Genomic DNA, 487,587 nt, shown 5'->3' on the forward strand with positions numbered 1-487,587 from the left:
GCTCTCTACACTAGACTCTGCAACACATCTCTGACTTCTGCTTTACCTCAGTATATATTAAAACTAAGCCAAGTGTGAATGTGACAATCTAAGCAATTAAAAGGCAATCAACATGATTAGAAGGTTCCTTGGGTTTTCCCTAGTAAGATAGAGTAGTGGGCCTTATATGTAGGGGCAAAGCCAGCTTCCTGCTCTGTCCTTTCTATCTGTGTGACTCAAGGCAAGTTTCCCTAACTCTTCTTTCAACCATTTGCTCTTTGACACATTTAGAAATACCGGTATATTTCCTGCCAGCTTCTTGTTAAGACTAAAAAACACGACATACAAAACTTTCTGTAGAAAGTTCTACAGAAGTTGGTTCCCTTCCTTCCAACTCCAGACCTAAGGATAAGGAGTATGCGTGGGAAAGAAGCAGACATCCTCATTCAAAACCCTCATCAAAATGGAACTGTAAGGTAGCATAACTACTGTTGCTATAAATGGGGCTTGAGGCAGGAATATGCCTCTTCTGCTTTGCTTAGCACATTTTTCTGGCTTATTTGGAGCAGGAAGGTATAAAGGATACTACTGAAAAATTAATAGCCTTCAACATAGAATCCTGAAATAGTTACTTGGAAAGGATCGGAAGAGCTGGAGCTGAGTGGAAAAGTGGGCTGAAGCACCCTCTTTGTTATTTGACTTCAGGGCCTCGGCTGGGAGCCCTTGCCTATTACACAGCCTGAACTCAGCAGTCTGCTTTGATTGATGACCCCTCATTTTCTTTTCCACTCCCTCACTCAAGCTCCAGACCTCCCCTGTCAGGTGAAAGTCCATCTGCATTGACGACCTTGACTGTATTGTCTCCCAATGAAAGTGCTATTGGCAAGAGAACCTGGGCTGTCGTGACCCTGTAATCCCATTTATGTCATGCAATGCTAAGCTCATGGGCTCCATGAAGAGAGACTCACATTTTGGCAGAATTATAAAAATCATCATCGCGTTCCTCAGAGGTCCTCATCCCAATTATGCATGCCTTCTAGGGCCATCATTTAGTTCACCTTCTAGAGCACGCTCGGCTAGGCATGATAATTACATCTGTGTTCTAAAAATGGAATAGGAGGGAGTCTTAAAGACCCATATTTCATATTAATACCCAATTACATCTGGGATGTGTTTTTCTGAGTTTAAAAAGAACTGGTGATGAAGGTTAATGATTTAATTAAGTCCACTGCCCACCCCCACAGCAGCCCCACTCTCACCACGGAGAACATGAAGGCGGCTAGCAGCAGACACCGGAAGGAAGGCAGACACAGAACAGCAGCTTGCATTCATCTGCTGATGACAGCTTTATTATTACATTTTGAATTAATGCCATTGGCTCAGTAAGTCGCAGGGGAAAAGTTCTGATTGATCAGACTCAAGGACACCTATGCTAATAAAGAACAGGACTACAAGTGGACCACAAGGAAATCAAAACTCTCCTTTTTGACGGGAACAAAGGTCTCAGTCTGTGCATTACCGCACTTTTAATCTAACCACAGAGGTTTCAAGGTCATTTTGTAGCCAATCCTGTATTCATGGACAGTAAAAGTGGCTTGGACGTTGGCTCTTTTTTCTACTGAATGCCCAGTAGCATACTTAGTACACATTTACTGAGAGAATAGTAGAAAGAAACATCAATGCAAATCCTAGCTCACCTGCAGTGTAATCATCAGTCAGTTCCTGCATTTATTTATTTCATTCATTCTTACAACTTTTGCTTATGTTCTTTTCATTATTAAGCATAGGCACTTGGGATGCATTAGAGAAAACAGTCATGGATTTCTATCTTCATGGAGCTTACATTCTAGGCAAGGGGAGAATAATAAGAAACATAATATGTAAATTACATACTTTGTAAGAAGATGGTAGAAGCTGGAAATAAAAGAAAAACCAAAGTAGGTGAGAGGATTGGGAATGGCAGCAGAGGAAAGAGTATGTAGGTTGCAATTTCAAAACATGAGGGTAGGTTCAATATTATTTAAGAGGTGCCCTTTGAGCAGAGACACAGGAGAAGGCATATTAACTAGCAAACATCTGGGGGAGAAGCAATCTAGGCAAAGGGAAAAGATCTTGCAAAGGTACCTAAGCCACAACCTAAGAAACAGAAGAGTGGGCATATGGTGGGAGCTAGGCAAGAGGACATAAAGCCTGAGAAGGGACAAAAACTAGATCATGTGAGGCCTGAGAGTCACTGTGAGGACACTGATGTTTACTTTGCATGAAAGGAGATTTGGTGCAGGTTTTGAGCAGAGGAGTGACTTAGGTTTTGAAAGACTCTCTCTGGTTGTCTTGAATAGACCAGAGGAGGTGTGGCCAAGAATGGAAGCCAACTGGGTATTTGAAGACTTCAAGACTCAGGTTTCTTATTTAGCCAGTACGTAGTAGGTTGTTATTGAGTACCTTTCCATTTCTCCGCTAATGTGGTGATCCTTTGGCATCTATCAACATTCGTTGCAATTATCACGTTTTTGGGGCAGCATTATGAGTTAATGTTGTCCTCAGGCTCTCTTTTCCTGAATGCCCCCAAATCTGTTTGGTCTGGTTGACAACACCTACCTACACCTGCATGCCACAACTTTCATACTCTGAGATTCTTTGTGGTGTCCCATAACACTCTAGATCCAGCTTTTCAACTGATACTCAAGGTTATAGATGAGCTTTGCCCCTTTTAGTCTCCCACCATCCCACCACCATATCAGACCACACTGGCAAGACAAGATGAGGTTTTTCTCTCCCAAGCAACCTAGTTTTGTGATTCCTTCATCCAAGTAACCTCATTCAGTGTCCTTTATTATGTTCATGATTGCAATCTCTCCCATCTATTTATATGTTATTAGCTAGTAATGATACGTTTTTCTTTTCTCAATTCAGTCCTTAATCCCAGAGTGGGCAAATGTTACTTTGAGAGCTTGCTAGACTGTGTGACTATGTAGAATAAAACCATAGTGTTCACTATTAATTATGAATTGTATTTGTATTATGAAATGGCCCTTCAAACACTAAACATGATATATATGCTTTTCTCTATAAATGGGGTAAAATAGTCCAAATGATCATGATTATAATGGAAAACTTATTCATCTTTGTTTGATCTCACACAATTCCCAAGGTTTGCTTTGTTTAGCATTGATTCAGTGAAGTGTTATATCTAGAAATTTAGAAACTAAGATATTATTTAGGAATTATGGGAGGTTGTCATACAACGACCTTTACAACTTTTAGGTAACTCTTAAGAAACCAAATTCAGAGGTACGATTTATAGCTCCAGAAGATATCCCAGAAGACAGAAACTCATGGATCCCTTAATAATAACAGCATAAAAATTCTGGGGTAAAATTTTTGTAAAGAATGTGCTTCATCATATCTTTCCTGAGTAACACTGACTCTGGTTTCTGAGTTATATACAACATACATGAGTAAAATTTCATAAATATACATCAGCATTTTGTCCCACCCAGACTTCAACTGTTGTTTATATTCTTTGAAGATTAGATTTCTTCTAGTGAAACAGTATGGGCTATGAGTTGCCTTAAGAATTATGAACATACATCCAATAATAAGAATTCAGTAATTATGACACAAGTTACAACAATTTTAAGAATTGTTTTATCATTAATGGGCTGTAATTTAAAACAAGCTTCTCTAATCTCAAATTAGCATCACTAGTGGTCAAAACCAGTGTTTGTTGATACAGAGCTTTAAAAGTTGTATGTATCTGATTCATGTGATTAGATGTCAACGTTCCTATCAGATGATAAAATCCATGAAAACTGAAATCATGCCTTTAATTGTTTTGTTTTGTTTGGATTTGCTTTCCATAGCAGAAATCAGTTACAAGGGAGAGATATGGTGAGGACTTCATCCTCTCTTATTTTCCTTCTCAACTCATGGTGGGGCTGAGAGAGAAGCAATGGGCGTTCTTAGCTTCTGTGTGTGAACAGTTTTCCTTCCCAAAGCTGTGCTCTCCAGACCACTGCCATTTGGCAAACCAAAAAGCATGATTCAAGCTTCACCCTTACCTTTTACATTAATCTGCATTTCCTTTGAGCCTCTTTTTTCCCCATCTATGTGAATTCCAGGGGACAAGTTCATTCAAGTTCATGTCAATGTTATCAGTAAACATTAAAAAATTAATAATATGTATTATTATTTATAATAAGCTACTAATACAACTATATCCCAACCAAAATAGTTTCCTTATGCCATCAAATAAATCCATATGGTAATTTGTTTCAGTGTTAAACTTCAGTCCACTTGTCTTCTCATCCAATTGATGTTCCTTCAGCACAGGCCAAGAGTAGAGGAAAAAAAATGTAATCCATCCCCAACCTAGGAATTCAGACAGGTAAAATCTATTTCTCAGGTCAGATTTCAGACATCATTTCCACATGAACAATAACATTAAAAAAGAAAAATAAAAAGCTGTGGTCTTCTGGCTCACAGGAATATTTGGGGGAAAAGCATGGATGTTGGATGAATGTAAGAAAAATTTTAGGTGGAGTTTGCATAATTGTTAAAACAGAGCTGTATAAGATTCTGACTTATTAAATAGAAATATGTATTTTGGCCCATCTAGGAGAAATGCTTCCAAAATGAAATGCTTGATATAATAAAAGAAGAGCAATGCTATCCATATGACTATGATGTGAACTTAATCAAGAGGATAAAAGTCTCCAAATTGTAATTACAGATGAATTACTCCACGGCTTGCGATTTTCAAGAGGAATCTTGTTTCTAAATCTTGACACAGTGGGACCAAAGAAACCTATCTGTTTCTATTACTGGGAAAAAAGTGAATCTCAAAATGAAAAACAATCTGCGGCTTCAAAGAGAGAGAGCTGACAGCAAAATATTTGAATTAATTAGAGAACTACAGGTTGTTCATTGACGGGTTCTTTTTGCAGGCATATTCTGAAACATCTGTGCTTGTTTCCACGGAGATGTGGTTGGTTTATTTTGTTGTTAATATACCATATGAGCATGAAGGAAATTAGAGGAAGCTACCTGATGGAAAACTAAATTTAGACATTTCCAGACAGTCTGAGAGAAGTTACAACCTCCTGGGCCAGGCAGAGGATAGTTCAATTCCTTGATGAACTATGCCAAGTTAAATGAACATCAGCTATTTTTAGAACACTGACAGCCTTCTTAGACATGACACCAAAGAATATTAGTTTTGAGGTCCACTGGACGGCATGCTCAGGTCTGAAGAGTTCCAAAAAATAAAAATAAATTCACCCATTTCTAAATTTTAAAAAATAATAATGATTTTCCTAAAGGGGCCAGCTCTGACTCTAAACACCTTCTTTGAAAGGCTCAAGTGTCCAAGGGTTGGTTTTCTTGTATAGGATTTCTACTGTTTCTCTCAAGGCCATGTTCTCTGTTATTGTTCTCATATTTTCCCCTACAGCAGAGAGGTCCTTATGTACCATGGGTTAATATTTTTTTCCTAAATTTATTTTAGGGTGGAAAAGAGAAATAAAGAACTCTAACTGCTTCTAATTTGCTTTTGTTTCATCTTCTTTCTTCCTGTTGCAATCTCTCTTTTCACTAACTCTACCTCGTTAAGCTTTGTCCATTTGGTAGTTCTATTTTTAATTTTCCAAAAATCATCCATACTGTTTTCTGAAAGTTCTGTACCAATTTACATTTCCACCAACAGAGTACAAGGGTTCCCTTTTCTCCACACCATTGCCAACACTTACCTTTTGGCTTTTTGATAGTAGCCATTCTAACAGGCATGAGGTGATATGTCATTGTGATTTTGATTTACATTTCCCTAATGATTGATGATATTCATCATCTTTTCATGTATCTGTTGGCTATTTTTGGTCTTCTTTGTGAAAATGTCTATTCATGTCCTTTGCCCATTTTTAACTTGAGTTATTTGGGGTGTTTTTTGTTTATTTTTGTTACTTGTTTTTGCAATTAAGTTTTATGAGTTGCTTATATATTTGGGATATTAACACCTTACTGGATATATGGTTTACAAATATTTTCTTTTTTCTGTAGGTTGCCTTTTTGTTTCTTCATTGTTTCATTTGCTGTACAGAAGTTTTTAGTTTGATGTAGTCCTGTTTATTTTTGCTTTTATTTTCTGTACTTTTGAGATCAAATCTAAAAAATCATTGCCAAGACCAATGTCAAAGAGCTTTTCCTTCATGTTTTCTTCTGGGAGTGTCATGGTTTCAGGTCTTACATGTAAGTCTTTAAACCATTTTGAATTCATTTCTGTGTATGATATAAGAGAAAGATCTGATTTTAAGGTTTGCTTGTCAATATCAAGTTTTTCCAACACCATTTATTAAAGAGTCTATACTTTCCTCCATTGTATATTATTGGAACCTTTGTCAAAAATTAGTTGAGCATATATGAACGGGTTTGTTCTGGGCTATTAGGTTCCACTAGTCTATGTCAAGGCAGCCAAGATCTTTTTCCTTCACAACATTCAGAGTTGAAGGGAATGAAACATTAAGTCCTGTCATTTGGCATGTTCATTTAAATTTCAACGTATTTCAGAATTTCATAGTCTCATCGTTGGGCTATCAAGCCTACATCCCCATAACATCATTTATTTATATCATTAGCCCATATAAATCTGCTGTTCCAAGCAGAACACATTGTTAGTTCTAGAATTTTCCATGAGATGGGCAGGTACCTACAGATGCTAGACACTTTTGGGTTGTTTTACATCTAATTAGCAACAGAATTATGACACCAAATTAATTTCAGGAACTGCTCTTGAAATGCCAATATACATAAGGTTTTAAGAATTTGATACTGTGCAAGTTAGAGAAACAGATGGAACTTTCTGAACAATAGAATTCGTCTCCAAGTGACATTTAATATAAAGCAATACCTGAATTATAAATGGCTTTAAAGTTATTATCTTTGAATTGTTTTCCTTTCAAACACCTACCACGCAGGTGAAAGAAAAAAAAGTGTGTGTGTGTATGTGTAGTGTTAGTCTACATATATATATATATATAGAGAGAGAGAGAGAGAGAGAGAGTGTATATGCGTGTATGTGTATATATATATACACGGAGAGAGAGAGAGAGAGATTAAATTCTGAAATGCTATGTACTAATAAAAATTTGGAGAAGATTTTCTTGAAGGGTCATAATGGCACAATTCCATAAATAGAGCAGAAGACTGAATATACGGGAAGGAAATTTCGTTGTGTCCTAGTTTGTCCTCTCGCTGGATATAAAATATTTATTTTTAATGAATAATGATATTATTTTCCAAATACATATTAGCTAAGCCAAAAAATAAAACAACACAGAAAAGTGACATATTTAGCACTTACAATAAGCTAGGGACAATGATAGCACTTTATATTAATGGACATGTTCGGTTTTTGAATAATTCTATGAGATGTATATTATCTTTATTCTCACTTTCTAATGAGGAAACTGAAACAGCATGTGTAGCAACTTGCGTAAGAAGCTATAAATGGTAGGTAGTGTGTTCATTATTTTAAACTCATCTCCAGGGTCTACACCATAAACCACAAAATTCCACAACCTCTTGTGTAAAGGAAGAAAGAGTAGTCAGAAATTTAAATCAAGCTATCCTTGTTATTTTTACTTTACAGAGCATACATTTAATTGTATTTAACAGAAGAATAATGAATTGCAGAAAAAGTGAAGGAATTATTAAAATTAAGATATCTCTTTCTTCAACAAAGGGATAGTAATTGTTCCTGAAATTGTCCCCAAAATTAAAGTAGTGGGAGTTCATAACAGCATTAAGAAGCTGGACATGTGTTTATTATTTTAGTATACATCAATTGGCTTCTTGTTTTGAAGGCAGAGGAAACAAAAAGCTTTACTACTTCTGCTCTTTATCTTGATTATTGTTATTATTTTTGGGCTTTATAACATGTAAATTCTGTTCTGTAATCATAATATCCCAAGTGATTTAATCATAATGTTATATTTTAAAGTGATGAATGCTCATTCCCACTTTGTTTACTTCATCTTTTCTGTTCTTAATTGCTTACTTTGATGCAAGTCTTTCAACTGGAATTTGACAAACAGCAGTGATTTTTTTGTTTTTTTTTGTGAGGGGGATGATCGTTTCTCAAGGGCTCTCATGTTTATTTCTTGAATTCATGCATGCTTGTGAATCTGTTCTTTGTGTTTATACTTGAATAAAACCTTGGCTAGGTATAAAGTTCTTAGCTGTAAAATCAACCCCCCATATCTGCAGCTTCCACATATGCAGACTTACCCGTGGATCACAAATATTCAAAATAACAACAATACAACAATAAAACACAAAAATACAATATAACAACTATTTGCATAGCATTTACATTGTACTAGGTATTATAAGTAATCTAGATGACTTAAAATATATGGGAGGATGTGCATACGCTTTATGCAAATACAATGCCATTTTATATGGGACTTGAGTATCCTCATATTTTGGTGTCCACGGAGGTCCTGGAATCAATCCCCTGTGGAAACCAAGGAATGACTATTCTTTCCTCTTAGCCTTCTGCCCACAAAACTGTCAAATTTTGTTTTTTAAACATTAACTCATGTTCTTCCAGCACTGAATGTGGAGAGCGCTGAAATCAATGTTTCCTTTTTTTTTTTTTTTTTAATAGGTGATTTACTTTTCAGGCCACATGCTTAGACAATTTTTTTCTTCATTCTTGAATTTCAGAATATGTTTCATTGTTGACCATTCTGTTTCAACACTGTTTCTCCCAGACATTGTGCATTTTCAATTTGTATTTTAACAAATTTATTTTAGGAAAGTTTTCTCCCATTATATCTTTTATCTTATTTTTTCAGTTCTATTGTTCTGTCTGTATGTTGGATCACTGTGTCATATATTCATATATTCTCCAAAATAATTTCAATGTCTTTGTTCTTTATTCATTTTGTGTTTGCATTGAGAGGCCGAGAGGAAACATTTTAGTTACACTTATTCTATTTTTTGTTGCTTCTAGTGTGCAGTGTGCTTTTTTCATCTCTGTAATATTTTTTGCTTTATTCTTCCTTGGCTTTTCTGTGCACCACTAGCTTGCTTTTTGTTTTCCGGTGTTGTGATATAATCTCTTTTTTGAATCCTTGAGGCTCTTCTTTGAGCTTTCCTTAAAAAGAAAGAAAAAAGAACAACAACAATAAATCATATCACCTGTAGTTACTTTGGAACTATTAAATACCATTTTTCATCTGACTTTTGCTTATGTTTCTTTTCTTTGAATTTTTTCCCCAGTATCTATGCATAGGTCCTATGCTGATTCCTTCTACGTTATGAACAGGAGAATTAAGCTGGAAGAGCCTGCAGCTTTTACTGGGCTCCATCCCTTTATTTTGAGCCTATGTGTGTCTTTGCACATGAGATGGGTCTCCTAAATCGAGCACACTGATGGGTCTTGACTCTTTAACCAATTTGCCAGTCTGTGTCTTTTGAGGGCATTTAGCCCATTTACATTTAGGGTTAGTATTGTTACGTGTGAATTTGATGCTGTCATCATGTCGCTAGATGGTTATTTTGCACACTAGTTGATGCAGTTTCTTCATAGTGTCATCGGTCTTTGTATTTTGCTGTATTTTTGCAGTGGCTGGTACCAGTTTTTCCTTTCCATATTTAGTGCTTTCTTCAGGAACTCTTGCAAGTCAGCCCTGGTGGTGATGAAAACCCTTAGCATTTGCTTGTCTGGAAAGGATTTTATTTATCCTTCACTTATGAAGCTTAGTTTGACTGGATTGAAATTCTTGGTAGAAAATTCTTTTCTTTAAGAATGTGAATATTGGCCCCCACTCTCTTCTGGCTCATAGGGTTTCTGCTGAGGGATCAGAAGTTGGTCTGATGGGCTTCCCTTTGTAGGTGGCCTGACCTTTCTCTCTGGCTGCTCTTAACACTTTTTCCTTCATTTTGACCTTGGAGAATCTGATGATTATGTGTCTTTGGGTTGATCTTCTCATGGAGTATCTTACTGGTGTTCTCTGTATTTCCTGAATTTCAATGCTGGTCTATCTTGCTAGGTTGGGGAATTTCTCCTGGATAATATCCTGAAGTGTGTTTTCCAACTTGGTTCCATTCTTCCCATCACTTAACCAATCGTGGATTTGGTCTTTTCACATAGTCCCATATTTCTTGGAGGCTTTGTTCATTCCTTATCATTCTAATTTTTCTCTAATCTTGTCTGTATGCCTTATTTCAGCAAGGTGGTCTTCAATCTCTGATATCTTTTCTTCCATTTGATTGATTCGGCTATTCACGGTGTTCTTGTGCTCTGTTTTTCAGTTCCATCAGGTCATTTATGTTCCTCTCTAAACTAATTTTTCTAGTTATCAGTTCCTGTAACCTTTTATCAAGGTTCTTAGCTTCCTTGCTTTGGGTTAGAACATGATCCTTTAGCTCAGAGGAGTTTTTTATTACCTATCTTCTGAATCCTACTTCTGTCAATTCTTCAATCTCATTCTCTGTCCAATTTTGCACCCTTGCTGGAGAGGTGTTGCAATCATTTGAAAGAGGAGAGGCATTCTGGCTTTTGGAATTTTCATTGTTTTTGCACTGGTTTTTCCTCATCTTCATGGATTTCTCTACCTTTGACCTTTGAGGGTGGTGACCTTTGGATGGGGATTTGTGGTGGGGGTGTGGGGGTTGTTGATGTTTTGTTGTTGTTGCTTTCTGTTTGTTAGTTTGTCTTCTAACAGTCAAGCCCCCTTTTCTGCAGGTCTGCTGCAGTTTGCTGGAGGTCCACTCCAGACCCTCTTTGCCTGGGTATCAACAGTGGAGGCTACAGTACAGCAGAGATTGCTGCCTGCTTCTTCCTCTGAAAGCTTCATTCCAGAGGGGCACCAGCCTGATGCCAGCTGGAGCTCTCCTGTATGAGATGTCTGTCGAACCCTGTTGGGAGGTCTCTATCAGTCAAGAGGCATGGGGGTCAGGGACCCACTTGAGGAGGGAGTCTGTCCCTTATTAGAGCTGGTGCACTGTGCTGGGAGAATCCCCTGTCAGGATCAGCCCCTGTCTTCAGAGCCAGCAGGCAGGAAAAATTAAGTCTGCTGAAGCTGCGCCCACAGCTGCCCCTCCCCACAGGCCCTCTGTCCTAGGGAGATGAGAGTTTTATCTGTAAGCCCCTGACTAGAGCAGCTGCCTTTTCTGCAGAGATTCCCTGGCCAGTGAGGAGAAATCTAAAGAAGCAGTCTGTCCACAGATGCTTTGCCATGTTGTGGTGAATTTTGCCCAGTCCAAACCTCCCAGTTTCCTTAGCAATGTCTTGGGGAAATCGCCCACTAAAGCCACAGTAATGGTGGTCACCCCTCCCCCAATCAAGCTTGATACTCTTAGGTCAACCCCAGACTGCTGTGCTGGCAGTAAGAATTTCAAGTCAGTAGTTCTTAGCTTGCTGGGCTCCATGGGAGTGGGACCTACTGAGCGAGACCGCTTTGCTCTCTGACTTTAGCCCCCTTTTCAGGGGAGTGGATGGTTGTCCTGTCTCACTGGAGTTCCAGGCGCCACTGGAGTGTGAAAAAACTCCTGCAGCTCGGTGCCTGCCCCAACAACCGCCCAGTCTTTTGCTTGAAACCCAGGGCCCTGGTGGTGTTGGCTCATGAGGGAATCTCTTGATCCCTGGATTGCAAAAATCCGTGGGAAAAGGGTAGTACCCGGGTGGGTAGCATAGTCCCTCACTGCTTCCCTTGGGTGGGAGAGGGAGGTCCCCCAGCTCCGTGCACTTCCCAGTGAAGCAATGCCCCACCCTGTTTCTGCTTGCTCTTCATGGGTTGCACCCACTGCCTAACCAGTCTCAGTGAGATGAGCTGGGTGCCTCAGTTGGAAATCACCCACCTTCTGCATTGGTCTCACTGGGAGCTGCAGACCAGAACTCTTTCTGTTTGGCCGTCTTGGTCCCTCCCCCTTTTAGTTAATTTTAAATGTATAGTTAAATTATTGACGATAGTCACCCTGTTGTGTTACCAAATGGTAGGTCTTATTCTTTTTTTTTAATGCTTATCAACCATCTTCTTCTCCCCTTCCACGCCCCCCAAACTTCCCCTTCACTATCCTTACCAGCCTCTGATAACCATTTTTCTACTCTCTGTGTCCATGAGTTCAATTGTTTTGATTTTTAGATCCCACAAATAAGTAAGAACATACAATGTTTGCCTTTTTATGCCTGGCTTATTTCACTTAACATAATGATCTTTAGTTCCATCCATATTATTGCAAATGACACGATCTCATTATTTTTTATGGCTGAAGAGTACACCATGTGTATAAGTACCACATTTTCTTCATCCATTCATCTGTTGATGGATGCTTAGTTTGCTTCCAAATCCTGGCTATTGCCAACAGTGCTGCAACAACCATAGGAGTGCAGATATCTCTTTGATACACTGACTTCACTCTTTTGGGTATACACCCAGCAGGGGGATTGCTAGAACATATGGTAGCTTAATTTTTAGTTTTTTTGGGAACCTCCAAACTGTTCTCCATAGTGGTTGTACTAATTTACATTCACACCAACTGTGTAGCAGAGTTCCCTTTTCTCTGCATTTTCATCAGCATTCACTATGGCCTGTTGTATTAGTCTGTTTTCACACTGCTGATAAAGACATATTCAATTTACATAGGCAGTGTACAAAATAAAGAGGTTTAATGGTTAATTAAACTTACCCGTGGCTGGGGAGGCCTCACAATCATGGTGGAAGGTGAAACGGATGTCTCACATGGCAGCAAAGAGAAGAGAGCTTGTGCAGGGAAACTCCCATTTTTAAAACCATTAGATCTCGTGAGACTTATTTACTATCACAAGAACAGCATGGGAAAGACCTGCCCCCATGATTCAATTACCTTCCAACAGATAAGATTTGGGTGGGGACACAGCCAAACCATACCAGCTGTCTTTTGGATATAAACTGTTTTAACTGGTTTGAGATGATATCCCATTGTAATTTTCATTTGCATGTCTTTCATGATCAATGATGTTGAGCACCTTTTCAAGTGCCTGTTTTCCATTTGTATATCCTCTTTTGAGAAATGTCTTTTCAAATCTTTACCCATTTTTAAAAATCAGATTATTAGATTTTTTGTCCTATAGAGTTGTTTGAGCTCCTTATATATTCTGGTTATTAATCTTTTGTCAGATGGTTAGTATGCAAATATTTTCTCCCATTCTGTGTATTGTTTCTTCATTTTGTTAATTGTTTCTTTTGCTGTGTAGAAGCTTTGTAACCTGATGTAATCCCATCTGTCCATTTTTACTTTGGCTGCTTGTGGGGTATTGCTCAAGAAATTTTTGCCCAAATCAAAGCCCTAGAGATTTTCTCCAATGTTTTTCTATAGTAGTTTCATAGCTGAAGAACTTAAAGTCTTTAATCCATTTTGATTTGATTTTTTAATATGGCAAGAGATAGGGGTCTAGTTTCATTCTTCTGCATATGGATACCCAATTTTCCCAGCACCATTTATTGAAGAGACTATCTTTTCTCCAGGGTATATTCTTGGCACGTTTGTTGAAACATGAGTTCATTGTAGGTGTGTGAATTTGTTTTGAGGTTCCCTAATCTGTTGCATTAGTCTATGTCTCTTTTAAAACCAGTGTCATGTTGTTTTGGCTACTATAGCTCTGTAGTATAATTTGAAGACAGGTAATGTGACTCCTTCAGCTTAGTTTTCCTTAGGATAGCTGTAGTTACTCTGGGTCTTTTGTGGTTCTATATAAATTTTAGGGTTTTTTTTCTATTTATGTGTAGAAGGTAATTGGTATTTTGATAGGGATTGAATTGAATCTGAAGATTGCTTTGGGTAGTAAAACATCTTAACAATATTGATTCTTCCAATTCATGAACATGGACAATCTTTCCATTTTTTTGTGTCCCCTTCAATCTCTCATTAGTGTTTTATAGTTTTCATTATAGAGATCTTTATCTTCTTCAGTTAAGTTAGTTGTTAGGTATTTAATTTTGTTGGTGGTTATTGTAAATGATACTACTTTTTAAAAATTTTGTTAAAAAGTGTTCACTTTTGGCAAATAGAAATGCCACTAATTTTTTTGTATGTTGATTTTGTATGCTACAACTTCACTGAATTTGTTTATCAGTTATAATAGTTTATTTGTGAAATCTTTAGGTTTTTCCTAGTATAAAATTATATAACCTGCAGACAAGGATAATTTGACTTCTTTCTTTCCAATTTGGATGTACTTTATTTCTTTCTCTTTTCTGATTGCTCTAGTTAGGGCTTTGAGTATTGTGTTGAATAACAGTGGTGAAAGTGGGGATCCTTGTCATGTTCCAGATCTTTGAGAAAAGACTTTCAGTTCTTCCCTATTCAGTATGATACTAGCTTTGGATATATCTTATACAGCTTTTATTATGTTAAGGTACATTCCATCTATTCACAGTTTTTTGAGAATTATTATTATGAAGGGATGTTGAATTTTATCACATACTTTTTCAACATCAATTGAAATGATCATATAGTTTGTATCTTTCATTCTGTTGATGTGAGGTATCACAGTGAATGATTTGCACTTGTTGAATCATTCTTGTATCCTGGATATACATTCCATTTGGTCATGATGCATGATTTTTTTAGTGTATCACTGAATTCATTTTGCAAGTATTTTGTTAAGAATTTTTGCATCAGTATTTATCAGAGATACTGGCCTGTAGTTGTCTTTATTTTTGATACGTTTTTGGTTTTGGTATCAGGGTAATGCTGGCCTTGTAGAATGAGTTTGGAAATAATCCCTCTGCTTCTGTTTTTTCAGAACAGTTTGAGTATGATTGGTATTAGTTTTTCTTTAAATGTTTGGTAGAATTCAGCAGTGAAGCCATCAGGTCCCAGGCTTTTCTTTACTGGGAGAATTTTTATTATTGGCTTAAATCTCATTATTTATTATTAGTCTGTTCAGGTTTTGGATTTCTTCCTAGTTCAATCTTGGTAGGTTGTATGTTTCCAAGAAGTTTTCCATTTCTTCTAGATTTTCCAATTTATTGGCATATGGTTGCTCATAGCAGCCACTAACAATCCTTTGAATTTCTGCAGTATCAGTTGTAGTGTCTACTTTTTCATCTCTGATTTTATTTATTTGGATCTTCTCTCTTTTTTTCTTAGTCAGTCTGGCTAAAGGTTTTCCAATTTTGTTTAACTTTCGAAAAACCAACTTTTTGTTTCATTGATCTTTTGGATTGTTTTCTTCATTTCAATTTTATTTATTTCTTCTCCAATCTTTATTATTTCTTTTCTTCTACTAAGTTTGGATTTAGTTTGCTCTTGCTCTTCTCTTTCTTTAAGATGCATTGTTAGGTTGTTTATTTGAAGTTGTTCTTCTTTTTTGATGTAGGCACTTATAGCTGTAAACTTCCTTCTTTGTACTGCTTTTGCTGTATCTCATATATTTTGGTATGTGTGTTTCCATTATCATTTGTTTCAAGAAATTTTTCAATGTTCTTAATTTATTCATTGACCCACTGGTCATTCAGGAGCATATTGCTTAATCTTCATATGTTTCTGTAGTTTCCAAAATCACTTTTGTTGCTGGTTTCTAGTTTTAGTCCATTGTGGTCAGATAAAATGCTTGATAATATTTTAATTTTTTAAATGTCTTAAGACCTGTTTTTTGACCTAATATATGGTCTATCCTTCAGAATGACTCATGCTGAGGAGAATAATGTGTATTCTGCAACCATTGGATGAAATGTTTTGTAAATATCTATTTTGTCCATTTTGTCTATAGTGCAGATTAAGTCCAATTATTTTTGTTAATTTTATGCCTGGAAGATCTGCTCGGTGGGGTGTTGAAGTCTCCAGCTATTATTGTATTGGAGTCTATCTCTCTCTTTAGCTCTAAGAATATTTTCTTTATATATCTGTGTGCCCCAGTGTTGGGTACATATATATTTAAAATTGTTATGTCCTCTTGCTGACTTGACCTCTTTATCACTATATAGTGACCTTTATTGTCTCTTCTTATGGTTTTTGTCTTGAAATCTATTGTATCTCATAGAAGTATAGCTACTGCTGCCCTTTTTTCATTTTAATTGGCATGAAATATCTTTTCCATCTGTTTATTTTCAGTCTATATGTGTCTTTATGGGTGAGGTGTGTTTCTTGTAGGCAATAAATCAATGTTTCTTTTTTTAAAATCAATTCAGAATTCTATGTCTTTTTTAAAAATAAGTAATCCTGTATTTTTTAAAACTTTTTATTTCCATAGGTTTTTGGGGAGCAGCTCATATTTGGTTACAAGAATAAGTTCTTTAGTGATTTGTGAGACTTCGGTGCACCCATCATGCAGTATACACTGAATGTTTGGTTTTCCATTCCTGAGTTACTTTACTTAGAATAATAGTCTCTAATTACAACAAGGTTGCTGTGAATGCCATTAATTCATTATTTTTAATGGCTAAGTTGTATTCCCTAATATATACCACAGTTTTATTTTATCCATTCATTGATTGATGGGCATTTGGGCTGGCTTAACATACACAAGTCAATAAATGTGGTACACCACATAAACAGAATTAAAAACAATCTGCATCTGCAGAAAAGCATTTGACAATATTAAGCATCCCTTTACTATTGAAACCCTCAGCAAAACTGGCATACAAGGGACATACCTCAATGTAATAAAAACCGTCTATGACATCTGTGTCATCTATGACAAACCCACGCATAATACTGAATGGGGAAAAGTTGAAATAATTCCCTCTGAGAACTGAAACAAGACAAAGGTGCCCACTCTCACCACTTTTATTCAACATAGTACTGGAAGTCCTAACCAGAGCAATCAGACAAGAGAAAGAAATAAAGGGCATTCAAATCAGTAAATAAAAGTCAAACTTTTGCTGTTTGCTGATGATATGATTGTACACCTAGAAAACCCTAAAGACTCCCCCCCAAAACTCCTAGAACTGATAAAAGAATTCAGCAAAGTTTCAGGAAACAAAACTGATGTACACAAATCAGTAGCTCTGCTATACACCAGCAGTGACCAAGCTGAGAATCAAATCAAGAACTCAACCAATTTTTCAATAGCTGCAACAAAATTAAAATACTTAGGAATAAACCTAACCAACGAGATGAAAGACCTCTACAAGGAAAACTACAAAACACTGCTGAAAGAAATCATAGATGACGCAAACAAATGGAAACACATCCCATGTTCATGGATGGGTAGAATCAATATTGTGAAAATGACCATACTGCCAAAAGCTATCTACAAATTCAATGTAATTCCCATTAAAATATCACCATCATTCTTCTCAGAACTATTAAAAGTAATTCTAAAATTCATATGGAACCAAAAAAGAGCCCAAACAGCCAAAGCAAGACTAAGCAAAAAGAACAAATCTGGGGGCATCACATTACCAGATTTCAAACTATACTATAAGGCCATAGTCACCAAAACAGCATAGACCTGGTATAAAAATAGGCACACAGACCAACGGAATCCAGAAATAAATCCAAATGCCTACAGCTAACTGATTTTCGATGAAGAAACAAAAACATAAAGTAGGGAAAGGACACTCTGTTCACTAATCACAGAAATAAAATCACTAATCGTCAGGGAAATGCAAATTAAAACCACAATGTGATACCACCTTACTTCTGCAAGAATGGCCCTAATCAAAAAATAAAATAAAATAAAATAGATGTTGGCATAGATATGTTGAAAAGGGAACACTGCTATACTGCTGGTGGGAATGTAAAATAATACAACTACTATGGAAAATAGTGTGGAGATTCCTTAAAGAAGTAAAGATAGAACTACCATTTGATCCAGTAATCCCACTACTGAGTCCCACCCAGAGGAAAAGAAGTCATTATATGAAAAAACATACTTGCACATGCATGTTTATAGCACAATTTGCAATTCCACTCTATTTATTTTGATTGAAAGAGTTTAGTCTGTTGACATTCAATGTTATTATTGATAAGTTAGGACTTACTCCTGTCATTTTGTTATCTCTTTTCTGGTTGTTTTGTTGTCTTCTCTTCCTTCTTTCTTTCTTTCTGCCTTCCTTTTAGTCAATGTGATTTTCTCACATGATATGATTTAGTTTCTTGATTTTTTTATATTAATTGTATTTTTTTGGTTTGAGGTTAGCATGAGTATTGCAAATGCTATCTTATAACCTATTATTTTAACCTGAAAACAACTTAAAGCTGTTTGTATAAACAAACAAGCAAAAGGAAAACTAATAAAAACTCTACACCTTAACTTTTCCCCCACTTTTTAACTTTTTGTTGTTTTTATTTATATCTTATTGTACTGCCTATTTCTTGAAAAGTTGTTGTAGTTACTATTTTTGTTTGGTTCATTGTTTAATTTTTACACTTAGGATAACAGTAGTCTACACATCACTGTTACAATGTTATATAATTCTGTTTGTCTTTGTACCTACTATTACCAGTGAGTTTTGTAGTTTCAAGTGATTACTTATTGCTCATTAACATCCTATCCTTTCTGATTTAAGTACTCCCTTTGACATTTCTTTCAGGACATGTCTGATGTTGATAAAATTCCTCAACTTTTATTTGTCTGGGAAAATCTTTATTTCTACTTCGTGTTTGAAGAATATGTCCATTGAATATACTATGCTAGGGTAACGGTTTTATTTTCTCCCTTCAGAACTTTAAATATGTCATGCTACTCTCTCCTGGCCTGGAAAGCTTCCACTCAAAAACCTGCTGCCAGATGTACTGGAGCTCCATTATAACTTATTTGCTTCTTTTCTCTTGATGTGCTCAGGATTCTTTCTTTATCCTTGATCTTTGGGAGTTTGATTATTAAATGCCTTGAGGTAGTCTTTGGGTTAAATCTCCATGTGTTCTATAACCTTCTTGTACTTGATTATTTATATCTTTCTCTAGGTTTGAAAAGTTCTGTTATTATCCCTTTGAATAAACTTTCTACCTCTGTCTTTTTCTCTACCTCCTCTTTAAAGCCGATAACTTTTAGATTTGCCCTTTTGAGGCTATTTTCTACATTCTGGAGGCATGCTTCATTCTTTTTTAGTCTCTTCTCATTGTGGATTTTCAAACCACCTGTCTTCAAGCTCAGTAATTCTTTCTTCGGCTTGATCAATTTTGCCATTAAAAGACTTTGATACTTTCTTCAGTATGCCAGTTTCTTTTTCAGCTCCAGAATTATTGCTTGATTCTTTTCAATTATTTCAAAGTCTTTGTTAAATTTATTTAGAAGAATTCTGAATTTCTTCTCTGCATTATCTTGAATTTCTTTGAGTTTCCTAAAAATAGCTATTTTGAGTTCTCTCTATGAAAGCTCACATACCTCTTTTTCTCCAGGATTGGGCCTTGGTGGCTTACTTAGTTCATTCAGTGAAGTCATGTTTTTCTGGATTGTCTTGATACTTGTAGATGTTCATCTGTGTTTGGACATTGAAGAGTTAGGTATTTATTGTTGTCATCACAGTCTGGGCATTTTTGTACTAATTCTTCTTGGGAAGGCTTTCCAGATATTCGAAAGGACTTGGGTGTTGTTATCCAAGCTGTATCTGCTTTAGGGGGCACCCCAAGCCCAGTTACATCGTGGTTCTTTTAGACTCATAGAGGTACTGCCTTGATGGTCTTAGATAAGATCTGGGAGAATTCTCTGTATTACCAGAGACTCTTGTTCTCTTCCCTTACTTTCTCCAAAACAAAAAGAGTCTCTCTATGCATTTTGGACCACCTGAAGCTGGGGGTGGAGTGACACCAGCACCCCTGTGGCTACCACCACTGTGACTGTACTAGGTCAGTCTTGAAGCTAGCACAACACTGGGTCTCACCCAAGGCCTGCTGTAACCACTCCCTGGCTACTTCCTCTGTTTACTCAAGGCCCTGGAGCTCTACAATCAGCAGGTGGTTAAGCCAACCAGGCCTATGCTTTCCCTCCCGGGTGGCTATATCCCCCAGGTCCCAGGCAGGTCCAGAGGTGCTGGGAGCCAGGGACTTAGCTAAAAAATCTTAGAAGTCTACCTGGTGCTCTATTGTACTGTAGCTGAGCAGGCACTCAATCCACAAAACACAGTCTTTCCCACTCTTCCCTCTCCTTTCTAAAGGCAGAGGAGCCTCACCCCATGGCCTCCACTACCACAGGCCCACAAGGAGTACTACCAGACTACCATTTATTTTGCCTTGAGACCCAAGGGCTCTTCAGTCAGCTTGTGATTAATGCTGCTTGGCCTGGGACTAGGCCTTCAGGGCAATGGGCTTCCCTCTGGCCCAGGGCAGGTCCAGAAATGCTGTCCAAAACCAAGTCCTGGAATCAGGGTACCCAAGTCCCTACTTGGTACGCTACCCTGGTATGGTTGGGCTGGTACCTAAGATGCAAGTCAAAGTGCCCTTTACTTTTCCCTCTGCTTTTCTCAAGCAAAAGAAGTCTCACCCTGAAGCCACAACAGTTGAAAATGTGCTAAGTCTCACTTGAAGCTAGCACAACTCAAGGTTTTACCAAAGGCCCTCAACGTAGTACTTGGGTATCACTGCTGGTTATTCGGGCCCAACGACTCTTCAGTTAGTAGGTGATGAATGCTGCCAGAATTGGGTTCTTCCCTTCAAGGCAGTGGTTTCCCTTCTGGTCCAAGGGGTGTGTAGAAATGTCATCTGGGAGCTAGGGCTTCGAAAGGGGGCCTCACGACTCTGACCAGTGCTCTATTCTGCTGTTGGCTGAGCTGGTATCCAAGATGCAAGGCAAAGTCCTCCCCACTCTTCCCTCTCCTCTCCTCAGGCAGAAGGAAATGGTATCTTTTGGAGCTGTGAGCTGTGCAGCCTGTGGTTAGGAGAGGGGTGACGCCAGCATTCCTTTTGCCACCTCTGCTGGTGTCTCAGTAGGTTGTGTGCCATCCCTACAGTCTACTAGCTGTGGGCCCAGTTCAGTACTAGGACTTGCCTAAAAATTTCAGTCTTTATGGACCTAGTCCATCTGTCAATTTTATTTAGAGCGCCAAAGCACTTTAGCCTGAGGTGGCAAGGCTTGTGGGAACTAAGTTCCGACAGCTGGGATCAGTGATTCCCCTCTGATTTGAGTTAATTTAAATACTCCCTCCATGGGCAGGTGTCAGCTGAGTTTGGTCTGGTTTTCCTTTCTGCTCTAACAGGACAGCACTGAGTTCAATGCCTCACAATTGCTGCATGCCCCTCCATATTCCAGCACACAGAAATGCTCTCTGTGCCACACTGCCACTGCTGGGGTTTAGGGGTAAGGTGGTATCAGCAATTCAAGACTGATTTTTCTACATCTTCAGTGCCTCTTTCAGTGATATGAAGTTAAAAGCAAGTACTCTTAGTGGTCACCTGATTTTTGGTTCTTCTGGAGGTGCATTTTTTTGTGTGTAAATAGTTGTTAAATTACTGTCCTTGTTGAGGGGGTTGATTGGTGGAGACTTCTATTCTGCCGTCTTGTTCTGCTTACCTCCAAATTCTAAATAATGTTTAAATAACAGACCAACATATGCAATCTTTGAATTATTTTCAAAATTGAGATTACTGATTTATACCTACAGTTAAATTTACAGTTTGGTTTTATAAACATGGGCTACTTTCTTATCTTCCATGCCACATAGCACTTTTAATCAGTGTTTGACAAGGAAGACATGTACCTATGCATCTGCCACAGAAAATTTGTGGTTCACATGTCTTTAAGAATGTTTCATGAAACCTTTTCTAACACTGTATTATCTTCATCAATTGTTTTACTTATGATAATTCCACATAGATATTAATCTCCTTATTCAACCCCCAAAGTATACATGCAAAACTTATAAATTGTAATTTTTTCTAAATTTAGAAACATAGTAGAAGCCACTTCTAAGAAATGATAAAGAAGTTGTACTGAGAGCACTAATTAGGAACACTGGGAGGTCATTTTGAGTCTTTTACATCAGACAAGTAGAATACATTAAAATTAATGTGATAGAAAATACTCACTGGTATGTCACCCATTAACTCATTCGGAACACACTAAACTAAACCCCCCTGGCTCTTTCAGCCCTTGCTTCAGGAAGGGTAGGCACTTAGGAGGAAGAATGCCTCACTTCCTGGGCCTTCCAAAGACCTGAAGTCACAGCCTGGTCATCAGACACCATCTGCTCCTTCTAACTGCCTCTGACTTCCGGCTTTCAATCTGAGGTGAGCGCATGCTAGAGGCAGCAGGTTCATTATGGGACAGCATGGCTTCTTCTGTTTTATGGGAAGTAATCATCATTAAGTTGGTTATGAAATGTTCATCAAGTATGTCTTTTGGTTTTGTAGCAAAAACAACTCAATCAAGAAAGCTTTCTAGTAATTTAAGAGGGCTAAGTCTATAGTAAAACTTCCTTTTACTTGTTTTTTTTAATAAACACTTTATTTTAGAAAAGCTTTATATTTATAGAAAAATTGAGGAGATTGTAGAGTTCCTATATACCACACACACAGTTCTATTATTAATATTTTACATTTGTCACAATTAATAAATGAATATGGGTATTTATTAACTTTTTTCAGTTTCCTTAGTGTTTAACCTCATCCTTTTTCTGTTCCAGGATCCCTTCTGGAATATCATATTACATTTAGTCATCATGTCTCCTTAGGATCTTCTTGACTCTGACAGTTTCTCATAGTCTCTGTTTTTTATGACAGTTTTTTGACAGTTTTGAGTGGTACTGGTCATGTGTTTTGTAGAATTACCCTCAGTTGGGATGTGTCTGATGCTTTTCTCATAGTTAGATAGTGGTTTGGATTTTGGAGAGTACGACCATGGAGGTAAAGTGCCATCTCATGACTTCATGTCAAGGGTATACAATGTCAACATGTCTTATTATTGTTGATGTTGACCTTGATCACCTGGCTGAACTCATATTTGTCAGATTTCTCCACTGTCAAGTGACTCTTTTAGCCCCCTTCCATATTGTCCTCTTTGAAAGGCAGTCACTATGTGCAGCCCACATTTAAGGAGGGGAGAGTTATCCTCCACCTTCCTGAGGACAGATATTGTGTCAGTGTTCTCATGCTGCTAATAAAACATACCCAAGACTGGGTCATTCATAAAGGAAAAACGTTTAATGGACTCACAGTTCAGCATGGCTGGGGAAGGCTCATAACCATGGTGGAAGGCAAAGGAGAAGCAAAAGCATGTCCTACATGGCAACAGACAGGAGGGCTTGTGCAGGGGATCTCCCATTTATAAAACCATCAGCTCTTGTAAGACTTATTCACTACCACAAGAACAGTATGGAGGAAACTGCCCCCATGATTCAATTATGTCCACCTGACCCTACCCTTGATTTGTGGGGATTATTACAATTCAATGTGTGATTTGGGTAGGGATACAGCCAAACCATATCAGATATTTATTTACATTATTTGCAAATCATCTCCTTGGGAGATTCATTTTTGTTTTAATCTACAATTTTCAATTAATACTTAAAAGGGAAGTAAGACAGTTTAGGGAGGAGACTCGGTCCTGGCAGACAAGAGACATTGTAATTAGGATGCCAGTGAGCCTCACATGTCTGGGCATATCACCTCCCCTACCTTGTCTCCCTCAACAAGCTGACTCAAATCAGTAGCAGAAATGGGGACCCCTCCTAACCTAGAAGACCAGGCAAAATTCCTAACCATAAAAGGAAGAACCTAACCATTTATCTCCTTGTGTAATGTCTTCCAAGGTTGCTAACGTGCGACTCTGCCATTCCTGATAAGAACCTCACGAGATCCAGCTGGTTGGCAACAAGATGGACTTCAGTGCTGACCTTTCACTGACTTTTCTGTAACCTTTCATTGACTTTTTTCTCATTATAATCTCATTGTAATACTAAAATCTCTGCCCAAGGCAGGTCCTATCTGCCATTTTCTGTACATGCAACGCATGTTAGGGCATGATAGTTCCTATGCAGGTGCAAAGAAGACCCTGCCTAAACATGTCTACATGTCTCTCCTTTTTTCCACCTCAACTTACTTAAAAGGACAAGATCTGAGCCCCTCGGTGGGGAGCTGGCATCAGGACTCTCCCTGTACTCTGTTCCTTTGTGTAGCTTGAACCACAGGCTTATTATACCTTGCCTTCCTGTTCACCCTGGGGTCAATTTCTATTACCCAAGAGCCATCAGAAGTAGAAGGTGACTTCAAGCTGGAGTCACTATATATCATAAACTGCCTATTATTGTTTACTACCTCAATGTTTAAAATTTCCCCCATTCCTGGAAGATTGAGGCTGCAACAGTGTTCCTGGGGGTCTGAGTTGACTCCTGAGAAGCATGCATCCTCTTTATTAGTTTCCTGTCCATTTGCTCATCCTTTGATAGTGAGTCAATGAGGAGGCTCTTTGGAATGTTGTAATTTTCTTTATGTTTCCATTTTCAATTTTTCAATTTTCTACAGTAGAGTATAAAATGTTATTAGTCCACAGCTTGTTCAGATTGAAAACATACTTATTCATAATTAGGTTATATACTTGCCAAAGTCTATTAAGAAACTTTCAAAGATAGGTGGACCTGGGAAAGACTCTTGATGTCTTTGGACCTCAATTCTCCATCTCAAAATGGAACTCATAATAGTAATTTATAAGGTTAGCATAAGGCTTAGTGTAGGTAATTTATGTAAAGTGCCTGTTGCAAATCAATAAATAGTACATGTTACTATAAAGCAAGACATTTTAAAATTATTTTTGTGTCTTTTTACTGGAATTCAAATTTTTTTAAGACAGGATCTCACCTGTTCCCCAGGCTGGAGTACAGTGGTGTGATCATGGCTCACTGCAGCCTCAACCTCCTGGGCTCAAGAGATCTTCCCACATCAACTCTCCAAGTAGCTGGTACTACAGATGTGCACCACCATGATTGGCTAATTTTTTTTTTTTCGTAATTTTAGTAGAGATAAGGTATCACTCTGTGGATTATAGGCATGAGCCACTGTGCATGGCCCCTGAGCAAAATTTTCAATGCTATACTTTCCATAAATTTTTATGGAGTGTTTTTGTATGCCACGTCTTGTGTTATACTGGGGACGTGAAGAGGAAACAAGGGCTCCTTTCCCAGGGGCATCAACCTTGTGGCAGCTCAGTTCAGATGATAAACTCTCCATTAACATGGGTCCAACACAATACTCTAGAAGTAATAACTATGCTTACTACATCTCTATATATTGTTCCCAAACATTTCTATGAAATCAAAAACAAAGAACATAAAATAACTTTTTTATTAAAAAAAGAATTTTATATTACTCTTTAAAAAAAGGAAGAGGAACAAAATTTTCAATTCACATACAAATAAATAAGTCGATTAGGGATTAAAGAAAATGCTTTTTGTTTTCCTAGCAGAGGAACCTAATAGAGAATTTATTATAAAGTTTAAATGCTTTGAAATGTGACCTGCAGGATAAGTACTGAAAGAGGCTAGATTTCTTTTCAGTGTGAACTCAAACCATCATTGCCTCAGGCCTTTCTTCAGAGCTTCAAAGTTCTGCAAGTCACTATCACATCTTAATAATTTTTGATAAAAGTCTAACTGCTCAGCCTCAGGTTCAGAATCAGGAGAAAGAAACTCCTGTCAGTCTTTCAGCACTGAAACACAATAAAGCAAGCACAAGCAATCTGTGGGGAAGCTCTGTGAACAGACACCCAAAAACTTCTCCCTTCCTTCCTCCCCCAACTTTTCTCTTGAACCTAGATCTGGTGACGTTTTCAGTCCTGCTTCCTTTCCTCGGTTGCTACCTCACTTCTCAAACTCCTCGGAACGGAGGGATGCCACAAGGGCAGGGCCAGCTGCAGGTGCAGTGAGAAAGGACATGCAGGGCTCCTTATTCACAAGTATTAGGAATTTCAAGATGGTGACAACAGAGCCTTTCACCAAGGAACAGACCCTTCAGAGAGCGTGGCCCTGTGTACTTGTGCAGTCACATGACCATGAAGCAACCCTGTAGGATGGATATACAAATTATTCCACTGGAAAAAAAGAATATTCTCCAGAATACCAGATGGGCTCTCCTTTCTGAAAAGCTGTTGGAACTGGTGAAGAATTGCAATTTTTAGGTGGCTGTACCCAATGGGAAAAGTCAGGTGTTGGAATCTTCCTCTAATTACCAGCCCCTTGTTGAAAGGGAGGACTGAGAGCACTGCAGTGGGGAGGGGTCTGCATGGGAAGAGAGGGGAAGACAGCCCCCAAGCTGGGAACAGGAGGCTTGGAAAGGCAGAGAGAAGAGAACAATGAAGAGGGTTTGTTGTCATTGTTGTTTCTTTGTTTGTTTGTTCGTTTGTTTGAGACAGAGTTTTGCTCTGTCACCCAGGCTGGAGTGCAGCAGCACGATCTCCACTCACTGCAACCACCGCCTCCCAGGTTCAAGCAATTCTCCTGCCTCAGCCTTCCAAGTAGCGGAAATTACAGAAGAGTGCCACCATGCCTGGCTAATTTTTGTATTTTTTAGTAGAGTCGGGTTTTCACCATGTTGGCCAGGCTGTTCTTGAACTCCTGACCTCGTGATCTGCCTGCCTCAGCCTCCCAAACTACTGGGATTACAGACATGAGCCACCATGCGCAGCCTGTCATTGTTGTTTCTTTCAAGAATATAAGAAAGCTGATAATTGGGAGAAAGTTTACTATGCACAAAGGATGAACTTCCCTTTTAGCATGTTTTTTTCCAAAAGCCTTAAAATTTGCAGTTCTACAATTATAGGTATTATACCATGTTGAAGTCTCAATGAATATGATTTTGTACCAAGAGAGGTCCATGTAGAGCCCTCGGTTTCATGAGTTGCACAATAAAACTGCTATTGGTTAAATTCCTAATTCATAAACATAAATGTAACTGCCTTAATAAGTATTCACTGGATAGACTTAGAAATACAATTACAGTTTAATTTTCATTAAGTCAATGATTCACTTACAAAGAGAGAATTCTGAGAACATTTTAAATCACAGAATTCTCAAGAATGCCATTCAGAGCTTTATTTTTGATGCTGATGAAACCAGTGGGATAAGTAGACCCCTTCTGCTCTTACTGATATGTCTTAAATTAGGCAACAAAATAATAGCCAACAAATAAGAAGTATTGTCAAGTTGAAATAGTTTTACCAGCATCTTAATATATTAACAGCTCTCTGGTGGTGCTACTGAATCAAAGACAAATTTTAGACAGTCTAGAGAAAAAGGCAAAAGCATATTCTTTAGGAAGTTGTCTACAAATAAGGTTCTCTGAACTGGGAGCAGCGAGTTTGGGCTTTTAGTCCCTGACAACTCCTTGGAAGAGAGCAGAGCTAAGCCTTGACTTGATGGACTCTTATGAAAGCGGAGAAGCCAGACATGAATCCATACCGAAAGGAAGACCGCCTGACCTTCACACAAAGCAGCCCAGCTTTATAAATGTCAAGAAAGGACTGAGAGCTAGCCTATCCATGGCTTCACCTTTGTTGCTGAAATGGACTATTTACAAGGAAGAGGGCAACAGATAGAAGAATATCAATAATCTCAGAAATTCTCCAATTCTTTCCTCTATCAAATTGCATTCACTAAATTGCACTTTGGCTTTATGACCCTGGTTTACATTGAGAACCAATAAAAATGACCCTTCGTGCACTCTAAGAAAATAGTTGAAAACAATACTGTTGAGAACAGTCATGTCTCTGACATAATATCCTTGGGAAAAATGTTCCTTTGTCATATTCTGAATAACAGGTAGGTTAGGGGGCTCCTACTTCTCCTTCTGATGACATTCAAGAGAGAAGGACATCCCTTTCCTATCAGAATTTTTCCTTTAGTGGAGTTAACATTTCCTATAGGCCTGAGGCAAGAATTCAGAGACCAGCTTCTTCCTCTAGGCTTCCTCTCACATAGAATAGGGACATGGTAGCCATTCTCTGCCAGTGTCAGGTGCCCTGATAGAAAGTGCCCAGCAAGCAATATCACATTGTACCACACCACTAGCCCCAAACTGCTCAGCATTTTTTTTTTTTTTTTTTTTTTTTTTTGAGACAGAGTCTCTCTCTGTCACCCAGGCTGGAGTGCAGGGGCGCGATCTTGGGTCACTGCAAGCTCCGCCTCCCGGGTTCACGCCGCCATTCTCCTGCCGCAGCCTCCCGAGTAACTGGGACTACAGGCGCCCGCCACCACACCCGGCTAATTTTTTTGTATTTTTAGTAGAGACGGGGTTTCACCGTGTTCGTCAGGATGGTCTTGATCCCCTGACCTTGTGATCTGCCCACCTCCGCCTCCTAAAGTGCTGTGATTACAGGCGTGAGCCTGCTCAGCATCTTTATACATGAAACATATTTTTAAAAGGTGACTATTAAAGGCAGCTTTGAAGAGGAAATTAAGACACAAATGGCAATGAGCATCTAATAAATAAGAGGGGAAAAAATGTTCCATCAACTTAAAGATGGATGTGTGTGAAAGTGCATTAATGGGTTAATTGTGTGTGTGTGGTGCGTATGTGTGCACACACATATGATAGCATACGTATATATTAAATGGTTATATAGGTATTGTGTATTTATATATGATTGTATGTGTATATACATTATTAAATACGATTATATATGTATATATGTATTTATATAATTTCATAGGCATATGTGTGAGTGTATACTTCCTGTGGGTCTTTAAAAAATGAAATCACAAGGAGTTCATCATCCTATTTCTGTACTGGGCTACTTCTTTGACTTACCAACCAATTTGTAAAAATGTAGCCCTGATCCCTAGTATGTGCCCAGAGAGCCCTGTATCTCACCATGAGCTTTGGAACTTGTCTGACCAGGGCCATGGGAAACTTGATATTTAACACTGCTGCTAACTCTTGGCTCCTGCAGCAGAGTATGTTACTGGGATGGCAGTACAAGTAAAAATGGTATGGCAGTGCGGGTCATGGTGCCCACGTACGCTGCTTGGAACAGGCTTTCACGAACCCTCAGGATGAGGATTCATAGCCTACTATCACTTCAAGTCCAAGATGGAAAGTCCTTTTGGTGTCTTCCACGTCATGGTTCATGGACAGTTAGTGTCAGCATCACTGAGGAATGTGTTAGAAAATCAGTCTCAGGACCCAACTCTGTCCTATTAAAACAAAATCTTGCAATGAGACTGAGGAAACCATGATCTGACAAGCTGTGCAGGTGATGCACACTGAAATTTGGGAATCAAAGAGGCCTCAGAAGTGGGTAACTGATGTGTTATTAGAAGGTTACTCAGTCTTCTGATTTAGAGCAGGTGGTCAGGAAATATTCAGTCTCCAAGAGAATGAAAGTAGGGGGCTGACTTACCATTGTAGACTTTTGGGAATTAATAAATATGTATATCTGAAAAAGAGAGACACTTTGTCTAAGTGAATATAGTATTAAGATTCTGTAATTGCCAGAGCATTTCAGGAAGCAACCTTCTGCCTGAGGCAGGACTGTTAGAATGAAGTCATCTTAGTATGGTTATAATGCCTGCCAGATGCATTTTAAAACACAACTGGTTTGACTGGTGTCTAAAACAGGCTGATAAGGAGTTCAGTGCCTGTGAGTCTAAAAAGGCCAACCGTAGAGTTAAAAAACATTCAAAAGCCTCAATCACTTCATTTTGAGACCATATTTTACCTGTGTTACAGTTTCCCAAAATTAAACAGCTTTGTATCATAAACAGCTGAGCAGTCGTCCCGAAATTGTTAGGAATGACTGCCAAAAAGAACTTCCTGTTATGTTTTTCATTATTGTGGCTATTGATCATTTATGAGTAACAGCAAAAAATGAGGGATTTTTCTAAACATTGAGATCTTCCCTTTGGGATCAAAATGCAAATAAGTCAGATGAGGTTCAGACTGGAAGAGGGAGAGGGAAGGAGAAAGTTATTCATGTGAAGCAACCAACTGCATGTTGTAGCGCCTCTAAAGCCTTTGGTCCGTTACTTGTGTTTTCTTTAATTCTAGTTTGATAATGTCTTTGGATGCCTAAGCTCCCCTCCTGTTTTTATCCTATCAACCTTACATCTCAGTTCAAAATTATTAGGCATTTTCCACTGCTATTCAGTGTGATGATCAAAACAAATTGCCAATCCTTTTTCCCTGGTAAAGAGTCCGAGGTACTGACAGTTCAGATAAGCGATGTGTTTCTACAGCAGTCAGAAGTGTACAAAAGTGTTCATCTTGGAGCCCTTAGCTTCTTTGCTCACCATCTCCATTCTTACACCACAACACATTCTGCACATAAAATACTCACATTAATTCAATCATGAAAAGACAAAGTTTACACACTGTCATAGCTCCAGCTGCTATGACAAAAATGCCATAGACTTGGTGGCTTACACAACAAACTATTTCTGAATGTTCCAGAGCCTAGAGCTTTAGTCTCTTAGAAGTAGCTTTTTAGTGCAAAAAAAAAAAACAAGAAACTTCTGGACAAACCAGGATCCACTTTAGGCTCAGGTCACCTCATTTCCAACTCCTTGAACCACTTCAATTGTTAAAGAAAAGTTATTCCGACACTTGCTAAAATGGTAAGGAAAACTTCATTCAAGACTTTATTCAGGACTATTGCAATAGGTGTCAAGACTGTAGCAAGCAACCGGGGAGAGATGGGGCTCCACTTCAAATACAAGAAAAAGTGGAAATCTCTAGCCAAGGAGCAGGTGGGATGGGGATGGATGTTGGCAGAGGGAAAATTACTAACAGGAGACATCAAGGACAGGGGGCATTTTTGTTGGACTGACCACACAGGATTCTTGCTAAGAGCAGGCCAGGGTGATCAGAGATCAAGGGCGTGAGGGCTCTTGCTAAACTGACCTAGCAGGATTCTTGCTAATACTGGATTCTGCCAGGAGGGAAGGCCAAGGCCTAGTTGAGCACAGGGTTCAAAGAAGCCTGACTAGTTTGGTCAGGGAGAGTCTTTGTCACTATGTACCATAAAAACATGCTGACCGTGTCATAACACTCTGGAAGCAGACAGCATCTATGACTGCCCTCCATAAATGACTGGGTCCCATTCCACCATGAGTTTTATTATCAAATCTTGCCCTTAAGGTCTTGTTCATGTCCTCTAGCTCAGCCTACTCAGCAGGGATATAGGAAGATTTTAAAACACAGACTCCTTCAAAGCAAAGATATGAAAGGATGTGGCTTTGTATCTACTCAGAGCTGGGAGCTGCCAGATAATCTGAATAGAACCAAGGGGCTCAATGACACCCACCCCCCAAGTCTTAGTTTTTTGTGGTACCTGGTATTTTCATCATGGAAATAATTACTCAGAGAAATTTCTGAAAACAAAAACACCTGTCTACCTCCTTCCTTTGTCACCTATAGTTTGTTGGATTTCAAAGCACAGAAATTGAGTCAGGGTTAATAGTTATGATGCTTTCAAAAGTAGCAGAAACCAGGACAGAAACTGGCTTAAACAATAATGAAACTTACTTTTACACATAAAATACTCAGAAGTAGGGAGTCTTCAGAAATAATATGAAGAGTTGCAAAATTATGTAATTTTTTTTAAAAAAGTTATATTTTTCTGTCTCTTCGCTATTTTTTCCTTAATATCTACTTCATCCTGGTCTTGTCATGGCTTCAGAATGACTGCCTATGAAAATTTAAGTTACATGCTTCTTTGTGCATGTTAAATAGAAAGCAGAGACACAGTGATATGGTTTGGTTGTGTCCCCACCCAAATCTCATCTTGAATTGTAGCTCCCATAATTCCCACATGTCGTGGGAGGGACCTGGTGGGAGGTAATTGAATCATGGGGGCAGGTCTTCCCGTGCTGTTCTTGTGATAGTGAACGTCTCACAAGATCTGATGGTTTTATAAATGGGAGTCCCTGCACAAGCACTTTCTCTTGCCTGCCGCCATGTAGGATGCCCCTTGGCTCTTCCTTCATCTTCTGCCATGATTTTGAGGCCTCCTCAGCCATGTGGAACTGTGAGTCCATTAAACCTCTTTCCTTTATAAATTACCCAGTGTTGAGTATGTCTTTTTGAGCAGCATGAGAACACACTAATACACACAGAGATATGCCCCCTACACATAAGTTATATGCCCACCCCAACCACATTTATCATCACTGGGTTAATTCCATAACAAAATTTAGCTCTTTCTGGAGCAAAGGATGAAGTAGATGCTTGATCCCAATCAGGGCTCTGATAAAAAAAGGAAATGGGAAAGGATCACAGCTAGGTGACTGTCCTTAAAATCTGTTGTTAGCACACCACCGTCACTGTACCCCCAACTTTCCTCCACAATTCAAAGGCTAAAACCCTGTAACTACATTTTATAGACACCCTTACTTGTATGATACAGGTTCAAACTCCTGCAAAGAAAGACAATTCTGTGAAATGTAGAAAGTGAAAGAAAAGCAGAAGCTATAATATGGTAGGCAGACTACAGTCATGAGAAGTTCAGCGGTTTCCAGAAGTTCTGTGAATTGCCCTCTTCAGCAGGCAGCAGAAATCACTGGAGGCAGCATCCTATGGCCCCAGTAATTCCTGATTCCCAAAATGTTAGCAGAGGTTTTCCTCAACCTTCACTTCTCCAACACTTCTGATAGTTCTGCAAACATCTATTTCTTGGTACTAAGTTTTTTCCTGTTTACAATATCTAGAATAGCGTCATTTTTTGCGACCCTTAACTTCCTGCAAACTCAGCGTCCCCTTTACCTGGAAAGAGAGTGACACCAACTAGTACAAATGCCATTAGGCGATCTGGAGGAAGGACTCCCAAAAAGGAAAACAGCATTTCCACTATCATCTCTAGTCTCCTCTTTCATGATATTTTAGATCAGTTTTGAGCATAACCACTTTCTCAATACTTATTTATTGACCAGAGAGATACCCCTCCATATATGACACAAACCTTACAGTGGTGGCCTGGAATATACATTCATGAATTAAGAAATTCAGCACTGCCATCTGCTCTGCTTTTGATGAGAGCCTCGGGCTGCTTGTATTCATGGCCAAAGGCATGTGCAGAGATCACATAGGGAGAGAAGAAGCAACAGAGCACAAGGGGAGGTGCCAGGCTCTTTTTAACAACCAGCTCTCACAAGAACTCATAAGATGAAAACTCACTCACAGAACCAAAGACAAAAACCAGATGATTATCTCAATAGATGCAGAAAAGGCCTTTGACAAAATTCAACAACACTTCATGCTAAAAACTCTCAATAAATTAGGTATTGATGGGACATATCTTAAAATAATAAGAGCTATCTATGACAAACCCACAGCCAATATCATACTGAATGGGCAAAAACTGGAAGCATTCCCTTTGAAAACTGGCACAAGACAGGGATGCCCTCTCTCACCACTCCTATTCAACATAGTGTTGCAAGTTCTGGCCAGGGCAATTAGGCAGGAGAAGGAAATAAAGGGTATTCAATTAGGAAAAGAGGAAGTCAAATTGTCCCTGTTTGCAGATGACATGATTGTATATCTAGAAAACCCCATTGTCTCAGCCCAAAATCTCCTTAAGCTGATAAGCAACTTCAGCAAAGTCTCAGGATACAAAATCAGTGTACAAAAATCACAAGCATTCTTATACACCAATAACAGACAAACAGAGAGCCAAATCATGAGTGAACTCCCATTCACAATTGCTTCAAAGAGAATAAAATACCTAGGAATCCAACTTACAAGGGATGTGAAGGACCTCTTCAAGGAGAACTACAAACCACTGATCAAGGAAATAAAAGAGGATACAAACAAATGGAAGACCATTCCATGCTCATGGGTAGGAAGAATCAATATCATGAAAATGGCCAAACTGCCCAAGGTAATTTATAGATTCAATGCCATCCCCATCAAGCTACCAAACTACCAATGACTTTCTTCACAGAATTGGAAAAAACTACTTTAAAGTTCATATGGAACCAAAAATGAGCCCACATCACCAAGTCAATCCTAAGCCAAAAGAACAAAGCTGGAGGCATCACGCTACCTGACTTCAAACAATACTACAAGGCTACAGTAACCAAAACAGCATGGTACTGGTACCAAAACAGAGATATAGATCAATGGAACAGAACAGAGCCCTCAGAAATAACGCTGCATATTTACAACTATCTGATCTTTGACAAACCTGAGAAAAACAAGCAATGGGGAAAGGATTCTCTATTTAATAAATGGTGCTGGGAAAACTAGCTAGCCATATGGAGAAAGCTGAAACTGGATCCCTTCCTTACACCTTATACAAAAATTAATTCAAGATGGATTAAAGACTTAAACATTAGACCTAAAACCATAAAAACCCTAGAAGAAAACCTAGGCATTACCATTCAGGACATAGGCATGAGCAAGGACTTCATGTCTAAAACACTAAAAGCAATGGCAACAAAAGCCAAAATTGACAAATGGGATCTAATTAAACTAAAGAGCTTCTGCACAGCAAAAGAAGCTACCATCAGAGTGAACAGGCAACCTACAAAATGGGAGAAAATTTTCGCAACCTACTCATCTGACAAAGGGCTAATATCCAGAATCTACAATGAACTCAAACAAATTTACAAGAAAAAAACAAACAACCCCATCAAAAAGTGGGTGAAGGACATGAACAGACACTTCTCAAAAGAAGACATTTATGCAGCCAAAAAACACATGAAAAAATGCTCATCATCACTGGCCATCAGAGAAATGCAAATCAAAACCACAATGAGATACCATCTCATACCAGTTAAAATGGCGATCATTAAAAAGTCAGGAAACAAGAGGTGCTGGAGAGGTTGTGAAGAAATAGGAACACTTTTACACTATTGGTGGGGCCGTAAACTAGTTCAACCATTGTGGAAGTCAGTGTGGAGATTCCTCAGGGATCTAGAACTAGAAATACCATTTGACTCAGCCATCCCATTACTGGGTATATACCCAAAGGACTATAAATCATGCTGCTATAAAGACACATGCACACGTATGTTTATTGTGGCACTATTCACAATAGCAAAGACTTGGAACCAACCCAAATGTCCAACAATGATAGACTGGATTAAGAAAATGTGGCACATATACACCATGGAATACTATGCAGCCATAAAAATAATGAGTTCATGTCCTTTGTAGGGACATGGATGAAATTGGAAATCATCATTCTCAGTAAACTATCGTAAGAACAAAAAACCAAACACCGCATATTCTCACTCATAGGTGGGAATTGAACAATGAGAACACATGGACACAGGAAGGGGAACATCACACTCTGGGGACTGTTGTGGGGTAGAGGGAGGGGGGAGGGATAGCTTTAGGAGATATACCTAATGCTAAATGACGAGTTAATGGGTGCAGCACACCAGCATGGCACATGTACACATATGTAACTAACCTGCACAATGTGCACATGTACCCTAAAACTTAAATAATAATAAAACTTTAATAATAATAAAAGAAAAGAAAAAAAAAAGAAAACTCACTCACTTCCCCCTCCCAAGGAGAGCATTCATCTATTCCTGAAGGATTGCCCACATGATAAAAACACCTCCCAGCGAGCCCCACCTCCAATACTGAAGACCACATTCCAACATGAGATTTCGAGGGGACCAATAACCAAATTATAGCAACAAATGAAAGAAATTTCCAGAAAGAAATATTACTAATCATTTCCTAAGAAATGAAAATATTTTAACACCAAAAATATAGGAAAGAGAATTTTTTATATAGGACAGTCTTTTAACTTGGATGTATTTACTATTTTAAAACAACCGAACAAACAAACAAACAAACACATTTTACTCAGCCCATTTCTCCACAGAGCGGTGAAAGCTCCTTTAACTGAGGAGCCAGGCTATCAGTACATTTGAAGCCACTGTCTGAGTGATGCCAGAACACATACCACCTCATGAGAGAAGCCAAAATTGATTATTTGGGATGTTTCTTAGCCTGTTTCATCATATAATTGAAACTCTACCACCACTTTTCTTTCATAAAAATAATAGGCCCTTGAAAATCAATATCAATATGATTTGTAACTGCTCAGCTACTGGAAAAAGTTGGTTAATCTGGTCAGTGCTGTTTCAGTGGAGGGGTGATCCTGAATTTTGTAATCCCTTTCTTAGAATACTCCATCAAATTTTATTCAGTTTTTAAAAATCCCCAGATACCAGACATTGTTGAAATTTGCTATGAAGTGCTGGAATGTAATAAGCAAATTAAAAAATAAAATATGCTTACTGATTTCACTTTTATTTCTCAGTACATAACTAAGAAAATTTTCTTTTCCTTTTTATTCAACACACAATTTCTTTGAATTCTCCTTGCTTTGTATGACATAGAAAAATTGTATCACTGAGAATACATGTGGAACCTGAACAGAAAGGAGAGAAAAATAGCAACAGTACCTTTCATAGTTTCTTAGAAGCTAGTGTAATCTGGAAAAAAATCACAGCTCCATCACAGCATTGTATCTGACTCTTGGGCTCAGGTGAGAAACTCATATCTGATCACAGAAGTTTTGTTTTGTAAGTTTGCCTCTACAACTTCTTCCCTTCAAAACATGTTGAGAAATTGATATTGCGAGGGCAAGACTGTGCTATGAATACAAAAAGCAAACAGAAAACTGAAGGGCGTGGTTTCATTTCAAGGTCAAGGTGAAAAGGTCCTGATAGTAATATTTTTCTGTTTTTCTCTATAATAATATATAGGCAATAATTCTGAAAAATATTCTACATTTTTACATTGGAATCCACATATAATAGTCACATTGATTAAAATGTTAACCATTCGCCTATTTTTAGTTAAGTATTTAACTTCCACAAATTACATTTAAATAATGAAGGCTCACAATAACGGAGAAAGATTGTTTAGGGAGTGTATTGTACGATTTTTTTTTTTATTTAAAAGGTGACTAAATATCACTGACTTCGTTTAAAAGCAAAGCCATCAAATATCTATAAAATGTGACTTAAAGCATTTCTTTTATCGGGCAAGTCCTATTGTTATCTATTTAAAAATGCTTCAAAAATCCTATAGTATTTGTGCTCCTAATCATCATATCACATTGTCTAAAGGTTACTTTTTATGCCATATTGCTCTTCTACTCAAGTTCTCCTGTGACTTTTCTTCTCACTTAGATTAAGATACAGGCCTCACATGATCTAGTCCCTAATTTCCTGTTAATCCCATCACCTGTGATTTTTCTCTTCCTAGCTCTCTCCCATCTACCCAGCCACACTGGCCTCTGCCCTGTCCCTTGAGTGCACCAAGAACACTCTGGCTTACTGGTCTTTGAGGAAGTTTCCCCTGTCCTTGGAATGCTCTTCTTCAAGATAACCCTGTGGCTCACAACCTCACTTCCTTTAGCTCTCTGATCAAATACGGTTTCTCTGAGAGCCATCCCTGACACATGTGCATGTGTGTGTGTGTGTGTGTGTGTGTGTGTGTGTGTATACATGTTATGTACCAAGTGTTTGTGTCCACCCCAAATTCATATGTTGAAACCCTCACTCCCTTGTCTGATGGGATGAGTGTTCTTAAAAGAAGAAACAGCAGCTCTCTCCACCATGTGAGGACATAGCAAGAAGGCCATCTGCAAGACAGGAAGAGAGCCCTCACTAGAACCTGATTCTGCTGGCACCCTAATCTCAGACTTTCAGCCTCCAGAACTGCAGGAAAATAAATGTCTATTGTTTAAGACAACCAGTCTGTGTTTTTTTGTTTGTTTGTTTTGTTTGTTTGTTTTTGTTATGGCAGCCTGAGCTAATATAGTACACATAAACATGCATGTGTATTTGTCTGTCATGTATATGTGGGTGTGTACAAATTCATGGATTTATTTCTTTTGCTTACATTGTTCTCCTTGCTGCTGCTGCTGCTGTCTATTCAGAATGATCCTTCTATATTTTCCTTCATAGCAATATCCCAGCATACCTAGCATGTACTTTACTTGTTAATTTGCTTATTGCCTCTTCTCTCCAAGTAGAATATAAGCTCCATCATAACTAAAATGGCCATTCCATTGTAACCATGATTCTGAGCTTTTCTTAAAGCTTTTCTCTTCCCTCCTTTGGATACAACTTTTTGTTGGAAAGGCTGCAGTGAGTGAGGCATGTGATCCACTATTCTTCTCCACTTCACTTGCTCTTTCCCTTCGTCTCCCCTCCTTGCTAACTTCCATGTGGACCTGAGGGAAGTGGACAAGGTGGCAAAGAATACAGTAGAACTGGGTGAATACAGCTGGATTCTGACATGTGTGTCTGAGGCCTTCAAAGGCATATAAACCTTTTTTTCCTATAGTCTTCGTCAGGGTTTCTTAGATATGCTGCTTGGGTAGCCTAAGGTCTTCCTTTACGCTGGCTATTTTTCCCTCAACCACTATGCAATGTCAGTCATCCCTCTATAGCGTCACTTTGCCTCTCTAGACATCTCTCTCTGGCCAAATCTCTTTCAGGTTGGCTTCTTGGCCTCTTCCCGCCTTCTATCTTTTCTTCTGTCTTTTCTTCTTCAAGGGATCACACATCCTTGTCCTGCATGTGCAGTTTGCTCATGTATTGCCCTTTATAACTTTGCTTTGCCACAACCATGTAACTCCAGGTTCAGCCTTTCATCTTCAGTCTTCCACAGGTAGGGATGAAATGTGTTTCTCTTCTAGTTACTGAGACTGCATAACAAATTACCTTAAAACTTATGTGTGCCAGATGACCATATATTATGCTAGAGGATTCTGAGTCAAGGTATTAAGAGACTATTCCAGGAAGTTTGCTGAGGGGCTCAGCTGTAAGACTGAAAGCCTAGGGGCTAGGATCAGCTAAAAGTAGTTCACCCATGTCAGTGCCTAATGCAGGCTCTTGACTGGGGTCTCAGCTCCTCTCCAAGTATCCCCTCCATGTGGACTAAGTTGGACTTCCTCAAAGCAAGGTGACTGGCATCCCCAGAATAAGCATCCTGAATAAAGAAAGTTAGACAAAGACTCTTTCATTTTATGATATAGCCTCAGAAGTCACACAGCAGCAGTATTATTTCTCTGTGTTCTCCAGTCAGAGCAGTCACATCACGCCCTGGTTCAACAGGAGGAAAAATAGGCTTTTCCCTTGGCAACAGGTAAAGTTCTGGCAGACCGCATTATTATGACCTTGGCAAAATGCAATATCCCAAGAATTTTTTTAACCAAACTGCGAGGGACAGATGTCATATGTTCAAGTCCTTGTTACTTAGCACGAGGTAAGGGAAAGCACTTCATCCTCTGTTCCACGTGGGGAGTGAAGGGAGAAAAACAATGACACAAAAGCCAACAACATTCTCCAGGGAAATTCTCTGTTATTTCCATTTCTTTCTTAATTTATTTTTACCTTCAAGAGGTGTATATGGGCTAAGGAGGCAAAACAAGCCTTTATCATTTCCTTTGCAAACCCTGTATAAGTGGACCAGCACCTCAGTTTGGAAGCTGGGAAATGCACTAATTTTCTTCACGTATGGCCTTTGAGGAGACTGCTGAAATGTTGAAAGTGTCCCATTTATACATTTCATTAAGTATAAAGTCAAATATATCAGCACATAAAAGGAATATAGCCAAATTGAGAGAATTGAATTTTAGAAATTGAAGGATGGGTTGATATTAGGAAACCTGTTAACATATTTGTCACCCATAAGACATAGAGTGCTTTTACAAAACAATATAAAAAACACAGAGAAATTCGTGAGAAAGTCTTACAAGAAATAGGCTAAGGACATGAAGTGACACACAAATTCAAATAACCAATAGAATAATGCACAAGCTAATTGGATAAACAAAGATTAGGTAAGAAATAGCAAGTACTACTTTTAATGTATACAAATTATAGGTAATATAGAATAATATAACTCAGTTTTTGTGACTTCAGAGGTAGATTTTCTTTTCCCTAATGAGCATATAACACTTTTGGGTACATGCACACACAAGTGTGCTTTTGTTTTTCCAATTACAAAAATATAATGTGAGCGTAGGACTAAATGATGTCTAAGAGTCCTTCCAGGTCTAAGGTCTCATTATTTTCAGCTTAATATTTTTATTGCAATATCCTTTCACCAGCTGGCTTCAAAACTTAGAATATCGCCCCAATGCCAACAAAAGAAAACCAAATGCTGTAGCTTAATGCTCAAAGGTGTCTACTCTTATTCCAGTATACTTTCCCATTTCGACTGTGTGTACCTTAATTGCAATCATATCAAGTGACCAATTATTCTTTCTACATAGTCCCATGTCGTTATTCATATTGTTCACACCATAATTTTTACCTGGAATGCTCTCCTCTAGTAATTTAATGATGCTTAAATGCTCTGTCAAGATTTAGAAAAACATACTATCACTTTACTAAAGCTTTCGATGATTCCTCCAAAGAGAAGGAATCCTGAGCCTTTTCCCAGCTACCCAGGCACTTTATTAAAACCACCCTTAAAGAATTTTCTACTATTCTTCTTAGTTATCTGTATATATATCTCAACTTTACCATAGATGGTATGTTCTTTGAAGGCAAAAACCATGTCTTACTAATATTTTGAATCCCTGACAGCATTTGGCCAAATATCTTATACAACATGTTTCAATAACGAAGACAAAAATAATGTTAGTAATAAGCCTGGTATTTAGTGTTTACTATGTGCCCAGCATTATATAAAACTTGATTGGAATCATTTAAGCCTCATAAACTTTTGAGATAGATACTGTTATTAGTCTAATTACAGACTAGGAATCAAAAGCATAAAGAGAATAAGTAATTTGCCTATGCAAAAACAAATCTCTTTGAGCCCTTTTCTTTTCTCTAATGGGCCCATCAGTGAATCCTGGGGGTCTCATAGCATTCTTTCAGTACATAATGACAGAGAAAAGGGAAAGAAAAACAATGAAAACAATCTCCAAATAATAAAAATAGAGGCAGATAAATGGTATATACATTCAAAAGGGTAAGCAAGGATCGGATTATAAAGTAATCTGACAATAAGAATTAGTGAAATAGAAGTAGGAAGGTAAAAGTAGTAAAAGCATATTTGTTATTTAAAGATTGCCATCTTAAGAATATTTTGTTCATGACTTTTTATATTCTTTAAAATGATAGACAAAAACAAAACCACTAATTTACATGTAGAACAAATGGGTACAAGAACACATTTTGCCCTCTAGTTCTGCTTGAATGAGTGCTTAAATGGAAATTCTCTATTGTTACTGATTACAGCTTTCTGTAACCCAACCATCTTCCCTTTGAAAAGGAGTTTTAGTCTGATAAGGATTAAAATTCTGTGTACTTTTCCAACTCGCTTGGCATTTTTTCAAACCCCACAGCCCTAGGACTTTGAGGATATTGAATTTGGATCATTCGAAGGGCAAAAGGGCATGTTTAAAGAGGTTAATCGTGACCTCGTGTAATTACTGGAGGCTGTGCTTCTAGTTCCAGAACAAAGGGAAAACCTGGCTGTTTCTGTTTAGAAGTTTAAGGGCTCAGAATGCTCCAGAAATATATAAGCATTCCAGGATTGGATTGGATTGGATGAAATTGAAGCATTGGATCACAATGGAGTGTAAACCTAAACCTCTCTGAATACGGGCAGTGAAAGTGTGTAATTCATGGCAGAAACTTAAATTTGAAAAAGAGGAATGTTAGAAGTAATAAGAAGAAATGAAGTGAGAATCCCAGAGCCTTCATTACATGCCAAAATAAAGTAGACATGTATTACATTCCTCCCTTCTGTGGGTCCCTTCCACACCTGTTGTTGCTTTCCTGGGGAATTAGCCAAAGTGATACAATTTCTAAGTTTTAGTGGGGAGAAATAATTGTATCCCAGGAACAGGAGGCCAAGGTTCAATTTTTCCACCATTGTTCTTGTTTTTTAATATCTTTGACAGAGGAGAGGACTATTGATTTAGTATAGTGGTTCAGGGAAAGCAAAAGGCACATCATGTACACACAGCACAGGAAACTTTTTAGTATGTGTTTATAAATTGCATCACCCCTGGCTCAGAGCTTCGTTTGATTTTTTTTGGGGGGGGCGGGTTGGTTGATTGGTTAATTGGTTGATTGGTTTGTTGGACACGTTATGTTGGAGAAATGACCCCTGAGAGGTGAGTCAGCTCTATCTCTGGATGATTTCACACATACTTAATTGAAAATGCTTTCCTGGACTCATGGTCTTCAGAAAAATACAGACTTTGATTTTATTAAAGTGAAATATTATTCTGCAAAAATAGCCCATTTGTTAAGATTTATAGGAAGAATATTTCATGCATATACTCTTTCATCAATTTTGTTCTGAGCAATTATGTGTCTGGCACTGAGCTTTACTGAAATATTGAAAAGACAGAGTATTTATCCACAGGAAATCTAAAAACTAGCATGGGAGAAAAAGCAATGATGGTAGTTATCAGTGGCCAACTTCAAATCATTGTCACACGATTTTTATCAAATATGGTATTAACAACAGTATCACTGTCACAAATAAATGTGTTTGTACTCAAGAAGAGTAGGTTAATATTTTTTCTCTGCCACAGTGATACTTTAAAGCACAGACATTCATTCATTCCCAGTTCATAAGGTAATGCGGCCACCTACCGCAAGTCATTTAACCACATCAAGCCTCTGTTTTCTCATTTCTAGAATAGGAACTAATGATAATACTTTCTTCTGAGAGTTTATGTGAGAAGAAAATGTGACAATAAAATACGTCTTTTCAGAAATCTTAACAGCATAGCTCCTTTCAAATATGCATGCAAATCTTGATGACCAAATCACTAAGTGATAGACATTGGCACATTAGAAGATATAATTCTAGCTGCCAGAAATTTCCAAAGACAATGAATGCTATTGGGCAGTTGTGATTGCTGCCACTGGGGAGCCTTAAGCATATGACCAATTGGATGAAATGTTGCATGAGAGATCTGAGTATTAGATGGGTACGTGGACTAATTTCAAGACCTCATTCTCTAATTCTATTATTTTTGCCTATTATTTATGCCTCACACCCTCTTCCTGGAAGAAGTTTCTATTTTACGTTTTTCCTAGAGTTAATGAAAAGAGAAACCAGCCGTGATTTGTACTTTCAGCCCAAATGCCCTGGAAAAGGCTGTGTGGAGCTGATTCTTCTGGAGTGCCCAGCCTATGAACTTGGAATATTCAAAAGAATCAGGTGACTCTGATCTCCTGCCAATCTGAATAGGTTACTTAACAGCTGAAAGTTCTTGATGGTACTGTTACTTCTGACCAGAAGATTCAAGTACCAAACCCAGGTCGATCCGACTGCAGAACGCTTGCCCTGCATTTCTACCCTGCACAGCTTTCCAGATGGGTTTGTCCACTAGCAGGCAAGAATGGCCCAGCTCAGCAACAGAGAAGGAAGATTTCTCAGCCAGCCAAATTAACTCAGTAAATAAATACTGGCCAATATTTACCAGGAACCCTGAGATTTCTACCTACATAAGCACAAAATGTAGTTGAGGTTCCTGGGCACTAGGCATGTTTAGATATGAGATATGCCTTCATGTTCTGTTTGTTTTTTTAAATGTCTTTTTATGTGCTGCTGATCTATATTAAAATATAGTAAAAAATATACTAATAAAATAAAATGTCCACACTGGAGGAATTTAACTAAATTTGAATACATTTAGACAGACTCCACATATGTACATACCAGTGAATGTAGAAACTTCTTGATGTCCAGTTCGTTATGAGATTCGGCACCGTGGTCCTGAGTGGTGGTTGTTCTGGGGCTGAGCAGGGCTGGGTTTGGCAAGGGAGTGAAATACTTCTTGACCACAATTTTAGTTCATAGAATTGATAAGCAATGAACATAAATAATGTCGTAAAGGTTATCCATTAGAAATAAAGGTAAATAGTCTGAATTCGACTAATAAACCCAAGAGCAAATGACTGAAAGAGGCAGCCAAGAAATAAAGCCAGAAGGGTTAGGAAAGAAGGGAGACTGACACCACAGGAAGTTTGATTCGGCTGGAAGAAATTTAATTCAGCTGGAGAACTATCCTTAGTGAATTTGATTCAGCTGGAGAAATTCTCTGGTCTTGCGTTAGACATTTACTATCATTTATTTTTCTTAAGCAGCGTTTGTGGTAGGCAACTACAGACTTCCCTGATACCTGGTTCACTTCTACTTCCAGTTAAAAAAAAATTAGCATTCCCCACCACTTCCCTTGCCCTCTTGCTTTCAGTAGTTAGGTAGGGCCACGAAACTAACTTCAGGCAATGAAATATGAGTAGTTGGTATGTATCTCTCTTCCAGGAAAGCTTTGTAATAATTGCTGGTGGTTGACTTTCCAACTTTTCTCTTCCTGTTTCAGGGAACACTGATAATGCATGTTGAAATTGTAGTGCCGTAAAGTGGTGTAGCATAAATACAGTCATGTGTCATTTAGTAACAGGATTCCTCCCCCAGAAATGTGTCCTTAGGTGAGTTCATCCTTGTGCAAACATCATAGAGTGTACTTACACAAACCTAGATGGTGAAGCCTACTAAACACCTAGGCCATGTGGCATTGCCTATTGCTCCTAGGCGGTACTGAATACTGTAGGTAATTGTAACACAGTGGTAAGTATTCATATATCTAAACATATCTAAACATAAAAAAAGGTACAGTAAAAATAGAGACTTACAATCTTATGCAACCACCATCATATATGCTATTCATCGTAGACTAAAACGTCATTATGTGGAACGTGACTATATATTGAGCAGAGCCTCCCACTGACCTGCAGTGGACAGACAGAGAGCATAAGGGATAAATAAACATTTGTTGTTCTAAGCCACTAAGATTTGAGGGTTGTTTGTTACCACAGCTAACCTGGTCTATCCTGTTAGGATGTTCACAGCCAATGGGGTGAGCACACCAGAGCTTATTAAAGGGGTTACAGCAAACGGACTGCAACAAACGTGCAACTTCATATTTCTCTCTTTCTCCAAAGCTATCATATAAGGTTTCATTTTTCTAGACATTTCCAGAAAGTAGCAAAATACTGGTGGAGAAATCAAAGATCAACTTATAAAGTATTTGGTTCTTTCATTTCATAATACATCAATCTGTATTACAGTACTTTATAACTAAATAGGCATTAAGCTGAGTTTTTGCAGGACAGAAAACAAAACTTATTTTTCTTCCAGGTGCCCCAGTGTCTACCACATAACTTTAAAAATAGCCTGCATTGGCCAGGCACAGTGACTCACACCTGTAATCCTAGCACTTTGGGAGGCCAAGGCGGGTGGATCGCCTGAGGTCAGGAGATCAAGACCAGCCTGGCCAACATGGTGAAACCCCATCTCTACTAAAAATATAAAATTAGCTGGGCCTAGTGGCACATGCCTATAATCTCAACTACTTGGGAGGCTGAGGCAGGAGAATAGCTTGAACTCAGGAGGTGGAGGTTGCAGTGAGCTGAGATCGTGCCATTGCACTCTAGCCTGGGCAACAAGAGTGAAACTCTGTCTAAAAAAATATAAAAAAATAAAAAAGAAGAAGATAAAAAAAAAAGCCTACATTTACTGAATAATTACTGACTAAAATACATGATACATCATTTGAAAAGTACTCTTTACTTCCCTCTAATAAATGTAATGCCACATATTTGAGGATTACTTCCAAGAATCATCTAGCCCAAGCAATGAGCACTTTAGATGCTTAAAAATTATTAGGAATTCAGAAGAGCACTTGTTTACAAGTTTTATGGCTATTTATATTTATTATGTAAGAAATGAAAACAGAAAATTTAGAAACACGTATTTATACCAGGTATATACCCAAAGGATTATAAATCATGCTGCTATAAAGACACATGTACACGTATGTTTATTGCGGCACTATTCACAATAGCAAAGACTTGGAACCAATCCAAATGTCCAACAATGATAGACTGGATTAAGAAAATGTGGCACATATACACCATGGAATACTATGCAGCCATAAAAATGATGAGTTCATGTCCTTTGTAGGGACATGGATGAAGCTGGAAACCATCATTCTCAGCAAACTATCGCAAGGACAAAAAACCAAACACCGCATGTTCTCACTCATAGGTGGGAATTGAACAATGAGAACACATGGACACAGGAAGGGGAACATCACACACCAGGGCGTTGTGGGGTTGGGGGAGGTGGGAGGGATAGCATTAGGAGATATACCTAATGTTAAATGATGAGTTAACAGGTGCAGCACACCAACATGGCACATGTATACATATGTAACTAACCTGCACGTAGTGCACATGTACCCTAAAACTTAAAGTATAATGAAAAAAAAAGAAATACGTATTTATTAGTTTATTTAAAGTAATAAAATAAATCCATTACATGTTAATGTAAATAACACTTTTTGATTTAAAAAACTACATTTTTCAAATCAAGAACATTTTTATTGAGAAGAATACCATTGCTTTACTTTTTCCAAAATCTCTTTAATGTCTGGCTTAATAGAAGACAGCTGGATTCTCTTATCTGATTCTGCATTCAGGTGGCTACAATATCCTACACTAGGTATCTTCAGAAAAACTCCACTGTATAGTTTTGAAAGCATGAGAGTAACAATGGCAAATGCTATCTTAGTGTTATTATGGATTTGTGCACCCCTGAAAGAGTCCTGGGGACTCTGAGGCGTCTCTCTCTTCTCTGAATGCTTTTGTGTCAGGAAACCTTATAACAGAGTTTACCACTTGACTATTATCCAGTTGTTTTGTGTATGTTACATGTGGATCCCAACCTAGATTGTAAATTCTATGCAGGCAGGAACAATGAGTGCTTACCAAATACAGAAAAGGACAAAGCCTGCTATAACCAAGGACCACAGAACAATGATATGGAACTACTAAGTCTTAAAGTGCTGTTATTTTTAAAACAAATATACCATAATATAAGTTTTTAAATATTATCTTTTTCAAGTCCTTCTCACCTCTAGAAAAAATGAAAATAATCAAATGGGTAGTTATCTTTGTAGTTAGTTTTTATACTTTACACAAATATGTCTGTATACAATATTTAGTATCAATGTTTCCCTTATATAAATTATGTTTTGTGTATCTTCTTTTTAACTCAGAATCATGATTTTGAGATCTATCCATATTGCTATTTATAAACCTAATAAATTTATTTAAATAGCCGTATGGTCTAATGTAAGTTCGTTTTTTTTTTTCATTTGTAATTTGGATTTTTTTTTCTTTTTTTAAATTTTATTATTATTATACTTTAAGTTTTAGGGTACATGTGCACAACGTGCAGGTTTGTCACATATTTGTTTACGTTATAATAATGCAAATTCAAATAGTTCCCAATTTGTCACACATGCCAATCAATGATGCTAAAATAAATATCTTTGTTCATGTTTCTTCAGTTATTTGTGCAATATTTGTTCTAACTTAAATTTTTTTAAATGAAATATCTGGGCCTTTGTATATGTACACTTTTTTGTTTAGCGAGATGTAATCCCCCAAAACTGTATGAGAGTGCCATTTGCCTTATACTTTATGTTGCCAGGTTTTATTTATGTTTTACTCTGCCCTTCTGAGCCTAGAACAGTGTCAGCGAATAGTAGGCCTTCAGCAAATACTTGTTACCTGTAGCAACTCTAGTCTGAGGCTGGGACATTTGAATATGGACACATTTTGCAAGCATAGACTCATGACCTCTTTGTCCTATGTGATCCTTGCAACAGACTAGCAGGCTGTCTCTCACGCAAACCCCACAGAGTATAAAATAAACCCAGAAGCCCATTTGGGTTTATTCCATTCCAAGAAGCACTTTGTGCTCCACATTCTGTAAGTACAGTAGTTCTGTACTTCTGTTCCTCTTTTGATTGTCCACATCCTTAGCCTCCAAGACAGCCATCCTGTCACCATGGAGGTCACCATTACCATAGCACTGAGACAAGTGCAGCTGAAATGCTTCATCCTGGACATAAGCTGCCAGAACTCTCTTCTGCAGACTTTACTGTGGGATGCATAGCTATGCAGTGAGAGACCACTGTCTGCATTCAATTACACTGCTGCAAAGCTAATGTGATTGTTTCAAGACCCTACAAATGTCCAGATGTCGACAATGAGCTCAAATGTGTTTCCCTTTTCCTATAAGCTGAGGAAAAATTTAAAAGTTGAGGGGGAGAGTGGTATCTCCTTGATACCTCAAATATGTGTTTTCTCATTTCAAGGGAGTTTTGGATGTGTGTTTAAGAAAATGTGATGATAGTACTGTCATAAGCCAGCTTGGCTTAAATACCCACGACAGAATAAGCTTGCAACCGTGCACACTTTATGGCAGAAAATGTGCATTAGGGATATAAATGAGCAGTGTTGAATGATATACACTAGGTATTCCTATTAATTAAGTGAAATTATGGGTCTATAATCACAAAGATTATAAGAAATCTTTGTGATTTTCTTATAAGATAAAACACATATATGCAGTAAAAGCCAATAAAACATAGCCACAAAGCATGTAGGACAATTGGAAAATACTGTTAAAAATCATTTAAAACATGAATATGGTCATATTCCACAGAAGAACTGAGGCATGAAGCATGAAAGTCATTTAACAAGACAGTTCAGTATACAGACCAGAACCCAGTTGCTCTGCCCAAACATAATCTTTGACTACGCCCCCACTTCTGTTTTTACAAACAGAATGTTCTGGTGCTCATTTCTGCTGAGCTCTAGCCTCTAGATCAAGTCCAGAAAAAACACAAAGTTCACAGAATTTGCAAGCTGACCCAACGATTTGCATATTATGAATAGTTTCTGATATTTCTCTCATAGCTACTTTCCTAGGATGTTTAGTGAATGAGACAATCTCTAGATTTCAGAAATTTCTAAATTAGGGCCTTATTTTTGTTTAAGTTTCAAATTTGTTTCTCCCGCATGATAGAAGTGGGTATGTTTATTTAGCCCTCTTTTCTCCAAATCTTCTGAAAATGCAGTGAGTTTTAAGTACCAGAATGTCAATTTTAGCTCTGTGCACATGGCATTCAAAGCACCAAAGCTAATAATGTTTGGTTTAATTATTATCCTAGAATACCTACAAATAATTTACCATTCTTTCTCAAAATAAAAATCTTTCAAGGAAAGCAGATCTGGGGTGGCTCCATGTTTAATTTCTTACTATTATGACGTGCAAGTATTTTGTATCCCAAATATATATTAATAGAGTGTGTAAAATATACAGTTCCTTTTGGAGCAAGAATTAGAGAAAGTGCCAAGTTTGGGTTTATGAACTTCATGAGTCCTTCGAGTTTTGCAGTAGGCATTTGTATGATGGTTAATATTGAGTGACATCTTGACTGGATTGCAGGATGCAAAGTATTGTTCCTGGGTGTTTCTGTGAGGGTATTGCCAAAGGCAATTAACATTTGAGTCAGTGGACTGGGAGAGGCAGACCCACCCCTAGTCTCGGTGGGCACTATCTAATCCACTGTCAGCTTGGCTAGAATAAAGCAGGCAGAGGAAGTTGGAAGGACTAGAATTGCTGAGTCTTCCGGCCTTCATCTTTCTCCCGTGCTGGATGCTTCCTGCCCTCGAACATCAAATTCCAAGTTCTTCAGCTTTTAATTCTTGGAGTTACACCAGTGATTTGCCAGGGGCTCTCATGCCTTCAACCACAGACTGAAGGCTACACTATCAGCTTCCCAACTTTTGAGGTTTTGGGACTCAGACTTGCTTCCTTGCTCCTCAGCTTACAGATGGCCTATTATGGGACTTCACTTTGTGATCACGTGAATCAATTCTCCTAATAAACTCTCTTCAAAAATACATATATCCTATTAGTTCTGTCCCTTTAGAGAACTCTGACTAATACAACTGGTAAGAATACACCTTTTGCCAGAGACTTATCACAAAGACAGATAATCTGGGTGTGTAACACAAAAACATTGATACGATAAAACACATGCCAAAAATGGAAAACTTGTTATAATGCAATAAATAAATTTTATTTAACAAAAGCAAACAAAAAATGAAAAGGAACAAATATAACCCCAAGCTGGTAAAACTCATTTTAAGCTCTCAAACACTTATTTGATATTATCTTTCCAAGAATAATGGAGCAGAAGTAATCACATTCCTTTTCCTTTACATACTTTTGCTCAGAGAAACCAGATGCAGAATGCAACTTTGCCTCCCTGCCAAACTGTCAAGTTTGTTTAATATTTAAGTTTCATATGACATAAATGAAAGAAGCAAAAGTATTGTTAGTGCTGAGAGTTCTGAATTTGAGTCATTTTTAACTGATCACTGTATGTTCTGAAAATAGAAATGAATCTCCATCTTCCCCAGCTCGTTTGAGTGTTTCCTACTACAATTCCAGTGGTGATAAAAAGTGGAGTGGTCTTGTAAGTATGGGCCTGCATCCATGATTTATGTAAATTGCAAGTGGTGAAGTTTTTCACGATTGAAACATATTCATGTATTTTGGAAGAATGTTTTTCATGAATAAACATTGAAAAGCTTTCAAAAAGATGAAAAAAGATGGATCGTTCATCAATTTGAATTAGATTGATCTTGTTCGTATCAATCATGGTTTTAGTCAAAAATCATGCTATCTAAGATTTATTAAGTATTTCCTTATTTACTCTTTGCTAGGCACTGATCTAATCTCCTTATCTACATGTATTCATTTAATCTTTACAACGCTTTGATGTAAATACTATTTTCATCTTCATTTTAAAGAGAAAGAAACTAAGGCACAGAGAAATTAAGTAACTTGACTGATTTCATGTGAATCATGAATTGAGTAACCTTTTCATCTCCCTTCCTCCCGAGATCCACTAAAATGGTAGTGAAAAGCTGTATTATTTAGAAATAATAATTATCGTTTGTTTGCAATGATAAATTATTTTATGAACAAATAATACAGGTTTGTATTATTTACAAATATCATGTCCTGCCATGAGCATGCTTTCCTCTAAATGGACTATATCAAACTGCCATGTTGACTTTGGACTTGGCCATGTGACTTTCTTTGGCCTATAGGACATGGGTGAAAGTTTTAATGCCAAGTTCCAAGCAGAAACTTTAAATGGGTTTGTGTGGTTTGACACTATCGCTCCTGTGTTCCTGTTCTCTGCTCTAAGAAGAGCACGTCCGAGGCAGGAGCTGATCCTTCACCCTTGAAGCCACAATGAGAAGACATAAGGAGGCAGCCAAGCCCAGCATTGTCAAGCAGGGCAGCCGCTGACCCAGAGCCCTCACACAACGTAAGTGGGAAATAAATCTACTTTGTAAGCCACTGAGTTAATGTGGTTGGTGGTTACAGCAGCAAAAACAAACTGAAAAACAACAATAAAGGAAAAAAATTGCTATAAATTCACAATAATAAAAAGAGCCACAGACAGGCTGTCTGAGGTTAAAAAGACTCAAAACCTTCTGAAGGATAGAAAGTTCTTGGAGGAGTACTGACTGGAACAGTTTAAGTGAAACCACAGCTTAAGAAACATACAGGGATGCTGCCACTAGGTTGGGAGGAACCTAGGTTAGATCTTGGACCTAGAAAACTGTAAGCTCAAAACTTATGAAGCAACTAATTTCACCTTCCAGTCATCATGTTACACCTACATTACCTGGTTAAGAAGCCTCACTTAGTGCACGATGCCCATGTTTCTTTATTGCCCCATTGTCATCTACCAGGAGATACTAAGCTTTTGATTAAAACCTGCAAGAGAAGCAAGACAAAGACCAATATTATCATGGATAAAACATATCTTTGGAAGAGAAGGAGATATTCATAAACACAAAAATATTTTAAAATATTTCAAATTACTATTCTCTAGAGCTATTTGAGAAGAGACTACATAAATAGAAATAAGAAAGCAAAAGAGTGTCAAGGAAAAAGAAAAATCAGAAACTAAGAAAGAGGTCTTGGAAATTCAAAATATTGTTCCCAGCATTGGGGATACTGAGTTTGATTACTTGATTACTCTGGAAACAATGGATATATCCATTAAGAAGGTTTGTCTTTTGTAATGTAATTGAGAAATAACTCATGGGTGGTACTTCGAGACTGTGAATAGCGGGCTTTGTTTCACAGCCACCTTTCATTCAGTCAACACTAGCATTTGTTGACAAAACTTACCTTCCAGTCGTCACATTGAGAGTAGTGAAATGATATTTTCAAATGTCTTTCCTTTTACATTTATTGTCTGACATTGTGTCTCTATCTTTCTTCGGGTATCATTAAAGATTCATGGGTCTTTATGAACTTTTAATCAATGTCTTGTTATCCACTGTTACCATCTTTGTTGTAGATACACAAATGTGTATCTTAAATGTGGCCTCTTGGAGCCCCTACAAACTGGCTGCTATGCATTATGTGTCTTAAGATTGTGAGAACAGCTACGTATATACCATATATACCTATATATTAACATATTTAATTATGTGAAGTCAATTACTACTATAATTGTTGCCTTTATTTTGCAAATGATTAAATTAATAAATGAAAAATGAAATTGGTAGTCCAAGGTCACACAGCTAGTTTCTGGTACAGCTGTATTTTAACTTAGGCAGCTTGACTTTTAACCAGACAATGCACGTATAAAGGCATTATACTGAAAGACCTGTAGAACATAGCAGAATGCATTAAGAAATACAGTGAAGATCAATTATAAATCCAGGGAAAAATAAAATGAAATGTAAACATAGTATATTATTTGGTTCTATAGCAAGTGACGCATTATGATCATCATAATTAAAATACCATTTATGAAATTTCAAGTTTTTAAATCAAGCTAATAGACATAGCATAAAAGGCTTAAAGGTGTTTAACAGGATATAAACTTGATCACCCTTGGCAATTTAAAAGTAAAATACAGGCCAGTCACAGTGGTTCACGCCTATAATCCCAGCACTTTCAGAGGCTGAAGTCTGAGTATTGCTTGAGGCCATGAGTTTGAGACCATCCTGGGCAACACAGTGAAACCATGTACCTACAAAAAAATAAAAAATAAAAAATTAGCCAGGTGTGGTGGTGCCACCTATAATCCCAGCTACTCAGGAGGCTGAGATGGGAGAATTCCTTGAGCCCAGGAGTTTGAGGCTACAGTGAGCTATTATCACCACTGCACTGTATAATCACCACTGCACTGCAGCCTGGGCCAGAGTGAGACTATGTCTCCAAAAAAAAAAAAAAAAAAAAAAAGCGAAATGCAGACAGAGGATTTAGAAGAATTTAAAAGAAGTTCAAGGATGTTAACAGTTGTCATCTTATAAAGTGAAGTGTCTGGGGAAAATCTTAGTGGAACAGGAAATAAAGACATAATATCAAGATATAATTATTGTTCTGGGTTGAATTGTGTCACCTCCCAAAACATATGCTAGAGTCCTAGCCCCCAGTACCTTGGAATATGACCTTCTTTGGAGACAGGGTCTTTGTAGGGGTAATCAGGTTAAAATGAGGCCATTCAGGGGAAGGGGTTGGGCAATACAAACCCGTGCCTTTATAAGAGAGGGAAAGTAGGACACAGATGCATGCACGGAGGGAAGATGCTGGAGTAGATGGTAATCTGTAAGCCAAAGAGAGAGAGGCCTGGGGCAGATCTTTCTCTTAGAGCCCTCAGAAGGAAATAACCCTCCTTGATACCTTGATTCTGGGCTTCTGGTCCTCAGAACTCTAAGACAATAATTTTTTTCCTGCTGAAGCCACCCAATTTGTAGAACTTTGTTATGGCAGCCCTAGAAAACTAATACAAGTATATTTCTTAATGTTACAAATCTATCAAATAGAGAACCAGGGAATAGTGGTATTTCTAAATTGGGAAAAGGAGGAAGTGCTACATTTACTCAATCATCTTTTATCAAAGCAGGAACCCAGGAGATAACATCTAAAATTAATAAATAAACACACAGTATTAAATGCGAGATGGGACTTTCTGAATTATTAGAAACAGATTCAATTAATTTCCTCTGGAGACAGGACTGGAGGGGGGAAAGAATGAGGCAGCTTGTCAATGAAAGTTTTTTTCTATTAACAGATTTTTAAATCATAGCATATATTACTTTGGCTAATTTTTTAAATGGATTAAAAACAACATTCATTTCAGGGTTTTGGAAGGTCAACATTTTAGATCAAAACCTGTATAATCAACTATCAGTTTTTGTAAAACAGATCTCTTTGCCATGTGCAAATGTAAGTTATAGCTTTCAGTTGATTCCAGCTGAAACCTCTCAGAGAGTCAGCAAATTAAAGATTGCCCCTAATTCAGGGGCAAATTCCAGGCAAGTGAGGCCCTGTAAATCCCATAGATCTTTAAAATGAATAGTTAGAAATATTGTTGACTGTTTTTGATGTTTAATTGTAAAAAGAGCAGAAATAGTGTCAAGCTTGCAATATGCTGATGCTATTAAGACAGAAGAAAATAAAACAACCTTGGGAGGCTTGCATGGGGCGTGAGGTGTACTATTATATAAGGTAAGGTGACAGGAGGAGCTAGCTTCATTTTATTCCACTCTATAATTTAATCATATGTGATTGGAGTTCCCATCCACAGTAGGAATACAGTCTGAAGGATTAATGGGGTCAACGTTCAAAGATAAATGGAGTCATGTCAAAAGGACACAGGAGCTCCCACTGGCCAAATGGGGGAATATACGGGCATCAAGTAGAATGACAGTGATAGATTACAACACACATAATTTTGAAAACCCATGAGTGCATTGTTATAATCAGAACAAAGGGAGGGTAGAAAGAGAAAAAGAAAAGAATGTTCTTCTTTACAGAATAATATTAAAAGGTTTATCTTGTTTTTAAATAGAAGAATGTGAAAAGGATTGCCTTCTCTTAAATAGGAAAACAACAATTATAAATATATCAATTCTTCAAATCCTTATTATGTCAATCTATGAAGAGAATGTAATTAAATACAAATAACAAATTAAATACATAAGGGATTTAGCAACACGATATTGACATTTATCTAGAAAAATAAGCTGGTAAGAATTACCAAAAAATTATAAGTGAGAGAGAGGGAGGTACATAGTTAGTACTATGTAGTAACTATTATTCAAACAGATTAGAAAACTGCAGAAATTAAAATTTAGATAGTTTTACAGAAATACACAGAACCATCAATGAAGCAAAATTGAGTACAGAAGTGCATCTGGGATGTTGTGCATGTTTAAGTTTGCATTTAAAAATCAATGGAGGAAATAGATTGTTAAATAAGAGAAGCTGGAACAATGTCTAGCTATTTAGGACTAAAGGATGAGCAAGAGAAGGAGGAGGAGGAAGAGGAGGAGGAGGAGCAACATGAGCAGCAGCTGGATTTGTTACCTCATGTCTTATTTCCAAATACACTCTAAATTATTCTAAGATTTAAACTTATAAAATATAACTAAATAACCCATAAAAATAGTGGGGAAAAGTATCAATATATATCTTAAAATATTGAGTGGAGAAATGTACTAACCAGACTTCTTATTTTCAAGGAATAATAATAATAAAAAACTGGTCATCCAAAGTTGTAAAATAATGTATGAAAACACAGAGACTCATTGGGTGAGCTAGAAAAGCAGGCTTGGAAAATGAGCAGGAACAAAGGAAGACTAGGCAGACAAAGCACCGCCACATTCATGCCACAGAACCAGCCCGTGAGTCACAATTGCTATCACCCCGAGCCAGGAATGTCTTCATCACCTTGCTGTAGGCACTGGTCATGGACTCTCGTCCTATCAGCACCATTGCCACCAGTGATCCCACGTTAAGAATGTTGCTGCCGCTGCTGCTCCCGCAGGTCTGTGTGTTTACTTCACTGGCTTCTAATGCAAAGTTCTGGGTGGGAGACTCAAATGGACTGAATCTAGATCATATACCAACCAGCACTCTGGCTGCAAGGGAAGCTGAAAAAGCAAGTATCTAGTCCTTAGATCTTCAGATTAGGAAGTGGACTCTTAGCTGGGCCTGTCAATGGAGTTTTATGGTCAGTAATTATCAAGCATAAGAAGGGGGTTCAGCATGAAGGGTTGTCCAATTTAAAGCCTTTGACAAAATTCAACAACTCTTCATGCTAAAAACTCTCAATAAATTAGGTATTGATGGGACGTATTTCAAAATAATAAGAGCTATCTATGACAAACCCACAGCCAATATCATACTGAATGGGCAAAAACTGGAAGCATTCCCTTTGAAAACTGGCACAAGACAGGGATGCCCTCTCTCACCACTCCTATTCAACATAGTGTTGCAAGTTCTGGCCAGGGCAATTAGGCAGGAGAAGGAAAAAAAGGGTATTCAATTAGGAAAAGAGGAAGTCAAATTGTCCCTGTTTGCAGACGACGTGATTGTATATCTAGAAAACCCCATTGTCTCAGGCCAAAATCTCCTTAAGCTGATAAGCAACTTCAGCAAAGTCTCAGGATACAAAATCAATGTACAAAAATCACAAGCATTCTTATACACCAGCAATAGACAAACAGAGAGCCAAATCATGAGTGATTTCCCATTCACAATTGCTTCAAACAGAATAAAATACCTAGGAATCCAACTTACAAGGGATGTGAAGGACCTCTTCAAGGAGAACTACAAACCACTGCTCAAGGAAATAAAAGAGCATACAAACAAATGGAAGAACATTCCATGCTCATGGGTAGGAAGAATCAATATCGTGAAAATGGCCATACTCCCCAAGGTAGTTTACAGATTCAATGCCATCCCCATCAAGCTACCAATGCCTTTCTTCACAGAATTGGAAAAAACTACTTTAAAGTTCATATGGAACCAAAAATGAGCCCGCATCACCAAGGCAATCCTAAGCCAAAAGAACAAAGCTGGAGGCATCACACTACCTGACTTCAAACTATACTACAAGGCTACAGTAACCAAAACAGCATGGTACTGGTACCAAAACAGAGATATAGATCAATGGAACAGAACAGAGCCCTCAGAAATAATGCTGCATATCTACAACTCTCTGATCTTTGACAAACCTGAGAAAAACAAGCAATGGGGAAAGGATTCCCTATTTAATAAATGGTGCTGGGAAAACTGGCTAGCCATATGGAGAAAGCTGAAACTGGATCCCTTCCTTACACCTTATACAAAAATCAATTCAAGATGGATTAAAGACTTAAACGTTAGACCTCAAACCATAAAAACCCTAGAAGAAAACCTAGGCATTACCATTCAGGACATAGGCATGGGCAAGGACTTCATGTCTAAAACACCAAAAGCAATGGCAACAAAAGCCAAAATTGACAAATGGGATCTAATGAAACTAAAGAGCTTCTGCACAGCAAAAGAAACTACCATCAGAGTGAACAGGCAACCTACAGAATGGGAGAAAATTTTCACAACCTACTCATCTGACAAAGGGCTAATATCCAGAATCTACAATGAACTCAAACAAATTTACAGGAAAAAAACAAACAACCCCATCAAAAAGTGGGCGAAGGACATGAACAGACACTTCTCAAAAGAAGACATTTATGCAGCCAAAAAACACATGAAAAAATGCTCATCATCACTGGCCATCAGAGAAATGCAAATCAAAACCACAATGAGATACCATCTCACACCAGTTAGAATGGCAATCATTAAAAAGTCAGGAAACAACAGGTGCTGGAGAGGATGTGGAGAAATAGGAACACTTTTACACTGTTGGTGGGACGGTAAACTAGTTCAACCATTGTGGAAGTCAGTGTGGCGATTCCTCAGGGATCTAGAACTAGAAATACCATTTGACCCAGCCATCCCATTACTGGGTATATACCCAAAGGACTATAAATCATGCTGCTATAAAGACATATGCACACGTATGTTTATTGCGGCATTATTCACAATAGCAAAGACTTGGAACCAACCCAAATGTCCAACAATGATAGACTGGATTAAGAAAATGTGGCACATATACACCATGGAATACTATGCAGCCATAAAAAATGATGAGTTCATGTCCTTTGTAGGGACATGGATGAAATTGGAAAACATCATTCTCAGTAAACTATCGCAAGAACAAAAAACCAAACACCGCATATTCTCACTCATAGGTGGGAATTGAACAATGAGATCACATGGACACAGGAAGGGGAATATCACACTCTGGGGACAGTTGTGGGGTGGGGGGAGGGGGGAGGGATAGCATTGGGAGATATACCTAATGCTAGATGACAAGTTAGTGGGTGCAGTGCACCAGCATGGCACATGTATACATATGTAACTAACCTGCACAATGTGCACATGTACCCTAAAACTTAAAGTATAATTAAAAAAAAAAAGGGGGTTCAGATTCTGGGTAGTCCCTGAACTACAAGTATCTGTACAAGAAGTACGCAAAGCCCATAGCCACATAGGAAAAGATTATTTCATTTATATAAGAAATGTTTAAAGTTGTGGGGGGGAATCAAAATTAAAAAAGAAAGTGCATGCAAGAGCTCTTTCTAACACACATAAAAAGTACATATATTTATATAATACAGGAATCAATCCTACAAATGTGTAATTGCCTGTGTATGTATACACATGCCTCCAACAGAAAAGTGGGCAAAGCAGATATTTCAGAAAAATAAATATAAATGACCGCTCAAGATAAGAATAGAAAAAATGATATCTTCTAATTCAAGAAATGCAGGTTAAAATTAGATTTTTTTTTTTTTTTTAGTAGAGATGTGGTCTTGCTCAGGATGACTTCCTCGCTTCAAGAGATCCTCCAGCCTTGGCCTTCTAAAGTGCTGGGATTACAGGCATGTGCTACTGTGCCTGGCCCAGATTTAAATTTTTTACTAAAATTAAGAATGGCAAAGGATAGAGGGAAATAATGTCTCCACATAGCAGCTGCTTAAAATGGGTGAATATGTAATATGTAAATACTATACCAATAAGGTTGATTTCTATGAAGTTGCTTCTTAAAAAATGCTTGAAACACTCTAGTGTCTTCTTGATCCTCAATCCAATTCTCCTTGCAGGGTCTGTGATTTTTCTTGTGGAAAATCACAAGCTCTGGCTCGCACAGCACTCCAGCCTCACATCATACCACCTTCCATTCCACCCATTTTGTTGGATACTTTCACACTTGCCACCTTTTCTTCCAGCACTAATATGTGTCATCATCTGTGCAACTTTAAAAAAAAATCATTAAATAACAGAATGGCCAAAATTTGGGCAGAACAGGTATACATGAGTAACGGTAATGGACGTAGCTTCTTCTGCTGCTGGTTAAGCTATTGTCAGTGACAAAGTCAGATCGATCCTCCCGTCTCCAGCACCCATCCTACAATACACCTGCTGTAAAACAAGAGTGGGAAGGGATTTTAGAGATACAAGCACAGTGTTCACGCACAAACCCATTGTTTGGAGCAGCACTTCGCAGAGTATGTTGCCCCCAAATATGAGGCTTCTAAAGTGTTCCACAAGGAGAATGTTTATGAGATAAAAGTTCTGAGAAAATTTCATATCTTCTCTTTGGAAATTCACAGTAGCACATTTGACAACTTGCCTCATAACAGCCTGTTTATCTGCACTTAAAATAGTATTGTCTAACAGTACCTAACTATGCAGACTTTTAAAATAATGCATAATGCCCCATGACAATAATGAATTAGAGGAATATGAGAAACATTGTTCTCCCCCTTCTCTGAGAACCTCTTTCAACGGCTGTAATGGCATTATAAGAGCCACTTTTGGAGTTAATAGTGAATGTGCCTGGTTTCTTGACTCATCAATTCATGCATTTACTAGGACAGCATCACTGCGTTTTTAGAAGGTCATATTCCAGCAGAAGAGGAAAACATATATAAAACTAGCAATACACAATGAATGTCTGTAAAATAAGTGCATACAAGGAATTCTAGAAGCACAGGGGAGGGAGAAATTAACTCCACTGAACTTGAAGGAGCTGGTTGAGTGAAGCAAGTGGAACAATCTTCACAATTACAGAAGAGCTCAATTATAGTTGACTTTAAGGATAGTCAAGAATGGCACAGAAGGAAAAGCCATCCCAAGCATATGAAATAGAATGTACAAAAACATAGAGAAGTATCAAGAGATGTGACCCAAGGTTGTGAGATAAAGAATTAAGAGAGAATTTGCATGGCTTCCAAAGGTACTGAAAAGAACAATCCAGGTCAAGTTGTCTAGGGAATAGTTTAGCCTCTAGACAAGTAGCTCTCAAGTTGGAATATGCATGAGAATCATCTGAATAACTTGTTAAAATACAGATTTTCTGGGTCCTAATATATAGATCCAGACTAGGTCTGGTGTAGGGCCTGAGAAATTGCATTTCCAAAGAGATGCTGATGCTCCTGGTCTGGGACCTCATTTTGAGAACTACTGCTGTATGCATTTGCAATGCTCTAAAAAATGGTACTCCAGGGGGTAAGACAGAAAGACTTGGGTTTTTGAAAGGTCACTCTTGTGGTAGATTGTGTGAAGGATGCAATAATTGTAGTAAGTAAAGAGAAGAATTTCAATGCTTTTGACAATGGTCCAAATGAGAAATAATTAGGATCTGAACTGGGTCTGTTCTTTAGTGGGGGTATAACAGAGGATATGTTTTTGATACATATGGGAGGGAATACAGCTATGGAGGCCATGATGATCATCTTGACATGACAGTGAGAGAAAGAATGAAGTGGAAAATAACCCCAGTTTTCTAGGTTCCCATGTCTGGGTGAATTCTATCACCCTTAACCAGAAGAGATAAAGTAACTGATGATATAGATAGATGGATGAATAGATAGACAGACAGATAGATAGACAGACAGATAGATAGATAGATGATAGATAGATAGATAGATAGATAGATAGATAGATAGATAGATAGATCGTACATACATACAAGATAAATGGATGGCTGAATAGACAGATATTGATAGTCAGATATAATGAAGAGACACTAAAAGTTTAGCTGTGCATATTTTGAGCTTAGGGTATTTTTGGATTAATCCCTACTTGACTGTGATATTATTTGAGTCAGTCTGTCTAGGTTTTTGGCATCAAAGGATCAAAGTATTGTGAATTACAAATTGTGTATGCTCCATGAATGACCTGGAAAATCAGCTTTAAGTTGAATAACTGGAATAATTTGAATCCTTACCTATACTACACCCATAGAAGACAGCTCTCATTATCTCTGCTAAGCCCTAACAGAGCCTCAGATTCTTCTCCAGCCAGCCCTCCAGAGGCACCCTCTGTTTAGAGCTGGTAGATAATTGAAAATCATTTGCCAAACTTGATCTATAGTCAAACTCCATTTGCCTCATAAAGTTATCCCCTGAGTAGTGTCTTCATATAATTTGTCATTCAATCTAGGACATTGCAAAAATGAAATGTGACACTATTAAGAATATACTAGAACAAAAGGAATGAATCAGGGCTCTCACAAGCAAATGAGAATATAAGATCATCCAACCTCTGAACACCAAGAAATTATAATTGTAACACAATCATGTATAACGTCAGTGGTGAATTCCCTTTCTGCTCCCTATATTACAAGTTGTTTCCCTCTCTCTCCCATTCATCCTATCTCTCTACTCAACTTCACCTTTATTCTGGCAGACAAAGTACACACGCATGGATTGCTATGTAGACCATTCACAAGTAAGAATGAAAACCACTACATCTGGTAAAGACCCATCTGGCCACGTGAAATCAGCAAACAGTAATTTCTCTCTCACCACTGGAATAGTTGCTATAAGACGGACTGCAAGAGAGGACTAGAAGAACATGTGAAGAAGAGTGAGACCACCACGCTGGTCCTCTACTTGATGATGAACGGATTGTGGGGAGGCAACTGAGGGAATCTCCCTTGATCTTTTGGGAAATATGCCCTCATCAAGACTGAAAATCAGATGTGTCCCAGATCAAGCCAGAGAGACTACCATAAGCACAGGCAGCTGCACCATGCCAGCACGGGTCGCACAGAGCTGGCAGTTGAATGCAGACTAAAGTAGACTAGAAAAAAATATGTACTTGAAATTGAATTTTTACATGAGACTATGTTCTAAAGGTTTTCCACTGCTGAACAAGAATAAGTGCTTGTAAAGGAATTGAGATTTATGAGCAAAAAAAAAAAAAGTTTATTCCTACACACTTCTGACTCATGGCTGTGCTTTAATCCTGTGACTTTTCCCCCATTCTCATTTGGCCCTTTCCATGATTGCTTCTTACTGGGGTTAGTGTCGTTTTACCTCCTGAAAACAGGATAAGGCCTTATATTTTTTTTCACACTCTGTGCTTATTGCAATGCCTTACAGATGGCTTGTTCCCAACATGTATCTATCTACTAAATGCATGAGAAAAAGACTATATAACAAGAGTAGAAAGTCTTCTCCAAAGTACATGTTTATACAAGAATTGATTCAAAGCCTGGGATTCATGTTTCCATTCACTGCCAGGACTTGGATAGTTGAACTGACTGAAGAGATTTTTGTCTCTCTTCCTCACTACACTATTTATGTACACAGAACACTGCTCCTCAATAACAACATCAACAACAACGAAGATTACTTCTCCTAACTGTTCTGAAGTTGAACATATGAGTAGATTCATTTTCCTCTAGAACCTCAAAAGCCATTATATATTTTTAAAACAAATACAATGTAGTGTTAGAGCAAGCCTTCTATATAAAGTTTGGTTAAATAGGCATCTCCTCAGATATTTAGAATTTTGATTTATTGAGGAATACCAAAAATGTTGGTTACCATAACCATACATGAGTGCCTTCTCTGTAATCTGTTGATGAATCAAGATCAGGTCCTCATGATTAACCAGCCAGATGAGGCTTGCTGCAAGCCAAATTGTGTTTGGCCTTAATAATAGATCATTATAATTTGGTAAAAAAAAGTCTGATAATTTAAAAGAGCTAACCATCACCAGCAAACACACAAGACCTTAGTACACAATCTTTTTTCCAAAACATCAGATTGAGAAGATGATAAATATAGAGCATAAAATACCAAATACTTTATCATGTATCTCAGATGTGTATCACATACAAACAGTCCACAGAAACAATTCACAGAAAGCATTCTTAGTGGTCAGAATTAGTAACAGAACTTTCAAAAAATACTTTTAAAATACATTAGAAACAAAGAAATTCCAAAGAGAGTCCAAATATCAATCTATTCCAGCTGTTTTTATGTTGATGGCTAACATCTCAATAGTAGTGAGTGGTGGGGGTTACAACTAAGATTCTGAAATCTGATTTGTATTGTCTATCAAGTCCTTCCTTTGCCTTGTGGCACCATTCCAGACAAGTCGGTCATCTCTCATGAGTTTTCTTATTATTTAAGGATTTCTGATGTTCATTAGTGTCTTGACAATGTTAGAACGACAGGAAAGTTTTTCACAGCCTTGCAGATGAGCCCTTCTCCTGTCTTACATGTTGGCCGTTCCATACATGACTTTTATTGGACACCCAGTTTAATGAATCTTGAACTGTTAGAACAGGAAGATAAGGAAAAGTTTGGAGATAAGGGAGTCCAGGACAGTCACGTCACAGACTGCATTTAGAATTCTCATACTCAAAAGCAAGAAGCAAACTGATCACATTATTGTAGAGTCAGCGTCTGAAGGGAAAACCAAGTTCCCTAACACTTGGAGTTTTGTTCTTTCCAAATACATTCTTGTGCCTCCTTGCATTGATGTAAATCATATTCAAATTATGTTGGAACAGGAATATAAGTTGTTCACTCATTTTATCTGTCTAGGAGAGTAACAGACTTAGAGTCAGTTGGCCATAGCCTGGAATCTTAGACAATCATTTAAGCTTGCTGAATCTCAGTATATTCCCTTATAAAGTAGTTTATGCGTTTATAAAGTAGTTATAAAAGTGCTTAATGTTGTGAAATGGTTAGTGTATGGAAAAACCAAACATTGACTAAAATACAATAGGAAAGGCAGATTTTATTCATTTTTATATAAGGTTATTAGTTATTCTCTCTCTCTCTCCTGTCTCTCTCATCATTTCTTCCTGCCACCAAGACTATTCTCTATATTTACCCAAATCCTCTCTTCAGTCAGGATCCAAAACTGCATTAGTGCCATAAATGTTTTTTTACCTTTATAGTTTAAATTACAGGTTGTAAGTTAAGTCCTGCAATTTATCCAGTCAAAATTTTCTTTGATAACTTCCTTCACACCTCCTCCATTAGTTCAATGGTGGTGACCATTTAATACCAGCAGCCGAGTGCAAAGGGATTAAGGTAAAAAATTTGGATAAATATGTCAAAATAGATCATTAAACAGATGTGAATCCAGAGTTAGAGTACAACCCAGAGATGACCAGACAGATAGAATGATGGACTCATGAAGTGGCGGGGCAGGAGGGTAAATGGGAGGGTCACCTGCTGAATTCCAGAGAAAGAGAGCGCATTGCAAGTATGGATAACCTCCACTTAAATGGCCAAGGCCAAAGCTGAGCAAATGGAAAATTTTTTAAGGTAGGAGCTCTGTGTATCTTGTTAACCTTGCCCACAGTATGTATTCACAAAGGTAAGTTGAGCTAAATATGAGAACTACTTGGTATATTGGATTCATGAGAGCTCTGCTTTCTAAGCTGCTACTGCCTTTTTTCCATTCCTTTATTCATGCATTCAATAAGCATTCATTATGTTGTTCCAGCATATCATTTGAAGGACTAAAAATAGTGGGGGTGAAACATGAGGCAACAGAGATTCCTTTCTTCCTAACCTTATTTTTAAGGGATTTATTACATTTCTGTTTCTAATTTTTATGCATGCCTTGAGTTGTCAAAAAAGATGATCTTGCGGTTGCCTGTGGACATGCCCTGCTGGCTTATTTATAAGGATAGGATTCCAGGTATGAGGTGCAGTGAGAACCACAAAATCTAGGGACAGAGAAACTTATGCTGTAGCCCCCAAGTCCTAGGACAATCTAGGACAAATCCTAGCTGACTTACCATTTCAAAAGTGTAGCCTCCTGAAGCCTTATTGACATGATGAAATACATCTGGAGTTGTCATGTTTTCTGAGCCCCTGGGGAGAAATGTGTGGGAAAAAGCATAATGCAGGACATTCTCCCAGAAACTAATGTGTACTTCAGTAGTTGAAGACATAGACACCTGTGGTATTTTTCTTTTTCTTGAAGAGCATTTGTTGACCCCTGCCCATAGGACTTAGCTCTTCAACGGACTTGAATGATTCCCTCCCAATCCCATGGCTGTTTTCTTTTTTAAAAGAACAACATAAACTTCAATTTCTGGTAGATGATTGCATTCTGTAGTGATCTCATGCTCACCTAAACTCTTAGAGATTTTCTTTTATTTTTCAAAATGACAGTAATGTCTATTGAATGCTGGCTATGAGGTATTTTATTTTATATTCTACATGCGTTAACTGTTCTCATCCTTATAACCACTCTATGAGGTAGATATCACTATTATCTTTATTTTGCAAATGGGGAAACTGGCTCCAGACCCAACACTGTCGGCCACTACATGCTTCACTCCCTCTTGCTGGAAAAAAAAATTAAGAAAAACCCTACTAATGTGCAGACCAAATACTCCTCGTGTTAATAATATAAACAATTGCCTTTCATTTTGGGGAACTGTTTTTTTTTTCTATTTGTATATGGTCAGGTCACAAATTCACCCATGAAACATTTAGCATTTAAAAGAAAATGTAGCTTTGTTTATTTCATATAATTTACCCTACCTTTTTCACAAGTCCCCATTCACTGAATAATAAAAACAGTCATACTTGCCAATAGGTACTATCTCAATCTTCTAGCATAACCAGTCTTTCCAATTCTGTTCAGTCTAAAGCAGTCTTATTTGTCTCTATCTTCTTTTCCTGTCTTTTCCAGATAATGTTGGCTCTGTGGGGGAGGTGGGTCTGACATTACATGCAGTGGAGAATGGGAGGTAGAAATGACTCCTGTTCCCTTCAGCCTTCTCTGGAGCCTTACTGGTGGGTGATGTGCAGTAGCTTAGTCTAGTTTGCTCTCTTGAATGGTAAACACTTCGGGGTAACTGCTCTGAGCTGGCCTTAAAGTTTGTTTGTTTGGGCTTCCAATGCTAGATTCTGTGGTCTTGGCCAATTGATTTTCCGCTTGCAAATTCCCACAAATTGAACCTTCTTTGTCCTGAGCCTCACTTCCTAGGCTTCTAGGAAGCCTCACTTCCTAGAAACCTAGAGCTTCTTGAAAGCCTCACTTCCTAGAAACCTAGAGCTTCTCTCTAGCTTTCTGCACTTCCCCACTGAGCAATCACTACATTTTAAATTCCATGATTTTCCTGCATACGCCATGGAAAAGTCAGCAGCCCCATCTCAGCCTGATAGTCAATCATCTCCTGCTGCTAACCCTGCATTAATATTTCCATGCCATGCTGCACATGGCCATGTGAGGGCTTCTCACAAGGCATTAATTAGTGTGTAGTTTTATAATCTGAACTTTATGCCCTACTTCTGTCCCACTTACAATATCCCTAAGAAAGGGAGTGAACTTTCTCCCTTTGCCTCCTGTCTGATTGACTTTTCTATGGTACATAGGGTTCAGAGAGAGAAAACAGCATACCCTCAGGGAACATAAATTGGGAGATATTTTGAATGCAAAACTGAAATCACAGTACAGCACATACCCTCTCTAGCACTCATCATTATAATGGATTATACTTCCTGGAATTCACTGAGCACAGAATCAGGACACGGATTTATTGCATAGGATTTGTGAAGTGATCCCATTATTCGGAATTCAAGATAGGAAGTATTTTAGGCTTTTCTTTTAGTCATTTCCTTTAACTTCATCACTAGAATTCCATATCAGCAATGTTAATTCTACACTAAAAAGTTCAGCATAGAGCTGATCATACTGTGTAGACGTGATCCTTAATTTAAAATGTAGGCTTGGATAGCCTTTGTGGAAAAAATAAGAGCAACAAGGATAAAACAAATTACCTATGACCCAAGAAAATATTTCCTGGCAAAAAAAAATTTTTAAAAAGGGAGGGATTGTAAAATTTCCAAAAGATGCCTTTGAGACAGTTATCTAGTCTAATCTGGGCTAAGAATGACGCAAAGGAAATTGTGGGTAGAAGTAAGGAAATTGTGCTCCCTATGCAAAACTTGTGATGGAAAACCTCAAGGACCCAATTACCATGATATAACGGTATTGCCACAAATAGCATAGGCCAGGCATAACAGTTTTGGTAGTGATGTATAGTATCTGACCATCACCAATGACATGCATTAAATAGTGAAAGGATACCAATAAAGTTTTTTACAGCTGCAGGCCAACATAAATTTTTAACTCTGCTAAACTTTTTTCTAAAAATAAAGCAAAATATACATTTTAAAAAAAACCTCAATGCACTCCATAATTTTGGTTAGCTGTCAATTTCAAATATAATTTTTGCTCAAAATATGTCCCTATTCTCACTCTTAATTTAAGTCTAATGCTCCAACCTGTAATTCCTCAGTGTCCTCTTTACCTTAAAACTGTGTCTTCTCTTCCAGTCAGCCCTCACACCTGGTTTCACTAAATGTTGAAAGAGGCGCATCCAGCTATGCATGAGCATTAGTAAATTAGTCCGTTGTTTGAGGGATCATTGAGCAATAACTATTTTAAATACTGTATTCAGCAGAAGTTGGTTGCTAGTAGCAGCCTGCTATCAGTGAAATTCACCTTTAGTTGAGCTTTCATCTGGAAATTCACAGATGTCTACATTGCTTTGGAAGCTGCAGGACTGAAAAAGTGGTTCTGAAAGGTAGAGAAACTTCTTTTCTTATTCATATTGAAGCAAAGTTGATTAAAAGGGGCCAAATGAGCACAGAAAAAGTAATCTAGGAATATGCTTCAAATACAATAAAAATTCCACCCAAAATTTGTTTACATAATTATGCCTTCCATTGTGTTCACTATTTATTAGGGAGGAGGGTATGGGGATGTGGGAGATTAGTTCTAGGACCTTCTGCAGATACCAAAATCTGAGGATGCTCAAATCCCTTCTATAAAATGGTGTAGTATTTGCATAAGCCTGAACACATCCTCCCATATACTTTAAAACATCTCTAGTTACTGACAATACTTAATATAATGTTAATGCTATATAAATAATTATACTGATTTTCAAATTTTGCATTATTCACTATCATTATTTTAGAATATTGTCTGTCTTTTGTTAGAATATTGTCTTGTTGAATCCCCAGATGTGGAACATACAAATAGGAAGGGCTGACTGTGCCTCATTTAAAAATTATTGGATTAATCCAAGACAGGAACATCTCCATCGTTACTTTTGATGGCAGCAGCAGCCCATCTAGAGTGGCTGCTGCCACAATGCTGGCTGCAGTGGGGAGACTTCCTGAGCCTCCCACTCCACAGAACAGGCAGGAACCTCATCCTCCCCAAGTGCCACTGCACCTGCCCTGCCATGGCTCCAGAACTGAGTGTCCCTGTGCTCCTGGGGCCCTGGAAAGGCTCCCCTTCCCCCAACAGGCTCGGAAGTGCCTGCTCCTGCTGCCTGACCTCTCCCTGCTACCAGTGCCCACTCCTGTCATGGAGCAAAGTTGGGCTGAGCCTGGGTGCCATCACAGCCTGGCTGGGTGTGCATACAATCAGGGAAGGGCTGACACACCAGCCCCCTGCTGCCTCGGCCCCCTTTGGACTTTGGGCACAATGAGCATGGGAGGAAAGCTGAGGAGGTCCTGATGGCAGCTTGGCACTGGTCTGCAGGTGCCCCTTGGTATGAACAGCTTAGGCACCATGAATGGCAAGGCTGAGAGGAAAACAGGCTCCTGGGCAGAAACAGGCAGGTCCCCAGTGAAGCCCCACTTTCAGGCAGGGGAATTCCTGAAGCCTGGCAGCCAGGCTGCCAGTCCTGCCAGCTGGAGGGGGGAGCTCATGATACTTTTTCCTGAGCCCATCCATGGTGGCTCATGGACCAATCAGCAAGCACTCCTTCCATCTGAAGACCATAAAAATTCCAGACTCAGACAGAGCAGAGGAGACATCAGGACAACCAGCTGCAGAGAGGAGCTACCCTCTCCAGGGCCTCCTCTCTGCTGAGAGCTGCAGACTATGGGACAACCAGCTGCAGAGAGGAGCTACCCCCTCTGCTGAGAGCTGAATGCTGGATGGGACGACTTGCCTACAGAGAGGAGCTGCCCAGTGCAGGTCTCCTCTGAGCTGTTCTAACACTCAATAAAGCTCTTCTTCATCTTACTCACCCTCCACTTGTGTGTGTACCTCATCCTTCCTGGGTGCAGGACATGAACTTGGGCAAAGGCACCACAGGCCACAGAGGTTTCCAGACAGAAAAGCAACACTCCAAAGATTCCTAAGACTTTTACGTCTGGCCTATGCCTGTATGTAGCAATACCCTTAAATCATATTGGTCCGTTTTAGTTAAACAAGACTGAAAATTGATGTGATTCATCCCACACTGCTCCTTCTTGTTTTTTTTTTTTTTTTTTCCATAAAATTTTCCCTCCAGGCAACCATTCTTCTGACTTCTCATGTTTTCCATTTCTTAGGATTTTTTCTTTACCCAAGAAGATTATTTAGAATTATGTTTTTAAATTTCCAAATAGTTGGGGATTTTCTAGTTATCTTTTTCTTACTGATATCTAATCTAGTTTCATTTGTCCCAGAACACAAATCTGCAAGTTTTTAATTCTTGGAAATTTACTTAGACGTGCTCTAGGATTCAGTATATGTTTACTTTGGTGAATGTTCCATCTGAATATGAAGTGTTAAATTAATGTCAATTAGCTCAATTTGCTTAAAAATCTTCAAATTTTTGCAGCTTTTTTTTTTTTTCTGTCACCCAGGCTGGAATACAGTGGCATGATCTCAGCTCACCACAACCTCTGCCTCCCGGGTTCAAATGATTCTTCTGTCTCAGCTTCCCAAGTGGCTGGGATTACAGGTGCCTACCACCATGCCTGGCTAATTTTTAAATTTTTAGTAGAGATGGGATTTCGTCATGTTGGCCAGGCTAGTCTCAGACTCCTGACCTCAGATGACCCACCTGCCTCGGCCTCCAAAAGTGCTGGGACTACAGGCGCAAGCCACTGCACCCAGCTAGCTGTTTTTGCTTAGCAATGACTAAGATAAAATCAGTCCAGGTAGGACTGTAGATTTGTGTATTTCTCCTTTAGTTCTGTCAAATATTGATTATTTTTTATGAATATGTGTTATTAGGTACATCTACAGTGAGAATTTTTAAATAGTCATGGTGAATTTCCCTTTTATCATTATAAAAGTTACCTATTTATGATAATTTTTCTTGTCTTAGAGTCTATTTTGGTTGATACTAAAATAGATTCTGGATATTTCTTACAATTAGTGTTTGCATTTTACATCTTTTAAAAATATTTTTAATTTTTGCGGGTACATAATAGGTGTATATATTTATAGTGTACATGAGGTATTTTGGTACAGACTGCATGTCATATCTTTTTCTATAATTTTACATTTGATGTAAATGTTTTTATATTTCAAATGTCTCTGTTATACAGAGCATATAGTTGGGTATATTTTAATCCACTCCCTAAATCTCTGCCTTGTAATTGGAGTGCTTAGTTCATTTACACCTAATGTGTTTACCTGTACAGTTGAGTTTAAATTTACCATTTTACATTTGGTTACTACCTTTCACACTTATTCTGTGCTCCTTTCTTCCTTTCCTCCTTTTTGTTAGATTAGTCATGTATTTTTCATTGGCTTTTTATTATTGGCTTTTTAGCTTTACTGTTTTTTGCTCATTTTAACAGTTTTCTAGAATAAACATTACAGCATACATTTTAAGTTAATGCATTCCACCTTAAATATAAAAACTTTAGAATAATGTCTTTTCCTTTGCTCCTCTCATTCCTTCTGTTATCACCATCATATATTATACTTCTATATCTTTTTAAAAGTCCACAGCACTTTGTTATTATTTTACCTTTAGACAATCGATGGTCTCTCTTGAAATTTTACTACTTTACAACCTATTCACCATTTCCAGTGCTCTGCATTTCTCCTGGAGATCCACGTTCTCCTATGGTGCTATTCTGATCATCTTTCATGAGCATTTCTTCTAATGCAGATCAGCTGACAAGAAATTCTCTTAATTTTTGCCAATCTAAAAGAGTTTCTATTCTAATGCAGAACAGCTGACAAGAAATGCTCTTAATTTTTGCTAATCTAAAACAGTTTCTATTTTACCTTCATTTTTGATGAATACTTTTGCTAGACACTGAACTATGGGTTAATGTTTTTGTTTTGTTTTGTTTCTTTTGTACTGTCTTCTGGCTAATTGTTTCTGTTGAGAAACCAAATGTCATTCTTACTGTTGTTCATCTGAATATGAATATTCTAACTGATTTAATGATTTTTATTGTTTGGGGATTTTTTGCATAGGTTTCTTCTTTTTTCACAAGTTTTATTTTGATGTGTCTAGTTGTCTTTATATTTAAACTGATATGCTATTGACCTATTTCTTGAGTTCCTGGTTCTATCTTCTGGTGTCCAGAATTATATTAGACCAATCCAATGAATTCTTTGTTTCATATATTGTAGAATTCTAGAATTTTCTAGAATTTTCAGTTCTAGAATTTTCATTTAGTTCGCTGCTAGAGTTAGTTTCTCTGCTAAAATTCTCTATTTATGTATTTTATCCATCTTGCCACTAAATGTTTTAAATTCTTCATAACAATTATTTTTAAATTCCTTATCTGCTTAGTGTAAAATCAAGGTGGTCTATTAGTCTGCCTTAATTGATTGCCTTTTCTCTTGATTATGGCTCATATTTTTTGTTTAGTTGTAAATCTCATATTTTAAAAAATTATATTGTGCATTTTTTATAAAGGAACAGTAGAAACTAAAGTAGATAATACGTATATGTATGTATTTTGTTTTCTTTCATTTTGTTTTTCCCAGAAAGAACACACACTTTTCTTCTCCACACAACTTGGGTGAAGGCTGATCACTAAGATACCCTCATGGGCCACAACTTTAATTAGTTTCAGTTTCTATCTGTTTTCCAACAAGATTATATAAAATCTCTCTCTGCCTTACAGCCCTACTTCTAAGTTGCCCTTATTGCCCTCTGAGGAGCCCATTTACTTAATCTTATCAGAATTTGAGTGAGAGGGAGGTTGGGTTAGTTTTAGTTTACCTCCAGACTAAACTTTAGTCTTGTTTGTGATGCAAGATCTCCTGCTGCTCTCCTGCTATTTCCCCACTACTATTCAATCACTGAGATTCCCAGGACATGAGGATTTTCAGAATGAGGGATTTGTTTTTGCATTTATGCTTCCCCAGACTTCTTTTTGTCATGTCAGATCATTCTCTCCATCAAATTTTGGCTCATTTCTCTTTTCCCACCAAAATCTGTCTGCTTAAGGGAGGCAGACTGAACAGCCTCTGCCAAGGCAAAGACTAGAAAAAGGTGCCCTGTATGAAAGTGGCTGCTGTTCTTTACCCACCTATGAAGGCCTTATCTCTGCCTGGAATTTAGTTCACTTAGACTTCTATGCATCCATCACACTGTGTGGCTTAAAAATATACATATTAAAGTAAAAAAATATTGGGAGAAGAATGGAAAGGCTTTGGATAAATGATTAGCTGGTTAAATAAATGAGCCTGGGTTACTGAAAAAAAAAACAACATATATTTAAAACCACTCAAATATATATATATATATATATATATATATATATATATATAAAATAAGTATATATATATAAACTCATGAGTGTTTTAGTTTATATATATAAAACTCATATGAGTTTTAGTTTAGTATATATATATAAAACTCTTGAGTTTTACTTTAGTATACATATATAAAACTCATATGAGTTTTAGTTTAGTATATATATATAAAACTCATATGAGTTTTAGTTTAGTGTATATATATAAAACTCATATGAGGTTTAGTTTATCCAGTGTTTCCTCACTGTTATAATGGAACTGATGGTCATTCCATCTTCAATGAAAGTGAAATCCACTGTGTTATTTTCATTATGGAAAGAGATATAAGACATGAATTGTGCAATGAAAATAAATCATCAGGTATTAACAAAATGGTGGACTGGAATGAAGAAAGAATTTAGCATGAGTGTAGATTTAAAACTAACAAGCTTTTTAAGATAGTAAATCTACAGAAGAATAGGTGAGAAAATAGATACCTGAATATTAATAGGAACACCTAAATAAATACATAGAAAGAGTTTTACCAACTAAACTTCAGTGGAATTGCTAATATTCTGTCAAAAAGATAATTTATTTCAATATCTTTTACATGACTTGAAAAATGTGCATTCCAACTGCTATTGGCTGGATTATGTTTTCCCAAAATTCATATGTTGAAGTTTTAACCTCCAGTACCTCAGAATATGACTATATGAGGAGAGATCTTTAATGAGGTAATTAAGTTAAAATGAGAGGTCTCTGGTGGCCTTAATCAGATCTGACTAATGTCCTTACAGGAGGAGGAACTTAAACACAGAGAGAGACACCAGGGGTGGGTGCACACAGAGAAAAGACCACATGAGGACACAATAACAAGACGAGCATCTGCAAGCTAAGGAGAGAAGCATCAGAGGAAACCGAGACTGAGGACAGCTTCATCTTGTTTCTAGCCTCCAGAACTGTGGCAAAATAAATTTTTGTTGTTTAAGCCACTCGGTTTGTGGTATTTGCTATGGCAACTCTAGCAAACGAATATACCAACCAAGAATCAAAACTATCACTTCTTGTTTCAGTCTAAAACCATAGGTATCATCTAATTAAAAGTTCAAGGCTATTTAAATTTTACAAAGTACTGGAATTTGTCATTGTCCTTTAACATGCTGGGGAGACTAATGTCCATTCTTCTCCTGAGAAGATATAGTCTGTTGGTAATGGGAAAATGTTCATGAGAATATCTTACACTTATATCCCAGACAAGGTGGCCCCAAGTCCAGGGGAAGCATAGCTGTCATTGCCTTTTAATCACACGGAGCATAATTTTTGCTGACTTCAGAGCTGAGAATGTTAAGGCATCACTCTCTTGGAAATGAAATTAGTAGTGACAGGACAAATAGGATTGAGCATGGCTTTATGCTTCTACCATTATTTCCACAAGCTAAAGACAGCATGTATTTGCGCAGCACAAGTCAAAACTGTCCTATAGTTTATAATGCACTCATTCAAATAAAATTAAACTCCATCTACTGGGTGAGCAGCCCTATTTTATCCTCCTCTGCTGATCCAAAAAATTTCATTCATGGCATTTGATTGATAGGCCTCATAAGTCTCTTCAAATCTATTATTTCCCCCTGCGTTTTCCTGCTTGCCATTTTTTTTTTTTTGAAGAAAATTTTTTTTGTCTCATAGAATTTCCATATTCTAGATTTTACTATTAGGATGCACGTGGTTTTAAGAAATGTTCCTTCAACCCTTAATTTCCTCTAAATCGTTGTGAGATACTGTGCTTGAGCAATTCAGATAATTTTTTTATGTCTCACTACACCACACCCTTTGTTTATTTTTAACATGAAGATTAATTGTTCAGGTATTGTCAGCACTATTAATCCATCATCAAGATTTCTACCCACTTTCTACCTAATAGTTTTGGCAGTCACTCATACTCATTATCTGCATCCATTATTGCATTGGGGGAACAAAATGGTTATATTCGAATTCCTTATTACTTCTGCATTTACTCATTGAATTTTTAAAACTTCAAAATATTTAGGGAATTTCTAATTATCTTTTTGTTATTGAAATCTAATATCAATAATGAATTTTTTAAAATAATAAGTATTTGTTCTCATAATGATTACCCTGTGAAAAGTTAACATAGAAAGAAAATAAATGCTTGATTCTTTCTATTTACTTACTAGTTTCTCAAATTAAGTATGACTTCTCACTTCCTCCAGGGGTTGTCTAGAAGGCATTTTGTTTTATTTTAAAAATATTTTTACAAACTCCTGTACATTTTAGCATAGGTATTGCATTTCAAGCTATCTTTATTGATGATGTCTGATTGCCCCTATTTTGCCTGGGAGAACTCTTTCAGATTGACTTCCAACTACTCCTAACACAACCCAGAGTCTTTAACAAAGTCCTTTGCATCTGGCGTGAAGAAATATTCCTGAACTATCTTGTCCTTTTCTCATCCCATACCTGGAATCAGCCACTTCTGCAAGACAGGCTGGCTTTTTGTGGCGAGAAATGATATTTAGCAATCACAATCTGGGTTCTACAGGGTGCTCATTGCTACAGATGGATCATTACTTTCATGTTTTTTCCAGAGACAGAGCTAAGAAAAAATGAAAATACAAGAGCTAGAAAATATATCGTGAGTTTATACTGTTATTTTCAATTCAAATTTGGGATTAACTGGTTTTTGCTTCACTTTTTTTGTCTTGTAATATGTCTCTTTTGTATTGAATATTACGGTTCCTAACAGCATTACCATAATCACTTATTTGCTTGTGTGTGTGTGTGTGTGTGTGTGTGTGTGTGTGTTTCAGACTACATTCAGAGTTGTTTTTTAGAATCATATTTACATGGGAAAAATATGTTTAATGATATGTACAAACCAGTTAACTCCAATATACATCTATAGCCCCCCTCCCACCCCACTAATCTCATTTTACAGATATTCCAGAAAAGGGAAGAAACCTCATTTTACAGAAAGGGTATTTCATATAAATTTTGTCATATCTATGATAAAAATGAAAAAGCAAAACTTCAGACTATATAACAGGGGCAGATCTTTACATTCAGATCTCAAGCTGAGTGACTGGGGCTTCTGTTTCTCCAAGTTAAAGAGGAAAAGACTAGAAAGTTAGAAGAATTCACAACAGATTTCTTTCACTGCCTGAGAAAGAAGGCCAGTGAGGTGGTGATGAGCCGTACTCCATGATGTCTGGAAATTTCTGAAGTAGGAGCTGTAGAGTAAGTAAGCTGCATAGGAAGTGACAGAAGGAGAATGGCAGATGTAGAGATTGAATGATGACATAATTTCCAGGACACAACAATTTGTATGGGTGTCTAAGGGATGGAGAAGGGAGAGGCCAGTGGAGCTAAGGGAGTCAAGAACTGGGAATCTAGAGTTGGGTGGATCATACATGTAAGTATCTGCAAAGTGGGGTATGATCAACTCAGAGAGTGCTTTAATTACGATGTGGAACTATATTACCAAGATAAATACATTACCAAGATTTCTCTTTATGCCTGCTAATGTCCTTTAAACATTCCTTTCTAGAGCGTGTCTTAAACTATACCTTACGGTACGATACTTTTTTTTTTTTTCCTTTCTTTCTTTTATTTATTTATTTATTTTTTTTGAGATGGAGTCTCGCTCTGTTGCCCAGGCTGGAGTGCAATGGCGCCATCTCTGCTCACTGCAACCTCCACCTTCTGGGTTCAAGTGATTCTCCTGCCTCAGCCTCCCGAGTAGCTGGGATTACAGGCATGCGCCACTATGCCCAGCTAATTTTTGTATTTTTAGTACAGACAGGGTTTCACCATGTTGGCCAGAATGGTCTCCATCTCTTGACTTCATGATCTGCCCACCTCGGCCTCCCAAAGTGCTGGGATTACAGGCGTGAGCCACAGCGGCCAGCCACGGTACAATACTTTTTTGGGAGTGCCTGAGTCACATGAGCAAGGAGCCTATTAAAGACTGGAGTTGGCAGACATCTCTGCATCTCCTTCGTATTGGCCAAATTAGACTCAATGGCCTGTTTATGCTGCCCATTGTTTCTTAGGAAAGTATTTGGTTGTTTTCAAAAATGCTAGCTTAAACATGCTTCTGTATGTGTTCCTGCATACTTATTCAACTAGGATAAATTCTTAGAGATGGTAGGTTGAAAGTTATGCATTTTTAAAGGCATATTAACTTAATTGGTATTTTTAATTGGAAAAATGTCATACTTATTGCCAAAATATCATTGAAAATGTTAACTGGTTTTTATGTAACCCAGGTCTTATTGAGTCATAATTAAAAATATTCAATAGGAGAAGGGCAAAGAAAAAAATGTAATCAGCATAAACAGAGATGAATCTAGATTTAGGAAACCTACAAACCTACTTAAATAAATATATTTCATAGTAGATTGTATTTTTATTTTAATAAGAATCCCATTTTTCCAATATTTCCTTTTACATGTCTATTTTTCTGGCATAAACTAGTTTGTGTGACTCTACTATGTGGCTGATTGGTGTCTCTAGAACCTTGGAAATTTCACCAAGCAGCACAGGAAGTGGTTTATGTGGAGATTATGTGGAGCACAGATACATAAAAGATAACATCAGGTATACCTTGCTCAAAGTAGACAACTGGTTCTTAAAAAAACAGCAACAAAACATCAGCTAAAGCCTTCAGTCTAGTTTTTATTTATGTATGTATTTATTTATTTACTATATGACCTCTTATTTCTATTCAATACTAGTCAATGTTACCTAATCTCAATTCACTGCTTCTGTTTCTATATCTGGAAAAACAAAAAACAAGATTGAGTTGTAGAATCAATGACATTCACCTTTAATATCAAGTTGACCTCCAACAAAATTGTTAGAAATGATGTTTCGTATAGAGGAGGAACCATTCCACTCATCTATGTAACAGCATGAGAATTGGCTTCTGTTTCTGTTGTTAATTAGGTATGCGCTCGTCTTCCAGGCTGACAATGCACAAAGGAAATGACAGAAATCTGATCGTGCAGATGAGAACAGTACAGGCCTTCTCAAAACATATTAACCAAGGAATGGAATTTCTGTGGTTAAAGTCATAAATGGTCCCCAGAGAAGCCACTGATAATCACGGTTTTGATTGAATGAGGTCCTTCAGCAATGCATACCATTTACCTATTTTGTAAATTATCTAACAGATTCAATGTTTTTGTTGTGGTCCCATGAGGCTTTGCCTTCTTCTGTGGAATTACCTTGACCAGAGCCTCATTAAATGACATTTCTTCTAATTAGATTTCTTGGCTGTTAAAAATTATTATGCTGGAAAACCCACATCCCATCCTCCCACTTCCCTCTTCTGTTACTTCAGTCTCACTCTTATGTTTTTATTTGTGCAAGATGCAAGCCAGATGTTATATTAATAAGAGGGCTGATGTTCCTCAAGGAGCCACTCATCAGCACAGAAGCAGACCCTGTTGCAATTTCTGGGAATTCCTTAAGTTTTTTCCTTGCTTTTTTTTCCCCTCATTTTAAGTAGAAAATTCTGGAAGATACACTTAAAAACAATATTATTGTAAGTACAGGATTACATCTGTTTATTGTGAATGCTGATAGAGATTTGGAGTTTTCACAACTAAATTTTGTGTGTAAAGAAGAAGGAATTTAGAAACAGGAAATATATTTTATATAAATGTAGGTAACATATTACAGTTGACATGCATAAGCTTCTCAAAAAGTTAATTAAAGTGAAACAGAGATTCCTTATCAAAACATTGAATTATATGACATTTTCATTTCTGTGCTAATGAGTGATATTAAAACAAAGAAATAATGAGCTTCTTATACTCTTCAGATGAATACATCATCTAGAACACAATAATATTTTTTTAAAAGAAAGGCCACAGTTAAATTCATTATGATTCCAAAAATAATCTTTTAAAATTGACATGAAATCCTTAAACTACCAAACTCCCAGGACTATTCAATAATAATTTTTAAAATATTTTTAAAATACTGAAAGGCTTAGTTCTAAGCCTCCCCTCATTCCCACATTGGGTTTGTTTCTGCAACTTAGATGAACTGACAGGATGACAGAGGTCACGTTGAGTCTGAGACCACACAGATAAGACTTAATCCTGGAAAGCCAAGCAGTACTTCTCCTTTTAAACATGTTCTCCAGGCACTCATAACTTATCTGTATATTTGTAATTGGGAGCACACTTTGCTTTTTTTCAGTTGTACCCTTTAAATCAAAATACATGTATAGCCCCAGCAACCACTGCTGACTCCCCTAGCACCGTCATAGGCAGGAGCTGATAAGACACAACCTTGATTTGACTAAGCCAGTTCTAGTAGGAGTAATTTGCAACTAAAAATCAAGTCCTCACTGATGCCATCAAAACTTTGACCAATCAAAGGAACAATGATCTTGCTACTTGAATTGATTTGAACCTCAAAGAAATTATGTGTCCCATGAAGAAGGAATACAAAGAGTAAAGAAGTTCCATGTTACTGAATAATTTTTAACATTAATTAACCAAGATAAAAGAGGTATGTACATGGACCAATGATTATCATGTATAATAAAAACTATAATTAATTCAATTTGAGACACATGTCCAAGTAAAAAATATGAATTAATGAATTATTGAGCACTTCACTATAGGCCAAGCATCCTCAGATAGTTGATAAATTGTATTTATACAATTTGGAATATGTTTCATTGCAAAAAATAGAAAACCCAAATTATGGTAGCTTAAACAAAGAGAAGTCTAGTTTACTTAATAAAATAAGAAAGCCAGAGGCATGCAAAAATCTAGCATTGGGAACTCAGGATCTTTTCATCTTTCCTCTCAAAACTGTTTTATGTATTGGCTTTTATCCTCATCTCATGGTAACAATGGAACTCCTCTAGTTTGAAACACAATTTCCATGTTCTTGTGAGGAGAAAAAGGAGAGAGAAGAAAGAGGGAACACCAGCCCTATTCTCTCTATTATCAGGAAAAACAAAAAGAGCCTTCCTTAAGCCTCCAGTAGATGCCTATTTTTTTTTCTCATTGGCTGAAACAGATGGCATAGATACTCCTAGCTGCAAGGGAGCCAGGGACAATGAGTATCTCACCAGGGTTAGGAACTCTCACTTGCCAAAAAAATTATAGATTTGTTTTAGACAAAGAAAATGAGAAAAGATATTCGGTGTGTGCCCCAGGTTATGTTTAATACTTAGAAGAATACTGCCAATTGGGTATTTTCTCCATTTACTTTTGAGGAAACTGAGGCACACAGAATTTAAATTATATGTTGCAAGGGCTCACAATTGGTAAGTACCAGCTGTAACTCATGGCATGCAGGCCAAACCTGGTCCATGGGAGCATGTGGCATGACCTTTAAGCCAGTCACTGCCATTACCTTCTCCTCTTTAATTCCTTGTGACAATCAACCTTAATGCTTCCTAATTGCTTATAAGGATGTGCACAGCATCTTTATTTTTATCCAGCTAGGACAGTGCATATGTGATCATTGTGGCACCTCAGGGAGAATACAACACTGGGAGATTAAATAGAATTACTTTGGTATTCTCTTTGCATTTCTTTGATAGCATCACCCAAGCCCAAATACCATCTTTACATGCTGACTCTAAAACTTAGACCTCCATACTGTACTTTCCTCTTGAACTCCAGATTTGTATATCCAACAGCCATTCAGCATCACCATCCCAATGTCTAGAAGGCCTCTCAAGCAGTACGTACTCTAAATTTCACCTGATTGCTCACACTTCTCACCTCCTCTACTGATACCACCCACATCCAAGCTACCAATATTTCCCCCTTGGACCACTGCAATAAGAATCCCAACAGATTCTCCAGGCAGCCCCTTTCCCTCCTACAGTGTACCATAGACCTGCCAGTCAGAGTGATTCTTATAAAACATGATAGATTATGTCACTGGTCTATTCAGCATCTTCCAAAGTCTTTCCAGCTCACATAGAATGAAGCTCAATCTATTTGCACTGACCAAGAAGACCTGACTTCATCCCCTAGGATTTTGCTGACCTCAGCTCCTACTACCTTGCCACTCATTCAACTTCAGTCACACTGGCCTCCTTGGTTTACTCAAGATTCTTCCTGCCAGAGAGTCTCTCACCTCAACCCCTTTGCACATGCTGCTTCTCTGCAGTGCTCTTCCAGTATCTAGGTGGCTTGCTTCCTAGGAACCATGGGCTCCTACTTTATTTTTTGCCGTCACCCTTGTTGTCCAGTCACATACTTGATGTTTCATTTATTGCCTGCTACCGTCAAATAAACTTTAAACTCCCTAAAGGCAGAAATTTTTGTCTGAATTTTTCACTGATAGTCTACATTCCCTAAAATAGTACCTGGAATATAGTAAACACTCAATAAATAAGTGTTGAGTAAATGAATGTCAAATAGTCCCTCCAGTCATAGATAGTATCAGTCAATCGGTTGGCAAACGTACAACATAGACCTACAACATTCATGGATGTATGTTTAGTGCATCGTGGACAAAAATAAGAAAATTATATTCTAGTTGTGGAGTTTGAGAAACATGTACATAGAACCCAAATAATCAAATACAACACAGAACTATGGCAAATCAAATAAGAACCACATTTACTTAGGCCACTGCCATCTGCTGAGACAAGACATACAAATACATCATTATTAAATTTATTTTTTTAAAGCAAGTTTCAGGTCTATTTATTTATTGAAAAATTTCATGGTAACACAGGTTGATTTCAAAATAAATATTCATTTAAACATTCAAACATCCATTCTTTCAAACATTCATTCAAAAAATGCTTACAGTGAATGTCTTAGTTCGGGATGTGATAACAAAGTATCATAGACTGGGTGGCTTATAAAGAACAGGGCTGGGTGAGGTGGCTTATGCCCGTAGTCCCAGCACTTTGGGAGGCCGAGGCAGGTAGATCACTTGAGATCAGGAGTATGAGACCAGCCTAACCAACATGGTCTAACCTTGTCTCTTCTAAAAATACAAAAATTAGCCAGGCATTGGGGCATGCACCTGTAATCCCAGCTACTCAGGAGGCTGAGGCAGGAGAATAGCTTGAACCTACAGGGCAGAGGTTGCAGTAAGCTGAGATCGTGCCACTGCACTCCAGCCTGGGTGACAGAGCAAGACTGTCTCAAAAACAAAACAAAACCAACCAGACAAACAAACAAAAGAACCGAAACTAATTTCCCACAGTTCTGGAAGCTAAAAGTTGGGGATCAGGGTGCTAGCATTGGTGGGATTCTGGAGGGCTCTCTTCGTGTTGCAGACTGATGGCTTCTCATCGTGTCCTCAGATGGTGGAAAGAGAGCAAGAGAGGTCTCTGGGGTCTCCTCATAGAATTCCTTCAGTGGGCATGAATCCAGTTTAATTATAAGGGCTCTACTCTTATGATCCAGTTACCTCCCGAGGTTCTTACCTCCTAAATCTTCACACTGGGGGTTAGGATTTCAACATATGAATTTTGGGGAGATGCAAACATTCAGTCTATAACAATGAGCCTCTCCTGTTCCAGATACTACCTAAAGGAGGTAGGCTCTAATTGTGGATAAGTAGAGACAGGTCACTGGCACTTATAGAGTTTATCATCATTTACTTGAATTTTGACCTGACATATGTTGAGAAACTGCTAACTATTTTCATGACTGTGCTCCACAGAAACATGCTTTTTCTTATACCTGGAATTCCATTCAAAATATTTTTGCAATTATAAGCTATATGAGGAAGAGGAATATGGGCACAGGAAAACTGGGGAGGCAAAAGACAGGCTATTTCATAAAAAATTAAATATATACTTAACCATATGACCGGGGGGTTCACAGCAGTAGAAATGTCTTGTACAAGGAATCTCATTAATAGCTAAATCAGTAATATCCAAACACTGAAAATGATCCGATGTTCATCAGCAATTCACTGGACAAGCAAACTGTGATAAAACCAAACAACTGGATATTAATAAGTAATAAGAAGGACAAACTATTGATGCACACAACAATTTTGATGGATCTCCTAGTTGTTGTAAAAATAAAAGACACAAAAATGAACTGCATAATTCTATTTATATGGTTTCTAGAAAATGCAAATTTATATAGTTTCTAGAAAATGCAAACTAATCCACAAGGACAGAAAGCAGATAAGTCATTGCAGAGAGATGCATGTGGAGAAAAGGACAGATGGCAAAAGGACTCAAGGAAATGTTTTAGGGTGATGGGAATATTTGTCATGTTGATCATGGTGACTGTTTATGAGAGTATTCATCTGCCAGTACAAATCAAATTGAACTCCTTATATATGTCCAGTTTTTTGTATAAAAAAAGTACCTAAAAAACTTTGTAAAAAAATACATGGTACAATTTGTTAAAAAAAAAATTGGCACCTCCTGTCACCCTAAGACAAAGCAGTGGCTGAAGCACATAGCAAAATATTTAGTGTATATTAAGTACTAAATACATCCTTGTTGAATTATATGTATTTGTGAATGACAGTAAACACATATAATGCTTATAATGTTCTAGCATCATTTGTCAATATATTTAAATTAATTCAATTATTTAAAATTAATTTATATATGTTATTTTATAAAATTAATTGAAATATATTATTTAAAATATAATTTTAAAGCACTATGAAGTAAATTCTACTAGTGTTACCCATTTTAAAAATAAGAAAAATTAGGCATAAGTGTCTTCTATCTAGATTAGGACATTGAAGCACTGAGAGAAGCTGAGCTGTAAAGGTTACCCAGTTGGTGTCTCACAGAACTGAGGCTCCTATGAAAGCCATCTGTCTCCAGAGACATATTTTTAACCCCCACAACATACCACCATAAAGAAGGACGGTAAGAAGGAATTCAGGAATTCAGAAAAGAGAGAGTGCTCTGTGTGCTTGGAAGTTAGAGAAGTCTTTATAAAAAGACAGGATGTTTGCTGAGCTATGAGAGCTAGGGAAGCTCTGGAGAAGGAGGAGGGTGGACGTGCATCCCAGACAAGGCTGACCTCCAGGCATGATTGGGCCTGAGAAGCTATTTGTCCAGTCTTTGGTCACATTTCCTTAAAGGATGAGCTAGATCAAGATCCACTGACATTTTATCTTATAAATATTGCATGTAGGATATAAATAGCTGGTTCAGTAAGGAAAAGGACAGAGGAGGTGGTATCTCCTCTGGCAGAGGCCCAGTGACAGGAAGAAACAGAATATGGAACTAGAGCTGATTGTTTAATGATTAATGAGACAATTCTTTTATTCCATGTATTACGTGACTAGGGAAACTGATGGGACTTGGCTGCTTATACTGATAGAAAAAAAGAAAATATTGCTTTCAAAAGTGTCATTTGCCAACATCAAAATTGGTTTCCAGAATTACTGATGAGTAACAACAAAAATATTACTCTTGTGATTTTACCATGGTGGTAAAGATGGCATTGACCAGATGTCCAGGAGAACAAAATCAGTACATAGACTCAAGTCCTAAGACACCAAGAAACATCTTTTATACCAAATAACAAAATGAGGAAAAGGCAGTCAGATGAAGTAAAGGTCACACAGGTTGCAGGAAGAAGCCAAGAGGGCATCAAGTGCACATTTGGAGACAGCTCACAAGGCAAAACCAACAAGTCTCCACTCTGAATGAAAGGAGAGCAGGGTTGTAGTGAAGCTGTCCCAAACCCTTGCTGATACAACAATGATGAAAAAAACGTGAGGCAGTAAGAAACACTGCTCATACGCCATGCTTGCAGGATGCAATCTGCCAATGAGGAAGTGGGAGGAGACACACTCTGCATTATGAGTAACGCTGTTGCTACCAGTTTGATTAGAAAAAATAGTGCTAAGATAAATTCACTCTCACATAGCCACAGCCTCCTAAAAATAGTAAGTCTAGAAGGAATTTAACTTATTCAGATATGTGCAATGATCAAAAAATTACCCTCACCTAAACAGAAGATATTACATGCCCTCAACCAAGGGAATAAAAGAATGGAAAGTGACAAATAGAAAATTCTAAACAATGTAAAAATGGAAATAATCTAAATTGTTACAAAGATATCACCCCAACCTATAAAAACTTAATAAACGAAAGTCATGAACTAAATGCTGTCTTAGAACAAGAGCTTAAAGCAGACATATGAAACAGAAAGCCATCTCAGAAACAAATGTCATTGAAAGCAACAGAGGAAAATAAACACTGCTAAACACTTAATGAATAATTTGATAGCATGGATTATGAAAAGCAATAAGCAAAATAAAATTGAAATGAAGAAAGCTGAAAGTAAAGAGAAAAATGGTAGCTGTAAAAGTAATGCAAAGATAATCTGACAGATAGTTAATTGGTATCCTTAACAGAGAGGACCAAAATAATAAAACCAAATATATTTAAGAAAGATAAAATTCAAGAAAACATTCCAATTTACTTAAAAACATACATCAATTAGACTAAATTTATGTAACAAATTCAGATTTTGTGGAGCATAAAGGCTAAGTGATCAAGTTACCTCTCAGATGAAAAATATCACGCTGACTTAAAATTTCCTCTCAGCAACATTAAATCAGACAAGGCAGTAAACAGCATTCACAGAGTCCTTAAGGAAGCTGATGTCTATCCAAGGCACCACTCAAGTATAAAAGCAACAGACTAATATGCTTTAGATATGCAACACATCAAAAAATATGATTTCTATGAGTCCTTCTAAAGAAACTAAAGAACTTCCTTTATCCAACCTAAAGATAAATGGAATGCCATTGAACTCATTTAGCACTATGAATAAGACTAAAATAAATGTAAGGAATGTGATTAACGATAAAATAATAACAAAAAGCTAATATTTAGTCAGTGTTTAATAAGTGTCAGGCACTGTTCTAAGTCCTTATAAAATTTCTGTGAATTGTATAGTGGGATAATAATAATACCCACTTCACAGAAATTTTATGAGGACTTAGAACAGTGCCTGACACTTATTAAACAATAAATAAACATATGTGCACTCAGAGGTTTAGTAACAGAATACAAATATCTACTTTAATAATATACAAATAAGATAACTGAAAAGATTAAAAATAAAGGAAAAGACATCACTAATGTCTTCACCTTCTATAGTGATAGGGAAATGACATGATTTTAAATTGATAAACTAACATAACTCTAATTAAAAGTATAAAAGTAATCACTAAGGTAAATAACAGTAATTATTAAAATCAATTGGTTGAAAGAATGAGGATGAATCAGAAATATAATTATTTTAATGATTGATTATAATAAAAGATGACTTTTATTATATAATAGTAGAATTATGAAAATTATTGCTAATGTAAAAAGTCAAGCTCTCCAAATTATTGGAAGGAATACATGCACGCAAACCAAATCAAAGACTATGCACACTACAAAAAGACTGATACAAGAACTCCAAATGCAATCAAATCAGAAAGCTTAGAATAAAATATGCTTCTACAACTAAACAAACCTCTCATATCATAATTGTAAGCTAATTAAAATCACATATTTAAATAAATAAAACATCTCATTGAATCACAAGATAAAACTATTTTATATTCAAGAATCAAAGAATCAATGTTACATTCAACATTTTGTTATATGTAGGACGCATACTGAAACAAAATTACAACAAAAAAATTGAAAGTAAAAGAGTATTCAAAATAACTCCTGAAAATACAAGACCAATGAAAGCAAGAGAAGTAACTTTCATATCAGACAAGACTGAATTTAGGATAAAGGGAATTAATAAATAAAATGTGAACACTTTATTGCCAAACGACTGTACAACATATATCAACCAAATAATATATAACCAATACTTAAAAATAAAGTTGAAAGAAAATACAAAGAAAACTGACAGGTTATATTTCATCTCTTCTTTTCTGTGAAAGATTATCAGTGGAAAAACACAAGTAAAGATAAAGGAGATTTAATTAACAATAATATAAATCAAGCTAATATGCATATAAAAAAACTATACTTCACAAATAGAAAATACACATATTTTTTCAAAGACCCTTGGAACATTCAGAATATATTAGATCACAAAGAGAACTGCAATGAATATGAAATTGTAAAATAATGTTTGCAATAAACTCATGAACAGAAAGAAAAGCCTACATGGGGAATTAATAACGAGCCTGAGATTGTTTCACATGGAATCTTACCAAACCTTAATTAACCAACAATTCCAATGCTACTTAAATTATTCCAAGTGGGAGTCTGCAAACCTTTTCTCTAAAGGGCTTTGTGGGCTACCCGGTCTCTATTGAATCTACTCAACTCTATGTCCATGCAATGAAAACAGCCACAGATAATATATAAATTAATGGATGTGGTGTGTTGTGTTCCAATAAAATTTTATTTATTAAAACTTTATTTTTATTTATTTATTATATTTTGGCAGCAGGCAGCAGTTTGTCAACCTCTGTTCTAGAATATAAGGGGGAACATTTAAAAAATTATTTTTATAAATATAATGTAACATTGATAACAAAATACAGTAAGGCATCACAATAATCCTAGTTCTTTCTTATGAAAATCTACACAAAAATCCACAACAGAATTAGTAATCAAAATTCAGCAGCACTTTAAGAGAATAATACACAATAACCTGGTGGTCTTTATTCAGTAATGTAAGTATGGCTCAATGTTAGAAATCCATTAGCATAATTCAGTATATTAATGGTTCAATAGTGAAAATTTTAACATCCATTATTTATGAAAAAAGTGTTTAAAACATAGTAATAGAAATATAAATCTTTAATATGTCTTTATCAAACTGGCCCAGAATTATGCTAAATAGGAAGCAGTGAAAGATTTATTTTTAAAAAATAAAATGTCCATTATCAAAAGAAAAATAAATGAGGTATGAAAATTGTAAAGGATGGAAATACATGTGTCATTATGTGCAGATGATATTATTGGTTTACCCAGAAAACTCAAGAGACTCCATTAGGAAACAATTACAAATAATAAAAGGAATCAGTAAAATGCCCTGGTACTTTCTATATCTGTATCTATGTATCTGTATCTATATTAGTCCATTCTCACATTGCTATAAGGAAATACCTGAAACTAGGAAATTTATAAAGAATAGAGGTTTAATTGGCTCATGTCCTGTAGGCTGTACAGGAAGCATAGCAGCTTGTGCTTCTGGGAAGGCCTCAGGAAACTTCCAATCATGGCAGAAGGTGAAGGGGAAGCAGGCACATCTTATATGGCCAGAACAGGAAGAAGGTGCTGTATACGTTTTTCTTTTTCCTTGTTTTTTTTTTTTTTTGAGACTGAGTTTCACTCCTGTTGCCCAGGCTGGAGTGCAATGGTGCCATTTCGACTCACCACAACCTCCACTTCCTGGGTACAAGCGATTCTCCTGCCTCAGCCCCCCAAGTAGCTGGGATTACAGGCGTGTGCCACCTAGCCCGGCTTATTTTGTATTTTTAGTAGAGACGGGGTTTCTCCATGGTGGTCAGGCTGGTCTCAAACTCCCGACCTCAGGTGATCCGCCCACCTTGGCCTCCCAAAGTGGTGGGATTACAGGCATGAGCCACCGTGCCTGGCCATAACATATACTTTTAAATAACCAGATCTCGTTAGAACTCTATCAGGAGAAGAGTACCAAAGGGATGGTCCTAACTATTCATGAAGGATACACTCCCTTGATCCAATCCTCTCCCATCTGGCCCCCAGTGTTGAAATCCCCCAGTGTTGGGGTTACAATTTTACATGAGATTTGGATGGGGGCACAGATCCAAACTATATCAGTATCTGAACTTACATATATGTCATATGTAATAAGAATCAGGTAGTTTAATAGAACAGCTACAAAAGATAAAATAAATTACCAAAGCCAAGTATTATCAGAAATGTGCAAAATCCATATTAAGAAAAACTTTAAAGCATTAGTGAGGTACCCAAAAGACTGAAAAACCATTGAAAATACACCATAATCTTAGCTAAAACTCAATGACATTATTCGATAATTTTTTCCTAAGTTACTTCACAAAGTTACAACCTTCCAAATAGAGTGACTGGGGATTTTAAAAAATAATCAAGCAGATTCTGAAGTTAATATAGAAAAATCACAAGCAAGAGGAATCAACACCTGAAAGAAGAGGGTAATGAGGTGACACCAGCCCTGGTATAAAGGCTAATTAATTACTATAGAGTCTTACTGTGCATGGATAGATAGATCAAAGAAAGAGTATGTAAATAGACCCAAATACAACAGGGATTTTATTTTAGGATATTCACATCATTCATATTCATATTATGATGAATATCCTAAAATAAAATCTGGATCTGGATTACTCAATAAATGGTAATGAGGCAATCGGGTAGCCATCTAGAGATAACAAATACTAAATCACTATATCCCTCTCCAATAAAAGTCAAATGGGTAAAAAAATTAATTTCAACAAGTAAAGCCATAGAATCACGAATGTGTATACAGTGCAGAAAAAGACTTTCTCAATCAATCACTAAATCCAGAAACTATTTATGGAAAAGCTAATTATTTTGAGTATATAAACTCCATAATGCATGCATGAACAAAAATAATCATAAACAGAGGCAAATATTTAAAAATATTTTAAAAAGCACATAAACCACAGTCTTTAGAACACATCATTACAAATCAATAAGAAATTCAAATGACTATGATTGAATAAAGGTATGCCATTTTGTTATTCATTTTCTGTTTATTCCATACATCCTTTTTTGTTCTTCTGTCTCTTTTTAGCCTTCTTTTGGGTTGAGTATCTCTTAAAATTCTGTTTTAATCTCTCTATTAGATTTTTGCTTATTTTTGGTAATCAAAAAATGGTGGTTATTTTGGTGGTTAGCATTAAAAACAAAGTGCAAATGACTCTTACACATGTTGAAAAAATGCTCAACCTCACTTTTTTATTTCATTAATTATTGCTCTTGTCTTTATTATTTTCTTTCTTCTACTTACTTCGAGTTGATTTATAGGGTTTTTAAGATGGCTTATGTTCTTGCTAATGTTTTACCTGGCTGTTTCATCAATTACTAAGAGAGAGTTGTTGAAAGCTTCAACTATAGCAGCAGATTTATACAAAGAGACACGGAGATTTTAATTCATTTAAATTCTGTCAATACATACTTCATAAATGTTGAAACTCTATTATCAGACACACACATATTCATAATTGCTATGTATTACTGAGGATCTACCATTTATTAGTATAAAATGTTCCTTCTTGGTTTTGATAAAACTCTTTATCAGTAAGTCTACTTTATCTAACATTAATACAGACATTCCAGCTTTCTTATAAGTATTTTCAGGATATATTTTTCTCTCCCTATTTAAAGTGAATCTATCTGTGTCATGATAAAGTGTATTTCCTCTGGATCACATATACCTGCATCTTGATTTTTTATTTTTATTGAGTCTGATAAACTGCCTTCTAATTGGAGTATGAAGTTCATTTGCATGTAATGTTAATTATCATTGAATAAAGGTATGCCATTTTATTATTCACTTTCTGTTTATCCTATATGTCCTTTTTTAGTTCTGTCTCTTTTTAGCCTTCTTTTGGGTTGAGTATCTCTTAAAATTCTGTATTAATATCTCTATTAGATTTTTTGCTTATTTTTGGTAGTTAATTGGGAGATTACAGTACTGTGTTAACTTTTCACAATCTATTTAGAGTGAATATCACAACACTTCAAGTAAAATGTAAGTGCTTTATGACCACATAGTTTAAATTTTCCTGATCCCATTTGCTTATTTATTATGAATATATTTTCTTACAGGTCCTTGAACATCATTATAACAGCTATTTTACAATCTTATCTGCTTATTTCAATATCTGGATCATCCTGGAGTTGATCTCAGCTGATTTCCTCTTCAGTATGTGTCACACCCTCCTTTTTCTTCATATGTCTAGTAATTTTGCATTCACTCCTATACATTTTAAAGTAAAGATTGTAGAGACTATGAATTCTGTTGTGTTCCTCTTAAGAGAGCTGATTTTGTGGACAAGTAGGAAGTTAATTTGTTTAAACTCAAGTTCCACACTCTGTTTTCCTTGTGTTGGAGTTCAGTCAAACATCTTTTTTCACTTCTTTTAGCCTTAATTGGTGTGCTTGGAGTCTTCCCCACGATTGTGTAATTCAAAGATACATTCTTATATTCAAAGATGTAAGAATAACTTACATCCAAAATTTAGGGCTTTCCAATTTTGAATCTCTGCTTTCCAGGGTTTTTCTCCTCGCCTTTTTAGCTGTGTCATTCTTTTCTTCTGAGTGTCCACTCACTTCCAGTTTCTTCCTGCTTTTGTTACACTCCAGGACATACAGATAGTAACAATGTTTCTACAGATTGTCTAATTATTTTGCCCAGAGTTTATTATTGCCATCTATGGAAAGCTTGGTCTGATATGAGCTATGCTACTACTAGTGGAAATGGAACTCTACCAGGATCCCTTTTAATTTTTTAAGAGGATATTAAGATTACAATGAGATAGTGGTTTTGAAAGATAAAAGTGTATGTAATAGATAAAAAAAAGATAAAACTGTATGTTGGCTGCAATCGAAGGAGTAGGTACTTTCGTATACTGTTAGTGGAGGTGAATTATTATGAACCATTGGTACCTAGTTGTGTGAAGTATAAAATTTCTTATTAAAACTAAAATTTTACATTTTTGAGTGTGTAAATCCAAGTCAAATCCATTCCACAGATATCCACATGCAAGTGCCAGTGGTAATGGACATACAAGGATATTGATTACAATATAGTAATTGCAATGGAGTTGAAAATCTTATACATCTAATAGTGGGAACATAGTTGAATTAATTTCATTGCATCAATTTAATATAAAAATTACCATGAAGACAGCAAACACATATCTAGTGGTTGGTCATACCATACAGCATCCTAAGTGCTTTACATGTATTATCTCACACAGTTTCCCAACGATAGTACTATTATCCCATGTACATATGAGTCACAAAGTTCAGCAGCATGTTGAAGATGAAACAGATAGTAAATGCCAAGATTAGTATTAAAACCCAGGGGAATCTGATTCCAAGATCATAGAATTGACCACGATACGGTGCTGTCTCACCATAGTATAATAATGAGCATCATAATGAGAATGAAGCAGTTTTCCAGGTACTGATATGGGACACTTTCAGGATGTAAATTCAATGAAAAAGGCAAGGTGAGGAATAAGTGTACAGAATCCCACCAATAATAACTAAACAGTAATTTACTAATTAAAGGATGATATACACACATTTGTATATATTTGCATATACATAGATTATCCCTGAAAGTGTACTTAAGAAACTGGTACTTGTGGAAATAACTGGGTAGCTGAGGCACATGGTAGCAAGGGAGAAATTTCACTGCATACCACTTTGTGTCTTTTGAATGTTGTGCCATGTCATATATTACCTAATGAGGAAAATGAATTAATCTTCTTTCCAGAATAACACGTTTAGTGCTTAGTGCAGTATATGGTTTACTGTAAACACTCACTCACTTTGTAATGGAAGTGCTTATAAAGAGTGAAATGGCTGACTCTTTGTACATAGGCAACACAAGAAAGCTTCAGCCAAAAGACTGTTAGCAGCATTGTAACTTTCCTTTTCCCCAGCGCCCTCCAGACACAGCCCACACAGAGCTGGGTCTAGAGTAGACAGTGAGTAAACACTTGTGCCCAACCAAAAATCTCAGTGACCAACTGGAAATTGATCACACTAATTCCTTTAATTCTTAGGTTGACACATTTGAAGTTTCCTTTTCCATTATCACTTTCTGTCTCTATAATATTCATTTTGATGTTATTTCCTATGCTGTAAACCTCAAATAATATCGAAGAAAGAGATTAAATACTTATAGCTGGCATATACAAATACACAATTTTAAATGCCTGTTTACCAAGGCGTTCTATAAAATGGAAAGGGAGAATTTATTGCTCTCACAAAGCATCGACACTCAGGCTGTCCATTCAACTGAGTGAAATCATTTACCTATGGTAATGTGCAATTTGCTAGTTTTACCAATGCTTTTTGTTTTTCTCTAGTGTCTGTAACATAGTAATTCTCATTTCCCTGAATGTGAACTCTAATCCAAATGATCGACCAATATACTCCTTAAAGCTTAACTTGGAAATGGTAATCTCTTTCTAAAAACATTGCAAAATAACAAGATCCTGTCTTAATGCAAAGGCTGAAGTGTAATGAAGGATTTGTGATACTATTTGTGAATTGCTTAAGCATCTGCCAGTAGCATGAGTTTTATGCATTCTCCGGCTGCTAAATTATGCCTTTGTATGTACCAAGAAAACACACTTAACATTTTTTACGCAGGGGAGATAAACCCAGTTTGTGGGCTCTGCTGTGAATGAGACTGCATTCAATACTTGTTTATGGCCCTAAGACTGTGCAAGGAGCCTGAAATTTATCAAGTAATTATATAGGTGGAAGTAGAAGCTGGAGCTTTATGTTGACTGGCTCAAGTCAATTATAACTTCTATATAACTGCTCCCATCAACTTTTGCAATTTGTAATATATATCACCATGACAGAAAGTAGGCTCATCTATACATTGCTTTTTCCCCCCAAAGTCTAAACATAGAAAATTCTGCCTTGACTCATAATAAATACCCCTCTCTTTGGGATATGACTGGGACACCTAAGGATACCTTCTTTTCCTCCCTTTCATAAAATGAGAGCCTTAACTATTTCAAATAAATTGAATTTTCCTTTTATTTTCTTATATCTCCATAGGTGCATAAATACATCCAGTTATTGCCTATCTGGCTATTCAAGGAAGCACTGCAATTTTCTCCATAGACACTTTAGGATCAGCCTGACACAGAGTCATTAAATGCAGAAATTAATTATTTCCCCATTGTCCTCATTCTGCCTCTTGACCACCAGAACACTTGCTCCAGAACCCACTTAGACTGTGGATTATTTAGCTCAGTTCTTACTCATCAAAACTCATCTGTCTTGTTTCTCCTTCTTTCGGGCATTTATGAGACTAGCAACTCATTCCACTCTGGCCAAGCTTGAAGAAGGGAGTGAACAGCTGGTTGACTAGAACTATTATACAAAAAAGCTTATGAGTTACATTTCCCCAGCATGGGAATGGAAACCACCTAATCCTCAGAGTTACAGTATTCTGGACATGGAAAAGATTTTTGAAATTGTGCATTTTCCACATCATAGATTTGGAGACGGATGTTCTAAAAGATCACGTAGTATTACAGAGCTAGTTAATTGAAGATCTGGAACCAGACATCAAATATCCTTTTTCTTTTAGCTTGTTTAAGTTCAGAGGTACAAGTGCAGGTTTGTTACATGGATAAACATGTGTCATGAGGGTTTGTCGTACAGATTATTTCATCACCCAGGTATTAAGCCTAGTACTCATTAGTTGTTTTTCCTGATCCTCTCACTCCTCCCACTTCCCACCCTCCAAAATACCCCAGTTTATGTTGTTCCCCTCTTTGTGTCCATGTGTTCTCATCATTTAGCTCCCACTTATAAGTGAGAACATGTGGTATTTGGTTTTCTGTTCTTGTGTTAGTTTGCTAAGGATAATGGCCTCCAGCTCCATCCATGTCCCTGCAAAGGACATGACCTCATTGTTTTTTATGGCTACATAGTATTCTATGGTGCATATGTACCACATTTTCTTTATCCAGTCTATCACTGATGGGCATTTAGGTTGATTCCATGTCTTTGCTATTGTGAATAGTGCTGCAATGAACATACGTCTGCATGTATCTTTATAATAGATTTTTTTTTCTGTGCTAATTTTCTGACCTCAAACCCTTAATATTTTTTGAGGTTTTGAATTGCAAAAAGTAAGAGAATCATTCCTATTTGAATCTCTGACATAAATCTATCAATTAATAGAAGATACTATAAAATAATAGAAAATATATCTGCATCTACCTATCTATATTTTTCCATAAAAGAATAATAGAAGATATCTATCAGATAATGAAGAACACTGGGCATGTAACATAAGACGAGAATTGTCATGTTGTGTCTGCTTGTTGGAGAAGAGGACTGGTGGGCACTAAGACCCTTCTTCCTCAATGGGAGTGTGCTGTGCAAAGATATTTACACTGTGGATCACCTTCTCATATTTTAGCCAGGTAAAATTGGGTGCAAATAATCACCATGTTTATTATTAAAAGAAGAGAATCTGTTGCTCTCCTCAGGCATCAACACTCAGGCTGTCCATTCAGCTGTGAAATTGTTCACCTATAATAATCAGCTATTTGCATTTTCACAAAGATAGACTGAAAGAGGAAGACATCACAAAAGGCTTATCCTCTTAATGGGGGCAGAAAAGCGTGGATTTTAGAACACAGGCTTCAGCATAAAAGAGATGTAGTTGTGAGTGCCAGTTGTCCCATTTATTAACTAGGCATCTTTGAACATTTATCTTCTCATCATTGGTGAGACAGTCATCACAATGAAACCACCCCAAAGAGGTTTTCCAAAGATACATACAATAATGAATGAGAGTGTCTAGCACTGTGCCTGATTCATAGTAAGCCCTTGCTGAATGCAGCATATAATAGCCAAAGGGTATATGGGGAAGAGAAGGAGCTGTTACAGGTTGTTTCTAGTTTCTGTTTTTGTTTTTGTTTTTTGTTTTAGGGTTTCTTTGTGTGATAGAGAATATTGGAAGGAAATATGTCTTAAATAGAGTTTGTGATATAAAAACGTATTTATAGATGAGGCTCCATAATGTCATCTTTAATGTCAGGAATGGATGAGTCACCTCCAAACCCACCCTGAGCTCTTTCTAATCAACATTTAGTCATTTTACTTGGTTTATCTTCAAACTTTTTCCCCACCCCGTGTTGACTGTCTGAAATGCCCTCTGCCTCTCACTCCCACCCTGACTCTCTTGGTAAAGTCAAATGTTCATCAATCTCCTTTCAATTTCCCATAGCATATCCTTGACAACACCTGCCAGCATATAGTGTTATTCTCTCCTTTCAAGTCTACCACCTCAGGGAACGGAGCTCTTTAAGGAAATGGACTATGACAATATCTATTATCTTATTCATCACTTTATTCCTACTACTTAGCAGAGGGTCTAATAAATAATAGTTGTCCAAACATTATTTGATGAATAAATGAATGTATGAATCACTTATTCCTCAAGGTCACTGGATTAGGACCACTAGGAAAATTCTGCTGATGGTGCTGATGTTTTTCTCCCTACAAGGAAGAGCTATTCAATTTTCTCTTGAATGAATGTGACCAGGCACTGGTTATTCTTAGTGCCTATTTTTTTTTTAACAAGCATAATTCTTCCCCCGACCAATAAAGAAAGAAAAAAAAAACTAGATAAGTACTTTTTCCATTTAGATGCATTTTAAGAAACAACCCTTTATAATATAGCCAAACAAGACAGAAAAAGAAATGTAATGCCTAACCAATTTAAAGGATTATTTTACTCAGTCCCCAGAATTCACCTCTTGTCTAGATGGCCTGTATACTATATAGTATTACTTCATCAATGTTAAATTTCTTGCATATAAAAATGTTTTATATCTTCTAATAGACTCATAGCTGCAACAGTCTCTTTCCAGAGACTTCTTTGAGTAAATTCATCATCTACTCCAGACTCACTGTACTCATCTAGAAAATGAAGATAATAGTAAGTCATACTTGATAAGGAGATTTTGAGGAAAAAATTGCATGATACAAGTTAATCAATTAAAATAGTATTTGTTATATAATGAACAATTCATAAAGTTAATTATTATTATTGTATTTTAAGATTTACGCTAATATACAGAATTTTAGGGTCATAACTGTGACATAACTATGCTATTTCATAACTATGCCCCTGTGATCATACACAGGTTTGTAAATAAATGACTCTTATAAAAATGGAATATTTCAGTCTTCCAATGCCCACATCATAGCTCTTTCTTATTCTCCCTTATTCTTCTTTTTTTTTTTTTTTTTTTTTTTTTGAGACGGAGTCTCGCTCTGTCGCCCAGGCTGGAGTGCAGTGGCGGGATCTCGGCTCACTGCAAGCTCCGCCTCCCGGGTTCACGCCATTCTCCTGCCTCAGCCTCCCGAGTAGCTGGGACTACAGGCGCCCGCCACTACGCCCGGCTAATTTTTTGTATTTTTAGTAGAGACGGGGTTTCACCGTTTTAGCCGGGATGGTCTCGATCTCCTGACCTCGTGATCCGCCCGCCTCGGCCTCCCAAAGTGCTGGGATTACAGGCGTGAGCCACCGCGCCCGGCCTCTCCCTTATTCTTCTTCCATTTTCTCTCTTGTTACATTCCTACCATGCATGCTAATTTACAAGTAAAATTCATGTGAGCAAAGATATATTTATAACAAGATGCATAGGTTTGAAACACCTCCATGTTGCCTCTTGATGGCACACCCTCTCCTCTCCCTGTTACCTCTAAATGGTACACTCTCCATGTGGATGCAAACCATTCTTTCTTCCGTATTGCCTCCTGGTTTCTCACCCTTCTTCTCACCATGTTGCCTCTTGGTGATACACCCTTCATCTTTCCCCTCCTGTTGCCTCTTCATGATACATACTTCTACCTTTTGTGTGGTCTTTTAATGATACACCCTCTCTGCTCCGTGTTGACTCTTCATGGCACAGCCTGTCTTCTCCATGTTGCCTCCTGATGGTAGACTCTCTTCGCTTCCTATTGCTAAGGGTACATTGAGGTGTACCCTTCTCCCCTCAATGTTTTCTTTTGATACTACACCCTTTTCCCTTGTGTGTTGCCTCTGATGGCACAGAATCTCTCCTCCTTGGTGCCTTCTGATGGTACACCCTTTTCTCCTTCATGTTTCCTATTGATGTCACACCCTCTACCCTCCATGTTGCCCCTCAGTGGCACACCCTCTGTATTTCATGTTGCCTCTTGATGGCACACACTCTTCCCCTCCCATTACCTCTTGTTGGCACATACTGTTTTCTTCCTGTTGTCTCTTGATGGTTCACCCTCCATGTTGCTTCTTCATGGTAAAACTTCTCCCCTCCATGTTGTCTCTCATTGGCATGCCCTCTTTCATCCGTATTGCTTCTTGAGGGTACACATTCTACCCTTTGCCTTGCCTTGTCATGGAACACCCTCTCATCTCTTTCTTGCCTCTGCATGGCCTTTTCCTTTCCATGTTTCCTCTTTATCTCACACCCCCTCGCTTTTCTGTGTTGTTTCCAGGTGGGAACCCTTTCCTTTCCTTGTTGCCTCTTTATGACATGCCCTCTCCCCCACATGTTACCTCTTGATGGCACACTCTTCTTCCTTCTATGTTTCTTTTTTTTTTTTAATTGGGACACCTTTCTCCCTTCCAGGTTGCTTCTTGATGGCACACGCTCTATCTCATGTTGCCTTTTGATGTCAAAACCTCTTCTGTCTATGTTGTCTCTTGATTGTACACATCATCTCCTCCATCTTGCCTCTTGATGATATGCCCTTCTCCCTTCCATGTTGCCTATTCATGGTACACTCTTCTCATCTTTATGTTGTCTCTAACGGTACAATCTTCCTTCTCCCTTTTGCTTCCTGATGGCATATCTTCCCCCTTCCATTTTTCCTCTTGATGGCACACGATTCTCCCCTCCACATTGCCTCTTCGTGGCACACCCTCTCTGCTCCATGTTGCCTCTTGTGGCATACTCTCTTCCTTTTGTGTTCCCTTTTGGTGGTACACCTACTCCCCTCTGTGTTGCCTTTTGGTGGTATAAATTCTCCCCTCCATGGTTCCTCTTGATGGCACACCCTCACTCCTATATGTTAACTCTTCTTGGAACACCCTTCTCTCTTTCTTGTAGCCTCTCTTGATACAACCCTCTCATCTTCATGTAGCCTCTTGAGGGTACACACCTCTTCCCTCTATATTGCCTCATAATGACATCAACTCTCCTCTTCATGTTGCCTGTTGATGCCACAACATTCCCCGCTCTGTGTCACCTCTTTGTGGCACACACTATTCCCTCTTGGTTGCCTCTTGGTGGTATAACCTTCTCTTCTCCATGTTGCCTCTTAATGGTACAATCTCTTTGCCTGTTGCCTGATTACGCCATTCCTTCATTTCCCAGTTGCCTCTTGATGGCACACCCTTCTCTTCTCCATGTTGCCTCTTGTTGGTACGCCCTCTAACCTCCATATTGCCTCTTGATAGTAAATGCTTTCCTCTCTTTTTTGCCTCCTTGATGGTACACCTTATCCTCTCCATGTTGCCTCTTGATGATACAACTTTGTCTCTTTCATGTTGCCTACTCGTGGTAGGCCCTTCTCACCTCCATGTTGTCTCTAATGGCACAATCTCTTGCCTCCATGCTGACTCTTGATCATACACCCCCTCCTTCATATTGGCTCCTGATGGACACCCTTCTCCCCTCCAGGCGGCCTCTTAATAGCACATCCTTCTTTCCTCCATGTTGCCTGTTTATGATACACTCTTCTACTATGTTGCCTCTCTTTATGTTATACAATCTCCCCTTTTGTTGCCTCTAGATGTGCAACCCTTTCCCGTCTATGTTGCCTCCTGATATGGTTTGGCTTTGTGTCCCTATCCAAATCTCTTCTAGAATTGTAATCCCCACTTGTCAAGGGAGAGGCCTGGTAGGAGGTGATTGGATCATGGGGGCAGTTTCCCCCATGCTGTTCTCATGATACTGAGTGAGTTCTCATGAGATCTGATGGCACTTTATAAGGGGCTCTCCCTGCTTTGCTCACCACTCTCTCTCGCCTGCCACCATGTAAGACAGGCCTTTGCTTCTCTCTCACCCTCCACCATGATTGTAAGTTTCCTGAGGCCTCCCCAGCCATGCAGAACTAAGTCAATTAAAACCCTTTCCTTTATAAATTACCCAGTCTTGGATATGTCTTTATAGCAGTGTGAGAATGGATGAATACACCTCCTAATGGTACACACTTTTCCCTTCCTCATTGCCTCTTGATAACGCAATCTCTCCCCACCATATTTCCTCTTGATTACACAACCTCTCTCCACCATGTTTCCTATTAATGATGCCACAACATCCCCCACTCCATGTTGCCTCTTCACGGCACACACTATCCCCTCCCTGTTGTCTCTTGGTGGTATACTTTTCTCTGTGTTGCCTCTTGTTGGTATACCCTCTCCCTTGCCAGTTGCCTATTTAAGCCATGTTCTCTTTGCTTTGTTGCCTCTTGATGGCATACCCTTCTCCTCTCCGTCTTGCCTGTTGATGATAAACCCTTCTTCTCACTATGTTGCCACAGGATGGCACACCCTCTGCAGTCCATGTTATCTCTTAATGCAACACTTTTCTCCCCTCCGTGTTGCCTCTTTATGGTACATCTTTCTTCCCTCTGTGTTGCATCTTGATGTTACATGTTCCTCTCTCCACGTTCTTCTTAATGATACACCCTATCTCCTCCGTGTTGCCTCTTGATGGTACACCTTTTTCCCTCCCTGTTGCCTCTTGATGGCACAACTTCTCTTCCCATGTTGCCTCTCGATGGTACACCCTCTCCCCTCTGTATTGTCTCTTAATGTTGCACCTTTTCCCCTTCATGTCGATGAAACACCCTTCTATTCTTGGTGTTGCCTCTTGATGGTACCCTCTTCTGCCTTCTATGGTGCCTATTGATGATACAGCCTTCTCCCTTCTATGTTGCCTCTTGATGGAACATCCTTTTCTCCTCCATTATGCCTCTTGATGATGGCACATCTGCTCTGCTCCATGTTATCTCTTGATGGTACACAATGTCCCCTCCGTGTTATCTCTCAATGGTAGATCCTTTTCCCTTCCATCTTGCCTCTTGATGGTGCATCTTTTCCCATCCATGTTCCTCGTGATGGTACAGTCACTCTTTTCCATGTTGCCTCCTGATGGTATGCTCTCCTCTCTCCATGTTTCCTCTTGATGGTACAAACTTCTCCCTTTCATCTTGTCTCTCGTGGTACACCAGCTCTCCTCTAAGTTGCCTCTAGTGGTACACACTTCTCTATGTTGCCTCTGGATGGTACTCACCCTCACCTCCATGTTGCCTGTTAATGGCACACACTTCTCCCTTCCTAATTACCTCGTGACGATCTACTCTCTCCCCTCCATGTTCCCTCTTGTTGGCACACCATTCTCCCCTTCATGTTGCCTCTTGACGGTACACCCTTTTCTTTTCTATGTTGTCTCTTGTTGACACACTCTTTTGCCTTTATGTTGCCTCTTTAAGGTATGCACTACTTCTTTCCCTGTTGTTTCTTGATGGTACACTTTTCTTTTTTTTTAAATGTTGCTTCTTGATGTTACACCCTCTCCACTCCAGGTTGTCTCTCGATGGCACACCCTTCTGCCCTCCATGTTACCTCTTGGTGGTCCACACTTTCTCCTCTGTGTTGAGTCTTGATGGCACACCCTCTCCTCTCTGTGCTTCTTCTTGATTGTCACATCCTCTCCCCACCATGTTTTATCTTGATGGCACAAATTCTCCCCTCCATATTGCCTCTTTATGACATACCTTCTTCCCCTCTATATTGCCTCTTCTTGACACACCCTCTCCCCTTTATGTTGGCTCTTGATGTCACACCTTCTTTCCTCTGTGTTGCCTCTTGATTGTAAACCTTCGCCTCTCCATGTTGCCTCTTAATGATACATCTTCTCCCCTTTTTGTCGCCTCCTGTTGGCACACCCTTCTCCCCTCTATGCTGTCTCCCAGTGTTATACCTTCTCTACTCTATGTGTCCTCATGATGGTACACCTTTCTCTCCTCTGGCCTTTCACAGCTCTCTCCAGCCCTCTCACATCCAGTTAAATTGTTACATGATCCCCAGCTGCCACCTTGATAAAGGTGGAGATTCACAAAGGCTGAGAGACAGGGCCTAGCATCCAAACCTATAATTTGCAACTTTATTATTCGATCTCAGCAGGGTGTTTCCTGTTGCAAAGGTTTCCCTGCTTTGATATTATAGATGAAACGGACACTTGCAGAATGTGTTCCTCATCCCAGGTAAGAAACTGAATAGAACAGGGGGAAATGCTTTAGAGGAGCATAAGGGAATAATATTCTGTGCTAGAAGAGACGCCTGAGGTGAATGCCCAGATGATTACTTTGTTCAAAGGGCAATTGTGTCCCCATTGGAGAAAAAAAGGGAGCCCATTCTTTGAAGAAAAATCATTTTACTTCCAGCTCTTCTTTTTTCAGTTTATTTGATCAGGCCAGACATTTTCTTCCATTTTTTATTTATTTTGTACTTTTTTTCTGACAGATTTAGTTGATCTAGGATGACAACACATTTTTATCTTTGCAGTTTCAGGTTTAATTAAGCACAGAAGTGACAATTCAGTTTTTCAGGATACCCAACCTCAAAAAAAAGAGGTTCTTCACCTAAAGTTTTCAGAGACAATAGCCATCTAACTTTACCCTTAGAACTTCAGTTTCTTATAAACCCAGTCAGAATTCATCTTCATCCATTTATGTTGTCCAGTTTACAATCAAAGTACAAGAGACTCTTCTTTTTCCTCCTTACCACTAGCAAATTTTCTCTAAGCTTAAATACAGTCAGAAATGCACCAAGTGATATCAAAACAGAATATGATATTACATTAATTATATTATATTATATTTATCACAAGCAGTATTGGGGCACACTATCCATCAATCAAGGAAGTTGTTATTATGCTGTAGTATTGAATGATTAAAGTCATTGAAAAAATGTTTGTCAGGGAAATGTTCTTCAGTTTTGTTTAATACCAGAGCTTTTCTGCAAAGAAATTATGCATGTAATCTTATCTATAATAATTTTTGCCATCTATGTATTTTCAGTGCTTTATTTTTTTGATGTTTTCTCATAACTATCAAAAATGTAAAAATAGAAATATTCTGCTCCCATTCAGCTCAGAATAGAAAGCGAGGAAGAAAGGACACTAGTGTGGAAAAAAAATGCTTTGCTTATTTATAAAATTTTATTTCTTCATTTATTCAGTAAACATTTATGGAATGCCTATTGTGCCATGTGTGGTAATAAGTCCAGTTTATAATGGAGAAAAAGACAGAATTCCTGCTTCATGAGGTATCCATTTGTCAGCAGAGGGGAAACAGAAAACGAACAAATAATCTGTGAACATATCAATTTTACACTACAGATTCTCATAGACTATAGTCAGCTCTAAGAAGAAAATAAGATGGAGTAATGTGATGTGGCAGGAGGAGGGAGAGGAAATTTCAATCAGGGTGATCAGCGAAGTTCTCCCTGAAGTGGCATTTGGCTGAGCCATTAAGTTTAAGAAGAAGCCAAATGTGCAAGGTCCAGGCACAGAGTGTCCCTAATGGAAGGGTCAGTGAATGGAAAGCTCTAAGAGAACAATCAAGGCCATTGTGTCCAGATCAGATCTAGCAGGTGGAGAGGGGTATGGGAAGAAACCTAAGAAGTACCCAGAAGCCAAATCACATAGCCCAAAAGGATGTGGCCAGGACACTCTCTGTTTGTGAATGGGCAGGAGGGCAGAAAGATGAGTGTGAAGGCAGAGTTAACAGCCTAAAGGTGTGTAAAATCATGCAACCCCAAGGGAAAATGCAGTCATCAGATGCATTTTCCACTTTGAATCTATCTCAAAAAAAAAAAAAAGCACAAAATTGCGCTACACTATTTATCAACTGTGTGCTTGGTATTCCAGTGTCTGGAACTCTGAACACTTTAGATTTTTTAAATATAGGATATTGTTGCCTTGAGCAAAGTTACTTTGCAAATCTGGAATCCTCTTATACATGTAGATGTAAGCCTTTCCATGCACTAGAATGTTGGAAAGGCATATTCTAAAATACTGTTTGAAAATAATATTGAGGTTATGTGTAAAGCTACATATGTATGAAGCAAAATGTGGAAAGGAATGTGCAAAATGAAACATTTCATTAAGGTAGTAAATAAGGGAATATTTCATTTTCTTCTCTAAGGTTATTATGATAACATTTTTATAGTAAAGAAAATCCATTTTTGGCTCAGAGGGTACGAAAGCATACATTTGCAACCAGGCAGAAGAGCTTTAAATGCTTAAAAGATAGAAAGTAACTTTGATTTTTATTTTAAGTTTTCATTTGAGCCAGGTAATAGAAACCACCATAAGACAGAATGCTGGTAATCTGAATTAATAGGTATCACTTTACAGAAGTCTAAGAGATTTCAAGAGGGGGTACAGGATTAAATGAACACCAAGCTGTTCAACAGTTAATTGACTTCTTTAAAATATTCAGTAAGTATTAAGGACTGTTATAAAGTTGTTCTGTATGGAACAGTCACAAAGAAATAACACACAAGGTCCCTACTTTATGAATTTGAGCTCAGCATGTTTTCCAGCTGACTTATACTCCTTTAGAGACAAGATTTTCCCCAAATAATTAAGCCCTTATGTCTTTAATGTCTTTTTGCAATCTAGCATAATGATGTGACCACAGGAATGGACCAAGTGTCATATGGCCTATGGATATGAAAATTCCCCAAGTGAGTGCTGCTGTCCCACCGTCAAAATTGCACTACACTGTTTATCAACTGTGTGCTTGGTATACCAGTGTCTGGAACTCTGAACTCTTTAGATTTTTTAAGTGTTTCTATCAAGAGTAGGAGTTCATCATAGGTATAAATCTTGTTGAGGTAGTTTCTTAGATATGGCATCAAAAGCACAAGCAACAAAAGGAAAAATAGATAACTTGGACTTCAAAATTAAAAACTTTTGTGTTTCAAAGGACATCATCAAGAAAGTGAAAAAAAAATCCAATCCAGGAGAAATTATTTGCAATTTGTGTATCTGATAACATATCTAGAAAATACAAAGAATCCTTACAACTCAATCATAGACAGGCAAATGTTTACTGATTTGAAAATGGGTACAAATTTGAATAAACATCACTCTAAACAAGATATAAAAATGGCCAATAACCACATGAGAATATTCTCAACATCATTAGCCATCAGGGAAGTGCTCATCAAAAGTACAGTGAGATAACACTTCGTACTCACTAGAATGATATTACTAGAAAGACACAATAACAAGTGTTGGCAGGGATGCAGTGAACGTGAATCCATCATACACTGAGTGTATGATGTAGGGCAGCTGCTTTGGCAAACAATCTGAGAGTTTCTTGAACGATTAAACATAGAGTTAAGATATGACTCAGAAATTTCACTCCTAGGTATCTATCCAAGAGAACTAAAAACATGTCCACACAAAAACATTTATATTCAGTTCATAACAGCACTATTTATAATAATCAAAAGTGGAAACAACCTCATTGTCCATCAATGGATAAATGGATAACTAAAACGTGATACGTTCATATAATGAAATGTTATTTTGCAATAAAAAGGAATGAAGTACGGGTAGATGCTACAACATGGATGAACATTAAAAACATCATGGTAAGGGAAAGAAGGCAGTCATGAAAGATCAAATACTGTATAACACCATTTACATGAAATGTCTAGAGCAGGCAAATCTATAGACACAGAAAGGAGATTAGTGGTTTTCTAGGGGTAGAGATGGGGAGAATTCAGGGGAAGTGACTGCTAATGGGTAGAGGGCTTGGAGGTGATGGAATATTCTCATATTGAGTGTGATGATAGTTGTACAACCCTGTAAATATACTTTAAAATATTGAATGATATACTTTAAAAAGGCAAATAGTATGATGGTATGGTATGTAAATTATATCTCAATAAAGCTGATGTTTTTTAAAAAGATAAAAGTTCTTAACAGAGATGACTGCACTATGTAATTTCTACCTTTGCACATTTCTCCCCAAAATGAAGAATTCTGACATACTAAGAATGAAATTGTCAAGAAATAAGACTAGAATTAACTGTCCTTACATTGAGCTACATACGCTGCTAATTAAGCTTTTGGCATGGATGTGGAAACCAAATGAGCCAAAAGCTAAGTAATTTTCCAAAATATACAATACTAGCAGAATTAAAATTTACTCAATATTAATTAACTCCTCAATCACTATTAGCTTAAGACTCTAGAATTGTATCTTCAGAAGGCACCTAAGTAATGAATCTCCACACTGTAAAACAGGGAAACAGGGCCCCAGAAATTTCAATGTTTTGCCCCCAGTTCACATAGTAAATGCTAGACTGAGCAAAGAACAAAAGCCAGATCTTGTGAATTTCAGTTCAATAGAAAGTCAACTACATAAACAGTTTGTAGTACATAAACATCTTAGATAATAAGTTCAGCCATTATTTAAAGAAAAACAAAGGAAGTTATGTCCCCCGTAATGCAATTATTTACTTTAACAACAGATATCAAATTCATTGCCTTATATTGAAAGAAGAACAAACATTTCTCCTAGGAGTGGTTGCCAGTGTTGTCCTAGTGATTTCTGTCATGTGAGATTCAACCCAAGAACCAAAATTTAATGTCTCCAGACACATAAAAGCCACATTTTGTTTTCTGCTTTCTAAGGAATAAGAGATGGGCTGTGACAATTCCAACAGAGGATTGTTTTAGGCCTTGGACAAATCACCACTGTGATCCTTTCATGTTGCCCTGCCTCTTCCATCCCAGGATAGCACAGACATCCAGTGAGGCCAAGGCAGGAAAGGCACAATGGGGAGAAGGATGGTGACGAAAGGGAAAAGTGCCCTCTTGCCTACTTTTTGTTGATGTGGGAGCTGGGTAGGAGAAGTGTGGATGAGACTCCAGGTTCTTCTACCTCTAAGAGTCTAGATTCCTAACCGAAGTAGGGACCAGCATCACCTTGTTAGAAATGCATACTCTAGCCCCACCTCACTGCCGAACAATCAGAATCTCCCTTTTTACAAGATCCTGGGTGATTAATATCTGAGAAGTGCTGGATACCCAGCCAGTCTGTGTCAGCTGTTCTCTGAAGCACTGCTCAGCTGTCTGCATCTTGGGGACCCAGGTGTCAGTGTCCAAGAAGGAGGGCAGCTCTAGTTTCTGGGCTTGCATGGACAACATCCATTTTTGTTCCAATTGGAAAAGAAATTATGTTAGAAGAAGTGTTAAGTCAGTCAGCTGCCTCACTAACTCGACTCTCAGCCCAAAGTTAATGTTCCAGTTTTTTCCCCTTCTTATGTTGACCTTTAAAAGCTCTCAACAAGCTCCCTCAGAATTTCTGTGAATGCCTTTTCATTAAATTTCTGTGCCTTCATCCATGCAAAATAAGGAAGTCCTCTTTTCCCAGAAATTAATGTATCTCCTGTCAAACTCTTCATGAGTTCAAACTAATTATGGCTGCAGATGGTACTGCTAAATAAGGTTCTCTATTGTGGAACACTTAATCAAATCAGTGTTCCTCATAGAAACATCTGTCTTGTGGTAGAAACCTGTTGCTGGAGGTTAGTTGAGACTTTTAAGTTATTCTAGGAAGTTTTTTATCCTAATTTTATTCTGAAGCAAGGATTGCTATCAAACTCCTGTGCAGGCTTAGAAGTATCTCATCAGGGTTTCTTTTGTCTAAATAATAAATAAAATGGTGGCATTACATTTATATTTAAACACTACTTGGCTTGTACAGAGGAGTAAACAGCAGTAGAGTTGGTGAAGTTGCATCCGTTTTGAGCCTGACTGGTGCTGTGTGGATGCGCACTTCTCCTCATCTTCAGCTGATCTAGAACTCTTCTTCCAGCTATTAACAGTCTTGAGACAATCTCAAAGCACTTTCACCAGAGAGCTAGTGGCTTAGAGAGATGGTGGCAGGGGGACCGGGGGGGAAGAAAACAGAAACTGCATTTTTGAGTAATGTTTTACTGTGGAAAGTTAAACCCAAGGGCTGAAACGTATCTTTAAATGATCAACATTTCTCGAGTGTTCTTCCTTCCCTCTCATTGTCCATGGAGGCAATAGAGATCTGTCTTCTCTGATTTAAAGAAATCAGCATCAATGGCACTAAATTGTATGGGATTTCAGAACTTAATTATGGTTTTGATTTTACACTATAGTGGCATGAGATGAATCTAAGGAGAAATGGAAAACTGTACCAACTGGCAGCTCTATATAAGAAAAGAAAATGTTCAGAGTTTCCAACCATAGCCAAATCAAGACAGCATTTCCAGCTTCAGAAATTACTAATCACTGCCAGAGTCTCATTTTCAATGGAATGGATTTGGATGATGTGAAAGAGAAGGGTTGATTTATAGCTTAGATGGAATCCAACTCGAGCCAACATAAAGAAGCTCATTATAAGCAATGGTCACATGTGTTCCCCCACTTACCTGAGTGGCCACTTGCTTGCTGGCTACACAATGACTGCAACCTTTACAATTTACAGTTCATCAAGAACAATTGATTCCCAGACCTAACATTTTACTGTGGCCTTCACTAGGTTCACACTGATCCACTAGGCTCTCTCCCTGATAGTTCCAAACCCCCAAGGGGGGTCCTCAGATATTCCCACCCTCCAAGGAGTGGCCATGAGCTTGCTAGAGATGTGTATATGGTAAATGCAAACAATTTTTATTTTATTAGAAAATATCTTATCATTTTCATCATAGTAGTTAACCATCAACAGCCGTGCTGAGAGCTGAGCAGTCTGTATGGAGAATTAATTCTATCTCATTCAGTGAATGTCAAGCATTCTGGCACTTCCTTATTAGTTTAATTTAAATGAAATCACTCATCCCTCTGGGTTTCCATTTTCTATTTCTGCAAAAAAGAGCCAAGCATTGTGGAAGAAGGAACTCCACCTGCCTTTGGAGCCAGATACCTCCTCTGGTTCCTGGCTTAGCTGCCAAAAAGCACGAGCTCTGGTCAAATCACAAAAGCTCTACACGTTTCACCTGTAACATAAAATGTTTATGTTTTATAATGATATAAAATGATTAGGTTAAATTTATATGTAAAATGCTTACTGGGTTCTTTCATTCTCAGAAGTGGTTCTCAGCAATTAGATCATTCATGTGTATTTCTTTCTAAGGGAGCTTGCAATTTTTGTGCTCTTGGCAGGCTCTGTAGGTAGCTTATCTTACATTATGAATAAAAGTTTGTAAACAGAGATGGACTTACTTTCATGTAAGTTCATGAATGAGAATAAAATATTTTGTTGTACATGAAAAATTATAAATCTATACTATACACAGATATATATATATACATGTCTATCCCTGTTTCTATTCTTATCTCTATCTCTATGATCAGTATATCTACGCACAATTATATCTTCTAGAGGCATGCAGATCGTGTTGTCATCTGGATTTTTCCCTTTGCAATAAAGGCTCTACTTGAAAAGTCAACCTTGAATAATGTAGAAAACAAGTAGAAGCATTTTTCTCTGCTAGTGAATAGATAAAACTTTTTTATTTTCATGTTTATTTTTTATTTTTTAGAGACAGGGTTTTGCTCTGTCACCCAGGCTGGAGTGCAGTGGTGTGATCATAGGTCACCAAAGCCTCAAACTCCTGGGCTCAAGGGATTCTCCCTCCTCAGCCTCCTGAGTAGCTGGGACTGTGGGTGGGTGTCACCATGCCCAACTAATTTTTAAATTATTTGTAGAGACAGGGTCTCACTATATCGCCCAGGCTGATTTCAAACTCCTGGGCTCAAGCAATCCTCATGTCTCAGCCTCCCAAGGTGCTGAGATTTACAGGTGTGAGCCACCTTGTCCTACAGATAAAGGCTTCTTTCTATAATAAGGAATATAATTAATGACTTTTTCCATTTAGCCTGTAATGTATACTAACTTGAGTACCAAAAAGATCGCTACTTTTGATTTGACTCCAAAAGCACATGCAACAAAAGAGAAAAGAGATAAATGGAGTAATATCAGACTAAAAAGCTTCTGCACCACAAAGGAAACACTCAACAGAATGAAGAGACAATCTACAGTATGGGAGAATATATTTGCAAAACATGCATCTGACAAGAAGTTACTATCCAAAATATATAAGGAATTCAAACATCTCAATAGGAAAAAAAGAATAACCCAATGAAAAAATGCACAAAGGACCTGAATGGACATTTTCCTAACGAAAGGCATAAAAATGGCCAACATATATATGAAAATATTCTCAACATTTCTAATCATCAGAAAAATGCAAATTAAAACCACAATGAGATAGCATGTCATGCCTATGAAGGTGACTGTTATGAAAAAGACAATAAAATAACAGGTGTTGGTGAGGATGTGGAGGAAAGGGAACTCTTGTATGCTCTTGGTGAGAATATACATTAGTAGAGTCATTATGGAAAACATTATGTAGCTTCATTAAAAATTAAAAATAGAACTACCATACGATCTAGCAATTCCATTTCTAGGTATATGTCCAAAGGAAATTAGTGTGTGAAAGATATCTGCACTCGCATGTTCATTGCAGTAGTATTTGCAATAGCCAACCTATGGAATCAACCTAAGTGTCTATCAAGGAATAAATAGATAAATAAATTATGGTGGGGCCGGGCACAGTGGCTCACACCTGTAATCCGAGCACTTTGGGAGGCCGAGGAGGGTGGATCACCTGAGGTCAGAAGTTCAAGACCTGCCTGGTCAACATGGTGAAACCCCGTCTCTACTAAATATATGAAAATTAGCCAGGCATGATGGTGGGCACCTGTAATCCCAGCTACTCAGGAGACTGAGGCAGGAGAATCGCTTGAACCCAGGAGGTGGAGATTACAGTGAGCTGAGATCATGCCATTGTGCTCTAGCCTGGGAAACAAGAGCAAAACTTCATCTCAAGAAAAAAAAAAAAGAAATCACGGAGCATAGACATGATAAAATACTATTCAGCTCTATAAAAAAGAGGGAAATCCTGTCATTTACAACAACATGGAGGAAACCGGTGGACATAATGTTAGGTGAAAGCCAGACAAAAAAAAAAAAAAAAGACAAATACTGTCCTTTCAGGGACATGGATGAAGCTGGAAGCCATCATTCTCAGCAAACTAACACAGGAACAGAAAACCAAACACTGCATGTTCTCCCTTATAAGTGGGAGTTGAACAATGAGAACACATAGACACAGAGAGAGGAACATCACACACTGGGGCCTGTTGGGGAATGGGGTCAAGGGGAGAGAGAGCATTAGGATAAATACCTAATGAATAAGGGGTTTAAAACCTAGATTACAGGTTGATAGGTGCAGCAAGCCACCATGGCACATCTATACTTATATAAGAAACCTGCATGTTCTGCACATGTATCCCATAACTTAAAGTAACATAATCAAAAAGACAAATACTGCATGAAATCGCTTATATGTGAAATCTTAAAAAGTCAAGCTCATGGCAGCAGAAAATAGAATGATGGTTACCAGAGGGTGGAGGATAGGAGGATTGGGGAGATACTGGTCAAGGGATACAAAATTTCAGTTAGCAGGAAGAAGTTCAAGAGCTCTATTGTATACCATAGTAACTCTAGGATTTTTTGGTTTTGTTTTTTAATTTTAAGTTCCAGGGCACATGTGGAGGATGTGCAGGTTTGTTACATAGGTAGACATGTGCTGTGATGTTTTGCTGCACTTATCAACCTATCGCGTAGGTATTAAGCCCAGCATGCATTAGCTATTTTTCCTGATGCTCTTCCTGTCCCTGCACCCCCTACTCCCAACAGGCCCCAGTGTGTGTTGTTCCCCTCCCTGTGTCTATGTGTTCACATTGTTCAGCTCCCACTTGTAAGTGAGAACATGCGGTGTTTGGTTTTCTATTCCTGCATTAGTTTGCTGAGGATAATGGCTTCCAGCTCCACTCATGTCCCTGCAAAGGACATCATCTCGTTCCTTTTTATGGTTTCATGGTTTTCCATGGTGTATATTTACCACATTTTCTTTACCCAGTCTATCATTGACGGGCATTCGGGTTGATTACATGTTTTTGCTATTGTGAATAGTGCTGCAATGAACATATACACATGCAGGTATCTTTATATAGAATGATTTATATTCCTTTGGGTATTATAGTAATGGCATTGCTGGGACAAATGGTATTTCTGCCTCTAGGTTTTTGAGGAATCACCACACTGTCTCCCACAATGGTTGATCTAATTTACATTCCCACCAACAGTGTAAAAGTGTTCCTTTTTCTCCGCAGCCTCACCAGCATTTGTTGTCTCCTGACTTTTTAATGATTGCCATTCTAACTGGCGTGAGATGGTATCTCATTGTGGTTTTGATTTGAATTTCTCTAATGCTCAGTGATGTTGAGCTTTTCTGCATATGTTTGTTGGCTGCATGAATATCTTCTTTTGAGAAATGTCTGTTCATGTCCTTTGCCCACTTTTTAATGAGGTTGTTTGCTTTTTTCTTGTAAATTTGTTTAAATTTCTTGTAGATTCTGGATATTAGACCTTTGTCAGATGGATAGATTGCAAAAAGTTTCCCCCATTCTGTAGGTTGTTGCTCACTCTAGTGACAGTTTCTTTTGCTGTGCAGAAGCTCATTTAATTATATCCCATTTGTCAATTTTTGTTTTGTTGCAATTGCAACAAGATTTCAGCATTTTCATAATGAAATCTTTGCTTGTGCCTATGTCCTGAATGGTATTGCCTAAGTTTCCTTCTAGGGTTTTTATAGTTTTGGGTTTTATATTTAAGTTGTTAATTCATCTTGAGTTAATTTTTATATAAGGTGTAAGGAAGGGGTCCAGTTTTAATTTTTCTGAATATGGCTAGCCAGTTCTCCCAGCACCATTTGTTAAATAGGGAATCCTTTCCTCATTGCTTGTTTATGTCAGATTTGTAGAAGATCATGTGGTTGTAGATGTGTGATCTTATTTCTGAGTTCTATTCTGTTCCATTGGTCTATGTGTCTGTTTTTGTACCAGTGCTATGTTGTTTTGGTTACTTTAGCCTTGTAGTATAGTTTGAAGTCAGATAGCATGATGCCTCCAGCTTTGTTCTTTTTGCTTGGGATTGTCTTGGCTATACAGGCTCTTTTCTGGTTCCATATGAATTTTAAAAGAGTTTTTTTCTAATTCTGTGAAGACTGTCAATGGAATGTCAATTAAGGGGAATAGCATTGAATCTATAAATTATTTTGGGCAATATGGCCATTTTCACAATATTGATTCTTCCTGTCCATAAACATGGTATATTTTTCCATTCACTTGTGTATTCTCTGATTTCCTTGAGCAGTGGTTTGCAGATCTCCTTGGAGAGGTCCTTCACTTCCCTTGTCAGCTGTATTCCACCATGATCAACTCAGCTTCATTCCTGGGATTCAAGGCTGGTTCAACATACTGAAAATAAACGTAATTCATTACATAAACAGAACTAAAGACAAAAAGTACATGATTATCTCAATAGACGCGGAAAAGGCCTTTGATAAAATTCAACATCTCTTCATGTTAAAAACTCTCAATAAAATAGGTATTAAAGGAACATACCTCAAAATAACAAGAGTCATTTATGACAGACTCACAGCCAATATCATACTGAATGGGCAAAAGCTGGAAGCAATCCCCTTGAAAACTGGCACAAGACGATAGGAGTGCTCTCACCACTCCTATTCAGCATAGTATTGGACATTCTGACCAGGGCAATCAGGCAAGAGAAAGTAATAAGTGTATTCAAATAGGAAGAGAGGAAGTCAAATTGTCTTTATTTGCAGATGACATGACCCTATATGTAGAAAATCCCATCTTTTCAGCCCACAAGTTTCTTAAGCTGATAAGCAACTTCAGCAGTCTCAGGATACAAAATCAATATGCAAAAATCACAAACATTTCTATACACAAACAATAGGCATGCAGAGAGCCAAATCATGAATGAATTCCCATTCACAATTGCTATGATGACTGTAGTTAATAGCAATGTATTCTATACTTAAAATTTGCTGACAGAGTAAAATTTAAATGTTCTCATCACAAAAAAAAGATAAATATGTGGTATGGTTTGGCTCTGTGTCCCCACCCAAATCTCATCTTGTAACTCCCATAATTCCCATGTGTTTTGGGAGGGACCCAGTGGGAGATGATTGAATCATGGGCATGGGTCTTTCCCATGCTTTTCTCATGATAGTGAATGAGTCTCACGAGATCTGATGGTTTTAAAACAGACGTTTCTCTGCACAAGCTCTCTCTCTTTGCCCTCCACCATCCATGTAAAATGTAACTTGTTCCAATTTGCCTTCCACTATGATTGTGAGTCCTCCCCAGCCATGTGGAACTGTTAAGTCCAATAAACCTGTTTCTTTTGTAAATTGCCCAGTCTAGAGTATGTCTTTAACAGCAGCATGAAAACTAACTAATATGGTATGTGAGGTAATTAACATGCTAGCTAATTAATTTGATTTAGCCATTCCACAATGCATAAGTATTAAAAAAACACATTGTACACCATAAATATGCACAGTTCTGTCAATTAAAAAAATCAAAAGGCTGATAATTTACAATAGAACTAAAATTTTGAACTGTTCTAAAAATAACATTTTTTGTTTATTCTGTTTGGCAGATTGGCCTGGTCCCCTTATGCTAAGTACCAAGATTAGATGATTAAATTTAATATATGTGCCTATAGGCATAGTTCTGGATATAAACATGACCATCAGAAGTTTAAACCTAAAAGAACAACATTAGAACAATATTGGAAGAACAATAATGTAATAAGTAGGGGTTATGGACTGCATTGTGTTCGCTCAAAATTCATATGTTGAAACACTAACCCCCAATGTGATTGTATTTGGCTTTCTAAAGAGGTAATTAAGGTTAAATAATGTCATACAGGTGGGGGCCTAAGTCAACATGACTGAGACACCAAGGATGTGCTCACAGAGGAGGGGTCATGTGAGGACACAGCAAGAAGACAGCCAATCTGCAAGCCAGGAGAGAGGTTCAGGAGAAACCAGTCCTGCTGGCACCCTGATCTTGGACTTCTAGCTTCCAGAAATGTGAGAAAATAAATTTCCGTTCTTTAAGCCACCCAGTCTACGATATTTTGTTATGGCAACTCTGGTAAATGAATATAGTAGGTTAATATCAACTTGGAGTGCAGAAACAAACTTGGAACCTGGAGTCTTTCATTCTAGTACAGACTCAGGGAATATCTCTTTTCTCACCTTGAGCAAGTCTCACATTCTTATTAGTACAATTAAAAACAAACTTATCTGAGAGAACTCTGATATTTGCTCTTGTTCTCATATATTTTGTCCCATTATAATGACAATAATAATAATAAGAGGTAACTTGCATTTGAGGTTCTCTATGCATCTGGCATTCTTCTATTAGTGCATTCTGGCACAAGGATGCTGAAACCATTGCAGGCTATAGCTCTCCCAGGCATCCAAGGGCAAGACTGCAATACTATTCTTCATGGTGTTGCAAGCATGCAGAGGAGGATAGAATGCTATTGCATTGATTCTATCAACTGCAACTCTGCAACGTCTGTTTACATTGTATTAGAATCTCTGAAAGATTACCAACAGATTTTATTTACATGATTTCATTTATTCCTTTCAACAAACATACAGTGCCCTTACTCATCTACTCCTCAGAGCATTCCAAAAGATGAGTCTCAATATTGTTATTTCATGATTTTAAATTTCCTAAGGTCTCATGGATACACACATACATACTCCCTCACATTGTATAAATATGCTTTTGTGTAATATATTTTGAAAAATAATCTGTACGCATTCATAATCGTAGCTAATATTTTATGTACTAGAAACTTTATTAAGCAATTTACATGCATTATCAGTTCTTTGAATCCTCCCCACAATACCATGAGGTAGGAGTGTCATCAACTTCATTTTACAGCAGGAGAAACCAATCATTCACTCAAACAATTCGAGGGAAATTTTGCTGGCAAAAGAACAGGGACCTGAACCCAGAGCATCTATGCACTTTTACAGCATATATGCTTAATAAATTATGCAATCCTGCTTCTTTGGAAAGCTACTGATTTCTGTACTGAACCACTTTAGGTTAATAAGTAGAAACAAGCCTTCAACAACAATAAAACTCAACAAATTCCTTTCCAAAATTACCGCTTCCAAAAGAATGTTTACACAAGTTTTTTTTCAAATTGTGACAATTATCATTTAAGAATCTAAACTAAATTCACGTATAGTTCTTTCTGTGTCTTCTACATATAAAGTCAAGGCCTCACTGCTATGATTTCCAACAAAACCTCAGGCTGACAGTTGTATTTAACACTTCATCTTCATCCAAACAGTGTAAGCCCTGCTGGAACATTCAGTGAAACAAGGTCCAGAACTTGCCATGGAAAACAGAAATTATCCTTCTTTATCCAGCCAACTGAACAGGCAGGCAATATCATGTTAGAGGTGAAACTGGCACTGGATATTTTACCCCTGGAGTCAGAGTTGTCCGTCCTGGTCATGACTTCACCAGAAGAAGAATAACGTCCCCAATATACAATGTGTCCTGTATTAGCCCACAAGCCATTGGAAAACATTATGATTCTTTGTGGCCTAGTTGAGAATAACAGGTAGCTTGAGCAAATAAACTAGAATGCTCCAACCAGAATGCTGCATTTATTTTAAAGAGTTATAGAATTATTTTAAATCTACATAGGAATGTTTTAAATCTGCATAGTAAAAATTTCTAATTTACCTGAAAAAAATGATATTCCCTTAGCATCATTGCCCTAAACATTAAAGTAATACTTGCCTATTGTTTTAAAGATAAAATAACGTTAAGACTAATAAGGCATATAGTAGCATCTCACCACATCCCATTCTACTTCCCATTTGTACTCTGCTGAGAAAATCATATACAGCATCTAGCTATTGCTTCCAAATAACGTATTTATACTTCTAATATATTTTCTGTTTTTCAGTTTTTTATATTATGCAGGATTTTCTGTTGCTAATTCATTACCACCATTATCACACACATTTGGAGCCAAAACTAGGTTTCCTGAGTCCTGTTTCCTATGTGGTCCAGGTTAGAAGTTGTCATCACATAAAACTTGGAAAATGTAAATGTACCAGAATATGGTAAATGGGGGGAGGCAAGAGTGATTAGTTGTGTGTGCAGACATGAGCTTCATAGTGGCTTCCTGACATGCCTGTAGAAGGCACTCACTCCACTGCTTCAGAAGAGATTTTCACTGTCACCTTCTCCACCTTCCTGCAGCTGCTCGCCAACTTTTGGTAGCATCTTTACCAATGCTTGCTCTTTCCCACTCAACCCAGCTCTTCCAAAAGTACCACCATCTCCCAGTTCTATGTAAATATTTTTTGTTCAGAATTCAGAGCTTAGTTTGTTTCTTTGACCAAACCTAGACTGATACAGTTATTGATACTGGAATTAATTCCAAAAATAGAGAGTTTTGAATATAAAAATCTAAATTTTGTTCTGTGATATGACTAGATATAAAGATAATACTGTCCTCTGTCCAGTGGCATATTAGTTCGTTCTCACACTGCTAATAAAGACATACTCAAGACTGGGTAATTTATAAAGGGAAGAGGTTTAATCGACTCACAGTTTCATATGACTTGGGAGGCCTCAGGAAACTTATAATTATAGCAGAAGGGGAAGCAAACACTTCCTTCTTCACATAGTGGCAAGAGAGAGAAGTGCAAAGTGAAGTGGGGAAAGCTCCTTATAAAACCATCAGATCTTGTGAGAACTCACTCATTATCCTGAGAACAGCATGGGAGAACTGCCCTCATGATCTTATCACCTCCCATGAGGTCGCTCCCTCAACACATGGGGATAACAATTCAAGATGAGATTTGGTTGGGACACAGAGCCAGGCCACATCAAGTGGCAAATGGGAAATTCTATGGTCTTCAGGGGCTACTTACCAGTAGTCACCTGGAATAAAATGCCTAATTGAAGATACATCTTTGAAAAATCATATAGCCAACTCAATAGAATACTATAGTGGAAATAAGGAGTGTAAATACTATAAGGTTGGTTTATTACTTCTGAGTAAGCCAGTAAATGTGGAGTAAAAAAAAATGATATCAGGACCACAAATTTCCAGGTCAACTTTCAGGTAAAAAAACAAAAAACATGGAACTTTTCTGTGACTATCCTAAATAAATTATTTATCTTCTCTAATGATAGGGTCAACGTTTCTGAAAACCAAGCTCAAAGTGTGATGCTACAGGTGAACAAATTAAATTCAAAATCTTGTGAAGCCCCTTATGATGAGGTTAAAGTTTTGATTAGGAAGGAGTAAAATTCTGAAAATTGGTATGGGGTATATGGGCAGATTCTGATGAAAATAAAAACTGTGAACACTCAAATCCACCATGCCATTTTTTAAATAGAAGTGGTACTTTCTCTCTTATTTGAGAGCATTCGCCTCTGCTTGTCTTAATGACTTGTATTAAACTCTTCTGAGGTAACTGAGTTATAAAGGGAATAATGATCCTTCTCAAGACCCACTCTTATCACCTCTCATAGCTTCTAGACTTATAACAGACTCAAATCTCAGCAAGTCCCAGAAGGATAAGAACAATGCATAAGCTAGCTGAAGCCCCATATGCATGAGAATAATTTTAAAATTTTGCCAATGTATGCTAGTACAAACCTGAATAATATATATGGGAATGAATTCTAGAGATAATAGACTATGGCAGAAAATGTTAGGATATTGGATTGGGTTGAATTTATTGATGTAGTACACACTCCAAATATTCTGGATTCTGTGCCATAGCTTGAGTGGCAGAGAGTAGCTCTCATAATTTTCTTGAAGACAACAGTGGCCTATGCCAAATAAAGTTGGAATGCAAGAAATCCCTTGGTATGCTCAGTCTAGAGGAAAGCATGTAATACTTTAGGACGGAATCTAAAGGATTAGAGAGATACAACATGTAGTAATATTATGTACCTACTCAGTCGTACTTTACCCAGGTACCCTAGAACATTCAGGATATTACCCTTACCAGAGTTTCAAAAAACACATTTTTGATGGAAGCATCAGAATCCATGAAAACTCTTCTAGTGGATGATATCTTTAAGCCAGGAATAAGAATGGGAGTTGCTACTATAAAAATGGGGTTTTTGAATCCCGTGAGGTTGATGGCATTTCAGAATGATGGTGTCTACGTGGTATAATTTAACACATAGAGACAAGGTGGACATGGACAAAATTACTGTAATGGATAGCACAGCTAAAGCAATAATGGTTTGTCTCATGAGATTATTGGTTTTGTCCCCAGGACTGAAATATATGAACACTCTTTCAAAGTTTTACTTAACTTCTGCAAGTGAGGAAATTTAAGTTTTGTGAAGAGAAATCTGACTTGAATCATCACAAGAGGATCAAGACTCCCCAGTAAACTTCAAGACTTGATGCAGTTCACTGATTTAGAGCCAGTTGAATGGAAGGCTGAATTCTTTTAAAGAAATCTGATACAATGCCAACATTTTGCACTGTATATTTTCTTCTTAGTTTTCTCCAATGAGACCTTACGTGGGATCACTTACCAAAGCAGTAAATTGAAGAAAGGAAAATACTCGGATGTTGGGGGGATTACTAGACACCGTCTTTTAATTGACAATAATTCCTAGGAACTCAAACATGATTAAGGTTTACCAGACAGAGTAGGGGTTTACAAAAACCAGGTGATTAATGGGATTTGCCTTTGATCCATCTAACGATGGGTCTCTTGAGTTCCTAATCCACTGTGTGGTTATTTTAATAGTCTTGGAAATTACAGTTGGAAGAGACATAACCAGCAACTGGCAGAATCCCCATGTTGTTCTCCTGACCCATAAAGTGAGGACTATTGTAGTAGGAAAAGCCAAGAGGAAGCCTCTAGAATTGCCACTGTGTGCCAAAATAGTAAATCAGAATCAATACTGCCTTCCTGGGAGAATTGCAGAGATACCAGACACATCCTCATTCAATTACCCTATTCAGCCTATGTGGAAGAGAGACAGCTCTCAAAGAGTGACAATGGATTACTATAAATTTAATCAAGTGGCAACTTCAATTGTAGATCATGTTCTGTATGAGGTTCTTTGCTGGAAATAATACAGTCCCTCTGACCAGGCATGCAGCGAATAGTCTAATGAGTGTTTTTTCCTCTATAACTACTAGACAAACACAGAAATACTTATTCACTCTCCTACTTCAGGGATATATGAAATGTACAGTCCTGTGTCATAATCTAGTCCAGAGACACTCTTATCATCCTGCATTCCACAAGATACTATGCTAGTCCATCATACTGGTGATAGCATGCTGATTGAATGTGGTGAAAAGGAAGTAGAAATATTCTGGCAAAATACATGCATACCAGAGAGTAGGAAATAAATCCAACAAAATTTCAGCAATCTGCTACTTCAGTGAAATTCCAGGAACTTGAGAGTTCTGAAGCACGTTGAGATCTATTCTCCAAAATTAAGGGCTAAATCTTGTATCTGATATCTTCTACCACTAAGAAAGGCATATAATAGCTAGCAACCTATCTGAATACTGGAGGCAAGATATACTCACATAAATCGTGTATGAAACAAATAATTTACAAAGACCTCTGTTAGGCTTCCAGTTTAGAATGTTTGAGTGGGGCGCAGAGTAAAATACATCTCTGTAATGTGTACAGTGTACTGTGCAAGCTGCTCATTCACTTACACCATATGACCTAGCAGATGGAATAGTACTTGCAGTACATGTAGCAGGCAGGGATGCTACCCCATTCTCTTTGACCAGTTGGGTAAATGCCTTTTGATTCCTTCACTCTCTTTTCACTGAACTTTTCAGAGGGGAAAAGAAAAGTATGTCTTCAATCTGCCCTGTTTAAGCATAACACCCTATCATTTTACAGGAGAATTGATCTTATGGGAATTCAGGACTGAGATAAGTACCAAAATGTACTTCTTTATATTTACTTCTACAATTTCTATAACTCTCTAAAATCTAATTCATAGTCAATTATTGAATTAACCAGTGCCAGTTCTATGACCTACACTGCACGTGTGATAAGTACAATAGTTACACCTTTTCTAAATGGACTCTGCTAGTACACCCCTAATTTGGAGGACTTGAAAACTAGAAATTTGACTTCAGAAGACCTGAATATGAGGTCTGGTGTTTCCTTACTATAGGACTCTGGACAAAATCATTTCAACTCTCTGTGAACCTCAGGTTTATCTTATTTAAAGAGCAGGTGATAGTACTTGTTTTACAAAGCCAATATGATAATTAATATAAGATAATGCATATGAAACTTTCTGTAAGACCAGTCACTCAACAAGTAGAATTATAAATAGGAAATGGCCAACATCACCTGGTAATGCAAGTAAAAGTTATCTTTATTGGCTTAGCTACACCTCCCGGGAACCATCTAATAAAGAATTGTCATTGTCATGTGCAAAGCCCTGTGTAAGTAAAATTAATCTTTTGGATGGGAACATCAGCAGAAACAAGAGATCCACCAATTATCCCCTGGTGATGCAGAACATGGAACATAACAAAGGGTTTAACTCTTCTTGGCTTACAATTAACCTTACAGTTAAGAATGGTGTATAAGAAAAAGAGAGATTATTAGAAACCAAAATGAATAGGTCAGTAGGCTGTCAGCAAAAAGAAATCTTAATATTGAAAAATAAAGTATTACATATCTACAAAAAATTATCTCAGTTCTGATACTATACATAGGGAGACAGAAAATCACTGCCAACTTTGATATTACAGAAGAAGTTGTGAAAAAAAGCTTGTCAATATATTTTTAGAAAATTTAAATTTTTTAAGTTTGAAAAATGAAATAGGACTAGTCCATTAAAATATATTGTTAGAAAAAAACAGCTGCTGACAATTTGATAAATTATTCATCCAAGAGTCTCACTAATGTAAAACAACTTCTCCCACATATGTTGACAGAGGAAGAACTATCTACCAAAAACGATGAAACAGAATAATTTTAGGACACTTCTGAAATGATTAGAAAATCCATTTGTCTTCTAAGTCTCTGCTCTTAATTTTAAACTAAAATTATTGGTCATTTATGCCAAAAATTTGATGCAACGTTTAAAAAATACTTATGGTACACAAAATGCTATTTTGGCAACATAGCAGAATTCAACATAGTCTTTTGTAATAGAAACGGAAAATTTGGGAAAAGAAAACAGCAGAATGTGACTATGATATTGCCTTAACTAACATTTTGGTTGAAAGAAAAAGAGAGACTTGATGGACACAGAGATGCACAACCCAGATCTGCTACAGGGAAGGACCCCTTGTCAGCACCTTCAGGGATTTCTTTGTAGCAGAAAGCAACTGGGCCCAGACCACACCCTGTCCATGATGACCCACATTGAATGATTGACTAATGGAAGAGGGATATGATGGCGTTGCCATTTCAATGCAATATGGGCAACTCCTACTGGTCATTTTGGCTTCAGAGCTTTGTGCATGGTTAGCTGGGGTCATCATAGGGAATTTCACACAGCTCAACAATTTCTGGGCCCAATCCCACTTCCTCCCTGGTACGATTTGTATCTATGTCCCCACACAAACCTCATGTCCAGTTGTAATCCCCAGTGTTGGAGGAGGGACCTGGTAAGAGGTGATTGGATCACGGGAGCAGACTTCCCCCTTGCTGTTCTCATGATAGTGAGTGAGTTCTCACTAAATCTGGTTGTTTCTAAGTGTGCAGCACCTCCCACTTCCCTCTCTTTCTTCCTGCTCTGGCCACATACTACATGCCTGCTTCCTCTTCGCCTTCCGCCATGATTAAAAGTTTTCTAAGGCCTCCCCAGCCATGCTACCTGTACAGCCTGTGGAACCATGAGCCAATTAAACCTCTTTTCTTTATAAATTACCCAGTCTCAGGTATTTCTTTATAGCAGTGCAAGAATGCACGAATACACTCCCCTTATTTTTCAAGGGCACTCTAATAAACATTCTGCAAACTAAACTTCATCTCATAGTCCACTTCGCAAACAATTTGCAATAAAGAGCAAATAGCAGAAGTTAAGTATCAACTATTTCACCATTTCCTCATTCATTTATCAATTCAACAAGCACTAATTTAGTGCCAATTGTAAAGTAAATTAAATTGTGAGAATTTGCAGGAAAGAAAAAGCATTTATACATCAAAGAACTTTATAATCTATTGAAGATTATAAATTGCAATGAAACTGTAAATTGCAGTAAAAGAGGATAAGTCCTAGAAAGTAGATATGAAAAGCCCCCTACAGAATAACAGAGAAGGAATGAACTTCCTTGCCCAGGAAATCAAGCAAAGAAAGAGAAAAAAAAAAAAAACCCTGGATTTGTGTTGACTCTGGTTAGATAAGCAGGCATTTTGGGTTGAACTTAGGAAATGGTGCCCACCCTTATTTAGATTCCAAGACAACACTAGGGCATTTGTTAAAGAAGGTATACCCTGTTCCAATGCATTTGAATAATGCACTGTATAAATAGTCTCCCTTATTCACCAGTGACAGAACTATCATTTTGATATCAATAGAAGTTCCAATAGGTTTTGAGTTGATGAGGGTGGCAATCATGGTTAAATAAACTATCATTATTTAGAACTAGACATTTATGCCTTTGCCAAAAAGGAACTGATTTTGGCTCCTGAAGTCTTTATGAAGTCCTTTTGTGGCCAGTATATAGGGGCATAATTTTGCCTTTTTGTGTTTTAATTGGCTTGTTTTTCTTGTGTTTTTATTAGAAAACTACAGGGCAAGCAGGTAATCTTTTGAAATTTATTTAAGGACACCTAGCATGCAAAAACTGACTACCAAATCGGTTTGTGAAAAAGGAGCCCACAGCATAGTGGAAAGTACAAAACCTACATTTCTAATTCTTGTTCCCAAGGAATATGATTAAAAAGATATGATGGTGCAAACCAGAAAGACCCTAACTAACATAAGAGAGCAAGGATGGAGACCCCTTTAGATGCAGACACCCAGACTTATTGCCTATGTTCTAGAAAACAGAGGCTGAACACCCAAGGTGAAGGTCAATATATGGATCCTGGCAATTAGGGGATGAAACCATTCTCACTGACAAACTGCAACAGGCTAGGAGGATAGCTGGAAAAGTGAACCATAATTGAAGCATGATCCAAGACCAGACCAGCTCCATCTGATGAAGATGGAAGAAGCAGTTTCCAACACCTGAGCCCAAAGTCAGGGCATCCCAGGAGTGGATGGACCATACGCTAGAGTGCTCTTCATTTGGGTGTGGAAGTCAGAATAGACTACCAGGCACCCAAACACCATGTTCCTCCTTGGAATGCAACCTGATGTGGAGGAGGATGTCCAGGTGGAAATATTGAACTTGCTGAGTAAATATAAAATTTAATCATAGCCCAAAAGTGGAAACAACCCAAAGCCCACCAACTTGTGAACAGATGAATGAAATATACTATATCTAAGCAATGAAATACTATTGGGAATAAAAAATAACAAACTACTACAGCACAGATAATTCTCAAAATTGTGAAAAGAAAGAAGCCTAACACAAAAGACCACATAGTGCCTAATCCATTTATATGAAATATCCACAAAAAAAAGTAGATTAGTGGTCACCAAAGCTGGCAGTGGAAACTGGGCTTGACTGCAAATGGGATGTAGAATCCTAAGAGGATGATGACAATGTTATAAAATTGTAGTTATGGTTGCACAACTCTGTAAATTTACTAAAATTTATTAAATAATTGTACACTTTTAAATGGTTGAATATTATGATATATAAATTATACCTCAAGAAAACTGTTAAAAATAAAAGACATTTGACATTTTTTCTTTAATTCCATGCACTAGATTACAAATGATTTCTGTAACTTCATTAGTCCTCAAAACCGCAAGAGGAAAAACTTATTTCTTCTAAAGAATGATCTGACATAGCCATGGCCTAGGATATTTGAGAAGAAAAATAGCATGAATTATAAGTTAAATGTAAAAAGAACTTTAACCTCAAAATTGGGCATGTAATTTACAGACAGCTAATTCTCAATTAGCAGAAAATATATTCTTTACATGGTCCTAACCGTAAAAATCGTCATGCTGTCTTCCCAGATTAGTTCTTGGACAGATACTATTATTTGTCCATTAATCTCTGCTGCCATTTCTTTTAGCATCTCATTTAAGACCTACCAGTACAAAGAATCTGTCCTCCCATGAGGAGTTTTTAAAAGAAAATATTAAACCTGAAGTATTAATTTGTCCCAGTAATAATTATTCAGGACTGCTTGCGTTCCCAAAGTTATAAATCCAATAATAGCTGAAAAAGAGAATATTCTTATATATTTAGTTATCAGATACTTTGTTACTAGACTCAGAAATATCTTAACAAGACTGAGGATACATTTTATCGCTTCAGAAAAGAAGGATTTATACCAGTGGTCCTCACCTTTTTGGCACCAGGAAGCAGTTTCATGGAAGACAGTTTTTCCATGGATCAGGCCGGGGGTTGGGGAGAATAGTTTCAGGATGATTCAAGTGCATTACACTTATCATTAGATTCTCAAAAGGAGTTTGCAACCCTATGCAAGATCCCTCACATGCACAGTTCACAATTGGGTTTGAGCTTCTATGAGAATCTAATGTCACTGCTGATCTGACAGAAAGTAGAGCTCAGGCAGTAATGCTCACTCGCCCACAGTGGCTCACCTCCTGCTGTGAGGCCCGGTTCCTAACAGGCCACGGACCAGTACCATGGTTTATATTACCTATAATGCTGTTTTGTCTGATACATTCTCTCTCTTTCTCTCTCTTCCTCTCTCATAAATATTTGACATATTAGCATTGCTCTATTAATTAGCTCAAAAATATTTACTGGACTGCTACTACAAATGAGTGCTGGCATTTAATGCTGAAGACTTAACATGACATTATCTCCAACTTCAAGAAGCGTTCAGTTTAATGATTTTTAACCCAATTTTTTTTATGATCATGCATATGTAATAGATCAATTTAAAATGCATTTTCATTGGAAAGTGATATGGTTCAGCTATGTCTCCATCCAAATCTCATCTTGAATGGTAGTTCCCACAATCCCCATGTGTCCTGGGAGAGATCTGGTGGGAGGTAATTGAATCATGGGTGCGGTTACTTTCATGCTGTTCTCAAGATAGTGAGTGAGTTCTCAGGAAATCTGATGGTTTTATAAGGGGCTTTTCCCCATTTGCTCAGCACTTCTCTCTCCTGCCACCTTGTGAAGAAGGACGTGTTTGCTTCCCCTTCTGCCATGATTGGAAGTTTCCTGAAGCCTTCCCAGCCATGCAGAGCTGTGAATCAATTAAACTTCTTTCCTTTATAAATTACACAGTCTTGGTTATTTCTTCATAGCAGCATGAGAAGGGACTAATACCGAAAGTGAAAGATAACTTTTTGTGTTAAAAGATTTTTTGAAAAATTTTAAGTTTCATATATATGATTATTATTATTATTAATTATATGTATATGAATATATATATAATTAATCTCCCTGGATATTTTTCTATGAAATTATTTAGCTTTTATTTTGTGTAGATCTCAGCATTAAATATATATCTAACATCATATCATATTCTTCATTTTGTGAGGGAATTGTAGAACTCTTATTTTGCACAAAGCATTAGGATTTAGCTGTATTTTGAAGGTGAAAAAACTGCGGCTGTAAGAGTTAGAGTCTAATTTCCTGCGCTTATCTATTGACTGACTTGCTCTCTTCGCTATTACGTACATTTTTCTCAGCTCTCCTCACTCTCAGTCGATGACATGGAAAATTTAAGCAAGGTTTTAAGGAACCAGGAAAGAATGTCAACAAATTCCTCTACCACATCTGCATGCTTTCCAGCATCTGTCCTCACAAACTCACCATCCTTTCTATGATCAGAGATGCACTATCCATGCTCCAACCTAAAGAAAATCTCTTAATGTGTGCACTTGATTCCACCTCTTCTTGCCATCCCAAGGGCATTGTTTCAGAAATTGTTCAGTCAGTTTCCTACACAATCCATATTTCCCTCTCTACTGCATCATTCCCATCAATACACAAACCTGCTTCCATTCTCCCATTGTTTAAAAGGAAATCTCATCTTGACTTCTAAATATTGCCTAATTTCTCTGCTTCCTACTACAGCAAAATGCTATGTATATTGAATGCTATGTATGCCATCCCCAAAATGCTCTGTATACTGAAGTCTTTAATTTCTCTACTCCATTTCCTTCTTAAAATCCCAAAAGGCCTTTTGTTCCCACCACTTCACCAAATGATCAAGTCACCAATGACTATATATAGTGAAATACATTAATTAATTCTTGATTCACAATTTACTAGTTTTTTTTTTTAACATTGTATACAACTGATAAACAGTTCTTCTTTAAAGCGCTTTATTCACTGGGCTATCAAGGATTCTTTTAGCTTTCCTCCAACCTCACTGATTGTTCCTTCTATGTCTCCTTTGCTCCTATTCTGCTTGATGCCTCAAGGGAGTATTCCAGGACTTGAAGCACTGTCTACATTCACTCTTTGGGTCACTCTTGGTGATTCTGCTTTTTGTTGTTGTTGTTCCAGCCTAAATGCAGGAGTACAGAGGCATGATCATAGCTGAGGGCAACCTTGAACTCTTGGGCTCAAGCAATACTTCCTCCTCAGCCTCCCAAGTAGTTAGGACTACAGGCCCTTGCCGCCATACCTGGCTAATATATTAAATATGTTGTAGAGACAGGGCCCTGCTGTGTTGCCCAGGCTGGTCTCAAACTCCTAGCCTCAGGCAATCCACTTGCCTTGGCATCCCAAAGTGCTGACATTACAGCCATGAGACTGTAATGACACCTGGTCCACATTCTGTTTGGTGAAGCTGGGACAGGAACTCTGCAAATCACACTTCTCTTTTGTCTGCTGGTCCCATTTATGTTCTGCCATTTGGAGGTGCGACAGGTAAATCAAAAGATTGGGAGAGGGAGAAGAAACTTGAACCACAATGGCCCATCACACTGGAAGACACAGCTAATTCCAGTAGTGGCAGTTTTTCACTTTCCTTGGGGAGATTGTAGGGTCCTCGCACCCTACATTACCACAATCAGTCTCCTTATGCCCTCTCAGAAACACCAGGCACATGGTGTCACCTCCTCAGAGGTCTGAACCCTAGCCCCATGGACCTCTCTTCCAAGCCTTTAAATTTGATTAATCCCAAACTCTGTTTTGCTTCCCCAGCCAAGGTGTGAAGTTATTACATATGTGATTCCTTATTAGTGCTTTGTTGTCTTCTTGTTGCTCTAATACCTAACGTCTATTTTAATTGCATCCCCCAGTTAAAATAATGGTATGGTTTCTGCTTCCTGGTTGGACAGTGACCATCACAGTGATCTGCTCTTACAATACAGTTTGAAATATCACCTTACGCTGATGATTCCCAGATCTTTCTTCTAAACTTCAGACTTGTATTAGGTTGAATGATGCTAACTTGATAATTTTATAGTTATATGCAATTAAATATCAGCAACTTCACGTGTTTTAACACCAATATAAAACTAATAGACATCTCATGTCCAAAACAAAACCCTCCATCAACTTTTCTGACTCTCACATCTCAGTTTTATGGCATCATCACACCTTCCAGTTGCTCAGGCAAAAATTATGGAGTTGTCCCTAACTCTTCTCTGCCTACACCCCACATTCAAACTATAAGCAAATACTGTTGGCTCTACTTTCAAAACATATGCAAAATTTGGTCATTTATCACTACTCCCAACACCAACCTGAACTGAATATCAACTCTCATCTGGTTTATTGTGATACATCCTAACTAGTCTTCCTACCTCCCCTTACAGTTATTCTCATCAAAACACCCAGAATAGTCCCTTTAAGTCATAAATCAGATGATGTCACTCTTCCACTAAAAATCCTACAGTGGTTTCCCACTTTAGCTAGGATAAAATCTCCACCAACGGTGGTCTCCTTGGTATGATTTGAACATTCCAGGCAAACTCCTGCCTTATAGTCATTATGCTGAGATTAACAGAATGTTCTTCCCTGAGATATCTGCTGGAATATCCTTCACACTTATTTCAAGACTTTGTGAAATACTACTGTTATGGACTGAACTGTTGCCCCTGCAAATTCATATGTTGAAGTCCTAATCCCCAGCACCTCAGAATGTGAAATATGAGTCTTTACAGAGGTAATTAAGTTAAAGGTAGGTCATTGTTGTAGGTCCCAATTCAAAGTGGCTGGTGTCCTTATAAAACGGGGGAATTTCGAGACAGGCATGCACATAGGGACAAGACCATGAAGGTAAAGATGGCCATGTACAGGCCAAGGAAAGGGGCCTGAAACAGATCCTTCCCTCATAGTCCTCAGAAGGAACCAAGCCTGCCAACACTTTGATTTAGGACTTCTGGCCTCCAGAACTCTGAGAGAATACATTTTTGTTGATTAAGCATCCAGTCTGTGGTACTTTGTTACACCAGCCCTGGCAAACTAATACACCCCCTCACAAGAGTAGATGTACCTTAGGCACTAGATAAAGCCCATACTCAATCTGGCCTTTGGGAGCTGGGGACATTCAGAAAAAAAATTCTGTGAAGACACAGGGGGAAATGCCCATCTACATACCAAGTTGAGAGGCTTCAGAAGAAACTAATCTTACCTACACCTTAACTTTGGACTTCTCAATTCCAGAATTGTGAGAAAATACATTTCTGTTTAAGCCATCCATTGTCTGCGATATTTGTAATGGCAGCTCTAGAAGACTAATACCTTCACCTTCTCAATGAGGCAACCCTAACCATTCTAATTAAAATTGCAATCAACCAAACCTTGGTACCCCATGCCCATCTACCTTGCCTGTTTTTGTATTTCTCTTTGCAGAGAATACCTTCAAACTGATCATATAGTTATTTTACTCAGAGAATGCTAGATTGCAGTATAAATAAAGCCAATGCTAGATTGCAGTATAAATAAAGCCACTTAAGAACCAAACACAATACAATTTTATTTGTCACAGGTGAAACAGTCATTGCTGTGTTTCTGGTCAGAGGGCAGCTTTTCTTTACATAGTGATTCAGTGCATGGCCCCTTCCATTCTGTGGCTCCATCATTTCCTGGGACCTTGGGATGCATGAAGTCAGAAGACAAATGAAGGTGAACATGCAGGGTCATGTCAGCCTTGGCCAGAAAATGGCACTCTCTGCTTCCAGTCGCACTGGCAAGAATGTAGTCATAGAGCACATCTAACTGCAAGATGACCTGGGAAATATAGTCTAGCTATGTGCCCAGGAAATGTAAAAATAGAATAGATAAACATCTCTTCCATGATAGCTTCCTGATTTCTCATGTTTATTGTTTAGCCATTGTCTCCCTCACTAAAATGCAATCTCCACGAGAGCAAGAGACTTTGCAGGCTTTGTTTATTGATGTATTCCATGAAACTGGACTAGTGCCAGGTACAGAGTAGTCACTCAAAAATATTTAACTAATAAATTAATGAATACCACATGTTGTATGGGAAAGAAAAGGAGGAAGGATTATCCACACATTTGGAGAATTTGCTTTCTTTGGGGGAGCATAAAACATTCTTACAAATATACAGTTAAAAGGTAAAAAACATAAGTTGAATAGTGGGTAGAGGACACACAGTGTACATAAGCAATAAGACAACTCATTGCCAAGGGTGGAACCAGCTTTGGTTTAGATAAGAATTTGGGGTATTGGATTTAAATTAGCTGAAAAATATGAATGTCATTGTGTGGTTCATAATTGCTTAGAGGAAATTCAGAGCTCTTAGGAGGTATTTCGTAAGTTCTTAAAATAATGAACTATTTTTATAAAAATTTACTAAAACCCATCTTCTTTTAGCAATTGTTTTGCAAGGAACAGTGTGAAATGGTTTAAACATATTACATCATTTAATCTTCAAACAATCCTAACAAGTTGGTATGTTTATTTTTTTACCGAGGAATTTGAGGAAAATAGGACTTTTAATTTAACATATTTTATAATTTTCTCCATGAGGATTTCTAAAGAATTTATTGCTAGCTAATTCACTGTTTTTGCTGCTATTATAAATTATATTTTTTGTGCTTTAAGCTTTAGGTACATTTTTAACTTGACTACATAACTAAAGAATATATAGATATATACATACACATATAATTTTGTAACCAGAAACACTTTAAGCCAGTTCATATATTAATTTGACAATATATTCTCTAATACATTTTATGCAGATGATCATAATATCTGCAACAAAGTTTTTCTCTTTCTAGCGAATCCTTACATTTTATTGCAGGTTCTCTCTATTCCATTTCAGATATCTGAGGAGGAATGACAGCTATTAAAATGTTGAATACAGGTGAAAATAGCTGGCATCTTTAATCACTTATGGATGTAAATAAATACTTTTTAAAGTTTTGGAAGATAGTCTTTAATATGTTAATTTATTTCACTTTCTTATTTTTTAAACTGGTTTTTACTCTGTAATTAATGTTGAATTTCATCCATTGTTATTTCTATAACTATGAAAATGATTTCATATTTTCCTCTTTGTATGTCAACACTGCCGGCTGTATCCAAGATATTATTTTAGGTCTACCTTACTAAGAGAACATTGATTGTGTTCAAGTATAGATTGGTCATGTAGTTCATAAGCTGGACTCCTCCTCAATTTCAAGGGTGAATTTTGATTAGTCTGAATTAACTATGGTAATTCTATTATCTATCTCAGTGATTGGTTTAAATATAAATGAATGACATGATCTGGCCAATGAGACATAAAATGTATTCTTGCTTGGGGATTCCAGAAAGAGAACATGGAAAGAACTAATCTACACAGCTGTCCAGGGAACCATCACACACTAAATATTGCAAAGAGTAAAAATAAATGGAACCTAAGTCCCTGGTAACACAGTTGTTCTCCTAAGTTAGCCCTAAACTCATCCAACATCTTGGCTTCTTGTTTTGTAAAATAATACCTGCTATTTTTGTTATCCTCCATCTTACTTGAAGTCAAAAGCATCCTAACATGCAGTGAATTGCCCATGTAGGTTTTCCAATGCCAAACCATTCTTGCATCACAAAACACACCTTACCTAATCCTGATGTTATTTATTTTATGTCACCCAGGATTTGGGGTAGCTGGATTTTATTTAAACATGTGTATCTACATTCAGTTGTGAGATTGCTCTATAATTTCCCTTTTTTATATTGTCAATGTACAAAGTAATAAAAGCAGCATAAGATGGGATGGGAAAATCTCTTTATTCTTTTGAAGAGCTTGTATCCAGTTTGAATTATTTATTCCTCGAACATCTGCTGTAACTTGGCTAACAATCTGAACCTAGTAGGTATTTTTTTGGTTTAGTTGTATTAGTTATGTGTGTGCGCATTTTGTGGGAGGAGGGATAGGTGATTTATTAACAACTAATCTGATTTCTTAAGGGTCATAGAGTATTAGATTTTCTGTGTTCTTTTGAATCATTTGTGGTAGCATATATAAATGCATATTTTTACAGAAAATTATCTGTTACTTCCAAATTCCAAATATGTTGACAGAGAATTCTTTAGTGTAAACACACAATATTAAAACATGGACACATTACATCTTGCCATCCCCTGTACATTCTTAATATTCTTCTTTCTCCTAGATCAATCTTTTCAGAAAATAGGGAGTTGACCCTGTCCTCTCTGTTGTTCTTTTGTTTCTAATTAATTAATTTTCACTTTTTTTATTCTATAGTTTTATATTGTTATTTTTTGACTTGGATTTTTAGATTATTAACCTTTAATCTTCTTTCCAAATACATAGATTAAAAACAATACATCTCTGCTTGTGTAGCACTTAGACTGTATGACACTTAATTTTCTTTGTGCTGTATACATTTTTATTCATTTTTACTTACTCTTCAATTTCTATTAAAATATCTACTTATGTCAATGAATTATTCAAAAATTTGGCTTGTTGTTGGTGTTGTCATTAATATTGGAATGAATCAGCAAATTACACTGAGGATTTGGATCAGGATTTCTAATCACCAGACTACACATTCTCTCTAAAACATCCTGGCTTTACCATATCTCTTCATCTATGGAATATTGGCTTTCCATTCATTTCTTTGAAAGAAAACTTACAAATATTTTTTGATATAACTTATCCATAATTTCTATATGTATGTTGCAAGAGATAGGATTATGTTAAGTCAATCACTGTGTGGCAGAAACTAGAATTTTCTTCCAAATAATACTTTATATATTTTTTCTATGACTAGCAATGTGCTTATCCAGATGGTCAAAAATTGTTGCATTCTTTGATGCTATTGTCTAGAAATGAATTGCATAGACCCAGTGGAAATCTAGTAGAAAACCAAAGGACAGTTTTTCTTTTTTTTTTTTTAATTATACTTTAAGTTCTGGGATACATGTGCAGAACGTGCAGGTTTGTTACACAGGTGTACATACACATGCCATGGTGGTTTGCTGTGCCCATCAACCCATCATTCTACATGAGGTATTTCTCCTAATGCTATCCCTCCCATAGCCCCCCATTCCATGATGTTCCCTTCCCTGTGTCCATGTGTTCTCATTGTTCAGCTCCCACTTATGAGTGAGAATATGTGGTGTTTGGTTTTCTGTTCCTGTGTTACTTTGCTGAGAATGATGGTTTCCAGCTTCAACCATGTCCCTGCAAAAGACATGAACTCATCATTTTTTATGGCTGCATAGTATTCCATGGTATATATGTGCCACAGTTTATTTATCCAGTCTATCATTGATGGACATTTGGGTTGGTTCCAAGTCTTTGCTTTTGTGAACAGTGCTGCAATAAACATACGTGTGCATGTGTCTTTATAGTAGAATGATTTATAATCCTTTGGGTATGTACCCAGTAATGGTATTGCTGGGTCAGATGGTATTTCTGGTTCTAGATTCTTGAGGAATCGCCACACTGTCTTCCACAATGGTTGAACTAATTTACACTCCCACGAACAGTGAAAAAGTGTTCCTATATCTCCACATCCTCACCAGCATCTGTTGTTTCCTGACTTTTTAATGATTGCCATTCTAACGGGTGTGAGATGGTATCTCATTGTGGTTTTGATTTGCATTTCTCTAGTGACCAGTGATGATGAGCATTTTTTCATAGGTTTATTGGCTGCATAAATGTATTCTTATGAAAAGGGTCTGTTCATATCCTTCAAATACTTTTTTGTGGGATTGTTTGTTTTTTTCTTGTAAATTTGTTTAAGTTATACATAGATTCTGGATATTAGCCCTTTTTCAGATGGATAGATTGCAAAAATGTTCTCCCATTCTGTAGGTTGCCTGTTCACTCTGAAGATAGTTTCATTTGCTGTGCAGAAGCTCTTTGGTTGAATTAGATTCCATTTGTCAATTTTGGCTTTTGTTCCTATAGCTTTTGGTGTTTTAGTCATGAAGTCTTTGCTCATGCCTATGTCCTGAATGGTATTGCCTAGGTTTTCTTCTAAAGTTTTTATGGTTTTAGGTTTTACATCTAAGTCTTTAATCCATCTTGAGTTAATTTTTGTATAAGGTGTGAGGGAAGGGTCCAGTTTCAGTTTTCTGCATATGGCTAGCCAATTTTCCTAACACCATTTATTAAATAGGGAATCCTTCCCCCATTGCTTGTTTTTGTCAGGTTTGTCAAAAATCAGATGGTTGTAGATGTGTGGTGTTATTTCTGAGGCCTCTGTTCTGTTCCATTGGTCTATATATCTGGTTTGGTCCCAGTACCGTGCTGTTTTAGTTACTGTAGCCTTGTAGTATAGTTTAAAGTCAGGTACTGTGATGCCTCCAGCTTTGTTCTTTCTGCTTAAAATTGTATTGGCTATATGAGCTATTTTTTGCTTCCATATGAAATTTAAAGTATTTTTTCTAATTCTTTGAAGAAAGTCAATGGTAGCTTGATGGGGATAATATTGAATCTATAAATTACTTTGAGCAGCATGACCATTTTTACAATATTGATTCTTCCTATCCATGAGCATGAAATGTTTTTCCATTTTTGGGGTTCCTCCCATATTTCCTTGAGAAGTAGTTTGTAGTTCTCCTTGAAGAGGTCCTTCACATCCCTTGTAGGTTATATTCCTAGGTATTTTATTCTCTTTGTAGCAATTGTGAATGAGAGTTCACTCACGATTTGGCTCTCTGTTTGTCTGTTATTGGTGTATAAGAATGCTTGTGATTTTTGCACATTGATTTTGTATCCTGAGACTTTGCTGAAGTTGCTTATCAGCTTAAGGAGATTTTGAGCTGAGACGATGGGGTTTTCTACATATACAATCATGTCATCTGCAAACAGGGACAATTTGACTTTCTCTCTTCCTATTTGAATACCCTTTATTTCTTTCTATTGCCTGATTGCCCTGGCCAGAACATCCAATACTATGTTGAATAGGAGTGGTGAGAGAGGGCATCATTGTCTTGTGCTGGTTTTCAAAGGGAATGCTTCCAGTTTTTGCCCATTCAGTATGATATTGGCTGTGGGTTTGTCATTAATAGCTCTTATTATTTTGAGATATGTTCTATGAATATCTAGTTTATTGAGAGTTTTTGGCATGAAGGAGTGATGAATTTTATTGAAGACCTTTTCTGCATCTATTGAGATAATCATGTGTTTTTTGTCATTGGTTCTGTTCATGTGATGAATTACATTTATTGATTTGTGTGTGCTGAACCAGCCTTGCATCCCAGTGATGAAGCTAACTTGATTGTGGTGGATAAGCTTTTTGATGTGCTGCTCGATTCGGTTTGCCAGTAGTTTATCAAGGATTTTCTCATCAATGTTCATCAGGGATATTGGCCTGAAATTTTCTTTTTTTGTTGTGTCTTTGCCAGGTTTTGGTATCAGGGTGATGCTGGCATCATAAAAACAGTTAGGGAGGAGTCCTTCTTTTCCTATTGTTTGGAATAGTTTCAGAAGGAATGGTACCAGCCCCTTTGTACCTCTGGTGGAATTCAGCTGTGGATCCATCTGGTCCTTGGCTTTTTTTGGTTGGTAGGCTATTAATCACTGCCTCAATTTCAGAACTTGTTATTGGTCTATTCAGGGATTCAACTTCTTCCTGGTTTAATCTTGGGAGGGTGTATGTGTCTAGGAATTCATCCATTTCTTCTAGATTTTCTAGTTTATTTGTGTAGATGTGCTTATAGTATTCTCTGATGGTAGTTTGTATTTCTGTGGGATCAGTGGTGATATCCCCTTTATCATTTTTTATTGTGTCTGTTTGATTCTTCTCTATTTTCTTCTTTATTAGTCTATTTTGTTGATTTTTCAAAAAACCAGTTCCTGCATTCATTGATTTTGTGAAAGGTTTTTTGAAGATTTATGAACTTCCTGAGAAAGAATTCAAAATAACTCCCTTAAGGAAGTTAAGTAGGCTACAAAAGAAGACAGTAAATCTCTAAGAAAATAACAGAAAAACAAAACATGAACAAAATAAGAAGCTCAACAAAGAAGTATAAAATACAAAAAAGAACCAAATAGAAATTCTAGAGCTGAAGAATACAATAACTGAGTTGATCAATTCAAAAGAAAGCTTCAACATCAGGCTCAATCAAGCAGAAAAAAAATCAGTAAACTTGAAGACAAGTCATTTGAATTTATCCAGTCATAGGAACAAAAAGAAAACAGAATAATATAGAGTGAAAAAAGTCCATGAGACACCATCAAATAAACCAATATACATATTATGAAAGTCTCAGAAGGATAAGAAAAAGAGAAAGGGTAGAAAGCATATTTAAAGAAATAGTGGATGAAAACTTCTCAAATCTAACAAAAAAATGGACATCCAGAATTATGAAGCCCAAAGAACCCAAATAGGTTGAACTAAAAGCAGTCTACAGTAAGACACATTATAATAAAATTATCAAAAGTCAAAGACAAAGAATTTTGAAAGCAGCGAAAGATAAACAATTTGTTACATGCATAGGAAGCCTCATGAGAATATCAGCAGATTTCTCAGCAGAAATCATACTGTCCAGGAAAGAGTGAGACACTAAATTCAAAGTGCTAAAGGAGAAAACTGCCAACCAAGAATACTATCCCTGTACTTCAAACATGAAGGTTAAAGATATTCCCAGACAAACAAAAACTGAGAGAGTTAATCATCATTAGACCTGCTTTAGAAGTCCTAAAGGGAGCTATTCAAGTTGAAACTAAAGACTGCTAAACAGAAACACAAAAGCATATGAAACTACATCTGCACTCCTATATTCATTGCAGTATTATTCATAATAGCCAAGATATGGAAGCAACCTAAATGACTGTCAATGAATGAAGAAAATGTGGTATATACATGTCATATATACTATTATTAATAGTAAATATTATGTTAATGTTACAATTATATAACACATAATTATATCTTCTAAACATAGCACATATATAGGATATATTACAATATATAATTGTATGTTATGTATATAATATATAAATAATATCATATATTAATATATGATATTATTCAGACTTTAAAAAAAATTCCTGCCATTTGTGACAACATGGATAAAGTGAAGTATATTATGCTACATCAAATAAGCCAGACACAGAAGAACAAATACTTTATAAAATATTATTTATATGATGAATCTAAAATAGTCAAAATCATAGAAGCAGAGAGTGGAATGGAGGTTTTCAGGGGCTGGAGCGAGGAGATGGAAATGGGGAAGTATTAGTCAAAGCACACAAAGTTTCAGTTATACAAGATGAATACATTCCAGGAATTTACTGTACATCATAGAAACTATAGTTAACAATACTGTGTTGTACACTTAAAATTTTGCTAAGAGAGTGGATCCTATGTTAAGTGACATTATTACAAAAATATAACAAATAACTAGGGCAGGAGGAACCTTTTGGAGCTGGTGGATAGATTTATGGCATGGATTATGGTGATAGTTTCATAGGTGTATACTTACCTTCAAACTCATCATGTTGTATACTTATCATGTTGTTCATGAATGTATGAAATATGTACAACTTTTTGTATATTAATCATACTGCAATAATTTTTTTAAAAAAAGAAGGGTAGTTCAGGTAAATGTGGGTAGGCCCAATGCCAACTTTGCAAGTCAAATAGAATGTACTTGGCCCACTAGCTTTTAAAAAGCATTCGTAAAATTGATTTCAGATGAACATTCTTTTCCACAAGGAAATTAAAAACACATTCACAGACCATCTCATTTCCCTTCAGAATTTCTCTAAGCAGGCATTTTAAGGAGTTTACTTTCCCACTTTATTTCTAGGGAATCTAAAGTTTAGTATCCGAGGCCCAATTTCTGATGAAAATCCAACGTGCTATTTAAAATACAGCTTAGCATTACAGAAAGTATCACTCTAATATTGGATTTTCTTTATGAAACAAGATATTCTTCTGGAATATGTACTGAAAGAGGCAGCATATTTCTGAAGCAAAATTTGAGGCTTCTTTGGGTTTTATTCGTTCTTCAAATAAGATCAGATTTAGAATAATGCTACGAAAGTGTCATTATATTATTCTACCCCAGTATGTGCCGTGTCTTTATGTAAATAGTTTTAAGTGACACTGTTGCTGCCCACACAGACAGAATCTCAAATGCTGGGGGAAATAATTTTTCTCTTAAACATTTTCTTTCATTTTTACTGTAAGAATGATACATTCTGCAGTTACAAAGATGAGAATTACATAGTCTTAGGGATAGTGGAATAATGGCTAAAAGTCATATTTGATATAGCAAAGCCTCGTTTGTTTGATCTGTAATAATTTTTAAAATTGATGAATAGACAGTGATTAGCCTTGTGTTTCTTCTCTCCCATATATCAGGAATAATTTTATTAAGTAACTTTATAGTGCAAAACATATGTAGGGAAAATACTCAAACTCTATAGGTAAACATATTTCCTTCAAATCATTCTTATCTATTCATTTAAATGTATTCCTTTAGCAATATGGTAGTCTGGATATAATTTATTAGCTATATCTAGAAGCAAATAATTGGAAATGCTTTGAAATATATTATCCTTCAAATGTCTTATTACTTTAAACTGACTATAAGTTTCTTAGCTTATATTGTATTAGCTGACATTGATCCATAACTGTGACCCAATTTCTTAAATAAATCATTATTGATTCATTTTTTGTTGTAACTCAAGAACTCATTGTGGGGGAAAAAATAACTAATTGTGGGAAAGATGAAGGAAACTTGGGCCTTCACTCATTATTGTCCTCCAGCTTGTCTCACGATCGACTTTGTTCAGAGTTCAGAATCAATATCTAATTAGACGTAGTCAAATCAACGAAATAACAAACACACCATTTCTGCCTCCCTACATCAGAATGACTCTAAATAAAAGTAAGAAAATAAGCCATAATCTTTCCCATTACTTTAAGGATGTGTTCACTAAAAATCAATACGTATTACTAAAGACTTTATAATCGTTTATCTTTTAATCACCTCTGGAATGTGAAAATACTCTGAAAACAAGACATAAAAGCTTTCCTCCATTTGTCCGTCTCTAATTCGCATGCTACACTTTTCTGTCAAGGATCTTTTGAATTTCACTAGAATCTCACATAAAGAACAATTTAAAAATATGAGTCACTTGCAGCCTTTGCAAAAAATTCTACAAATCACAGATCTGTTGGGATTTGGGGGCGATATTTGATGCTATGAAAAAATAGCAGAGCTGTTCACACTCCTATAGTATTTGGACACATTGCCATTGCCAGGTGGTGCAGAATAAATAAAGCAAGATTGTTGACAAGAGAAAGATTACTGTAACAAAAATTTTGCACTAGTTGAGCTGCCATACCCCAGCATGGTAGATTTAGGCCATTCAGTAATATTTATAATGTTCATATTTCAGTCAAAATTAATAATAATATTTTTATGTCTTCAGCCAGTCTTTCAGGAATTAGAGAAGAAACAATAAGGATGGCCTTATTGATCTGCTTAGCTAAAACATTAAGAAGCCTTTTATAAGACAACGTACAGAAAAATCTCAGTTTGTGGCACCAAATGGTATTAAATATGCCCACTTCCTGTTCTAATCATTTGCCTATTTTACCTGTTTTAAAATGTTTAAATAAAGTAACTGTACTCTTATTCTAATAAATGTTTCCTGTTAAAATATTCTTTTTTGTTCCCCTTTTTCTATTGGATTTATATCACCATAACTATGTGAGAAGGTCATAATAATCATGCACCCTCCATGAATGGTATTGCAAAATGAGAAACAGCCAACCTGATTTACTCGTCCACTCAAAATGACGGCAGCAATTTTTCGGAAAATGTACATACCAATATGTAGTTTTGGTTGATCTCATGTGATGTTTTTAGCATGACAATAGTCATAGGTAGATTAGGTTAAATAATTGTGGGAAGAGGAGGAACAAGAAAACAAAAACTATATTTTGTTCCGTGAGGTAATTTTTTTGTGATAATAACACAAAACAGTACATTTTACATTTGCTCATAGAGTAGGCATGAGAATCAGCCCTACATTGTCACACGAACTACAACTGCTCCCACCAAATGAGGTAGTGGAGGGGAACATTATTTGCTTTAGTGAATAAGTCACTCTTGCACTAGAATAAACAGGGAGTGGAAATCCACAGCAATGCATCCGTACCTAAAATCCATCCCAGGCAACAAATTGATTTGAAAAGCTGTGGTGTTTAGAATCATAAAAATGATGAAGGAAGTGAAAAAGTCAGATAAGCAACATTCTAAAAGTTAAGACACATGTGAGTAAATTAGATCAGCTTTTTAACTGGGGTAAGGAATTGAGGGAGAAAGAAAGGGCTGCCCTGTCCTGCCTGCTGACACACAGAGAGCCCTCAGCATGAAAGAAGTGAAGAATATTGTGAAGTAGGCATCAGAGAAGTCAGGAGCACAGACTCCAGAAGTGTTCAGTGGGCACCAACCCTACCTCTGCCACTTTCTAGCTGTGTGACCTTGGCTATGTTGTAGTCTCTCTAAGTCTCAGTCTCCTAGACAGTAAAATGAAGGTAATATTGGTACTAGTGACTTCATCTTCCACCACTCACCCACTCCTGAACATGTCAAGCACCCCCGGCCTCAGGGCTGTTGCTTTTTTGTTCCATCAGTGTGGAATATCCATCATCCAGAGAAATTCAAGGTCTACTCCCTCTTATACATTCTTTGGTTTTTCCCAGATCTCTCCTACCCTATCTAAAATGGCACCTCTTTCTACTTCCCACATTCTCAATACTTTTTCTCCATAATGTTATGCATTTATTTCCATTGTCTGTTTCTTCCACTAGAACATAAGCTCCAAAGGACATGGACTCGCTATATTCAGTGTTGGAGCACTACCTGACCCATCATGGGCGCTTGGTCAATACTTATGGAATGAATGAATGAAAAGCTGATGAATGAATGAATTAATAAAAGGAGGGTTGTGGGTGAGGGGATAATGTTTTCACTGGAGGCTGCAGTGGCCAAACCATACAGGCCATAAAGAATGAGTTAAGGAATTTGGCCTTTACCTTCCCCAAAAAAGGGATGTGATCTCCAAGCATTATTGTGAAAAATAAATGAGAGAGGTAAAGCAATTCAGCCCAGAATCAAAAACATCTTTTACTCAGTACATGTTAGTTATCACTGTAGTATGAGTGTAAGTCCCAGTTAATCAGTTGCACAATAAAATCGCTATTCAGGTGTTTGTGGGAGATACCACTTCCCCTTGTAGAACTTTAGAATTTTTACAAGAAAATAGATTGTGAAATCCTCTGGCCAATTGCCTTTCAAAACAATTTTCCATTTCCTGCCTCCTAAGCTAGCTAATTGCAATGATGGTTTTATAAAATCTGACCTCCTGGGTGCTTAAAACCTCACATGCGTTTGATCAGTTAAAAGAAAAAAAAGGACTCTGCAGGCATGAACAGATTGTTACTTTTATTCACTCTTCCTTGATAAGCCAGAGTCTGCTAGGTTGAGTAACTGTACCAGCTTCCATGTATGGCTCATTTACTAAGTGCTAGGCATTGTGTTAACCATTTTTAAATAATATTCCTTTTAGGAAGATAATCCTCACAATGACCCTCAGAGATAAATATTATTATTATGCCCAGGTTACACATGAGGAAACAGAGCCAGAATATCTGTTTCCCTAGGTGCTGCAGTCAGCCACAGTACACGGCAGAGACAGGCTTTGCAGGCATGCAGTTGGCTTCCAGAGCCAGCACTCACGAGCTCACCGTTAGTCTCCTCCAAGGAAGGAGCACCAGAGAAGTCCAGCAAATGGTCTGCCACACAGCTGGGAAGACAGCCAGCATGGATTCAAGCCTGAGTATATAACACCAGATCCCATATTGCCAAACTGCCTCCAACTATTAATTCTTTATTATTTCTTAACAATTTAGAGACCTTGGCAATTCCTCCCCACTTCAATACAGGTGTGATGCATAGCCTTCCAGAGTTGTGAAAAGTGAGAATCTGTCTACAGATGAAGTTTTCTGAAGTCTGGGGTTGGAATGTTTATGAATAAACTTATGATTTGTATAATCTGGGAATTTTTAAAGTTTTCCCTTCCTACGCACATGATATAATGCTTGTACATGCATTTGCAAATAACTGAGCAGGTTATATACACCCATGATCAGTTCTTCTTTCTGCTTTGAATGGGATCATTACAATTAATCCTCATCACTTCTTTCTTTAAAAGGGCTAACGGAGCACAAAAGAAAAGGGGAAATACCAACTTTAGGTGACAGAAACTATTAAATCAAGTAGTTCTTTTACTTCTGGAATGAGAAAATAGGAAGTTTAGGGACACTTATTTAAATGAACTATATCACAATGCCATTTCTGATTTTTAAGGATCTGAGATAGGATGTTCATTTAGAACTTAACTGGTAAAGGGAAAAATAGCAGGAATCCAATTTCTTCAAGAAAATACTTAATGTGAAAATTGGCTCAAAAACATGATAATTGTGGTTCTGTCTTTTCAAGCCAGCAGAAATGGCATATAATCTTAGTATCAGCTTCTCAAACACATGTGTTTTCAGCTTGCCTTACCGGGCCCCATCTGGTCCTTATTGCTATAAGGTATATCCAGACGCTACTGTTAACCATTGTAGAGCTATGAATAGTAGAAAAGTATAAGCTAAAAAAAGGATTCTGATCAATTTTTTAAAATTGGTGCATTACCACTTCTTTTGATATATCATTCTAGGCTCCCATCAAAGGTTATTAGTTCTCAAGGCAGTACCAAGCCAAGCCAATGCTTTAAAACATTTCCCAGCCATATACTAACCATTAAGAATGGGTCTTCTCATTGAAAACAACTGCCATTACCTCATCTTTTCTAAATAGAAGGTTTTCTCATCCTTTGTTGAAAATAGTGCTAAGTATCTTAGTCTAGTAGATAGCATTGCTTTTCCCCTCTATTGATCAAGATGACTATCTATTAAAAAGAGTTTGATTTGGATTCAGAGAATGTTGATACATGTAGCTGCCACTGAATCACAAAGCCAAGATGTCACATTGTATATTAAATCCAAGACAAATTCCCAGCTAGAGAAAACCTCTTATCAAGAGCAGTCAACCTCTGAATGTCTCATTCTCCCAATTACTCTCTAGAATAGTGTGGGCAGCTTGTGGTAGCAAAAAAGAGAACACGGAGGCATCCTTTCTGCACATAAGCGTATGGCTTACTTTTTTGGAAGAAGATCCTACCATACTCCACAATGAGGGGATGGATGCAATCAATGGAGCCAGAGTCTAGCTTTTTATTTTAGAAAAATCTGGAATTTGGTACTGTTTTAAGGAATGAGCATTCCATTGGCCCTAATTACTGTTGGAAACAATTCTATTGGAACTAGTGTAATTCAATATGGAATTTCTCTCCAGACCACCAGTTCAAAATTGGCTCCAATGAGAAAGAGTTCAGAGTTATTATCTGATGGCTGTCTGCCTGCCAGAATGAGATGGTTTAGGGGAATTGACTACTTTCCATGTAGGGAGGCAGGGCCATGTGCGTCAAACATTGTTAGTATCGGTGCTTCATCACATACCCTCTCCCCTCCATCTCCCACTGCCCTCAGCAGCACCAAAGCCAAGAAATGGTTGAGATAAAAACTATATCATTAGTTTTGCTCTATGTGTGGTCTTGTCTTTCAGAGATAGCTTTAAGTACAAAAGAACCAGAGTTAACAGTTATCACTGGTATGTAAGTCTCAAGAACTTGCTTCTGCCAAGCCAATATGTGGGTCCATGTAAGGTCAGATTTGGATCTTTAGAGAGTCTAAAGTCTGAAAAATATTGTAGTGCCACTCACACACATGCCAATGAAGGTGAAAACAGGCAAAACCATAAGCAAGTATAGGAAGGTTTAACAAAATAAAAAACTGAAAACTGAAAAAAAATTAAATATCTAATTATTTCCAAATAGTTTTCTCATTTGTGGGGGAACTTCTGTTTTATGGATGCCCTAAGCAAATGCATAGGCTGTATATGGAGTATTAAACAAAAGGTGTGAAACAGCACAGCGATGTGCTGAACATGGTGTCCAAACATCTGTGTTTAAAATATGACTCTACTTGTCAGGTGCAAGGAGCCCTGGACAAGCCTACGAACATCATAGCACCTCCATTTTCTCACTTTTAAGCCAATGGTAATATCTGCTCCTAGGGATGTTGGCAGTGTAATGTGATTTCCTACAAGGATGTAGTTTTCTAAATGATATAGTATTAAACACATGTTAGGTCTTAATATTTTAGTTAGAATTGAGATCCTTCTTTGCATCTTACTTTTTAGAAATTTAAGTAAGATTATTTCAATGTTTTCCAGTTTGTTACATAAAATTATAAACAATGCTCATCAATTTTGCCAATAAACTTTTGTTAGATTCATTTTAATATACACTCAGTAATATTTACACAATAGTAATGATAAATACAGGGCACTGGTTGTGTGTCAGGCAGTATCCTCAGTTCACTATTTATGATAACTCATGTAGCTCTTGTAATAACTCTGTAAGGTAGATATTACTGTCTTTATTTAAATATGAGAAAATTAAGTCACAGAGTAGCTCAGTAGTACATCCAAGTTTATACAGTCAGTAAGTATAGAAATGGGATTTGAACTCAAGCGCCCTTGCTCCAAAATATGTGTTAATGACTCAATTAAACTTACTTTCCACAAGGTGTAAATTTAAAAGAAAGATCCAGGTTGCGGGGGGCAGTGCTATTTTAAGGCTTTTCTTCATTTACTCATTCTTGCATCATGCCAAACATTGAAGATACAGTCACACTGCTCTTTCTAATGGGGAGACAGACAAGAAACAAGAAAAAAGAAAGAGATAAATGCTATTAGGAAAACAAACTGAGATAATATGTTGGAGAATGATTCTTTAGTTGGGGAAGACCAAGAAGATGATATTTGAAGCAAGATGGGAATGTCAATGATGAGTTCATCATGTGAAGATCTGAGCATTCCAGGCAGACATAACTGCAAAGGCAAAAACTCCCAGTTGAGAATGAGCTTTGGAAATAAGGCCCGGTGTGAGTGGAAGGAAGTGCATAAACGAGGAACATGGAGGGAGGTGAGGAAGAAGCATAACTTTTTTTGAGGAATGAAAAGATGGCTAGCATGGCTGGAGAGTACATGTGAGAAGACACCAGAAGGGTGACCTAAGCCACAGAAAACAGGCCTCAGAGGCCATGCCCAGCACTCTCCATCACTGAAGAACAATGGAAAGCCACGGTGACATTTCCAGCAGTTGAGAGAGACGATCAGGTATGTCTGGCATGTTTTTGAAAATTATGCTGTCTGCAGAGCAGATAAACTAATGGAAATCACAAGAATGAGAGAAGAGAGAACAGTCAGAAACTACTACAATAGCACAGGCAAGAGATGACTTCTTGGACTAGGGGTGGTGGTGATGCAGATGCTGAGAAATGGATGGATTGGAGATATATTTTTGGATGTATAACTGACAGGACTTGGCGAGAGTGAGCAACAAGATGGTGTAGAGGATGACTTCTAAGTATCTGGTTTTAATTAGGGAATAGATAGATCATTCCTTGAGAGCACTGAGATGCATTAGAAGATTCCAAGTTTTACTGCGGATGTTTTGAGGCCAAGAGACATACAATAATGACAGATAAAAACAAACAAAATCCAATGAAATATTTAATATATATTTATTGAATGGTTAAAACAAACTCCTCTCCATTTTTCTGACCATGGGTCACCAGCAGTCAGAGACTCACACACAGAAAATCTACTAAAAATACAAAAATTAGTCGGGTGTGGTGGCATGCACCTGTAGTCTCAGCTACTCAGGAGGCTGAGGTAGGAGAATCGCTTGAACCCAGGAGGTGAGGCTGCAGTGAGCCAAGACCACTGTACTCCAGTCTGGGTGACACAGTGATACTCTATCTCAAAAAAAAAAAAAAAAAAAGAAAAGAAAAGAAAAAAAAGAAAAGAAAAGAAAGAAACGCTGTTGTCTCTTTACATCATTCCCAAAGTGACATTCTCATTTTTCTGGTAAAAGTTCCCAGTTTGCTTTCAGGAAGCCATTCATACTCATTGCATGCATCCTACTGTGGCTCTCAAAGTTTGCCTGCCATTACTGCATGCGTGTCCTACACAGGCCAAGCTAAGTATTTCATGATCCTGGCACACACACATTCACACACACATGCACACACAAAAACCGCTTATGGTTGGGGCCAAGTTACAATGATTTGATGACTGATATTGGAAGAGATAAGTTTGTTCTTTTTAAAAATGTCAAGCCATAAAGACGATATAATTTGGATTCTAGAGTCATCTTCCAAGGCTACATAAATGAAGTCATCTGCAGTATCAGTGAGTGAGATCAATGAAATGAGATCAAATAACAGAACAAACATCTAGCATTGGGATGACAGACTCAGGCCCACGATCATGCCCTCAGTTATAAAAGCAAAAATAAACTCTCCTTTTAAAAAATCTACTTCAGTTGAAAGTGGATTTCTAATGCTTTCATACAAAGGGATTTGGAAAAATAAAATTTTACTGTAAATATGACAAAATCCCAATGAATTCAGGCAATTTCAAAATGTAAGACATGCCACTATTACAAATACACCAGTGGCCGACTTGATTAAGAAGAAAATAACGAGTAATTTGGAATACAGGTTTGTCAAAAAAAATACAGAATGCGAAGTCACTAGGAAAAAGTTTTAGCATGTCATAATGCAGCATCTGAATTAATATTTTATTTATTTATTTATCCATTTATTTATTTTATTTATTCATTTTTGAGACAGAGTCTCACTCTGTCACCCAGGCTGGAGTGCGGTGGCGAGATATCGGCTCACTGCAACCTCCACCTCCTGGGTTCAAGTGATTCTCCTGCCTCAGCCTCCTGAGTAGCTGGGATTACAGGCACGAGCCACCACACCCAGCTAATTTTTGTATTTTTAGTAGAGATAGGGTTTCACCATGTTTATTAGGCTGGTCTCAAACTCCTGACCTCATGATTCGCCCAACTCAGCCTTCCAAAATGCTGGGATTACAGGCATGAGCCACCGCGCCCGGCCCTGAATTAATATTTTAAAAGGGCAGACGACTTCATGGACACAATAGATCATGGATAAATCAATCTTTCTAGTTGAGTGTAACTCTATGGACAAAGAGAGAATGGTTTTGAAGTATTTTGGAAGTACAAACAATGTAAATAAAAAAATACGCAGTATGCCTTAAGAAAAAAGAATGGTCCCCAGATATGAAAGATTTCAATGTAGCAAGATTGACTTCATTGGCATATCTAAAAGAAGAATGTTTTAATCTGTAGGGGAATGTAGTGCGCCATAGAAGCAAAGTAAATGAGACTTACAGGCAGAAAACACTGTTAGCCCTCACTCAAGGACAGCACAGAGAGAATGAAGGAGAATGAAGATTTAACCTTATATTTTCCATTGCCTAGTCCTTTGGGCAGGCGTTGCCAATATTGAGATAGTGACAAGGAATGGAGGATCAATGCACATTGAAAAGCCACCCCTGTTGCTAGATGAGATGAGTCCTCATCTAGCCTTCATCTCAGATGAAGCCAGTGTATAGTCAGTCCCTCTAATTCCATCCAACCACACACAATGTTTTGCCTGATTCCAGCTTAATAAAGAGACTTCAAAATTATTCTCTATATTATTGCCTAAAAAAGGTTTGCCTGCACAGAGAGAATTTTCTGCTCATCACAGTCTTTGAGCATTTGAATTATAGTGACAATAATTTCTCACTACAATTTAATGAATCAAAATTCTGATTTTATGTATCAATCAAATAGGATAGGCCAACATGAGTCTGCATTTGGGAAATGAAATTATTCTCTGTAAGTCCGTAAAATCAGGTTTGTGAGTCTCTGAAAAGTAGGATCCAGACTGTGAAACATGGTGAATCCACGAAGCCAGCAAATATCTTACTTTCTCCCTCCCTGGCTCCTCAAAGCCACTTACCAGGGAACCTGTTTGGTTTATCAGGTGGAAATTTTCCTAACAGAAACACACATTATTCCATGTCTATTCATGTGTCTCTTGGTTTTGTCCTCGGGGGCCTTGGTTGCATGCTTTGGGTCATCCTACCTTTTTCTTGAAAAATAGCCTGTATTTGAAGAAGTGGCTTTCTCATTTGTTTTCCTGCCTTTGGGTCATTAATTTAGGAAAGGCACAGCAGGAATGGGCTCCTCACTTCTCACAATGAGAATATCACATACTTTCTGGGCTACAGCTGAGAATATTCAAGTATCTGGGAGTAACTCAAATGGATGGAAACAGAAATCAATTGGAGGCTACTTCAACATCTGGCATGTGGGCAGGAGTGCCCTGAAGGCTAGGCTGAGCTGAGATTACTTTACAGAGCACCTACACGTGGTCTCTCCATATTGCTTGGGATTCTCACAACATAGAAGCTACATTTCAAGAAGAATCATTCCAAGACAACAGGTGAAAGATCTAAGCCTTCTTCTGACCTATCTTTGAAAGTCATGCAACTTCACTTCTATCACATCATACTGTCCATTATAATCTGAAGTCTTGTATATTTTATGGAATTTTTATTCTGTGAATAGAATTCAAAGTAAATCCCTGAGTCCAGCTGTTTCAAGGGGAGAGAAAGTAGATTCCACTCCTTTAACAAAGAATAGGAAGTTACATCACTAAATAGAAGGTCAGTAAGGAGATATTGTTAGGCTATCTTTGCAACTATGTCACAGACCATTTAATAAAATTGTCAAACAAGGAGAAAAAATATGAGGAAAGTGACTTTAAATGCCATAAGCTTATAAAGAAAAGAAAGGCTGCTAAGAAACTGAACTGTAGCTTAGAAAAGAAGTTATTTGTTCGAGTTTCACATTTCCTATACTTTGCTACAATATTCTGTCCCTAAAATGAGGCCAGCATCATCCTGATACCAAAGCCTGGCAGAGACGCAACAAAAAAAAAGAGGATTTTAGACCAATATCCCTGATGAGCATTGATGCAAAAATCCTCAATAAAATACTGGCAAACCGAATCCAACAGCACATCCAAAAGCTTATCCACCATGATCAAGTGGGCTTCATCCCTGGGATGCAAGGCTGGTTCAACATATGCAAATCAATAAACATAATCCAGCACATAAACAGAACAAAAGACAAAAACCACATGATTATCTCAATAGATGCAGAAAAGGCCTTTGACAAAATTCAACAACGCTTCATGCTAAAAACTCTCAATAAATTAGGTACTGATGGGACGTATCTCAAAATAATAAGAGCTATCTATGACAAACCCACAGCCAATATCATACTGAATGGGCAAAAACTGGAAGCATTCCCTTTGAAAACTGGCACAAGACAGGGATGCCCTCTCTCACCACTCCTATTCAACATAGTGTTGGAAGTTCTGGCCAGGGCAATCAGGCAGGAGAGGGAAATAAAGGGTATTCAATTAGGAAAAGAGGAAGTCAAATTGTCCCTGTTTGCAGATGACATGATTGTATATCTAGAAAACCCCATCGTCTCAGCCCAAAATCTCCTTAAGATGATTTCAGCAAAGTCTCAGGATACAAAATCAATGTGCAAAAATCACAAGCATTCTTATACACCAATAACAAACAGAGAGCCAAATCACAAGTGAACTCCCATTCACAATTGCTTCAAACAGAATAAAATACCTAGGAATCTAACTTACAAGGGATGTGAAGGACCTCTTCAAGGAGAACTACAAACCACTGCTCAATGAAATAAAAGAGGATACAAGCAAATGGAAGACCATTCCATGCTCATGGGTAGGAAGAATCGTGAAAATGGCCATACTGCCCAAGGTTATTTATAGATTCAATGCCATCCCCATCAAGCTACCAATGACTTCCTTCACAGAATTGGAAAAAACTACTTGAAAGTTCATACGGAACTAAAAAAGAGCCCACATTGCCAAGTCAATCCTAAGCCAAAAGAACAAAGCTGGAGGCATCACGCTGCCTGACTTCAAACTATACTACAAGGCTACAGTAACCAAAACAGCATGGTACTGGTACCAAAACAGAGATATAGATCAATGGAACAGAACAGAGCCCTCAGAAATAATGCCACATATCTACGACCATCTGATCTTTGACAAACCTGAGAAAAACAAGCAATGTGGAAAGGATTCCCTATTTAACAAATGGTGCTGGGAAAACTAGCTAGCCATATGGAGAAAGCTGAAACTGGATCCCTTCCTTACACCTTATACAAAAATTAATTCAAGATGGATTAAAAACTTAAATGTTAGACCTAAAACTATAAAAACCCTAGAAGAAAACCTAGGCAATACCATTCAGGACAAAGGCATGGGCAAGGACTTCATGTCTAAAACACCAAAAGCAATGGCAACCAAAGCCAAAATTGACAAATGGGATCTAATTAAACTAAAGAGCTTCTGCACAGCAAAAGAAACTACCATCAGAGTGAACAGGCAACCTACAGAATGGGAGAAGATTTTTGCAATCTACTCATCTGACAAAGGGCTAATATCCAGAATCTACAATGAACTCAAACAGATTTACAAGAAAAAAAACAAACAACCCCATCAAAAAGTGGGCGAAGGATATGAACAGACACTTCTCAAAAGAAGACATTTATGAAGCCAAAAGACACATGAAAAAATGCTCATCATCACTGGCCATCAGAGAAATGCAAATCAAAACCACAATGAGATACCATCTCACACCAGTTAGAATGGTGATCATTCAAAAGTCAGGAAACAACAGGTGCTGGAGAGGATGTGGAGAAATAGGAACACTTTTACACTGTTGGTGGGACTGTAAACTAGTTCAACCATTGTGGAAGTCAATGTGGCAATTCCTCAGGGATCTAGAACTAGAAATACCATTTGACCCAGCCATCCCATTACTGGGTATATACCCAAGGGATTATAAATCATGCTGATATAAAGACACATGCACACGTATGTTTATTGCGGAACTATTCACAATAGCAAAGACTTGGAACCAAGCCAAATGTCCAACAATGATAGACTGGATTAAGAAAATGTGGCACATATACGCCATGGAATACTATGCAGCCATAAAAAATGATGAGTTCATGTCCTTTATAGGGACATGGATGAAGCTTGAAACCATCATTCTCAGCAAACTATCACAAGGACAAAAAACCAAACACCGCATGTTCTCACTCATAGGTGGGAATTGAACAATGAGAACACATGGACACACGAAGGGGAACATCACACACTGGGGCCTGTTGTGGGGTGGGGGGGAGGGGGAGGGATAGCATTAGGAGATATACCTAATGTTAAATGACGAGTTAATGGGTGCAGCACACCAACATGGCACATGTGTACATATGTAACAAACCTGCAGGTTGTGCACATGTACCCTAAAACTTAAAGTATAATAAAAAATAAGAATGTTCATAAGTGTCAATATAAAATAACACACTGGGGCCACCATAGAATAATTCTTGACACGCTATTTCTCATAGAACTAGGCATATTTTGCCTTTAGTAAGAGATAGGGAAATATAAATTCACCTGGGGAGAGTCAACTCCTTTTTTTTTTTTTTTTTTTATCCTGCCACTGAAGATTGGTTTATTGTCCATTTAAAAGACATGTCACACTTTGGCAACCAAGCGAGACCAGGATCAGCCTCTTAGGAAAAATAATAAAATTGGTTAATCAGACAGGGTTCTGGTCAAGATGCTGCAAGATATAGAACTGTGCATTGCTGGGGGTTGGGAAGTATTGGGAATGATCATCCATCATGGCAAGATCCAAATTACAAAGTATATGAACACATAGGTATTTGGGTTAAACACTGCCCAAAGTGCTTTCTTTGTTGGTGCTGTTAAAAGCCTTTAAAAAGCTAACCAGATGGCAAATGAGTGCTGTGGAGAGGCAAGAAATTCCCAGTAGTGGAAAAGTTTGGCTAAATGTGCCTTTTGTAAGTATAGTGCTTTCTTAACTATTCAATTGTTTATTCAGTGTTTCTTAAAACTTGGTGTCTTCACTGAACACAAAAGGTAAATGCTGGGTTACACTACCTGAGTCATGCAGTTTCTCTAAATCTAGATCCAGGTTGTAACTGAAGGGGAAAGTCTGGCTAGTTTTTCAGTCTTTGAGTCTTGGACTTAATAATTGATTAATGAAGTCTGACTTCAAACTCCTAGGATTCCTTTACCTTGGCCATATGGTCAGAACTTCCCATCAATGACTATTTCCCCATTAGTTATCCTGTTGTATAATTCCCAGTTCAGTCTTTATACTGATAAGTTGAGGATCATGATGATCAGAATAAAATCACAGACAGATGATAATTTGGCCATTGAAATTTGAAATTGTATGCTTTTTGTGGATATACAGAAATAACCAGAATCCCAAAGCTTTCCTTGCCATAATGCTTTGTTTCTTTTTCCACAGAGCATTACATCTCTGAGATTACAGTTGGATTTTTGTCTTATTCCCATGCCAAAACTGAAATGTTTACAAAAGAGCCTAAAAAAGTATGCTAGAGAGATAAGTTAGCTGAGTTCACAAGTTCAAGGAGCACAAAGGCAGGAATATGCCAAAAGATGTTTTAAAATCCATATCTGAATAAAAAGCTAATATCTTCATAAATGTGTATAGCAGATCAAAAGCATTCTTACCAATAAACTAAATATAATTTGTTCTCTGTTATGAGAGAATAAAATATTTTGTTTCTAACAGCATTAAACTGTCATTGAGAGTTTTACTAAGAAAATGGTTATCATTTCCACAAGGTATTCATCGTTATTTTTATGATAGACATGTTACTGTATTTACACCAATCCTTACTAGAGTTGGTATGGAAAAGCAAAAACAGTGGAAGAATGTTCTGAAACCCATATGAGATACATATCACCTGAGACTTCTTCTTTAAGGCCATATAGATTAGATATTGGCTTATGAACAGCATTTTCTTATCTGTTCCGGTATTTATAGCCAGTTCACGAGTGCTGTCCTCTCCAACTCCATCTCTACATCTCAACTCCATCTTTTGCCTTTTACTAAAAAATAGTCTTGAATACATGTTTTCATTATATCAATAAAACCCCTCACCTCTGAGGTAAATATAATGGTTTAAGGTGGCCAGTTCTGGTATGGTTTGAATGGAAATGAAAAATTCTTGTCAGTCTACTCACCAAGTGAGTCTTCTCACCAAGCCAAAGGTGCAAATGAGTCCCAGTGAAACTTCCAGGGACTCTTTTAAAATCATTCCAGGACATGTAGGTGTCCTGCATGTGTCCTTAAATATCCTTGGTGAGGTAGTCTAGAAACGCCATCTTAAAAAGTGGCCAAACTGAAAGAGTAGCAAAGCTTGCAGCATATTACCCACAAAGATGATGCAAAAAAACATGATGCTACCCAGTCGCAACTTGGGCAGCTTTAATTCACTACAATTATTGCCTTGTCCCTTCTGCAGTGACTTTCTCTGCATTCCACTCATTTATTCTACAAATATTGTTGAAGTGTCTTCTATTTTTCAGACACTGTTCTGGGAACTTGGGATATGATCAATGATCAGAGCAAAGATCCTTGCTGTCATTGAGCATTCACAAATAGATCAGAGTGAAGTGAGAAAGCCCTCAGTAATCATAAATGTAATAAATAAGCCATATGACATTTGAAATGATGTCAAGTACTGTGTTAAGAAAAGAGTGAAGTCTTTGAAGGTGCAGGGGCTGGGGCAAATAACACTTTTAAATAAGGTGCTCATGATAGGTCTCATTGAGAAGATAAAAGTAAAGCAAAGATTCAAAGGGTTAACAGTAAATTAGGTGTACGTGGAAAGACACTGACATCATTAGCTTTCAGGGAAATGTAAATCAAAACCACAATGAGATACCCTTGCACACTTTTATAATGGCTATAGTCAAAAAGACAGACAATAGCAAGTGTTGACAAGGATGGGAAGAAAGGCACCTGCATTTACTACTGGTGGAGATGTTAAATTCATAGCTGTTTGGAAAATTGTCTGGTAGTTCCTCCAGAGTTACACACACCCACCCTGTGTTCCATCAAGTTTATTCTTAGGTATATGCCAAAGAGGAATGGAAACCTAGGTCCACACAAAATTTGTAGATGAATGCTCATCGCTGCATTATCCATTATAGTCAATAAGTGAATGACCCAAATATTTTTCAACTAATTAATGGATAAATAAAATGTGGTATATCAATATAGTGAGATATTCTTTGGCAAAGAAAAGAGGTACTGACATATGCTGCAAAATGGATGAATCTAGAAAACATTATGCTAAGTAAACTAAATTGGTCAATAAGCACCCCATATTATATGACTCTGCTTATATAAAATAACCACAGTAGGAAAATCCACAGAGATAGAAAGTGAATTGTTAGGTTCCTAGGGCTGGGAATGGAAGGGCATGGGCAGTGATTGCTAGTAGTTATGGAATTTCTCTTGTGCTGATAGTTGCACAACTCCGTGAATGTACTAAAAATCATTGAATTGTATACTTTAGATGGTTTAGTTATATATGTCAGTAAAGCTGTCATGTGTGTATACATATATGTACACATAAATATATAAGATGATCCATAAGGTGGGTATTTCAGAAGATGAAAAGAGAGCATTTTAGGCAAAGTGAACAGCTAGAGCAAAAACTCACGTCCAGAGAGGGAGAAGAGGGAGGGCGGCCAGTGTGGCTGATGGAGATAAGAGTGAGCAGGATAACAGGAAGAGAGGGCAGAGAGGGCTTGGGGAGCTAGACCATGTAGAACTAGTAGGTTCCAGCAATGAATATGGTTCTTATTCTGGATAAAATGAGGGAGCGCTGCACATGTTTGAGGAGAAGTGTGCCATGATATAAATCATGTTTTCAAGAGGATATCCTTGATCTCCCAAGACCTTTCCCAAGGATAGATACAGAGCAATCTGTCAGGAGGCTATGAGATAACCCAGGCAATAAGTTAGAATCTATAGGATTTGTTGGTGGATTGATGTCAGAGATGGAAGAAAGTGAGGGATCAAGGATGACTCCAAAGTTTTTTGTTTGGGCAACTGGCAGGATGGAAATACCAGCAACACGAGGAAGAAAGATACAGATGGAGAAGTGTGAGAGGGGCAGAAACCAGGGATTTGGCATACAGAACATTAAGTTCCATATGCTCTAGTAAATGTCCAAGTAGAGATATTGAAGAGGCAGGTGTTGCAAAAGTTTGAACCTTGCTGTATTTTATCCTTTTATAGTCACCTTAATGGCCAGAAATCACAGTTCAAATTTTCTTTAAAGAGGCCGGGTGCAGTGGCTCATGCCTGTAATCCCAGCACTTTGGGAGGCTGAGGCAGGTGAATCACTTGAAGTCAGCAGTTCAAGCCTAGCCAACATAGTGAAACCCTGTCTCTACTAAAAATACAAAAATTAGCTGGGCGTGGTGGCCGTTGCCTGTAATCCCAGCTATTCAGGAGGCTGAGGAGGGAGAATCACTTGAATCCGGGAGGCAGAGGTTGCAGTGAGCCGAGATTTTACCACTACACTCCAGCCTGAGTGACAGAGTGAGACTCCATCTCAAAAAAAAAATTCTTAAAAGATAGTTAAAGTTCCTCAAGATTAAGAGAAAAATCGATTTAGATTGCACTCCTATAACTAAACCAAAATGTTGCAAATTCCCAAGTGATGAGAATTGTTATAATCATGATGTTGGCACTAAAAATAAAATATAATAGTAATGATGATTTTTAGAGCACATATTATGTGTATTTCATTGACATTATGTCTCATTCAACTACTCCTCATGAAAGTATCAGGATGCAGAAAAGTAAGTTACCGATCTTGCTCAACCACACAAAGCTAAATGAGTGGTTAAGCCAAGATTTGAACACAAATCTGTCTAACACTGTTCAACACTTCCATTCTTACCCAAAACTGCACTGCAATATGAAATATTAAAATATATGGAAGTGCTTTAAATTACTTTTAGCATGACACATGTCTAAACTATAATCATTGAGCTTGGAAACCTAAACAGTATTACTCTTGGTGATAACAGCAGCAAAATACCTCTCTAATGGACCGTCTGGCTCTACTGCCATTAAGACTTTGTGTCATAAAGAGAAGAACTTTCAAAATAGCCAGCTCCCTTTGCCTTATTGGCCAAAAAAAAAAAAAAGGAATTTTTAATAGCGAATAATAACAAAAAGATATAGATAGAAACAAAGGCAAAGTTTAGAGAAAAGAGAAATCTTACCAGAAAAACAGAAGAAAGCTGGCTGGTTGAGGCATAAAATTAAATATAAAGTAATAACACATATTTAAGAGAAAATACATTTATTTTCAGGTACAGATTTAAAACAATTTTAAAAATTAGCCAGAGAAATGTTTGTGCTATTGGAGATTCATAAATTAGACAAAACTGGAAGTCAAGTGTCCTGACATTAACAACATGCATTTATCTATTACTGATAATAGATTACCCGAGAGAAACCTTAAACCCGGGAGCCAGCAACTCAAAAGAAAATTAAGAAAATAAATTAAAAGTGAAATTCTTAGTGTTGAAAAGACTACAGGGAAGTAGAAAAGAGGAAAGCTTTAAGTTAGGAAAGCATAAAGAAGACAAAATTAAAGAGATGATTATAGGTACAAAATTAGCACTTCCCAAAGCATATGCCATAGTTTAAAATATCAGTTTAAATAATAATTTAGAAGTTTGCTTTTTTAAAAATATCTTGGTGCTTATCCAGTGATTCTCCCTGAAATTTCTCTAGGCACGCCCTGGGACTGCAAAGGACATCAGCCAGCTCCACACCCAGACGCTAAACACATCTCCACTGGACATCTGACCGCTACCAAAAAGGATTCACTTGACATTTTGTTGTGTGATTGCAAAATGTATTTACTTATTTATTTGCTAACTGAAAGACAAATTGTTTCTTGAATACGATGGGCCTCCTAGGATAAATTTGGCCTATTATACACTTAGTCAAGTCCATTTTCTTTTAATTATTTGGTTTGCATTCTCACGGAAAATAAATCTAGTGCACAAACAGCAAGTCTTAAAAAGATCCTTGCCATCTGATATAAAGCAAGCTGGCAGGAACAATATTTACAAAGCGCCCATATTATGGCCATGTGGTAGCACATCCAAGAAATTGGTTATTATATTCAAATTGTTATTTGATGATGATGGTGATGATTTTCATAATACTTATTGCACTGAATCAACATCTCTCCAATATGATATGCAACCAATCTCTTCTATTTATTAATGGATGAAGTTAAATCTCAATATCTATAGGAATCTCTATGAAAGATGAGCTGATTACAGCAGGCAATTTTTTTAAGCAATCAGTTGCCAAACACAAAAGCCCATTCTGGCTAATGAAAGCACAAAAATAAATTATGAAGATAGTTTGGGGGTACTCACTTAATCAAATAGAAAGTTGAACAATTAGGTCCGGGGAGGACAGGCTCCAGGGCAGCTCAGAAAGTCTTAGTTCCAGAAAGTCTGGGGGAAAATGATGTACATATCAAAGCTTGGGTCTTATGTTCAACTTTGGAGGAGAGGCAGGTCAGGGAGATCATTCTGGGATTCAAAGTCCCCGTGGACCACATGGAACAGATAAAGGGATATTTTCCCCCACTCCCCCATGGAGAAATGATGTTTTATAATGAGAATAAGGAGAGAGAAATGCTGGCAGGACAAACAACAGATAATGGTACTCGCCTCCTTTACTCTGGCACTTGCATTTATAAGTGACAAGTTCTGTCTACTTCAGTGCCTTCACAAGTTGTTAGCCCCCCTGCCTGGAATCTTAGCTTGGCTGGGCCCATTACATCATTTAGGATTCAGCTAAATGCCCCCCCATACAGAGAGCTCTTTCCTGATTATCCTATCCAAGTATCCCCACTGCGCAGTCACTTCCCAGATCCCAAGATCCTCCCTTATTTACTTCAATGCACTCATCCGTACCTGACTTATCAGATGCTCTACTGAGATACAGACTCCATGACAGCATGGATAGTCTTGAAAGTCCAGGATGAATGAATAAATGAACAAACCATAAAAAAATGAACTATTAAGGTCATTGGACATGCCTGATAATAGCTTTGCTGACTTCTTGCCTCCTTTTTTGAGCTCTTTGCCCCACCCTATTGGACAGAAAGAGATGCTCTGACAGCCATGCTATTTAACCCTGCTCTCCGGACTGTTCAACATGGTCAAAGTTTGCATCCGGATGTTCCATGGCAAGAGTTTGTTTCAGAGAAAAGGAGGCTGAGGATGGGCCAGTTACTGAGCTGGCAGAGTTGATCTCTGGCTCTGTTTCCTGGTGCATCTACCTCCTTGTGGGCCCTGGGGCAGGTAATCAACCTCTAAAACGAGAAATGGAGACTGGCCCAGTGACTGGCAATGGGAGTAATACAGGACCCTATGGAGTATTATGGGAAGCTATAGCAGTGTTTGGTTATTCTTGTTGTTTTTATCTTCTAGTATAGTCATTTACAAGTGGCTACATGTTGTAATGCATAATACTGTCAGTTAATTTACAAAGACATCTACTTCAAAGTACAGTTTGAAATTATGTTTGTGTGTAGGTGGGTTACACAATCTATTATTATAATGCAGTAAAGAAAACCTCTCAAAATATTTGTTTTTTAAAAAAGGCATGGGATTTAGTGGCTGGATAATCAAGAGACCAGGCGGTCTCTACGGTGAAACACAAAACACTCTACTTTCTATCTCCTCTTCCACAAGGTCGCCTCAGCCTGGCATCATGGTCTCATCTGCTGCAAATTCTCACACCGGACACACTCAAGTGCAAAAACAAATGCAATGGTCCCGGGGCATGGGGAGGGGGATAGCAGGACTCGTCCACCAGCCAATTGCGACAATGTGTGGCATCTTGACAGCTCCCTTCTCCAATATAGACCTCCATCTATGCTCTCCCCTGTTCTCTCTCTCCACCACTGTCCTCCAGACATAAGCAATCTACTCTGAGCCTCATCTACCTTCAGGATGCTTACCATCACTTTACCTTTTCTATTCTCACTGCCACCATCACTGAGGATAATACGGGAGCCGAGAGTTCTGCATTAAGTAAATAGCACCGTGGCTTGTACTCTGGACAGTAAAAGCTCTTGTCTTCTTCTACTTCATTCCACCTGCCAGAATGTTTCTTCTAAACCACGAATCTTATTTTATCACTTTTTCAAAACCTTTTAAGTGCTTCCAAGAGCTACAGTGAAGTCTAGCTCTCCAGACTGCCCACTGCTCCAGACAAAGCCTCCTCCAGATGAAGCCTCCTGGTGTAAGATTTGAAGCCAAGCAGAGCTTGATGTCTGGCAGTTACTTATAGTCTAAAATATACTAAATATGATTTTCTGTAGGAAAAGGAGATTTTCCTCATCGTGCTAGGTTTTATGTTTTATCTCTCTGATGATGACCTTATGAAAGTCCCTAATTCATCCTGTAGCTTTATACTTCTCTGACAAACCAGTGGTAACCATGCAGATTAATCAGAGATCTGCATTCCTTTTTTCTCTTAGAGAGTGCTAATAAAGAATGAAATCTCCTAAAGAAGGGCACTAAAGCAAACAAAAATGAAAGCACCCGAAGTATCTGCCCCATGTAGATGCCATGCCCTATGCAAATTGCAAAGGCGATGCATACTCTTAGACCGCTCTGAAGGGGTGGTTCTGAATGTCACTGGAACAAACGTGCTTGCAGCTGGGGCCTGGGCCTTGCTTGCCAGGAAAGATTTTCATTATCGTAGTGTTGACTGTGCTTTGATTTGATTTGTGCTGTGTGCAAACAGGAGTCTTAGGTTATGGGAATCACTTGATAAAGACTTTTTGGCTACTGGCTGATATGAGGCAAATGATATGAGGCAAATAATGTGGGCTCCTGCAGGAAGATGCTCTTTCTCAAAACCTTTCCGAATACATTTGAAACATATTCATATACATCATTTATCACATATTCAATACTACATTGTAGAAGGGAAAAATCAGGTGTTACAAGGCTTTTATTCCTCATCTACTGCCAACTATAGGGTTCAGTTGTATTTGTTAGTTTTTGTCTGCCCGGAATCTTTTTACGTGGGAACTTTCCTTTTACCCATTCTCATGGTGGGGCTGTCAAATCAATGATCCTATGATCAGTCGTCCTCATCAGAGGGGTAGTTCCATGACCCAAGTCAAGCAATTAGTATGTTCCCCTGGTAGGACTTTTGTTAGATCAATCGGGAAAGATCTGCTTATTTTAATCTGGGACCCTGTGTAGAAAGCCTGCCTGAGATTAAAGCCAATCAAACAGAAAAACCCAAAAGAGAGCAGGAAAAAGAACAATTGGTGGCATGATTTGACCCTCTGAATCGGACCTTGCCTGAAGCCTGTGACCTTTTTTTATTTTACTTAAGCTAGTTTGAGTTTTGATTTATCACTTGCAATCAAAAAGAAATATTAACTAATAAATATGGATTAAATATTGACTAGTAATATGGGGAAATAACATTTACTTTAAACCATTGAAAATTCATCTTCACTCTTTAAGCTCTGTTGTGATACGAAAAAGGCTCACTGTAGTGCAGGCATGAACCTACGCATTTAATGTATCAATTAGTCCTTAAAATATGAAGTAAATACTATCATTATCTCTATTGTTACCTGACGCACAGAGATTTGCTGAACTGCAAAGCTCTCATGCAACTCGTCATTTTCAGAGCTGGAATCCCTTCCACTCCTCACCATTATGCAGATTTGCTTTCCGAGATGCCATCAAAACACTGGACTCTTTCTGTGCTCAGTGGCAAGGCTTTTCCAATTCTTCCACACACGTGTTTCCCAGTTGCCTTCCTACAGTATTTACAAGCGCATAAGGGAATGACTGGGTGTGTTCACTCTAGGCTTCCTCAGATCCGGGTTGAAACTCTGACTTTATTAATGGCATTACCCGAACCTATGTCTCATTTACCTTTTCTAAAAAGAATAAAATGCCAAAGGCTCATATCTACCCCATGGGTTGCTGTGTGTGTTAAATGAGTCCATGCACACGAAGGATAGAGCAGACCGTGGCTGGCACTCAGCAAGGCTCAACAAAGGCCACCAGCAGGACCCAAATCATATGTCCTGCCAGCATGGTCCACCTCTCCAGGAGCGTCCACCACACCTGCCACACACTTCGGGAGCCATCAGTCATCATCTTGGACCAGTGTGAAGTCACTCCTTATGGATTTCTCCCAATCCATTTTTCTCATCTCAATTCTGCTATTGAAATAAACTTCAATCACGTGTCTTAGAGGCCTGCCCACCACACTTCCTCAGTGCCCATCCATGAAGCCTTGTCACTACTCAAGCAAGGAGTTCACCTCTGGAGAGCCAAGGGCTTCCTCCTCCCAGTGCTTGTTATCCAAGTTACGGACTCTGTTTTCCTTTTACCAAACAACTCAACTGTGCCATTAGATAAAGACTATCTGATTTAGAAACATGGCAGGAGAGGTTACAGAAGCCAAAATTCTTGCAGGGAATGGGATCTGACTAGGGTTTCCCAAATCTCATTTACTTGCTGACACCATTATAAGGTAGGTCAGATCCAACCTGATTCAGTCTCTTCTAGTGTAGATTATGGAAACTGGACCAGGCAATTTTTCTAAGTGCATGTAGGCTACAATGTACCCTAAGTCTTTTTTTTTAGTGCAGCACGCTAAAGGAAGAATTAAACTACAGGATAACTTACTCAGAATACATTGAGGCGACCTTGGCTGGATCTGTAACAGTCAGGTAGACACACAGGGAAGGACATCAGGTGCCCACCAGCGTGTGCCAGAGCCATGCTTCAGCCCTGCTGATGCCCACAGATCCCTCTCCCACTTCCTTCTGCAGGAGTTGTTCACGGGTCACAGAGTCTTTAGTCACCTGATTACCCTATTTAATGCACCTTTGCAAAAGCAACAAACAAGCGCTCCTGAGACCTTAGGATCCGGATGCTTTCATAGCTGCCACCTCCAGAGACTGTGTTGGGTTGTGCACACCTCACCTCTCCACCGATGACTTCCAGATTGATGACACCCTGCCTTTGGCTTTGCCTTGTCCTCAGTTACTGAGCCCACTGTACTTGTGGGCTGACACTCTGCAGAAACCATCCCATCATTACAGCGATTTCTACATTTTCCAATTTGTGTGAACTCCTCTGAGGCTTGAAGCATCTAACTTGCATTAAATCTGTGAGGAACTCTGGTTAAAAATAAAGGGCCTGTGTTTTCAATTATATGATTCATTGCATTACCTGAACCTATGTCTCATTTACCTTTTCTAAAAAAAAAAAAAAAAAAAAAAAAAGCAGTAAGGCTACTACTGGCCCCAAGGGTTGCTGTATTAAATAAGCTCATGCATGTGGAGCACAGAGCAGACCGTGCTTCTGAGGGTGTTATTTCTAGGTTGCAGTACATTAATTTTATTATATAAAATTATTATATGATATATAATTATATATTTAGATAAAAATTACATAATAGTCATTAAATGAGTGAACAAGTGAACTAATGGTCAGGAGAATAGATAAACAAATGGCTACACAAATAAATGAAGACAGAACCATCCCAGGAGCAGCCCATACCCTGTACCCATTACTGCACTGATGACTTACATAGATATTATCTCAATCACACATGACAACAACCTTCTGAGGCAGGAAACTTTAATTTTGCTTCAATTTTAAAATCAGAGAGCTGAGCTTCAGTTCATTTACTTTACTTATATTACCTAGAAAGAAAGTACACTTTGCCCACAAAATTTACCTGACTCAAAACGTTTTATTTTTACCACTATTTTGGTGCTTTTTCCTAATATTGAACTAAGCTACAGCTGCTTTCCCATCCAAATAAAGAGCGAATAGTGTGCCCCCAAAGGCACTGGGAGAATAAATCAAAGCAGCCAGTGGCAGGATAATTTCCCTTAAAACCTCATATTTTACTTAAAAATTTATGTAAATTTTGCCTTGTACCTCAAAATAGGAATGAATTTTATTATGATCAAGATAATGTGGTTTTGCTGTTTGCATTAGTCTGTTCTCACATTGCTAACAAAGACATACCCAAGACTGGGTAATTTATAAAGGAAAGAGGTTTAATTGACTCACAGTTCCACATGGCTGGGGAGACCGCACAATCATGTTGGAAGATGAAGGAAGAACGAAGAGATGTTTTACATGGTGGCAGGCAAGAGAGCTTGTGCAAGGGAACTCCTCTTTATAAAACCATCGGAACTTGTGAGACTTACTCACTACCACGAGAAAAGTATGAGGGAAACCACCGCCTTGATTCAATTATCTCCACCTGGTCCTGCCCTTGACACATGGGGATTTATTAAAATTCAAGGTGAGACTTGGGTGGGGATACAGCCAAACCATATCACTGTTGCTTTTGCTATTTTTTTCTCCCAGATTGTCTACTAAAAAATCATTGCCCCTTAAAGAGAAGCCACATTTGCAGCGTGGCTCTACATATTCCCATCACGCCAACAAGGTACAGTTCAGATGGAGAAGCATCTGATGCACTTGACAGGTGCATTTTGATGGGAGATCAAGGAATATGGTGGCATTTCCCAGGGATAATTGAGCCCTATGGGGTGCCACACTCGAGGGCTCTGTACACTCAAGACAGAGATCAAGAGCCCTGAGATTCTAAAAAAGAGGAAACAGCACAGAAGTGGAGGGTAAAGTGGGTTAGTGTGACGTGCAGAGCAAAAATATTTTTTCTCTCCTTTATTTATTTTTATCTTATTATTAAAATGTTTTTTATTTAATGTATTAGTTTTGCTGCTGTTAAGGGGTAATTGTGAAGTGGTTGGCAGGGACCTCCTCCCTATGTCTGCTGGGTTCTTCCACGTGGAGGGGCTTTGTTATTATAACATTTCCACCTTGCTCCTTCCCCAGGGGAGGAAAGCTCTTACTGATGAGGTGAAGAGAGGGACTGGGCATTTGTAAACATGGCTCTTCCTCTCCCTTTGTTTTCCAGAGCCAGCTGTGCCCAGAAGCATGAGTTCTGGTCTGTTCCGCCTTGTTCTAAGTTTTACAGTGGCCTGCGTGGGGCTACCTATGATGGTCCAGCCTTCCTGTGACCAGTAGGTCCAGCTGAGGTTGGGGTTCAGTTTGACAAAGCTCACTTGCCCCCAGGTATATGCTGCATTCCTCAAAATCAGCATTATTGAAAATTAAAATAGCATTTTCGTTTCCCATCTGCCTTACTTTTCACTTAGTTCAAAACTCAGGTGAGGAGATTATTGCCTATTGGGCCTCTCTCAAACTCCATATTTATTATGCAGTGCCAGAGACCTTGAGAAAGAAAGACTGGAATCTGTGGACCAAAATGTAGGTGAGTTTGAGGCACATAGCTTTGGATCTTGAACTTCAGTGTGCAATGTTCAAGTGGATGTCTAGACTTTGCGATTTCAGACTTATATTGGGCCATGAGGTTGGATGAAACCTGAGTTTGCAATAGGCCTTTGACTCTTGATACTTGGTGGGTAGGTGTAAGTTGAGTTGTGTATTAGTCAGGACTCTAGGCTTGGCAGCTCACTGCAGCTAGATGATGGCCATGTCCACAGGCAAATTGCCGTCTTAATAGAGTCAGGGCTGTGGATGTTAGGCCTGAAGTAAGTAGCTTGCAGGCCTTACTTGCTTGAAGCAAATTTGAACTCTTCAGCAGAGGCACAGGCCTCAGGGACCAGATCAGATGCTCGCTAGGAAGGAATAGGGCTATAACTTGACTTATAAAGATATATAGTCCTTTTCTTAAGCTTTTCTTAAGGTGGTATAGCTGAGACAACGATCTGTTATAGACCAAAAAAAAAAGTGTACCTTTCTACATATGGGCCTTTCAGGCCTTAGTGAATAGAAAAGTATATGCCATTTTTTAGAAGGCAAGGCCAGCTAGTTTTTCATGCCCTATGATGCATTCATTAGTGAGAATCAAGCTCCAACTTCTAGCTCTGGGCCTAGGAAGCTGTATCAGTTGCCCCAAATTCCATTCTGTTTCTAGAGCCAAGGAGGGAATTATGGCAGAATCAATCTTTCTGCCATGTGGCTTCACAGATTGGGGAGTTGGGAAATACTTCAAATCAAAGAAATATACAAGGAAAAAAAGGTACTTATTCCAGAAGACAGCACCTGTGTTAGAGAAGGGAGAAGGCCATCCACCTTAGCAGGCAGGTTAAACCTTTATCATTTTGTCTGAATCTTTCTGAGGGAAGCATGGAAAGAGCAGAAGAAAATCAAACCAGAAAGGCATGTCTGTCTTCTGCACATGTGTGTGACATACTGAACAGAAGCTGGGTCTCAGGGCACACGTGCTGCCCAGCTTGAAGCTTCAGAAGCATCAAGAGCAATTTGAGTTCAGGGATCAGGAGGCAGCCTTTCCCCAGCTGAAACACATTGCAGGGTGAGACGAGCCTTCCCTCAGAGGTGGTTTCGTACAACATAGTGAGAGAAGCCTAGGATGAAAGTGCCCACTGATACAGGTGGAATTTTATTCTCCCTCCTGAATGTGTATGTTGAAGTGCTAATGCCAAGTACCTCAGAATGTGACCTTATTTGAATATAAGGTCCTTATGGTGGTAATTAAGGTAAAATTAGATCATTGCGGGGGGTGTCTCTAATCCACCATGATGGCATCCTAATAAAAAGGGAGGAATTTTGAGACAGACAGACACACACACACACACACACACACACACACACACACACACACACGCACACAGGGAGATGGCCATGAACGTGAAAATGGCCACCTATAAGCCAAGGAAGAGCCTGGAACAGATCCTTCCCTCACAGACCTAAGAAGGAACCAGCGCTGCCAACCAGGACTGCCAAGTCCTTTGATATAGGACTTCTAGCCCTCAGAACTTTGAGACAATGCATTTTTGTTGAGTAAGCACCCAGTTTGTAGTGCTTTGTTACAGTGGCCCTGGCAGACAAATACACCCCCTCACAAGGGTATACAGACGTTAGGCCCTGGATAGAGCCCATACTCCATCTGGTCCTTGGGAGCCAGGGGCATGAGGCTTACCAGAGAAATAAGAATTAAGAGGTTTTGGATTAAATCAATAAAGAAAATAAATGCAAATTAAATCTTGTGATTGGAGCTTATACCATTGCAAATTTCTGGTCTTTGCAAGAAGGTAGCAGTTTTTAATATTGCCCTTTGAATGGGTTTGTAGACAGATTTCCTCCTGGGTAAGGTAAGTGCACAGTACTTAGGTTACTTACATATCTCCGAGTACTTAAGTATCTAATTAGTAAGTACTTAGTGTCTCAGAGTACTTAGGTATGTCTGCTGAGAAGCTTCTCTTAATTTATTTTAAGTTCACAGATCATGTACTCTGGCTGGTCACTAAGACTGAAAACCACTATGGAGAAGCTAAAACCCAAGATGTTCTCTTTCTACCATTGTTTTGAACTTCAATTATTATTCTCATTAATAACTTTACTGCAAGGTGACTTAAGGTTTTCATAAAAATTAATAATGAAAGAGGATTTATATTCAAGTTTGGGGCATCTAATATTGACATTTTAATATCGAAAAATACTTATGAGCTCTTCAACAATCTCTAATCTCTAGGCTTACTTGTAGGTGGCTGGACATAATTTGGGATCAGAAATATAATAGGATGTGAAATTTTAGCCTTGAGCAACAAATGACCATGGGTTTTGATTTGAACAATACACTGTTCTAAAACCCAATACCCATCCTAAAACTTTCTGGGGGAAATCTGGACCACTCCCAGAGGTCCAATTAGGGTAACCAACATCAGGTATTGGTACTGGGAAGTGGACTCCTGGAACAGCCTCGCTCTTTAGACCACACAGCACTAGGAGTAAGCCAGCCTGTCTAGATTTTTCAGAAAGCACCATTTAAAAAGCCAGGAGCAAATTCCATTAGAAGAGACTGTCTTAAAGTGACTCTATTACTGGAAGACAATTAGATTAGAAATGCTTCTCTAATCTTCTCCATGAAACAGTGGTAACACTCTTCCCAGGAAGCCAAATTGACTCTGTCACCCTTCTCCTTGTGCAGCAGCTGTTTAAATTCACAGCCAGTTTTTAAAGAAGAGTTATAAGACACTCAGAATTGCCTGTGATCGATAGAAGGGGAGATGAGCCACATCTCTGGAATTGCTGTGCCTGAATTGAAGCACACCTCAAGAAATGTACAAAACCTCATTTCATGCAAAGTCAACTGTCCTTACTATCCTCCAAACCAATTTTCTTCTGTTTTCAAGTGTTCGGCTCAAACAGACATGCTGAAGTCTGCTGGAGCTCTGCCTGCTGATTACGAAAAGTCCTCTGTTTGCACCAGCCTGCATAGGAGAGAGTGACAATCCACCTGAAGTCAATTGACAAATGACATAGAGCTATCCCTGTTTCTAAATTTGACCAATACCACTCAGCAGAGCCATCAAAAGAGGCATATGAAATGCTCATGTAAAGCTGGTCTGCCCCTGTGGTGGCTCTCCCCCGACAGAGATGGCCAACGTTGAATAGATATGCATTACATCAATGTCACTTTCCAGTGCAGGACTGCAACAGAACCTGTGTCTCAGAAACATGCAAAGTGTGGATGTTTTTATGTCTGAAGTTGATAGGGTTGAGCATAAATATAAGGGAAGGTGAAAGAATATAAAGAGAATGCCATCAGCTTCCAGTGTGGCCAGTTCAAACCCTTGCCTCAGCATAGTAAAAGCAAACATGTACAGGAGTAAAATCAGCAATAAATTACAATTCAAAAACGAGCCCATGAAAATCTGTGTGAGTCCTTCAATTATAACGGTATAACAGAAAATAAATGGGGCAAGCATATACAAATTTGCAAGAAACCATGATTGTCATGACAAGTCAATTCTGCAGCTGGGGCTCCAGCATCAGTCTAACCACCCAAAACGAAGTGCAATAATGATTTCACTAGCTCTGAATCCTGGTCTGAATTATCTTCCAATCATTGTGATCATCTCACCGAAAGAAAGGTAATAGAATAATGAAATGCCTAAGAAATGTTCTTTTTCAACTTTAAGGAGAAAGATTGTGAAGCAACCATTCTGGGCATCTTATTTATAAACAGAGATGTTTGGGGTTTTTTAGTCCAAAAAAGGTAAATTTAGAAAATAAAAAAGTGAATGACAGAAAAAAATTATCCATTTGCAATACTCTATGATTAACATTTGTGTGAACTTCCATTTTCTCATATGCATGGAAAATCTAGTGCATATGCTGGTAGTAATGTAATATACAATATCATTTGTATTTTTGTTTTTTTACCTAACAGTATATTATTAGCATTTTTAATTTTTCCATGTTGTCTTCCTAGCCATCATTTTTAATGGTTGCATAGCACTCCTCTATAAATATGTCTAATTCCCCTCCTATACTGGATAGTTTCTTCTTCTTTCTTCATCATTTTTCCATTGACACTTACAGAGCTGATAAATTTAATAAAAACAGGCATGCATATACACCAGTTAGTAAATGAGATTTACTATCCTAAGCACTTCACATATACTAACTCATGTAATACAGTGGGCGGTGGGGGGACTGTGAAGTGGAGGGTTTTTATTTCCATTTTACAATGAAGAAACTGAGGCACAGAGAATACACCCAGCTTCTGTAGCAAACCAGAGTTTCTGACCCAGACGATCTGGCCCTTGAGTCTATGTTTTCAATTATGACTCTTTACTACCTCTGGACATGAAGTCTTTATCCCCTCACTTAGGATTGTTTTTCTTAAGATACACTTTCTTTTCTGAGAAGGAAAATAAGTGAACCAGGAAGTAAGAGCACTTCAAAGATTCCCAAAATGTAATTGCTGAATTGCTTCCCAAACCCGTTACAAATATTGTACCTGTCATTTTCTCCTAAGTCGATACATTGTGAAGTCATCATATTCTGTTTCTAAAGCTTCAAGACTGTTTTATCTTCAGCAGATTTTTTAGTCAATAAAACACGATTCCTCATATTTCCTGTTAGATATTTCCCTCATAATTAACCCTTTTTGTCAATTTTCATGCTATTAGCTTCAATTGGTTTTTTGGTTGTGTTTGTATTTGCCTATTACATGGTTGTCCATCCCTTCACTTTAATTCTCCAGTATCTTTTTGTTTTCAGTGTATTTCTTATAGGAAGGTAATTGCTGACTTGATTTTCATAGTCTGACAAATTCATAGTCTTTCCATTAATACACTACTGGTATCCTTCAGACTATTGAGTATATATTTATAATAAAAAGGCATTGAAAAATTGAATAATTTTCTACTACTCTCATCATTTGGATACCTGAGTTTTACTTGCTTCTTAACATTAATTTGTAACTTTTTAAATGTTCTGGATCATTTTAAGTAGCATGAGAATGATCAACTGACTGAATATCTAAATGCAAAATTAAACTTTCCAGATCCAGAATAATTTGGGGAAAGGGAAGAAGACTTTTTTATAATGATTTTCAGTTTCCTTCATAGTTACAGGTCAATTCAGATTTTAAAAATTTCTTCTGAAGCAATTTTACAATAGCATAATTTTAAATACTGTTCTTTCATAATTAAAAATAACTCTATCTGTGGTTGTATCTTTTTTCACATTTCTAATGCCGTGGTTTATGGTTACTCATTCTTCCTCTCTGAAGTTAGCCTACTTTCTTGGGCCTTCCAGAGCACTGGGACCTTATTTTTTTATTATTTATTTATTTATTTTGAGATGGAGTCTTGCTCTGTCGCCCAAGCTGGAGTGCAGTGGTGTGATCTCAGCTCACTGCAACCTCCTCCTCCCAAGTCCAAGAGATTCTCCTGCCTTAGCCTCCTGAGTAGCTGGGATTACAGGCATGTGCCACCACGCCCAGCTGATTTTTGTATTTTTAGCAGAGACAGGGTTTTGCTGTATTGGCCAGGGTGGTCTCGAACTCCTGACCTCAAGTGATCCGCCCACCTTAGCCTCCCAAAGTGCTGGGATTACAGACATGAGCCACTGCACCTGGCCAGCACTGGGACTTTAAATTAGTTCATATAGTTCAATATTTATTTTATTTTATTTATTTACATACTTAATTTCTGTCTTGATCTTTGTAAACAATTTTTTCCTTTTATGAATGTGCTGTTTCTGCTTTTCTTAGCCTCTTGAACTTAAAATTTTATTTCCCTTTAATTCTTCTTTATTTTATCTGGTTAAATAATAAAAGCTTCCATCACTGATGTGGGTTGACTGTCCCCACTCAAATCTCATCCCAAATTGTAAACCAAATTGTAATCCCCACGTGTCAGGGGAAGGACCTGGTGGGAGGTGATTGGATCATGGGGGTGGTTTCCCCCATGCTGTTCTCATGAAAGTGAGTGAGTTCTCACAAGATCTGATGGTTTTATAAGGGGTGGTTTCCCCTCCTCGCTCTCTCTCCTGCTGCCTTGTGAAGAAGGTGCCTGCTTCCCCTTCTGCCATGATTATAAGTTTCCTGAGGTCTCCCCAGCCATGCAGAACTGTGAGTCAATTAAGCCTCCTTTATTTATAAATTACCCAATCTCCCATAGTGTCTTTACAGCAGTGTGAAAATGGACTAATACAGTCACACTTCACAAATATTGATAAGTATTAAGATTATAATCTTTATTTTTAAAACGGTGTAATGTAGCATAAAATACATTCACAAATTTTGTGACACTCTCTTCAAAAGGGGCCACCTAATTTACTTCCTAAGTGTGGGCTGTTCTCAGCAACCCACCATGAATAGAATAAGATGAAAGTGACCATGTATACTTAGATTAGGTCATAAAAAATATAGACGCTTCCTCCTCTCTCTATGGATCACTTGTTCTAGGGAAAACCAGCTGCCGTGTTTCATACAGCCTTATGGAGAAGTACTAGACTAGGCCCTATGGCTATATTCTGAGGTGTCCTGCCAACAGCAGTCTGTTGCATGAGCTATCTGTTGATCCCAAGTGCACCATCTTGGAAGTGGAAGTTCCAGTTCCAGTTCCAGTCAAGCCTTCAGATGAGCATGGCCTTAGCTGACATCTTGACTGCAACTTCAGGAGAAACCCTGAAGTAGAACCACCCATCTAAGCTGCTCCTAAATTCTGCCCCACAGAAACTGAGAGATAATAAATGTTTGTTGTTTTAGTCTTGAAATTTTAGGGCAATTTGTTATACAGTAGGAAATAATACATCAAATATCACAGTTTTTTATTTTTTTCTTTGACCCTGAATTTGAGTTGCTTTCACTCTACATCATTGTATTTATTTTTGTCGTGGTTCTGGTTGTAACCTTTCTAAGGCCTTTGCAATTAGAAAGTGGAGTTTATACAATTTCAGCTATTTAGGACTTATTAAGATTTTATTTGTAGCTTAATATATCACTAAATTTTGTAAATATAGCGTAGATGTTGAAAAGAAGTGATGTGACTCTATATCTATGGCACGAATCTGATAAATCAATCTGATAAAGTGTATTAGTCAAATCTTATATAATCTCATTTATGTTTTATTTACTTCATCTTTAATAACTGAGGATGATATGGTAAAATCTTTCATCCCTATGGTATTTCTGTTCATTTTATCTTAATTTTGAACAAATTTTTATGTATGCATTTTAGTGAGAGTTTTTTTGTTAAATAGTTTCTTAGTCATTATATATTTATCATAAATTTAATCGTTTAGTTTTATCAGAGCCTTTTTAAAAACTAGTTTAACGAAATCTTCCTGTAGATCTTTATTATATTTATTGCATTCCTAATATTAATACTGTAGTGCTCTACTTTCTTTTTAGATTTTGCTGATATAGCTTTCTTCATTTTTAACATTTAACCTTTCAATCTCTGTTATGAGTTGATCTTTTGTACCCAGAACTTAATTGCTATTCTTTGATCTGAAAGACTTTGACTTTTAATTGGGGAATTTAATTAATTTACTTTTTAAATTATAATCATTTGGTTCTGAGCTTTTCTTTTCTTCTTTAATTTTTCACTGATATCTTTTGCCCTTGTCTTTTAATGTGTAAAATCTGTTGTTGGTGGTGGTGATGGTTGGTTTGCTTAAATTAAGCAGTATTTTTGAAGGTGATTATGCCAGTGATAATTTTAACAGTTCCCTGTAAGTTTTTCAGGAGTACTCCTCAACTTATATGTATGTAAATACCAAAGACTAAAATGAAATGTTCATTTTGGTCTCTTACATGAGATGAACTTTATATGAGAGTGTACTTTTACTCTCCTTCATCTGTTAATCTATTTGAAGTTTTGGATCAAGAATATCATATTTGTTTCATGACATGGAATCATACTGTGCCCCAAGATGAGGTTTTTCAGAGATTTTCTTAACTCACACTCTTCCTTCAAATGAGTATCACTTCTTTTTAGATTCTAACTTTCAGTATTAGATGCTTAAAAGTTGCTATTTTATTTTTCACATATCATCAGGGATTCTGAGGAAAATTTGCACTGGAGACTGCTAGTGAGAGTTCATTTTAGACTAGATATCTACGCTAGAACTTAAAATATAATAAAAAAAAAACTTTAAAAAAAGACTATCCCAACCTCCTCTGCTTTCTTCAAATGTCCGTCCTCTGCTCTCACATCCCCATTCACTCTTAGCAGATAAAGTCATCTCCTACTTCACACAGAAAGGAGAAGTAAACAGACAGGAATGTCCACTCTTTCTTGTAACCATATTGATCCTTTTGTTTTCTCATGCTTCTTTTTCATTCTATCCTTGCAATAAAGTGATGTTTTGTTTGCATTTATCTTCTGCAAAAATAAAATTAAAAGTAACTCCAACTGGTAGGTCCCATTAAAATTTCTCAAAGTAACTAACATTATATCACATGTATCTAATATATATTACAAAACTGAGTTAACATCCATTATCAAATAAAAACATTAAGTGTTTTAAAATATACTATATACATAATATCATAGATAGATAATAAAACAATAAATTTTGATATCCATTCCCAAATAAAATAACTTTAACGATTTTGGTACTTCTGACTTGGGTTTATATAATCCCATAATTTTAAAAATTAAAAATAAATAATTATTCTCAAATGTAAACATTGCTTAGATATTAGATAAGTTTAAGAAATTACTCTAATTTCGTGGTGTGATTTTTCCACTGTGGTTATGTTTGCCTTAAAAGTCCTTATCTTTTTAGATATGCCTATTGAAATAATTATTAATGAAAGTATATGGTCTTCAATTTGCTTTTAAGTAATCCAGTGATTGGTGGAGTAGGAGGCTGTTAGAGAGACAGGGTTGGGATATAGAGGAAACAAACTTGGTCCTGGATTAGCAACTGTTGAAGCTGAGTGGTGTGTATATGGGAGTTCATTATGCTTTTTTCTTTTTGTATGTTTTTGAAATGATCACTTTAACAAAATTTTAATTGCTACAATTGTATAAAGACATATGAAGCTGATTTTAACAATCACTGCCAGTCTCTGTTACAACTTCCTTTCCATTTTTCTAATGATGTGGGAATAAGTATATCTTTTGGGATAGCCTTTTTCAGGAATTACTATGGGTAGTATGTTTTCAGGGAAGAAGAATAAGATATATTTATGAAAGCTAAATATGAGAATATATCTATTGTCTTCATTTGGCCTGGATATTCTTGAACCCAAAGAAATTTTATGCTGGCATCTGCCTAACTACAAGTACCTGCCACTAAAATACATTTGGCTTACTAAAGTATGTGTGACTTGATATAATTTTTTGATTTACAAGTAATAGAAACTACTTCAGCTCTGATGATTTCTTTGAACAGTGGTAAACACTATGAGTTTCTAAATCAAGTCTTATGAATCACAAAAGCATAAACACTGTGATTTAGAGTAAGCAGGGGAGTTATAGGAGAACACTTATTCCTGTTTGTATCCCTTGCTTACTGAACTAAAGCCGGTTGACATTTTTTCCTGTGGTATTACTAAGACTTTCTTCTGCTACCCACAAATCCTAATGCTTTGGTTGAGTTGACCGACACTAAGAGGGGAACAGTATTGTGAAATGAATAAATTATACTTCTTTATCGCCTCATTCTATAAAATCTTAGAAATTGTAGGATTTTTATTTTTTACCACTGTCCTATGTTAGTTTCAGTTTTTCTATGAAAAGTTGCAAAAATTATGTGTCTGTGTATTGTTGGTGTTTTCAATATAAATCTAACAAGAAAGCTTGTGTTGAGTCCTACTGCACACATACATCTATTAATCCATTCTTTTATTCAAACAAGTTTATTGAGTGCTTAGCACACTCAAGACAATGTGTTCAGCTTACAAATATTCTCCATCTGTGACTTCATGTAATTTCCATCTCAGAGCTAGTGGCTTTTTGGAGGGAAAATAAGAGGATAAACACTTAGCCTGACAGGTCATGATGGAATTAGTGTCTACTTCTCATAGGGTAAGAGAAGGAAACCCAAGTTTCTCCATCTCCCTGGCTCCAGGCTTAGGTATGGCAAATGACTTAGACTATTCATTTTTAATGTGGTGCCCATGGATTCTAGGAGGGGTCTATGTAGCCATTTTGTGTTTTGCACATTCTATCTATTCATAGAGACTTCCTCGGAGTCTCAGAATAGCTCATAATATTAAAAGGGTTAAAAGCCACTACCTTGCTAGACTATGCTAATAAGACATGAATAAATATGATTCATAAATGATGATGTATTGATTTTTCTCATCCACACTATGGGGGAATTCTGGAAGACTGCTGGTGTGTTATAGGAGCAGACTACAAGGAGATCCATTTAGAATGATAAGTGGCTTGCAAGACAAAGACTTCCTCATCAGTCCTTTCTTGGCATGGCACATTTTCTCCTGCAGTTTAGAATCAATTATTAGAATTATTGATACCCGTAGAAAATGAAAGAGATTTTGCTCATTCTAAAAAGCTGAATAATTCTTTTTTTGAGGTGACGATAGTCTGGTTTTAGTGCAATGGTCCCAGAGAATAATGGATGAGGTTTATTTCTCTTTTAAAGTTTAATACAGAACATCTATTTGATAGTTACTGAACTTAGTTTCTTCAGAGATGACTTGACATTACATAAAGCATTATTTTATTTTATTTATTTCCATAGGTTTGTGGGGAACAGGTGGTGTTTGGTTACATGAGTAAGTTCTTTAGTGGTGATTTGTGAGCTTATGGTGCACACATCATCCGGAGCAGTAAACATTGTACCCAATTTGCAATCTTTTATCCTTCACCCACCTCCCACCCTTTCCCCCAAGTGCCTAAAGTCCATTGTACATTGTATCATCACTCTTAGGTCTTTGCATCCTCATAGCTTAGCTCTCACTCATTCTTAATGACACAGTAGTGGTTAAACAGAAAAAAAAAAAAAGACAAAGACTTTACAAATTGAAATGCAATGCCCTTGTTTCAAAATAGTCTAATGTCCATAAATGTCTTCTTAAAATAAACACTAAATACATGTTTGACACTTTAAACTTTGTATAACTTCAATACCACAAAATATGCAAATTATATTACGCAGACGTGGAAAAAGTGGGTTGTATATAAGCAACACTTTTCACTACTAACAATTTGATAATATGAAATGCACATATTGGCTTAGAAATCTAGTTTTGAGCTCAAAGAGTAACTTTGAAATATTACTCTATTGTTACAATAGAAATAAAATAAAAATTACAGAATATCATTTAAAATGTTTTAAAATATCAGCTCCCTAGCACTGGGTTATAACCCAAAGCATAAAATAAATATCCATGAGTTCTTACTAATATAAATAAGTTGTTGCATAAACAAATAAATAAATGAGGGAGAAGAGACAAATCTCCCATGGAAAATAATTTCATAAAATTATGTAGATGCTCCGCCCTCAAGGAAGAGGAGTAACTCCCCACTCTGTATGGTGACTTTCTTCTGGAGAGCACAGAATGGAAAGAGAGAAGTTAAAAGGGTAACTTTACAGTGGAGAAACCTGGCAGACACTCATTCAGCAGGTGATCAAGGTCAACATCAAGAGTGAAAAGTCACATCGATAGAATGTACCCTTGCTGTGGCGTGATGAAATGGCACTTTACTTGTGTGCTCTCCCTACCAAAACCTCATGGCTCCAGTCTAATCATGAGAAAAATATCAGACAAACCACAGTAGAGATTTTACAAAACACATGATCAACACTCCTCAGACTCAGTTATCAAAATCAAGAAAAGTCTGAGTAACTGTCACGACCAAGAGAAATCTAAGGAGACATGATGACTAAATGTAATATGGTATCCTGGATGATATCCCAGAACAAAAAAAAAAGAGAAGAACATTAGGCAAAAACTAAGGAAATTTGAATAAAGCATGGACTTCAGTTAATAACAGTATGCCAGTATGGATTCATTAATTGTGACAAATGTACCATACTAAATTAATATGTTAATAATAAGAGAAACTGGATATAGAGGAACTATAAATAGTCCTGGAATACAACTGGAAATATAGGAGAGCTCTCTGTACCATATTTGTAATTTTTCTGTAAATCTAAAGCTATTCCACAAAATAAAGTTTATTTTAAAAAAGTCATCTGCTTAAAAATACTTTGTATATAAGAAATGTCAAACAAAAATTTGATCACGTACAAAATGGGAACATTCTATCAGTCTTCAGCAATACTTTTCAGCAAAATCTTTAAAGAATTTTAATGACTATGTAAGCACTTCATCTTTCATATGCATGATTTTCTAAAGTCTTTCAAATAAGAGTCTAGATAGCAATTTCATAACTGTGCCTACCTACCCCATACTGGATTTCAGGTACTGCTGCCAACCCAGCCAACTCTGTGGGTGAGCTCCCAACCTTTATCTCCCAACCTCAGTACTGTTGAAAGCTTGTGCCAATGATTTGTCAGTTGAGTGCATAAAGTCATGAAACAGGGATCCTTCCTGAAAAGCAACAAAAACTCAACAGTATAAATAATCATGGCATTGATTTGAATTACATTTTCAGATAGGTTTACCTAGAAGGAACTGAGCAAGTAAAGAATTCCAGAGACAGGAGAATTGATTGCTTGATTCTAAGAGTCCAAGGCTGTAGTGTGCCATATTAGTGCTTGTGAATAGCCACTGCACTCCAGCCTGAGCAACGGAGTAAGACCCATCTCAAAAACAAACAAACAAACAAATGAACAAAAACAGTAGAAAGAAAGTACATGTGGACTCAGTAAGAAATCTGAACTGAATATCTTTACTAGAATTTCTGGATGGGAGCTTTCCTACACTCTTGTCGAAGGCTTTGTTTGTTAATTTTAAGAATGTCATTTTATGCTTAGCTGGGTAGTAGTAGAAAGAGAGGCCAGGTGCGGTGGCTCACGCCTGTAATCCTAGCACTTTGGGAGGCCGAGGCAGCGGATTGCCTGAGCTCAGGAGTTGGAGACAAGCCTGGGCAACACGGTGAAACCCTGTCTCTACTAAAATACAAAAAAATTAGCTGGGCGGGGTGGCAGGTACTGTTAGTCCCAGCTACTCAGGAGGCTGAAGCAGGAGAATTGCTTGAATCCAGGAGGTGGAGATTGCAGTGAGCCAAGATCACGCCACAGCACTCCAGCCTGGGTGACAGAGAGAAACTCCATCTCCAAAAAAAAAAAAAAAAGAGAGGGCAATGAACTTATGTGTACATATGTCTTTTTGGTACAATGATTTATTTTCCTTTGGGTATACAACCAGTAACAAGATTGTCAGGTCAAATGGTAACTCTCTTTTAAGTTCTTTGAGAAACTGCTTCTCAAAGTGGCTGGACTAATTTACATTCCCACCAACAGTGTACAAATGCTCCCTTTTCTCCACAGCCTTGGAAGAATCTATTGATTTTTGACTTTTTAATAATAGCCATTCTGACTGATGTGAGATGGTATCTCACTGGAGATAAAGAAAATGTGGTACATACACACAATGGTATGCTATACAGTCATGTCCTTTGCAACAACATGAATGCATCTGGAGGCCATAATCCTAAGCAAATTAGCACAGGAAAAGAAAACCAAATACCACAGGTTCTCACACATAAGGGAGAGCTAAACATTGAGCACACATGGACACACGCATCGGAACAGTAGACACTGTGGACTACTGGAGGTGGGAGGGAGAGGAGTTGTGGGTTGAAAAACAACCTAGTATGTACTATGCTCATGACCTGTTGGGATCCGTATCCCAGACCTTAGCATCATGCAATATACTCATGTAACAAACCTGCACATGCACTCCATGTATCTAAAATAAAACTTGAAATTTAAAAAGATAGTTAAAAAGACACAGAGGGCCATCATACTGTCATTCCTAAAAGACAACTTCATAATGTGACAATTCTCTGGTATTTTAGGATGCTTACAGATTTACATGACTTAATTTAAACCAAACTCTGATGCTTTCACAATCTATCACCAAATTGCATAGAAAAGAATGCTTCTTGATGGGCACGATGGCTCACACCTGTAATCCCAGGACTTTGGGAGGCTGAGGCGGGTGGATCACAAGGGCAGGAGTTCGAGACCAGCCTGACCAACATGGTGAAACCCTGTCTCTACTAAAAATACAAAAATTAGCCAGGCGTGGTGGTGAACACCTGTAATTCCAACTACTCAGGAGGCTGAGGCAGGAGAATCACTTGAACCCGGGAGGCAGAGATTGCAGTGAGCCGAGATCGCACCACTGCAGTCTAGCCTGGGTGACAGAGCAAGACTCTGTCTCACAGAAAAAAAAAAAAAGAAAAAAAAAAAAACAAAAAAAAACTTTTTATTTTAAATATTTTCCATTCCTTTTTTCAGAGATAGCAAATTCTTTTTAATGAAACAAAGGAGTCATTCTCATTAGAGTTTGGCAAGACCTGCATGGACTACCAACCGTTAGTAACTTCCTGTCCCTGGGTAGCTTGACTTCCCGGTCTAGAGGTCTGATGTGAGATTTTCCATTGGTGAATTTTGTGAAGATATTCTCATAAACTTGACCAGTTTGGCCTCTTCTCAACATACAACACAAGTCACTCCACAAATAGTTATCTCGTTGTTACTTATTTTACTAAAGCAAGCTTAGATGTCCAATATTATTTCTTATTGAGGGAAGAATCTACCTCTTGGATGTACTGAATAATTAAGCTGAAATAATATTACTTGAGGTAATTTGTTTTTTTCTCTATGTTTGACAGAATTTTAAATTTACATAAGAGTTGCAATAAAGTACAAAAGCCCTCCGATGCCCTTCATTCAGTAATTTTCTTCTTCTCTTTTCTTTCCTTTATTTATTACCCTTCTCCCTTCTCCTTCTCTCCTTCTTCTTCATGTTCTTCTCACTGTTATTTTTTTAATAATGCATACATTAATGTCTCTTTATCCCTATACTATAGCGTATATTTTCTCTCTCCATTGTTTTTGTTTGTTTGTTTTTGTTTTGAGACAGGGTTTCACTCTGTCACCCATGCTGGAGTGCCCTGATGCAATCACGGCTCACTGTGACCTCAACCTCCTGGGCTTAATCAATCCTCCTGCCTCAGACTTCCAGGTAGTTGGGACTATAGGCATATTTGACTGTACCTGGCTAATTTTCATATTTTTTGCAGAGACAGGGTTTTGTCATATTACCAAGACTGGTGTTGAACTCCTGAGTTCAAGGGATCCACCTGCCTCGGCCTCCCAAAGTGCTGGGATTACAGGCATGAGCCACCAGGCCTGACCAAATATAGAATTTTTTTACCTATCTGTAGGAAAATTAGCAAAATCAGGATACTAACATGGATAATGTATTATCTAATTCCACAGAACTCATTCATATGTTGCCAATTCTACAATAACATGTCCTTCGTTGCAAAAAAAAAAAAAATCCAAGATAATTCACTGTATTTATTTTCAGTCATCCTGTCTCTAATCATTTTTAATGTGGAGTGTTTCATGATTTTTTATTTGTTTTTTATGACATTGATAACTTTGAGAAGTACAGATCAGTTATCTCATGTACTGTCCCTCAATTTATGTTTGTTTGATGGTTCCTTATGGTTAGATTCAAGTTATGCATTGTAGTCAGAAATACAATAGAAATTAGATTGACATCTTAGTGTGTAATACCAGGATGCACACGCTGTTGATTATTCCATTGCTGGCAATGTTAATTTTCACCATTAGGTTAAGATGGTATGCACTGGTTTGTTTAAGCTTGGTTTCCACAGTAAGGAAGAGTTGTCTTTTCTCTGTAAATTATTTATTGTTTGTTTTTCTATTTCTAAAATTTCCCTTAGTATTTAGGAAGCTTTGTGTTTTGTGCAGGTGATAACCTTTGTATTTATCTTTCTGATGTTGTTATTTTATGTTTCCTTTTTTAACCTTTAATATCTTGTCAGTTTTTAATGGTATCCTTAATTTTCACCTATTGCCTATATAACAATCAATGACTTCACTCCAATTTCCTTTTGCCCTGAGACTTTTCCTCCCAAATTTTAGTTGCCCTAATTCTATCAGAACATACAATATGTAACTTATAGCATGTGTTGTATAACATTTCACCCTTGACTGCACCTTCATTTTGGTCTCATTCCAACAAATCTTTACTCATTATCTGTCATTTTTCTTAATTGATTGAAGTTCATCTTATAGTAGATTCTTTAAGATGGGATAATGAGTATAAAATTATTTGATCTCTTGAATGTCTATCTTTGATCTCTTGAATGTCTAAAAGTTTTTTTATAGCAATAATACTTGAAGAATGGTTTGACTGGGTATGCAATTCTTAGGCTTTTGAAAATGCTCCTCCATTATTGCCTTGCCTTGTATGTTGTTTCTGAGACAGGTGATAATAATCTTTTCCCCTTGTAAGTTATTTGATCTTTTCCCTAGAGGTCTGCAGGCATTTTCTTTATCTTCCAACTTTAATATTTTTTCTAAGATATGGCTTGGAGTTTAACATTTTGTTAAATTTTCCTGGTAGTAAGATGACCCTATTGTTATGTACATTCAGGTCTTCTATTCCCAGAAAGTATTATTAAATTATAGTTTCCTTTCAACACATAAAAAAATGTTGTTCCACTCTCCTTCGAGTTTAAAAATTTCCAATGTCACTGCTTGATATGGTTTGGCTGTGTTCCCACCCATATCTCATCTTGAATTGTAGCTCCCATAATTCCCATGTGTCATAGGAGGGACCCAGTGGGGAGTAGTTAAATCATGGGAGTGGGTCTTTCCCATGCTGTTCTCATGATAGTGAATAAGTCTCATGGGATATGATGGTTTTATAAAGGAGAGTTCCCCTGCACATGCTCTCTTGCCTGTCGCCATGTAAGACATGCTTTTCCTCCTCGTTTTTCTTCCACTATGATTGTGAGGCAAACTGTGAGTCAATTAAACCTCTTTCCTTTATAAATTACCCAGTCTTGGGTAATCTTTATTAGCAGCTTGAGAACAGACTAATACACCTCTTAATCAAATTATCATTCACTTTTATGCAACTTGTCATCTTTTTCTTGCTCCTCTCAAAGTTTCTTTTTTAATGTTGGCTTTCAGCAGGTTGACTATAACGTGCCTAGGCATAACCATTTTTTTTTCATCTTTTTCACGCTTGATGTTCGGTGAGTATCTCAAATCTGTAAATATATGTCTTTCCCTATTTGGAGAAATTTCAGCCGTTATTATTTTCAAACACTTTTTTTCTGCCTGATAGTTTTTCTTCTCACGACAAGGGACTCTGGTTACATGTATGTTTGATCTTTTAATATTATTTAACAAGTTTTTAATGTTCTATTTATTTTTTAATGTATTTCTCATTATTTTCAAATTGAATGCTTCCTTTATTTATTTTAAAGTTCACTGAGTCTCTCCTCTGTCTTCCCCATTCTGCTATCTGGTAAGTTTATTTCAGTTCTAATGTTTTGATGCAGTTTTCTTTTATCCATTTTTCTGCTGAGATTTCATATTTTTAAATTCATTGAAAACATATAATCCTTTACATTATCAAGGATATTTATACAAGATTCTTTGAAATACTCAAACGTTAATTCTAACATTTATTCTATATCTCATGTCTGGCCTTCATTGATTTTCTTTTTTCTATTGAGAATGGATTCTATTTTCCTGGTTCTTCGTATGTCAGGTAATTTTGAATTATATCCTCAACATTCTAATGTTAAGCTATAGAGATTCTGGATTTATTTATTTTTATCTGATAACTGGTTTTTAGGGATATTGTTGTTTGTTCTAACAGACACTTAATTTGGTCGGATTGAACTACAAATGCACTCCTGGGAGTTAGCTAAAATTTTAAAATAAGAATTTTGTAATTAAGCTCTCTTCAGTCTAATGCTCCTCCAGCTGAGCTATTTCAGCAAAGACAGTTAAACTGTTCTGAGTATGCTCCAACCACTCATGTTTCATCAGTCATTCAGAGATGCAGGTAGACATAAACCAAATAGTCCTTGGCTGACTCTTCCTCATCTGTGAATACTCCTCCCTCTCCAATGGTTATGGTTGTCTCATCCTAAATCTTCTAATTAACCAGAAAGATTGTCATTTTTCCAACAGTGCCCTGACAACTGCACCTTCTTCAGGCTAAAAGGATAAAAATAGAGATTTCTTACTATACAACTCCTGCTTACAAGCATGGACTCCACTAGAATCTGCTTCGATCTATTGTTTTCCAGTAACTGCCTTTTGTGGTTTTTTTTTTTCAGAGTTTATTTTTATCTGCAGTAGAGTTTGTCTGTCTAATTGGAGTTTCTCATCCATTACTGAAAGTAGAACAATGGATAATACTTTTAAACATTATTTCTGTTTTCTTGTTTTTTTTTTTAAAAAAAAAGTCCTTTTCAGCACACCAATTATATGTATGTTGTTATTTCTTTGCTTGTCCTTCATTTAAACCACTTTCTTTCTGACTCTTTTTACTGCTTTCTTTACATAATTTTTATTATATTTTATATTTTCCTGCTTTTACTCAATGTTTTTCATATTGTTTCAAATTGTTTTTATCTTCCTTAGGCAACTTCTAATTTAATCTTCATTACTGGTATATTTTGTCTTTTTAAATTTATTTTTTGAGTTCAATTAATTTTAATTTCATTGAGAGAATTTTCCTGACGTGAACTGTTTAGATTTTAATTTTCTAAGTTGTTTAAAGTACTTATAGATAGATGAATAAACGGATACTGTTTTTTGTATCTGCAGTCTGTGGACAGAGCTGGTAGTTAAGTGCTGTTTATGAGGTTCCAGGCACAAAGCATATCTTCAGCCAGTATAGAAAAGAAGGTTTTCTTTACTGATTTGGTAATGGGAGATAAATAAATGAGAGAAAATATATAAGAAGGTGTTTTGTGTTCCTCTTTATTTGATTTAGTAATCTTGCAGGATAATGAATTCCCTCTTCTTGCTTATTTTTTCCTTGTCTACTCGATTTCTAAAAGGCACTACTCCACTTTTTCTAAAAATATTTTTCCCTTCAAACAATATTTTTCTAAGGCTCACTTTTTAGGTTCTGGATGAATTTTTAGTGTTTTTCCTGTAAACTGTGCCCTGAACAATACATTATTTCGGTGTTTTTTACATCTGTGCCTACTTTCTTTTTTGGTATTTTTTTTCTGATCAATTTTAGGCTTGTCATAAATTTTGTATACTCTGTGTCTTGCAATTTTTCCAGAGCTATTTTTATATTACCCAAAAGCTTGTATCAAGAATGGTAGGAGACACCTTGCCAGGATTTGGTATTTATTTTTCTACTTACAATTAATTTGAGCGTTGAATGTTCTCTGTTTTCTTGTTTTGGGTATAAGTTTTACATAGGTTTTTTTGTTTGTTTGCCTGAGAAGTTAGGAATGCCCTCCATTGCTTCCCCTACTAATAATCTTATATTTAGTATATTGGCATGAAATTAGAGCTTAGGTTACAAACATACTACTCACTCTGCAGATGAGCAAATGAGTGTGAAAATTCTCATTTTTGATGAGGATTTATATATCTGCATTCATCAGCTAGGGAAATAACCGTAGCATGAACTGAGAGGTGGACCTCTTGGGAGAGAGCCTCAGTTCAAAATTTTATTTATAACTTAACCCATTAAATCCCAAATCACTGAAGGTTTGTTCTAGGTCTCTCTATGACCGGGTTAAACAACTTCCACACCTCTAAGCATTACCCTGCTAAATGGATGCAAGTTCTTCTAAGAAAGGCTGAATGAAGATTCACATGACATGCCTGTGACGATATTGTGAGTCTCTTCTTTTTGAGTTCCTAGGCATTCACTTTATTAGGGCTTTGGATATGTGAAAAGACACATCTATTTGAATTTGATAAGAAACTATGTTTCTTAAGGAGACCTCAGATTTTTGATTTATATTTTTTTAATGTGAAATAGCTGTTTAGTAAGTTATCCTTTGTTTTAGCCCCTAGGAGTCCGTGATCAAAAAGTCATAATTGAAGCTCACTCAGAGTCAGGACATTTAGTTCACCCCCTTGGTCCCAATATGTGAGTACCTTTTCCACCATGCTTGTAGTGATCCCGTGCTACTTATTGGTGTCTGCCATCCTACATAGTTTAATGTCATTAAAATTAGATAGCCCATTTGAACTACCTTGTTGTCCACATGCATCATCAGCCCAGAGAGAACCACTAAACTATTTTAAGAAATACTAATATTCATGAGAACATATGGATACAGGGAAGGAAACAACACACAGTGGGGCCTGTCGTGGTATGGAGAGCAAGGGGAGAAAGAGCATTAGGATGAATACCTAATGCATGCAGGACTTAAAACCTAGATGACAGGTTGATAGGGGCAGCAAACCACCATGTCACATGTGTACGTACCTATGTAACTAATCTGCACATTCTGCACATCTATCCCAGAACTTAAAGTAAAATAAAAAATAAAAAACTATAAAATTAATATATTCAAAGTGATAGTTATCTACAAAATAAATTCCTGTTGACAAAAAAAGAAATACTAATCTTCCTTTCACTAACGACTTCTTTAAGGTTTTAGAAAAGTCATGTCTTCTGTGTCTTCCTATAGATTACAGATGAATAATGAATGGATTACACTCAATAATTCCACCCTAGCATTTTTCTCTTTGTTATCTGAAAGAATTTATGGTATCTCAAATTAACTTAGATTGTGCCTCTCGAGTAGACCAAGCAAACCTTTAAAACTACTCCTACTGCTCTAAGTAGCATATTGAATCCAGAATCTCATATGTCTTCCAGATTTTAAAATAAATTAGTCTGATCTATATTTACATTCTTCCCTATTTGTTCTAGCATCCTTGGAATCCATTCCTACACATACTGCTCAGATTGTTTTTGCTGATACAAATTAACGAAGAACTGACTTCTTCAGACCTCTTAGGCATGCATGCTGCAATGTGTGTGCACCTATGTATCTGGAGGAAATGAGGGTTGGAAGGGAAGGGAATGAACAAAGTTGAGGTTCTTTTGCAAAATAGACAAGGGAGACACAATGACTTCAAGCCAAGCTGGAACAGACTCTTTAGACAAAAACAAGCTTACTTCAGCCAGCAAGGTAGGCTCAGCAGCATTAGAAGCTTGGGTAGCTCCAATTTTTCCAAATGCTACTATGGCAATTCTTAGAGCCCATTCTTTCTTAATCAATTTCCTAAGAGATTTGGAAACACTATATATTTAACCAATGTTGTAATTTGGCAAAGCATATAATCCTCGACGCATTTGTTTCTCAGCTTACGATCTCAGCACTTTAGGTATAAAATGTATTAAAGATGTTATTTTAGTAGTTATAGAAAGTTCTTAGTTTTCAGTTTGTGCTTTGATACAAGAATACACTGATTTCAGCATATTATTCCTTTTCACGCTATCCAGTGCTCTTAGATGTGACCACCCCACATCTAATAATGAATACATTATTCATTCTTTGAATAATGTATATTCTTTATAATACTTTATAGCAGTAGTCACTTAGTGGCTTTCAGTGTGTATTCCAGGTCACAATTAGGCAATAATTTAACAAATTATGTTGCAACTGTATATCACAGGCTGCTACAGGCTCATCCTTTAATGCTCTGGAAAGCACTAGATTTTCATTGCCTTCTTTTCCATACAGGTCAGATAACAATGTGAGATTCCCCCAAACCCTATAAGGAAAGACCATTCACTCCCTTAATAGTCCCCATACTATATATCAAGGTTCTTTGTTACAAGAAGCAGAAACAAACACTGATTTAAGCGGAAAAGACTTTTGTTGGAAAGATATTGAAGAACACATATATGGTCATTTGCTTTACCTTCCTCAGTTCTTCACCCTTCTTCGTATTCACAGCCTCAGGCTTTGTAATATCCACTCCCTAAGATGTTACATTTCTTTCCACTAGAGGCAGCATATATTCCTTACCCCATCGATTTTGGGCTCAACCATGGAATTTGCATAGTCCAATCAGGCATTCGAAGGTGTGATGTAAGCAGAGACTTCAAATGTGCTTGCTTGCTTGGGCCTTCTGTCATGCATTGTTACCTTTCATCATCAGAAAGACATCCCTCCAATAACTGGTAGTCCAAGAAACATAAAGAAAATGTGGAGGAGACCTGGACCTAACCACAGCTTGTAGCCACACCCTGCAAAGTCCAGCCTAGAAGGGCTGATCTTCTATCAACCTGCATCTATAAAAGTTTAAAAAAAAGCTTATGTTGAATGTGTTAAATGCCATTGACTTTTTTTTTTTTTGTAGGGAGCAGGGAGGATTGTGTTGAAGAATTTTTGTGGATATAGCTGATGGACACATCACGAAATCATAGAATCACCAGAATTACTAGATAACCAAGATTGAGAATGGCGGCAAGAGCCAAAGGAAACTAGGAATAGCTAAGACTCCACCACAGAAGGGATTTCTTAGGAGGGTACTATAGGTCTCATCACCACTGGATACTCCACTCTCCCAGCATATTCTGCAAACCTCAGGTACATGCTGAGAGTTTACTATTCAGCCACAGCTTCAGAAAACAATCTCTAGTGGCCTCTGCTCTCTTCATCACTCTTCCATATTCAAAACTCAAGTAATTAGCCAGCCAAGGTCACGTGTTTCCATTCTCATTGCCAGAAAGTTGGGAGAAGGAATATCTTCCTTGCTGTGGCTTATAACAATCGTGTGATTCCTGAAGCATGTAAAAGGTACGTGAAATCTGGGTAGCTATAACATGACAAATGTCTATTACAAGTCTTTGTCTGAAGGGGAATGATAACTCAGTGGAACCCACAGTCATATTTTCAAGCCAGACTATACCTAAACATTACAGCAGTAGCAGTAACAGTCAACATGCATTTACGTTGTGCTAACCAATTGTTAAAAGAATGATCTATCCTTTTATTGTAGATAATGTATCTCCTTTATAGAAATGAGAAAAATGGGGTTTAAGATGGTTAAGTAACCTGCTCAGATTCATACAGCTCAATGTGGCAAAGCCAAGAAAGAAACCAGGTTGGTCAGAGTACCAAACCCTGACTCTTAACCACTGGGATGCACTATTTCTCAAGTACTAAAGAACCATTTCCAAGACACAATGAGCTCTACGTCTTGTTAAGACTAAGAGAGTTGATTACTCCATAAGCATCATCAATATCCTCCTCTGAGTCTTAATTCCATCGCTAGTTATTTTGTTATTGCTTTTATGCTATATTTTAAGCCAAGTTCCTCCTCTATTTTTTGCACAGATGAAATGGGAAATAACTGATCTTTCTTGAGTACTCGAAAACCTATTATAAAGCTTCCTCTCTGCTTCTCTCAACCAGCCTCTCACAATTTTTCTGTCTCTTAATGGAGCATGCTATTTTTTTCATTTCATTTTCTTTAATATTTTGAGTGGTTAGTGCTCCAAATATTTTCTAGAGAAAAGAATAATTTTACATTTTCCCTAAACCCTGACAAGCTATGAAAGCTCTTTGAGGTTTGTGGTGTATGTATATGTGCGTGTGTGTCTCTGTGTGTATACCCTACTATTGTTGTTAACAGAGTCTCTTAGAGGCCTGACAGTTACACTGTTCTCCACAAATACCTTGACAACTTACTGAAAAAAAGGAGTCATGAGAGAGAGAAGGGTGCAGAAAACCATCTAGTGACCAGAGTCGTATGGTTGAAATCCTCACTTGGCCATTAACAAGCTATGTGGCACTGGCAATGAATTCAGATTATCTGAGGATTTATTCCACTGTTTACATAACAGGATAAAGAAGAAAGAATGTTGGCTGGGCACAGTGGCTAACACTTGTAATCTCAGCACTTTGGGAGGCCAAGGCACATGGATCACCTGAGGTCAGGATTTTAAGACCAGCCTGGCCAATATGGTAAAACCCTGTCTCTACTAAAACCACAAAAATTAGTTAGGCGTGGTGGTGGGAGCCTGTAATCCCAGCTACTTGGGAGGCTGAGGCAGAAGAATCACTTGAACCTGGGAGGCGGAGATTGTAGTGAGCCGAGATCGTGCTACTGCACTCCAGCCTGGTGACAGAGTGAGACTCCATCAAAAAAAAAAAAAAAAAAAAAAGGAAGAAGAAGAAAGAAAGAAAGAAAGCTGCATACAGTTCAGAGCCTAACAAAAAGTAGGTACTTAATGACTTAATGGTGGCAACTATCATCACTATTGCTGCTGTTGCTGTTGTAATGGTGGTGAAAATATTGATCTTCCATACATATTCATTGGAGACCATTTCTTAGCATTTTTGACAATTACTACTAATCATATTAATAAAAAACCATATCCTAAGCAATTCAGTTTATTTTGAGGAATAACAATAAAATGTATTCCTGAACTTTAAAAATTACTATCCCATGAAATCATTCTCAGGGATCCTTTAACAGTTAGATATTCATGTGGGCATTATTTAAGTTTTCCATGGTGCAGTTCTTGTGTCACCACCACATAAATGAGTTGGCTATAACCACTAATAACCTACCTGAAAGCCAGGCCCAGGATTAAAACACATCTCATTGTGTTCTCACTACTTACCTCACTTCCCTAGTGTTTCCTACCCTTACAACGGGCTCTCAGTTTTGAAGGATTCCTTGCAATGTGAGCACTGAAATATGACTGAGAGGAGGAAGAAGTGGAGTTCACAATGCTTGGGCTAGAAGGATTGAGGGGAAACCATTGAGGAAACACCTATATATGTTGGCCAGAACCATTTTTACATGTATTATTTTCATTTTTTTTTCAGCATCTGAAACCTAAAATATATGGTGTCTTTGGACCTTGAAGTCATTGTGTTTCCTATAAATGATCTTTCAGGCAATCTAGCGTAATATGTAACAGAATTACTGAGTAAATAAGGAGCTGGCAAAATCAAAGGGTATCATAGTTGAAGGACTATCATGTCATATCATGACAGTGTGGAAAGTCAACTTGATGCACGATTGAGATTTCTCCTCTTTCGGGAAGTCATCTTACATTGTGACTGCCAAGTCTTAAAGAGACAGGGAATTAGTGATGTCGGTTTGAAGAACTGGGAAGTGATTTTCCTTTCATTTTTCATTACCTTCTCATCAGCTGCACAAGCAGGAAGTGAGATCATTTGTATTCATAGAGACAAAGAGAATGACATGTCATAAGCAGGGAGAAAAATTACTATGGCCTGGTTATACTCATATATGTTTCTAGCTGACTTGAGCCCTTTTAGAAGTTAGTGGGATATAAATCTTTAGTATTGTGTGAAGCAAAGTTTATTAGGTACCATAGCTATGCAATGAGTAACTAAGCAATACTAAAGTATTTGGGTAGGATTGGGATGGGGACAAAAATAATTTTATTATTGAATCAGAAATGAGCTAATTAGTTGAAGGACTTCAAAAAGGGTCTAGATGATTCATGCTCTTAACTAAAAATAACCAAAGAAAGAGAATTATAAATTAAAATGTTTGATATTGCTTGGTATTTTTCACCTTGACCATATATTATTGTCTACCTTCTACTTTATTTTTTTACTTAAAATGATATGCAGTAGAAAGAATGCTCTCAGATGCCATTTGTTTGTTTTCTGTAATATAAATAACAGAGCTAAACATGTGCACTAAACAAAAATAAGTTATTTGTCTCCAAAACACATTCCATTAGTCATCTGGAAAACATCCGAGGTCACACTTCATGATCCTCAGATGAAATAAGTGATATGAATGAAAAATGATGGGGTTTCTCCAAAGGATGGCAAAAGAAAGATTTGAAAATGAGTTTTTAATCTTCTTTCTTTGGTGCATTTCCTGGTCCTTATTAAAAGACAACAAAATGAGCTCAAGACTCCCTGGCAGGGCCCACACATAAATGAGCTGGGCTGGGGCTTCTGCAATCATCAGATACTTCAAAGAAGTGTTCATGATGCTCATCTTACTCAGTGCATTTTACACCCAGTTGTCTAGTACCACATTCCCAGGGGGAAATTTGGGTACTTCCATCACCACCTGAAATTACAGCTCCAGCTGTCAATGACATAACAGCCCATTCTACTGTGACCAGATATATCAGCCAAGTATGCCACTGTGCAGGGGTCAAAGGAGGCTGGGTAGACTCTCCGTGCTGGCTGGCTGTGGAACTATTTCTTGCATACTTGCTACAGGAGGGTTCTCAACCATTGGTTATCCATGAATACAATTATATTCATTTAAATGGAAATAGAATTATTCCCTCTCTGCCTCTCCCCTAATTTCTATCTGAAATTATTCTCTGTCTCTCTCTCCCCTGATATCTATCTGAATTTCTCTCTCTCTCTCTCTCCTAATTTATTTCTAAAATGTAGCAATTGCTTCCATTCCATTTTCATCCTTGAAATACTGTTCTAGGTCAGATTCATGATTGAATTCTACCAGATGCACCAAGAAGAGCTGGTACTATTCTTACTGAAGCTATTCCAAAGAATTGAGGAGGAGAGACTCATCCCCAACTCATTTTATGAGATATTATCCTTATACCAGTACTTATAGGTATCATCCTTATACCAGTACTTGGTATAAGGTACTGGTATAAGCATCATCCTTATACCAGTACTTGGCTAAGACACACAAAAAATGAAAACTTCAGGCAAATATCCTTAATTTATGTAGATGCAAAAATCCTCAAAAAATACTAGCAAACTGAATCCAGCAATACATCAAAAATCCAATCCACCACAATCAAGTAGAGTTTGTCCCTGGGATGCAAGATTGATTCAACATATGCAAATCAATAAATGCAATACATCACATAAACAAAACTAAAGACAAAAAACCACATGACTGTATCAATAGGTGCAGAAAAGACTGAATAAAATTCAACATCCTTCATGTTAAAAACCCTCAAAAACTAGGCACTGAAGGAACATACTTCAAAATTGTAACAGCCAAATATGACAAACCCACAGCCAACATCATACTCAATGAGCAAAAGCTGGAGGCATTCCCCTAGAAAACTGGAACACTGGAAAAAGACAAGGATTTCCACTCTCACCACTTCTGTTCAACATAGTATTCGAAGTCTTGGCCAGAGCAATCAGTCAAGAGAGAAAAAATGAAAAGCGAAGTCAAACTATCCATGTTCACAGATGACATGATTCTATATTTAGAAAACCCCTTAGTATCTGCCTCAAAACTCCTCGAGCTGAAGTAGCTTCACAAAGTTTTGGACTACAAAATCAATGTACAAAAATAAGTAGTATTCCCATACACAAACAGCACCCGAGCCAAGAGTCAAATCAGGAAGGCAATCCCATTCACAATTGCCACAAAAAAAGAATTAGATACCTAGGAATACAGCTAACCAGGGAGGTGAAAGATGTCTACAGTGAGAATTACAAAAAACACTGCTCAAAGAAATCAGAGATGACACAAACAAATGAAAGAACACCCCATGCTCATACATAGGAAGAATCAGTGAAATTAAAATGACCATACTGCCCAAAGCAATTTACACATTCAATGATATTCTTATCAAACTACCAGTGACATTCTTCACAGAACTAGAAAAAACTATTCTAAAATTCATATGGAACCATAGAAGAGCCAGAATAGCCAAAGCAATCCTAAGCAAAAAGAACAAAGCTGGAGGAATCACATTGCCTGACTTCAAACTGTAGTACAAGGCTACAACAAACAACACATCATGGTACTGGTACAGAAACAGACACATAGACCAATGGAACAGAATAGGGAACCCAGAAATAAGGCCATAAGTCTACAATCATCTGATATTTGAGAAAACTGACAAAAAACAAGAAGTAGGGAAAAGAGTCCCTGTTTAATAAATGGTGCTGGGATAACTGGCTAGCTATATGGAGAAGATTGAAACTGGACCCCTTCCTTATACCACATATAAAAATCAACTCAAGATGGAGTAAAGACTTAAATATAAAGCTCAACACTACAAAAACCCTGGAAGACAACCTAGGCAACACCATTCTGGACATAGGAAAAGGCAAAAATTTTATGATGAAGATGAGATGCCAAAAACAATTGCAACAAAAGCAAAAATTGACAAATGGAACCTAAACTAAAGAGCTTCTGCGCAGGAAAAGAAACAGTTAACAGAGTGAAAAGGCAACCTACAGACTGAGAGAAAGTATTTGAAACTCTGCATCTGCTGACAAAGGTCTAATATTCAGAATCTACAAGGAACTTAAACAAATGTACAAACAAAAAACAACACCATTCAAAAGTGGGCACAGGACATGAACACTTTTCAAAAGAAGACATACATGTGTCCAACAAGCATATAAAAAATGCTCAATATCACTAATCACTTAAGAAATGCAAATAAAAACCACAATGAAATACTATCTCACACCAGCCAGAATGGCTATTATTTAAAAGTCAAAATATAACAGATGCTGGTGAGGTTATGAAGAAAAGAAAACGCTTAACACTGCTGGTGGGAGTGTAAATTAGTTCAACCACTGTGGAATGCACTGTGGTGATTCCTCAAAGAACTAAGAATGGAACTACTATTTGGCCCAGCAATCTCACTACTGGGAATATACCCAAAGGAACATAAACTGTTCTACCATAAAGACACATGCACGTCTAGGATCACTGCAGTATTATTCATGACAGCAGGGACATGAAATCAATGTAAATGCCCATCAATGGTAGAGTGGATAAAGAAAATGTGGTACATGTACACCATGAAATACTAAGCAGCCATAAAAAGAATAAAATCATGTCCTTTGTTCAGGAATATATGGATGGAACTGGAGGCCTTTATCTTTAGCAAACTAAAGCAGGAACAGAAAACCAAATACTGCATGTTCTCACTTATAAGTGGGAACTAAATAATGAGAGCACATGGATAGGAAGAGAGGAACAACAAACACTGGGGCCTACTTGAGGGAGGAGGATAGGAGGAGGAAAGGGTTCAGAAAAAAAAAACTGTTAAGTAATCTCCTTAGTATCCAGGTGACAGAATAATCTGTACACCAAACCCCTGAGTCACGAGTTTACCTATATAACATACATGTACATGTGCCCCTGAACCTAAAATAAATGTTACAATATTAACAAAAAAAAAGTTCTAAGAATTTTAGAAAATGAAGTGTTGCCCCTACTCCCTTTTATTTTTATTTCTTTTATATTTTCTCCTCTTCTGTCTCCTCCTACTTCTCTTATTTTAGAGACAAGGTCTTGCTCTGTTGCCCAGGCTGAAATACAGTGGCACAATATTGGCTCACTACAACCTCAACCATCTGGGCTCAAGCAATCTTCTCACCTTAGCCTCCCAAGTAACTGGGACTAAAGGCACATACCACCATGCCTGGCTAATTAAAAAAAAAATAAATTGTAGAGACAAGGTTTCGCTATATTGCCTTGGCTGGTCTCAAACTTCTGGCCTCCCAAAGTGCTGGGATTATAAGAGTGAGCCACCGCACCCAACCTGTCTTCATTTTTAATCACATTGTTGCAGGATCCTTGGGGTGTCACTTTTCTGGCAGGAAACCTCTATGGCTGGTGGCACTTTTACCTGAGTTTTGCTTGGGCCCGCTGAGCTGGTTCCACCCACTCAGCCTGGCAAGGCTGCACTTGGCTCACACTACCAGCCTGGATCCCATGCCTCACAAGGGCGAGCCAGGTGTGGAGTGGTGAGGGGTGTGTGAAAGAGTGACTGTGGGGTCTGGCCACTGCACAAAGTCAAGTGTGCTGGCTAATGCAGTGCGGTGGGCAGCTCCAGGTGGGGGCATGGGCACTGGCTCTCTGCAAAACTGCGGCTGGACCAGGTGCACCGCAAGCAGCTTCCACAAATGCCAATGCGGAATGTGGTCGCACCCAAAATATTGGAGACTCCAGGAACCGCTGGCCCCAGAAGAGGGAGTCACAGCCCTGGTTTAGGGGGGCTCCCAGGTCTGCACTCCCCAAAGGGACACAGCTCTTCTCCCCTTCTCTTCACCTGCAATGTGGCAAGCAAGGGGCGTGTTTCAGCCCTGTTTGTGTTACAACTCTTTCACCCAGCCATTTGGCAGGTCTTGAGTTCTTGTCCTGCATCCAGGAAGAACAAGGTATGCAGACAAGTGGAAGGTGAGCAAGGCAAAGAGGAGCTTTATTGAGTGACACAATAGCTCAGAGGAGGTCCGGGAGTGGGTAGCTTCTCTCTGTAGGCAAGTTGTCACATCAAGTGTTCAGCCCTCAGCAGAGAGGAGGCCCCTGGAGTGGGTAGATTCTCTCTGCAGGCAGGCTGTCCCATTGTCTCTGCAGAGAGTTGCAGAGAGGAGGCCCTGGAGTGAGTAGCTACTCTCTGCAGCTGGTCATTTCTGACATCTGCAGCTCTCGGCAGAGAGGAGGCCCTGGAGTGGGTAGCTCCTCTCTGTAGCTGATCATCCCATCTGCTCAGCTCTGGCCGAGCCCAGGACTTTTATGGGCCTCAGATTGGAGGAAGTGCATGCCAATTGGTCCATGGGCAGCCATGATCAGGCCCAGAAAAGTCACCACAAGTTCCCACTCTGGTCCACGGACTGGCAGCCTGGTCCCCAGCCTTCAGTTCCTCCCTGGCCTGAAAGTGGGGCCTCACCAGGGACCCACCCCATTTTGCCCTGTCTGCCTCCCTCCCATTGCTGTTCATGGTGCCCAGGCTTTCATGCCAAGGGGCACCTGGAGGCCAGAGCCAAGCTGCCCTCAGCACCCCTTCAACTTCCCTCCCGTACTTGGCAGCACCTGAAGTCTGGAGGGGGCTGAGGTGGCAGTGGGCTGGCATGTCAGCACTGCCCTGAGTGTGCACATGGCTGGCCAGGCTGCAACAGCATCTGGGCTCGACCCAAACCTTGTTCTAAGATCAGAGTGGGTGCCAGAAATGGGGAGAGGCCAGGTAGTGGGAACAGACACCACCAAGCCTGTGAAGGCAGGGAGTGGGTCCTTCCTGGGCCCCCAGAGTGCAGAGGTGCCCAGGTCTGTAGCTGTGGCTTGGGTGGTATAGCTTCCCCAGGGAGGGCAGGGCTCCTGACTGCTCTGTGGAGCAGGAGGCCCAGGTCTGCAGCCACCACTTGGGTGGCTGCAGCTGTGCCCAGCAGGGCAGGACTCCTGCCTACTCCTGGCACCCCCAAGAGCACAGGGAAGCCCAGGTCTGCAGCCATGACTTGGGCAGCTATAGCTGCACCCAGAAGGGTGGAGATCCTGCCTGCTACATGGAGTGAGAAGCCTGTGTCCACAGCCACGACTTGGGTGGCTGCAGTTGCACCCAGGGAGCTCCTGTCCCACCAACTTGGAAGGGGCAGGGCTCCCACTTGTCCCTGGCTCCCACTTGCTCTGTTGATGGAGTGTACAGCTTTGGCCATCCTTCCCTGCTGCAGCCAGAGTGATGGCAGCAACCACTCCAGATGGGCCACCACTGCCATCAATATCATTTCAGCCAAACTAAGGGAACCTATCCAATTTGAACTCAGTTCTCTTTTGTATTCTCTAAGACAATTGCAGTTCCAAATCTTCAGAGTCATGTTCATTTTAAAAGGTTTTCATTGTAAAGGTTCTTGTTCTTTAACTTGAATAACAATGTTATACTGTGGAATGGTCTCTGACTAAATTTTATCCAAATATTGATCAACATAAGATTAAATAGAGAGGGTATACTATAATGCAGATGTAGTTGTATGTATACTGTAATGTAGACATTTCAGTCACCAATATAGCATGTTGCTAAAGTGTAGACTTATCTGATAGTTGGCCATTTATGTTGTGTGATAATCTGTACAGAAAACCATAATCATGTAGAAGAGCATAGTTTAAATGTACTATACAAAATGATGTACTAAAACTTATTCTGGGAAGAGGCCAAAAAGATTCACCAGATTGCCAAATAATCCATGAAATTAAAAGATTTGGAACTCTGCTCTAAGTCACAAGCAGTGGCTTGTGCTGCATGAGGAGATAATGGAAGAGCCGACGAGGTCAAGGACACACCTGAAGCAGGGCTAGTATCATGGGCATGTGGCCAGTGCAGTTACACAGGGCCCCATACTCAGAAGGGGACATTATGCTTGGAGTTAATGCTCTGCAGTTGTCATCTTGAAATTCTTAAACATTTTATCTTTGCGTTTTAGTTTTGCAAATGAAGTCAGTTGAAAAAACAGAACATGTGCCAGTGGCCTGGAGACTTGGTTCATCCACCTACTACCTCCTCCTCACCTTCCTGCCTCTCTAGGACAGGTTCTTGGCCATCAGTTCCCTCAACACTGCACAAAGCCTGCTGCCACCATATACCTGGGCTACAGCTTAGGCATGAGTGCAGGGAGGGTTGATGTTAGACACCACCAAAGGCTGCGTCATGGGATAAGGCCCTCATGCCTCAGGAGTATTCTATACCCAAGGGAGGAAGACGTTTAGTAGCAAAAACATCTTGACAGATCAAGGCTTCAGACTACAGGAAAAAAGAACAAGCACTTTTCTCCCCCTGCTTTTTGAACAAAGGAAACTGCATTAAAAAAAAAAAAAAAAAAAAAAAAAACTATGAGGATGTTACAGAGAGGTCTCATATACCCAACCCTTAGTTAATTAGTGATGAAGTTGGAATTCAAACCCAGTTTATGGGGTCCCAAGACTCACAGTTATGTAAGTTGATGGAGCCATTATTTTGTTTTCTAGCCAAGGGCATTGAAAGGTTATGTAGTGGGCCATCTAGATCTCATTGAATTTCCCCAAACTCAGCTTCCTCTTCCACCTAACATCACCAAATGCCACACTCCTTTCTCTCAAGACTGAATTTGGAGGCCTTTTTAAAACCCCTGTAATCACCTTCCTGGTGGCACAAGAGTTCAATATATTCAGTGGCCAGGCACTTAAAAATACAACTATCAGACCTTGAATTTGAAGACGAAAGTCAAATTTTCCAATTCTGCTTTTTAAAAATGCAAAGGTCTGCAGCATCCCCTAAGAGAAGAAAGGTAGGTCACTTTTCAAATAGGGATAAAGAATGTTCTATCTCTGAGTGAATCCTTATAGAAATCTAGCAGTTTCCTCTCAACATCTTACTCTCCCAATCAAACTAGTTTTCTCTGGCTCCCCTAAGTGTTGGCACTATTGCTTATTTTATTACCTACAGCAATAGAGTTTGTCATCAGTCTTATATCTGTGCCTAATTACATCTATTCCAAATGTAAAAAATCAAATCCAGACTTACCACAGTTGCCAGCCTCCCCTGAGCTCCTGCCAAACATTGAGAGTAAGAAGCATGAACAAGGCTGTCCACAGGAGCCCATAAGCCCTACTTGGCCTATCCCCGTCAGTGCTGTGGTCCTGGACCAGGTGTTGTTGCCACATAAAGAGCACAGTGATTGAACAATATGACTGAAACTCAGCATGGCACCCATTTTACATTCACCATAGAATGATCTAAATTAATCATGTTCCAGCTCTACAGTTGTAGAAGAAAAGAAAAAATCCACTCTAAGTACAGCAAAAAAAAAGTATTATATTATGTTAACTATCCATTTTTTAACCTGTTCCTATGGTTGAGTAAGGCTGGCCTCTCTCATGGTTAGAAAAATAGCCAAGAGAGATCGAGATGTGAATTTGAGTGTTTCTTCTTGGGGGTTTGCTTTGAAGTGTTTCTAGTACTTAATTATCCTCTAGGGTTCTAAAATAGGTTATGTTTCTTGAAGCTGCACTGAATCTGGAATTCATTACGTAATTTTTTGGTTTAGTGGAAAATAATTTAACAACAGGTAGTATTTGAAATTAAAACCATGTTTGCTAAGGCTGGCACACCAGAGAGCAGCAAAGGTGGACAATCTAGTGAAGCTATTCTGAATAAATACTATTTTAAAATCATGCAACTTTTCTTTCCCCTTGTAAATATCTCTAAATCATTTCTTTCCCATCATTTCTACATATCTTGCTGTAAGAGACATAGCTGAGGTCAGATGAGTGATGTGATTTCTGGGAAAGTAAAGGAGACATCCAGTGTGGAACAAACACGGATAGTAACCTTGGAATGAGGCTCAGCAGAAGTTCCCAAAAACAAGATTTTGGGAGGAAAATGTTTGCTTTGCTTTTTAGTTTCCATAGAATATATGTGGCTAGACTAGAGAACAGTGACATAAGCTGAAACCAACTTAGGTTCTACTTTATCCTTAGCTTGGTGGAATAAAAATATTAAGCCATAAACGTAATTTCACAATAAGAGACAATCTTTACATCACTCTTCTCCTAGAGTTGTCTTTTCATCAGCTCAAAACACATATTTAGAACATGAAAACAACATATGCCATGAGCTGTGTTAACATAGAATTGCTAATATTAAAACAGATGCCTAGTCTTAGCAGTGGAATAAAGGTTTGTTTGTTTGCCTTAAATTTTCCTCTGGAAAATGTCCCAAAAGTGGCAAGAAGGATGAGATGATGAGTGTTAGTGTGAAATCCAAAATCCATCATTGATGAAACTAAATAAAATTGGTCTCTCTGAAACACATTATCAAGAGAAAGGCTGGCTGATTCAGGGAAGACCAAACAGGAGTAAGAGGTGTGGCTGGCCAAAGACCCTCTTGGCAGAAGAGCCAGAAGAACGCAGTTGTTGAAAGAAAGCAACAAGTCCAAAACTTTCCTTTCGGCTATGGCAAGAATGGACGCACATGCTGGCAGTGGGAGGATGTTTGAACCTTTATAGCATAAGGTTTTGAGGAGCAGGGAAAGTAAGTATGAATGAGGAATCACCAAGTAAATCAAATAATCCCAAGGCCACTCACCAAGGAGGGCAGATGGAGGAAAAATACCGCATACTAAGGAATTCTGCAGCAACTCATCCCAGCTGGGAAACAGCAAAGGCTAAAGGAACTCACATGCCTAACCTGAAATTATGAACAGAATTCCCCGTAGTTTATGGCATGGACTTTGCTCCTTCCCTAAATAAATTTCACAAAATATCTATCCAAGAATACATAATGTAAATCAAATCTGAATAATTATAATGATATTTACTGTCATGAATCTGATAGTAACATATATAGATCATACTATCTGCTAGGCAAAATGCTATGCATGTTACATGTATTATATTTAATCCTCAATATAATCCATAGGTTAAAAGCTCCTATTATCTTTATTTGACAGATGAGGAAACTGAAAGCACATAGGGTTTAAATAACCTAGTGGAGTTAGGTAAATTCCTTGAGGTCATATAACTAGAAGGGGGTAGTCAGAATTTGGATCCAAGCCATCTGGCCCCGGAGTCTACACTCTTAACCACTGCACCAGCCAATGTCAAATTTTTGGCCTCAGGACCTTGTCATGCATGAACATTATTAAGGATACCAAAGGACTTTTGTTTCTGTGGGCTGTATCTACTGATATTTACCATATTAGAAATAAAAAACAAGTGATTTAAACATATTTATCAATTTATTTAAAATTAATAATAGACTCATTAATTTTTAGTATAAATAGAAAAATGTTAATAATGTATAATTGTATTTTTCAACCCCCCAAAAAATTTAGTGAGAAGAGTCATACTGTTTTACATGCTTTAAATCTTTCAATGCCTGTCTTAATGGAAAAAAAGTTGGATTCCATATCTGTTTCTCTTGAGATATATTGCTTGGGTCAAAGTGTATGAAGAAAATTTGGCCTCACACAGATATGTAGTTAGAATAGTATTTTACTATAAGCTTATTCAAATAATTGTGGAAAAACTTCTTTAATATCACAAAACTTGAAAAGTATTTTCCTAGAGGATGGTGTGTGGAATATAAATCCATAACAATGAACTTCTCTTACTGTAGTACAAAAAAAATCCGTTGGTCTACCTTACCCTTTAAATGAATCTTACTTGACTTTATAGCATCATGAATTGTTCATTTGGTTCACCAGTTATGTAGATCTTTTAAATGTTGACACACTTTATTGTGTGATATTAAGAAATTATATTGTCAACATACCACTTAACTCATCATAAAAGTCAGTAAGTGTTGGGAAGATGTCAAGCTCAGAATGGTAACGATTTTCCATACTTGTCATTTTGACTTGAAAGTTTGAATTTTATTATTGACAAGTGTTGTCAATTACCTTCCTTGATATGACAGGCTCACTTAATTCATTTTTGAGAAAATATCTGCAAAATTCCCAAATATGAATAACCTTAGTGATATGGTTTGGTTCTGTGTCCCTACCCAAATCTCATCTTGAATTATAATCCCCACATATTGAGGGAGGGACCTAGTGGGAGGTGACTGGATCAATGGGAGTGGGTTCCTCCATGCTGATCTCATGATACTGAGTGAGTTCTCATGAGATCTGATGGTTTAAAAGTGTTTGGTAGTTCCCCTATTGCTTTCTCTCTCTCTCTCTCCTGCCGCTCTGTGAAGACAGTAGGCACTTTCCCCTTCACCTTCTTCCATGATTGTAAGTTTCCTGAGGCCTCCTCAGCCATGTAGAACTGTGAGTCAATTAAACCTCTTTTATTCATTAATTAACCAGTCTCAAGTATTTTTTTATCACAGCATGAAAAATGGACTAATAAAGAGAACTGGTACTGGGAGTTTGGGTCACTGCTATTAAAATGCCTGAACATGTGAAAGCAACTTTGGAACAGGGTAATGGGCAGAGGTTGGAACAGGTTGGAAGGCTTGGAAGAAGGCAGGAAGATGTGGGAAAGCTTGGAGTTTTCTAGAGACTTGTTGAATGGTTTTGATCAAAATGCTGATAGTGATATGGATAGTGAAGCATAGACTGAGGTGTTTTCAGATGGATGAGGAACTAATTGGGAACTGGAGTAAAGGTGATTCTTGCTATGCTTTAGCAAAGAGACTGGAAGCATCTTCCCCCTTCCTTAAAGATCTGTGGAACATTGAACTTGAGTGAGATGATTTAGGGTATATGGTTTTGCTGTGCCCCACTCAAATCTCATCTTGAATTGTAACTCCCACAGTTCCCACATGTCATGGAAGGAACCTGATGGGAGGCAATTGAATCATGGGGCAGGTCTTTCCCGTGCTGTTCTCATGATAGTGAATAAGTCTCATGAGAAGGGATGGTTTTAAAAACAGGAGCTTCCCTGCACAACCTCTCTCTCTTTGACTGCTGCCATCCATGTAAGAAGTGACTTGCTCCTCCTTGCCTTCCACCATGATTGTGAGGCCTCCTCAGCCTTGTGGAACTCTAAATCCATTAAACCTCTTTTTCTTCCCAGCCTCAGGCATGTATTTATCAACAGTCTGAAAACAGACTAATACAGGGTATCTGGCAGAAGAAATCTTTAAGCAGCAAAGCATTCAATATGTGACCTGGCTTTTTCTGAAAACATATAGTCACATACATTCACTAAGAGATGGTCTGAAATTGGAACTTATGTTTAAAAGGGAAGCAGAGTGAAAAGGTTTGGAAAATTTGTAGCATGACCATGTAGTAAGGGAAAAAAACAAACATTTTCTGGGGATAAATTTAAGCCACGGCTGCAGAAATTTCCATAAGTATCAAGGAGGTAAGTGTTAATAGCCAAGACAATGGGGAAAATGTCTCCAGGGCACATCAGGGATCTTCATGGCAGCCCCTCCCATCACAGGCCTGCAGGCCTAGGAGGAGAAAATGGTTTGGTGGGCTGGGCCCAGGGCCCCACTGCTCTGTGCAGCCTCAGGACATGGTGCCCTGTATCCCCACCATTCCAGCTCTAGCTATGGCTAAAAGGGGCCAATGTACAGCTTGGGCCATAGCTTCAGATGGTATAAGCCTTGGTGGCTTCCATGTGGTTTGGGGCCTGTGGGTGAACAGAAGGCAAGAATTTAGATTTGGGAGCCTCTGCCTAGATATCAGAGGATGTATGGAAATGCCTGAAGGTCCAAGCAGAAGTATGCTGCAGGGGTGGAGCCCTAATGGAGAACCTCTACTAGGGCAATGCAAAGGGGAAATGTGGGATTAGTGCCCCCACACAGAGTTCTCACTGGAGTACTTCCTAGTGGAGCTGTGAGAAAAGGGCCACCATTCTCCAGACCCCATAATGGTAGATCCACTAACAGTTTGCACTATTCTTTTGGAAAAACAGTAGGTATTCAATGCCAGTTTGTGAAAGCAGCCCTGGTGGCTGTACCCTGCAGAGCCACAGGGGTGGAGTTGCCTAAGGCCTTGGGAGCCCAACACTCATGTCAGCGTGCCCTGGGTGTGAGACATGAAGCCAAAGGAAATCATTTCAGCGCTTTAAGATTTAATGATTGCCCCACTGGGTTTCAGACTTGCATGGGGCCTACAGCCCCTTTGTTTTGGCCAATTTTTCCCATTTAGAACCAGAGAATTCACCCAATGCCTGTCTCCCATTGTATCTTGCAAGTAACTAGCTTGTTTTTCATTTTCAGGTTCGTAGGTAGAAGAGGCTTGCTTTGTCTCAGATGAAACATTGGACTTGGACTTTTGAGTTAATGCTGGAATAAGTTAAAACTTTGGGGGAATGTTGGGAAGGCATAATCGCATTTTGAAATGTGAAAAGGACATGAGATTTGGGAGGTGCCGGGGCAGAATGATATTGTTTGGTTCTGCGTGCCTAACCAAATCTCCTCTTGAATTATAATCTCCACGTGTCAAAGGAGGGACCTAATGGGAGGTGACTGAATCATGGGGGCAGTTTCCCCCATGCTGTTCTAATGATAGCAAGTGATTTCTCACAATATTTGATGGTTTTAAAGTGGTCAGCAGTTCCCCCCTCATTCTCTCTCTTTCCTGCCACTTTTTGAAGAAGGTGCCTGCTTCCCTTCGCCTTCCATCATGATTGTAAGTTTCCTGAGGCTTCCTGAGCCATGAGGAACTGAGTCAATAAAATCTCTTTCCTTTAAGTTACTCAGTCTCAGTTCTTTATAGCAGTGTGAAAATGGACTAATATATGCAGTTTCTCCATCAGTTATTTCAGTTTAAAAATGATATTCCATTAAAAAGGAGTTCATTTTCTTTGAGATGACCATTATATTTTCATATTCAGCAGAAGTGCCTTATGTGTAATTCCCATTTCATTATGCAGAGGATTGTAAAGCTATGTACTCAAAGAACAAAATTTAATAAAAATTAACCATAATTTTCGCTTTATTAAGAACATCTAGCCAGGTGTTCTGGTGCATGCTGGTAGTCCTAAGTACTTAGGAGGCTGAGGTGGGAGGATTGGTTGCAACCAGGAGATTGAGGCTTCAGTGAGCTGTGATCATGCCACTGCACTCCAGCCTAGGTGACAGAGCAAGGGCCCTGTCTCAAAAAAATTACATATATATATTATATATATACATATATATAAAATAGACATATGTACTATATATATACGTTATATATGTAATATATATGTCTTATGGAAAACTAAAACTGGGAAGTTTCTGAAACTGTGAGTTTGTGGCTGTGAAGGCTTCAATGACTACTAGTACTTTTTGGTGGTACTTCCTAAATTCATGCTAAGACATAAGCAATTTTACTCACCATTGCTTTTGCAACATCAGCACAAACATAAAAACAATAAAAGATAAAAAACTTTCAGCATTATTATCAAAATAGTTTTGACCTTGCAGATCCCCTAAAAATGTTCTCAGGAAACACCAGGATTCTGGAAATCACATTTTAAGAAACATGCAGAGAAACATGTGGTTAAGAAACCACATTTTAAGAAACACATTATACTCAGTATAAAATTAAAAATTATTAAGTATAGTATATATACAAAGATATGGCAAAAGAAAAACAAAGTCTTGCATATTGAATGTTTGTGACCCCCACAACTCATATATTGAAGCCCTAACACCTAATGTAGCAGCATTTGAAGATGGGGCTTTCGGCAGGTAATTGGACTTAGGTGAGATCATGAGGGCAGCAACCTTATGAGATTAGTGCCCTTATAAGAAGAGACACCAGAGAGCTTTCTCTCTCAGCCATATCAGGACACAGTGAGAAGGTAATAATCCACAAGCTAGGAAAAGAGCCTTCACCAGAACCTGACCATGCTGGTGTCCTGATCTCAAACTTCCAGCCTCCAGCACTGTGAAAAAGTAAATGTCTGCTGTTGAAGCCACCCAGTCTGTTGTACTCGAGACACAATTCACTCTGAGGAGAAATTTCTCTCCAGCTGTAAACCTGTGACACAAGACAAGCACAAGTTATATGCTTCCAAAATATGATAATGGGCAGACATAGAATATAAATATTCCTATTCCAAAAGGGAGAGATGAGAAGAAAAAAATGGGTAATTGATCCCAAGCAGGGTCCAAAACTTTCAAGGCAAACTCCATTATATCTTAATGTTTGAAAATAATTTTCTTTGGCTTGATGCCCTGCCTTCTGGACATGTGGGGGTAACAATTCCACCCCCGAGGCTCTGCCAAGCTGTAAGGTTACATCTCCAAGGCCTGCTGGGTAGGGGTCTTGCATCCAAGGCTCTTCTGGGCATAGTCATGCTCTCAAATCTCTTCTGGGAAGGAGTTGTGTCCCCGGGGATCTTCCAGGCAGACCTGCCTCCACAAATTTGGACAGAAGATTTCTAGCCTGTTGAAACCAAGGTGGTGGCTGTGATGGTCTCTGAATTTCCTTTGGTCTACTTTTCTGTCTTCTTGAAGAACAGCACATGTTCATAGCCAAATAGCTCTATCATCCCATCTTGTCAAATCCAAGAAGTCTGACAGCCTTCTTTCATTCACCCCCTTTTCTGTTATCTTTAGTGGCAGCTGGTGGTGTTCCTGCTGGTAAAATGCAATCTCTATTCTAAGCCACCGCTGATATGGCTGATTAGATCCATGGTTCATACCCACACTAATCATCTTGAATGGTTATTCAGCCACACCCTTCGTATGCTCTTCAGAAAAAGCTTTCTCATTTTTTGCAATATGGGCAGGCTGAGAATTTTCCACATCTTCCAGTTCTGGACCATTTTTGCTTAATAATTCCTTCTTTAATTTATTTCTCTCCTTTTGCATTATACTATAAGCAGTCAGGAGGAACCAAGCCACTCCTTCAACACTCTGCTTGGAAATACCCTCAGCTAAATACTCAATTTTATTGCTTGTAAGTTCTAATTCCACAAAACCCCAGTACATAAATGCCACTTAGCCAAGTTCTTTGTCATTTCATAACAAAGATTGCCTTTTCTACATTGCCCAATAAACTCTTCCTCATTCCCATCAGACATCAGTAGAACAGCCTTTTAACATCCATATTTGTATCACCATACTTTTCATGATTACTTACATAGTCTCTAAGATGAAAACTTTCTCACCAGTTCTCCTCTTTTCTTTCTGAGCCATCACTAGAATCACTATTAACATCTATATTTCTGACAGGCACCTCAAAACTCTCTCAGACTTTACCCTTTACCCAGTTCTAAAGCCTGTTCCATATTTTTAGGTGTTTGTTACAACAGCATCCCTCTTCTTGCACCAAAATTTGCCCTACTTAGCTTGAGCTGTCATAACGAAATATCACAGCCTGAATGGTTTAAACAATAGAAATGTATTTCTCATAGTTCTGGAGGCTTCTTGGGAAGTCTGAGGTCATGGTGCTGGCCAATTTTGTTCCTAATAAGGAATCTCTTCCTGGCCTGCTCGTGGCTGCCTTCTTACTTGGTCCTGACATTGCAGAGAGAGGGAGAGACCAAGCTCTCTGTTGCCTCCTCTTATAAGGGCACTAATCCCATCATGAGGTCCCTAATCTCATTATCTCATATAAACATAATAATCTCCCAAAGGCCCTAACTTTGGGAGTTAGAGCTTCAACATACAAATTTTGAAGGTGGGATACAATTTAGTTTATAACACACAAATATAAAACCAAAACAAATCAAAAAAGCTTTTTTGTTGATATAGCATATATATATACATTGTGTATTTATACACACACACATTACATGTATATATGGTATCACTTCAAATTAGAAGGTGAGAACTGTGTAAAGGATGATGGGCTCTTTCCTGAGTGGCCTGAAGTGATCTGTAAAAATGGTCCACTATTCGCTTGACCAAGAAAACCCCACAAAATCATGCAAATCAGAAGGTTCAAATCTTCATGTTCACTCTGAAAACACCCATGAAACTGCCCAGGCCACCAAGGGTATGCATATATAAAAAGCCGTCAAGTATCTGAAAGATGTCAGAAACAGTCTGTACCATTCCAGTGTTACAATGGTGGAGTTGGGAAGTGTGCCCAAGCCAAACATTGGGGCTAGACACATGGTCAGTGGCCCAAAAAGAATGCTGAGTTTTTGCTGCACATGCTTAAAAATGCAGAAAATAAGTCAGAACCTAGGGGTTTCGATGTAGACCCTTTGGCCATTGAGCATATCCAGGTGAACAAAGCACCCAAGATGCCCTGCCAGACTTGCAAAGCTCATGGTTGGATTAACCCATACAGGAACTCCCCCTGCCACATGGAGATGATCTTTACTGAAAAGAAACAAAATCAGAAGAGAAAGATATCCCAGAGGAAACTGAAGAAACCAATACATAGGGCACAGAAATACATTCAGAATAAAAGGAATGTAATTAAAAATAAATAAATAAATAATGATGGGTCAACTATTAGCCATATGGAAAAAAATTAAATGGATCACTACCTAATAATTTACACAAAAATGAAATCTAATGTAAGGGAGATTGATATATACAAAATAGTAGTATGAAAATAAAGAGCTGGGGGAAATTGTTTCTTAACTTTTGGGTCAGGATGACTCTTCAGGAAAAAAGTCAGGGAAGAGACATCCCCTTCTACCACTCTCCAATCTCCAGCCAGTGCTCCCCAGTGACTGAAGCCAGGTGATGTGGATGACAAGTGAGCATGTATGTGCAGTCCTTCATTACAGAAAAGGCTGGAGAGTTGATCCAGAGGGAAAAATGGAAAGTATCCAGCCCATTTAGTGAGACGGGTTACACCATGTCTTCCCCAAATGTATGTTTAAGTCTTAACCCCTGGTACTTCAGAATGTGTCCTTATGTGGAATAGGGTTGTTGCAGATTTAATTAGTTAAGATGAAGTCATATTGAAATAGAAGGAGCCCCCAATCCAATAAGACCTGTGTCCTTATTATATAAAGAAGAAATTTGGAAAGAGACACACACAGAGGGGGAATGCCATGGAAGGACTGGAGTAATGTTGCCACAAGTCAAAAAACAACACGGATTGCCAGCAAACCAGCAGAAGCTAGGAGGAAGGCATGGATTCACCTTCACAACCCGCCAACGCCCCCCCCCAAAAAAACCCTTCCAGCATCTTGATTTAGGACATCTAGCCCCCAGAATTGTAAATGAATTCCTGTTGTGTGAGCCACCCAATTTGTAGTTCTTTGTTATGGCATCCCTATCAAAATAATATACAAAGTCATCACAGCATTTTTCATAATAATGAGAGATTGGAAATAGTGTGTCTATCTACCTATGTCTTTATCTACCTTCTGAGTTCTATACAGTATTTACGCAGGTGGGGAACAGGAGAGCCAGGGTTTGTGAAGCTTAAGCCTGTGCAATTTTAGGCGGTCAGTTGAATTTAAAGGAACACAGAAATTTCATGGTTTTGCAAAGTTTACAAAAACTCATGACACAGTGAACACATTGTTAGGCCTGCCCAATGGCCATGTGCAAGGAAGGGCCCTAAAGCTTAAGCCTCATTATCTCCTGTATACAGTTCCTATAAATAGTAAATAAAATAAATAAATAATGATACAACATAAAACTTAATGACAGAACTAAGACGCAACAGTTTTCTTATACACATGAATTTAAATAGCTATGCTTTCATGTTAAAATAGACCTTTATATTGGATAATAAAATTAAAAATGCATATAAAAAAAAATAAGTAAAAGAAGACAAAATTTAGAAGGCCTGCCAGGTTGGACAACTGAGTTAGCTAGCTTTGCCATATCCCCATCTCCCTAACCATAAAAACCACCCCATGGGAACAAACACAACTTGACATTTTTCATTTCTCTGAAGTGAGTGCCCATCATTTTCTCATTTTTACGACTGCATTTTATTAATTTGCAAATGAAAACAAGGAAACATTAAAAGATTGGCTCAGCCATTAGCCATCCCAATATAGTTGAGGTTTGGTCCTCCTAATTGAAACCAAGATTTCGGTTTCCTGGAAAATGTCAGAAAGACTGTTCATTTCTCAGGGCCTGTTATCTGACCATCATGAGGAGGAGCTGGAAATCTGTCAGATCAGATAGTTTCATTTTTGAGTACTGATGTCCTATGGACATCATCAGCCTCAGTCAGCCACACAGAGCTCAGAAGCTGACCCCAGCCAGAGAATAGGTGTTTGTTTTCTATGATTGTTTATGATTTATATGATTGTTTATAATTTTCCTATCTTGTAAGCTTGTATCTTTTCCTATTCTTTTTAAAATTGTATATACTCCTAAGAAATGAAATTTTATTTGTATTTAAATGCCTTGATTCGATGTGACATTGGTTTTCTTTCCAAATGAGCTAAACATTACCCAGGAGGGGTGTAGGAATGGGGTTGTAAGGATGACGTAGGAAAAAGTATTATTTAAAACAAACCTTTACTCTTGAAACATGTAAATCCATTATGTAGAATAAGATCTTCAATTGAGCATCCAAAAAAAAAAAAAAACAACTCTGGTCATGCTAAACCACTAGGGATTGTCATTTACATGGTAGTTCATTCAGAATTAATGAAGTCAATATGACACTACGTCTCAAGACTAATTCATCTTGAGTATTCTATATGCTAGAGCTCCTGTGCTATATGAAGCATTCAAATTTTAGCATTTGTCAAAATCACCTTCTTATAGCACAGATTGGTCTGCCCCATCTCCACATTTTCCGAGTCAGTAGGTTTAAGGAGAGGCCCAGAAATCTGTGTTTCTAACAACTTGCCAAATGGTGATGCTGCTGCTGATCTAGGTACCACACTTTGAGAACCACTGTTATAGTCATTTTGTTGGGTTCAGGCTACCAGAGTTATATTTGGATGGGAGACAAGATACTGGATACCCAAAGGGTGGGCCACATAGATCTGAGGATATGGGAAGATAATCAGTTGATTTAAAGATGTGTGAACATTCTAAATCATTGTGAAGGGTTTATGGAAAGTGAAAATTCACAAATGAAGCTTGGAAAGACAGAGACGAATGTAAAATCTGTTGAAAGGAATGGTATGAAGAGTCTAGAGTGTCTCTGGAAACTCGGCTATTTCCGTTCTAGCACTCATCAAAAATTTTTTACACGTTTTTGTAAGATTATTTGATTAACTTGACCCTTTATTACGTTCCCCCATGAAGAAATGAAGAGTAACTTCTTACTCATGATAGAGTGCCTGTCACAGAGTTGGATAAAGAAGTGAGTCTCCAGATATTTGATGAATTAATGAAGTAGTGAAAAATGCATGAATGAACACATGAATAGCTGTAGCAAATGTGGGGGAGGGTGCTGTAGCCAGAGGCTGGAAAAGACTACATGAAGATGAGCTCTTAGTAGATGACTGCACAGTAAAAACCATCTTCTTGACCACGAGGGCTGTTAGGCTGCAGGTTTGAAAAAGGGCTTGTGGTATATTCTGTCCTTAGGGATAAAGAGGGGTGGGCATGGGGGTGATGTAAGAACCAGAATTGATGCCCAGATCTTGGAGGAGGATGTGAAGGTGCCTAGGTCTGTCTGAAGCTATGGATAGGGCTCTCACATTGTGGGTACCAGTCTTGTCCAGAGAGTCACAGTGGACTCTGGAGCTTCAGAAATTCAGAGGACAAAAGAAGACTGATCTCATAATTGGCTAGGTTTCCCTAGTTTGCCTGAATTCATGTGACGAAAAAGAAAAATATAGGAGAAAAAAAGATAAAAGAAAATGAAAGTGGGTAGAAGACAATACCTTTTTTCTGAAATTCCTGAAACAATATTTTAAGGATGAAAATAAAATTGAGCTCCATTTTTAAGGGTTTAGGGAATGTCTCTCTTGACCAAATGGCTTTTGTTTTGTTCTGTTTCATTTTGTTTTTTAATATAATGGACTTCATTCCACTATTTTGCTTGTTATCAGAATAATATGTGGAGATTCTTCAAAAATTTTTTCCAATTCCTGTCTCACATAGATGAAAGTTTCCAGGTGGTATTCTTTCTTTCTTTTTTTTTCCTTTCTTTACATTCACTACTAGGACACCAAGAACCACATCTAGGAAAGTGTTCCAAAGACTTTTGATATTGACCCCATCCATCGACTTTCCTTCCCCCTTATTTATTCATAAGTTGTGTATGTGGTATAGTGTGTACATCAGTAAATTACTCCTAATCCTTTTGGAAAATGAGTAGTATATAAACAAAAATATAAAAGGCAAAGTCCACTTTGCACAGACAGTTGTCTGTAAATTAAGTCTGTATGGACTCTGGAGACAGAATGCATGTATTCAAGTCTGAGCCCTACTGCGTAGGATCTGTGAGACCTTGTGTATGACTTTTAAGTTTTCTATAGGTCAGTTTTCCCATCTGTGAAATGGGAATAAATACTAGTCTTTCCCATAAGGTCACTGTGAGGATTAAATTAGTTGCTCTATGCGTGTCTAGCGTATAGTAAGTGCTATATTTACGCTACTGATTATTAATGCTGAACTTTCATATCACACTGAGTGGGTTTAGATATGATGTCCAAGGCATCGTGCAGTATGAGAAGAGCAGAGGGTTTGTTGATAATAACAAAAAATCTACAATTCAAAGGGATTTTTAGACATTATCTAGCACAGCCCTGTTCTTTCACATCTGGGAAATAAAAGCCTGAGGTCCCTGAAGGTTAAGTGGTTTTCCCAGGTCACCTGCTCCTAGGTAGCAAGGCATATGAGTGAGGGGCTCCAGGTATATAAGCAGCAGACTTGCTGTAGGAAAAGCAGGCAAGTACCTTGATAGAAAGAGGGCTGGATTCCAGACCTGATACTGGTGTGTGGACAGGGTCAGGTCTGGAATCCAGCACTCGGTGACTGTGGGCAAGTCACTGCCCTGCTCCAGGTCTCCATCTTGGGGAAAAAAGCATTAAACAATTTTCTAAGGCTTTTCCCAGTTCTTTCAATTTATAATTCTAGTCATTACTGTTCTCTTTGGGCACATGCCTAGAACTGAACTGGAAACATTTGCAATATGATAGAAACAGAGCTTCATAAAGTCAGAATAGAAGATTTAACATTTCCTACATCCAGACCTTCATCTTCCTTGGAACTCTTGCCCAATCTTTCCAATACAGAAGTTTCTTTGAAGTCCTTCTGATTGGGTTGATTAAGGAATCAGTTGCTCTAATTCCCCCCCACCTACTTTGATCTCCACACAGCCCAGATAGTTTCAAACAGATGAAATTGCTATTCCTCAGTCCCCAGCCATGCTTGAAGGCAGCCAGCAAAGCATGCCAACCACCAGCTGAACCACTCACTGCTGCTTAGTAAAACTAGTGGTGAACTTCAGGATGGTGGTCTGTGGCCACAGTCATCACTACTATAAAGCCAAGTCATTGATTCTTTCAGAACATATTTATGGGTCCCTTCTAAGTGGCAGGCATTGAGTTAGACACTTAGGGAACTTAAAATCTAGCAGGGAATGGACAACCATTATTCAAAAAGTCATGCCAATAAGAACACAATTATAACTGTGATAAGTGCATAGAAAATGCTCACAGCAACATGCTAGTAGTGTATAGTGAGGGCTTTTTGATCCCTCCTCTAGAGGCTAAAGCAGTATTGCTTATGTCGTAGGGGTTGGGTTTAAGACTGGGGAACTGGGGCCAGGAAGTTGGAACTGCTCCAGGCAGAGGGGACAACATGTGTGAAGGCCATTGGTGTGAGTATATGAGGAACTAGGAGGTGACCAGGACACTGAAGCACAGAGAATGACATGGACATTGAGTCAAGCTCATCACAGGTTTACTTAAGGATAACTCTAAGAAACAGAGTTTTTTCAGTCTTATTAAACCTCAAGACTCCCCCTATCCCTCTTCCAGCATTTTATCCAGCACATGGAAACAGGCACATGGTCTTGGTTCAGTTCCTCTTGCTTTGAAATGTATGAAGTCATAGCCAGAAAATATAACCAAATCCTATTCATAATGACTCTTTCCAAATGTTCTTCCATTTTCTACTAAAAAACTACTTTGTTGACGCAATTACTATCATCATTAACCTAAGATAACATAATCATACTGACATGCATTTCCACAAATTGTTTTTTTCCAGATGGTATATTTTCCAGTAGAAATGGCTTTGTATATTGCCTGCTGTTAGTGAATATCTCATACCATATTGTGTCTTCTGGAAAGAATTTTCACCAGGGAAACCAATATTGTGTTTCTATTTTTTTTCAAAAATCAGAGAGCAACAGAAGTTTTAAATGAAGCTTTTATGCATAATTTGCATATATACAATGTTCATATATAATTTTCATATATTTATTATATATACATATGAAAAGCATTCCATATTCATTAGCAAATGAGGAGAACTTTGGAAGCAACAATCATTCCCTAATCACAACAGCATGAGAAGGTCACTGTCAACATGAGATATATTAGGACTAACACTTCCTTTTCTCTCTGTTATAAATGTGTTTTCTTAGATGATGAAATGAAGTTACAGGAGAGAATGCCAAAAAATAAAACCAGAATTGTTATATCTCCCCCTGGAATAACAATCTGATTGTAAATTGTAACATCTTCTTTCAAAGTTGGGAAACCAAAGATAAAATAATAAAGCAAAGATAATACAAAAGAACATAAGTGCACTCTCAGGATGATTTTCACAAAAATACTGATATTAAACAGACGTAATGGGTCCTGAGTTTTAAAATCTGAACAATAATTATAATACAATGACCTACATTTTTACTGATGTTCTGAAAATTAGTGTTATACCATTTATTAAAGTCAATGGTACATTTGATTAAATGGTAGTGCATGAAATAACACATTTGTAATAATGAAAGGGCTCGGGAAACCATCAAAGATCCAATTGTCTCATTTGACTATGCTCAGTATCGTTTCAGTACTTTATTTTGTTTTTATATGTTCCAATTATTTGAAGAGTGTCCCTAGACAGGGTGTATGTTATCTCTGTAACCCTGGAGTTATTGATTCATGATGGCTTCTGTATTTCCAGTCTTAAAGTCGCTGGATAAGAAATTAACATGTTAGGAAAAAATAAAAAGAATAATGTGTCTAAGACACTCACACTCCCAGTAATTTAGAGATCATCTCTTGTTTTATCATAGAAGGTGCCCCCCATGCAAAGAATTGGGAGGAGTGTCTTGAGTCTCAGTCTAGCTTTGTGTAAAATAGGAGAAGTCAATCTCTCTGGGTCTCAATATTGATATCTGAAAAATGTTTTAATAACACCTGCTGTTTAAATAAATAATACGTTAAAATGCCCAGTCATAACCTGACTTGTTAGTTCTTCTCTTCCTTATTGGAGGAAAGAAATCCTTGAAGCGGGCTCCCAACTGTAACTTATTTTACCAATAAGAAAGGTGCTGGCCTGACAACAGTGGCTTAGAAGAGAGACTGCAGAAACATTTTTATGACTTACCTGAGCTAAGCGTGCCTTGCGCCAGCCACCAGCCAAGGGCCTTCACTCACCTGAAAGGCTGGAAAAGATGTCAAACTAAGGATTCAGCCAGCCTCAATAGGGTGGTGACATTTAGCAAAAGAATTAACATCTCTACACTTAATTGTCTCCAACTATAAAATAAGGATAACGATAGTTCTCTCTGTATATGGTTTTTGTGAAGTATAAAATTAGGGAATGACAGTAAAAAGCTGAAAGTGTGATACATGGTAAGTACTCAATAAATGCTCACTTCTCTTTTTATCTCATTCAAATCTTACATGACTTAGGCTCAGCATTTAGATTGTGACGTGCACAGAGGAAAAGAAGGACTGAAATGTATTTTCTGATTCGACACTGGGTGCCCAGGAAGGCATCAGAAAGAATCGTTGGAATGGTCCATGGGAAATTTCACATTTTGACTTCCTGGGAAGGGGCTCTGATGGGAATGAGCCACCCTGGGGTATATCTTGCAGCACAAGCGCTGGGGGTGAAACATTCTTTGTGGCTGGCTCACCAACAGCTGGCCAGGGAGGAGGCACTATGTCCTCTAAATTCGAGCTGAACCTCAATCTGCTGGAAAAGTTTGAGGCCCAACCTAGAAGTCCAAAATGCCATGTGAAAAAAGCTAATCAGGGTGGGAGCAGCTCTGGGATGTCTGTGGGACATGTAAGCACATCACATGCTTTCGGATCAAGTGCCCTGAGCTCAGACTTAGCTCTGTTTCTGAGTCATGGTGGGCTTCCATCAACTTCCTAAGGCTTTTGCAACATCAACCCTTTACCCATAATGAGTGAATGATAATTCCTACTGTCATAAGGTTCTGTCATCTTAAATGAGATGATGTATTTAGGGTGTCACTACCTTGTATATATGCTCAAAACTATTAGCTCTTATTATTTTGATTCCCTCGAAACTCTCTTCTCTCTTTAATCCTCATCCCCAGCCCCTACCCATGCGGGAGCCTAATGGACCAGCTAGTACATAGTGTTGAGCCTGAATGAAATGACTTGTTATTCACCATCTTGTGTCTAATTTTCTCTCCAAGAACAGGGGGACCTACAGAAGTATTTTCTTGATTTCTTTTTCTAGTATATTCTGAGTTTATAAAGAAAGCCTGGAACATATTACTCCAAATCCCATGTCCTAAATGCTTAAATAACTCCTGAAATAGTCTCCATTGGATACTCGATATATTACGGTGTCAGTTGGATTTGCCTAGAAACAGAGAGACAAATTTTAGCACTACCAAAATTATTAGGTTGAAAGGAATTGCAGAACTCATTATTTTTTCAGAGAAAAGGAGAAATAAAAAGTTTTCCACGTCCTCTGACAGGAGCCCATTTTGGCAAAAAAAAAAAAAAAAGGCAATTTAAAAAGAGGAATCTTTAATCATAATGTAACAAAGTTTGACCTTTAGAAAAAGAAATTAAATAATCGGTCTGGAAAATAATTTTTAGTAATAAATTCTCCCAGCTGCACAGAAGTTCTTTGGTTGCGGGCCAATTGAATGCTGGTATGGGCTTATCTTAAACAAAGTGGCATTGAAGTAGCTTTTTAAATGCTGGCAAAAGATGCTCCTCCACAGTGAGGCAGAGGAATAGGATTCCTCAGTGTGTTGCAGAGGGAGACGTAAACACATGACCTGGGTCTGCAAACGCAGCAATGCACCACAGTCCTGGCATTATTGGCAAATCCCAGATTCTGGCTTTCAAAGCCTTCTCCTCTTTGTGATGTGGAGATTTTAGCTGGATCATCACGCTGAGATGCCTAAAAAACACCAATTCCCAAAGGAAACAAGGGACACCACGAGAGGGACTGTGGCATTGGCTTAGACCAGAGTTGGCCCCGTCTGGGAAACTTGACCTCAAAAGAGTTGGCTAATGTCATTACACAGAGAAAGGGGCCATCCTGCCGACTTGAAACCGTCTTATTTCCTTCATCCTCAAACTGCTTCCCCCTCACAACCTCATTTTCCTCAGCAGACAACCCAAGCCAGTGGTTGGCAGACACCAATGCAGTAAAAGGAAGCAGCTATGATGGAGAAATGAAAGACGACAAAGGGCAAGTTCAGGGGAATTTCATCTTCTTGTAATGTGGGTGTATTTAGATCCATGCTAATTTTATTTCACGAAATACTTTTTGAAAATTAAGTAATAATAGGCTTCAGAGAAATGGTCTGCTCTGTCCTTCATAACCCAACCACAACCCTGACTGGCCAGGAGAAACCAAGCCCAGACACTGAGGGCTCCCCAAAGTCGAGGAGTGGGGATTTGGGAATCAAACAACCTGGAGAGAAGCCTGCGGTGCCCCTCTAAGCTGTGAGACCTGAAGCAAGACTCAGCATTAATATCTGCCTTGTTGTGATGGGGTGAATTGTGTTCCCAGCCACCGGGATTCATATGATGAAGCCTCAGCCTCAGTATCTCAGAATGCGGCCTTATTTGGGAATAGTGTCATTGCAGATATAATTAGTTAAGATCAAATCCTAACCCAATATGACTGGTGTCCTTATAAAACAGGAAAATTTGGAGACAGACAGACAGACGCAGACACAGACACTCAAACAGAGGAGAACATGATGTGAAGATGAAACCAGAGACTGGAGTGATGCGGCAGAAGCCAAATGCAATCAAAGGCGGCCAGCATGCGCCGGAAGCTGGGACACAGGCAGGGAACAAGTTCTCCCTCACAGACTCAGAAAGAATCAACTTTGCCAGCACCTTGATCTCAGCCTTCTGGTCCTTAGAACTGGAAGACAATACATTTCTGTTCTTTATTTTTATTTTCTTATCTTTCATTTATTTATATTTTGAGATAGAGTCTTGCTGTGTTGCCCAGGCTGGAGTGCAGTGGCACAATCGCAGCTCACCGCAACCTCCGCCTCCCGGTTCAAGCGATCTTCCCACCTGTTTCTCAAGCAGCTGGGACCACAGGCATGCACCACCACGTCTGGCTAATTCATTTCTGTTTTTTAAGCCACACATTTAATGGTACTTCGGTACAGCAGCGCCAGAAAACTAATACACTTACATACTCGCAGGATTTGTTCATGTTCAACACTTTACTGACTAAACAAGCATTTACGAGTCCCTCTTAAGTGTCAGCCACCGGGATGGGTTTCTGTGAAGGAGGGAGGATCAGGCTGTGGTTCTCACCCTCTTGGGCTATGCAGCTCAATACAATAGCCGCTAGTCATATGTGGCTCCAGAGCATTTGTGCTCTACAGTATAAAATATATCCTCAATTTCACACAATACAACAAGAATAAAATATCACATAAATAAATTGTATATTGATCATGTGTTGAATGGCAACTTTTTTAACATATTGGGTTAAAGTCTGCTATTGAGATGAACTTCATCTATTTCTTTTTACGTTTTTAATCAGGCTGCTAGAAATTACACACGTGGTTGGCAACATAGAGATATTGGACAGCATTGCCCTGGGAGCTCTCGGACTAGGAATGAGAGCTTTACATGAAGGTGGTGGTGGGCGTGTCTTCACGTGACCGGAAGGAAGAGCTGAATAAGCAAAAGTGGGTTCATTATGTGATCTAGGAGCAGGGCATGTCAAGGTGAGTCCAGCCCTTTGGAGAAATTGAAAAGTGCTCCTCTGGTGATCTGACAGGTGTCCATTGAGGAGTAAAAGAAGAAAATGAAAACCCTAACACAGGCGGCATTGACTGAACACTCAAAAGGCAGCAAGCCCTAAACTAAATGCTTCATATATATTCACTCCTTTAATTCTCATTGCAGCTCTGTGATTTAGGCATCATTTTCCCCATTTTACAGATGAGAAAACTGAGGCCCAAGTTGTTAAGTTCTTTGCCCAGAGCAACGTAGGCCCAGGGTTTCAACCTGAACCTGGAATTTCAGGTGAGAGGCAGCTCATGCATATTTTTTTATAAGCAGGTTGCAGTGGTTCACGCCTGTAATCCCAGCACTTCAGAAGGCCAAGGTGGGAGGATCACATGAGCTCAGCAGTACGAGACCAACCCGCACAACATAGTGAGACCCTATCTCAAAAAAATTATTTATTATAATAAAATATAAAATTAGGGAAGGGAAGCAAGCAGGGAGGGAGGTAAAATGTTAATTAGTTTCTCTTGCAGACAAGAAGAAGGCCAGGAAGGATTATTACTATAATTTTTTTTTTTGAGATGGAGTTTCACTCTTGTTTCCCAGGCTGGAGTGCAATGGTGCAATCTTGGCTCACAGCAACCTCCACCTCCCAGGTTCAAGCAATTCTCCTAGCTGGGATTACAGGCGCCCGCCACTGTGTGCAGCTAATTTTGTCTTTTTAGTAGAGATGGGGTTTCTCCACGTTGGTCAGGCTGGTCTTGAACTCCTGACCTCAGGTGATCCGCCAGCCTCGGCCTCCCAAAGTGCTGGGATTACAGGCGTGAGCCACTGCGCTTGGCTGCCATGAAGGGTTTTAAGCGAAAGTCTGAGGTAATCAAATTCGGGTTTTAGAACAACAGGATCTCTGGAGGCTGAGAAGAATGGTGGGGCTAGAGGCTGTGTGTTCAGATTCCTTGCCCAGAAATATTAGAATAAACCAGACAGATCCCTGTTACTATGGACTTTGAAGGATATAGAGCCCTCAAGAGGCATTTTCCAGAGAAAAGACAAATGTCACACATCTAGAAGATCTGAGGGCACAGAGCTGGTTCCGCTGAAACTAAATTGTGGGTAATGCTGGGCCCCTTCCTTTCTTCTTCAGGAGTTCTGTTGTTTGGCATCAGTCCATCCCTGCCACGACACTTCCAGGGCTGGGAAAGCGTGGTCAATGGAAGGGCTGAGACAGAAGAAATCAATGAGACATCTGCCCAGGATCCCACCTTGGGAAATGAGTGTGACGCCAGGTTTTACCTTCAGGTTTCAGGGCTTTCTGGCATGGACTTTGGAAAGCTCATCCCTGGGTTTCCCCAGAATGGATTTTATCTCATTTTCTGAGGTGCCTGATGTGTGTGTTGTGCCACACTTTCCCTCAAGAGTAGCAGAGAAGAAATATCACTAAGGAAACAATGATTTTGGTTATTTAAAACAGCAATTTTCATACAATAGCATTAAGGATGTGATGGACCAAAGTTTTCAATTGTTTTGATTCTGAGGGTTAGAAGGAAGACAACAACCACTGCAGTGAGATTAGATGGCTTTTCTCCAGAAGATGACCTTCGAGTCATCAATGGCTCCGTAGAGGTCCTTGGGTCTGCCTCTGTGAGTTCTTTTGTTTGTGAAGCATGTGTCTAGTGAAGTACCCAGCCTTTGGTGTGTTATGCATCTGAGCTTCAGTCCTGATCCTGTCTCTGACTGGCAGTACAAACTTTGGCAAATGTCTTAACTTCTTTCAGGCGAGATGCCTCACTCTCATAAACCTTAATACAGTGCCTGGCCCAGCGTGTTGTATGTGTTCAAAGTGTGAAGTCCCACCTTTTTCCCATCTCCTTAAGCACAGACCATGTGGGTTAATGATAGGCAATAACAGAAGAAGAAAAAAGATCAACTTGTAATCACTTTTAGGAAAAAAATGATATAAGTATTAACCAAAAACTCCTGAAAAAAAATACCCTAAGTACCAATATATGGGTCAAACTCATGCCTGCTATTTCTAAGGTAAAGCACACCCTCTGGAGAGATAATTACACAAAGGCACTTCTCTTGACTGATGGGTTGCAAAAAGGTTCCTCTTCCTCTGGCCTGATGCCACCTCACCCCAATTTCCAAGGCACAGGCTCTGCTAGAGGAGCCTGAGGTGGTTTCCAACAGCCACTTGGCTATGTTCACTGTGGCCCTTTGGTCAGGGCATAATCTGCATGCATTCATCCTCAGAATCTCACACATTATTCGGATGGAGCTAACATATAGTAAATTGGCAGTGGAGCAATGCAATCAGAATAGCAGACCCGAAAAATCACAAAATACTGAACTTTAAATACAAACCAGACCACTACAAATAATTGTCATAATTGTTTTACTATATGACTTGATAAGTTATTGAGCTTCTTAAGGTGATCTACAATAATGCTTGGTGTTGATAATTTAAGAAAAAGAAGAAAAAAAGCGACTAGTAGCAAAGCGAAGACTGTATTACAGGTTGGTGATCAGAAAAATAATTTCAACTGTTTCAACAGCTGTTTTTATGAGAAAAAAGAATACTTCAGTCATTTTTAGTTTTTGTTTTTTGGCTAATTGAACCAAACATTTATACAAACTAAAAGGGAAGATGTATATAAATTATGGATATTTTAAAAGAAGAGGGCTTATATTACTTTCAAGACTCCAAATCCTAGAATTACATTAACCATCTGTTGCTCCATTGAGAACCCATTTTAATAAATAAAGAAGAATGGCTTGAAACTAGCACATCAAAGCCACAATTTCAGTCATGCCAACTTCCACTTATGCTGAAATTACACTATATCTAGTAAATTGTTATTTTAATATGTGAAAGCAGTGTTTTCCCAAGTAGGCAGTACTTCCAATAGCAGTGTTATTCATCCTATTTATTTGCTTATTAAAATAAGCATAAAATTTAAATTTTCAAGGCTAAAACCACAAATTCGTAATTAGTTTTATCTAAATTAACAAGGTTTTACTTTCAGTACTAAATTCTAGGAAACTCTACTGCAATTAAAATGGGAAAGGCAAAAAGATAATTTGGCAGAAGGCTGATTAAAGGTCCAATTCCATCTCAAACCCCCCATTTAAGATGTTTCTATACTGATAATACCATCTATGTGAAGATAATCTAATTATGAACATAATGAAATTTGTTAGATTTTGTTTTCTGTGCAAAATTGGAATCAGAACCACTCCATTCAGACCCATAATGAGCTTTAGTCTTTGTTGATCCCAAATTTACTTTAAAAATGACCATAGATGAGGCCTGGCACTGTGGCTCTTGCCTGTAATCCCAACACTTTGAAAGGCCAAGGTGAGTAGATCACTTGAGCCCAGGAGTTCAAGATCAGCCTGGGCAACAGAGTGACACTCTGTTTCTGAAAACATACAAAAATTAGCCAGGGGTGGTTCTGTGAATGTATAGTCCTAGCTTCTTGGGAGGCTGAGGAAGGAGGAATGCTTGAGCCCGGGAGGTGGAGGCTGCAATGAACCAAAATCATGCCACCACACTTCAACCTGAGCAACAGATCGAGACCCTGCCTCCAAAAAAAAAAAAAAAGAAAAAGAAAAAGACTATGGATGGATACAATCCATTGTTATCAACTGTAGTCAGCATGTTGTACAATGTTCTTTTGAACTTATTCCTCCTATTTACCCGAAATTTTGTATCTTTTGACCAACATCTCCTCAACTCCCAAATCCCCAGCCCGTAGTAATCACAATTTTTCTCTCTGCTTCTGTGAGTTTGACATTTTAAGATTCTACACATATGTGAGATCATGCAGTATTTGTCTTTCTGTGTCTGGTTTTCTTTACTTCCTGTCCTCTAGGTTAATCCATGTTGTGGCAAATGACACCATTTCCTTATTGTTTAAGGTTGAATGGTATCCCCTGTGAATATGCACCCCCTTTTCTTTATCCATTCATCCTTTGGTAGACACTTTGTTCTCACATCTTGGCTATTGTGATTAGTGTTGCAATAAACATGGGAGCGCAGATATCTCCTTGACACGTTGATTTCCTTTCCTTTGTATATATATCCAACAGTGGAATTGCTGGATCATATGGTAGTTCCACTTTTAATATTTTGAGGAACTTCCATACTGTTTTTCATAATGGCTGTGCTAATTTACATTCCCACCAAAAGTGTGCAAGGGTTTTCTTTTCTCCACATCCTTGCCAGCACTTGTTATCTTTTGACTCTTTGATGATAGCCATCCCAACATGTGTGAGATGATATCTTATTGTGTTTTTAATTTCCCGAAAATTGCTGAGAGTAGATTTTAAGTGTTGTCTCCAGAAGAGATTACACGTATGTGAGAGAATGTATACATTAATTAGCTTAGTCATTCCACAATGTATACATACTTCAAAACATAATTTTGTACACTATAAATATACACAATTTTTATTTGTCCATTGAAATAAATTAATTTTAAACAATTAGTGACCTTGGATGCAGCCAACTCTTGGCTCTTCCTTGAAAGTGGGTATTTCCTTAAGTGTTTCTCTTAAGCTTTGCTTCCAGAGAATAAAGAAGGTCTAGAATAGCAACCAAGGCCATGTAATGACAGGCCTTTTATCAAGCAGATCTCAAATAGTATCATGTTTTATTTCACAAACCTCAGAATGTTTTTGAATAACCCAATTTTAATATGAATGCTTAAAGAGATGAATACATCCTCATTAAAAAAATATATTATCAGGGAGGCTGAGATGGCCAAATTTCTTGAGCTCAGGAGTTTGAGGCCGGCCTAGACAACATGGTGAAAGCCCATCTCTACAAAAAATTAAAAAAATTAACTAGGCACGGTGGCAGGCACCTGTAGTCCAAGCTACTCAGAAGGCTGAAGTAGGAGGATCGCTTGAGCCCAGGAGTTTAAGGCTAGAGTGAGCCGTGGTCAAGCCACTGCACTCTAGCTTGGGTGACAGAGTGAGACCGTATATATAAAAAAAAGTGTGTATATATATATATATATGTGTGTGTGTATACATATGTGTATATTATATATAATATATGTGTCTGTATGTGTGTGTATTTTTCAAAAGGTATAGACATAAAAGTATTGGTAATTATTGGTAATTCATTTACTAGCACATTCCAAAAAAAACACTTTTGCCATAAAATTGTCTTAGATTCAACAAAAAGGGTTTATTAGTATATGTCCAAAATAAGGTGGTTCAGATTTTTCTGCTTCTTAGCAATTCACTTTTACCCATCCAGATGTTTTTCTTTCTGAGCTTGGGTTTCAGCATCATACATAGTTTTCTTCTAGTGACTAGTATCAGTTGATGCCACTTCAGAAGGAGCAGCACAAGTTCTCAAGCTGGACAATGTATCCCATAAAATTATTCCAAGAGCCAAATCTTGGCATCTCACAGGAAGATTTCTTGAAGATCAATAAGAATCTGGGAGTTACCTCTGACAATTATGGGAATCTTTACCTTCACTATAGGTTAAGGTGTATCTGGGAGATGGAAAGATACTTAAGAAATTACTTAAGTAAGCTATGAAGAAGCAAGTTGTCATCAAGTCCTACCTGACTGAAAAGAAAAAAAAATAAATCCGTAAAGGGAATTTAGGATAATCTGCAGTGTTCCACAATCTGGTCTAATTTTGTGTCAATGGATCATGAACCAAAAATGTGTTCTCTGGAATTCAGAGCACATATACTCTTCCCTTCTAAAATGTGAGAAAGTCTGAAAAGTGTCATGTAAATAAACACCTAAGGCAGAAAAAAAGAGAAACAACCCCATCAAAAAGTGGGCAAAGGATATGAACAGACACTTCTCAAAACAAAACATTTATGCAGCCAAAAGACACATGAAAAAATGCTCATCATCACTGGCCATCAGAGAAATGCAAATCAAAACCACAATGAGATACCATCTCACACCAGTTAGAATGGCAATCATTAAAAAGTCAGGAAACAACAGGTGCTGGAGAGGATGTGGAGAAATAGGAACACTTTTACACTGTTGGTGGGACTGTAAACTAATTCAACCATTGTGGAAGGCAGTGTGGCGATTCCTCAGGGATCTAGAACTAGAAATACCATTTGATCCAGCAATCCCATTACTGGGTATATACCCAAAGGAATATAAATCATGTTGCTATAAAGACACATGCACATGTATGTTTATTGCGGCACTATTTACAATAGCAAAGACTTGGAACCAATCCAAATATCCAACAATGATAGACTGGATTAAGAAAATGTGGCACATATACACCATGGAATACTATGCAGCCATAAAAAATGATGAGTTCATGTCCTTTGTAGGGACATGGATGAAGCTGGAAACCATCATTCTCAGCAAACTATCGCAAGGACAGAAAACCAAACACCACATGTTCTCACTCATAGGTGGGAATTGAACAATGAGAACACTTGGACACAGGAAGGGGAACATCACACACCGGGGCCTGTTGTGGGGTGGGGGGAGGGGGGAGGGATAGCATTAGGAGATATACCTAATATAAATGACAAGTTAATGGGTGCAGCACACCAACATGGCACATGTACACATATGTAACTAACCTTCACATTGTGCACATGTACCCTAAAACTTAAAGTATAATTAAAAAAAAAAGAAAGAAGGAAAGAGGAAGGAAGGATGAAAGAAGAAAAAGAGAAATGAGAAAAAGTAGGAGAGAGTGCATAAGTAAAACAATGTTTTCTAAAGTATAAATTTGGGGAAAACCCAGCTGAATTCATATGCTTTATACTGTCAGGAAGTAAAAACACCCTCTCCCAACATTCTCTCTCTTCTCTTTCAGCATCAGAAATGAACAGGAGCAGACGCATGAGAGGAGTGCTTTAATCTGCTAAATGCAGGTGTCTTAAAATGCAGCATCTGTCTGCTTCCTTGGGATAATGTTCATTTCATTTCAATCATGTGGCATTGAGTATCTAACATTGTTTTTCTATGTATAAGCAGCCATAATTTCCTTTTGGAATTAGGTAAGGGCCAATGTTTTTCTTCAATAAAAAGCCATTTGCTCACCTTTGGAGAACTGAGCAAGGAAGTCACTAGGATACCTTTCAGGGTTTCAAGACTCTGTCCTAGAACTTGCAAATCGATGAAACACATGGTGATTTTCCTTCCATCTGTCTATCCCTCCATCCATCCTGCCAGCCAGCTAACAGAAACTAAATGAGTTCCTCCCACGTGCCTGGTCCTGCCATAGGAGCTGGCAATAAACATGAACAAAAGAGATAAAATCCTCATCTCAAAAACGTTGACACCGAAGAGGTTTAAACAGACATTTACATAATTATACAAATAAATATGTAATTAAAAACTGCAATGAACGACATGAAGGAAAATGACAAGAGGGCATAGAATCCTGTAACAGAAGGACTTGATTGAGAATTTTAACATGTCCTCAGAGAAACAAAACAAACAAAACAGACATCTTGATTTTGTAGAAGTAGAAAAATGTGTCGATTTTGCCTATAGCCATTAAAATACTTAAGCAAAACTTCATATTATGTTATCTGGGCTCAAAAAAAATTCTTGGGACTTTGCTTTTAATACTGTTGGTGTCAAAAATACTTCAAAAATGAACAGCAAATAATGCTTATTTTTAATGGTTTAGTGTGCTACTTTAAAATAAGCTAGAAGGTTTTAAGAGGAATAGAAATGAAAAATCCAAAGGAGGTAGATCTTGTCTTGACAGAGCCACAGCCCTGGACCAGAAGTCAGAGGCTTCTAGTCTCATCAATCATGCCCTAGCTGTGCTACCATGGCCAAGTGATGTAACCTCTCTCAGGATGAGTTTCCTCGTCTCTGAAATAACTGCTATGCTCACCTATGAGGTTCTTTTCAGGAGCATCTGAGTAATGTACATGAAAGTACTTTGTGATCACTAGCATAGAAAATACAGTACAGAAAGTGGGTATACAAAGCATCAAAAAATAATAATGCAAAGCTGAGTCACCCTTCAGAGAGGAATTAGGATTGGCCATCCCAAAAGACTTCATCAGCTAATTGGAAAACATCATTGTGTGTCTATCTTTAAATTGCTACCAATCATCCCAAGCAAAAACTTATGCCAATATTATCAGAGACAATTACTTAGCATGTCACACTTGGTAGTCTGAAAAAAAAAACTAGCAAATGCTTCCTGCAATAAATAACCACATGTGCACTTAGGATTCAACTTAATTTTACTCAGTGAGGAAAAGGGCACTGTTGAAATACATGCTGGCTGTTTTTTTTTTCTTTTTCTTTGTTTCTTCTTTTTAAATGTATATTCAAGGACAACAGATAAACTGAAATTGGGAAAAGTTTGACCTGAGAGAACTGCCATTTCAGTCAGAGGAGTTAGGTTACAATTCTCACTTGAATTCATCTCTTTATAACAGGCACCTATATTTTTACTTTGGAAGCCTTTATATTTGTTATTGATTCCATGAAGGGCATTGCTCAAAAAACATAGGCTCCATGGCCACCTGTCTTGCTTGTTTAATGGGGCCATTCTGAGATATCATAGCCTGGAGGAGACATTCTTTAACCAGTCCCATCAGAAAAAAAATCACTCAGTGTTTACCTTCCAGGATTTCAGTCTAGGTTCTTCAAAGACATACACGAGATTTTTGTAAATAGCAATCATTTGCAACATGTTCTGGAAGACCCCGCACTGAAACAAACCCACCATACTATAGAACTATTTCAACTATTGCCACTTCACCATCTCAGGGGCATGCAAAAATTAAAAACAAATTGAGCATTTAGAAAATAAAACAAGATTTTTAAACGCAATCCAGGAATAGGTTATTTATGACCCAGTTTAAATATATTTTTTGATAGAACTATTTGATCTAATTTGTTCTTCATGTTTTTATTACTTGAAAAAGGACAGACACAAAGTATGAAACTCCTCAGCTTTATTAATGCAAACATATTTTTATTAAAGAATGAATGCATTTATGCTAAAGAATAGCTTACATATGTTGTAAAGCAACAAGCATATCTTCAAGAAGTGAGTCCTCCTCAATATGACTCCATGCTTATTCTACATGCCTGAAAACTGGGCCCACACACAGGGGCACACGTACACGCACACAAACGCAGATACGGACACACAGATATGCAGACCGAAATGCTGACACCATCGCTCTCTAGATTGGATTAGCTCTCATTTAAGGCTTCTTAGGTGCCGCAGTGCCCCTAATATTACCAGGATTGAAAACAGACTTTTAGGAAGGAGCAGCATTACTTCGAAAAGTAGTCATCTGCTCTTGTCCTCCAATGTGTGTATTTTAACAAATACAATTTCATTCTATGTTGACTCTGTGTTTATAATATTTAAAGAACCATGAAATTAAGAAATCTCAGGATTGTTTTAGTGAGAACTTCCCATTCAAAATAAAAAAAAAGGGCAATTCTGACCCTAAGATATCATCAATTTTATGATAACGCAATAAGATTTCCCTTTAGGTTAAGATGACATGGGTCTCTAGACAAGCCAAGTTTATCTAACTCATTCTGTATCTAAGTGCAATGCTGAGTGATGGGGGCAAGGTTTCCTCGGTGATACCAAATCAGATTTGAAGCTTGCCATCAAGGATGCATCAGACAGGACCATTAATTAAATAAGTTACCATAAATCTCAGCTGGATAAAAGGAGAGTTGACATAGAGTGTGTTCACTTGCTGATCACTTATTCCTCTTTGCCAAGGCTTCTGTTGTTGGGGTTGTTGTTTTAAACTCCTGGTTTGTTTGACTGTTTATTTTATTTGCTTGATTGTTTTCTTCCTTTTGGTGTCCTGCAACATATGCTGAGATTTCATCCCTCTAAGGATGTTAGAAGGGGAAAGAGGGTGGACAGGGCAGCAGGAGGGAAAGGGAAGGGGTCATTAGTAATTGCAAGTATTCTAAGAAAATAGATGAAGTGAATACAATAAGAGGGTACTACTTGGTATATTTATGTAAATAAAAGCATTATCTGTAACTGTGAATTAACTGCCAACTATCAGGTTGTTAGTTGTAAAGCTCAATAAAGGCTGTGCTGATTTGCATACAGAGGAGGGCATCTGCCGTGGGAGAGGAACAGAGGGCCCTCCCGAGATGTTCCTTCCTCCCTGCGGCCAGCGTCCCCATCAGCACCCTGCCCACCCCACTAGAGATCCCATAGGTGCCCCTAACATTCTTGTGGAATTTCATAAGGCAGATCGGAATGGCCCATCCAATAACAGCTGCAGAGTATTTGCCTGAGCGTGGTGAAAACTGGCATGGAGCTCTCCCACAGAGAGGCATTGGGAAATGAGAAAAATAAGAGAGCCTAGAACCTTCCTCCCCATCCACACTCCCACCCTCCTCACAGTCACAGCAGCAGCAGGTTTCAATGTAACGTAATTACTTTAATGATACATTTCTTTAGATTTAGAATTGCTCTTCTGAATTTAAAAACCTTGGTCAGCCAATAGTTTGGCAGTCTTTTCATCCCAAATTTGAAACGTTGCTTACTCATCTATTCCCTTGAACTCCGTGACCAATGCTGCCTTTGCTGAAGCGTCTCAAGTTCATTCAGCCATCATCGGATTCCAATTCCTGGGAAACCTCTTCGGAGGAGCTGTTGCTGTGGATCCGCCCGTCGCTCTTCATACTGTGGAAAGTCTTCCTGAAGGCCTCCATCATGGCGTGGGCCAGTTTCTTGGCCTCGAGCTTGCTCTCGCACTCCACGGCGTGGCAGTCCATCTGGTAGGACAGGTCATCATTGATCTCCCTGTAGACCCAGGCGAAGATGTTGGGGCTCACGTTGTGGTCGGCGGTGCAGTAGGCGATGCGGGCCACCTGGAAGGTATCCATGTGCACTGTGGCCTCCCCTTTGTGGTCGAGATGATGGAGCCAAACTTGGAATGGCCGGATTTCCAGGAGGGCATTGGCCGGAAAGACATCCTCTCGGGCTAGCGTGTGCTTCTTCCAGAGCTCAATGACTGGCTTTTCTGTGCAGCCTGACAAAAACTGCATGCCAGTGGTGGAGACTTTGCCCAGGTAGGTAACCTGCAGATGCAAGAGAGGAAGAAAAGGGAGGCATCAGCAGAAGGCTCTTTGTTCTGATAGACTGAATGAGTAGCTGTTCCACACAGTCATGGTGTCACATTGGGAAGGTGAAGACACTTCTTTCTTGCTCCCTGAAAGAATAACTCATCAAAATTTCTACCTTTTCTCTCTAATGAGTTGCCTACTTGGCAAATGTATTGAAATTATTTGAATAGAGTTGGATTTTAAAATCTAATTTCTAGAGAACTACTCTCCCTCTCCTTACTCCTTTTTTAAACCCCAATTAAAACGAAGAGTATGATCTTTTACATAATTTGGCATTCCTTTAACATCATAAAGTCACTCAAAGTTTATTTTCGGCCAAACACACACAGAATTGAATAATAGGAAGGAATCAAAAGGACACTGAGTTGGAAAAACAAAATCTTTATTAAACTTATCTCCTAGCCTGGGTCTCTTTCCAAATCTCTCAATGTTTGATTTCACTTAGGCTGCCTGCTTCTAATGCCAAGGACGCAAAAACTGTTCTCTTGAAATTATGGCCTAAAGCATGATAGTTTTCCTTCCCAAGATAATTTTTAAAAATAACAGCAGTGCCCAGTTCTTTTTTAACCTAAACTGTTTTTGAACTGATGAGCATCTGTTGATCTGATAATAAATGAAAGATCTACAGAAGAATCAAGAGTAGAATGCTGGCTTATCACCTAGCTAGGTAGGCAGTATGAAAACTAAGAAAAATAATTCCAAACGATTCAAATACTGTCTTTTTAAAAGCGTGTTTATAATATGCCAAGAAGGGATTTTCATCCTTTCATTGTTTTATTCATTCCACAAAATGCACAGAATTACTATTATTGGGGCATAGGCATTATGGAAAGGCATAAAACTTAAGAGATCATCTAAGAAATAATATGAAATAGTATATACTTACATTTAAAATTAGTGACACAAATAGAAATACTACGAATGCGAGGAGAGAAAGACCAGAAGAGGGTCCGTGGAAACCGTGAGAACTGAGAGGGGACATTTGGTCAGAATGATTCCAAACAATGGTTATATTTAGTGGGACAATACAGGCCACATATAAAAAATTAAAACACAGAAGTTAAGGACTATTGTATCTTTGTGACAAGAGTAGTCCCTTTAAGAAAATAACTTTTTAATAAAGATGTGTAAGTGTGATACATTCCAGAAGTATTTATTGGGAACCTCTTATACACAATGGCAATATAACACATAGGCATGGGGATTGCTATGAAACTGGGGAGGGCCGAATATCCACGGGAAAGAAATAATTGAATACTCATTCAGAGCACAGTCTTTGAGGCAGGTGAAGTTGAGGTTTAAATCCTAGCTCCACAGTTCACCAGGACAAAACTCTCACCCTTGGCACCTGCACAGCTATGACTCTGATGTAAGGCAGGCCGTGGAAAGGGCAGGAAGGGGAACAGCAAAGTACTGTGAGTGTTCAGTGGAGGAGGCAGTGGCATACTGATGACAGAAGGCCTCAGGAAGAGGCATTGGATTTCAAAACATTGGCCTCAGACTACATAGGAGCCCAGCAAGTCAAGGTGCTAAAAAGGAGGAGGGAAACAGTAAAGGCAAGTAGTAGAGAAAGTCTCAATCAGCTTGGACAAAGAGGCTGTGCTAACCTGAGCACACGTAAAGCGGTAGCCTAAGACAGCCCTGGAGCAGAAGCCGTGTAAGAGGTCCACGACCTCTGGATAAAAATAGGCTGACCTTTGCAGGATCGCCCCACATGTGGTCTGAGGAATCGGGGCGTCGTTGCTCCTCTGGAATGCCACTGAAGGGCCAAGGTCCAAGGAGTGCCTGGATGTGATAGAGCCTGTGAACTCAGACTTTCCTGATGCCAGGAAGAAAGGTGGATGGGGAGGCCTGACTGATAGCAGAGACACAGCCAGCGGGCAAGGGTGGCCTGGATTAGGAACAGAGGCAGTGGGAAAGGACAGGAGGAGGCAGAGGGAATAATATTGCAGGACAAAAACTAACAATACAGGGTGAGTATCCCTTAGATAAAATGCTTGGGACCAGAAGTATTTCAAATGTCAGCTATTTTCAGATGTTGGAATACTTGCATATACATAATGAGATATCTTGGGGAGATAACCTAAGTTTGAACTGAAATTTATTTATGATTATGATTCATATATACCTTATACACATAGCCATTAGTTTTACCCAATATTTTTAATCACTTTATGCATCAAAGTTCGTGTAAATTGAGCCATCAGAAAGCAAACGTGTCACTATCTCAGCCACTCATGTGGACAATCTGTGATCGTTTGGCAGCAAATAAATTGTGGTGTTTACGCACCAAATAAATTGTGCATAAATAGAAAATGTCAACATATTTAAAAAGGCAGCCCATCCAATGGGAGAAAATATTTGCAAGTCATATATGTAATAAGTAATTAATATCTGGAATACATACAGAACACCTAAAAGTCAACAACAAAAAGTCAAAAAACCCAACTTAAAAATGGGCAAAGGCATCCACAGTGGACTGAATAAAGAAAATGTGGTACATATACACCATGTATAAATACTACGCAGCCATGAAAAGAACAAAATCACGTCCTTTGCGACAACATGGACATAGCTGGAGGCCACTGTCTGAAGTGAATTCAGGAACAGAAAACCAAATGCCACATGTTCTCAGCATCCAATCCAAACTATGCGCTAATGAGCGTATTATGAGCTGTTGCCCAAACAATTTCATACGAAGTTACCCTAGCCATCATCCTATTATCCTATTATCAGTTCTACTAATAAGTGGCTATTATCAGTTCTACTAATAAGCGGCTCACTCAATTTATATACACTTATCACAACACAAGAACCCCTCTGACTACTCCTACCACTTGCTTACTCACTTATAAGTAGGAGTAAACATTGAGAACACATGGACATAAAGATGGGAACAACAGACACTGGGGACCACCAGGAGGGGGAGGGTTGCGGGGGTGAGGGTTGAAAACTACCTACCAAGCATCATGCTCACTACCTGGGCAACGGGACCATTAACACACCAAACCTCGGCAACACGCAATTTACCCATGTAACAAACCTGCACTTGTACCCCTGGACCTAAAAGTTGAAAAAAAGCTTTAAAAAAATAAAGTTCCTGTATGTCAATCCCTGGGGAAAAAAAAAATGGGCAATGGAAATTAATAGATATTTTTTGAAGCCAAAAAAAAAAAAAAACATGAAAACATGCTACCATCCTTAGAAAAATGCAAACCAAAACTACAGTTAAATACCACTTCGCACCTGTTAGGATGGCGGCTATCAAAAAAGCAGAAAATAACAAGTGTTGGCAAGGATGAAGAAAAATTGGAATTCATGTATCCTGTCGGTGGGAATTTAAAACAGTACAATTTCTATACCATGTAGAAAACAGCGTGGCGGTTCTCCAAAAAATTCAAAGTAGAGGCCGGGCGCAGTGGCTCACGCTTGTAATCCCAGCACTTTGGAAGGAGAGGCGGGCGGAACACGAGGTCAGGAGTTCGAGACCAGCCTGATTAACATGATGAAACTCCGTCTCTACTAAAAATACAGAAATTAGCCAGGCATGATGGTGTGCACCTGTAATCCCACCTACTCAGAAGGCTGAGGCAGGAGAATCGCTTGAAACCGGGAGGCAGAGGTTGCAGTGAGCTGAGATCACATCACTGCACTCCAGCCTGGGTGACAGAGTGACACTCCGTCTCAAAAAAAAAAAAAAACAATTAAAAGTAGAATTACTATATGACTCTGTAGTTCCACTTCTGGGTATATACCCCAAATAATTGAAAGATGTATATCAAAGAGATATTGTACACATGTTTATAGCAGCACTATTTACAATAGCTAAAAAGTAGAAGAAATCCAAGTGTCCGTTGATAGATGAATGAATAAACAAAATACAGTATATATGTATAATGTATACTGGAATATTATTCAGCCTTAAAAAGGAAGCAAATTCTGACAGATACTACAACATGGATGAATTCTGATGACATTATGCTAAGTAAAATACACCAGCCACAAAAAGACAAGTACTGTATGATTCTATTTGTATGAAGTATTTAGAGTAGTTAACATCATAGAAACAGACCAATTAGAATTGTGGTTGCCGGGGGATTGGGGGAGGGACGAATGAGGAGTTACTGTTCAATGGGTGCAGAGTTTCAGCTTTGCAAGATGAAGACAGTTCTGGAGATGGTTGGTGGTGATAGTTGTGTACATTATGAATGTATTTAATATCACTGAACTGTGCACTTAAAAATGGTTAAGATGGTAAGTTTTATGTTGTATGTATTTTACCAAAATAAAAATAAATTAGGGAAAAAAGCATACGGAGGAAATTAACTTTAGTGCCTGAAATGAGGTATATTTATTTTTACTATTCACTGAAACTAGAAATAACTGTTTTTATGTTTGGTAGAAAAAATCCTGATTTGCTCTAAAGGCACACTTTCTCTCTCTCTGATATTTTTCTAAAAATTGCATACAGAAATATATATCATGACATAATTTAAAAATACTTCTAAAAAACTTTATTGAAAGTTGTAGACGATTCACTCCAATGAAAACCGATTTCATAGTAGCAAAATTTTGGTAACTAAGAGAAAATATCTTCCTCTTTATAAATCTTTATAAATATGTATTACCTATAAAATAAAGATTTTGAAAGAAATAAGGTTGTATTTTGGAGGTGTACTGGAGAGATGAGTGGAGCACAGATGTGTAGCTTATATGAGATTATATAAATTCGAAATATATTATCTATATGAGATTATATAAATTCAAAGAAATACTGTTAATGGCCGGGTGCAGTGGCTCACACCTATAATCCCAGCACTTTGGGAGGCCAAGGTGGGCAGATCACAAGGTCAGGAGTTTGAGACCAGCCTGGCCAATATGGTGAAACCCCATCTCTTCTAAAAATACAAAAATTAGCCGGGTGTGGTGGCAGACACCTGTAGTCCCAGCTACTGGGGAGGCTGAGGCAGAAGAATCGCTTGAACCTGGGAGGCAGAGGTTGCAGTGAGCTGAGATCGTGCTACTGCACTCCAACCTGGGCAGCATAACGAGACTCTGTCTCAAAAAAAAAAAAAAAAAAGAAATATTGTTAACAAGTTGGCACTTCTTAAAGAAATATAGGGGCTGGGCGTGGTGGCTCAGGCCTGTAATCCCAGCACTTTGGGAAGCCAAAGTGGGTGGATCACTTGAGGTCAGGAGTTCAAGACCAGCCTGGCCAACATGGTGAAACCCATCTCTACGAAAAATACAAAAATTAGCTGGGTGTGGTGGTGCACGCCTGTAGTCCCAGCTACTCAGGAGGCTGAGCAGGAGAACTGCTTGAACCTGAAGGAGGCGGAGGTTGCAGAGGGCTATGATTGCACCACTGCACTCCAGCCTGGGAAACAGAGTGTGACCTTGTCTCAAAAAAGAAAAGAAAAGGAAAGAAAAGGAAAGAAAGGAAAAGAAAAGAAAGGAAAAGAGAAACATAGGAAAACAATTATCTGAATGGGGTTTCCTAGAAATGGAATGGAAAGAATTCTTTAAATAGCGTGTCCCTAAAAATGGAATGCAAAGGGATAAAATGACGTAGCAAGACCGTCTCCCCTCAGAAACTCTTTTCAATCAGCCCTGCTGTTATCCATAATGGCCCAAGTTCCGGAATCCTGACCTATGTCTGTGCACTTTGCTCTAGGAAGTCAATTACTTACTGCCTGTCCACATACTTCTTAATTCTCCCATTAAATTCTCCAGAGTTTGGCATTAACCCATAATGTTGACTGTAAGTCACTGAAAAACACTATTCAGACCTTTTTTCAAAAAGTGAACTTCCCTCTTTATTTTTTTGTATACGGTTTAATAGAAATGCATCTTATGGCTCTGATTTTCAAGGGAAATTGAGTAAAAACTTAAAAAAATTAATTGTCTCAAAATACCAATGATTCAGTTATGCTCTGCATGCAACCATGCCCCCTGTGTATTTGGGCCATGGAGTTCCCCCATCTCAATAAACAGAAACCCTGTTTATGGCCCTGTATATGGGCCATTATACCTGTATATTTCTATATCAACACTGTTACAGGGACTCACTCTAAATATAAATAGAGAGGTCCCCTCCTGCCATGGTTTCTCTCATGTGGGAAAATTCCCTTTAATATTCTTCTGTGAGCACATCCTCCTTATGAGTAAGAACACAGAACTCAATGTGCAAGGCTGCTTCTGGAGGTTCCGCAACTAACATAGCTGTGCACCAATGTCAGGTTTGGTTAAGGAGAATCCTGTTATCCTGTCTATGAAAGAGGTGAATACTTTCTAGAGGAATAATAGGCCCTGTCTTTAAGAGTCGCAACCTTCCAGAGCCACAAAGTAGACAGAAAACACCAACTTATAAAATTGGTCACAAAATGTGTCCAAAATGATACACAGATTTTTCTTTGAGCCTTCACCACCCAGGGTGCTGGAACAAAGGGACTTGGAAGATGACAAGAGGGGTCTTCAGGAAAAGTAACAACTAGCTGGAAATTGCGGTAAATACCAGCATCTTTTCTATGGTTGCAGAAACAGGCATTGGGCATGAAACTTATTACCAATGAATCATTCTGAGAGAAATAAAATGAACACTTTCCCCATGTGTCATTCCATGGCATAAACTGATCTCCCAAACACAGACATTTGCAGTGTGTGTAAATGGACCTGCCCAACCCCAACTGAAGAAGTTATTTGAGAATATTCACAGACTGTGAAAATATAGAGAGGCTGTGAAGCCAAGGGACCCGCCAGAGTGTCTGCAGTGTTAACAGCGTCGGATCAGGAGAGAGCAGTGTCCTCAGAATCTCTCCTTCCAACTCATGAGTTTTCCAACACCCCAGCCAGCTCTGCATTCATGAATCACCATTCCCTGCTCATCTGTGGCAAAACAAACTTGGTTGCCCGACATTTATCCTTCTGGTTGAGCAGTACCATTTGTTTCCCCTGGTGGCCGGTCGCTATTTCATTCTGGCCTGAGAAGCTGCTGTTTTGAACCTGACTCACCTCACGCTAGACTGGAGAGTGGGATCAAAAGGGTAACGTCAAGGGTTCCCAAACAAAGATGGAAGATGGGATGGATGATTGTGCAAGAACCCAAGCACCTGCTTTCCTGGAGTTCTTCGACTTTCCAAGCTGGATGAGCCCAGCTTCACAAGCTTAGCTTGGGTTCCACTTACTGCTGGGCTTCTCAAGAATGACAAGCCAAGAATAAAGACCTTCTAGAGGTCTCTCTTGAGATATAAAAGACTTTGCTGTGACTAACACAAGAACAGAAAACCAAACACTGCATGCTCTCATTCATAAGTGGGAGTTGAACAATGAGAACACATGGACACCAGGAGGGGAACATCACACACCAAGGCCTGTTGGAGGGTGGGGGGCTAGGGGAGGGAGAGCATTAGGAGAAATATCTAATGTAGATGATGGGTTGATGGGTGCAGCAAACCACCATGGCACGTGTATGCCTATGTAATAAACCTGCACGTTCTGCACATGTATCCCAGAACTGAAATATAATAAAAAAATTAAAAAAATATTTTACTGTTTTTCCATTGTCTGTAGGACATACAATATGTACCCAGCTGACATAAAATAACATGATAGGAAAAGAGAATGGAGGAAACTTTGCTGGGAATCCTAATAGCCTTTGGGCTCCAAGGCAGAAGATGAGAAAAAGAAAAGCTGCTCTTAACCCTGGGCAAAATACCAGAGTCAAGCTCTTCTTCCATCACATGGATTCCCACCTGCACATTCCAGAGAAAAGGCAAAGGGTGCAACATAGAGATTTATGACCTCAGCTTGAATCTGCTCCTTTCTTGCTGGCCACAGAGGCACAGAATCCACTGGGCACTTTGAAGAGTGGAGATGGATCTGCATGCCAATTTCCCAACAATCTAAACCACAAACACTGACTCGATAATTATGACCATGAACCTGTATTACAAGCTTTAAGCCACGAAGAAGGTATTAAAGGATAGATGCTGTTCATAGTGAAATCTATGAAATTATTGTCGGCACAATAATAAATTTTGGAGGTCTAGAAGAATGCAGAGGGAAGACACAAAGGGGGCTACTAGAACCAATTCCTGGTTCCTGGGAATCACTAACAGGAACAGAACCAACAGCCAACATTTATCCAGGACTTACTCTATGCCAGGTACTTGGCTAAATGCTTTATATGGATCATTAATCCTCATAATAATTCCATAAGGTATGTACTAGCTGTTTCTATAGATTAGGGAACTTGTAAGAGGTTGAAGTAACTTGCCCAAGGTCACAGAGTGGCCAGAACTTGAACCTGGACAGTAGGACCCAGAAACCTGGCTCACATTTGCCACATCCCAACTGCCCTTCTCAAGGCTGGTCCCTTTAGACTTGTGGTGAGCCTGCTAACAGGATCCTGTCTGGTTCCTCCTGGAGCTCCCTGCCCAGTTTCAGCATCAGCCATCAAGGAGTTGCAGGGTCCTCCATCAGTCTTCCTGTACCCTGGAGACACCCATAACAATAGCAAAGGGGAGTGGTAATCTGGGAACTATTTTCAATACTTCAAAAGGGCCAAGGAAAGTTGTTTTCTGACAGTGTCTCCTTTATTGTGTATATATATATATATATGTATAAGCAAAAAATGAACTCACATTTACATAATGTGATTTATTGGGCAAATAAAATTGCTCAAAATATGGAGCCTATGATGGAAAATGTGTACCTGTCAGTGATCACATTGGAACCCAGTGATCAAAACTAGGCCACTCATTTTCCACTGAGAAGTCAGTGGCAGTCCCAGAGCCCACCAGTGAGAGAATCAGCTCTTGGGCCCATGTCTCCCAACTCTAAGAAAAATGTTCCTTCCATCTCAGCATGTGACTCCTTAAGCTAACTTCTATAATAAGGCATATCATTAGATACAGTGATGGCTGATTTTATGCATGGATTTGGGTAGGGCATGGTGCCCACTCTTAGGTCAAACACCAGCCTAGATGTTGCTGTGAAGGTATTCTTTTTTAGATGTGATTAACATTTAAATCAATAGACTACGAATAAAGCAGATTACCCTTCATAATGTAGGTAGGTCTCATCCAATAAGGTTAAGACCTTAGTAGAGAGAACAGATGCCCAAGCAGGAAGAAAATCTGCTTCTAGACTGATTTCTGACTCAAGACTGCAACGTCTCTTCCCTGGATCTCCTGTCTGCCCACCTTCCCTTAAAATGTTGGGACTCGCCAGCCCCTACAATGATGTGAGTCAATTATTTTAAAGATATGTCTGTCTCTCTCTCTCTCTCCCTCTCCACCCCCCTCCTTCCCTCTACTCACACACATACATATAAATGGGGCCAATCATTTATATGTGTGTGTGTGTGTGTGTGTGTGTGTGTGTGTGCACCAACCTAACACCACTCCTTTGTTGCAAATGCAATGATTCTGATACCAAAAGATCTGAGAACACTTGCCCCAAATCCCACAGCTGGTCTCGGAAAAGTGAGATGTAGAACCCAAGTCCTCCACCACAAAACAAAAGCTCTTTCCACTGCTTTAATTTCTTCACTTGAAGAGGATTCAGACACCTTAGTTTCCATTCTTATATCATTTACCTTTTCTCTGGCCATTTCTTCAAATGTCCATACTGAGACCAAGGCCTAGTCAGGGACAGCAAAAAGCAATAGGCACCCTACCAAGGCTTTTTAAACATCCTGCAAGGTGGTTTGGGTCAAAGGCAGGTAAACTGTCCTTAACCAGAGATGTGTTTGCATAGCCCAAGGATTTTAGATTATAATGCATCAATCATTGAAAGAAAAAGACAGTGTGCATAGTTAATATTCAGACATCATATTCCTAAAGAACTCTGAAATGGTGTTTAACAAAGCAAACCATTCCCACTTCAAAGAATAATTCCAAAAAGCAAACATTACATCTGTGCTATGCTGGTTATTACCCTGCCTCTCGTGCATTGTATATCAACATACTAGACAACACATGCTAAAAAATTGCTCTTGGAGCCCAACACTATGGTGGGTAGGACTGTGCACATCCCTCAATAAAGGCAGTTGAAACCCTCAGAAGGCCAACCCAAGAGGCTTGGTCTCAGCTCAGAGCAGGCCTGGGCATCCTTTATGGTTGCAATGGCTCCAGAGTCCTACTCCTCAGCCCTACAGGCTTCTGTGTGTCATCCTCAGGAAGCTCATATGACTCTGAATCAAAGCTAGGTTTTTTCTTTTGTTTGATTTGTTCCCAGAGTGAGTCTCTGATACCATTTTGGGGTCTGTCTTTTGGCAGATCTACTTCACTTCATCAGGATAAAAGTAGATCTAGGCCAGGTGTGGTGGCTCACGGCTGTAATCCTAGCACTTTGGGAGGCTGAGGCAGGCAGATCATGATGTCAGGAGTTCGAGACCAGCCTGGCCAACACAGTGAACTCCTCCTCTACTAAAAATACAAAAATTAGCTGGGTGTGGTGGCAGGCCCCTGTAAACCCATCTACTTGGAAGGCTGAGGCAGGAGAACTGCTTGAACCTGGGAGGCGGAGGTGGCCATGAGCTGAAATCATGCCACTGCACTCCGGTCTGGGCAACAGAGCTAGACTCCAGCTCAAAAAAACAAAACACAACAAAACAAAAAAACCCGAAAATGGATCTAGCTGTCCCATGGCTAGACTGGGATGAAGCCTACTAATTGTCATTCACCATGGGGCTACCCCTCCAAGTCTTCTGCCTAATGTCTGCTTAGCCAGGTTAACCTGCCTGACCACGAAGTAGAGGGTAAGCTTAGCTGCCTAAACAAGGCCTTCCTCTGACTTTAACAGTCTGTTTTGGTTTGTTTTTCTAAATGGAATGATTATGACCCAGAAAGGCATACAGACTTACTCTTAATTTTTTTAATAGTATCAAACATGCCGATTTTATAAAGTACACAATCTCTAGGGCACATATATGCACATGCCTTGGTTGGGAGATATTTATTTCAGTAACTTTCCTAAGGCTAAAAATATTGAGAAAATTTAAAAAATGCTTAGCACTTTTCCCTAAGTATTTGCACAGATTATGTCGATATAATCTATAAAAATATTAATAGAAATTTTATTAGGAAATCTATTTTTATTATAGAAATATATACCACGGAGGAAAAAGCAAATTTACCAAGACCCAATATCAAGGAATAACTAAGTACTATTTTTGAACTCTAGCAAAGAGGTGAACATTCCTTCAGCTGTTAAATACGGCATGTGTCCCACAATTAGGTAGTAAAGTGACAGATTTATTTCTGCCACTTGTATTAGAACTTAGTTCCAATGATGCAGGGTGACTTGAGATTTTGTGCCCCATTTTGCACTTACCAAGCAGTCCCCATGTGCAATTTGTCCTGTCAATTGGCTCTTGGATGTGTGAAGCTTGGAAATATTGTCATTGTCACTGTCAAAGACAGAAGCGATTTATCTTGAAGGTACTGAAGTGTGCCCCTGAAGACAAAGTCACTTAATAAAAACGAGACCACATTGAAATACACATCCCCTCATGTGGCCCCTTCTGGTGAGCTGGACTTAGGATGATAAAACCTGGAGCTGTTCCACCCAGAGGCCCAAGAACAATTTATTTCCTGACAGGTCTGATACCTCTCCCTCTGCTTTCTAGTCAGAAGAGTATGCTGAAAAGCGACAGAAATTCAGCAGAGCTCTCTAGGCCCTAACATGTTCACAACGAGAAAATTCTCTAAATGATAAATCAGTATCAAGCACACTGCTTGAGTCATCCTGACAAATGGATTCAAGGGACAAACAGTGTGGCAGGTGAAAAATGTCACCAATTTTAGTCCTTGTAGCACTTTATCAATTCATTTTCCTTCGTGCACAACTCATTAGGAATGGATCACAGAAGGCACTAAACATTTAGAAAGAATAATGTTGAGACAGCATGTGGTTAGAGGTCACAAACACACAAATCTACTGGCTACAAGTCTAGAGATTCTAGTAAGCAACCAGTGGAGATTTGGAACAAAAGAAGGAGAGGTACACTGAGGCTAATTAGACCTGGAATTGTTATATATTCTAGAGAAATGAATACATATTTAAATAAAAACCTTTACATGAATGTTCATAACTTTATTTGCAATAGCCAAAAACTAGCAGTCCAGATGTCTTTCATCAGATAAATGGTTAAGTAAACTGCGGTACATCCATATCATGGGATACCACTCAGCAATAAGAAGGAATAAACTCTGATATGTGGAACAACTTGGATGAATCTCTGGGGGTAATTATACTGAGTCAAAGTCATCCTCCAAAGGTTACATACTATATGATTCTATTTATATATAAATTTTGATATAACAAAACTTTAGAACTGGAGAACAGATTACTGGTTGTCAGGGATTAGGGGCAGGGACTACTTTTATTTATAATTATCAAAATGTATCATATATTTATGTTGTTCTGATCAATGGATATTAATACTAATTGTAAGGATAACTCAAACCAAAGAAATATTTAAACTTAAAGATGTATTGTTACAGAAAATAATTTTTGAAAATTTCAATTGCTTATATATTTTTCTTGCAGAGAAAATATGACAGGGTAGACAATAAATGATTAAGCAACAGTTATGAAATCCACTCTCTCCCTTTATGAGGCAGAAAGGGAGGTAACCCTAGAGAAAGAAAGAACCTAGTCTAATCTTATTGTCAACTTGTTAATGACCACATCTTCTGCTGTTTGCAAGTAAGCAAATCCTTACCTGTGGAATTCTTTTTGTAGGATATACCTGTTTGCCTAGAATCGGTAAACAAACCTGAAATCTGTGGATTTATGGCATATAGCTTCCAAGAAAGAATCTCACAATGTAACTAAGTATAAAATGGAGATGTTTCAAGATTAAAAGGGTGCCCTCTACTTAAGTAACGCCACTGTATACAGTATTAGGTATCTTCCGTGCCGATTTGAGCCAGACCATATATAACGCAGCGAGAAAGGACTGAGGGTGCTGTACTGACAGTCCTAGCTCACATTCTGTTTTGCTTGTGCTTTCTAATTATTTGGTTATTTGTAATTATTAGTAAAGTTTGGTACTAGATGAGCTTTTTTATTTGAATATCCAATTCTTTGTGTAATCTCACAGAGTAACATATAAAAGACTGAACCATAAACTTATATTAGGTTGAAATTCTGTGTGGAAAATAGAAGGGCTATTAAAGTTCAAGGAAAAACAACGATAAAATTTATGATTATTAAAGAAGAGCTTGTTCATGATAATTTTAAAGAGATGCCAGCTTGGTGTTTAGATTATATTAGCTACATCTAAAAGAGCCATGTAGAAAATTATTTAAAATGACAGTCTTTAACATATGCTAGAAATTATATCCCTTGCAACTATTTAAACTTAGAACAAAAATATTTGATATATACTTAAAAATGTGCGGTTAACTAGAATATTAATATATTTGGTAGAAAACTGAATGAAATCCCTAGATTATCTCTTAACTGACGGATTCTTATTTAAAATATCTACTCGTAGTATCACATAATTAGAGAAATGCAAATTAAAACAACACTGAGATACCTCTCTCACCGGACATACTAATGAAAAGTAAAATGTATGGCCCATGTTCTGTTAGCAAGGCTGCAGAGAAACAGACACTCATATATTGATGGTTGGAATGCAACTTAGTACAACCCTTTTGGAAGGGAACTATCATTCTATAACAAAACTCTATATGTCTTTTGAATCATCAATATCATACCTAGGAATTTACAATGAAGGTACTCTTCAATATGAAAATACATAATCACAGTTTATCCAATGTTGCATTATTTGTAATCATAAGATACATAAAACAATCTAAATGCTCATACCAAATAAAGCAGTTGAATACATTACAGTAAATCCATCTAATCTACTATTCCACGTGTGAAAAGGAGTGAGAAAGAGTATATGTACTTACATGAAGTGACTTATTGGGTATATTGTTATGTGGAAAAAAAAAAAAAAAAGGCTGGGCACAGTGGCTCACGCCAGCAATCCCAGCACATTGGGAAGCTGAGGAGGGCGGATCACCTGAGGTCAGGAGTTTGAGACCAGCCTGGCCAACATGGTGAAAGCCCATCTCTACTAAAAATACAAAAAAAATCGCGGCACTGCACCCCAGCCTGGGCAACAAAGCAAGACATCGTCAACAAACAAACAAACAAACAAACAAACAAAGTAAAAAAAATTGTTTTGTGTAAGCAAGTAGGGGAAGTGAAAGTGTATATTTTTATATATTTGTTTGTGAAAAAAGAAACCAGAAGAAAAAAACTGATTACCAACATGCAGTGGTTGCTTGGGAATGGAGTTAAAATAATGGGGATGTGGGAATGGGTAGAAGGCATGAAGAAGTGATACTTCTTTAACTATACCTTTTTGTATAGTTGTGACTTGCAGAATCATGGATACAAAAATTAACACAATCAAGAGAAACAGGGAGAAAATATTCAACATATAACCAAAGTAAAAATGAGTAAACCTAACTGGATTGCAAATGAAAAACATAACTGCAGTGAAGAGAGGAAAAAACAAGCTCAAATAACATTTTAACACAGTATTTGGACAATATTCCCTCTGGCTAAAGACAGAAAAACTATAAACCATCATTGTACTTTAGTTAGTAGGTTTATTTATCAAAGTGCCATAGACTTACAATGCTGAACTTACTTCATGTGTATTAAAGAAATAAGTTAAAAAGTAGCTATATAGTAAATGTTGAGAACCATGTTTCTCATTGTTAAAGAGAGTTACAAATATGCAAAGCAGGGAGGCTACACAGAACCCTGGGACATTAGAGTGGAACTGGAGTAATTCCAAATCCATGGCTTTCAATATATCTAGATATGTAGACACTGACATCAATATACAGGTGAGTTTGTGTGTACATGCATATATACATATACTTCTTAGCTGTGCCTAGCACCCTGCGAGCAGTAATGTGCCAGTCACTGTGAGCGTAACTAAAGCCCAGATCTTGGTTTCTAAATATCATTCTCCACTAAAAGAAGCCATCCCTACTCAGACAGAGCTGTTTCAGGGCTGTCACACAAAACAGTGACATGGTCCTGGAACATCACGCTTTACCAGAAAGGAGGAAAGTGCCCAAAGAATGATATAAACATGTTCAAACGACAGAGGCACTTGAAGGGGCTCCTGCTGGCCAAACTGGGGACAATTAGACCATCAAAGTAAATTATTATAGTAATGATTACAACCCACAGAATGGGTAGGAATCCATGAATCAATATTGATATAAATAGATAAATGAATAAATTGTAGGAAGAAAAAGAAAAGTTCCTATACTAGAACACAAACTAATAAAGGTAAAAGAGGCGATGAGACTAGAAAATCACCGTTTGACTCCCAGTGAAGTAATAAATGTTGCAGGCAAGAAGTATCAGTGGATGCTAAAATTTGGGACTAAACATCTGATGAGAAATTGGATATTTACACAGAAACAAAGTACCTCCACAAGACACCTATTATTTACAAATGGAGAGCAATAAATTCTCAATGGACAAATCTAACACACCCCATCACAACTAAGTGATAAAGTCATATACACTGTGAAGAATTCAACATTACTTCCATTACCCCCCTGCCAACCCCCTGAACCCAATCTTACGGAAATGTTGAACAAATCCAAATGGAAGGGCATTGCTTAAACTTCCAAAGTATAAAGGTCAGAAAGACTGAGAAAGAATAAAGATCTGCTCCAGATTAAAGGACATTAATGAGACCAATCTCATTATCCTGGATCAGTTCCCGGGCACTCATTTACTTTTAGTTTGATATAAAGTACAATAGTTTACAATTGTGAAAATATGAGTAATGTCTCTAGATTATAAAATAGTATTGTATAAATGTCAATTTTCTGATTTTGATAACTGTCCTGTGGATAAGAGAACCTCTTACTTTCTAGAAACCATACTCTGAAGTACGGAGACATCATGTCTACATTTTGCTATCAAACAGTTCAAAAGACAATAATTGTGTGTCTGTAAGAGAAAAAGATAGAAATATACACATACATATAGAATATAAATGATAAAGTAAATAAATATTGGGGGGAAATGGGAAAAAGAAACCTATGTATATTGAAATATTTTATAATAATTTTTCAACTTCTTTTGTTAAAATTATTTCATAATAAAAAGCTAAAAGGAATATCAATGAAGACGTGTCCTTGGCTCCATCTTAATTTAAGTGAAAAAGATGAAGATTTTCATGAGCATATACAGTTGACTAAGCAATGTTCATATCCTGAAGAGTAAATTTAAGATATATTCAAAAGACCTGTTTGTGATCAAAATCCACCCTCTCATGCTGGCTGGATCAATCTATTTTAGTGACATGTGACAAATTCTACTCTGACCGTCCTGGAGCACACATGTGTGTGGCAAGAAGAGGGCTGAGGGAGGAGGAGGAGAGTGTATCCAGGGATTTAACTGGAAAATACACCAGGTTAAAAATAGTACCTTTGGCAATAAAATCTGTGACCACTCAAAAGCTTTCAATGTCATATTCTACCTTCTCTTTACAAAATAGAACCCAATGCATGATGTGAAAGTAATTTTTAATGACTAGTCCCGTTACATTTTCATATTCTTAACATAATCTTGGAACCACAGATTTTCTGCTATTACCTAATGAGCTGATCCAAGGAAATACTGTGACAATTTGACAATATTGTTACTATTCATCTCCATATTAGAGTTATTACATTGAAAAAAATCCTACAGGAGTTTCCTATTAGATTTTTTTCTTTTTTTTAATTTTTTTTGAGAGAGAGAGAGAAAGGGGGTAGCGCAGAAAGAGAGAGAGAGGAGAAAGGGAGAAATTTTTTTTTTTTTTGAGATGGAGTCTTGTTCTGTCTCCCAGGCTGAAGTGCAGTGGAGCGATCTTGGATCACTGCCACCTCCAATTCCTGGGTTCAAGCGATTCTCCTGCCTCAGCCTCCAGAGTAGCTGTGATTACAGGGGCTCGCCACCAAGCTCGGCTAATTTTTGTATTTTTAGTAGGGACGAGGTTTTGCCATGTTGGCCAGGCTGATCTCAAACTCCTAACCTCAGGTGATCCACCTGCCTCGGCCTCCCAAAGTGCTGAGATTACAGGTGTGAGCCACCATGCCTAGCTGAGAAATTTCTTTTTAAGAAGGGAGAATGATATCAAATATTTAGAAATACAGAAGAAAGTACTGATAATATAGAGGCTTATGGATTGTAATTTTGAATGGTGTCTAGTTAAAGTCATTGCCAAGAAGTGTATTCTTAAGAGAAGAAAAAAAAAGAAGCTTTTCTCTTCTTTAATGTTTGGAAAACAAGAATAAAGAGCGAAGCGGACTCAGGATATTTTGAGACGAACGGCTACTTCAGCAAGCACATTTATTTTTAGTGAGAGTGTACTTGCACTGGTGCAAAAGTTTCAAATCATGATGGATTAAGGAAAAGCATGAAGCTCTTTCATTATTTTTCAAGAAGCACCTTCTCAGTGGTCCAGGGAGCAGTCTTATTTTCTTATTTTAGGACACAGCAGCACATTACTAGCAGGGCAAAGCAGGCAATCACTGTCTAGTAGACAGATTCAGAACTGCTTCCTTCTGATTCATTCAGAAGGAGAGAGCCATGCCTGGCCAGCCATGGAAGCCATCGGCTTAGGTAAGCAGAAAATGCATCTTGGCAATGCCCGGGGCAGACCTGTGAACCACATTAGAAGAAATGGCTCTGTGGCCAGCCAAGGAAGAGCAAGGACACATCCAGCTCAAATCCTTTGAAGTCCTTTAAAAGATGATTATCTGAATTCTCTGGGCCCCTTCCATATTTCAGGACCTTGTATGTGTAAAGCAAAGATACAGAAACCGTGACTCACAGATTTAAACCAGGAAAGCAGATCTCTTTTTAAAGAGAACTTTATTTTTATTGTTTTAGGAAATGTCTCTTTATGATGAATGTCCTTGTAAACTCTGGATTTTCCATGTGGCTGTTTGCATATTGACTTTTTCGACTGTGCTTTTCCCAAAACCCTTCTGTTGGGCTGGTGTACCTGGGTGTTCCTGCTTTCCCCCATCACCTGACGCATGAGGATGCTGAGATGCTTGTGTGAGAAGATCTACCAGGACTTAAAGGGCAATCTATATCCTGCAGGAATACAGAGGCGGATCATTGACAGAGCTGGTGCTGAGTTAGCTCCTCTCTGCCCATCCCACCAAGAAAAAGGTAGGACCTGCACTCCACCACCACCTGGCCCCTCTCCCCTGCTTCCCCGACAAATGCTCTCCCTCACTATCCTAGTTGAGAGACAGCCCTGCATGTCCCTCTCCTTCCTATCTTAGAGACAGTTCCAAATGTCCCTCCATTATTGCCAGCTCTCAAACTCTACACTAGTGATTTGATACTGAATCTAAGTTGGAAAGTCAAACTTGATTTCCCTGTAACACCAAGTTCTACAATGGACAATAATGAAGATAAGTCTTTGTGCTCATCATTTCCTGAGGAAATGGCCATCACAGCCTCGCTCTGCCCCTTGGACTCAGGACTGCTTTATGCTTCTTGCCAGGCCCCTCCATTTTGCTTTGTGTATGACTGTCTAGGAATTCACAGTAACAGCCCATGCTAAAGTGTAAATTCCTAGAATGTAGAGATGTGAGTCATAGTAATAGCATGCCACACACTGCTTGAGCCCAATAAAGACTAACGAATAAAAAATAAATTAATTCTCCTTAACGTCCAACATTTTAATGGCATAAAAACGTATTAGGTATTACAATTTTTAAATATTTTAAAATTCAGGGTAGTTTTTTTTTTAGATGGAGTCTCACTCTGTTGCCTAGGCTGGAGTGCAATGGTACAATCTCCGTTCACTGCAACCTCTGCCTCCCAGATTCAAGCAATTCTCCTGCCTCAACCTCCCAAGTAGCTGGGATTACAGGCACCCACCACCACACCCGGCTAATTTTTGTATTTTTAGTAGAGATGGGGTTTTGCCATGTTGGCCAGGCTAGTGTCCAACTCCTGACTTCAAATGATCCACCCGCCTTGGCCTCCCAAAATATTGGGATTACAGGCCAAAAGCCACTGTGCCCAGCGATTCAGGCTAGTTTTATGTGGAGAGTTTATTTTTCTTTTGGATGTTGGTCTATTGGTGAATAAGTGATAATAGTTGATTAATAATAATTTCAATTAATAAAGTGAATGACTGATATCCTAATAAACATAATAAAGATGTCCATGTAACCTAAAATGTGGCCAACCTGATACTTATGCTCTTTCCTAAGTTAATTTTCCTTAATGATTGGTTCAAATGAACAGGAGCTGCTGGTGGCTTGACTTGTGTCCATGGTTCTGTTCCTTTGTTCAAGGTTTCTGGGCTTTCAGGGCTCTGCTATCACAGGTGGCAGTGATGTCTTATTTTACTTGGGAAGTGCTTTGCACAAAACTTGTGAACATTCTCAGAAAGTAACAGTGAGCAGTGCCTTGCATGGGCTATACAACAAAACAGAGTTTGGGGTGGGAGTGAATTGATGAGGAAACCTTTCTTTTGTGAACACACCGATGAATTTCAGGAGACTTCAATCAACAGCAAATGTCTCAAGCCAAGGTGCTGCATTGCCTGCCCAGCACACTGTCACGGAGCATGCCCTTCTGGGCCACTCCCACAGCCTTCTCTGTCAGTCACTGTTGCTGTGTCTTGTCAAGAGCAGAGAGCCCTTGCCTGGTCACTTAACATGCTTTGATTTGGCAGTCACAGAATAGGTTGCAATTGCTGAGGCTCACTCTGTGACAGGAAGGCCTCCGCTGCCTGCCTTAAGTGCCACAGCCCAAATTAAACTTGACATAGCCCATCTCTGACCACCATCGTTCTGCCCCTGGCTGGTAGCAATTCAATCAGGGCCTGAAGGAAAAAATGGCTTTTGCAGCGTCTCACATATTCCATCAACGAACCCCCCGACTCTGCTGGGAACCATGCTGCAATAAGGCAATATTTCCTCATCTTTAACTAGTAGATTGTATTAAAAAAATAAACAAGATGAAAGAATGCTACATTTTCTCAGCAAAGCTTAGTCCTATAAATAATACGCAGACATACACATATAACTAACTTCCTAAACATCTTTTCCTCCAAGGTTTTCTTGTTTTGTTTTGGTAAATGCTGAAACTTCAGCATCCCTAAATTAGGAAAGTGTGTGTGTGTGTGTGTGTGTGTGTGTGTGTGCGTGTGTGTGTGTGTGTGAGTCAGGAGGGGGGGAACCAAAAAACGCACTTTGTGGTAAAAAAAATTTAAAACATGCCTCAAACAGCTCTTCTTTTTGGAGAGGTATATAGAGGAAAAATTAATAAACTTGGCTAGATCTTACGGTGAAAAATCTTAAGTTCTTTCTTAGTTTACCTTAATTTCTTTCAGAAAAAGTAAAAAAAAAATTATATAATTTAAGCCCTAGATAATGAAAAACTATCCCTAAATGAATTAAATTCACCCCTACCCACAATCAGCTTCCAAAAGCAGACAGGTGAGGTTTTTATTCTTCAGACTAGAACCCTAGATTCAAAGAGGAACCCAAACAGTCACTCCAAACAACTTGATCTCGCTGTTAGATTTTGGTTTAGACAAAAATTACAATTTGACGATACCATCTTGCTTTCAAAATGCATAGAAAATCCCAGCAATTTAAACTCAATGTTCTGCAATCCAACGGTCTACTCGTTCTTGACTGCACATGAACCTTCAATCTCCCAAAACCCCCAGCCTGTGCTTATAAAAATTGAATCACTCTCAGTTTATGTACATGCAAATAATGTGGCAAGATCTCCTACCATCTTGATAGCTGCAAAATAGCTCCCAATAAAAGAATAGGCAGTTAATTCAGGGTGTTTCCAAGGAAATGTCCTCTATGGCCCCACAAAGCCTGTAGTCACCATTTAACACCACCATGTTCTTCCTCCCCAGTCCTGTCTGCCGCTGCTCATGCATTTCGGAGCAGCATCACATCCATGAGGGTAACACCAATGTTCATGCCAAGGATACAGACCCTGCTGTCAACCGTTGGCCTTCCAGAACCATGCAGAGTTAGAATCAACCCTGGAAAGGGCTCCTGCCCAGGTTCCCTTGAGATGATCCTTCCATCTGGCCCCCACCCTGCTAGCAAAAGGAATTTACACCCAGGCCAAAGGTCTGGACAGAAAGCCTAGTTCAGCCAGGTATAGATGGTCTTTTGGTCCCACAGTAAGATTGAAACAAAACAAAAACATAATCCACTGGAAGCCAATATCACACTAAGTAATGATCTAATTAGAAAACAAAGGAATAAAAACAAAATAAAAGTTAAAGAGAGTTTTATGTCACCAGGTAGTTATATTATAATGAATTTATAGGACTTCTATTTATTTTATGGATCTCATCCAAAATATAAAGATAATAATAACATTTAGCATTTATTGAGTGCTATTAGGCACTGTTTTATATGCCTAATGTATGAAGTCATTAAATTCTCACAGTAGCCTTGGAAAATAAGGACTGTTATACCCAATTATACACCAGTTTAGGAAATGAAGAACAGAGAGGTTAAGTCATTTGTCCGGTGATTCACAGGCAGTTCGGAATCAAAGCTCTTACCCAACTCTCACAACACCTCTTAGAAACAAAATGGGATCTGAATTCAGACACTCTCCCTCTGAGCCCAAGAGCCTGAACAAAGGTTTTTGAATGGCTTGGCTTTAAGAAGCTGTTCTACATCTTGGTGTAAGATCTCAGCCAGAGATGCTGCAATCACAAAAAAAGAAAAGCAGGAGAGTCTGCATAGTAAGACTGCTGACGTGAAGAAACCAAGATGTCCCTTTATGACAATATACTGTCACTTCCACAGATTTTGCTTTTTAGGGTGAGCCTCAGAGTGGCAGATGATTTCTTGATACATTCTACTCATCATACCAAGAGTTATTTTCTAACTCTGAGACAGTTTGTTGGGTGTGAATAAATCAGTTACAACAGCATGGTATAGGATCTAGTGATTTTCCCCTCATTCTAAAATCCCTCTGAATTGGCTTAAGTCACAGATGTTCTCCTAACTCAGGAACCCCCTTTAAAGCAGCACTGTCTCAGCCTTTTTTACTACCTACCAAGCTTGATCACCCCATTGTTCCCATCCACATTGTGCCAATCTGCACTGCAGCCCTCACTCCCTAAAAACATTAACAAAATGCTGCACTTGGCCCAGGAGGAGGGAATCCTCTGGAGGGTCTCTCGATTGCAAAGGGGACTTGAATTCCCTTCTGTGCTGGCATTTATTTTTGCTCTCACAAATCCCTCTCCTTGGTAGAGGAAAGAGAAAAAGCAAAATTTGCAAGTGGAAGGTGCTGGCTAGAGCGAAGGACCAGCCCAAAATTTGGTTCTTAAAACTCCACTCAGGGGCACTAACCACGGCAGGAAGGGACTGAAATTCCATCAGCTCCATGTAGGCTGCAGCTCTGGTGGGGTAGAAGTCAAAAGGAAGGGCAGACAGCAGCGGCTAGTAATGTATGTTACAATGATAATATGTGCTTAATTTTTTAACTTTTCTAAATGTAAAATTTTACTTTGTGCCTTGTTTTTCTAATTTAATATGTAAAATGTATTAAAGTTTCCCAGACTCGAGTTTATGGATTCCTTCCAGTTTTTAAAGTAACAGTATTTTGGGTGTTACGCAAAATCAATATTGCAATAGAGGGTGCTGTGATTTTGCTGGGGTTTGGCGATCACCACAGGACCTGAGAAATTAAATGCAAACTTGATTGTATATTTGCATTTTTCTAAGAGAGGATTCATCACTTTCATCAGATTCTCAAAGGGATTAGCAATGCAAAAGAAGAGAGGAGACACTGCCGATAGTAAATTCCTAGAAGTGGAGCTGTGGTAGAGATGACTATGGGCATCTTTAAGATTTTGATGTATATATTAAATTCTCTTTCAGAAATAATTTTCCCATCTTTCTTTCCAATAGCTACATGGGAGACTCCCCCGACATACCAGATGTTTTTCAATAATGATGATCATCACTTTATCATCTTTGCTAATTTGACAGATGAAAAATGGTATCCTGTTATTTTTTGATTGCTAGTAAGATTATATTTTTTTCACATGTATGTTGGCAATCTGTATTTCTTCTTTGGTAAATGACTTGTTCAATTTCTCTGACCCTCTTTGTTTCCACAGAGGGTGGTTTATCTTCTTTCTAATATTTATAGTTCACTTTGTTTTATACCACACTCCATTGGCCAGAATGTCTAGAATAATGATAAATAAATAATATGGGGTGGTAATGACAATCCTGGTGGGTAGCTGAATTTATTTGAAATGCAAGGCAATTCTAGAACATTAGAAACATACCATGAGCAATTATAAGCACCCAAATACATTTTACCAACTTGCATGTCACCTAGTAATTTATTAGTAGTAGCTCAGATAATTGATAACCAAGAGCTTAATATAGTATAAGATGATATAAGAGACATGTTCTCATTTCTATCCCAAGTTTCACAGCTCAGAAATCTAGAGGTTAACCTCTTTGCACTCAGAAGACCATAAAAAACTTTCTCACTGTATTTATGCTGTTTTGAAATTCAATCAGAGGGGTAAAATCAGGAAAAGTCATCGACACAGAACACACATAACTCTGGAAAAAATGTGCTGCATTACAGTGTCATGATACTGAGCTGCCTTTTCCCAGAAGCATCCAACTCTTTTATAACCAGTTTAGTTTACACACCAAGATATATATACATATATACACACACATGCATAGAAGTATTTATATATACACATTTGTATCTACATGTACACACCTACGTATAATTAACCTCAGGCAGTCAAAATTTCTATAAACGTTAATTATAACAGAGGAAAAATATGAAAAAATGTCCAAATAATAAGTCATTTGTCTGTAGAACTTTTCCTAAATGACAGCTCCTGATTCTTTAGGTTATCTTTCTGCGAATCTCAACAGAAGCACAATCCCTGGGGCAAGACAAGAGACTCTAAAATCTTAGCCAACCATACAAAAGGCCCGCAGCTGTATCTGTACAATCCCCCATTAGAGCGTGTGGTCATTAGTTCCGCTTCTCTCTCACATATCACAATGCAAAATGAGGGCCATGACTGATGAAAACCATGGAGATGGCTCTGGCTGTCAAAATGTATAGCCTCTCCAGCAGAGCTCTAGTGCTCTGCCCATCCTAAATCAAGGGCTCAGGACTGCTGCAGCAGCAAACCCCTTGTTCTGTGGTGAAACAGACGCTACACATCTGGAGAGTGTTTTCGATTATACTGAATTGAGTCATGGGTCCTTAACAATATTTCTTTCCTAAAAAGTCTTTCTTCCCAAATGTTTACATGATTAGTATACTCTCAGTTCACAGCATGGTAGCTGCCAAATAATGGTGGATTGGGAAGAGTCCCATGAAGCTGCGGCCACTCTACCTAGTACAGTGTATATACCGGTGTGTACATGCAATAGACTTGCACAGGACTCCCACAGACACATACTTGTCCTGCCATTAGCCATCTGGTCACTGAGTGTCCCATCTCAAGCTCTGGGGGTAGCTCAGATGGAAGTCACTGTAGGCCTTCTAGTAAACAAGCCATGATACCCTACTGTCTTGGGAGTGGCATAAAGGTCATATGCCAAGCAAAAACAAAACAAAAACAACAAGAACAATCATATGGTTAAAAGCCAATCACTGCTCTTCAAATGATATGCCTTTTATGTATCTCCTAATATTTTCTATGAAGAAAATAGCTATTTGCTATCCATAATAGGCCAGCAATGCATACAATGAAAGAGAAAAGCTTAACAGAACTTAGGCAGGAAGGCCAGTTGAAAAGGTGATATGAATCTAGTCTGAATTCCGAATTTCTTTTAGGATTCTCTACATGTACTCTCAATGATCACCATAACTCCTGGGCTCTGTAGGAATTCTAGTCTCACTCCATGACTATTTCAGGTGTGAAGCCCTGTACCTTTCCATTTTCCTACTGCATGGAGGAAATTAACGCAAATTCTCCAGAGAATTTTATTAGAAGAAAAGGAACACAAAGGTAAACAAATAGAAAAATTTAATCGACTAAAACAGATAAATATGCAAAAAAAGCTTTTGGATCCTAAGATATCTGATTGTTATTATCATGTGAATTATGGTCTTTTCTATTTTAATTTTTTGAGACAGGGTCTTACTCTGTTGCCCCGGCTGTAGTGCAGTGAGGTGATCTCAGCTCACTGCAACCTCTGCCTCCCCGGTACAAGCGGTTCTTCTGCCTCAGCCTCCCAAGTAGCTAGGATTACAGGCATGTGCCACCACCCCTGGCTAATTTTTGTATTTTTAGTAGAGACAGGGTTTCACCATGTTGCCCAGGCTGGTCTCGAACTCCAGAGCCCAAGCGATCTGCTTGCCTCGGCCTCCCAAAATGCTGGGGTTATGGGCATGAGCCACCACACCATGGACTTTTTAAAGCTAACAGTCCATTACCATTACATAACAAAGTAACAATACCTAAGGTGTAAGTGTGTTGCAGGGAACAAACTTAATGAGGTAACATGCATAAAAAGTCAGCATCACGTCTGCCTCATTGTAAAGTCTGCAAACTGTTGTGCCCCAGCTTGTCAGTCCAACTTGGATTCTTTTTCAGCTCCCAATTCTCTTTCTCCCTGCCTTGTGGTAGGTAACACATTCTTCCTATAACATTGGCCTAAATTCTTCACATCCTGTCTAAAGCCAGACCTAGACTAAATATCTCCCTTTAGAAAAGTCCCAGCTGCCTAGTATCCAGGTCAGGATGTCCTTTGGTCCCCAGCTCAACTGAAGAACAGGGAAATGTGTGGGCTCTGGGGCTGACAGACACTCAGAATGTCCTGGCTCAGGCTTTCATTGCTGGTCCTATCCAGGGGACATTGGATAGTTGACGCCCTCCACTTCTCTATTTCCAAATTTTACTAAAGTGATTTAACAACGTTATAGTGCCAAAATATTCAATGACAGGAATAAACATAATTTATATGTGAAGGCATTCTCATAATTCATATATGTGGACCCAAAGGTTACAACTGCCCAGAGGAAAGTACAAACTACAAATCATCTTCTTGAGGCCCCTGGGGAAAAAAAAATCCCATAGAATAAAATATACTATGAATGTTTGCACCAAATAAATTTCAGACTTCTTTATAATACTGGATATAGGGGGAAATTCTCCAATTAAATATTCTGTTTTAAAGATAGTTTAATTTTAACTAAGGTGTTTAGCAATAAAATTTCATAGTAAGTTTTTACTGCTCTAAAGAGCTGAAAGACCATTTCTACTGCTACCAAGGATCTTTCCACCTAACTGTTATTTTTGATGGGACTTGGCTTAGAGAGCTTTTTTTTTTCAACAAATGGGGATCAATAAAATATTTGCTGCTTTTAAGACAGATTTATGTGTTGGTTTACTTTCTCCTCCAGAAGCCCTCATACATGAAATAAATTTACTTGGTAATCTGTTGTCTAATTTGACCGGTGGGAAATGTTCATTTCAAGCAGAAAGGAAAAAAAAAATGGCCTGAAAACTACTGGAGGCAACTTGGCTTCTAGTTGACATGAGGAAAAAAGGTATTCAATAACCATTTCAGGAGCTAGCTCACTGTGGATATTGATAGTGGACCAAGAATAATTAACATAAGCAGATTTTTACTTTGAGTCATTTGAAAGTTTCTTTTATAAGTAAGAATTTTTTAAATAAAAAGCTCCAACACTAAAACAAAGCTTTGTCTCAAATGACTTCTATTATTCTATATGTGCCATGTACAATTATTATGAAAGCTGTATTTAATAAGTAAATAATTTTGTGAGATTTTAGTCAGTTGTAATTTACAGCAACAAAAGCCTGTGCCATAAGAACCTAATAGAACACTTATAAACGTAACCACTTATAGGTAGAAGGCAGATTTCTATCAATTAAAATATATGTGAGGCATATAAATGTATGTAAATATGTAATACACGTGTCATATTTTGGCTGTAATTATATTAATTCTTTTTTTTTCTTGACTGGACATTTCTCATACAACTGGGTTTCTTGAGTTTCTCGATTAGAGAAAACAGTTTCATTTGAATTCCACCAAAATGGGATTTTCAAAAACTATAAACTCAGAAACTATAAAGATGTTACACTGATTAGAGAATGAAAAACAAGATTTGTTTATTCGAAAGCAAACATTTACTGAGCACTTAAAATAAGCCAGAACTGTTATAGGCATGTGGAGACAGAAGCGAATAAAACAGACACAAATTTCTGTCTTCATAAAGGAAGAGAAAAATCATATCCTCTCCTTTGCTGTAATCCAAGCTAGAACTTATGGCACCTGCCAACCCCAGGGGCTGCATGGGGCTTCAAGGAAGGTCTCCCCCAGCAAGCCCGAGGAACAGCCTCAGTTTCCCTCTCTTGGCCTGCATGGAGTTCCCAACTCACTTCACTTTGGACTGAGAGAAGTTAACTTTTTGCTTTCCAAACTGGTCTATCGTTTTTGGACACAATATAAAATGTAATTTTGTGGTTTATAGTTACTCGAACAGTTGCTCTGAAGGGGCTTAATGATAAAATATCAAATGATTTTCTGCTCCCATTAAGTACATTCTTTCTAAAATGAAACCCAGCAATCAGGGAGAGCCCAATCAGTCAAGACAGAGTCATGACCAACGTTTTGGGATCTCCTGGGGGCAGGTTTTAGAATTAAGATTCAGGTAAGTGCTTTTAATTTTAGAGAACAACTTTAAGAAATGAAAATTTTCCCTGTCTCTCCTCATTTATTCAATTCTTGTTCTAATCACACAAATGGATGGTATCCAAAGACTGGATCATTACAGAGTGGGAAGTATATAACAGGTGGCTTTTATATGCTCATAATGCTATTAGGCAGGGTGGGATATTAAAAAAAAAGAGCTTGCAATCAAATTGAAATCAGCAAACACAAAGTGAACCCCAATAATGCAAGAAAGCAGGTAATTAAGTGATGGTTTGCTCAGTACAACTGATACACCCATCAGGGGATCAGAAAAGACCAGGCTTAATAAGGCAGAATAACCTTTTCAACAAAGGAGAGATCTGCGTAAAGCTTGGCTGAAGGAAGAATTGTGCAAATGTAGAGTGGAGAAGCCCGTCTGACTGGAGTAGGGTTTGTGTTTTGAGGAGAAGCGGCATGTGATGCTGACAATGGAAGCGATTACCAAAGGACCAGATGACTGGGAAGACTTTACACTAGGTAGAATCTATGATGGAAAGCCAAGGAACATTTGGTGGGAATGAGTCAAATGTTGAAAGCAGTGTTTATACAAGTTTATTTTGGTGGTGGTGGTGGTCAAAGTCAACCGCAATGTGACCAGCCAGTCACAGGGAAAAATGTTACGTTGTGTTTCCATATAATATGGTACATTGTCTAGACCCTAGAGAACCCCTCCAGGTTATCTGATTGTGGTTATAAGGGAGTATTTTACAACTGCTGCAATTCCATAAGCTCTAGGTAAATGACAGTAATGCAGTGTGTGTGTGTGTGTGGGGGGGGGGGGGGGTCTGGTTTTACTCAATTTGTACATTCACTTCAATATTCCTGACCTATCAGTGAATCTGCTTTTTGGATTTTCCTTGAGAATTTGTTACAGCATCTGCTTGGCTCCCTCATGGATTGGTAAGTATTAACAGAAAAAATTACTAACTCTTGTTCATTTCATATCTGTATAAAAGTCAGGATTTTGTCTTTTTCTGAAAGTTACTGTCTTTTAACACAAACTAGAAGATAAAGTCAAGTCATGGTGCAGACATGAGTACCTCAACAGAGGTCAGCATCCGTGCAAATGAAGAGGAGGGAGAACACCAGATTCTTCAAATAAAATGAGGGACAAGACATGGTGACTGACTAGGTACTCTGAATTCGTCCATTGTGGTCTCAACACCTGCCATTCATCATTGGTGCTCACACTCTCAAAGTTTACAGATCCTACAATAACAGGTGAAACATGCATGGGTGCCTGATGCAAGAAGAGATGTGAAGCAACTCAAGCAACTTAGGCTCCCTCGACATGGCCTCCTTTTGCAACCTTTCCTTCTCCTCATGGGCAGCTGACTTCCTACAATTTATTTCAAACACCAGCCTTTCTACCTGTGACTTCTCTCCTTGAACCTTCCCTGAGGCAGGCAGGGTGAGAAAAACAAGGGTAATTTAGCATGTTTAAAAGGCTTTTCCTTTTGTCCCACCAAGCCACAATTTAAAGGAGAAAACTAAAAGATAAGCAGAGGAAAAAATACTGTCAGGAAAAAGATAAAAAGTGGAGTTGCCTTGGGTATGTGCCCATTTGATTAATCTATATGTGGATAATTGGAAATTGATTCTGATTATAACTATGACTTTTCCCATTCATAAAAGCCCCAGACATTTGTATCTTTTAAGTTCTCTGTATCTATAATATGTTTTTGGTTTGATACACTAAATACAGCATGTGTTAAATTGAAGATAACATTATACTCATATTTAAGCAAACAAACTTACAAAGATATCTACCAATTTTGCTGTGTAAAGCAGGATAAAGCCTGAGAATATGGCCATAAAGGCTGGATTTGAACATTCTTCGGCATACAGCCTGACTTCAATAAAATAACTCATTTCTAGTGCTTTAAAAGTTTCCAAAGCACGTCCACATAGGGCATTATACTCAATTCTAATCTTGTAAATCAAAGTTCCCATTTCACATAGGAGCAAGTTAAGGCTGAGAGGATGAATTGCCTGTCCAAGTGGACACGGCTGACTGTTAAGAGCTGGAATTCAAATCCACAGAAACCTCACATTCAATTAACCCTTCATTAACCAGAAAAGGCAAGTCATTTGCAGACTATACATAATCTGGTTATTTTGAGTGGTAGAGTGTATCTATTCATGGGTACTGTTCCCCATTTCCAAATGAAGTCTCAGTGGCTGGTCTCAAGAATGTTTTTCATAGCTCCTGGATCCAGATTAGCCAAGAGATAAGAATATTAACAAGAGTATAAAATCCACAGAATAAAGCCCCAACCTCTGGAAGACTAGATGACTAATGACTCATGCCCCAATTAACGGCCAAACCCTTGCCATTTACGGTCACGAGAGTGCCACATAACAAGCCACTGAGTTTTGGGGTGACTTGTTATGCAGCAATATTGTGGCCCTAGATAACTGATACACTCTGCTTCTGTTAGGCACACTACCGACTTGCCTTTGATCTCTGAACGTATCCCTCTTGCAAGGAGGAGTAATTTGTATGATTAAGTCATCTGTCTTTAGGAAACTAAACCCTAACATGCTAAATGTAGCAAATCAATAAGGCCTCAGCATAATGTAGTATAAATAAATCTATTTCAAAAAGTAAAAAAACATATTTCTCTTTGACTACAGCCCAGAATATAAATAAATAAAAATAATATATATATATATATTTCTCTTTGACTATAGCCCTTTCACCCGATTTGGCTTTTTTTCCCTCCCTTCCCAATGCACCACCAAGCAATCTGATAATCAAAAGGTGTTCACACATTTCTTGCGAAAATCAATTTCCAGGGTAATAAAGGGCATTGCCAGTATGATTAAAATAATTCTACCTCCGTGTCCCTGGTGGTTCATCCTCTAATACACTCTAATAGTAGAGATTCATATTTCCTGATTTTTCATGCCCTGAGGTGAAGAAGAGAGAGGCAGGATCACCTGGTCCTTATGTAGCTAGAAGAGACAACGTATCTATTCCAACAAAGGATTGTCGGCTTTACCTGACATAGTATTTTTCTAGGATTTTAAAAATTCCAAAAAGAAAGTAATACAAGCCACTTTATCATAAGAGAAAGAAATTTTTATTTTATTATTTTTGCTGACCTCAAGACGTGTTGAATATCACTATTATAACATAAGAAACAACAAACAAAACATCCACAACAACCTAGAAGAACGTAAAAGTTAAAAACAAACTAATAGCCAGGCCTGGTGGCTCATGCCTGTAATCCCAGCACTTTGGGAGGCCGAGGAGGGCAGATTACTTGAGGTCAGGAGTTCAAAACCAGCCTGGCCAACATGGTGAAACCCCATCTCTACAAAAATACAAAAATTAGCTGGGCACGATCGTGGGTGCCTGTAATCCCAGCTACTCAGGAGGCTGAGGTGGGAGAGTTGCTTGGAGGCCGGAGAGTCGCTTGAATCCAGGAGGCGGAGGTTGCAGTGGGCAGAGATCATGCCATTGCACTCCAGCCTGAGCGACAGGGCCAAACTCTGTCTAAAAAAAAAAAAAAAAACCTACTAATTTTTCTTTCTGCAACTCCAAAGAAGCTACTGCATTTTGCCTTATCAAAATAAAGATATGCACTGCAAACAGAATTGGAACTGAGTGAGAAAATTTTTGATACTGTGATAACTAAAATTATGAAAAAATAATAATTTAGCAAGTAAAATACCTAAATAATGTATCAGAAATATCACCAACATAGGAGAGCCTAATTAAAATAATATTGCAGATTGTGTGAGTTGGTAGAACTGGTTAGCTTTAAGAATTATCAGTGTGGGTTTTTGTTTCAACTTTCCAGGGAGATGTTGACAAGGCATTTGAGATTACATACCTATGAATAATTCTCTTCTGAAAACTGTGATTGCAAAGATAATGGACACAGCATTCTACCTCCACATTCCTTAAAAGCCGGATAGGAGCAGAAGATACGTAAAATCAGTATTCGATACATGTCAGAAATGGGACAATGATATTGTGCTGACTTAAATGTTTACAAAGGAATTAGAAAGCAATTAGAAATGCAAAGCCTTTCTTCCTCCAAGGCAGGATACAATTCATAAGGTCAATTGTGCTATGGTGAATGGCTGTGTCCCCCAGGTAGAGGAGAAGCCAGAATAAATATAATTTTCATGGCTTGCAAGGGGCTGCTTCTCCGTGGACACCCAAATACTAGAGAGTTACTTCTTAATCCTGCTCTATATTACAACATCCCAGGATGAATATGCAATGAACTATTACTGGAAGTCTGCTCAGAAAAATCAATAAAAACACAACCAGCAGTTTTACTGACAGCTTTCAGTATGTTCTGTTTCTTTAATGGAAAATACCACATTCTGAAAAGGAGAGAAGAGATGAGTTCACAGCAGGAACTTTCCAATGGTCTTCCTCTGTTTGTTTGTTTTGGTGTCTTGTCCTAGCTGTTGGTTTTCCAGCAGAGAAGGTACTCTGCAGCATGGATGCTGGTTACACCTAGAGTGGAGACACAGGATTCTCTTCCGGCTACATGAAGGTTCAAATGTGTGAACTGGTTATACCGTGAAGATGTCCATATGACAGCCGCCCCTGCTGGCATGCATCATATATTCTGTAACTCTCTCAGCAGTTCTCTTGAGTATATATTTTGAAACTACAGCTCTTGGCCAGCATCTCATTTTTATTCAACCTCAGCGTCATTGCACTTTCAAAGAAACTTGATAAGAATGCTAAGTCAATAAATTTGCGTTTGATCACATTCATTATGTTAATTAAATTGAGGGTAATAATTTGAAAAAAAAAAAAAAAAGTGAGTTCCATGAGGGCAAAGTCAGAATCTATTTTTTCCCTACCACTGATTGTAACATGTCCTTGAGGTATATTTGTCAACCATGAAATATGCTTACAGAGAAAAAAAGCTCCAAAACCACATCTTAAAAGAGCTTCAGAAGTCCGTGGAAAGTGAGGCAGCCCAAAGAAAAGTGTGATAATACTTCAAAAAGGAGACAAATGTGAAATTACCTGTTAGGGGAAGAACACTAATGTGTTTCTTCAGTGTCAATATAAATTTTGTAAATATAAATTTGAAGTTATTTCGAGATTCTTGAACACAAAATAAAACAAACAAAATGAAAAACCCAAGCTAACTTAGAGACAGAGTTATCCCTATCCTTGAATGTTTTCTATAGGACAAAATACAAAAAAACGAAATGGATGAGACATGAGGGAGTGGATGAGAAACAGAATAGAATTGATGGAAATGGGCGTGTGTGTGGCTGAGTTAGTTAAAGTTGTACTATACATTTTTAAAGTAAAAGTGAGCACACAAAGTTAGGATTGGTAAATTATGTCCCACACAGTGACTTGAATTCATGAAAAAAGAAAAACTAAAGCATCTTGACCAATATGAAACATCAGTATATCTTAGCTCTCACTCATGGCAATACATGAAAGCATCGCTGAATACCTATTATGTGCTAGGCACAAGGTTAGGTGTTTTCACATATAATCTCATGTGTATATGTCAGTGTCATTATCAACTCCATTAAACAGAGGAAAAAACTCAGTATCAGAAAAGCAAACTGACTTGTCCAGTTCCACAGTCTAAGGGATGCCACCATGGCTTGAACCCAAAATTTTCTGAATCTAATTTTAGTGTGCTTTCCACCCAGCTATGATACAGGAATTCAAAACTGTACACTAAATTAAATCAAATGGTCTCAGCTAGCAAGTTTACTGTGTAAGTGCTACGATGTGTTTACTTCTCATGAGAATTCTAGCAAATATAATTTGATAAACCAATTGCAAAATCTGTTAAATGACATTTTTACCTCACCTTGCGACATCCCCCAAAAGTGAACATTCTTTCACTCAATATTTACAGAGCACAGACCATGTGCCAAGCATTATGCTAGGTGCTAGGGATATGACAAGGAACAGAGTGCCTGGTCATATACAGCTTATGTGGAGGGGATGATGCAGAATTACAAACAACACTTAGAATCAGTTTCTCAGGTCCTATTTTTTCCCACCAGTTGACTTTTATTTATGTATTTATATTTTATTTTTAATTGACAAATAATTGCATATATTTATGGGGTGCACAATGATGTTATGATATATATTTACATTCTGCAATGATGAAATCAAGCTTATTCACAAAACCATCACCAGGCTACATATTTTTGGTGGTGAAAATATTTAAAGTCTACTTTTTTAGCCATTTTGAAATACACAGTGTATTATTTATTATAGTCACCATTCTGTGCAATAGATCACTAAAGCTTATTCTTCCTGTCTAACTAAAATGTGGTACCCTTTGATGAATGTCTCCCCATTCCCTATCTCCCTTCTCAAGCCTCTGGTAACTCCCATTCTACTCTACTTCCATGAGATCAACTCTTTTAGATTCTACATATGGATGACATCATACAGTATTTGTCTTTCTGGGCCTAGCAATAAGCACTTCTCATAATGTTCTTCAGATTCACCCATGTTGCTGCAAATGACAGGACTGCCTTCCTCTTAAAGGCTGAATAGTATTCCATTGTGCATATATACCACATTCTCTTTATCCATTCATCTGATGATGGACATGTAGGTTGGCTCCATATCTTGGCTATTGCGAATAATGCTGCAATGAACATGAGATCACAGATCTCTTTCGCACCTTGATTCCAATTCCTCTGGTTCTATACCAAGAAGTGGGATTTCTGTATCATATGGTCATTCTAACATTAGCTTTCGGAGGCACCTCTATACAGTTTTCCATAATAGCTGTATTAACTTATATTCCCACCAACAGTGCACAAGATTTCCCTTTTCTCCATACCCTCGCCAACACTTCTTACCATCTGTCTTTTTTTAAAAATAGCCATTTTACCAGGTTATATTTCATTGTGGTTTTAATTTGCATTTCCCTGATGATTAGTGATGAGCGATTCTTCATATATCTGTTGGCCATTTGTATGTTTTCTTTTGAGAAATATCTATTTAAGTCACTTGTCCATTTTTTGATTAGATAATTTGTTTTCTTGTTATTGGGTTGTTTGAATTCTTTATAAATTTTGGATTATAGCCTCTTATCCCACAAATGGTTTGCAAATATTTTCTCCCAGTCTGTGCATTGCCACTTCATTCTACTGATTGTTTACCTTGCTGTGCAGAGGCCATATTGATGCAATCTTATTTATTTTTTGCTTTTATTACCTGTGCTTTTAGGGTCATATCCAAGAAATCTTTGCCCAGACAAATGTCGTAGAACTTTGCCTTTATGTTTTCTTCTAGTAATTTTATAGTTTCAGGCCTTTCTCTTTAGTCTTTAATCCAAATTGAATTGATTTTTGTATATGATGTGAGATAAGGGTCCAATTTCATTCTTCTGCATGTGGAGAACCAGTTTTCCCAACAGCATTTATTGAAAAGATTGCCTTTCTCCATTGCGTGCTCTTGGCATCTTCATCAAAAAAAACAATTGACTATAAATTGGTGGGTAAATTTCTAGGATGTTTATTTTGTTCCATTAGCCAATGTATCTCTTTTTATGCTGGTACCATGCTGTTTTGATTACTACAACTTTGTAATAGATTTTGAAGTCAGATAGTGTGATGCATCCAGTTTTGTTCTTTTTGCTCAAGATTGCTTTCACTATTTGGGGTGTTTTATGGTTCCATATGAATTTTAGGATTATATTTTCTATTTCCTTGAAAAAAATGACATTAGAATTCTGACAGAAATTGTATTGACCCTGTAGATCACTTTGGATAGTATGGAGATTTTAATAATATTAATAGTTCCAATCCATAAGCAAAAGAGAACTTTGCATTCATGTTGTCCACAATTTCTTTCATCAGTGTTTTATAGTTTTCAGCACACAGATCTTTCATCTCCTTGGTTAAATTTACTTCCGTTTTCTTGACACATATTGTGACTAGGATTGATTTCTTAATTTCTTTTTCAGACAGCTCACTATTAAAGAAACACTATTGATTTTTGTGTGCTATTTTTTATCCTGAAACTTTACTGAATTAATTTATCAGTTGTAACAGTTTTTTTTGGTGGAATTGTCAGGGTTTTATACATGTAAGATCATGTCATCAGCAAACAGAGGTAATTTCACTTCTTCCTTTCCTATTTCAATGTTTTTAATATATTTTTATCTAATTGTTCTAGCTACAACTTTCAATACTATGCTGAGTAAAAATGATAAGAGTGGCCATCATTGTTTTATTTCTGATTTTAGAGAAAAAGGTTTCATCTTTTCACTGTGGGGTATGATGTTAACTGTGGGCTTTTGTATACGGACTTTATTATGTGGAGGTACATTCCTTCTGTGGCTAATTTGCTGAGTTTGTATCATAAAAAGATGTTGTTTTTTGTCAAATGGTTTTTCTGCATCTAAGAAGATGATCTTATGGCTTTTGTCCTTCATTTTGTTAATATGTTGTAAAACATTTATTGATTTGTGTATGTTGAACCATCCTTGTAACCCAGGAATACAAGGGATAAATCCTGCTTGATCACATTTAACAATCCTTTTAATGCACTGGTGAATTCCACTTGCTAGTATTTTGTTGAGGATTTTTGCCTCTGTTTTCATTAGAGATACTGATCCATTATTTTCTATTCTTGTAGGTCTTGTGTGATTCTGGTGATGATGATTACCAAAATCACACAAGGCCTACAAGAATAGAATGATGATTAATGTTGGCCTCATTAAATGAGTATGAAAGTATTCCTTCTTCAACTTTTTGGAGGAGGTTTAAAAATATTGGTATTAGTTCTTTAAATGTTTGGTAGAATTCAGCAGCAAAGTCGTCTGGCCCTGGGCTTTCCTTTGATAGGAAATTTATTTATTACTGATTCAGTTTCCTTACCTGTTATTTGTCTGTTCGGATTTTCTTTTTCTTCTTGAATCAGTCTTGGCAGATTCTAGGAATGTATTCATTTCTTCTAGGTTATCCAATTTGTTGGCGAATAATTTGTTCATAGTAGTACTTTATGATCCTTTGTATTTCAGTGGTATTTGTTGCAACATCTCCTCTTTTGTTTCTGATTTCATTTATTTGAGTATTCTCTCTTTTTTCTTAGTCTGGCTAAAGGTTTATTGATTTTGTTTACCTTTTCAAAGAACCAAACTTGTAGCTGCACTGACCTTTTCTATTGTCTGTCTAATATCTATTACATTTATTTCTGCTCTTATCTTCATTATTTCCTTCCTTCTATTGACTTTGGGCTTAGTTTGTTCTTCTTTTTCTAGTTCCCTGAAGTATAATGTTAGATTGTTTATTTGAGATCATTTTTCTTTTTTGATGTAGGCATTTATTTCTATAAAACTTCCCTCTCAGAACTCTTTTGTTGCTTCCCACATGTTTTGGTATGTTGTGCTTCCAATTTCATTTGTCTCAAGATGTTTTTTCAATTTCTTGTTTAACTTCTTATTTGACTCACTGGTTACTGAGGAGCATGTTGTTTAATTTATTTGCATTTGGGAATTCTCCAAAATTCTTCCTGTTGTTGATTTCCAGTTTCATTCCATTATGGTCAGAACAGTTACCTGATATAATTTTAATCTTCTGAAATTTATTGAAACTTGTTTTGTGGCCTAACATATGATCTATCCTGGAGACTATTTCATGTGTGCTAGAGAAGAAAGTGTAATCTGCTGCTGTTGAATGGAGTATTCTATATATATCTGTTAGGTCCATTTGATCTATAATGTTATTAAAATCCACTGTTTCCCTGTTGATTTTCTGTCTGGATGATCTATCCATTGCTGAAAGTAGAGTACTGAAGTCCCCTACTATTATTGTATTGCATTCTATAGCACCCTTTAGATCTATTAAAAATAACTTTATATACTTATATATGATTTGATGTTAGGTGCATATATATTTACAATTGTTATATATTCTTGGTGAATTGATCCATTTATCATAATATAATAACCTTCTTTGTCTCTTTTTACAGTTTTTTTGTTAGGTCTTATGTTAGGGGAAGCAATGAGTGCCCAGGGCCTCAGAGAGCTCCAGACTCAGACTCAGGAGACCAGAGAATCATCCTAGGGGAAAATATTCAAAGCTAAAGTCTAAAGAACTGAAAAGGGTGAGAGAAAATGTTGAGGCTGGAGAAGAAATATGAGTGTGTAAGTCACCTAATTGTTCAGCCATTCAAGTGTTTCAAGAAGGCAAATAACATGCACAGATCTTTTATTTTCAGGAAGATCCTTCTGAATGCAATAAGGTGAATGGATTGGGGAGATTGGAGGCAGCGAAGCAAGGTAAGAGGCTATTGCAGTAGTTACAGTGAAAGAGGATGATGGTACAAAATAGAGAGCCAGGAACAAAAGAAAGTGATGGGAAGTAAAATTGAGCTGGTTCATGATTGACAGAATAGGCATGATCATGGTGGTGGGGATTTGACTGAGTGGGGGGTTGTGCCACTCACAGAAGAAAGAACAATTTAGGAAGAAAAATGATGAATTAAGTTTTGGATGAGATGAGTTTGTTTATCAGCCATGAAGTTTAGGGCACAGGGAAATGGTCTGAGCTGCATAGACATTATTGTTTTTCAAGAAATGTTTTGAACAACAGTAAGCATTGAACTTTCTTTTGACTTCCTCAAAACATAAGTAATTGTCCCAAGAATTCATTAAATTCATAAATTATCCAATTTTTGATAAAAAAATTGCCATATTCGAAAGTGAAAAAGCATATTTGTTTGTGTTTTTGAAGAGTCACACTGCAACTGCCCACTACTGTAATGACTTAAAATTATTTAAACTGCAGCCATTTTCCCTTTGATGAAAAGAAGTCTGAGGAAGTCATGGAACATGATCATACTGGAATCTTCTAAGCTAAAACCCTGGAGTAAAAGCATAATTAAGGAGAAATGAAACCTACTTGTCTCGGATGCTGATGCCAAAGAGAGCCCATAAATGTAGACTATATAAAGCCAGCATAATGGAAAATATGCTGGAGTCATGGAATGGTATGGCAATTCCTTCTAGCGAACAGATGGTGGCTATGAAAACTGTGAAATTTAATGAGCCTGGAGTAGCCTTTTAAGTGAGGCAGGCTCAAGAGAGTGATAACCAGATGCCAATCACTGGCCCCATATTGATACTTTGCTTCTTACTTTAACAGCTTGCACAGATGAACAGCACATTCTCAAGGTGCTCGGCAAGAAAGACCTTGGCTGAATGGTAAGTATCCAGGACTTTCAGAAACTTTGCTTTCACTTTAAACTATTCATTTAAGTACCTGAAGGAAACTCTTCTTTTGACCGCCAGCCAAAATCCAGGATTCTATAGCTGCCTTCCTTTGAGAAATACTGTTAAGTTCTAGTCTAGTTTTTAGGTGGGGCAGGAAAAAAATTCCTTCTCCAAAGCAGAGTAGATATGACATACGTTATAAGCAATGCTAGTGACTATTTCTCCCACTGTTGTGACCAATTAGATCCTGCAGAAAGATTAAGTGAAAAGTAGAAACTGTTGGCTTCATTGTCTGCTGGAAGTATTTGCTGTCATATGGAATATTAATCTCATTTCTATTATAAATTTTTAAATGCTTCTCACTTTACACTCTCACATCAAAGTAAAGTACAAATACACATGCACACACACAAAGACACACACATGCACATCAATTTTTAAATGTAAACAATTAAAACCATAAGGGAGCTTGTTCAAGGTTTATTGAGGTCATTATTTCCTCTTAAGAAAAGTTTTTTCATTGTATTGTTTTAAACTAAAGCTACAAATGGGTCTTTTGTGATTTACAAAAAAAAAAAAAAAAAAAACAGGTTGAAATTCAGAGATTTATGTAAGGCATGAACCTGCATGATAAATGCAGCTAACTGCAGCTACCATCTTGACCACCACATAGTCTATTGCAACACATTTCCAAAGGTTCTACTCCAGTGGTCAAATGGATTCGCCAGTAGTGGATGAAAATAATTTGTATGCTTGACATTAAACTATTGATGTAAACATAGACCCCCAAGTAAAACATTTCATAAGCATGGAAATAGTATAATTTATACTTCTTTATATAATCCAAGGAAAGCCAGGTGATTCACCAACAACCTTTCTACTTCTAACACAATTGCTGTTGAAAGGAAACATGAATACAAAACTATGTTTTAAGCCACACACAAAAAAAGGAAAAAAAGAAAAACAAAAAAACAACCAACCAACCAAACAGAACTAAATTGTCAAAATGAGCACAATAGGAGCCAGCATACGGTAGAATCCAGATTCTATCCATTCATTTACCTAATGCTTAATCTACACCAGGCACTGTTCTAGGTGATGAAAGCACAAAAACTAAACAGTCCCTCTCTTCAAAGACCTCACAGTCTAGTCAGGAAGACAGATGACAGGCAATTCAATACAAATTGCCAAATATGTGACAAGAGGGGAGGTATTTCAGTGGGATTAGAGGAGTTGAAGGAAGCCACTCAGAGGAGGTAACACATGTGTTGAAATGTGAAGGATGTGCAGGAGCTAGCCAAGAACTTAAAATAGCCAATTTTTGAAAACCATTCTAACTTTTATATATGCAAAAACAGTCTCAAACACTGGGAATATAACAATAACTTCCATATCCTGGATGAAGTCAGAGGCACCGTGACTCCTTCATTATGCTGAGTCGTTTTTACAAAGTGTGATGATACTTGGGCTGGATTTGAAAATACTCAGAATTTTCCACCCCTGATCCTCTGGTCCCTCAGAGACAGATATTTGAAAGGAGCAAGTTTCTATTTTGAGGACATAGCATACGCGTGCTGAAGACTCCATTCTAGATATTAAGCTATAATCCCCCTCCATTAAGAAATCAAATGGCTAAAGTTTCATCACAGCAAACCAGCAGGTAAATCACTGTGTTCATACCAAGTGTGATTTGGCCGATCCACTCATACGAGGTTCATTAACACCCACAATCCTCTCTACAGGTTTCTTCTAACTCCATAGGAACAGATTATAACCAAATTTTTAAATATATGCCATCGTTACTATCTTAGACTGTTCTCACACTGCTATGAAAAAACACCCGAGACTGGGTAATTTGTAAAGGAAGAGGTTTAATTGATTCACAGTTCTGCAGGGCTAGGGAGGCCTCAGGAAACTTACAATCATGGCAGAAGGGGAAGCAAACACGTTCTTCTTCACATTGGGGCAGGAAGGAGAAGTGCCGAGCAAAAAGGGGAAAATCCCCTTACAAAACCATTAGCTCTCATAAGACCTCACTTACTATCATGAGAACAGCATGGGGGTAACTGCCCCCATGATTAAATTATCTCCACCTGGTCTTGCCCTTGACATGTAGGGGTTATCACAACTCAAGGTGAGATTTGGGTGGGGACACAGAGCCAAACCATATTACCCTTAAATAATTCAATTTCTTAGCATAAAATCATTACAAGAATGATAAGCTTATGAAAAGCCGGAAAGGATTATATATGATGTGTCAGGTACAGACAAGTAAGGGAGAGGATGGGGGGAATGTGAAGTTTATACTCAGTTTTCCTTCTTTTGTGAAATTGAGGCCACTGACTTCCCTCCATTGCAGCTTGTACAATTCTCTTTACTCCCATAGCCCCACCAAAGGCCCTCAATGCCCATCCCCTGGAGGATGGCCATGCTGTTCTAACTGGTCACTGATCTCCCTGCCTCCATCCATACTCCTCTGCCCTGCCCATTACCAATCCTCCATGAAGTCGCCAGTGAGAGAGCTCTAACATGCCTCCCCCGATAGGATAATGTCTATATTCCCCAGCATGGCAAATAAGACCTTCCTTAGCCCATCCATAGCCTGCATCCATCTCCCCTCCAAGATGTGACCTCACACAAGAAGCTCTGTGGTGCTCTCCCACCTGCTGGGCCCCACGGTGCTCTGTCTTGTCATCTTGGCTTCTGGTCATGCTATTCCAGCTACTGGAGCAGCCTGGTGCATTCTGTGCAATGGGGGCAGGGCAAGGTCTCTCTATTCATCCTTTAGAGCAAAAGTCAGTTCCAAAGCTTTCCTTGAAGTCTCCAAGAGGTCTCCATTCTCTGTACTCATGTAACTTCCAGGGCTACAGTCTCCCTCTGTCTGCACTCAGTACATTCTATGGACAGTCTCTGTCTAGCTGCTTTTGTCTCACATTTGACTGGAAAACTTGGACACCAGGGTCTGGGCTTTGGTCAGCTGTGAAGCTGCCCACTGCAATGAGCTCCATGTAATGCACAATTGTAGAACCAAACTACCCATTGCCCTGGCATTGAGAAGGGAGCTGTGCTTGAGGGGAGTTCTGGGGAGGACTCAGTGTGGCTCAGGGTGGCCTGGTGTGTTGGGAAAGTCTCCACAGTGCCAGAAACTTGGTGGCTTTCAGGCTTGTCTTTAATGCTTGGCTCATGAGGTTTGTCTCTACCTCCCACTTTTATTTGTCAGGGTGTCACTTGGCAAAACCCAAAATGTCTTACAAAAGTAGACTGTCCGGGTGTAACGAATACTGCAGTTTGTCTTCAACAAAAAAAAAAGGATTTCCTCTGGAAAACAAGCACACTTTACAAAAATTGACAAGTAATTCAATTAGGGTGTCAAGGTTCCTTTCCACTACGTCATTTTGTCAGTTACAGGTATTTGGATACAATGAGTACATTCGTTGCCCTTCCATTTGTGGGGAAAGCTTAGTTGGAGAGCCTTCTGACTTCCTTGAGGTGAAAAGCGAGTTTGGGACTGAAGGCTGGGCTAGTCCACATGTTGTCAGCATGGAGCGGATCAGAGAAGTTATGTTCCATGGACACAGGAAGCCGCCCGCAAGGGTATCCAATTTTCTCCTCACAACTGTGTATGTAAGAATTGGTGTCTGTTTTGTAGATGAAGAGAAAGACACCCACAGAGGTTAAGTCACTTGCCCACAGAGGGTCCGCTATTTTTAGTAAAAACTGGCAATCCAACCCAGGACCAATCACTGACCACTGGGTGTAAACACTTTCCACGATGTGGTGCAGGCAGTCCTTTGCCCAATCCCTCTCTCTCTCTCAGAGTGCCTACAAATTCTGCCCAGCAGCCCAGTGTCTTCTGTCCTTTCTCTCTTTGAGGAAGAATATCTTTCTTTTCCTAACCATCTCTACCTCCAGTTTGGAAAAGAGTTTTTAAAATTTTATCTCTCCTCAATAATAATAACAATCAAAATTTCTTTCCTTTCTTTAACGAGAAGGGTTTTTGTGTGTGTGTGTGTGTGTGTGTGTGTGTGTGTGTGAGATGAGGGAGCAAGTAGGGTCAGGTAGAAAAATTACATATTTTCTCCCATATTTAAACAAGGATTATCAGGTCAATTTGTAATAAACTCAGCTGAGGACATTAAAAAATATCACTCCCAAGGGTTAGTGAGTTTTAGGTTCCAAGATTTGAACTTTAGACAGTAAGGGAGAGAGGCGCCAGGCACAGTGGAGGGTATGCCTGTTCTGTTGGTGTGAGGTTGATGGCTGGAGATGAGTCACAGGGCCAGAACTTACCATCTATGGGACTTTAGGCAATGGAGAAAACAGTCCTACCACACTGCAAGGACCACAGTTGATAAGCACAAAGCAAATACAACAAGAAAGTACTTGGTGGCTATTTCTCCAAGGCACAATGTATACATTTTAGACTTAGTTGGACAATATTGAATAACTTAGCCAACATATATTGAGAAATGCCCCATGTGTGAAGGCTTCTGTTAGAGCAGCGGGGGAGAGGATACAGAATTCAGTAAGACGCTGGTTTTGTATTCTTGGGCGTCAATACCTGAATGGGAAAAGTAGGCACATGTACAAACAGGTGTCATCCAATCGCCTGTATTACAAGCTACCAGTGAAGTGCTAAGCACTAAGATATTATTACTGCTTTATCAAAGAAATAATATTTTCCTTTAAATGTGTACTTTCTTAAAAATCCTCTATTATTCAAACTGACTTTTCAAGACTCACATTTCACACACAAGCACAAATCAACAGTTTGACAAAAGAAGTCAAGAGGGGGGAACAAAACAGAAGACAGAAAGCACCTATATCTGAACATCTGCATAGTATTTTACTTTTAGAAGCATTTATTGGTCGCCTGCTAGGAGTCAGACCAGTGCTTGCTTTGAAGAAAACAAGCCAAAGAAGCCAGCCCTGCTCTCAGTTTGATAGGATTTGCTGGAGACCACAGTATACACAGAGCTTTGGATATGCACTGTAATCTTTTCTAAATATGTAAGAGCTGAAAACAGGAAATGCAAAGATGACTGTTCCCATAAAGTAGTTTGTAAAAATTGTATATTAGGTTTATATGAAGGGGGAGGCATTGAAGCCATGCTGCCTGGGCTCAAATCCTAAGTGGCCACTTACTAGTTATGTGACATTAAGACTGCTACTTAATCTTTCTCTGCCTTAGTTTTATCATCGAAAATTGGACAATGAGAATCTCTGTATCAAAGGCTCTTGAGGGGATTAAATGAGATAACCCATGTAAAGGGCTCAATATGATTCATAGAGGAAGTAAGAATTTGCTTATTATTTTTCTTCTGACAATATTTAGAACATACAAACAACACACAAGATGTAGCTAAGAAGCTCTGATCATAAACTTATATCCAGTAATTTTGTGGCCCCTCCGAAGGAAGAAGATGGACGTCCACCCAAAATTCGGTTCCAATGTTGAGAATGATGATGCCTCCCTGCACCCTCATACCAAGAGGGCATGAAAATGTTTACGATTCACATAATGAGGCCTTCTGGGGGAGCAGGAGAGGCATCAAAAGCAGCTACAGAAGTGGCTTGAGAGCAAGACAAGGAACCTAGGCTGGAGTTTTAAAATACTGATTAGAGGGTGGGATGAGGATGAGAATTCCCTGTGTGGCTTTTCACTGGCACAAGGGAAAAAGCACCAGGGCTTTCTTATCAGCTTACCCAGATGTGGATAGAAGACTTAAAAGTTATGAATGATCAAACATCAAGAAATGGTGTCAAATTCTTCATTACCGGTATCTACAAACCTCCTAAAACAATCCAACTGCAGTTCACTAGTACATGCTTCACATGTTTTAATTTTTAGAAATCTACCTCTATATTTAGATTATATCCCATAAAGTAAATGTGTATATTAATATTTAATTTTTTGGTTCACTTTTTAAGCAAATGAATGTTACTTGATACCGACAAAGAGTAGAATATGATGTTCTTCCAATGTATTTTCACTATAATTTTTAGAAAGAAAAAAGTCAGACCAGAGACATCGCTGAGTTGAAAAGTTTCATCCATGAGCTTGCAGAGGGTCTGACTACACTGACTCTGAGAGAAGTTACAATTCCCACCTGCCACAGTCCATGGTATCACCTCATACTCCTGAAAGTAACATAACGTTTAAATAATTATACCACATTTGCTTCAAGCAAGAGAATTTTTCTTTGTCCAGGTGTTGTTGTTGGGGTTGTTGCTGATGCCTTTGGTGTGGTCACTGTTGAATATTCTCTGAGCACATGCTAAGCGCCAAGCACTCTGTTAAGGACTCTGCACGCATTATGTCATTTCATAACAATCCTATGAGGTAGATACTGTTATTATCCCAATTTACAAATAGAGGAAACAAAACAGATGGCGCCCAGCTGGCCAGTCCATGATATCTTCTATATATAAGTAACAATGCTTTGTTTTATCATCTTTCTGCCACACATGGATTCATGCACGCTAAGTTCTATTTGGTGTAATTAAAACCCCAGGATAAAATTTTAACTCTACCTTTGAAATAATATAGTTAGAAGGGAAGAATCTATTGAGGAAAGCCCACAGTAAAAGATAAGCTTCAGCATTTCCTAGTTTATCATCATAACCATGTTTTTGAAACCACTGAAATCTATGGTGTAAAAGATATTATGGTGAAAAAGAAACAATGACTCATTCTATCTGTATTGTCTCTTTTGAAATAGAAATCTTTGTTTTATTTCTAAACATATTTTCTCATAGAATGGAAATCATTTTCTATGCCATCCTTATAAAAGTAATTTAAGTAACAGACATAATATAGAAATTTTCTCATTTTATATTCCCAAATGGCCCTGTGTCATTCTATAGTTTTGAGTACTCATGGGATCATATACAAATCTGTAAAACAATGAATTCATTCTCCTCTTGTTAGCAAAATTTGCATTTTCAAAGGAACAATACGATTTAGTCCATCAATCTGAACCAAGTAAGATAACTCAGTTTCACTATGAACCAGACATTTTTCTAGACTCCTAAAATAATAATAAATAATAATCAACTAAGAAAATAATGTATAGTTGGCAATGGGAGTTTTAAACTATCTAACAAGTTTTGCTATCATAATGTTAATATCAGGAGGTATGCTAATTGTATAAAACTATAGGCCAGGCGTGGTGGCTCATGTCTGTAATTCCAGCACTTTGGGAGGCTGAGACAGGTGGATCAGGAGGTCAGGCGTTCAAGACCAGCCTGTCCAACACGGCAAAACCCTGTCTCTACTAAAAGATACAAAAATTAGCTGGGCATAGTGGCACATGCCTGTAGTCCCAGCTCCTCAGGAGGCTGAGGCAGGAGAATCACTTGAACCCGGGAAGTGGAGGTTGCAGTGAGCTAAGATCGCACCACATCGCTCCAGCCTGGGCGACAGAGTGAGACTCCGTCTCAAAAAAGAAAAAAAAAAAAAAGATAAATAGTTTGTCCAAATCTAGTGGTAGATTTTCATTTTCAGTGATGGTTTTAGCTGTGGCTTTCCTTTAAATTGCTGTATTAAAAACATGTATTGTTACGTATTTGGCAGTTGTGCTTCGCTGTTTTCAAAGCCAAGGTACTCATCAAATTTGATGTAGGCTTTATGTGCCCCCATGAACACCTAGAAAGGAGTTTAATCAGTGGGAAAGATCATAACAGGGTGCAAAAAGATCTTCTGAGAAAATAAGAACTTCTAGAAGGTGTTAGAGTGCTTGTGAAATTGGAAGCCAAGCTTAAAAACAATCTTTGCATCATCCCAGTGTTATAAGATGAACAAACCTACTCAGCAAGGTGATTACAAACTGCAGGGCCTAAAATGAGGTTATCCTCACAAACTGGGTAATTGCTGCCATTTATTTATTTATTTTTTTGAGACGGAGTCTCGCTCTGTCACCCAGGCTGGAGTGCAGTGGTGGGATCTCAGCTCACTGCAAGCTCCGTCTCTCAGGTTCACACCATTCTCCTGCCTCAGCCTCCTGAGTAGCTGGGACTACCGGCGCCCGCCACCACGCCTGGCTAATTTTTTGTATTTTTAGTAGAGATGGGGTTTCACCATGTTAGCCAGGATGGTCTCGATCTCCTGACCTCGTGATCCGCCTGACTCGGCCTCCCAAAGTGCTGGGATTACAGGTGTGAGCCACCGCGCCCAGCCAATTGCTGCCATTTTTAAGCTAGGGTTTGACCAACTAGCAACAGGTAATCTCTTGAGAGTTGAGAGGCAATTTATTGTGAAAACTAAGCTTCATCAAAAAATGAGAGGAAAATTATGGTGTAGTTGCATGAATTGCCACGCTCTACGCTTCTAGAGGAGTTGGGAGAAAACATCTCTTCTCACACAATCAATATTCTCCTGTCTTCAACAGAACTAACCCTATCCCCCACGTATTTTGGGGGATTTACAAGTTAGGCTAGAGGAGTCCTAGTCTAACTTGTAAATATTCAGTAGGAAGTACAGACATCACAGAGGACAACAGAACTATAATTACTTTTTAAAGAAATCAGTAAACATTATTACAGATCCAAACAAACCTTTATTGAATTTAACTAAAATTAAGTTAATACAACTTGCTCCAAGTTGGTGAATACATTTTTCTCATTTAGGGCAATTATGAAGAAAGCCGGGGCATTTAGGTTCTCAAAGATTTTGGCTACTGGGAATAAACCTGAAACAAAATAAGTTTCTATTAAAATGAACTTTACTTTCTTATTTTAGAGGCCGCACAATGGTCCAGGGAAATCAGTATGTATAAATACACATAAACAATGTCATTGCCACACAGTTGTAAGAAATGGTATGTTTTCCCATCCTGGGGCCATACTTACCTCCCTGCATCATCCAAGTTAAATGTATTCTTGTAAAACTCCCTCAAAATAGAAATCATTAAAGCATAAGTCAAACGGCTTACAAACTGACAAACTGTCAGATTTACATTTAGGTTTTACAGGACTTGTAAAATGGCAAGTCAGATGGTAAACCTGTTTATGAAGACAGCACAAGAAGCTTCAACAAATGCCACAATCTGTTCCGTTAATGATGTTTAAGATATTTGATTTCTGTCAACAGATACCCACTCCTCTAGGTTTTCTGGGAAAGAGACCTGTCCCCAAAAATCCAGAGCAAAATATACTTCAAGAAATTAACATTACTTAAAAAAAAAGATAATAATAAAAGAAGGATGCAGCCGCAACAATAAGATAGATTTAAAATGGAGACAAACAGAAATGAGGAAAAGGGAAGAAGAGAGGGAAGAAGGGAGAACAAGTCAACTAAAGCAACATCAAAATACATAGGGGATTTTAGTAATGCTTTTAAATGTAGTATTCTTAATTAGTAAAACTAATACACAATTGTGCAAGGAAATAATGACTTTAGGAGATGGTAATACTTTTATTGATTAAATACTATCTCATGATTCTTCATAATTCTTCAGTCAGGTGTGCCTAAATAAATCCTAAGTGTTAAAAGACACTTATCTATATTTAAATAGTTTAGGTAGAAATGAGTTAATTAGCCTGGTCTAAAATATGTCTCAAATATCAAATAGATTTCAGAAATATAATTTTGATCATAAACTACATAAATAAATTATGACAGATACCTTATTTCCTTTAAATGATCAACGGCCTATAAATTGATGGCAAAATATATTTCAGATTTCAAGGTGATTTGAGCTTGCTGTTGAGAAAGTTTTAAAAATGCGGGGACAAAACTAGTTCGACCAATATTACATATTTTTTCTCTCCAGGTAGCTAAAAGTGTAGAATTTGTAGTTATGTAATATACAGGGCTCCCTGACTTACAATGGGGTTGCATTTCTATCAACCCACCATATGGTGAAAAATATTGTTAAATCAAAAATGCATTTAATACACTTAACCTACCAAACATCATCACCTAGCCTACCATAAATGTGCTCAGAACACTTGCATTAGTTTACAGTTGGGCAAAAGAATCTAACACAAAGCCTATTTTAAAAATAAAGTATTGAATATTTCATGTACGAGGAACGTAACGCATAATGCTACCCCAGGAAAAGGTCAAAATTCAAAATTCAAAGTATGCATTTCTACTGAATGCTTATCATTCTTGCACCATGGTGAAGTAAAAAATCGTAAGTCAAACCATTGTAAGTTGAGGACCATCTGTATATGCATTGAGAGATTTTATCTACATTAGTATTCTAATAAAATATACTGGTATACATAATTTGCAGTCACTTTCATATTTTTCACAAAAGCCTGGCCCATCTGTCATGCCCACCACATATCAGTGAACACTGACTACTTTTATAGAAAAAAACAAGACAAACACAACAAAACCTCCACAACTTTATATGTTTGGATTTTAAAGTAAACTCCATAAATCCAGTGAAAGTCTAAAAAGCGACTTGAATCATGTTTGCAATCAAGATGGCCACATGACTATGCAAATGTACAAATGAGGGGGACTAAATGCTGCTCTACACAGAGCAAGGTCACAAACACAACAATCACAGGGAAGTCGGTCACCATTTGCCACACTTTCTCTGATGTTTTCCTCCATTCGTTGTCAATTAAGCTGGGTCCCCAACTCTCACTAAAGATTAATTTAACTGCTATGCTCTTCCTTTTTTCCTGAGAAGTACTGTAAGAATACTGGTCTCACACTTGTCCCTGCCCTCCCTGGTATCTTGCTGTGTTCCAATACCACTGGTACTTTCCTCTTTGTTTTTAAATCAGAATCTCTTCTTCAGGGTGGTGGCTGGACCTTCACATCACCTTACTACTGCTTCTACTCACCACTTTGTCTCTTACTTTCCTTTCCCTGATTCACTTCCAGAAGCAGCAGGATACATTGGTTGTCTATGCCATACCATTGATCAAAAGGTGTTCCATAGACTACCTAATATTCAGAATCAGAAGGAATACTTAGTTAAAAGCGTTAATTCATTAGTCCATACCAGACCTTCTGGATTGAAGTTTCCTTGCGTAGGGCCCAGTAATCTATATTTTTAACAAGTTTTCAAGATGATTCTTAAGTAAATTTTGAGAACCACTGATCTCTTTCCTCAACACCCAATCTCTTCCTAATCTTACAGCTGTGCTGTCTATTCCAGAATCCTCTGAATCTTCTCCCCAATCCTCAATCACTTCCCCACTGTCAAATCCCAAGACAATTTTGCATTTATGGACCATCCTGCTGCCCTTTGTGAAACTCTTTCTTGGGTTTTTGTTTTTTTTTTACTTTTTTTATGATTATACTTTAAGTTCTGGGATAACTGTGCAGAACGAGCAGTTTTGTTACACAGGTATACATGTGCCATGGTGGTTTGCTGCACCCATCAACTCGTCATCTACATTAGGTATTTCTCCTAATGTTATCCCTCCCATTGCCTCCCACCCCCCAACAGGCCCCAGTGTGTGATATTTCCCTCCCTGTGCCCATATGTTCTCATTGGTCAACTCCCACTTATGAGTGAGAACATACAGTGTTTGGTTTCCTGTTCCTACGTTAGTTTGCTGAGAATAATGGTTTCCAGCTTCATCCATGTCCCTGCAAAGGACATGAACTCACTCTCTTTTATGGCTGCATAGTATATTCCATGGTATATATGTGCCACATTTTCTTTATCCAGCCTAACATTGATGGGCATTTGGGTTGGTTCCAAGTCTTTGTTATTGTGAATAGTACTGCAATAAACATACGTGTGCATGTGTCTTTATAAAAGAATGATTTATAAACCTTTGGGTATATACCCAGTAATGGGATTGCTGGGTCAAATGGTATTTCTAGTTCTAGATTCTTGAGGAATCACCACACTGTCTTCCACAATGGTTGAACTCATTCACACTCTCACCAACAGTGTAAAAGCATTGCTATTTCTCCACATCCTCTCCAGCATCTGCTGTTTCCTGACTTTAATGACCGCTATTCTAACTGGCATGAGATGGTATCTCATTGTGGTTTTGATGTGCATGTCTCTAATGACCAGTGATGATGAGTTCTTTTTCATGTTTGTTGGCTGCATGTCTTCTTTTGAAAAGTGTCTGTTCATATCCTTCGCCAACTTTTTGATGGGGTTGTTTGTTTTTTTCATGTAAATTTAAGTTCCTTGTAGGTTCTAGATATTAGCCCTTTGTCAGATGGATAGATTGCAAAAATTTTCTCCAACTCTGTAGGCTGCCTGTTCACTCTGATGATAGTTTCTTTTGCTGCACAGAAGCTCTTTAGTTTAATTAGATCCCATTAGTCAATTTTGGCTTCTGTTGCAATTGCTTTTGATGTTTTAGTCATGAAGTCTTTGCCCAGGCCTATGTCCTAAATAGTACTGCCTAGGTTTTCTTCAAGGGTTTTTATGGTTTTAGGTCTTACATTTAAATCTTTAATCCATCTTGAGCTAATTTTTGTATAAGGTGTAAGGAAGGGGTCCAGTTTCAGTTTTTTGCATATGGCTAGCCAGTTTCCCCAACACCATGTATTAAATAGGTAATCCTCTCCCAATTGCTTGTTTCTGTAAGGTTTGTCAAAGATCAGATGGTTGTGGATGTGCGGTGTTATTTCTGAGACCTCTGTTCTGTTCCATTGGTCTATATACCCGTTTTGGTACCAGTACCATGCCATTTTGGTTACTGCAGCCTTGTAGTATAGTTTGAAGTCAGGTAGCATGATGCCTCCAGCTTTGTTCTTTTTGCTTAGGATTGTCTTGGCTATAAAGGCTCTTTTTTGGTTCCATGTGAAATTTAAAATAGTTTTTTCTAATTCCGTGAAGAAAGTCAATGGTAGCTTGATGGGAATAGCATTGAATCTATAAATTACTTTGGGCAGTATGACAATTTCCACGATATTGATTCTTCCTATCCACAAGCATGAAGGAGCATGTGCATGGAATGTTATTCCATTTGTTTGTGTCCTCTCTTATGTCCTTGAGCAGTGGTTTGTAGTTCTCCTTGAAGGGGACCTTCACATCCCTTGTAAGTTGTATTCCTACGTATTTTGTTATCTTTGTAGCAATTCTGAATGGGAGTTTGCTCATGATTTGGCTCTCTGTCTTTTATTGGTGTATAGGAATGTTTGTGATTTTTGCACATTGATGTGGTATACTGAGGCTTTGCTGAAATTGCCTAACAGCTTAAGGGGCTTTTTGGCTGACACAATAGGGTTTTCTAAATATACAATCATGTCATCTGCAAACAGAGATAATGTGACTTCTTCTCTTCCTATTTGAATACCCTTGTGTCTTTCTCTTACCTGATTGCCCTGGTCAGAACTTCCAGCACTATGTTGCATAGGAGTAGTGAGACAGAGCATCCTCACCTTGTGCGGGTTTTTAAAGGGAATGCTTCCAGCTTTGCCCCTTCAGTATGATATTAGCTGTGGGTTTGTCATAAACAGTTCTTATTATTTTGAGATATGTTCCATCAATACCTACTTTATTGAGTGTTTTTAGCATGAAGTGGGGTTGAATTTTATCGAAGGCCTGTCTGTATCTATTGAGATAATCATGTGGTTTTTGTCATTGGTTCTGTTTATGTGATGGATTATGTTTATTGATTTGCTTTCTTGTTTTTGTTTCACAGATGACATCATCTTCATCTTACTTCCCACCTCTCAGAACATCCTCTCCTGCTCCGCCATATTTCCTACTTGTCTTCCCACTGTGAGTGTTCTCTGTGGCTGAATCCTGCTTTTTCTTCCAGGTTATAATAAATTTTTACTCTTGTTCCTCAGCTGCTTTGCAATGGAAAAAAAAATACTTTTCAGAGAGTGAGGAAAATGGAAAAGAATGCTGAAGTAAGTGTAGGTTAGATAAAAATGTTTTATAACATTGCTTAGGCAAAACAAGTGATGCTATGTTTCCAAAGTAGAACTGTATGTAATATCAAGTGCCTGTGGAAACAATTTAAAACAAAAAGGGAGGAAATAAATTGAAAAAAGCAAAAAGTAGATTATTTAAAAGATATACTTTTCTTTTTGTCAAGTTATTATAAATCAGAAACCAAAGCAAATTTACTCATCAAAGACCAGGATGAGTATCGGTCTAAGTCGGGGCTGAGAAGACTGGCCAGGAAATTGTATTTTAACTCTAAAAAAGCCTCTTTGGGACCTCCTTTATTTGCCATGACTGCTATATGGTTTGTTTTATTCAAAATATTTATTCATTGTGTCTACTTATCCTAATTCAACAGGACTTCAAAGATTTGAAGACACTTTTATTTTTTAATTTAAAAATAACATATCTATTGAATCATTTTGCAGTTTGTCAAGAATATATGCTCTGAGGAATCAAAGATGGGAAACCTCTAGAAAGATTTGAGTCTCTTTCCTTAAGCTGCTATACTATCTGTCTTTCTATCCTCTCTAGTTCCATTTTGGTTTCTACAATTTGTTTCCCCAGTTCTCCACTGAGGCATGAGCCACTATTAAGTGTCTATGGCACTCAAGACGTGCCAGGGAAGTGAAGTACTACAAGTTCTTTTCTGTCCTGTAATTTCAAGAAGTGGGTTTTTAGCATCTCCAGTTGTTCCATTTGAGGAGATAAATAGTGGCATGGAAAGATGTAAGATGAGACCAATCTTTCTCTGTATTCTGTCAAGCATCAGTTAAATCCAAAGTTAAAAGAGCAGAGCCTGGGACCAAGGGGCTGAATCTATCCAGTAATTATTGTGCCCCCATTATACTATGGGAAAAAGAAGATGTTTAAGCAGAAACACTCTCAGGTATTCTGGAGGAGGGCAGTGAGGTTGAAGCCATGGCAGGGGAGGAAGGAGATGGGCATGGAGCACTGGCATGGAAGCTGTGAAGTGGGTCCAGGAGGGAGCTTGCCTGGGACTCTGCCGGTCAGAGGCAGCAAGGCAGCTGCAGTCCAGCAACAGGGGAGGGGACAGGTGAGGCGGGGCCTCTCCTGCCTCCCTGTTCTCCAGTCCACCCTCCCAAGGCATGACCTGTGAGCACCTCAGCGGCTGCCTGGCCAGGAGGAGACATGGGTAAAACTTGTCTTCCATGGTTCATGTGAAAGAATCAACAAACAAAAATAAAATACAAATCTCATCAGGTTCCTTCCTTAAAACTCATGGCTGCTCACTGTCTTCTGGACAAAGTTCAAGGCACTTGAGGCTTTCTGTAATCTGGCTTCTACCTACCTTTGTAGCCTCATTTTCACCCCAATACTGAGGCCCTAACAAATCAGGTACCTTTCCCTGAGTCAACACATCCTTACATACCTCTGTGGTTGTGCACATCCTGCATTCTCTCCCGGGCATGGCTCTCCAACACCCATCCTAGCTTCCTGACTTACTTTGTGAATGACCCCTCACACTAAGACACAGACCACAAGTCACCTCCTCACCTCCTAGCCTTTTCCTAACCCTCCAGGTGAAATTAGGTGCTCTAAATTCTGTGTTCAACCCTCATATATGCACCAATTAGAGTTCAGATCACAGAACAATTTAATGCATGTCTTTCTCTAGGAACCTAGGATGTTCTCAAGGGCAGAAGTCACATCCTATTCATCTTGCATCTTTCAGCCATTAGCACGGTGCAGGATGCAGTAGTGACTCAATAAATATTTATTAAATAAACTGTTGTGAATGTTGCCCAAATCAAAATGCAGTCACATATGTTTAAAACAAACAAGAAAACCTCTAACAAATAGAGCTAGGGAAGGCCATGAGAAGGTTCTCATGCACGAATGCCTGATAACAAGAACTATCATAAAAGACTGTAGAAAACACAACCTCACATAAAAGCCATCTCAACCTTAAACAAAATACTTCAGTGAGGACATCTTCCCAGTACCTTCCTGTCCAGCCTCAAACTGGAACCACCCTTGTTATTGCTGGATGCTAGTGGCAAAGGATAATTATCTCAAACAATAATGTAATCTTCCTCATTTTTTCTCTAAAAACCTCTGCTTTCCTTCACCTCCCCGAATACATACATAGCTTACTATGTTACACATATTCCCATTGCAATGCCTACTCCTGAATAAATATCATTTTCTTTTAGAGAGCCTCTCCCTGTTTATTATTTAGGTTTACATTGTTGATACATACATTCAAATACATTTAACCATTGTTTTCTGAAAACTTACCACTCAGCAGACCTCTACAGGATCCTGAAGCTACCAAGGTAGTTAAAACATGATTACTATGCTTAAGAAGCTTGGACTCTTGCAGGGAAGACCAAATATCTAAAGACATAATGATAATGCAACATAAAATGTACAGTGCTTAGGTATATAGTAGGTTCAAAAATGTGACTCAAGAGAAAAATATTGAGATGTAACCTGTCTATAGCAGAAACTTTAATGAAAGGAGAAATAAATTTGGCCAGGATGCTTCAAGCTGATTTAGCAGCCAGCAGAGAGCCACTGAAGGGCTTGGGAGAGGAATGGCATGCTGATGCAGATGGCATTTTAGAAGAACCATTTGGCAGCAGCATGATGAAACCACTGGAGCAAAGAGAAGGTGCAATATGAGACGCTCTAAGCTTCCTTGTTCTGAGTTACAAAACATGACTTCCTGCTTTATAAAGCTGCTTTAGTTCCTTCCATTAAAGGTGACTATATCATCAAGGGAAGCCAAGGAGTGCATGCCACAAAGAGTTAAATGCTGGACAAACAAAAGTTAATAGTGTTTGCAGAATATGATGCATGTTGGCATTTACTGGGAAGTGCAGCTAAAAGCAGAAGAATTTGCCAAATAGCTCAGGAAAGTACCACAGAATTCTCAAAGTCAGGGGAGTTCAAGAAGAGCAAACTGCATCATGAAGAATTCTCAGTCTAGTACTTCCAGCTGGCTTTTCAGAGAAACTGTTTAGTCTCAGCAACACTTAAGTCAAGAGAGTGAAACACAAATTATAACCTTAACCTAACAGAAAATGTGCATAAAACCTCAGTATTCTTTAATATGTCTCAAAATTGTATTTTCAAGCCCAGAGCTGCCACAGAGTCAAGATCAGGTGTTCTTGAGATGTCACCATGATACTCAGAGTAACTGCTCAAGTTTATCAATGATTCAGAGCCTCCTTCAGACTCTGGAAGAGGACGAGGCTCCAACATGGACTATGATGCCAAAAAGAAGGTATAATGTTGCATGGAGAAATGCACACCACCACCAGTCAGTTAAAAACAAACAAACATGGCTGTACCATAATTTGGTATTTCTTCTCTCCCACCTTCTGTGATAGGCAGAATTCTAATTCTAAGGTGGACTCACTGACCTTTACCCCATGGTGTTACTCCAGTGATTATGTTATATCACACAGTGAAAGAGAGTTGCCAGTGTCATTAAGGTTACTAATCAGTTGACCTTAAGAAAAGGAGATGACGCAAGTGGGTTTAATCATATGAATTTTGTTTTTAAAAACCGAAAATTTTCTCTTGCTGTAACAAAGGGGGAAGCCAGAGAGACTGGAAGTGTGAAAAGGACTCCAACACTATTGCTGGTTTGAGGATGGATGGAGTCATGTGAAAAGGGATGCAGCTGGCCTTTAGAGCAGAGAGTGGCTCCTGGCTAACAGCCAGTGATGAAACAAGGATCTCAGTCCTACAACCACAAGAAACAACTCTGCCAAAGATCTGAATGATTTTGAAGTACATTCTTCTTCACATCTTCCATAAGAGAATACAGCTCAGCCAACATCTAGATTTCAGATTTTTAAGGCCCTAAGCAGAAGACCCAGTAAAGCCCACCAGAACTTCTGACCTATAGGACTGTGAGATAACCAATGAGTGTCATTTTAAGCTGAAAAAGTTTGCATTAATTTGTTATAGTGGCAATAGGAAAGGGATGCACCTCCAAAAACTTATTAAATTGATGCCCATAAATTGACGGACATAAAGGTCTCAAAACTAAATAAATGCTTCCATCCTAATGTGATTTCATAAAGCAGGGGAATTGTACATTAAGGAAAACTATAAAGAAAAAAAAAGCACATTGAAGAATGATGAATTTGCGAAAGGCACCCAAGAGATTGTAGGAACAATCTTTTCCCTGCTGTTCAGAGAACCCATTTCTTTCCATGGCCCAACTGAACACCTTATTTTCCAGTAACATAAATATTATAACTCCATCTATTCAGTTGATCATTCATTCATTCAATCCAGTATGTGCTGGAGTGGCTAATGTATACCAAGTAATGGACTGCCCAGCACACCTAGGCCAAGAGTGCAAGGGCATAAAAAACTACTTGGCCGTGCTACAATTCATCACTGCCCATGTCAGGCAAAACATTAAAAGAATTTTTTTTAAGATCTAATGTTACTAGCAAATAGGATGCTAAATTAGACAGGGAAAAGGAGCCTCTGCCCAAATTTTGAATCAATATTAGCCATAAACACTAGTATGACACTAAAGAACTTGAGGCAAGAGAAAAACATCTGTTATTTGAGAAATAACTGAAAAGGATGACACCAGCAAACAAACACTTGATTCAGAACCACCTCTTCAGTTAAGCAGTGAAAATATATGGGTGTATTCTCATTCTGTAGTGAGTGTCAGAAATAATTCCATTATGAAAAGATCTCTTGGTTTGATGAGAGTGAAATTGACCCAGGGAAGCTCTTGGGACTCAAGGGTTACCTGTTCAGAGCTAACATGTTTATTCCAAGTACAACCTTGGCAAGCTGTCAAAGGCAATTCAGATTATAACACCCTTGGTCACGTGCAATAGCTCAAAACAGCCAACGCCACAAGAGAGCTGCCACAGGGGCAACCTCATGACAGAAAGATGTAAAGGTTGACTGAAATATTGAAGAGGTAGCTAAGGAGTTCAATGGCTCCCAGATTTTTACATTCTTTGCGTTACTTTAACCAGGCAGTGAAGTTCAGTAACCTACCACATGCTGTCTATATAATAGGAAACATTTACTTCAGTGAATGATTATAAACAGAAGACACTTGAGACAGCTCACTGCCAATCGGACCCTTTAAATAGTTACATTCTGCTGGCTGACACAGTGTTTATTACTGTGGTTGCTTCAAGCAAGCTCTAAACTAGAACTATACACGAGGAGGTACTCTGGCTTTCCTGGTCATGCCACTGGCTATTTCAGGGATAGAGAGGTGACAAGGTCAGACACAAAGCCAAAGGATACAAGTCTTCTTGCTATTGGCCACCTCCTGTATTATTTATTATCATTATTTTTATTCATTGCCTACATGGCCACCACTTCATACAAAGTGGAAATTTTCTCTTGGCATATGCATGGGGATACTTTAATTGTTCCTTATGCCAATAAGTGGCAGGAAAAGTCTTTTCTTTCTAACTGGTAATGGTGTTGACAGCTCTGTTTCGCCTCCAGGTTAACCTAAAACGATTGAGCTGGCAATAGTGATTTGACTTAGCTGGTGGGTTTACAGGCATATGAATTGCGACTGTCTCATCCCATCCTGCCAAGATAAATGGTTTCTTTTCTATGCTTCAAATATAATTATGTTCCTGATTAATAACAAATGTGATGACACAGACTCTGAAGCAATGCGAAAGCAGCCAACTTTCAACCACTACAGTATTTGTTGTATGACCATTAAAAAAGGGTTCACCAGACTCACAGCCAAGATGGCAAGACTTTTCAAGAACAAAGGGCGAGTGGAGTCTGTGAAGCAAGCTCTAACTTAACATCACATGTGAGAAACAATGCACAGCATTCACTCTCTAGTCACTTGAGAAAAGCACACATTTCTCTTTACTGCTTTAAAGCTTCATAATTCACAGCGAGCAAGCAGTTAGGATACGGCCTAAGAAAAATACTGCTTTATTTTCCTTAGTAGTTCAAAGGAGATAGTTCATTTCAGTAGAAAATCGAGTCACCTCTTTTTAAAACTATGTTTTCTTCTTCCTTCCTTTCTCCTTATCGTTTCTGGATTCTGAACACCTCCCTCTTTAAAGAGCTGAAGACAAGGCTTTCTAACTAGGAAAATGATACAAGATAATGCACCATATTTTTTCTTTAAATAAACTATGACAATTGCAACTATTTTATTACAATTATTTTAATTATAGAGATAGCTTAACAATGATAAACCCATTGCATACACATCTCTCTCATCCTCATACTACATATACTTGTAAAAAAAAAAAAAAAAAGAGCAAGTACAGGTATTGTCTTCATGCAAATGAGGGAAACTTAATCACACAATTTGATGTGACTCCCTTGGTCTTTCAAGAAGTCCATGAAAGATCTCATCAATTGATTCTAGAGTCTTCTGACCTCCGTAAGAACATGACTCTTTCAAGTCAGGAAAGTCATTTCATTTACCTTTGCATTTTACCATCAATCCCATGCCTTGTATTCAAAAGGTGTTCAATAAAGCTGTGTTGGATTGAATTGAATTTTGAGAGAGCTGGCTGGCTAATTAATTGTGAAATTCAGGTTCTGAATCATTTTAGAAGCTTTAGGATCATTTGATGACTATTGTAGAAACATCAGTCAAAATGGTAGTTAGAAGATACCCATGAAGAAACATTGCTTAAATATATATGACATATACTTGTGATACCTGACAACACAAGTAACCTGTTACATAAATAGAAAAGTAGATTCCATCAATCAAGTATGCCCTTTGTCCTTCAACTAGTCAATTAAGTATATGGTTCATCAGACCACAAAATTCAACTCAATTTCAGCTGATCTGCATCATACCAAATAATATTAATCCACATGATACTATAAATGAGACAAACTTGAAACTGCTGGGAGCATGAGGAAGCATTCAAGAGACAGCTGATTAAAGCTTCTGAAAAATCAGTTGAGGGGAAATCTGTCTATTATTATAAAAAATTAAGATTATATTCAGATTAACAACATTTAAAATAAGGCGACTGGATTTCCTTAAAAGTCAATATTTTATTGACCCTGTAATACATACCCTATTTTGCGCTGCCTAATTATATTTAAATTCAGGACCTATTCCAAACTTGTAATGAACATGGAAAGAGCAATATATCTTTATTTTTAAAATATAATTAGTTTTGGGTGATTTCTTATTTGCATTTTCCATTAGCTTAAATTTCTATTACAGAAGCTCCTCAACTTATGATGCGGTTACATTCCAATAAACCCATTGAAAGGTGAAAATATCATTACATCAAAAATGTATTAAATACATCTAACCTACTGGACAGCGTAACTTAGCCTAGTCTAATGTAAACACGCTCAGAACACTTACATTAGCCTACAATTGAGCAAAATCATTTGACACAAGGCCTGCTTTATAATAAACTGCTGCATATCTCATGTAATTTATTGAATACTATACAGAAAGTGAAAAACAAAATGCTTGTATGGGTACCCAAGGGACAGTTTCTACTGAAGCCATATTGCTTTTGCATCACCATAAAGTCAAAAAATCATAAGTCAAACCATCTTAAGTCAGGACCTTCTGCATTTCTAAAGGTTTTATAAAAGTAAAAGAAGGAGAGAGTAAACTTAAATCATATAATTGCTGATGCATCCAAACATTAGGCGGCTCTTTCATTTTACTTACGTGAAAAACTTAACTGAAGGCTTGATGGCAGTGAGACAGAGGGTGGAGTAACAACTAGAAAAAGATCACATAAGCTAAATATGTCAATTAAAGTCTCCTGGCATGAGTGGTAAGACAGAGACAGCGATTTATACATAATTTTTGTAAAGCTTACAACTGTGAGCAGCAATGCCGTCTTTCAGTATAGCATGCTTCATATTTGCAGAGCATCCGCATGCACATAATATTCTCACCATCACAACACAGTTAAGTATGCTTGCACACGTGTGTACACACACACACACACACACACACACACTGAGAAGGCAGTCAGTGACTACCTTCCATTTTCCAACCACAAACTGCTGTCAGAATGAATACTACGTTTTAGCTTTTCAAATAACTGGAAATAACATCAGATTAAGTAAAGAAGACAGCTGCTGCATTCAAGGATTCAAAGTCTGAGGCATACACATTGTGCTCAATGTTGATCAAATTCACTGGGTAACTGCTTATCAAATTACATTAATTTTTTTTTACCCTGTGGGAAGAGTTAAAAATCATAATAATGGTTATCACAGCAGATACTGACTATTAAAAAAAGATCTATTGTGGTCTAGAGCACGCATACATTTTTCAAATCAGGTGCTGTGGAACTCAGCATATTTTTAAGAGTCACTGCTAAGGACATGATGTTCAATAAAACAAACCAGACAACAAAGAGTACTTGTGGGATTCCAGTGACATGTAGTTCAAAAACAGGCAACACCAATCTATGCTGTTAGAAACCAGGACAGTGCCTACCCTTGGGAGATAGTGACTGGCAGCCGCATAAGAGGGGATCAAATGTCTCCTGCAAAGGTTTAAGGTTGTTTCCTGATCCCAGTACAGGCTGCATGGGTGTGTTCATGAAAACTCAGCAGCCTTTATGTACATTTACAATTTCCATGCATGTCAGTGTGCACATTAGACATCAATAAATGTTCCTCGAAGACAGTTGCCATTGAGTAACGAAGTCTACAACCTTCCTGCTTTTCTCCCTTTCTCCTTAAACACACACATGATACAACACACACAAGCTTTAAGATCATTTGATGACTACTGTAGAAACATCAGTCAAAATAGTAGTTAGAAAATACCCATGAAGTAGCATTGCTTAAATATATATGATATATACTTGTGATACCTGACAACACAAGTAACCTGTTACATAAATAGAAAAGTCAATTCCACCAATCAAGTATGCCCTTTGTCCTTCAATTAGTCAATTACGTATATGGTTCATCAGACCACAAAATTCAACTCAATTTCAGTTGATCTGCATTATACCAAGTCATACTAATCACACATGCACCCCCCACACACAAACACCTGCACTCTGCAGAAATCCCAGAATAGAAGCTTCTGAGAGGACTTCTTGTTCCATGTGGTCTCTAAGAGCTGCCAGGAGCAGGAACTAACTCCCAAGAGACAGAACTGAGCTCCTTTCACTAACAGCTCCTCACAAATAGGTTTGAGAGTTTCTAAACATGGTGTATTCTGAAGAGTATAAAGATTCTTGATGAAATAGGTGAGTCCTTATGAACGGACAGGCACCTGAGGAAGGTAGGCAACAATTTTTTGGGTTTCGGTTTTGCCCTTACATGTGTCTTCATTTTTAAAACATTTACCGAGCAACTACTGTAAGCCAGGCCCTAAGGCTATGATGATAAAGAAGGCAAATGCCTTAGATAAGAAATCCCTCCCAGTAAGATGAGGACAGCGTTTTCATACCTCAAAAATGTGGCTTAAAAAAGGAAGAAAAGAAGGAAGGAGGAAAAAAGGAAAGGAAGCGAGGAAAAGAAAGAAAGTGAACAGGCAATGGAGTATTCATGATGAAATGAAGGAGTGGACAGAATACATCTTCCTAACAGAAACCAGACCTCTTCACAATAAGAAATACTCTTTTGTTCTCAACCTTCAGTCATTAGAGAAAAAATCTGGTACTATGGACCTGAAATAGAGACTAAATACAGATGGTGTCAGTGGCAAGATACACAGCAATTTGATCATAGTTTCCACATTCACACCACGCACTTACTTCCAGTTGTGTCTCATTGTCATAAACTACAAAAGAAAAAAAAAATCAGAGGCAAAAATACACTGGAAGCCTGCTTCTGCTCTGCTGAGTAATTATCAAAAGCCGGTTCACTACTTTCCATGAATACTGCCTGAGATTTGTAGGGATTCATCTTTGTCCAGGTTCTCCTCTGTTTATATTTAAAAGCTACACAGTAGCTTATACTGTTAGAGTCACTGGAATAAATTATTTTTGTGCTTGCAAAGTATTGCTGGTGACAGTGATTTCCATAATTTTCTCAGGAAATTCTTAAATCTCTCCTACTGAAAGCCTGTTTAATATTTTAATTCTAACTTCACATTGGCAACCAGAAGATAGGAAACAGAGCCTTACTTTTATACTCTGAGACATTCAGAAGTAAAACAAAGGAGTGAAGGAGAGAGAGAGAGTGGAGAAACGTCATAGTTGTTCATTCTTTTTTAACACACTAGCAGAAGCAAAAGCAGCTGGTCATCAATAACTCGCACTTGCTGCTTGCCTGCAGCTATTACTTGTCTGATATTGGTAAAGTTCTCTATATTTAAAGGTGTCTGAAAACACTGGCTTATTTATAAACTTTGAAAGGCAGTAGTTAAAATGGACTTTGGTATATTCTGTTCCTCAGAGCTGCATTTACCCCTCAAACGCTTAAGCCCTATGAGTTTAATCTCTACTGAGATTTTAGTTGTATCAACCTTGAATAGACTAGACTCCTTTAAAAGGAAAAGAAATAATCAAGTCATTGGAATAACCTTGATCCCTAGACGCCGCCATTTCCCTCAAGTGAGTGATTCTTATTGTCACACTAATTAAGTAAAGACATAAAGGCTTTCCCAATGCTTTTCACAAGAGATCTTTCCTCGCAGATTTCATTTTATGAAATCTGTAAAATGCTAGGAGGCGTATTAATTAACTGCAGAGATGCTAAACATATATGGAATACATAATTAATTACCACATGATACACTTAATACTGGAATACTAAAGAGCCAGCTCTCAGAAATTTGTCTAGAAAGGGAGTCTTTGTTTCTCAAGAAAGACAACATAGACTTCAGACTGTGGTGTTGATTTCTGTTTCACCAGCTGGAAAATGTCAGTTATCAGCAACTAAAAGGTGTATTTCTATATGGATGGCAGTTAAGTACTCCATAGTAGATAAATGAGGCCAGAGAGTAGAAAGAAGAGAAATAAATGAGAGACAGAAGAACTGAAATTTGAGAATGATTGTGGCCTGTGGTTTTCTAAGTAAGTAAAAAACCCATTTGGTTAGAACAAGTTACGTACCCCAAATAAGAAACATACGTGAACAGTTCCTGCTGTTATTTCCTGGTCATCTGATCTCAACTGTAATTACCGTGCAAAGCTCAAACTCAATCTAGATCCTTCATTCATATCTCCCTAAAATAAAGACAATGATCCCAAACAATTTGCTCATCCACCCACCAATCAGAACACCTGCCTATTCCTAAGGTATTCTTTTTTGTTATTTTATGTCTCATCAAATAAGCTAATCAACATAGAAATTAAAGAACGTAATCTGGAAAAAACAGTTCAAGTAAAGCAAAGCAGGAATCTACAGAATAACAGACTAATTTAATTAATGCCATTTGATTAAATAACTGTCTTTTATTGAAAACCTGAATACACACAAGGCATTGAGTCAGGCACTGATGAAAGTCATGGCAGGGGGAAGGGAGGTGAGCTCACTTCCTGCTGCTTTGGCTGTGCCTCCCTGGAAGGTCATGAGAGTCAGGTGGTTGTCAAAGGGCAACTGCAGTGTCCAGTGTTGTGGCTTGTAGCTTCCAACTTCCCGATGCCCAGATCAGAGTTTTCTTGAACTTAATAGTACAAGCAGGCCTTAGTCCTACTCCTCCAGCTCTCTGAGTAATTTTTAAGTACCCAATTCCCTGTCTTATATCCCATAGTTTTTGTTTTCTGTAACAAATCCTAGTTGATTCATGAATGCTCTATTTCAGCAAACTAGGGATGCAATGGAAGCCAGGCAAGAAATGAGAGAAAAATACATGGATGAGTCATCATCATTCATTCATTCACGCATGCATTCATTACATGATTCACACATATAATTATTTATTGAACATGTACTATGTGCCAGGCACTGTGTTACTGCCAAAAAGCTCTAACCTTTTATGAAACCAGGGTAGTGATGGGAGTAAAACAGAGAACCGGGAACATTCACTAATGCTAATCCCTCTGGCTGAGGTTCCTCTATTGTTTACCACGTTTGAAATCTCTGATAACTGCCTGAAGGGCCTTCATCTCTGTATCTTTTGCCCATTCTCTCTGTTTCTCCTGTGTGACATTAAGTTTGAAGAGATATTTCCCTTTTAAACTTTATCTATAAGTAATTACTTATGATATGCATCCTACAAAATAAAAATAAACATACTTCCATCTATATAAAATTTGCATAATACTATTATGCAAATAGGGTTAGAATATATTCTGTTACTGTAGAAAATAAGAATTAAATTATTTTCTAAAAATGTATATTAAAATTCATATAAATGATTACTAGCAAAATGGGCATGCAATTCCCTTTCAAAGCAATGGGTTTAGACAGACACAAATAAGTAAGAGAGTCTATTCAAATAAGTAAGAGATTCACAAAAACTCCCTCTGGTAAAGAAAAAAAAAAAAGCTGATATGCAATTACATTTCCAGGAAACATCATCAAACTCCTTGCTATAACCTGAATGTGTCCCTGCAAAATTCATATATTGAAATCCTAACCCCCGAAGTGACGGTATGAAGATGTGGGGCCTCTTGGAAAATGGTTAGGTCATGGGAGTGGAACTCTGAGGAACAGAATTAGTGCCCTTCTAAAAGAGGCCCTAAAGAGATCCCCCACTCCTTCTGTCACCGCAAAAAGACAACAATCCAGGAAGCAGGCTCTCACCAGCACCTTGATGTTGGACTTCCCAGCCTCCAGAAAGGTGAGAAATACATTTCTGTTGTTCATAAGCTACCCAGGCTAAGGTATTTTGTAATAGTAACCTGAATGAACTGAGGCACTCACAAAAATTTATCAGTCACATTAACTAGACAATTTCAGCATCAGCCCTGATAGTCACAGTCAATGGCAATGGTAACCCTTTGGCCAGAATATCTTTGGATTTTTCACTGCCATCTGTGAGTAACAAGTGTCTGCTGCCAGGCCTTATCCTTATCCTGCAGACTTGCTCTGTCCTTCATAAACAAGCTACTCCTGGTACAAATACTTGGGATGCATAATGTGCCATCACACATTCAGCTAAATGATGTCTAACCTTGAAAGTACAGTGCACGTTCAACCTCTTCTTGAAGTTAATGCCAATCGTCCTGGCTTGCACTGATTTCTTGTTGATATGAATGCCTACTGCATTTACACACAGAACCAACAAGTTTACTAGCAAGGTGTTTCCTACTTGTCTTGGGTATGGGCTTATAACCCTCAAACTCATATTTTAGCTCAGTTCAATCTTTAAGCATTTCTTTAGTGCCTGGTCATCCAAGGGTCTCCACTGTACGGTGGTGGTACAAAGGTGGAAAGACATCGCAGCATGACTGTAAGAAGTAGACAGTCTATTCTGGGAATCACTTGAGCATAGAGAGCACTTATCTGAAACAAGTGAAAAGCAAAGATGAGAGGGGCATAGGCAACTCAACTAACTACCCAATCCTTGTGTTTTCATACTGCAAAAAGGAAAACAGTGATGGAGAAACTAGCCAAAGAGAAAAGAGAGCCGCTATGGTGCAGCTGGCCTTCCTTGAGGAATCTCTCTAGTGGCACCATCATGATAGTCCAAGCTGAAAGGCAGTATGTCCAGTTTCTCACTCAACTAAACTACTAGGGACTGTGCATGATGACTAAGACCCAACAGCTCTGTCAATTAACTAACAGTTTCACCTTTCCTTTTTCCAAGTGCTGACCGAGAGCTTTTGAAGTCACAGGCACCTTTGGCTCACATATCTGAGCTGGTCCCAAAAGTGCTCTTGGAGGTCCCAGAAAACCAAAGAACTTAGACTCATGCTTAAATGCATCCTCTCGAAAAATAAAAACTTAATACACTGCCCATGACACCATTTCATTTTTATAACAGATCTTTGTCCGTATACCTCTCTCAATCCTTTTGTTTCTTGCCAAATTCTGGGTAAGAGAAGTCTACAAATCATGTTTAAAGTTCTTCATCTTTTGTTCACTCTCTTATAACCTGATTCATGCTCCAATCCCAGCAATTGACTCCACTGAATGCCATTCTCTATCAAGGTTAAGAACAATGCCCAAGTCAGACTGTGGTCCTCTTCTCACTGTCAGTCTCCTTCACAGTTTGTGATGTTCGGTCTCCCACTGTTTTCCTTTCTAAATCCTGTTTCTCCCTCCCCTTTTCTGGTCTGGTCTTTCTTTCTTTTTCTTTTTCTTTTTTTTTTTTGAGATGGAGTCTCGCTCTGTCACCCAAGCTGGAAAGCAGTGGCACGATCTCAGCCACTCCACCTCCGGGTTCAAGTGGTTCTTGTGCCTCAGCCTCCTGTGTAGCTGAGACCACAGGTGCATGCCACCATGCCCAGCTAATTTTTGTATTTTTAGTAGAGATGGGGTTTCACCACGTTGTCCAGGCTGGTCTAGAATTCCTGGCCTCAAGTGATCCACCTACCTCGGCCTCCCCAAGTGCTGGGATTACAGGAGCGAGCCATCAAGCCTCGCCCCCTTTTCTGGTCTTTCCTCTCCAATCCTCCTTGTATCAGCTGACTTTTGCTGTGTAACAAAAATGTCTGAAGCACCAGTGGTCTGCAATAACATTTACTCATTACACATCTACAGAGTTCAGCTGGGAGTCTGCAGATCTTGGTTGAGCTTATCCATGTATGTGTGCATCGGCTGAGGGCTCTGGGTTTCATCCCATGGATTCAAAGATGATTCAACATATACAAGTCGATAAATGTGATTCACCACATAAACAGAACTTTAAAAGAAAAAAATCATACCATCATCTCAATAGATGCATAAAAGGCATTGAATAAAATCTAGCATGGCTTTATGATAAAAAAAAGAACCCCTCAACAATCTAGGCATAGAAAGAGCATACCTCGAAATAATAAATGTCATATATGACAAACCCACAGCCAGCATCACATTGAATAGGAAAAAGTTGAAGCATTCCTCCTAAGAACTGAAACAACACAAAGATGCCCACTTTCATGACTTCTGTTCAACATAGTACTGGAAGTCCTAGCCAGAGCTATCAGGCCAGAGAAAGAAATAAAAGGCATCAAAACTGGAAAACTATCTCTGCTTGCCAATGATATAATCTCATATCTAGAAAGCCCTAATGACTCCTCTCCAAAAGATTCCTAGATTTAATACATTCAGTAAAGTCTCAGGTTACAAAATCACTGCACACAAATCAGTAGCACTGCTACAAACCAACAACAACCAAGCTGGAAATCAAATCAAGAACTCAATCCGCTTTAAAATAGGACGCAAAAAAATAAAATACCTAGGAATACACTTAACCAAAGAGATAAGAGATCTCTAAGAGAATTACAAAACACTATTGAAAGAAATCAGAGGTGACACAAACAAATAGAAAGCCATCCATCCCATGGCCATGGATTAGAAGAATCAATATCATGAAAATGACTATAATATCCAAGGCAATCTACATATTCAATGCAATTCCTATCAAAATAATGTCATTTTTAACAGAATTAGGAAAAAAATCCTAAAATTCATATGGAACCAAAGAAAAGCCCAAATAGCCAAAGCAATCATAAGCAAAAAGAACAAATCTAGGGGCATCACATTGCCTGACTTCGAATTATACTAAAAGGATATAGTAACCAAAACAGCACAGTACAGGTATAAAAGTGACACACAAACAAGTGGAAGACAATAGAGAACTCAGAAATAAAGACAGATACAACCAATTGATCTTTGACAAAGCATACAAAAACACAAACTGGGGAAAGAACACCCTATTCAATAAATGGTGATGGAAAAACTGAATACCACTTGTAGATGAATGACACTAGATCCCTATCTCTCACCATATACAAAAATTCCTAAAATATGTACAAACTATATGTCTGACAAAGGCCTAATATCTACAAGATCTATAAGAAACTCAAACAAATCAGCAAGAAAAAAAAACAAACAAAAGAAAAAAACAAGTACTATCTTAAAGATTTTAGTGAGGACACAATTTAGTATGGGCCAAGTGCCATGCTACACACGATACGTTACATGTATTATCCCCACCACACTCTAATAACAGATAGCGTGAGCCCCATTCTACATACGAAGACAATAATGATTTGAGTAATTAACTAACATGCCAAAGACACGTAGCTCCTGAGTCACAGTCCCACTTCTAAGGATAGCAAAACTACACTTCCCATACCCTTCCCTAACCTAAACCACACAAACACAGAGAGACCCCGGTTTCTCCTCTTAGAAACACACAACTGGAAAACATTTAGAAAGATTAAGGTAATAAAGGTTTGATATAACACCTCTAATTTAGGTTTTTGCATTTCAAGGCCAAAATGAGGGAAAAATGCTTAACACAAATAAAATGAGACTTTCAATTCTCTAATGGTAGAAATTAAATGACCACTGAGGTTTATAGGTTGTGGTAGGTAAACCTCTCTCAAATTATAATATTTAGGGAAAATTGCCCATTTTGCATTTTCGGACAAAGGCTACAGGGCCTCATTTTTATTGCACAAATTTGGAGTAATTTCTGATTAACAAATTACTTTTAAATTGCTTTCTATGCATATTCCTTCAGAAATCCAATTACCATTCCATTATTGGGAGGAGTGAATTAGAAAGTGAAGAGATACTTGCATAAAATTAACATACCAATGGTTCTCCTTGCATTGATAAGCAAATTTCTTTTCATATCAGAAACCATTCATACAAAGATACTCATTATAGACACTGGAATCTGTCAGCATATTGCACACAGCATAACATGATCATGCTGTACCCAACATTTGTCCAATTTCAAATTAGACCGATCAGTCATTCACTGAAGGGTACAGACTGAAAAATGTTTCTTCTGGATATGAGCAGTCATAAAAAAAAGTCTTTGACTTACAGCTACAAAGTTAGTGTCCACTCTTAAATGTGTGATAATTAGTAGATTTTCTGATAATTACTGGATTTGGTTCTACTCAATTTGATTTTCAAGTTTCGAGAATGAGAAGAATCAGATATCTTTGCACCAATGCAGGAGAAAATAAATGATGAGTTTCATCTTGTGCATGACTTTTAATCTGTGGGAAAATATATAAGCATGTCAAATGATGTTGGAGAATAGTCATATAAGTAACAGATAGAGAAATGTCCACAGGCAAAGTCTGTAATTTTGTCTACAAGCAAAATTCTCTAATTGCCTATAAGCAAAGTAGCTATATTCCTATTAGAATTACACTTACAAATTAAAATGGACATTCATTTGGAGGTTGGATCTAAGTAAATATCATGTACTTATCTCTTTCACTTTGGAAAAAAATGTGATTAATCTGAAATAGAGAAGGGAATCACAATGCTACCATTTGCTAATTTATGCCTTTATATTCTCATTTTACTAAGTAGATGTATGCCACTTTTTGGACAGTGCCAGCATTAGTCTAAGTAATTTGTTTTGGAGGCAATATCCCTGCTAAATAGAGTGAAGATAATTTGTAGTCTTCACTCAAAAGAAAGAGCTCAGCAATTTTCTTGTAACATATTAGTAAAGATGTCTCCGTTTCATACACCTGAGGTCCATGTCACTAAGCTTGACCATGTGACATAAAGAAGACAGCTTTAGGATTAAAGCTCTGACTCATGGACACATTATAGGTCTTGGCTTAAGCTTTTGAATTATTGGTCTTTCCCTTCTAGTGGTTGAGCTAGATGATAATAATATAAATCTCTCTAAAGAGGATCAGACAGATAACATCAAAAGCACCAGGGTCCTACATACTCAGAGCTTTCAGAAATTCAAGACTGGCTTCTATCTCCTTGGGAGGAAAAACATCATGCATATGTTTGGTCAGAAAAGAAAATAATTTCTGAACCATGTCTCTTAACCCCTCACTAAGGATCCCTGCAATGTGCCCTTGTAATAATAACCCCACAGTTGGATCTCAAGACAAGGGCTCTGCTTACAAGAAGGCATTCAGATGTGTCATGAAAAATAAACAAATCGAAAGTGAAGAGCAAAGCGGGAACATACAAAACACACTAGAAAGCTCCAGCACTGGGAAGTCAGCTGTGAAAATAGCTTGTTAATGTCACCCTGAGTTTGATTAAAGAATAAGACATTTCTACAAAAACAGCGATGTTTGAAGTCCACCACTGCTACAAGATAAAATAAAGCCTTCAAGGAATTTTCAGGACAGAAATACATGACATGATTATGAAAATGAAGTTCTACTGACCTCATGTGTGAAATCACTTTAAGCTGGTATACAAGTGTCTTACTGTAAACTTCAAATTGAAGAAGTCACACTTGTTGGGAGAGCATCGTAAAAGTAACAACCCCCTCGCCCCGTCTTACATATGTGCTATGTTCTTTGTCGCATATAGAGAATGCTGAGCTTTGAATGCATTAAAGAAAATCAGACTAGATATAAATCAGGGTCCAGAATATTTTGACTAAAAACCTAAGCACAACAACTTGGGATATCATTGCTAATATAGCTGAATCGGATTGTATTTGCAGTAAGGAGGGAAACTATATTCCTTTGATTAGATGTTGTTAAGTTTCCTTCTGTTTCTGTTACCTCCACTGAAAGCATAAGAATCAGATATTATATAAGCCCTATAGCTTTTCTGCTTGTATAAATTCATTCAGTTGACAATGTCAAATACAAATGTCAATACTGAAAAATAAAACAGTATATTAAAGACTGAAGCATAATTAGGAATAGTTCCCAACTGATGGTTTATATGTTCTTTGGGAGATTCTGTAGAAACACCTTTTAATCACTATTTCTCTTGTAAGTGACACTTATAAATCCCTCTTTCTTTTCTAACCGAAAAAGCTGAAAGTTTTCCTCCTATTTTTCCCAAAATGATAATGAATAGGACTTGCACTGAAGCCACAATACTCTGATTCTACAGAGAAGACAAGCAAGGAGAAATTCTCAGAAGATTTTCTTTCAATAAGCAAACTCACTGCCAGTTCGATAGAGCATAAGGTTTATCTGAATTGTTCTGAAACCAGAGCTAGGAATTCTGGGAGGTCAAACTCTTGTTACACTTCTAGAATTTCTTAGGTCTCTTAACACAGGCATGAGCTTTAGGTCCAACAAAAGTTTTGTTCAGTGCAAAACCAACATTCAGAGGCCCATTGAATCATGAGCCTATGCCATAGAGCATTCAAAGAGTGCTCCTGCTGCAGTAGGACTTTTATCAGTCTTAGAGGACAACAGCTAACAGGTGCGCTCTGTGCAAAACACTGACGTTCCAATTTCAGTTCAGTCCTTCCAGAGAAAAGAAGCTTGGACAATTATCTTTTCTTTTGGCTCATGTCCTTATTTGTAAAATGAGGGAGATAGACAAGCATTCCTTTTAAGTTTGTTTCACCCATCAGCACGATGTACAAAGCAAAAGATAAAAGGAGGGGAAAGGAATATTATGGTGTCAGGAATTTAGCAAATGTTCTAATGGGAAACAGTTTCTTTATGACAGGACTTCTCAGAGCCTTGAAATGAAGCTGCTTTGTCCAATTGACACATATCTAAAGCACATTAAATATTCTTAAGTAGTTTCCACTTGTAAAGTGCCCATCGTGTGCCCGTAATTTTCTATATCTCTCAGAAGAAACATAGTCTTTATGTTTAAAAAATAGTAGCTGCTCTTTCCTGGGGCTGGGGGGGAAGAAATTAGGATAACATTTCATCCCAAGAAATATTTAATATGTGAGAGTGCTGTTCCTTTCTCAACCCATTGTCTACTCCTCGATTGCATGATTATTCTTCTTTCTGAGACCAGGTTCAAGCAGGCTTTCCAAAGCTCTGCTCCTCCATTCTTTCTGAGACAGCAACTCTCCCGCTAGCTATTTGCACCACAGATTTCATGTTCAGAGCAAGTGAGGAGTTAATGGATTATTTGCTTTGGCAGCTCAGAGCAATCTGCTCTCGCCACGTTCGTGCTTTTTTTCCAGTTGTCTTTATTCCTTTTCCCCTACTGAATCTCCATCATCATTTTTTGGCTTTCTTCTCTACCACGCTTCTCTAATACTAAAGAGACGGTGAAGATTTTCTCTTCCTTTTGCCAGAGCAAACAGTCAGAGGATCACGCCTGGCCAAGTGCACTGAGGCTGCACTGGGGAAGTTGGTTTAGGCCTGGGAACTTACAAGAACCAGAACTCTTTCCCAACAATTTTTGTGTCTTTCAACCACTGACAGGATTTTTCAAAGACCAACATGCCCCTGAACCCCAAATCTTGTGCTGTACAATCAGGGAGTTAGAAACAAGGTAAGAACTTTTTAAAAATACGTGTTTCAAACAGTAGAAAAATTTAATTTTAATTGAAAGGCAAGTAAGGGATTGAGGAAAGTAAAAATAATACAACACACTCTGATTTTATGCTCTACTTTCCCACATATTAGGCAGCAGATGTAATTTTCATCAACCACTTTACATAGGCAAATTTGCACCCCCTGGCTTTGACACAGACCATTTTGAGGCAGGAAACTCAGTACCAGAAGGCAGGGCACCAACAGCTTAGCTTACTGCACAGGTTTCCATGAATTTCTAATTGAACATGCATAAAGATGCATAAAACATTGAGAGAAGCGGGAGAGTTTATTTGATTAGAACTTGGGGTAAACACATTCATGTCACATGTAAGTCCCATGTTAGAATGGCATTCTGAATGTGATGCTCCAACAGTGAATTGAAATTCAGCCCAAGAGGAAGTGGCACTAAGAGGTACACCATGTGACCAGTGCTTGAAAATTAGGATTTTCTCCCTAGAAGACCTATCTCTTGGTCAAGAAATGATTTCACTGCCTAAAAGAATCAACTGGAAAGAAGTAGAAAGTGATTGGAGGAAAACCTCATTGATTTCACTCACTTTTGAAAGAATATAATCATCCCCTTTCCCCTTTATAGAAGTTTTTATTTTTACATTGTATAATTGGAACATCATACCTTTTGCTACACACTGAATGTTTGTGTCCCTCCAAAATTCATACGTCAAAGCCTAATCTCCAATATGACACTGTTAGGAGATGGGGTCAAGGGGAGGGAATTAGGTTATGAAGGTGGAACCCTCATGATGGGGGACAAGTGCCCTTATAAGAAGACACACCAGAGAGCTTGCCTCCTCCTTCTCTGACCTCCAACATGAGGATACAAGAAGCTAGCCATCTACCAACTAAAAAGAGGCCCCTTACCAGACACTGGACCTGCCAGCACCTTGATCTTGGACTTCCAGCTTTCAGAACTGTGAGACACAAATTTCTATTGTTTAAGCCGCTCCATCTATGGAATTTGTCATAGCAGTCCAAAGTGACTAAGACACCTTTATATTTATTTCATACTCCAAACTCAGTTTTATTTAGTAATAGGATTGTAATAATTTATAGTAAGATTATATACATTAACATTTTAATTCCCTATGCTAATTTAAAATTAAAAATAGGTTCTTTTTATCACATCAAACAACATTTCAATGAAACTATTAGAAAAACTACAAAGGAAATTATGACTCCCTAATGATCTAGTTCATTTTCTCCCAGAAGATAAAAACTGGGCTTCTTACCTAGAACAATGGTGAAACTTACATTAAAAAATATATATATGCAAAGCATCATTGCCTTCTTGCTTCCGTTGCACAGGCAAAAATTTAATACATGTAGACCAGATTCCCTGGTCTTCTGTCAACTACTTCAATAGAATATAGATAATTCACCCTCTATGCCCACCCATAAGGATGCAGATCCAAGGTCCCTTGACTCCCCAGATGGTTTGGTTCACTAAAATCCCTTGTGCTCAGATAAAATCCATCCCAGGCCTGCTTTGGTGATGGAGATGTATCAAGTTGAAACAAAGTCAGGGCCCCTCTGCAAACAATGATCAGAAACAGAAGGTTCCAAGTAGAAAACCCTTTCCTGCTCTTACCTACACCTGGACAAGCCAGATGCTCAGGGAAATCTGACATCACAGCATAAGGTCTGGCGACTAGTCAGCCCTTTGTCTCTTAAAAAACCCACTGAACTATCCACACTTCTCAGCAAATAAAACTACTGTGTTCCTACTGAATACATCTTCAAGTAGTCTGTTACCCAAGAGACAGTGTGTGTTTTGCACCATCCAGGCAGTTGGTGAAATTGACTAACTAGGGCCCTCCTCCCTACAATGGAAACTTGGGGAGGATGGAGAAAGGATCTCACCACGGTGTGAACACAAGATTCCCATGAGGGGAGAAAGCATCAATATCCAGTGTCAGGACAGAGTGGCAAATGCAATTAGAGAGAATTTTCATTTCCAAATGGATTTTTTTTTTAATCTTTTTAAGTACCAGGGTACATGTGTAGGATGTGCAGGTTTGTTACATAGGTAAACGTGTGCCATGGTGGTTTGCTGCACTTATCAACCCATCACCTAGGTATTAATCCCAGCATGCATTAGCTCTTGGGTTTTTATACTTTCTTGTAAGCAACCTTGAAAAACCACTCTGCCTCATCCAGAGAATGCAAAAGCCAGTGTAGGCATGTGCAGAAACTGAGCTGCACAGCACACTGCCATGCCTTGAGTGATCAACAACAGGAACTTGCTAATTACTAACAGCCAGTATATTCACTCTAACTATGGGCCAAATGCTATGCAAAATGTTTGCGTGTATTACCTCATTTAAATTTGCAAAGACTTTAGGAGGCCAGTCCTATTATCACACCCATTTTACAAGGCAAGAAATGGAAGTGCAGAGAAGCTAAAGAGTTTGCCCAAGGTCACAAAGATGAGAAACTATTAAAGCAAAAAATCTCAGGCAATCTGATACCAAAGACCTTGACCTTCAGATCACCAGCTTCAATTGCCTTCCCTTAGTCTCAAACTCGGGCATTTGCAGAGCCTATGGTGGGCAGATTAAGAGCCTCCAAAAGATGTCCATATCCTATTCTTCACAACCTACTAATGTTATATTACATGTTACAGGGAAGTTAACATAGGAGATAGAATTAAAATTGCTAATCATCTGACCTTAAAATAAGATTAGCCTGGATTGTCTAGGTGGGTCTAATGTAATCATCAAGGCCCTTAAATGTAGAGAGGAAGGGAGAATAGTCAGTGTCAGAGTGTTGCAGCATGAGAAACATTTGGCCACTGCTGGCTTTGAAGATGGAGAATGGGCCACACACCAAGGGAAGCAGGGGGCCAGGCAAGGCAAGGACACAGATTCTCCCCTACGTCCTCCAGAAAGGAAGATCGCTAAGCTAACACCTGGACTTCAGTTCACAGAGACCCATCCTAAACTTCTCACCTGCATAAATGTGTGAGAACAAGCTTGTGTTTTCCATAACACTATGTAGAACACTATATAGAACTGTTCTATAACAAGTTAAAAAAAATACATTTAAAGACTCATCACAAATAAAAAAAAAAAGTAAACAAATTTGCACTGTTCTAAGCCATTATGTTTGTGGTCATTTATTACAGCAGCAAGAAGAAGCTATTGTTAATAGAAGACTCACTAGTTAGAATTCTGAAGAGAGAAGCTGATCAAGAGGAAGAACCATGTGGGCCCACAGGTAAAAGGAGGAAAGCGAGACTTAAGCAGAGACGGTTCCTCTCCAAACTAGCTCAGAGCTTGCAGCTTTTCCTTAGGGAAGAGAAATGGAAGACTGACACCAGAAGCTGGTCTGCATCGTTTCTGGTGCTGCCTATAACTTGGCAGGGAGATGTTTGTTGTTCTTATCACAGAGTGAGGGCTCATTCTCATCAAATCCCTCTGTCATCTTAATAGAACCCTCTAGGTCCTGTTATAGATGGCAACTGTCCTGAGGGGCCTCTACCTGACAATTAGAGTGAGTCAAAACTGATGCCCAGAGTGGGCAGAGCCAGTCACAGAGTGCCCTGGAAGGATCCAAGCCCAGCAAAGCTGATTTCCACCTGCCATGCGGCTCATCACCCAGGACAGCCTCCATGAGGGTTTGGAGAAGATGCTGTCTTTCAGGTACTAAAGCCTCAAAGTCCCTCCCAATCTTAGCAGCAACTTTATTCAATCTCTCAGGACCAAGGAAGTTGACGAAGAGGAGGTTACCCTGGGATTCAAATTTCAGATCTTACAGGCAGGGAGAATAAGGCTTGCTCATCAGATATCAAATATTAACAGAGCTTAACCTCTTCCGGGCAAAGGTTCCTCTTTTTGAATCAGGGATGATAATCATAAGATGGCCATATTTCTATTTTTTAAAAAGTCTTTAGGTGTGGGAGAAACTTCGGGTGCCCACCAACATCAGAGTCCCCCACTTAGGCCTGGACAGCCTGCTAGATGACAGTCCCCAGTACCTGCAGCAAGGTAGGGTCATGTGACTGGCACTTGTCAATGGGACAAGGGAAGGGCTGATGTGAGTCACATTTCGCACAGACACATGGTCCATACTCTCTTCCTTTGTCTACCAGATGCTGAGGATCCAGGGGAGGAAGACAAGCCCCAAGGCATGTTGGATGAAGTGACCAGATGGCAAGAGCTGAAACCCTGAACCCTAGCAAAGAGCCCTCTCACTGACAGCCCTACTGGACTTCACTGTGTGCAAGAAATAAAGACTCAACTGTGTTAAGCCATGGAAGTTTCAAGGTCACTGGTTATGGAAATTAGCCTAGACTGCCTAGACTTATATGCTGGAATTTTTTTTTTTTTTTTTTTTTTTTGAGACAGAGTCTCGCTCTGTCACCCAGGCTGGAGTGCAGCGGTGTGATCTTGGCTCACTGCAACCTCCACCTCCCAGGTTCCAGCAATTCTCTGCCTCAGCCTCCCGAATAGCTGGGATTACAGGTGCCCGCCACCATGCCCGGCTAATTGTTTTGTATTTTTAGTAGAGACTGGCTTTCACCATCTTGGCCAGGCTGGTCTTGAACTCCTGACCTCGTGATCCACCCACCTTGGCCTCCCAAAGTGTTGGGATTACAGTCGTGAGCCACCACACCCAGCCTATGCTGGATTTCACAAACCCAGGAATTCTCCAAGATTGGTGATTCTGCCAGCCGTCTCTCCACTGCCCATGTTTGGATCATCAAAGAAAACAAGATGCTTCTTATTAGGCTTTTAGGACCATAGGTTGATGTTTCTTATTAGGCTTTTAGGCTTTTGATCTCAGTGTACAAGTAATTCTACCTTAGCTGGTTTACTTATTTGTTTATTTTTTTACAAGAGCCTGAGTTTCTAGAGGCAGCTATCTAATTTCTCAAGTCGGTCTCGGTTTATAACAAGCGAAGCAAGGAAATTCACATGGCCTGCCATGTCATTGGCTTATCTGGTTCAGCCTGTGCTACAGACAACCTTTCACCTAAATTGCCCTTGAACCACCACAGCACATGTCTTTGTGGGGTAAGTATGAATTAGCCTGACAAAGCCACACTGTAAATGTCAATGTTTTCAGGAAATGTTTACTATGAACAGCATATTGAACAATGCAATTGAAAACAGATTAAGAATTGACTTTGTGGTAGAAAATTATAGAGGGATGTTAAGCTGATTTTGAATAACCAACTATATGTTTTATCTAATTTTTAAAAATACAAATGTGTACTCCTATTAGTTTGAGCACATATAGTGAGTATTGGCTGTTTCACTCATTAGGAATTAATCATACATTATCTTTTGCCGTCTCTTCTGTTGCCTTAACCCATAGTAACTTGTTAATTACCACAATAAGCTTCCAACTTACATAATCCCAACTTAGGCAGTGCTCATTCAGAAATGCCCTGCTGAGACTCTCAGTTTCTTACATTATCTGTATGGATTCCCAGACATGGAACCTGGGAGAAGTGACTCTATCGCTTCTGAACTTCTGCCTCTCTGGGCTGACTTTCTTACCTATGAAATAGGTGCAATATTAGTGCCTGACTTATAAGGATGGAATGAAAAGAAATAACCCATGTGAAGCATTTCACATCCCACCTGGCACATAAGGAGGCAAGCCACATTGCTAGCTATAAACAACATAGGTTTTAGGCAAGTTCCCAACTCTTTATAGGCCTGAATTTCTTCACCTAGAAAAATACAGACAGACACAGACACAAATGTTCCCAGAGACAAACGCACTGCTCTGACAAAATTCCCAAGCAGCAAACAGAATTTGTGGTGCGTCAGTTAACCTGCTGAATGTTTATGTAGCAAGTGCATTCTGTGAAACAAAGATTTTTTATCATTATTATTGGCCAATAGACTTTTGAAACATCCTTACGCAAGAGGGATCACCACGTTGTAACATGTTATCACATAATTTATCTCCATTTCAGAATAATAGGAAGGAATTTCCATGAGCCAGGGAGATTGGGGGCACTTCCTTTATCCTGGTCTCTAATCTGATCTGGTCCCACTTCACTCAGACCAGCGCCATGTGGAAAGGAAGCGGCCCATCCTCCCCAGGGGAGATTCAATCACCGACAGTGAGTTTCCTTCTGCTGCAGGCAGCTAAAAGCTGAATAACCAATTCAGCAAGGCTAAACCCAATCTCTCCCCTCAAGAGAGAAGGAAACAGTCCATTTGAAAATGAATTTGATCCTGGGATCTGAGATATGCAATTTTTTAAAGTTCTTTGTAAATGGGTGGGGCTAGGGGCAAGGAGTGTGAACTTGACAGCCCTTACAATTGTTCAAGTGCCACCAGTGGCTTCACCTGCTGAGTACTGTCAGTTCCCAAGTCGCCCTGAACTCTCATGTGTACAGTACCTAGCAGAATGCTTGAGAGAAAGGTCAGACCCTGAGCTAAGGGCTCTATGTGCATCATTTCATATCAGTCCTCATGAAAGACTACTATCCCAGTTACAGATGAGGAAACTGAGACCCAGGGAAGTCCAGTAAACAGCTGGAATTGGCATTTGCCCCAATCAATATTACTTCCAAGAACATGGCTGGGCACAGTGGCTCACGCCTGTAATCCCAGCACTTTGGGAGGCTGAGGCAGGCACATCATGAGGTCAGGAGATCGAGACCATCCTGGCTAACACGGTGAAACCCCATCTCTACTAAAAATACAAAAAATTAGCCAGATGTGGTGGCGCGTGCCTGTAGTCCCAGCTACTTGGGAGGCTGAGGCAGGAGAATAGAGTGAACCCGGGAGGTGGAGCTTGCAGTGAGCTGAGATTGCGCCACTGCATTCCAAGCCTGGGCAACAGAGCGAGATTCCGTCAAAAAAAAAAAAGGGAAAAGAAGAAGAAAGAAAGAAATAAACAGAGGCCAATTATCTAAAGAAAATATATTATAAATGAAGGAATAAGTCTGTAATATCATTCAATAACAGGTTATCTCATATTTGGAAAGATTAAACAAAAACTTTCAAGAAAGCCCTTTTACAGACTATCACTCATAAAAATCCAGTAACTATTCATTATTTCTTCTCTAGTTATCATGATTACCACTTTGAGAGCAGAGACTATGGCATAGACACCTTCCTAATCCCTCCCTTGAAACTCAGGGACAAAGCATCTCTTACTGTGCTCTGCAAAGAACAGGGTATTTGCATGAATTATTCTTTTGCAGCAATTGTGGTCTGAATGTTTTTATCTCTCCCAAATTCATAGGTTGAAATCTAATCCCCAATGAATAGTATTGATAGATAGGGTCTTTAGGAGACAATTAGGTCATGAGAGTGGGACCCTTATAAATGGGATTAGTGCCCTCACAAAAGAAGCTTGAGGGAACTTGCTCACCCCCTCCACCATGTGAGGACACATAGAAGGCGCCATCTATGAAGCAGACAGCAATCCTTTATCAGACATTAAATCTGCTGGTACCTTAATCTTAGACTTCCCAGTCTAGAAATAAATTTCCATAAGAAATGCATTTCTGTTGTTTACAAGCTACCCAATCATTGTATTTTGTTATAGGAGCTCAAACAGACTCAGACACCAGTCTTGATATTCTGGATCCATTATGGATTCAAGGAACTAGGATGCAGTGGATTGCATGATGTCCACCAAAAAGATATGTCTAATTGCTATCCCCCAGTACCTGCAAACATGATTTTATTTGGAAACAGGGTCTTTGCAGATGTAACTGAGTTAAGGATCTACAGATAAGGTCATCCTGGATTTAGGGTGGCTTCTAAGTCCAGTGACTGTTTCCTTATAAGAGACAGGAGAGAGAGATTTGAGACACACAAACACATGGAGAGGAAGGACCTATGGGGATGGAGGTAGAGATTAGAGTCATACTTCCATGACCCAAGAAATGCCAGAAGCCACCAGAAGCTGGAAGAGGCAAAGAAGAGGTCCCCCATAGAGCCTTCTTGGGGAAAATGGCCACGTGACCCTGCTGTCACCTTGATTTCAGCATCTGGCTTCCAGAATGGAGAGAATAAGTTCCTGTTGTTTTAAGCCACCAAGTCTGTGCTACTTTGCTGCAGTAGCCCTAAGAAACTAATGCACAGGGGTTTTGGGGAACCAGTGGGAAAGACTTCTTAATCTCCAGGTACAAGGATATTCTACTCTTCACTCAATGGGAATAGGAGACAATGAAATGGTTTGGGAAACGCCACAAAATTGCCAGCTCCTCTCAGTAGAATTTTCTTAAAGAGAACAGTGAGATGTGTCTCCTTTCACTCTAAATATATCACCAAAAAAAAAAAAAAAAAGAAAAAAGCTGAAATTCATCAGGATGCAGCACGTCTTGTTTATGTCACATAAACTTGCCTAGACTACAAAAAGGTCCTTCAAAAGCCTAGACAGACAACAATATGAGTTTTACTTGGGTTTCTTATAATCAAGTTGTCGACGGTGCTTTTATATTTGAGCATTTTGAAACAGGAGAAAATAATTTGGCTTTAAAGTCTTACCCACTGAAAATAGTGAGACACCCTCAGCATACAAACGCGTCTCTACTCTAAATGTGTTCTATGGAACGGCAGCATTGGCATCCCCTGGAAGCTTGTTAGAAAATGCAGGGCCCTTGCCAGAGCTACAGATCCAGAATCTGCATTTTGACAAGAGTCCCAGGTATTTGGGTGGCACATTAAAGCTTGAGAAGCTCTCATCTAAAGCATTTACGAGACAACTGTTTCAAAGGCTGTGGAATTTTGCCATCTTAAAACAAGAATGACCAGAAATCCGTGCAACACACATACACACCGACATCAAATTATTTAGCCTTCTCAGCTCTCTTGACCTTGACAAAAACTGTACATGGTCTTGAAATTTAAAACAAGAAAAGAAAAGAAAGAAAAAAATTAAAAAGAACATTTATGTGTTTCACTCCATTTATTGAATACACTATTTGCTAACTGGGTTAGACTCCTATGTAAGAGTTAGTCCCAGAAATCCAAGAGATCAGAAGCAATCCTTTTTAAAAATTATCTTTTTCAGCTGTGGCTTTAATGTATTTTTTAACTCAGTTTATTAGTTTATTAGGAGAGTCCAGTGTTTCCAGTAGAGCTCAGCTAGTGATCACTACGCACCCTGTAACTACTACTTTGAGCATAGAGCACTGAGTGACAGATGACACCAATGCATGGGGGAGCAAACAGTGACCCAGCACTGCACAAAGCAGAGGAGAGAGGGACATGGCTTATCTCAGCAAGGGGAGGCAAGAGATATTCTACAGGGTGTCCCTGGGATTACATAGAGTCTGCCAGCCCTACCTGGGAGGATCAGAGAGCAATTCCTGAAGGATATGGTGTCTATGCAAAGTCATAAAGAATGCATTATAGGAATGTTTCAAAGAAGGTAGAAAAAGACAGTCTAGGCAGAAGGAACAACACAAGTAAAGGCACAGAGGTGTGAAAGAATCTGGGACTCTAGCAACTACGGAATATGAAGTAGGAGTCAGAGAGGGATGGCAAGGAAGCAGGGAGAGGCCAGCCTATGGGGAGATCCCTGTTGTCTAAGGAGCCTGGACACAGTCGTCTGAGTGATGGGCAGCTCATCTTCTGCTACTGCTGCTGAGAAGAATAAAAAAAAGTGCCTAAATTCTCTGAAGTCTCTCATAAGCCAGGCTCAATAATAGAGTAATGAGGCTGTGAGTACCTGAGTACTCTCTGTATGATATCAGCAAAAATTGGGATACTTCTAAAAGGCAAAATGCATTCTATGAATTAGATTTTATGATGACAAGGTACAGATCAGAGGAGATATTTGGGTCATATCACATGGTTAATTCAGTGCAATCAAAGCTCTAGAAATGAAATACGAGAGGAAGCTCACTAATATCGAGACTTTTAGGTGATTACATAGCTAAAAATGCACAGAGTAGATTAAATCCTTAAAGACATTTTCTGCTGAAAAACCCTCATGAAGATCACCTTGGTAATTTGGTAGCCGAATCACCTATTTGGGGAGATTCTTTGAATCTTCTTCAATATAGAATATTAAGAGCCTTTTGGGTTACGGGTGATTTCAAGCTCTTCGGGCTGCAGAAACCCCCGAGTTCTAATATAGTGTATTTCTGTGTTCATGGCAAGGAGTCAAAAAAAAAGCATGAAATGTTCTAGGCAATTAGGGGAGCAGAAAAACCTGTGTATGTCAGTCACACGCTAGTCGGCATGTTAATTCATTGTTGGCTGTGGTGCGGAATCCCACATGGGCCAGTCCACAGGTACAAACTGCATGATTACCTCCCACCCACTGTTTTGCAAATGCATGCTCCCCATCACAGAAGGCATCAGGCCAGAGGAGATGGATGACTTAAGACCTCTGTCAATATAACCCCCAAAATCACCACTGCTACTAAGGGAGGGCCAGTAGAGCAATGCTCATAAACAGGAAACTGAGATATTGTCTACTTTTGTTACAATTATTTGACATAATCATATTTTATGTTTTTAATTAGAATGCATGCATCCAAAAGAAATCGATGTAACACCTGGAATGTATGAAAAAATGTATGAACCCAACAGATCCATGTCTGGAGAATAAATAGCAGCTGCATATATTGTGTAGCCAGGGCTGCAGAGCATCAGTGAAGAGCAGATTCAATCACTGCAGCTATCCCATATAACAAACCACAGTTTTTTCCCTTTAAATACCAAAGCTGTTTTTAAGATATTCCACCTTATCATGCAGAACATATTAAAGAGGACTCCAATTAGTTACTCAGTAATTGGAGGAGTCACTCTACCTGTTTCTGTCTGCTGAAAGGAGCTTTAAGACTGCTGCCTCCTCTGCTGGGCAGATGCCTGGACTCCCACCCTACAAGACAACTTCAGACCTAAAGACGCTGTAACCTAGTAGTACTCTTATGCTGATGTGAAAGCCTGACAAGCGTGTTAACAAGACCTCTAGGTTTTACGTGATTTAATCCTTGTTCCTTGTTCCTTTTCCTATGATATGTGCCATGGATGTCCAAGCGCCTTCCTGGCTGTGGGGTGAATCAGGACTCAGAGTTAGCTGTGGAAGTGATGAAAGCCCACCACCACTGGGAAGACAAGCTAAGAGGACCCCAAAATGGGATAGATGAGGACAAGAGTCATCCTACCTAAGCAGTAGTTCCAAGACAAGAGTCCTAATTAACAGGAAGTGTCTGTATCTGAGGGGAGGCAAGATCAGGTGAGGGAAGAGGAGAAGAGGTTCTCTAGGAATGGGAGGTACAGCCAAGGGGCAGTTCACAGAATATAGCACCAGGGAGGACATTCTTATGGGGGCCGAGATTGCATGCTGAAAATGCTGTAACATCGGTCATCAAAGTGCTGCCAAACCTTAGTTTGATATCAGAGATGGCAACAGGGAATCATTAACTGTATGGGTGAAAGAGGAACTCTAAAAATCTTGATGAAAATGGTTAGATAATATAGTAATTATTATATGCTATATATGATAATATCTAGAATGTTATCTCTAGCCTGTCACAATGCAGTTATTGTCCAGTCCTTGGCTGGGATGTTGGTGGTACCCATAGGACAGGAAGGATGCATAGTCAGTGCCATGACACATCTTCCTCTTCTGCACGTCCTGTGCTCTCCTCCCTGCTCACTCACGTAGGGCAGATAGGAGGGAGGCTCATATGGTTTGGCTATGTCCCCACTCGAATCTCATCTTGGATTGTAGCTCCCATAATTCCCATGTGTTGTGGGAGAGACCTGATGGGAGATAATTGAATCATGGGGACGGTTTCCCCATACTGTTCCCATGGTAGTGAATAAGTCTCATGAGATCTGATGCTTTTATAAGGGGTTTCCCCTTTCACTTGATTCTCATTCTCTCCCTTATCTGCTGCCATGGAAGACTTGCCTTTTGCCTTCCACCATGATTATGAGGCCTCCCCAGCCACATGGAACTGTGAGTCCATTAAACCTCTTTTTCTTTATAAATTACCCAGTCTCGAGTATGTCTTTATTAGCAGTGAGAATGGACTAATACAGAGCCCAAGGCATGGAGGGATGGCAAAGGAGCAGCGATGCCACAGGCAGGGGCAGAGGCATCCTGTCTGGATATTGACCCAGGTAGGAGTGAGGCAGGAAAGAAGTTCCAAATAAAAGTACTGAGGAATGTCCTGTACATCTACATTATAACTATTACATCGATTAGACTGGAGTTTTCACTGTCTCAAGAATTAAGTCATAGAAACATATAGTAATATTGTTCTGACGCAAAAATCTACAATTAAGATATTTTATATTTATTTGAAATCTGCCTTCTAGAAAACACAAAGTGATGGGGGAAAGATATGGGATTAAGGCCAAGGAATTCAAACAGGATCACTTTTGACTCCCTTTATCCCAACTTAAGTAATAGAAAATGAATACTTTTACTTGTCTTTTTTTCTATACAAATTGAATATTCAGTGCCCCTGAAACAATAAAAACAATTCCAAAATGAGACCCTAAAAATGGTAATGGACTTATTTTAAATACTTTTAAGCCTTTTAATAAAGAATATACTGATAGCGAAGTAAAGTGGATTTAAAACAATCTTTCCAAGGCAGCAGTGAGCCTAATGTTCTCATCATGTGATAAGTTAAATGACATCAAAATAGGAATGAAGGCAATTTGAAAATAACCTTTCAAAAATTATCTCAAAATGCCAGAGATAACATTCTAGAGGGTTTAGCACGAAAAGAGAAAGGCTGGCTAAAGCTTCAAAGATGAATATCCTGTCTGAATTGCTGTGATTGAGGGAAAAGATAAGTGTCTGAATGTCATAAAATCTTCAGAGCTGCACGACAGTAAATTAGCACATCGCTCCAATTATTGGATAGCATGTGATGGCTAATTCAAGAATGTCCACTGGCCTTGTTAAGAACTTTTTATCCATTATTTCGATGTTAAAACGATTTCAATCATGCAAAGTTTTCAGTTCACACTGATCCACATAAACTTTGTATTATTATTATTATTTCCTTATATGCAAAACAAAACTAAACAAAACCACATTCTAGAGAGGAAGAATTATTTTTAAGTTTTGATTCTATTGGCTATTTTTTCTAGTTTCTCTACTAAGAAGAAAATGCCATTGATGATTGTTTTGCCAAGTAACTTACACCATCATTGGAGTTCACCACTGAAACGTTAAACGCTCCTTAGCAATGTACTCAGCTGTATTAGTGAACATCACATCTAGAAATGCACCTCCTAAACAGAAGGGGTAATGTGTTTCTAAAATATTATTTATTTATTTATTTATTTTTTGAGACAGAGTCTTGCTCTGTCGCCCAGGCTGGAGTGCAGTGGCGCAATCTCAGCTCACTGCAAGTTCTGCCTCCCGGGTTCATGCCATTCTCCTGCCTCAGCCTCCCGAGTAGCTGAGACTACAGGTGCCTGCCACCAGGCCTGGCTAATTTTTTTATTTTAGTAGACACGGGGTTTCACCATGTTTCCCAGGCTGGTCGCAAACTCCTGAGCTCAGGCAATCCGCCTGCCTTGGCCTCCTAAAGTGCTGGGATTACAGGTGTGAGACACCATGCCTGGCCTCTACAACTTTTTTTAAGAAAAATGAGTCACTGTCTTTCTCTGAAAACCCTACACCTGATGGGGAATGACAAAACCCTAAAATCAGCTCACAGATGCTAGTGCTGCTCAGAAAACAGTCATGAACAATGTTTTCATTTTGCCTGTGGCTTGGAAGCTTCTCTCTGTATAGGCGAGTCTCATACCAAGGCCCTATCTCTATCTATCTCACAGAAATTCAGTAACGTATGCTAATATCTAAATTCCCAGCAGACTCTATGTGAGAGTAAAGTAGGAACGTCTCCTAGAATGTTTCAAACAAGATTGAAGCTATGGAAATTTGATTTAGTGCACTTTGGGGAAAATATCTACTGCACAGCATGGCATCCTGAAAGAGAACAGCATAGTTACCTATTTGTATGAATGGAGCAAGTTACCGCGAACTCCTCATCCACTATATGAATTTGTTGGAGTAGATGTCAAGGGCACCTTGTAGATCTAAAATTTTAGAATCTTAAAATAAATTAAGTAATACTCCTTAACTTGTATGTAACCATCACAGTAACTTAAGGCCTAGGTGACCTTAGGCAAATTACTTTTAATGTCTGGAGCCCCTACTATTTTTTATATATATTTATATATATATATTTATATATATATACACACACATACATATATATACACACACAAACACACACACACATAGATATGTGTGTATATATATATACATGTATGTGTGTGTGTATACATATATATATATATATATAAATACATAACCATCAGTGTCACTTAAGGCCTAGTTGTTTGTGTATGTGTGTATGTGTGTATGCATATATGTGTGTGTGTGTGTGTGTGTGTGTGTATACATATTTACAGATGGGAAGACTGAGGCACAGTGAGGCTAACTAATTGATGCAATAACCTGAGGGTAATAATGGGCTGAGATTCAAACCCAGGTCCTCTGGCTCCCATGTTTAAATTCTGGTTCTTAGCCTCAGAGAACCTCAATCAGCTGAACAAGAACACGGAAGGTGATGGTTAGTTTTATGTGCCAACCTGGCCAAGCCACCATACCCAGAGAGTTAGTTGGTCCAACTTTATTCTAGATGTTTCTGTGAAGGTATTTTTCAGATGCTAAATGAGCGAAATTTCTACTTAAATGAGTAGATTTACAGTAAAGCAGATGACCTTCCATAATGGGAGTCAGTCTCACCCAGGCAGCTGAAGGCCTTAATAGAAAAAGGCTGACGTCCCTGGAAGAAGAAGTAATGCGTCAACATTACCTCTTCCCTGGGTCTCCAGCCTGCTGGCCTACCTTGTAAATTTTGGACTTGCCAGCATCTCTCTCTCTTTCTCTCTCTCTCTCTCTCTCTTTCTCTCTCTCTCTCTTTCTCTCTCTCTCTCTCCACACAAACACACACACACACACACACACACACAACACAACACATGCATACATCCAGTCGGTTCTGTTTCTTTGAAGAACTCTAATATAGTTACAAAATTGAAATTGGAATCCAGATCTATATTTTTTTCAGGGATACTTCTGTTCTATTTAAGAAGTGCAGCTGTCTTTTTACTGGTAATTTTCTCCTGTGCTTCACCTGGACCACTGTAATGGTATCTTAACCAGTCCCCTGCCTCTAACCCTACTCCCCATCCTAAACCTTGCCAGAGATTATGCCCTGTAATACAAGAAGTACCTGTCAATCATTTGAAATTGCTCAACAGCCCCCTAGCTTGGCAGGCAGGTCCTTCACAATTGGGGTACTCTCTACCTTGACAAATTCATCTCCCTCTATTCCACTAGATGCAACTTCATGCTAAGCATGCCAAATGACCCTTCCCTCCTCCTACAAGCCTTCACTATTCGCATTGACTGTGACTCAGTTCACTTTATTATATCCTCTGTGCATCCTCTCCCACAACATTCTACCCTCCTCTTGAGTTTCTAAAACACATCTTTGTAATAAAAATCAACACCTCCTTGTTTTATAATTATTTATATACACTTGTCTTCTTCCACTCAACTATGAGCTCCCTGAAACAAAGACCTGTGTCTTATGAAGCTCTAGAAATTTGCACAATGGATTTTCCATACACTTTTATTGGATCTATAAAAGCCAACTATCCTGACTCTTAGTCAATGATAGACCTAATTTCACTTGAATTATAAAATTTTGTTGTTTTTCTCCAGATCGTTTTTCACATGTTATTACTGAACAATGAAAAAGTCAGAGTCTATAACATCTTAATTTTTTGCAAGAATAATAGAATACCTGAAATTCATATCCAATGTAGAATTCAATTTCCTATCTTACCTTGCTCTTTTATGTGACAAGCTCAACCAATCAACCAAAACAAGCAGCTACACTCCTCACTGAGGGTCAGGGTTAGGGTTAAGGTTAGGTACACTCCTCATTGAGGTGTGTAACACCTAAATAATAATTAAAGAAGGCTCTGGGCCAGGCACTGTGGCTCAGACTTGTAATCCCAACACTTTGGGAGGCCATGGCAGGAGGATTGCTTGAGCCAAGAGTTTGAGACCAGCCTGGGCAACACAGCCAGACCCTGTCACTACAAAAAATTAGAAATTAGTCAGACATGGTGGCATGCACCTATAGTCCCAGCTACTCTGGAGAAAAAAAAAAAAAAAGAAGAGAAGAGAAAAAGAAATAAAGGAAAAAGAAAAAATGAAGAAAAACAAAAGAAGAAGAAGAAGGTTCTATAGCACTAACCATAAAAATTTACTGTAAACTACACATTTTAAAGCAGAATTTAAGTAGAGGAAACACATGGTTTGAATCCCTCAAGTAGTATTATTTCCTAACCTGTGTTTCTAAAATCTTTCACCTAAGTCTCATTTTTTAGACTCCACTCCATTCATATTGAAGACTCAAAAAAGTCAATCAGGAAACTGCATGAATATCAATTTACAATACTGACACACCAGGTGTGCCCCACATTGTCTACTCAGACTGGAAAAGCTACTTTCAATATTTTAATTTGTTAAGGCCTTGAACTTGGCAATACAGAAACAGTATTGACTTCAAGTTACTACATTGGTTTTCTACTGCCCCAAAATCCAGAGGTGAGTCAGTGGAGTTCATTTTTTAATTGCTTCATGGGTTTCATTCTATTTTCAACTAGCTTCCAGGTGAAATATTTTTAAAAATCATTTTAATCATTAAAAATATTCAGAAGATCCCAGCACTTTGGGAGGCCGAAGTGGGCAGATCACGAGTTCAGGAGATGGAGACGACCATCCTGGCTAACACGGTAAAACCCCGTCTCTACTAAAAATACAAAAAAAAAATTAGCTGGGCATGGTGGTGGGTGCCTGTAGTCCCAGCTACTCTGGAGGCTGAGGCAGGAGAATGGCGTGAACCTGGGAGGTGGAGCTTGCAGTGAGCCGAGATTGCACCACTGCACTCCAGCCTGGGTGACAGAGCGAGACTCTGTCTCAAAATAAATAAATTAATAAATATTCAGAAGAAGAAATTCTACAAAGCTTAGTAATGAGCCATTTAGTTATTAGGACAAAATCGGATGCTGAGTCTTTATGCTTTAGTGTTTCATCCAGCTTGAGGTTGGGTTACCCATGATCCTCATGGCACTTCATCCTGCCCACGCACTCGGCAGCATCCACACATATCTTGTGTTGCTGATATGGTTTGGCTGTGTCCCCACCCAAATCTCATCTGGAATTGTAGCTCCCATAATTCCCATGTGTCATGGTAGGGACCCAGCAGGAGGTAACTGAATCATGGGGGTGGGTCTTTCCCGTGCTGTTCTCATGGTAGTGAATAAGTCTCATGAGATCTGATGGTTTTATAAATGGGAGTTCCTCTGCACAAGCTCGCTCCTGCCCACTGCCATGTAAGAAGTGCCTTAGATTTTCCTTCATCTTCTGCCATGACTGTGAGGCCTCCCCAACCATGCAGAACTGTGAGTCAGTTAAACCTCTTTCCTTTATAAATTACCCAGTCTTGGGTATGTCTTTATTAGTTGTATGAGAACAGACTAATACAGTTGCCTTCCACAACATCACACTCTTCTGGCTTTTCACCTTCCACCCCAGTTGCTTTTTTTCAGTTTCCTCTGCAAGGTTCTCCTCCATATCTCTAAACACTGCCTTCAACTTTGCTGTCCCCACCCTAAACTTTGTCAGTGATGACCTCCTGTAATGCACATCTTAAGAAGCCAAACAACTGTTCCTTGGGGCTGCTCCTGGGACCTCTTCGCTTCTCATGTGTCCTTTCTCTGTTGACCTCGTCCTCCCACAAGCTTTTATATGTTATTTATATGTGAATAGCTCAGATACATATCATTTCAGTCCAGTTCTCTATTCTGAGCTCCGGATCAATACAGCCAAGATCAACATCTCTATTTTGATGACTCACATACCAAGGTTAGTATGCCCAAAATATAACTCTTGTACCACAACCCTCCAAACAACAAAACAAAGAAACAAACAAAAATGTGTTCTAATGATCTCATCATCAGTATGGAATCATGCCATACCACCAGTCTCCCATGCCCCAGTCTGGGGAGTTATCATCAAAATCTTCCTCTCCCTCCAGTCTTACCTCTAATCAAATCTACCTTCACAATCTGGATAAGATGTACCATGCTTGTATCCCCTACCAGCCACCTTCCCAGACAAAGACAACATTATTGCTTGCCTGGATTATTGCAAAAATCTCCTACTGGGTCTCTCATACAGTCCTGCCCTTCTCCATCCTTCCTTTCTCTGTAGCCAGGCCGATAATGCTCCTGTCTGCTTAGAAAGATAATTCTAATAATTTTCCATTGCTGTGTGAAAGAGGTCAAAATAGTCTGTGTGATTTCCAAAGCTCTTCTAAGACCAAGACCAAAGATCACCAACAACTCCTCTTCCTATCCCCTTTATGCCCTTCCACTTGCTCTCTCACTTCAAATCTCTGTTTCTCAAACATGACAAGATCCTTGCTGCCTCAAGATTTTTGCTCAAACTCTTCTCTTTACCTAGACCCTTCCTGCTTGTCATGTCCCCAAGCTTCCACCATCTGCCACACTCCTACCCATGTTTTTAGTCTTAGCTAAGGAGTCCTTTTTCAGGAGACTTCCCTAGACTTCTGCACTCAGCTGAAATGTCCTACTGTAGGAGCTCATGGTACCCTGTCCTTTTCTTTCAATCATTTATCCTCATTGCAATCACAGTAACTGGGTGATTTATGATGCATTGCCTTTCTGTCTCTCTCAATAGATTGGAAGGTTCATGAGGCTGGGATACTTAGGATTTTCTTTACTCCTATATCTTTGGTGACTAAAACAGAACCTAGCACATAGTAAGTACTCAATAAATACTTGAGGAGTAAATCGATAAATGAATGAATGCATCACAAAGAAAGTGATTTGTTCATTATTTTTCTGCTTTCATTCTATTATACATCCAAACCATCCATCTCTTTTTATCCTCCAAATGTAGACACAGAATAATGACAGGAAATGGAAAGTGGTAGCTTATTTGGAAATGTTCCCACACTCAGGATTGGTGCTACTAAGCAAGGTTATTTTAGAGAAGCATAAGTATATTACTCTCCTCTTCTCTAGGGTTGGCAAAGGATTCTTCATTTCTGCTATTCACGTGCCTATATGACAGAATAATACCAAGACAATGCCCTTAGTATTATGAGGAAAGAAAACATCCTGGCTCTGCCACTAACCAGCTCTGAGACTACACGTGAGTCATTTAATAGCGCTACATCCTAATCTTTCTTCTATGAAGGAAAAAGACAGTCCTGCTGATCCCGTGTCTTGAGATGCTTCACAACAAAGTTTTGTAAGAGCAAAGGGAATGATGAATAGGGGAGATAAAATGCTATCCATCCCACACAAATGAGAAAAGAGTCAAAAGCCACAGACATGCTTGCTGGCTACTCAAATAATGCTGATGTATTGTTCTTGGGGGAAAGTACTAAACATGAAAGGACTTTAAGTAAAATACATTCAGAGAGCAAAATATATCAATCCTGCCTAAAAGGGCAGGATCTTTGCCAATGAAGTGCTGTCTTTTTGAACAAGAGAAAAAAAACAAAACAAAACAAAACAAAAAACTAAGATCTTGACCAGTATAACTACGAAAAGAAATCGATCTCTCAAGAGTAAGAGTCTGAACTCAGGTCTTTAGCCAATTGTTTGAAATGTACCTGCTCAAAAAAATTCCAACTGGGGCAGGCTATTCCTCAAATTGCCTTCTAAGTTATTACACATAATTTGTTGTCTGTACCTGAACTGCCTTTTGCACTCCAGAGAGAATATCATTTTCAGGGTTTCAGCTACTAAAGAATGCCATTGGCCAGGGAGCTTGAGGAACTCATGCAGTCACTTTCTAAAGAAATGAAACTACTGTAAAAATGTGTGCTCACACAATAGTGGTATTATTTGCATGCAGCAGTCTAGAACAAACCACTTTCACATGTATTATCTCATTTATTAATACCCTGTATTCTTTTCTGTTTTACAATCAGGAAACTAAATAAATCAATTAATTTGTCTAAAATTATATACTTTGTACATATCAAGGCCAAGATCCCCATCGAAGTCTGTGTACTTTCTACCATACCCTTCATTTCTCCAGTAACAATGGACAATGCCTGAAGAGTTTAAATGTCTTAAAAGTTATTTCCTTAAAATAGTAGTCAGTGGGTGAAAATAATTCAAATGCTTTACCTCATGTCATCTGTTCTTTATTTAAAGCCATCAGTAATGGAAGACACTCTTGCCTCTTAAGGGAATGATATAATTTCTCCTTTGGTTTAGCATAATACCTTTACAGGCTACTTGGGAACAAGGCAAGGTGTCAAAGGCACAGCATATACACAAAAAATCAATGGCCTTACACTAACTTGGAAGAAGCAGGATATGATGGTTAATTTTATGTGTCAAGTTGACTAAGCAGCAGGCTGACCAAATACCTGATCAAACGTTTGTTTCTGGGGATGTGTGTGAAGTTATTTCTGGAAGACATTATCATTTGAATTGTGGACTGAGTAAAGTAGATGACCCTCCTCAATGTAGTCAGGCCTCACGTAATCTGTTGAGGGCCTAAAAGCAAGAAAAATGCAGAGGAAGGTTGGATTCCCACTCCCTCTGCCTTAGTGCTTGAGCCGGGACATCTATATTCTCCTGCCTGTGATGCTCCTGGTTCTAAAGTCTTCAGACTCGGACTGGCCTTAATACCATCACGTCTCTGGCTCCCAGACCTACAAACTACACCACCAACTCTTCTGGTTCTACAGGTCACAGACAGCAGACCGTGGGACTTAGCCTCCATAATCATGTGAGCCAACATCTTATAATAAATTTTTTTTCTAGAAAGATATTTCTTACAAGGTATTGCCTATACAACAGCTGACTCTTGAACAACACAGATGTTAGGAATGGCAAGCCCCCATGCAGTCAAAAATCCACATATAACTTTTGATTCCCCCAAAACTTAACTACTAATAGCCTGCTATTGACCAGAAGCCTTACCAATAACATAAAAAGTTGATTAATACATATTTTGTATACGTATTTCATTCTATATTCTTGCAATAAAATAGGCTAAAGGAAAGAAATGCTATTAAAAAATCATAAGGAAGAGAAAATACATTTACCATTCATTAAGTCAAAGTGTGCCAACATAAAGGTTCTCATCCTCATTGACTTCATTCTGAGCAGGCTGAGGCAGAGGAAGAAGAGGAGGGGTTGGTCTTGCTGTCTTAGGGGTTGGTAGAGGTGGAAGACATTCCAAATACAACTAGACTCACAATGTTCAAACCCATGCTGTTCAAGGGTCAACTGTGTATATATATAATATCTATATTATATATAGATATATACAATATATATGTATAATGTATACACCCAATGAGATTAATCATTGTCATGGTTTGGATATCATTTGTCCCCACCAAAACTCATGTTGAAATTTGGTCCCCAACATGGAGGTACTGGGGTGTGGGCCTAGTGGGAGATGTTTGAGTCATGGGGGTAGATCCCTCAGGATTGGCTTTGTTCCATTCTCGAGGTGATGAATGAGTTCTTGCCCCTGTGAGACTAGATTACTTCTCACAGTAACAGGTTGGTTCCCAGGAGAGGCAGTTGTTATAAAGCAAGGTTCCTCCTCCTGTCCCTCTTTGCATGGGTCTACTCCTCCTTTGACCTCCCACCATATGATGCTACACAAAAGCCTTCACCAGAAGCCAAACAGGTGTCAGCATCATGCGCATTGAACTTCCCAGCATGAAGAACTGTGAGCTAAATAAACCTCTTATTTATAAACTAACCAGTCTCTGGTATTATGTTACAGCAACACAAAATGGACTAACACAATGATATATTGTATTGGTTATAAGTCCTATTGGTTCTGTTTCTCTGGAGAACCCTGAGAAACACATAGAATATAGAGCCACCTGTCCATACACCTGCACATTCATCTCTGGTGGGAGTACCACATGGGAGATGGGGTCTCAGACAGTAATTTTTGAACCTCAAAGAAGCAACACTCCCTAGTTTATATCTGGCTTATAATTATGATATAATCCTCATGCATACTAAATTCATTGCAAGGGCTAAACCTTGCAATAAAACTTTTGTTCTACACATTCTGACAATGGGAACCATGTGCCTAGGAAGCACTTCATCCAAGCTATAGTCTTTGCTCTGTCACTCAATTTTGTTCTGACCATGAGTAAGTCCCTTCGTGACTTGGGACCTCAGTCTCCTAATCAGAAAAGGGAGTTGGATAAGAGTGCTCTTACAAACTCCTACATTCTCTCCACTTTTTTCTGCATGACCCTAGGTTTTTAGAAGCTGGGTAATGACTAACTACTATTGGAAAATGGGCTTATTCATTTGCTATGTATTCTGTCGGGCTCTCCTCTCAAATTATACTTTGGAGAGAGGAGTATGTGTATGGAGGGGGGAGGTATTTGTTTATTCATTCAATAAATATTTATTGAGTAGTACCTACAAGAAGTCATACACTTGATCGAGGTCTAGGGACAGAACAGTGAATAAGACTGACATGGTCCTTTTCTAATAAAGTTTACATTCCATGAGGGAGATAAACAATAAAGAAATAATACAATAGAAAACAGAGAGTGATTATGGCTATAAAGAAAATCAAAGGAGAGCAAAGAGATTGGGAGTAATAGGGACCCTGTGGCTTTTGACAGGGTGATCAGAGAAGAAGTCTGCGAAAAAAGTCTCATTCTAGAAGAGGCCTGAATAAAGTTAGAGAATGAGCTATGAAAATATCTGGACTGTCACTTTTACTAAAAATAAATTTTTCATAAACATCTTAAGAGAATTAGTAATAGCTTTTCTTATAGTTTACAGAAAATCCTGGTTGAGGCGAAGAGTTTCTCTACTAAAAAGTTAATGAAAAAGGTTTTATAATGTACAGTAGTTCAGGTCTCTTTTGTAAAAAGTGGCAGAAAGATGGTTTTTACACCATTAACAATAGATTCAACAAAAATGTATTATGTGCCTAAAATGTTTAACTAAATATAGTCCATACAATATTTGGCTTAACGGCCTTAGCAGGCATATCCCCGTGGGGCTCTGGTAGGGAAAAGTCCAGGGGCATTGCATAGAGAGGATAAGGGAACCCAGGAATAGCTGAATGATTTGCCCCTGGAATCCCAAACAGGACATTTCTCTTCCCTGTAAAACCCTGGGGTTTTACAGCTTTTCCCCAGGGACACAGCGCCTGACCCTGCAAGTGTGTGTCCCCCTACAGTGAGACCAAGACCACACCAAGGCAGGCAGATTTGATAAAGCTCTAGGTGGTTCCAGCATCACACAGCCAGTCATTTACATTGTTCAAGCAGGTAGCCAGCATTTGTGGAACACACTGAAGGGAAGCAGGCCTACTATCGTCATTAGTGGATATCAGGATTGAGGACTTTCATACAGCATTTCAAACAAGTTTATTAGAAAATATCATGAACTTTTAGCCAACCCTATGCCCTGAAGCAAGAAGCAAGAAATGAGGCATCTCAGTGTAGGTGGTGTGGAATGGAGGCAGGGAAAGGCCTCCAAAAGTTGATCATTGGAACAGTAAAGAGCTGTCATTCATTCCTTGGACAGATACTGGAACCCGCTGTACAGCATTATAAACTACTGAGCTAGCAAACCCTCCCAGGCGGCATTATGTTTCGGTACTGGAGCTGAGTGAAATCTACCTTACTGTTTTTTGTTTTTAACAAAATAGCTTTATTGAAATAAAATTCATATAATATAAAATTCACTTATTTAGAATATACAATTCAATTGCTTTTAGTTTACTTCCAGAGTTGCGTGATCATCACCACAATCTAATTTTAAAATATTTCTATCACTCCAAAAAAAAACTCGTTATCTATTAGCAGCAACTCCATCCTACCACCAGGCCCCACTCCAGCCTAAGGCAACCACTAATCTACCTGTCTCTACAGATTTACCTATTCAGGGATACTTCAGGTAAATGGAATCATATAATATGTGGTCATTTGTGACTAGCTTCATTCACTTAGCATGATGTTTTCAAGGTTCATCTATGTTGTGACCTGGATCCACGCTTCATTTCTTTGTATTGCCAAATAATAGACTATTTTATGGACATACTGCATTTTGTTCATCTATTTATCAGTTGATAGATATTTGAGTTCTTTGTACTTTCTGGCTATTATGAATAATGTTACTATGAACATTTGTGCATGTTTTTGCACAGGCATATGTCTTCATTTGTCTTGGATATGTACTCCTAGGAGTGGATTGCTGGGTGATACGGTAACTCCAGTTTAACTATTTAAGGAATTACCACGGTGTTTTCCAAAATGCCAATACCATTTTACCTTCCCACCAGCAGTGTTTGGGGGTTTCACTTTCTACACATCCTCACCAACACTTGTTATTATCTGTCTTTTTCATTCAAGTGGGTATAAAGGAGTACCTCATGGTAGTTTTGATTTGCATCTCCCTAATGGCTAAAGATGTTCATCATCTTTTCATATGCTTATTGACCCTTTGTATATGTTCTTGGGCAAAATGTCTTTTTAAATCATTTGCACATTTATTAGTTGGTTCTTTTTTTATTATTCAGTTGTAAGATTTCCTTATATATTCTGGATACAAGTTCCTTATTAGCTACATTATTTGCAAATATTTTCTTCAATATTTTAGTGCACAAAGTAGGCTAATGCTGGGTAATGAACCTGCTTTAGGGAAGGCTGTCTTGGCAGGTCAGAGCACTGTTAGGTTCTGCTATATGTTAAAATATGGCGAGACTGGAAGGCAGCACGAGAGACCTTCTCTGTATGTGTTTGATAAATTAAAACCTGAGGCAAAAACAAAGTAGAATGAAATGTTTACTCTTCAGGCATCATGCTGAGTTAATTTTATTATTTTCTTTTTGACCTAACAAGGAGTTTCAAAAGGGAAGTTAGGGGTTTTGTTTTTGTTGGTAGCTGCATTAGATGGATATTAGCCAATCTCTTTTCCTCATCATACTTTATCCATCTGTCCTGCCTTCCCACAACCTGGGATAACTCCATTTTATTGCTGTGTTGTCTCTTCCAACTTCTCCAAGGCAACTGGCATTTTCCCTATTTTGGGTAAAGAAAACTAAAAAAAAAGTTAGAGGAAAGAGAAAATGAAAATAACACTAAGAGGTTATCTTAATGTTGTAAACAGTTATAAACAAGAAAGAACTGAGATTATATCTGTGGCAATAAAATCAGATAGTACCACCCTCAGTTCTCCCTAATCACAAATTAAAGTCTTTTTCTCACACTTCATATTTGCCTTTATTCTACTCAACAGACCTTGAAAATGGGATTCAGTAACAATGTTTCACATCCTTGGACATATTTCTCACTGATATTTGACCTGCTGTTCAAAAAGAAAAAAAAAACTTTAAGTCAAAATTTAGTCTGAACTCTATTCAATTTATTTTTTAATGAGAAGACTAAATTAAATATTCTCAGTTCAAATTATATTGTGCTAGTTTGTAACAGAGTCTGGGTGGACAAGTGACCCCTGAATGCATTTCTACTACCTGTTGACTAACAAGTCCTTAACCAGCAAAAGAATCTTATTCACTGTGTATCTCCCTATTCTGAGCTACAATTCTAAAACTGTCCCGAATTAGATGTCTTTATTTTCCTCTGGTCAATTTCATATTTGAACTTAAGGCTAAATGTCTATACGTGTGTGAGTGTGTGTCTGTTGGTATGCAACAATGAAATGTGTATGACTATTTACCAATATCGAGGTCCTATTCCAGGTATCAGGATGATCAGACTTTACTCTTTCAAGTTAGCTTTCGCTGCAAGACTTGCTCTGGCCAATAAAACTGAGCAAAAATGATGTGTGTCTCATTTTTGCTATAGTGTTGAAGAATCCATGTGTGGGCCTCCATGGTTTTCCCCACTGTTACTGAATTCTATGACATTCTAAATGGAAGAGGCTTCATCAGCTTGGGTCTCAGAGTAGAAATGACATGAATCAGAGCCCTCCAGCAATGAGTATGTGGTATGAGTAAGAAATAAACCTTTATTGTTTTTGGTTACAGACATTTGGGGATGTTTGTTACTGCAGCATAACATTCCACCTAACTAATTCAAGTAGCCAAAAAAAAAAAAAACCTGCTTTTATTTTCAGTCCTGTTCTTCCTCAACATACTTAAAAGTTCTTCTCTATTAATTATTGACGCAACTAACAACCCAAATCCAATTTGGTCAGACCATGTTGCAGAATCTGCTGCTTGGAACATGACAAAAACATCAAGAAAAAACTGTTCAGATTACAGAGTTTACTACACTGAAGTACATAAATGTCTTCCTCCCTCCTTGTCCTCCTGTGTCCTAGTACATTCATTGGAGTTTCACATTCATACAAATAAAATAAAAGATGAGGATACACGGTTTTGCTGAAAATCTTCCCATTCCTTAAAGTTTTTAATATGGAACATTGCATGTTTTTCATACTTGATATGAACACTTCATGCACATTTTCCCACGTGCAATGCATGCTTGTGGGAGCCTAGCCTTCATGCAGGCAGCTGGTGTACCACAGAAGGCTTTCTCCATTGAAGAAAATTGAGCATGTTGAGCAAATATGAAGCTTCTGTTTCTCGGCAACAAAGTTCCTGCTTAGGTTCTGGAATAGCTATGGATTGTACATTCCTCAGGTGCTACTTAGAGAGCAATAGAGGATAATCCACCTCTAATGTGTTTACCAGGTCAATTCTCTGCATAGTTATACAGCCTAATTTCTCCTTGAAGCCATCCCGCAAAGATCCTAAAATGTGACTACATCACGAGTTTGCAACACTCCCAGAAAGAGCCACACCACTTGCCAGATGCAACAGTAAATGCCTCTTTAAAAACACAAAAACAAAAAAGTTTTCATTAAAAGATGCTCCTGCCCAAATTTCCTATGAAATAATGATGCTGCAGTCCCAAAGGAGGTAGGCTTTTGGAGAAAGAGGAATTCTTAAAAATGCATTTGGAGCCAAGGCACTGAGTTTTTCCCATTGTGCTACACAAAAAAGACAGGTCTGGAGGTAATTTAACAAGTTTAAATTACCATTTGGAAAGTAATAAGCTTTGGCTCCTGAGATGTGCAACCAACTGGGAATGGTCTGGCAAAAAAAAAAACCCTGTGTATTACACATTTCTCAGCTAAGTCCCAGACTCACATGCAACACTTAGCTTTTAGGAGATAATATGTGAATTAATGACTCTTCATGCATGGTTTAGGAACCCGAAATCACTAAAATGGCTGCCTGTGAGATAAATAACCTTTCCTCCATCATGTAAAATACTGATAAAGGGATTTAATGTATACTCTGATTCTTAAACATGATTCAGAAGAGAGTACATACAAATAAAAACAGCAGCATTTTCAGAGCATCATCAATTTTGTAAATTTCTTCGTACCTTTGCTCAAATTTGATCAAAGTGAATTTCTTCACATAATCCCAGTCAGCTAGCCACAAGCCATGTCACCTCATGTGTACACTTGTCTATTTCATTGTTTTATTAGTCAGAGAAGGCTAACTTCTTTCACACTTACCTCAACATTTTAGTGGCTTAACACAATCTAAGTTTACTACTTGCTCATGCAACACTCTAATAAGGCGAAGCTTTCTGGTCAGGCTCCTCCAAGCAGGAAGTCAAGAACCAAGGCTTCTCCCAGTCTGTGGCTCCGCCATTCCCCAAGTCCTCAAAGCCCTGTCTATTTGGATGCCAGCGGGGAGAGAGAATAAAAGGCCATCAGCACAGTTAATGGGCCTCGCTTGGACTAGGAATTCACCACTCTGCCCACATTTCATTGCTCAGATCTCAATCATTTAGGACACCCAAATGCCAAGGACAAAGTAGGAAATGTTGTTAAGCTGTGTGTCCAGGAGGAAAGGGGAAAGAATTTGGGGACTCCCCCTCTCTCTTGCTGGCTGGGACATAACCTCTCTGTTTTCTGTTCTGCAAAGTGGGCCTAATAATTGTATCTACTTATGATTATTCCTACTACATTTTTTTCAGGGATCCAAAACTGGCCACACTGAGAATTGACTTGAATTGTAAGAGACCTGTGAATCAGCAAGATTGCCGGTTTATTTCCAGTAGAGGCTATAAACTTATCGGCCACCAGCTAGGACATCTTGTTTTTGACTCAAGCTGTGTAAACTGCCATACAAGCCATCAGAAGGTGATATTCTGAGTAGAGGGGATCAGAGAAAAGGACATAGGACAGCCTGAAGGGGTGCTTTTTCTCTAGACCAAGTGACCAAGGTTTCTAAGCCTTGTCACTACCGACATTTTGGGCTAAATCATTCTTTGTGGCACGGCCTTCCCATGAATCAGAGGTTGTACAGTGGCATCCCCGGCCTCCACCCACTAGATGCCATTAATACTTCCCCAGTTGTGATGAACAAAAATGTCTCCAGACATTGCCAAATGTTGCAGAGGGACTAAAGCACACTCTTCTCCACTTGATAGCTACAGTTCTAGATCACGAAAAAGAATAATGAACTATTTGACTGGAAAACACCTATATGCAGAGACAGTGCCTGTCTGTAGGTGTTCCTATCTGTCTGTCTGTCTCTCTCTCTCAGGCAGTGCTGGGAAAACTGCCAAATACCTGCTCTTTGGCTTCCCTTTGTCCAGCCACCATGCAGCTCATCTTCCTCAAGAACATTTGCTTCCTTCAGCTGTGCAGATGCTGCTGATGGAGCTACAAGCCCTTTGTGTGCAGGGAGATGGCAGGGCTGTGTGTGTCTCCCATTCCCCCAGGGCATTTTCCTTACGAGATTTTAGGGGGAAATTACTAAACAAGCCTTCAAGCAAAGGTAAATGGATTGGGATTTTGTACCAGAGTCCCCCAAACTTCAAGTGCTCTCAACAGCTAAAGGTATTTCCAGGGAGGCAGGAAAAAAGATGACATTTGCAACCTCTCAGAAGGCACTTATTCCAAGTATAATCCAATTTAGAAAGTGCATTTGCTTTAAACTTCCTCTAAAAACCTAAATAGAAAAAATATTTCTAAATCTTGGTCCAAATAGTGACACTGCCTTTTCTCCCTCCAACTAGCTGTTGTATTCCAGTAATTAGGGAAAGGCTCTCTGATGTGGGTATAACTGTATAAAACTCCAAGCGTTTCAAGTTGAAATGTACAAATGGACTTATTTATGACTTTTGTTGCTTTGATACGAAAACAAAACTGTTCAAAGCCAAAGGTTTTTTTAATTTGAATATAGTCGACTTACACCAGATAACAACACTTGAAAAAACTAAGCTATTTAATGAATATTAGACAAACGCTATACAAAGAACCATGAGGATTTCTTCATTCCAATTTATTTTTAAGCTAAAAAAAATCTAAAAAATAAACAAGCTAACCACCATGCATTGAATGTCTATTATTTCTCAGGGCATTTATGTTCATTTTCTGTAATCCTTATTTATTCCCTGTAAAATTGGTATTCTTATCATAAAGAGATGAATAAATTAATGGGTAAAAAAATAGAAAGAGTAAAAAAGACCCACAATTTGATACCACGACAGGATGACTATAGTCAATACTAACTGAATCGTACATTTTAAAATACAGAGTGCAATTGGATTGTTTGCAACTCAAAGGATAAATGCTCGAGGGGATGGATACCCCATTCTCCATGATGTACTTATTTCACATTGCATGCCTGTATCAAAACATCTCATGTACCCCATACATATACACACCTATTATATACCCACAAAAATTTAATAAATAAATAAATAACGAGATAAATAAATTGAGGCTTAGAGAGACTGAACCATTTGCCCTGAGGCACACAACTGTGTACAGCTTGGTGAATACAGAATCAGGACTTGAGCCCAAGCCCCGCTGTCTCCAAAGCCTACCACACTTGTGCTAGTTTCCCACCAGGCTGTGATGCCTCCTTAAGAGACTCATTTAAAACCCCATCTCTACTAAAAATACAAAAAATTAACCGGGCATGGTGGCGGGCGCCTGTAGTCCCAGCTACTCGGGAGGCTGAGGCAGGAGAATGGCATGAACCCGGGAGGCAGAACTTGCAGTGAGCCGAGATTGCGCCACTGCACCCCAGCCTGGGCAACAGAGCAAGACTCCATCTCAAAAAAAAAAAAAAAAAGAGAGAGAGAGGCTCATTTATTGCAAATTCCATATCAGCAATCACAGCTACTTTTACACACCCAAACCTAAATGTGACTATGGTAATAAGTATCTTAATTTTCATTTCATTGCCTGGCAGTTCTCCTCAACTGGATAACATATTGGGCTCTGGATAACTATATTAAACTGAATCCAAATTGCTTAGAAAGCATTTATCATTACTATCTCAGAAGAGTAGTTATGCACAAGTATGATCAAGAAGCACATTTCTAGCAACAATCTATTTGTCCCTTTTCCCCCCATATTAGTCATGGTTTCTTCCCTAAGATGAGCAGAGAGAACCAAACTAGATGTTTCTCTTGCTCATGTACACTGGGCAGGGGCTGACTGCATGAGCTAACAAGGGAGGTGGCTCCTCCGGAGACTAGCACCCACGGCTTCTAGTCGTGTTCACATTCGTTATAATGAAAATCTGTCCTGCTGCCCAGTGGGTTCAAGTAACCATGGCAACTTACCAGCAACATCGCTCACACAAATTATAGCAAAGAAGCTATGACCAGCTCCACCCAGAAACTGAAACGGTCACACCAAGAAAGAAACATTTCTCAAGGACACTTAGCTCTTAAAGAGCCATTGGCAACCCTGTACTTGTTCAGCTTTATCACCAGAATAAATCTCAGCTCGCTTTTACTGAACAGCGTTAAAAGCTGTTACACATAATACACTTGAACTTTGGTTGTAATTAAACTGGTGAATCACAACTTTGACTAACTCTCTGTGTCACAAAGAGCATTGATAAGGAGTTGTCTGGAGAGCCAGACAGCCCTCAGCCCACCTGGAATGCTGCAGACACCCGTCCTTGCATTCTCAGGGCAGGCAGAACTTTCACTGCAGAACGTGCAAGTCCCAGCGCTTCTCAGAGACCAGAAGCTTGGCGCAAAGTGATGCCTGGGGGACAGTGACAGCAAGAAAAGGAAACTCTGCCTTTCTGGAAAGTTCTGAGTTTACTTTTTTAAAGAAAACATAGAAAAGTCTTTAAATAAATTATTTTTTAAAACTACCACATGAGAGATAGGAAAAGATCATTTGTTGAGTGGTGATTTGAACAGCCACTGAGGGATGTGGCGGAGCAAGTTAATGAGGAAACTCGTAGGCTTGTCAGGCAGTTTCATGGGTCTAGTTGAAGCTGGTGACTATGAATTTAGAGGCTCGTCAAAGTTCTCAATCCATGTCTGTTCACCTCCCCCACTAGACTGTGTTCCTGGAGGGCTTAATTCATCTTGCGTCATCAGCACCTAGCTCGGCTCTGATACAAAGCAGATGCCCCCAGTGTTAGCTAAACTCAGTGGCAACGTCTGCAATGTCTGATGGGTTATTTCCTGGGTCTGCCAGAAATGAAGTTTATTTTCTCACAGTTCTGGAGGCTAGAAATCCAAGCTCAAGGTGTTGGCAGGCCAGGGCTAGGGAAAAACCTGTTCTGGGCCTCTCTCAGAGCTCCTGGCAGTTACTGGCCTGTAGCTGTGTAACTCCAATCTTCACATGATGGCATTCTCCCTGGGTGCACGCCTGTGCCCAAATTTCCACTTTTTATAAAGATACCCACCATATCGGATCAAGGTCGCTCCCTACTCCAATATGACCTCATCTTAACTTAATTATATCTTCAGTTACTCTATTTCCAAATATGCTCACATTCTGAGGTACTGAGGGTTAAGACTTCAATTCTGAGGGGTCACGATACAGCCTATAACATCGGAGCATAAACACTTTAAATAAATACTACATTTTTCTTTTCTTTTCTTTTCTTTTCTCTTTTCTTTTCTTCTCTTTTTTTTTTGAGACAGAGTCTCACTCTGTCTCCCAGGCTGGAGTGCAGTGTTGCGATCTCAGCTCACTGCAGCCTCCACCTCCCGGGTTCAAGCTATTCTCCTGCCTCAGCCTCCCAAGTAGCTGGGACTACAGGCATGTGCCACCACACCTGGCTAATTTTTGTATTTTTAGTAGAGATGGGGTTTTACCACATTGGCCAGGCAGGTGTCAAACTTCTGACCTCAGGTGATCCACCCATCTCAGCCTCCCGAAGTGCTGGGATTACAAGTGTGAGCCACCATGGCCAGCCACATTTTTCTATGAGAACAAAGTCATGTGAAAAGAGTAAAGAATCTCCACATGTGAAAATCACCATTTTGGCTAAAGTTTAGAAGTATTAATAATTAATTTCATAGCTTAGGCAAAATGTCCATTGTTCCAAAAGTCATCATCAAATATTCACACTAGATACGAATTTCAGTAATTAATCCTATTTGTAAATTAAAAACCAAGATTTCAGCTTGAATAAATGATGAAGATCAGCCAAGCAACGTTCACTTCTTAAAAGCGTTTGTTTTGTGAAAAATGCAACAAGACTCCGTCTCGGTGGAAAGATGTGCTAAATATTCATTTATCTCAATATCAGTCATTGTTAAACAACAGTGACATGAGGGTGGGCAGAAGATTAGTTATGATCTAGTACTATCATCCTTCTGTCTGGGAGCAAACCCTCTCTAGAGCAGGATTAAGCTATCTTAGAAAAGAGCAATGTAGACAGTAACAATCTTTATAGTTCTCGCATCTGGTTTCTTGAATATTCACTTCTTTGTTTCCAGGGACTCCAGATGATGGCACGTGGTAGAACCATCTCCTTTTAAAGGTATATAGACTGCTCACTTCTGGGAGATGGAAGGCTTAAAATTGGCTATAAGAAAGGAAGGATACACTTATTATCTCAGGGGATAAAGAATTAATAGACAAAGCCTTGTTCTATCTCCTTGGGGTCATGGCTCCAATGAGCTTCTGAGGACCACAACCATCTATGTTCCATGTGTGACATCAGGAAGAAGGGGTCCCCTTCAAGCTCTGGCTCCTTTGTACTTACAGGATGGGCTATCACGATCCCAGAGAAAACAGTCGACATTATAAAACTGCCTTTCGAACCACATGATTCAGCATAAGAACATGAGAGATCCAGCTTTCGGTGTCACTATCACTGCCGGCTTTTCTGGCCTTGAAACTGGCCAGAAGTCCTTCTGCTTATTACCGGCTTGGATTGCTAGAACTTCAAAACAAAGTTTCAAGTGCTAGAAATTCTTAGTTTCTCTCTCATACATACTATTTTGAATTTTATATGAATTAGCTTTTAGATTCAGGTTACAAATTAATCCAGGCTCATTATGTAATTAAATGTTTGATTAGGAGCATTAATTAACATATTACACAGAGGCATATAATTTTATGAGACAAACTCTTTAATTCCAATGAAGAGATTCACCATGGTAACAAATTATCTGACCCACCCAATTCAATATGTAATTCCAAATGATTTTTCAAATTAACTAAAAATGCTGTCATTATTAAATAGGTATATTACAATGTATGCACTGCACTGTAGAGATTTTTTTTAAATACTTAGGCGAAAGATGAGAGAATTCTAAATATGCTTTCATAAATACACAAAGTAAAGATCAAGGCTGAAATTTTGAAAAAGGATAAAAATGTTGACAATTTTGTTGTAGCCAATGCTTTGTGCTTTAATTTTTTTTTAACCTGGCGACATTAGGAAATGGTGCATTTCATGCATTTTTAATCTTTCTGTGTTATCTTGGTAAGATGGCTCCTGGCACTCTACCTGGAGACGGATTTATTTTGATTGCTAGACACAATCTGTATTAATCAATCCAAGGCCAAGTACAATTTAGTTTGCTACTTCAGGAGCTGGATGGTATGCAATTGTTCACAGCTGTTTCTAATTACACCTTGATCCGATAATAACTAAATATTGTTTAAAGTTCTGGCAGTGACTACTTAAGGAGATGTGCAAGATCAATAAAGGAAAGTAACACTTCCAGGCATAAGCCTGCATAAATTAGAACCTGTAGAAAACACAAACACAATTCAGTAGGTGGCACTATTCCCTCAGCCAGAACTCTCTTCATTCCCTGTGACTTGAGTAGTCCTCCTACGGCAATCACCTTTACCAATTTCTTCCACGGAATTCTGTGACCTAAATTAGTATCAACAGACTAACCTCAAATTTATTGCCTGGCTTCTTCCCTTTGAGATACACAACCCAGATGAAAACTATGTGAATTGCAGATGTAAGAGTACAGAAGTTTGATTTCATCTCAAATCCTTCGATAATTAGGTCAGCATATTGTTACAGGTTACCTGAAAGTAAATTAATTCTTCATGCCCAATATCGACAACTCAACTGATTTGACCTCTTCCATTGATATGAGCCAATGAGATAACTTAAAATATTTAAACCAGCCAATGAGCAGGTTTTTCAATCTCAGAATTATTGACATTTGAGCTGGACAATTCTTTTTTTTTTCTTTTTTTAATTATTATTATACTTTAAGTTTTAGGGTACATGTGCACAACGTGCAGGTTTGTTACATATGTATACATGTGCCATGTTGGTGTGTTGCACCCACTAACTCATCATTTAGCATTAGGTATATCTCCTAATGCTATCCCTCCCACCTCCCTGAGTTGGATAATTCTTAACTAGGGAGAGAAGGATACATTGTAAAAATTTTAAAATGCTGAGCAGCAGCCCTGGCCTCTGTCCACTAGAAGCTAGTATCACTTCCCTAGTGTGACAACCAAAAGTACCTCCAGACATTGCCAGATGTCCCCTGCGTGGGGACAAAATCATCCCATTTGAGAACCATCAGTCACCTAATGATCTTCCTTTATACTAAAGGCCGATCTCTGGCTTCATTGCCAAAGACTGAACTATTCCACTAGCATTCTTTCAATAACAATGTTTACTACCTGTGTTTTTTTTTTTTTTTTTTTTTGAGACAGAGTCTTGCACTGTCACCCAGGCTGGAGTGCAGTGGTGTGGTGTGATTTTGGCTCACTGCAACTTCTGCCTCCCAGGCTCAAGCAATTCTCCTGCCTCGGCCTCCCAAGTAGCTGGGGCTACAGGCGCCTGTCACCACTCCTGGCTTTTTTTTTTTTGTATTTTTAGTAGAGACAGGGTTTCACTATGCGGGCCAGGCTGGTCTCGAACTCCTGACCTCATGATCCGCCCACCTTGGCCTCCCAAAGTGCTGGGATTACAGGCATGAGCCACCACACCTGGCCACTGTTGTTATCTGATTCCAAAAGTTAAAGCGTGAACATTGTTGAAAAATGTTGAAGCTAAAAAAAGTACAAAGAAAAATAAAAGCCACCAGGAATGGTCCCATACTATGATAATAACTGTTCTAACTTCAAGGGTATCACCTTATTTTTTTTTGGCATAAAGATGAATGCAGAGTACATGTAATACTATTTGATTTATTAAAATCTTAGAGTCATGTGGCAGTATTAAGCATGATTTAATGACTATATAGTATTCTTTCCAAGAGATATGCCATACTTATTTTAGCTGATCTCTTATGTCAATATATTGAACTTTTCACCTGATCACAGGTTAATGTATATTACTTTTACTATGTCCGTGGGATAAATCCCCACAAATAGAAATTTTATGTACTAACCTATTTTAGTTCTGCCCTCACACAAAGGGAACATAAGAGAGAATGAAGAAACAAAGAAGAAAAACGAAGATGGGGAATAAAGAAGAGGAGAAAATAAGAGAGAGAAGGCAAAAATAAGAGGAGATGGGAAAGAGAAGAGGAGGGAAAGATGTGAGAAAGGAAGGAGGGAATGATGGAGGGAAGAAGTGGAAGGGTCTTGTCTCAGTAGAGGCTAATCTAGAAATGAACTTGACTGGCAAAGCCTCCACTTGCTTTTCTCTTGGGTTTTGCATCGTTCACGTGGTTTGTTCCCCCGCAGAGATGACAATGCTCTTGTCCACCATTCAGGGGGCATATGCTTCAAGTTATCGTCTTTCAATTCTTCCTGTGACTAGCATGCATTCGTGAAATGGCATGTAAAAGTAAAGTGAGAAACCTTGAAAGTATTATGCTAAGTGAAAAAAGCCAAACTCATGAGGCCATAAATTGCATAATTCCATATGTATGACATATCCAGAATAGGCAAATTCATAGAGACAGAATTACACTTACAGAAAAACAATGATACATCATAGCTGTGAAGTGAGAGCTATGGGGTCTGCAAATGTACACCCAGATAGACTATTGTATGAAAACAGTAGCATTCTCCCTGGGTGGCACTGATGCAAAGTATTGTATAGAAAGGTTCAGATAAAATTACAGTAAAACCTGAGGCTATAGAAAAACCACTGTTCAGTACATCCAGTTATCCAAAACAGCGCTGGACTGAGGGATGTGTGGATGGGGAGTGATGCACGGCATAAAAACATGTCATGTCCAGAAGGAACCTGGGGGCAGAAAAAAAGACTTGAAGCTAAGGACAGGCCATGTTTAAGAGGGGAGAAGAGCAATCATGTGACATGCAGAACTCAGATTATTAGCAACATGCTCAATTTGTGCTTGTTGATTAATTAATGGAATGAGGTCTGAAAACATGGTCAGTAAACATAGTAGGCAGTTTCTAAGATGGCTTCTGACAATGTTAGGGTGGCTCACCACCTAAAATCCACGCCTTTTTACTCTTGCCTTGAGTATAAGATGGATTTGGTTATGACTTGCTTCTAAGATGCCACTTCTAAGTTTAGGTTACAAAAAAACTCTGTTGTCTGTCTTGCTCACTCACTCTTGCTGTCTCACTTGCTTGCTCAGATGAAAGCCAACTGCCACGTTTTGAGTTGCTCCAGGAAAGGCTTTTGTGGTAAGGAACTGAGAAATCTCTGGCCAACAGGCAGCAAGAAGCTGAAACCATCAGTCCAACAACCTGAAAGGAATTGGGTCCCACCAACAATCACCTGAACGAGGTTAGAAATGGAGTCTCCTTCAGTTGAGCCTTCTGATGAGACCAATGCCCCAGCCAACAGCTTGACCACAACCTCAGGAGAGACCCCGAGACACAGGTGGTCAGATAACCTGAACTCAGATTACTGAACCACAGAAACTGAGAGATAATGTTTACTGTGTTAAGCCATTAATTTTGAGTTAATTTCTTATGCAACAATATGTAACTGGTACAACAGTGTTTTCTGGTATTTCACTGGTTACCAGACAAAGATAATTGTTTTAAAAGTGTAATTTTCCCCCTCTCAAACTTAGCCATACATTAATGCCTCTAAACAAGTTACCTACATATGAAAATAACTTCTGCTCTTTACTGAATTAAGGATAATGAACTGTTTACCCTCCATTAAAAATCAATTAAGGAACGGCACTTTCTCTCTTTGATTTCAATCTATTGACTAGTTATCCAGAACCTCAGGGACACAAATTGACAAAGGAAATTATTAGTGCTATGTCATCCCCTGAGAAAATTCAGACAAATCTTCTCTTGAAATTCTCTGCCCTCCTTTAACTTAAAACTATTCACAGCCGTAATGGACAACAGCACTGATGGAGAACACTAAGTAGCAGGTTCATATATTCTATGCCAATACTTACCACGTATCTTTATGGTAAACATGTTTCTCTTGGAGAAATGAGCCATAAACTAAAGTCTATGCAGCAGAAAAATCCAACTCCCTTAAGGCAAGGGGGTATTTCCTACTACTAAGCTTTACTTTGCTCATCATAATGCGGGAGAAATGCAAAGGGAAGATGAGAGACTATTTTTATTTTTTATACATTTAAGAACACTAATAAAATCAAGTTCATGATCTATTTTCTTTAATCACAAAATCTCTGCATACATTATCAGTTTCAAGTAAAATAAACCGCATTGAGGAATGCAGTTCTCTGATTCCTCATAAATAGCTGCTCTGCTTAATACATTTGAGAGGATCCCAGGAACAAAAGAGCAGAGAGAATAGAATGATTTCTGTCAAATGCGCTACACTCATTTGTATGAGTAAGTAGCTTAATTGTGACATGTGTGTTTTAACAAAAAGGACTTGAGGTCCTGAGTGTGGAAAATAGAGCATCCCTACTTATCCTTTTATCACTCTTTACCATAAAACATATTTAAGTTAATTTCTCACAGTAAAGATGACATTTATCTCTTACCATAGGACTAGCGTTTAATACTTACTACATTTCAAATCAAGGACACTAAATTCAATCTGATGTTTCCAATTAGATACTAATGGTTTCAATAAAATATTTCATGAATCAAGGCAAAGAAATGAACAAAGTCCTGAAGGCAGGTAATGCACTGTAAAGTAAATCAATCTCTAGGTGCTGAAAGACTTACAAAAATAAATAAAGTAACAATAAAGATAAGCAGACTCTTCTACTTAGAAGTGCACAGAATAGGTGAATTTATGTCAAATGCATCTGCTTCAATTATGCATGTAATTTAAGCTCCATAAACCAGCACTAAGAGTTATGCTTTCTGTAAATGAAGCACTTTGCTTGGCTAATTTTTAAACATACACACATCAAGGCCATTGAAAGCAGACTGAATGAACTCCCCATTGTTCTGTTTGAGACACTGGAATATTCACAAGAGAGACTGTGCAGATGACAAATAAACCCATCGACAGTTCCCTACGTAGAACAGGTGAAGATTTTGCTTTGTGCAGATGTTCAAAGAGGGCCAAATTAAAACAAAGGGGTATAGATTCCCTTCACACTACGTTCCCCAGAAAACACTGGACCCTTAGCTGGTAGAATGGAGAAACCACATTCCTAGAGAAAGGCAAACAAGTTCCTGGATCCCTAGGCGATAAATAACAGCAAATTTGCAGGTTCCACTGTCTGATATGCAGCCTTCACTGCCAAATCAGGGAGCAGACCCTGCCTTCTCTCCTGGACCCTCAGAAGGGGGAAGAAAACAGCAGTGATACTCACATCACCAGGTGTAAAAGCTAGCACATCTGCTGTAAAAACTGTGCTCTAAAAACACTCAGTGCTTATAAAAATTGTACTAAATTTTAACTCATGCAGTTTCCCTCTTCTATCTGTCCATCACCAAAATCTGATTGAAATCCCTGCTCTTCAATATAGGTACCGAGAACGTCTTGGAGAAGTCCCTGCGTTCCCTCTAGTACTCAGTAAAATACCCATTTGACTTGGGTGATCACTGAACCAAGCCTGGAAAAGAAACAAGATACCCAGTGGCCCAAGGTCTAATGTTCTACATTGTGGTCTCATGGTGTATAATGTATATGTATAAGGACTCCCTCCTCAGAAAAAATGGATCATATTTGTTGTAGACAGTAATTTTTTGGTTCTCCAGTGTTCATTCCCTCACTTCTTCATTCCCAACATATCTGATTTCCCTTTGGGAGTCCACATAGTTTGAGCAAACAGACCCCATGCCTGGCTCCATCACAGAAGAAACATCCCCAGCTAGTGTATTTCACTTCCTGGACCGAAATGATTTGTTTGGGGCTAGACAAGTTACTTAAACCCATCAAATCAAAGAACCATCAGTGCTTTTGCTGGACAGATGAGACATACGAATGTAGAAGGAGGAAAAAAAAATGGAAAGCGGGTGGGGAAAAGAGCACAGAGGGGTAATGGACAGGGGATGAAAGAAGTAAGAGAAAAGGGGTACTGAAGAAAAGAGAAATAAATAGAAAAAAATAGAAGAAAGAAAGAAAGAAAGAAAGAAAGAAAGAAAGAAAGAAAGAAAGAAAGAAAGAAAGAGAAAGAAAGAAAGAAAGAGAAAGAAAGAAAGAAAGAAAGAAAGAAAGAAAGAAAGAAAGAAAGAAAGAAAGAAAGAGAAAGAAAGAAAGAAAGAAAGAAAGAAAGAAAGCAAGCGAGCGAGCAAGCGAGCTTCCCTTGACCAAACACTCCCTTGGAATACATGTATTTTTAGTTTTGCTTCACCATGATAGGGCACTTAACCTGTCTTTAGCTACACTTAAAAGAAAGAAAAAGGGATACAGTGTCACAAATGGCACTTCCTTCACAGTGATGGCACAATCATGAATGAGTCAAATGCTGCAGCCTAAAGACAAACGACTACAGATTAATGAGCTAGATGAAGAATCTATCCTACAAATACAATGAAAATACATTTTGCCCCACCCACAGAATCTAAGATTTTCCATATTTCACACAGTGCTGATCTTAGCATCTTTATCCTCTAGGAACATGTGAACTCTTCTAGCTGTGAACTACTGAACAAGGAAAAAACAAACAACGAACAAAAAAGCCTCCTAAATCTGAATATCCCAGCACTGAGAAAGTCACTTTTCCTTTCTACAAAGAAATCTTGATCTACGAATGTAGAGTCTGCCCTAGCTAATGAACCATCTTGGCTATCATAACTGGCTGCTAGTTGTCAATAAATCTCAGACCGTGGCCAAAGCTACACAAGCTACATTTCATTTTAATGTCTTTAACATCCACACAAATGATGATGAGTTCTCTCCTTATCTCTCCCTTGATATAATAAGGAGGAACAGTCTCAGCACTGGAGGATTGGCCCAAGAATGAAGAAAGATAAATACCAGTTCTGCTCCTACACCTGTTTGCTAAGAATATCACTTGGTCTGATAGGTCTAGTTTTTCTCACCCTCCACATGGGGGCCAAGAGAGGATTTTGATCTTGATCAGGATATCTGACACCAGTCTATCATTTTCTCCTCCTGAAACAATAGCAGATATTCATGAATGAGCTTGGCATGCTTTTCTGCAAAGCCAAGAAGCAGCCTCCATGTCCTTAGCGTGGTACTCCAGGACCTCATCCCCAAAGTATGCTATGTCCACCCCGGAAGCTACATAATAGAATCACCTAGGTTGTGGACAGAATATATTAAAATTTCTATTTATAGTTATTTTTATCTTCAAAAATATGAAATAAATTCAGCGTTACTAATGCTTAATACATAGGCCGACACTGGAATCCTCCACCAATCCATTTGTCATATAATCAGTGTCACATACAGAATTAGAAGTATCCTAAGGGAGGGTGGGCATCCTATAGTGGGAAAGGAGTTGATGGGACACTTCACCTGCGGGATCACTCAGAGCTTTACAGTCCACATTCGCTCACTGCAGTGAAGTTATGGATTACAAATCTGGTTTTAATAAAATCCTGCTGACATTCCTACAAATAAATGACAGATTTAAGGTAATTAAAAGAGTGCACACACACACACACAAGAAAATGGTAGAGCTGATGTATTTCCTTCTCCTGGCATATGATCTTTTCTACCTTATTCTGGGGTGAAAACTGATGATCCAATTGCATCTGACAAGAAGTCAGCCAAACAATATTAAAACTATCAAAGCTATGTGAAATTCAGTTTTATATCCATTATTGTTAAAGAAGAGCCTGGCCTACACTAAGAGAAATCCATCATAATAACAAGATATACATACAATATTGTTTATTCCTAATGTAGCTCATGCCAACATTTCTACTTTATATTTGTTTTAAAATAGTCATAATAAACCCTATCTCTAAAAATATATATTTAATAATTAGTAACTATTACAGCGATTTAGCCTATGTATTAATACATTTATAATTATCAGTAGTGTTTCTTTTGTTTAAAGGGGTCTGTAATTTAAAAAGAAAAAATGAGTAGGGTTCCTAGTAGAGGATTTTACTGACCATGAACAAATAAACTATTTTTTTTTTTTGCATTGCCCTAATAGGTCTGCACATTTCCTTCCTTTGACTCTCTTTGTCTCAGACTGACTCTAGTATCTATGTGGCAGGATGACTTATCTTCCTCTCTGCTCTTTCTCTTCCAGAAGATGACCCTTGCTATGAAGCGGAAATAAAATTAGGGTTCTGTTGGCATAGTAACTATGAAGACACCACGTTTTTGCAACATAAAACTTTCTTTTTTAATCTTCAAGACTAAGGTCCATTTCTCCTATTGATGATTAATGCTGAGGATCCTGAAGCTCCCTTTCCCTGGAGCTCCTTCTACCTCCAAACCAGATGTTCCTGATAGACCAGGATTGTTGGGGATGGGGCTGCAAGGAAGGGCCAAGAAGTAAAAAAGACTTTAGGAAATCTCTGGAAGGAGAATAAAGAGGGGAGAACAGAAGAAAAGGGACTTTTATCCACAAGCAAGGTGGACTCTGAATGAGCTGTCTGGTAAGTAAGCACCTGTTTTGCACCACCTCATGAATAGACTAATAGGAAAGTGTTTCCATAATAGTGGATGGCACCACTCCTGCTCTAACACTTATTGCAGGCATACTAGGTGGAAACATGAGAATTCTAGCACTGCTCATAAGTGTCACGAAAACAACTCTTAAAGAGAATGCATTCATCAATCAATGTGGGGGGGGAACTAATTTCAGTGGGATTTTCAGCTTACAGGGTAACTTTCCTGGCTCCCAGGATGATGAATTTCATTTATCCTCATTACTTCCTGAGTAAATTATTTTATAATTCCTGGATTTGGCTTCTGAAGATGCCTGGTGACTCATAAATGCCAATCTGACTAATGTCTCATTTAGAGCACTCAGTACGCACAGAAGCCCAGACATCATTTCTCTTGCCAAGAAACGAATGTATATTTTCATTAAAAACAAAGAAATGAACAACTGGCACACCCAGGAACACATCTGCACCTGTTGTTACAGTGGTTTTTATATTCTACTAGCTGGATAGTCAGGAGCTGAAACACCCAGGGATGTAATGAAAAAAAAAATCCCCCTTCATATTTAAAAGAGGATTTTATGAAATTTTTATGACCCCGTGTTATTTATTGCCACTTTTTGGTCATATCTTATTTGTTACCATTTTCTCTATAGTTCATTGACCTCTACATTCAAACCTGGGGCGGGGGCTGTATTTGAATGGCAGTATTTTATTTATATAGTACTGCTCCCACAAAAAAGTTCGAAGTACTTTATAAATATCTCTTTAAACTTGAAAGTAACTTAAGTGTCACTGTCTTCATCTTAAATAAAGATACAAGAAAGGAAAGTTCAAATGGCTAAAATTAGCAAGTTAGAGAGGATTTAACAATCCAGAGAGGATTTCTGGGAAAAGATGGCAAATTGTCCTTCAATATGTATCGCCTCTCCTTCTCAAAGTCTACTAAATTGATCATAATGGAAAACATTCAGTCGTAAATGGAAAGGAAAAAATCAATGAGAGAGAAGACAGTAACATATCAGGGGTTTCAACCAAGATATGGCAGTTTTAGAAAGCCCACTGACTCTACATACCTAAGCTACATTTTCCTAAGCAAATTTATTTATGCAGCCAAAAAACACATGAAAAAATGCTCATCATCACTGGCCATCAGAGAAATGCAAATCAAAACCACAATGAGATAGCATCTCACGCCAGTTAGAATGGCAATCATTAAAAAGTCAGGAAACAACAGGTGCTGGAGAGGATGTGGAGACATGGGAACACTTTTACACTGTTGGTGGGACTGTAAACTAGTTCACCCCTTGTGGAAGTCAGTATGGCGATTCCTCAGGGATCTAGAACTAGAAATACCATTTGACCCAGCCATCCCATTACTGGGTATATACCCAAAGGACTATAAATCATGCTGCTATAAAGACACATGCACACGTATGTTTATTGTGGCACTATTCACAATAGCAAAGACTTGGAACCAACCCAAATGTCCAGCAATGATAGACTGGATTAAGAAAATGTGGCACATATACACCATGGAATACTATGCAGCCATAAAAAATGATGAGTTCATGTCCTTTGTAGGGACATGGATGAAATTGGAAATCATCATTCTCAGTAAACTATCACAAGAACAAAAAACCAAACACCGCATATTCTCACTTATAGGTGGGAATTGAACAATGAGAACACATGGACACAGGAAGGGGAACATCACACTCTGGGGACTGCTGTGGGGTAGGGGGAGGGGGGAGGGATAGCTTTAGGAGATATACCTAATGCTAAATGATGAGTTAATGGGTGCAGCACACCAGCATGGCACATGTATACATATGTAACTAACCTGCACATTGTGCACATGTACCCTAAAACTTAAAGTATAATAATAATAAAATTTTTTAAAAAACTGATATTTTGACCTAATCTACATTTATCATCTGTCCTTATATCTTAAATGGTTCCCAAATTAGGAGGGCAAGTCAGGATTTTCCTTAAGTTTGTTGAACTGTTAAGAAACAAGAGTCTCCAAATTAAAAAGGCCCACAACCATTAACTGGATGAAGTGGGTGAACATCCACACCAAGGCACGTAACCATAAAATTAAAGAGGACCAAAAACAAAAAGATCTTTAAAGCTTGCAAAGTGTTGAGGGATGATACGGTTTGGCTGTGTCCCCATCCAAATCTCATCTTGAATTGTAATCACCATGTGTCAAGGGAGGGACCTAGTGTGAGGTGACTGGATCATGGGGGCCGTTTCCCCCATACTGTTCTCGTGATAGTGAGTTCTCACAAGACCTGATGGTTTATAAGTGTGGCACTTCCCCAACCCCTGCTGCTATGTAAAATGTGCCTTGCTTCCCCTTCCCCTTCCGCCATGATTTTAAGTTTCCGGAGGCCTCCCCAGCTGTGTGGAACTGTGAGTCAATTAAACCCCTTTTCCTTACAAATTACCCAGTTTCAGGTAGTTCCTTATAGCAGTGTGAAAATGGACTAATACAGGGGGGAAAGTCACATACAAAAGAATATTAATATCTGAATCAAATAGGATCAGGTTCCTGAAATGTAACAAGGGATCATAGAAGTCAATGGTTAGTGCCTTCACAGTGCTTAGTAGAAATTAATTCCAGTCTACATTTCTATACCCAGCCAAAAGGTGAAAAGTTGAGAGTAAAATAAAGAAACTTTCAGATATAAAAGGCACACAATGTTTACTTCTGGGAGACGTGCTCCAGCATAACACAGGAGTAAAGCAAAAAAGGGGAAGAAAACAGAGGAGCATCCAACACAGCAGAGCAACAGAGAGAAGTCCCTAACTTACAGAAGGAGCGCAGCTGACCCAGAGACAGAGTCTACTCAGGAACAAGAGGACAAGGAACTCTCAGGGTGAGATCCCCAGGAGGAGATGAAGAATACACTATGTCATATAACCGGGTAGCTGGGGAACATATTGATAGTCATACGCCAAATTTGATAAAGCATTTGTGGAAAATTAAGTGTAGGTGTATATAAAACTATACAATTCTAAAAATATATATTCTAAATTGAACAATAAAGGAAATAAAAATTATGCTGCACTGATGGGCCCTTTAGTTATCACACAGATATTGAGTTCACTAAACTTTCAGAAGTAACTATACTAGCAAAACGGAGGAAAGAGAGTGAGTATAGTCATTATTGGCCTAAATCTACATCTACCAAAACAGAAAGCTAAAAAATATTATCTATCATAATGGGATAAAGTGTAGTGTTTGGATATGTAAAGGTAAACACAAGAAGAAACTGCCAAAATAAATAATTACGATCACTTCTTCAAGCAGGACTGAGGTGTGCAGAAGGGATGAAAGAGACAGCTAAAAATATTTTATGTTTAGTTTTTTTCACTGTTATTTGATGTTTTCATCTCTGCAAGTATTGCTTTGATACAATTTAAAACTCAAGGGAAAAAAATCACTTACAAGGAAAGTCTAGGTTTATATAAGATTACACTCACCGTCTATCTTGTTTAATGCTTTCGTACCTAAAGTATATTTTTTTCATTTAATAAACAATAAATTACACTACTCTTGGAGTAGCAGGTAGACTTGTTCTCACATTTGGTTCCCTCAGTACAGATTCCCCTAATGCAAAAGGTGAATAGAACATTGAAAATAAGAATGACATAACGAATGCTGAGTTTAAATATATGTATGTGTATATATATATATATATATATATATATATATATAAACTCGAGACAGCATTTTAAAAGTTAACATCTTATATTTAAGTATCATATTTGTATAAACCAGATTTTAGTTTTGAAGTTATTATAATCTTTGGAGAGTCTCTAAGAAGTTATACAATTTCCACTGGAAACCATAAGGCACATTATTAATGAATTTCTACCAACTTAATTAGTTTTCTGTGGAGTGTTTCTATGGTTGGCTAACAAATGAAGTCTACCATAGTGGAAATATATTTTATCCACAAAACCAACCCAGAAAAATATGTGGAATAATTAACCTTTTTTCTAGATAAATAAACCATAAATTCAGATAATAATTAAACTAAATTTTCAGAACTAAACCAACAAATTATTTCAAAGATGAACTCTCTTAACAGGAAATCATAAGGGGAAAATAACTGCATAAAAAGGTACTTCTCTCAGACATGCATATTATACTCATATTTCCCACATCGTTTTCAAACTTATGCTCTAAGCTTTACTCAAAATGAGGAGAAAAGTATCTATTCACTGTCCCTGTGACAGTACCGTGAATCTTTTACAAACACTGTTTCATGTGCCCACTATATTAGAAGATAACAAACTACTAATGTGAATATTTGTAGTACAAAACCTGTGTAGAACAGGTTAAAAAAACCACAGGTTTTGTGTAAAAAAACCTATATTCTATATAAAATGTTAAAGTATCTCTTCTTTTTCAGAAATTTTGATTAAAAAATGAATTTGGCTCAACATATGAGTAAGATGCTACCTTTACAGAGCAATTTTCTTTATTTTTCGATTTTTTAGTAGCTTTCTGAATTCCAAGGAAATAATTTTCTTAGGCTTAAGAAAAAATAAACATAACCTAAAAAACTGATGAACTGAGAATGATGGCTTCTAGCTTCATCCATGCCCTTGCAAAGGACATGAACTCATTCTTTTTTGTGGCTGCATAGTATTCCATGGTGTGTATGTGCCACATTTTCTTTATCCAGTCTATCATTGATGGGCATTTGGATTGGTTCCAAGTCTTGGCTATTGTATATAGTGCTGCAAACAGAAAACCAAACACCATTTGTTCTCACTCATAAGTGGGAGTTAAACAGTGAGAACACATGGACACAGGGAGAGGAACAACACACTCCAGGGCCTGTCAGGGGGTCAGGGGCAAGGGGAGGGAGATAATTAGGACAAATACCTAATGCATGCAGGGCTTAAAACCTAGATGACAGGTTGATAGGTACAGCAAACCACCATGGCACATGTATACCTATGTAACAAACCTGCACGTTCTGCACATGTATCCCAGAACTTAAAGTAAATTTTTAAAAAAAAATTATGAACTGTGAACATTTTGTGTGTGTGTGTGTGTGTGTGTGTGTTTGACAATTTTTGCATTTTTACAATTCCCCAATTATAAGAGAACCATCTGTAGTAGGGTGAATACTGGCCACCCAAAGACATTACATCCTAACCCCTGGAACCTATAAATGCTACCTTACAAAGAAAAAGGCTTTTTGTAGATTTGATAAAATGAAGGATCCTAGATAGATAGATTACTGGATTATCCAACGGGCACTAAGTCCAATCACAAGTGTCCTTATAAGAAAGGAAAGCAGAGGGAGGTTTGATAGAGACAGAAGAGAAGGCAATGTGACCACCATGCAGAGATTGCAGTGATGTACCCACAAGCCAAGGAATGCCTGCAGCCTACTAAAATGCAGGGGGCAAAGAATGGATTGTCCCCCTAGAGCCTCCGGGAGCATGACCCTGCTGACACCTGGATTTCTGTCCCATGATGCTCATTGTGGACTCCAGCCTCTAGCTCTATGAGAGAGTAAATTTCTGTTGTTTTAAGCCACTAATTTTGCCAGGAAGGAGCCTTCAGCAAACCAGTATGTCATTCTTTCAAATGTGTTTGAGTAGGTTTACAATTACTATGCTGAGCACATGAGGCAAGTCTGACACCAGACAAATCACAAGTTAAATGGAAAAACGTCACTTTCCCTGAAATTTATGAAATTCTGTTTGGGCACAGAGAAGAAATAAATGTCTAAGTTACCGACTTGCAGCTTTTTACAAAATGTTCCATTTAGAATGGAGTTTCCTATAAATTTTCCAGACAAACTTTTAACATCCAAATAAATTTTTTCTTTAATTATTACTTTTTAAAACTAATTTAAAAAGTATTACTCATTCAGCATTAAAAATTTAGATAATGCAAATAAGCAAAAAAGTAGGAAAATCAAAAGTGTATCCCTAGTTTTATTATCCAGGGATCACTTCTATTCATATTTTAGTATATCTGTCCAGCGTTCTATTACAAATATCTACATATAATTATTTTATTTTACATTATTTTATAAAAATGGATACTAATAACATGTTATAATCAACTTTTTTATATACTTAATACATTATAAATATTTTCCATATCAATATAATTTCTACAACAAAATTTTTGATGACTGCATATTTTCCATAGTATTGCTGAATAAAAATTGTATATTATCTTTTTCATACATTTAAACGCTTAGTAGGTTTTCCCATTTTTTCACTAATGAATCTTTGCTGATCCCCCAGGAGTTTTTAAAATCAAGAAGTAGACTAATTTTGTCAGTAAGAAAATTATAATATTTGTCATTTGCCCAAAAGTTGGGCTTTAATGTCAAATCTGATTCTCTATAGTAAAAGGACCACGATTTACAGCTATAGCCCTCACAGTGTATGGGGCACATGGAAATAAGTAGTTGGAAGCTTTCAGGGATCTCCAGAGAGTCCCTCCATGGGACAACAGCTCTACTGCACCCACCAATCATAAGAGTGACCCCATAAACAAGTCTGTCATCCAACTCAACAGCATTAAGCAAGGGCCAATTCTATGTGGCAAACCAGATAAATCAGGCAAAGTTATAATCTTCACTTGAAACACCTGTATCAGCTGGGAAGTTTTAATTCCTAGTATGAAAAGATTTTAGTCAATAAATAACAAAAGTGAGGTCACAAAGGATAAAGAGCTTTGCCAAAGCCACCACGGCTGTTGGTGGAAAGACCACAGTATAGAATTCGAAGTTGTAAGTTTGGACCTGCGGTGAAGAAGTTTACATTAAAACCACATGTATAATATCCTTCCGCGCTAGGTACACTAGCAGTAGCATAAGGAGTGTGTATTTGAACATATATTTAAAGATCAACACTAAAACAATAGATGGAGGCTTCAGCTACCCCTGGAGCCATATCCACTTTCTCTCCTGACTCCACTGGAACAAGGAGGTTAGGAGAATGAGCACTGGACAGGGTGAAGAGGGAGGAGCAAGGCTGAGCGTGGCTTAAGTTCCTGCTGGGGACGAGGAGATTCCTCCGGTTTTCAAAATATTCCTTTTCCATTGATTCTGCTAGGTCCTTGGTCCTTAAATATCAGAGGCAGGTAGATGTTTATATGTAAGTGTACAATCCTGACAGTGTGCAATAAATTCTTGTGGATGTAGAATGAAAGAAAAGTAGAAAAGAAGGAGGAAGAGAGAAAGCGAAGGAGGAAAAAAGGGGAGAAAGGAAAAAAGGAAGGAAAGGAGGGAGGGAAAGAGGGAGAGAGGGAAGGAGGGAGGGAAGAAGGAAGGGAGAGAGAGAGGAAAAATATTTACAAGTCTACAAAGAGTAAAAATTGCAGAAAAATAAAAGCTTGTCTCTGAAACAACAAAGGTTAGCTCATATAAACTTTTAGCTTCCTGCATTTGAGGAGACAAGCAGAAGTGAATGTTTTGATTTGTTTACAGGAAAGTGTAAGAAAGAATAAAGAGAAAATAAATATCAATGACTCTGAATTTAGATGAAAATATCAATGGAAACCACAGGCTTGAATCTAATATATATATATATATATTATATTAGATTCTATGTAAATTTTATAGAATATTATTTGTATTCTGTCTTGGTATTAAAGTCAGAAACTTACTTTGCAAAAGAAAGTCTGTATAATTGGCATAGGATTCAAGAAATGCCCCAAATGGCCAACACCAAGAAAGAGCTGTAGAGATGCATGTGATGAGGGTGGTCACATAATAAAACTAATATTTTCATTTGTGTTAAGAAGTAAAAAATGGCCCTTTGTCTAAAATGAGAAAACATGACTGTATTTCAAGTTAAATACATAATTGATCAACGGAACCCAAAGATTTAGGTGTAGAAATCAGATACATGTGATGCTAATTTCAAATACACTTACATTCAAATCAAGAGTCCTTATCATGAGATAAGCTGGATGACTGGAATTCATTTCTAAGACTGGCTGTTTTATACAAGCACCCCCTGATAGTATTTAAGGGTTACCTGCAAAGTCTTCAGCTCAGAAACATCTCCCCTCCCTTCTATGAAACTGTAATCAATCTCTTCCTTCCTGAGAGCTAAGGGACTACTACTGTTATACCTGAAGGCAAGGAATCTCAAAAAAGGCAATATAAAAATTGTTATGGTTTACAGATCATTAACTCCTTCTTGGAAACTGGTTTGTTTGACAGTTACCCTCATAAATGGGAAGATGACCGTAGCGGCTTTAGACTGGGCTTCACATCAAGCCAGGCCAAGTGCCTCACTCAAGAGGAGACAAGATTTGGGTACATGGGGCCAAGCACATGGTGAGCACAGGCCTAGGTGAGGGGCTGGTGGGACTCTCGGCAAAGGACAAAGGAACAAGCGCTGCCGGATAGGCTGCAGAATCAAGACATGGACACCTTCAATCTAGGCTGGGAGGGAACAGAAAGGAAGGGGAGCACAAAGAAATATCTCATTCTGGCTGGGTGGTGGCTCAGGTCTATAATCTCAGCACTTTGGGAGGCCGAGGCGGGTGGATCACTTGAGGTCAGGAGTGCGAGACCAGCCTGGCCAACAAGGTGAAAACTCCTACTAAAATTATAAAAATTAGGCGGGCCTGGTGGCGGATGCCTGCAATTTAAGCTACTCAGGAGGCTGAAGCAGGAGAATCGCTTGAACCTGGGAGGTGGAAAGGTTGCAGTGAGCTGACATCACACCACTGCACTCCAGCCTGGGAAACAGAGTGAGACTCAAAAAAAAAAAAAAAGGAGAGAGAGAGAGAAAGAAAGAAGTAAAGAAAAGAAAAGACAAGAGGTCATGCTAAATTAGCCCTGTTCACCTCGGACATCCAAGGTTGCCTCAGGGGCCAGGAGAAGCAACCCCCTGAAGCCAACCCTCAGGGCTGACCTCAGACGCTGACCCCACCAGCCATACGAAAAGGATGTTGTGGAAAGACAGCGATGTACTCTCCCAATCAAGGCAGACAGATTCAGTCCCAAACAGGAGACCCATGTCAACAACTGCTAATGATCCTGCTTTTCCTGTTCCTATACACACACCTCCCCTTGGTATTTCTCTTCTGGGTTACTTCCCTTTTGTAACTCAGAGAAATCCTCATGCTCAGAAATTAGCACCAATTACAAACTTTATAAAACATTTTAAATAAAAGACATATGTTATGTGCTAAATCCCCAGTTATGTGTCAGTTTGTTTGTTACAATATTGCTGCTATTTTGCTTTAACAGTATAAGCACTGTGGAACGGGTATTGTACAGCATCCACACGGCCATATAGGAACTCGGTGGGCATTTTGTGTTGGTTATATATCTACACATATAATGTTTATAAGGCATATGATTTTTCATTGTAGAGTGCCTTTTTTTTTTTTTTAAGAAAACCAAATTTGAGAATCTGCGTGGTATATCTGGGGTAAAATCATATGATATTTTTAGTACTTTCCTTATGCTTTCTGGTTTCTGTAAGAAAAGATAACATCCCAATCCAATTAAACAAGGTAAATCCTCCAGCCTTGGATGTCTGGATGAAAGAGAGCAGGATGGGATGGTAGGCACGGAACTCAGAATCCACTAAGGAGTGTGTAACAACTCACCTGCCAAATCAACTAGCCCTTACATTTTTTTTTTAATTTTGTATAGTCCATGAGATCCTGATACTGACCTATGAAAGGTGCAGAAGCCTGAAGAAAAGAAACAACTTGCTCAAAATCACATGACACAACTGCCCCACCTGTTTCAAGAGGCACCTGTGGATAGACACAAAACCCACCCAATGGCAGTGGAATCCGGTGGGGGGGAGCACAGGCTGTGGAGTCAGAATGCTGCAGTTCAAATCCAGGCTCTGCTAGTTACTAACGAGGGACCCTGGGACAGTCAGATGAACTTCTCTATGCCTCAACTAGTTCATCTGTGAAATGGGGCTACACCTGGCACTTAAACCGTTGAGTTGCCATGAGGATGAAATGGCTCTATGCCATGAAAAGTGCATAGATGAGTGCTTAATGCATTAATTAACACCTGTTCTTTAATGTCAGTTCTGTGTTATTGTCAGTTCTGTGTTATTAAGACTTCTATTTCTTTTTTTTTTTTTTTCTGAGACGGAGTCTCGCTCTGTCACCCAGGCTGGAGTGCAGTGGCACGATCTCGGCTCACTGCAAGCTCCACCTCCCGGGTTCATGCCATTCTCCTGCCTCAACCTCCCGAGTAGCTGCGACGACAGGTGCCCACCACCACGCCCGGCTAATTTTTTGTATTTTTAGTAGAGATGGGTTTTCAACGTGTTAGCCAGGATGGTCTAGATCTCCTGACCTCGTGATCCGCCCGCCTCGGCCTCCCAAAGTGCTGGGATTACAGGCGTGAGCCACCGCGCCCAGCTATTTTTTTTTATTACTATGGTCATCATTATTATCACTATTTTGTGAAGGCTTTGAGGACATCAGTGAATGGCCCTGCAAGTCTCAATGAAAGGAGGGCAGCTCCTGCTGGAGGATAAGGTGGCACACACAGTGCTCACATCTGATCCAGTAATTCCAGAGCCCAGTTCTTCCTTAGAAGTCAGCTTTCTGGACTGCCATAGCAAATCCACCAAATCCCATTTTCCATCCCACTCCCCACCTCCCAGGGTACGGGTCTGTTCATGTCACTCAGGTTGCTCTTGTCACATTACTCTGCAGCTCAGAACTTCAACCTCCAAACACGGTTTGCCTTCATGTCAATTACATGGTACAATTTAAAGTGCAGGCTCCTGTTCCCCACCACTAAGCTGAGTGCCTGAGTCAAAATTTCTGGGAAGAAGGTCCAGGAGTCTGCTTGCCAGGGGATTCTGATACTCACACAAGTTTCAGAAGTACTTGTGATTTATTTATTTGGGCACTTGTCTTATTCCTTCTACTTGGCTATAGGTTGCATCCCCCACAATACCTATTTTTATTCCTTTTTCCACAATACCATGTACACAGTAGGTTTTCAATGACTACTAATTCAATAAATGTTTGCTAACAAGCTGAAGCCACCTAGGATTCCATCTTGCTAGATAGGAGGAGAAAGGTGTGACAAGCCATCATTGCTGCAGCAAAATCACACACAGCGTCTGATACTCCAAACAGCTCCAACAAGAGTCCTAATGCACTGCAGTGGGTTGTACAGTTAAATAACTCTACTCCAGAAAAAAAAAAAAAAGTGGCAGCAATAGAGGAGAACACACAAAGACCCAGCTGCCCGAAACATGAATAGCCTAGCAAGGCAATCCCGTCAGGACCCACGGAGAATACAGATCAGCAGAAAATGGGAAATCTGAGATGAGCTAGGGTCTCAGTGGTGCTCGCCATAACCCATTTTCAACTCCCCCTTTCCTTTGCTTCCTCCTGCCTCTTTCCCTCCCCAAACCCAAAGTTATAAGAGCTATTAGGAAAAAAGAGTGACTACTGTGTGAAGGCGGAGGGTCCCGTGAGCTGGCCCTGCAGCTGGGCCCGGGCTACATTGTGTTCATTATTCCTGGGAGGCGTGAGCCCGAGAGAGCGTTCCTTCTGCAGCTGGCATCTTGTGAGCTAAGTTACTAGCAAGAATCAGAGAGGAAACACTGGACTTTGTTCTTGAAGATGATCAGAAAAAATTGGGGAAGATCTAAAAGGATTTTAAACCAACATTTCAAGGTTCAAATAGATTTTTTTAACAAAACTCAGAACACAAAAGTGACACTGTCTTTGAGAATTAAAGAATAAAACACCAGTACGTTTCCAGTCAAAACTTAAGTGTATTCTGTCAATAGTATACAATTTGGAGAATTACACGTTGCAGGTTTTCTTCCTTCAGATAGAATAATAACGCTGGAAAAGCCCTCAAGAGGTGTTGGCCCAGATTCCTGACTCCAGGGTCATGATTATCTATGCCTGGAATCGCCTCTTCAAGGTTTCTAGGGATGGAGAGTCCATAAACTTTATATAGCCCGGTGGAATGTGTTTTTCTCCTTGAATGCAGAAGTTCTTCCTGGTGTCCAAATGAAATCATTGTCGATTTCCTTTGTCTAGCTAGCCACACATACCGAGGCCAGCGGAACCCTTGCCCTCTTTGGCACACTCTTCTGATTTCCTACTATTTTTTTTTCAACGTCCTTTTAAAAGTAAAATAAATGAGTACAACCTAAGGCAGCACACAGAAAAAATTAGTCCATGAGACATGAACCCTATAATCCTTTTCAGAAAAATGATGGTTTTTATTCTAGCAAATATTTTTCTCTCTCTTACAAACACACACACATTTATTTAATATCTACATTAGATTGTTAGATTGCTAGGTATTTTTATTTTAAAACTGTGTAGTTTTTGCCCTTCCCGTTTTAAACATACTTTATAGGCTTTATCACACTTAATTCTCCTCCATATACTTGTCCCTACTGATTTCATCTTGCTTTGAGGCACCATCTTTCCTCATAGGAACAGAAATCAAAATAGCATTAATAAATCTCCTGAAGAATGTATAACGAATTTGATCTCATATCACTTTCAAATTTATAATTCCCTTGTATCATCAATTCACCAAAAGCATTAAATGTAATGTACCTAACGCCAGTTCTGTTGATTCACTCTCTCCTGTTAAGGCAGAGCCACTGACAATAGCTCTTGGGAAGTTGGAAGTTCTCCTTATCAGAATTACCATTTAAAATCACTTTAAAATGAGTCACATAGCTCACTTGCCTTATTCCACTGATGATTCCCCCATCATAATTAGAATGAAACCTAAACTTCTCGCCATGACCACAAGACTCTTTTCCCCCCACCCCCAGCGCCACCACTCATCACAACTTTCTCAAGTTCTCAGGTACACTGGCCCATTCCCTGTTGTTCCCAAACACACCAAGACCACCCACCTCATAGAATTAGTACGCCCTATTCTTTCGCCTGAAAGATTCTCCTGCAGGTTCTTCACAAATTGGATTTCTCACTAACCATGCTTGTTTACCTAGATTTTCTCCTCCCATGCCCCTCAGTGAGCAGTTAAATCCCACAAAGATGCTGGTGGGTTTTGCCCACACTGTGACACTATGCCGGTCAGACAGTGAGCACCCAATGAGTATGTGTGGAATGAATGAATGTGGATGAGGTTTTGTGCATACCACCATCACCCAAGATCGCTGTAGACGCCAACCTGACCACAGCTATGCGAGAACTGATTCCTTCACACTAAGCAATAAGGAAAAGGAGTATATCTCGAAAGCAATAAGGAAAGCATCAAGGAAAGGAGTATATCTACAAAGCTATGAAAGAAATCCATATACAAAAGCACTTTCCTTGTCTCTGATTTTATTTCCACTACTCAAAACAAATTTCTGATGATAAAACATCCATAAAACATATTTTCTTTGTGATCTCTAAATTGATTACTATATTCATCAACTCAAGCAAAAGAGAGTATCGTGTGAGAAAAAATCCAAAGCTTACCAAAATTATACATTTCATTTCTAGTTTTGTTTCCACGTTGGCATTAAAGTTTGCATAAATGAAAATGCTTTTTCTGGATTCTGAGGCATGAATATTAGTATAAATTTTGAGAGCTGAAGCAAAGCAAAAACTGCAAAATTATCCCTAAAGGATTTGGAGAGTATAACTGTTAGAAAACTTGATTTTTTATGTTTTTTTCATTCTTCAAGATATGTTTTATTCAGATTGAAAGAACAAAGGGAAGAATTATCATTAAGAACAAAACTTTTCTTGTGAACTCCAAAGTTCCACAGAGCTACAGAAATCACAGAGAGAATACAATTTTATTCATATATACTAAAACCTAGGTCTTTAGGCCGGGCTTGGTGGCTCACATCTGTAATCCCAGCACTTTGGGAGGCTGAGGTGGGCAGATCATGAGGTCAGGAGATCGAGACCATCCTAGCTAACATGGTGAAACCCCGTCTCTCCTAAAAAGACAAAAAATTAGCCGGGCATGGTGGCGGGTGCCTGTAGCCTGTAGTCCCAGCTACTCAGGAGGCTGAGGCAGGAGAATGATGTGAACCCAGGAGGCGGAGCTTGCAGTGAGCCGAGATCACACCACTGCACTCCAGCCTGGGCGACAGAGCGAGACTCCGTCTCAAAAAAAAACAAAAACAAAAAAACCCTAGGTCTTTAATGCGTGTCCAAAAGTGATAGTGTTAGGTCATTTAGAAAAATAAAACAGGATATGAATTCAGTCTACCATCACTCTGTGAATTTATTTTGTTGGTCATTTTATATTTTCATTCTTAAAAATGATTACCATTGTGAAACATAGGTCTCAAGCCCACACATCTTTGAGGCTATCTCACCAAGAGAACCCCTGCTGGCCACGTGCCCCATACCTTGCAGCCACTGTGAGTCCTTGTCTTCATCAGCGGTGTGGTCGTGCACAGCTCAATGGCCTCCGGCTCATGGAAGATGACCGCTGGGAGAGGTTCCTTTTTCAGTGTTAAGACATTCAATTTAGACTTCAGCATGGTCTGAAAGTGCTGAAAAGCAGAAAAATAAGCCACATGTAGTTTAATCACTTGGACTTTTATGTCCTGCAATTGTACATTAAACCCAGTAGCAACTTGTTTTATTGACTCTGTTCTATTAGGGGAGGCCAAGAGATATTTAGTAAAACAGAGGAGGGGGAACTGTGTCCTGTCAGGACGTCACTCAGATGAAACTGTGGAGACAGTCAATTCCTAAGCAGAGTCCACAGAAACATGACTTAGTGGTAAAGTCACCTCACCCAGGACATTATGTTCTGAGAAGCTCTTCCAACGTACTGTATACAGATGAAATTGTGGCAATGGAATCCATGCAGATTCAGCTACATAAGATGTTTGGAAGAGGATGTTATAGGGGTTATTTTGGGAAAAGTCTAGACACTGTAGAAGGAGAACAGATGAAAAAGTACACAAGACTTCTGTTCTCTGCCTTCCTGAGCTCTTTCATGCACTGGCTGTGGAACCTTAGGAAATTCACTACTTTAGGACAGACCATTTTTATCTGCTGTCTTAGGCCAGGATCCCAGGTAAATATCCATTTCATATGCAACATCCATTGGCTCTTGTTGTGAAAGATGCTCAGAATCCAACCACATTCAATTACTGCTATCCATACCACCCAGTCTAAGACCCCTCTTTCCTTGGTCTATGATAATGACATCCAACCTGGTCCCATCACTTCCAACTTTGTCCCTATACAGAGAATTGCCCCACCGTCACCAGAGAGATCCTTCTAAAATCTAATTGTGCCATGCCACCTCTGCTCAAACCCTCCCATGTCTTCCCATCTCCTCATGGAAAAATTCCAAGTTCTTACCTTGGCCTTTGAGACCACACATGATTCAAGGACCTACTACCTCTCTGATTTCATCCTCCATCCCCATCCTCTCATGTAGGGGTCCAGGCACAGTGTCCTCCTTACTATTCTGAGAATAAACCAAAGACACTTGTGCCTTAGGACCCCTGATCACGCTGCTCCTGTCGTAGGTATTTGCAAGTCTTGCTTCCTCGCCTCCTTGAGGTCCCTGATCAAATGTCACCTCATGAGACAGCCCTTCCTCATCAAAATATAAAGCAGCCGGCATACATATACACACACAAACACAGACTCATGCCTCGCTTCATGTGCCTACAGCCTGTGCTTAGGAGGGCCTCACACTCAGAAGGACTCCATACTTGGTTCAATGCCTTTGGTTTAATGTCCCCATCTTGAAAGTGGGAGGCCAAGGAAAGGGGATCACGTGAGGTCACAAGTTCGAGACCAGCCTGGCCAACATGGTGAAACCCTGTCTCTACTAAAAATACAAAAATTAGCCGGGCGTGATGTCAGGCACCTGTAATCCTAGCTACTTGGGAAGCTGAGGCAGGAGAATCGCTTGAACCTGGGAGGCGGAGGTTGCAGTGAGCCGAGACCACACCACTGTACTCCAGCCTGGGCGATAAGAGCAAGATTCCATCTCAAAAAAAAAAAAAAAGTCTTAATAATGTTATTTTGAACTTGTATTCTGTAAGGAAAGTCTGATGGGACAGTGGAGCACAGATGTGAGTGGATAAGAAACATACAGTGTGTGCATCCCCCATCCTTACCACCCACCTTCACAGAGCATTAGTGATGCCCCATAAAGACAGAATTCTGTTCAACTCTTAACATGTAGGAATTTAGCAAGAGTCAAAGTGAGTACAAGGTAAGTATTTAAGACTTGAATAAGCAGGGGCACGCACAGCCCCAAGAGGCTATGCATTGGAACCAGAACTTGCTTCAAGTTCAGAAAGAAATTAGCCTTGTTCTAAGAAACAGGAATGATCATGGAATCCTATCACATCCTTTCCCGCTTGTATTACTTCCCTGTACAAGGCAACCACCTACGTACTGAAATGATAACACAGAAGGAAAGGGAAAGGTGAGGCAGACACAGTTCCTTCTCCTTTCAGTCCTTCCTTACTCATCAGTAAGATGAAGGCAAAGTGGTGAGAGAAAGTGCACGTATCAAGAAGTGAGATAAAAACAGGTAAGTTAGTTTTGTGCAGCGTTTTCACTGTTCCGACAAAAACAAAATACAGCATGAACTAGAAAATGCAAATTGGATAATTTCTATGATCCCACCCTTACATTTGCATTTAAAGTAGGCACTGCACAATGTAAATTCATGCTCAGAATCTAAATGTTTAATTTTTCTTTACTTAGAACAGCATTAAATGGCAAATAATAATTTTAAAAACACCAGGACTATTCCAGACAAAGATTTATTTTAAAACAGCTTTATGTTTTGGTACCTTCAATGGTACGTTTCTTCTGCTTTTTGAATAAGAAACACTGAATTTTCATTTTACACTGGGCCCTATGAGTTGTGTAGCCAGTTTGCACACATAATATACTCATCTCTGCCTACTCCTTGTCCCTGCTTTATTGTTCCTATAATTTATCCCTACTTATCGCCACTATAAGATTATATACTTGCTTTGTTTACTTTATTGTCTTCCAGTAGAATATAAAAGCACCATAGGAGCAGAAACTATTTTATTCAAGGACATATCACAAGGGCCTAAAACAGTTCCTAGCACATTTCAGAAGTCCAATGAATATTTGTGGAAGGTAATGAAGGTAACATCATTTTAAAAAACAAACCACAAATATTAAAAAAAAAAAGAAAACTAAATCAGGATTCATAGACTAGATCAGCTCACTGCTTCGTCCAAGTTGACCTTAAGGACCTGGTATGGTTTATGAAACAAACACAAGACTGAAAGAAGTGGATAATGATACACACACACAAGTACCTTCGCCTCAGTAAAAACTGCCAAAAACAGTTCTTTAAAAAGTAGAGATCATTATGTTACATGAAATAAGCCAAGCACAGAAAGACAAACATTGCATGTTCTCATTTATTTGTGGGATCTAAAAATAAAAACAATTGAACTCATGAGCATAGAGAGTAGAAAGATGGTTACCAGAGGCTGTGAAGGGTAGGGGGGAGCTGTGGGGGAAGGCAGGGATGGTTAATGGGTACAAAAAAACATAGTTAGAAAGGATGAATAAGACCTACTATTTGACAGCACAGCAGGGTGATTGTAGGCAATAATAACTTAATTGTACATTTTAAAATTAATTAAAAGAGTGTAATTGGATGGTCTGTAACAAAGGATAAATGCTTGAAGGGATGGATACCCCATTCTCCATGATGTTATTATTGTGCGTTGCATGCCTGAATCAAAACAGCTCATCTCATATAAGGGCAGTAGAAGTTTTGGAATTTGTGGCAAGACAAAGTGTCTTTTCCACAAGTCCACTAGGACTCCATCTGGCCTCTCTGGTGGTCCATTTAAAGCATTGACTTGGCTAGGCTACCATGCCCAGTTATTCAAACACCAATCTATGTGTTGTTGTAAAGGTATTTTGTAGATGTGATTAAAGTCCATAATCAGTTGATTTGAAGTAAGGGAGAGTAAGCTAGATAATTAGGGCAAATTTGATTCAGTCGGTTCAAAGACCTTAAGAGGCAGCCCAGACTTCCCTGAAGAAGAAAATATTCCTCCTATGGATGCCAGCTTCAGCCCACGGTTCCAGCCCACCCTTTCTGACAGTCTCCTTTGCAGTTTTGGACTTTTCTTGCCAACCCCCACAAGTGCATATGCCAATTCCTTGAATAAACCTCTAAATATAGATGTCCTACTAGTTCTGTCTCTCTGGCTGAACCCCAATTGTTACAGCCACCTTGTAGAATAAAAAGTTGCCAGCTCTGAGGGCAACTTCTTTTTAATGGAAAAGAGACTTGCCCTTAAGTTTTCCAGAGTGTTTGACTTGAATTTAAAAAAGAAAAGTAAGAGCAAGTCTTCGTATTTCTTCCAGAAACTTCGTAATCTGGAAGTTTCTGTCCTTGCTCCTAATAGATTCCAGCCCAATGCAGAGTGTAGGGTTTGGAGTTGCCAACAGGGGACAGTGGTCTGGAAGGAGCCACATAGGTCACTGAGAGTGAGATCTGAAGGTGGTTTGCCAAGTTGGTTGGGAAAGAAATTGGGGCCAACAGAGGAACAGGATGAAGGAAGAGGGAAGCTCCAAATGTGAGGTTTGAGTAAGTGGGGGTATCTCCCCTGTCTGCCATTTTCCTCAGGCTCTACAAGACATTCATAAAAGCACAGAGCATCAATCCAACTTCTGCCACACAGCAATTTTCTGAAGAGGGCACGAGAAGTGGCCCTGCTTTCAGGAGGTTGAGACAACCACACTGCCTGGAAGTTCCGAGATGGTCTTCCCATCCGTGTTGTAAACCAAATGCCGCAACCATTGATTCAGTCACTAAGCAAACAGAGACTGAAAGGTGTGGACCAGCACACCTGCCCCTTTGATTGCTTGGCTGGGGAGCCAAGTGAAATAAATACACAGATAAACAGAAAAAGAAAAAAGAAAAGCTAAATTGGAGACAGGAAGATAACAGAGTTCAAATTCCAACTTCAACACAATATATTGTGCAACCTCAGCTACCTAACTCTTCTGAGCTTGTCTTCTCCAGCCAGGCAGGCATGTGCCACACATTTGCCTGCTGATTCATTCCACCTTCCCTGAACACCTATATGCAGCCAAATACTGTGATAGGCACAGCTGGAACAGAAATAAAACATTAGTCTCTGCTTGAAAGGGTTTCTCACAGTTGATGGAGACTGTTAAGTCCAATGACAACTGCAAATCTGTGTGAGAAGTTCTATAGCAAAGCTAGAGAGAGACTAAGAAAATATTTGAGGTGAAACAGAGAAAATGATTCCTTTAAAACGGGTACCTTCAATGGCTTTGTCCTCTTTGCCCACTGTCAAAAGATGATGGTTAAAGAGGGAAATAAAATGTGGATTGCTTGATGAATTATTTAATCTATAAGAATACATCTTCCTATGGCAAAATTAACATTTTATGTAACTCTGAGTGGCTCTGGTGCATTTTTGGTGGTTAAAAGCATGAGAGTTATACCTGCTTCTGCTTTGGAACACTCTTCTGTCCCCTTCCTTGGGGAAGCTTCTCCACTACTGCATGCTGCCTTGTTGAATGAGGCTGTCAGTCACAGTTCCTTGCCCCCAACACTGAATAATGTCATTGCCCCCTTTACACAAAGAATATGCAACATGACACAGGCTGACCATCTGAGTGTCTCATGTCCCTGCCCAAAAGCATTGGTTCAGAGGAAACTCAAGACTGGCTGAACAGAATGTCCTGGAGATGGGCATGCAGGGTTGTGGACTGGGGTGATGTGAGCCCAGAGCTGCTGCTGGCCTCCTTCCCAATCGAAGTCAGCCTGAGAGTGAGACCACACTGAGACAAGGAAAGACAGAGATAGACAGAGAAATTTCCTGAGAAATGGAAAGACAGCCTTCGCATCATTGAACTCCTGGATCCAGCTGTGTCTAACTCAGATCCATCCAGGGACCCACCTAGAATATGAACCAGTGGACTCAATTTTATGTTTAAACAAGCTTGAATTGGGTGTCTGATCCTTGCAACTAAGAGAATCTTGCAATACAAATATATGGTAATGAAAAATCACCTGTGAAAATAAAAAGAAGCCATTAACAAAAATTTTACAAAGACGTCATGAATTTTAAAACTGCAGAAATGCATGGTAACGTTATCTCTTTTTTAAAAAAGTGAATCTTGTACTTATTTGAATAGACTAAACCTTAATGATAAAGTACCAATAATCTGAAGTAGGTATTACGGTCCCCAGGTTATCCATATCTAAGACAAAGCCCTCCGAGGTACTGCCAAATGAAATGAATTCCACCTCTCAAGAAACAGCCAAAGAGTGTACCTGCAGTGGCATCCCACTTAGGTGGCACATGCTCTTACTGGATAACAGAGTCCTATATGCCATACCCAGTTCTGTGGCCTTGTACTTCCTGGTCCTGTTTTCTCATCTGTCAACTTTAAAATGTTATATTAGCCATGTCAAAAACAGTATCAGTTGTACTTTGCATGCACAGGCAAGTGCAACACAGACAATGCACCTTAAAATAGCAAAAAGAAATAGCATTATAAAAAGGCAACAAAAGAAGAATCTAATAGAGGAGCTTGGAAAAGCTACTGCTCGCAAACCAAAGGTGCACAGAGATCCATAAAGAAAATGTGTTATTCATTTTTAAAGAAGTGAATAGTGTTGTAGAAAACTAGGGCACTGCCCTGGACAAATTAAACAAAGGTTGGCTTTCTGCATTGGGTGTTTTATGTGTGATCCCAAAATAGAGCCTCTAAATCAAGCCCCATTATGCAGACGGGGTAATCGCCATGCCCTGTATAATTTTACAGTTGGCGCTGCTTCCTACCCCTATTCAGACATTAATCTCTGACAGTTTAGCAAGTGGCAATTTACATATTTTACCAATTCAAATTGGTTGTATCTCACCTTTGTATTGATTTTGTATCCAAAATATAAAACATCTTTGGAAGGCAAAGCCTGCTTAATGTTTTTATAAGATAACTGGAACACTACCCATATTTAGAGGGAAGGCATTAAGATTTTAATCTTCGGTTGATCCTTGCATGTTGAAGACAGACTATAATGGTCAGTTTTAACTTGCAAATTACTGACTTAGTAATGCCCTAATCGAGCTTCAAAAATATGGCAAATGTTCATCTTAAGAGAACCACAAGGAACAATTGGGTGAATCAGATTAATGGAAAACTTCAGTCCAAATAAATGTTAATTTGTACAAGTGCACAGAAAACACTAGGGCTTTGACATTCTATTTATAATCATGCTTCATTTTATTACTTTGGGGATTCGAAAGGATTAATGGAACTCACTTGTGGTTTTCTCACATTCTATACCACTTATTGTAAATAAGGTATATTCAGGCTCCAACTATGAGAAAAGAAACCATAGTGACACTTTTTTGTGACGTTTAATAAGATATCTTGCTTATTCTTTTTAATGAAAATTCTTAGATTTCTGCTTTTAAGCATTTATTCTAACATTTTTCACAGAAATAAATGACATAAAATCAAAATAAAATTCTGTTAAACAATTTGTATATTTAACAACTAATTTGTATATAATTAAAAGTAATGATATGAAAGAAGAAAACTTTTACTTAAAATGACCTTTTATTTAAACTTTTTTAAACTATTTTTCTCTTACATATTAGTTCAACTTATAACCTATAAACATTTTTCATGCTAAGAGTTTGTCTATTTTTTCCTTTGACCCTTTTTTAATGCAAAATAGGTCAAATAATCTCCAAAATCTAGCAGGCATATACAAAATTAAACCTTCTTCTTCAAGAATTAACCTTCTTATGAAGTTTATGTCAATCTGGCATTTCAAGAAAAGAAAAACCTACACCAATTTGGCATTTATCTTCTTGTTACAATTCATCCTAGTCACTGTCTTATTCAAAATAGTTTCAGTTTAATTTTAAAGGCCTACATCCAAATCCTTATAAATTTAAAAGGCGCTCTATATCTATTAAAGAAATGGCTATTATTAAGCTAACTGAAAATACTCATGTTCACACAGCCATATTTATTCATGCAGCTTTGATCATGGAAGCATTTTTTTTTTTACCTTCCCAGAGTCTCTCAAGTGATTATGTGGGAGAGGAACCAAAATAACTCCGTGCCCAAGGAGTATGCAAAAGCCCCCAAGGCTTGTGAAGGGCTCACTTACTCAGTGGGGAGAGAGACAGAGGGAGAGAGAGAGAGTGTGTGTGTGTGTGTGTGTGTGTGCGTGTGCGTGTGTGTGTGTGTATACTCACTAATTCATTGATTTTGTCACTGACTTGAAATACACACACACACGCACACACACAAATGTGTTATGTTCCTAGTTAAGTAGTTTCTGTCATCTTCTAAACCATTTTGCTATATGTAAACAGTTATTTTTCCATTTTTCTAACTGTGAACAGTTAAACAATTCATTGTTAAACATGGGTTACAAGCTGCCTCTAGGTAAGTTTTATTTAATTCACAGACTGCTTTGTTGTTAAAATTTGAAGTGGTTTTCAAAAATTGAGATACATACATAGCTGAAATCTATATTTCCATGTCTTTTGAAAAATCAGAAGTTCTGCAAAAGGAACATTCCCTCATGGTTAACAATTAGCTCCAGCTGACTGTTGCAACTGCCTTATTGACCTAGGGGCTTTCCTCTGCAACTGGCCATGGTCTCTGCCTGCCCTCCTGCCAACTTTCTCGTTTATACTAAACACCATTTGCTATTTTTATAGTCATTGTATGCCTTACCAAATTCACTCCCATACATTACTTGCTTGTCCCTTTTAGGCATTTGAATTTGCAACCCCTGATGTAAAACGCCAAATGCTAGGAGCACAGAACAAAAATTTCACCTACTCATGAAAAAAAAAAAATTCAAGTATAGCTGAATTGACTCCTACCTGTATTTAAATTATGAAAATTGAACTAAGAGGGTGTGAGTCAGTGAATGATAGAATAATAATATAACACAATATAAACAGGTCAACATGTCTGTCTGTCATTGCACTCAATGAGGATGGGACATGAACAAGTACTTAGAAATCTGCTCTTCTCTGAGTTATTCCCACATGCCCCTTGTGGTGTGAGTATCTTGTTGCACTGAATACAATTAAAATGCTAACAATCAATATTGTTTACTTCCACTTTTAATCAGGATGAATTAACATGAACAGGGATGACCCTCCTACTTAAAACAACCAGAAGTTAAGAAACAACAGTTTGTGACCCTGGGTATGAAGCAATGAAGGACAGTGGCCCCTGAGAGATGTGAAACAAATGAGGTAAGATGTACACCTGCCCAGCTTCCTGCCTTGAAACAGTTTGCAGGCTGCAGAGCAGGGAGGAGAAACACAAGCAGGGTGCAGCGGAATCCCTGAGCTAAGGAGACAGAGATGAAAGCCTGGGGGGACAAACAAGAGAAGAGAACTTCACAGAGAGAGAATTCTGTAAATTTTCAGAGGGTCTCCTTAAATATTCAGCTGACTACTGATCAGCATATGCATAAAAGGAAACTCAAGGCTGGACAACATCCACTGGAAAGAATAAGAGGTTAGAGTGCTGGTGCTCACACAGGGCCAGTTACATTGCCTGCTCGCATCAGCCAGACTGAAAAAACTCATGAGTCACAGAGCAATGAGTAGAGAAATAAAGAAGTTCTAGTGCCACTAGTGGGGAAATTAGCACTAGACTACATGTTGCTCTGGTCTCACCTACAAATCTTAAAAGGAAGATTCAAAGGATCAGATTGCTTCCAAGTAATTTAACAGAATCTAACAACAACAAAAAGTTGAAGAATATAGGAATACAAAAATATCCAGTATCCAATAAGGTAAAATTTAAATGACCTAACATCCAATCAAAAATCACCAGACAAGGCCGGGCATGGTGGCTCATGCCTGTAAACCCAGCACTTTGGAAGGCTGAGACAGGCAGACCGCTTAAGCTCAGGAGTTCAAGACCAGCCTGGGCAAGATGGTGAAACCCCATCTTTACTAAAATTACAAAAAATTAGCCATAGTTCCAGCTACTTGGGAGGCTGAGGTGGCAGGATCACTAAGCCCAGGAGTTCCAGGCTGCAGTGAGCTATGATCAAGCCACTGCACTCCAGCCTGGGTGACAGAGCGAGACCCAGTCTCAAAAATAAAAAAAAAAATTGTCAGACATGAGACATGCAAAAATGGAAGAAAATAAAATCCATGAGGGTTAATAAACCAGTTAATGAAAGCCTACCCAGAACTGACAACAATGTTATAATAAACAGGCAATGACCTTAAAACTATATTCAATGTTACACTGATGGTTTTAACCAGTGCAATAAGGCAATAAAAAGAAATAATAAGACTCCATATTGGAAAGGAAGAAGTAAAATTGTCTTTATTCATAGAAAATTTGATTATCTTTGTAGACAATCCAACAATTCTTTTAGATAACCTAAAAAAAAGCAAACTACTAGAATGGATGAGTTTAGCAAAGTTGAAGGACACAAAATCAATATACAAAATTCTATTGTTTTCTATTGTCTAGCAATGAAAAATTAGCAATGACAGCAGATGTCCTTATAAAAGACTTGTACACAAATGCTCACAGTAGCTATATTTTTAAGAGCAGAAAATTAGAAACAACCTAAATGTTTCTCATCAAGCGAATGGACAAACTGTGGTATATCCACACAATGGAATGCTCCTCAACAAAGTGAAAAGGAATAAACTACAGATGCACACTACAACATAAATTATAAAACAATTATCCTGAGAACACAAACAAAAAAAGAGAACATACTGTATGATTCCATTTATATAGCATTGTAGGAAATAGATCAATGGATAGTGACTGAGAGGAGATCAGTTGTTGCCTGGGGATAGTGAGGAACGAAGAGAGGAGAGTGAGGTACATGAAGAAAGCTTTGTGGCGATGGTCTCATGCAGGTTTACAAATATCCAAACCTACCAACTTGTGCACTTTACATATGCATGGTTTATTATATGTCGAGTATACCTCATTAAAATTATTTTTCAGAGAAAAAATAGTTTCAAGTAATATGGCCCTTTAATTCATTCAAATGGCTTCATCTGATTGCTCAATGCTAGAGGGAAAATTTGCTGAGTGGAACAGACTAAGAAATAAATTCTGACCTCTAACATGGTGCCTTCCTAAGAGATTCCCAAGTAAAATTTTGACTCTACATGATTTTAATCTCCATGCTGACTTTGAAACTGAACTGTTGCATTGATATTACTCCCTATGAAATTAATAGTCAATGTCCTTCTCCTTGGATAAATGGCTAATTCTAGGACTGGGGCAAGAAAAGCAAAAGATGATCCCAGGGCATCTTGTTGAGCTAGAAATGAAGATAGTGCTCATAAAATGATGAGGACTTGTCGGATGAACGCTGGGAATAACCTGAAATAGCTCTCAACTTGGCCAACATTAGACAATTTCAGTAACAATAAATAATGGTTGTAATGGATTATAACCCTAGACTAAAAAAAATATCAATGAACAGTACTGAAAAGAAAAGAAAGGAAGGGGAAGGGGAAGGGGAAGGGGAAGTGGAAGGGGAAGGAAAGGAAAGGAAAGGAAGGGAGAGAAAAGGAAGGAAGGAAAGAAAGGGAAAGAAGAAAAGAAGAAACGAAAGAAGGGAGGAAAGAAGAAACTCATCCTTACAGTAAAGTTATACTTTTATAAATATAGAAGAAATTATCAAAATCTAAAGTTACCATATTGCAAACACTATAGCAATGTTTCAGGCATGAATCATTGTTTAAGGCTAAAATTAGTGGGCTAAATATGATGAGAATGAAGATATTTATATTGTCTCAAAGAATCTTTCCAGAAGATAATTATTTTACAAAGAGAACTTTACTTTGGCAAAACCTGGCAGACATTACCTTGACTAAGTGACCAAAATAACCATCTCTAACAATGAGAAATATTGACATAACTTGTCTCTAAATATAATATACTGAGAAGGTTACAACGCCACTTCTGTAGTAGTCCTGCCAAAAAATGCATAACCTGAATGTGATCATTAGAAAATACAGACAAACCCAAACTGAGAGACACTGTCAAGAATAACAGGCCAGAACTCTTCAAAAACGTTACAGTTATAAAAGGCAGAGAATGGCAGTAGAACTGACCAGATTAAAGAATACTAAAGAGATATGACTACTAAATACAATATATGATCTTAAATTGACATATACCTCATAAAAAAGCATTGGTGGAACAACTGATAAAATATGAATCAGGTCCTAAAATTACAAAATAGTATTTTACCAATATTACTTTCCTGGTTTTTATTCTACTATGATTATACAAAATTTAATCATTTGGGGACGCTTGAAAATTATACTATTTTGTCACTATTGAAATCTAACATTATTTTAAAATGAAAAGTTTTAAAAATGGAAAGTAGTCTTTGAATTTTTGAATTTTTATTTTAATTGTTGTTAAACATCACTTGTACATTTTCAAATAATACTTTTTAGAACTAACTTTAGATTTAACTTGTGTTCATATTTTAGCATCATGCAGCTACTATTCCAGTGTAGACTAAGTTATATTCTAGTTTCCGACAAGAAGTCTGTTATAATTCTTAATTTTGTTCCTTGTAATATGTCTTTTGTTTGTGACTGCTTTTAAGATTTTCTATTTATTTTTAGTTTTCAACTGTTTGGATATAATGAAGCCAGTTATATAGCTTGTTTCAGTATTTGTCATGTTTAGTGTTATCTTGAATCCATAGATCTGTGGTTTGATATCTTCCATTATTTTTGGAAAATTTTCAGCCTTTATGTCTTCAATAGTTCTTCCATCCCATTCTCTCTTCTCCTTCTGGCTTTTCAATTACATATATTTTAGACCATTTTATAGTATCCCACAAATCTTGTATGGTCTGTTCTAACTTTATACACTCTTTTTTCTTTTTGGATTTCAGTTTGGGTAATTTCTCTTGACCTATATTCAAGTTTACTTATTTTTCCTCTGGCTGTGCTGAATCTACTAATAAGCTCATTAAAGGCCTTCTTCATCCCTTTTACTTTGTTGTCATTGTTTCTGCTATTGTTACTGTTTTCCCCAGCAGTTACATCTGACTGTTTCTTACATGGTTTTTATCTCTTTGCTGAAATTCCCTATATGTTCATGCATGCTTTCCACCTTTTCCAATAGTGTTTGATATATTAAATATTAATCATCATTATTTTAAATTCCATATCTGAGTCTACTCAGAGTCTGGTTCTATCAACAGCTTTTTCTCTTCACAATAATTTTTTTTCCTTGTTTCTGTGTGTGTGCGTCTCATATATTTTGGTTGAATGCCGAGCATCATGTCCAATATAGTCTAAGGTAAATAGCATTTTTACATTGCATTCTTCTGCCCAAGTTAATTATTGTGGGGTTTCAAGTCAATCTAGTCTAGAACTGGGTTGAGTTTGGGTTTTATTGCTCTACCACAGGCTTCCATTTCTCTAGCATTAGCTTGTCCTTAAGGTGGAGTCTGGTTTGCTTAAAAGTAATCATCCATTATTGCCTCAATATTCCTATGCTACTCTCAGCTTTCTTTGTACTCCTGAGGCTAGGAGAAGGTCCCTCTCCTCACTCTTGCCTTGTCTCCAAAGGCTGACTGCAATTGCTTGATACTAGCCTGTGAGTTAGTATAAACTCTCCTTGGGCATCCAGCTCCCAGTGGTTCTACACTCTCATGCTAGCCCACAATTGACTTTTAAAAATGTAATAATTTTAGCTGGATTTTTCTTACCCCTTTGTATTGCAGTCCATGGTCTTCCTGTGATTTGCCATGAGTGAGTCAGAATTCATTTGTAGCCTCTTTTGGGAGCCCCTGTTTTCTATATATCAGTCTAGTTGGATGTACTATATGATCCCAGATCATAGTACATGATTTGATGGGTTCAAGAGAAGTTATGATTGTATAAATTATCTACATTTTTCTTTTTTAAGTTTTTAAACAGGCTCAGAAGGTATGGATTTTTCTTATTGGTAAAATGAAAGCAATGCTTTCTCTAGCTTCCTACATCCTAGGCAGAAACTAGTAGTAAAATTCATATTTTTAATCAGTTAAAAATTAATACATTGAGGAATGCTATATGTTTGGCAGACACAAATAAAATGTTCTGAAATAGGCATTAGCATTACTTATCATTTCCAAAGGTCCTAAGGTCCTTTCTCTCAAATGCTGTCTCTTTCCAACTCAGATAATTACGTTTTCATGAATACTGACTATCTGGTTGTGGTCAGCTTCCTATCTGCCTTCTCAGACATCTCCTCTTACAGATATATTAACCCTATCCTCCCTGACAAATAAATGTGGAAACATGAACCCTGCAACTCTCTGTAGGAAAAACTACCCAGAATTGCAGAATATTCAGAATAGAAGCAATGTTCCAGATGACTTAGACAAACTCCCTTATTTCACAGATGAAGAAACTAAAGCCCAGAGAAGTGAAGCAACGAGTCCAAGGTCATCCAGAGCCACACGCTTCAAAGAAAACTAGACTCACAACCCCAGACATCTGGTGACTGGCTCAGTTCTGAAGACAGCATGCCATACCAGATCACTTCCGAACCCCTGTCAAGAGCTGACAAGGTAGCTGCTGCATCATCGCTTAGAACTATGAAACGGAAACCTTTATAATCAGAAAATCCAAACATTTGACTTTGGCCAAGTCGCATGTACTTCCTGAGCTTTGGTTGCCAATAATACAAGGCCAATAATACCTTTCATGAAAAATTAATATAAATATGTGTGTGTATGTGTGTGTGTTTGAGAGACAGAGAGAGACAACATGAGTGTGAAAGATATCTTTCTCATCAACTGTCTGGTACTTTACAAGGATGTTGTTATTTACCTTCCAATAATACTCTAAAAATAGCAGGGCAGATTCATTTTGAGGCATTTGAACGTCAGAGCCCAGATTCTCTAACATCTTGCAACATTTCCCCCCACAATGTACATTAAGTACATAGAAGAGTAACTGGCACATGCACGCATTTACAAAAATTTTTATTCTTTTCCCTCCTATTTTCTGCCATTTAAATATAGACAACCATTTAAAAATGTGTAAAAACATATATACAAAAGTGTTAACAGCAGCTATTATCAGGTTGTGGAATTGAATATAATTTTTTTCTCTTTTCTCTTTTGCTCTCTTCTTGATAATTTTTATTTTCTACCAATTTAAAAAAAATGTGTTTTCATTTTATGGAAAGTTTAATGTAAGTGATTTGTAATTAGATGGAAGATGAGGCACAGATCAAGTAGACGCCTCTTCATGACAGTCTTTGATGCACGCACGCATGGGAGTGCTGCAAGAAACACAAAGCAACCTCTGAAAACCTGCCCAAACCAAGTGCAGAGGGAGAAACAGCCCTGAGTGCTTATCTTCCTCCGAAGTAATAAATGAGGACACAGAGCAGAGAATAAAAACAAAACAGAGTAAACATACTTTCAAAAGAATGAAAGAAGTCAGACAAAACAATGTAAGATTTAGAAACCAGACCAAATGTTATGAATTTAAGAATCCAGGGACTGTTTCTCATTTTGTCCCAAGGGACTTCATTCAGTCCCCAAGTATAGCCCAAGGGCACCTTGATTTGCAATTGGAAGTGCTCAGCTTGACAGTATCAGAGTGAATACCCCGCTCATCGGAACATAGCACGTACATGTTATAAACACACACATATTTATGTCCATGCACATTTGGTTTTGCTTTCATTTCACTTTTGCTAGACATAATTCCTTACAGGAATATGTTTTGGTTGATGCAGGATTGAACATCATCTTGGCAGTTTGGGAAGAAAGTAAAAATAATTTTATTCCAGGGCTTCAAGTGGTCAGGAAGGTGACATGCCAGAGCTTTGGCAAGCCAGAGTTCACTTCAATAAAAGCTCAGTGGACAGCATTATGTCGCAAAGCCATCTATGGAGGACAGAATTTATCTGTTCTACACGTTATCTTTAGGAAGGTTAAACAAAAAGAGTAAAATTAATCTCCAACATCTAGGGAGACAGCAATTCTAATATTCTGTGGGCATTATCATCATATCTAGAAAGGCTTTTCTGAAACTCCCAACCTAGAACTAACCCCTCTCTCTGTTTATGCCTGAACTGTACCTTGTGCAATAATTCATACTTTCATAGCATTTGTAACACCTGAATACATTGTTTAGATGATGTTTCTTCTTTGTATCCTCACTACCTACGAAATGTCTGGCACATAGTAGCTCCTAAATGTATATTTGATTAATAAATTAATGAATAGGTGAGTGACAAAAATATCATTGGAATTTAAAAACAATGTCTTCAAACTAAACACATGCCTAAGCCATACTGTTCACATCTTGCCTCACTCCCTTCTGTTGCTTGACTATATACCACTACTGGTTACCATCAACTCCATAGCTTCAACCTGGACACCATCTTGCAATGAGCTCTGGTCTAAATCCAGAGTCAAATATCCATGCTCTTTTGCAGGATGTTGACAATCTTCAGCCATGAAGATTAACAGTGGCCACACTGGTTCCACTGAAATCATACAACTTTCCTTGGACAGAAAGGGCTCTGTGCCTGCAGTATCATAGGGAGCTGTGCACAGGAGTTATGGCCTAGGCTCGTCTCAGCAAATTACAACAGCAGAAAGGGCTCCTTCCCGCCAGATCCTAGCAAAGAAGTCAAAGCATTCCAATGAGGAAAGTGACTTTCTTTGAGTAACAGCTAAAAGGTCCAAACATCTGAAGAAGGACCTCTCTACCCTCCTCCAAATAGTTTCAGGGTGGAATGTCATTCCTGACCGGAGGGAATGCACAGGCAAGTTTGAAATATTGATCAATGAAGCATATATAAGAAAGTACCAAAAACCAGGTGGTTTAAAACAACAGAGTTATTGTCTAACAGTTCTAGAGGCTAGAAGTCTGAAATCAAGGTTCCAACAGTGCCATGCTCTTTTTGACGGCTCCAGGAGAGGCTGCTTCTTTGTCTCTTCTGGCTTCTGGTGCTGCTGGCAACCTTTGGCATTCCTGGGCTTGTAGCTGCATTGCCCCAATCACTTGCTGTCTTAGGCCTGCATTTCTTCACACCCTCTTTCCTCAGTGCACGTCTATCTCTGTGTCTTAATTTCCTTTTTTCTAAGGACAGCAGTCATATTGATTAGGGCCCACCCTAATGATCTCATTGTAATCTCTTAATTACCTCTGTAAAGGCCTTATATCCAAATAAGATCATATTGTGAGGCTCTGGGGATTGGGACTTCAACATAATATTTTGTTTGTTTTTGTTTTTGTTTGTTTTGAGACAAGAGTTTCACTCTTGTTGCCCAGACAGGAGTGCAATGGCGTAATCTCAGCTCACTGTAACCTCCACCTCCTGGGTTCGAGCAATTCTCCTGCCTCAACCTCCTGAGCAGCAGGGATTACAAGTGCGTGCCACCATGCCCGGCTGATTTTTTGTATTTTTAGTAGAGATGGGATTTCACCATGTTGGCCAGGCTGGTGCCGAACTCCTGATGTCAAGTGATCAACCCAACTCAGCCTCCCAAAGTGCTGAGATTACAGGCGTGAACCACTGGCCTCAATGCACTTTTTGAAGGGGCTCAGAAGACACTATTCAGCCCAAAACAGAAAGGAAAGGAGCTCTCCATGTGAGCTCTCCATGAGTCCACCTCAGCATAGATATTTCACCAGCCACTGCCAATCATTATTTGTTTTCATTCCACCTAAACCCAACATAATTCCAAACAACCCAGGACTAGATATCAACCTACATGGGTAGGACCTAGCATGGGGTCTGTCCAAATTCAGTGGACCTGAATTGACTCAAGGATGCATGGTCACCAAAATGCCAATGGTTTCGATAAGCAGTTCGGGCTACTCCCAGGCACAATTCTACTTTGTGTTTGGTCTGTTTGTTTTCTAAGAGTCATGAAGGCAAACAGCACTTGACATCTGTCAAGTTCCATTACCAGCTTGTGTCTTACCTGCTCTGATCTATTTTGAATTGAAACACAATAAAGAACCTACCTCTTAAATCCTACTGCTGGGTTATTCAGCCATCTATTCATTAATCTTCTTATTAATACTGAGTCATGCGCTCTACTGAGTATGCAGTGTTGAATAAGACAGGCATGTTTCCTGCCTTCATGGAGCTGAACTTGAACCAGGGACACTGACATTGAGAAAATAAGAGTTTCCTGTTTCAAAATAAAAGGCCAGTCATCACATTTCTTAGACCGTGTGCTAAGGAAGCCTAGAGCTGGTAGTATCAGTGCTCTTCCCTTATCCCTCAGGCCTCCCCACTTCGGTGTGCCCTGAAGCTTCTTCCAAAGCCAAGGGAGAAAAGTGCAGTGGAATTAACACCCCCTGGAAGCCCCAGTTCTCAATCAATGAGTAGCAGAGTTAAAGTATAAACACCTCAGCTCCCTGGCCCTGCAAGTGGCTTAACTCTGAGTTGGGATGGGGAGGGGTGGTTGTTTCCATTTCTGAGAATTTCCACACAGGACTAAGCTCCACTTACCTCACTCCTGAGAGCTAACTAGGAGAGAGCACCTTCACTGGCCTCTTCCCCTTCCCTGCTCCACTTCCCTGACCTCCATCAGTGTTTCTGCATGCACAAAAGGCTACTTGCACATAATTCCTTATCTCAGGAGACCTCAAACTTAAGAATTTCTTGTTTACTCAGTGTTTGCTCAGGTTTCTTGGTATTTAAACATAGCCAGAAACAGGGAACAGAGCTTGATTCAGACTGTGGTGTAAGAATCTGTAGTGGACTTGCTGTGTGTGCAATTTGGTAGGCCTGAGGGATAAAGACAAAACTTTACTTTCCCTTAGTCCATCTCAATTCAATTCAATAAGTAGTTTATGGACATTCCACGGGTAGATGATAGAGGTACCTACGGAGCTCACGGTCAGGTAATGTAGAAAGAGAAAGAAGCATTATACAACCAACATAAATACAATGCAGAATTACATGAAATGGTTGTAAATGTAAAGTGAACAATTAATTCTGACTGCTGGGATTGGGCTGGGATAGGCATTATGGAAGAGAGGACTACAGATCTGGGCTTGGAAGTAAAGCAATGTTTCCCAAGTATTTTTTACATTATCACCCCCCAATGGGCCTTTTTAGACTGTCCCCATTACCTCCCCCAACCCATAAAATGTCAGTACCACAGATATACTGTGTACCTATTTATGCTGTATGGTACAGAGATTTTTTTTGCCCCTCCCCAACCCCAGAACCAAGCTTCCTCCCACTGAAAATGCATGAAGAAAAAAAAAAAAAAAAGAAAGAGAGTACAGGTTTAAATAAAACACTATGATAAATGCTAAAAGGTATGAAAGTGAACAACTCATAGAGGCAAAGGTAAACCGTCCAATTTGGCCTCTTGTAGATTAATAATGATTGCAACTTCTTTGATACTCCTACCTCAAGAGGAGATGTCTATGTCCCTTTCAGTTCAACCCTTAAGAGTCTGGCAGCTTCCACTTGCTGAACACTAAGCCTTGGCATCCAGCCATGCTGTGAGGAAGCTCAAACATCCCCAAGGAGAGGTGTATATGGAGAGAAAACAGGGCAGCCCAGTTGCCAGCTTGCCAGCCATGGGAATAAGCCATCTTGAAGTGGATCCTTTAGTGCCAGTTGAGCCGTTCCTGCTGGCCCACATAGCCCTGTCCAAATTGTAGATTTACAAACAGAAAAAAAGTTCTTGTTTTTTTGAGCAACTAATTCTGGGAGTGATTTGTAATAAAGCAATAAATAATCAGAACATGACACAGACACAACACAAAGCTACTAAATCACACACACGGCAAGTCCACTACAGATTCTCATACCACAGTCTGAATCAAGCTCTGTTCCCTGTTTCTGACTATGTTCAAATACCAAGAAACCCGAGCAAACACTGAGTAAACAAGAAATTCTTAAGTGACTGATTCATTAATTAAAGTCACAAGGTCATACTTTGCTTGTCAAATACAATTTTTTAAATTTTAAGCAAGGCTGCTGTTGTTTATGAGTCAATTAGCTTGTAAACAAAAAGTACTGCAAGTCTCCCTGAACAACATTTTTGTATTTCCAAGAATCAGGAAGACACTGAATACATACTTTATCATAATAAATAAAATACACAGGCTGCTCTAAAAGAATTGTTCAGACCAGAACTGAATGAAGTGAAAACATTTTCAAATGCAAGTGGCAGGCAAACTGCCCCACCCTATCCTGGAAGACAATACAAAGAGGGATGGGGGAGAGAAGAAAATAAGTGATTCTCCTACACACCCAGCCCATGCCATGCTAATCCCTTTTTGAGGACCACTGGTTTTAAACAAACTCTCTTTTGCTGTAAAACAAAGAAGACCCTTTCTTATCATTGCATCCATTCGCCACATTTAAATATCAACCTAAACATAGACTACGCAACACTAAGATTCGCAGTTACTAGAAAAGGTTTTTTTACAGTCCAAATGATCTGTGATGGACTTCACCATCCCCACGGCTGCTGCCTCCCATAATCTGCCTCAAGTACAACACAGGCTCCCTGCACTTATTCCAAAAAGTAACATCTATCAAAGCTACAAATTTGAAACAGGTGCATATTTAGCATGTAAATGTAGAACAACTTTATATTTCCTTAGCTGCATTCAACACGCTCATGAAATTTAGATTTCTACAGTTTAGTCCAAAGTTCCTACAACCTTCAAAAATTAAAAAAAAAAAAACAAAACAAAACAAAAAAAGATTAGCAAATTGAATTATAAACAAGAAGGATATGGAAACTTGACTTCCCACCCGTGAATGGTCTCGGTAAACAAACCCTAAGTCCACATGCAAGCCTCCATTAATTGGTTCCTTTTGGCTCAGAGCTCCCCTGCTTGCCTCAGCTCATAGTCACATGCCCAGCTGACTTTGCCCAGGGGGCATATGATTTTCAATCCCTGGATTCAGCACGCATTCCCCATATAGCCTGTGCTGTACATTGTTTCTATTAGGGAACCAGGCCTCCAAGTTCAAAACCTTACATTCTTACAAATTTTGAAAACCCTAGTCAATGCTGATGATACTTAAAAATACAAGATCTTTTCCTATAACATACAGTCTGCAGATTAGTCATGCCTGATTTCAACAATTCTTGATGGATGTCTACATCTACTATGTTGTCTGTTGCCATTAATATTGTTTTTCAACCTTATCATGAAAAAGAAGACGGCATTGTATAAGCCCTATGCTCCCAAATATTTCATTTGTACGACAGACATCATCATATGCTTTCTCCTTCACCATGTAGTTAACAAAGGGAAGCCAAAAAATCTACTGTGGGCCAGAAAGAATCCAGCAGTAGGTGAAGAAAGAATTTAAGAAGCTCTATTTCTTCCACAACAGCAAGGGTTGCCTGAATTTGAATCCTGGTTCCACCTCTTACTAGATGCATGACCTGGGAAGTGAACTTAACTTCCTGTATTAGTCTATTTCCACATGCTGATAGACATACCCAAGACTGGGCAATTTACAGAAGAAAGAGGTTTAATGAACTCACAGGTCCATGTGGCTGTGGAGGCCTCACAATCATGGCAGAATGTGAAAGGTACATCTCACATGGCAGCAGACAAGAGAAGAGAACTTGTGAAGGGAAATTCCCCTTTAGAAAGCCATCAGATCTCATGAGACTTATTAACTACCACAAGAATAGCATGGTAAAGACCCACCCCCATGATTCAATTACCTCCTACCAAGCCCCTCTCACAACACGTGGGAATGGTAGGAGTTACAATTCAAGATGAGATTTGAGTAGGGACACAGCCAACCATATCGCCTCCCAAGCCCCAGTTTGTTCATCTGTAGATGGGGACGATTATATATAATACATGCACTTCACAGGGCTACATAAGGATTAACTGGGTAAAATAAGTAGAACAGGTAGCCCAGGTCCCAACATCAGGCAAGAGCTTCAAAGTTAGCCATAATTGTTACGTGAATTATTCCTACATAATTAATTGTTATTGTTATTTTCTTTTTTCGTTGTCTTTTGCTTTTCTCATTCTCTCAATTCTTCATCACATCTCTTTTCTCCCCCTCCTTATTTGCACTGATTTCAACATGTCTGCCTTTCATCACTCTCATCTCACCAAGTGACTTATTTTCATGAGTGACTTATTTATTCATGGGTGAATTCTACAGATTGTTGTTTTAGACTTCTGATAAGGAAAGGATTCATATGAAAAAATGTTGATCAGACAGACTAGGGGAACAACTATCCAGTTGAACCCCTGGCATCTTTCATCATCATCATCATCATCATCATCATTGTCAGTCATTCTCTTGGCTAGCATCTATTGAGCTGCGCCTCCAGAGCTATGTCAGGTATAATGACTCAGGAAATGCTCACGACAATGCTCTGAGGTAGGAACTACGGTTAAACCCATTTACAGTGGTCAAAACTGAGGAACAAAGAGGCTCAATAACTGAGCCCACAGGTGTGCAGCTCAAAATCAAAATGCCCCAAACTGGGCCACTTGTCCTCCAGGGTCTCCCCACCGACAAACCTTCCCCTCTTTCCAGAGTGTCTGTCAGCCCCAGCAGCAGCTTACAGGCCCAAGTCAGAGACTGGGGCTGCAGTTTTTACTCCCTTCTCTTTCTTAAACTGTACATCTACTTAATAAAAATAGTCAGCCAGTTATTTTAATCAAATCCCCTTATTGCTATATTTTTATTTTATCAGAAGCTGAGGAAAAGAAATAGAAGCTTTCATACTTGAGGCGAACATGAATTTAAATTGCAATTTCCCCATCAGAGCTCTCTATCCTCAGGAGAGGGACCACAACAGAACCAAAACTTCCCAGTGGGGAAGGCCAGTGCTGTGAGCTGCTCAGGACAGGCATCTCCTGGGTGTGTCCCTCCTGGCAGGCGTTAGCAGTTGTCTAACAAAAACCTCCCCGTAAGCTCATGTCAAAAGGCATCTTAATCAAAAAGGTGTATATAGAAATTTTAGCTTATTTTCTTCAATTAGTTTTTTTTAAGAAAAAGAAAATACAGGTAATAATTCTTTTGTTGGTGATTATCTTATTGTCCCAACATTAATCTTGATTGTAGTCTTTCTCAGTGACTCTAATCCTCCTGGCCACTGTGCCATAAATTTTATGGTCATTTTCTATAATAAGCCACAATAAAAAAAAAGTCCATTTCTTCTGAATGTTTACTAATTATATCCAATTAAATATATTTTATTATTTATAAAGGCATTTTAAATGACCCATATTGAAATTAACCTTTGCCATTAAGTGTCAAATTCTGTACAGAGCTAGACTATGTGATCGAGACTACACATCCTCTGACATTTCAGAGGCGGAAAGTGTCTCTTGTGGTCTGGAGGAATCAGAAAAAGATGTGAAGAAGGAAGTGGGACCGTCCCTATGCACCGGGCACAAGTCAAGAGAAGGAAGGACGGAGGACACATGGAGACCATGTGAAGAGCAGAGCTGACCCCAGGGTGAGGCCCCAACCCAAAGCCAGATCCTCTCTGGAAAGGTCAGATGTGAAAACTCAGTCCAAAGAAATTGCATGTGATCCCTTTAACCACTAACTCTTTCACTACTCACCCCTCTGGTTTGCAAATGTTTAAAAAGAGAAGGTGCAAATTTCACTCCCCTCTTGGTCCCAAGACCATCAACAAATCTTACCCCTCATGATCTCAATTCTGTGTCTCCTCATACTGAGGCTCTGTGCCCCTCCCCATTCATACAGAGAAGCTGTGAAAGTCCTGGGTTTCCCACAAGCAGAGGCCAAAGAATGGCCAGTCCTCGCAGACAGAGCCTGCAGGCTAGGGACCTCCATGGCTCCCATCAGCCCCCAGCCCACCCAGCCTACAGAAAACAGAGCCCTTCCATGTATATTCCCTTCTAAAGATGTTAGTGGATGTCTGGGTTCCTCTGGCTCCTAATCTTATACCACATTAGGAAAATGCTTCCCATTCAAAACACTAAAGCCCACTCTTAAAATGGAGTGATGAACAGGAACACCAAAAAGAAAGAGAGAATTTGGAGGAAAAAAAACTACTCAAAAGTAAGTTTTAAGTAAAAGATGCCCTCAAATTTTCATACCATTTAAAAAGAGCTCATAGCGTCCATTTAGTAAGACTGAACCATTTTCATTACTAACCTATTGGAAATTGCATATGCCCTTTAATGCAAGATTATAATAAAACCCAATCATGCAAGATTCCCAACAACAACAACAAAAAAAAGCAGCTCTCCTCAAAGCAAAGGTCGCCAGATACAAAGTAAATGCCAGATTTTATCTAGCTGTTTGAGAACACAGTCTGCTGAGCTGATTTAAGCAAAGGCAGCTGCGTGTAGGTCATTTGTTTGTCCTGGATTTAGCCCTGAACTGAGCAGCACGAAGCAAAAAAGAGGCTGGACTCTCCTTGGCCACACGGACCTCTGCTCAGAAACAGGCCCATCTGCCCAGACTCACCTTGTCCCTTTTGTCCTCAACTGAGTCCCTCATTGGACATATCCCCCACCCAGCACAAGACCAAATCTGCACCAACACAAGAGCCAAGTCAAAGGGACTGGCTAAATCTCCTGTAGTTCGAATAAATGCCAATAATTACAACCACATGCACTTCGTATACAGGTCCCAAATCTGAAGTCTCCTTCATCTTTTAAACCTCTGCTTGATGAGTCTTTGCAGAAAGTTCAAGTGACCTAATTTTTTCTAGAGTACCAGAAGTGATTGATGTTTATAAGGTACACCTTAGGCAATGCACAGAACAGAGATATTGGTCGACTCATCAAAGATTAAATTATGTCCTACATAATTTTAAGTGTTATAAATATTGCAGTTAGTTGGGAATTAGTAATCCATCTAAAGTGCATATCTGTATGCGCATAGAAGACATTATTTGATAAATAATTATCGCTTAATAAGTATGTGCTAACATTATGCTTCCAGTGACAGAATGAAGCTTTAGGAAGGAAAAAAAAAGTCTCAAAATGTCAATGTAACTAAGAAAAAGATTTCAAACCTTCAGCATGGTAGTTCTCAAAGTCTGGATTCACAGCATCAGCATCATCTGAGAACTTACTGGAAATGGAGGTTTCCATGATCCACCACAGACCTGCTGGATCAGAATCTCTGGGGATGAGGCCAGGTCTCCTGCCACCTAGCAAGCCCTCTGAAGGGGTGGGTTGCCCCTCCAATTCCATCACAGGCTTTTAAATACTCTGAGATTACATCTGAGCCTGCGGGAACCTTTCCTTTTAATGACTTAACGGCTGATTGACACTCAGGATTGGCGTCTTCGTATGCCATCAACTCCACTACGCCCATCTCCGCCACTCCGGATTCGGGGATCTGAACCCGACTCCCTTTCGATCCGCTGAGGGCAAGGGAGGCCATTGCCTGTCCCTTCGGAACGGCGCTCGCCCATCTCTCAGGACCGACTGACCCGTGTTCAACTGCTGTTTCACTGGACGCCGCCAGAACAGCGACGCTTTCCAAGGCACGGGCCCCTCTCTCGGGGCGAACCCATTCCAGGGCACCCTGCCCTTCACAAAGAAAAGAGAACTCTCCCCGCGGCTCATTTTTCTTTCTCTACACTTTGTCTCTGTGTCTCTTTCTTTTCCAAGTCTCTCGTTCCACCTAACGAGAAACGCCCACAGGTGTGGAGGGGCAACCCACACCTTCACCCTCCAGCTAATTCTGATATGGGATAATGTTGGAGAATCTCAGGACTAAAGGGAAGCCTTATTAGTGAGGAATCCTCTAAGCACGGCCTTGAAGGTCAGGTGAGATAACAGGATGCTAACAGATGAGGCCCCGAAGGGAGAAAGAGCCCAGGGGCAGAAAGCAGACGTTGTATTTGAGAACCAGCAAGAGTCTACTTTGGTTGAAATATACAATCCAAAAAGGTGAACAGCAGAAGTTGATGCTGGAAAAAAAAAAAAGATATAGCTCAGGTCATAAAAAACTATACTATATTCTGCAGGCTATGAGATGTCAACGAGAATCTTACGAGAATCAACGGCAAGATCAAAGCTATCCATCAGCAAATATCTTTTGAAATCAGATTCACTACCACCTTATACATAATACAAGATGACAGTGAAGTCAGGAAATTACACTGATCAGCCTTTTCTCCAAATATTCCTCTAAGGCTTTTCTACTGATAATCAAAAGATCCAAATTTATAACTACAATATCCTTAGCATCTTAATTTTACATTTAGAAGTTCTGAACCATTTAACTGCAATAGAAAAGCTAGAAATGACATGCTGCTTTATTTCTCTTTGTAGACATTATCATTATCAGAGATGTCTCTCACTTAAGTGATGAAGACTTAAGAAAGCATCACCAGTATGAACAGATTACTTTTTTGTAATGAAAATTAATAACCCTCTGAATTGCCTCCAGCAATAAGATTGAATGGCACAGTTAAAAGTAATAAAGAGAAACTTAAATGTATATTACTAAGTGAAATGTATATTACTGAGTGAAGCCAATCTGAGAAGGCCACATACTGTATGATTCCAATTATAAGACATTCTGGAAAAAGCAAAACTATGGAGACAGTATAAAGATTAGTGGTTGCCAGGGGTTTGAAGGGAGGGAGGAATGAATAGGAAGAACACAAAGGATTTTTAGGGCAATGTAACTACTGAGTGTGATACAATAATGGTGGATACCTATCAAAACAAATGTGCCCAAACTCATAGAAGTACAACAGCAAGAGTGAACCCTAATGTAAACTATGGACTCTGGGTGTTAATGATGTATCAGTGCAGGTTCATGAAACATAACAAATGTGCCCCTCTGGTCCTCTGGTGAGAGACATTGATCAAGGGGGAGGCTGTGTGTTTTGAAGGAAAGAGGTAGAGAGTATATGGAACTTTCTATGCCTTCCACCTCAATTTTGCTGAGAACCTAAAACTGCTCTTACAAAATAAAACATATTTTTTAAAGTATTAAAAAAAAGCCTCCCTAGAACAACAGTTGAGTGATTTTAGGAAATTTACTTAAAATCTTAGGTACTTAGAGGTCACTTGTCCACAGCTCCATTTTAAGCATCTAACTCCCTGACCATGAGCTTTTAGTTTTTCAGCTGAAGGCCACGGATTCCCACCATCTTCAACCAGACAGGGACCTCAGCCCATTCATCTGCCATCTGTTCCCTGTGACTCGCCCTCTCACGTCCCTTGGTCTTTCTTACCCAGCTTAATTTCCAAGGTCAATCATCATGACAGTTCCCTTTCATACACTACACTTTGATTGACTACTTCATCAGCTCTCTTGAAAATCAACCATGTAAAACTCACTTTCTGATCAAGTTGTGGATCTATGCCCAGGTCTGGGGAAATCCACATGACCAAGCTGGCTGTTAACGTACACTTCATGCCTTAACCCCCAAGTGGGCAGTTCAGGCTGCTCAGCATTCTCACTGTAGTCCCTTAATGCACTCATTTACATGAATGTTTAATACCTTCTCCTCTTCCCCATTCTCATTCTCAGCTGAGGGCTTTGCTTCCCGCTATAGGTTGAACTATGTTTTCCAATGTGTTTGATGTTCTAACCATGGAACTCATGGATGCGACCTTATTTGGAAATAGGGTCTTTGCACATGTAATCAAGTTAAGGTGAAGTTATACTGGGCAAGGATGGGCCCTAACCCAATGACTTCTGTCTTTATGAGAAGAGAGAAATTTGAACACAGAGACGCATGGGAGTACACCATGTGAAGATGGACGCAGAGGCTGGAGGCAAGTGTCTATTATGCAAGCCAAGTTTTCAGCAACCCCCTGAAGCCAGGGAGAGGTATGGAACAGATTCTTCGTTAGGAACCAACCCTGCTGACACCTGGATATGGGACTTCCAGCCTCCCAAACTGTGAAAGAATCAATTTCTGTTGTTTTAAGCCCTCATGATAGTTAACTTAATGTGTCACCTTAATTGGGCCATGGGGCCCAGGTATTTGGTCAAACATTATTCTAAGTGTGTCTATGAGGGTGTGTTGGGTGAGACTCACATTTGAATTGGTAGACTGAGTAAAGCAGATTGCTTCTCCTAATGTAGGTGGGATTCATCCAATTAGTTGAAGGCCTAAATAAAACCAATGGGCTGACTCTCCATCAAGTAAGAGGAAATTCCTCCTTCCTAATCTCTTGGAGTGGGTACATCAGTCTTTTGCTGATTTTGGACTCACACTGAACCATCAGCTCTTCTTGGGTTTTGAGACCGCTGGCTTTTGGACTAGAACTCCTACCATCATTTCTGCTTCCCAGGGTTTTGGACCCAGACTGGAACCACATCACTGGCTATCCTGTGTCTCCAGCTTGCCAACTGTAGATCTCTAATATCACAGCCTCCATCACTGCAAAGCCAATTCCTTATAATAAATCTCTCTCCTTCTCTCTCTCCTCACTCTCTCTCTTTCTATATATATATATATATATATATATATATATATCCCCTATATATATCCCCTATATATATCCCCTATATATATCCCCTATATATATCCCATATATATATCCCATATGTATGTATATATCCCATATATATATCCCATATGTATGTATATATCCCATATATATATCCCATATATATATCCCATATATATATCCCATATGTATATCCCATATATATATCCCATATGTATATCCCATATGTATATCCCATATGTATATCCCATATGTATATCCCATATGTATATATCCCATATGTATATATCCCATATGTATATATCCCATATGTATATCCCATATATATATCCCATATATATATCCCATGTATATATATCCCATATGTATATATCCCATATGTATATATCCCATATATATATCCCATATATATATCCCATGTATATATATCCCATGTATATATATCCCATATATATATCCCATATATATATCACACATATATATCCCATATATATCTATCCCGTATATATCTATCCCGTATATATCTATCCCGTATATATATAGCCCGTATATATATATAGCCCGTATATATATAGCCCGTATATATATATCCCGTATATATATATACCGTATATATATATATCCCGTATATATATATCCCGTATATATATATATATCCCGTATATATATATCCCGTATATATATATATCCCGTATATATATATCCCGTATATATATATATCCCGTATATATATATCCCGTATATATATATATCCCGTATATATATATCCCGTATATATATATATCCCGTATATATATATCCCGTATATATATATATCCCGTATATATATATCCCGTATATATATATATCCCGTATATATATATCCCGTATATATATATATCCCGTATATATATATCCCGTATATATATATATATCCCGTATATATATATCCCGTATATATATATCCCGTATATATATATCCCGTATATATATCCCGTATATATCCCATATTGTATCCCATATATGTATCCTATATATGTATCCCATATATATCCTACATATGTATCCCATATATATATCCTATATATATAAAATCCCATATATATACTATATATATACTATATATATCCCATATATATACACTATATATACTATATGTATACTATATATCCTATATATATGCTACATATATATATCCTCCATATATATATATCCTACATATATATCCTATATATATCCTATATATATCCCATATATATATATTCTATTGGTTCTGTTTTCCCAGAGAACCCTAATACAGCCTCCCAGTTTGTGATACTTTGCTATAGCAGGCCTAGGAAACTAACACACATCCTATCTCTGAAAACACTTATGCACACAGAAGAGAGCTTTTCTAAGCTCACATCCCTCAGCATCTGTCCGCCAAGACTCCATCTTGCCTCATGTTTCTCTAGATGCCCTCGCTATACTCCTATGGATGGCCAATTGGTCCATGTGCACACTGATCCCATCCCCTCCTGTCTACTTAGGGATGCTGCTCCAGCAAGTCTTTCCCCCTGTATTAGTCTGTTTTCATGCTGCTGATAAAGACATACCCAAGACTGGACAATCTACAGAAAAAAAGAGTTTTAATTGGGCTTACAGTTATACATGGCTGGGGAGGCCTCACAATCATGGGGGAAGGTAAAGAGGAGTAAGTCACATCTTACATGAATGGCAGCAGGCATTCATGTAAAGAGAGCTTTGCATCCTGCAAAGAGAGCTTGTGCAGGAAAACTCCCCCTCATAATAACCATCATATCTCATGAGACTTACTCACTATCACAAGAATAGCACAGGAAAGACTGCCCCCATGATTCAATTACCTCCCACTGGGTCCCTCCCACAACACGTGGGAATTGAAGATGAGATTTTGGGTGGGGACATAGCCAAATCATATCATTCTACCCCTGGTCCCTCCCAAATCTCATGTCCTCACATTTCAAAACCAATCATGTCTTCCCAACAGTCCTCCAAAGTCTTAACTGATTTCAGCACTAACTCAAAAGTCCATAGTCCAAAGTCTCATCCAAGACAAGTCAGGTCCCTTCTGCCTACGAGCCTGTAAAATCAAAAGCAAGTTAGTTACTTCCTAGACACAATAGGGTACAGGCATTTGATACATACAGCCATTCCAAATGGGAGACATTGGCCAAAACAAAGGGACTACATGCCCCATGCAAGTCTGAAATCCAGCAGGGTAGTCAAATCTTAAAGCTCCAAAATGACCTCCTTTGACTCCATGTCTCACATCCAGGTCATGCTGATGCAAAAGGTGAGTTCCTATGGTCTTGGGCAGCTCCACCCCTGTGGCTTTGCAGGGCACAGCCTCCCTCCTACCTGCTTTAGTGGGCTGGCATTGAGTGTCTGCTGCTTTTCCAGGTGCACGATACAAGCTGTCGGTGGATCTACCATTCTGGAGTCTGGAGGATGGTGGCCCTCTTCTCAGAGCTCCATTAGGTGACACCCCAGTAGGGACTTTGTGTGGGGGTTTTGACCACACATTTCTTCTCTGCACTGCCCTAGCAGAGGTTCTCCATAAGAGCCCTGCTCCTATAGCAAACTTTGGTGTACTAGCAGGCTCAACACAGAGTGGAAGCTGCTAAAGCTTGAGGCTTTCACCCTCCGAAGCCACAGCCCAAGCTCTATGTTGGCCCCTTTCAGTCACAGCTGGAGTGGCTAGGACACAGGGCACCAAGTCCCTAGGCTGCATACAGCACAGTGACCCTGGGCCCAAGCCACAACAACATGTTTTCCTCCTAGACCTCTGGGCCTGTGATGGAAGGGGCTGAGATGAAGACCTCTGACATGCCCTGGAGACATTTTCCCCATTGTCTTGGGGACTAACTTTTGGCTCCTCATTACTTATGCAAATTTCTGCAGCCAGCTTGGATTTCTCCTCAGAAAATGGGACTTCCTTTTCTATTGCATTGTCAGGCTGCAAATTTTCCAAACTTTTATGCTCTGTTTCCCTTTTAAAGCTGAATGCCTTTAACAGCACCCAAGTCAACTCTTGAATGCTTTGCTGCTTAGAAATTCTTCTGCCAGATACCCTAAATCATCTCTCTCAAGTTCAAAGTTCCACAAATCTCTAGGGCAGGGGCAAAATGCTGCTAGTCTCTTTACTAAAACATAGCAAGCGTCACCTTTGCTCCAGTTCCCAACAAGTTCCTCATCTCCATCTGAGACCATCTCAGCCTGGACCTTATTGTTCGTATCACTATCCGCATTTTTGTCAAAGCCATTCAGCAAACCTCTAGGAAGTTCCAAACTTTCCCACATTTTCCTGTCTTCTTCTGAGCCCTTCAAACTGTTCCAACCTCTGCCTGTTACCCAGTTCCAAAGTCACTTCCTCATTTTTGGGTATCTTTTCAGCAGCACCCCACTCCTGGTACCAATTTACTGTATTAGTCCATTTTCACACTGCTGATAAAGACATACCCGAGACTGGGCAATTTACAAAAGAAAGAGGTTTAATTGGACTTACAGTTCCACATGGCTGGGGAGGTCTCATAATCATGGCAGAAGGCAAGAAGGTGCAAGTCACATCTTACATGAACGGCGGCAGGCAAAGAGAGCTTGTGCAGGAAACCCCCCCCTTATAACAACCATCAGATCATGTGAGACTTACTCACTACCACGAGAATAGCATAGGAAAGACCAGCCACGATGATTTAATTACCTTCCACTGGTCCCTCCCACAATACCTGGGAATTCAAGATGAGATTTGGATGGGGACACGGCCAAACCATATCACTCCCTTATTTCATTTATGTTTTCCTCTCTCCAGGATCATTTCCATGAGCATAAAACAAGCTATAATTTCCCCTGGCTAAAAACAAAACAAAAATCCTCTTTCGAATCCACACCTCCTAATCTCTCCTCCACCACAGCTATTTTCCCATTTCTCCCATCCCCTCTATAGAAAACCTCAGTTTTAAAGTTGCTTCACCCTCTTCTCCAGTATCCCTTTTGCCCCTCTCTCATAAACCCATGCTAATCTGGCTTTAGCCTCATCATCCGCTGAAATGACTCAAAAATATTTGCTGAATTACATACAGACTGGTACCACTGTGTCACTGAGAATATGTTTACCCTTCACATTCTTATCCCTACTTATTCCTATTGACTTTTAAACCCATAGTTACCCTCATCAATTCTGATCCATGACACAAATTATACATTACAAATACACATCATCAAAACAAAAAAAGCAGTGTGGCTGAGGTAAGACATTCATTCTCTCCAGGTTTCTTCATCTTTAAAACAGGGGCATTAAAAGAGTTGACTCTGACCTATCCTGCTTTGACCTTGTCCAACTGGCTTCCATTCATTTCTTGGTGGTCAGCTATGGTCTAACAGTGTCATGACAAATATTTGCATGATTTTTAAGACTTTGGGATGCATTTGCTTCTCCCCTGAAAAAAAAATTAAAAAAGGAAAAGGCAGAGAAAGAGAAAAGAGAGAAGGAAAGGGGAAGAAAGGGGAAGAGAGTGACTGGTGGAAGGAAGAAAAAGAACCAAAAAAGAAACAGAAGAGATTGTGTCTGTTAGGCCAGGAGTGGTAGCTCACGCCTGTAATCCCAGCACTTTGGGAGGCTGAGGCGGGTGGATCACCTGAGGTCAGGACTTTGAGACCAGCCTGGCCAACATAGTGAAACCCTGTCTCTACTAAAAATACAAAAAATTAGCCAGGCATGGTGGCGGGTGCCTGTAATCCCAGCTACTTGGGAGGCTGAAGCAGGAGAATCACTTGAACCCAGGAGGCGGAGGTTGCAGTGAGCTGAGATCGTACCACTGCACTCCAGCCTGGGCAACAAGAGCGAAACTCCACCTCAAAAAAAAAAAAAAAAGAGAGAGAGAGAAGGAAGGTAACACCACTCAGAGCACAGTTCTGTTAAAGAAATATTGATTTTTAGATCCTTACTCTACAGCATAAGATGATTATGTGAACTAGCTGCTCCTTAAATCTCCTTGGTCTTTAGTAAGCATCTTTTTAAATATCTATATAAAGTCTGTTTTTCTTCTGTATTAAATTTTTCTCAATGACAATTACTGGTAACGGCTCCTTAAGTGCTCCTCAGATCAAAGAGAATAAATACATCAAAGGCACGCCTGAAAAAAATTGAACTTCTTAGGTTACCCTTAAATCATGAGAAGAACTCGTGAAGTGAAAGTTCTCTTCGTGTCTATTAACCACATCTCATTTACCGTCATACACAGCAGCTGGGTGTGGTTGTATAGATTGTTCTTGCAAAAGAGTGCCTTTCAGTCAAGGGCAGGTAGAGGCTGAAATCCACTGAATCCTCTGCTCACCAAGCATGCACACATGGAGCTGCACCCAACCCTAAGTCACGCAGAATCAATTTACACACTACCTGGGCCAATGTGAGGTCAATGCACAGCCCCAGGTCCATTAGATCACGCAAGTGGCAGAGAAACACTGTGGCTGTGTCAAGCATGGTGCTTGGCACTAGGAGCCCAAAGAGAAATAAGAAACCTCAAATGGTGGCTGGCTGCAGTGGCTCATGCCTGTAATCCCAGCACTTTGGGAGGCCAAGGCAGGTGGATCACCCGAAGACAGGAGTTCAAGACCAGCCTGGCCAACATGGTGAAACCCCATCTCTACTAAAAACACAAAATAAATAGCTGGGCATAGTAGCAGACGCCTGTAATCCCAGCTACTCAGGAGGCAGAGGCAGGAGAATGGCTTGAACCTGGGAGGCGGAGGTTGCAGTCAGCTGAGATTGCACCACTGCACTCTAGCCTGGGCGACAAGAGTGAAACTCCATCAACAACCAAAAAAAGAAGCCTCAAATGGCTCATAGTTGACTGTTGATAATAATCCATAACGCAGAACAGTCGAGGGGCAGGCAAGGGCGGGGCAGAGAGTTAACTGGACTTAGCTTACCAGTGTTTCCCAAAATGTGGGAGTGCCTCATGGGGTGCATGAGATGATTTAATCTAGCCCACAGATACAGAATTATATAGTATTCATCTCCCTTAAATAATGAGAAAGTTATTCCCGTTTGAATTATCTTTCAAATTGCTAATATCGGTATCAGTGAGAAAGCCTCAGTTTGATGCCAGTATACTTTCACCACCTTTCTTACACACTTATCTTCCTTTTAAGCTGAGTGATTACTGACTCCAGGCTCAGAGCCCTCAGAAAGCAATAACAGCTCATGAACTTTTTTTCCACTGTATTCATTTTTATTGTTTCCTTCTGGTTATGGCAAGTGACGTTGGTTCCCCTCTACGGCAACGGCATAAATATTCCCTTTTAAATAAATGTATTACCTAACAAGATGTGTCAATTTAATAAAAAGAGAGAGTAAATATTTCAGTTACCATACAGCTATACAAAAATTGTGGAGATGGCATAAGGTATCAAAACACTGGCAACTGTATTATGCAAATGATAGAGTTGAACCAGCCCCGAGCTATACCCCAGGCTGCAGGAGGGGCAGGACCCAGTCTGTCTATCCCAATGGAATTCCTGGCATTTGGCATGAGCCAGACATGGAACAGGCATCCTTGAAGACTCCTGGAAGGAACTAGGGGAAACAGAGATGGTCACCCACTGATCAACTACAGAGGAGACGGGCACAGAGAGAGAGGATGTGAACATTAAGTCCCTGTCTATAGATTGTTTCTGCAGAAGAAGAGTCCAGGGCAGGGGGCCTGCCTGTTGAGAGGCAGGAGAAAGACTGAGAATCTGTTTTATCGGTCTATCTACAGCTCATAGTTGACTGCTGATACTATATTGGGCAGACATTTTGCTTCCAAGCATCATTACTAATTTCCTAGGTATATCGGCTCTTCTTGGGTTTTTTCTTTTTCTATTGTTTTTTGTTTGTTTGTTTTTTCTGTCTCATTCAACAATTTGTTGTGGGCTGGGTTATTTACAAGCCTCTCACTTCCCAAGGAGATCCACTGGTACATGCACTCTCAACAGGGACCACATCACCCCCATAGAGGCAAAAACTGGTTCTTGATAGCTAAAATAACCGATTATTTTTCTTATGTGTAAACCACAGATAAAACAACAGTATATAAACCATTATAATGAAGCACATTAACATTTCATTGAGGAGTATGTTACTAGGGAAAAAATGTCTAAAAGGATCTTTAGGGGAGCAACAATGAAAACAAAAGATTGGGAAACCAGAGTTGGGTTTCTCAGCCTCAGTACTACTGAAATTTGGGCCACATAATTCTTTGTTGAGGGACCGTCCTGGATGTATTGGGTGTGTAGCAGCATCCTTGGCCATTACCCATTAGATGACAGCTGAATCTCCCAGCTGTCTTTAGAAAATGTCATGTGTCTTTTGGGAGGAGGGCAAATCGCCACCGATGGAGAACAAGTGGGCTAAAGGAAAGTGTTCACAGGTATCAAATGAAGGCAGCCAGCAAGTCAGCCACGTGGCCCAGTGCTCTGGAAAGAGGGAGCTTCTAAGGATGCCAACACCCTCTCTCAAGAGAAAGGAATGAAATGCTCATATAACCAGGGTCCTCTCTCAGGGCTCCCTTGGCATGGCACAGAGCACAATTCCATATACAAAATGCTTCCCAATAGATACCATGAAGTGATACATCCATCAGTGCCTCAAAGAGATCTTCGTCATGAATAAATTTGAGTTCAGCAGCTAATACACACCCTGCAACTAAGCCCTAAAAGAATTAGGGGTATTTTTCAATCCACTCACAAGTTCATTCATGAGATTATATTTAGACATTCTTAATACTTCAACAAAAATTAACAGGTTCAAAGCACCAGGGAATGCTATGCAATATGTGAATCAGCACTCTTAAATTGGATTAAGATTTTTTTAAAAATTGGTTAGTCAAATTAAAGTAAAATAAATCTCATCAACTAAAGAGCAGGCTCATGAGAGATAGTGAGGAATATTGTGTATCACAAACAGGTTTAGAAAATGGATTCAAATCCAATTTCACTTTTACTACCCAGGTGGCTTGGGAAAACCAAATCAATCTAAAATATTTACATGTTAAATGCTTAAAAATTTAAACCTGAAATAGCAAGCACAAATTAAAGGCACCCAATTAATATTAGTGGTTTTCCTAATTTATTTTATTCCTTCCTTCCTTCCTTCTTTTTTAAGTGATAATGAACACACACTATATAAGTATAAAGGGAAAGAAAAATTATTAGAAGAAAATAGGGGGTATAAAAAAGAAAGCCAAACCAAAAAAATACAGAAAATGTAGGGCAATTTACTTTTTGCCAGTAATTAAGAGGAAGACTAGCTCTTTCAATACACAACACGGTTTGACAGTTGTCCTAGGAGTACCTTTTTTATCCTCTCTGCCAAGATCTGTTTCTTTAAAATATGTGTCAACTGTTGTCACTAGTATGTTCCCATTTGTAAGGTGCACCTACACTTTCTAGTATGACTTCCTTACAACCTGACTGGGGACCAAAAGAAGAACCTTTTGACATTTCTGGTTGCTTCTACTGTCCCAACATATCAAGAGTATCCGGATAAATTGTACTGTAGACCTTTGTGATCTCTTTATGTAACTGACTTTGTCCTACTTCATAACTATAAAATTTATTTTGGAACAATAAAAAAGAAATTATTATTGAGCTATCACAAAAAGGAAATCCTAATTCACAAGCAATAATTTGAAGAATCATAGACACCCAATAATCAAAGACTGAAGGTTAACAACAAAAGTATCTTATGGAACATACAGGAGAAGGTTCCTGCTATCTCCAAGCCTGTTTTTCCATCTTTAAATTGGTAATAATCATAGTGATACCTATAATTTACAAGGATGATGTGGTGTTTAAATTAGATAATGGATTAAAAGTCTTACTTCAGCACCTGACACAATGGCGTTCAATAAATGTTTAGTTTTATTGCATTGAGGTTTATTCTTATTATTATTACTAGGCCAATTCTCTTTTATAACCAAAAAAAAAGTTGAGAGAAACAAGGTAATTTGCTCTCAGCCACACAGGTTATTAGGAACAATACCGGAACATAAATGTCCAAGCTCCTAATTCCATGCTGCTTCTTTAATGTGCTGTTTCAGTCATCATATCCAAATGGCACTTCAGAGATTAGTATAGATATGCTATTTTGGTTATCTCTTATTGTATAATAAATTACTCCAACATTCAGTGGCTTAAAGCAGCATCCTTATTTTACTCTATCTTGTGATTTAATGGATCAGGAATATGGGCAGGGCTCAGCTGGGTGATTCTTTCACTGCACAAGGTATTGACCAGGATCAACCGGTGATATTCAGCTGGTGGACAGGCCAGTTAAGATGACTTCATTCACAGTTGAATCTCTTGGCAGGGATGGGTTGAAGACTGAGTTCAAGTGAGATTCTTGGCTAGACCCCTTGTCCATGCCTTTTCCAGTGGTCTTGGGATAGTCAGACTTTGTTCATGGTGGCTCAGAGCTTCCAGAGAGCTGGGTTCCGAAAGGTCTGGGAAGAAGCTGATGCTGCTCTAAGGCTTGTTCTGAGCTAACATCAGTCTCAGAAAATCACTTCTGCCACATCCTGTTAGTCGTGTCACTAAAGCCAACCCAAATTCAAGAGGAGTGGAGTTAAACTCCATCTCCAAATGGAAGAAGTAGCAACAAATTTTCAAGCATTGTTAGTCTACCACACACAGACCACATGTAAAGACAAAGGACAATATTGTTGTTCTTGTGAGTCAAGTCCCTAAGATATTACAGAAGAGGGCTGTATTTTTATTGTTATTGTTACTATTTGTTATGTCGTGTGTGTGAGTGTGTGAGAGAGTATGTGTGTGTGAAGAACTTAAATGACACATAATTAATAAATAATATATACTTAATAGTATGTACTTAATAAAAATTATATCGTAGCCTTATTGGGAAAAAAAAAAAAGACCTTTCAAAGTAATTTATCCGGAAAGAAAAACAAGTAAAATTGATGTCAAGTAAAATTTGCTCCCAGCCAAATTAAACACTGGCTTCACAAAATGAAGGGGAAAGCCATATGTTATTTTCAAAATGGCTTCCCAAGAGGGCAAGCAATAATGCAAAGAGGTATTGAAGCTGCAGAATGGGGGATATTGTCAAAGAGAATTTATTACCCCATGTATAACAAGAATAATCTCCAGTCCCTTGCCACCAAGTTATGGTTCAGAAAGCCTAATGAAAATTCTGGGAGGGAATTAAATTTAATTTGTTGTTCTGGGTTTAGAATTGACCCATAGTTATTCCAAGGATATATTGAACCTTCTGAGTTTTCAAAAAATAATTTCTAGATGGCTAGTTAATCTCAAAGTCAGAAGAGAAAAAAATGCACAGTTAAAAAACCCCATTAACTAATTGGATTGAAGCAACAGAAGACCTAAGATTTATTACTATCTCAATCCTTATGAATTTTAGGCAATTCTCTTTTAAAAAGAGAAGAAACCAACACAGAGCCTTTGAAAAATATTCTAGAATAAGAGAAAGACAATGTCATTCTAAAGACTTACTGTGGAGGCAAGCTTTCACATATCATTACTACAAGAACTTAAAAAAAAATAAAAATCATTTTCAAATTCAATAGCACATAAGATGATATTACCTCTAAGAAACAGAATTTTTAAATTAAGGAGAATGTAAATTGAAAATACAATAAGATTACACTAAATACAAAAATATTTCCAGATCAAATTTAGAATTACAGAATGTCCTTTTAATCCTGAGCTTCATATTAACTCTAGGTTCCTTAATAAAATGAACATAATCCCTATTTTTAAAAATTTCATAATGTATATGAAATACATATAACAGAATGCAATACATATCGGTTAATGTATGTGAGTGAGTGTGTGTACACACAGGATAAAGCAAATAAGTAATAGAGGATAGAATACTGCCTGATAGGATATTTTAGAATAAAACAATTAACATTCCTATATTACAAATATATACATATGCAAATGTACATGTATATAGTATAGATATATACCCATACACACACCCGAAAAAAGCTCAAAATAACAATGCCAATCTCATTGCTATAAAAAAATTACTGTAAGCAAATGATTACTACGAAGCAGTTTAATATATCTTTGCGGATTTTTTCTTTGTTTTTAGTTTATATCTTACTAATGACAGTCAGTGAATGTTTTACAGTTACTTGAAATAATTCTTGTCCATGAGGTTGAATCATTAAATTAATACAAATTTATCTGCATCGTTTAAATCTTGATTTCAGGTTTTAGAGATTATATATTGTATTTTGCTTTAATTTTAATTATGGAAAACATTTACATGGTTTCACAAAATTTTGCTATATTTAGAAAATTCTAGTTTCTATACCAGTCCCCTCTACCCTTCTGCCCTGTCCCTTCCTTCCCCCATTGAAACCTCATTTTTTATTCTTCATATACATATGGTTTATCCTTCATATACATAGATAAATGAAGTATATATACACACACACACATGCACATACACACATACATATAAACACACATGTATATACATATACATACATAACATGCATACATACATGTATAAACACATATACACATATTACACATACATATACATACATATATTCATATTTTTCCATTCATATTGTGTCATTTTTTCCTTAAACACTAGGATACTGTGCACGATGTTCCCTACTTTGTTAATTTTTAGCTCAGTGATAGATACTGTACACAATCTTCCCTACTTTGTTAATTTTTAGCTTAGTGATATGTCCTAGAGATAATTATTTTTTTCATAACTGCACAATACCTAGAACATGGACAAGCATATAGACAAGCATATATACATGGACAAGCATACAGACAAAAAGTGTTTCATGGTTTACTAAATCAGTCCCCTTCTTATGGGTTGTAAGATATTCCCAGGCTTTTGCTAATACAGTGTTGTAATGAACAGCCCTGAGATTATGTCTTTTTACATTTTCAGAGCATTACAGAGTCTTAATCAAAACAACAAAGAATCCATCCAACACATCATTTTTATAGACTGCAAATGCTCAGAATATATAGAACCCACATTTCATTCTTTTCTAATAAATGTATTAAACGATGCAAACTGAGAGAAGTACCAACACTAAGAATCCAAGAATTGTAAAAGTGTGATATAGGAGAACTGACCACTAAACCAGTTAAACATCGAGGTGAATATAAAGAGTTACTAATATATGTATACAACACTAAAAGTAAAAGTCAAAACTGTTTCTTGAAAGACACTATATGGAATCTAAAAATCATAACTCAGTAATAATAACCTGGTTATAAAACCCTTCAGTTACATTTTCAAAGACTGTAAAATAGTGAGGGAGAAGGAAAAAGAAATTCATTATATTCTATTTTATACTCAGAGGCAGTAAAAAACATACAGTTTCATTGTTAACCTTGATAAAAGAAATATAGGTTAGCCTTTTCAAACATATTTTTCAAAGATAATCAAAGAATCTATGCCTTCAAAGACTAAAAGTTATCCCTTTTCAAAAATATTTTTCAAAGATAATCAAAGAATCTATGGCTTTAATGACTAAAAGTTATCTATACTTTCCAAATCAATGGAGAAAACAAAATTAAAAACAATTCATTAAAACATGCAGTATAAGAAATCATAAAAACAACAAAGCTCAAAATAAGATGATAAAAATGTTTCTAAGTACATCAGTTACAACAATGCATGTAAATCAGTCAAATTATCTTGTTAAAGCTTCTCAGACTGGGCTACATGTAATGCAGTGTCATATCGCTTATGAAACTGCCTGCAGGGAATGCAGGGCAGACTTTGTGGTCAGACAGACCTGGCTTAAAACCCCAGCTCCATCATTATTAATTACTTGATCCTGTGCACATCATATTTATGCTTTGGGTCTCACTTCTTTTATCCATAATACTGGAACTAATAATATTTACCTCTGAATGTTTTTGTAAGGATTAGAAAGAACGTATGTTACATGCATTTCCTAGGGCAGACAAAGATCTGTCTTTTATTAAAGGCTTACTATTAGAACATTAAAGTAAGTAAGTAGCATTGATACACTAGTATACCAATGAGCTAAAAATAAATGGACAAGCATATAGACAAAAAAGTAAGACAGTATCAACTGTAGAACACAAGGCAAACATATTTATCACTGTATACTGACAAAGGGCAAAATTTTCAATTAAACTGTAACAAGCATGCCCTTTTATGCCCCAGATAACATACTATCAAAATAGTCAACAAAAAACACATTAGGATACAAAGGTGAAATAACAAATAATACTATGAGATACTAACAAGCCACTTTCCATAACTGAGAAATGAAGGCACACAAATTTGAATTATATAAGTAATAGTGGCAACTTAATTGATATAACCCAAATCAAAGTTCATAACCCTTGATGGTACATAAAACCTTTGCAAGAAAAAAATGTAATAAAATTCCTAAAGAGAAGAAAAAAAATTTGACAGTATTTTTTGTGTTACAGCATAGTCTGGAAATCACACCTTCTATCCAGTGAAGTACCACTGGGCATTATCATCATATTAATCTAACTCTAATAAACTCAAAAAGAGAAGATACATTATACATAGCACCACTTAAAAATAGTAATTCAGGTTTATTCTATACCTATCTTATGTAATCGCATATTATGAATCACATATTTCTTTTTTTAAGGTGCAGATAAAAACAAAATTTTTATCATACGCTTCAAATGCAGCATAATTATATTATAGAAATAACGCATGTTTAGTGTTCTACATTGGGTGGTAAACAATTACAAATTGGTACCAGGATAAAGTAAAAATTTCTTACTAAACCCTAACTGAGGTCAAAGCAATATAATCCCTCTTGCTTTTATTTCTGAGATTCACAGCATGGTGAATGACGACACCAATACCTTACCGAGGCTGTATATGTTTTTAAATTCTTCAAGCAATGGAATGTTGATATTTATTGGGTCATCATAATTTTCCTTTTATGACTATGTTACAACCATTTCAAATGCATTTCATTCAAATGCATTCATCAAAGACAATGCTCTGAAAAACTCAACCAATTTAACATTAGTATTCCGGCTCAAAACCTAAAGTTTTAAAGTAGTGGTAGCAAAATGAACAACTCAAATAAAACTTTTTTGAGTTCTTGATGCAAATCCAACTAATTACAAAACCGCTGATAGCTTTCAGGCTTAAAGTAACAGGAGGCTGTAAAATATTGGCACTTTGAGAAATCAGTCTTAGCTTTTCAAACAAATATTTTTCTGGAAACTATATAGAAAAATCTTCCCGAAATTTATTGTCTTTCCCGTTGTACTAGAAAGATACAAAACAAAACACGTGAGGTTTTTGCACAGACTTCATAATTTAATTGGAATTTATGTATGTAACATAAATACCTTTCAAACATTCACCAACTGTAAGGCAATTATCTGTTCTCAACATCTACCCTCAGAAGCAGTTGATACGATAGTCCACATTTCAAGGTCTCTGGTACAGAAGGAGCTCTGTCCTCTGCCCACACTCTCTCCTGATCTATGGCTTTAAATTCCAGCTATATTCCAATAACTCTCAAACACATATGCCTAGATGAGACCTATCCTCTGTGATCCAGGTTCCTGTATACACTTGCCTTCTTCATGTCTTTAACTAGATACCTGAATCAGGATCTTGAAATTGATATGTCCCATATGGAATACACATTCTTTCTCCAAAAACCATGTCATCCATCTCTTCCCTGGAATCCTTCCCATCTCAGTAAATGGTACCACCATTCAGCTATTTGTTTCAGCTAAAATTCTAGGAGACGCCCTTGATTCCTCTCTCTGAGAGTTTACACCTTACCTACTGATAAGTCCTACTGGGTCTATATTCAAAACATATTGCAAATGCAACCACTGCTTACTTTCTCCCATGCTATAGCCATAATCTCGTCTCTAAACCAAGTGCAATAGCCTCATAACTGGCCTCCTTGCATCCACTCTTGTTGACTACAATCTGTCCTCCAAAACAACAGTCAGAGATGTTCTTTCTGAAAGATCAGATTATATAATGTCGACTCTGTTTTAAGATCCACTACCAGCTTCCCATCACTCATGGGATAATATCCCAAACTCCGTACCATGGCTAACAAGGTCTAACTCCTGACTTTTCTAACCTCATTTTCCTCCTCTGTTCTGTTTCCTCACAATGTTCTAGATACTGTGGCCAAGCTTGTTCCCAAACTGACACCCTTGCCAGTGCTGATCCTTCTACCTGCAATGTAACCCCCACCCCAAATATGCCTGAGACAACCTCCTTATCATCATCCATATTTCAATGAGCACCTTCTCAGAAAGGTCTTCCTTCTCCTGGGCTGAAACTGCCCCCAGCAAGTATCACGTTGCTTTCTTTTTATCTTCTACCCAATACTAGTACCAACTGATGTTATGTTGTTATACTATATTATATTACGTGGTATTTGATTTTAATTTTTGTTGGTATATTTATTGTATGCCTTCCACCATGGGAAGGGCTCTCTCATCACCCAGAGAGCAAGAACTCTCTCATTCTCCACCACAGTTGGATGGGTACCATTGTTCTAGTACCTAGAGCAGTATCTGGCCCGTGGCCAACTTTTAATAAATGTGCCTTATTGTGGTGGCTACAGCAAAAGAACAAAACTATCTTTTTTCAAATAATAAGAACACACATAAAATAAAACTGAGGTGAATTAGAGGATATTTCCTTAAACTAGGAAGCATTGGATTTATGAAATCTATAAACTATCTCCATGATTGCATTTAAAGGAAGCTGCTTAATGTTCCATGGAATATATATGTCTTCAAGACAAATGGGAAATATCTAATTTATATATATATATATATATATATATACACATACACACACACACACACATATATATATACACACACACATATATATAACCCAATCTATCCCAACAGTTTTCAAGAATATTTGAGAATTCTGCAAGTCAGAGCTTGTCTGTATAATGAAACACATATAGCAAAGAAATTTAATTTTGAAATCAAATAACAAAAAGTTTCTACATATATGTGTGTGTGCATATACAGATACTTTTAATAATTTTAACAATTGCTAATAATTGTATTTCACATCAAGACTTTCAGTAGGTCAACTTGAAACTCATGCCTTCTTCTCCTTGTTCTGAAAGAAGCACAGGTTCCGGCACTAAGAGAACTTGAAGAAGGCAATTTGGTTCGTTTGTGAGGCTATTGAACTAAGTGATGACTCCGCTGCTGCACTCCCCCGACTCATCCTAGGTCCAACAGGAAGGGAGGCCATGGCCATCTGAGGAGTTATTTGGTTGGTGCAAAAGTAATTGTGGTTTTTGCCATTAATACTAGAATTCCTTCTCAGGTTCTCAGGTAGGCACATCGCTTTGCCTCTCTATTCTTCAGAGGAGCCAATCAAGTGAATGTATACAGAGAATTGCTTGGGGGGAGTGCATCCCAATAGTTTGTTTTGCTTTGACCAAAAAGGCACTGAAAAAACAGTATGTGGCTGAAGTAACATTAATACGGGCCCCATGCCATTTAGCCACTATAAAGGAACCCTCCTCTGCCTGTTGAGTTAGCTGTTGAGATGCTGGTCAAATCTCCATGTATCATATATCCCACGGTAGCATAATTGTGAGCAACTGTATCTGCCACCCCCACTACACTGGCAGCTTGTCGGAGAAAAGGAAAATGTCTCTTCCTCCCAACCACTGAGCTCCCACTACGCTACCTGTCTACCCAGCACCTCCATCTTCTTCCATCTAGGGCTTTCAACCATGTTGCTCTTGTTTTTCATGATTTAATTTACCTCCACCACTAGAATGACATGATTTTCACAGAAACGTTTAATAATCTCTTCAATTCCTTCCCAGTCATTAAACAGGCAAATAGAAAGCTAAGCATATTATCATGGAATTACATGAAATGATACATCCTAAGTCAAATGAGCAGGTCACAAAGGGGAATGCCTCACCTGTTCCCTGCTGTGTGAAGGCATGTGGGTGCCCATGTATGTATGTATGGAGAACACAATGCAGAATGGACACCAACGCATTAACAGGAGAGTCTGAATTGGGTTTTGCTCTCTTTCTGATATGCTTCGATACCATGAAGCCTCTCACTATGAAAATACCACCATGTTCAAACCAAAACTAGGAAAGCCATTTTTTAAAACTGTGTGAAAACCTCTAAATCATCTTCCCTTTTTCTATTTCTTTTATTATGGTAAAATACAAATAACTTAAAATTTAATATCTTCACCATTTTTCAGTGTACAGTTCAGTGGTATTAAGTACATTCAAATTGTTGTGTAACTATTACCACCAACCATCTCCAGAACTGTTCATCTTCCCAAACTGAAACGCTATGCTTATTAAACAAAAACTCCCGTTTTCTCCCTCTCCCTAACTCCTAACACCATCATTCCGCTTTCTATCTTTAGGCTTTTGACCACTGTAAGAACTTCAGAAAAGTGGACACATACTTGTTCTTTTGTGACTGTCTTCTTTATTTCCCTTAGCATAATGCCCTCAAGGTTCATCCATGTCGTGGCATGTGTCAGAATTCCCTTCCTGTTTAAGGCTGAAGGGTAGTCCACTGTATGGATTTACCACATTTTGCTTATCCTTTCACCTGTCAATGGACACCTGGGTTGCTTCCATGCTTTGGCTATTGTAAATAATACTGCTATGAACACGGGTATACAAGTATTTCTTTGAGATCCAGCTTTCGATTCTTTCGTGTACATATCCAGATGTGAAATTGCCGGATCATATGGTAACCCTATTTTTAGTTTTTTGAGGAACTGCCACGCTGCTTTCCACAGCAGTTGCATCATTTTACATTCCCACCAACAGTGCATCAGGTTTCCAATTCCTCTACATTCTTACCACCAATACTTACTTCTGGTTCTTATTAGTAGGCTTCCCAATAGGTGTCGGGTAGTATCTCACTAAAGTTTTTATTCGCATTTTCCTTATAATAAACCATATTCACTTTGGCTTCCATGGCATTTTTTTTCTTTCTGGCTGTGAAGATAAAAATTCTTCATGTCTCAACCAGCCAAAGCCACATTCCTATGGCTCCCACAATATTTTTTAGGCCTAGGCTTTCCTCCTGCCACCTATTATGTGAAAAGAAATAGAAGTGAAGCTAGTATTTAAATTGTGTTTTTAAAATATTTTTTTAAAGTATTTCTTCACTCACAGAGAAAACTCTCACAATTCTGGGAATCAATTGTCAAACATTTCTTAAAGAGAAAAGCACACGTAATCCCTAAAGAAAAACTACCCACTAATTTGACCGTCTGGAAGTGTAACAAAACACGTCTGAAGAATATGAGGTTCTTATCGCTACTCTGCAAAATGTCCTCATTATCAAGAAGTTTTAGGGAACTGAAGAAGCTATGAATCCAGGGCGGGCATCGATTTGCCTTTTATTCACTCCTCTCATTGAGTCTTAAAGAATTTTTCTTGGAATTCAAGTCAATTACTTTGATAACATCATTATTTTATTTATACTTGCACCATGTCTGACCTGAGTTATCAATGCCTGCTTACCATTCCATTCCTATAGAATGAATGGCAGGTAAGGGGTTTGGCATGAGCTGAAAACTTCCAGGAGCATTGTACTGGGATGGCTAACTGAAAGAGTACTCCAGTTGCCTGATGTACTGTTCACAAGATACTTTCAGATTCCACCATACCAGCCTCAGGTAAGGCATAAATAATGTACTTCTGCATATATATAATATAAGCTAAATCTTCCTGTCACCTGGTCATCAACTATTATTATCACTTTTAAGTAATACTGACAAAGTACATAAAATGGCATTTCAAAAGCAGTACTTTTTATAAGCTTGTAAGCGGAAATGGTTTACTTTAATAGTGTTCCAATTACAATAGGATTTCATCACACTGTCTGTGAATTAATCCATTTATCTCCAGAGCTCAGAATAACAGATATATGGTTACCATTAATGTCCTTCATTCCATCCTAAGAACAGTGATTCATAAATTCTTTTTGGATTTCAGGCCTCTTTAGAAATCTAAACAAAACCATGGATCCTCTCCTCAGAAAATAAGCACAATTCAGATTTAGAAAACAGTTTCAGGGGTTTCTGCTCATGTCTCTTTGAAGTCCATATACATAGCCAGCCAATTCAGTATCAGAGTCCTTTGGGGTACCGGTTACAAAAGAAGATCATTCAGTAGGAGAAAGACATCTCCACTTTTTACAAAACGCCTGGTGATTCTAGTGAATACCAGTACTTGAGAGCCAGTGTCCTTGAAGTTGATAGACTCCAAGTAAAACATTCCTGATATAGACGGTAGGGCTACAAAGTAATAGGATCAGTGTTCAGCTCTCATTGGCAGTCAATATTATTAGAGTTATATCTACAAAGGGGATGGGGGAAGGAAATCCTTAAGCCAAAATATATTAATAAAGTATAGTAAGTCTTCACCTAATGTCATCAATAGGCTCTTGAAAACTGCAACTTTAAGCGAAACATACAGCAGGTCCTCAAGCAGCATTGTTTTCTTTAACAACTTTTCTTTATAACATTGATGAGAAAAAAAATGGTTTTACTATACATCATTTCACTTAAAGTCACAGTTTCCAAGAATCCATTGACAATGTTAAGTGAAGACTTACTGTATAAGAAAAATAAATGATATAATTTCATATACCTTCTCTACCAGCAACAATATGCTATACTACTGTAATCTAGCATTTAGAGTCAAGTGTTCTTACCTTGAAATGTTTATTGTATCAAAATTCAAGGGACGGAAATGTGAGCAGCAGAATATGAAGTAGTCTGCACACAGGTGAGTCATGATCACCATCTACACACAGGTGGACATACCCAGCTCCTTAAGCATTTGGCCAAGGCTTTGCACATCTTCCCTTCTCCAAGCATGGAGACTAATGCCTTGTGCATGGTAGATGTTCAACATATTACCTTCAGATTTCATTTTAATGAGTCTCTGCTGACAACTCTATGCCAAATCCAACTGTTTGCTTAATGATAACTGGACCTTATTGTAATGGTCTAATGTTTAGACCATTAGACCTATTTAGACCTATTAGACCCATAGGTCTAATGTAATAAACCTTACTGAGGTTTATTACAGTATTAAAATGAAATTTAATAGAGCTGAAAATTTGGCAAACTAAACTTGTTTCTCTCTTAATGCTGGAAGAACCCTGATCAATACACACCATGCCTGAACTCAGTCCCTTCTACAGCTAATGAACTTTAAAATGGCAAGAGGAGGTCAAGTCTATTTATCTGTTGTTTATTGCTAGAGCTGCTGATCAGGGGAGGAAACTATAGTTTATAGAGAGCGTGACAAGCAAGAAATGAGAGTGACTTTTAAATGAGTACTTAGGAACATTAGTTTCTCAACTTCAGAATTATGTGTACTACATACAAAAAATGATGATGATAATGGTGAAAAAACACATCTTAATCCACTCTAGTATGATTAGACATATACTAAGTTAATAGTTTGAAACATGGTAAAATGATCTTTGCAGGGATCACTGACCTCTTGAAGAATCAGATAAAACCCAAAAAGCACAAAATTCATACAAGATTTTCACATCTTGTCAAGGAGTTCTCTGATCCCTGCAAGGCCATCTGTGCCCACCATTTTGTTTCAATAGTATTTGATTAGTTTGTCCACCTACCTAGAGAATCATGAGGGCAATTTAGACAAGAGGAGAAAACACGACGGGTGAGGTCACACAGGCTTTGATCCTGCTGTATACTGTACAACGGAATGATCATGAGATCTGGACCCAAATGGTCCTGATGCGGGGCTCAACCTGTGGCTTTGTAACCTCAGAACAGTGAGGACTGCTATAAAGATCAAGTGAATGAATCATTATGGGTGGTACGGGTGGTCTTCAGTGAATGCATGCAGAGGTCATTGTTATTAAACGAATATATATTTTTTCCTGATTATCCAGGAGCCTAATGCTACTATTCTCTAGGTCAGATTTATGGTGTGAAACTTCTCAGATTACAATGAGAACTAGAACTTTACAAAAAAATGACTTTGGTATTTACGTTATTAAGACCTTTTGGATGAAATTCAAGAAAAACTTGACTTAGCTAATTCTATCCCAAAGTGAAAAGAAGAAGGTAATGTTTTTCTACATAAATAGAATAACATTTAACTTTAAATCTCTTCTCAAGAGAAAGTCAACATCATCCTTCCTGAAAACATAAATGTTTAAAAAGTAGCTAGAATACACATCATTAAATTGCATCCTAAACATTTATACAGCCAACCTACACAGACACATGCACACATGCTACACACACACAATCACACATACATACTACATACACACACATACTACATACACACACAAACACACACATACTATATTTTTTACAGCTATCTACCTGTGTATCTTTCCATCTGTATATGTGTACATGTATGAATCACTAAGTAATCTTGATTTATTTTTCATTTCCTAGACTCTACTTGGCAATAATTAACACTTTTATCTACCAATTAAAACCTGCCGCAAATTCACATCTTCCACAAATTAAAATACACTTCAAAAAGAACACACAATCTGGTGGGTGGAGGTCGTGGGCACTTTGCTCAGCGGGAGATTTAATTAAATTATTATTTTCTCACCACCTTTTACACACACACACACAAAACCCAAATTATATTCAACCCTAAAAAGATATTCTTTCTCCATATTATGTCAACAAAATGTAGAGTTACAAGATCAGCAGCAGGGATCACAGGATTTGGGGAGGTCAATGCCACCATTTCAAATCTTAGAGTCAATTCACAGTAGCTACTTAAGAGATGCAAAAGGCCTGGCAAGAGTATTTATTTCCTGCAAGAATCCTCTGCAAGCAAACTGTCCATTCAGCAGTTCTGCAGGCTACTGTTTCACCATGCGACAGGCCCACTTATTCATAAACAAATCATTAACATTCTTGACATAAATCCATAGTGGACCATTAATCCCAGCTATGATAATGTTTTCGTACATTTGCTCTGCCCATCATGAATAGGAGTGTTGTTTCGTAGAACCCATCCCTGACAAATAAGAGACAAATTATGCCCCGTGAGAAAACTTGGAGAATGAACGGCTTACACACCAATTACTGTCTCATTATCTGGCTGATGCAGAAATAGATCCTGTGTGCTTTGGGTGAAATGTAGATTTTTCTTACTCAGACCAAAAAATATAAGTATACACAAAATCACTTGCCAAGGTAATTTTTGTTGCTCGGATTCATCTGAAGCCACACTCTGGGAACATTCCTCATAAAAACAAATCAATAATTATTGCTTAAGGAAAAAACAAACAAAACCCTAGTATAAGTACAAAAAAAAAAAACCCCAAAGATCCTAGCAACTATCAAGACTAATGGTTAATTTTTATTTTTAGCTTTTCAATGTTCATTGAATATTGAAATATTCTGCCCAAGAGTTATCAGGAAAGGGATATGAATGACAGAGAAACAATAAACAATGTATAAGAAAGTAAGAAACTCATTTAAGTGAAATAGACTCTATGGCCTGACAAGACCCTTAAATTCAGTTTATAAATTCTCCCCACTGAACTTGAACAAGAAACCTCTTCATGATCAAAACACATTGGATAAGCACCCATACATAAGAAGGATTTGCTGTATGTTTTTATGTTCTAAGCTAAACAGACCCAATTCTAGCTCTTTAACCGTGACATCATAAGTTAAATAAATATACTAACAACTCCACGAAAGCGACCAACTCAAACATTTTATTTTATGTATTGGTACCCGTAGTTCTATCTACAAACCATCTGCTGGGCTGAAGCCAAGGCTCATGCTCTGTCAACCAGCACTTCATATATTTGCATTGGCAGGGACAACACCAAGAGCCTATTTATTTCTCTGTAAGGTATCTGTCTTCCAACAGCTGTTGGGTAGAACAATGCTTCTCAAACTTTATGTGTATAGGAATCACCGAGGGATTTTGTTAGAATGCAGATTCTGGGTCAGTAGGTCTGGGGTGACGCTTAATAGCTTACATTTCTATCAGGCTCCCAGGTGATGCAAATTCTGCTCTCCTGGGACTACACTTTGATAAGCAAGGTGGGAGATGACTAAGTTTTGATTATGGCTTCGTAGACCAATAGCTTGGGTCTCTATAAGCATAAAATGGAAGCCTCCTCTTCTGTTCAATTTTGCTTTCCCTACTACTAATATAATTATTAATTTCATCAATAAGGATAAAATTTGAAGTCAAGTTTTACACAAGTCTTCATTTAGAGTAAGAACGAGAATGCAAAAATCTAGACAAATACTTGCATAACATTGGTGTAGGGGCAAAGCACCCTACTAAGGACCTGGATTTCAATCTTATTCTACCCTTCCATAAAATAAAACCATGAGGCCATAAGTATGGGACTGAACCTCTCTTAGCCTCAGTACCTTGATCTGTAAAATGGGAACTGAAAATACTCACCACACAGTATTAGCACAGGATGAAATAAAACATGCAAAAAGCACCTTAGCACAACAGGCCCTCAACAAATATGAGTTTCTTCTCTTGCTTTCTTTGTTATCCAACATTAGTAGCATGGGTTGGATCTAGTAGGACGACCTCAATCTGAGGTAAAAGAGCCAGCTGGGTTTGAATCGTTGCTCTGCTCCTTCTTACCTATTTATCTGTAGGCAGTCACTCAGCTGGCGGTTCTCAGATGCAGACGGTCAGACCCATACCAAGTTGTCTGTGTAATGATCACTTGACAAAAATTCAGATTCTTCTGCCTGCCACCCTGTAATTCTCACACAACAGGCTTGAGATTTCAGTTTAGAATCCGTGTTTTCAAATGCCTCCCTAGCAAGGATTGAAACCACTGCCTTCACCTTTAGAACCTCAGATGCCTTGAGCACAGTGATGCCCATGACAACAGTGATGCCCAACCACTTACTGCAATGGGGCTCTGACAACACGGCTCGGTAAATGGAAAAAGGCTAACACTGTGTTGCCATTGAGACCCCTACACACAGGATGAGAGGATTAACTCAGTGACAGCCCTTAGCTGGAGACACTGCTTTCCCTGAATTTATCCTCCATTTTACAACTCAAGCAATAACTGGATCCAAAGCAACTGCAAGCTCCAGTTCCTGATTTGTTTTTCTCTTTTAATCACCACAAATAATCAGTTTGCTTTTCCCAGGCCTCTGGGTTGTAAAGGAGATGGCTTCATTGACTCTTCCTACCAGGTCAATGAATGAGTCCATTTCTGGTTGCCTCCAGATCCTAGCTTTCTCTGATACTTCGTTGCAAAATAGAAGAGCAAGTGCCCAGTCACTACCTGGAAACTCAGTGCATAGCTAGTGCAGTAACTTCATCAATCACTATGAACAGCCTTCTCAATCAGAAGGGAAACATTTTTTTCTTAGATCACCACTTTATCTTGCATCTTTTACCACTTCCCATCTGGTTTACCTTGGATATGTATAGAATCCAAGTAACAATTGTCTCAAAAAGAAACATATATCCCTGCCCTTTGGTTTTAGAGGATAAAGATCCCATTTGCAATTATAAATTTTAGATCAAACAGAATAGGGATTATGAAACATATTCATGCAAAAGGCAGCCACATTTTTATGCAGAGATCTAGGAGCTTTTCTCAAAAGCATAGAAGGCATTCCCTTCACTGTTTCCTTTATTCTCCTCTTTCCTTTCTGCCCTCCCTCCCTGCCTTCCTCTTTGTCTTCTTTCCTTCCAGTAGCATTTGTAATTCTATAAACTCATTGAAATATTTCTTAACGAACAAAACTATTATTTATTCATCCTCAGTTTCAAAGCAACATGTGTCCCTTAACTCCTGTGGTATAATGAGAGAGGGACGGAGGAGGCAGGAGGAGAAAGGGGAAGAGGGAGAGGGACAGGAAAAGGGAGAGAAAGGGTATTATCAGTGCTCTGGTTTCCAATCCTGGAGTCTCACAGTTAATGAAAATTAGAGAGGAGCCCTGGTGTAAGATGATAAATGGCAAATGATACTTGGCTTTCATGGCTGGAGAGTAAGAGTGGGGGGTGACAGGAAGTGGCCAGAACTGTGGCAAACAAAAGAAGTGCATGCTCCCTTTGAAGGTAGAGTTGCTGTTCAATTCTAGGCTAGAGTGGCAAATAAAAAAGGGGGATTAACACTGTCAGACTGTCAAAGGTTTCAAAAAAGGCCACACCTGAGAGGGCCACATCTTATGCAAAATGTCCTGATCTTTTGGGGCTTGCTACAGTTTTAAAATTCTATAAGCACTGTGCTGGCCAAAGGAACTATACCAGCAAGGCAAATGTGGGTTGTGGGTCAACCACTTGCAAACCCTCACCTACATAGTTTCTGTGGCTGGGATGCTGGCTGGTCACCAGAGTCTGCTTCTCTTTTTTGTGGGCACTCATCTGGGCCACAATTTCTCCACCTACTTTGTAATTAGGTATGAAATGATGACTGAGTTCTAGCCAATGGAATGTGAGCAGAAAGAACATCTGCCTCTTATCAGCAAAATCTTTAAGGAAGTAGCTGTGCCTCCTCATGCTATCTTTCCACTTGTGCCAACTAGGTGCAGTCAATGAGGCCACAGGGGCAGTGGAACCACAGTGGGGAAGAAGCCTGGATCCCTGAATCACCACATGGAAGACAGCCACCGAATTGTCCAGGAACACAACTTTGAATTAGGACTTGGAAATTAAACATTGATCATGTTTTGTCCATTTCATATATTACATCCTATTAATTACTGCAACCTAGCCTGGAATCCTCTGGCTTTGAAAAATAGTGATCCTTCATCATCCTTGAGATGCCCTTACTTCAAATGTAAGTGGAATGCTATTCTTTTTTCTCTCCTAGATAAGTTTATTTTTAATGCTAAGTATAATAGTCCCTCCATGCCTACTCAGGTTCATTTTTATTTGTCAATTGCTTAAGGGCAGAAATTCTGATCTTCCAGAGCATTCAAAATTCAAGCACTTAGGATCACATTGATAGCAGGCTACCATGATAGCTCTATCAAGGAAAGGTTATTACCAAGGAAAATGAACATACATGTTGAAAATCTTCACCATAATCACTTTTTTTCAAACCACAAAATATCTCCCAAGAGCAAGGTCATTACTTTTTATAAAGCCCGCTTCCCTAAATTTTTGTTTATTAACCTTTCTTTCTCTTGACATGACCTCTGAGATGGTTTAGTATCAGACAGCGACTACTTGAACTTAAAAAAAAAAAAAAAAGTAAAATATGTAAAGGAGGGGGAGGATCCATTCCAAACAGGAAGCAAGGAGGTGACACAAAAACCTAGAAGGCAAGGCCGGGCATGGCGGCTCGCGCCTGTAATCCCAGCACTTTGGGAGGCCGAGGCAGGTGGATCACGAGGTCAGGAGATCGAGACCATCGTGGCTAACACAGTGAAACCCCGTCTCTATTAAAAATACAAAAGAATTAGCTGGGCATGGTGGCAGGCACCTGTAGTCCCAGCTACTGGGGAGAGTGAGGCAGGCAGCAGAATGGCCTGAACCGGGGAGGCGGAGCTTGCAGTGAGCTGAGATCGTGCCACTGCACTCCAGCCTGGGAGACAAAGCTCCCAGGCTGGAGTTTTGTCTCAAAAAAAAAAAAAAAAAAAAAAAAAAAAACAACCTAGAAGGAAAAAGTCAGAAGACTTCAAGTCACTTTTCTCAGCATCTTTTGCTACACAAGTAAAGATAAAATTCAAAGAATGTAGCTTTTTGTCTTATAAATTCTTTACGTGCAGATATTTTATTGAGAACATAGGAAAATGAGTGAATGTGATGTGCCAATATGGTGCTAGAAGCCAGCAGTGAACTTTGGCAGTTCAGGAAAAAAGCTCCATCCTTCCAGGCAAGCTCTGGTATCTGCCAGCAGCAGCGGTCCCCTCCAGGGGAGACACCTAAAAGCTTAGGGAAAGCTTGGTGAAAGCTTGGCAAAAACAGTCAAGGACGGTTAATCACTTTTTCCATTTATTTTGAGCCAATAGGATTTAATTAAGTATACTTTAATTAAAATTTAATCAAGCTTTCTGTGGCTGCAGACAGTCAGTGCTAAAAACTGCATCGACTACTAGTTTCTAAAGCCCCTTTCCAAATAAAGCTGCCTTACAACGAAGAAATATTTACTGTGGCAATGTTGTATTCTGTCCCCAAAAGTGAGAAAAGGAGAGCAACTTGGGGACAGTGAAATGATGATATATAAAAGAGATTATACAAAGAAATGTGTAAACAAATAGGAGAGGCTGGTTTAGGGGAATTAAGTTGAGCACAAATCAGAGTGGAGCAAAGGAGCATTTACTTGATTCAAAATTACAGTTAACACCTATTTTGTGCAGGTTGCTGAGAAATGGGGCGTCCCACATGATCTAATATGCCTATATCCCTTCTGTCCTTCACTTACTTGTTCATTCAGCACTTTGAACGGTAACTGTTCTGGGGACAGTAGTCTAAATGCAAAGCTGATCTCTCCCAATGCCAAGTCTTAAATTGACAGTGATGAATGAAAAATCTTTATTTGCATGCTTGTGGTTTTCTTAAACAGACTACACGAGTAAAATTTAGCTGTTTATTGGTCATATTTTTTACCCATTTGAACATAAATTTTGTTACTGGGCTAAAATGGAGAAATGCTCTCCAGGATATTGAGAAATGTATATACTCTGCCATTAGCCAAAAAAGCACCACATTCTCTTTTTAATGTACATGTGTGAGCTCTCTATCTCTTCTACAGAATGTGATGCATGGGCTTTGTGGCAGCTGTCTGAGTTCCAGAGGACTTTCCTTCCCACTATTGCCAGACTCTGGCTGTGTTCTGGATAAATGAGGTTGTCAGAAAAGAAAGTTTCTGGGAAAGAAAGCATCACAACACAGCTATACACATCCCTTCCAACAGTAGCCTGCAGTGAAATGTTTGGGACAATATATTCGCAAATTCCAATTAATCAGAATTTTAAGAAAATTGTATGTACTAGACTGAATTTCTTACTCATCTTAAGGCTGGACACAACTCTGAAAGTAATTGCATCTTTCTCCAGTAAATCAGAATCTTAGTTGATCTCAAAGTCATTCTTCTAAAATCAGTTTTAACTTTACAGTTGCACAAAGACAGGTGGTATCAAACTGGTTGAATGTATAACAATTCCAGACCTACTCAGTTTGTTTGTAAAGTTAGGTCTTTATTATGGTCTCTTTTTCTCTGAATTTGCATTTTTGGAGGGAGGGGATAGGACAAAGAGAAAACACCTGTTTGAGGATTCTGCTTATTTTTTCCTAAGTCATGTTTAAAATACAATTTTCCTCAACGCCCTTGAATCAGGCATCTAAAAGTTTCTTCTGGAGAAATTTATAATTCCCTTTCAAAGAACAACTTTTTGAAGTTCACCAAGAGTAAGTAGAAATTCATCACAGAGAGATGTTACAGCTGCCACGTGCTGCACACTGTCTTTATTTTTCCCTATTCTGTCAAAGGAAACACAACCCAGGTTCCCATACAGCAGGAACAGGAAATTCCCATGAGAATGACACTAAGAAATGAAGGCAAGTGTGAAGTAGGACTCTGTGTTCTATCTAGAGCTGAAAGGGCAGCTGGATTTGGAGAAGTGTCCTCTCTGATGTCCTATTTTAGATTGTTATTTCCATGTTAAGGTATCCCTCTACAAATGCTCATAGGAGTAGGGCACAAAGATATAACAAAAGGTTTCTTTGACAAAGACTGGGCCTTGTGCTTATCCCTGCTATCTGAAGGTTTAGAATGCGGTTGGGAGGTGCACAGATACTCCCATTAGGTAATAATAGGTAGTTAATAATTAAGTAATATTGTCCCCATTTCACATGTGAGAAAATTGAGGATTCGTTACTGAACTCAAAGCACAGCAAGGCAGGTAGAAGAGACAAAATCAGAAGGCAGGAGCTCCCACCCCCAGATTCCAGCCATTCTCCTGTCCCACACGTCCCGGCTGACCCACCTGAAGTGCACCCTCTCACCCCATCCCCATCCCGTGACCCCAAGCTAGTTCCTCAAACTTACTCTCAAATTGAACCCCTTTTGTAACCAACAAAAATTAATGATGCTAGAGGAAGGGGTTAAAAAATATACTCTGTGATTCATGAAATAAAACAAAGTTAACCAAGGAGACCAGAGGTAGCGAGAAAAATGGAGGAGTTGAGGAACAGGTCAGGCCTGGACTTCAATCCAGGCTCTGTGACTTACTACCTTAAAGCTTCAGGTGGGGAAATTAAACCCTCTAAGCCTCCATTTGTCACTGGCAAAATGCCCAGCTTCCAAGATAATTCATGAGAATTAAGTTAGATAAACAGGCAGAGCATAGGGCCCAGCACACAGAGGACAGCCCACCCCCTTGCCCTCCACATCCAATGCACCATCCAACCATAACCCTCATTCAACCGCACCAGGCTCTCCAGCCATTTTGAGTGTCATTTCTTTCAAGGATGCATCTGTCTACATCACTCATCTGCATCCAAGGTTGGCTTTTTCCAATTAGGAAAATTAAATTCAGAGTATATGAGTCAAATACAAAGGCAAAACCTAGACTTCAGAAAGCTAGAACAAGCATTGATTCGGGGAAGGGTAGTTTCCATATTCTAAACTCTAGGGTTCCTTGCAAGAATAGCAAATTGCTCACAATTCTTCCAAGCAGTTTCTCAGTCAATAACATGTTGACCAAAACAGTCCATTTTATGATCAGTCCCTTTCCCAAAATTCTTTAAGTCATATATCCCTGTGCCTCTCAAAGGTAAACATTATATCTTCCTTCTATTCTCAGTCTTCAGCACAATAGATATGTGACATTGACTTGGTACAGATGTATATAATTTCTGTCAATGAGAAAAGAACCCACAAATCATACAATATGTTGTCTTCATTTAAGCTACCCAAGGACCCTTGATTAAAAACACATGAAGCAGTAAATTCACAATCAAATACCACAAACAACTCTACATAATCTTTAACTATGTAGAATTTAATTCAGAGTGCATCAGAAATACAAATATTACATCATTACACTTTGAACATGAAGAAGACCTTCCCTGTTATCCCATTCAGCTCTCTTTAATTACAGTTAAGGAAACCGAAACATGGAGCAGAGGTGGGCATGTCTATAAACAAACATAAATGAAAGGATGACAACATCTGATATAATCAGGACTGTGTTCCAGATTCCCTTCTAAGTAGTGTTTGTTAGGTAGCATAACTTTTCATTCATACCATTTTGTGTGGTTAACATCAGTAGTCCTGTTTTACAGTGTGGAACAGAGGCTGAGAAAGTAGCTTGCCCAACAGCATAACTCTAGCAAGTGGTAGAGCAAAGATCTAAACTCAAGTCATCTTACTTGGGGGTATTTTCCTAACCACTGCTCTTGACCGAGAGCCTGGAGCAGAGGATCCCCCATCCGGAGCAAGCATGGTATTCTTCCACCCTGCCCTTCCCTGCTGCTGAGGGTCCAGTGAGCTGTCAAGGCAAGTCAGCCAAAATATACTCACTTCTTAAGAAGTAGATCCTGAGGATATTGAAGGCTTCATCAATTAAAAACAAATCTACAAGTATTTGGATTTGAAAAAACAGGATTCTAGAATCAGATATGAGGGAAGATTAGGACATTATTAGAGAATGATTGAGAAAGAATCGAGCACTGTTTTATTAGTTAGTTTTCTTTTCACTAACTATCTACCTGTTCACTGTAAAAAATAAAATTAAAGTGATATAGAAGAACATATAATGAAATACAAAAGATTGATCTTTATGCCCTGAATATCAATGTGCCACCCCAGAGTCAACCACCATCAGTAGGGTTTTCTGTTGTTGATTTGTTTTATTTTGCTTTTGTTTTTGTTTTACATCTCACTGCAGAAATTTCAATGCATTTGTAAGCATAGGAAGACTCTTCTTTCATTTTTATATAGATACACACACACACACACACACACAAATATATATAAATGTGATCATACCATATGTACTATTTTACAGCTTACTTTCTATTTTTACTATATATCCAAAATTTTTCCCTAACAGCATATCCCCCCTTTCTCTCTCTCTCCTTTCCTTAGGCTCAATAGTGTTGTGATAAATCATGATACAATTTTACTAATCACATATGGATATTTAGAAAATTAACACTCCCACAAATAACAACAATGTGGGAAAGCACCTGTTATCCCTCATCCATCAGCATAGGCTTTATCCTACTTTTTAACTGCTACTTGCCTGATACGATAGTTGGGTCTGCAGCAGAGGGGAGTGGTGGGCAGGGGAACTCTAACTATTGTTATATTTTACAGTTTATTAACTGAATGAGGCTGAACACTTTTATGCATGTTTATTGAAAATCGGTACTTTCTGTGACTCTATTTGAGTCTTTTGCCCATTTTTCTACTGGATTGCTTGTCTTTTTCATATTGATTGTGAAAGCACATTGCATATTAAGAGAACACAACCTTTGTTAGTCAAATGTCTTGCAATACATTTTCTTGAATGTATCATTTATTCATTTATCTTTTGGTGCTGTTTAGGGTAGTTCTGCCTGAAAGTTTTAAATGCTTACTTAAAATACACTAGGTTGCAGCATGTTTCTTTATTCTCACAATTCCCCTTGACCATAAGCAGAGCAGTGACCAAGCAGGTGCACCTGGGCGTTCCTACACTCAACTGAGCACTCAAACTACCACCATGGGGAGTTCCCATGAAAAGGGTATGTATAGACAGGTGTAGGCTTGACTCCAAAAACAAACAGTGTTAGCATCTAATCGGGAATATGTTTTATCATAAGTTCAAATATGTACACAGATATGGCAGAGAAATGTTATGATAAAATCAGAATAAAGTAAATAAAAGAATTAAATTCTTACCCATGATCTCCAATTAATGTACTGGTGGTTTACCAACCAACCTGTTCAAATGTAATGCATAACACAGTAAACGATTTGTGTTGCCTTGTATTATGGTTTCCAACTAATGAAAAGATACTTTAAAAATATAATCAAAATCAAAATCAAAATCGTTTGTGAGACAGCAGAATCACCTCTGCAGAACGTGGTCTGGAAATCACTGAATACCAGGAGGAGTTCAGCAAAACCTCATATTTCCTGCAGAAGAGGATGTCCCCCTCAGTGACCCAAGCCTTCCTGGCTTGATAGCCAGACACTCGGCTTTAAGAAGAAGGGCTCTCGGAAGGTGAAGCTGTCAATACTTGGCCTTGTGATTCCACTGGCAGACTCCTAGGCAGCAGAAGAATGAACTACAAAGACAGCTTTTTAAAATAGCTAACAGCAACTATGATGCTTGCCACGTGGTCCCCCTCAACATGCCCGGGGGCACGTGCATCTACAGCTGTGGAGGAGAAGTGGACGCTCAGACTCATTGGAAGGTTTCTCCTCCCGATTCAGAGCTTGATACTGACAGTCTGCTTCTCACCTCCAACATCCAGCATCATTGTTTTGGGTGTTCTGATGGTTTTCCTTTCCAAAACAGTGGGATGAGAAAGCTGCATAGATAAGAACTCACAGGAAGAAGAATATACTACCACCATGATGACCAGCAGCTAAATGACCATGTCTCAGAGAAAAGAGCAGAAAAATGATGGAGATGCTACAAATTAGAGTTGGTAGATTAGGGTCTTAGGTTTTAACCTTTTAAAAACACATGTGAGTAATCCTCGAGTTATCAAGCTCTTAAAAAGTAAAAAAATAAAAAAAACTATACAGGTTTTTACAAAGTATTTCTTAAATATGCTTCTCATATGAGGAGGAAATAAACCAGAAATAAAACCCATAAACAAAACCAAGAACGTGGTATGCCACTTTCAAAAGAGAAAACTAATACAAAACAGTGACTGTCCCAGAGCTGCAAATGATGTTATTACTGTCACTGTCCTTTTAATTTTCAAAATTCTCTCCTGAAAAAGGCACTTTAGAACTCTCATTTTATATATACATATATTTTTTTAAAAAAAAGCAAAGGAGAAGGAAGATTTCTTAAATAAGCAGATAACTGTTTTTGTTTACTTAGAATTTTATTGGGGTATAATTTACACAGTGAAATGTACACATCTCAAGTACTTTTAAATAGATAAGTAGATAAAATCACTATACAACCATGGCCCAGAGGTCCACATTCAAGGCTGCTGGAATTGGCTACCAGTGTCCTTTACTTTCCATTAGCCTCCTTGCTGGAGCAGCCAACTGGGGACAGAGCCCATTTTTGTCCAGGATCTACAGGGAGCCCTGTCTGAGCTTTGGATGACTTCAGACGATTCTATCCAGAGCATAGAACACTCCATCAAAATGAAAGTGTGCACTTGGTAAGCTCCAAATTTAATTTATTTTATGCTGATGAGGTTTATGGGTCTTTTAAAATATGAAGCTCAGCTGCTTAGGATTTGCTTTGTTTACTTTGCTTTAATTAATGATAGTGCCTTTCTGGAGAGAAAACAGCATCAAGAAGAAATTCAGTCAGAAATTATTCATTCAAAGCCTCTCCTTTTCCCTGGCTGTGAAGTAAACAAGATTCATTAATCTCACTTGGGATCAGAAAATGGAGAGAGATGGAGGGTGAGAGAGGAGCAGGTGGCTCCACCTGTAGACAGGGAGGATGCTACAGAAAACATGAGACCCAGCTCAAACGCAGGGCTGGTTGGAGAAGGTCAGTGTATAATTGGTAATTTACAAAGAGGAGCCAGAATTACTAGTCCTATAAAGAAGGTCTCCAAAAGCTTCAAATAATACAGAGATACTCAATGTGAAATGAACAATCATTATTTCCCAAGTTCCTCATGGTAAAAAGTCACTTAAAGTCAATTCATTCTGATTTTGTAAGAATTTCCTATCACCACCAGACAATCTGCTTCTCATGGCATTCCAAGGTAGGTCTAAACATGGTCCTTAGTTCTACCCTTCTTGCTTAATCTTCTCCTCACGCACCCTCCAACTACCCCAAACCAGTCAATTTCTAACACATATTTCATTCCTCTGAGCCTTTCACTATACTGTGCTCTCCATCTATAATGACCTGTAAGATTCAGCCTAATGGTCACTTCTGATGGGAATCCTCCCCAAGCCTAACTCCAGACAACTGAGTGTTTCCTCGGCTGTGCAGCCCAAAATCTTTATACATATCTATCTCTGTAATAGTCCTTTACTTTCATTAACCGGTTATTATTTTTATCCTCCACTAAAGTACTAATTCTTTTTCAATGAACCAAAGAGGGCCTGTGAGAGTGACTGGAATATGGCAGCTGATTGAAATGATTCAACATGAACTAATACAAAAGTTCACAACATAAGTTTGTATAGATTCATGAATTTTTTATCACTTGAAATAACTTCTCTACAATTTTGTTTCCTGAGCAAAAAAAAAAAAAAAAAAAAAAAGCATGACAACAAAAGAAATATAGAAAAGAAATCACTGACAATCTTCACTTGTTTTACTTCTTTTTGTGCCCATTCAACCCCTGTCCATATACTGTCAAGTTGCACAAGTCGTAATCACAGAGTAACTCTTCCCGCACACGTTGCAGAAATCAATAATGGAACCAAGCTGAAGCTTTGCCAGCAACAGCACAAGGCAGGATAGAGGCCAAAACCAGGGTCAGCAATTACCTGGAGGATAGAAATGTCACCCAAAAGCAGGATGGTGCAGACAGGTCTCAGAGGACAGGTAAGCAAATAGGCAGGATGTCCAGCATTTGAGAGAAAGTGCATGAGCTCAGTCTGAAAGCAGATTCCATATACAGAGTCCAGGTTAGGAGCCCTGGGATTTAGGGAAGAAAGAAGGAGTGGACTGATGGACAAAGTCCAAAGACACAGGCCAGACTGCAGAGTGGGGAAGAAGGAGCTATGGTAACAAACAGAAGACAAGTAGCAGGGATGCAGGCAAACAAGCCCACACTCTGCCCAATTTATTGATTTACTCAACAGAAACCCTCTGTATGGATCTGCATAAAGACAGACTAATCTTGATCCATACTCCTTTCTTTGTAGACCCTCTTAAAGTCTTTCATCCTCAACTAAATTCTCACTTTCAAAGGTCAGGATATGCTAAATTGAAATCTTCTCCTGAAGCCAGTCTCTCAAGCCACCACACTAATACACATATATTAACCCTCAGCCCAAGCTTCAGTTGATGGTACAGAAAACACAATGTTCAAAAACTGGGCAAGACTCTACAAATTACCTAGTTCAGGCCCTTTTAATTAACTTATTTACTTACTTATTTATTCTTTACAGACAGGGTCACTGTATTAGTCCATTCTCACACTGCTAATAAAGATACACCCGAGACGCGAGACTGGGTATTTTGTAAAGGAAAGAGATTTAACTGACTCACAGTTCCACAGGGCTGAGGATGCCTCAGGAAACTTACAATCATGGCAAAAGGGGCAGCAAACATGTCCTTCTTCACATGGCAACAGCAAGGAGAAGTGCAGAGAGAAGTCCGGGGAAGCCCCTTATAAAACCATCAGATGTTGTGAGAACTATCACGAGAACAGCAGCAAGAAGGAAACCGCCCCCATGATTCAATCACCTCCCACTGGGTCCCTCCCACAAAATGTGGGGATTATGGGAACGACAGTTCAAGATGAGATTTGGGTGGGGACACAGCCAAACCATATCAGCCTCGCTTTGTTGCCCAGGCTGGAATGCAGTGGCACAATCATAGCTCATTGCAGCTTCAAACTCCTAGGCTCAAGTGATCCTCCCACCTCAGCCTCCCAAGTAGCTAGGAGGACTACAGGTGTACACCACCACACCTGGCTAATTTTTTTTTATTTTTCATAGAGACAGAGTCTCAATAAGTTCTACTGGCCTCAAATGATCCTCCCACCTGGACCTCTCAAAGCACTGGGTTTATAGGCATGAGCCACTGTGCCTGGCCAAGCCCCTTTTATTTTTATTTTTTTTTTGTCATTGTTGTAGATAAGGAAATAAAGAGCAAGGAAGACACTTGTCTAAGGTCATATGCTAGTAAATGGTTGAAGAGGGACTAAGAATAAAAATGTGGGAACACTGAGCTAAGCACTGTATATATGTGATCGACTGTAAATTCCATGACACCATTTGTCCTTTTGTTTTGGGGACTCTTTTTTTTTTTTGAATCAAGGCCTCATTCTGTCACTCAGGCTGGAGTGCAGTGTCACAGCTGCGGCTCACTGCAGTCTCGATCTCCCCAGCTAGAGTGATCCTCCCACCTTAGCCTCCCAAGTAGCTAGGACCACAGGTACACTCCACCATGCCCATCTAATTTCCTATTTTTTGTATAGACAGAGTCTTACTATGTTGCCCAGGCTCCCATGACACTTTAAACCTCATTTACAGAGAAAACTGAGGCATGGAAATGTTGGGTGACTTGTCTAGAACTAGCAAGTGGCAAGCAGCCAGGTGAGAGAGCCCCAGATGGAGGGGCATCCTTACTGCACAAACATTGCTTTTAATTTTCACAAAAGGACTGTACAACTGATGAGGAAAATGAGTCACAGAGACCCAGAAGTTGGCCCCAAGCCCACATGGGTTGGACGTCAGGACTCCAACGGCCCATGCTCTCCAGTGAACCAATAGGCAATGTGATTGGGAGCCTGTGCCAGGAAACTGAACCACGGGTAGGAACTCCAACACCCAGGGATGGCAGCAGGCAGGGCCCAGCCTGGCAAACAAGGAGGTGATTCTATGAGTTCAGTCGGCCCCCCTGCACAACCTGGGTCTTTTCTAGGATGGAGGGGCTATTAGCATTGAACTTCTGTAAACTCAGTGTTTGCCCGTATCAAATAGCACTCCACCTCCGCATTAATGCAAATTAATGTTGTTACAGGTTTTTATTCCCTTTGGAGTAAAATTAAAACTAAATAAATCAAACAGTAATTAGAAAACTCAATAAGAAAGCTATTTAGCTTAAAACTGACAATGTTTATACCAGTGCTTTATTCACTACAGTTTTATTGTGCTATTCTGTCTTGATATTTTAGTGAAAAAAAAAATTTAAAAAAAATTCAGCTTATTTTTGCCAAAATTTCACCAAATTGCTTTAACCCATAAATATTTTCAAAAACATTCCCAAACTGTCTGTCCCACTGAATTGGCCGATCAGTGTAGACTTGCCCCCTTGTATTGCTGTTTAACTGCATCACGTACATACATCTGGTATCCCCATCCAGCTTTAACCTCTTAGAGAACAGATATGTTAGCTTACATACTTTTGAGTAGGGTGGCCAACTTGTCTTGGTATGCCCAAGACTTTCCTAATTTGGGGAATGAAAGGTCCACATCCAGGGAATGCCCTTAGTATCAGGCATAGTGGGATAGTTGGTCACCCTATGTTTAAGCCTCTGAAAGTCCTGAGTACTTTAGAGCCATGTATCTACTGCATCACTTTCCTTTAGCTTCTCACTCCATGTTCCCTGGTTCCTTCCTCCACTTCTGTCCCCACTCCATGCTCCACTGTAACCTGCATGGTCCAAGATACAACAGGCTATCCAAAGCCACCTAAAGACTTTAGCCTTCTAAATCTGCAGCCCTCTTTGGCTCCACCCTCTTCTTGAGACCTTCTCTTCATTCCATCTGCACATCTACCTCAAACTACTCCTTCCCCAGCTGTTCATCAATGCCTCTTTCCATCTTTAAACCTTAGATTTCCCCCACGGTACTGCCCTCAGTCATCTTCTTTCCTCCTGATATTCAGTTTCCCTAGGCATCCCACACTCTCCCAATTTCATCTACGGCCACAGATAATCATGCTCAAGTTCCACCACCATTCCCTCTCTCCCAAGGAAAAGACCTATATTCCAACTGTCTCTTGGAAGAAACACAGGATGCCTCTTGATGACCTGACTCCCAGTAAACTCAACACGGAACCTGGCATGTTGCCTCCCTCCCCATTCCTCTTAACCACATCCATCCAAGCCAAAAGAGTGGCAGTCCTGCTTCCCTCCTTCCTTTCCCACATGTCCACATCTGAGCACTTGGCAAATGCCGGGGATCCCCCCTCTGACATTCCTGTCAAGCAACTCCACTCCTCTCCATCACCACATTGCCATTACTAGTTGAGGTTCTCACTTCCTGCCTAGACCATTACAAAGTCCTCCTAAGCACCCCTCTCCCACTCGGAAGCCTTCAGTGCTGTCAGAATTCCCCAAATATAAATTTACTTATAACATTTTCAATGGCTTTCCAATGTCTATAAGAACAAAGTTCAAACTCTTTAGGATGGCATCAAACAATTTTCCTTACTTACCTCTAACTTCTATTCAACCTGATCTTGGAACACTCCCCTTCATGCACCCAGAACTCCACTTACCCTGAATCACATGCCAGTGCCACAAAAAGCCCATGTGTTCGCGGGTCTACATGAGCCATAACCTCCCCATCCTGTTATGGTCACTATTGTTATTTTTATTTTTCCGTACTTACTCTTAATACCAATCTACATGTGGACATGTTTGCAATTAAAAGCATAGTATAAATATAATTTTTCTTCCCTTTTTCAATTAACATCATTAGTATTTCATACTACTATGTGGCTTTTATAATTACTTTGCTGGTTACACAGACTGTAAGAGTTAATTTTATGTGTCAACTTGACTGGACCACAGGGTGCCCAGATGTTTGGTTAAACATTGCTCATGTCTATGAGGGTGCTTCTAGATGAGACTAATATTAGAGTCAGTAAAATTGAGTGAAGCAGGTTGTCCTCCCCAGGGTACACAAGCCTCACCCAACCTGTTGAAGGCATGAATAGAATGCAAGGTTGAGTAGGAAAGAATTACTGTCTCCACCTGACTGTCTTTGAACCTTAGACATCAGTCTTCTCCTGACTTAAAACTAGGACTTCTAAGGAACCTACACCATCAGCTCTGCTGGGTCCGGATTTCTCAGCCTCCAAAATCACATAAGCCAATTCCTAATTTTAAAAAGTCTCTTCACACACAAACACACACACACACACACACACACACACACACACACATGTACCCTATTGGTTCTGTTTCTCTGGAGAACCCTAATACACAGAACCATAATTTACCAAATCACTTCCTGTTATGAGACCTTTAGGTGACTTCCAATTTTTACTATTATAAATACTATTGCAGTTAACTTTTTCCTACACATGGCTTTCGTTGTCTTTTTAATAATTGCCTCAGGACAAATTCCCAGGAGTGGGATGGCTGGGTCAAAGTATGTAGAAATTTTATGATTCCTTAAAATTGTGGCCAAATTGCTTTTCCAAAGTGGCTGTTCAAATTCCATTGCCACCATACCAAGGGCCTAGTAATTTCCCTAGTATTAGCCTAAAAAACAACCAAAAAGCCCCAAAATTATCCATTTGAAATATGCAAAATGCTATCTCATCATTATTTTAATCTGCATTTCTTTTATTATTAATAAGCTTAATTTTTCTCAAATGTGTTTACTAAGCATATTCTAATGTTTATTCATATCCTTTTGTCCATTTATCAACATGGTGTTTCTTATGCATTGGTTAAAACCTTTGTTACAAAGTTTAACCCTTTGACTGTCATATTCAATGCAAATATTTTCCCGGTGTCTTTTATTATTTGCTTTCAGCTACACTATTCACCTTATGGAAATCTAACAAGTCTATAAAACAAAGTGCTAATTTCTTCCTTCACTGTATTCTAACAGTCAGGATGGAAATTATTCTAAGAGCACAGGGTGGTTAGCGATGTGGAGTCTGGAGTCAGAACAGTGAAGGCTCCTACTGGGCTACAACACTGTCTGCCATGGGGCTCTAGACAGGATTCTGCACCTTGGTTTTCTCATCTGTGAAGCCAATAGTAACCTCCAGCTAAAGCTGTGGCAAGTGTTAGATGGACAAACACTCTCTATTTTTCTTTGATTTTAGATTCAGGGGATACCTATTCAGGTTTGTTACATGGCTATGTTGCATAATGCTGAGGTTTGGGTTTCTAGCGGACACATCGCCCAAATAGTGGACATAGTACCCAATCGGTACTTTTTCAACCCTTGATCCCCTTCCTCCCTCCTGGCTTTTGAAGACCCCAGTCTCTACTGTTTCCACCTTTATGTCCATATGTACCCATTATTTAGTTCCCATTTATAAGTGATAACATGTGGTATTTGATTTTCTGTTTCTGCATTAATTCACTTAGGATAATGGCTTCCAGCTGCATCCATGTTGCTACAAAGGACAGGATTTCATTCATTTGTATGGCTATGTAGTATTCCAAGGTCAGAATAGCTATTATTAAAAAGTCAAAAAATAACCAATGTTGGCGATGATGCAAAGAAAAGGGAATGTTTATACACTGTTGTTGGGAATGTAAATTAGTTCAGCCCCTGTGGAAAGCAGTTTGGAGATTCGTCAAAGAACTAAAACTAGAACTACCATTCAACCCAGCAATTCCATTATTGGGTATCTACCAGAAGAAAAGAAAACTCTTTCTGAGCCCCTACACTGCAACTGGTGTCCAGGAAACACAGACCAAACAATGTCGGCTGTTTCCTTCACATTATCTTTTGGGTGTCTCTCCATCTATTAAGCATTTACATTTAACTCTGTATCTGGAATTAATTCTGGTATTTGGTATATTATATAAATTTTTAATTAACTTTTTTAAGAAATTGCTACCCATTTATTCAAACATTTTCCTTCCTCTTATTTTTGAGTCATCTATTATTTATTCACTTCTTTTACAATGGACCGTCATTGTTGGTAGGCTTTTCAAAATGGACAAAATTAAAAATAGCGATCCATAAGGTAAAACAGATATTAGTACTCCACCAGAATATCTACATAAACATGGCTTTTGTTTTCCATTTGGTTTGGGGTTTTGGCTTAATTTAATTAAACTGTCCTGCTGCCAGCATTTTCTAATTAGCAATGTGGTATACTTGACTGACTGATGGATTCAGAATAAAAAAAAAAAAAAAACCTATATTCAAATGCCAGCCCTGAGATACTGTTTTGTAGCAAGTCATTTGGCCTGAACCTTTGCTGTTTTTCATCTGTAAGGTAAAGTTAACAATACCTAACCTTTTTAACTCCCAAAAACATTGTGAGATTCAAGTGAGATAATGTCTCTGAAATGTCAGGCAGGGGTATTCTTCCCATTACTATGACTATAATTGATACTATAAGGTTAGTTTCTATATTCCCTCTACTTCTGATAAATCTCCACATCCTTCTCATACCATAAAGGTAAGAGCTTGGACTGGGAGTCTGAGGACAGTTCAGGCTACTGACTTGATGATTAACCAGCAGCTAGATTCGAGGAAATTTGCATAACTTCCCTGAGCTTCAGTCTTCTCATTAGTAAAATGGAGATTGTAGTGGGAATGAAATTAGCTAATGTGTACGGAAGTATTTAGCAGCCTGTACCCACAGAGAAGCACCGGATAAATTACAGTAATGCATGGGTTATTCTCCTTGACCCTCAAGGGTCATTCTCCATCCTCTATGGATTGGATCCTTCACTTGCTCTCAGGCTTCTGAGAGGTGCCAGACAATAGGAGACATGGGAAAAACAAAGAAGCAACTGGAGAAAGACATAAGGGTGTTATTTATTCTCCCACCCCTACTCCAGGGCCAGGGTGTATTCACTTGGATGCTTCTCCTGCACCCAGGGACATAGCTCCTCTTTGGTGGCCTCTCTTCCAAAACCAAGGCTCTACTGAACCCTTTTCAGGATGAGTGGATTAGTCCCTTCCCATGCTGCTAATAAAGACATACATGGGACTGGGTAATTTATAAAGGAAAGAGGATTAATTGACTCACAGTTTAGCATGTCTGGGGAGGCCTCAGGAAACTTACAATCATGGTGGCAGGGGAAGCAAACAGGTCCTTCTTCGCATGGTGACAGCAAGGACAGGAATAAGAGCCAAGAGGGAAAAGTTCCCTATAAAACCATCAGATCTCGTGAGAACTAACTCACTATCATGAGAACAGCATGGAGGTAACCAGCCCCATGATTCTGTTATCTCCCACTGGGTCCATCCCAGAACACGTGGGGATCGTGGGGATTACGGGAACTACAGTTCAGGATGACATCTGGTTGGGGACATAGGCAAACTATGCCAATGAGAGACCATAAGAATGTCCCATTTATGCTGGCCTTCAGTGCTTCATTATCTCCTATTAATTCCCTTAATCCTAGCCACACATCTGTAAATAGTCTCCTCTTAAAGTCACTTCAGTTGATCTTTGAGTATGCCATCTGTTTCCAGCCAGGATGCTGATGCAAATCTTAGTTCTTGTTTTAATTGGTGAGCCAACCCTTCAGGGTTCATTGAGTAGTATGAGTCTGACACTTAGGCAGCAGTATCCACAACCCACCTAGATCTGTGGCCCAGTCCAAAAGTAAGCACTTCTCACACTTCCCAACTTTCCAGAATTGGTTTAACAGTTGCTTTTAAAGGTACAGAATTTCCCACTAGAGCATTTCATGGCTTTTGTTCTGAATATCACATAAAGCAAAAGATGTTGCTGAATCCAGCAGTAAAATGAACATTCTAACTGGAAGATAAATTGACTTGTTGATGTCATATCTCCTGACAAAACTTAGCACAGGATGACACCTCCCAAACCCATGGGACACCACCCAAGATGCTGGACTTCCAAGCTCCAGTGATGTTTCCTATTAGCACATTTGAGATCTGTACTATTCCAGCTTGGCCATGTTCATTCCATCAGAGCTTTGGCCAAAGAGCACTGCCAGAATGTTCACCAACACCCAAGTGTACGAGGAAATCAGAGCCTGGAAGGACTCGTGATACTGAAAGTTCCCTGATCTCCTCTGATATTTCTTTCTCATGAAACTTGCCAGAAATAAAATTAAATCCAAAATAAACTCACACATTTCAGAGATTGAACCATTTCATGACGGAAAAATGCATTTACAGTTTATACAACAGCAGACAGAAAGGAGGTAAACTGTTAGATGACCCCCTTTAAAAGTCATTTTGTTCTACTGCCACTGAAATAGTACTGTGAAAGAAAATGGGGTGTTTAGAATTTTTTTAAAAAATTCTGTAGTGTCAAACTTTCACAACTATAAAAGAGCAATCTCCATGCAAAATTTTCAAGAAGTCTGTGTTTAGGCAGAGAAATTGTTCTTCTGGTTGACTTTGTGAAGAAAAAACAAATAAACGCAAACTAAACACATATGCACAAGGAAATAACATTTTGATATTTTGATTTTTTAATGAAATAATCATAAAAGGACTTGACCTCCCAAATGTCAACCTTCCTCTCCTCGATAACTCAGATGATCAAACTTATATTGCCTAATATGATAGCCACTAGCCTTGCAACATATGACTACTTAAATTTAAATTTACTAAAGCTAAATTTTAAAATCTGCACTTCAGTCACAATAGGCACGTTTCAAGTGCTCATTAGTCACCTATGGCCAGTGGCCACTATATTGAACAGTGCGGATTATTGAACATTTTCATCATCACAGATAGTTCTAATGGACAGCATTGGGTCAAATTACTTATGTCTATGCATCTCAACTATTTCCAGTGACAGCAGATCAGTACCAGCTATCACAATTTACTGAAGTTACAGACCTTTCAGGGGTAGCAATTATCCATTCCCTTAACCTCAGCCTTCCTCTTCAGAGGCTGGAAATGCTCAAGAGGCTTGGTAAGCTTGCTACAGAACTCTGGCAAGCCCACCATCAAACAGGTGCAGATAGAATTCTACTGGGACCTCCTAGAGAAAGTTTTATTTCCCTCATAAGGGTACTGCACCTTGCTCTTTCTTCATCCCTAAACATAAATATAGTTGGCCCTCTGTACCTGTGGGTTCTGCATCAGTGGATTCAAGCAACCAGAGATCAAAAGTACTGGGGAAAAAATTGCACGTGTACTGAACAGGTACAGACTTTTTTCTTGTCATTATCTCCCAACCAACACAGGGTAACAACGATTTATATAGCATTTACACTATATTAGGTATTGTAAGTAATCTAGAGATGATGGAAAATATACAGGAGGGTGTGCATCAGTTGTATGCAAATACCATGCCATTTCATACCACGGTCTTGACTATCTGTAGATTTTGGTATTCACAAGAGGTCCTGAATCGATTCCCCAGGGATACTGAGGGACAAGTGTATTGTGACTGGAGTTGCAGCAGCCATCCTGCAACCAAAAGGCAAATGCGTGAGAATAAAGGTCAACACACCAAATCCAAGAGAATCGAGATAAAGAACCTGCAATTTTGATGGGATCTTTGTGGAGCAAATAAAACCGATACAAGCAATTATTCATCTCTACTTTTCATTAAATGAGAACTTGTGTCCCTACTTGTTCATATGACTATGAAAAGGATTTCTATTAGGAGCAGTCATTTTCTGTTACAATTGTTAATTCACAAAAGGGACATTCTGTAAACTAAGTATCCTAAAATCAAAGATAATCATTACATCTAGAACAATCCAACTGGTAATAACAATTTATATTTATATTTACTTTCATGTCAAGCCTCACATATATTTAAGCAGATAACATAATCACAAAAAGAATTTGATTGATTTTACCATTATGTAATATACGTGTGTGGAAATATATATCCTGCAAATATATAAATTTACATTTTTTAAAAGCATGGTGAGAAATTATAGGTTGAATGGCAATATACTGAAGAGTTTTAACAAATAGCTTTGGATGTGAGTGTATGGATAAATTTTCTGCTTTAAATGTGTCTTTTAATGGACACATCCTCCTTTTGTGTGTATATATGTGTAGTTTATAAACATCCAGAAACATATGTGGATAGATAATTTAACACTCTTTCAGATTTAAACAAAAAGGTATCTGCTAAAACCATGTCGGTAGTTGTTTTCCTGAAATGATATTAGAGGTTAATGAAAATATCCTTTTATCCACAAAAATACCATTTGTTCCTAAAATCCCACCATAAGAGATACTTCTAGCTTAAGCAACACAGGAGTTTTGAAGCCTGTGAAAAATACAGTTCTCCCTGAGGAGAGAACATATTCCTTGTTGGTTCTCTACCTGACCTGGTGTGAGAAATATACCTTATCTCAAAGAAATGCCTTTGAGATATGGAAGGCTGTGGCTTGGAGTCTCATCAAATTAGATAATGGAGACACGGTCTGCTGACTTCCCTTTCCAACCCAGTCCCAATGTCATCTAGGACAGCTTGGAGCTATCACTAAGTCTATGTGTGCAGTAAAGACTGTGACTTTTAGTGGGAGCTGAGTAACAATTTGTGAGTAAGTGAATGAAGGAATAAATGACCGGCAATAAAGTCCACCCTTGGCTCTAGAGCACACACTTTCTCCAGCAGTACCACCTTCTCTCAGAATGTTGCCAGCAACCTCACCTTGAAGCTACTGTGGCCTCCCAAACTCCACATTGCAATGCATTTTTTTGATGCCATGCATCATGTTTATTTTCACTCCAACTTGTAACTGGATTGCAATTGGATGTTCTTGCATTGCCCCCCAAAAATAAAATGTTTAAAAGCAATGTTCTAGGAGTTCAAGATAAGCCTGGGCAACAAGACGAAACCGCATCTCTACAAAAAAATATATGAAAAATTAGCCAGGTATGGTGGTGCATGCCTGTAGTTCCAGCTACCTGGAATGCTGAGTGGAAGGATCGCCTGAGCCCAGGAAGTTGAGGCTGCAGTGAGCTGTGATTGTGCTACTGCACTCCAGCCTGAACAACAGAATGAGACCCTGTCTCAGAAAAATAAAAATAAAGCAATGTTAATAGTGATTTTAAACACTGTTATATAACTTTCCTTATATCAAAATGTTCTACCATACAGGCAACTCAAATGTCAGAAATCCACAGGCTTTCAGATGGTTCTGTCTCTCATCTCCCACCCGTCTTCTCCCTTTCCTGGTGGAGCTGGGTTTCACCTACAAAATTTCAAAAGTAAGAAGTCCTCTTTGCTTCATGTACCCTACATCATCACATGCTGATTCTACAAAGAGGACATTTGAACTTGGCTTTAGAGCAGATGTTTTATTCAATAACTTGACTCAGGTGATCTATTAAGTTTTATTTAGTTCTTCTATTTGCACATATGGTCCATATTAAGACTATTACAAAGACACAAGGCATGCTGGGAGAGAGCTCTGCTAAGACTTTATGAAGTAAAACAACTGTCCCAGTTTGATATTTTTCCTGACATTTTAATCCATTGCTTATACACTTCTCTAATTGTAATGTTTAACCTTGGCCTGGGAAACGGGGCCAATCTAAAAGAGAGTAATTGTTTCTAATATGTTGTCAAGAAGTTTTTAGCTGTATACATGGGTAAATAAAGGTGTTCAGAACTGTAATTTGGTGCCAAAAGCAGATACCATATTGCACTTCACCATTAGAAAGAAAGAAACGAGAGAGAAAGAAAGAGAGGGAGAGACAGAGACTGACTGAATAGAATAATAAACTTTGGTCAGTGAAGCCAGGACCACTAAGGTTTTAAAGTGCTGAGATTCTTTGGTAAGTTTTGCAATATGAGCCCTTCTTGGCCCTTATGCACACTCAGATTAAACACCACTCAGATCCAAAGCTTGTTTATCTCTTTTACAACTGGAAGTTCTTCTGTGAATAACTCCTATAAGCCTCTTTGGTATAAAGCCCCCTTAAGTCATCTGCTTTGTCAGCTATAGGATTTTCAACATTTGTTTCATAAGTGTGGACCCTAATGGGATTTAAATCAAAAGAGGAATTTACTGCCGCCTTTGGGTCTTTGTAGTACCAGCTTGTGAAGCTTTGTCTGAGTTACTGGGAATGAAAAAGAAGTTAGTTTTTTAATTTTACATATCAAATCACAGTCTACTTTTCAAAATACAGCACACTATAATTTCCAAAGGGACATATTTTATACACACACACACATATGTATATAATGTTTATAGAGTATATATACTTGTTTGTGTATATATAAACACAATATAAAATATAGAATATAAGTATAGAAAATATATTACTCATTTCTCTTGATTTGTTTCTTTATTTAACACTAAACAGTATTTATTAAATGTAAAAGTTTCCACAATACCTCCTAAGAAGACAATTACAGAAATCAGTCAACTCCTCTTACTTTTTTAATGGCAAGGCATGTCCAGCCATGAAGCAACCACAGCCACATGAGCTGCTAAGTTCTCGCCCCAGCCAGTGTCCCAGCTGAAGCCTAACCGCCCAGGGCCAGGAACAGTGGCCAACACATCTGTGCTTCAGCCCGCCTCTGTCCACCTGGAGATGGGATTAGAGGCCACCGAGATCTCAGAAAACACTCACAGCTCACTAGCAGCCAATGCAATCCATGAGGTCAACTCAGGTGCAGATTAGGTCTAGTCAAGTAAAGCACACAGCCCCTCATCCAGTGAACTCAAACCCAAGCTGTCCCTTTAGTCTATGGGGGATTCATCCAAGCACCACAATTGGGCTTCTATAGTAATTTTCACAGTCAATTGCCCCATCCCCTTTGAAGCAGATCCCTTTGCACATAAAGTTATTCTGGGAATCTACCATCACATGACTATGTCACAGAAACAATGTCTCCCACTTACTTAATATCAAGCAGTAACAGGCATTTAACGTGTGCTCTCTCTAATCCTTCAAGGCAAGTACTATCAGCCCCATTTTACAAGTGACGACGATAGAGCCCAGGCACTCTGAGACATCTGTCCAAGATCACTCCACTGATACAGTAGCAGACTCAAGGCTAAAACCAAATGTGTGTGGCTTTGGAGTCACTTGGAGCTACTTCAGAAGAACAGAAGAACACTCTCTCAGCTATGCTGGAGTTCCCAAACTTTGGTCAGTTCTCTCCCATAATCAGGTTTCTGTCATTCATGTTGCCATGGATGTGTCTCAATAGTCCAGATGTGTGATGGCATTTTACCAAACCTACTTCCCACTCCTCTTCTTTTACCTCCTTGTCTTAATCTGTTTGTGCTGCTATAACGAAATACCACAGAGTAGATAATTTATAAAAAAAAACAGAAATTGATTTTCTCACCGTTCCGGAGGCTAGGAAGATCATGATCAAGGTGCGGGCTTGTTTGATTGTCTTGTGAGAGCTGCAGCACTTGGAAGGAAGGAATGCTGTGTCCTCACACAGTGGAAGGCTAAGGGGCAGGCTGAACATGGCACGAAGCCTCTTGTACAAGGCTTTTCATTCCATTCAAGAGGGGAGGAGCCCTGATGACTTAACCACCTCTTAAAGGTCCCTCTTGGCCGGGTGCAGTGGCTCACGCCTGTAATCCCAGCACTCTGGGAGGCCGAGACAGTCAGATCATGAAGTCAGGAGATCAAGACCATCCTGGCTAACACAGTGAAACCCCATCTCTACTAAAAACACACAAAAAAATAAAAATTAGCTGGGTGTGGTGACGGGCACCTGTAGTCCCAGCTACTCGGGAGGTTGAGGCAGGAGAATGGCCTGAACCTGTGAGGCAGAGCCTGCAGTGAGCCGAGATCGTGCCACTGTACTCTAGCCTGGGTGACAAAGCAAGACTCCATCTCAAAAAAAAAAAAAAAAAAAAAAAAAAGTCTCTCTTAAGGTCATCACTTTGGCCATTAAGTTTCAACATCTGAATTTTGGAGGGGACACATTTAAACTATAGCACTCCTCAACCACGTATGCAGAGAAGGAAATCAGAGATAGGAAGATAATGTCACCTAACGTTCCTCTCCCTTTTCCAACCTCACCCATCTCCACTCAACAAAATCACATCAATTTGTGTGTGTGTGTGTATGCATGTGTGTGCTATGTATGTATACATACATATATATATATACACACATTCCAATATGATGCATTGTTGTTAATAATGTTTGTTGACTGACCAAAAATGAATATATATACACACACACACATAAATATATATATATATATATATATATATATATATATATTTACATGCATGTGTATGTGTGTGTGTATTCACACTTATAGGAAAGAAACTGCCGAAGAAAGTATATGAGATATGAAATGCAAACTAAAGCAACAGAAAGTCACTCCGAGTTGAGACTGGAGGATGTGTTTCTCAAGTCTGCTTTTCCATATCATAGTATGGCCACTAAAACAAGTGAACAAGTGTGTGTTCCATTTCTCAATAAAGCAGAGCTGTAAACTGTTCAATGGGAAGTGCCAAGAGACTCTTATTAGCAGAAAGCGCAAGAGGAGAAGGCAGCGGATGTTTTCATAAATCACATAAATTCCTTAGTTTAATTTTTTTAAATAAGATCTTTGTTAGAAAATAAAAAATCAGAATGGTTAAAATTGCCTTACGTCTTTCATAATATAATATGAATTATTCAAATTGGATTACTTGTTCAAAGCTGGAGAGGTTTTAGATGTGCAAAGAGAACAACAGGATAGGAATAATATATTTTGTAATATGAGAACATTTAGAAGCTAAAGGCCAGCTGGCATGTCATCATAAGGTCTTTTGAACTACTTAATAGTTCTAGATGTACATGGGCAGGGTGGGGATGGGGCTGGGAGACCAAGATGAAAAAAGAGGTATAGAAATGAAGGGTCTTGAAATCCAGGTAACTGAAAGTAGTCAGTGTGCTAGATTTTTTTTTTTTTTTTTTTGAAATGGAGTCTCACTCTATCACCCAGGCTGGAGTGCAGTGGAGCGATCTTGGCTCACTGCAACCTCCACCTCCCGGGTTCAAGCGATTCTCTTGCCTCAGTCTCCCAGGTAGCTGGGATTACAGGCACCCACCACCACGCCTGACTAATTTTTGTATTTTTAGTAGAGATTGGGCTTCACCATGTTGGCCAGGTTGGTCTGGAACTCCTGACCTCAGGTGATCCACTCACCTCAGCCTCCCAAAGTTCTGGGATTACAGGTGTGAGCCACCACACCCAGCCTTGTGCTAGATTTTCTATAGTTATTATACAACGAGGAAACCTCTACTACCAGCATGTGTCTCAGTTATTTTTACAGAATTGTTTTTAGCCAGTCAATCAACAAACATTTATTATTTACAACAATGCATCATGTTAGGATAGGCACAAAAATATCCTTAGTCTCAAGAAGCATATGACTTGGAAGGCTAAGACGTACAGAAAATACCCAGAAAATAATGTATAATCCCTGATAAATGTGTTGAACACCATATGCCAAAGATGATCAAAGCTGTGGGGAAAGGCCAGCATGTTGACCAGAGTAGCCAGCGCTTCATGAAAGGTTATGTCTTGAACTTAACTTTGAAAAATGAAGAGGAATTAGAGACATTGAGCCAAAACAGAGAAGACAAATAAAACCTAAAACCATGGAGGGCCCTGAAAGAAATACAAAAAGAAGATCAGCTAGACTTCAGGTATAGGATTTAAAGCTGGTCAATTAAAGTTGTTAATTCCTTAAAGTATGGGCATTATAGTGGGTTAGCCAGGTGGGTCCAGTGTAATTCAAGGGTCTTTTAAATGTAGAAGAGGGAAGAAGACAAGTCAGTCTCATAGTGATGCCATGTGAGACAGATGCAAGTGCCTTTGAATACAGAAAGGGGCCACAAGCCTAGGAATGTGAGCAGGGAAACTTCTGGTAGCTTAAAAAGGCAAGAAAACAGCATCTTCCCTAGGCCTCCAGAAGTAACTCAGCCCTAACAACACCTTGATTTCAGCCCAGTAAGATCCATTTGGGGCTTCTGACTTCAAAATCAGTAAAATCATAAATCTGTATCATTTTAAGCCAATAAATGTGTGATAATTTATTAGAGCAGTAAGGGAAACTAATGTATGGAATGTTCTCAAATTTCAGGTATTAGGGTGAGAATGGGGGGCCATTTGCCTACTAGAAATATACCCATCTCTTTAACTGAAGAGAAAGCTAACAGGAGGTTAGGTAAGTAAGTAGTAGGTAAGTCTGGAGTTTCTGATAGCCACTGACCATCAAACAAGGACCTATTGTGAAAGACCATGGCGTTTTCAGAGCACCTAGCATGGTGCCTGATGCTAAATATTAAATATAAAAACTCCCTTCATAAATATTAATAGCAATTCTTACATCATTAGTGACTACAAGTCCAGTTTTCTAAATCCTGGTAATCAAATGCATCATGCTTTATTTTGAGTACTGAAATAACAGTTGTGATACTATTATCTCAGCCTCTGATCAACAGCTTTTTGTCCCCTTTCTTGTCCCTCTCCAGTGTTTCCTCCTCTCTCCCACCCTCTCTCTAGGCTTCTCTGCTCCTCTTCACCACTCAGTTCCTACAAGTACAGCTCTCTCCCTCCAGCCCCTCAAAAGCCATCAAAAGTTTGACCCCTGTGGCGGGAGGAGCTCTCAGAAGCAGTGAGTCTCTCCACTGGAGAAAAGGAAAAGTAAGGCAGATTCAGGAGGAGAAATCAATCAAAACCACAGCTACTCTACTCAGAGCCTGAGGCAGAGCAGAGGAGCTGCCCACAGGCTGTGGTCCTGAAAGTTTGCACTCAAGGGAGCAAAACAGCAGGAAGAGTCTGAAGTCTGTTGACTAAGACCTCAGAAGGTGGTGACTTCCAAGGAGACACGAGAAAGGGAAAGGACACAAGAGAGCGAATGGTAACTAGATGGGTGATTTGCAATATGTTTATGTGTTTTTTTTTTCTATTAGAAATCTGTTTAAGATTTATTTTCATTTATTTTTCCTGACTTTTGAACTACTTCTTTCTAGAAACACTAAAATTAATCCTTGAAATAGTCACTGGAACGCTGGCACCAACACTGTCCTCCACTGTTGCAATCACTGACAAGTATTATCGTTGTTCTTGAGCAAGGAAAGGGTGAGCTCATGCAGTGACATTGTGGTCCTATTAGTTACTTCAAATGGATGGGCTGGAGAGATGAGAGATTAAAATCATTCCAAGAAACTGGCTAATCGGCATTCCAGTCTGAAGCAAGAAGAAACGCCAGCCAAACAGACCTCCATGGAAAGAGATTCAACATGATGGCTTCCAGGCATCTCGGGACGGGGGGCCAGGCAGGAGGGAATAAAAAAGACCTATGGCCAGCTGGACGCAAAAAGCAGCTTGTGGCAAAGTTGGCAAAACATATGAAGACATTTATTCTTCAGCAGTTCTTCAATGGAGTGGAAAACCAAAGCCTGTATTTTGAAGAAAGGGGTATGAATATTATCTTGGAACAAGATTCCCTGAGATGTGAGGCAGCACATCACCCGAAGATGATCTGTTGAGGCTCGATGAGCATACAAGTCTACCAACGACTTACTCTATGACCATATTAGCAATGGTTTTTGGCTTTTGAAAAAAAACATGTTACCTTTAGACAGTCACCCATGGGGTCAATTCAGGTACAAACTTTTAAGAAAGAGGCCCTCTTTTAAGCACAGAAGTCTCCTTAACATAAACTCACCCCCAAAGAAAAGTGAGGAACAGAAGGAAGAAGAGGGAGGAACAGGGGCCACCTCACGATGGCAGGTCAAAAAACTTGCAAGAGATTTGGAGAGTTAGGCATCCCTTTCCAGATAGAGTGGTCAGTCGCAGCTTCACAAAGACGGTTCTCCCACTTTAAAGGAGCAAAGCCACCTTCTTCTGAGAAGGTCACCGTTTTCTGCTGGGAATGAAATTTCAGGAGGGACTTTCCTGAAATGGTAAAGGAGAAAGGAGCAGCCCAGTCTGGACAGTCAGAACAACTGAATAAACCCTGGTTATCAGTGGGGAAAGAGGCTGTCACCAGGTCATTTTCACATCTTACAAAGGAATCTTCAAGGAAGAGCAGAGAGATAGCAGATAAGAAAGCATGCAAAGGTGGAGAGCATAACTTGAGGAAAAATGAAGAAGAAGAAAGCAGGCGACTATCACCAGGTAGAAGGAAGAGGCCAGGAGGGTGATGTGGAAGACGATGGGTTACAGAAGACAGATAAAGCCACAGTAATTATCACAGAGCAGGGTAGGCAAACTATACCCAGTTCCAAACCAGCACAATACCTCTTTATATATTAAAGGTTTATGTAAATGCAGCCACACTCACTTGCTCATGTGTTGTTTATAGATAGCTATTTCATACTACAACATCAGGGTAGTGTGTCCCGCAAAGCCTAGCATGCGGCCTTCTCCTTTACACACACATACACACACACACACACACACACACACACACACACACACTGACTTCTAATATAGATGAGGATCTAAGTATTTTGGAAATCTTGTAAAATATTACTCCATATTAAGAAATTAAAACAAACAGAGGAACTACATGATAGATCATGAGTAATCAAGAAAATTACCCATTTTGGGAGCTAGGAATTCTTTTTGCATCCAGAGAATAACAATAGAAACCCAAACTAAACTTTATTCTTTCTGTGAATATGTTCAAGGAATTAGGAAAAAATATGCAGTCACCAACACCTGTCAGTGTTGTAGAACGAGGCAGTCAACACATAAAAAGATATCTACAGTTATGAATTACTTTGGTGGACAAGAGAAGCAAACAAATGTTATGTGAACATCTCCACTTACAATTTTCAGTCATTCAAGCGTATCCCCTATAAATATTGCCACACCAAACTGACCTAACAAGCATTATTCTCTAGAGAGAACACTGTTTTGATGGAAGAGATAGCAATTGTTTGCACAAAAATCACCTTGTACAACAGAAAAAAAAAGGTTTTTTAATCTCTGCCAAGTGCAAAGCTGTTCACTTGCTTCTAATTATAAGTGGTGTGAGAAAAGGGAAAGGGACCTAGGTAGAGAAGGAGATGAAGGAGAAACATTCTAAATAGGTGTTTTGCTTAAAATTGAAGGCTATCCTAACATAAATAAGAAATTGGAGTAAAAGTGACATTTCTTAAATATCTATACATTTTCATGTCCTTTACCCGCCCCATACACACAAGCACGTATAAATACTTATTTGAATTCTGATATCAGAATGACTGATAAATTCTCAATTATTGAAGCAAACCATGGAAAGGAAGTCTATGGAATTACTAACACTGGAGTTAATTTATACTGACACTGGAATTAATTTACACAGACACATAACAAAATTAATCATTCCAATTTTAATTAATGTTCTTCTTTTACTCTCCTCTACTAAATGAAATCTACATGGTAGAAAAAGTGGAGCTAGTATCAAACTAATTAGTAACTCTGAAGGTTACTTTAAGTTTTCACTTTTATGTTAAAATATGACCCCATTAAGTTTCAATTTAGATAGTTCCTTTCCATTTAATATGAATTGCCTTACTTCTTTAAAACATTATATTTCCTTGGTGGTCAAGAAAATAAATATATCTTGGAGTGCAAATGAATCCCTCAATTGTCATGAGTGGAATTGGAAAGCCTGCCTCTAATCATCCAACAAAGTTTTTTAAAGGGGTTGGGTTGGAGACCATAACTCAGTGGGATAAAGACTTCATTCGAGCATGAATTGCTCTCAAAATCATCCAACTTTATACTATATTCGCAGTTTAAAATGCCAAACCATATCATCGCTCAGTTGATCTTGGAAAGTTTCAAAAACCGCAGGCCAGAGCCCAAAGATAAATTGGTCAGTGAATTCACTACTTCCAGAAAGAGAGAAACTTTTGAAAGAAAAGAGGCCATAGTGGCTCTAGCAGCGCAATCGATTAGCGTACAGTACTTATAAGAAAAGAGGCCATAAACATTTGTTTGCCTTACGAATAAAGTACAGCATTCCCTCTCCTTGATCAAGGTAGCTTTGGCTACTAGTTTGGGAGGTGGGATAGTCTACAAATGAGTAAGAAAGGCCAGAGTTAATCTACAAAGACACGAACTTTCACTCCACCTCTTGCATTTTTAAAAAGAAACGAGTAAGTCTCTGGCCTCACAGGGAAGACATGGGCAGGGATAAGAGGAGACAGGCATTACCAGGCATCTCAGAGAGCATTACCAAGTGGGCTGCAGCATGGGTGCTAGTATTGGTCAAACCAGCATCATCATCAAGGCTCCACTACTAAACACCTTGACTTTGGCTACCTTCTTTCCTAAACCTGTTTCCTCACAGTAACACAGCAATAGCATTAGTAATGACCTCAAGAATATTGTAAAGATATTACCACTAATTATTGTTACTATTTAAAATACATCACTTAATTTGAAAAGTGGTTTATTCAACACCCCGCTACTATCACCACCAAGAACTCTTAGATTCTGCTTTACCTTTGTTGTCAAATAACCAAAAGGATGAGAAAAAAATGATTTAAGTTTTTTCTTACTATAGAGAACAAGTTCTCAAACTTCATAGAGCCTCAGAATCTCTGGGAAAGCTTGTTAAAGCACAGATTGCTGGGCTGCACTCCCAGAGTTTCAGATTTAGTAAGCTAGCGGGAGGGGCCAAGAATTTGCATTTATTACAAGTTTCCAAGTGACAGATGCTGAAGAACTGAGGACCAATTAGAGAACCACTGCTGTAGAAGAAGTTTATAGTCATTGGTTGGAAGCCTTTGGTTGAGAGGGAAAAGAGACTGAGACTCACAAATTCCTGGAGGAAACGAGTAAGGGAAAAACACAGAGAGAGGAATGCCCACCTTGCCCTTTACAGCCACAGACAAGAAGACAAAGCCGAACCCCCCGTGTCAATCAACACTAATGCGGTGGGAGCCTGAGAGCCTCAATGTTGGCTATGTAGAGATTTCAAACTCTGCTGTGGAAAGGAAATATGTTAGACATCTAGGGGGTTATGACTAGATTTAGGAATAGGGGATGGAAAGAAAAAAATTTCACAATAAACCTTTTAAATGATGATCTCTTAAGCTCCATTTTCTAATATATTCAAAGAGAAGGTCATGTTCAGAGCAGCGATGAAATTTAAGTCACTAATCCTTCACTGAATTATTTCAAGACATTGAAATTTTATTTTAATTAGATGGCTTAAGTCATTTACAATGTAATTCTGGACTACTTTTACAACTTGCTTTTGGTAGCATTAATTTGTAACACTCATGTATAAACTACATGTAAGAGTACACATAAATACTCACAAGACAGAGGCGTAAAAGATAATGATTTTATTGTAATCCAATTCAACCTATATTCCTGGCACTATTATACTCATAAAATATGCATTGAAAACTCTAGGTGGGAGTTCTATTTTCATCTATATCTAAATAGTCCAACAAGGCAAGACTGAACCATTAGGCCTGCTGGAAAGTATGTCACCTGGCAACAGCCCAAAGCCATTCAACTCTGAAAGTGTTATTAGAAGAAAGAAAAGTCAATGTAGGTAAAACGTCACATTTTCATTATTACAGATGCAAACAGATACATTGCTAATTATTTTCCAAAATCACTTCATCCTGGCAATATCATGAAAATAAAAATGAAGAATAAATATCAAATTCCATTCCCGAAGCTTAGTATTTCCAGACGTGTTTTACAAATAAAATGAATCCCCTGAGACATTCTGTGAATAAAGGATTTATGGTCAAAAAAAAAACTTGGATATCAGTGAATGTGACATCCTCTTCTTAGAACTTCTCTATTACTGAGAAGTCATACAGTACAGAAATCTACTTAGCTTTGTGTAACTCAGAGGTTCCCAAACCAAGTAAGCAAAACATCTTGTTTTCATGTCCATGGTGTATCTCTCCTGGATATAGAGTTCTGGGTTGACAGATTGCTCTTTTCTTTCACCACTTAAAACAAGTCATTCCCATTGCCTCCTCCTTTCCATTATTTCTGATAAGTTAGTGAATATTCATCATTGCTGTGTATATAATGGACTGTTTTTCTCACTGTTGTCATGATTACCTCATTGCTTTGACTTTCAGCATTTTGACTATGATTTGCCTAAAAAACAAAAGTGTAGTTTTCTTTAGATGTCTCCCACTTATGGTTTGCAAAGGTTCTTGAATCAAGTTAATATTTTTCACCAAATTTGGGAAATTTTTATCCATTATTTGTTAAAATATTGTTTCATGTGCCAGTCTTTTTCTTGTCTCTTTCTGGGACTGCAATCACATGTATCTTATATTGCTTGATGTGTCCCATATGGGGCTCTGTTAATTCTTTTTATTTCTTCTACATTGTTCAACTGGAGTAATATCTATTGATCCATTTTCACATTCACTGGCCTTTTCTTCTTTCTTCTTCAATTTGCTGTCAGGCCCATATTGCAAAATTTTCTATTTTAGATATTTTACTTTTCAATTCCAGAGTTTCTATCTGGCCCTTTTGTAAACTTTTCATTACTCATTTGAGATTTTCCATTTGTTCACTCCTTATGACAAAATCCTTAGTTCCTCTAACAAATTAATAGTAGCTGTTTTAAAGCATTTGCTATTCCCACAGCTGTGTCTTCTTAGGGTCTATTTTTATTGACTCCTTTTTCTCTTGTTTATGTTTCATTTTCCTGCCAGAATTTTTTTAGTTTACACTGACCATAGTGGATGACACATTTTAGGACTCTGTATTCTGTTCTCATTCTGCAATAACAGGACTATTGATTTGTGTTTTAAAAAGCAGTTAAATTACTGGCTAATCACCTTTAACATGTGGAGGCTTGACTTTTACAGTTTGGTAGGCTAGGTCTGTTTCCATTTTGCCCTCAGTCCAACAGAAAAATTTATTTTACCCAGAAAAGCCTATAAAACACTATTAACCTAGCCACAGAAATCTGATTGTTGCACAAATAAAACAGAATGAAAAAGTATTCTTTATGAGAGCACAGGTTTTTAAGAGGTCCAATTCTTTCTTTATAATTCTGAAAGCTACTCAAACTATATCCTTTCCTGAAAAGTTAGTGAGTTATTAGGTAGTACAAATTCTCAGCATTGTAAATCAAGCTTTATTTTCCCCCATATGGTCAGAAAAGTTATAATAATCAACCTAGATCACCAAATAAGAAGCAAAGCACCTAACCACTTCTCTGCTGAAGTTAAAATAGAATCTTTTCATTTTTTCACCTGCTTTCTTACAAAAGTTACCTTTTTTCAAAACTCACATATAACAAAATGCTTACATATAATACAGAACTGTCTTGCTCCCATCTTCACCACTTTTGACAAATTCATAAACCTCTATAAGTACCCTTTTTCTCCCTTGTAAAATACTAGTAACTAGTAACTAGTAACACAGTACCTCTTAAGCACAGCATCAGGTACAGAGCTATCACTCAGTAAATCAGTGTTTTTGTTTTTGTTTTTGTTTTTGTTTTTGTTTTTGAGATGGGATCTCACTACATCATTATTTCACCCAGGCTTTTCTCAAGCTCCTGAAACTCAAATGATCCTCTGGCCTTGGCCTTCCAAGTAGCTGAGATTACAGGTGGGAGCCACCATGCCTGGCTAGTAAATAGCTATTTTTAAAGTCAGAGACCTCTACCTCTAGATCATGAGGTGGAAAAATATTTAATCCAACAACTAAAATAGAGTTTTCCTGTTCTGCCTAATTAGAGGCCAGCTAAAATCAAAACTCACAGCACTTGCTATGACTCAGCTCACTCCATATAATAAGAACTGCATGTCCACAAGCTAAAATATAGCTTAGTTATAGGTCCAAAAGAAAAACCCGTGATTCTACACCCACCCTATCCCACTGCCACCTGAAATATGCTGCTTCGACTGGTAAAACTGGCTGACTCCATATCTGGCCTCATGCTCCACTCAGCTGCCTACACTAGGAACCTCAGGACTCTCCTCTACATTTCCCGTCCTCTCTAATCAGCTGTCAACCCATTCTGCCTCTTCACCCTCACTCAAAACCTCTGCCACCTCCTCAACCCCAAAGTCACTGCTTTAGATGACATCTTCATCCCCTTTTGCCTGTACCATTTCCAACAGCCTCCTTAAAACATTTCCCTGCTTGCAATACATTTTCTATACCACCAACAGAATCATCTTAAAACCAATCTGAGTCATTTGTTACCTATAAGCTCCCAATAGTTTCCCAGTGCCTAGAAAATGAAGTCCATGCTCAGTAACATCCTATAAAATGTTGTGCTATAGCCCAGTTGTGCTTCCATACTCTTTCACTCTAGTCCTTCTCCAACCCTTCAGCCTCATGTGATGTGCTCACTCTTGTCTGGAACAGCCTGAGTTCACAGCTCTGTGAAGATTCTTCCCTATGCCTAGGGTAATCTTCTCTACCTACCAAATGCCTATTCATCCTTATATTAGTCCATTCTCACGTTGCTGATAAAGATATACCCAAGACTGGGCAATGTACAAAAGAAAGAGGTTTAATGGACTAACAGTTCCACATGGCTGGGGAGGCCTCACAATCATGGTGGAAGGCAAGGAGAAGCAAGTCACATCTTACATGGATGGCAGCAGGCAGAGAGAGCTTATGCAGGGAAAGTACCATTTTTAAAGCCATCAGATCTCGTGAGATTTATTCACTATCATGAGAACAGCATGGGAAAGACTCACTCCCATGATTCAATTACTTCCCACTAGGTTCCTCCTACCACACATGGGAATTGTGGGAGTTACAATTCAAGATGAGATTTGGGTGGGGACAGAGCCAAACCATATCAATCCTTAAACAGGTTACATCGTCTTCTTTGTGAAGGGTTCCTTTCTAGGGCAAGGTTTATAATTCCCCACTCTGCTTTTATTATAGCACTGATTCTGCTGTACTGTAATTACTTATCCATAGGTCTATTGCGTCCTCAAGACTGCGCACTCCCAGAAGACAATGACAATGCCTGGTATAGTACCTGGCTCAGAGTAGGTGCTCAAGAAACATTTGTTGAATTAATAAATGAATATCACCTTTAAAAAAATTTTCTGTAGCTAACATTCTACAGGTACGTGGCATTTGAATATGAAGCCCAAAGATGAAAAACAAGAATGAAACAAAGTATCTGCCTCACAGTAAATCCCACCACCCAAGGGAACTAATCAAATAAAACAATAAATAAGGAGGCTTAGTATTAATCTCAATCATCTTTATCTGTATTCCTCCAATACCAAGAGAAATGAAACTCATGTATTTTTACACAAAGTTACATCTACACCATTCAAAGCCCAATTTAGTAACTCTCAGCTTTTCCTAGCTCATACATTTTTGTTATAATGCTTTCTTTTCAGATCATCTAAGTTTTTTTAAAAAATCATCTTATCTTGGTTTTTGTCAAGCAAAGGTTAATATTGGATACTTTAATCACAAAACTCATGTTTGGCACTGGGTCTTGGCAGAAAGCCCCACGTGTAATTTCTCTGGGACTAAATTACTCATTTCTAATATAAACATAAGAATAAAGCAAAAACTAGCATTATGTAAACAAAATATGTTATTTTTTAGTTCTCAACTGAAAACTCATGCAACCTCATTTAACCACTATTTCAATGAGACATGGGATTTTAATGTGACACAAGACAAACCAGGATCCCTTGTTAAGCAGTCAGCATAGTCCAAAAGAACCCCATACCCAGTAGCCTTTTTCCAGTCAAATTTTTAAGCAGTCTGGTTTCATTTTTTCCAAATACAGAACCAAGTATCCCTGATTCTTATCGTCATCCAAACAACTGCAACCAGCTGTGAAAACTAGAACTAGGAATCAAGTCTGTCTATAGGGAGTCCCCTCAAAGCTACTAAGCATGACTGTTTTCATCAACAAATATTCATGACCCTATTTTCCAAAATTCCAACTCTGCCAACCATTTCATTTTAAAAAGAGAGAAAGCAAATGAGACAGAAAGAGAGATTCAATCCTTTAAAATCCTTTAATTTTTCTTCCTTTCAACTCAGTCAAAATTAGGTAACCTCTCATAAGAAAGTTAATTATCTTCTCCTCTTTTGGGATTTTATTTTGTAACCCCCCAAATAATGCATTTATTACAAACACAAGATACCTCTTCTATTGCCACAATCCTCACATATTATCTAATCTGCAAAAGCAATTCCCTACTTTGTTAAAAGTAAAACCATGGACTCTTCCTTTCCCATTTCCTTATTGAGAGCTTCATGTCCCAGGCTTTGCTCTCTGGATTCCCATCAGAAGGTTCCTACAAAATCCTCCCTACCTTATGCTCTGCCTCTGCAGCATTAGGTATGACATCTGCCATGGCATTAGCCACTTCAGTGCTCAGAGAAATAGAAAAACCATCCTGGAGAACTTCAAAACTCCATAAGCAGAAGCTTCAGGTAATAGAAAGGGAGCGTTACTTGCTTTTCAGTTGCCTAAGATCAAAATCGCACACACAGGTCTGTTGTGTTGCAAAGCCCATCTCCACCAGTAGACATGTTTTTCTTTACACTTAAAAGAGCTGTCCAAACTAATTAAGGCATTTGCATCTTCTCCTTGACAACACTCTTAAAAGCCCACCTGTTGTGTGAAACTCTTCTGCATGACTAAGTCTCTTGCACTCCCTTTTTCCTGTGTTCCCTTTGGAGCACATGACTTCATAAAGCTTGTCTCTTGGCCATGTGCCTCCCTACTCCCAAACAAGGCCAAGATGAAAATGATGCTTCTTGTAACACTCCAAGCCTCCTGGTAAAAGATGCAGTGGTGGATATAAGCTCAAGTGCTTCTTACTCCTCATTCCCAAGTTCAAGTGAAAAAGGCAACTTGTATTGCCTTGCCTACTTTCCTTCCCTCTCATCAGCCTTTACTAACAACAATTATAATCCTGAAGGTATGAAGATGCTACTTGTTTTAATCAGAATAGATTTGTGCACATTACATTAAAAATTCTTACAAATTCTTAACACTTACTATTACTTAGAGTGCAAATTACAGTGCTGCTTACCAAGACAATTAGCACTGGGGGTCTGGGGCAGCTATGCCACACCTTTTATCAGCAGACTGATAAAAAATACTTGAACGTATTTTATAGTTTATGAAACATTTTTACATATATTATCTCATTTCACACTCAGAAGAAGCTAATGAGGTAGATTTTATTAGACTCATTTTGCTGAATGGGGAAATTGAGGCTCAGAAGTTTGTGTAACTTGCCCAAAGTTATAAAGACAGTACTTAGTAGGGCTAAAACTTCCCTGAAAATTTCCCAATTCCTAGTTCTACCCTGTTCCCATTATACCACGTTCACTTAGGCCAAGGGAATGTTTAAGTCATGTTTTATCCTGCATCCTTCATTTTGGCTGTAGTTTCGTTGGTTGTTGGGCTGTTTTTCGTGCTCTGTTTGTTTCATTTTGCAGACCAAATTGTGACAGGTACTTCTTTGGTAAACCTGAACAAATAAGAGTTATTTCTTCTCTTTTCTGTAGAAATAAAAACAGAATTTGCATATAATAGCAATCGCTGATTCCTGTCTAGGCTAGTTAGAGTTTAAAAAGTTGGAAGACCTCACCCACAGCAGTTCCAAATGCAATGCTTTACATTTAGGTAATTATCAATTATCTTTCAAATTCATATTAGCCAGGGAGCCAATACAGCCAGCCTACCAGAAGGAAATGATGCTTCAAACTGCGGAGCTGCTGGCATTCAGGTCATGAAATAACATAACTATGAAATTATGCAAGTAAATACCATCCTCATTCACGTAACATTTGAAAAATAATTGCTGTAAAGGAAATAATGGAATATCATGCAATATCCCTGCAAGGTCCATTTTCAGGCCCATATTTCACTACACAGAAACACACATACACATAATTGAAGAGTTAGGCTTCCTTGGTTACATACCCGTCTAACAATAAACAAGCTGGAAGTCAGTCACTCTATTCATGTTGAGCTGTGGGCACACACACCCATTTATTATCTGTGGGACTGACTGTGCCGCAAACTTTAGTGGCAATAAATAGTTGCAGAGGAAGAACCATCCACGGAACAAATAAAAACATGAGTGGATTCCAAAAAGTACAAAGATTTGCTCAACAAAACTCACTAGGCAAGGCCAGCATTATAAAAACCTGCCTCCAATCCTTCAACTGAAGCAAAATGTCTCTGGCAACTGGGAATAGTTAAAATTTCCTATTTTCTGATTATTCCAAGTGCTTACCTCTGCACATCCGGTCTCCAGCTGGGTTGGTCAGCACAAGAAGTCGCCTAAGAAAGCCAGTTCTCACAATCTTTTCAGACCAATTTAGCAATTTGCAAAATGGAGAAGGTTTATCATGATGGAAAAAAAGTAAGGTAGCCTCAGCAGTAAAAATAACCAAAGCCACAGACAATGACCCACCAACTCAAGTACAGAAACAGAATCCACATCACAATAAGAAAAATTCTACTCAGGGAAAACAGAAAGGGAATATAAATAAAACCAGAAAACTTCTATCATTAATGTGCATATGGGGCAAACTGAATACAAAGCTCCATAGAGGAGCAAAAATTTAACAATGATGATTTCTAGAAAGCACGGTGTATCATTGAGGATTAGCTTCAGCTGCAAATGAAAGATAAAGCAAAAGAACATTGGTTTAAAGGACATAGACATTTCCATCTCTCACACAGAAACAAAGCCTGGAGTGAGAGGCCCAAGGCTAGTATGAAAGCTCCAGAACTCACACATCTTTATGTTCTACAGTTCTTAGCACATGGCTCCTCTCACATGGCTTAAAAGGGCCTCTCAAATGACCATCACATTTATATTCCTGCCAGATTACAGGAAGAAGAGTGCAGAGATGCATGCATCCTGCCTGTAAGATATCCCTGCTTATGTCCCACCAACTACAACTAAATTGCTGTAGGACTAGCGCAAGTGAACTTGGAAATAGCAAAACATCTCATAACTAGTGCAAGCGAACTTGGAAATAGCAAAATATTTCTTTACAATTGGCATTTGCAATGGTTGGAAGATAAATATTTTACAGCTCGAGGGAATTCAGGGCCTTGGGGTCCATGCAAACATCCAAAAGATATTTAGAAACTACCTACTTTTGCCGGATACTAGGCTCTGCACTGGAGAACAGCCCCTGCCTTTAGGCACAGACACTTCAGTGACCACCACTCCCTAAAACAACTAGAAGTGACATTTATGAACACGCATGCATAATGTCTTCTTCTTTAACAGTTTACTTGGAAATAACCTCCAACATACCAAAACACAGCAAGAATAAGACAGCTTTATCAGATCTACCAACCACCAACACTTTATCACATTTGCTTTATTATATATTGTCATTCTCACTTATTCACTTTCTCCCACCTCCTTCTCTTACTACTCCTCTTCCTTCTCATCCTCCTCATCCTTCCTTCTCTCTCTTCCCTTTCCTTACCTTTTTCCTCCCTTTACCCACATGCATTTGAGAGTAAGATACAGACGCTATTTCCCCTTCATCCCTAAATATATCAGTATATATTTCCTAAGAACAAGAACATTCTCTTGCCTAACCATAGTAAAATTATGTCACCAACTAACTCAGTGAAGTCATTTATACTAATGTTTTTCCTGGTCCAGGATCAAATTCAAGATCATGTACTGCACTGGGTTGTCATGTCTACTCAATCTGGACCAGTTTCTTAGCCTTTTTTTCTCTTTCATGGTACTGATATTTTTGAAGAGCCTGAGACAGTTGTTTTAGAGAATACATGCTCCTGGAACAGGAATATGATGCGAGTGAGCCTTCTCAGTGCGTTGTATCAGGAGGCAGACGATCATGGTTTGCCTCATTATGGGTGATGCTAACTTTGATTCTTTGTCTAAGTTAATTTCTTCCATTGGACTTTTCCAGTGGAAAGTTAGCATTTTCCTGTAGTCAACTGATAGTGTCTGGTGAGATACTTTGAGATTCTATAAATAACCTGTCCCACATAAAACATTCACACACTAGTTTTATAATCACTAATGATTCTTGCCTGGATTAAATATTATTATGATGATTGAAAATGGTGATTTTCTAACTCCATCATCCCTGCTTTATTTATTAGGTAACATTTTATTGTAAGGAAGAGCTTACCTTTCTTATCTATTTATTTGTTTGCTTATTCCTTTGTTTAAATCAGTTTATATTAGTATGAACTCATAGACTTATTTTTTTTTAAAGTGCTAAAATCCTCAAAAGCTGTTATTTATTTTGAGGTGTACTAAATTTGTCCAATGAAAGCCAAGGGGCCTTCTGTGTCATGTTGAAATAACTTTTTTTTTCTGAGCACTTCCTTGCTTTCTACAACAACAGATAATGTGTTTAGGAATCTTAGAGACCTCTGGCTTTCTTGATGATGCTCAAATGGAGCTCACTTTGTTTTACACAAGGAAAAGCAACCTAAAACTTTCTCCCCCATCTGAAAGCCCACCAGAAAACAGATGCAACTCTGAACAAGACAGATTCTATGTTTTATATTTTTAATTAATTGCCATTTATGAATAGCTCCAACTATTGCCATCTCTTGCATTCCTGAAATTAAATATAACAAAGGGAATGTCCCTAATAGTAAGTAGAAATAACTTGGGTACAAGCTATCTGCAATGTATAATATCTTTATTTAAATGTCAAGAAAATCCAGAACACATTTCAAAAAAGTTTAATATAAACACATAGAATTGTGCATTTTCCCCCATTAACATGTGGCTCTAAAGATAAATGTAAGAAAAATACCTCTCTCAACACAAAAGTAAAATTCTTCTCTTAGCATGCTCATTATGCCACTCTATCTCTTACCTTTCCATCCACAGAAATTAAGAGAGATGACAAAAAATAAATTATAAAATATCATTAGTTTATTGAAGCATGACATAAATATATTCACTGAGCTTGTATGGTGTTGCCGGCCTTGTATTCCAAGTATTATTCCATGTGCAATGGGGCACACAAAGATGAACAAAGACCCAGCCCTCAGCTTCTAGGCTTTTGGAAGATAGAAGTCCACACATAATTCCAATAAAAAGAAAAACAAGAATGAGCTGAATGGTATAACTGAAGCAGAAGAACAAACTGTGGACACCCAGAAGAAAGGGATGACTCATTGCAACTGGATACCAGGAAAGACTTTGGCAGAAGAGGGGCAACTTCAACTGCTATGACAGGAGTATGATCCCCCAGGCAGGGCAGGTGGCTGACAGGAGTATGATCCCCTGGGCAGGGCAGGCGGCTGACAGGAGTATGATCCCCCAGGCAGAGCAGGCGGCTGACAGAAAAGGATATTTCAAAGTTACGAAACAACATTAGCAAAAGCATCAAACATCAAAACACACAACTGTGGAAGATGGTCTGGAATGTATGGAAGGATGTAGAGAGAGATGAAGAAGATGGTTTAAGAGCTTGAACCAAAGCATCAAAGCAACTCCTTAGCATCCGATAAAGGCACTTTTTTATAAACACTAACTACAGAAAGTGAAGGGAAATTGTTTCACCTAATCACTGATATTTGAGTTAATTTGGCTTTGTTCCCTACAATCTGCTCACATCCAATGTGAAAAAGACTGCAGAAAAATGAAATAAAAGGAAAAGAAGGTATAAACCAAATGATATTTTCCCAAATAGAAAATTATCCAAACAGCATCTGTCCAAACAAACATAAAAATTCCCAACTTCTGAGTACTCAGATGCAATTTTTTTAATCACAAAAAAGAGTCTTTCTTTCTTAGGACTCTTGGCAGTTTTCAACACATGCCATTGGACAAAATGCTTTTATTTAAAGATGGGCTAGAAAACCATCTGATACCATATCAGACCCAGTATCAACTGACTGTTCAAATCAGAGGACTGTGTTGCTTTCAGCATTATTGCACCAAACCACAGGAAAAAAGCACAAAGGTTCTACGGCAAATAAAAAAGTTCACAGCATCTGGGGATATCGCATCTTCCACATCTGCCATTATTTTAAACTCAGCACCTGTGGTAGAGGTGGCTGGTATGATGCTGCCAATTTTCTCGTTTTCCTTATTGACAGAACTCCGATTTGGTTGGGGGCAAAAAAGTGCCCAGTTAAAATATTTTCTTTCCCAAGCAAATATTTGGGCACATGTCACAGTTCTCATCCCTGAGGTGTTAGTATCCTTCTGGGTAGGACTCGAGGGGAAGCTTTTGTTTACCTAATAAAAACCCAATGATGATGAAGACCCTCATCTTTGCCCTTTACAGCGTCTTAGGATGGAAGTTTCCCCTGTAGTAACATGGATCTACCCGGCATTTAACTGATTGAAACCTTCTTGAGCACAGGGACCTCTTCTTTATACCCACCTTAAAACTCAGTTTGGCTCCTCACTCAAAAACAAAAGATCAGTCAACATTTGCTGAAAGTAAAGACTATGGGAAATTAACACGAGGAGAAGCACTGTGACAAATCCAAATCACAGTCAGTGCACTTTTACCCTACAGTAATCTCCATCAATCAATTCAAGAGTGCCCAAATCTTTCAAGTATCACCATCCTTTTTACATCCAAAATGTTGCCGACCCACACATAGTACTTTGATGCTCAAGGACTGAAAATGCACTTAAAGTCCAAAAGCCACTGTGAATCAATAATGATTTCAAATAAGTATTTCTTTTAATAAAGCACACAAGATTTGAAAAGTAATTGAAATATTTGCAAGGTACTGTATTTTTTTTTTTTTCAGTGTATAGGAAATGTAGAATGCACAGAAAGTTAACAGTGGCCTGGAAGTAATTCCATGGCCCTCTTGAGTTCCAAGATCCGTTGGTCAAGAATTACTAATCAATACTAAAAGCACTGTATCTGAGTCTATTCCACTGTCAGTATACCACCCAGAACTCCCCAAGATGTGAGTTTTAACATAGCCATGACTTTGCCTTTCATTTTGGCCAAACTTGGTTTCCAATTTCTAAAGCAGGCTTCTGCTCATATTTATAATGTGAAAATTTTCTTAAATGTTAACACTTATGAAATCGTTATGCTACATAAAAATTCCCCTGAGTGTGAGATACACGAAGAAATGCAAGAGATGAAAAATAATTTGCTCTATCACACATTTTCATATTTACCATTAGGCATTAAAAGCTTCAAATCAAAATTAAATTTCCTATGTAAAATTAAAAAGACAAATAGCATCAGTTCCTTAAATTAGCAGAAGCAGGCATCTGCTAAAGTTCTGAGGTAGACATTCAGTGCATTTTACAAGAAATCAACAATATGTCCATTTCTTCCAGTCCTTGGATCGAAATAAGTCCATTCGTTCTCTTCATCTATAACCCAATAAATAAGTTTTGATGGCCATCTAATGCAAAGATAATGCCCTCTTAACCATAAGCTAAAAAAAAAAAAAAAAAAAGAAAAGCTTAAAAAAAAGAAAGAAAAAAAAACACACAAAGAATGCAATGGCTTTGAAGCAACAGCCAAATTTGTTTTTGTCCAATTCATTTGTGTCTTCCAGCCCACCAAGAGCTTACAGCCACTGAAAAAGGAAGATGGAAGAAAGGAGAGGTGGTGATGGCCCCTTGGGAAAGCCATAAAAAAGTGTCTAAAAGGCTCAGCAGTTAGCAAGAGAGTTCAAAGAAATCAGGAATGGAAAGAACTTCACTCCCATTAATTATAGGGAAAGGAGGAAGAGAGAAGCAAGAAAGGAAGAAAGTTGTTTTTGTTTTTGTGTTTTTAATTTGGGGGCAGAAAACACAGATGTGGTCACAAATAACAGAGCAATTCCACCTTACTTGCAAAGTTGGGATCCCTGTAAATGCAAATTAATTTTGATTTCCAAAAGACTCCCTCTAAGTTTCATCAACTGCTTGCCTACTCCTAGGACGTGCCAGCACACATCCTTTCCAGTGCAGAGCAAATACATATCTCATGGGCCAGCTCCTGTTCAGCAAGGGCATTGAATTACATTATGAAGAAAAATGCCAATTGTCTGGGTCAAGGAGTAAAGAGATCAGCATTGAGCTTGAGCTATTTACCATTAACAGAGTAGAGAGGAGACATAAATTAGTAGGTTTTTTAAACTCTGTATTCTTCTTTCCCTAGCCTGCCTTACTTCCAGAAAACCCCTGAGCTGTATCACTCAGTCTGTCAACTTCCTAAAACAGATATTGGCTGTACTCTATACCTGAATATTTTAATATAATTTCTCCAAGAAGATTCCCACAAGGGGAATACTAATTTGAATTTCTTTGGTTGCACAACACTTCCCCAAATTTGCACTTTTGCAAAGCCATTCATTTCCTACAAAGCATCAAGTTCCTAGAGAAAAGACAAGGAGGTGGGTGGGGAAGGGGGTAGGGGGTGCCAAGCTAACTAATGCCAGATGAACTTTCCTGGATCCAGAGGGCTTTGTTTTGAAGATTTCTGCCTTGTGTTAAATCAAAGTAGCAAAGCAGGTCTTGAAAACTGGGGAACTATATTCTCTACCCAGAAGGTCAGGACTGCCAAAGTTGGAGGTATTTAACTTTCTGGGCTAAAGAATCCACATTGTCCTAGAGTGAACTTACAGAGCCATTCACATTTTTAACCAACAACTACAAATGTTTCTTAAGAAATGAAGCTCAGACAGACTAAGGCCATGTCTTCTTTGACTATTTTGGCCAAAGCAGCTATTTGCATCCCTGACACTATTTCCACTCTAGGCTCAGAGATAAGAGGGATTTGTTTCATAATGTGTACCAAAATTACTTTATTTGTTTTGGATGCAGTAAAAGCATCATTACTTAAAATGACACTCTGCTTTTTCAGTGCAGCAATTTGGCAGGAAGGTGAGAGTGACATCCAAGTTATAAAAATCTTAAGATTTATAGGAGATGCCAATAGCAGGACTACACCCTTATAAACAACAAGGACCAAAAAACCTTTCTCCAAAGATGGGCCAGAACCTGGAAGCTGTGGGCCAGTACTACGGTAAAATGAGGATTATCTTCATTCAAAGTCACTTAATAAAGTAAGGGTATGTGCTTAAAAGAAATTCCAAGCAAAAAAAAAAAAAAAAAAATTGCACCCTTTCTCCATCTCCCAGTTAAGCATGCACAGTTTTTACACGGAAGGGTACCCATATACAAGGACACTGTGCGTCCATAGGTTTCTGGTATTTTACAGAGCTTTCAAGCATGGCTCCTTCACTTTTCCCCAGACATATGCTCTGCCCCACATATCACCTTTTGTGAAACAGAATTTGAAGACTGAACATCAATTGGTTCAAGGGAAATGTTACCTGTATATCATTCAGTTCTATGGTTGCAAGCAACAGACACCAACTCTGGCTGACTTAAGCAGAAAGAAAAAATATTGGAGTAACACTGAATTGAAAGGAGAGGGAGAGGATACAGCTCAGAAAGGAGAGGGATAGAGCCACTACCAGGGTCTGGGCAGCAGGACGACAGACCTTCTTCGGAAATGGTTGCCAGCATTGTCAGCTATGACTACTTTGTCTTTTTGTCACCCTGCTGAGGATTCCAACTCCCGGGAGAAAGTGTCTAATCAATCTAGTTTGGGTCACACATAGTCCCCGTGGCTAAAGAATGGCACATTCATTACGAACAACAACAACAAAAAAACCTCCAAAATTGAATGGAGTCTCCCTACTGAAGAGGGATAGAATAGTTCCCCAAAGCAAAATCAGGGTATTGTTACCAGAAGATGGGAAATGAAGCTGAACAAAAAAACAAAAACAAAAACAAAACACAGATGTCCACTTCTGCTTCTACATAAACAGTCTTAGCATTCCTATTGAACTGTTTATTTTTTCAACTTCTAGGGACAACTTTGGCAAAAACTACAACTAATGCTATTACCCAAGTCTGCGTTACAATGTCCCATATAAAGAACCACATGATAAATTCCAGGGCCTTCAAGTTAGAAAAACGTCAGGGCTCCAGATGAGCCAATATACATTCTTCTATTAGGCCATGAAGGTTAAGTAACTAATCATGTTTCTCTTTTTCCTCGGGCTGCTAGGAAGCTCAGACCTAAAAGTTTTAGGCCGAGTTATGACCTTGGTTATAATTCTAGTCTAGGTTTTCAGGCACAACTAAATTCCTCCTTTCATTATATGACTGGTGTTCAAGGGGTTTTATGTTTAAATGGTATGTTTTAATGTTTAAATGATATGTTTCTCTTTTATTGACAAGTACTTCAAAAGCATGTGAATTGTTTTCCCTTACTAACCAAAAGCCAACCTTTTCAGAACTATATAGGGGTCTAATGTATATTTGTATTTTCTGAGTTTGTAGTTTGGCCAGGACTTTTATATTCTGTGGGCAGCACCATCCCTTTCATTTTCTGCTACTGCAGAAATAATAAGCTTCTGCAGCAGAAACTATTTCAGATGAATTTCTGGGTTTAAAAGGTGCTACAGGAAAAACAGATTCGAGGAGAGAGAGTATGCACACTAAATCTCAATGTGATTAGAGTGTGCAATATTTTTTCAAATAGTTATCAATAGAGTTCACTTTTTACGGGAAGGGGGTCAAATGGAGAGCAATAGACAACTGTCTCAAGTCTATAATAGCCTCATCCAACTCAGATGGATGATGGATATCTCAGGGACTGGAATGCACACAGCATCCGTGCTTTCATGAATCAAGTAGATGGGTTGAGGGTGGGAGATCTAATTCATTGTTCTATAGCTCAAGCCACTGTGTGAGTCGATTCCAAGTATGTTTATGCTAAAAATCATCAGAATCCTGTAACTGCAGGAAATGGGTAGCGTTAAGCAGATGGGTTCCACACTCAGCAAAGTAAATGAAAGCAGCAGTAAGTTTGCTCCCAAGATGACCAGTAAAATGTCTGCAAAGTGCTTTTGAGTGTTTTTTGGTGGGAACGGAGATTCTCTAAATAGAGAGGTATTACCACCATTATGGATGTTTTTCAGTTTGGGTTTTCTGAAATGGCATTTGAATGGGTCTTCCATTGGCTGATAATCTGTGAGGAATATGTTGAAATCCATTAAATTAAAAAATTATTCTCCACCCTCTACATGTCCTCCATTTTTGGAAGTAATCTCTTCCAATGTTTGGCAGTAAAATTCCCCAAAATAATCCAATATCATAACAATGAGAAGTTTTAGTTGCCTGGCGTGGGATATGTAGGAAACAGGGATCTGCATTTAGTTAAAAGTAGAAGAAGCCTCCCACTTGTGCCTGGAACCCCTCCCAGATGCTCTGGATTAGAAAATAGGATAAGCCCCAACACTTCTAGTTTCTATGCCTTGGTTTACCCAGGAGACAAGCAATGACCATGGCTCCCCACTCCAATCATGAAAACTCCATCGCACAGCTCTCAAAATAGAGGGGACAGAAGTTGGCCTCCATGCACCTGCAGGTGGGCTGCGAGAGCTGTACTTGGAGAGCAATGAATGGTGCTAAACAAGTAAAATCAGTTACCACCTTGGCCTTTAAGAGTCAGAAGACCAAGGACCTGGTTCTGTTTCCAACACAAGGTGAACTTGAGAGGCAGCTTTTACATTGGCCAAATGAAGGAGCTGAACTACATTGGTGTCCCCAATTCAAGTATCCACAGGGCTCAGCAAGCTGGGTGACTCAGTGAGATGCACCAAGGAAAGCTCAGAACCAGCTGGAGGCCACATTCCATCCAGATGGAACAGCAGCTGCTCAGTGGTCGCTATTTGAAAATTCAAGCCCTCCGTGATCTGACGTTTTTCAAAAGAATTAAGAAGTCCAGATTTTCTTATAAATTCCTCTAATTTTCGAACCCTGGAAATGAATTTGTAAAGATTTTATATATTGAAGGAGCCGAAGGAAATATTTCTGCAAGCTAAAGCCAAACCTCAGGCCCACAGTTTGTCAACCTAAAGGAGTTCAAGTATTGAAGCACCCTGGACAATGGAATGCTTCTTTACAAAGGAGCTAAAGCTGTCTTCTTCCTTCACTTGGAAACTCCCAGGGCACTGGCATCTTAAATGCTACAAGAAGTCTTGCACTAAGTAATCAGCCTGACTTTGTTTCATCTAAGGCTTCCCCAAATTATTTAAAGACTGAAACTTCTGTGGCAAGACTTATGAGCAACACACTGAATTCATGGGACACACTTTGGGAAACAGCAAACCTCTATTATTCACATGGCTGTAAAGTTCTATGCTTTTATTCCTAGGGTACCCTTGGATCTGAAATAGGGGAAGATATTAGTATTTATCTGACTCCCAAAGATGTGCCGGATACTAAGCTACGCTCTTTGTAGTCCATATCTCAATTAACATTCACGGCAACCAGGAGCTAAGTGTTATAATATTATCCTTATTTTTAAGTTGAGAAAATACAAACACAAAATACATATCAGAGGCTCTGAAATAACTCCTAATAAGTGAAGCAGCCAAGATTTGTAACTATGGGTGCCTAATTTAAAAACCCATGGTCTTTCCACTGTTTAACAGTCTGAATGGGTTACAAGTGGTCTGACTTGTAATCTAAAGAAATATTCTCATTATCCCCATTTCCCCCAAACTGCTCACCCCTGTGGCTTTAGATCTGCTTTTATGATCCCTCAAAGTGTCCAAGCTCTTCCTCTAAAGGGCATTGTTTTTCCAACTGAGTCAGATAATCCACCAAAGCATTCAACACCTGAGCAGGGTGAGCATGTGATGTCTTGGCTCCAAGTAATAATGTATTAGTATCCAACCACTGCATTCCATATCTTATAGATAATTATGGTGGAGCATTCATGTGCCAGGGACAGTGCTAACTGCTCGTGTGACTTCCTCTAGCCTACCATTTCTCTCTCTTTCTTTGTGTGCACATCCTTTGCCCCTCCGACTCTCCTGTCCCCTCTTCCTGGCTTTCCTGTCCACGTGATGTCCCTCACTTCAATGTATTTCATTTCTTTCCTTCACCCTCAAAATAGAGTTAGAAGCAGAAGTACAGTAGTTTACTTGCTGTCTCAGGATAACCACACGTACAGGTTGACAGGGGATTCTCGGTTTATGCCTGCTGTTCCAGTTTAATTTACAATGCATTCATCACCTCGACAGAGCCCCAGACTGGACAATATGCCACATCGTTTCCTTACCTATTTATTGAACAAAGTCTTATATTCCTTACCCTTGACCTTAAAGGAGGTTGAGTTGAATGTCTCAAATTTTCCTCCTTGAGGGGCAAAATGTTTTTAAACTACTAGGTTAAAGTCATTTTGTGAATGTTTCTCATTAGCTTTTTACTGAGGGTCAGTTGCCACTAGTGAAGTTATTCCATCCTGTCTAGTTTTCAGTTGCCATATTCCTGAGAAAAACAATTGCCTCACAAGGAATCCAGACCCTACGTCTGCTACACACATTACTTTAATCCACAAACTAGAATCAAGACCCACTAATGGTTTTGCATGATGGATTTGCTCTTTGCTTTCTGTCACGGGAGGAAAAATAACAAGAAGGCAGCCCAGCCAGTCATAGGGGCCACATCCCAGAAATTTACCCTTTCAACAGCAATATCTCCTGAGTCTACTGGCCATGGAGGCTGGAGCCAGGCACTGTGATACAGGGCTGGAAAAGGTCTCAGAGGACTGAGCCAGATGGGAGAGTCAGCTGGAACACCAACATGCTAGAAACAGGAGAAAAATGCATGAACTAGGAGCATGAACGAGAAACAGGGCCATCCAGAATGAGGAAGAATCAACAAGGCAACGTGAACTTTCCACCCTTTGGTCTGGATTTGTTCTCTTGCTCAACCACTAGTTTGACTAAGATCCCTAGGCAAACTGAGATGGATGAAAAATGTCATTTCAAGAACTAAATGAAGAAATGTTTTAAAAGAAGAGAACGCCAAGAAAAATTATAGAGTTCATTATTTATATTCTGGGTTAGAATTTTTATTTCCAGTAAAAAGGAAATGAAAAATTCTCAGGAGTGAGAACAGAAACAGTGTATTGTTTAGTTCTCCCAACATCTAGCACTATGCCTGGCAAATAATGAGGATTTCACATACACATTTTTAACAGCTCTGTATAGATATAGTTGACAGATAATAAGCTGCACAATTTGATTTGTTTTCAATGTATGTATAAACCCATGAATCCATCACATAATCAAGATGTTGATCCTGGCTAACACGGTGAAACCCCGTCTCTACTAAAAATACAAAAAATTAGCCGGGCCTACGTAGTGGCGGGCGCCTGTAGTCCCAGCTACTCGGGAGGCTGAGGCAGGAGAACGGCGTGAACCCAGGAGGCGGAGCTTGCAGTGAGCTGAGATGGCGCCACTGCACTCCAGCCTGGGCGACAAAGCGAGACTCCGTCTCAAAAAAAAAAAAAAAAAAAAAAGATGTTGAACAAATCCGTCAACCCCAAAACTTACCCCAATCCCCTTTCAGGCCCCTCCCTCCAAGTCCATCCTCAGGTAACTACTGATCTGAATAAATCATTTTACCTTCCCACCAGTAGCGTATGAAAGTTCCTGTTTTTCCACATTCTCATCAACAGTTAGCAAGGTCGTAGTTTTTTTTTTTTTTTCAGTAGTTCTAATAACTGTGTAGTGATACCTCATTATGATTTTAATTCACATTTACCTAATGACTAATGACATTGAACATCTTTTCAGGCCAGGTATAGACCTTCTTAGTTCAAATCTTTTCCTGGTTTTTAAAAATTGGATTCTCTTTCTTATTATTCAGTTTTGACAGTTTATTTATCCTAGATCTAAATCCTTTAATATATACATGAGATGCAAGTATTTTCTCCCAGCCTGAATCTTACCTTTTCATTCTTTTATCCATATCTTTTAAAGGGCAGAAGTTTTTAATTTTGATAAAGTCCAATTTTTTCTTTGTTGATTGCATTTTTGTCATTGTTCTAAGGAATCTCTGCCCAACCCAGAGAAACTCTGGGATGTAATGAATATGTTCATCATCTTGATTGCAGTAATGTTTACACAGATACACACAAAGGCACAAAGATTTTCTGCTGTTTTTGTCCAGAAGTTTTATAACTTTAGGTTTTATATTTAGATTTATGACCCATTTTGAGTTAATTTTTGTAAATGGCATGATGAATGGATTGAAGTATCTGGGTTTGTTGATGTTTTCACTGTCATTTTGTATATGAATATCCAATTGTTCCAGCATCATTTGTTGAAAACACTATTATCCTTTCTTCAGTCGCTATGGTCTAGACTCATATGTTAGAATCCTAATGCCCAAGGTAATGGTATGAGGAGATGAAACCTTTGGGGAGGTCATAGGAGTGTAGCCTTCATGAATGGGATTAGTGCCCTTACAAAATAGGCCTAAGAGAGCTCATCCAGCCCTTACCTTATGTGAGGACACAGCGTGAAGGCACCATTTCTATGAATCAGAAACAGGCCTTCCCCAGACACTGAATCTGCTGGCATCTTTATCTTGGACTTACAGCTTTAAGAACCATGAGAAACTAATGTCTGTAGTTTCTAAGCTACTCAGTCTAAGGAATTTGTTACAGCAGCCCCCAAGCAGACTAAGACACTAGTGAACTATCTTCTCTGCACCTTTGTCAAAATAATATATATTTCTGATCAAAAAGCATAACTCTCAATAAAAGCCCTCATTGACAGCTGCTGAAATTTAAAACATGTATACTCTGACTCAGCCATATCAATTTTGGCAGTTCAGCCTAAAGAAATACAGGCACCAGTAGGTCAGGATAGACACAAAAATTTATAGCAGTATTATTTATAGGGAAAAAAAACAGAACATGAACACAACCTAAATACTCCCTCAAGAGGGAATGGGGGAATGAGTAAATAAATTATAGTCCAGCTTCACCACAAAATTCTACACAGGTGCTAAAAGGAATGAGTTGGGTCTACATATATTGACCAGAAAAGATACCCACAAAACACAGTAAAGTAGAATTTTTTAAAAAGTTGCATATATATATATATATGTATATATGTATATATATGTGCATGTGTGTGTGTGTATATATATACATATATATAATTGAAATTCATGAGAAAAATTAAACATGTGTTTACACATATGTATACACTTGCAAAAGCCTGGGGAAAGTATGTGGAAAAATAACCACTAGATAGAAGGAAACCATGGGTTTCCTTCATGGGTAGAATTGGGAATTGGAAAAGGCACAAAATTACTAACTTCTTTACATACTTCTAAACTGACTGATTTGCTACCCTAAGCAGACATTATTTTGTAATTTTTTACAATCAAGAAAGTAGTAGACATGACATGGAGCAGATGTAGAGAAAATTCTGATTGCCATTTTTTTTTTTTTTTTTTTTTTGGTGGCTGGTCAAGTAGGGATAAATATCTTGGTGACTGGTAGATACCCAAAAGAAAATTCCACACTATTATAGATTAAATTGTGTCCCTCTAAAATGTACATGTTGAAATCCTAACCCGTAGTACCTCGACATGTGACTTTATTTGGTCAGTAAGGTGGGCTCAACCACTAACCCAATATGACTGGTTTTCTTATAAACAGGGGAAATCTTGACATAGAGACACACACACAGGAAGAATATCACATGAATACTGGAGTGATGATGCCACAAGCTAAGGAATGCCAAAGGTTGCCAGTAAACTACCAGCAGCTAGGAGAAAGCCAGGAGCTGTGTCTCCCTCACAGCCCTCAGGACAAATTAACCCTGCCAGCATCTGATTTCAGACTTCCAGTCTCCAGAACTGCGGGACAACCCACAGTACCAGTACCACCCGGTTTGTGGTACTTTGCTATTGCAGCCCTAGGAACAAATACATTAAGCTACCAAGATTTTATGTCCAAAAGCAAAATAGCTACCACCAGGACCAGGCCCCATAGCCTCCAGCTCACTTACTAGGAAACAACCTCAGAAGACTTGGAAAGGAAACAGCAGTTGCCACTGCCCACATTACAGGTGGCTTGTACAGCAGGATTCCGCTCTCACCTGAGGAAAAGTAGGCCCATTCCTGACGTGAAACCATCAAAGCATGCAGTGGGTGAATCTGTGAATTTATTCTCAGACCCACAACTATAAAGCAACTCTGAGGAAAGGTTTGTCATGAAAGGATTAGGATGGATCTAACAATTATGCAGCTCCTTTCCCCTGGTAACTGTCCATTCCCCTCCTGCTCCCATGGACACAGGGGATATTCCTTCTAGAGAAGAGAATGAAAAGCAAAACAGCATTTTAAGACCAGAATGACTCTTCACTCTCAGAAAGAGACACTGACAGAGCAGTTCTGCAGTTGGACAGGCTCCCTGCCTTCGTCTCAGAGGGACTGGAAACATTTGTGCCTTCCTGGCTGTATCAAAAAAAGACAAGCTTGCCCAAGAAAATAAGTATTATGACATGGCTGACTTTTTTTTTTTTTGTCTTCAAAGTGAGTTCCAGAATAAGAACAGGCTCTTCACTAAAATAATTTATACAGTTATCAAGTAAAAAACAAAACAAAACACCAAACCAGGTACAAATAATCAACCTGACATACCATGAGGCTCACCTGGAGGTCAATTTAAATATACTTCTTTGTCAGCTTACAGGTTTTCCTAGTCAGGAAGAGGCAAATCACAGAGGCTGCTACCCAGAGAGCCTACAGGGACTCTGACAACCTAGTTTGTTTTGAGGATAAAATCCTTAATACTAGTCTTCCCTTGGTCTCAGCCTGTCTGGAAAAGTTTCACTGAGGTCCACCTCAAAGTAACTGTGTTTCACATTCCAGCCCATAAGTTTCATCTCCAAAGCGAACCATCTTCAGGCCTGAAGCTCATGTACCATATTTTCCAGAGGACCTTCCCTGAGCAACACAGCACATGTTACACTCAAGGTTTGCTGCCTTTTCCTAGGATGTTGTCCACCAGAAGGAAATAAAGGAGAAAGAAGCAATAGCTTAGTTGTTTGCTGTTTTCATTTTTTTTTTAATCCACAGTAGATAAACTCACACTCGGTATTAAAAAAAGGATTCCTTATAGACACATGCATTGTGTCGCAGTATGTGAAAGTTGGGGATACCTACATCACAGAAGTAGAGTGACCAAACATAGTCAAGAGGCTATATGGTTTCACTGGTGTAGTAGCTACCTAGGGCTGTTGTAACAAATAACCATAAACTGGGTAGCTTAAAACAACAGAAATTTAATCTCTCACCATTTCGGAGGCTGGAAGTCCAAAATGTAAAGGTTGGCAGGGCCACACACCATCCAAAAGCTCTGGAGAAGAACATGTCCTCGACTCTTCTAACATCAGGTGGTTGCCAGCAATCCTTGGCATTCCTTGGCTTATGATGCCATAACTCCGGTTTCTGCCTTGATCTTCACAATGGCCTTCTCTGTGCCGCTTCTGTGTCTGCAAATCTCTCCTTATAAGGACATTAGTCATTGGCTCTAGGGTTCACCCTAATTCAATATGACCTCATCTTAACTTGCTTACATCTGCACAAACCTTATTTCCAAATAAAGCTACATTCACAGGTACCAGGGGTTAAGACTTCAACACATCTTTTAGGGGAACACAATTCAACCTTCAACAATGAATAACATATGGAGGCTTGGGTTTGAATCTGAATTTTGGTCCCTTAGTAGCTGTGTTGGTTAGGAATGTCAAAGATACATGTAACAGAAGTCCCAATTCACATATGGGCATAAACAAATGAAAGGGGGTCACATTTTTCTCATATAACTTTTGTTAGGAGGTAGGTTCAGGTGCTGCTTACTGATCCAAGTCCTTCCATCTTATCATGCTAGCCTTCTTAGTGGACTGGTTTTAAGGCTTGTCATGTATTGCTGCAGAATCACAATATGGCTGCTGCAATGCTAGACATCACATCTATGCTCAGGACAGCAAGAAGACAGAAAAGGAGGAAAAGGCTATTTCCCCAAGAAGCTTTATTTGTTATTCATGAAGGTAAAGTATCTTTAGTAGATATCCTCTCATATCCCAATGGTTAAAAACTGGTCTCTGACAATCCTTGGACCAGTATGAGATTATTATCATGGCTGGGCTAGAACACCCACCCTCAGGCCAAGGTATGACCATCTGCTGCCTGAACAAGCTGGGGCTTCATCTGCAGAGAAAAAGGTGAGATGGAAGATGTGTAGTTAATGAACTCAAGCAAAAGTTATCTGTAGTCTCTGGAGAATTGTTACATCATCCAGAAAAATGAGACAACAAAATCTCTGTCCCTTAGAATTTTCTCAAGGATTAAATATGCTTTTCATATAAAACAAAATGTCTGCTCCATGACACAAGAGGCACAGTGCTTAGGAGTGCAGACCCTACAACCAGTCTGCTGGCTATGAACCCCAGCTCTACTGCCAAAGGCTGTTGGGAGGACAGGTCAGTGCTGGGAACACAGTAAATACTAAGAAAAAGGTGGCTGCTATTGTTATTATTACTGACACTACTACTAAATAAGCCTGCAATGAATGGTAGCTGACATTTCTTGATTTTCTCCATACTTGGAAATGAGTATGGCTGGAAAAGTAAAAATCACCAATAAAACCCAATTAAATGAGAGTCTGCTAGCAGCACTGCTGGAGTGGAAGGAAATGTTGCTTCTGGGACCCTGACCACAGCACCCCTTCTCTGTGCCCTGTTTGAGAATACTTGCCACGCTATATAACCTTCTAGCTGTGGATAGTTGGGAGCAAACATGCATTTGATGGCTTCTAGAACGGCTTCACTTATCTAAAATTTCTTTTGGAGGAGTGGACTCTCAACTCAGTAGTATACATGAAATTTCCCAATAGTCAACTTCAGCACGACTTCCCTTACTACATTTATAACATGAGAGAACTAACACTTCATCCTGACCTGGAGACCACCGCCTGGCAGAAACTAAAGGAGATATAAGAGGTATGTCAACTCAGACCATTTTCAGGATAGTCACACCCAGGCCTCTCTAAAACAGGGACCCAAGTGATCAAGGGCCACAAGGTATGTGGCCCCCAAGTCCCAGCCCAGCTCACCCATACCCTAACACCCACTATCATATATGAACCTCCATCATCTTCACCCCCAACTGTAAAGACAATTGCATTCTGTGCGTCGCACTTTCCTATACATTGAGAATAAAAGGAGCTTCCCCAAGTGAGGAGACAGAGACAAGTGGACAGTGAGCAGGTCATTAACATACTGGTTCTGGCTTATAAAGCTGAGCTAGCTAGGGATCTTCTTCATATGAACAGAAACACTGAAAGTTACAATCATACTAGGAAATATATATTAAGTCCAACTTTGAACAATAAGGAATAGGACCGTGAGTCCTCTAAGTTTACAACTATGCCCTTCTTCTCACCCTTCACCCACACCCAGCATAGTACTTGGGACGTAGTAGATGGACAAGAAAGATGGACAGAAGAGAAGACAGGAGCTTAGATCTAAACTCAACACTCCATTCCTACAGTGACCAACCATAACAACATTAAGAAGTGCTTCTGTTTATTGAGCACCTACTATACGCTACATACCAAAATCTCTGCAAAGCACATCTCTCTATTTTACAGATAGGGAAAGCAAAGCTCAGAGAAGTTACAAAACTGAAACATTGCTAGTAAGCGATTGTGTCAAAATTATTTATAAAGAGACAGATATGCTTTTTTTTCGTTATTTTTTTTTTACCCAAATGATTTCTTATTCAGGAAACAACCTGGCTAAGAAGGCCATTACTGGAGCCTCCCTTATCAAAGTAAGAACTCGGTTGAAACATAAGAGGGCAGAGGAATCCTGGGCCATCAGGCATGGGAAAGAAGACCTCAGCCAGATTATTGATCCACGTGGCATCAGCATTAAGTGGAAGAGCATGTCAAGATGCTGGAAGCATTGAAATATGCCAGTCACAAAACAAGTCTGTGTCTTTTCCCTGACACCTTCCTTTTGCAGTCTTTGGCCTCAAGGGTTGGACCTGGTGAATACACTGATGCTTTATCACTGATTAGCAGCTAAATAGGGATCACAACTTTTTTTTTAAGTGAACACAAAATGACAGTAGACTAATTCCACTAGACTTTAAGGAGGTCTTTGGACAAACGACTCAACTATTTCTTCTTGCTCTACTTATATAAAGCCTCTGTTTAAATTTGTGTCCACAGGGCTGAAAGAAGCACACTGCAGTCATTGAGTGTTCTGGACTAGTTTTATTTCCTGACCACTAACAAGTCCCTGAACTGCTGCTATTCACAGAATAAAATACCTTGTAGAAGGCAGCCTGATCTCCAGTACCCTTGAAGCTGTAAGGCTGATTCTCCCAGAGTCTCCTCCAAGGCTAATTTTCATGGTAGAATGGGGTCAGTGTGGAGGGGTATTGGTATGGGAGGGACCTAATCTGGAACATCAAACAAAATGCAAAAGTTGCCTAACACTCCAAGATAACTCAGTACAGTCAACACGAAACAGCCATTAGGCCATGGTTAAGCAAGGGGCACAGAGTTTGTTCCCAGGCTAGGATTTTGCAAATCGCTTGAAAGAGATTTGCTGACAAACTTGGAGAAAGACTCAATGATGTAAGATAGCATTTTATTCCTGAGGGAGACTAAGGCCCCGGATTAATGACAACTCCTAGTTTTCTTTATGAACAATAGGGCCCGATGTTTTGTGCTTACTCAACTACAATTGATGAAAACAACAACAAAATCTAGAATGGGTTTAGTGAGAAACCTGTGCCTCTGTAATAATAGCTGTTGCTTTTTTCTAAGCAACCGCTCTGAAAATCTCCAACCTCCTCCCTCCTTCTCCCCATTTTTTTTTTGTCTAAACTTGGAATGAATGTGTACACAATCCACCCTAATCACCGGCTTTCAAGGTCTCTAGTTTGGATAAATGCTATGTGCTTCAGCTGAAAAGCTCTTCAATGGCACTTGTGAATTTTAACTTCAATAGGAGACAGCAGCTTATGTGCCACCAAAGATTTGAGCCACCAAAAACAGAGTAGCCTTTGGTCAACCCACTGCTTCAGCAAGAAATAGGACAGCAGCCTCTCTGAGCCCACAAAACAGTCATTGCTCTAACTGTATTTATTAATAACAACAGCACCAACATGTACATTGCACTGTGCCTGTCTTATCCTTCTGCACTATGGTGAAGTGCTTAAGAAGTAAGGATTGGAACCAAACTGTCTGGTTCAAACTCCAGCTCAGTTCATTTCTAGCTGCTCAACGCTGGCCAAATCACTTCGACTCTCTGGCCTTCAGTTTCTCTCTAAAATGCGGATAAAAGTGGTTACAGGATGCAAATGAGCCAGATAGTTAAAATAAAGCTCCTCGGCACAGTGCCACACACAGTGCCTGCACCACAAAAGCAGGTTACTAGTATCTTCCCATTCTTAATCCTTGCTCCTTTTGTCAATTTGGTCAGCCTGGAAAAGTATCAGATTTGCCGGTTTTCACCCTGCCTGATGGGCCAGGGCTAATGGTCTCCAGTTGACGTTTTAGAGGGTTCTCCAGTCTCACTTCTCAGGGGAAAAGTGAAAGTGGCATCATCATAGAGAAGAAAAATCTAGAACGATCCACACTCCAAGTCAAGACAACATCTACCAGATAGGACAAGGCAGAGAAAGGGTGAGATAATCCTCAGAGGAGGACTTTGGCTCCTAAAATCCCCAAATAGTATTTAGCTGGAAACTTCAACCACTTCATCAACCAAAAGTTTCAGAAGAAACCAAAAGAAAGCTTTTTCAGGATCTGGGGTCCTCCCTACTCTTCACTGTGTTTCTCCCTCTTGTGGAAGTGCTAGTACACAGACATTGGCCACAACGAGGATGAAAAAGGAAGTAATGGATGGAACAGAAAAAATTGCCCAGGCTGCAAAACTCAAATCCAGCTTTGTGAATAAAAAGCTGTTTTTTCTGAATCTGCCATGGAGAAATGGTAATCTCAGTGAAGACAGCTAGATGATTATATTGGAACCTTTATAGAATGCCTCATGAGAAGATGGTTACATGTAAACTTCACAATTAGAATCTGCTAGAACTCATACGCCTATCACATTCCACTCTATCCTAGTAATAACTACACCAAAGACCTTTAAGGATGTGTTGACCTCCTTCGTTTCTAAGTCAGTCTTGATTCATCTTTCTCCTCCTATCAAGGCCTCCAGAAAATGCATCTGGTAGCTCAGTGAAGACATTTGCTCTGAGAAAATACTTGTTCCTATGGATGGGACACAGTCTTGCATGGATGGGTTTGTTACTTCTGAGGGATCCACCCAGTACAATCATCAAGTCAATCCAGAAACTCATACAAATTTTAAAATTTCAAGGCCAGAGGTAATCTCATCTCTATTTCATAAAAACCAGTAGGGTTTTTATTTGTTCAGAAAAGTCTCCTTTACTTTTCTGAAAGGAGTCTGTTTCAAATCTGCTTCTTTAAAAATGTATAACACTCCTCAATACCTCCAAGAAAAAAAAAAAGTCTGCTGTGCAGACGGGAAGGTGAAAAGAGAAGAATTCATATTTATTCACTGTAAAAAGTTGGGGTGGTAAATTAAATCTTCACATCCCTTTTGATCCTATTATATTTTTAATGGCAGAAGCTCCCAGCGAGGGCTCGAGTGGGATGCAATAGAAGTTTTAACATTCAAGGGAGCAGATGAACTTGCCTCGGTTTGTGTGACTGAATGAGAAATTACCCAGCGCAGCTCTGCTCAGGGCAATAGGTCCCTTTGCCTGTGCTGGATTTGGGTCAAACAGCTAAACCTCAAATCAGAAAATATCAGCATCATTTTGTGGGGACACAGAAGTGTGGGTAACAATAATGATAATCAAACCTGATCAAAGATGCCATTTCCTGAGCAACGGAGCCAGTTGCTACACTCAAAAGTCCATTATTTAGAGGGTGACTGTTCTACGCAAAGATCTATCACACTCCCCTGGGACACAGACTTCTCAAACCAGCTTCATCGAATATGAACTATATCATCAAGAAAGGGTCTGGTTATTTTCTTCCATCCCCTCTTTTGATTCTAGGTATTGATAAAATAAATTGACTCCTTAGTCCTATTAGGAAGTTCTGGGAATGTTTCCTTGACGAATTTTCTTCACTCTGGCTCATCTAAATTAGAATGTTTGTATTAAAGATAAATGAGAAAAAAATTAATGAGGTCGAATGAGAAGGTTTATAAAGATTTGTGAAAGGCACATGGAGCTCAGACATCATTAAAGAGCAGAACTCATTCTCAAGTTTCCTATCCAGCATGATATCCACTGCTATCTCTGTGGCCACAGAGCCTGGGAGTGGCAAAGTGGCTTCTCACTGAGGAATCGGACAGGCATGTTTCTATATCACGGTGAAAGGAAAAGAAAAGGAAAAAACCCCAGACAGCAAACAGAGATTGTGACAAAGATAACCACAAGGAATGTAAATAAAATATGATAAGCAGCTCACTCACCATCTCATCCTCAACAGCTCTCTCAGAGGCAAAAGTAAAAACATATAAATTATGTGTTTTCAAGGAGAGTCAAGCAATACTCTTTGGGAAGAAGCCACGGATATAAAAAAATTTTTCCGCATTTGTCTCACTTCTCTAATCTCAAGGCTTGAGATGTATGTACTTTCAAAAGAGACTCATCGAAATTTGGGCAGCATGAAGTTGAGCCCCCTGTTGGTAAGGACCTTCCAACAGTGACTCGGTCTTATTGGTGATAAGCCCTGTTTATATGAGCTTTCAAAAGCCTAAAAACAGGTTCTTTCAACATGACACCTTGAAATAAAATAAACGCATTGCAAACACCAACTGCAATAAACCAGGCTCACGCCAAAATGCACACGTGCACATTTCACAAAATAAGGGGGAGACATTTCTAGTGAGGAGCAATCTCTATGGGAAGGCAAGCGAGAGCGCCCACCTGCCAAGGGTCACATGCTCCAGAGCGCACAGGATTCCCTAAGTGAAACAGGCCGGTAGGAAGAACTTGAATAGTCAAAAATCTACAAACTCTTCAGAGGTACAGATCATCAGGCCATAAAAGCCACCTCAAGGAATTTTGGTCACATCTCTCTAAGGACTTCCAAAAGCTACCCTCTGCACTTGAACAGGAAACCTGCCAGCTCCCCTCAATCATTCTGCTCCTTTGGAATAGAAGTTACGCCTTTAACCGAAGGAGAACTTCAAATGCGCCACTGGTATCTGGTGCCACTGCCAAAATATATTTACATCACCTTCTATCAGTCATTCAGAGCCCAGTGCTGATATTCTCTTAGTAAGACAAGGAGGGGGTTAGGAGGTTGGTCATCCACCTCCTCATCTGCAAGGCTAAATGCAGGTTTTCTTGTTTATTCTACTTGAGACCCTGGGGAACTGGTCTGGTGTCTCAGGCTCTGATAAATTGAACACACTCCCCGCAAATCATGGCCCAGGGAGCTTTGGAAAGGAGCTGTGGGGCATCTGTTTCTGCTAAATGCAATGCCCTCTGCGGGTTGTTCCTCTGTATGAGGACTCCTAGACAAAGGTTAGCCTCTCCCTGCATCTGAGAAACTGTGCTTGGGGCTGTAAATGTTCATTGAGAAGCCTCCAACCTAGCCAGGGCCTGGCCTCATTGTCCTAAGTCTTCAGATGCACTCAGCCTCCAATGGTGCTGTATTTTACCAGTTAAACACGTCTTCAAAGTTTACTACGAAACAATGTGGCTCCTAGCTTGCCAAAAGTTTAACTGCAGGATTCAGTGGATTTTATCTGGCAGAGTAGCTGCCGTGACTCTTGACAATATTTGCCAGCAAAAGGCAGTCCTCAAACCTTGCAACCAGGGCAATCCCAAGGCCCAACGTGTCACTGAAGGAGTTCTTCTGGGAAAGGTCCCTCTTTCTCTTCAATCGCCTCCCGCAAATCCCCAGCTTCCAGAATCCAATTCAAGGCAGTCTGGCATTTCAGGAGACAGCAGTAAAAAACTTTTGATGGGATAACCCAGGACATAAATATTCCTGGCTGAACCTACTTTTGATTCTTAAATATCTGAAGGAGCTTGGGTTTAAGGAAGATAAAGGGAGAGAACCAATGAATAGGGAAAAATAAAATAAGTAGCATACCATGACCAAGCCAAACCAAGCTTGATATTTCCACATTATATTGGCAAATGGATGCTTTCACATATCACTTGTTCTGTCTTTCCTGGTGACCACAAAAAAAAAAAAAAAAAAAAAAAAATCTGGCTTCAAAAATCCTAACCCCAGACCACTGCATTGTGTCAGTGGAATGCAATCTAAATTGCCAGTCAGAAAGTCCAACCTTATATGTACCAACCAACACGCACACAAGCACCTCCAAGCCAAAAGTTGTAACGCCTGAACCCGTGCGTTTATCAATTTCATCATCCCCATACCCCTGCCGGGTTCCTGGCGCTGGGTAAACCGACAGCATCATGTTGCCATCGATGCGTCTTACAAGATGGTTTTGGGCAAATCCCCTAAAGTAGGCAGAAGCAAAAACTAGGTTCCTCTGCCCGGGCACCTCCTCCTCCAGGCTGGCCCCCGGCTCCCGGGTGCCCCTTACCTGCAGGCGCTCCGTGGCCGGCTGCCACATCTTCCAGCCCTGGGTTTTGGCAGAGGAGACGCTGGCGAGACTGTCGATCGCGCCGGGGGGCGAGGGGCTGGGGTCCCGCTTTACATCTGGGGTCGGTGTCCGCGGGATGTGCGTCCTGGCGCTGGCCACCGCCGCCGGGTGGGCGTAGGGGGCTGCGAGCAGGAGGAGGCGCGGCGCTCAGCTGCCGGCAACTTGTGGGCACGGCCGCGCGCCGGCTGTCCTGGCGCAGCTGCGAGAGGACTGCGCAGCTCCGCCCGGGCCCGGCGAGCGCGCGGCGGCGGCGGGGGCGGCCGCTCCCTCCTCCCCCGCCGCCGCCGCCCGGACCTGCGCGCTCTGAGCATGCCCGGGGCGGGCGCCCAGGGGCCGCGCGGGGCGGGAGTGCAGCGCGGCCGACTCTAAATCCTAGTGAGGGGTGAATGGGGAGGCTAGAACAGCCGGCCCTTCCCTGCAGGAAGCCCCCATTGGGTTGGGGTCTGGGAAAAGGGACAGACTGGCTGAGGGGGGAAGGGCCTGGAGCCGGGGGTGGTGGGGGCAGCGGGGATGTCGGGGGTGGCGGGGGTGGGGGAAATTCCTAAAATAAGGAAACCGTAGCCCCGGGGGTCCCGGGTTTCCATATAACAGGCATCTCTGAAGTGCCTGTGCTGTGCCTGGCGCTGTGCTAGGGAGACACTTCCATTCATTCTTCCCACTCCAGTTAACTGAGCATCTATTAGGCTCCAGCCCCTATGCTGGGTTCTGAGGATGCAGCGACGCAGAATAGAAGACAAGAGAATGTTCCTTCTCTCTGGAGCTTACCTTCTGCTTTGGAGAGAGAGTCGTGACTGAGCAAACACATCAACAAGCCGGTGCTATATCGGGTGGTGATAAAACAGGGCAGATGTGGGAAGAAGGGGAGAGGAGAGCTTCTTAGACAAGGGCCCTGGGGAATGCCTGGAGTAAGACCTGAGAGATGAGAGGGATTGGCCACGAAGAGGCCATGCTTCATGATGGGGAGAGGACTCGACTCCTAACCTATACAGGGGTGAGGAGGGCCATGCAGACTCCCGAATCACTAACTCATCCTGAGATCTGCCAGGTGCAGCAGGAGGCTCTCAGAACCCAAGGGAAAGCCGCTCTGGGCTCGCAGGCCTGGAGGCTCCCCGGCTAGTGCCGGCCACCATGAGATGACTTCCTGTCCTAAACAGGCCAGCCCTTCCCATTCTCTTGACAACTCGGCAAAATAACTATTAATATTTTCACCATGTGGATCAAACAAATGAGGCTTATAAGGTTTAGGTCACTTGTCCAGGTCACACAGCCAGTGAGTGGCTTAGAGAGTGCACAGTCAGATGACTTCAGGGCAGGAGATGTGGCCCTGCGCCTCTAACTGACCATGGAAACCCAGTGGAAAGAGCATCCGTCTAGGGCTGGGGGTTAAAGGCACTTGGCAAGTCAGGGATACTAAGCTGATTCTCGAGCTGATGAAGAGTGGGAGAGGAGAACATGGTGGGAAGAACTCAGGACATAGAATGACCAAAGAGAGGAGCAGAGAGAACACAATGTTTGTGGGGAGCCCTAGGCTCCTACAAGGCAGGGTCCTGAGAGCAGAGGGGTGTGAAAGAGAGGCATTTCATACTGAGACAGCTGCACAGCTTGGGCCGTGAGCTACTCATGCAATGTCAAAATCCACACTCCATGTCTGGAAGGAGGATCTGTCCATTTTCCTTGTTCTGCATGACTACAATGATTTCCAGATATGGAACCACTCCAGAATCTAACCCTCAGCTCATCGGACCCTCGCAGCAACTCTCCGTGGGACAGAAGCCCCTATCTCCCAAGGCTTGGGGAGCACAGGGTTCACAGAGTCACACTGTGGGGAGTTACAATGGCGATTCAGATCCAGGATTCCAGGCAGATCCTTCTGGACCCTGCGGTTGCTATGTTGGTGCCACCAGCCTTGGCAAGCCCAGGACCCTCAGTGCCTCTAGGAGCCTCTGGCAAAGCCACAGAGCTGCCTCTGAAGAGCTTGTCTCTGTCTCCCTGGATATCCACAGGACCCTCCCACTCCTGCCTGATAACCACCTGAACCTTCTCAGCTCCTTCTCCAGTTCCTGCTACTTGTTCTGAACTTATTAATAAATCTCTTTTCATGAGGTGTTTGCCTGTCAGCCCGCACAGACATGTGCCTCACATGCTTGGTGATATGGTCTCTGTTTGCTTTTCCGGTAACTCCTCCTGCACACCTCCACACCTACAAAATTCCTTATGACCTTCCCAGCCCCCAGTTCTCTTTTATCAAATCCCAAAGTAGAAAGAAATGCAATTCATTACAAAAATCTAGAAAATCCAGACATGCATATAAACCCCACCCCCCAACCCCCCCAGGAAGCTAAAACAGGAATATTCAGTTGCCAGGGATGTCTTCAGACTTAAGCTCTGAAACCATCCTTGCTTGCAGATGCTTCCGTGGAAAAGTGATTTTGTTTTAAATAGCAGTGGAATGAGTTAACGGCCTAAATTCAAATCGCATTAGAGCGTTAAATCCTGTCTTCTCACCTCCAAACGTAATTAATTGTTATGACTCAGTAATACAGCTTTTAGTACGGAGTATGGTGCTATTTAAAGAGAAAAAGCTTTGGCTCTGTAAAGATTGCTTTCAGTTACCGTTCCCACTTTGCAAACAGATTTGGTAAAGTAAAGAATGTATTTAAACTCAAATGGCACTCCTGTTTCAATTACCTTTATGCCACGAATCAGGAAGCTAGGGGAGGGGGTGGAGGAGGGGCAATTGCAGGCTTGTGGGAGGTGACAAAAGGATGGGACAACCTCCCACTCATAGATTTTGCTCCCAAGTCTTCCCATTCAGGAGGAGCCTGCAATGAAGGGTGAATGAAATAGAGACATCTGCTGGCTAGAGATGAGACCTGCATGCCAATGTCTCCCAGCTCTGTTCTGTGACATTGGAACCTCATCCTTCCTGGTGAATCTGAAAATGCTGCCTTACGATGTAAACAGGTTTGTTCTGAGCAAGAAACCACCCTTAAAATGAGCAGAAGGTGTTTTGGTGCAATGAGTAGAAATATTAGGCATGTAAATGTGTGCCTAATTTCATGTACTTAGTCTCCTGCAATTACCGAAACAGGTCTAATCTTGTCAATAAATACCATTTGAAGGCAAATGACAGAAATCAAAAAAGCTTGACAAGGCACAGATGCGTTATTCACACATTTGGTTCAGAAAAATAATTACAGCATCCCTAGAAATTGTGTTAAGCCAGATTTGATCTAGTTCATGGTTCTGAGCCCTAGCATAAGCAACCTCAATGTCCAAGTCAGAGTAATGGTGAATGAAAGTATGGTCCAGCATATCAAAGAAATATTAAAATATTATGCAGCATTTAAAAGGATAATTATAAAGTTGTGTTGCAGCTGAAAATGATACAATTATGGTTTTTAAAGTAGGATAAAATGTATATAATTTGAATATATGTATAAAATATTTATCAATCTCAGTAAATGTTGGAAAGGAGCTAGGACAAGCAGAAGACTCAGGTTGAATCCCAGCCTTCGAACTGTCTACCTAGGTATCAGCTTTTCACAAGTCATTTGCCTTGCTGAACCTCAGATTTCTCTTCTATAAAATGGGTGATAATATTACTTAATACTTAGGATTTTGGGGAGGAGTGAATGAATTAATATGTGCAGCATGCCTGACACATGGTAGGTGTGTGGGAAACATTCGTTTTCATCCCCATTATGTTTCTTTCTCTTTTTATTATTGGAATGATCCAATTCTCACAAAGCGGCCCATGCTTCTTGTGGTTACACTATTTCCATTTGGAATATTTGTGGGTTTCAATTATTTGCTTTAGATTCTCAAATAAAAATGACAAAGGATATTCAAGCTCACTTACGATTCTTTTTTCTTTTTTGAGATGGGATCTCACGCTATCGCCCAGGCTGGAGTGCAGTGGCGCGATCTCGGCTCACTGCAACCTCAACCTCCCAGACTCAAAGCAATCCTTCCACCTCAGCCTCCTGAATAGCTGGGACTACAGGTTTGTGCCACCACACCCAGCTAATTAAAAAAAAAATTTATGGAGATAGAGTATTGCTGTGTTTCCCAGGCTCCCTGGGCTAAAGTAATTCACTTGCCTTGGCCTCCCAGAACGCTAGGATTACAGGCATGAGCCACCATACCTGGCCCACTTACAATTCTAACTTAAGCAGATGACAGCAAAATTTATTATGGTTGTGTATTTAGCAGAATTATCATTAAAAAGCCCTTGTTATGGTATCACTAACCTTATTTCAAAATCACCAAAACAGCTGTATATAAATGAGCAATATAAAAAAGTCTGAAAATTCATTCGACCATTTAAACCTCCCAGTAGTGACAGAACCACTGGCTTTCGTCCCTACAGAGTGATAGGAATGTATTGGGATGTTAAGATGACGCTTAACAGGGTAGGACTGGCTCATTCGTGTGTTGTGACTCTCCTACTCTTGACTCCTCATATCCTCACAAACCTTAGACACCTGATAGATTATTTTCAGAAATGCCCACAAAAATCTCCCCTCCCCAAGGAAGTCATGCCCATTTGCACTGTAACTTGCCTGCTTCTCTCATCATGAGATGCAATCTGTCCACATTCCTTGAATCTGTGCTGGACTTGTGGCATACTTGACCAATAAAATGCAGCAGATGTGACACTGTGGAACTTCTGAGCTTGGGCCACAAAACACTTTGCAGCTTCTGCTCTCACCCTTTTGGAACATAAGTCATCCTATGAAGGAGCCTGGACTAGACTCCTCAAGATGAGAACAACACAGAGGGAGGTCAGACCATGAGTTAGCACCCACAGCCAGATATGTGAGTAAGGTCATCTCATAACACCCAGCTCAAGCCACTACACGACAGCAGCCACATGGGTGATCCCATGTGGGTCCCACCAGTGGAAGAACCACCCAGCTGAGACCTGCCAACTGCTGACCCACAGAATCATGAGTACATAACAAGGTTGGGTTTTATCCCTTAAGTTTTGGGTGGTTTGTTAGGTAATAATAGAAAACTGATAGAGAAAACATCACTAATAAGTGTCTGTCTTTCCCGCTAAACACACCCTTCTCAACATTTCCTAACAACCAATTGATCAGGGTTAGCAGTAAAATGAAGCCTAATAGTCTAACATAAAAACTTATTTCCTCTTTTGGTTTTATTTCTGCTCTCACAATTCCCTCATACACACCTCCATCCTAGTCTCAGATTGTGTGGGCCCTGTATCCAAGTCCCATCTGTTAAATTTTCTAGTAAGTCCCTCTGAAAAGAAGATGGGAATTGGGCTGGGCGCCAGCCATATAATGATTAAGATGAATTTATTTTCTGGCACAATTTGCAATAAACATGAACATATCTGCTCTTTTACAGCCCTTCTCACCCTCTCAGCGACACTGTCTCTAGACAGCTATCTGCCCATCATTTTGGATGGGTAAATACAGCTCCTCTTTCACTTAGAGCCTGGGGGAATTGAGAGTGAAATGGAGAGTGGTGTTTAGATTTGCCTTCACCACATTTAGCCCAGAAAGGGGCAACTCTGCACTATTAATGTTCTCTGTGGTTTCTAAGGGTCCTTGTCCTCATCTGTATTCGTGATGAAATGATTAGCTCTATGATCCCAAATACATTCTCATGGGGACTTGTGTGAAGCCACACCTTATGCTATCTTCCCACTTCATCCTTTCTCCATCTGAGCTGACTTCACACAAAAACCAATCTTCCTTTGCTTCTATTTTTTTCTCCCTTTTCTTCCCACTTTCATTATCAAAGCCAAGAATTACTTATCCTAAAACCTATAGGAAATGTTTGGGCATAACTTATAGAAATTAGGTTGTCTAGAAAAAAAGTCTCCACAATAAGAAAGATGATTCCTGATCTACCCTGGCCTTTGCTTAACTCAAAACCTCCATGTACAATTGTGCAGTGCACAACCTGCGCTGCTGAACATGGCAGCCCTGGCTAGACTACTTTTTCTCTGCATTTCATTCAGAGATCCACAGGACTACTCCATCATAAAATCATAAGGGAGTGGTGTAGATAAAGTTGGTGACCCTATGGATAAGAATTGGAGAGAGGTAAGGATAAATGAAATCTTCATCTTTAACAAGCTCTACCTGGATTGCAGGAAGAGTACTGCAAAAACTGTGGCTATATAGTCTGTCCTCTGTTTTTACTGGTCATATTGTAAGTGGCAGCAAGAAAGCAGGAAATCATCAATGACCTCTTAAAGTGCTGAAAACATTCAGGATTTATCTGTTGGTAGTGGTGTAGTGGATGTTGCAGCGTGCCATCCAGATACCCCCTTCAGGAGCACTGAGTTCATTGCCTCAGCAGCCAGGAACATCAGATGATGCTGGGAGTGTGAGCCAGTGACCCCGTCTGAGTCCCTCTCTTGGCATTGCCTTCGGCCAAAGAGAGCTGACTTGCTCAAGGTTTTGCTCCCTCCCTTGATGCAACCCACCTCCAAAGGCCGGCTAGTGTGGGGGTGTGAAGGCCTCAATGGGGGACAATCGTGGAGGGCCATCCCTACTCTAGAGCCTCCTATTGGATCAGCCAAATCTCAGTTGCAGCTGCCTCAAGAGTCCAGCTTCTCTTCTCATTCAAAATTCCTCATTTGCTTCCAGATTCTTAAGTAGGCATTTGGAAGCTGGACCACCCACTGGATAGTAGCAGGTAGAGTACTGCTCACTGCTGGGAGGTGGTAGGGTAGCAGGGCTATTGTTAAACCTTTCACCAGTGGTGAACTGAAATGGAATACAAATGGAAGGAAATGTGCTGATAGGTGCACTGCCCCCAAGCATTAGAGAGACTTAGGGGAAATAGTAATTATAAGGATTACAGAGTCAGATGGTTATTGCTGAGTGCTGTGGATGCATCAGAGAAAGACATGGAAATGCTGCTAGTGATTATGGCTCGTATGAAAGCCAGGGTGCTCCTTTGCAGCATATACAGAGACCCTCATCTCCTGCAGCTAAATGAGGGAGAAAGCTGAGGATCAGGTCCAGGAATTCATTATACAGACAGTGGAGCTCCAGAGAAGATTGAATTCACCAGTCCAGTAAGTGTTGTGGCAAGTTCAGAACCTTTAATGGGAAGGAGTGAAACCCTGAGGCTTAGGTTGTGAACACAGGTTTCTGCCCTTTGGAAATCTTGAGCTCCCAGGTTCTTCCATCTCTCTGCACCTTGAGAAATGGCCCACTTCTCTATTGAGAGTAGTGCCGCTTTCCTTGCTCGTGAAAGATGCATCTAACTCTGCTTTGCAAGATAACTATTTTAACATAATTGATTTTTATAAAACACTGCACATGACAAAAGCAGAATACACACTCTTTTAAAGTGCAAATGGACATTCACTAATATAGACCATACACTGCTTCATAACACAAGTCTTAGTAACTTTAAGAGAATTGGAATCATACAAAATATGGTCTCTGACCACAACAGAATTAACTTAGACATGGATAACAGAGAGATGCTTTGGAAAATCTGCAAATATTTAGAAATTAAACAATACACTATTAAATAATCTGTGGTTTAAAGAAAAAAATCACAAAGAAAATTTAAAAATATGTTTAGTTAAATAATAATAAACAACCAGCCTATCAGAAATGTTGTATGCAGCAAAAGCAGTATTCAAGAAGAATTTAGAACTTATATTTAGAAAAGAAAAGATGTCTACGATCAGTTATCTAAGCTTCTGCCTTAAGAATCTGGAAAAAAGAAAGAGCCATCTCATGGGGACTTTTCAGCATTGCTGCTTGGAACATAAAATGGCACAACCATTTCAGAAAACGGTTTGGTAGTTTCTTATAAAGTTGAGCATATGCTTATCATATGACCCAGCAATTCCACTTCTAGGTGTTTACCCAAGAAAAATGAGAACATATGTCCACACAAAGATGCAAGTATTTATAGCAGCTTTATTCATCATAGGCCAAATTGTAAACAACCTAAGCATTGATCAACAGGTAAATAGCCGAACATATTGTGGTACGTCCTTACGGTAGAATACTTCTCAGCAGTAAAAGGGAACATGCCACGAGCAAATGCAATGACATGGATGAACCTTAAAAACATTATGTTGATTACTTTAAAAAGCTCAACATCACTGACCATTAGAGAAATGGAAATCAAAACCACAATAAGATACCATCTCACGCCAGTCAGAATGGCTATTATTAAAAAGTCAAGAAAGAAGAGATGCTGGGAAGGCTGTGGAGAAATAGGAATGCTTTTACACTGTTGGTGGGAGTGTAAATTAGGTTAACCATCATGGAAGACAATGTGGTGAGTCCTGAAGGATCTAGAACCAGAAATACCGTTTGACCCAGCAATCCCATTACTGGGTATATAGCCACAGGAATATAAATCATTCTATTTTAAAGATATAGGCAGGCGTACGGTCATTGCAGCCCTATTCACAATTGCAAAGACACGGAATCAACCCAAATGCCTAGCAATGATAGACTGGATAAAGAAAATGTGGTACCTCTACACCATGGAATACTAAGCAGCCATAAAAAGGAATGAGATCATGTCCTTTGCGGGGACCAGGATGGAGCTCGAAGCCATCATCCTCAGCAAATTAAAGCAGGAACAGAAACCCAAACACCACATGTTCTTACTTGTAAGTGGGAGATGAACAGTGAGAACACATGGACACAGGGAGAGGAACAACACACACTGGGGCCTGTGGGGGGTGGTGCTGCAGGAGGCTGCAGGAGGGAGAGCACCAGGATAAATAGCTGATGCATGCGGGGCTTACTACCTAGGTGATGGGTTAATAGGTGGAGCAGAGCACCATGGCACACGTTTACCTATGTAACAAATCTGCACATCCTGCACATGTATTCTGGAACTTAAAATTATTTTTAAAAACATTATGCTGAGCAAAAGAAACTAGATACAAAAGACTCCATATTATATAATTCCATTAATATTAAATTCTAGAACAGGCAAAGCTTATATATAGACACATAGTGATGGAAAGAAGATTAGTAGTTTCTTAGGATTGGAGGTGGGGAATCCCAGGGGGCGGGTGGTAATTGAATACAAGTGGACATGAGGGAGCTTTCTGAAATAATGGAAATATTCCTGATTTTTATTGTGATGGTGATGAATCAAAACTCACCAAACTGTACACTTAATGCACATGCATTTAATTTCATGTAAATTATACCTCAAAAGAATTTATTTTAAAAATTATTTTTGATTTAAGTGATAGCCATGCCCAGTTACTTCTGATTTCACATGCTGAGAGGTCAGCAGTCAAGAAAAATACTGATCCTGCTGCAGGGGTCATTGACCTGCATTATGGAGAGGATGTAGGGCTGCTCCTATAAACACAGGCAGGGAGGCCTTCATTTTGACATTCATGTGATACACTAGGGTATCTCTTAGAACTCCCCTGCCCAGTTTTAACAGTAAATAAATAAATGCAGCAGTCATGGCCTGAGAAGGACATGGTGACCAGGAGTTGAGGTCCCTTCAGGTATGATGGCCCGGGTCATCTCATCAAGTGAACTGCTAAGACCAGCTGGGTTGCCAGCCGAGGTTGAATCAAACCTGGAATGGGTAACTAAGGAGGGAGATGATGCGCATCAGTGGGGCCTTGACTCCAGGTCACGGTGCATTGATGAGGCTGTGCTGACTCCCACTCATCTTTCCTTATAAGCTTCCTCAGGGAAAGAGACCTGTAAGAAACCTGGAGCCTCCAGAGTCAGACAGACCTGAGTTCAATTATCATTCCAAAAGCTCACCGGAAACTAAAACCACAGAAACAGTCCCACTTAATCTTTACATAAATACAATGTTCTAGAATTTTTAAATTTTGAATATTTTAATGGAGGGTCATATTCTGTCCTACTGACAATACATTAAACATTGGGCCCTCCATGTTCCCACTACGATCGCTGCAGTCAGCAGGCAGTCACCCTTGCTTCCTTGGGCTACCTACAGTGAGTCAATGTTCTCATCTTTCCTTCTCTGATATATAATTCTTCAATGGAATTAAAAATCCAGTTTTAGAACATTGTGTGGAATTAAGGGATACAGTGGAAATGTTTCCAAGTTTTAGTCTCTGGCGAGTTACTGAGCCTTTCACTATTTAGCTTCAGGGTTGAGATCCATCATTTTGCAATTCTGAGATTCCCCTCCACCCACTGAAAGGATCATTAATATTATAAGAGTGGATAAGGAAAGAGTCCTTGCTTTGTTAATCTACGGTATGTTTAACATGAATTTATAAACATCATAAACATTCCTCCTTAATCACTGTCCTGTGATGTCCTCATGAAATGTAAGAAAGCTTATGGTCTTCAAACATCAATAAGGACAGGCGTGTGTGCAGAGTCCGGGTCTGGATACCAGCCCCATCCCTGCCACTACAGCACCAGGTGACTTTGAGAAAGTCACTTCACCTCTCAGTCTCATTGTCTTCATCTGTAAAATAAATGATTTGGATTCGTTTACCTCTAAGCTCTGCTCGAGCTTTAAAATTTTATTATTCTATTCTTTGGCTAATGATCCCATTAAAAGTATATAATGTAGTACATCAATAACACTAATGGGATTCTTTAAGGCCCATGACTGCTTCACATTTCTTCACCATCATTCAAATCTATTTTCAGAATAGGAGTAGCTGTGTGATTTGCCCTTTGGGGATCTCCAACTCCAAATATGGTGCATAAGGTTAAGGAGCGAGATTAGAAGTTATTTTATATCCTAATATGTTGGTAGAAGGCAAAAAGGAAATCTCATCCCATAAAATAATGAATCCTTGGTTGCTAAGAACATCATTGTTATACTGCTAGTGGTGGTAGTATCAGTCCCGACAAGTTTCCCTAGAACTGGATAATTTCAAACACAAACTACTTCAGTGGGATTCCACCTAATGGGTTCCATTTGTGAGTCCAGTTCCATTTATCCTGTCGTATTTTCCATAGGATGTTATCATCCTTGACCCTCATTTCTGCCTAACATCCATCTAGCTGTCCTCTAGCCATGGTTTAAATGTATAGCGAGTGATTGCTAAGAACAGTAACTTTATTTTCTGAGCCAAAAATAAAAAAAAAACAGTAACCTTATTTTCTGAGTATTGGGATTACTCGGAATTCTGTACCTACCTAGTAGCAAGAAATTTTCCCGTGAAATAGTACTTGAATTCTCAGCACAGATTATAGTTTATGTGGACAATGGATAGAATATTTGAAATCGGAATGATTGTATTTCTAATGTCCCTACCAATGCCCAGAAACCGTGGTAGTGTGATTCTAACCATGTTCAAACCATAATAACAATCACTAATAGGTTGGCGCAAAAGTAATTACAGTTTAATGGAAAAACCACAATTCCTTTTGCACCAACCTAACAGCTATTACGTTTACTTTTAATGGCAAAACTACAATTGCTTTTACACCAACCCACCTTCTGGTAAACCCTTATCTTTGCAAGCCACTTGGCTCTGCGTCTTACTTCTACCACCGCTTGGATCCTCACAACAACCCTATGATGTAGGCGCTCTTATGAGTCCCATTTTGCAAATGACAAAACTGAGGCATAGAAGCATTAAATAATATACCTCAACTCACAATGCTAGCAAAAGACATAGCTGGAATTCATATGTAGGCATGTCTGGCTCCAGTAGTTCAAGTTCTTAGGCACTAGGCTAGACAGGACTGTCTCATCAACAAATTTCTAAGTCTAGAAGGACCTGAGAGACCATCTAATACAATCCAACTCTCTGAAAGATTAACTGATGTGTAAAAACTCAACTGGCTAGTTAGTGGTAGGCTAGGACCAGACCTCTAGAATCTCTGGCAGATATATTGCAACAAATAAGACCCAGGGTTTATCTAGTGGTCAAATTGTGCCAGCCACTGAGCTGTGCATATCTGAAATATATTATCTCATTAGTCCTATCAACAACTCCAGGCACTATATTACCTCTACCCTATGAAACAGGTAATTGAAGCACAGTAAGTTTATACAGAGTCACACAGAGCTAATAAGCCAGGATTCAAACATTGCTAGTCAGTCTCCAAAGCACAGGCTGTTGACTACCATCCACCAGGGCTCAGGTAAGGAAAATGGCCCAATGTGGTGGTTCCAAAGTCTCCTCTACTCCTAAGACCTGCACTCCACATCCCTGGGTTGAGTCTTGGCACTGGCCTTTCTTTTATCATCGTCTGAGCTCACTCCCTTTCTGTGGTTTGGCACTGACCACAGACTGTCTTTTGAGCCAGTTCCTGAGTGACTGTACGGAATCCCTTTTTCACTTAAGCAATTCCTAAAACTACGTTGACGTAAATCCAGCAAAGAGTACGAGAATAGTCATCCCCCAATTTCTCAATGTGTTTTAATCTTAAAAAATATTCCCCAAGAATTATGCAAACAATATGAATACTTTTATGACTCTTAGTACATGTTACCAAATTGTCTCCAAAAAAGATTGTGAAAATATACAGTCAGCAGCAAAATATGAGAATATCATGTCATCATTAGCATTGGATATTTTCATTCAACTCTATTAACAACTTTAAAAACAAAATGCTTTATTATTTTAGTGTGCATTTATTCAATTATAACTGAAATTGAACATTTTTCTGATATTAAAATAGTTGTATTTCTTTTATAAGTTATCTGTTCATATCCCTCTTTTTAATGCAACTGTCTGCTGCATATTTAATTTCAAAATTTATTACCATAGGTAATAAATATTAAATCTCTATGTTTAAGTGCTATTCCCTTTCCAACTTCTAATTTTGCTTCAGTTACTTATTGATTACAATGGTCAGAGAATTTTTGGTTTTATTGTTTATGTCCCTTATACCATCCTCTAATAATATTTTTTCACTGTAAGTCACAGTTTTATTCTTTTAAGATTCCCATATAAGACAAATAGTTTTAAATATGCTTGCTATTGAATGCCAAAAAGGCTTTAAGGCAATAATTTTTTTCTGATTATACTTTTTATACATCTCATACATTTTAGTTAAAATGTTCTTCATAATTCTATAAAACATACACTTATTTAGACAGCATTTTTGGGCCTGAGTTGTCAAAATATTTCAAGTTTATATTATTTATTTCTATTTTTATTGTATTACAATCAGACAATGTTATACTACTGTATATTATAATAAATTATTATTATTACGGTTTTGTATATGTGAATATTTGGCCTATTATGAAAATGCTTCATATGTGCTTCAGGAGAAATATACTCTTGCTTTTAGCAATACACACTGTAATATGTCTTTTAATCTTACTTTGTAATTATTTAATTTTTCTGTTTCCTTACCTTTTCTTCCAGAATGACTTTTAGAATCAAAATGTCCCATTTCTATCATGTTTATGTCATTTTTCTCCACATATGTTAAACATTTTTTGAGACATAAATGTCATTGCAATATTACTTGGATCATAGTTTCAGTACTACTGTTATTTACTAGTAATTCTAATTTTACAAATATAAAATAATTCTCTATGAAATTTAAGATATCTTGTTTGTTCCTATCTAATTATATTTACTTTGATTTCTTGCTCTTTATTGTTTATAGTTCACTGACATATTACTCTTACTGTTAATATTTTAATATCATTTTCCTTCTTTTGCATTTTCAAAAAATCTGAAACCTTATTTACCACAGACTTATTAGTAAATAAATAGTATTAAAAGTATTATTATACATATTATATATGTTATATTTGACTTCTGTATAATTTTTAGCTTGATATTTACTTTTTCATTCAATAATTTCTTATTGATATTTATTTTTACCTTCTTGATTTTTAAAAATATAATTTATACTGCTTTTTAATTCTGCTTCTAATTTCATGAAAGTTTTTTACATACATTTTCAACCCACATTTATCCTACTTTAAGAACTCATCATTTTTATGCCAATCATGGTGGACAAGAAATTTAGTGTGTAGGTTTATATTTTTCATCCTGATACTTATTAGATGTTAAATTATCATTTGAAAAAAAATAGGAAGAAAATTTCTCGGAAAATATAAGGCCGGGAGAGAAGTCTAGCCTTAGCAGATATTAAAACATATTATAAAGCCTCATAGCATTGACTCTTAAACATACAAAAATACCAACAGAACAAAACAACAAATACTGAAACAGACCCAAATGCATATAGAAATTTAGTGTACAATAAGGATAGCATCTCAAATTGGTGGGAAAATAATCAACTTTTTAAAAAGTGGTACTTGAATAACTGAGTAGCCAGATGGAAAAAAGATAAAAACTAGATTTATTCTTTTTTGGTACATTGAGATAAATGTAAAATACAAGAGAGATTTAAATAGGTAAAATATAAAATCTATATGAGTATGAAAGAAAATATAAATGAATTTCACTAT

General features: G+C 38.6%; 1 protein-coding gene and 2 pseudogenes across 7 annotated transcripts, besides 2 other annotated features; 1 reads left to right on the forward strand and 2 right to left on the reverse strand.

Moving 5' to 3' along the window:
* Nucleotides 23,300-24,499: an enhancer, noted in NCBI's record as "BRD4-independent group 4 enhancer chr2:229685881-229687080 (GRCh37/hg19 assembly coordinates)". NCBI's record gives its function as "activates an origin of replication core promoter dependent on BRD2, P300/CBP, MED14 and CDK7 cofactors, and independent of BRD4, by STARR-seq in HCT116 cells {active_cell/tissue: HCT116}" and the evidence as "EXISTENCE:reporter gene assay evidence [ECO:0000049][PMID:35650434]".
* Nucleotides 206,021-206,517, forward strand: RPL17P14 (ribosomal protein L17 pseudogene 14; annotated as a pseudogene).
* Nucleotides 226,108-473,422, reverse strand: PID1 (phosphotyrosine interaction domain containing 1). Of its 7 annotated transcripts, none has more exons than NM_001330158.2 (4): nucleotides 473,149-473,422; nucleotides 430,092-430,198; nucleotides 357,953-358,099; nucleotides 226,108-228,243 (listed from the first exon to the last, which is right to left on the reverse strand). In NM_001330158.2, the coding sequence occupies exons 3-4, from the start codon at nucleotides 358,085-358,087 to the stop codon at nucleotides 227,767-227,769; spliced, it is 612 nt and encodes a 203-aa protein (NP_001317087.1). In that variant the 5' UTR covers nucleotides 358,088-358,099; nucleotides 430,092-430,198; nucleotides 473,149-473,422; the 3' UTR covers nucleotides 226,108-227,766. The 7 variants fall into 7 exon arrangements, with proteins under 7 accessions (NP_001317087.1, NP_060403.3, XP_016859893.1 ...); NM_017933.5 differs by lacking the exon at nucleotides 430,092-430,198 and adding an exon at nucleotides 464,818-465,028; XM_017004404.2 differs by lacking the exons at nucleotides 430,092-430,198; nucleotides 473,149-473,422 and adding exons at nucleotides 464,818-465,028; nucleotides 467,861-472,777.
* Nucleotides 382,848-383,142: a silencer, noted in NCBI's record as "tiled region #3439; K562 Repressive DNase unmatched - State 11:FaireW". NCBI's record gives its function as "represses a minimal TATA promoter and a strong SV40 promoter by Sharpr-MPRA in K562 cells {active_cell/tissue: K562}" and the evidence as "EXISTENCE:reporter gene assay evidence [ECO:0000049][PMID:27701403]".
* RN7SKP283 (RN7SK pseudogene 283) lies at nucleotides 438,475-438,744 on the reverse strand (annotated as a pseudogene).
* Nucleotides 473,423-487,587: the final 14,165 nt, after the last annotated feature.

The sequence above is a fragment of the Homo sapiens genome, chromosome 2, assembly GCF_000001405.40.
Source record: "Homo sapiens chromosome 2, GRCh38.p14 Primary Assembly".
Lineage (NCBI taxonomy): Eukaryota > Metazoa > Chordata > Mammalia > Primates > Hominidae > Homo > Homo sapiens.

What these genes read in the sequence shown, in the direction of transcription:
- PID1 (XM_017004404.2), bottom strand. Translation starts at nt 467,943, where the DNA reads ATGAAAATTAGCCTTGGAGGAGACTCTGGGAGAATCAGCCTTACAGCT. An exon ending in GACTTCCAGCCTCCGAAATG is followed by an intron (nt 358,100 to 464,817) that starts GTGAGAGATTAA and finishes TCTGCTTTTCAG; the next exon opens with CACTTTCAGACCATGCTGAA. An exon ending in GGACTCACAGTGGCTGCAAG is followed by an intron (nt 228,244 to 357,952) that starts GTATGGGGCACG and finishes TTGCATCTGCAG; the next exon opens with GTTACCTACCTGGGCAAAGT.